Genomic DNA, 576,716 nt, shown 5'->3' with positions numbered 1-576,716 from the left:
GGCTGCGTTTAAACTTGGAGTGAAGCTCTCTTTGCTTTCGCAGTAGTTTCCTAACTTTGTTGTTGTACCACGGAGGGTTTTTCCCGTCCCTCACAGTTTTGCTCGGCACGTACCTGTCTAAAACGCATTTTACGATTGCCTTGAACTTTTTCCATAAACACTCAACATTGTCAGTGTCTGAACAGAAATTTTCGTTTTGATCTGTTAGGTAGTCTGAAATCTGCCTTCTATTACTCTTGCTAAACAGATAAACCTTCCTCCCTTTTTTTATATTCCTATTAACTTCCATATTCAGGGATGCTGCAACGGCCTTATGATCACTGATTCCCTGTTCTGCTCTTACAGAGTCGAAAAGTTCGGGTCTGTTTGTTATCAGTAGGTCCAAGATGTTATCTCCACGAGTCGGTTCTCTGTTTAATTGCTCGAGGTAATTTTCGGATAGTGCACTCAGTATAATGTCACTCGATGCCCTGTCCCTACCACCCGTCCTAAACATCTGAGTGTCCCAGTCTATATCTGGTAAATTGAAATCTCCACCTAAGACCATAACATGCTGAGAAAATTTATGTGAAATGTATTCCAAATTTTCTCTCAGTTGTTCTGCCACTAATGCTGCTGAGTCGGGGGGTCGGTAAAAGGAGCCAATTATTAACCTAGCTCGGTTGTTGAGTGTAACCTCCACCCATAATAATTCACAGGAACTATCCACTTCTACTTCACTACAGGATAAACTACTACTAACAGCGACGAACACTCCACCACCGGTTGCATGCAATCTATCCTTTCTAAACACCGTCTGTGCCTTTGTAAAAATTTCGGCAGAATTTATCTCTGGCTTCAGCCAGCTTTCTGTACCTATAACGATTTCAGCTTCGGTGCTTTCTATCAGCGCTTGAAGTTCCGGTACTTTACCAACGCAGGAAATATATCGATACATGATCTGATACTTCAGATTTCCCTACAAATAAGAGATATGATATTCCACTAGTGAATAAAGAAGACTTTGGGCTAATGAAAGACAAACTGAATAGTGAAATTATTACAGAATTTGCTGGTCTATGAGCAAAAAATGTATGTCCTTGAGGCCAAATATTACGAAATTTGCTAGTCTATCAGCAAAAAACGTATGCCCTTGAGCCCAAATCTTGACATATAATACGCAGAGCAAAGAGTATAAAACGGTCTTCTGTTGACAGGTTAACCGTTGATAACTACAGGTAATATGCGTTAAATTCGTAAATATAAACGACTGTGCAGTGTACAGGGTGACTTTTTCCATTGTGTACAAACTCTAGGGATTGATCGATGAGAAAATACGGAACCAGAAAGGTCTAATGAACTTATGACCGGAAATGCATGGTTTCCATGCTAGAGTCCGTTTATTCAATCATATATTGTTACAGAGACTGCGGTCTAATACGCGCTGTACCATGAAGCCACAGTTACAGTATGAGTTGAAAATGGTTTCCGTGTGCCTCAATGCATGTGTGTACATGCTGTAGCATGTTCTGTCTCACACGTTCACATTGGCCAGGCTGCATCTGAACAATGTCAAAAGCAGCATGAATACGCTGCTCCAGTGCCTCCAAATCTGGAATGGGCTCTGCATACACAATACTTTTGAGATGGACCCACTACCAGAAATCGAATGGATTGAGATCCAGTGAATTAGTAGGCCGTGCAACTGGACCCCGTCGTCTAATCCACTGACCAGGGAGGCACGACTGAGACGTATCCGGACATAAATAGCAAAGTGGGCTGGAGCACAATCATGTAGCAGCCACATAACTCTTCGAACCATCAATGGCACTTCTTCTAGCAGGGGAGGCAAAGTCACCCGCAAGAAATGCCGACAGTTCCGACCTGTTGGCGACGTGCAAGGAAGACTGGCCCAAAATACAGTCGCAAATTATCCCGGCCCACACTCCGCCGCGCGGGATTAGCCGAGCGGTCTTTGGCGCTGCAGTCATGGACTGTGCGGGTGGTCCCGGCGGAGGTTCCAGTCCTCCCTCGGGCATGGGTGTGTGTGTTTGTCCTTAGGATACTTTAGGTTAATTAATGTGTAAGCTTAGGGACTGATGACCTTAGCAGTTAAGTCCCATAAGATTTCACACACATTTGAACATTTTTGCATAAATGGAGGAAAGACTTCCAAAGTAGTAAATACGCGCCAAAATGGAATTTGCGGAACCATGAAACAAGAACTATCAGAAAGATTTATCGCACAGGGTGGCCACAAAGTCCTGTTACCCCCACTGATAGTCAACATAAACCCCTCAACGTGAATAAATTACATAAACAACGCTTCCTTAGAGGAGTTTTCCTGAGATATAAACCACGTAGTGCTGCTCGCGAGAGGCAATGCACCGTTGCCTTTGGAGATCCATGAGACTGGGCCCTCCTAATCGCAAATGAGACGATGTCAAGTCTTCTTAGACGTAAGTAAGCAGATTCAAAGAATCGTACAGTATAAGAAATCACAAAACAACGACATTTACAACTAGTACAAGGGTAGAGGAGATGGAATTAATTCGTAACTGCAGTGAAGACAGAGCTTACTGTTATCCCCACATCTGCTGTATCTAACGCCGATCAGAGGTGTTTCGTGAAAGAACTGCGAGCTGGCCGCGCTTTGTCATTTGAAGGCGAAAAAAGACAGTCAGTAGTCGATTAATGCTATGACACATTCATATACAACACTGACAGTGAGAAGTATGAGCGGAATACTGCTTCCACAATGTCACAGTCTGTCTCTAGGGACCTCAAGGCAAATTAGGACAAAAAATTTTAAAAAATGGTGTTTAGCGGCAAAAATATTGAAAGCGACGTATCGAACTCTGGGAGAAAAGGAAGAATAATTTTCATCATTTCATTCAAACGATTTCTAACAAATTGCAGAAGTTAATTCATTGCTTTTGTTGGCCTGGATATAACGATACCTCTGTATTTCAGGATATAATTCTCATTCCAACAAGCCAAACCAATTAGACTCTTGGTAAAGACTTTTTTCGACTGTGTGAAGTATTTTTTATGAAATTGTCAGATATTATAACGTCTAATAGCTCCGTCTCATTTAATTCTTATTCGGAGAACAGTATTCTTAACTTTAAGTCATTTGAGCATTATCAGTTTGCATCAGCATATTTTACGAAGCGGTTTGTTACGCTACAGAGTAATACGGGTTCCAAGTTATAAAATTTTTACCGAAGTTCAACCATATTGGCGTAAGATAAGCTGGTTACTCCACAATTAGCGGCGGACCAGGAAGCACGGTGATGCAAGACAGACAGGCAGCGCAGTCTGCAACTCTGCAGTACTGAGTGGGAGAAAGCACACGCAGCAGGAAACAGAAAAAGACAGCGTCTAAGCAAAATAACACGCACGCTCGTTCGCGCAGCGGGATGCCACAAAAAGCAATAGACACGGCCAAGGAAAACACTCATAGGCCAATTTAACTAGCTGCTAACAGAGAATTAAAGCAAGGGTAGCAGAATAACGAGGCCACATGCGCTCATCGCTAATAAAACGCACGTCACGGAACTACAGAGAGCTCTTTAAATACCGGAACCCCAACTCCAAGAAGAGGAGAAAGGTTCAGTTCAATGGGAAGATTGAGTCCGTGTCGGCGACAATCCATTCCATGGCCAGGTTGTTTTAGTAAGTCTTGTCTCCGATCAACCAGCGCAGTATCAGCCAGCTGAGGAGTGCCGCAGTCTGAAATCCGCTGGCGAACTTCATACTGTGCCACACCAACCACTTCCGGTGCGGAGCCTACCAGGCCGGCAGTTTTGGGTTCAATGCCTGTCGCCTACACCACACCGCGGATGGGGTGGTCCAGGGAAGAAGAGGCACGGAGTGGGATCGAGTACACTCCCTCAGTCGGTAGCAGCTATCCATGCAGTACCAGGCTGGGCTAAGCAACCGCATCGACGCAAGAGGAACGACGTCTCGCTAGGACGCAGGCGCAAGGACTGCGCAGCGTCCGACACCGAGAGACTTTCCGTGACCAGGGCAGGAGGCAACTACGGCCAACAGTGCTCCACCCTTTGTAAAGTTGTCACAATAAACGATTCACTGAATAATCATTTTTTCTTAGCGCCACGAGCACTTCCAGACGAGCCGGCCAGAGTGGCCGAGCGGTTCTAGGCGCTACAGTCTGGAGCCGCGCGACCGCTACGGTCGCAGGTTCGAATCCTGCCTCGGGCATGGATGTGTGTGATGTCCTTAGGTTAGTTAGGTTTAAGTAGTTCTGAGTTCTAGGGGACTGATGACCACAGCAGTTAAGTCCCATAGTGCTCAGAGCCATTTGAACCATTTTAACTTCCAGACGATACCTGACGTCGTGCAGAGGCGTCATCGGCTCGGCCCCTCTGTAGATTTAACTATGCCCGGTATGCAGCACAACAAGCAGAGCAACGGCCAGAACTATTTCATACTCCACCACAATTCTGTCTAAATAAAATTAGTAATGACTGTGACGTGCCTGAAAGCATTAATTTTTCTTTCGACTGGCGTAAGAAAAAGTTTGTTTTCTTCATTCAAAGGACACTTCGCTTTATTGCGACGGCTATGGGGAATAAACATTGTTACTAAAATATACATTAGTCAGAAATTACTGTAAGAACCGTGCTACAGCGGTTCTTATAAAATGATGTATGTGTAAGAAATATTTCATTTCAGTACATTAAAGTCAAGATTAATGAAAGTCGTCTGTAATATATCATCAAACAATCTTGATTTATTTTCCTCGGCTAGTTACCTCTGTAATAATTACATATGCAACAGGTTAGCTGTCGGTATGAATTGCCTTTTATGCAAAACATTAACAATACGTGACTCTTTTGTATAGTTTAGGTGCTTCAAATTCGCTCATTTCACTCCGGATGTTAGGACTATGCGGCGCTACCGTCTCTTGTCACGACCGATCGCGCGCTAGGCGAGGAGGGCTGTACAAACCGTTGTCACAATGGAATACGACACATCAGTGCCTGTATTGTGAAGAAAGTGTGATACAACTTCCCCTCAGACATGCATGGATGTTCGAAGGAACATTGCATCGTGCTACTTCAGAACACAGGCACTGCAGTTTCATATCGATCGACCGACACTCGGCCTGCACGAGTTCAGATATGATACACAGACGACGACATACGGAAGTTTAGGCCGTGAGTCGTGTTCGGATAACCGAAAAGGGCAGTTCACCTTCGCAGGTGGGCGCGGCTCGGACGCCTGTTTACATCCACGCCGCGAAGCGTTGCTAACGTGAAGTTGTTTATCTCTTGTGCTTCTCGCGACTAACTACGCTATAGACAAATAATTGCTCACTCGTACAGGAAGTCAACCATCAAGATCAGCAGCGCTACTGGACTGACGTGACCTTAAGTCTTCGAAGTCGGACGCTGCGTAAGAATAGATCGACAAGCCCTGATAGGTATCCACCTCTCCATTATGAGTAGTGTGGTTTACCTTAAACTGACCAACGACACAGTATGTGATAAAATTGTACGTGAACGTAACAATGGTCTAAAATTCAGACATTTTAATGCCAACGTGGGAACGGCGTCAATCGCTCACACGGGACTTCGACTCCACACTATTAGAGTTTTTGAACTTCCCTTCGATGTTCCGGAAGATGTCGTGATCAATGCTTTACAACCATACGAACGCGTACTCAGCCACGTCACTGAAAAATTGACACATTTAAGACATACCCCTTTCTTAAAGGGGTGAGACAATTTCGAATCGAGCATGAAAGGCATGTCCCATCTTACCTTCTTATTGGTGGCTGTAGAGCGATAATTATTTACGACAGGCAGCCCAAGACCTGCAAGAAGGACCCCATACGCTCAGAGCGCGTCCAAACGAGAATAATTAAAGTACTGACGGGCGAAGCTGTACCCCCATCCACGACAGCATCCATGCCTCCTTCGTATGCTGCTGCCTTCCGAAAAAGAGTCCCCTTTGAACGATCCACAGTAGCAGATGACGGGCGACCCCATCGAAGAGACGACACAAATTGAAGACAATGTATCCAAGATGTTCAAAAAGAAAAATGTTCAAATGTATGTGAAATCTTATGGGACTTAACTGCTAAGGTCATCAGTCCCTAAGTTTGCACACTACTTAACCTAAATTATCCTAAGGACAAACAGACACACCCATGCTCGAGGGCGGACTCGAACCTCCGCCGGGACCAGCTGCACAGTCCATGACTGCAGCGCCTTAGAACGTTCGGCTAATCCCGCGCGGCATCCAAGATGTGAAGCGAGGAATGCTCCGCTGAGCAGCTGCAACAGAAATCCGACTTAGTGGGAACGGAGACGAGTATAGATATCGGCCGGCTGGTGGTACCGACAACCGCGTCTGTTGCCGACTTCCAAGATGATCGGACTTCCAGACAACATTTGGATATGGACATGGATGTACGGCAGCGCAAATAGAGGTTACCAAAACGGCGCAGGGGAAACGTCACACACCATCAGATGATAGCTTTCTCTGTAAGGGAGACGATAAACGACAACAGGCAGATGATGACGACGCCACAGTAGAGAGTGCTGGAGTCTCTGACAACGATCAGTTTTATACCACTTAATGCGAAGAACTTCTCTCCACCATAGAGACGTTTCAGGCAGTTCCCCAAACGTTCCAGAACTCTGCGCAGTAGAGAAGGACATGACCATAACAACAAACACAGACCAAGCCGCAGAAGTCGTCTTGGGGGTTACTGGGCCCATGACAGCCAGAAAGTCCAGCCGCCTGCAACCACAGGTACCACGGTTGAGACCCTCCCCCCCCCCCCCCCCCCTCCAAGCGACCACTTTGTAACTAACGATAGCCAGCTCACTCATGCCACTGACATAGAGCGCAATGACAAGGACAATGTGGGCCTAACATGCACGCTCCACAACATACAGGACGTCAACAGGCATTCAACATCACATCCGGTAATACTAGTACCATACGATCATGGATCAAGATGGCTTTACTCGCAGATATGCTACATGCTACAGATACAGATATCGTTGTTTTACAGGAAGTATACGTCGACGAATTCCAATCCCTCTATGGTTACAACTTGATGTCACCAACTTCAGAAACCGCTAGTGGCACAGTAATCTATCGAACCTTTCAACATTTGGTGGCTCCCTGTTGGACTGTAATTTATCGCAAACCAATGTCTCTTAATATGCCACTTTCACCTGCCTTTCTAGGGAGGCTGATCATTCCAATACCAAAACCTTCAGGCGGTAATTGACTTATAGATTACCACCCATTATCACTACTTAATTGTGATGCTAAGATTTTTACCAAATTGATGGCGGCATGGCTTTCATGAATACAGCACTGAATGGTGTCACTTGACTAAACATCCCTAGGTGGCTACAGCAACATTCAGACAGCACTCGGGGAATACTGCGATTCAGTCGCAGTGGCGAAATCATGTCGACTACGCAGAGCTCTGACACAAATTAAGTATCCACAGCCCTAAATCCTCACGATCATGCGGTTACAATAGGCAGCGGCGTCTAAAGTGCTTATTAATAGCCGATTGTTGGGCCCCTTTACTGTTACCAGATTATTCACGATCATATATCACTGGCCCTTCAATTACTTCTCAGCGGCCTTCGCCAACACTTGACAGGTCTTATGATACGGGGACACACTTTTCAGTGCAAGACGTGTGCAGACGACCTATTACTGGTGTTGCAGACTGGCAACGACACAAATGTGGCATTGGACTGGATCAGCAAGTATGGCACTGCTATGGGTAGGCGTATGAACGTAAACAAATCGGTCGACCTGAGTATTGATACTAGACTACCTGTTGACTGTGTTGCACCCTTCCAGATACGGGACAGTACAAAGTGTCTGCGGATCATCTTTCCAAATGACACGAGACGCAGAGCAGCGATCAACTTCGAGAGGTTGCTCCAAGTCATCCGGAATGGTGTCAGAGCTATCAGCTTGCGCGCCTTAGACATGATTCAACTGGTAAATACCTACTTGGCATCACGTATCCCCCACTAAACACAGATGCTTCCAATGCCGAAGACAACCACTTGACACACACTGACAGCATTTGGATACTTCGTCAGAACGAGATTACTCTACAAGATTGGATATGATGCCCTGACCCTACTCATTGGGAGAAGAGGCCTCATGCACGCATACGTTAACAATCATACTGCACCCTTTCATCTCAGGACGATGTTGAAAATATGGGATAGGAACCAGCCCAGTTTGTCGGGACTGCCGCGTGACGTAGCCGTGCGGTCTCAGGCGTCTTGTAACGGTCCGCGTGGCTCCCCCCATCGGAGGTTCGAGTCCTCCCTCCGGGATGGGTGTGTGTGTTGTCCTTAGCGTAAGTTAGTTTCAGTTATATTAAGTATTGCGTAAGCTTAGGGACTGATGACCTCAGCAGTTTCGTCCCATAAGACCTTATCACAAATTTCAGTTTCATTTGTCGGGACTCTTGATTGATGAACTGTCACCAGCTTCTCGAACTGCGCTGGTTATGGTGAAGAATATTTTCCAAAAATTTAAACGTATCAGAGATTCTTTCCTTGAATATGGCTACATTATTACAGATCTCGCAGCCAACAAACCGCTGACAGCACACAACATCTATCGAATACTCACAAGCAGGCGCCCCGACAACCCTGTGGAAGCACAACACCCCATAACCTACTGGCCTGTGATAAGGCGGACAATTCACCATACGACCCTTGACACATAACAAGAATGAGATGGTACCCCATCGTCTAACGTGCGCTCTCCCTGTGGAAGTTTGACATCTAGTAACAAAGATCATTTCCTTTCTTATCTGTGTGGAATAACAACCCACTGAGCCTATGAATGTTCTTTTTCTGGACAGAGCATACTAACATGAGCCAAGACGAATGCGGTGATATGGATATGAGACCAAGCGGTGCATTACTTGCTTCGCAACGACCAGAAGAATGTGCTGGACTTCTGCAATCACCTGCATGAATGACATACGGTGATTGTGTATATCCCGAAATACCAACAATATTTCTCTAATTTTCTGGGGTATATGTTATGAGATCCCCCACACAGCTGGAATCTCCTGGAGATGAGAAGCCGAGGATAAACATTGTGAAGTGGTCTACATTAACCATGTCAAATAGTCATCTTCTTCGATTGTATGAGATGTTGTGCCCGGAGGCAGAAGAGCCGTTGAGGACCGCCCTTGTACTTTCCCACCAGTGGAGATTTTCTTTTGTTCTCTCTTTTTATTCGCGAAACGTATCTTTCCCTTAGTGAAGAGCACCCAGTTGATGATATTGTTGTAAACTTATAAAAGAAAATATGCGAGTGCATTCTTTCTCGGCGAATTTCATATATGAAGTCTTCACGGGTTGTTAGCCGAGTAGCATCGTCGTCTCGCAGCAACGTTTCGATGGAATGCGTCTCCATCATCTTCACCACAAGGTGGTCATTAATCAAACAAATAAGTAACTGGATGGGCCAACACAAGAGGTGCTGTCCAAAGGCCTAAACTTCGCCCCGGTTCAGAGCACCCTGCCGAAACGGGACTTCATAAGTGGGGTAGAGCAAGCCATAAGGAGACTACCCGAAGAAGCTGCAGAAGAAGTAAGAAGAGACGTCTGCAGAGTACTAGACAAAGCAAAGATGCCGAAGAATAACATTTCGGTGGCAGAACGAAAGGCGCTACAGGCACTCAGGGAGGACCAGGACACAGTGGTCTTGGCAGCGGACAAAGGAAACGCCTCGGTGCTGCTTAAATCAGAAGACTATTGGCAAAAAATCGACGCCCTCCTGCAAGATCCTGCCTATAAAAGACTAAGGAAGGACCCCACCACAACAGTGACCCGCAAGACCGTTGAGATGCTCAACAACTCGGGACTAGAGAAGGATATCATCAGGAAGCTGTACCCGAGGACACCGGCACCACCACGTCTCTATGGCCTCCCAAAGGTCCACAAAGAAGGTGTCCCATTACGACCTATTTTAAACACTATTACCTCGCCGACATATGGTATTGCTAAGTATTTATCACAGATGCTAAAGCCCTTGGTGGGTTACGGTCCACACCATGTGAAAAACTCAGCTGAGTTTGTGAAAGTACTACAGGGAATGCGGCTGAAAAATGAAGACCTACTAGTCAGCTTTGATATGACATCCTTATTCACACGAGTACCAATAGAAGACTCCCTGGCTTTACTAGAAGAACACTTTGAGGAGGATATCATCAAGCTCTTTCGCCATGTTCTAATCACCACCTATTTCAAGTGTGGTGGGAAGTTCTACGAATAGATAGATGGTGTAGCTGTTGGTTCCCCCCTAAACCAGTCATAGCCGACCTATACATGGAGCACTTCGAAAAGCTAGCACTGGACACTGCTAAACACACACCAAAAGCCTTCTACAGGTACGTTGACGATACCATTACAGTTTGGCCACACGGCAGGGACAAACTGCTAGAGTTCCATCAACACCTCAACAGCATACATGGAAATATGAAATTTACCATGGAGATAGAAGAGAACAGAAGCTTACCCTTTCTGGATATCCTGATCACAAGAAACATAGACGGCACGCTGGGACACGCAGTGTATAGAAAGAAAACACACACGGACCTCTATCTTAACGCCAATAGCTGCCACCACCCTGCGCAACGCAATGCTGTACTCAACACCTTAGTGCAGAGGCCCAGGTCCATCTGCGATAAGGAAACTTTGCCAGGAGAATTGCAACACCTAAAGGACTCCTTCAAGAAGAATGGATACAATGAGACACAAATAATGATAGCTCTGAAGACCGACCACATGAAGAGAAAAGAGAGACCGGATGAAGACGAAGCAATGGGCTGTGCGTTCTTGCCACACGCGGGTCCTCCGACGTCCAAGATCGTGAGAATTCTCAAGAAACATAAAGTGAAGACCGTTTACCGCACAGCAGGAAAAATCAAAGACCTTCTCGGTTCAACCAAGGATCCACTAGGTCTGACGGCACCAGGTGTGTACGAGATCGGATGTGAATGTGGGATGCAATATATAGGACAGATTTCACAGCGCCACAGTGAACACATTAGCTTGGGCCAGACCAACAAAATCTGCTGTGGCGGAACTAGTATTGACGAGAAGCACACCTTCGATTCCGAGGACACAAAGAAAATATGCAGTACAAACGGATTTTCGGACTCAGTAATCAAAGAGTCCATGGAAATACGATTACACAACACCCTTATCAACCACGACAGTGGCCACCAACTCAGCACAGCCTGGGAGCCCGCAATCAGGAATATCAGAGAAGAACGTTCCGTTCCACCAAGGGCCGTGGACGGAGCAGACAGAGACGGACGCCGGGACTCGAACCCTGCGCACGCGTCCCCCCCCCCCCCCCCTCCCCCACACCGGCCGATCCAGGCGCATCGGGCGATTCCGCGGGCGCGTGATTGGCCGGCCGCGGGAAGCGGAGAGCGGTCCAGCAGAGATATAAGCCCGCGACAGACGATATCCCGACGATTCCCGCTCACGTTGCGGTGAGTAACGCATAGCAGATTGTCGCTGTTGCTACTGAGATGCCTGGACGCGGAAGTGGACGCAAAGCTGCTGCCTTGCCGGAGTTGCTGCTCACGATAGCAGGGACTTCCGGCAAGAAGAAGAGGAAGACTGCAGCGCAGTGCTTTCGCTGCCAAAAGCTTGGCCACGTCGCCAAGCAGTGCAGCGGAGCAGTTGCGTGCTTGAAGTGTGCGCAAGCACACGACACACGTGACTGCAAGAAGCAGAAGGACGCCCCCTGCACCTGCGCCAACTGCGGTGGCGCACACGCGGCCAACGCCCGTTCCTGGGCCTACAGAAGAAATTGGCGCGGACCGGAGAAGAAGACGCAGAAGCAAGTGACCACCACACACGAAGAGGCGGTCACTTGCACAGAAGAAGTCGTCACCAGGCGCCTTAACGACGCCGTACAAGAAGCCATGTCGGCCTTCAAATCCGCCATGGCGGGAGAGAGGGCGGCCATGGTGGCGGAACTGGGCGAGGCTCAGCGTCAGATTGCTGTGCTGACGCACTCGCTGAGTAGCAGTCGAGGGTTGAGCATCGCTCCTCTCACTCGCGTACTGTCAGCCATAGGCCCCCGCTTGCACGGGAGTAAAAACAGAAGTGTTCTCCGGCTCTGTTTTTATTAAAACATTGACGGGCACTTGCGCCTAGGTCTTAGCACGGACGGCACTGGAAAAAACATTTGCATGGCGTCGCCTGGCAAAGTTGTCGTGCCTTCTCGTCGTTGTGGTATGCCGAGCTTGGGTGGCGCCTTGGGGTCGCGGTGGTCTCTTTCCGCCGACGACGCAAGGCGTGCTTTCTTGTTGCCGCGGGCCGCGAGGCCGGCCGTCTCTAGCACATCAGCTGCCCCCCCCCCCCCCTCCCAAGAACAGGGAAAAAGTAGGCCAGGACCTGGAAGCGGGCCGCAGAACCACAGAAATGTTTTCCGCCGCCCCCGTTCAGAATTCCGCGTCTGCCATCGTTATAGTAGGGTCAGCAATGCCACCGGAAAACCCAACGGTGACAACAAAAATGGCAACTGACAATAACCTGGCAGCAAGCCCCCTTTCCGCTACCGACATGGCAAAATTACACAAAACGCAGACAGACAAATACATCGTCAGGATTTGCGATCCCGCCCCTCCCTCCCCTCTCCTCAGCCCTCTCCTGCTTGCCCACGACTGTAACCGCCTTGCCGATCACATCCGCAGCCTGAATGGCAAGCAGAAGCCCAGTCAACCGACCAAAATCCTACCCAAACCCGCAACTGCCACCCAACCCCCTACCCGATCCCAGTTCCTTAAATCCCCCCCACTCAAGTCCACCACATCAAAGCAACGGCGTGTAAGGAAAGACAAAAAGGAGAAGCTCTCCAAGGGGAAAAAGCACTCCACCACCCCCACCCCAACCACTTCCACACCCTCTGAGGAGCCAGTGCCCCCGACAGCACCTGTCGTCGCACTGGGAGGGGACCAGGAATCACCGGCACTGGAAGGGAACCGCGTAACCGGGCAGGACTCGGATGGTTTCGCCAGCCGAGGCCCCCGCCGGCCCGGGGAGTGGAACCCACCCCGAACAGGTTCCAGGCGGTGGCCGATGAGCCAGAGGCACCTCAAGACACAACAACACAAACACAAAGCCAGGTCACCCACCACCTCCCTCCGATCGTCGCTGAGTTCACTCAGAACTACGACGAACTGTTCGAAATGTTAAAAACAGAAATCGGGGGAGGAAATTTCAAGGCAAAACCTGCTGGTGGTGACAAAATAAAAATAACATTACTGACACACGAGCACTACACCACAATAAAAACACTTCTCAGCAGCAAAAACATACCCCACTACACTTTCCCCACAACAAAAACACGTAATAAAAACATAGTCATCAGAGACCTACCAAGACGAGTGGCCCCCCAGGCGATCAAAACAGACCTGACTGCCCAGGGGTACATCGTCAAGGCGGTCCAACAAATGGGACACATAGGGAGCAAATGGCCCTTGTATCAGGTCACACTACCGGACGTCCCACAAAATAAAAGGGACATTAAGATGATCCTGGCTGTCCCTGTGACCACTGAACCACTGCGCCGCAAAAACAAGACGGTGCAGTGCTTCAGATGCCAGGGCCTCAACCACATTGCGGCACACTGCTCCATGGCAGTGAGGTGCAGGAAATGCGCTGAGGCCCATGACACGAGAACTTGCCACATCAAACACACGGACCCGCAAATAAGGTGCGCGCTGTGTGGGAAAAACCACGCAGCAGGTTACCAAGGTTGCGAAGTCCTTAAAAGACACACACAGTAGGCAAAGGGCGCAAAGGCCGCCCCCCACACACGAAAAGTAAACACCACGAACCCTCCCAGACACACAAGAAACCAAAACATGACAACACACACAGACAAGGCCTGGGTAAAACCAAGGCCAGATACACCAAGGGCAACATATGCGGAAGTGGTTTCTCCCCAGAGGAATCATGAAAGCATTGCCCAACCACCACAACCCCAGACACTATCACAAAAACAACACCGGGAAATACACGACAACAACGACCAGGTCCACCATGGCAGAGAAAGCCCTAGGGAACCCCACACACACTCCCCCCCATGGATCAGTTGTTAGGCGTAATGGTGCAGACCATGAACCTCGTCATGGAAATGATGAAGGAATTCAGGGAAGCCCAGAAGCAGAACACACAGATCCTCGCTGCCCTTCAGGCAACAGCCCAGCAGTCGCTCCCTTCTGCGACTTCCTCAGTAGTATCAAACCCCCATCATGAATAGAAGACCAAACATCCAAGGCCTGACAATGTGCGTCTTTAACGCAGACAGCATTGTTAATCAAGAGGTCGAGTTCAGAGAACTCATGAAGGAGTTCTCCATCGACATATGCATGATGGGGGAAACCCACCTAAAACCGGGAATAAAAGCGACAGTCCCCAACTATGTTAGCTACCGCAAAGACAGGCCAACCCAAGGCGGAGGAGTGGCCATATACATAAAAAGAGGGATCCCCCACCACCAGGTATTCCTACCAGCTACCAATAAAATCGAAGCAGTGGCGGTGGAAGTAACCACTGCCACTGGACCCCTAACAATTGTTGCAGTCTACCGACCCCCACATGACCAGATAGATGAGGGAAACATAGCTGCTCTAGGGCAAATTGAAGGCAAACTCGTAATAAGGGGAGACTTCAATGCCAAACACCCTGACTGGAATTCTAGAGTAACCTCCAGAGCAGGCGCCAAACTGCAACAACTAGCGCGCACCCACCACTTCGAAACATGGGGTCCAGTCGAGCCCACACATTTTCCGAAAAACGGAAGCAGGCCCGATGTGTTAGATATAGCTCTCACTAGGAGGATCGCAGGATTTGTGACCGCAAGGACAATCAACAGAATGTCCTCCGACCACAACCCAGTGATTCTAGAAGTCGATGTGGGAGAATGGGTAGCACTCCCACGGTACCAGACGTCTTACAAAAGCACAGACTGGGAGCGATACCAAGAAACTGTCGCCTCTGATATCGCTCGCGCTCCGCCACCTACTGCCGAAACAGTAGAACAAGCGCTACAAGACTTGACAGGCACCATCTTGCAGGCAGCGGAAGAGGCCACCCCACCACAAAGGGATGGCCCCCCACCGAAAATACAGCTCCCGGAACACTTGCTAGCACAAATCCGACACAAGAACAGAGTGGCAAAAGAGTGGAAGATCACCAGAAATCAGGCCACCAGGAGGCTGCTCAATCGTCTACAGAGAGAACTGAAGGTAGCGCTCAATGAGCACAGAAACCAGCAATGGCAAAACCGCCTCACAGCTCTCAAAGTAGATGATCACACACTATGGCAAGCGACCAAACAGTTTACAAAAAGACGCGCTAGGATGCCACCACTGCACGGCGAGCAGGGGTTGGTCTACAGCCATGCTGAAAAGGCCAACGCCCTCGCCGACTCCTTCGAGAAGCAGTTCCAAGCGGCAGAACCCGAGGACGACGAGCATGAAAGAGTGGTCCGTCGTCAGCTGGCTGTCTTCCTCAATGCCGAGGAGGACCCAGAGGACGAACCCATACATTTTGCCCCCGAGGACGTGGCAAGAGTAATCAGGTCCCTCCCTACAAAAGAGGCACCAGGGCACGATAATGTCACCAATCAGTTAGTCAAAAAACTCCCACCCACAGCAATCACACACCTCGCGAACGTCCTCAACGAGATTACTCGATCCCGTGTTTTCCCTGCCTGCTGGAAACATGCGGAAGTGGTCGCGATACACAAACCAGGGAAAGACCCTCTATTCCCGCAGCACTACAGGCCGATTAGCCTCTTGCCAACTCTCAGCAAGATCTATGAGCGCCTCCTGCTATGACCCATACAAGAACATATTACCAGAGAGCAAATTCTGCCGGATTTCCAGTTTGGATTCCGGCAGAACCACTCTGCCCCACAGCAGGTCATGAGAATGGTTGAAGCAGCCACAGAGGGCTTCAACCACAGAGGCTACTGCGGGATAGTGCTACTAGACGTAGCCAAAGCCTTTGATTCAGTATGGCATAGAGGGCTACTCTACAAGTTGTACACACAAGGGTTTCCCGGGAGAATAGTTCAGCTAATCAAGAGCTACCTCTCGAATAGGACTTTCTCCGTCAAAGTAGAAACTGCCACCTCCACCAGAAGGCGTATTCGTGCCGGGGTGCCGCAGGGATCGGTCCTGGGGCCCGTATTGTACAGTTTGTACACTGCGGACACTCCAACGGCCCCCCTGGTGCACACCGCGCAGTACGCGGACGACACAGCCTTCTACACAAGAAATGCGAACAAGGACCTAGTCATTCGTAGGCTACAAAGGGTTTTAGACGACACAGAAACCTGGGCCCGTCGCTGGCGCATCACCATCAATTCTGAAAAGACGCAGGCAATGCTGATTACCCGAAGGCTCGGAAGGCGCGAACCTCCTCAACGTCCCCCCCTCCACCTCCACCTAAATGGAACCCGACTCCCCTGAAGCAGAACCGCCAAGTACCTTGGCGTAACCTTGGACTCTCGTCTTACGTGGAAACCCCACATAGACGAGGTCCACAGGAAGGTCTGCGCCAGAATGTCCATCCTATACCCTATCCTGAACACAACCAGCTCCCTTCCCTGCCCAGTAGCAGTAAATGTTTACCAGGCCCTGATCCGGCCAGTAATGGAGTATGCGTGCCCTGTCTGGGGATACGCGGCAAAGCAGCACCTGGACAAACTCCAGAGGCTGCAGAACCGCGCCCTCAGAAGGGCACTGCACCTACCTCTTGGATTCCCCACAGACGACTTGCACGCCGCAGCCGAAATCCCACTCCTGAGAGAGCGTTTCCAGGATCTGGCAAGGGCCTTCTATGAGGGTTCTTCCAGATCTGTAAACGCACTCATCCACTCCCTAGGTCGGTACGACATGTCCCGCGATAAGCACAAGCGCCCTATGACGATCTTCGACGATTAAGTCGAAGAGAAAATCCCAACACCCAATCCCTAATCCAGTTCCTTCCCATATAACACCAATACATCTCGCCTACCCCAGGCAAGCACCAGACACATTCACAACAATTCATCACATATCACAGACATCAAAAATATATAGAAAAAAAACACACACACACACGTACACAGGTGAGTAAAAGCCAAATGGCTACAAACTCCCCCTCACACTTCCCCAAAGAGGGGAATGTATTAGATGAGAGCAGGCAGGCGATATCCCGACGATTCCCGCTCACGTTGCGGTGAGTTACGCATAGCAGATTGTCGCTGTTGCTACTGAGATGCCTGGACGCGGAAGTGGACGCAAAGCTGCTGCCTTGCCGGAGTTGCTGCTCACGATAGCAGGGACTTCCGGCAAGAAGAAGAGGAAGACTGCAGCGCAGTGCTTTCGCTGCCAAAAGCTTGGCCACGTCGCCAAGCACTGCAGCGGAGCAGTTGCGTGCTTGAAGTGTGCGCAAGCACACGACACACGTGACTGCAAGAAGCAGAAGGACGCCCCCTGCACCTGCGCCAACTGCGGTGGCGCACACGCGGCCAACGCCCGTTCCTGCGCCTACAGAAGAAATTGGCGCGGACCGGAGAAGAAGACGCAGAAGCAAGTGACCACCATACACGAAGAGGCGGTCACTTGCACAGAAGAAGTCGTCACCAGGCGCCTTAACGACGCCGTACAAGAAGCCATGTCCGCCTTCAAATCCGCCATGGCGGGAGAGAGGGCGGCCATGGTGGCGGAACTGGGCGAGGCTCGGCGTCAGATTGCTGTGCTGACGCAAGAGCTTCGCTCAGCCAAAGCACCTTCCGCCACAACAGTCGACACAGCCACCCAGGCGACTCCTCCACGCGTGGAGTTCGCGACGGTGGCCACGCAGACCGACGTGCCTGCCGAAGGGGGGGCAACACAGCACACGACGGACACCGAAGCAGCAGCGCAAGAAGAAGAGTGGGAAGAAGTCCCATTCCTCCCGCTTCCAGATATGTACAGCGCAGAAGATCGCTGCATCGCTTCGCGATGGTACGTACCCCCACCACGACAACCCATATCCTTTCGTTCCACCTAACCATACTAAACCTCAACTCCCACATCGCCCAGTTGGGTATCCAGAAGGCCTTCTTGGTCTTTCTAGGGAGGAGTTCAATCTGATTGACTCCTACCCTAACTTCACAGAGTCGCAAATGCGCTGTATCATCATCGCTCTGGTCAATGGAGAATACGATAAAGCGGGATGCATTTTGCACAATATCCCAACCGAGGAAGAGCCCTCAGCAACAGCCAAGAAGAATAAGAAAAATCGTCACACCGACAAGTACAGGAAATAGGTCACCGGCACTCCTTGCCAGTCCAGAAAAACCTACCAGTACAGAAAGAAGATTCGTCAAGATTCCCAGGGGAGTAAAGGCCAACAGGCCACAAACTTCCAACCGAACCTCCTCACAGTGAGGAAGTCATAAAAGGAGCAGCAAGCAAGCGATATCCCGACACTTCGCCTGAAGATGATGGAGACGCATTCCATCGAAACGTTGCTACGAGACGACGATGCTACTTGGCTGACAACCCGTGAAGACATCATATATTATAAAAAAATTATTTCCATTTCAAAGTGTTTTGATTTCTCTCCTACTTATGGGCTGGAAAAGATCCAGGAAACAAAACCAAAATGCCAAAACGTGTTCGGCTGCTACATCAGGTGCTGCCATATCAGCGAGGAACATGGAAAACAAACAGGGATGCAGTCCACTAATGTTATGTACTGAATGAAGCAGTTAGTCATTTCTTCCAACATTACAAAAAAAAAATTAAGGTGACTGCTTGTGCAAAGCCAGAAATCTGGCTTCCAGTCCCAGTCTGCAACGAATTTTCAATGTTGTCTTTACTTTATACGGCTGCAGGTGATGCATATTCACAGCTGCGAATACATTTCATGAGCAGCAGGGAAAACTGCATTCTGGCACACTTTTGATATGAAATTGTCCAATTAATTATCCCCACCCTCCAATGAAATGCCCCTTCCCCCAACCACTACCCTGTGTAATCCCCTCCCCACCCCTATGAAAATGGTGGAAAACTAAAATTTTGGCGGGCAATTCAAATTTATCGGTAGGAATATCAAATTTTGTGATTTCACCTTGATGTTCAGAGATCATCAGACCTAATTCACAACACCACCACCACCAGAGGGCACTATTGGCCCTTCCCACTTCCCTCTCCTCCTCCACTTCTGAGAGAGCTTTACTCTGCGCTAAGCTGTCAGATTTGGGAATAAAACACACTTACATCTGTTTACGAGTCACAAGTTGCATTCTAGCCAACAGAAACATGAGAAATGTTTCGTGCCATACATTTTACGGATGTGGTGCTAATTATCTTACCTGGACATGGCATCTCAAGACGAAAGGTACACTGACCAGTCACCCCTATGTAGTCTGACACCATGTACTGAATGTATTGTGTACCTGAAGAGCTGGCCAGCCAAGAAACAGTCACTCACGACGGACATAAGCCAAGACTTCCGGTCGCCTGACACCCTTGTAAACACTCCCGCCACTGACTATGGCACAATGAGGTGCAACTTGGACTAACTGCAGTTCCAACCCCTGACATAGACTCCTCAGTTTAAAAATTTCGAAATGGGGATGTTATTTTGTCAATATACCTCCAATTTCTCACACGAAATATACGTTTCTCCTGTTTGTATCGGCTATTTTCGAAGACAGAAGTAATGACCATGCACTTGTTCTCACATTGCTAAAGTATCGTTACTTGTTGTGAAAATCGTGTACGACACTATGGTATACGCTATATTTCCTCTAAGTATTGTCTCATCAGGTCGAAAAATCTGTTTCTATTAGCTTAATATCTGCCACATCCTGCACCACAGGACTAGAATGTTAAACTCATTTTCGGCTAATGACAAGCGCTAAGAGCATACTCTACCTCTGTCATAGGATGCCTCCTCCCATTCGAACTCTCTTAAAGTAAACAAATGTAACATCACATATGAAATCTCTCAAGGTAAGAGAACAGAGAAGTTGTAAATAACAGGTTTATACTACATACAAGTTTATAAATGCCATCATTAAACTCGTTTTATAACGATGATCATCTTTACGTATGTACGTGGGAGAATGAATTTCTATTAAAAGATCTTACTGTAACGAAAAAATGCCTGATTACCGCTCGAACTCTTGACTTATATTATTTTTGCTTTCACATCCACCAGTCTGGAGGCACGTCATTGATATCAGATTAATAGGCGAATTAATTAAAGTGGTCATGAGAGTCCCTTTGTATGGTGTATAATTTATTTCCTGCAGTCGGGTTCCACTCGCCAGGTAACCATTACCCATGCTTCCATGACGTCTCTGTAGGCTTCGCAAAGGCTAGGAGGTCACTTCCTCAGATGCCAAAATGGGTAATAACCATCGTCAAATGGCTGAGGATATTCACCACTAATTGCGTTCTGTTTCTCAGTTGTCTTGTCGTGCTGGTGAAAGTAAGTCACTTAGCAGAGATGTTGTGCACTAGGGCTCAGCTCCCTCTGTTCCTCCACAAGACATGGAATGTAGCTAGTATACTACCATCCTACTTTTGGTCAGTTGCAAATTCAATCATGTTCAATGGCGTCAGTAAACCCTCCTGAAGATGTAGACAACGATGCATGAGCAGCACCTATTAGACAGAGGACGTCTGACAGCCTATCAGTTACAGTCATTCCACCAGGAAGGAGGAACAAGGCTCATGTTGTCTTTAGTTCTATCACGATTCGATTGTGGCCACTTTGTTATTTTGTGCCAGGAAGGGCTATCAGCAAGGGAAGTGTCCAGGCATCTCAGAGGGAACCAAAGGGCATGGAGGAGACATGGAGAGACAGGAACTGTTGATGACATGCCTCGCTCAAGCCGCTACCTCGGATTATAGCTCAGAGGAACCCTGACAACAACGCCAGAATTTTGAATAATGTTTTTCGTGCAATCACAGGTCGTCGTGTTACGACTCAAACTGTGCACAGTAGGTTGCATGATGCGCAACTTGACTTCCAACATCCATAGCAAGGTCCATCTTTGCAAACACGACGCCATGCACCGCGGTACAGATGGGCCCAACAACATGCCAAATGGACTGCTCAGGATTGGAATCACGTTCTCTCCAGCGATGAGTGTCGTATATGCCTTCAACCAGACAATAGTTGGAGATGTGTTTGGAGGCAACCCGGTCAGGCTAAATGCCTTATCCTCTACATTTAATCTTATATTCCACAGTGACAGTGTAGCAGATATCTTGGCGTTCAATGTCCAAGAGACCAAGAGCATTGATTACTCATATTGCAGCCATGTATGTGAACACAGTTTTGGTGCTGGCCATGCCTGGTAGGTGTTGCTCCCACCAAAATTCTCTCCATCTGAAACTAGTGATGTCTCATTATTATGTTGTAATCAACAGCTTACCTGTGGATGGGTGCGATCGAAAAGACACTGTCGATGTAGGGTGATGTACTGTAATTGGCTGCACAGTTGACAGTACAATCAATTTTAGCAATTTTACCAGTTTTTCCGTAATTTCAATGCCAACCAATTACATGGAAGCATTCTTTTCAATTTCTTTTCATCATTAAACTAGCCCTCCACAACTTTGCGAGTACCATATACTAGATTGCTAATGTAGATAGATGACTGTGAAGTATGTCCATTCATGCTTAACCCTGGAATGGCTGAGCGAAAAACAGAGTCAAGAACAGTCAATCTGGCCTGTGGGTTCCAATAAATAAAACACTTGTAACAAGTGACAAATGGAATATTTACATCAAATGTTGAAATTTATTTTGTTCGGGTACTACTAAATGGTATATTGACATTATTTTAACTTTCCGAGTTATACAAAAACTGTAAAAAGAACCGAAAAACATACTTCTTTGTAGTACTAAATGAGGAAAATTAGAAATACAAGTAAATTTGACCCCCCATGAACCATGACCCTTGCTGTTGGTGGGGAGGCTTGCGTGCCTCAGCAATACAGATAGTCGTACCACAGGTGCAACCACAACGGAGGGGTATCTGTTGAGAGGCTAGACAAATATTTGGTTCCTGAAGAGGGGCAGCAGCCTTTTCAGTAATTGCAGGGCAACAGTCGGGATGACTGGCCTTGTAACACTAACCAATATGGCCTTGCTGTGCTGGTACTGTGAATGGCTGAAAGCCTGAGGCAATGCAGCTATACTGTATGGTTAAATGATGATGGCGTCCTAGTAGAGTAATTTTGTATGTTCTAGGACACTAAGACAACATGAAACTAAATTCAGTATTTTACAAAACACATAACTGATTTTTAATATTCAGTATATTTTAATTTACTAAACCGATTTTACAACATTAACTAAATACCTGTGTTTTACAATAATACAACTAAATATAATAAATATGGGATTTATTTGACTTACAACACGATTTTTAGCACAATAATATGTATTAGTTAAAAAAATAAGTAATTTTTAAAAGAATCACATTGTGAGTGTAAGTAATTTAATTAAAATGCTTTAATTAAAAAAGTACATTATTTTATTAATTCGCACATTGAATATAAGAAAATTAATTAAAATGTATTAGTCAAAAAAGTATATTCTTTTAAAAACAGGATTGTGAATATAAGTAAATTCGTTAAAATATATTTAACAAAGTACATAATTTAAAAAAACACATTGTGAATATAAGTAAATTAATTAAAATATATTAGTTACCAAAGCACATTATTTCAAAAGATCACATTGTGAACATAAGTAAGTTAAATAAAATGCATTAGATCACAAAGTATACAATTTTAAAAAATCACATTGTGAAGATAAGTAGATTAATTAAAATCCTTTAGTTAGAAAAGTACATTATTTTAAAAAATCGCATTATGAATATAAGTAAATTAAATAAAATGTATTAGTCAAAAAAGTACATTCTTTTAAAAACAGCATTGTGAATATAAGTAAATTAGTTAAAATATATTTAACAAAGTACATAATTTAAAAAAAACACATTGTGAATATAAGTAAATTAATTAAAATATATTAGTTAACAAAGCACATTATTTCAAAAAATCACATTGTGAAGATAAGTAAGTTAAATAAAATGCATTAGATAACAAAGTATACAATTTTAAAAAATCACATTGTGAAGATGAGTAAATTAAGTAAAATCCTTTAATTTAAAAAAAACATTATTTTAAAAATTGATTTCTGTCTATAATCAAATTAAATAAAATATGTTAGCCAAAACAGTACATAATTTAAAAAAACACATTGTGAATATAAGTAAATTAATTAAAATATATTAGTTGAAAAAGCACATTATTTCAAAATAACACATTGCAAAGATAAGTAAATTAAATAAAACGTGTTAGTTAACAAAGTACTGTAGTTTAAAAAATCAAGTTGTGAAGATAAGTAAATTAATTAATATGTATTATTTAACAAAAGTAAATTATTTGAAAAAAATCACAATGTGAACATAAGTTAATTAATTAAAATGTATTAGTTAACAAAAATACATTATTTTTAAATTTTCAGTTTTTATATTTTCTATCATTTTTAAAATGATTCTGAAATGTATATGTGCATGAAGTTAAAACTTTTACAATTTTTTTTAGTTTTTCATTCATTTATATACGAGCTAATGTTAATAATTAAATATTTCTGTAAATAATCTATATTTTGCATCATAAGTGAGATTTTTCTTTCCATACATAATTATATAAGCAAGTGTATCAATTTGTATTTTGTCTTTAAAATTTGCACAAAGTTTCATAATTGCTTTTGTGTAGTTATAACAATTTTTCTGTGTCGCATCTGTCACATAAATTGAATAGTTAGATATAAAACTAGGCGAATTAATATCAATATCTGATTTTAGTAAAGTACTACTTTTAAAATATAAAAACTTATCATACACTTTTAAAAAATTATTTGGTGTTTAATATTCCACATTTCTTGAGGAAAAACTATATTTTTACTATTTTTTAAATATATGTTTTGTAGTTTAACATGATCAAATAATGATGAATCAAATAACTGATTCTTTTTACGATTTGTCTGAAATACAACAAAAACAAAATATGGTATATCGAATTCTATAGAGTTATAGTAATTTGTTGTAATTAGTTCAAAATTATTATTACCAGATAATCCAGCATTAAGAATATGTCCTAAAATTATTTTGTTAGTAACAGATGAAGTTAGATGTAGTAAAATTGTTGATGAAATAAAAGGATGTTCAATTCTAGATAATATATTATATCCTTTTTATTGCAACAAAGTCAAACAATTTAGTTACATAACTATCAATTAATTTTTTATTCGATATTCCATCATAAGTAGCAAAAACTTCAATATCATTTCCAATAATATTAAAATTCATGAATAATTGTGCTGATTTAGATGAAGCCAACCATCACCAATATTTATTTCAATTTCTGTATCTTTGTTGGAAACATTTTAATTATTTTTAGTTTTTTTATTAACAGGAAATGAACAAAACTGTTAGCTTTCAATTTTATTCATGATTTATTAAGGAAAAAATTTATGAAGATACTAAGCTATATCTAAAATAACTGTTTCAGTTGCACTATTTAAGTCAACTTAATTATCATTTTCATCAGTTATAGTAAATTGTAAATGTTAAATTGTATTAAAAATAGGAATATTTATAGGATAATGAGGTTCATATACGTTTGGTCCACCAAATTATGCATTATGTTTCAATGAATCAATAATATTCGTTTGTTTATGAAAATGACAATTATGTTTTGTATATATTCCATCAGTAAGATTAAAATTTGTATTGAATTATTCAAAAGAAATTATTTTAGGAACATTTTTAGCTACAGATTTTTCATTAGCTTTAACAGTTTGATTATTAAATCCAAGTAAACTCGAAAAACTATTATCTATACCCAAATTATATTTTACATCACTTTCAATAACAATACTGTTGAAAATTTCATCTGAATTAATGTGTAATTGGGTTTTTTCAAATGAATAAATTTTTTCAACTATGTTGACCTATAGGAAATTCTATTGTTGCTCCGTCACAACAAAGTTTATTGTTTCTTGTTGTAATATTTGGTGTTAAAAATGTTCAATAAAAACTAACTAATGAAACAGTAATATAAATATCGTGTATTAGAACAGTTAATCTTTTTCTAAATATAGTACAATTATCACTAAGTTCAAATAATCTACTCATTTACTACTGAAAAAATTATTAATAAATGACAATATTATTAATATTTGAAAAATACTATTAATAAATAAAATAATTATTAATAAGTGAAAAAATTATTAATAAATGAAAAAATTAGAAATAAATGAACAAAACAGATAAGGAACCTAAAGTAAGAAAACCAGAAAATAAGTTGAAAAACAAACATGGAGAACTTCAATCAAAATAATTGGACCAAGTGGTTGTGGAGAAACAATATTAATGACTGATAATTATATTTTAGCTTCATGAAGGTTAAATTGGAGTAAAATTAAGCATTTGTTGTAAGTTTAGAACAACGAAAATATCATGACTTTATAAAACAATCATTAAAAATGAAAGATAAAATTAATAAACAAATTGTTACCTTTGTTGAAAATAATGAAGTAATTGTTCCTTAGATGAATGTGAAGGTAATTCAGTTGTTGTATTAGGTGATTTTATTCTAGAAAATCAAGATATTGTTAGGAATTATTTTGCACAAATTGTATAGATTGCTTTTATTTAGCTCAATCTTATTCAAAAATAACAAAACACTTAGTTAGAGATAATTTAAACTTTTTAAATATTCTTAGGCAAGATGATATAAATGGCTCTGAGCACAATGGGACTTAAGTTCTCAGGTCATCAGTCCCCTAGAACTTAGAACTACTTAAACCTAACTAACCTAAGGACATCACACTCATCCATGCCCAAGGCAGGATCAGAACCTGCGACCATAGTGGTTGTGTTGTGCCAGACTGTAGTGCCTAGAACCGCTTGGCCACTCCAGCCACCAAGATGATACAAATTTAAATCATGTTTATTATGAGTTACTAGGAGGAGATATTAAGTTTGGTAATTATTAAGAATTGTGTAGTAAATGTTAGAATGATGAATTTTTTTAACAATAGATATGTCTAGAAAACCAAGTGAATGAAAATTAAGAAATAAAATTCAACATTTCTTTACAACATTAACATTAAATACAAACATTAATCAATAACATTAACTTCAGCATTTACATTAACTTTCACATTAATTTTAACATTAAAACATTAACATAAAAATAAACATAAACATAAACATAATTAATGTTTTTTCTTCATTAATAATTGTTTGCAAAATATAATGAAAAAGTTGTATACAAGCTCAAGAAAATAGATAGAAATTTGAAGAACTAAAAGAACAATTTTAGGTTTGCAAAGAGCAACCAAGAACAGTATATGATAAATATAAAAAGGCAGATATAACTGTTATTGATGCTATCGAAAAAGTAAAACAAGGTATTGAAGGATTAGGTGATAATGTTTTAAAACCAATTGAAGAAAATAGGGAAGTTGAAAAACAAATGATTCTATATCATCATTTAGAAGATTTTGAAGATTTATCACCAATAAAAAAAATAATAGATTGGTCTGAAGAAATTTATGGAGATTATGATTATACATTAAATGAATCAGAAATTTAAAAAAAATTTAATAAATCCTGAGAAGAAAAAGAAAGTAATAAGATAAATTAAACTAAAAAGATAAGTGCTAGTGAAAAATGTTAAAATATATTAATCATAGTAAAGATAAAATATTTTGTTAAAAACCTAATGGTATGTTTACAATTGTTAATAATTTACTTGTAAAATTTAATGGTGATGAATTAAAAATGGAAAAAAAACATGTAGGTACAGATAGATTAACGAATCTTTTAACTGAAAATCTATTTACTGTAGATGAACTAAATAAAAAGGTTGATGGTGAAGCTTTATCAAAAAAATGCAGGTCTATTATTAAATTCAGAAGCATTATATTCTGATAATAATACAAATGAAATAAGATCACATAGAGGTAATAATCATAAATATATAATAGAACAAATTGCCGTTTTTTATTTTCCAGATTTAAGAAGAACTAAAGATGATACATATATTAGTTCTATTGAAAAAATAGGTGAAGGTTTAGTTTAAAAAATATACAGATAAAGCAATTGAATATGTTTGGTTAAATGATGTTAGACAATTAATTGATAGGTTAGCAGTTATTCATGGTGAAGAATTAGCTGGAAATAAATATTATCATAATGAAAAAGTTAGTACAATACAAATGGTAACAAATAAATATAATGATTTTATAACCAATAACCCAAAACGATTTGATTATTTAATTAGATATTTGAAAAATTTTCCACATACATTTTGTAAAAGTGGTAAATATGGAAGAGATTGGTTAATACTTTAATTAACAAATTGCCATGTGAAATGCATCTTCCACGCTATAAATTTTGTGAACTGGGTACAAAATCACAAGAAAGGATAGCTAAAGTCGATAATGGTATAAATCCATTAGATGAAACTTACAAAAAACATGATATTGCTTAAGGAGATGATATACATTTATAAAAAATACATATAGGTGATAAAGAACTTGAGTTAGCTAAACAGGAAGTATGTACACAAATGATGCTTCATTTGGTGAAAAAGTTGCAGCAACAGCAATTACAGGAATAATTTATGAAAAAAAATTTGATATGGGAATTAATGATCATGATGATGAAAATGGTTGGAGATTATAAAAATCCATGTAAATGTTTAAACTGTATAAAAGAGCTTGATAATTTATAACTATAAAAAAATTTTAATAACTTTTTAAAACTATATGAAAATTCTTTACTAAATTTTAACTATATAAATGAAGAACTTTGCAATTGATTATATTTGCTACCTAGTGGAAAAACTAAACCAAAATTAGTAAAATTAAATTAAAATAATGAACAATTAAATGCAATTGATCCATTTTAAGTGAACCACAATAACGTAAGAAAGAATAAAAACTGGTGGAAATTTACTTATCTCATTTGGTATCTCTGCTGTGAAAAAAATTATTCAATAATTAACAAAAAATAAACATGGTAAAGGATTAACAGAATACGATGGTCGATATCATTCATTATTATTTACTACATTGCCATATTTAGCAACAATTGGTACATTAGCTGGTGGATCTACAGCAATTGTCAGTGCAGTATTAAACAAAAAGAAAAATGATAATAAATAGGTGAACAAAACTGACATAACTTTGAAATGGAAAAAAGTTGGTAATGGAATAAAGAAAAATCAAAAAATCAAAAAGCAATTGATAAATATTCAAATGCATTAAGTAATGTAGATATAGAAAAATTAATAAAAACCTTAAAACGAAAAACTTTTGTGGTATATACGTGATGATGAATTATTAAATTAACAATTAAAAATTAAATTTGGTCTAGTAAATTTAGATACATCTGATAATCCTGGTACTCATTGGATTTGAGATTATAAAAATAATGATAAAAATTTGTTTTTAATTCATTTGGTGGTAATATACCAGAAAAATTAGATAACTATTTAAGAAAAAATGAACTATACTGGAATATACAAAGAATACAAAACTTTGTTGAAATATTACGTGGTCAATTATGTTTATTTGTTTTTAAATTACTGTGTTAAAATTATAATTTTAATGATATTTTAAATTTAATAAATAGACATTTTTGGAAATAAGACACATCTAACTAAACAAACTGTATAAGTACTCAATACATGGACACACAATTTAGAAAAAATTGAAAATATTATTAAACAATATCAATTATCAATAGATCCAAAAACAGCTAATACAAATATACAATTTCAAAAAGGATTTAACGCTATTTTTATTGTAACTAAACTTTATTTTGTTTTTAAAAATAGAAGACTTGTTAGTACAAAACATGCAACAGATGCAGAAGATGCAGTTAACAAACAATACTTAGAAAAAGACTATATTACAAAAACACAAGCACAAGCATTTTAATAAAATATAATAATTATTTTACAAAAAAAGTAGAGAAAGATTTTTCAGATTATTTCTCAAAAACAGATTTAACATCATACTTGGAACAGTAAAGTAATATTAAAGAAAATTATATGAAAAACAAATAATTGAATTTATTTTTATAACAGGTGGTGAACAAAAAATGTAGAATTTTAAATACAGTTTTGTTATTAAAAAAGTTATAGTTATTGCTCAAAAGATAAATAAAGAATTAACTTTTAATTATTTCAGCATTTTTGTAAGTAGTGATTATAAACTTAATAAAGTAAATCTATATAAAAATTTTAACCTATACAAAATTTTTTAATATATATAAAATTTAAATCAATATAAAATTGTTATATATGAACGGAAAATCATATTTAATATTTAGTTCTTAAAGACGATCATTTTTTTTAAGTGTAAAAAATTTACAGAATATATAATCCACATAGTTGACAACTAAAAATGGAAGACAAAGAATCGAAAGCATTTGTATACAATTTTCCAATCCGAAAATTGCAAATCTAGCAAAAAAATTTTGAAAATGGTGAACGTTTAAATAATATTCGCGAAAATAATATTCCTAAAAATAATATTCATGAATATATAATAAATGAACTACATCAATATTAAAGACAAAATTTTAAAAGAATTAATGTTGTTTCATTTGATATAGATCATATATGGCAATCTGATTTATTCAAAATGGATTCTATAATTTTAAAAGGAATATCAAAATAAATAAATGTTATAAATAATTATTAACAATAATTGATATTTTTTCAAAATATATAATTTGAGGGTCCTATTAAAAATAAAAAAGCTACAAAAGTAGTTGATGCTCTTTCACAATTAAAAGAATCTGTTGTTGAATGATTTAACAGAACACTTAAAGAAAAAAATGTGAAAGAAATTTGTGTTGTAAAGAAATTATAATGGTTAAATTTAGTTAACAATCTAATTAATGAATACAATAATACAAAACAATCTACAATAAAAATGAAACCAATAGAAGTTATTGAAAAAATTTAAAAATTTGTCCCAACATAATATCTAATCAAGTAGCTAAACTTAAAAAATGTCATAAAGTTAGAATTAGTAAAGATAAAGGTCTTTTTGAAAAAGGTTATACAGCTAATTGGTCAATAGAAATATTTGAAATTGAAGATGTTATTTATTCTAATACAATTACACATAAATTAAAAGATATAAAAGGAAAATTTTTAAGAACAAAAACTACAGAAAACAAAATATCTAAGGGTATACATAGTTGAAAAAGTTTTAAGAGAGATAGTTGATAAAATTTATGTTAAGTGGTAAGGTTTTTTAATTCACAAAACAGTTGAATAAAAGATAAAGACAAAGTAGTCAGAGACTAAAGTCTGTTTCAGCTGATCCAAATTTTAAAAAGAACAAGCATTCTATTTAGTTTAACAATCAGTATTCATTTATAAACAATTAGTTTTACAAGATTTAGTTTACTATATAGTTTATCAATCAAATAGTTTTTTATCAATTAGATTTTAAAAGAAATAGTTAATTATATAGTTTAACAATCAATTAGTTTTTTGTTAAGTATTAAATACTTCCATTAAATTTTTATCTCGAACATCTTTAGATTTAATTATGACATCTTTTACTTAAAGACTAACATCTTTTATTTAAGTATTTCATTGGCTATTTTAATTCTATCATATTTCATTTTAATTATTTCAGTATTTATTTTACTCAATGTTTATTTTTTTTTATACAGAAGACTTTTATATATATATAAAAAAATTATTAATTTTCAGCAGATATTATATTATTAATTTTATTATAATTTTAATAACTAATAATGACCATGCGGTAATGTATCTATTTTTTTCCAATACGTATCTTTTGCTAACATAAGTACTTAGTGCTGTTTTGTTTACGTGCATTGTATGTATCTCATTTTTTCACTTTAAATTAGACTAATTTTTTTATATTCTTCAATAACGTTAGGTAAAGAATCTTTATAATTTTCTAAACTTATTTTGTTTTTAAGAACACATTTCTTAATTCCTTTAGTTTCCTTCCTATTTTGTAACCAACAATATAAGCATACATTTTTGCTCTTAAACCATAAAATTCACAATTACTTTTACACTACAAGCATCTTTCGTATTACCAACAACTTTTTTGTTTATTTGTGGAATATTATTTATAATATCTGTTGGATAATCACTTGTATGAAAACGATCAATCATTGATTTTAAATCTACATATAAATCTTCAGTTTTAAAATTATAATTATATATCTATCTGTATCTTGTTACATAATATACTATAACCAATATAAATAGGTTTATTAAATGTTATTCCAGTTTTATACATATGAATAGCACCAAGATTTCCATTAAATATAGTTCTACATTTGAAGTCTCATTTGGCTACTAGTTTATCATATAATTTATTATTTGAAACTAATTTTATATCTTGTCTATTTCTTATATTCTCCAATATTTTTTCACATACAGGATTATTCATTAGTTTATAAAAATCTTTTTCAGAATCATTTGCTGCTTCAGTTCGTAACTGTGTGTTTAAATCTATAGACCTCTTTAACTAATTAGTTTGTTTAAATTTTAAAACTTTATGTAGTTTTAAAACTTGCATTCCCAGAGAAAAATATTATATAAGATTTCTAACATGTATAACATAATTATTTTTTTTACCTAAATTAGTTATTAATTTACTTTCATATGTACCTGGAACAACTTTTCTTTTAGGTGATAATGGCAAAACTTTATGCAAATCATGTAATTTTTTTTTGGTATTCTAAATCTAATTCAAATATTTACCATCTTCAAAATTTTTTTTAATTTCATTTATTTTTGTAGAATTCAAATTATTAGTTTCATCCCATTTAAATCTACCATATGGTAAATATTGCTTCACAGCATAATCATATTAATTATTTGCATCTAAATATGTTTTATTATGTGATATTTCTCTATAATCAAAATCTCTTAAATATTTATTATTGCTTTTTACATATCTTTCACAACATTGTGTTATTCCTCCTCATATTCCTTTTACACCCATTAAAAGCACATCATAATCATATAATATATCAATTTTTTCGTCAGTAATTTTTATCATTGCATCCCAAGATATACATGGTGCTGTTCAATACCAAAGAGGATCTACATTATATGTTTTTATACAAGTTTTTCTAAAATTTTAGAAACATCACTTAGAAATAGTACATTAATTTTAAGATATTTATCATGATATTCGCCAAATTTTTATATTGAATTTTTTCCCAAACTAATTCTTCATGCTCATAACGTTCATCAGTTATATTACAATCATTTAATTTACTCTAAAACTTTTCTTTTGGTGGTAATCGTGTTACTCCAATTTTTTCCAGAAGTAGTATAATAATTTGAATAAACATATTTTCTAATTACTAAATTAAATAATTCTGGAGAAAAACACTCTTTAATATTTTTAATTGATGTTTATTTAAATTTGATGAATTTTAAACAGGTGAAGAAGCCATAAATTTAAATGTATCAACAAATCTCATTTTTAAGTTTTTTGTATATTTCCCAAAACGATTACATTTATTTTCATTATTCTCTATTAGTTCTATTTCTTTATTATCATAACCATGTTCTTTTACAAAAAGATAAGAACCATAACCATAAAAATTATCTGCATAATTAGGTACAATATCAGGTTGCTGTAGTTTTTAATTATAATTATTGCATAATGGAGCAATATAATTTTCAATTACATCATCATGAAGACGAACCTTTTTATTATTTTTGTATAATAATATTTACACATTGTAAAATATTTAGAATTACTATGTATTTTATTTACTTTAAATGTAAGTGGATTCATTTCATCAATCGCAAAATAAATTTTTCCAATTTCTTCAACTTTTTGTTTTATACAGTGAATAAATTTCTTATAACTATATGAGCCTCTGCAAACTACAGGATCTTTATAATTTACACATATGTATTTTACATAGTAGTAAAATCAACATGGTTCATGATTAGATATTACATTGTAAATGATTTTACTGAAATTTTATATCCATTTTTAAAAATTAACATTCAAAATCAGCATAAATAACAAACACAACCTTTTGTGTATATTGATAATTTTTAAAATATACAAATTTTTCTTCACTTGGCATTACAACCTTTAATGGTTTTTAGTTAAACAATTTGGTGTATTATCATCAAATTTTTCTTTAGCATTAAAATAAATCACAAAAAATAATTTACTTCAGTATGTCTAATCACTTCTTTGATATAAAACTAGATAAATTTTTTTATAAGAATAGTGAAAATTATAATATATATTGAAATAAATTAGATATATAAGTTTTTCCTTTTTAGATATTGTAATTTCTAATTGATACAGGAATTATTTTTCATTATCATCATCAAATGAATAAACATTAATAGATATATTAATTATATTTTCTATTTGTGGTACCTGATTTACTAAAACAGGACATTCTATATTTCCAACTTTTGTATCATGATCAAGACCAACATTTTTTTATTTGTTTAATGTTTCAGGATGCTCATCTACAGGTTACAATACTGCTTTTGTAGTCCATAAAAACATTTTTCATCACTATTTTTTACATTAATACAAGCTTATTCTTTTTCAATTTTTATCTGGTACAACTATATAAAATGATAGTTTCAGTGGAATATATTTATTACTTGTTAGTTGGAAACCAATAACTCTATTTCATGTCCATCCTGATCCTTGTACTTGAAAACTTGTTGTTTTAACTAAAATATCTTTTTTAACTTGTTTAAATTTTCAATAAAATCTTTTTCTGTTAAAATAGTACAATTTCTTATATGTTATCCAAATTCTTGAATTTTTCATTTATTTCATTTGTTTGTAGTTTATATTCACAATATAAGTTATAATTTAACTGTAAACCATTATGTACTTTAAAATAGTCTCTAACAATTTAAAAAATTTTTGCTTTTACTGCAATTAAAAAATTATTAGGACCAAGTATATCTATACTATTTTCAAAGTTTATAGTTTCTAATCTGTTTATGGATGCTTTTTCAACTAAGTAATCTTTAATTGTATTTCTATCTCTCGGTTTTGGTTTTTAAATATTTTTAAAGGAAATTGACATATTTTTAAGGTTTATCTTAACTATTATAATATGGTAACTTTTTCCAAAAATTTTCACTTAGTTCAGCAACAGCAGTAGCAATCTTAGAACTATGGTCAGGTGTTTCATTTCTAACAATATTCACATGATTTTCACATATTGCAGGTATTTGTACAATTTATACATAATGCAATGATATAATTTTTATGATTTTCACTTTCATCAGGTGCATAATTTGATAAGCAATTAATGTTTCGATTTCGCACTTTTATTTTTTTTTAAAAATTCATTAGATTTGTATAAATTATCTTTAACAAAATGATAATAATTTTGTATACATATAAGGATTATTATTTAATATATAATTGATCAAAAATATAATTAGTACATTATTTAGTTTAACAATCAATTAGTTTTTAAACAATTAGTTTTTAAAAGAATTAGTTTAAAATTTCGTTTAACATTTAATTAATTATTAAACAAATAGTTGTTTTAAAGAATTAGTTTACTATTTAGTTTATCAATCAATTACTTTTTAAAATATTTGTTTACTACTTAGTTTAATAATCAATTAATGTATTAAAAAATTTGATATTAAAAAACTTACTTTTCTAATTAGTTTAACAATCAATTAGTCTACTATTTAGTTTCATAATCAGTTATTTTACTATTTAGTTTAATAATCTATTAGTTTTAATAATTTATGTAATTAATAATAACGATTACTATTTAATAAATAATAAATCATAAGGTTACAGCTTTCTAATTCTTAATATAATGTAAAGTAAACCTCTTACATTTAGTATTATGTTTATCTTTATGTGAGGGTTTTAAATAAAAACAATTTAAATCTTAAATTTCTAGACAACTTTTACATTTCTTTGTAGATGTATCTTCAGTTACAACTTCTTGATTATTCATTGTAGATGTATATATTTCTTCATTATTGATGGTTAATTATATTTTTGAATGATGGATTTCATCGCAAATGTACTTAAAAATAATATTTAGCAACACTTTCTCCACATCATTAGAAATTCGATTTTTATTATAGGTTCTTACATGATATTTATTTGTACATGGTCTACATAGTTCTATAAACATCTTTTATATATTTTTATAAAGTAAAATAATCACTTGATTTCTCGTTATTTCATTATTTACAAAATTTAGAATTCACTGAAGAATTACGTTGAACTTGTTCTATTTATATATTAAAAAATTTATTACATTTCTGAAAAAGTAAATTTTTATAATTTTTACAATTTAACTACATAATTAATCACCATCATAATATCCTGTTTCACCATAATACCCTCCTCCATCAAAAAATCCTGCTTCATCTTGAGCATCAAAGATAGCATAAATATCAATTTTTTTTGTTATTTATTTTTAATAATAGTTCTGCAAAGTGGACTATTATCTTTTTCCTTTAACCATTCATCAACACATTGTTTTATGAAATATACAATTGCAATTTGTTTTAACAAATTGATTACTTTCATCACAAATAGGACAATCAATATCTTCTTCACATAGCTCAATTAGTTCATAAGTTTCATTTAGTTTTGTTTTATTTCGGTTTTGTTCTTTATTTATAAGAAATAATTTTTATTAGATTTATAATAAAAATAAAAAAGAATAATTTTCAGTGAATCATTTGGCTATAAGTTCAAAATTATAATATTTTAAAAATATTACGAATACAAACTACAAATTTCTTTCTGAAAAACTAATAAAAATTTTTCTATATAAATGGAAACTACTTTATCAAGAAGCTCAACAATGTAAGTATTTCTAAAGAAATAAGAAAAGTAAATGAGCTAGTGATAAATGTTTTACATAATATTACGGACTGAGAATATTTAAATCTTTGATAAGGAGAACAACTTTGTCGATCACACAATAATGATTTTAAAGTTATTATACCAAATAGATTTTCTATATTAACTGATGATTTCGATTTTGATATATATAAAAAAGGACAAATAAAATTGAAATGAAAAGGAATGATGAAACTTAAAAATAGAAGTATCAATTTCATGAGATAGATTTCACAATGAGAAATTTTTTAAAATAATGTACTTTTATTTTAACTAATATATTTAAATTGCAATCATGTGTAAAATTTTTATAATTAACTTTTATTAAATGATATGCTTTTATTTATTTTTTCTTATGTTCACAATGTGATTTTTTAAAACTAATTCTACTTTTTTAATTAATACATTTTAATTAATTTATTTACCTTCTCAATGTGATTTTTAAAATAATTTATTTTTTAACTAATACATTTTAATTATTTACTTATTTTCACAATGTGATTTTCCAAAATAATTTATTTATTTTTTAACTAATACATTTTAATTAATTTACTTATGTTCACAATGTGATTTTTTTAAAAAGAACTTCCTTTTTAACTACTAATATTATTGTGTCAAAATTATGTTGTAAATGAAGTAAATGAAGTTAGAAATCAGTTAATTATTATGATTACTTGTTTTATTACTAAATAAAGGTATTTAGTTAATGTAATAAAATCGGTTTAGTTAATTAAATGTAATGATTTTTTACTGATGCTTAAAAATCAATTGTTTTATTTATAAACTACAGTATTTAGTTTAAAGTTGTCTCAGTGTCCCAGAACATAAAAAATTATTCTATTCATCCTCTTGGGTAAAATATTCTGGAGGTAAAATAGTGCCTCATGGGTGACTGGAATTCGATAGTAGGAAAAGGAAGATAAGGAATAGTAGTAGGTGAATATGAATTGGGGCTAAGAAATGAAAGAGGAAGCTGCCTGGTAGAATGTTGCACACAGCATAACTCTGGGTGTGGACTACTAAAGAGGAAGTCGTTATCAGGAGAAAGGAAATTGGTGTTCTACAGATCGGAGTGTGGAATGTCAGAGCCCTTAATTGGGAGAGTAGGTTACAAAATTTAAAAAGGGAAATGGTCAGGTGAAAGTTAGATATAGTGGGAATTAGTGTAGTTCCGTGGCAGGTGGAACAAGAGTCTAGGTCAGGTGAATACAGGGTTATAAATACAAAACCAAATGGGGCAATGCAGGAGTAGGTTTAAAAATGAATAAAAAATAGGAGTGTGGGTAAGCTACTACAAACAGCATAGTGAACACATTATTGTGACCAAGATAGACACAAAGCCCTCACCTGCTACAGTAGTACAACTTTATATGCCAACTAGCTCTGGAGATGATGAAGAAATTGCTGATTTGTATGATGAGATAAAAGAAATTATTCAGATAGTGAAGGGAGACGAAAATTTAATAGTCATGGGTGACTGGAATTCGATAGTAGGAAAAGGAAGATAAGGAATAGTAGTAGGTGAATATGGATTGGGGCTAAGAAATGAAAGAGGAAGCTGCCTGGTAGAATGTTGCACAGAGCATAACTTAATCATAGCTAACACTTGGTTTCTAGAACCATGAGAGAAGGTTGTATACATGGAAAAAGTCTGGAATTACTAGACGGTATCAGATAGGTTATATAATGATAAGACAGAGATTTAGGTACCCGGTTTTAAATTGTAAGACATTTCCAGGAGCAGATGTGGACTGTAATCACAATCTAGTGGTTATGAACTGTAGATTGAAACTGAAGAAACTGCAAAAAGGTGGGAATTTAAGGAGATGGGACCTGGATAAACTGACAGAACCAGAGGTTGTAGAGAGTTTCAGAGAGAGCATAAGGGAACAATTGACAGGAATGGGGGAAAGAAATACAGTGGAAGAACTATGGGAATCTCTGAGGCATGTAGTAGTGAAGGCAGCAGAGGATCAAGTAGGTAAAAAGACGAGGGCTAGTAGAAATCCTTGGTAACAGAAGAAATATTGAATTTAATTGATGAAAGGAGAAAATATAAAAATGCAGTAAGTGAAGCAGGCAAAAAGGAATACAAACGTCTCAAAAATGAGATCTACAGGAAGTGCAAAATGACTAAGCAGGCATGGCTAGAGGATAAATGTAAGGATATAGAGGCTTATCTCATTAGGGGTAAGATAGATACTGTCTACAGGAAAATTAAAGAGACCTTCGGAGAAAAGAGAACCACTTGTATGAATGTAAAGAGCTCAGACAGAATGCCAGTTCTAGGCAAAGAAGGGAAAACAGAAAGGTGGAAGGAGTATACAGAGGGTCTACACAAGGGCGATGTACTTGAGGACAATATTATGGAAATGTAAGACGATGTAGATGAAGATGAAATGGGAGATATGATACTGCATGAAGAGTTTGGTAGAGCGCTGAAAGACCTGAGTCGAAACAAGGCCCTGGGAGTAGACAACATTCCATTAGAACTACTGACAGCCTTGGGAGAGCCAGTCCTGACAAAACTCTACCATCTGGTGAGCAACATGTATGAGACAGGCGAAATTCCCTCAGACTTCAAGAAGAATATAATAATGCCAATCCCAAAGAAAGCAGGTGTTGACAGATGTGAAAATTACCGAACTATCAGTTTAATAAGTCACAGCTACAATATACTGACACGAATTCTGTACAGACGAATGGACAAACTGGTAGAAGTTGACCTCAAGGAAGATCAGTTTGGATTCCGTAGAAGTAATGGAACAAGTGAGACAATACTGACCCTATGACTTATCTTAGAAAATAAATTAAGGAGAGGCAAACCTACGTTTCTAGCATTCATAGACTTAGAGAATGCTATTGACAATGTTGACTGGAATACTCTCTTCAAATTCTGAAGGTGGCAGGGGTAAAATACAGAGAGCGAAAGGCTATTTACAATTTGTACAGAAACCAGATGGCAGTTATAAGAGTCGAGGGACATGAAAGGGAAGCAGTGGTTGGGAAGGGAGTGAGACAGGGTTGTAGCCTCTCCGCGATGCTATTCAATCTGTATATTGAGCAAGCAGTAAAGGAAACAAAAGAATAATTTGCAGTAGGTTGGTTGGTTTAGGGGAAGGAGACCAGACAGTGAGGTCATCGGTCTCATCGGATTATGGAAGGACGGGTAAGGAAGTCGGCCGTGCCCTTTGAAAGGAACCATCCCAGCATTTGCCTGGAGCGATTTAGGGAAATCACAGAAAACCTAAATCAGGATGGCCGGACGCGGGATTGAACCGTCGTCCTCCCGAATGCGAGTTCAGTGTCTAACCACTGCGCCACCTCGCTCGGTAATTTGCAGTAGGTATTAAAATCCATGGAGAAGAAATAAAAACTTTGAGGTTCGCTGATGACATTTTAATTCTGTCAGAGACAGCAAAGGACTTGGAAGAGCAATTCAATGGAATGGACATTGTCTTGAAATGAGGATATAATACGAACATCAACAAAAGCAAAACGAGGATAATGGAATGTAGTCGAATTAAATCGGGTGATGCTGAGGGAATTAGATTGGGAAATGAGACACTAAAAGAAGTAAATGAGTTTTGCTATTTGGGAAGCAAAATAACTGATGATGGTAGAAGTAGAGAGGATATAGAATGTAAACTGGCAATGGCAAGAATAAGCCTTTCTGAAGAAGAGAAATTTGTTAACATGGAGTGTAGATTTAAGTGTCAGGAAGTCGTTTCTGAAAGTTTTTGTATGCTGTGTAGTCATGTATGGAAGTGAGACATGGACGATAAACAGTTTGGACAAAAAGAGAATAGAAGCCTTAGAAATGTGGTGCTACAGAAGAATGCTGAAGATTAGATGGGTAGATCACATAACTAATGAGGAGGTATTGAATAGAATTGGGGAGAAGAGGAGTTTGTGGCACAACTTGACTAGAAGAAGGGATCAGTGGGTAGGACATGTTCTGAGGCATCAAGGGATTACCAATTTAGTATTACAGGGCAGCGTGGAGGATAAAAATCGTAGGGGGAGGCCAAGAGATGAATACACTAAGCAGATTCAGAAGGATGTAGGTTGCAGTAGGTACTGGGAGATGAAGAAGCTTGCACAGGATAGAGTAGCATGGAGAGCTGCATCAAACCAGTCTCAGGATTGAAGACCACAACAACAAGTAAATTTGATTGAAACTTGGCTATAAATGAGAATAAGTTGTAGAACTAAGATGCAAAAATGTTTAATTTTGATTATATAAATGGAAATTGTGATTATCATGAATAGTTTGTGAGATATCGTTCTCTAAAATTAGCATTTTTCTAAACAGTTACCGCAAACCATTTCAGGATTCTCCGTGCATAGCCACAGGTTCAAACTTTGTAAAAGTAGTTAGTTTTGCTGTCCTTGCATTTGTAGCATCTTCCACTTCAACTATTCTTTGTTCTTTAGTGCCGGAGAGTTTAGTGGCAAGCCTGTGAATTTCGAGCGGGAGGTTCGGCTGGGTTGCATGCATTGTTAAATATGATGTTAAGAGAGAGTTTTCCTTGGGTTCCGAGGCCTTCTCTTCTAACTGTAACGTTTTTGTTTCCTTTGAATACAATTTAGCAGCCATTGAGAGCTGCAATGTTCAACAACTGAAAAAGACACAGAGAGGCCACTGTCTTGTCCCTCTATCAACAGTATATTCATCACGCCTAGCATCAACGACGTCTAGGCCGCCCTTTGTTTCTTGTAGTACGTTATTAAAGTTTATTTTTTATTTTTGCCGATGTCACTGTCGGTTCCATCGTCATGATGCAGTGACGAAATAACGATTACTGATTTCTTTCATCCAGCTACGTATGAGAGTAATGTGCCGTCTACCTGAAGTCCAAGCCTACTTGAGTACCCTTTTTTAGATTTTTTTGGGTAAATACTCAACTGGAATTTCAGGCTAATTTTTTAACGTACCAACAACAGTAATATTCTTTTCCTGTGGTACTTTTCTGACGATAAGGTAAGAAGTAAACCAATTATCTATGGTCAGATTTGGTCCAGACCGTCTTACTGTGGCTACAAGATGCAAAACATAGATCGTTTTAGAACAAGACAGGGTGAAAACGTTGATCCCATACTTTGCAGGTTTATTTGGGATATACATCCTGAACTTGCACCTGCGTCTGTATGGAATGAGCATTTCGTCTAGAATAACGTTTTCTGGTTAAGCAAAATATGCATTGCAGTTGGAAGCAAACATATCAAGAATGGATCTTATGGCAGCAGGATTATCTTGTCCTTTTCTCTCTTTCCTCGTATAGATGTTGTCAATTCTGATACAACGAGTCAAAAACATGAACCTTTTTAGTGACATACTTGCTCTAAAGATTTATACTCCGGTCCCATCTCTATTCCAAAACTCTTCGATATTCATTTTACTGCAATTCAATGTTCTAGCTAAGCAAAGTTAGCCAAACTAGGCCTTCATTTCATTAAAACTCGTAGGCCTAGCCATATTTGGGTCACTTGTATATTTGTTTCGAACTGAATCAGTATACTCGAGGATATTGTCTGATTCAAGAACTAAATCAATCAATGGATTGCTAAAAAATAACTGCTACGATTCTAACGATGAATGTACATCCATCGCAGCTAGAATGTTTCCAGGCAAAGGCGTGGTAACTATATTGTGACGTCTTGTTCGAACACTTTGTGAGAAACAAGTTTTTCTCCGTTTATTTGCTTTGTTCCTTCCGTTATAAAATTCCTTAGTTGACGTTCCAGAGTCAGTTATGGGAGATGTACTAGAATCAACAACAGTAGATGCATCGGTACTGGCAGAAGGCTGAACATCCTCCTCTTCACCACCACTTATGTCACTATCCCTGTCATGATCACTGTTTATTTCGAAGTCTGGGGCCGCGTCAGAATCGTCTACTTCACCCTCATCATATCATAAAATTCTGTAAATTTCACTGTGTGAAAGATTTCCTCGCGCCATTTTAAATTGTAAACTATTGACAATTATAATTCTGTTTTAGGACGTCACAGATAGTTAACAAAGTAACTCAGCGACAGACCTACACCAAAATAAAAAGGGGACCGCACCGGCAGAAATTTGTGAAGTAAACGATCGGGCTGGGTCTGACAGACCCGCGAGCTTTTTGGAAGATTGCCAAACTATGACAAAACGAATCAAAAGCCCATTCACGACGTGACGTTTTCTCTCGGATGTTACAGGAAGCTAGCAGAGCCTTCAAATCAAATCAGCAACTACACACGTCAAAAAAAGTTTTGCATTATCTCGGTTCCGAGAATTTCGGAACCTGTACAGAAATTTGGAATAGACATCAACATAAACATCATTTCCGCCGTTTTATTGCTCATGAAAACCACACATTGCATGTTGTGCCACCATACAGCGCGACCTTCAGAGGTGGTGGTCCAGACTGCTGTACACATCTGTACCTCTAATACCCAGTAGCACGTCCTCTAGCATTAATGTATGCCTGTATTCTTCGTGGCATACTATCCACAAGTTCATCAAGGCACTGTTGGTTCAGATTGTACCACTTCTCAACGGCGATTCGACATAGATCCCTCAGAGTGGTTGGTGGGCCACGTTGTCCATAAACAGCCCTTTTCAATCTATCTCAGGCATGTCCGATAGGGTTCATGTCTGGAGAACATGATGGCCACTCTAGTCGCGCGATGTCGTTATCTTGAAGGAAGTCAGTCACAAAATGTGCACGACGGAGGCGAGAATTGTCGTCCGTGAAGAGGAATGCCTCGCCAGTATGCTGCTGTTATGGTTGCACCATCAGTCGAAAGATGGCGTTCACGTATCGTACAGCTGTTACGGCGCTTTCCGTGACCACCAGCGGCGTATGTCGGCCCCACATAATGCCAGCCAAAAATAGCAGGGAACCTCCACCTTGCGGCACTCACTAGACAGCGGGTCTAAGGCGTTCAGCCTGACCGGGTTGCCTCCAAACACACCTCCAACTATTGTCTGGTTGAAGGCATATGCGACACTCATCGCTGAAGAGAACGTGATGCCAATCCTGAGCAGTCCATTCGGCATGTTGTTGGGCCCATCTGTACCACGCTGCATGGCATCGTGTTTGCAAAGATGGACCTCGCCATGGACGTCGGAAGTGAAGATGTGCAGCATGCAGCCTACTGCGCACAGTTTGAGTCGTAACACGACGTCATGTGGCTGCACGAAAAGCATTATTCAACATGATAGCGTTGCTGTCAGGGTTCCTCTGAGCCATAATCCGTAGGTAGCGGTCATCCACTGCAGTAGTAGCCCTTGGGCGGCTTGAGCGAGGCATGTCATCAACAGTTCCTATCTCTCCGTATCTCCTCCATGTGCGAACAACATCGCTTTGGTCCCTCTGTGACGCCTGGACACTTCCCTTGCTGAGAGCCCTTCCTGGCATAAAGTAACAAGGTGGCCACAATCGAACCGCGGTAGAACTACAGACAACACGAGCGTTGTGCCTCCTTCCTGGTGGAATGACAGTAACTGATCGGCTGTTGGACATCCTCCGCCTAATTGGCGCTGCTCATGCATCGTTGTGTACATCTTTGGGAGGGTTTAGTGACATCATTGAACACGATTTAATTTGCAACTGACAAAATGTAGGAGGGTAGTATACTAGCTACATTCCATGTCTTGTGGAGGAACAGAAGGAGCTGAACCCTCCATCTCTCCAGACGCGCGCACGTCGAGGAGGTTAGCACCCCTTATCGGGGTATAGTAAATATGATTGTGTTGTCGTGACATAAAAAAACATGGTTAAGAGGAAAAGTGTGGTTTATGTACGATGTAGCTGCAACAAACGGAGATACCATGTGATGTCCAGCTTTCTGTGAGGGCCAATGAATCAAAACATGTTGATGTCAGTTTCGCTCCTGACTTAGACCTTGAAGTCATGGTAGAAAAACAAAATGTATGGCTGAGTAGACAGCTGTAGTCATACACTGCTTCGATGAGTACAGGAAAAGCAATGTATCAAACTACTTATGAAACAACAACACAAGAACGCTCCCCTTTCGACTGATAGTCTATATGGTCTTCCTCCAGCACAGGCAACAAAATTTTAAACAGGTCCGTGGAAACGATTTCGATCACTGCTCACCTGCTCCAGTGGACCAATACATGTATGTTTAATGGGACCACCATATATGGTCGATGCCAACACAAAGATGTACTTGTTTCTCGATTTATCAGAAGGGAGAGAGACGGTAAAATCTTATTGAGTTCTCTACCAGGTGACATTAGCAAAGTTTTTATAGTACGTAGTTTCACTCTGTTATATGTTACAAAAATAACATGGAGAGAGAGAGAGAGAGAGAGAGAGAGAGAGAGAGAATGAGAGCGAGAGAGAGAGAGAGAGATAGAGAGAGACTCAGCTCTCTATGAAGATACAGGCTGCATTACACTGTCGTGTTTTGGTGTGGTAATCATAGGAACACGATGCAGGAGATTAGGACATGTAGGGAGTAATATTTATAGACTGTCATTCGATATCAATGACTTGTAGATGTTACGCTTCTGAATTTCTTTGTGCAGTCCGCGTATACTCAGCATGGTTGTGAATTTCCTCCTGTATGTTAGTGTGCTGTTTTTCTCGTTGTGAAAGCTGTCTACCTGGTATCCTTCTATGTAACGGAACGGTGCAATCGGAATGTGTTGAGATTTCGAGAGAATTAGTAGGGGTCTGCAATCTGGAGGGGGACGTTTCTTACTCGTTGAAATCAGGTGGATTCAAATGATATATACTGAAGACTGGGTGATTCGTGAGAAAACAGGAGGTAAGCGATACTCTGACGAAAGGTTCAAATGGTTCAAATGGCTCTGAGCACTATGGAACTTAACATCTGAGGTCATGAGTCCCCTAGAACTTAGAAATACTTAAACCTAACTAACCTAAGGACATCACACACATCCAGGGCCGAGGCAGGATTCGAACCTGCGACCGTAGCAGTCGGGAACTGAAGCGCCTAGAACCGCTCGGCCACAGTGGCCGGCTCTGACGAAACGATAGCTGAGAGGTGAGTTCTATACCGTTTCTTCTAAGTAGTGTGAGCAAACATACTACACCGTCCCACATGTCTCGCGAAGTCAGTGCAATGAGGAAATTAGGGGCTCATACGATGGTTGCTACAGAGAGACAATCAGTAGACTTAATTTACATTTAGGTCTATATCCTTACCTCGCAAACTGTCGTAAGGCGTGTGAAGGAGGGTATCTTGTACCACTACTAATCATTCTATTATCTATTCCACTTGAAAATATAACGAGGGAAGTAGGCTACCTAAATGCCTCACTTGGAGCACTATTTTTTTGTATTTTTGTGGTCCTTACGTAAAATGGACGTTGGTAGCAGTAAAATCCCACTGTGATCAGTTTCAAATGTCGATAGTCAATAGAGTCTCTTCCAAAGAACATCATCTTCATATTAGTTCTCGAAACATCCGCCCACTAATTTGGTGGGAGCCAATAGGAACGTTTCTACAGGGCTGTATTCTAAGGAAAACCTAGGTCTGCAATCTCGAACACGTTTGAGATGTGGCGGTCTGTATAAAGGTATTTTGTTATCGCTCACTTTGTCAGCCTTAGCGAGATATTTCGAAAAACAAATCTCAGAACGTTTCGGTTTGCAGGAGGTGTGAGGTGAAGCGTACTGTTCAACATCCTCGTATTTATCCCAGTAACATTTAAGTGTCCAGTCCTTTTGTGAAGGATTGGACAACTTTTGTGAATATAGAATCATTAACATCTGTCCGGTGCAGTGAGCAGTGGGTTGTTGGCCAGGAGTGGAACTGCGGTGATGTGCGGGCGGAGGCTCGAAACTCAGTGACGGCTCTTCACATGCAGTCCAAGTAGCAGAGGCATCATAGTGATGGAGAAGAGACTGAAATATCCTACACCACCCATAGACCAACAGGTTTCAGCTGGATTAGTTCGGGAGCAGTGTACCAGAATTCTAAGCGACTTACTTTCACCAGCATGACAAGACAACCGAGAGACAGAACGCAATAAGTGTAGGATGTCCTCAGCCGTTTGACGATGGTTATTATCCATTTTGGCATCTGAGGAAGTGGCCTCCTAGCTTGTGGGAAGCCTACAGAGACGTCATGGAAGCATGTGTGCTGGTTACCTGGCGAGTGGAACGCGACTGCAGTAAATAAATTACACACCATACAAAGGGGTTCTCATGACCACTTTCATTAATTCGCCTATTAGTCTGATATCAAAGACGTGCCTCCAGGCTGGTGGAAGCGAAAGCAAAAATACCAAAGATATAATTCACGGGATGGAGCGGTAATCAGGCATTTTTTCGTTGCGTTCAGTCTCCCACCTACGTAGCGAGAGATGATCATCGTAATAAAATGAGTTTTATTGCGGTATTTATAAAGTGATGTGTAGTATAAACCTGTTATTTACAACTTCTCTGTTCTCTTGCCTTTGAGAGATTTCATATGTGATGAGACATTTGTTTACGTCAAGAGAGTTCGAATGGGAGGAGGCATCCTATGACAGAGGTAGAGTATGCTCTTAGCGCTTGTCATCAGCCGAAAACATTCTAGTCCTGTGGTGCAGGATGTGGCAGATATTAAGCTAATAGAAACAGATTTTTCGACCTGATGAGACAATACTTAGAGGAAATATAGCGTATGCCATAGTGTCATACACGATTTTAACAACAAGTAATGATACTTTAGCAATGTGAGAACAAGTGCATGGTCATTTCTTCTGTCTTCGAAAATAGCCGATACAAACAGGAGAAAAGTATATTTCGTGCGAGAAATTGGAGGTATATTGACAAAATAACATCCCCGTTTCGAAATTTTTAAACTGAGGAGTCTATGTCAGGGGTTGGAACTGCAGTTAGTCCAAGTTGCACCTCATTGTGCCATAGTCAGTGGCGGGAGTGTTTACAAGGGTGTCAGGCGACCGGAAGTCTTGGCTTATGTCCGTCGTGACTGACTGTTTCTTGGCTGGCCAGCTCTTCAGGTACACAATACATTCAGTACATGGCGTCAGACTACATAGGGGTGACTGGTCAGTGTACCTTTCGTCTTGAGATGCCATGTTCAGGTAAGATAATTAGCACCACATCCGTAAAAAGTATGGTACGAAACATTTTCCATGTTTCTGTTGGCTAGAATGCAACTTGTGACTCGTAAACAGGTGTAAGTGTGTTTTATTCCTAAATCTGACAGCATAGCGCAGACTGAAGCTCTCTCAGAAGTGAAGGAGGAGAGGGAAGTGGGGAGAGCCAATAGTGCCCTCTGGTGGTGGTGGTGTTGTGAATGAACGTCAAGGTGAAATCACAAAATTTGATATTCCTACTGATAAATTTGAATTGCCCGCCAAAATTTTAATTTTCCGTCATTTTCATAGGGGAGGGGAGGGGATTTCACAGGGGAGTGGTGGGGGAAGGGACACTTCATTGGGAGGTGGGGGTAATTAATTGGACAATTTGACATCCAAAGTGTGCCAGAATGTAGTTTTCCCCACTGCGCATGAAATGTATTTGAAGCTATGAATATGAACCACCTGCAGCTGTATAAGGTAGTGAAAACACTGAAAATTCTTTGCAAACTGGGACTCGAATCCAGATTTCAGGCTTTACACAAGCAGTCACCTTAATCTTTTTTTTTTTTTTTTTTTTGTAATGTTGGAAGAAATGACAAACTGCTTCATTCAGTACATAACATTAGTGGACTGCATCCCTGTTTGTTTTCCATGTTCCTCGCTGATATAGCAGTACCTGATGTATCAGCCGGGCATGTTTTCGCATTTTGGTTTTGTTTCCTGGTTCTTTTCCAGTTCATAAGTAGGAGAGATATCAAAACACTTTGTAAAGGAAATAAATCAATGGAAATAAAATACTTTCCTTTTATAAGTTTACAACGATATCATCAACTGGGTGCTCTTCAGTAAGGAAAAGATGCGTTTCACGAATAAAAAGAGAAAATAAAAGAAAATCTCCACTGATTGGAAAGTAGAAGGGTGATCCTCAATGAGCCTCCAGGCGCAACATCACATAGAATTGAAAGAGATAACCATTTTTCATGGTTAATGTATACCTCTTCACTGTGTTTAACCTCAGCTTCACATATCCAGGACGTGCCAGCTGCGTGGGGACTCTCATAACACATTCCCAGGAAAACAGAAAAATATTGTTGATATTTCGGGATACACACAATCACAGTATGTCATTCATTTAGGTGGTTCCAGAAGTCCAGCACATTCTTCTGGTCGTTGCGAAGCAGGTGATGCACCACTTGGCCTCATATCCATGTCGTCTTGGCTCATGGTAGTATGCTCCGTCCAGAAAAAGAACATTCATAGGATCAATGGGTTGTTGTCCTACACAGAGAAGAAAAGAAATGATCTTTGTCAATAGATGTCAAACTTCCACAGGCAGACCCCACGTTAGACGATGGGCATCATCATCGCTAACCTGACATGCTTGTCATTATGGGGAGTTCAGAAAATTGATGGTGCTGAGGCAGGATCCAGTTACTTGTTTACAGTTAACTGTCAGGTAACATCTCATTCATGTCTTTGTGCCAAGGGTCATATGGTGAATTGTCCGCCTTATCACTAGCCAGCTGATTATGGGGTGTTGTGCTTCCACAGGTTTGCTGATGCGCCTGCTCATGAGTATTCGGTAGACGTTGTGTGCTGTAGGCAGTTTGTTGGCTGGGAGATCTGTAATAACGTAGTCATATTCAAGGAAAAAATCTCTGATATGACTAAATTTTTGGAATATGTTCTTCACCATAACCAGTGCAATTCGAGAAGCTTGTGCCAGTTCATCTATCAAGAGTCCCGACGAATGAAATCCAAATTTGTGGTAAGGTCTTATGGGACGAAACTGGTGAGGTCATTAGTCCCTAAGCTTACGCACTACTTAATCTAACTTAAACTAACTTACGCTAAGGAGGACTCGAACTTCCGACAGGGGGAACCGTGCGGACCGTGACAAGACGCCTCTGACTATGCGGCTACCCCGTGCGGCAGTCCGGACTGACTGGGCTGTTGCCTATCCCATATTTTCAACATCGACCTGAGATGAAAGGTTCTAGGCGCTTCAGTCCGGAACCGCGCTGCTGCTACGGTCGCAGGTTCGAATCCTGCCTTGGGCATGGATGTGTGTGATGTCCTTAGGTTAGTTAGGTTTAAGTAGTTCTAAGTTCTAGGGGACTGATGACCTCAGATGTTAAGTCCCATAGTACTCAGAGAAATTTAAACCATTTGATGTCAGGGTACTATTAGGGCTCAAATATGCCAGAGGAAAAGTTATAGAATCAAGGTGGATAGAAACAGTGACTGCGGTAGCTTCGATATGGTCGAATGGTTGGAGAACCTCGTGATTATGGATGAGTGACTAATATAGAAACAGTGCCATGCCCCCACCTTGGCGATGGAGTTGATCAGTGCGATAGCAAATCATGTTGCAGAGGAAGATGTTGTACAGGATAGCAATGGCAGCCAGGAAGGACGGGGGCGGGGGGGGGGGGGGATTCCTTGAGGTGGCGGTAGGTGACACTGTCGTGACCAGGGGCGTTTGGAGAGGAGGACGAGTGTGATTTTGTGTGTGGTGATGGGAGTGTTTATGTCTAAGGGTGGTAACTGGTCCAACTACTGGAAACAAGGGGCGAGCGGTGGGACAAAGGTATCAGTGCGTTCATGGACAGTGGGGACGAGAGAGTAATAAAATGGGGATCAACAGGAATGGAGAAGAACTCGGATAGGTGGGAAGCTAAATGGTTATCCTTACTGAGGCTGTGCAGGAAGAGGCAGTTGTCATGGAGAAGAGAGTAACGTGGGGTTGGATGACTACTAGTAGCCGGCTGGGGTGGCCGAGCGGTTCTAGGCGCTACAGTCTGGAAACGCGCGACCGCTACGGTCGCAGGTTCGAATCCTGCCTCGGGCATGGGTGTGTGTGATGTCCTTAGGTTAGTTAGGTTTAAGTAGTTCTAAGTTCTACGGGACTCATGACCTTAGAAGTTAAGTCCCATAGTGGTCAGAGCCATTTGAACCATTGTTTTTCTTAGCTGCTAGTAAGGTGGTGGAAGGCTGGTCAGTACTTGGAGACGTTGACAGGGAGGATGGAGTTGAGGTGTATACATGTCCGGCGCCAGTCCTGGCGTTTCTTTGATGTAAGGAGTTTCTGGATGTGTCGCTGTAATTGCTGGTGGTGGAGGAGTGTACCCCAGTCATGGGTGCGGAGGAGGGCACTGGCGTCAGTCAGGTTTGAGCCCTGACAGTGTTTACTTGCGAGTACATGCACGTTGTTCATTATGGTCATGAGTGTTCCTCAGCGTTGTGTAGTCATAGTGTCTGAGTCGACGTTGATTTGTCGTTCGCCTTCTAAGACAGCATTCTTATTTCGTACTCGTCCCATTGTACCGGGTATTTATAGGCGACAGGCGTTCGTGCCTATAGCCTTCCCACACCCTGACTACGTCAGCTGGGCCAGGGCTAAGCATGAATAGGACCAAGGACAGGAATCCGCAGCTGGGAGTCTCTTCGGCCCCCCGTTCGCGCGGCAATGTGTACCGGCTGCTCATCGGCTGCGCTGATATTGACACCACCCAATGGGCTAAGGACCGAGCGCATCGTGCCTCTCGCCACAAGTCACCAATAACCACTGAGAGTGGTACCGATTCACGTGAACCTTGTACATAGCCTTGTGAAGTCCAGGGCATGGACTACTACACTCATCAGGCTTCTGGCGACAGAAGAACAAAAATCGTCATCAAAGACCTTCCTTGCGAAGTTACAGAAACAGATGTCAGGGATGAATTACTCTGTCTCATGTTCCTGGACCCTTTGGTCCACCAATACAACAAGAGGGACCCCGACACCTGGAAATTAATCCTTATGTCCACCCATGTTGTCTCGCTTATTAGGAGAGAGGACGTCGAACACATTTACAAAATCACGTATTTCCAGTGCACCACTGTGTGTATTAAATCATATAAAGGCTGCAATGGCCCCTCCATCTGCCATAGGTGTCAACGTTTGCGGTACACCAGCAATTACTGTTCACTGTCTTTTTGGTGTGTCAAGTGTGCTGGCTCGCATTAGTCAGAGGGCTGCAAACTCCCGGCCTCAGAAAAACCCACGTGTGCCTGCTGTTTGGGCACCTCTCACGATCCTCACTATCAGGCTTCTTGGAAGGGTTGTCCTATATACCAGAAGGCTATGAAGTTCTCCAGAAGGAAACCAAGGAGGAATCAGCCATCCCCGTTGCCACGGGATCGCACACATTTCCCCGTCTTACAGGGTCAATCCGACGACCATCCCACCACTGATGCTCTGGTGCCTGACCCATCTGCGACACAGGAGCCCCCTCCAGTTCCATCCCCTATGACCACATTCGCTGATGCTCAGTCTCCTCCTGCATATCCATCTTCTGTGACACATACCTACACCCACAAAGCTGAAAGACTGTCTGCAGCCCCCTCCCACCCTCCTGCTTAAGTGCCACAACCCTGCATTGTGGCTCCTTCTCCACCTGCCACCACGCCCAACCCTGCCCATTGCAGGGCAAGCAGTGCACCCAGGATGTTCCTCCAGTGGTGGAGACAGATGCTTCTTCCCGGGATGACATGCGAGAGATCCTCCAGGTCATGTCTCTGTTCACGTGGCCCCACATCAGAGCTTTCATTCGTGAAACAGATCCGTCAGATGGAGGATGGGCTCACTAAGGTCATCACCCTTGTTGAAGGGCTTAGTCAGATTTTGTTATAATGGCGAATCGCCCGCCATACAACCATCAGCCCTCTTGGGATCTAGTTGTCTGAATTTTTAATACTAATGGCCTTACAGGTATGAAGACTGAACTAAACACCTTCCTCTATGACCACCATGTGAACATTTTACTTGTCTCAGAAACTCACCTGAACCGTCCTACGATTTTCGTCTCTGCAACATGGTTTGCTATTGCACTGACCAACTCCATCGTCCAGGTGGGGGCACAGCAGGGTTTCTGCATAAGGCACTCACCCATAATCACGATGTTCTCCAACCAATCGGCCATATTGACGCTATGGCAGTCACTGTTGCCACCCACCTTGGTGCTATAACTTTTACTGCGGCATATTTGAGCCCTACCTGTAGCTTGACATCATTTGACAAACTCATTGTTGGGCAGATCTCAACGCCAAGCATCCAGCTTGGCATTCACGCGTTGCTAATCCCAAGAGAAGACTCTTCCTTGCCCTAGAAGATACTCTGGTGTTGTCGGTCTATAGCCCCCACACTCCCACCCACATACCAGTCCGCTCTGACTGCCAGCCAGATGTTCTTGATGTGTCCATTTTCAAGAACATTTCAGTGCAGTTTTCGTTGGAAACACTCCACAAACTGGCCTCTGACCATGACCCCATACTTTTGCACTGTACTGACGTCGCTCTGTCTTTAGACGTCCATTCTACCTTGACCATCATGGACTGGGATAAATTTTCCTGGATCCTTAATAAAAGCACTAGGCAACATCTCGACCTGGCAATGTCTGCTAAATTTGGTTAGTGCTGTTGATTACCAAACCACAAAAACTGAAAAGGTGATGAAGGTTTTTACTTCCATTGTCCCAAGGGCTTTAACCCCAATCGATGACTTGCCTCTCCTCTTGCACAAACTTAAAATCCAGAAGAACCACTGCTGCAGGTGGTGGAAGCAGTTTCATGATCCCTGGGGTAACCATTGCATGAAGCGTCTTCAACGTGAATTCTGCCACTGGCTCACGAACTGAAAATGAAACAATGGGAAGACAAGATGTCTGCCTTCCTCCTCCAACATAAATCCGAATGGCTTTTCCAAGCCCTATGGCACTCCACAGTGGAGACCAACCATCCCATCAGTGCAGTGGATGGGTTAACTTACGACACCCTCCGTGTGGTAGAAACTCTGGCCGATGTGTTTGAGGCCCAGAACCAGTTGCTCACCTAGGACCTCATGCCTGATGAACTCCAAGGTGAACGTGATATTCCAGCAGCCGTTGCTGCCTACATACCACCTCTGACTGCCCCTCACCTTACATCCCCCAGCGGAAATCCAATGGATCCTCCTGCAGAAGCATGGGCAGTTGGCTGCAGGTTTGGATGGCATCTTAAGCGACCACCTCTGCCAGCTCCCACGCAAGCCGCTGGTCTTACTAGCATCCTGAACTGCTGTCTCACAACTGGCCTTTTTCGCTCATAGTGGAAGCAGGCCAAAATGATTGCCATCCCCAAACCCTTGAAGGATCCTACAGTCCCTATTAATAACAGGCCCATTAGCCTTCTAAATACCATGGTCAAGGTTCTAGGATCACTGATCCTCCACTGGGTTTCCCAGCCTCTAGCAGTAGCTGGGACAATACGTCAAGAACAGTTTGGATTCACTTCCCTCCTGTCGGCCGAACTCCAAGTCCTTAGGATCACGGAACATGTCAAAAAGAGCTTTAACTCCACCATGTCGAAGCCAGCGATTTTCCTGGACCTTCAAAATGCATGTGACAAGATCTGGCAGAACGATCTTGTGTACAAAATGCTGACACAGACGACCATCCCCGACATCTATTTGAAAATCGTGGATAATTTCCTCCACGATAGGACTTTCTTGGTTACTCTGCAATGTAACTGCTCCAACATATATCACATGTCGATGAGTACCGCTCATGGCCCTGTGTTGTCTCCCATCCTTTCCAACATTTATGTTAACGTTATGCCAGTCCTCCCACACTGCCACCTGGCGCAATACACTGATGATATGGATCTCTATACCACCAGCTGCAACACAGACCAGCTCATTTCTCTTCTCCTGAGGCAGGTGGACACGACAGTGACCTGGTGTCATTCTAGCAAGTTTGCCCTCAATGCCGCCAAAACTACTGCAGTCTGCTTCACTAAACATCGCCCCATCCTCCGCCACAACATCACTATTGCAGGTGTCCCCAGGTTCCATGGTCCCCTGATACCAAATACATAGATGTCTGGATGGATAAAAAACTGCTCTTCCATCGCCATGCAGAATATGTAACCACAAATGATTCAAGCTGATAAAAGTGCTGTATGCACTGTTTCCAGTGTTCACCAGCAGAAAACTGAACCTTGACACCAAGCTCTGGCTGTACCAGATGGTTGCCCACCCTTCCCTCGCCTATGGCTCTACTGCATTGGCTGCAATTAGTGCCTCCCGGATGCAGACTCTCCAGTGCCTCCAGAATAAAGTGCTTTTGTGGAGCCTGCATGCCCCCTCCCCTCATGAGGGTAGTTATCCTCCATGAGGAAACAGATATGGCCACTCTCAAGACGTTCATGCGAGAAAAGGCAAGATGTCTCTATGTTAAAGTAGAAGCCCTATGTGACACAGTCGCCGGTTTACAAAACATTGGCACCATGACACCCTGGCACTGGCACTAACACCCTGTTCCTCTCATCATCCTTGAGGACTCCGATTTCAACCACAGTTAACGATAGCCTTCTTATGGCCACTCATGCAGCGTTAGTATTGACTTGATGGGTTTCGACCTCCGTAATCCACCCACATTGATACCTGATGTTGTTCTTCATTATGTTACCTCTTGCCTGCAGCGTGAACTTCAACTGTGGGAGGTTGGTATGGGACTTCAAGTCCCACCGCCACACATTCAAAGTGCACTCCAGTGACGTCTTTGGAATGGCATCACTGCCGAATGGAACGGTTGTACCATCCACCAGCACAATCAGATTGTGAGCAACCAGTGAAGCTGTATTTCAACCCCCCACTAAAAGAAAAAAAAAGGATGCACTGGGTTCCCACCCCTCCAGCCCCCCCCCCCCCCCCCCCCCCCGCTGCACGTTCCTCTCCCCTCCTTTTCCCTCCCCTCTGGCCTCCTGTCCCTCGGCAGATCCCTACCAGTGGCTTTTATTCCTCGTATGTGCTCTGTCACTTACAGTGGTTTTTTAAGTGTCTCTTGCTCTGTGTGTTTTTATATTGTGACCGACTTTTAACTTGGGTGCGTGACTCCAGTGAATTTTAAGTGCCCCACAAATCGCCGACTGTGTTATTTTAACTTTATGTGGACTCTTTTACCTGTCCCACAGTGAACGTCCCCGTGTTAGTGTATATTTTAACTTCCATTATCTCCAATTACTGTGTTTTTATATCCCCTATTTTCGCTCTTTGTATGTATAAGTTTCCTCTGTTATTATTTGTATGTCACTCACCTGAAGAGCGGCGGATTGCACCACTGCCAGCCCGCCCATGCCCAGGGACATGAAATAACAATAAAAGAAAAAAAACAGGTGCACTGGGAAAGTAGGTCACTGTTTTAGTATTATTACCCATCCTTAACGTCCTCCCAGCAGCTGTTCACTGTACTTCAGTGATAGCGAGCCGACCTTTTATTATTACCCACTCTCCCCACATAATGCTATTGGCTAGACTGGCCGAAGTAACTGTCTGCTGCTAGACTAATGGCGAAAATATCCATTCCATATCTAGCAGTTATTGACGAAATTGGATGTAGCTACTGTATAGTGCTTGATCAATGGCAACTACCCCTTCCCAATTCAAATTGTTTAAATAATCAAATAATGACTTACATCTGTTCTGTCCAGCAGTTCAGCACAGACTGAAGGCCCCCCACAACTGGAGCTGGACGGGAGGAGAGGGAAGCAGGGAGGGCCAATAGCGCTCTTTGGTGGTGGTGTTGTTAACTAGGTCTGTTGGTCTCTGATCCCCAAGGTGAACACACAAAATTTGATATTCCCGCCAATAAATTTGAATTTCCCGCCAGTTTTTAATTTACCGCCAAAATTTCACTTGGCCGCCATTTCCAGGCGGGAGGGGAGGGCATTTCTCAGTGCAGCAGTTGGGATGGGGTATGTGACAGTTAGGAAAACCCATGATGTCATCAGCTGGTGGGGTAATTAATTTATCAATTAAATTAATTAGTTAATCTTATATCAATTTGATATAAAAAATGCACCAGAACAAAGTTTGTCCTTCTACTTTCATGGCTGACATAAGCTGTTCTTTGTGTGACAGAAACGAGTAACATGAACAATTTTTAAAAACTACTTGCAATGCATCTTAGCAGCTAAAATTTTGACACTGCATTTCTTTTGTTGTACTCTACCTACATAAAAACTTCAGGTTGAGTTTTAACATTTCAGATTGGTCCATTCCTTTGTCAGCTGAGCCTGTGATCTGCCCAGAGAGGTTTGTAACTGCCACTGTGCTTGTGGTCTTTGTTCATGCTATTACTATTGTATAATAGTAATCATTCACTACAGTACAGTTCATTTCTCGTGTGTTGCTGTTGACCATGGTGAATTACACGTTTGCGGAATACGCAACATGATGTTATTGTACAGCAAAGCTCAGTGCAATGAGAGGGCTGCTTGTCAGTTGTATGCAGAGCGTTTTCCACACCGCCAGACACCTTCGCACTCTCTCTTTGCTACAGTGACCAGCGGTCCTTTGAGACAAATACATTCCCCACCAGTAAGGCCGACTGTGGTGTTCCATGGCCGCTATTCACAGCCGAGTTTGAAGAAAGTGTATTCCAGGACCCTATGGCGAGTACCAAAAACATACAGGAAGACTGAATGTTGATCACCAAACTGTCTGGCGTGTTCTCATTGAGCAACATCTATACCCGTACCACACCCAGAAGGTAAAGGCAATGCAGCCACAGGATTTTGTGTCACGAGCCCATTTCTGTAATTGGTTCTTGCACTGTTGTGTGGATGAACCCAGCTTCTCATGGGGGATCCTTTGAACGGATGGAGCCAAGTGTTTCAACTGAAGACGACGAAATCCAATATGGCAATTCCCCAATTGTGTTTGTGACATAGAATGTGGTCTTGCATCTCATAGGGCATATTCCTCGAATCAAATATCTGACTTGTCTTATTAAGTCTTTCACGCTACAGAATGCTGTGGAACGTGAAAATCCACGCTGTGAAGTCACAAAACTCGAAGAGCTCCTCGTCCACGAATGCTTTATCGTCCCATGCGAGGATGCCTTAGGGGAGTTCTACGCGTTCAATAACTGCTGTGAGCCCTATTTCTCATGGGTACCACACACTTCACCAATATTCTTCAATGCGTTGTATGAGTGTTTTGTGAGCAATCTACTAAGTATAGTGATTGCACTTTTCCCAGTACCCTACTAATGAACTGAAACCAGTTTGCTTCACCTACAACTGAGCCTAAGTTACTCTCATTACTCATTATGAAACCTGTCAGTGGCTCGGTAAAAGTGTTGAACATACAGTCACAAAAATCTTTGATCAATTGTCCAGTAGCATTATACATTTTACAGGCACCGAAAAACCGTCTATACCGAAAGGGAACTTCTATTAGGTCCAATTAACTGCTAAAGTGTGTTGGGTGGGCAGATGACGAGTTGATGTGGCGACGTTGAGTCCGAAAACGCGCAACTGATCTACTAGAGGCAGGAGGGTTATGAGTGTCCAAATCATTTAATAATCACACCGCAGAAGTAAGACTGTACTGTGGTATGAAAAGTGCAAAGGTTTCACTTTTGTCAGAATGGCCGAAACGGCCACGTTTAGCGCACGAAGCAAACCCTTCGCACCCCACCGAGATTAGGAATCGCGCGGCGTAATGGTATCTCAGCTCTGCTCTGCACTCGAACGATCCATTCTGGCGGATCACGTGCGAATCAGCGTCCACTAATATCGAAGTATGAACGACTGCCACACAACTAGGTTAGGCCTCGTTCTGTGTGCTCCTCAAACCTCTGAAGCACGATTCTTGCCTTTGGAGAAGGTCAGTTATCCTGCTGGAAGATGACGTCGCTATTGGGGAACACACCAAGCGTGAAAGAATTCAGGTGATCCGCAATAACGTTCTCATGATGCGGAACTGATGTGATACCTTCGATTACTAAGACGCGTCCCGTTAAAGCGAGGTGAATAATCTACATAGCGCAATACTGCACTCACCAACCTGCGCAGTGCACATTTAAAACAGCGGTTCACCTGGATGATGGCATATCTGGACACGACCATAGACGTGATGTAACAGGAAACGTGATTCATTCGGGCAGACTATGCATTCCCGCTGACCCACGCTCTAATCTGCATGACCCTGAGCCTGTTGCAATCAAAATTTTCGATGTCGTTGGATCTACACTAGAACACGTACAGGTCGCCTACTGCGCAGCCCCGTTTTCAGCTATGTGCGCTGAACGACCTCCGAAACATTTGTGCCTACATCAGCATTGTACTCTGTTGTCAGTTCTGCCACAGACCGCCGCTTCTAGCCCCCTTTACGGATCTGGTAACGGCCTCATTATGTTATGAAGCGTCATTGTCCAGCATTTTGTCGCCCACTCGTGGTTTTACCATGTTTCAACTACTTTCCATAGAAGTTAACGACAGCTGCCCGCGAACAACCGACCAGCGTCCTGTTTCCGAGATGCTGTTCCTCAGGCGCCAGCCGTAACAATCTGACCGTTATCAGATTCGCTTATATCAGTGGATTTCCCAATTTCCGGCTCCAGTCGTCGGTAAAATAGTCCCCATTCGTCTCTTCTCCGCTTGTGTACTTTCCTTACAGCGTCAAGTGCCCACAACGCAACCATGCTTCATTCAGTCACAGTGGGAAGCGGTCATAATGTTTTGTCACATCAATGTATGTTTCAATTTCCTTAACATAGACCTAGTCTAATTAACCTCGGTTAATAGTCAGTGTGTTGTACGCCTGAGCGAAGCAAGTGGGCCCCACAGCCCGAAGGAATTAGCCCACGGTAACAGTCATGCCATTGTTGTCTACTCCTTACACAATTCTCATTGCCTGGTTGAAATCAGTTGTTTTATTTCCAGACCGAGTATGGTGTCAATCCATTACAGCTGCCGTGGTTAATGTATTTCGCTTTTAGGAAAGTGCTTCTAACTTTAGATGCCAATTTCGTTTTTATTCAAAAAGGGAAATTTTAAAACATTTAGAAAAGAAATCGAGACACTAATTGTATTGACAAAATTTTGTGGACATGAAGCTTACCTTTGCATTACACACTCAGATGATCCCAAATGACTTTTTGCAGTTATTCTACTGCACTCTCGCTGTACTTTCCGCTTTTATGTATTTTATCAAGAAGTGCACTTCCTTTTGACATTTTGTCATAAAAATAAGCACACGATACCCCAGTAAAGTGTGTTTCGACAATGAGCAAGGCCTTGCCTTTCCACTATCGGTGATAAAAGGAAACTCGCTTTTTATATTTCAGTCAAAATTACATTTTCGTTTAGAAATGATGAAACAGTGATTGTATACATTTAAAATTGCCAAGTATCCTCTAAACATCTTCTGACTGATTACCGAAGCAGAAATGGAAATTCTTACCAACTAAACCAACAGTGCGCAGTAAATTGCTAGTGTAAAATACTTTAGTCAAGGTGAATCACAAAAAAAAAAATAATGATACAGATGTCTCTGAGCCCTACGGGACTTAACTTCTGAGGTCATCAGTCCCCTAGAACCTAGAACTACTTAAACCTAACTAAACTAAGGACATCACACACATCCATGCCCGAGGCAGGATTCGAACCTGCGACCGTAGCGGTCGCGCGGTTCCAGACTGTAGCGCATAGAACCGCTCGGCCACTCTGGCCGGCGAATCACAAAAGCGGGGCATTCGAATGTCACCAAAAGAACTTTCGGAACAGTGGCACATTTCGAGAAAAAAAACTGGACTGTCACGAGAAAAACGAAACGAATGGGCATCCTATTCTGGCTCAGTCTGTTGCTTTACAGAAGCCTAAAGAAAGAGATCTACAAAACTTTTACCTTATGCGGAGCACCTGTAGCTGCGCGTAAGAACCCACCGGTAACATCCTCGTAACAGCTCAATACATACCCTGTAAGCTGTCCTAATCCACATCAAATCGTGCAAATTATCTGAGGAATATGGAACTGTCTTCCGCATCGCAGGGACTGCTCCTGCACGGAATGGTGAGAGTGGCCAGGCGCCAAGAAACTGCTCTGCCCCCCCGCCATGGAATACCACAAGCCGGCGTCCTTGGACAGGTTCTCGAGCGACGATAAGCGCTGTTCGTTGACAGATACTCGGCGGACGCGCAACGCGCGGCCTTTATATAGAGACCGACTGGGAAGGAGCGCAGAGTCGCCCTGTCCAGCATGTCGCAGCTCTACCTGAGGACGATCGCTTTCTTCGACAAGTACGTGCCCCCCAAGCTGCGGCCTCTTTGGGAGCACCCTGCAGGTACGCTGTCTCTCTGCCCACTGTACATTAAGATCGTTTCACACTTGACGGGATGGAACAGAAGGTCAAAACGTTCCACAATGCATTTCAAATCACACAGACCGCCAACGGAACGGAACGAAACAGACGATAGTTAGTCCATAAGTAAGAGTGGTTTAACAGCAGCGTACGGTGATCCAAAACATGCCATTCCAAATTATTTAGCTGAAACTTTACGAACAAATTCTTCGGAATGGCCGTTTACACTGCAGCTGCATAAATTGTATACATGAAACCTTCGCTAATTCGGAATTCACGAAGTGAAACGAACCCTTACCGTACCAGACAGCTCATTTGTTGAAAATATTTGCTCTCCCTTCCCATACGCTTCACCTATGGCCGGTAGTGAATAACGTATGTGTGTATTATTGTTATTAACAAACACGCAACAACGTCAAATTCTGCTCAGTTCGCTTACTGAAGGCTGCATAATGAACTGTGTTAATTTACATCTGTGTGATCGCTTAAAAGTGTATTGAAGTGTCCGCAGCTCGTGGTCGTGCGGTAGCGTTCTCGCGCGCGGGTTCCCGGGTTCGATTCCCGGCGGGGTCAGGGATTTTCTCTGCCTCGTGATGACTGTGTGATGTCCTTAGGTTAGTTACGTTTAAGTAGTTCTAAGTTCTAGGGGACTGATGACCGTAGATGTTAAGTCCCATAGTGCTCAGAGCCAGTTGAATCATTTTTGTATTGAAGTGTCGTGCAACACAGTACAGCAACCAAGATGAGTGTTAGGTACGGTGATCTAAAACATGCCAATCCAAATTATTTAGCAGCAACTTTACGAACAAATTCTTCGGAGTGGCCATTTACACTGCAGCTGCATAAATTGCATACATGAAACCTTCGCTAATTCGGAATTCACGCAGTGAAACGAAGCCTTACCATACCAGACAGCTCATTTGTTGAAAATATTTGCTCTCCCTTCCCATACGCTTCACCTATGGCCGATAGTGAATAACGTATGTGTGTATTATTGTTGGTAACAAATACGCAACAACGTCAAATTCTGCACAGTTCGCTTACTGAAGGCTGCATAACGAACTGTGTTAATTTACATCTGTGTGATCGCTTAAGTGCATTGCAGTGTCGTGCAACACAGTACAGCAAATAAGATGAGTGTTAGGTATAGATATAAATCATGAACTTCGGGAGGTATTGGGGATGAAAATATTGTCGTGGTATCATCGTGAGGGAGTAGTGCCTCTTTGGCTGCTATAGACTATATCATTATAGCTCCAGATGACAGCAACAATTAACTGGTAAAGTACGTTCCGTTGCAGAGTAAATGTAGCATAGAAATTTCCAGTAAAGCACCGATTTTCATTTTGGTATACATATAGTAATGTATCGGTTTATGTACCGTGCCTTTAATTTGTTTAATCTTATTGTTCGTTATTGTGATACCATTATATTAGTTGCTCTTAAATTAAATATAGTGACAGTCTTTCACGTAATATTACAGTTAACTTAGTTTTTATTTAACCACTACATACGCTGTATATTCCTAGTTATAACTTCAGATAACTATTTTACCAAAAACAATTGTTATACTGATTTTCAGTAATTCAGACTGAGACTCGTAAGTTTGTCCGAATTAGTGAGGCTTCACTGTATTTGTTTATTGTAAACAACTGCATCATACCTGCTGTTACGTTATTTTTTTTGTCCCAGACGCGTTTCGTCTTCTGTTTCAAAACTATCTTGTATGAGCAATTTGAAATATATCACGAAAAATTAATTTTAGATTTAAAACAGTTTACGTCCTGATTTTTGCATTATATAAAAGATACTTACAGTTACCTTTCCTAATGCGCACCCTGGCAACGTTCCTCTTCCTTCTGGAACCACGTGCTGAGAGTGACATTTGCACTCCACTTGAGAGCATATTGCGCATAATTGGGTTGAGACTGTGTTGATGAAAACCGCAAAGAGGGAAAATGCAATTTATATATGCGTAAAATGCACGAAAATTTGTTTCAAAGTTGGAAATTTGTGGTGAGGTCTTATGGGACCAAACTGCTGAGGTCATCGGTCCCTAAGCTTACACACTACTTAATCTAACTTAAACTAACTTACGCTAAGGACGACATACGCACCCATGTCCGAGGGAGGACTCGAACCTCCGACGAGGGGAGCCGCGCGGACCGCGACAAGACGCCCGAGACTGCGCGGCTACCCCGCCCGGCCGAAATTGGTTTCAATTACGGCTGTGGTCATATGGACAATAAACAGGAACGTTGATAGTACTTACAAAAATCCGTAAGACCACATTATTGTATGCGAAAATCAAGACGTGAACTGCTTCAAGTCTGTAAATGAAATTTTGTAGATAAAAAGAAGAATTTGACATTTCAGAGGATCCACTAGCCAAGCAATTTTCGTAACAAATCTAACTAATCCGTCAGCTAAATGCTTCTAATAGAACCTAACCGTTGGAATAAACGCGGAATTCTTGAATATCCCGACGTTCATGAAGTACCGCAATTAAGTTTTACTCCATAAGCAGTAAGACCATTAACACTTGTTCGCAGTCAGCATCGAATGCGGAAGTAGTGTATCACAATTCGTTCTGTTATTTTTCTGATTTACTCCATATGTATAAATAATATTCTGTACTAAAAGTTTTGATCAGTATTTTGCAAGAAAGGCAGGTGCTAGAGAAAAAAAAGTCACCCAAACTAAACATAACTTTGGTAAATTACGGGAGTATCATCTATGCCATCTGCTAGCAAATCATGTAAACTCATATTTGTGTGTGTGTGTGTGTGTGTGTTCGTATTTTGCAAACATTGTATCTGACGCAGAAATAACGGTAGAGGTTGTCAGCACGTATGCATTTTCGTACTTCTCTTCGCGGTAATATCACATTTCTTCTTTACTAACAACTTTGGCTGAGCGCCTGCCTCTATCACAGGCCCCAGCTGCAAGCAATTTAGCATCGAAATTGGTACAGTGTGCTATCAACAGCATGTATGCGACATATAACCAAAAGAATTCGTCAACATAGACGTTGCTACCACTACTGGCGGAATTCTAATTTCAAGGCGGAGAACGAAGATAAAAACTCCGGCCACGCTTTCTTGGAAGACGCAGTATGTGAGAAAAAGATACACGAAACAGGTAAAGAAATTTATGCTAGAGAGTCGTCTATTTCGGAACTGGGTGCGAATATCACTGCATGTGAGCAGTTGCTTTTAAGCGATCCAAGGGTGTCTTATTTTCTCGAAATACTCTTCTTTTTCATAATTTTCTGAGGATTCTTCCGGGAATATAATGCAAGCTTTTTTTTTCCACCACCTCGATGTTCATTGTGTAATTCACTCGAAGCATCACTTCTCGGTAGTTTATCATTGTAAAATTGTGAGCAGCGCCAGCAAGAAAAACTTCCCTGCAAAAGATAAATATGTTAACATCGAACATAAATTTGTTATAACGCCCTTCCTGATAGCATTTGTTTGGAGTGAGGAGTTATAGACAAGTAAGATTTTGACGATAAACAGTACAGACAAGATGAGGATAGAAGCTTTTGAAATGTCGTGCTGTAGAAGAAGTCTGAAACTTAGATGGGTAGATCGAGAAACTGATGAAGAGGTACAGAATATAACGATTGAGAATAGAGCTTTATGGCCCATATTTATTTTAAAAAATAGGATGCTTGTAGGACACCTCCTAAGGCGTCAAGAAATCGTCAGTTTGGTAGTGGAAGAATCCGTGGGGGTAACAACTGTATGGGGAGACTACGGCTTAAATACTGTAGACAACTGAAACGGATGTAGGGTGCAATAATTATGCAAATATGAAAAGACTTACACCAGGAAAACTAGCGTTGAAGACTCCACCTTACCAGTCTTTGGGCTGATGACAACAACAACAATATTGTACAACTTACCACTGATGTCCGGTAAAAGTGATTTTTCACGATATGACGTTTGCACCAGAAACATCGGGAGAAGCAATTACCAAACTGATAAACGATCCTACAGTTCCCTATATCTACACTATCAAGGTGTTACAAAAAGGTACTGCCAAACTTTCAGGAAACATTCCTCACACACAAAGAAAGAAAATATGTTATGTGGACATGTGTCCGGAAACGCTTACTTTCCATGTTAGAGCTCATTTTATTACTTCTCTTCAAATCACATTAATCATGGAATGGAAACACACAGCAACAGAACGTACCAGCATGACTTCAAACACTTTGTTACAGGAAATGTTCAAAATGTCCTCCGTTAGCGAGGATAATGCATCCACCCTCCGTCGCATGGAATCCCTGATGCGCTGATGCAGCCCTGGAGAATGGCGTATTGTATCACAGCCGTCCACAATACGAGCACGAAGAGTCTCTACATTTGATACCGGCGTTGCGTAGATAGGAGCTTTCAAATGCCCCCATAAATGAAAGTCAAGAGGGTTGAGGTCAGGAGAGCGTGGAGGCCATGGAATTGGTCCGCCTCTACCAATCCATCGGTCACCGAATCTGTTGTTGAGAAGCGTACGAACACTTCGACTGAAATGTGCAGGAGCTCCATCGTGCATGAACCACATGTTGTGTCGTACTTGTAAAGGCACATGTTCAGGCAGCACAGGTAGAGTATCCTGTATGAAATCATGATAACGTGCTCCATTGGGCGTAGGTGGAAGAACATGGGGCCCAATCAAGACATCACCAACAATGCCTGCCCAAACGTTCACAGAAAATCTGTGTTGATGACGTGATTGCACAACTGCGTGCGGATTCTCGTCAGCCCACACATGTTGATTGTGAAAATTTACAATTTGATCACGTTGGAATGAAGCCTCATCCGTAAAGAGAACATTTGCACTGAAATGAGGATTGACACATTGTTGGATGAACCATTCGCAGAAGTGTATTCGTGGAGGCCAATCAGCTGCTGATAGTGCTTGCACACGCTGTACATGGTACGGAAACAACTGGTTCTGCGTAGCACTCTCCATACAGTGACGTGGTCAACGTTACCTTGTACAGCAGCAACTTCTCCGACGCTGACATTAGGGTTATCAACTGCACGAAGAATTGCCTCGTCCATTGCAGATGTCCTCGTCGTTCTAGGTCTTCCCCGGTCGCGAGTCATAGGCTGGAATGTTCCGTGCTCCGTAAGACGCCGATCAATTGCTTCGAACGTCTCCCTGTCGGGACACCTTCGTTCTGGAGATCTGTCTCGATACAAACGTACCACGCCACGGCTATTGCCCCGTGCTAATCCATACATCAAATGGGCATCTGCCAACTCCGCATTTGTAAACATTGCACTGACTGCAAAACCACGTTCGTGATGAACACTAACCTGTTGATGCTACGTACTGATGTGCTTGATGCTAGTACTGTAGAGCAATGAGTCGCATGTCAACACAAGCACCGAAGTCAACATTACCTTCCTTCAATTGGGCCAACTGGCGGTGAATCGAGGAAGTACAGTACATACTGACGAAACTAAAATGAGCTCTAAAATGGAAAGTAAGTGTTTCCGGACACATGTCCACATAACATTATTTGTGTGTGAGGAATGTTTCCTGAAAGTTTGGCCGTACCTTTTTGTAACACCCTGCATAAGCCACCTTACGATATCGGGCCGAAGGTACTTCCGGTATCCGTCTACACCTTCTTGCCTGTTCCAGTTGCGAATGGCGCTTAGGAAGAATAATTATCAGTAACCCTTCGCGTTACGTGTAATTTGTCGGCTTTTCTGGTTGTGGTCAGTTCGCGAAACTGTATGTGGGAGGAAGTAAAATGCAATAATATACTCTCTCGGAACTTCAATCGTATACTCTCTGTGGTGTACAACGGCTGTCTTGTAGTGTCTATCACAGGAGTTTGTTGAGCATCTCCGCAATGCTTTCGCATCGACTAAGAGACTGCGCTGTTCCTCTTTGGGCCTTGTCTATCCTAACTGGTAACGGCCCCAGACAGATGAGCAACACTCAAGCATCGGGCGAATAAGTGTTTTGTAAGCCACTTCCAATTAATCTCACCCTGGTATCTGCTTTTCTTACAATTTGTTTTATGTGGTCATTCCACTTTAGGTCGGTCCTACTCCTATGTAATTTACTGATGTTGCTGTTAGCCGTGATTTGTAGCCAGTAGTGTAATTGTACCGTAGTGAACTTTTTTGCCAGTTTATACGGTAAACGTTACATTTTATTTACGTTACGGTCAACCACTATTCCTGTACCAATCGTAGATCCTCTGTAGGTATTTCTTGCAACTCGCTACGGTCTTCTGGCGCTGCTACCTTCCTACAGACAACCGCATCGTCTGCAAACAGCCTCATGAAGTTTCCGGCGATATCCACTAGATTATTTATATATTTTGGATCTGTCGATAGTGTCCTATTAAGAGCGACGTATTGAGTTCTGTCTGAGAGAAAGCCCTGAATCCAGTCACAAACCTGTTCCGATACTCGGTAGGCTCATAGTTTTTCACTACACGACTATTCAAAATGGTTCAAATGGCTCGGAGCACTATGGGACTTAGCTGCTGAGATCATCAGTCCCCTAGAACTTAGAACTACTTAAACCTAACTAACCTAAGGACATCACACACATCCATGCCCGAGGCAGGATTTGAACCTGCGACCGTAGCGGTCGCGCGGTTCCAGACTGAAGCGCCTAAAACCGCTTGGGCCACTCTGGCCGGCACGACTGTTGGGAACTGTATAAAACGCCCACTTTAAGACAAGAAACACGCCATCAACCTTGGCGCCTTTGTCTACAATATCCTGGATCACACAGCCGAATAGAGTGAGCTGAGTTTCGCAAGATCCATGTTTGCGGAGTCAATGTTAATTTTCATAGAGAACGTTTTCCTTCTTCAGATATGCTATAGTAAGTGAGCATATTCGTGAATAAGCCTAGCGTCACTGTAAAAAGACGTACACACATCAGACGGATACACACAACACTGCATGTGTCGCGCTAAACCACCCGTGCGCTGGTGAAGAAGAAAGAAATAAAGTAATATTGGTCTAATGTGGCATCGATGTCAGTGGGGACGGAGCACAAGCTCGGAATGGACAAGGAATGGGAAAGCCACGCCATTTCCAAAGATGGTGGTAAGTTCCAGTGGGACCAAACTGCTGAGGTCATCGGTCCCTAGGCTTACACACTACTTAATCTAATTTAATCTAACTTACGCTAAGAACAACACACACACCCATGCCCAAGGGAGGACTCGAACCTTCGAAGGGGGGGGGGGGGCCGCGCGAACCGTGGAAAGGCACCTAGACAGCGCGGCTACCACGCGCGGCCATTTCCAAAGGAAACATTCTCGTGTTTACCTGAAACGGTATAGAGAATTCACTGCAAAACCGGTGTCTAGATAGCTGCACGGAACTTTGAATCCCACTCAGCTAGTGGCTTAACTGCTGAGATACTTTGCTCTTTCACTGGTAAGTTTAGAGTTTTAGGGGTGCGGTGTACCATCTGAATATGGAGTGCTGTTTCCTAACTAATTCGAGCTGATAATACAGACGCTGGGCCAGCTCGACCGCGAAAATCAGGTATCGTATGTGGTGTGCACAAAGAAAATTCAGCATGGACGAATGAACAATACTCGGCGTCCGGTGCTGATATCTTGCTAGCTACTGTCGGTTTGCATGTGATCAATCAATGTTCGACGTTCCAAAAATATGGCATACAAATAATTGTTAATTTACTCATTGTGGCTCGTATTGTTAACATGACTATGTTATTTTCCTGAAGAGTGAAAGGAGAATAGCTCTCCTTCAGTCGCAAATCGTGATTTTTGTTAAAATGCGCTATGTTTTTAGAGCCCTGCCGACTCAACTTCTGATACATTACATAATTTTGACGTAACAGTTATTTTTCGTACTGCACGCACAGAGACTAGATAGAATATGATATAATTATGGCTAATGTATTCTTACAAGAGTTACTCACTCGCTTAATAGCAAGTAAGCATTTGTGGCACTGATAATTTACGCTGTATGAAAAAAGCCTTGCGTATTGCAGTATTTCACTTATGCACGTATGTAAAGATATGAGGTGACTTCAAAAAGTAAATTACGCATTATTATCGCAGGCCATTGAACTCAGATTAGGAAAGACAAGGGTTCAAATACGCGTCCAGCTATCCAGATTGCCGGCCGGTGTGGCCGAGCGGTTCTAGGCGCTTCAGTCTGGAACCGCGTGACCGCTACGGTCGCAGGTTCGAATCCTGCCTCGGGCATGGATGTGTGTGATGTCCTTAGGTTAGTTAGGTTTAATTAGTTCTAAGTTCTAGGCGACTGATGACCTCAGAAGTTAAGTCGCATAGAGCTCAGAGCCATTTTGAGCTATCCAGATTTAGGTTTTCCGTGATTTTCCTAAATCGCTCCAGACAAATGTCAGGATGGTTCCTTTGGAACGGCACAGCCGATTTCCTTCCCCATCCTCGAAACAGTCCGAGCTTATGCTCCGTCTGAAATGACCTTGGTATCACCAGAACGTTAGTCGCTAATCTTTCTTTTTTTTATTGTGGCAGACCAAGTAACTTTTATTGAATGCTGCACTGTATTTGTAAGTGACAGAAATACGTGACACTGTTTTTCAACACAATCGCCAAGTTCCTGCAAACAACGCTCGGAACGTTAAAGTAATCGTTCAATTCCGCGACGACGGAAATCCGCTCCTTTGTCGCAGACCCACTTGATAACCGCCGAATGGACGTCTTCATAGTTGGAAAATCTCCGATTGTGGCGAATCAGTTCTTCGACTGCCTGGACATGGCCGTCTGTGATCGACGTCGACGTCGACGATCAGCATCACCCACGTCTGTGTGGCCAAGTCAAATTGTCGACACCATTTCACCTTGGGTCGATGCAACACTGAATTTGGTCGATATACCAACAGAATTTGCTCACAGGAATCGCACTGTACCGCGAACTTCAACTTTTGAGTACGTTCCCAGTTTGCTGCGCCATTTCACTCTCACAGTGCGATGCCCGTGTCATCCGCACACCGCAGTGGAACTGCGTCGGCAAGAATCCCAGAACATGTACTCTTTTCTGACAATACGCCCGCCGCTCTTGTTGCGCAATGACCTTAGCGCGGGCCGTCATGTGTAATTCACTTTTTAACATAATGGCTTCCTGCAGACTTCGGAGATGACGGGTACAATGCACACACAATGCGTGTTTTAAAACAGAATTACAGCTAACTGCGTGCATATAACTTGAGTAGCAATTTTTGTTTGTTCTCTGCTTAGTGACCTGTCACGTCGTGATCAACTCTGCCGGGAAAGTTATATCACATCCGTCTTATTCTTTAGGAAAGAAAGCGGTGTGTCTTTTTTCTTGCAGAATATGCGAACTTCGTGCACATTAAACGGTAGCCGGGGTCCCTAAGGCATGCTAATGTGGTGCACTCTGCGCGTACGTAACCGTTTTTCATCTCAGTTCGTTGCAGAGAGTTTCATCGCCAGTATTCGACCGCCAAGGCGTGGGCATACAAGCACTGAACTGTGCATCAGCGTTCTGGGTTAAAGTCGAGGCTTCTGTGGAGCAGTGCTTTTGAGTTACTGCAATCGCATTAGGGAAGACCTACGTTGAATTCTTTAGCCTGCCATCCAGATTTAAGTTTTCTGTGGTTACCCTAAATCACTTAAGGGAAATGCCGGGACTATTCCTCTGAAGAGGACGGCCAATTTCCTTCCCATCCACTCCCTGCCAGTCTTTGTGCTCCACCTCGAATAATTCCGTTGTCGAAAGAAGCTAAGCTTAAATCTTTCTTCCTTTTTTAGAAAACTTCTCCGGCGTGTCTCGCGGAGTGTGGGAATCTGACACTATCGTTCTTCAACCAACTTCGACTGCTCCCCACAGAAAATTTATATCCCCGTAAAAGGAATAATTTTTCTGGCTCAATTTGTTTGGTCAGTAAAATAAACACTCATGTATGTACTTAGTGCCCACAGTTCTCCCGAAACCGTCTTTGTACCACTCAGCTGAAAACCACGTTTCACCGATTATTTATCGATGGTCGCTGATCGTGTTAATTTAGGACACACGACATTTTGACAGCATCATGATACACAAAGAACAGCGAGCGGCCTCTCTACTCACAAGCATTCACGACAAAGATTACATGCTTATACTTCGAAATCCTGAGGTTTAACATATATATTTGTAATTCAGCACAACTGTTGTACTGACAACTAAATATTATAAAATAAAATAAGGATAGATAAAATAAAAAGATATTTACGTAGATTCTCCACAGCTAATTACAAGATGACAGCCTCGTCAGAAGTTGTTGATACGTTTGCAGAAAACTCTCCCCAGAACGTTTCATTTTTATATGTTCTTCAGACGGATATGTAATGCAGAGAAGAAGACAAAACGTCTAAAATCTACTAAGGTTTTTTATCTCACTGGAACAGAGTGTCCAATCTCGTAATAATGAATTCTGTATAAAAAGTGCTTGCGTTTAATAGGACCAAAACGGATTTGGTTTTCTAAGAAGATAAAACTGTTGCGAGGGTGCAGGAAGGCGTATTGACGACGCAAACCCCTGAAAGAAAGCTAGAGTATTGTCACAGCACAAGAGACAGCGCTATGAAGCCGAGGGGGTCTGAAGTTCGTGTGAACGATGACGATTGACATGGGAGTGCACGCAGAAATATTGAAACATCTGCGATTTTGAGAGGCTACTAGTGCACATGAGAAAAATATAGAAAAAATATTTGATAAAATGTTGAACATTGTCATCCAGTGTGGTGCAGTCGATGCTAATTTGAATGATAACAGTTGGCGCCGCCAAAAAAGTTGGAATAATAAGCTATAATTCAAAAGAGAATGAATAGGCTATAGGCCTTTTCTTTCATTTAATCACCTTCCCACGAATCATCCTCAAAAATTAGATCGACGCAGTCAATCAGAGCTCACCATCATTTTGTAGATAACAAAGAAAATATCACACACATGTGTAGGAGAATACTTCTTCAAACGTAGATGATACACCGGAACACTGTTTCAAGATAAAGGCTATGAAATTTATTGTTCAAAATTAAATAGTGCAGGTCGCAAATTCTGAAACTAACATTTCATTGCAATCAGTCTACACCATATGAACAGATACAAATTCCGTTGCGCAAATAGACATAACATTTGACGTTTAATAGATAGAAGCAGTTTAAATAGTATAACATACAGTTGTATTATACATATACAAAGAAAAAAGCGTACATAGTACACAAATTAAAGAAACACTTTTCATTAAATAATCAATTTTTAACAGTGTAAATGTCAGCTTCATTAAAGGAGAAAAATACAGTTGTTTTTGACGGTATTTGGTACCTAGAAAGGAAAAAACACAATGGATAAAGTACATAGGCTCTATATTTTGCCTTCTAAATACTGTCTGATGTGACAATTTTTCTCTACCAAATAAATATCGATATTCTGACTTGTTAGGGTGATAGGTGTCCTATTATTTCGCTTCTCAGCAGCTTGCCATAGAAAATTGTTAAGAATACACGTTAAAAAGTTGGCTTTGGCCATTAATAAGTTCTATCATTACTAGCTCCTTAAACCCAGAACATTAAAAGTGGGTGGGGGGGGGGGGGGGGAAGAACGTTACATTTCTGCCAAACCATCGTAAAGTTTAGTCCACATTTTATTAAAAGGAAGTCATAATTTATAGATTATGATTTAATTAATTACAATTATTCGGTTTCCAATGGTACGTTACATACAAAATTAATTACAAAATGTCCATTTTGTACCATACTGCAATCATAGGTTTTACGAGGGTTTTCGTAATGTAGGGTTAATTCTGATACTATACCATGACTTTTTGTATGAGGTTAGTATCCTATAACCTCACTTTCACCGTTAGGTATTGGGGTAAGTGATGTGACGTTGTGTTGGTGTTCTGTCTAACGTGAAAACATCGCTGTTTGACAGTGACGTCGCTTGCCTTTTCGTTCCGTACACATTCAGTACGAATCAACCATTACTCTCTGGTTAGCTGCATCCACTGACCAGCTCTAGCGAAGTCATATATGACTTAGACCCTCCGGGGGATGCATCCCTAATCCTCTTGTCGTCGGCAGGGCGTTAAGTACTAATCTTCATTCTTCGAAATCTACGAGTGTTATTTTTCAGAAATGACATGGTCCTCATCGAGGTTAATCGTCTCCTCTGTCGAAATTAGCGAGGCTTTCGTAACGACTGATCGTGTGAACACAGCTTGTCCTCGAAACGCGCTTAAGCCAAGCGGCAGATAGCGGCTAGCAGCTAGATACGGTGTTCCTTGACATTCGGAGAGCTCTTCACGCCATTCCCACAATAAAGCGCCCACTTACCTACCACATGAGTGGTATACGACTGGCTCGAGTATTTGTTCTTTTGTAGGACGCAATATATCTCCTAAAGCACAAAGGCGCGTGAACCTCTCCTCGGTTGCAAGCGGTCATTGAGAGCGCTTGTGGCGAGAAAAAGGACTAGCCACCACAACAGTATTTTCACTTTCGGTGTTCTCTCAGGTGACAGAAATGCCGATCTTCCTGGTGCATTGTATATGGGAGAACAAGACACAGCACGTGCTTGGATTAAAATAAGCGTAAGACTGGGATGTAAACTTTCGCCTCTACTATTCAGCCAGTACAGGGTGGTCCATAGGTGTGAAACCACCATTCTAAAACACACATAGGTGGATAAACAGAAATTTAAAGTCGAGTGGTATGAAACGGAAGAGGGTGGGAAACCTGTGAGGGGATGTTACCAACATGGTGGCCTTTTTGGAAGTCACCGTCTTAGATCCAACTCGTAATCTCCAAATGAAAGGGGGGACATATGAGATATTAAACAGATAGAGAATTGCACGATAGGAACAATGGTGTTTTTCACTTGAGCACTTTATGCATCCTCGAGTTACGTCGTAGTTTATACACAACAGGGCAAATGCTGATGATGACACATAAAGGTCACAGGATGTGCTCGACGGGTTTCCAACACTTTGAAAGGTTGTTGTTACCCACTTCACACATTCCGCACGGACTTTAACCAACACATGTACCGGAGTGTGAACACAAACGTCAACAATCCGCTCCCTGAGGTATGACGTAGGCTGGTCTCAGTTTTCTGCCAAATGCGGATAACACGGGTGCGCATCTATGTTGAAATTAGGGTGTTCTCAATGTGTTCGGCTTGTGTTAACCTCATCTTCTTTCGCGTCACTTGTAAGGAAGAAAAATCAGTCAAAACTCGAGAGTTGTCTGTCTATTTAATATGTCAATCACCCCCTTTCCATTTCAATATTACGAGGATCATCCGAGATGAAGGCTTCCAAGATGGCAGCCATATTGTTAACATTGCCTCACACGTTTTCTTCGTCTCCTATCTCATATTACTTAACTTTACATTTCTGTTTATCCACCCGTTTATGTTTTAGAACCGTGATTCCACGCTTGCAGATCATCCTGAATATCGAGAAGCAATGAAAGAAATAAAAGATAGGTTCAGAAGCGGGATTAAAATTAAAGGTGAAAGGATATCGGTGATAAGATTCACTGAGGACATTGCTGTACTTTGAGAAAGTGAGGAAGAACCACAGTTTTTTTTCCTTTATTGTTATTTCATCCCACTCGCCCCATATGAGCGGGATGTGGGCTGTCAGCGAAGACAAATCGCTGCTCTTCAGCCATATGACAGTAAAAATTTTAAAACATATCATAAAATTAGACATGTCGGTTGACAAAGATGAATGCTTGACACAACAAAAAGACAGATCGTCAGATAAATAAGTCAAAATATAAAATGCTGATTTGGTGAGTTATTAAAATATTGACACAGATGAAATGACAAAATGAGCGTTTCACAATATGTAAAAGACACATGGACACATACAAAAGTTAAAAGAAAAAAAATCCGATGTGTTGACTGGTTAAGATAGAGACAAAGACATCTGAAGTGATGAGTGGATATAGACTGTCAGGGATAGGATTGTCAAGGGAACAGGGCAGTCGGGGTAATCCGTAAGAGGGTGATCGTGTGGGCGGATGTTTGGAGGAGGGATTTGGTAGAGTGAAGAGGAATTCTGTTTTGGACCAAGGCTCAGGATGTGAGTGGAGAGGAAGGGAACCCTGACCAGGGGAGAAGGTTGGGTTTTTTTAGATCTGGTAGGACGGCCATACATCAGGGCGGATTTCATGGTCGGGTAAGGAAAGGCGATGAAAATTTTGTTGAGAGAGGATGTGGAGAACGTGGAGGTGTAATGCTGGGGTAATATGGTGGTAGAGGCGCGGAAGAGCACCAGGATCAGCGAGCAGGGAGGAAACTAGCGGGTGGCAAGTATCAAGTTTACGGGCAACGTTGGTACTCGGATAAGTTCAGGATGGAAGAGTAGGGCGGAAAATTTTATAAGTTGATAGAGGATTCAGAATTATAGGTTCTTTGAATGGAACAAATAGTCTATTGAGCACAGAATATGAATTGAGAGTTAAACAAAGAAAGACGAAGGAACGGAGAGTCAGCAGAAATGAGATTATTGACAAACTTAACATCAAAGTTGGAAACCATTTAGTAGAAGAAGTGAAGGAATTCTGTTACCTTAGAAGCAAAATAACGCCTGACGTTTGAAGCAAGGAGGGCATAAGAAGTAGACTAGCGCCGGCGAAGAGAGCATTCGTCGTCAAAAGACATCTACTAGTATCAAATACAAGTTTTAATTTGAGAGAGGAAGTTCCGGGAATGTACACGTGGAGCACAGCACTGTATGAAAGTGAGTCATGGACTGTGGGAAAACCGAAAAATAAGATAGTCGAAGTGGTTGAGATCTGTCGTTACATACGGATACTGAAAATTAAGTGGACTAACAAGATATGAAGAGGTTCTCGACAGAATCGCTGATTCATGGAATACGCGGAAAACATTAAACAGAAGAATATGGCGTGTGTTACAACATCAGGGAAAAACTTTTGTGGTACTAGAGGGAGCCACAGTGGCCAAAAAATGTAAGGTACGACAGTGATTGCAATATACCCAACAAATAACTGAGCACATTAGGTGTAAGTGGCACTTTGAGATAAAGGGAGTGGCACAGGAGAGGAAATCATGAAGGGTCGCATTGGACAACTCAGAAGAACTAATGACCCAAGGAAACGAAACCATTTTCTTCTCGCTGTCCTCCGTGTTTCTGAGCCTCGTCGTTGCCTTGTAAGGCCGAAGTTGCAACTTCGGATCCAATCTCGAGCATCAGTATAGATTTTAAATGTGCCGCTGGGTGTACATCCGCTGTATACATTAAAATATCTTATTATGGTACTCCTGGATATATTTTAAAAAGTGGGAAATCTGTTAAATGTGTCACTGTTCATTGTTCGGTTTTGAGAAGGTGTGGAACGTAAGCAGCGACTGGGAAACACGCATAAAATCTATGTGTACGATATCTGAAGTGTAGGTCGTATAGTATCAGATAAGATTTGGGTTCCAGAAATCGATATGAGTTTCTCACCGCTTCAGATGTTGCTGATTACCAGTGGAAATTCCGAACAGCATCGTTATAAAATACCCGAGTAGCTGTACCTCTGTTTCTTTCCCCAAAAGTGATTTGTTTGTGCGATAACGTTGCACATGCGACCGCAAAAGGCCAGCGTTCAAGGTAATGAATCAAAGGAAATGCCACTTTAGCTTTCACGAATCTGTGAAGGTCCTTGAGTGGACTGTGGCATTCACTATTAAAATGAAGTATCTCATTATCGAGCTTGTCGATTCTCAGTTGCTAATAGTATTAAATTACTCATTTTGAAATTACATATGTGTGCAGACTGAATAAACGCAGGTTGTTTTCCCATAAGCGTCTTCAGTGACTGTGCGTGTTGATGTTGCGCTATGCCGATATTTCGCCTTAAAAAAGTCGCAGCCGTTTCCTCCCCCATCCTCGTCTAAAACTAAGTAATTGAGCTCTTCCTGGCGACCTTGCTATTGATGGACAGCTCAGTTTAAAAAAATGCTCTCAAATAGAAGACCACTTACATCTTGTCGGAAACTATATCACTCCTTAGCTTCAGCCTGGAATTTACTGAGCTGATCTCGAAAATGTGTTCGCTTTCCTTTTATTTTTAAAACAACTTTAAGATGATTCGAAATATTACATCCTTCGACATATTTTCTGGTGCTAACTAAAGTTTCAAAATACTCAGCACTTTAATTAAAAACTATTTGTCGAAAATACTGCAGTCGAGAATAATAGAAATTTCTTCCACAATCTGCCTGCAAAGAGAATTCTTCCATCAGCTAGTAGAGGCGTTGGCTTCAATACAGTGACGTCATGCGCGGACTGTATCATCTACGTTCCAACGTCTACACCTACAGGGGCTGCACAAAAATGTGGAAACATGCTTGAACATAAATACAGGTGGGGTGAAAAGTGGCAATTGATTCTAAATAATGAAGACTGTGACGTCGTCCACATGAGTACTAAATGCAATCCGCTAAATTTCGGTTACAGGATAAAACACACAAATCTAAAGACCGTGAATTCAACTGAATACTAAGGGATTACAATCACAAATAGCTTAAACTGGAACGATCACATAGATAGTGTTGTGGGGAAAGCAAACCAAGGACTGCGATTTATTTTAGAAAGAAAGTTCTGGGAATGTACATGTGGAGCACAACATTGTGTGAAAGTGCAACTTAGAAAATGCAACAGGTCTACTAAAGGGACTGCTGACATTACGCTTCTCTGCCCTCTTCTGGAGTACTGCCGTGCGGCGTGGGATCAGCATCAGATAAGGCCGAAGGTGGACTCGAAAAACTTCAAAGAAGGGCAGCTCGTTTTGTATTATAGCGGATCAGAGGCGAGAGTGCCACGGACATAATACGCGAACTGGGGTGGCAATCATTAAAACAAGGATGTTTTTCGTTTCGACAGGATGTTTACATAAAATTACAGTCACGAGTTTTCTCGTCAGAGAGAGGAAATACAAGGGTTGTAACTTAAATAGTGGTAACTATTTATTCACAGCCGATACAAAAGAGTTACATATTTGCACCTGTTACTGTCCTTCAAAGTAGTCACCAGCGTTGTGTAGAACCCGTTGCCAGCGATGTGGAAGGCGTACTATATCGTTAGCAGAACCTGTTCTGTTGATGGTGCGAATGGAGCGGTCTAAAATTATGGTGATTCTCGTCTAAGACTGTGATGATGTTATCCTAACGTATAACGTTCCTCCACGGCAGACCGTCAGCGAACAGTATTACTGTTCGTTTTTCGAGCATCACCTGCGACCAGCTTTCCGAAAGAAGCGGGGACACTTTCTGCGCAACCCACCCATCATTTTGCACGACAATGCACGGGCTCATACAGCGCAAGCTGTGGCTGCTCTGTTCGGTCGATGGGGCTGGGAAGTACTGTGCCATCCACCATACTCCCCGAACTTAAGTCATTGTGACTTTGATTTGATTCGGAAGATGAAGAAACCACTTCGTGGCATTGGCTTCAGAACTGTTCCAGAGATTCGACAGGCAGTAGACCGCTCCATTCGCACCATCAACAGAACAGGCTCTGCTAACGGTATACTACGCCATCCACATCGCTGGCAATGGGTTCTACACGACGCTGGTGACTACTTTGAAGGAGAGTAACAGGTGCAAACATGTAACTCTTTTGTATCGGTTGTGAATAAGTAGTTGCCGCTATTTAAGTTCCAACCCTCGTATTTTGTTGGCGCCCACCTACAATGGAGAAATGATCGTCATTATAAAACATGAAAAATCAGAGCTCGCACGGAAAGATTTACGTCTTCGCTTTTCCCGCGAACTGTTTGAGAAAGGAATGGTAGAGCAATAGCTTGAAGGTGGTTCGATGAACCCTTTGCCAGGCGCTAAATTGTGAATTGCAGAGTAATCAGGTAGGTGTAGATGTAGATACTAGCCACGTCTGCAGGTTACTGTTTCGTATTTAACCACGAACTGCACGTGCACAATGCCCTGAACATGTTGTGAGTGTCAGTCGTGCTCAGAACAGTGTTCCGTGTAATTTTGAGTGCGTTAAGTCGGAGCTAAGAGAATTCGAACGTGGGCGAAGTATTTGTGCTCGTATGGTGGGTGCTTCCGTAACCAAGATAGCCGAAGTGTTTGGTGGTTCAGGAGGCACCGCATTGGAGATTTATACCACATACAGGAAAGGGGATATACACTACTCGCCATTAAAATTGCTACGTCACGAAGAGGACGTGCTGCAGAAGCGAAATTTAACCGACAGGAAGAAGATGCTGTGATATGCAAATGATTAGCTTTTCAGAACATTCACACAAGGTTGGCGCCGGTGGCGACACCTACAACGTGCTGACTTGAGGAAAGTTCCCAACCGATTTCTCATACACAAACAGCAGTTGACCAGCGTTGCCTGGTGAAACGTTGTTGTGATGCCTCGGGTAAGGAGAAAAAATGCGTACCATCACGTTTTCGACTTTGATAAAGGTCAGATTGTAGCCTATCGCGATTGCGGTTTATCGTGTCGTGACATTGCCGCTCCCGGTGGTCGAGATCCAATGACTGTTAGCAGAATATGGAATCGGTGGGTTCAGGAGGGTAATACGGAACGCCGTGCTGGATCCCAACGGCCTCGTATCACTAGCAGTCGAGATGACAGGCATCTTATCCGCATGGCTGCAACGGATCGTGCAGCCACGTCTCGATCCCTGAGTCAACAGATGGGGACGTTTGCAAGGCAACAACCATCTGCACGAACAGTTCGACTACATTTGCAGCAGCATGGACTATCAGCTCGGAGACCAAGGCTGCGGTTACCCTTGACGCTGCATCACAGGCAGGAGCGCCTGCGATGGTGTACTCAACGACGAACCTGGGTGCACGAATGGCAAAACGTAATGTTTTAGGATGAATCCATGTTCTGTTTACAGCATTATGATGGTCGCATCCGTGTTTGGCGACATCGCGGTGAACGCACATTGGAAGCGTGTATTCGTCATCGTCATACTGAAGTATCACCGGGCGTGATGGTATGGCGTGGCATTAGTTACACGTCTCGGTCACCTCTTGTTCGCATTGACGGCACTTCGAACAGTGGACGTTACATTTCAGATGTGTTACGACCCGTGGCTCTACCCTTCATTCTATCCCTGCGAAACCCTACATTTCAGCAGGATAATGCACGACCGCATGTTGCAGGTCCTGTACGGGTCTTTCTGGATACAGCACATTATCCAGATCTCTCACCAATTGAAAACGTCTGGTCAATGGTGGCCAAGCAACTGGTTCGTCACAATACGCCAGTCACTACTCTTGATGAACCGTGGTATCGTTTTGAAGGTGCATGGGCAGCTGTACCTGTACACGCCATCCAAGCTCTGTTTGACTCAATGCCCAGGCGTATCAAGGCCGTTATTACGGCCAGAGATGGTTGTTCTGGATACTGATTTATCAGGATCTATGCACCCAAATTGCGTGAAAATGTAATCACATGTCAGTTCTAGTATAATATATTTCTCCAATGAATACCCGTTTATCATCTGCATTTCTTCTTGGTGTAGCAGTTTTAATGGCCAGTAGTGTACACCACGCGGTAAGTCACAACGCAGACGTAAGCGTGTGTTGAGCGATAGTGACGGACGTCCATTAAAGAGGCTTGTGACGAAAAATAAGAGGACAACAGCTGCAAAAGTCATTGCAGAACTGGATGTCGCAATCGCGAACCCTGTCAGCACCAAAACAACAGGAAAGAAGCTCCATAAGCAGGAAACTGCAGGGGGAGCTGGAATTCCAAAACCACTTATCGATGATGCAAATGCTCGTAACAGGAAAACGTAGTACACGAAGCCATAAAACCTGGACTATGGAAGAAAGTCATTTGGTCGGATGAGGGAAGGGAGAGGAAATTAAGAGTTTAACGTCCAGTAGACAGCGCAGCATTAGAGACGTAGCTCAAGTCAAAACGGCTGTGCCCTTTTTAAAGGAACCACCGGCATTTGCCTGGAGCATTTAATGAACTGACAGAAGACCTAAATTTGGATGGTGGACGGGGATCTGAACCGTCGTCCTCTCGAATGCGAGTCCAGTGTGCTAACCACTGCGCCACCGCGCTGGGTATTTAGTCAGATGTGTCTTGTTTCACACTGTTTCCAATTTCCGGCCCAGTTTACGCCCCAAGAGTGAAAAAAGGTGAGTGTTCAGTCGTGTGTGTAGCCACATCGTTGCATTCCATGGTGCTGACCAGAGCCACCCAATGGTGCAATAATTGCTCGCCAATGGTGATCATGTGTTCCTAGACGACAGGGCCCCTGTTCATATAACTCGTATCGTCCAGGACTGGTTTTGTGAGCACGAGGATGACGTGTCTCATATCTCCTGGCCAACCCAGTCACCAGAACTTAATACTATTGACTCTTTGGGGAGAAGGGTGCGTGATTGTGCGTGATTCCTACCCACTTCCATCATCGTTACCTTAACTTGACACTATTTTGCAGGAAGAATAGTATAAGATCCCCTTGTCCTGGAGACCAAATAAAAAATTTAAAAAAAAAAAACAAGATTCCCTTGAAAACCATACAGGACCTGTATTCATCCATTCTGAGTCGACTGGAAGCTGTATTGATTGCCAAAAGTTTTCCTACACCGTATTAGGCAAGGTAATACATAATGTTTTTGGGTTTTCCGTATTTTTATCCACCACCTGCACATATAGTGAGGCGATGGCTGTTTTGCGGACCACCGTCATTTCCTCGACTTACTGTTCTACTGACGACTGATGTGCGGGCAGAACCGCTGTTACTGAACCTCAGTGTCAGCTCCAGTTTGTTTTACTTTACCATCAAGATCATTCCACAATGTAAAACGTGTTTCAAGAAGAATAGTAAATATTTTAGGATGTGGCAGTACAGACTAACTCAGAATAGTTAATATTTTAGGAGGTGGTAGTAGACTAATTCGAATAAAATAAAACAGATGTCCAATTTTTATTTTTTATAGAGACGCAGCTGTTAGCATATAATCCTTACAAATACTCACAGAAGGTGTCAAGTAGAGGCAAATGATTACGTTTAAGGTTGATTTTCACAAGTTCCGCCTTCGACATTAATGCACTTTCAAATTCTCCTCACAACACTACGTGTTGCTCATCTGAAGTCGTCTTGGCGTTCTTTCACTGGGGGTGGCACTACCCATATTCTGAACGATCAATTCGTCTCTTGTGTTTACTTTCTCTTTGTAGACTTCACCTTACAGCCAGGCAAAAATGTGAAGCGCTAATGCGCAGGGTCCTTGGAGGCCAAGAAACCTCTCCTCCCCTCGTCGGCCAAATACTGGTAGTAAAAGTTCCGTCCACCAAAAGGACTCGAACCACATTACCTCCGAATTGAGCGCCATTGCATAGGATGCGTTAGTGTCATCGTCTACAGAAGCAGGTAGTATTTCAGTGACGAACCAGTTACGGAAAAAATTGCTATAATTTGGACATTCTGCATTAATCCCAACTGCTAATGTCCCATACTGACGAGGAATACTCAAGAATCTGTCGAATGGCAGTTTGTCAAAAAGGCTTTGGCGTTGTTTAAATTTATTATGAAACTCTCTCTGCTGGCGTTGCCATTTTCTAACACAGCTATTGGACCAGTTTCTCAAAAAAATGGTTCAAATGGATCTGAACACTATGGTATTTAACTTCTGAGGTCATCAGTCCCCTATAACTTAGTACTACTTAAACCTAACTAACCTAAGGACATCACACACATCCATGCCCCAGGCAGGATTCGAACCTGCGACCGCAGCGGTCGCGCGGTTCCAGACTGTAGCGCCTAAAACCGCTCGGCCACTCCGGCCGGCGGACCAGTTTGTCATTCTTCACCACTGTGCTCGGCACGTAAGTGCCATATCTAAAGCGTTTGTACAAATTCTTGATACTCCGTATTCTCAGCTGCAGGAATGTACGCTATCTGATCAAAAGTATCCGGAAAACCCATTGTAACGCGGAACTGACGAGTAGATGTCACGAGAGGCGAACCCGCAAGCGTAACGGACGCAGGGAGTCCTGTGTTTTCAGTAGAGAAACAGAAACAGCCGAATTCGTCGGTCAGGAGAGTTCAGTGATTTCGAATGTGGTCCAGTCATTGTGTTTTGTCTAGACAACAAGTCCATCAAGGACATATCAACCTTCAAAATCTGCACAAGTCGACTGATGGTGATGTGACTGTGAAGCGAAAACGCGAAGAAACAACCACAGCTGAACCAAGGCCAGATAGACATCATGAACTGACGGACAGGGACCACCGAGCACTGCGGAGGGTGGTTACAAAAATAGCATGAAATTTGCGGAAGGAAGCACTCGTGAGTTCCAAAGTGCTGCCAGTCGTCCAACTAGCACAATGATTGCACAGGGAATTAATAAGAATTGGGTCCAATGGTTGAGCAACTCCTCATATGCCACACATTAATGTTGTCAATGCAAAGCTACTCTTCGTATGGTGTAAAGAGCAGTGGATGAGTGGAAACTAGTGATTCGGAGTGATGAATCACGCCATACCGTTTGGCTGTCCGATGGATTTGGTCAGTGCCTGGAGAACATTACCTGCCATGATGTATAGTACCAGCAGAGAAGTCCAAAGGAGGTGATGTTACAGTATGGCGATGATTTTTGTGGTTAGACTGCGGTCCCATTATTGCGCTTAGGATAACGGTAAATGTAGAACAATGTGAATACATTTTACAGCATCGTGTACTGCATACAATAGAGGGACAGTTCGGAGACGATGAGTGTATCAGCATGACATGGCACCCTGCCATAAATCAGCATACGTATGTGAGACAATATCTTGTGGTAATAACATCCCTAGAAAGGACTGCACTGCCCAGAATCTCGTTCTGAACCCAACTGAACACTTTTGGTGTCAGTTAGAACGACACTTCTTTCAATACCTCATTATCTTCTCTGGTTTCAGCTCTTGAGGAAAAATGGTCTGCCATTCCTCCACAGACATTCAGATACCACGCTGAAACTCCCCCGAGCAGAGTTGAAGACGTCATAAAGGCAGAGGGTGGACATACCTCATGTTAATGTACACTAATAAGTGTCCAGATATCGAGCAAGTGGCGTATATTTGATTTTGACTGCTCAGGTAATCCGCAATACGTTTCTTGTCACACTTGCAAAGCAGACCAGGAATTGTGGCCATGGCAGTGTGTCTGACGTTCCCAGGGGTCTAAACGTCTGGTGCAAAATAAGTGCTCGTAAAGCTCGTTGGGTGTTACAATAGATCCTGGGTGACTTGCTTGATACGCCAACTGATAAGACGTTTCTCAGAGTAATTTACGAATGCTGTCGCCGCGTGTTCCCTTATCAGCACACGGCAGCGCTATCTTGCTGTAGTATCGCCGACATCCCTGACAGCGTATCGGGTTTTTCCTTTAGGGAAATCGCACATGTCATCTACTATCAGTCTTCAGTATTTTTATTTACAATTGCCATGACGCGCAAAGGTGCGAAACGAATACCGGAATTATTCGGATTTTCCTATCGTTACCTGGGTCAGTGATTCCCAGAAATTTTCCGTCTGAGCAGATCTTTTAAACAAAAGGTTAAGTGTACTCTTTGTTCTCAAACTAGCTAGCTTTATGTTGTAATAATTTACCCGATGACTATTTTGAAGTAAATTATAGAAAATGGGTTCTTATTTCGGAAACAATTATTAAGGTACAGACAAACTACATATATAATTTTATACGTTCAGAATGTGCTCCGCCAATGACTGCACGATAATTGGAGGAGGGTTCTTCTTACCTTTCCTGCTTCATTCCTAGCGGTTGCGATGGAAGAGTAACTGCATGTATGCTTTCTTTTAGGCTCAAATCGTTCTTATCTTTCTGTTTGTTACTGAAAATATACGATTAGAAAACAGTAATTATTTTATTTCCCAGGTGATACACCGAATCTCTGAAACTATGCAAAAACATTTCACCAGAACAGGAGGTCCAGCGCTTCAGTTGCCATCTGTACTCGCTAATCAGTTAGGTAACAGTTTCGTATGAATTAAACTGGTCGACTGCAGAACTTCTTCGAATGCGTACTGACTAATGGATGTTCGTATATAAGCTTTCCATGGATTTACGGTTTCCCGCCATTTCCTAATGCTCCACACGTTATTTTCCCAATTTCTATTTGGTATTATAGTTTCTAGTTAGTTTAGTTAGTTAGTTTCATGTTCCATGGATCATTTGCACGATAAATCTAATTATTAAATATACAGATGTGAGTTAGTAATTCCTACCCACTACCTTTTACACATTACAATAACAGAAATTCTTCTACAGAATAGGAGTTGTCAAGGAGAAACTTTTTCTGGGTTTATTTACAACAAAATTCATGAGGGAATAAATATGCTGTGAAGCGGTACTCAAAACAGATTTCTACAAGAAGACCGTGTAAGTGTACCACATATCATTCTTATCGCAAGTTTTTGAGCAACAAACACTTTCTTTTTTGAAGATGAGTTACCATAGAACATTTTCCCATACGACACTATTGATTGAAAATATACAGGATATGTCAACTTTCTAATTTGACTCTCCCCAGGATTTAAAATGATTCTAGCTGCAAATGTGGCTGAAATAAGTTGTTCTAGGTGTTCCAAAATGTGATTTCCCAGTTCAAATTTCCATCAATATGGACACCTAAGAATTTTGAAGTTTTCACCCTATTTATTATTTCCACACTCATCACTGGTGTAGTAACCTAGATGCACAGAACTAGGTATGTTGTGCAAAAACTGAGGGTAAGACCATCCACAGAGTCAATGCTGCTTTTAAGAACACTGCTTATCATTTTTTTCTGTTGCTGTATGCATGTTTGGATTAATTACAATACTAGGATCATCTGCAGAAAGAAGTACTTCTACTTGTTATATTTTAGAGGAACAATAGTGGACCTAAGATTGAGCCTTGGGAAACCCCATATGTGATTTCTCCCCAGTCACACTAATGTCCCCAGACTACATTGGTTGAATTACCAAGCACAACTTTCTGTATTCTTTTGGTTAGATACATTATCCATTAGTTAGCTATACCATCAATCCCATAAAACTGCAGTTTATCTAGGAGAATGTTGTGATTAGCACAGTCAAATACCAACTGGCGATATTTTGTTATTTAATGCTTGTAAAATTTGGTTAGTGAACATGTAAGTGGCATTCTCAGTAGGAGAACTCTTCTGAAATTCAGACTGTGATTTGCTGAGGATATTATTGTTGTTCAGACGAGATACTATTGTAGAACACACCATCATTTCAAAAATGTTGTAAAATGATATCTGTTATGAAACCAGTCATAGTTATTGACATCTCTCCTATCACCTCTCTTACAGAGTGGTTTAACAATGGTATATTTCAATCTCTCTGTAAAATGGCCTTGAGTTAGTGATACATTATATATTTCAGAAAAGATCGTTCTTATTATATGAGATCAAATCTTTAATACTCTATTGAAACATCATCATATCCACATGAACTTTTATTTTTATAAGAATATATATATATATATATATATATAATTTTCTTCATTTCAGAAGAAGAAGTTGGTGGTATATTCATATGAATGAATTTTATGAGAGTTGCTTTTTCAACATATTGCTGTGATTTTTCTCCTGAACTGTTCGTCCCTATACTTTCTACTATAATTAAGAAAGGATTATTAAATATATTTGCTACATGTGACTCATCATTTATAACCCTTCCATTCAGTTCAATAGTGATGTTATTCTGTTCTGTGGCTAGTTGTCCCGTCTCTCATTTCACTACATACCATAGAGCCTTAAGTCTGTTGTCATAATTATTGATCTCTGACATTACTTATATGCACCTTGATTTTTAATAACTATTCTTAGTAATTACGACTTCTTTTTGTAGCGTGCAACTACTACAAGATCTCTAAGTGTTCTTGCCAACAGATACATTTCCCTTTTCCTTTCGCAAGATACTTTAATCCCTCTAGAGATCCATGGTTTCTTTTTATATAGCTGTTTAATGCCCTTTCTGATTAGCTTATGTGGAAGCTATTTTCAAGTAATGATATGTATTTAATATGTAATAGATCAAATTTTAAGTTAGCATTTGGTGCATTATAAATTTCATTCCATGTCATCTCTTGTAAGTTATTCTTCAGAACATTTGTCGTGGAGTGACTAATTCTTCTAACTGATTTCAACTGAGGATTATTAATACTGTAAGGCACTGTCTCTTTTACCTTAACTAACTGAGCATCATGATCAAAGAGAGATCAACCTTTCTGAGACTACTAGCCCTGTACGAGACCAGATGTCAGCCAATACCCCCTCCCTTTTCTGCATAAAATTTAGCCCCTAACAAAACTTTCAATTGATGAAAAGAAAATGGAACAATCCCATTTCTAAAACTACGAAAGATAAATAATGTACAGTTAATTCTCAAACAAATAAAATTCACCTGCTTTGGAACCAAGAGAAAATGCGTCAGTGAGATGGTTGATTTTGCTTATCTTTTAGTCTTTTATAGTCAGTTTAATTTCGGCCAGCAAAAACGTGCGTTTTGCTCCACTTCCACTAAATTCCTCATTTTTCTTGTTCATTGCTGACATAGTATAAATTTGTGTTCACATCTCTGCCTGTTTGTTGGGACGAATGAAATCAGTTTTATTAAGACTTTTTCTTATAGTAATGGATACTAACCACCAACCTTTCGCGAAAATGTTGTCAGTTCTATCACAACAAATTTCAAGTGCGTTGTCTTCACAGAATTCAAGATGTTGCACTTCGGGTCGAATTTTACTACCTGAAAATATTTGTATTCATTGAAATTGTTCAGAATCCGTGAATTTTTTATTGTTTTTCATATTTGTATAACATCTGTTAATATAATAGTTATGACAAGTGGTTATTCATTTAATCCGAGAATGACCATTTTCATTCCTCGCGTCACCATCGTTGTCAGTCATGGAAACAGAGGAGGAACGTTAGTAAAGCTCCAATCTGCGAAGAAAACTGGTAACGTTATATTGCGTTTTCAAAAGATATTCACAATATTTCCTTTTAAGCTGAGGTTAAGGTATTTAGTGCTTCAAAGAAATTCACACGCCATTTCTGATAAATAGATTATCTGTTATTTTGAATCAGTTGGTGAGTGAACAATTCTAACCGACTAGCGAAACAAAAAGCGACAAGCGAGATGGTTTGCTGATGATTCGCTCCAGCGAATACCACACTGGCAGTAAGCTGTGGTCAGGTGTCTGCTGGAGAATTTCCTATAATACTGCTCACCATTCATTTTACAAGCTGTGGATTCCACCACATCATATCACGCGCTAACGATCGTATTCGAAAACTGCACTACATTATTTGAAATTCTGAAGGTAACGGAGATAGAATAAAGGGAGCGAAAGGTTACCTACAACTCGTACAGAAGACAGATTGCAGTTACAAGAGTCAAAGGGCATGAAAGCGGGGCAGCTCTTGAGAAGGGAGTGAGACAAGGTTGTAGTAGGTCCCTTATATTATTCAGTCTGCACACTGAGGAAATTCTGAAGAATGTAAACGAAAATTTGGAAAGTGAATTAAAGTTCAGGGAGAACAAATAAAACCTTACATTTCTTAATGAGACTACAATTCTATTAGAGACGGCTAAGGACGTGGAAGAACAGATGATTTGAATGAACAGCGTCTTGAAAAGAGGTTATAAGATGAACGGCTACAAAAGTAAAACAAGAGCAATGGACTGCAGTCGAATCAAGTCAGACGATGCAGAGGTGGTTGTATTAGGAAATAACACACTGTAATTAGTACATGAGTTTTGCTATTTGAGCAGAGAACTGAATATAAATTTAAACGTCAGGAAGCCCGTTCTGAAGGCACTTGTATGAAACGTAGCCTTGTACGGAAGAGAAACGTGAACAACAGCATTTCAGACAAAAGGAAAATAGAAGCTTTTGATATGTGCTGCTACAGAAGGACACTGAAGGTTAGACAGGTAGATCTAACAACTAATGAGGATATACTGAACATAATTAAGTGATAAAGAGATTTATGTGACAATCTGACTAAATGAAGCGATCGGTTGATAGGATATATTCTGAGGCAGCAAGGATTCGTCAGTTTGGTAATCGAGGGAAGGACACGGGGTGAACATTCTAACGGGAGGCTAAGGTTAGAGCACAGTACACAGGTTGAAATGGATGTATGGTGCAGTAGTTACGCAGAGATGAACAAAATTTGCACAGAACAGACTAGCACGGAGGGCTACATTAAACCAATCTTTGGGCTGAAGACCACAACAACATTTTCGTGAGAGAATCCTTTTCGGTTTTACTCTCCAGAGAATTTTGTTTCATATTCCAAACAGTAGTAACGTCAAAGTTGGGAATCAGTGTTCTAGATGCTGCGGCTTATTATTTCACCTATTTTGGATCTCGTGCGTCACGGTTGCTCTCCGGCTTACAGCACAAGACGTTAGCTGTGATAAATAGCTGTGGGCCTCGGTAATTACTTTATCACAAACTGAACGAAACGCATCTTTCGCTTCGGGGCATTTATTCAGTGCGCTTTCACAGATGCTATACGGTGTACAGATGAAATGCAGAGAAAAAACCTAACGAACTGCCCTCGTTCCTTGGTTTTCATAGAAACCGGCAAACAAACGTCTACTGTTTTTAGCCTAATTAAGAAGATTATAACCTTGTTTCGGTGCACATTCACCCTCATCTTGTAATATTCAGAATGATAGACAAGTGGATTTGACGAAAATAGACTATTACACTGATTACAGACTATGTCTAAACTCTGCTCAGTGTGATTTCATAAGATATGAAGCAGCTAACCAAAGACATCTGACGGACAACTATTTTGACTCCAAATAATACACGTTATGTTCACCACAGCATTTCAAGGAGAAACATGCATCCTTGAATATTTCTTGTATATGCTGTTCTGCAGCCCAACAAACTGTATCAAATTCATACTACTGTAATGCAAAAGCAGCTCTGATGGATTATTATTGCAATAGTATGATATTAAAACATGCATCCCTTTGCAATTTTTACGTTTTTTTTCGTAGCTTCAAAAAATAACAGGAAAATATATCCACAAGAAATTATTTACGCAAATGTCCCCTATAGCGCTGTGAGTGTGAATCCGTTGTGGGTGAAATATTCATTAGTCTTATTATGGAGAACATGAGCTATTTATTCCTTTTTATTAGTTTATTTCAAACCAGATGTGTTTATTGTTTTTCGCTAACTGAAATCGATTTCAAAGCAGAAAAGGATTTATCTTCAGACATTTAGTGTGATAATCGGTATATTACACTACTGCGTGTGTATCAGGTAATCATAACGGATCACTGGTAATTCACCGAGTATGGCTACAACATTGACGTGTAATACATCGATTATCACTCCATGGATTAATTCTTGCGTGCTTTGAAAGCGATTGCAGTTAGCGAGAAACAACAAGTGCAGCTGACTGGACATGTAATAATAAAATGGAGTAAATTGTGTGTATTTTTGGTAATACGTCATTTAGTGCTCAGCATTTCTAGCGCAATGGAAACAATGAGAATATTCATTAGTCTTTAGTCTATCCTTCGCTTCTCTAATAAACACAACTTTCTTCAGACCGAAGGTTTATTTGAACTCCAGACTCCTTTTGGAGGTGCTACGCCCTTGTATTCCTCGGATCTGTGAATTGACTTACCCAGCCAGTTATACACTAACGTACAACTTCATGTGTATTACCAGTAGTGCAAATTGGCACTGAATATATATTTCTACGGTGCAGAAAATATCTTAGGATCAATCAAGGATAGAGCGCCAAACAATTTGATTCGTAGTCTATCGCTTAGCTTGTCGGCCACAAAGCAGCTTGGCGATTACAAACACATATTGGAAAGCAGCAATAATCAGATTCGCACACAATGATACTCATTGATTATTTTAGACTTCCATAATTAACTTCATGTAAATGGCAGGATGGCTCCTTTCTCCTTCTTTTTTTTAACTGGCTTTCGGAATGTGCCCATACAGCATTCTCACCGGTGGAAGATACGACAATGCGTTTCGACTAATCAGAACATTCGTTAGCGCCAAGCCATGCCCCGGTACAAAGTTACGTCTTGTCACGTGATGCGATGCAGGCGATTTTTGTTTCAGTTAGTACGGTACTAAGATGAGAATAACGCGACAGTCTGTCCCCGAGCGAAGAAAATCACGACCCAGCCGGGAATAGAACCCGAGCCTTCTCTGTTAGCAATCTACCGGACTGACCCCGCAGCTACCGCGGCGGATAGGATGCCTCCTTCGATAGAGTCACTGCCGGTTCTCTTCTCAATTATTGCCCAAGCTCCATCTCTACTGACCTTCCTGTCCTGACGGTCTTTTCTTCCTTTAGTGTATGTAAGGTGAAACAGAATTATAATTTTTCCCAACTCCGTTGCTCTTGTTTCGGAAACACCGCGACAGCACTACATTAGACCGCTCGCTACGCAAGGCTCTGTTCTCGCAACTGCGCATGTGTGTGATGTGAGAAGGGCTAGTTCATTTGCTCTGAATTAGGGAAGTAGGTGTATGTAACTAATGTGTGATACAGGTGACACTATTGGATTCCATTGCCTTGCGTGAGTTGGAACTTTAACAGTGGCGGTGTTGCCACTGTTAAAATTCCAACTCACGGATTTATAAAGTGAGATGGTTTTGTCAATGTAATGGACTGAAGGACTGCTGTAGAAATTGACGATGCCGTTGGATTAACATGGGAACACGTTGGAGTCGTCTGCTGTGGCCCTCATTTTCATCAACGTGCGTTCAATGGTGTGCCCCGGAACACTTGTGCCTGCACCAGCATTGCACTTCGTCGTTCAGAATGGTTCAAATGGCTCTAAGCATTATGGGACTTAATATCTGAGATCATCAGTCCCCTAGACTTAGAACTACTTAAACCTAACTAACCTAAAGACATCACACGCATCCATGCCCGAGGCAGGATTCGAATCTGCGACCGTAGCAGCAGCTCGGTTCCGGACTGAAGCACCTGGAACCGCTCGGCCACAGCGGCCGACGCACTTCGTTGTCAGATATGCCACTGGTCGCCGCTTATCCCACTTTACATAGCGGGCAAGCCTCCGACCTCAATGTTCTGTGATGAGACTTTGACGTCCAACACGTTGTTGCCTCCCCACGGTTTCACCTTCCTTGAACCACTTACCATAGATGCTCACGACAGCAGCACACGAACAGCGACCAACGTCGGCGTTTCCGAAGCGCTCGCGCCCAGGCTGTCAGTCATAACAATCTGCCAGGTTTCAAAGTCTCTTGTCCTCTTTTATTTTGAGAGCCTAAAAAAACTTTTTGTACAGAAAAAAATAAAAAATATGTACAGAAAATGTTGTTTAACTACTTATTCTTTTTCTTGTGCCTTTGTCCAGCATCGGCGTAGGATCGGCATGGTTGTGAAGAGATGTGGCACTGTTAATTTAGGGGGTGGCCGGGCACCCTTCCTTTCGCACCCCGTTACCCTTGGGGCGCAGTATGAGTACCCCAACTGTTGGCGTGAGAAAGTGAACGAAAATTCTCTAAATGTTTGCGAATCGTGTGACTGAGGCGGAATTTGAGTACCAGCACAGCAGAATAAAACTCCAAAGTCAAACTTTATTTTATAAAATTAAAATAACTTTCATACAGTTGTAGACATATGGCAGACCACTGTTAATTTGTTCAACAGTTCCGTGTTGTTCCATATTAAAGCCGTAAAATAAAACTAATACATTCGAAGTGGATTTTATGTCGATGAAGTTACCATCGATCTATGCATTGATTCGAACATGTTGAACAACAAAGCAATGAACCAGTCTATCGATCTATCAAACGAACGGTTCTTCCCCAGTTTCTGTTTTGTGTTTGCATATGTGTTTTATAGCTCGCATTAACGGTAAAAAATAAAGGCATTTTTGGTATCCTTGTGGCCTGTGTTTTGTATTTTGTAATGAGCTTTATGTGTTATTTAAAGTAAACACAGTAACATAGAAAAACAGCCTAGCTTATCAGATTTCTTCCGTCGGCAATGAAAAGCTATTAAACCAAATGAGTTCATTATAGTGTCTCCGAATATAACTCCAGAGATTAGTTTTCACGATACAGAAAGTAAAATTGTAAAAACTGTGTTTGAAGATGATGAATTGGAAGTAAGAAAAGACTTAAAAACTGTTGGAAAATGAAAAATTCAGTGAAAGTCAAAGGTAAAGATTATTTTCTATTCCTGTCTGTACCACACGCCCCACTAGTCCATCTGCTTAAGTTCGTGACATATCTACGAACCCTAATGATGAAACAAAACAACCTCTACTAGGACATTTTCCTTTTCGTTTGTTTGGCGACAAAAAATAAATAGATAAATAAACTTCCAGCAAGGTTGGCACAAAATTCATCCATGGTTGGAATAGAGTAAAATAAATGATGCTGCATTTCGTTTTGTCTGTAGATATTTCTATCCCCAAACGCAAGGCACAAAAAGACAATAAGATAGTTTTGTAAATGAGAGTTTCAGTAATTGGAAAACAACAACAGAATCTCATTCCGGTTTTAAGCAGAGTGAGAACAGCTTCACACACAAAACTCTCTAGTTGCTTGGGAGTGTGTGAAAATTTTAAAAAGTAAGTTTGGAGGGAATGCATCTGTTGCTGGTCTGCTAGATAAAACACATACTGTAGAAGTTCAAGAAAACACAGGACGCACAGAAACTACTGCTTATCTGCTTTGATACACAGCCTTTGAAGGAATAGCTCAAAGAGTTCATAACAAATCGAAAGATAGTGCAAATAAGGAAAAACTTTTAGAGTTAATTGAACATATAGGGAAAAAAGATCCAAGTACTAGGAAAAAACTGAAATGTCATAGAAAAATACAGACATCATGATCCACGTAATGAAATCCTTAGTACAAGCAGCATTATCGTGCTAGAACTTAACTCAGATGAAGTGAATGAAGCACAACACTTTTCTCTAATGGTTGATGAATCAAAAGATTGTTCAAAAAATGAGCAACTGTCAACTGTTATTCAGTACTATTTAGATGGTGATAAATAAAAAAGGTTTCTTGCCTTTGAATCTGCAAGAAAATTGGTTGCTTCTTCTTTCTTAGTCTACATTAAAAACACTTAGAAACTGTGGAGTTAATTAAAATTACTGTGTTGCACAAACATAAGATGGAGCTTCAGTCACGAGTGGTTCTTGTGCATGTATTCAAGGTCTTTTAAGCAGCGAGGTCCGACAAGCCATCTACGCATACTGTATGAACCATAAGTTTAATGTCATCGTAGTAGCAATAGGTGGAGGTATCAAGTCGGCTACAGCTTTTCTTTTATGACACTGCAGGGACTGTTTAATTTTATGAGTGGTCCACCAATGCATCAAATGTTTATTCATACGCTAGTAAAAAGTTAAGTGACAGTAGATGGGCCTGTCAGTTTACTTCATGTTTGGCTGTGAAGATGACAACAGTTGCTGTTGTTATAACCCAAGTAATCATTCAGGCAGAGAAGTCAGAACGAGCTCAGAACCATCAGAATTTAGTGCAAAGTTCAACCGTTCTTTTGTAAGTTACGCCTGTTCACAAGGTTGCTATGGACGTGTAAATCACTATCTGATTTCCTTCACAGCAACGGCTGTGACATAGTTGCTGCAATCAACTTGGCAGAAGCTACAAGGGATCAATTCAACCAAATGTATGGATCAAACTCTGGTTTCACTTAATTCAGGAAAGAAAGTGCAGTTGTGGCAATAAAAATAGGTGCTGATATTCTCCTAGATTCCTCTTCTCCTGGTAGAATTCGAGAGTTTCCAAAACATCTTGGGGAACATGTTTCTAGTTTGCCGAATGAATACAGTCTAGAAACTATACGACCGAGCTCAAATCTTTAATATTTAATTAAGTTTTACGTATAATGAACAGTGAACTTGAGAGACCTTTTATTTCAAACTCTGGAATTATTAAAAGATTAACTTGTCTGTTCCCAAAATGTGAAAAATTCATGGGGCAGCAAATGTTACTGCTATCGGCACAAAATTACTCAATCAATACTTAATCGTTGCTGGCAGAAATTAAAATATTAAAAGATCTTATCATAAGACATGAACGGCAAACTGGAGTGAATACCGATAATTTACTTGCATTGCCTGAATTGTTACGGCAATAGAAACTTGCGTTACACGACTTGTACGGATTCAGTCAAATAACAGTGACTCTTCCAGCTTCCTTTGCATCAATGAAATAATTTTGGTGTGTGTGAAGCGTAAAAAGCTATTTAATGAATTCCATCTCTGATGAAAGCCTAAGTTATTTGTCTATTCTTGAAACAAAAAGGACTGTGGCAGAGACCATTGAACTGCAAATAGTGGTTGATGAATTTGCCACAAGTCACAACAACAGAAGAATAAATCTGTTTTAAAAGTGAGTAAATGCCTATTTTTTATTTCGTATTTCGCAGTTTCTCGGTTTCTTCGCTGTGGTATTAATTTTGCTGCTTTCCAGGTGAACCTAAAAAGAATGTCCTCTAAAACGAGTGTTTTGAATCATAATTTGCTTTTGTTGTGTGGCATGTCGAGAAAGGGGTTCCAGTCCTATCAATATGTTACCTTTCAGGCTTTTGCTATTAATAGGGTATAGGTGTATGGGAAAAGACAGCTTATGTATATGGGTGTACTTTAGTTTCCAATACAAGAATGAAAACGTTTTTGCTGTTCTTGGGCAGTGCGTGTATTGGAAAATGTAGTTTATGTACATACATTAACTTAAGTTTCCGATACAGGAATGGAAATGTTTTTCAATATCGGTATTTTCCTGTTAGTAGGGAGTGCATGTGTTGGAAAGTACAGTTATGTGTAAAAGTGTGCTGTGGTTTCTGACACAGAATTTGTTTATTGTACATTATTATGCTGTCCCCTTTCAAAACCCATATATGAATGATATATTTTTAAATGAGCTTACGTCAATTGACACAAATTTGCGCGAAGTCTATAAAAACTGTTTAAATCTTCAAATTATTACTTATTGGCACGTTTCTTCACATTTTTATGTAATATGATGCAAATGTGGTTCTTTGAGAAACGACTGGATTTCTAATGTTATATTAAAGTAATGTAATAAATTGTTGAAAGTTGAAAACTGATACCTTAAAAAGATTCTGGAACTGTACACACATTTTACTAATATTTTCGTTGTCTTCATAGCAAACAAGATAACACGTACGGTTCTACATTTTACAATAGTTATGCCTAATTCTACAACAAAATTCAATATTTCACAGTCCATTTATTCGTCATCTTGGTTAGTTCGTTACACGCTCTTCAGAATTTCTTAATAGAAATGTTACGTTCATCAGCAGATAACGTTTTAGTTTTTCAAGTCTCTTACTGTACTGGACTTAAATGGACCCTTTGCTGAGGGGTAAGTTAGTTTATGTGGCGCAAGCAGTGGACCATGGTCGAGTCCCAGAAGAAAAGTGTCCACTGATTATCGTAGAAGCTCTAGTACAAACCTTCTCTGATACTGTCAAAAACAAAAAGTGAAAAAGTGCTGGTAGAGAAAGTTACCTTTCCTTGTCTTCCACTCCTTTGAGTGTCTTCAGATATTCTGGCCTTCCCGTAATATAATGGCCACCATGACTTGAAATCTAATATCTCAGTAGCACTAAGGTCTTTACTCGCAATAAGGACTTTACCTTCCTTCAAACTTGTAAGAATTACCTCTGTAACATCATGCACAGTTAAACAATCTGTCCTGTTTTCATAGCTCCCTTTTTATAATGCCAAAATCCCTATAACAGGGAAAAATAGTGTGCTCCCTCACTGGGAAGTATTGTTATATTTTGTTCAATCTCCCAGAATCGGTTTTCATAGTTCCCTTTTTATAATGCCAAAATCCCTATCACAGGAAAAAAAGTGTGCTCCCTCACGGGGGAAGTATTGTTAGCTTTTGCTCAATCTCCCAGAATCGGTTAAGAACAACACAAATCTGCTGAGGGTTTATTTTTAATTTGAACCGCCCACCTACATAATGTCCGCCCCGATAGCAGCCGACACGGTAGCTCAGCGTGTTCGGTCAGAGGACCAATCGTCCTTTGTAATAAAGAAAAACTGAGTAAAGGACTCAACGATCAACCTGAACGGACACCATGTGACGTCCGCACAGACCAAACGCAACGAACTATACTGAACAAAATGAAAAATAATAAAAAAATAGTAAAAAAAATCCCACTCCCGTACAAATTTTGATTAAAAAAAATAGCTGAATGGTCAGCGTGGCGGACTGCCGTCCTAAGGGGCCCGGGTTCGATTCCTGGCTGGGTCGGGGCTTCCCTCCGCTCAGGGACTGGGTGTTGTGTCGTCTTTATCATCATTTCATCCCCATCCGGCGCGCAGGTCGCCAAGTCTAGCGTCGAATGTAATAAGATCTGCACCAAGGCGGCCGGACCTGCCCCGTAAGGGGCCTCCCGGCCAGTGACACCAAACGCTCATTTCCATTTTTATCTACATAATAGCGTTGTTTCTGCGGAAAGGACGATGCATGATCTCGCACTAAATCATGCTCTGCTGCTGCTAGGCTGTCGGAAATACAACTTCCTCTCTTGTCTGCGGACGTTCTGCCAGAAATTTTAAGTGCTCGTAGTTTTCTTACTCCCTTCGCGCTGACGCTGAAAACTCTTCTAAATGCATCGGAACATATTCTCTCTTTCTTTCTCTCTCTCTCTCTCCCCCTCGTTGTTCCTTCAAGTAGAATTAATCCTTGGAGCGTCATTCCTTAAGCACCTTTGCTTCAGAACATATACATGTCAGTCCTTGAAGATATACAGGGTGATTCAAAAAGAATACCACAACTTTAAAAATGTGTATTTAATGAAAGAAACATAATATAACCTTCTGTTATACATCATTACAAAGAGTATTTAAAAAAGTTTTTTTTTCACTCAAAAACAAGTTCAGAGATGTTCAATATGGCCCCCTCCAGACACTCGAGCAATATCAACCCGATACTCCAACTCGTTCCACACTCTCTGTAGCATATCAGGCGTAACAGTTTGGATAGCTGCTGTTATTTCTCGTTTCAAATCATCAATGGTGGCTGGGAGAGGTGGCCGAAACACCATATCCTTAACATACCCCCATAAGAAAAAATCGCAGGGGGTAAGATCAGGGCTTCTTGGAGGCCAATGATGAAGTGCTCTGTCACGGGCTGCCTGGCGGCCGATCCATCGCCTCGGGTAGTTGACGTTCAGGTAGTTACGGACAGATAAGTGCCAATGTGGTGGCGCTCCATCCTGCTGAAATATGAATTGTTGTGCTTCTTGTTCGAGCTGAGGGATCAGCCAATTCTCTAACATCTCCAGATACTGTAGTCCAGTTACAGTAGCACCTTCGAAGAAAAAGGGACCAAAAACTTTATTGGCTGAAATGGCACAGAAAACGTTCACCTTAGGCGAGTCACGTTCATACTGAGTTGTTTCCCGCGGATTCTCGTCGATTCACTTCTGCCGTACTCAATAACACAAAAAGCTTTCTGTTGAGCGGTCGCCATCTTAGCATCAACTGACGCTGACGCCTAGTCAACAATGCCTCAAGCGAACAAATATACAACTAAATGAAACTTTATAGCTCCCTTAATTCGCCGACAGATAGTGCTTAGCTCTGCCTTTTGTCGTTGCAGAGTTTTAAATTCCTAAAGTTGTGGTATTCGTTTTGAATCACCCTGTATATATCGATCATTATTTGCTATAATATAATGAAACAGTGTGAATATATGTAGGCAGTTTCCTTCTCCAAATTTTCCAAAGCAGTTTTGTACACACCTATAATAAGACATGTATTTTTGTTAATATCAGTTTCAAGTAATGTAATATGTACACGAAAATACAAATCATATAACTATTGCTATATAACTGTCTCATTATCTAGAGGTGCTTAGTGTAGAATACTCTTGTAACACGATATTACAGAGATATGTCGGACTAAATGCTACAGCTTAAAATGGTCTCTAGAGTTTTTTGTAGTAATGAAAATGGGCACAATACCTTTTCTTCTTCTGCAACTGCTTTTATTATGCTGGTCAATGTAATAAAATAGCTGGTACTTTGTACACAATCTGATGCTTTGCTTACTATAACAACAATAATTTTAAGCACTTTATACATGCCTATGTATAACCAGCTTATGATCTGAAAATGTTGTTGATTAAATATCAGAGTATGTGAGAAGGACGCACTAAACATCTACTGAAATAACAAGGCTGTGATAAAACTTGTTGCCGGCCGCTGTGGCCGAGTGGTTCTAGGCGGTTCAGTTCGGAACCGCGCCGCTGCTACGGTCGCAGGTTCGAATCCTGCCTCGGGGATGGATGTGTGTGATGTCCTTAGGTTAGTTAGGTTTAAGTAGTTCTAAGTCTAGGGGACTGATGACCTCAGCTGTTAAGCCCCACAGTGCTTAGAGCCATTTGAACCATTTTGATAAAGCTTGTTGCCTTTAAACACTTATCTTGTATTAACTTGTACAAGACGACGACGAATCATGACTTTTACAATACGTCAATCACTATGAAAAATAGAATACAGTAAACTTCACAACAGAAATAAATACTTCAGTCCTTTTGTGGTGCTGACCAACGTATTGGAGCCTACAACGAGATTTTGCTACCGATTATTGGTTTAGCAACTTTTACACAATGGCTTCCAAGCCGTGAATCCCATCGTAATATTTGGCCAGTACAGTGGGCAATGCTGCAGCATAATGTCCGCCTCCTTCACGGCAAAGGAATTGCCACTGGCCCTCATAATAACATTGCCACTTCTGCTAGGTTGACAAATAGCTGTTTAACACTGTAGAATTATGTGTAGCAATAATTTCTCGTCCATCCGAGACACAATGAACGTGCTCTCTTTAACTACCATACAATGTGTACATAATACCACTCTGCTTCAGAATCATTCCGACTCACAAAGAAGACCATTCTGGAACTTTTTGTCGCAACGTTTCTTCCGCCTTTTCCTTCCGCGACGGAGTCCCTTTAGATTTTACTTAAAGTCTAAGGCCATGACTCCTTACAGTTTTAATTACAAAGATTCCTAATACTTTTAAGGCTAAGATCCACTTAGCAAGATTAATACAAAACACATTACATACAGCTAAACATTTAAAACGGTTACAGATTATTCGTTGCGCACTCCGCAGGATGGTGGCAGCATCTTACAAGGGAACCTCCCCATCGCACCCCCCTCAGATTTAGTTATAAGTTGGCACAGTGGATAGGCCTTGAAAAACTGAACACACACCAATCGAGAAAACAGGAAGAAGTTGTGTGGAACTATGAAAAAAATAAGTAAAATATACAAACTGAGTAGTCCATGCGCAAGATAGGCAAAATAACAGGAAAATGTGAGCTCAGGAGAGTCGTGGTCCCGTGGATAGCGTGAGCAACTGCGGGACGAGAGGTCCTTGGTTCAAGTCTTCCCTCGACTGAAAATTTTACTTTCTTTATTTTCGCAAAGTTATGATCTGTGCGTTCGTTCATTGACGTCTCTGTTCACTGTCATAAGTTTAGTGCCTGTGTTTTGCGACCGCACAGCAAAACCGTGCGATTAGTAGACGAAAGGACATGCCCCTCCAATGGGAACCGAAAACATTTGATCGCAAGGTCATAGGTCAACCGATTCCTCCACGGGAAAACACGTGTGATATATTCTATACGACACTGGTGACGGCATGTGCGTCACATGACAGGAATATGTTGTCGACCCACCTATCTTGTACACTTGGCGAACGGGTAAAAAGATTCTTCCACCTTGCCCGATTTAGGTTTTCTTGTGGATGTGATAATCACTCCCAAAAAAGTGATGAAAACATAAGAGTTTGTCACATAAACTGCAACAAATGAATGCAACAGTTTCACAGTCGCAAAGTTTTCCCTGTGTTCTGTCAAAACATATGTTTTAACGTTTTCAAATTTTTCCGTGCGTAGACCGTCAAATCCTGCATATTGCCAAGCAAATCCGAACATTTCCTGGAATTTTGGAGAGCGAAGCTGATTATGTGTGAGTGCCTGAACTTTGATAATTGTCTGAAAATAAAAAAAAAATTAAACTTTTCAATCGAGGGAAGACTTCAACCAAGGACCTCTCGTACCGCAGTTGGTCACGCAAACCACAGGACCACGGCGCTCCTGAGCTCACAACTTCCTGTTATGTTGCCTATCTTGCGCATGGACTACTCAGTTTGTATATTTTACTTATTTTTTTCATAGTTCCACACAACTTCTTCCTGTTTTCTCGATTGATGTGTGTTCAGTTTTTCAAGGCCTATCCACTTTGCCAACTTATAACTAAATCTGAGGGGGGTGCGACGGGGAGGTTCCCTTGTTAGAAAGCGGGCTGCCTTACTTTACCCTGCTGCCATTACATGGCGTATGCGCCCTCAGTGCTATATCATCCCACTGCTTGCTTTATACAGGTTTTTACATCTGCCCTGTTACTAATCGTATTTTTAACTTATGACAGAGAATAACGAAATAACTTCTACGAAATGAAATGGAACAATTCCTACAGTGTGTCGTTACACTGTCCATCTCCTTTTGTTATCTTCTCTCTTCACATTTTCCAGGTGGGGTCAGGGATTTTCACCTGCCTCGAGATGACTGGGTGTTTGTGTTGTCATCATCATTTCGTCATCATTCATGAAAGTGGCGAGATTGGGTTGAGCAAAGGTTGGGAATCTGTACGGGCATTGATAACCGCGCAGTTGAACGCCCCACAAACCAAACATCATCATCATCTCTTCACATTATGACCCCTACTCCAACAGGAGCCTGGTGGTACTTACCACCACAGTATTTCTTTCCACTTACATGAAATCGTTTCAGGGATTTAGGATTAGTTTTTTACCCATAGCTTTGTCCACGTATACATTTCACGTATTTGTAGACATATGTACCTAGCGAATTTCGCGCCGCAGTTTCATTTTCTCGCAGCTCAGTGTTTGTGATGTCATATCTCCAGAACTGAGCATCGTACAATGATATAATTTAGTAGGTATCTCCAGTAGCATATGTGGCTACTGTATGCGAAATGTGTTGCGAATAGAGTTAATATCAAAGAAGTAATAAACTTAAAACATCATGCAGAATGTGGCAATGGTTCACGTATCTCAATGATTATGACATCACATCTCCTGAATTGTTTGTTGTATGTTGTACATATAATTTTGCTGGTAAAATCAGCGGTATATTTGAATACTGTCTGCAAAATGCGTCGCGAATACAGTTAGTAGTAAAGAAGTAATAAGTCAAATGTCTTACTTCATGCAGCATTTTTATTGCACGAATAGCAAAAATGTAACATTTCTGGATTATGACGGTAACATGACAGTAGCCGTATAAAGAATCCCCAACAACATATTATTTGATGTTTTGGAGTAATTAGCCAAACTCTATATTCACAAAGATATCAATAAAAACTGTGTAGACTAATGCGGATATGAGATATGTTTTCTTTTTTAACTTCTAGACTTAACACGTAAGGCTATTCACTGGTTCCTTAATTTTGCTCCCACTTGGTTTCTAACGGGAGAATAAAGCCGAAATGTGGGTCATTCGCAGTACCTTAGGAGTTCGTGAGGGTCATTTCCTTTTCTTCTTTTGATGCTGAAATAGCTAGTGTTTACTAAGGAGATATCTACTACCATTCCTGAAAATATATTCAATCGTTGTCAAATGAACCATTCTCGGCCGGGCGAAATTGAAAGAACATTCAAATTATTTGTATTCGTTATGTTTAAAAGCTAATAGTTTCCGAAAAATTTAAGAATAAGTACTTTCAATCTACTGCATATACAGCAGCCTACTTGAGGAGTCATACCATCGTTGATCAGCACAGTGGCAAGCACCCTCCATTCGGGGCCTGGTATTGCGACCCGACAGTGCAGTATATGTCAGTCTGTATTTCATATTCTCTCTAATTCGGCCATCATCAGTTATGCGTTGCCCTTAGGGGCTCAGCATTTGTTTGCTGGGTACACTCTTGGCGACCCCGGGGTTCCTGAGCTGGGGACCGATAAACACTAGTCCTCTGTCACTGTAAGCTCTGGGCATGCTTCAGCGACCAACGTGACGCGCGGTGGTGGGAAGTTGTGTGTCTAAGGGAATGGGGTCTTGGCTTTACTGCCCAGATCGCGAGGACGGAATAAACCTTTGTAAAAAAAAAAAAAAAAAAAAAAAAAAAAAAAAAAAAAAACTTCAATCTCAAAGTGTGCTGTGTGCTGATGAGATGCATGGCTGGTGACGTGGAATAGTCGTTTGCGGGCAACCTCTGGAGAACATCCCGCTCCTCAGTTATATAAGGTTTACTCAGGCACACAGGGCTCTTTCTGAGTGGACTCTTATTTCCCTAGCTGCTAGTGGGATCAAAATGGAACACTCGAAGATATCTCCTTCTCCTCCCAGTGGAAAGGGTGGGCTGCTGATACATAAACACCCCATCAAATAAAAGGGCTCATGCAGTTAGTCCTCCAGACTCGGGGATTATACAGAATTTGACCATGAATAATAACAGAATGCATGCTGCGGCCAGAATGTGTTTTTCACTGTGAAACGGAAAGAAGGCATTTTAGAAAAACTTTCACCTTTTTATGTTAAAAAAGGTTTGGAGGGCATCGCAGGTTCATTGAAATCCCTCAAGCAATGGTGTAATGGCACACTGTTGGTTGACACTGCTAGTTCCCAACAAGCAACAAACCTCTGAAAGGCTAAATGCCTTGGAGAATATACCATCGGAATGGAGCTCTACAACAGCTTGAATTACAACAAAGGTGTTGTGTCGTGTACAAAGAAAAATCAAAAATAAAAAAAAAATGGTTCAAATGGCTTTGAGCACTATGGGACTTACAGGGTGTTTCAAAAATGACCGGTATATTTGAAACGGCAATAAAAACTAAACGAGCAACGATAGAAATACACCGTTTGTTGCAATATGCTTGGGACAACAGTACATTTTCAGGCAGACAAACTTTCGAAATTACAGTAGTTACAATTTTCAACAACAGATGGCGCTACGGTCTGGGAAACTCTATAGTACGATATTTTCCACATATCCACCATGCGTAGCAATAATATGGCGTAGTCTCTGAATGAAATTACCCGAAACCTTTGACAACGTGTCTGGCGGAATGGCTTCACATGCAGATGAGATGTACTGCTTCAGCTGTTCAATTGTTTCTGGATTCTGGCGGTACACCTGGTCTTTCAAGTGTCCCCACAGAAAGAAGTCATAGGGGTTCATGTCTGGCAAATAGGGAGGCCAATCCACGCCGCCTCCTGTATGTTTCGGCTAGCCCAAAGCAATCACACGATCATCGAAATATTCATTCAGGAAATTAAAGACGTCGGCCGTGCGACGTGGCCGGACACCATCTTGCATAAACCACGAGGTGTTCGCAGTGTCGTCTAAGGCAGTTTCTACCGCCACAAATTCACGAAGAATGTCCAGATAGCGTATGCAGTAATCGTTTCGGATCTGAAAAATGGGCCAATGATTCCTTTGGAAGAAATGGCGGCCCAGACCAGTACTTTTGAGGATGCAGGGACGATGGGGCTGCAACATGGGGCTTTTCGGTTCCCCATATGCGCCAGTTCTGTTTATTGACGAAGCTGTCCAGGTAAAAATAAGCTTCGTCAGTAAACCAAATGCTACCCACATGCATATCACCGTCATCAATCCTGTGCACTATATCGTTAGCGAATGTCTCTCGTGCAGCAATGGTGGCGGCGCTGAGGGGTTGCCGCGTTTGAATTTTGTATGGATGGAGGTGTAAACTCTGGCGCATGAGACAATACGTGGACGTTGGCGTCATTTGGACCGCAGCTGCAACATGGCGAATGGAAACCCGAGGCCGCTGTTGGATCACCCGCTGCACTAGCTGCGCGTTGCCCTCTGTGGTTGCCGTACGCGGTCGCCCTACCTTTCCAGCACGTTCATCCGTCACGTTCCCAGTCCGTTGAAATTTTTCAAACAGATCCTTTATTGTATCGCTTTTCGGTCCTTTGGTTACATTAAACCTCTGTTGAAAACTTCGTCTTGTTGCAACAACACTGTGTTCTAGGCGGTGGAATTCCAACACCAGAAAAATCCTCTGTTCTAAGGAATAAACCATGTTGTCTACAGCACACTTGCACGTTGTGAACAGCACACGCTTACAGCAGAAAGACAACGTACAGAATGGCGCACCCACAGACTGCGTTGTCTTCTATATCTTTCACATCACTTGCAGCGCCATCTGTTGTTGAAAATTGTAACTACTGTAATTTCGAAAGTTTGTCCGCTTGAAAATGTACTGTTGTCCTAAGCATATTGCAACAAACGGTGTATTTCTATCGCTGCTCGTTTAGTTTTTATTGCCGTTTCAAATATACAGGTCATTTTTGAAACACCCTGTAACTGCTGTGGTCATCAGTCCCCTAGAACTTAGAACAATTTAAACCTAACTAACCTAAGGACATCACACACATCCATGCCCAAGGCAGGATTCGAACCTGTGACCGTAGCGGTCGTGCGGTTTCAGACTGTAGCACCTAGAACCGCTCGGCCACTCCGGCCGGCTGTCGTGTACAGATATGGTCAACATTTGTAAGGAGGCACTGAAAGATGAGTGGGCTCAAGAAGGGATCGTTGATGTGCAGAATATACCGAAAAGATAGGATGGGGATCTAGTGATATCTGACTCCTTCATACTTACCTTCAATAGCATAAAACTCCCAGAACATATAAAGGTGGTTTTTTTTTCACCTAAGTGTACGGCCATATGTCCCTAACCCAATTCGCTGTTTGAAATGCCAGTGCTTTGGGCACACCATCTTACGATGTAAGGGTGAAGGCATTTATGGCAAATGTGGCAAGACCAACAATGATGGCGTTGGCTGCTCCTTCCCTCCAAAGTGTGTAAATTGCTCTAGATATCACCCTGTCTGGAGTAGGGACTGCAGTGTCTTCCTTGAAGAGCGAAAGATACAGGAGCTTAAGACTTCAAATCGCATTCCACATGGACAGGCGAAGAAAATCTATAATGCCATGCACCTCCCACATTCACTAGTTCTTTTGCTTCAGCCCTTAAAAATCCTATTTTGATAGCCAATGCTTCTACACAAATGGAGGTTGCTAGTGTCAGCACTAGTACCTGCGCTTGTCAGTGTATTTATTAAGCTGCAATTGTTTCAGAACCAATACACCTAAGAGAACATAAGAGAAGACCACAGGTACCACCACTGCAGAGCTCATAGTACATCCAAGGGCACAGTCTTGTAAAAAATCCAGTGCTGCCTCTGCCACTGCTGCAGTAGTTCCTGTAAAGCCTCCCAGGCTAAGAAAGCAAATGGGAAGCTTCCGCCACAGGCGAAAACAGAGAGTACAGAAGGTGGACTATCAGATCATGTCGATGTCAATCTACTTGATAGCTCTGCTGCTTCTGCTTCATAGCCAATGAACTGCAAACTCTGCCTGTGGCAACCATCTTGCCCCAAAGCTGGAACTCCAATCACTGTGGGCTCCCCACCCTGGTGGAAAGACAGTGTGAAAGTCCAACCATCATGATAAATGGCACCCATACTACAGTGGAACATGAATGGGTTCAGGACTCATGTGGAGCAACTGAAACTCCTGGCACAGGCACAACCCCTGTGCCTGTGTTTACGGAAAACACATTTCAAAGCTACTGATGTCCCTGTGCTATAGGGTTATACCCTCCACCATAAGGATGACCTGACTGGGGAAAGAGCTAAGGGAGTTGTTGCTGTGTTTGTCAGTAACACACACCACTCCTCCACTTTCCCTTTAGTTGCTAACCTACAAGCAGTAGCTTTTGCAGTTCATGGAAATCCAGTGATAACTCTCTGCTCCCTGTTCTTACCTCCGCAGGATGCAATAGACTATGAGGCTCTTGCAGGCCTTATTGAACAACTGTCCAGCCCATTTCTCCTACTGAGTGCGCATTTCTTGGCTGCTACTGGATCATCCTCAGCCATTGACCTCTCATTCTGCTGTCCAGCCCTTGCACACTCAGCACAGTGGGAAGCAACTGATGACCTTAATTCCAGTGACTACTTCCCACTGTTAATCCACCTACCGGATGGAGAATTGCTGGAACAGAAGCAACCAAAATGGATTATCATCAAGGTTCATTGGGCGCTGTTCAGCCAGTTTGCTGCGTTTGAACACCATTATAACCTCTAGGAATGGGTGGACCACATCACATGTGTGATCCGTCATGCTGCTGACTTATCCATACCACAGTCTTTAGGTCACTTAGGAGACGACCAGTATCTTGGTGGGCAGATGAGCGCTCTTCGGCAATCCAGGAGAGGCGTGCAGCTTTTTGCCGGTTTAAATGCCGCCCGACAGCAGACAACCTCACAGTGCACACTCCGCTGCAGAATGAAAATCTTATTCTGAAGGCATATGACACTACTTGGAGACACAGTATTCTCCCACAACTGCATCAATGGGGCTTTCGTGGCCACCTACCCATCTTCTTACAGTCTTTCTTGTCTCAGCGTTTTTTTTAGGACTCGACTTCGTGACACGCTATCAGATCGATTTGAGCAGGAAACTGGTATCCGTCAGGGCACTTTTTTGAGTGTTACCCTCTTTGCCATAGCCATAAACATTGTCACATCTACGGTAATGTGTGTGTGTGTGTGTGTGTGTGTGTGTGTGTGTGTGTGTGTGTGTGTGTTTGATTTGCATATGAGGAACACCATCCTAAATTTAAGAGACTCAGTGAGACTTCTGGGCCTCATTTTTTACTCCAAATTGTTGTGGTTGCCACACCTAAGAGACCTGAAAGCCAGAACTCTCAAGTCACTGAACATCATGAAGTGCATTAGCCACAGGTCTTGGGGAGCTAACAAGGTGCATCTCCTCCAGTTTTATAGAGTTTTCATGCGTTCACGGCTCGACTATGGGTGCACGGTATATGGATCGGTGAGGTCTTCTTATTTGAAGATCATTGAGGTGTCGTCCATGAGGGGATGCAGCTGGCCACGAGTGCTTATAGGACCAGAACCATACCCAGCCTCTTTGCTGAGGCTGGGGAACCAGCACTTACCATCCAGCGGCAGTTGATCATGGAGCATCAGGTGTGTACATCCCTAGCAGCTACGACTTCACCTGTAAGCCATACTGTTGCATGCCCGCCTTTGGAACACCTTTTCTCCAACCGTCCATGAGGCACAAAGCCATTTAGGATCTGTGTGCAGCTTGTGCTAGAGTCACTTGGTGTGGAACAAGTATTACCCCAAATCCACGGTTTTAACCGTCTGCCGCCCTTGTTACTCGAAAGACCCAGAGTGATTTTACATTTGGTGCAGTGTAGGAGAGACTGCACTCCTACTTCCATTTTTAATGCGATATTTTCTGACATTTTGTTCGAGCAACACAACCATGTAGCTGTTTTTATGGATGGGTCGCGTTTGTACCCAGCAGATAAAGTAGTCCAGATTATCCAGGATGCCCTCCTCCAACTACAGCAACTGGGGACGGAGGTGTCTTTCTGGTGGGTACCAGGGCACATGGGAATTGTGGGGAATGAAAGGGCAGATCTAGCAGCCAAGAAGCTGTGTTTTGATCCTCAGGAATTTCAGTGTGCCATCCCCCTGCATGCTATAACCTCGCTGTTGAGCTCCAGAGTCTTGCGTTGGTGGGAGGATGAATGGCTAGAAGTGACACACAATAAGCTCAATTTTGCAAAGCTCAGAACGTGGCCGTGGTGTACTTCCTTACAGCCATGTAGATGGGACGACATTCTCCTCGCTCATCTTTGCATAGGCCACAGCCCTATGACGCATGGCTTCTTGCTCCGACTAGAGTACCCTTCAATGTGTGGCGCTTGTGTGTACAGATCAATGTGCGCCACATTTTATTGGACTGCGTATTATTTTCCGACCAGCGGACTGGGACTGATTTGCCAACGGATCTGAAATCTATTTTAGGTGCCAATAAAATGAATGAAGTTAGAGTTTTAAAGTTTTATGAATTGGCCAATATTTATACCAATATTTTAGGGAGATGAATTTAATATGTTCACAGAGTGACTGGTTCACTCATATTTTTTTTTTTTTTTTACGCAAGTGGCCAGCCAGTGAGATTTTCCTGTGCCTTCTTTTTAGCTCCTTTGTCATGTTCTTTATGTTTTAGTCTCCTGTATAGCATCTTGTATTCTTTCCCGTTGTCTTTGCGTGTATGATCACTTTTTAGCAATTTTTCCCACATCCGTCTCTTTTAACATGTGTAAGGGCGCTGGTAATCTCACCGTTGAGCACCCGTAAGCACCAAACCCACACACACACACACACACACACACACACACACACACACAGAGCGTGGGAAAAAAATAGTGTCACGAAATTTTAACCCTGGATAGCTGATGCCAATAGGAACCAAAATTACCAACGTTGTGTGAGTCGACGACGCACCATTTTTAAACTAAGAAAACTTGGCGCCAGGCGTTCCGATTGGCCGTGGGTTTGCGCTGTTGCCGGGCACCGCTATAGTTGTCGGTTCTACATCTACATCTACATGGATACTCTGCAAATCACATTTAAGTGCCTGGCAGAGGGGTCATCGAACCACCTTCACAATTCTCTATTATTCCAATCTCGTATAGCGCATGGAAAGAACGAACACCTATATCTTTCCACACAAGCTCTGATTTCCCTTATTTTATCGTGGTGATCGTTTCTCCCAATGCAGGTCGGTGTCAACAAAATATTTTCACATCGGAGGGGAAAGTTGGTGACTGAATTTCGTGAGAAGCTTCCGTCGCAACGAAAAAAGCCTTTGTTTTGATGATGTCCGGCCCAAATCCTGTATCATTTCAGTGACACTTTCTCCCATATTTCGCGATAATACAAAATGTGCTGCCCTTCTTTGAACTTCTTCGATGAACACCGTCAGTCCTATCTGGTAAGGAGGCCACACCATGCAGCAGTATTCTGAAAGAGGACGGACAAGCGTAGTGTAGGCAGTCTCCTTAGTAGATCTGTTACATTTTCTAAATGTCCTGCCAATAAAACGCAGTGTTTGGTTAGCCTTCCCCACAACATTTTCTGTGTGTTCCTTCCAATTTAAGTCGTTCGTAATAGTAATTCCTAGGTATTTAGTTGATAGAGAGAGGATAGTGTGACTGCAGTAATTTCACTCTGGCACGCTGCCCGTGAGACCCACATTTGCAACTTACTGTCCACACACTACATTTGTAGTGCCCTGCCCACTATACTCATTACTTGCGACAGTCAATCTACCAATTCCCGTAACAGTTTGAGCAATGTGAGTGCACGCACAGTGAAGAAGATCACTGGCTGGTAAGCCTTATCTATAAGAAGAGGGTATCTGTTCTTTCAGACATGTACGAAAGAACAGATACAATCTTCATATATTAAGTTTGTGTTGCTCCCCCCAAATTCAACACACATCTGCCAACCTCTAAACATGGCATTGTTTCACCTAATGAAGATAGCTTGGCAAAAAGCTTTGACTGTTTGGGAGAAAGGCAATAGGGGTGTTCTTCCAAAAAGCAACTTCCCTAATACATTGAAGCCGACATTTCACCACATGGGTGAGAAAATTCAAGACAATGCTACTGCAGGATTTCGTGCTTCTGGTATCATACCTTTCAATCCAGAAAATGTTTTATCTCTCTTACCTGTTAGTAGTTTGAAAATGAAACAGGTAAGCCAGTGCAGGTACGTTTTGATGCCTTTGTGGAACACCTGAGAGATGTTTGTTACGGGTCTGTTAATTCCCAACCCAAAAAAGCTCATGGTAGAAAACTGGATGTTCTCCCTGGAAAAAGTGTCATGTCACAGACAGAAATTTCAGACAATATTGGAGTGGGCAGCAAGGAAAAGGAAGCTGATGATCCCAAAGTTTTGGAGCAAGAAACTGTAATATCTGAGACAACAACGGAAGAGAAATATGGACCTGAAACTCCCGAGACACCTCCAATGACACTGGCCAAAATCGATTTTGTCTTGGTTAAGTTTCCTGTTACAGAGACTAACCGTTCAAAATTATATATAGGAAGGATTGAGGCTGTGGATTTGCCTGACGACATTCAAGGTAATTTCATGAGGAAGAAAATTAGTGAGAAACAAGAATACTTCTTTTTTCCTGATGTTGTAGACATGTGTGTGGTGTCAAAAGCACAAGTTTGGATGAAGGTGAAAGGAACTGATTTCTGACGAGGAAGTCATTGACATTATGTAATGTTAAGTGTTGTATTAAGTACTGAAGTTCAGAGATTTAATGGTTAATAAAACTGGTTGGTAATGTAAAAATACTAATTGGCATTAATTTATTTAAAGCTGAGGGAGTATAAATGCATTTTCCTTAGTAAAATGCTTGATAGATGTGTTTCACATGTTCCAATTCACCTCACCACATGTTTCAAATGCAAGTACTGTTCAAAATATGCAGTGTTCCAAATCACCTCAAGTCCTGCGGTGAAGAACGGGTATGGCAGAGCATTTTCATTCTTGTAACACATTGCTGTAGGAAGGACTAGAGATGCTGTATTTAAAATTTCAAAATTATAGTACAATATTTAGATGTTAATTTTCAGTAAAAACTTCATTTTCTGTCCCGATTCACCCCAAGTTATGGTGCTCATATTCACAATGACTACTACTACTACAACTACTACTACTACTACTACTACTATTTTGATAATTATATTGTAGTGCCCATGTAGAATATGTTGGATGCAAGAAAAGGCCCTAACTTTTACAGGTGAAATAAATGCATAAATAAATATTTCAATTGCCTATAGTGCAAGGCATCTAACTTTTAATACCCCTACTTGGCAAAGCACTGTTTACACACAGACATGAATTTTGCTGTAGGTTACTACTTGAAACATTCTTTTACCTAACAAAATGGTATAGTGTACATTTTGTGACAGCATTCAGTATCTCATAAACAGAAGACAGGAATCACATAACAGATGTCATTACCTAGATTAAAGCTTTTCACTATAAAATGGAGTACTGGTATGCATACACTGATTCTTCTTCACTTAGGTATGTCACAGAGTTTCGCACAAAATTGAATACAGTTCATCTCAATGGAAATAACTTACTAACAAGAAGAGATTACCAGTACTGGAAAATCGTAAAAGTAGGTAAGGGTTTAAGTGCTCCCTGTTGGAAACTTTAACTCAGCTTTTGTAACTGTACCATAAAATGCCTTGTATTATTTGATAATCCTTGATAATTTGCTTACAGTTGCTTCCAGGACACAGGACTTTATCGCTTGGCTAAAATGAAAGTAAAAAATAACATTCCCTTATCAGAATTCTGAAAAAGCCTGAAAGACTGGATTCTGTGGCCTGGAATAAACGGCAGTTGCCTTTATGTATTGTATCTGAACTGGCTAAAAATATTGTTAAAGAATTTTGAGGAGGAGGAGCAGATTAATGTTTAATGTCCCTTTGACAGTGAGGTCATTAGAGTCAGAGCACAAGCTCGGATTAGGGAAGGAAGGGGAAGGAAATCAGCTGTGCACGTTCATGGAAACCATCCTGGCATTTGCCTGAAGTGATTTAGGAAAATCACAGAAAACCTAAATGAGGATGGCTGGATGCAGGTTTGAACTGTTGTCCTTCTGAATGCGAGTCCAGTGTGCTAACCACTGCACAACCTCGTTTGGTCAAAGAATTCTGGGAGTGGCATCATATGACTGCAATTTTAATTACAGAGAACAAACATGGACTCAAATTAAGAAAGAAGTAATCTTAGGCATTAATGTCCCATTGATGTTAAAGTCATTAGAGATGGAGTAAAAGCTCCAATTGGGTAAAAATAAATAAACTGTATCCTTTTCAAAGGACCCATCCCAGAATTGGCCTTAAGTGATTCAGGAAACCCAGGGGAAAGTAAAATGTGAATGGCCGGACCGAGATTTTAAGTGCCATCCTGCTGAATGCGAGTCCAGTGACTTACCATTGTGGCCACTTGCTCGCTGACTCAAATTAAGGAATATCAGACACAGAACAATACAACACTTACTCACCAGACTGACATAACATCGTAAAACACTCAAACTATGTAATAATGAAATTGTGTGAGAATGAATGTGCAGTGGAATATACATTGACTACCATCAATTCATTATTTCTTTAAAATCTGACAGCTATTTAGTTGACACACAAAAGGACAACAAAAATGATAAATCATTTAAGTACAGTGCATTCATTGCTGATAAAGCCAATTATGCATAAAATTCATCTGTTTTATCAGTTTGCAACTATTTGTGATTATTAGCAAATTTGTTATTATGTGTTATTCGTTGTTCATCCTATGGGTGGTCTTCCTTTTCAATGAGTACTTGAGATATCACTATCCATGGAACAATGATTACACCTGCTACCCCAACTGCCATCACCACTATGATACCTTCCCGACTACTGACAAAGACCTTGAAAGTATGTTTACTTTCAATAAGCAACACACATGCAACTATAGATTGCATGGGCAAGTGGCATGCTATGTACTAGCTGCCAACACTACCTGCTGGCAAGGTCATCTGTCAACCACAAAGTTATTTTAATCAAGCTATATAATATCTTTTCATTGTAAACTATTAATTGTGCTTAACCACACAGATCGAACATGAACTTTCAATGGCTTGTTACAGAGTAGTGATGTAATTATGATTTATTCCATTTTCTAACCAAATTACCTTTGTATCCATGAAAATATCCTCACAACAGCAAAAAACTGCATAATATGCAATAATCAAAACATAAAACATGAAACACACAATACTGCAACAACCCTCAGATTTTACAACAGTACTGTGACGTGGTTACCATTACCGAAGGAACAGCCCACAGCATAACATCTATTTCATACTGTCAACACATACATAAGGTGCATATCAGCCAAGTCTTCATCAGTAAACCCATCCATGTTGCTATGTATCAGTGTTAACATATAACTAACCCTGCCATAACACAAACCTAAAAGAGATCTGAGCAGTACTGACAGCAAGCTTGAGGGCCAGGAGTAAAGTGTGCATTACTCCTGTCAGTATCAAGTACTGTGAGTCGCTTGGACAAGATTGTTTCCAAACAAGACACACCTCAATCACGGTGAACATCAATCAAAAATAGATAATTTTAAACTCACCATGGTTAGCACAGCTCCCCCTGTCGGAGGTTCGAGTCCTCCCTCGGGCATGGGTGTGCATGTTGTGCTCAGTGTGAGGTAGTTTAGGCTGGATTAAGTAGTGTGTAAGCCTTGGGACCAATGACCTCAGCAGTTTGGCCCCTGTACCACAAATTTCCAAATGTAAACTCGTCCATGAAAGCAAACACTTCGTAATTCTTGCTCTTGTTTTTGCAGGTCCTAAAACTATATTTTTCTGGTCGCCGTTCTTTAAGTGGGTAAGTATGAAATTGTAATTTTGACAGTTTTCACTTTTCTTGTTTGTTGTTAAATTAAACTTTGAATGACAGTTTCTTCAATGTCAGAAACCTACTTCACTCTTTCTTTTCAATGATGTGTTATTGGAATTAAGTGCAGATCATTTATAGTATGTACCTTGTGTCTACAGACTTACGTGTGATTGAATTTTCTTTTATTTCTTCTACTCCCAAGGAGAACACGAAAAGTGCCATAATCCAGTTTCCCAGAAAATTCACTTAGTGGAGGAGGACTCAGAGTAAGCGAACACATTTTGGCTTATCTGTAGACACTCAACCATTTCTGAAAAAATTACAGTCAAAGTTTTCGAGATACTTTACAGGACTTTTACAACACAATATCCTCAAACAAAATGGTGACACAACGGTTAGTGTTGCAGCTTCTTAATTTTGCACCTCGTGTTCGAAATCGAATTACTACCCTTTTTTTCTCATTTATATATCCATGTCTATAGAAGATTACTGCAGTTTATATTGATATAACATTATTCGTCTATCACTTGTATGTCAGATGACTGAATTACAAAAAGAATGAGAAAATTATTTGAAATTGTTTTCGGTGAAATTCCTGCAGTGTAACATAGTTCATGATCAACTGCAAGTGCCAGTTTTGCAAAAGTGATCCATTATGCATGGTTTGCTGCGAAATTATTGCCAATGCATGACATCTTCACAAACGGTAGCTACGTTTCTTTCCCGAGGGAGATTCCTACGAAGAAATGTCACTGTGGCAAACCTGTTTTTGTGCAATGCTTGTGGAATTTGGAATATCTGCATTCTGAATGTTTCCATTATCGGTACCATCCAAGGGAATGCATCAAATCTTCCTGAAGAATAAACATCTTTATAAAATGTAATAATATGAGAGTGGAATATGAGAATTTAAAAATACTGCAACCCATCAACATACCACACACACATATGCAATAACTGTGAGACACTTATTGTGAAATCCAATTGTAATTTTACAATTAATATAATGAATGCCCTTAGATCCCCTAATTTGATAAGAAACATTTGTGTAACAGCCAGCTAAGGGCATGTGTAGATAAATGAAAAGAATAAAAATAAAATAAATAAAAACAAAAATTAGTTTTTGAACATGGGATGCAAAATTAAAAAGCTGCAACCCTAACCACTGAACCATCATTTCCTCTGTGGATGTCTTGTGGTAGAAGGCCTATACCTTGAAAGCTTTGATAGTTGTTTATTGAGAAATGGTCATGTATCTACAGATAAGACGAGGCATGTGTTTGCATACTTTGACTCCTCTTCCACTGATCGGTGTTCCTGGGAAATTGGGTGATGACACTTGCCATGTTCTCCTCATCAGTAAACAAACTTAGAGCAACTCTAAAACTACAGATACATAATTTCTATATAGATTATGAAAAATTTAAATTGCTTACATACAGACTCCTGCAAAATAGGAATGAAAGTAGAGTAAAATACTAAATATAAGTTACGTTGTCATGTTTTGCAGGGGCTTGTAATTGCAGGCTTGAGTGACCTCCAGCGACCAGTAGAAACAATCAGTATATCACAGTCTTCTGCTTTGGCAGTCACAGGCATGATCTGGTCTCGATACTGCTTAGTTATTATCCCCAAGAACTATAGTCTGTGCAGTGTAAATGTCTTTGTCGCCCTGACAGGACTTTATTCTCTCTCAAGAGCTATAAGGTATGGTGATCCACTTTTTTTATTACTAATACTTATAAAAACCTTGTAATAAATTAACACAGACAAGATTACTATATTAAAACCGAATGGACTCTCATGAACTGTATTTGAACAACTACTAAATAAATGTTTAAATAACCATTACATCAGAATTACATTTTACTATAAAAGCTTTTAAAAATGGCCAATTACTTAGACATCAGTATCTATAATAGTCTTCTATTTAGATTTAGTTTATTTTTCATCACACTGTATACATATCAAAACTGTGACATAAATATGTAAACAAGCAATATCAGAATAAATGAATGTGTCAGGACAGGAAGAGTAATAGAAACAAATGTATTTGTACTATGGAAGGTGTGACATATTGACAAAAGCATGTTTATTGATGAGAAGGATAGGGAATACTCTCTCCACAAGAAAGAGAGGTTGTAAGAGACTGAATAAGAAACATTGGAGATGGCATAAAAGGCTGGGTAAGAGCTAGGAGGAAGGAATAAATCAGCTACCGGTATGTTCTTTTCAAAGGAACCATCTCAGAAACTGGTTACATCAGTTTAGAAAAATGTATTTCTTGACTAGTTTTGGAAAATTGTTTCCCAGAATTCCATGTATACAGCTCTCTGCAAGCACGTCTTCCCTGTAAATGTACCACTACATTTGTTACGCATTTGTGCAACACACTCATATTGATTAAATGAGCGTATAATGTAGAGTACAACTCTTCTCTGCATACCTGTTATCTTCTGCTAGTCAACCTGAAAGAGAGTCCCAGTCTGATGAACAATTGTCAGGAATTGGTATAAAAATGATTTTGTTAATGACTTTCTTCATTGCTGACAGCAGACATTAGTCTGGTAAATACTTTCCTCGTGGAGATATTTTTTGTGCCCATTCCACTTTAAAACACTTAACAGTTTTACTCATAGATGTTTCACAGCTTTGTCTTATTCCAGTAACCGAAGATCAATCACTAAGTCAAATGTTATTTGATTATTTTGTTTATTGATGCACATTATATTGCATTTACTTATGTTGAGGGTCAGACACAAATTTTTACACCAGGTGGTAATCACTTTGTCTTTCTATATTCATTTCAAATTTATAATGATGTCAACTTCTTGTACACAACTGTGATATAGCTGAACTGCTTCATAGAGCTACAAGTGATTTCTGTGCTATCATTAACAATGGTAGCATTATCAAACTACCTTGAAGTAGACCACATACTACTCTAGCTTCTGATGGCACCTCCCCATTACAAATTTTGTTATGGGTTCTGTTTTCTAGGAAGTCTTCACTCCAGTCAAACTTTTATTCAGATCTTTCATTTGCATGTATTTTGTTTGCTCAGTGATGGTATGGAACTGTATTTCAGGCTTTTTGGAAGCCAACAAACATGATGTCAACCCCAGCTGCTGTACCTACTGCTCTGTCCATCTCATTAATGATAAGAGCAAGCTGAGTTTCATATAGTCAATGATTACACAATCATTGTTGGTTTTGTAGTAGTAGTAGTAGTAGTAGTAGTAGTGTGGTGGTAGCATAGTCTGCAGATGAGCAATCACATGATAACAGAAATTCTGCAACATTTTGACTTCAATGAGATAGGTCTAATGTTAAAACTTGCTTACAGGTTATAACTGTGTTCAGGATTGGGACTTAAACCTAAGACTCTGTCATTTGCAGGCAAGTGCTCTGCCAACTGAGCAATCCAAGCAGAGCTAATGATATGCTCCTATCTTTATTTCTGCCAGTACCTCTCTCTCATTCTGATGGATTAATAAGTCTCCACAGCTGTCCTGTGCCCCTTCCTTTGTATTGCAATGACCTGCACCTTTTTAAGTAGTTCAGGATAGCCAGCACACCCTCCTCTGGCTAAACAGCTGGGGCAGATGCTGGGTGCCAGGATACAGAGGTATCACAGGGAACAAAACGGCAGATGTAGTGGCCGAGTAGGCATGTTTTGATCCTTGGTTACTTCAGTGCCCCATTGACCTGCATGTTCTTGTTTCGCTGATGAGGAACGTCATGTGTCAATGAATGGCTGGAAGTGACAGGCAATAAGCTCCATCTAGTAAAGCCTACAATGCAACAGTGGTGTATCTCCTTCCAGCCTCTCAACAGGATGAGGTTCTCCTTACATGTCATCACATATGCCACAACCCTGTAACGCATTTCTTGCTCTGGCGAGAGGGCCCTCCAACGTGCAGTGCTTGTGGTGTACAGATAACGGTGCTCCACGTTTTTAAACTGTGTTTAATTTTCTAACCAAAGAGTGGATTTGCCGACAGGTTTGCCCTCTATTTTAGGTAATGTTCATGTGAATGTGGTTTAAGATTTTGTGATCTGTCCAACTTGTTTCCTAAGATTTTTGGTAGATATTCTTAATGTGTCAATAGGGTGACTGGCTTACCCACGTTTTTTGTAAGTGGTCAGCCAGTTACATTTCTCTGTGCCTTTCTTTTAGGTCTTTTACAATTTTACTTCTGTTTTAATTATAGGTGTAGCACCTTTCACCATTTATCAGTTGTCTTCCGGCATGTTAGATACAGTGATTGTGTGACTCAACACAAGTGAGATGGGAGTGAGTGAATGAGTGTCATTTTATGGATTTACTCCTCATTGTGTGCAACGATTTTAGAGACTTAAACCACAATTGTTTGTTTCCATGAGGGTAAGGGTGCTGATAACCTCACTGTTGAGTGCTCATGGGCTCCAAACCACACACCTACACCGTTTTCCCAGTCATGCTCCACTTCCAGCAATATACACCACTTGTCAATAAAAATTCCGAGACTTATTTTATTACTGGTGTATAAGCGACATCAGCACAGTAACTATGGTAGCTGCTTGAGCTAACAACTGTAAACAGCAGATGTGGATTTGACCAGTTAGTTGTGAGGTTGTGGAAGTGGGCATGAGACCATAGTGTGTCAATGTCAAGTCAAATTGCAATGACACAACAGACTGAACATCTAGAAATCAGGTGTTCTATGCCTACTACAACTTGACTGAAATGAACAATGTGGACTGTTCTTTTTTAGAAAATATCACCACAGATATTGAGACTTGGAGATATCAATGCAAACCTATTACAAAATGACTAAGTGCAGACTGGGTCTCTAACAGTTTCTTAAGACCTAAGTAAATGCGAACGTGATGTGCGAGTTGAACACCACCTCAAAGGAGGACTTTTCTGACAGTTTCACAAGATTGTATGAACATTCTGTGTGCTGTACTGAAGTATGGGAAGCCTCTGTATAGCACCTGCAGCATTAAAACCACTATATTTACTGTTCTCTACTTTTTATCAATCCAGTCTCAAAATGTTTTGGACTGATGGAGCAAGGTAAACTGTTGAAGAAGAGGGGGTCAAGTTCTACCACATATTTGATAAAGAATTCAATGGACAGCCCATCAGGTCTAGTCATATTTCCTCTATCAAGACACATGAGCCAATTTTCAATTATATTCTCATATATTTCTCTATCTGTTATTTTCACATCTGTACAGCCACTGAAAGCAGGAACTATATTGTTTTCTTTCATCTGTCACACATGTTAGTATCACTAAAGGTGTCACAAATGGATCTTCCTGAACCGTATGCCTGTAACCCGCTGTAGGGAAAGCTAAATTTGGTACAGCTGTGTGGTCATGGGTACAGATACGGGTGGGGGTTAATCTCCATGTGCACCTCTCATATTGCCTCTTAAAGATCAACAGATCAGAGTCCAATGGACTGACAAAAGAGGTTCATGTTAATTATTTTTTACAGCAACAATAGCAACAAACGCTGAGACTATTTTCAATTTCTCTGCACAGTCAGTATAAGAAAGTTTCACACCAGGATAATAATTATAATATGGATCATCAGAAATGGGGTACAGTAGAGATAGTTGCAGCTCCAGTAATTAAACACAAATTAATAGTAATTGTAGTAATGGAGAAACTCTCTGGATTGAGGGAAGTGAACTACTAATCTAGAATTAAGATTCATGTGGGAATAAGTCTTAAAGGTATGACTGTTTTGTGTTTCATTACAACAGTGTTTTGTAATCTGTGTTATTAATCAGAAATATGACTTTCAGTAACTCATTTGTACTTGTGCCATGTTTCATGTGCATTTCCTTTTACATTTGAGTTTTTCATGTGACAGCTCTTACAGCTTTTTAAATAAAAACAAACAATATTAACGTTCTACATCTTTATCCTTCATGTCTACATATTCATTTCTCAACAGTCACCTGGACGATGAACATATTTCTCCCAATGAGAGACAAGTTTAATAATACCATCACTATAGAATGATTGACTTTGTAGCTGGAGCCACAACCTCACTTCTGTTTGCCTTGAAGGTGTTCTTCAAGTTTTGGAAATCGGATGGGGCCAAGTTGGGACTGTATGAAAGATGATCAATCACAGCAAACCTATGGCATTGGATTGTTTCAGATGTCGTCATGCTCATGTGTAGTCTGCCATCATCACAGCAAAGGAAGGGGTGCTCTGTGGGTAGCCAAATCTTCAAAGTAGGAACTCAATTACAGCACACTATTTCTCAGATACTGACATAGTTACATTACGCACCACCTTATTACATGCTATGATTTGGAGTTATCAAGTAGTAGAGGGCTGCAAATATCTAGACATGAAGAATGGAGATGTAGGATGTTGGTAATTTAAAAGTTTTACGAGTTTTGACATAAGAAAACTCAGAATGAAGCAATACTTTTCAGCACACCCTCATATTTGTCTGGCTTCCCTAAGAGTTTTATAATTCGTTTACACTTACTTTACATTGTTCCCTGTCAAAGACAGATATTGTCACAAGGAAGGTAAGTTCGTCTGACATGTTATCAACCTATACATGAAAGGTAATAAAAGTGTCAGGTCAACCGGATGCAGATTCAGGCGGGTATCAGCTTTGTTTTAGCCATATGAACCATCCTTAATCCTTATATTCACATCAAGTCAATTAATGAAACTATATCCGGATATCAGGCACATGAATGCAATGTCTTAACCACTGGTTAGTTCTTCAATAACTACAGAAACACAAAGCACAAGAGGTGAAAAGAGTCACATGTAGGAGAAATACCTTAACATAGTACTGTTAAAGTGGATGATTCTTTCAGCTGACATCATGCTATGAGACGCACTAGTTGTAGCATAGTTGCTGGTAGCCCTACCAACTTGAACAGGTATTAGCTGATGTTCTGCAAATTCGAGTGTGGAACTTTACACATTAAAATATTGTATGGAATTGGGAGGAACCAATGGTATTGTTACAAGCAAGAAGGTGAGTTACAGAATGAGTTATTAGACGTACTGCAATTGTGGAAATATTCTTCCAAGAATTAAAATGAAGCTATTGACACCCATCAGCGTACATGTTTAGATGTCCATATTACAAGCTGATGATTAATAGTACGTAGGGATTATGTGAGGAAATGACAAATCATTAAAAGTAACTGGAAAGGGGATTAAAATCTGACAGTCAAGGATGAGTGGATTGCTACAGTTGGGGAATGAAAGGACACCACAACTGCTACACAATGTGGACTACCAAAAAAGAAACCTGAGAAAATAGAGACTGCTGGAGTTCTGAATTATGTTTCTACTGCTTTTAGCAAAGATCCACTTCAGGAACCATAAGGGAGGTGATACAGATGTGGAGTAAGTGTAAACAAACAAAGAAAAAGATAAAGAAAACAGTCTAAAGGATAACAGAAACTTCCTACAAGCTGGAATAGGATAAAAACCTTGGAGAAAGTTAAACAACTGCTGTATTAAGTAAGTAAAAGTTGGATGATCAAGGGAGCTTTCATAAGCTTGACACAGTTGAACACAATTGAGATGTGGGACTGAAGTTCCTTACAAGATCATCCTTATACATTGATCAGCCAGAACATTATGACCATCTACCTAATAGCCGATATTTCCACCCTTGGCAGGAATAGTAGAGGCAATGCATCATGGCATGGATGCAATGAGGCCTTGGCATGTTGCCGGCAACACATCTGCACACACAAGTCACCTGATTCCCGTAAAATCTCTGGGGAGAGAGCGAAGAGCTCTAACGCCACACTCAACCACATCCCAGATGCGTTTGATTGGGTTCAGATCTGCCAAATTGGGGGCCAGCACATCAACTGGAACTAACCACTGTGGTCCTGAAACCAGTCCATCACACTCCTGGTCTTATGACATGGCACATTATCCTCATGAAAAATGCCACTGCCATTGGGAAACATGATCTTCTTGGATGGTTGTATGTGGTCTGCAACCAGTGTAGAGTACTCCTTTGCCATCATTGTGCTTTGCAAGACCTCCACTGGACTCATGGTCATGGGAATGTTGTCCAGGGCATAATGAAGCCACCATCAGCTTGTCTCTGTCCTGCAGTACAGGCATCGAGGAGCTCCTCCCGATTCACACTGTCCCATCAGCATAATGAAGAAGGTATTGGGATTCAGTAGTACTTGCCAATGTTGTGGAATTAATATTGGCACATGTATGGGTTGTCAGCTGCAGAGGCCCATCAGCAGGAGTCTTCAGTGCACTGTGTGTTCAGACACACTTGTACTTTGTTCTGCATTAAATTCTAATGTTGGTTCCACCACAGTTCACCACCTGTCCTGTTTTACCAGTCTGCCTGGCCTACGACATCCGACATATGTGATGAGGGGTGGCCGCCCAACTCCATAATGTCTGGATGTGGTTTCACCTTGGTTTTGCCACATGTTGAAGACACTCACCACAGCCTTCTCAAATACCCAACAAGTCGTGCATCTTGTGAAATGCTCATGCCAAGCCTCTGGGCTAACACAATCTGCCCTCGGTCAAACTATGATAGATTTCCTGCCTTCCCCATTCTACACATGGACAGCACGCTCACTGACGCTACATGCACTGTGCGCATGTCTGACTAGCAGTCATTCCTCACCATGTGACACTGCTATCACCTGGATGGGTTTATAATGATAGGTCAGTGGTTGTAATGTTATGGCTGATCAGTGTAAAAAAAAAAAAAAAAACATTCTCAAGTTTACTTAATGTGAGCGATCTGCTTACAATTTCGAACTTTTAAAGAAAAATCCTTCATCATCTCTGTCTCAAACAACTGACTGTTATGGCTTGTGTTGTGCTAACCATTAAAAGCCCATAGAACATGAATGTACAGAAGTGAACAGACCATTGGGCAAAATCCAGAGATGAAGGGAACTATAAGTACTCTAAATGTGGTGCTACAGAAACTCTTTGACAAATTAAGTGGTAAGATATAGTGCATAATGTCAGAACAGATAGGCAAAAAATTAAGTTTGTGGAGAACGGACAAGTTCAAGGAATAACAACAGTTAATTTGGCCCTGTATAGACCAAGAAAGACAATCAAAAGATTAGGATATGCCAACCAAATTCTTCAGGATGTTAATTTAGCAGACATAGAAAGATGGAATTCCATGTAACTGTGTGTGCAGTATGACAGAGTGTAGAAACTTATTTTTCCTTTTCCAGGTACCAGCTCCAACTAAAGGAAAAGGGAAACAATGGAAGGACGCAAGAACAAAAAATGCTTTTATGAAAGAAGTTTTTGTGTGTGTACATATGGAAGGAGTGGACTACTAATTTATTTGGCTACGTATATAGCAGAGGCATCAGCAAAATAAAAGATTAATGACACTGTATAGTAATCCTTTTACTTGGTTTAGGGTACATTCCATAGTAACCATGCATATGTCACCTCAGAAATCCACTTCCCAGCCTTAAAAAATAATAGCAACTGCTGCATGATGAAACTGTTTGTAATTTAAAGAGTTGACTTCTTGTAGATAAAGCTATTACTTTTACTACAGCTATTAACAATGTTAATTTACATTATTTAAATGCAGAATTTGCTCAAATTAGAAAAGAAGACTGACATTAATTTAGTGTATATAAGTCTGCATTAGAATATAAATATTTAGATGTTATATGTTGTATTGAAATGTAAAAATATATGGAAGTAACATTTCTAAAATGTTCATGAAATTGAAAATAAAGTATGATTGTATATTTTGTGAGTACAAATCTTAACTTTACCTCATTTACTTAAAGAGAATTACTGTATGTTGAACTTCTGTACCACAGAATTACTTAACAGACAAACTGCAGTCCATATGAACAGTAAAAAATGTTTATTATTTGTATGTACCTATTAGTAGAGAGAGATGTCTTAATAAATATGTATATGCCTTAATAAATGAAAATTTGCAACCATATAGGATACAATCACATTTCTGAAATGTTACTGGATACGTCAATTTAGTTTGAACTGTATAGTACACACACTGGCTGACAAAATAAAGTGAAGCATGCAGAGGAGGAGGAGAAGGAAGAAGAAGAAGAAATTAAATGAAGCTTCAGGGTTCATACGGTATTTACAACACACACACACACACACACACACACACACACACACACACACACACACACACACACACACACACACACACACGTGCTATGAGTGGATGAGCATTGTCCCACTAAAAAATGGCACCATGATGAAGTTGCATGACAGGTAACACACGAGGAGACAGGATGTCTGCTACGTATATTTGTACCATCAGAGGTCCCTCAATCAGTACCAGCTGTGACCTAAAGTCATACCCAAATGCTTCCCACACCTTGAGGTCAGGAGTAACACCACTGTCCCTCTCCAAAATATTGGAAAAATGTGACCTCTCCCCAGGAAGCCACCATACTTGTTGACAATGGTCATCTGGGGCACTGCAGAACTGTAATCATTGTGGAACACATTGAGATACCATTCATCAGCAGTCAATGCTTCCCGGTCATGGCACCACTCCAAACAGAGCCGTTTGTGTTGTGGTACCAACGGCAGCATATTCATGGGATGGTAATTGCCTAGTCCGGCTGCTGCTAGCCTCTGATGAAAGGTGAGGGATGACACAGAACATTGCATGCGGCCTACAACTTGTTCCTGAATGGCAGGTGCAGATATGAAGGACAATGTGCTTGTTGCACAATACAGGAATCCTCCTCTGTGCTGGTCAGACGTGGTCGACCACAACCTTGATGCGATGTTTATCCTCACATTTCCATGCAGTCCAACATCATACTTCTGCCACATTAGAGTGCTTCACAAATCTGTATCTTGGATTCGATCAGCCAGCCAAATTGATACCCACAATGAGGCTCCAATTCGAACTGTGTCAGGTGTTGATAATGTTGTCTTACCTGAGTATGCAGCATCTCTGTGTCCTTCACAGTGGTCACTCAATATCTGATGATGTCCACATCCCTTATATACGCTACGAGGCCTGATAACAGCAAAACATATTAATGACACTAATGCACTCTGGTGGTTGTTCTGCCAGTCATAGAATTTCTACTCAGTCATTTCTGTCACCACCCATAGTGTGTATGTGACAAAGTTACATTGACATCTGACCGTGTCTTCTAGACACTTCTCCTTTTTTTCAGACAGCATATTTAACTTTAATCATTTTTTCTAACTAACTTTGTAGAGTCAGTTTCTATAGTTACAACTGTTCTGTTACTATGAAGCTCACTTGACTGTTGCTACCTGCCATTAACCCTTTCAGGGGCAAAATATTAAAAAAAAATCATTTTTAAATTTTCCTTGTTTTTATTGTATTAATTTTCATACAGTGAGAGAGAAAAATGTAAAAATTAAATGAAATATACATAAACTGAACACATACAGGGTGGTTTCAAATGGAGCCACTGCCCGCTAAATGTCATCACTTTTGATGATACAGTAAACAGCAATTCCTTTCTGCAGATAAGCATAAGGCTACCTGGCAGTGACTACACGTCCATCTGCTTCTGTGGGGTTCTTTCTTTGTGCTGCAATGCACACAGCACCTTGAGGTTCCATATTTTGGCAGATGTTTTGCTATCAGTATACATTTATCATGGGGAACAACAGTTTTGAATTTTTTTGCAGATGGTTCTGACCGTGTACTGGGATGGCCAGGACTATCTTTGAAGACATAACTGCCTACCAGGCCTGTGGCAACACGTCTTCGAAAATCCTTTAGCACTTGCTTCGCTGTTGGATTACATAATCGAAACAGAATAAATGCATTTCCAATAGAAATATCAACTGTTCACCAAAATAACTTAGGCACCACCTTCATGATTTCCTGTCTATTGCATAAAAACTGTTCATCATATCTGCCTTATCGACACATCCCATATTTGCATTACATGATTTCACTATTTTTGGGCAAGGTACCTTTGTGATTTTTCCATCCTTTCTTTACGGCTAACTTCTTCAACACATACAGGCGAATCAATTGTAGACAGCAACATGACTGCATGTTTGTCTTTCCATTTGATGCATGCAATGCCATCAGAATGAACTGACCAGTCAAACTCTCCTCTTTGCAACTCTTTGTCTGTTTTTAGCGTAGGAAGTCCTTTTCTGTGTGATCTAATTGTTCCACAGGCAAAATGTCCGTCATCTTTCAGCTTCTGTAAATGTGAGACACTGGTAAAAAAACTGTCGAAGTATATGTGGTATCCCTTTCCTTCCAAGCCTTTACGCATATCTCTCACAATTCTCTCTCCTAAGGATTTTTCCACTATGCCTTCAACTTTTCCAGTATGTATCTGAAAATCACAAATATATCCAAGCTTATCAGCTCAGACCCAGATTTTGTATCCCCTCTTGATTGCCTTTGGGGGCATATATTGTTTGAATGCGATTCGTCCTTTGAACTTCACCACGCATTCATCTATAGCTTGCTCCTTAGTAGGTGCATAGAATTCTTTGAAGATTATCAGTATCTGATTGATTAGTGGACGGATTTTATACAATTTGTCATAATTTCTGCTCTCCCTTGAAGGCATAACAGTGATGTCATTTATGTGAATGTGTGTCAATATCCAGCTGAACCTTTTTACCGACATTAGTGAGGAAATGTACTCATCTCAAAGTTCCTTATGGGATGACCAGCAATCAAGATAATAACAAGGTTTCTTGATTCCCATTAGAATGTTTATAGCCAAAAATACTTTTAGTTCTGCTTTAGAAAGAGGCCTGAAATTGCCACCTTTCTGTGTTTTGTACAGGTTAGACTGGAAAACTATGTGTTCTAACATAGTGTCACAAAACAGACACAAAAAAATCTACTGGTTGCTTACCTTCACTGTCATTTTTAAGTTTTCCTCATACACCAGCTTCCTCTGAAAAATTGGCGGCAAAGTTTACTGCACTGACATCCTTTCTCCATGAAAAATTTGCAATGGAAGACAGTGGCAAATCGTCATTAGTGCTGAAACTATCATCACTGTCATTGTCAAAATGGTCCTCGCTCTCACTTTCCGAAATAATTTGAGATAAAACAGGTGTTTTCATTCGCAAATCCAGATCACTGTCTTCAGCTAGCACATCACTTTCACTGACACTGCTAGTGTCAATCTGTGAGTCGGGATCTGAAGGAATATCTATGAAAACGCACTCCAGAATTTCCTCATCCTTTAGTCTGTGAGAATACATCACGTGAAACTGGAAAAAAAAATTCGTCACACCTACTAATGCTGCCGTTACAGGAGAAGTGGTTTCAAATGGAACCACCACAACATTCACGGAAATAAATGCATTATTTTGGTTATTATTGCAGTACATATAGTATTAATGTAAACAGAACAGTATTCTGCATTTAATACATGCATAAAAGTTACCTAATACAGAAGAATACAGTCACAATTTGAGAACAAAGACGTTCACGCACAGTGTACAAAAATGGCTATCCAACGCACCTCACTACTTGCTAATATTTACAGATTTCAAAGCGGTTCCAGTGGCAGCCGCTAGAGGGCAGGACCAACTAGGCTGCTGAATGTTGTCCCCATATGTAGCCACTGCCCTTTTGCCACAAAATGAGAAAATTGCAGGTGGTTTCAAACGGAACCACTTCCCCTGAAAAGGTTAAAGTTATCCGTTACTTAAACAAAAGTCTCTGGATATCACTGAAGACCTGAGTCATTTCCCCCAAGTTGTTGTTCATCCAAAATTTGCTGCAAGACTTGCATGTTTACTGCATGCAAAAAGACTTCATGAGATACATTTTTTGTATTTACTACGTTACTGACCTGTTTCTGATAATTTAGTACTGATTTTAGATATGTTGCCTGCTGCTTACCTAGTATGCATGTTCCACTGCCAGTCCAGGCCACGGCACCAGCTTCAAGGCTCTGCTGTAGCTGCTGCCGGCCTACTGGCAGTCAGTATGTTAACTGACATAGGACCTCACAACAGAAGAATGGGTAACCAAAAATTTTAATCTCCTATAGTTTCTTTCAAGTTGTTCTAACATATTTATTTCAGTCATTAAATTAATGAAGTGTGTGAGTCTTTACTAGGTGTTCGTAGTAATACTTGCTCCTTTTCGTGATTTTATCATTTTACAAGAAGAATCCAAATCATTCAGCAATGTACACTTACATGTAGAGAAAATGTTATACCTTCAAAATTAACGCTATTTTTTTGTGAAGCAGCAATAGCATATTAGGAATTTCAAATGTTGTTTTATCCAGCTTGACTTTATTTTCTGGTATACTGAATGTTACATACATGTAGGATACCACTCATTGTGTTCACACCATTTCATAAGCCATTCATGCTCACGGCTAATTCTAAATGTTAAGCACAAAACTTACAGTGCACTGTCTGAGTTTGGGTTTGGCAAATCCAAGGTTCTTGAGGTGTATCCTGGCCAGCACTGTCAGTTCTATACAATCGTAAGACTCCAATTTTGGCCATTGTCTCATGTATTGTAATTGCATCAATCATTAAGAGACGTCAAAGAAAAAAACATTAAAAAGTTTCCACCATAAGGCGAGATACACAACAGAAGTACATGTACAATGATGATAAACACTCAATAATGAGCAGCTTGTGGTCAAGAAGCTGCAGAGTAAGAGACCAAGTTTAAAAAGTTGCTGCTGGGTAAGTACTGCACTAGTAAAAAACACCTGCCTGTATTTTATTAAGCTGAGCACCCTGAATTTATTAAGACAATATTAATCTGCAGGACAGTGGTTTCATGCACTCCTCTTTAATGCCAGTGGTATGGTCAAGATAACTGGCACATACGGTTCACACACGTGGGTAAATGTGCTCCAACTTACACACAACATTTTCTAAAGATTTCCTGGCGATATATTGTTCCAACAACTTTAGGAATGTAGCTGCACATGATTACTTAGTCTTCTAATATTTTAGCTACAATTTGTATAGCCCTTGTCAATGAGCATTGTTGACAGATTACAAGTGTGATGCCACTGTCTGTTTATTCGTAGTGATGCCGGCATGGCTAAACAAAGAAGTTGCAGACAAGGTAGACAAAACTTAAGTTAAAACACGAGAATATGGGGTGGAAGATGCAACTCCAAACTAATTATATGTGAGGTGGATGCTCATTTAAACTATCTGTCAGTACATAATCAGAATGAAAATTCCTCCACTGCTTTTTATGGCCTATTAGGGGCAACATGGTAAACACCCATTTTCAAAAAATATTAAGAAGTGAAAGATTAGTACGATTTTTCAAGGGCCAAAGCGAAACTGCAGACATGTCATGATATTTTGCGTTGCCAGGTTGAGGAATAGGAATCTCAACTCTACTCCCCACCCCCCAACAATGTGAGTTATGTAGCTACTGTCATCACATCTGGAAATATAATGGATCCAAAACTGATGCAATATCAAAATAACATTGTTACACTGTAGAGATGAGTTTGTCATTTGGACACTGAGGCATCCATAAAAGCATCCCAGTGGGTCAGTAGAATCATTTACATCAGTATCAGTTGTAGTCTCTACTTGTGGAAGCCAACACAGCAATTTTCTTCATGTGTTACATTTTGTATCTGCTGAGGTAGTGCTAACAAGAGTTTCAAAGTTGAATTCAGTAAATAAATAAATAAAAAAAAATAAAAAAAAATTGTCAGAAAGATACATTATGCTTTAGATCAGAGGAGTAGAGGTGAATTATATTCTTTGAACCTACAAAGTATTCAAGTCTGAACTACGCCTTGTGCATCCACAAAGTACATGAACAGAATTAAGGGCAGTCTTCTGTAGCGGCATACATTGATTAAAATGCATGCTTGGGCTTCACAGTACATGGAACTGAAACTATATAATTAATTAACATCTAAAAGAAAAATGTAATGTGAAGTAGATTCTCCAAAATAAAAATGCAGGATGAACTGATAATATGAGCATGATGGCTGGTGGAACTTTATTTTATTCATTATTACACAAAGAAAATAAGTCAGTTGTGAAAAAGGGAAAGGAGCTGCATCACTGAAATATGTAAACAGTCTGCAAGCTAGCAACATGTAAAATTACCTGCTCAATCAGATTCAGTCGAAAATATACATCTCTCATAAAGTCTTATGACATCCTGATGTGGTACAGAGAATAGGGAAGGTCTCAACTTACATGGTAACAAAAATCAAAAGAAATCCTGTTGACATGAAGTTGAACCACCTTTTGCTCCACACAGTTCAACAGGTCTATGTGGCATGGACTCAACAAGTCATTAGAAGTACCCTGCAGAAATATTGAGCCATGCTGCCTTTACAGCCACCCATAACTGTGAAAGTGTAGCGGGTGCAAGATTTTTGTGCATAAACTGACCTCTCGGTTATGTCTTATAAATTTTCAATGGGATTCATGTTGGATGGCCTGTATGGCCAAATCATTCATTTGAATTGTCCAGAGCGTTATTCAAACCAATCACGAACAGTTGTAGCTTAGTGTCACATCACAATGTTATCCCTAAAACTTACATCACTGTTTGAGAACATTAAGTCCATTAATGGCTGCAAATGGACTACTTGGAGAAAGCAGGGTTTCACTGTACAAGGAATGTACTGGGTCCTGTGGTCCAACTGAGTCAATCATTGACTGGAAAATGTACTCATTCCCAGTCAATGAATGGCTCAGTTGTACTGGAGGACCAAGTACATTCCATGTACAGCGAAACGTCACTATTACAGTTTTCATGGGACTTCAAACAATGATGTAAAATGCAGGAAAATGTAAAATAGGGAAATATCATTTTAAGTTGTAAAAGTTACGTCTAGGATACCCCCCTTGCATTTTTGCACTTTATGTATACGTACACAATAGGCATCAAAATACTTGTCAGGGACTTGTTTGTTGCCTGATACAGGTTTATTATCTAATAGAAACTGCTGATGTAACATGAATTATAACTGTCTGGGAAGTAGAAACATTTGATTCAATTTTGTATGTCATAATCGATGTTTTTGGCAAGCCCACAATTGTCATTTATTATTTAAATAGTGAAACTCTTCACTAGTTACGTATTTTTTTCATGCTTAGCTCGAGGTGTTTTGAGAATTTTTTCTCGTTGCCAAGTGCAAATATTTAAATATTTTGTGTGGTAACTGTATATGCATTTTTCTGCATCTCTTGCATTGTATTTGTCTTTTTGAGGTTATCAGGTACCGTGTGCCTCCTCAGTTATGTATATAAATCCCACACACAGAGACAAACTGTAACTCACAGTGTTTGTTTGTGTAACATTACAAAAAATACATACGTACATACTGCACCTGACAGCGAGAATAAATTCTCTAAACACATTTTGCCCAGCGTAAAGAAATAGGTAATTGATACTGTGTTTAAACCACAAACAGTTGAGCAATGAGAAGTGGGTGAATAGGTCAACTAGCACCACAAGTGTTCAAATGACAAAATACCTAAATATGATTCGACAAATGTGTTACTGGTCTTACTGACAATCACAACAATCACGAACTTGTTCATGCACAGTAGAGACAGTTTGGAAATGGTTGTGATATCTTTATTCAAATGAACCTTGACCACCCAGAGGTAATGGGAAAATAGTTTACAAAATCCGGTTTTTGGAGTACCATGTATACGGGGTGCTAGTTACTCCCATCAGCCACCATGCTAAGTGGATCTTGGCAGCGGCAGGAAACACGACATGTATTTTTCCAACTTTTACACATTTACCGCTCCAAATCCACTGAGCAGAGCACCCTGGTGACAAGTAACTTGACCACACAATTTTTGTAAACACTACTTGATGTCCAATGTCATGCCATCATCATTTTATGTCTGCTTTTTCTCCAGTAACATTTTTTCATAAAGTGTAAATCACGGGAAAATTATAAATATAATGACAGAAAATCAGGTGTGAATTAACATAGTGGACACAGGAAATTGTCACTGTACACACAGCCCCAATCATCCCCATTATGGGGCCCACCAACAGCTTGCACAGTGCCTTATTGACAACTTATGCCCATGGTTTCATGGTGCTTGCGCCACACTCGAACCCTACCATCAGTTGTTACTCATCTAACCAGGCCACAGTTTTCTAGTCAACTAGGGTCCAACCGATATGGTCACAAGCTCAGGAGAGGCACTGTAGGCGATGTCATGCTGTTACCAAAGGCACTCGCATCGGTCATCTGTTCTCAGTCATAAAGTTAAGGTTCAAATGGTTCAAATGGCTCTGAGCACTATGGGACTTAATATCTATGGTCATCAGTCCCCTAGAACTTAGAACTACTTAAACCTAACTAACCTAAGGACAGCACACAACACCCAGCCATCACGAGGCAGAGAAAATCCCTGACCCCGCCGGGAATCGAACCCGGGAACCCGGGCGTGGGAAGCGAGAACGCTACCGCACGACCACAAGATGCGGGCATAAAGTTAAGGCCATCAGCCATTACATTGTCCATGGTGTGAGGTAACACCTGAAATTTGGTATCCTCAGCACACTCTTGACACTGTGGATCTAGAAATACTGAATTGCCTAATGATTTCTGAAATGAAATGTCCCACGATTCTAGCTCAAACTACCATTCCACTTTCGAAGTCTGTTAATTGTGGCTATGATCCCATCAGAAACCTTTTCATATGAATAAACTGAGTACAGACGATAGCTCCACCAATACACTGCCCTTTTATTCCCTGTGTACCCGATACTACCACCATCTGTATATGTGCATATCACTATCCCAAGACTTGTCACCTCAGTGTACACTTAAGTACTGCAAATGGGTCATTCACTCTCACGCTACTAATCAGATCTCACAGAAACTAAATTAACAATGACTTTTATGTAAGTGACCACTTATTGGAAGGAAACTACCTAAACTGAGGGCAGAGTAAACTGGATGCTTTACAAACATCCAGCTATCTCTGACCACATAGGGTTGGGTTGGGTTGGGTTGTTTGGGGGAAGAGACCAAACAGAGAGGTCATCGGTCTCATCGGATTAGGGAAGGATGGCAAAGGAAGTTGGCCGTGCCCTTTCAAAGAAACCATCCCAGCATTTGCCTGGAGTGATTTAGGAAAATCACGGAAAACCTAAATCAAGATGGCCGGACACAGGATTGAACCGTCGTCCTCCCAAATGCGAGCCCAGTGTGCTAACAACTGCGCCACCTCTCTCGGTGACCACAGAGGGATTACCTAGATTTGGAGGGCAACCACACTGTAAATATGATCCACAAATCAGCAAGTCTTAATGTCAGCTTAAGCTGCAGATATCCCATGGTGAAATTGTAAGTATCATTACTGAGATTGCTTTAGGTGTGCAGCAAAACAATAGTTCAAATGCAGCGAATCTCCAGGAAACCCAAAAACACTCCAGATGTAGTAATCCATCCAATTTAGCTCTACTATGGTTTGAAACTACAGGAAGAAAGACCATTTTTGTCACAAGGTCACCAGGAAATGATCTGATGAACCTGTGAAACCTATAAATAATACTGTGTAACATATTATAATACATGGATGTGACCTGCTTTAAAAAAGTTATCAAGAGGACATGAACTACATTTTGAGGATTACAAAGAAAAGTCTCTGTCCAAAAGGCAGGCTTCGAGGTACCATAGAGTTAGTTGTTTGTGCCATGTGATTCATTTATTATTAGACAGGAATTTCCTGGCTTGTCTGACAGACACATCAACTTTGATATTGTGGCCATTAACTGACAGCTAAATGTGAACACATTGGAGGAAATACCATAAATCCCACCCACGAAAATTTTCAAATTTATAATCAAAAAGCAGCAATTTTATTTGCACATCCACTGATAAGCCAGAATGTTATGACCAGATCTGGAATACAATACAGCAGCAGTTCCACATGGCCTGTATTTATAAAGTTTTTCATAGGTTTCTGGGGTACATGGCACCAAATGCCATGCAATTCCTGAAAATTGCAGGCCAATGGTTTGGGGGTGCACAGCTGGTGCCCGAATAGTGTGTTGGGTATGTTCTGTTGGGTTCAGATCAGAGAAACATGATGGCCAAGACGACATCATCAGGCTCCTTCAAACCACTGCAACACAATTTTAGCACTGCAATACAGACAGTTTTTTCATGGTGGAAGATGCTGTCGCTGGCAGGATAGATATCATGCCCAAAGGGATGCAGATGGTCCAAATTAATGTTAATGTAGTCCACAGTCATTGTGGTGTCTTCAATTACTAACACGGGTTCCATAGAAGTCCAGGTAGATGTCCCCCACAGCACAATACTACACCACCAGCCTGCGTCCAATGCATTGTCCATGTTTTTACCAGCTGTTAGCCTGGATGACTGCACAGTCAGATACATACATTGACATGGTTGAACAAGAAACATGAATCATCACACCAGATGACACGTTTTCATTGATCCACAGTCCGATCTTGGTGATACCATGACCACTCCAACATTAACTGACACCATTTGGTCAAAACATGAACACACATCGGATGTCTGCTACAGAGCCCATGGCCAACAATGTGCAGTGAAAGGTATGCTACAAAACAGGTGTCTGCACCAGCACTGTACTCTCATCATATCTGCTACAGATTTCCATCAATGCTGCTTTACAGTTGGCAAGCCTTTAAGTGTCATGTTCTGTGTGGGAATCAGACACCTTCTTGTTGACTCTTGCTTTCACAGTCCTTCAACCACTTTCCATAGACACTCACGACAGTAACACGAGCACAGCCAACCAGCTTCATTGTTTCTGAGATGCTTGTTCTAAGGGCCCCGCCATAATAATGTCTTCTTTGTACAAGTCACTTAAGTCAGTGGATTTCACCATTAGCAGCTTGCACTTTCACTAGAATGATTCTCCATTACATATCAATTCCCCTTGTGAACTTTCCTTACTGCAACAAGTGCTTGCAACAACACCAGGCAGCATCCAATCTCTCAGTGGGCAGTTGTCATAATGTTCTGGTGTGTCAGTGTATATTCCATGCTTTCGTCAAGGTACACCCCGATTGGACTTGTCCAACATCATAGAATGTCACAAAGAAAGAATGAAGTCAAAGATAATAATTATGTAAGCAGGTTTTACATTTCTGATCACATATATATAACATTTTCATAGACAGTACTCAGGCAGAAATAATTAATGTGTACCCAGCTGTTAATGGGCTATCTGATCATGATGCACAGATAATGGAAATAACACATATAGCACCTTACATGCTTCAGTCAGGGAGGCTTATTGATACGAACAGGGTACAGAGTTTTAAGAACAGCCTAGAAAAGGTAGAATGGGCTAAAGTACACACAGAAAATAATGCTGATGCCAAATTCATTTTATTCCACAATAAATTTGTCTCAATATTTGAGAGTTGCTTCCTGAAATGTTATCCAAAAAAGCCATTACAAAGTCAAGAAAGCCATGGGTTATTAAGGGAATTAAGATATCCTGTATGAGGAAGAGGGAAATATATGAACAGGCCAGAATAAGTCTTGATCTGATGTTACTTGCTTACTACAAAAGATATTGTAATATGTTAAGGAGAGTCATGAAGAAGTCAAGAAGCGTGTGTGTTCTGACAGAAATTAATAATGTGGTTAATAAGATTAAAACTATATGGAATATTGTCAAATGGGAGACGGGGCATCCTGACAGTGCACAGCATACCATAGCTATAAAGCTAAATGATGATAATGTGATTGATAATTCACAAGTTGCAAGTATTTTTAACAATCACTTTCAGAATTTAGTAGGAAAAATTGGGTTAAAAGGTTCAGTTGAAGAAGCAAAAAATTATGTTAAAAATGTCATTCTTTAGAAACAGCACCAACATCCCCCACTGAAATTAGGGGAATTATAAATATACTGAAAACCAAGAGCTCATGTGGTGCTGTTGGAGCCTCTAACAGAATTTGAAGTGTTGTTCTAATTTAATAGTGGAGTCCTTACTGATATATGTAATGCTTTGCTGGCACAGGGAATTTTTCCAGACAGATTGAAACACGCAATTGTCACATCTCTTCATAAGAAAGGTGACAAGAGTGACTTAAATAATTATAGACCAATCTCATTGCTGACTTCATTTTCTAAAATATTCGAAAAAGTTATATATTGAAGAGTAGTCTCACATTTAAGTGAAAATAATTTACTCAGCATGTCACAGTTTGTACTCCAGAAGGGTTACTCGACTGAGAATGTAATCTACACATTTACCCATCAAATAGTACAAGTCCTAAATAACAAATTACCGCCAATTGGCATTTTTTTTGTGGTCTTTCCAAGGCATTTGACTGTGTGGATCATGTCACACTCTTAGAAAAACTTAGGTTTTATGGAATTGAAGGCTATACACACAGCTGGTTGGAATCATACTTAAAGAATAGAAAGCAAAAAGTTGTGCTGAATAACACAAACAATGATGGGAGGGTGGTAAATTCTAGTAAATGGAGAGTTATCACAAAGGGAGTCCCACAGGGTTCAAGTTTGGGTCCTCTGCCATTCCTTATTATGAGTGTTATAATAAATCCCATTCCAGAAAAAGCAGCTGAAGATATTGTTATGGATTTCTTTCAAAGAATTATTAAGTGGTTCTCAGAAAATGGACTCTCCCTTATTTTTGAAATAACTCACTATATCCAGTTCTGTACATCGAATAGTCATACCGACAATTCCTGTACCATATGGACAGGGCTCAGTTAACAGGGTAGATTTCTCCAAATTTTTGGGTCTTCACATTGATGACAACTTGAACTGGAAGAAGCATATTACTGAGCTTCTCAAACAATTAAGTGCGGCTTCTTTTGCTCTTTGTATAATCGCTAATCTTCGTAATAAACAGATCAGCCTCCTAACGTACTTTGCCTATTTCTACTCAATAATGTCTTATGGAATAGTTTTCTGGGGTAACTCACCACTTAGACATAAAGTATTGATTGCACAAAAGATAGCATTGAGAATAATTAGTGGTGTTCACCCAAGGACGTCATGTAGGCAGCTACTCAAGGAGTTAGGTATTTTAACTGCACCATTGGAGTACATATATTCACTAATGAAATTCATTATACATAATCCATCTCAATTCGTGAAGAATAGTGATGTTCATACATACAACACTAGAGGGGAAAAATGACCTTTCCTATCCGTTACTGAAGCTGTCAGTTGCTCAAAAAGGAGTACGTTATTCAGCAACAAAAATCTTTGATCATTTGCCCAACAACATAAAGTGTCTGGCAGGTAGCAGATCGAGTTTTAAATCTAGCTTAAAATCATTTCTTTTGGACAACTCCTTCTATTCCATGGACGTGTCTCTGTTTCAGAACTGATTAAAAAAAAACCTTGTACCTGTAAATGTAACTGCATGTGTAGAACTAAAAATTTCAGAAATATTAATATTAACACTATTCATGTGTGTATATACATATCTTGTAATCTGACTTGTTCCATATCATATCGATAAAATAATCGTAAAAATGATCTATAGAACATGACATAACTAAACCACAAAACAAACATTGACATGACTTTGCCAAACATCTTCCACTATAGGTGAGAGACACGAGTTACCTCAACTCCTTGCTACATGCATTCTACAGTAATGTAACATCATAAAGTTCTGCAAAATATACAAGTCCTTTCTTAGTGGAAGGAGTTTCATTTCCATAATTTCAGTTTAGATTTGTATTCCACCTAGATAACAGTCCTAAGCATACCATACGAATGTGTCACATTGATTGTAATACTTGCCTTATAGTGTACAGTCTTTAAAATTATTCTATTCAATTTTGTGTAAAAATCTTTTATATCTCCTTTGATGCAATATATCATTTACATGCTAACTAAAATTAGTAAAGCAAAGATTTTCTAAAGACTTTACTCAGGCAATGACAAAGTTTCTGTCTTTCATTATTTCCACTAGAAATAGTGATTCAGTTTAATGCAGCTTTTGTTTATGGGTGTAGACAGACAACTGGATCATTGTTTCCGTTACTTGGGAAGGATGTAACAGCACTTTGTTTCTACTGAAACCATGTTCTGCATTATCTAAGACATGTAAAACTATTTCTGGAAAGTAATTTAAAGTATTACTGTATGTCACCATATAGAAAGTAAGTTGAAAGAAATCTTGTTAATTCCTTTTTAGTAATACCTCTTTAAACAGACCCTTTTGTGGCACTCGGGCAGAAGATCTCGGCCCCCATGTTTAAACTGCCCAGATATTATCTTAATGTTGTCCCACTAAAAGTACATCAGAGACCCTGAATGTCTTCTACTGTACACGTTTTACTTATACAGATCCCACAGCAATTTATTGATGACAATATGTTCTCTAGATATGTAGTAAGTTCAGAACTTATTTCCATAGCATTGGCCTTCTAATGAAACAACAACCATCTTAATGCATATGGTTATCTGATCTTGTTAGAAGTCTGTAAAACCTGATACAGCACTTGTTCAACTTAAGACCACACAACAGAACACCATAACCACAGTCACAGGTGTAGCACTGAATATTTTCAGACAGTTTTTAACTTACCTGCATGGGAGAAACTACTGCATATCATTTCCTTGGCCTTTGCATAGCAATATGCACAGTGAATTTGAAAAACTCACTCTGAACCACAAGTTTACACCTAGAGCCATTTTTGCTAACATATGTTAACTATGTCACTTACATTGTCACAGCATGCAATTCTGTCCCTTTCTGCACATCATACAGTTGTAAGAACAAATGATAGTTTGATCCTTTCACTGGACTGGAAACACAGTTATTTTAAAACATCAATATATGTTTACAGTTGAAGCATTGTCATTAAATTTCGACACAAGACTATATACTCTTCAATACTCCTCAGATAACTTTGTATAATCCACATGAACAATTAAATACCTGATTTCACCTCTTCATCAGAATTACTTCATCAATGTCCTCAGCAGCCTTGTAGGCTATTACTTGGACTGATTTACTTTACATGGTTACCATAATGAATGGCTTATTTGCTAATCCAATTAACCTCAACACTTTATATGCAAAGCATGAACACAAAATGTTGAATTTTGAGGAAACATTTTCAAATTACGATAGATTCATGAACTTTTAATGAACAATCAGAACAGGCTGTAAGCTTTTAGTGATAAGATGCAACTACTTTAATGACACTTCTGTTGAGCTTCAGTACCAGTGGATGAAGGAATTCACTGAAAGCTTCACTAGCAGCTGTTTTGTTCAAAACCTCTCTACTAAGAAAACTGGGCACAAACGTATTTGTCACCAATAAGTGAAGAATCTGATAATTTCAGTCCATGAAGTAGTTTCTCGTGAGAAAAGTGAATCAAATTTCATGCTGGAATTCTAGTTGAAAAACCTGAATTTCATGATGCAATACTTCTCAAAACTCAGCTGGAAACCATGAATCATCATTCATTTACAAATGTAAATAATGTAAACTGCATGTAATACCACAGTCCCCATTGTCTTCTTTGACTGAAAGCTCTGTGTTTATAATTAGTGATTATGCACAGTCACAACAGCTATCACACATTTGTGTCAAGTGTTCTTAGTGATGGCACAACTGTGGAAAATAAACTGCAAACTGCAGTAACAAAATGGACAAATGACATGCCCATATGAGACTTGTGTGTGTGTGTGTGTGTGTGTGTGTGTGTGTGTGTGTGTGTGTGTGTGTGTGTGTGTGTGTGTTGTGGGGGGGGGGGGCGGGAGTGTTGAAGGCGCACGGGGGCACACACGCTTGTCTGTGCATGCATGTGCTGGGGAGGGGGGGAGGGAGTGTACATGCCGCAGCATGGCGGTTGGGGGTGGTAGCAGGTGGAGCAGAGGGGAAAGGGGGGTGCACAAGAGTTCAAGTGAGTAGAGGTATTGAATGTATCCATTTTGATAGTGTGTTGTGTGTACTTAGCGTTAAACCACAGGGCTGCAGGATGGCATAATAAAAATAGTTGGCTGAAGTTACGTGTCACAGGGAGATAAGCCGCTCTCCAAACTGAGTGGACTGGGAGTTGAATGTTGTTGGTATCATCATTTCACGGCTGTATAGAAGGAAGGGGGAAACACTCAATGACAATATGAGCAGCCTCTGGCTCAAATATCTTCATCAGACTCTGTGCTGTCAGCTTTCAGAGTTGTCAGCTTTTAGAGCTGCCAGGTGTGCCAGATGCATTCTCCTGAAATGAAGACATTGCATGGTTTTGCAAATATAGCGGTTTTCCCACAACGAGCCAACCCAAGAACAGTCAGTGTAACATCCTCTTCACAAATGTTTTAGTTTACCTTTGAGAAGTTGTCTCTCCACCTGTGAACTGGCACAAATTTTGAATGTGTCAAAACCCTGCCAATACTTCTACAATGGACTAGTAAGATGGCACCGGAATTTTTATTTCTTCAGATACTTGTTAGGTGCAAGTGTGTCACTACATGTGTTTTATCCAAGGATTGTGACATCTGCATTTTATAAGATGCCTGCAATGGTATGTGTGCCTTTTTATAGTACATATACAGCCAAATTCCAGCTGATGGATTATAATGCCCAGTCACAGAGAGCTGACTTGATTAACAGTACCTGAAACATTGAGACATTGTGCATTTACAGTGGACTGATCAGTTTCTGGACTTACAAATATGATGCCTTTGGCTAGGCTGTTCCAGCTTGAGTGCCCACCTGTGGGTAGCTGGGCAGTCAGGTATCTGGGCTGTAGCCTCTGCAATTGTATTGCCCTGGCTGCGAAGCTGTGGGGCCAATTAACATATGCATGCACATTATGCCTGTAAAAGAGCAACCTAGCAGGTAGCCTACCTCATCTCTGCCTGTGTGCGGGGCACAGGCAAACTGATGGTCTCTTGCATATGCCTGTGCCCATGGGGCAGCATTGGAACAAGCTGTTTTAGACTGGAGACTGTAGTGCTGCCACTGCCATCAAGGACCATTGCTGACAAGCAAAGGGCACTACTACAAAAACTGTGGCATTACAGCAATAACCAGGTCAATAGTATCTAAAGTGCATGTACATCCAGTGTTGCCAAGTAACAGCATCACACTCCATACAGACTCTTTTTCAACATCACTGTGTTAAATGGCACAGTATCTCTAGGGAAACTTCATCATGCCTATTGTTTTGTGGACCAGCATAATCCCATGGCTTATGAACAAAGGCATGTTAACTTTTCAATCACACCACTACCATGCAGAAGAGAGAGAGAGAGAGAGAGAGAGAGAGAGAGAGAGAGAGAGAGAGAGAGAGAGAAAGAGAAAGAGAAAGAGAGAGAGACATGTTTCTGAAAAATACTGTGCTGTTCAGCAAGTTTATAGGGAAATCACTCAACCAGTTTTTTAGTCTAAAGAAGTTCTTGTAAGCAACAGAACACAACCAATACTAGAGTTGCGATCATTGCAGTTTTCAATTGGCTCAATCCACTACAAATAACCCACGGGCGAGTGTGCCTATGTATAAAGTGTGCTAATCACAAACAACATTGTCTTGTACTGGTCTGTTGTTGTTTCACTATTACAAGCTTGTATATATTCCTTCTTACTGCTTCAGCTAACACAGCAGTCAGTTGTGCCATCATATACCAAAGTGACAATCAGTAATATAAAATCAACAGTGAGTTACATGAGAAAAAATTATGATCTGGGCAAGAAATGACCCAGCACATGATCCCACAATGAGGCAGTTATCTATGAGATAATTAGTAATCAAGTAAGTGGTAGGTAGGTACCTGACGAAAGTTCCCTGTTTAGTGGTTCAAGTGGGTCATTAGTGTGGTTAGCACTTGAATGTATGCAGCAACAGAATGATACACTGAAAAGTTTATTTTATTGTTGTCTAATTAAATACTGATTTACTTCCTATAATGTAGGTTTCTTTTATCATCATTTATTTAAATTAAGAGTAAACTGTGATTTTGCACATACACACTTACCTTGGTAACATAACGGCAACTAATCTTTACACATGTAAAAACTGTGCCCCACACCAACTCTTGTTATGGAAAACAGTATGACCACTCGAGGGTTGATGTATCACTTTGCATGGTCAGTTTACAGACCAAAATTAATAAAAATTAAGTATGTTATTTGTTCTTTTAATGTGCCATATACAAATGTCCAGATAATTTTTGGAGCCTTTATTGTATTATGATCACCTCTGTAACAGTGTGCCTGCACATTCTGAAACTTCCTGGCATTTTAAAACCGTGTGGTGAAGCCAATACTGGAGAGCTACAGTTAAGTATGTAAGGTAATTGATAAGTACTGGTGTAAGCAGAACTTTGAGTGAGGGTAGTGAGTCATGCCTGGGTAGCTCAGCCAATAAGAGTATTACCCATGAAAGGCAAGGTTCTGGATCCGGCATACTGTTTTAATCTGCCAGGACCTTTAAGCTTATGCAACTTACACTCAAAACTTGCCTGTATGATTTTACAGCACACATCTACCTCTCTGTGCTTAAAAATATAAACTGTGTAATAGCAACGTCATATACTGCCCCAGTTATCAGAATCCCGTTGTCCTTAATTATGCCTTTGTAAAAATAATTTTTTTAGTTTCACTTTCACAGTCTTTTTAAGATAGGTCAGCACAGCTTTGCACCAATGTATCTTAATTGCTGTACATAATCAGTTTCTTGTTCTACATGAGCCGGGCAATTTATATTACATTTATAGAATATTGCATTTGAAAAAAACTAGACCAGGTATTGTAACAAGTGATGCAGGTAAGGGGTTGGAAAAAACAACAGTCAGCCAGGGAAACACACAATATATTTCAGTATATTGTAACCATTAATTACATTTGTTTTCACCTACATGCACATTTATCTGTTATACATACACTATATTTCTTAACATCCAACAGATGAAAAGGTACATTATGAAGGTGGTTAGGAATCCCAGTGGCTACTTATATTGTCTATTTCTTTTTAAACAAGAAGATCTTGAAATAACTTGGAAGAATGTATGCATCATAGTTAATTGTTATTCACTCAGGCTGGTTACATTAACTCATTCTTAATAAACATATTTTAACTTATACCCCAACACAGTCTTCACTTGTGCAAATACAAATATTTCTCAGCCACTCCTGAAGTCATGAAGAATCAAACCAACATTCATCCAAACCCGGTATGGAACCTGCACGCATGCAACCAAGACACACACACACACACACACACACACACACACACACACACACACACACACACACACACACACATATACTCTGCCTCTCAGTGAAACAAACAAGAAGAGAAAACCACATAACAATAAGACGAAATAAGAACATTTAAAATTAATGAAGTAATTATTATCATTAAAATATAAAAAGTTATTATAGAAATTACAACAGTGACATAGGAACTTTCAGTAACATAAACCTGCAGTAAGTCTTCTACAAAGCAATACCTGCAACATTCTTCAAGGGCAGAGCTACTTTACTTTTGTCAGGGAATCAATAAGTATGATGAATGAATTTCACTCTTCTGTGGAGGTTAGTATCAAGAGAAGTCACCATCTGTATTGGTTTGCAGAACATTTTTTGGGGGAAAAAAACTGGATGATATACTACAGATTATGAAGAAATCTTGTTTGAAAATCTATTCAGAAGACTAGACAATGGTATATTCGCATTTTCTATTCTTCATTAAATGTTTATGTTGAAGACAACTTTAAATCATTCTGGGAAGAACTTATTAAACAACAGAACTGACCACTGCAAGTGGAATGTTTGTGTGAAAGGTGACGACAAAATGGCAAGTCAGGTCATTTTAGAATGGTTTCATATTTGAAGAAGAGTTTTAATAATGACACACACCTCTGAAACAGTTACACTACAGACACACAGATATATATCAACAGTTTTGATCAAGTGAAATACTTATAGGCAGAAAGTGGGTATTGCACTCTAACAATTTCTACTTCACTCGACCCATCAACTTTTATATTCTCTGGTACAACATGTAAGCACACTTATTACTCGAAATATAAAATTTTGTAATTTTATGACAGTTAATTCCTGCTACACAAAAAATAATTGGTTGTAACAACTTTTTGTTATAAAATGCTGAAATTAATCACAAACAGACACTTGATCACAAACTGTACAGTTCTCATATACAACTTTTCACATATTCTGAAGTATGTACATACACTCATATACAATTTATAGCAACACTAAATAATATTAATTTATGGAACACAATTTTAAAAAGATTTTTTTACATAAATAAATCAAATTACTTTATTTCCAGTATTTCAACAAAATGTAGTAATTTATCTTTCTATTTCACCCAATGAAAGGAAATCTCATTTATTTTAGAAAATTAATTCAGCTATTTATTTATTAATGTGCATTAACACTATTTTTAATTTGATATTTTATAGTCATTCTCTGGTATGTTTTATAGAACACGGTAACTTGAAAATTGACATTTTTCCTTTATGATTAATAAAATATTTGGCGAATTCTGAAGCTGACATCCAGAACAAATAAAATATTTTTAGGCTAGCAGTAATCTCTTTTACAATGAAAGAAGGCCATTTCATGAAGCCCTTAGGTATACCCAAAAATAAGCTGCAACTGGTCATAAATGTACGTCAGCCTACTGTTACAAGTTGTCAGCTATTTCAGATCAGTTGTATCCTCAGCATCCAGCATCTCCTCAATTTGATTCTCCCAGTTTGAGTCTTGTTGACTGTCTCCATCTGCAACCACTTCATAATCTTGTAGTTCTGCTTCTAGCTCTTTCTCCCACTCTTCTTCTGGAGGAGAGAGACAGATACGGAGGAAGCATAATGACAACAGAAAGCTAAACATCTAAAGGATACAGATGGGAGAATGGAATTGGAGAGGAAAGGATAAAATTAACTTGAATGACGTATGGTGTGAACAAAAATCTCTAAAACGAAATAACGTGCACCAGTAGTTGGAAATAATTTCCTGTCAAAGTTCTTTAAATTCTACTCTTGCTATTTACCTTAGCACGAGATCTGCAGCTTAACTACGTCACATCTGCACTGTCTTGGTTTCCAAAAATGTGTAAGTACATTACAATTCTGGCATGAAAAGTGGTTACTTTCCATTTATCTACATACGATCACAACTTTCATCTATGACTGCTACAGTAAGCTGCTCATTTTATAAATTGCTCAAGTAAAAACTATCCAGATGTAAACAAAGAATACTCCGTTTTCACAGTTTCTCTGCACCACCACTATTGTCTCAAACTGCTTCATAATTTTGAAAGTAAAAATTAACTGTCTTGTGCGCAGCTTTAAGCACAGTCTAATCCAGCCAGAACTACTTTGGACTTCAAAAACTAACTAAATAAACTGATAAAAAGTACAAATATTTAAGTACTTAAGCCTACAATTTATGTAACACTGAGTTCTCCCATTAACTTAAATAAAATTAACTAAAATTAAACAATGAACAAAAACTCCATCTGAACAGACCTCTTAAGGCCCAACTGCACCAACCAACCACTGTGTCATCCTCTGCCGATAGGCATCACTGGATGTTGATACAGAGGGGCATGTGGTCAGCACACCAGTCTCTCAGCCATTGTCAGTTTTTATGACCAGAGCCACTACTCCTCAATGAAGTAGCTCCTCAATTGGCCTCACAAGGGCTGAGTGCACCCCACTTGTCAACAGCGCTTGGCAGACTCGGATGGTCACCCATCCAACTGCTTGTCGAGCCCAACAGCACATAACTTCGGTGATCTGATGGGAACCAGTGCTACCACTGTGGCAAGGCCACTGGTGTAATGAAGAAAGTAACAGAAGGAAAATGGTAAACTGAAAATTGGATAACAAAAACTGCTGAAGAAACACCATTATTCACCTTACAAATATGAAATTGCAAGGGATAAACAGCACCCACTAAAAACTGTGACGAACTTTCACTTTTGCTCTTAGTCCTTTTTCAAGTGTCAAGAGACTGAAAGGATTTGTCTTAACACAATTTTGTAGTATGGAACACAACAATGCACCCACCTTTTAAAATATGCCCAAAATGTATTGACAGGGTAGGAATAACGCATGGGTATCATTTAAGGAAAATACACAGATGTGGTTAACTGCATGAGAACATCAGCTGACAGAAGTTAAAGGAGGGTAACACTGAGAATATGAAGCAAACATTGTGATAAAGATAGTAAAATAGCAAAAGAAGGCTATCCGGATGAGCAATAAAGACATATTTTAATGCCACAAACAGGAGCTGACCTAAGATCTGAAGCAAATAAAGATAATTGACCAACTGGCAACATAATAAGTTTACTTGCTGAAGAAAATTCCTGTGTTTGTAACACAGAGAAACAGTTGTCTTACAAGTATGACAAATAGCTATAGTTGCAACAGTGGTCAATGCTGTGAGTTTTATGGAGAGCCTATTCACAACCTTAGTCACGCGTTTCAGTACATAGTGTTGAGATATGAACTTATACATGGACTGTAAACTGTGTTCGAGGAACACTTTATGCTACACAAGAGAACATAGAATGTTAAAAATAGAAGGCAATGTGATAGAGCCTCTGTGTTAGACTAAAATTAGAAGGAATGGACAAATTCATTTCACAAATCTATAAACGGGCCAGTAGTGAGGGTAGTACCCTTGTGCAAAAAAATCTGCATCTTTCAGCCTGTACACTGGATTACAACACTTCACTGTGAAAGTATGAGTGGGAGCACGGGAGTGTGAACAACAATGAACTTTGTATCTTTGGCATGAGAGAAGGAAGGACACCAGGTACACTCTTGAAAATACAGGCTTAAACACAGTAGCCCTATTCTTCAACATTATGGATTACACTGGTTTCTCAAAATAAAACCATCCACACTATCCCTAGTTATATTCCAGGACCTATGCATCACGTATATTGTCCTAGTCCATCTGTATTATGCCCATTCGGTAATTACATTCTCTGATAAGTAGAGTCCCATTCTATACCCCACATGTTCAATGCACCACCAATTTGAACACTGATAACAAATGCAAAATTGTCTAAAGGCAAAACTATGCTGCACGCAAAGTTCTATCTCTTACACAAACTTGTTCATTAAAAAATTTACATGTACATTAATAGCAATCACATAAGTTGACTAACAACCACTGAACACAGGGTACCGTAAGCTGGGGTTACTTTGGCCCTTTATGGGCAATTTTTTTTTTTTAATTTCCCCACTAAAATTACATCAGTATGGAGCAAACAAGGTAATATACATTTACAGCATGTGAAGAATGATCTACAAGGTTGTGAGTTCTACGAAGTGATACAGAGTAGGCAGTACTGGACACAATGTTGTTCATAAAATATTTAACACCAATTACACCCCAGTAACTTCTGCCTGGAAGGTTAACTTCAGGTATGCTAAAAATATGCTGAGTAATTTTGCATGCTGTTAGCATTAGGTAATAAGACGAGAAGTGGTCATTTATGTGAAATTCTATTAGTAAACATATTTAGCACTTCTTTAAAATGGTGCACATTTTTGCAAAATATGGGGTTACTTTAGCCCAGGCCAAAGCAACCCCAAAATGAAGATGAAGTGGTGCTAGAATCTGATGGCAACCCTGAAAGTTTCTCCGATATGCAAGTTGATGTCCAGCACCACAAAACATTGAAAGATAAATTAGTAGTTGGGCAGTATGCTACAGTTTTATACAACTAAGAAGAATATTTGAAACTGGAAAGACATGAGTGATGAGGGTGCTAAAGTGAACTCTATGGGGAAGTTGAAGTCCTACTGCAAATTGCCAGAAGAAAAAGGGAAACCATTTTATCCTTGGGAGAATTTGATACGAATTATCAGTCCCACACAAATAACACAATTTGGCTATATGATATAATCTCTTTGCAAATACTTACCACAGTGTAACAAATAAGTTAAAAATGAATTAGTCACCTAATGAAATATACTACACTTTTATATTTACTGTATCACTCTCTCAGTAAGTTCAATTCCCATGTGCTTACCTTCAAAATTTGGCAATTTATTTTTCCCCTCACGCTCCCAAATTCTATTCTAGTGATATTCATTGAATTTACTTTGTCCCAACATCATAGTACTACTCTTCCACAAAGAAATGAGTAAGTGGGTTGAAGTAGCCCCAACTGCAGGTAACATTGGCCCACTTACGTTTATGGAACCACAGCAACAAAAGTGATGTTTTTTGTTATTAACCTACTTAATTGATGGTACAAGCCTCTGACAATACTGGCAAAAAATATTTAAATTTTCTCACTGTTGTTACCCTTTGTTTTCTTGCCACAGTTAAAGGACACAGTAATCTCAGTTTACAGTAACCCAGTCCATTATCCCAATGACTTGAGCAGAAACTTCATCAGCAGTGCACATAGGATACCTAAGTGGTTTTTACACTTTATCTTCATGAAACATTATCAGCCAATCATAGAGTCTGTCAATGACATTTTCGTAAATATATGAAGTTCTTATTAAAGCCTCCTCCACATTTACACTGCACCGTCCTTGCCCCATAATCCTCCAAACTCCGCCTCTTTTGATCTTCCGCCCTATTCATAAAGCAATGCACTTCCCTTTTACTTGTCACCGCTCAATGGCTCCATGCCATAAACTAAACATAACAATGATTGTTAAATAGGCATTATGTTTCCTAAAATATAATCTTTGACAGTTCATTATAGTATTTAGTGTGTTCTGTTCCCTGCTTGCAACTTCACTTTGAAATTGAGTGGTGTTCCATCTTCTCTAGAACTGTAATTCATCAAAAGGTCACAAAACAATAGAATAAAAATAAACACATAATTCCAACACATGAAACATCATGTCAAAAAATAATGGCGTATTCAGTTATATTAATCAACTTCACAGTCTTATTTGAATACATGAAATCTATTTGATCAGTCATTTCAGGGTTAAAGATATATATTATTATGTCATAGGTTATCCTCAATTCAGACCTATAAACCTTTATTTTTTTCCTTCAAGCCAACAGTAAGAGCCACAGCCATTTACATTACAGAATTTTGCAGAGACCCAGCAGTCAGCATAACACATTTTACTTCTGTTAGTTTCACGGAATAGCTATTTGTTTAATCTCTCATTAATCAGTTCTGTCTCCATTTCACACATAATAAGAAAATGCAACCAAAATCCAATGTAAGTCTGGCTTTGAGCATTAGAGAATCAAAAAGGTGCGTCTAGAAAATTATTTCCACAGTGCAAATGCGAGCATGCATTTAAATAATTGTTAATATTGTGACACAGCCATGCTCATTGAGGTAAACTATTACATTAACTAATGTATGAAAATTAGACTCAAGTGGCATCAAAGTGGCAGGAGACTTTACAGGAAATGGGGAAGGCCGTGTGTTCCATGCTTTTCTCCTTCTTCTTAGGCTGTAGAAAAAAGAGCAAACAGGAAGCCTCACCCTCTGGACTGAAAACTTCGTAATTTTTATACTAACAGAGTTTATTACATACAATAAATGGAACACCATGAGACCAGCACTTACCAGCACATCTGAGAATTGAGAAGTAACAGCACATTCTCACAATTATTGTATGCATATAAAGCTATGAGCCCAACTTCATGAGTTCCATGAACACACATTTTTAAATGAATATACATGTTACATTTAGAACTACTTGTGCACAAGAGTTACACAAGACCAAATTATTAAAAGAAATAGTTGAAGCTATACAGATCAGGTGTAACAACAACTATCCATTTCTGTGGTGAGAAACATGTGGCAAAAGATATTATAGTTTTTTTCCATTTTATTTTATATTTTTGCCTAATTATGAAGCTCTGTCTCTAACTCTAGAGTATTGAATGCTCAAATGACTGTACAACCAACATTTATTCATGGAAACAAACAATATGGTTTCTGGGATAAGATAAAAGAGCTCAAAAAATTCTGTAAATTTCTGAACTATATTATTTAAAATTGCTTTGGGCACTGATTAGCATATAGTGGTTGCATCAGTGAATTACATGGCATAACCATGATGCCCTTGCATCATACTGACCCAAAGAGAGTATTCACTCAAATGAAAAATGATCGAGAAGACCAACAGCAATCTTATCAATCAACATTGATAATCAGTATTTGGTTAGTATCACAACACTATGGCAGCCACATACATGTCCAATAGTAAACAAATCATTTGGTTCAGGTACAGTACAGTCACATCAATGGTAACTGAGAGTAACACAAAGAAATTCTGTGAATTTATCACCAAATTACTTAAGTTAGTTGCACAGAAAGTCAAATTATGTTTGTGACAATGTGAGAAAATAAAGATAAGTGAGAATTGACGTATTTCTTCTGGAGTATTTAAGTCTTTGTTCAAAATAAGGTATCCATTTCTTACCAATAACATTTGTTTAATTATGTTTTGTAGCCCCCATAAAAATTGGCAAGGGCAGGGGGATGGATTAAACTGGTGTTCTGGTCAGATGAAGGCAACACCTTTCACTCCCATTACGGCCATGTTCCATACAATTTTGCAGCATTGAAGCACGCCTCTAGATTGATGACTGCTATATTTTCTGAGGAATAAGATATCTTTTTACATGAATCCTGCTATGACCATATGTAAGGAACAGCAGGACTGGTTGTGAATTCATTTTGTCAAAGGAAATAAAGAGCATTGATAAATGAGCAGAACAATGACATGTAAAACGGCTTTTTGTCGGGATTAACACCCCCCCCCCCACCTAAAAAAAAAGAGTGTACTTGGGTCCTCCACTTTTTATTTTTTATTTGTTGTGTCAGTGGCATAATGCATAACATAGGGCATAAGACACCTTACCATGACACTGAATCTGCAAGTTCTGCGCACTAGGTATTACTCTGGAATGCTTTTAGAAAGGAACACAACCATAATCACTGTTGAGACATGCGTGGTACAATATGTCCCAGTTGCAGTCAGGATCACAACAGCCTCTGCTCATAGATGCTAATATCTCTGGCAACATGGGAGCCACGCAACAGCCAACATGATCAACAAACCCTCCAGTGCCTAATAATGATCTGTGCTAAAGCACTCCAGCAGAAGCCTGCCTACCAAAGTTCCATTACTAACACACAGGAAAGTGAGTCTGAGGTATGTAATATGGACACCATATTGTTTTCTTTTTCCATCTTAGCATGATAGAAATATGTAACTGGTTTGTGTCGAACATTTCAGAGGATGTTATTAAGTAGCTAAGTAGAAGGTAACTACTTTCAGTTTAGCCATGATCCAAAAGAACGGATAAATTTTGTTGAAATAAAACCTACTTGAATTTACTTAAATTACATTCTCGCATTCTTACATTCTGCATTTGGTTTTATTAACTGTAAATGTCACACTAGTGCATTATTTGTAATTCACAAAAAGCAAATAATGTAAGTCAGCTTCACATGACCGATAACAGAACAAATGTGTCACCACAAAACAGTTGCCACAGTGTATTTCACAGTGTGCACCATATAAATTAGCTAACTTTCTTTTATCTTCCAAATGGATTGGACAATCACAGTTCAATAAGGATGAGTAAGGAATTTAGTTATCATTTCAAGGAATCATCATACCATTCATTTTAAATGCTGTAGTAATATCATAGAAAACTTATGAAACAGTTAGATGAAGCACCCTGATGCTCACAAATACTAGCCAGTTGTTTGAACCACTATGCCACCCTTGTCTGTATACCCTTATATGCCAGCTGAGAGAAGTGTACTATTAACTGAACAGTTAGATTTATGGATATGAATTTAACAGATTTTCAAGGAAGCTGTACTAGCAGCAACTGAGCTTACATTAATTCCTCTTTGAAGCATTGCTATTTAACCATTCAATATTTTTAATTAAATTAGAATACCATGTCTACAAAGGAACGGTTCCATTCTCTTGAAGAAGGGCTCATGATGTGTTCCCTAAATAGTTTTAAATGATAAGAAAAATCTCATTGCTACTGGCTGTAAGTGGTGATCATGCATATGCGTAGCACGCGTGCGCGCGCGCACACACACACACACACACACACACACACACACACACACTAAAATGACTAGACTGCTGAAACTGTGCACCATGTTTACCACACATGATGTCAAACAAGTTAGTTATATTTCTCCATTAAAGACAGTTCATTAAAAAATGAAACTCTTGTATTTACAGGTAATATATTCCAGTTTCATTTCATATGGAATGGGAATAAAGGTGAAAGAGGTGATCATGTTTCTGCACAAATTACATGCATTTTTGCATTACTTTCAAATATTTATGTCCCATCCATAAAAGACTTATTAATACTTTCTGTTAACTAAACTTATCACAAATAGTGTACACATTTAGGAGGAAGTACCATTTTTTGAAATTTAACTCTCAACTCACATTATAAAGACCAACTCTGAAACAGTATTTACTTACCTCATTAAGTTGGTACACAAGTAATTCCTGCTATTCAGCTGTGTGTCCTAGGAATGTGAACAGGTACACACACGTACAGTTGCAAATAAAACTGAACTAACCCTGAATTCCACACTTAAGTTGTACTTTGTGGTCTCCCTTGACTGTAATGAACTTTGTGAGCCAATATATTATCTGTGTCAGACTAAGTGAAAAAATCTATGTTTACAAAATCTACACAATAAATTATGATTTTAAATTAAACTAAAACCAAATGCAGCTAGAAAAAACATAATAGTTATGAGAGAGGACAATAGACAGACAGAAAGAGAAAGAGAGAAAGAGAGAGAGAGAGAGAGAGAGAGAGAGAGAGAGAGAGAATTTCAACACTTCAAACAAGGAGTTCTTTTGCCCTGAAGGACAGAAGCACACAGCTGTAGAGAGACTTTTTCGAAGATCACATCGAACTGTCATTCAGGGTCCTGAATAAAAGAGAGCAGGATGGGGCAAGATGTACATTCAGGTTCCCTTCTTTTAGTGTGATATCTGGATGCGACATCTTCCATCTGAAACCTTGAAAGTACCTTTCTTCTATTTCTCTGGACACACAAATACCTTGGTCTAATACTATAAATTATTTTGCCTCTCTGCTGAGACTGTCACCCTCCACCTGCTTCTCTGCGAAATTGGGAGGCCATGCTTGTTGGTAATAAAATATTAAAACATATATGAAACAGTGTTTTAGAGAGGGCTGTTACTATTTTGTTTTATCATGAAGCTCTGTAAAATTATTTATGCACCATAGTTTCCCAGAGTACTGTGTGTTTATGCCTCTCACCTTATCAATAGCATACGCAAAAGGAAGGGTGTGAGGGGCAGGCCAGGCAGGTTGGGAGACAAGAGATCACATATCACCAAGCAAAATTATCACTCCTGCTCCCAGTAGTCAAACTACAAGTATCCTATAGTACTTACTTTGTTGACAAAATAAATATATGAGGACATTTACTTTCAATAACCATCTTTTTTTCGCTTCCATAAAAACACAATCCTCAGAGTGTAATGAACATTTGAAATCAAGGTTCTCGCAGACAAAACATTTGGGAGGGGAGGGTGGGGGGGGGGGGGGGGGGGGGGGACGCATGGGAATGGAGAGGAGCAGAAGGAGGAGGATGGAAATTCCTTGCATATTTTTGAGAGTTAATTGAGAAGCTTCTTGAAGCACCTTCCAAATCAGATTTTCTGGTAGTTCTTAGACACTATTTAGCTTCTGGTCTAAACATGCAGGATTCCATATGCAATATTCCTGAATACTGTGTGCGGGTGTGTTCTGAACCATCTCTCTTATAGATCAAGTGCAGTCCCCAGAACTGTACAAACTAACTGGTAACTTTTAACTGATTTACTTAAGAGATGGTCTGTATGGTCATTAATGCTTCCATAACATTTGGCTTTATCTTTAACCCCCCCCCCCCCCCCCCCCCAAAGATACAATACAGAATGGTGGTCACTGTGTTACTGCTAATGAGTAAATATTTTTTTTAAGTCCATATCAGTAGTTCAGTACACAGAACTTGAGGATGGCATGTTGAGAGCCAGAACCTCATACTGCTGGAAATTTTTCCTTGGGGGGAAGACTAGGATCAATACATATTAGACAAATCTGTGTGTGTGTGTGTGTGTGTGTGTGGCAAATTTTAGGAATGTAACACACACGATTCCAGACAGCTGGAACTGTCAGATCATCTTCTCCGAGACAACTTTTTAAATTTAGAGATTACTATTAAATTTAGAGATGTGCACATTGAATGTGGTTGTAAATTTCTCAGTACATCATAACAAGATTACTTAACTTGAGAAGACAAGGAAGGCAAGCCACACGTGGCAGTGATGACTTCGCAAAGCATTGGCTCTTTCTCCACAATATGTATATTGCAGTAAAATGTCATACAATGCCTTTCATTATTTTCGAATTTCCCAAGCAATGGAACCAGAAGTTCATCTTTATGAGACAGTTTTCATAAACTGTAAAAATATTAATCATTCATACAAACGATAAGCTAGAAGTAACTCTGCTTTCAGTGCCAGCACTTCACTACCACCTAGCATTCTCTTCACAAATATTATTGCAAGATCATTTCTGTTTCACAAATTACAACATTCACTATTTGTCAGACATTTTGATGGAATAAGGTCATGGAAAGTCACAGTCAGTCAGTAATTCAATACACAGGAAATAAACTGATGGTCCTCATATCTAGGTTGGGAATAGCAGCAAAAGTTCAACTATGCCATATTTCCATTGCATGCTCTATTTTGTTTCAAAATGCTTACAAGACTTCAGCAGCCCATTACTCAGTATTTAAAAACATACATGACATATATAAAAATGGAGACAGAATGTGATAAAACAAGCAGTGTTAGTCTTCAGAAATATTAAGCAATGTTGGAAAATACTCCTTCATATATGTGCAGTACTGAAAATATATGATAACAACATTCCAAAGCCATGCACAAAAACAGCAAGCAATCATTCATTCATGCAAACTTAGTAAGAAATGTCAAACCTTACTCTCTCGAAAGTGGGATAGTACTAGCAGCACCAGACAAACACAGATCACATTTGCCAGTTAGTTCTTGTATAAAATGTCCTCTCCCCCCTCCCCCTACGCACTGGCCCTCTGAAGTGGTATACTAAAAAGCAAAGTCGATCTCATGTCAGTTACGGGTAAACTGAGATACAAAACATTATTTAACAACTAGCAAGTCAAACAATTATCATCTGAATTGCCACAGTCGCACACACTCTTGGGCAATCTATACTGTCAATGCCTTGGTTATATGCATACCTACTGCTCATTACACCAGTTGTTCAGCATTCCTTGCATTAAATTTATCAGTTAAATATATACTTAAACCAATAAGATATGAACTATTTCCTAATGTAATGGTAGCCATCATTGTTTAACTGGCAGGAAAAATTGGGAATATGATACATGATATATATCAGAAGAAAAAATTTACACTGTGAACACTGGCAATATGCACAAATATACTATTCTGTGAAAGCTGCACAACAAAGATTAATCTACACTATACAACTATCCACAGAATAGGTCTGCTCAGTTATTTTACTTACCATTCCTTTTGTCAGGATCCATACCGAGTTTTTTCATACCCTCTCGAACCTCCTCTAAGTCCCTGGAACTTGCCTGGAATGTGTCTGACACAAACTCGTGAGAGGGGCTGTCTGCAGGTGCTTGTTCCGCAACAGGTACTTCATGGGGTTGGGGTTTTGCTACATAAGACAAACAGCCAACATCGACATTCACAGCAAATTATGGGGGTGAATAATGGAAACAGTGCAAGCAAACACTGAAAACATGCACTCTGTAAAAATAAACTTAAAATTCATGCCACTTAATACAATTTGACAGCTACTACTAGTCTCTTTTACTCAGTTTCCAACATTAAAAAACCAATAAATATGGAAAGGTATCATTACCTACCAATAGTGCATATTATTCTGTACCACTAGCTACAACACTGATATCATGATTTACACAGCATTTCTACAAGTTATTTCTGTCTACATAATGGTAACTGCACTCAAATGAGCTAAACTCTCCTTAATAATATATAAAGTGAGCAGTTTGTGACTACAAAATTGTCTTTTTCTCACCCTTTCAATTATCCACAGAAGTGTGTCATAGGGTATGACGCAAACAGAATGAAAAATATATTTCCCAACACTGCTGATGGAAAATCAAGAGGCTAAAAGATAAAAGGCAGTGCAGTTTCATATGTACTTCCTTGCATCATGAAACAAAACTGTTGAAAAGGTTCACTCTATGAGAGTAACTAAAACATCATATTTTTATTTCAAGGTGCAATTCACATTACAGGAACAATAAAAATCTTTCAGTGAGACTAATACTTTTGTTCCACAGCAAAATTACAGGGTGGTGGTTGATGGCACCAGTTATAAAACTTGAATACACTCTTACACACAGTCAACTCTAGAAGGAAGTTATAAGGGCCATAAGACTGACATGTCACTGACACATTAACTTCTTAAATGCATGGAGACCATCACCAGCAATATAAAATATATGGAATTACCAGGTGTTGGAGAAGTATGTGGTAAAATCTGTACATGGAAATGCTTCGTTGTGATGAAAATCTTAAAACACAGTTCTTACATACGTGTTGGACATGTATAAGTTCTAACAAGAACACATGGAGCGTATTTGTATGTCATTTTGTTGGTCAAATTACTGTTACAATTTCTTTCATTAATTACATTTGTGTGAACATAAAATGAACTCAATTTTTACATATTCCATCGTATTCAATACCGCTCTATGTAGACACAATAATGATTTGTTGAACCATTTCCTCTCATTTAGTGCACAGTATTTTTTTTTGGCCAGGTTTTATAGCCAGTATGATTTGTACATAATAGTATTCAATGTAGTGGTACATTTAACATAACAAAATCAAATTATATTAAATGAAACAAACTGTTACGAACATGAAATGTGACAATGAATTGCGTACGAGCTTACAACTTCTTCCTAACAAGACCCAAAAACAATTTTTTTTGTAACTCAACGATTTTCTGTTTGGTATATAGAATCACTTGAGTTACACAAAAATTGTAATTTTTCATATAACACAGAGAGGGATCAGCTTCCACAGCACACCTTCAGCTTCACTTCTCACCAAATGGCAAATCAAATACTCACAGAAAGAAGAGGGAGCAGCATTAGGGTTTCACATAGTATACAAGCGATGGGGTCATGAGAGAGACAGAGAGAGAGAGAGAGAGAGAGAGAGAGAGAGAGAGAGAGTGGTAAAGATAGTGCCAGTATTCTTTTCAAAGGAACCATACCAGACTTTTCCTTTGGCAGTTTAGGGAAATCACAGAAAAATCTGTATCTGGATTGTCAGGTGCATATTTGAAGCCTAGTACAGTGTTTTAGCATTACCCCATGAAGTAATAGTGCACACTGAATGGTGCTAAGCGAAATTAAGTGATTGAATCCTTTATACAAAATAAACTGTTTGCAGCATAATTACTGTGTATAATGTAGAAGAAATAAACAAACAGGAAAGTATGAAAAAATGAATATTTACTAGTAATTCATGAATTCTTTTAGTGGTGTAATCCTGAGATGCTCAGCAATTCAAATAATGTGTTCTCTATCCTGAACTACAAAGTGCAGCATTGTGTGTCACTGCTGTCACAATGTCATTGTTGTAGGTGGTGCTGTTTTTAAGGCCAAAATTCATGAGCAACTGTGTCCATAAGGGACATGTAAGCTTTGCCTTTAATTGCAGGGCACTTTCTTTGTTAATCAGCCAGAAAAAGAGTTCCAGCAACGTTCTGTATTTCCCTCAGACCTGTCAGTTATGCTGGGAACATTTCTTTCCACTTCAAAAAGTAAGTAATAATATTACAGACAGCTGATTACATATTTATGATAGTTTGATGATTGTCTTTTATGGAGGAGTGCCAGTAATTCCTAGAGAAGAATTTCTTGTCATGGTCTTGTAGAAATGCCTAACTGCATGCATCATTATGGTAGAAACTTTTCTGACACATTAATAACTCCTCTGCCATTCCAGTTCCACAATATATATAATCTTTCTAGTTCTTATGACACCTATGTTGTTGTTGTTGTTGTTGTTCCCCCATTGTTACTGCTTTCATTTATAAACATTAATTGCACAAGAACAAAAATTATGACTGTTTGGCATTAAATCTTTAATTAATATGAAGGAAGTGTCTAAACAACTTTCTATTTGAAAGTTTATTACATACAGCACGGTATTAAACTATGGTAACTTGATTTTATGCTGTCTTCCAAAAATCAAGAAGAAATTGTGTACTGCATGCACCCTATTATTTCTGATTTTTGTTTCAGTTGGGAGCTATAGTTACCTAGTAAACTGTTCCATCAGTCTCTTTGTTCCAAAGAGAAAGTTGCTTTCTTAAGTTAAAGCTGGAAAATAACTAATAAAACAGTGCAATGATTTAAACAGTAAATGCCAAAGAGTCTAGAAGATTTTTCATATTTAAACATTGCACTAGCTTTCAAACAAGTCATCTGTATGGCAGACACTCTCTTCACACACTGTAAAGAAATAAGAGGGAGCTACACCAGTACTTCACCATTTCATAGAAACAGCCGTGAATATAGGTCCAAATTACTGTGTATGCAGGACTCAAAAAAGCAGACAAAGAATCACTCTTCACAAGAGATGAGGATTTCAGCTATCACCAAGTTTAAAAATGGCACACGTGTTCAGAGAGTTGTGTACATAATGATTGGAGAATCCACTTCACAAATCAAGAAGTAACTTGGGTAATCAGCTGCAAATTTGTGTTAGTGTAACATCACACCTTCGAAAGGACTGACTGGTGAGAAAATAATGAAAAAGACACAGTTGGACCGAGATACAATTTTTCATATCACTATTTTGTGGAAGGCTTTACAATTAAAAGACAAAATGCTAATGAGTGTATACAGTATTGTACAAAAAATGTGTCAAAACAACTCTGCAAATTAAATGCTTTACCACACTGCAGTACACAAAGCACCTGAGTGTTTGTCACAAACTGCAAGATTGCTATAGAATGATATGACAGATTTTGTGTGCACAGCTTTGAAATTGAGGAACAATACTGGTTAGAGGATGAAATCCAGCAACAACAGTCCCAATGATGGATAAGAATTCATTCCCACATGAGAGGGCAAGCAATTTAATCAGCAAAGGAATTCTTACACATATCTACAATGAGGAGTCAGTATATTTTGACAATCCACTAAATAACCTTCAGTACAAGTAGGAGGCACTACCAGAGCTATGTGCGCCTGTTTTGGTAACAAAAAATACAATACAGTTGTAAAATATGTTATGACACATTGTCAGTAAATTAATTACTGGGATGACACTTTTACAGTAGAGAGATATAGAAATAAGCTTTGAAACAAAAGTTAAAATTGAAAAGCCCATGAAACTGTGTACATGCTTACATCATAAAACTTAGAAATTTTATTTTTACTTCTGTAATCTACAACATTATTTTTTAAAATCTTAATATCTAATAAACACAATTATTTTAGAAAAAGCTAATTGTGATGAAGACCAGAACAGGACATGAGTTACAATCCAGTAATTTTCAGAGACGAACTGAACTCTCACGACAAAACACTTTTCGTTGAAAGATCAGGAGACTACAGAAATGCTGATGGAACAGTAAATAAAAGGATCAAACCACTATAAAAAATGTTTACTTCTCAGCTGAGAATAATGGTAATGTCGTAATGTGAAATTTTGCCCCAGCAACAAGCAATGAAGAAACTTTTTCAAAGTACACAGTTGCTGTATGCTAAACTGTACACATTTGCCAGAATATCACCATTAAGAGCTGAAGGTGACACTCTGCTAAATCTGAAGGTGTAAGAAATGGACATGTGTCCCAATGGATCTACTGATAACAAACAGACCCAAACTTTTCGACTCTGTAAGTGCAGAACAGGGAATCAGTGATCATAAGGCCATTGCAGCACCCCTGAATATGGGAGTTAATAGGAATATAAAAAAAGGGAGGAAGGTTTATCTGTTTAGCAAGAGTAATAGAAGGCAGATTTCAGACTACCTAACAGATCAAAACGAAAATTTCTGTTCCGACACTGACAATGCTGAGTGTTTATGGAAAAAGTTCAAGGCAATCGTAAAGTACGTTTTAGACAGGTATGTGCCGAGTAAAACTGTGAGGGACGGGAAAAACCCACCGTGGTTCAACAACAAAGTTAGGAAACTACTGCGAAAGCAAAGTGAGCTTCAATGCAAATTTAAACACAGCCAAAACCTCTCAGACAAACAGAAGCTAAACGATGTCAAAGTTAGCGTAAGGACGGCTATGCGTGAAGTGTTCAGTGAATTCGAAAGTAAAATTCTATGTACCGACTTGACAGAAAATCCTAGGAAGTTCTGGTCTTACGTTATATCAGTAAGTGGCTCGAAACAGCATATCCAGACACTCTGGGATGATGATGGCATTGAAACAGAGCATGACACGCATAAAGCTGAAATACTAAACACCTGTTTCCAAAGCTGTTTCACAGAGGAAGACCGCACTGCAGTTCCTTCTCTAAATCCTCGCACATATGAAAAAATGGCTGACATCGAAATAAGTGTCCAAGGAATAGAAAAGCAACTGGAATCACTCAACAGAGGAAAGTCCACTGGACCTGACAGGATACCAATTCGATTCTACACAGAGTACGTGAAAGAACTCTCCCTCCCCCCCCCCCCCCCCCTCCCTAACAGCCATGTACCGCAAGTCTCTAGAGGAACGGAAGGTTCCAAATGATTGGAAAAGAGCACAGGTAGTCCCAGTCTTCAAGAAGGGTCGTCGAGCAGATGCGCAAAACTATAGACCTATATCTCTGACTTCCATCTGTTGTAGAATTTTAGAACATGTTTTTTGCTCGAGTATCATGTCATTTTTGGAAACCCAGAATCTACTGTGTAGGAATCAACATGGATTCTGGAAACAGCGATCGTGTGAGACCCAACTCGCTTTATTTGTTCATGAGACCCAGAAAATATTAGATACAGGCTCCCAGGTAGGTGCTATTTTCCTTGACTTCCGGAAGGCGTTCGATACAGTTCCGCACTGTCGCCTGATAAACAAAGTAAGAGCCTACGGAATATCAGACCAGCTGTGTGGCTGGATTGAAGAGTTTTTAGCAAACAGAACACAGCATGTTGTTATCAATGGAGAGACGTCTACAGACGTTAAAGTAACCTCTGGCGTGCCACAGGGGAGTGTTATGGGACCATTGCTTTTCACAATATACAGGGTGTTTCAAAAATGACCGGTATATTTGAAACGGCAATAAAAACTAAACGAGCAGCGATAGGAATACACCGTTTGTTGCAATATGCTTGGGACAACAGTACATTTTCAGGCAGACAAACTTTTGAAATTACAATAGTTACAATTTTCAACAACAGATGGCGCTGCAAGTGATGTGAAAGATATAGAAGACAACGCAGTCTGTGGGTGCGCCATTCTGTACGTCGACTTCTGCTGTAAGCGTGTGCTGTTCCCAACGTACAAGTGTGCTGTAGACAACATGGTTTATTCCTTAGAACAGAGGATTTTTCTGGTGTTGGAATTCCACTGCCTAGAACACAGTGTTGTTGCAACAAGACGAAGTTTTCAACGGAGGTTTAATGTAACCTAAGGACCGAAAAGCGATACAATAAAGGATCTGTTTGAAAAATTTCAACGGACTGGGAACGTGACGGATGAACGTGCTGGAAAGGTAGGGCGACCGCGTACGGCAACCACAGAGGGCAACGCGCAGCTAGTGCAGCAGGTGATCCAACAGCGGCCTCGGGTTTCCATTCGCCATGTTGCAGCTGCGGTCCAAATGACGCCAACATCCACGTATCGTCTCATGCGCCAGAGTTTACACCTCTATCCATACAAAATTCAAACGCGGCAACCCCTCAGCGCCGCTACCATTGCTGCACGAGAGACATTCGCTAACGATATAGTGCACAGGATTGATGACGGCGATATGCATGTGGGCAGCATTTGGTTTACTGACGAAGCTTATTTTTACCTGGACGGCTTCGTCAATAAACAGAACTGGCGCATATGGGGAACCGAAAAGCCCCATGTTGCAGTCCCATCGTCCCTGCATCCTCAAAAAGTACTGGTCTGGGCCGCCATTTCTTCCAAAGGAATCATTGGCCCATTTTTCAGATCCGAAACGATTACTGTATCACGCTATCTGGACATTCTTCGTGAATTTGTGGCGGTAGAAGCTGCCTTAGACGACACTGCGAACACCTCGTGGTTTATGCAAGATGGTGCCCGGCCACATCGCACGGCCGACGTCTTTAATTTTCTGAATGAATATTTCGATGATTGTGTGATTGCTTTGGGCTATCCGAAACATATAGGAGGTGGCGTGGATTGGCCTCCCTATTCGCCAGACATGAACCCCTATGACTTCTTTCTGTGGGGACACTTGAAAGACCAGGTGTACCGCCAGAATCCAGAAACAATTGAACAGCTGAAGCAGTACATCTCATCTGCATGTGAAGCCATTCCGCCAGACACGTTGTCAAAGGTTTCGGGTAATTTCATTCAGAGACTACGCCATATTATTGCTACGCATGGTGGATATGTGGAAAATATCGTACTATAGAGTTTCCCAGACCGCAGCGCCATCTGTTGTTGAAAATTGTAACTACTGTAATTTTGAAAGTTTGTCTGCCTGAAAATGTACTGTTGTCCCAAGCATATTGCAACAAACGGTGTATTTCTATCGCTGCTCATTTAGTTTTTATTGCCTTTTCAAATATACCGGTCATTTTTGAAACACCCTGTATATATATAAATGACCCAGTAGATAGTGTCGGAAGTTCCATGCGGCTTTTCGCGGATGATGCTGTAGTATACAGAGAAGTTGCAGAATTAGATAATTGTAGCGAAATGCAGGGAGATCTGCAGCGGATAGGCACATGGTGCAGGGAGTGTCAACTGACCCTTAACATAGACAAATGTAATGTATTGTATTGTGAATACATAGGAAGAAGGATCCTTTATTGTATGATTATATGATAGCGAAACAAACACTGGTAGCAGTTACTTCTGTGAAATATCTGGGAGTATGCATGCGGAACGATTTGAAGTGGAATGATCATATAAAATTAATTGTTGGTAAGGCGGGTACCAGGTTGAGATTCATTGGGAGAGTCATTAGAAAATGTAGTCCATCAACATAGGAGGTGGCTTACAAAACACTCGTTCGACCTATACTTGAGTATTGCTCATCAGTGTGGGATCCATACCAGATCGGGTTGACGGAGGAGATAGATAAGATCCAAAGAAGAGTGGCGCGTTTCGTCACAGGGTTATTTGGTAACCATGATAGCGTTACGGAGATGTTTAGCAAACTCAAGTGGCAGACTCTGCAAGAGCGGCGCTCTGCATCGCGGTTTAGCTTGCTCGCCAGGATTCAAGAGGGTGCGTTTCTGGATGAGGTATCGAATATATTGCTTCCCCCTACTTATACCTCCCGAGGAGATCACGAATGTAAAATTAGAGAGATTTGAGCGCGCACGGAGGCTTTCAGACAGTTGTTCTTCCCTCGAGCCATACGCGACTGGAACAGAAAAGGGAGGTAATCACACCGTTGGGTGGCTTGCGGAGTATAAATGTAGATGTAGAATAATGAATCATATCTATAAATACTATCTGCAGTGGAATGGCTGATCAGATAAGAAACACCAAGATATAAATAAATCATGTTGTTCTGATGAAAAAATGGAATTTTGACCACTTACAGACTTTCAAAATTGCATGTAAATTTGGCTGTGAAAATGTAGACAAGAAGATAATTTCATTCAAGTAATGTACTGTGTAATTTTAAGCACTATGCAGTTTGTTACATCAAGCAATGCATTAACAGACAGCATATGGTTCTCACTATTACACACATCTGCACAGATTGCTGATAAGTATAGGTATAGCTCATAAATGTTGAGGAAGATTTACACTATGTGATAACTGAAACTATTTGACACACTCCACTGATTATCTAGAATGTCTGTTAACCCTAGTCTTTGATACAATCCTTAATTTCTGGTTTTATGTCACTATACTGCACAAAATTACCAATCTGATCACATTAAACTCCTTCAGCAGAACAAGATTCTTGTACAACTGTATAACACTGTAAATATACATAATGAATTAAGAAACAGTAACAGTGGAAGTGAAAAAAGATTCTGCATCTGAATATGTCTTCATCAGGGAGATGTTGACATGCCTCATAGTGAGATGGAGAATATATTGGTGATTTTTGTAAAAGAGACATAAAAAAAAGAAAGAAAAGAAAAACAACACATACAACAAATACAACATTGAAAAGTTGATGAGTGGTATTAAAAGATTTCTTTTTATGTCAGTTCTGCTTCCTGACAGGAATTACCAGGCCATTTAATTGTAATTAAAGAACAGGTCCCCACAATCAAGGTAGTTGAAGAAATTGTGAAAAACCACATACATCAAAACATGCACATATTGCATCCAATGATTATTGTGTCAGAAGATACAAAGTGAAAAGGAGACAGGTCATGTTATAGCATCTAATTTCAGAACATAAAAGATAATTACTGCTGCAATCCCATGGTGATGAGGCAAATGAAATCATAATTTGGTGGACAATTACAGGATTGTCTCACGGTCTTTACAGCCTACAAGTCCAAATGTCATATGCGAAGTTACTTGCACTGCATTGTTATTATTTAAAAGTTGTCAGATAAATGAAAAGTATTGCTGTTAAGTACATTATGTTCAGTAAATTCAATTCAGTGACAGCTCATTCAAACAGTTAAGAATTAATGCACTCTTTGGAGTGTTGTTCAACTTTCTAATTAACACAAGAAAGTTATATAACCAATTTTTGTTTGTTTGTAGGTATCTCTCTCTGCAGTCCTAGTACACACTGAAATCCCTACAGCACAGTACCGTAACACTTTGCTACAGCAGCCCATACAAAATGTTGCAGTCCACTGATGAAGGGGAGTACTGTCCAGTAATTTGTTTCCTGCATTTGAAGGGGAACACAGCTGCAAAATTCATGCTGAGTTGGTGGATCTGTACAGCAATGATGCACCATCATACAGTGAGGTCAAATAAGTCTGAATGATAAAGAACAAAGTAGCAGAACATTTATGAAAAACCTTGACAAACTGAAGATTTCAAGAGACATGGACAAACCGTCACTTTTAGATCAGCGTATCAAAATCAAGGTGAAAGTGGAAAAAATTAAAATTGGTAATTCGTCAATTTTGACATTTTGCACAAAATTTTGAACATGATGAATAACATTACCTACTGGGTTCTGTAACTGTTTACACCTATTCAAAACACCCACAACATCAAGGCAGCAACTAAATTGTGGCAGGTGCCTCGGGCCAATCAAAATCACTTTTTCAGTATCGCAGTCATCATGGATTAATACTGGATACATCACAATGACCATGAGACCAAGGAGCAAAGCAGTCGGCAGTAACATGTGGATTCACAACCATCCCTCAAGCAAGATGATGGAGAGTGTTTTTGGGGATGCCATGGTGTTGTGCAACAGCCTATGTTCACAAGGGGCAAATCAACACAGGCAAATGCTGTGGAAATTCCTTGACAAGGATGTGGGAAGCTGTTACGACACATCATGTTAGGAGACTGTACAAGGGGGTGCTTTTGCTCCATGACAGTGCCCCCACCTCATTCTGCACATGAGTCACATATGCTGTTTCTTTGGGCTATCAAATTTTGCCTCACCCTCTCATATTCTCCTGATTTCTATCTGTTTTCCAGGATGACAAACCCATTGCGTAGCACCATCCAAGTATGATGAGATGGTAATTTTGTAGGTGGATCATTTCTTGAACAGCCAAGATATAGATTTCTACAACCAAGGTTTCCACCAAGTCAGTCATCAAGAGGAAAAAAAGTGGTGGACTGAAGACTGAATATGTGAGAAGGACAAACACCATCACCAAGTTTCATAGTCCTAATTTGACTTTTTTTTGTTTCAAGGTGATATTTATTTATGACTAACTGTCTAACGTCTCTTCACCTCCAGAGCTGCAGTTTGTGGCTTTGTCCTTGTGTCCTAAAATGCAGTCATTAGTTTTATCTGAATCTGTCTCTGGAGATTAGATTCTCTGCTAATTGTGTCATGGGGACAATCTGCTGCCCTATACTAATATGTGAACCTTGTAATGCAGTTGAGTAAAAAGTTTTCTTGATACAATCTCTGTTTATCCTGCTCCTTCTCAGGGAGCGAATCACAGCTTACACTGTAAGTTACATTAACAAGAGACTTGAGCTAACAGAAACGCAATACCCAAATTTGGAAAAGGAAATCTGAGGACTTTTAGTACCCTTGCTTAAACAGAGCCAGCAGAACTCTCCTATCCATTCTTATTGCACACCTGCTAATAATTTTTGTTTTCTTTACTTATTTTTCAATTTATGTATATTTTCCAAGTAATATACATGTGGCAGGTACAGAAATATCTGAATACCTTTACTATTCTTTCCCCACTTGGATTCATTATTCAAGGCATTGTTTTCAGTATGCTGACTCCAGTGCTGTATCTAGTTTTACTGGAAATCTTGTTAATCAAAATATACAAATCATTGAACTTTCTACTACACTATGACTGTCACTTTTGTGAGACCGAGCTGAGCGATAGTGCAGGAGTTTGTGCAGCAAGGGGCAAGGCAGAGTTCCACACTGGTAGTGGCATTTCAGGATACACAACTGTTAAAAGTGCACATGCTCAACAAGCATACCGTTACCGAATTTTACTGGGCTTATTCTTAGTCTCACAGCCCTACCTGGATGCCGAGGCTGTGCCAAGCGATATCACTACTTGGAACTGCCTGTATTCATCACCAGTTCGAGGCCACGGCAGGGCAACAGCTCTACACACTGAGTCCCTCACTGGTATTCTCCAGCAGCACGCCCAACTCCTGCCCCGGGGGGCAGTAGGTCACTCTCCATGCACACTTGGTTTATTGTGGCGGACTCCACTCGCTGTGATGCAGCCAAGTCACCATCCGGGGCCACGGCAGTGCAACTGATATGGCATCGAGAGTGCACAATGCTCACATAGAATTCTTGCTGCCAGCTTACAAAATGTGGACTCTGGCGCATGGCAAAGGCTCTGTGTCAGCAAATCGGGGTGTGCTAGCTGCCAGCCCAGCAGAACTCAGAAGCCAGCTGGCCACTGACCTAGTGTACTACACAGTACAGATGTCATAATTACGAACTTGTTAACTTTGCAGCTCCCTTTCTCTGAAGCCTCCTGCCCCCTCCCCCCCCCCCCCCCCCCTCCTCCTCCATCATCCACTCGTACCAGCTTGGTTCACAGCTACAGCTGCAGCTCCCAGCACTGGATGCGCTACAGCAGATTTTGCCTCTGTGCTTTTCGGATTCCAACCTTTATCATCATCACACTTTTGTTGGCCTGGATTTTATGCAAAAGCTGACATAATTCACTGATTGACTAAAGCATTAATTAATAATTCTGCATAATGTACTGTAATTAACAATATGTTGCTTGTACCTGTAAATGTGGTATTTTTAACACGGATGGGTAAAACTGTTTCATATTCTTCAACTGTCACATAGTTCATAAACCGCGTTACTGTTAATATTTACAGTTCATCCAAAATGGAAAAATCTAACTTAGGCATTTTTCAAATTATTATGTGCTTTTTGTGATCATAGTATGTTCTTCAAGTAGTCTGAAGCCAACAAATTTTTTCAGTTTGGGACCAACTTGCACTTGCACAAGACCTATGCAAGATTTCTAGAAAATGCAGTTAATCTGGAATGTACTATAGTTCGTAGTTGAGTTTGTGGCTAAACATCTATCAAGCAGCACTTCTAAGTTATCATCTTTTTACACTGTGTTAATATCTCCATGTAAGCTAAGTACATTTCTGTGTGATATTATTTGTCATCATGCAACTTACCGTTGCCACTTATTTGAGAACCTTCATCTGTCCGACTCCAAGTAAACATGCACTGTGATGTTATTTGCCACTGTGACACTGTGCAGTAAATTTGATGTGCAAACAAACTTCTTAAGTAGTAAACATGACAATAGGCCAAGTTACTCTGAAATCTTTGTAATGTACATTATTTGCAGAATTCCTAGAAATCAATTTACAACTCATCTACACAACTCTTATCATCTTAATTCCGAGGGCCTAATGGACAACAGAGATACTGCCTCGCTGGAGTATCAGAGCCAATATTATGTCAAATTCACTATTTTTATATGAATGGTCCTGTTCATAACCTGATATGAAGATTATGAACATTTTACTAAACAGTAAATGTGACTGTTCATTGGGAGGAAGTATTTAGACATTTAGCAACAGATAATAACAGGAAACAATGGGGGGGGGGGGGGACAACAAAAATGAAATCAAGAGAGATTGCTGTAAACACCACTTCCTATCATGTCTTACTGTTTTCATGGTGATCCTTGGTCATGGTTTCCAAAACAATCCTCGAGTCCTTTTCTTCCAACACACTTGTCTTTTTCAAGAAGAAGGAAAAAGACCTTCTGGCTGTGACATCTAGCAACTATGGTCTTTGCTTGCATTTGTTTATTGACATGTTGTAAGTGGGTGTTCTGTCTGGCCTCTTAACATACTTTTCTTTGTGGCCTCACAACAAAATAAGTTCAATCCAGTGACATGGTTTGACCAGTAATTATTGTGCATCATCATCACTGTACCTACTCCACATCTGCTAAAACTACTCTGCTCTCTTATAAATCTGGCACCAATAGTTTTCTTATTCAATGACTAATTCAGTAGTGTTTTGCAGTTGTCTCCTGCCAACACACAGTTTGGTTACATATTTTTATTACTTGTCTTAATACTGTATTCCTCTTTCTTTACTCATCATAAGGCTTGTGTTACATAACTTCACTTCAGGAGCACTGACCTCTCCATTCTACCCACTGGGACATTCAGCAATCCCAGGCGATACAGAAACTGCAGTTTCTAGAACTAATCATTCCCTATTTAGCTTTGGCACCACACAGCTTGACTGGCCTTTTTTATTTTAATGTACCACTGACCCACCAAGCTATACAGTCTCTGTTTGAAGTGCCAAACTACAAATACAAAGGTATTGGGTTTGATCCCCAGTCAATCTTAGGATTTTCATCCATCACTTGGCAGTTGTTTCACCTCTGACGAAGTTTGTTTATGTGAAAACTACCACTGGATATGTCAGTTCAGAGAGTGGAGGAAGACAATGGCATACCATTCCCAACAATACCACGCCTAGTAAAGCGCTGTGGTGTTCAGAACAATCTTCATATTGGTAACAGTTTTACGTTTTATTGAAATATCATAAATTCAAGCACTTGCATATGGACACACACTCACCTCCCCCAGCGCTCTCTCTCTCTCTCTCTCTCTCTCTCTCTCTCTCTCTCTCTCTCTCTCTGGGAGGAGGGGTGGAATATCAGGAGTGTATAGCGTATGGCCCTATACCTGATTAATGCTAATTATCATATACAGTTTTGTGGGAAAGAAAATTATAACTTCACCAATTGTAAACTATAAAATAGAGAATATATGCTGACAAACATGGCAACAACTGTTAGTATGGAGCAAGAGGCTGTGGTAAAATTTATGGAGGTCACTAAATTCTTGATGTCTGGCAACTGATGAAATTTTTTTACAGACTCATAAAATTTGTTTAGGTTATTGCTTGGGCTGGTTTCAACACATTTTAGGGTGCCTTAACAACCATTTCCCTGAAGCCTACAAACTGCCCACATACAGAGGAATGACCTGAAAACCAATTTAAAATGTTAAAGGCACATTATAAAGCAAATATTTGGTACTAGAAATTAACAAAAATAGGACAAATAATCTATGTAGGTTTCGTCTACATCTACAATTAATGCATAATATTTTCGAGGTTTTGCCAAATCTGTTTTTGATGTCTGATAGTCAAAGAAAGTGTGAAGTTGTCAGAAATAATGCACACTTTCAATGACTAACAATGAAATTAGGAAATTCTATGCCATTTCACTGCATGCATCTCTCTTTTAGCAAAATACTTTTAACATCGTAGCAGTTTAACTACTACCATTACAAAATACTTCAATTCAACAAAGAAAGCAACTGCTTCATTTTCTAACACTTAAGCTTTCATTATCTGTTAGAACTTGGAAACCAACAACAACACTTACAATTGTAAACAAAGCAGTGTAACTTCAGCTATTAAGATCCATTCACATTAAAATAAAAGTGGAACGCAGAACATTCACGTACCAGTTGGTTCAGCAACGTCAACACTGCCAGGCTTTGAAGCATTCTCACCCTGTTCCTGGACCATTGATGACAACTCATTAGCCTGACGGATAAGGCTCACACGATAGAAGTAGTTCCGCCAGAAGTTTTCTTCACTTATCCTAAAATGATAATCATCCTTTTAGTTGGTAAAAGAAAAAATAGAAAAGAAACACACAATTTTTTTAAGAAAAGGGCTGTAAATGACTGCTTTTAAGTATAGCATTATCAATGAAATTTTTGCCCTCCCTTTTCAAACAGCTGTCAATATTTGCTGACTTTCCACAATGACACCCTCAGACTTGACTATGACTTACAGGCAGGCAAACATTGCACCATTTCCAATAACTATAACAATATGAAACTTGCACCTTGTGACTTTGCTTCCACTGTAAATTGCATTCACCAAATGAACTGACAATACATCAAAATGTTTTAAGTGCTTTCCTTTTCCCATCTGCTTACCAAAATAACTGGTACCCAAAATTAACAACAAACATCACTGGATTTCGTTAAGAGTGGCAATAAAGGAATCAAGAAACAATATAACAAAAGTATCTACATGATACCAACATTTCCACTAGTAGGGAATAGATTAAACGATTACAGTGTCGATGCAATATCACCACACACAACTTTTTTTATACATCCAAAAAAGAAATAGTTACATTGATATAACAGCATTATAAAAATTCATGCCATCTTTTATAGAAAGATGATCATGTATAACTACATACTACCTACATAAAACTTCATACACTCTAAAAAGAAAAACTTATTTTATGATAGCCACAGAGGCTTTCCTTCGTGACCTGAGGAAAGTAAATGAAACATTGGAAAATTCTGGTAATTCTGGTGTGTGTCTCAAAAATGGTGTCCACAGAATCAGGATAGGCACTCATTAGTTGCAGTTCCCTCAGTGGTAAGAAGCAGCCTTGATGAAGTAGCCTATTCAAATGTTTATCACATCACTGCATAAAATCTGAAGTAAATTGGTCGAAAACTTTTTTAGATTGTTGGAAACACAGTTTATTTTTATGCTGAAACCAGATTACTATAATGCTGAATATAAAAGAAATATAAATAACCTTAACTTACGAACACTGTGATCACTGAAAATATTTAAGATAAATTAGAATTTAAGGTACCCAGCTTTGCCCTACTTTTCCTAACACACAGTCTAGACTGCAGCTACACTAATATTACAGAAAATTGCAACACCAATGTACTATGAAGAGGTTTACAACAACACAAACATAATTAAATTTACGTAACTATATGTCACCTCTTAGAACTTCTGTATGGTGTTAACTACCTACATGCTGCATAAAGATGCTTTAAAGCTTGAGGCATCAAAAAGCCCTAGATATTAACCACAGAGTTCATATGTGGGTACATAAATTGACAGAAATTTTTCTACAGTGCCAGAATGAGGAAGTTGCTGGACAATAATATCCACATACTTATTCAACCACAACAAAAATATGAAGGCCGAGGAAAAAATCATACTCTTATTGGTTTTCTAAGAAGGCTTCCACATTCCTCCAGTTTTGGTTGTACCTGTGTGATGTGCAGTTGGGTGCAGTGGGCCACTGCTCATTTAGCAGCCTGTACTTTTCATTTTTCTCACACTGTTTGGTATTAGGTTGGTGCAGAAGTTCATAGTGCTTTTGTTATGCATGTTCATTTTCCTGTTGTTGTTGTTATGTTTTTTTTTTATCAACTGTCATTTTTTATTTGTAGTTCACTGTTGCTATCCAAATTTACGTACCGTCATTCTGACATTTGCGAGATAGTGAGTGGGCCTGTGGATGCTACAAAATTGAGTATCAAATGGAGAAATCTGAATGTTTCCAACATATTCTTCTGTTTGAGGTCAATGACAAGGGCATCCAAAAACATTTATGCCATGTATGGGTATAATACCACTGGACAGAGCACCGCAAGAAAATGGTTTTCTTGATTAAGGGGACCACACCTCGGTTCAGGTTGAAAAAAAAATCGATTTTCGGTTTTCATCATATTTCGATATATTAAGGTTTTATTTAAGTACTCTGAAAAGGACTTTGCTGAAAAAAAATTTTTTCGAGCATTTTCCTACCATGTGTGTTTATGTTCCACACTCACTTTTCTGTCACCCACTTTTCTACATGTATTTTAGATCTTTATAGCCCCTACATTGTACGTTAGGTTTTTTTTTTAACTCCCAAGTGTGTTGCTATCCTTGGAATGCAATGGTCGGTATTCTTTTGTTTCTGCGGTTTGTAAACAACACACTTTGAACCACGCGGTTAGTTTTGTTCAAGTGTGATTGCGAGTAGTTGTTATACTTACGTTTGCAGTGCTTGTTTACATGTGTTTTGTTGTGTTTATTGAAGATGACAAAACGTAACGGCATTTTGAAGAAACAACAATTTAGAGGAAACAAGTTTAGAAAGCTTTCTGTACAAGAGCTTATGTCGCCTGGCAATGATGTTTCTAATTGTAATTCTTCAAGAAGTGCATCATCAAAGAAGCTCTCACTATTTCAAGAGAGTTACTACGAATTTACTGTAAGTTACAAGGGGTGTAGCAACATTATTATAAATTCAAGAACATTGTCAGATGTAATTTCTAAATTTGTACACTGTAGACAGTATGGTGTGCCACAGAGTTTAAAAATTTGTTGAGAGTGCCAGTGGGAGAAAAGGTCCAGCAATTGCTTTGGATTTAATTTGCACTAAATGCTCAGCTGTGATTTCATTTACGAGTTCTTCAAAAACAGATGCAAGTGGCCCTTATGAAATAAATACTAGATTAGTTTATGCCTTACGATCCATTGGCGAGGGCATGGCTGCAGGGAGAACATTTTGTTCAGTGATGAACTTATATCAATCACCAAAGAAATTTGAAAAACCGACTGCAATATTAGAGAAAGCTGCATGTGAGGAAATCATGAAACTGGCTGCTAGGGAAGCAGTGGAAGAAAATGATGTATGTTCGGGTATTGCAGTTGCACTTGATGGAAGTTGGCAGAAAAGAGGACATACTTCTCTGAATGGAGTAGTGACTGCCATGAATGTAGGACACTGGTAAAGTGTTAGATGTGGAGATAATGTCTAAATGTTGTAAAGTCAATGAACATAAAGAACACAACTCTGTGGCTAATTTTAGAGGAACAAGTTGTGGCATAGAAGTTCATGGAGTACAACAAATATTTCATTGCTCTGTAGAAACAAGAGGTGTATGGTACACCAAATATTTGGGCGATGGTGACAGTAAGGCATACAACAATGTGGTGAACTCTAAGCCATATGGATATGCCATTATTAGCAAAATAGAATGTGTAGGCCATGTTCAAAAACTTTTGTGAACAAGGCTGAGAAAACTAACTGTTGAAATGAGAGGAAAAAAATTAAAAGATGGAAAATTGTTGACCGGACAGGGTCAGTAAAGTAAAACTGAAATAGAAAACCGGCAGGTATACTATGGGCAGGCAATTAGGAGAAATAAAGAAAATCTGGAGGCAATGAAGAGAGATGTTTGGGCCATATTCTTCCGTAAGTCCTCTACTGATGATAAGCCATGTCATGGATTGTGTCCACAGGAGAAAATTTGTGGTGGAAATACAATATGGCTCAGGCAACTGGAGAGTCTTATTCTCACCAGCATTCTCTTCCTGCTGCAATTACAGCAATTGAACCTATTTACAGAGACTTGGCTCATTCTGACCTTCTAAGGAAATTTCTGCATGGGCAGACATAGAACCAAAATGAGTGTTTCAACAGCATAATTTGAAACCGCCTTCCTAAAACTGTATTTGTAGGATGAACTAGGAGTTCATGATGCTGTTATTACATTCAATTATGGTGATATTGCGAAGTGTTGGGTACTGAAAATTCTGGGAATTAATTCTGGTGAAACTATGATCACTGGGCTGCAACATTGCAATAAAATGAGGATAGCTGATGTAGACAGGTCTGCATCTAATATGGTCAAGAAAGCAAGACAAACATCTAGTAGGGTGAAAAAGAAGCTGGACGACCTGCTAGAGGCCAAAGAAGGGCCATCATATGAAGCAGGACAGTTTTAATTAACTGTAAGTAACAAATTTCGAAAGTTTTTTCTTTAACGTCAATTTCCCGCAAACTAAAATTTTCAGTACATACACCCCATTATATCAGAAACTATCATAGAAAAATGAATGAAATTTTCAGAGACTCTGCATAAAATAAAAAGCCACCTCTGGTACTACATTCATTAATATTCCCCCACTAGGAAGTTCACAAAAAAATATTTTCTGCAGAAAAAACTTAATATTTTTTGTTATTAAATTTAAAAAAAAGTATTTCTTAAAAACTATAAAATGGATAAAGTAGATTTTAGTACAGTTGACTATTAGAATCGTGTAACATACAGTAAAAATATTAAGGCCCTGCATCAAATAGTTTCTTCAAAAATGGGTCAAATATTTGCCTAAATTAACATGGGTTAGATAGGCAGGGTGTAGTCCCCTTAAGGTGGATCATTTTGATGTTAGTGACTCTCCATGTTCAGAAAGACCTTCAGGTTTTGACGAATATCATATGAACACATTAATCCACAATGATCATGTCAATGGAATAAAGAACTGGCAGATGTGATGAAATGTAATCCTTCTACCACCATGTGACATTTGCACGCAACAGGTAAGGCTCAAAAATTAGGTCTATGGGTACCACATGCTCTAAGCCAAAATCACAAGCATCAGTGGATGGGATGGCCATATGTGCACCTTTACTTGCTCATCGTCAATTTGCTTGTGGAGAACATGAACCATTCCTATCCTGTATAGTCAATGGTGATGAGAAATTATGTGTCTACGCTAACATAAGGAAAAGGAAGGATTGGTTAAGTCCAAACAAAGCAGCAACTCCCCTTGCAAAGATCTGCATGCTTCCACAAAAGATAATTTTATGTAGCTGGTGGAACAACGATCATGTGGTGTACTACAAATTGTTTCTCAAAGGTGTAACTATCACTGTTGACATTTATTTTCAACATCTGAGATGTCCTGCAGACGCATTCCAAGAACAACATCCAGGAAGACTGCATGAAGTGATGCTACTCCACGATAATACCTGCATTCTGCTAGACTGACCACACCCAACCTGTTGCACCCTCAGATTTGCACCTTTTCCACTCTCTTTCCAACAACCTTGAAGCAACTTCCTTTCAGGATGAAAAAACACTCCAAACATGGCCCCATGATTTCTTTGCTTCAAAATCACACGATTCTACAGTCGCAGAATCGAAAAGTTACACTGTTTTAAATAGTGAAGGAGAATATATTATTGATGAGTGAAGTCTCAGTTATGTGTATCTGTTGCGTTTATCAAAATTACAGAAAAAATGCTACAAACTTACGCAACAACTCTACAGCCTCACATACAACACTATCTGATAAGAGACTAGGACTTGTTTTATTTTTCTTATTTATATTTTGTGTATTTCTTTGTTTTAGCAGTGTAGATTTAGGACTTTTGCAGTGCCACAGTCGAGCAGTTCAATCTCCCTTGTTGCTGTGGTCTGCTTGCACTTTTCCTGTTGACTGGCTAATTCAGAATATAGCAGGAAATGAATAGCAACAGTGCTTGTGTGAACATAAGAGAGATTAGTCATTATCCAGACAAGGCTAAAAATAGTTAGTCTTTATGATGATGCCCTATGCTGAAGTGGCAGTGGAGCAACTGTGGCAAAAGCTGCAGTGCCTCTGGTGCCACCAGAATCCCTTGGAAACCTACATCTTTCGATGCATAAGAGCTAGTCAGTTTGTCCTCATCTGAGGTTGATGGGGTGGACAAAATACCTGCTTGAAACATCATTTTATTCTACTGAAAAATTGTTCTTCCGTAATAAGTAAACAGTTTATGTGCAGCTCTTCTGTTGCACACACAATCTGAATTTTCTGTTAACCATTCCCGTATCAGTCAAATGTTTAAGTAACAAAAACAAGACACACTATGAAATTAGACACTATGTTTTCATTCGAATTTTCATAGGTGAAGAAAGAGAGGGAAATACATATATTGAATATCAAATTGACCAGCCCGATGCCAACTTTGCAAAACAGGGTTTAATTGTCAGAAAAATCAAGATAATTAAGAAAAGCCTAATTGGTGATTTGAGGGAAATCTGAAATGTTTCACAAATAGTTACTGCTACCTTTGCAAATGAAGCATCAGAAAGTTTCTCTCTTTAGTGCCTAGCTGTTTTGCATATAAAATTTTGCATTGGTGCAATATTCAGCTGACAAAATGGCTTCTTTCAAACCTAAATTCAAGACTTTTCAAAGTAAAAGAGGCTAGGAGAGCAATTATGCAACCTCTCTTTGATAACACCTCAGTGTTGTTGCAGCTCTGAAGAAGATTGCTGTTTCTCTTGCAGCCATTGGCACCTCACAGTTGAAAGCTGGCAACGGCACTGCTAGCTGCCGGGAATCTTCTCACATTAACTCGAGTACAGAATGTCTCTAGTATCACAGCTGAATACAAAAGAAGCCCGGTAAATGTGGAAGATCATCCATAAACAATGAAGGCAGCGAAACACGTGAGAAGACAGAATGGTGAAGATGATCAAGGAGCACAGAATTACATGAAAGTAGTGAGAAAATTTTTTGCAGACATAGACACTTTCGCCAATCGACTCTTGCTGTGTTTGCGATCGCCAATATTTTCTACATATCTTTCCACATGGTGTGCAGATAACACAAGGGTTTCTGACGATAGCGAATTGTTCACAAGATGCTATCACTAACTGACCGGACACTGCAACTTTTCTCACACAAGGTGCAACATAAAGGAATTGGAAGAAGTGACGTCTCTCTTCATTGACTTGTCTTTTGCAGAGAAGTGTTGTCTTGTGTTATTCCACACATTTATAAACATCCAAAAGTAACTTCAATTAATAAATAGAAAGGATAAAGAGGTCATTTGTTGTTTCCGACAAATCATGGAGGAAGTATAGGAACATCTGCCAAGCAATCTTATAAATATCGTCATTGCCTTTGATTAATATGCAGATGAATTTTGACATTTGACCACAAATCATGCAAGCTGGTTTTTAATTACCTTAAGAAGCACAAACACCTGTAAGTCAATGTAAATGCTGTTAATTTTGAAAAATTGGCTAGCTCTGCAAATGATTCGCATTTCCATGAAACATTGGCTTCAAAGCAGCCATCAAAGGACATGTAAAAAAAACAGAAAAGACATCAAGCACTGTATTAGGGATGCATTTTACGAGAGTAGGAGTAAAATAGACAGCTACTCCTATCTTCAAACTTCCACACATCAGGCAAATTTGAGGCATTACCTTCAGGGTGGTAACTTGAACCGCTGTTGTGGCTGTTGCTCTTTGGGAAGCAAGCTTGAAGCCCATAATCTCATGGTGAAATGCACAATTTTGTCAAGTGCATATGCTATTTGCAGAAACAAGTGACAGAAATTGGGTCACATTATGCTTATGACAAACGAAATAAATAGGTTAAATCAACACTACAACAATTAGTCAAGATGTTCTCTCTGTTTCTAGTCTTAGCAGAGAAGTAATGTTTATCAACTGCTTGAACAGTAGTTAAGTAACAAAGCAGGGTTTGAGATTGGACAATACTGCTTCGTCTGGAGACTGATATACTAGTAATGGATGGGATTCAGTTAGTCATAAACATTTTAGTGACTATCTAATAATGCCTGGTGAAAACACGACTATGGTTTTGCATCACAGTCATAGCCAGCATTACTACATTGACTGGCAAACTTTAATTCCTGCTGGTTGTCATTTGACATTATCTCCTTGCAACTGCAATCAACAATCATCATGGCTTACTGATAGTCATACTCAGGCATCTCAGAAAAAAAGAGGGGGAGGAGGAGGAGGAGGAGGAGGAGGAGAAGGAGAAGAAGAAGAAGAAGAAGAAGAAAGAAAAAGAGCTTCACTGAATCATGAACTGAAAAACAAATGCTTTTTCCGCCTTTGTGCACAACACTCCAGTTGAAGTTCAAAGAGATGTTGCTTCACACTCTGCCGAAACAGGAACAGTTTCTGAACATTCGATTCTGACGAAGGCAGAACAGCAATTGAAAAACATGTTCTGCTGGTGAATAAAGAATTTCAGCCACCAGTTGCTGAGTGTTCAGGGTGGGGAAAGAGGGTGAGGGGGGGGGAAGGGGGGGGGGATGAGAAAGCAGATAGTTTGTCACAACCATAAAGCTGGAAAAACTTGCTGTCCATTACATCAAATATATTTGGAAGATATCTGTAACGACCTGTATTTCCAGCAGCATGTTACAGGTAGCGAAAAAAGATTTTGGCTCAGTGATTATCTTTTTTTTTATGCTCACAGATTAGTTGGTTGATTTGGGGGAGGGGGCCAAAGAGCAAGGTCATCAGTCTTTATGCTCCCAGAAGAGTGTGTGAATGAAAATATCAATGATGTGAATAATTTAAGTACCCTACACTCTGAAATATTAAACATGGTGAAGCTGACAGATCTGAATTCATATTTTTATAATATGCATTGTTGTTCAAGTTACTGGACCAGCCCATCAAGCGATCTCATCAGAATGGTCAACCAGTTGGGATCTTCTTTCCGATTCCACATTCGCGGCTCTAATGACCCTTTCTGGCATTAAGTTATCAGCAATCTGTGCGTTCTTGACAGCACTCCTACCACGAAAAGCACGACAATCTCGTCCCAAGAGAGGATGGCATAGTTACTCAAATTTCCAGTTAATCTGACATGCTAATTTTTATCATTGCTTTATCAAATATGCAATGTAATTTTGAAGACAGATATATTGAAAAGACATGTCACTGATTACTTTATCCGTTTTGAATTTCACATGAAAGGTTTCGTGCAGGCCCACATACTGCGCTAGATGAGGTGGTTTCTGACGTCAAGGGTCAATTACTATAATCCTGACATTATCAAGCTAAGGCAAGCCAATATAAACATTCAACCAGTTGGTTCTAGGACTTGTATTGTCATTTATACTTTGAAATACATTGCCACAGCTGAGAAACATTATCAGCAAAAATATTCTACCAACTGTAGAAACAGCTGTGTGAAAAGGAAGGGACGAAAAGGCATCTCTTTGTTTGATGACACCAACATTCTGAACAGCCAATAAATGTAAACACAAGAGGCAACTGTGATGCTTTGTAATCGTAAGCTGCATCTCTCGGGTAGGTAGGACATATTCTTGAGCACTGTTCACAAATAAGAATGGCCAAGGTCAGTCTCACGACCATATTTTTAATCTGCAGCACCTCTTCAGTTTCGTGGGACTCCGTCAGAGTAAGCGACAGCACGATAATGTGTTCACTGAATTGATCCATCAACTTTGTGAAGCCAACTTCACTTCTGATATCATAAGTGTCCTCTACAGCAGAATATATCCCAAGGATTTAAGGTCAGAGACCAGGAGAAGCAGTTGCTTCAGATTCATCCAATAAATGCACAAAACACTACCTGCAGAACCGGCTGCAACAGTTTATAAAATTTGCGCAATTGGTATATACTCCGGAATGTAAGAGGACACAAGAAAGCCAGCATTGAAAAATCATGGTAAACTAAATATCAATGACTGTGGTACACTTGCTGATGAAATTAATATTGGAATCGGCAGTATAGTCCAATCCACGAACAATGGCGGTTTGCACATGTCGAGTCATGGTCAATGCTTGCATTATTGACGATGCAAGTGGCAGTTGGGGTGAGCGCATTCTTTCTGCTTGTAGAAAGAATATATACTACAAATTACATCTCTCGCTTCTAATGCAGAATTTATCACTTACTACCACTATTAGCGATGACAGCTCGCAACAAATGGAAACGAAATTCGCTTAACAACTTGCTACGATCACATTTAGTGCTCACACTAGCTACAGTGGTCACAGCAGAGCACTCTGAGCATACTGAACTGGCTGTCAGAACATACGTGACTTAGATGTGCGGAACAAGCCTTAACTCTACCAACATTGTTCGTGACTAACTATACGCTTATGTTGAGGATATACATGCCTGATAGCACTGGTCTTATCAACTGGTACTGGATGAAATTGTTGAGATTAATTGGATCCATCAAGTTTCAGCTTCACAAAGATCAATAACCACTGCCAGTTCTCTTTTGCTTAGACAATCATCCCCACATTTCAACTAATAATCAACATCTTAACACCATTCAACAGATAGCTGTTGATTAAAGCAGCAAATTCTACACAAAAATGCAGCAGTTTCAGTTATCTTTGATAACGAGCTGGGCAACAACTCCTCTTAAGTTGCAAGGGCTTACTTTGTCTCCTTCAGGTGCAGTCTACTTGGGTAGATGAATATTTGTTACTCATTAAGTGTATATGATGTTAACCGGATTTCCACCTTTGGATTCTTTTTGTCCATTTTGGATGATACTGATGAAGGTCAAATGTTGCATGGCTGCTCCTCATCAGTAGTTGTCTATGAGTATGCACATTTGAGAGGCTTTCCACTGTTTGACGCAGAGCAGCACTTTACAGTGACAGGACTTCCTGAGACTACTATCCAATTGTTCTGAGACGATGACAACAGTGAACATGAAGGTTGAGCATCTCAGGAACTCAAGAAGATGGCAGAATTCTACTTATGACATTAGAAACCATGGATTTCTTTGTTTCATGCCGGGAAAATAAAATAAATATCAAATCATAGCACAAACTGGAACGTCTCTGCTATTCCATGGTCAGTGCTTAATTACATTGTACTTCACATTTTCTGAACAAAAATTCAAAATACAAATAAAATTTTAAAAAATTGAGAAAAAGATATAAAATGTTTTCTGAAATCATTTGCCTAAAAGCAAGAAATAATACAGATTAGAGAAACATTTGACACATCTTCAAATTATTTTCAAAATCTTGCACAGCAAGAGGGATGCCAATTTAGAATTTAGAATTCAATTTTTAACTTATAATCTTGGAATATTAAACAGTATTACAGGATACTTGTCTGATGGATCATGTAGATAGTGCAGTTGATGTTGCGTGTCCTTGACATATTTCTATTATCTGTGCCCAAATGTGTAAATAATTCCAACAATTCGTCACCCTTAAAAATTTTTCTATAGAGAATCCTTCAGATATCAACAAAGAGAAGGTATGTGCTACAAGAAGTAATATCACGCTTATAAGTGCTGTTGTCATCATTGCTGTGTCATTCCGATCATAATTCAAATGTATGTCAAATGTTTCTCCAGTCTGCTTTATTTCATACTTTTAGACAAACAATTTCACAAAACATTCTACCTTTTTTTTTCAATTTTGTTTTCCTTTATTTCATATTTATTTCATGCTATTACGGCACCAACTGTACTTGTAACCTACAGTGAAAATATGTATTTCAATCAAAATCTGTAATGGAAAAGTTATGCTGAACACACCACTCCTGCAATTCATTATTACTATTACATAGTTACCGTAATTGATCTTATTATTGCTGATATTCCACGTATGGATATTCATGTTTTATGGATTGATTTATTCTGCATCCGCATGACTTTCTCACACATCAGATCTACAGAAAATGTGTACCATAAAGAAATGAACATTCCATGCTTCACTTCAGTGTAATTTTCTCCAAGTTCCTTTCTGACAATTTTGTTATCGTGTCTTACGTAACAGGTTAAATAGTAGTTCCATTAATGAAAGAAATGGGTGTTGGAACAACTTTGCAATTAGCAACAGTATAAAGTCACCGAGTCAAAGAACACAAAAGTTCCAAAAGAATGTTGTTTAAGTTCGACAGATGTATCAACACACGAAATTTCAATCAGACTGTGGGGGGAAGGAGGGAGGGGGAGGGCGAGGGGGAGGGGGAGGGAGAGGGAGGGAGAGGGGGAGAGGGAAACACTTGTCACCTGTGATTCCACTCCTCTCAGTAAAACAATGGCCTTAACATGCACACAAAATTAATCTTGCTTCACTGTCAAACCCATAATGTTTAATATTACGGCACACTATTTATTATGTAATTAAATCCATAAGTATAAGCTCACGCATAGCAATTTTGCAAATAGGTAGCTTCACATGATATTCTGCACTTTCCATGTCACAGACAATGTATGGTTAAGAGCATTCTAGTTTCCCCACACCATTCCAGGCCAATGCCAGGGTAGTTCAAACCAAGCATCAACACCTTCCCTTCCCTTATTCATTAATACTAGTAAAATGAAGTAAACCATTACACAGAGAGATTCCATGATGATGATACAATGTTTCAGGGATGACAGACAAGGGTAAATCTATAAATTCCCAGTAAGGGACCCTGGTCTGGAAATGACAGAGTTTAAAGTTCTATGTGAAAACCATCCTTATATCTCCAACACTGGAATGTTTGTACCAGTGCTGCTGTTTTGAAGATTGTACAGTATGCACTTTTCAAAGGTGGCAGTATGAAACAAAACAAGAAAAAAATATCCAGTAAACACGGGGTCTAAAGTGTGTACCTTAAAAGCTGCAAACACTTTTTCACTTTCAGTACCGTGAAACATCTCTTCTACTGAAGATGTGCTTATAGCTCCCAAGGCATGCATTTCAGAGCCCACATTTATTGGGCTTTTTTCTTGTTTTGGTCCATACTACCTCCAACAAAAATAAGGGGACTAAAGGGCTTACATTAGAAGAGATGTGTTTCTCAGTATCTAAGATGATCAAGTGCTCACAACTCTTAAGTTATGCAGAGGTATCAGAATGATTTTCGCTTTTAACTTTCAACTTCGTAATTTCCAGACCAAGGTCTCTTACCTCAAATTGATACATTTACCCCTCTTCGTCATCTCAGAAAGTTTCTATCGCCTTCAGTGTCTTTTTTGACTACAAATCCATAGTTCATGCTTTTATTGTCCTGTTTAGCTCCCCTTCAATGGGCACTGTGTATTTTGCAACACATTCTTTATTCATATTAATGACACACATTCTTTATTCATATTAATGACACAGAAGGCAACTGAATGAAAATAATGCAATGATATAAATGAAAGGTCTGAGTTAGCAAAGCTGCTGCTGAACCACATGGTCAAATCATTCCTATCAAAAGCACACCAAACTCTTTAGGGTTCCACCGTAAGTCTCAGTTCTTACACTCACTTTGAATACAGACAAGGTGACTGAAATTTTATGAACAATATAATGTGACACCATCAAGCACAAATGCTTTTCCAAAACAGGTAAAATGTGTCAATGTTCTTCACTACAGATCATTCAGGATCACACTAACACAGAAGTGGAAACTATCTAGACATTCTGTTATTCTGCTTATAATTTATTACAGTCTGAACTGCTATTTCTGCAACAAGTTACATACAGTTCTGGAACTGTGTACCCTCCAATTGAAAAAGAAATGTACTGAAACTTAAGTGCTCTCTTCATTAACAGGAAGCAGACACGAAAAACTATATGAGAAAATATAACTGACGAGATCACTCTCATGAATTGTGTGATGAAAACTGACTTTGCAGCATATCCAAAACAAATTTATACGAGGGCTATCCACAAAGTACATTATGTTTTGGAATTAAAAATAAATAAAGTACTGGAAATTTTTTTTATTATATACACTCCTGGAAATGGAAAAAAGAACACATTGACACCGGTGTGTCAGACCCACCATACTTGCTCCGGACACTGCGAGAGGGCTGTACAAGCAATGATCACACGCACGGCACAGCGGACACACCAGGAACCGCAGTGTTGGCCGTCGAATGGCGCTAGCTGCGCAGCACTTGTGCACCGCCGCCGTCAGTGTCAGCCAGTTTGCCGTGGCATACGGAGCTCCATCGCAGTCTTTAACACTGGTAGCATGCCGCGACAGCGTGGACGTGAACCGTATGTGCAGTTGACGGACTTTGAGCGAGGGCGTGTAGTGGGCATGCGGGAGGCCGGGTGGACGTACCGCCGAATTTCTCAACACGTGGGGCGTGAGGTCTCCACAGTACATCGATGTTGTCGCCAGTGGTCAGCGGAAGGTGCACGTGCCCGTCGACCTGGGACCGGACCGCAGCGACGCACGGATGCACGCCAAGACCGCAGGATCCTACGCAGTGCCGTAGGGGACCGCACCGCCACTTCCCAGCAAATTAGGGACACTGTTGCTCCTGGGGTATCGGCGAGGACCATTCGCAACCGTCTCCATGAAGCTGGGCTACGGTCCCGCACACCGTTAGGCCGTCTTCCGCTCACGCCCCAACATCGTGCAGCCCGCCTCCAGTGGTGTCGCGACAGGCGTGAATGGAGGGACGAATGGAGACGTGTCGTCTTCAGCGATGAGAGTCGCTTCTGCCTTGGTGCCAATGATGGTCGTATGCGTGTTTGGCGCCGTGCAGGTGAGCGCCACAATCAGGACTGCATACGACCGAGGCACACAGGGCCAACACCCGGCATCATGGTGTGGGGAGCGATCTCCTACACTGGCCGTACACCAATTGGGTCACAGACATTGCTGGCAATGGAGCCTTCGAAAATATAAATCCTCAAATTCTAACAGTAATTCTACCATCTTCTCTCTCTATATTCCATTTATATGTTCCACTTTTCTACATAATGCAGTTTTAACAGTGGCTTGCAGTTGCTTTGGTTCACTCTCCTTCTACACAACTCACCCTCGCACGTCCGCATGTATCCCGTGCCACCCAACGTGCTCTAGAAGGTGAAAGTCAACTACCCTGGCCAGCAAGATCTCCGGATCTGTCCCCCATTGAGCATGTTTGGGACTGGATGAAGCGTCGTCTCACGCGGTCTGCACGTCCAGCACGAACGCTGGTCCAACTGAGGCACCAGGTGGAAATGTCATGGCAAGCCGTTCCACAGGACTACATCCAGCATCTCTACGATCGTCTCCATGGGAGAATAGCAGCCTGCATTGCTGCGAAAGGTGGATATACACTGTACTAGTGCCGACATTGTGCATGCTCTGTTGCCTGTGTCTATGTCTATGTGCCTGTGGTTCTGTCAGTGTGATCATGTGATGTATCTGACCTCAGGAATGTGTCAATAAAGTTTCCCCTTCCTGGGACAATGAATTCACGGTGTTCTTATTTCAATTTCCAGGAGTGTACAAATGAAAGCCACACTTAAATACTACTTTTCTACATAGTTGCCATTTAAATTAAGGCACTTATTGTAGCGATGGACGAGCTTGGAAATTCCTTTGTCGTAAAATTCTGCCGCCTGCGCCTTCAACCACGTGGTTACCTCTTTTGGGACAGAAAAGGTGTGATTTTTGTGGATTTCCTGGAAAGAGGCACTACAATAAACTCTCAAAGGTATTGCCAAACTCTGCACAACCTCAGAAGAGCAATACAAAACAAGCGCAAGGGAAAGTTGGGCTCAAAGATCTTGCTGATTCACGACAACGCCCGGGCCCACACGGCAAATGCCACTCGTGAAGTTCTCAAATCTTTTAAGTGAGAGTTGTTTCCTCATCCGCCGTACAGTCCCGACCTGGCACCGAGTGACTTCCACTTATTCCCAGCAATGAAGAAGTGGTTGGCTATGCAGCATTTTGATGATGACGCACAGCTTCAAGAAGAGGTAACCACGTGGTTGAAGGCGCAGGCGGACGAATTTTACGACGAAGGAATTTCCAAGCTCGTCCATCGCTATGATAAGTGCCTTAATTTAAATGGCAACTATGTAGAAAAGTAGTATTTAAGTGTGGCTTTCATCTGTATATAATTTAAAAAATTCCAATACTTTATTTATTTTTAATTCCAAAACATAATGTACTTTGTGGATAGCCCTCGTATAAGAAGTCAATGAGGAATAGAAAAGATAATTTTGTTAGAGACAAATGAAGAATCTTACGTACTTTATTTCCGTACTGTCAGGAAGACAAGATCATTTTCCATTCCGTTTGTGTGTCTGTCAATCACTCAATACCTCAGCTGTATGTTGAGTTGTTACCTTTACTCCTTTCATCGTCTGTATTCTACCAAAAAATTATTTTCTAATACTGAACTCTTTAAATCTTTTATTATTATAGACAAGTTCAATGACACCCGTACAAGCACCATGAAAGAGCAGAATCATAATATTTCTACTAAAGATATTTTCCAATTTGAATAGGAAAGAGCATAAAAAATGCTTACCATCACTCCTTTCAACCAATTTTGTTCAGTGGGAGAGGGTTAATGGGATAACAGAAAAATTAAACATAACATTCCAACAAAAGATGTGAACATACTGAAGCACATGAAACATATTTATAATGCCCTAAGGATTACAGACACAGGCATTGTGTGGAAACTAGTACTTACACTTTAGGAACCAGTTCAAATCTCATCTTCTCAAGATTTGGGTCCTCTGCCAGCGTTGCCATGGCTACGGGATATGACACTTCATAGTCAAAATGAAAGTCTACGCCAGCTGGTGGGCTACGGACAAAGGTTCGCCTGTCCTAGAATTTTAAGAAAACATTTGCTTAGTAGTTCAGAGAAAGAGAAGTTTCACCTGAAAATTAACATCACCTAATACTTAACAATGAAGTCAATACTGAAACATTCACACTGTGTGTGTGTGTGTGTGTGTGTGTGTGTGTGTGTGTGTGTGAGAGAGAGAGAGAGAGAGAGAGAGAGAGAGAGAGAGAGAGAGAGAATATGAACCTGATCTCCGAACACTAAAGCTAGTTGAATTACAAAGGTTGCAGAAGCAGAAAACATTTTTTAAATATTTATGTTACATTAAAGATCTTCTGAAGATGGTATCAACATGTAACATATGAGCGTATCACATCAAATCAATGCACTGCATAGTTCAGAAGCTGGCTTGCACTAGAGGCACAGAAGTCACATACAGCTTTCTTGCAGTATATCCAGTAGTAATGTAAACATTTCCCTATGGCTCTAATGCAATTTTAATGTTCAATTCACATATAATCAATTTCATGACTGTAAGCTTGACATATCAATGCACTGAATCTCAAAATAAATTGTGATGCTGTTAACTGAAAATATTGACATAATTACCAAAATAAATTAAATAGGTGTAAAGTAAAGCACATGAATGTTCTAACCACAATGGTCTCCGAGAAAATGGCTTTTAGCAATGTTTCCTAGATCTGCTTCTTACCCGTCACACAGGAATCCTGTTACACATTTGAGAATTGCACTGGCATCAATATGGCAAAAAATTTATGTTCTTGAATATATACAAATATTAGGTTGGTGAATGTTTGCCTTGGTTGATATCCACTATTACTTGACAAAGGAGATAACCTCTCCCCCCCTTCCCCACCTCGATGTCTGGAAGCAGGCAACAATGTGACAAGCAGAATTGGTATTTCTTGTCTTATATAATGGCTATGTCAGCACCAGTGAAGGATGTTTTTTGTCCCAAGTGGAAATGTAGCACATTGCATCCCATATGCTGCAAAGGGAGAAATTACGCAGGGCTCTGGGTCAAATACACAGAATCAAAAGCAACAGATACCAATATTCATAATAACTGTTCATTTTTTGGACAGCAGTAGGTAATGCTGAAGTCTGTCATTCACATGGACTGACACTAAACTTGCATGTTAAATCAAAATTTTTCTCACCCTGTCCAATTTAAGACAGTATTTGGAAGTTAATCTTCAGAAATGTAGGTACAGGATTTATAAAACCTTAAGTCAAACGAGACTACATTAAATATCGAGGAGAATATGAAAGTTTCTATGCAGAGAGCGAAAAGTAGCAAAATGAGTGAACTATGTAGTACGTGGGCAAGTCAAAAAGTAAAGGAAAATTTAAATTAATTTTTCACTGGGAAAATAACTGCAACATAGTTCCACTACACAAACTCCCTCAGCCTCCAAACACATCCTCAGTCTCATGAAATGATACACACACCCTGTCCAGTCACAAAGTGACCCACTTTTCAAAAGCCTGAATAACCACCTGCTGCAGTGCAGCACATCAAGAAGTGTCACTGAGGTTCTGGAAGGTACTGACATGGATGTGGAGCCATGCCGACTTCAGTGCTGTGGCCAGCTGTGCTACGTTTCTTGGTCGAGAATACATGGCTCAATCAGCCTGACTGAAGGTGGTCTCCCTCACTCTTGACTTCGTATAAACCCAGGGAGTTTGGTGGCCACAAGAGTACGCTAAATTCATCCTGGCACTATTCAAACCACAAACTTACACTGTGAGCAGTTCAACACGTTGCACTTCCCTGCTGGTAGATGCCATCATGCCGAGGAAAAATGAAATGCATGCAGAAGTTGGCATAGCCCCCAAGGATACTGTAACAAACATTCACAAGACCATAACACACTCTCCTGGTTGCAGGGTGTTGCTTTCAGACATTTCATGCTCCACACACCAATAGAAATCTGTCTGATGGGTCATGAAACGCAATTCATTTGCAAAGGCCCTTTGTCACCACTAAGGGGACATCCGGTTGCAGTACTCATGTGCAAAATTCAAGTCTGACACCTATGAACAGCTGTCAGCATAGGTCCATGACCCACATACTTACTGCAGCAACATTCACTTGAGGAGACACGTTTCGTAACCCCTTGGTTCATCTGGGCAGTCAGTTGCTCAACAGTGGCGTGTCTATTCACCCATACACATCACTGCTGCCGTCTCTCACCAGTGTCATTAACGGTTCGTGCTGCACCACAGTTGCCTCAGCAACGGTTTTGGATAGCGCTGTTTTGCCATGCACATACACTTTAACCACAGTGGCACACCAACACTTTACAAACTCAGCTTTTTTGGAAATGCTTCCACCCTTGAGCTGAAATACAATAATCTTGCCTCTTTGGACATCAGACAAATAGCTCTGTTTCTGCATTATGACAAAGAACGTACTGTTTAGTGCATGCCCTGGACACACTTCATATACCCTCCACAGTTCATTCTGCCATCTGCCGTATGCGAGCGATTATTGCGTATTGATATCTAACATAGGCAGTGCTCACATTAATGTGACTTAATCGTGTAATTCTGTTCCAGAAGAAGCTTTGTGCCATCATCTAAATCCACTCTTGCACCTTATCCACGAACTTCACACATTGTATTCATGCATGCAGGTGCTCCTTCATGCAACCAAACAGGTGAAATTCATCTTGAGCTAGACCACGATTGTTTAGTGGGTGCTCCAGCCACTCAAAACCAATGTTTTAAGGTTACTGGATATTGTCTTCCCAGTAGTATGAAGACAGCTGAAGCAATATCACACCTTTTGTAAACTTCCCTCTCCTATTAGTTTTTGATTTTGGATTTCAGATCACACATTAGCTCACAACTGCTACCACTTTTTATTGTTTTATCTTTAGAAGTGTAATGAATTAGTGGTGGATCTTCCCTATCCCGGAACACGTATGTCATCAACTTCTCTGTAGAATCCTGGCTTTTGAACTTCCTTCTCTGCCAGTTAATCTGTTTTCCTAATGATGGACCCGTGTCATGTCTTAAATGTGATTTCAATATTTCCAAGAATTTCTTTTTGCATTTTTCAGGTGAGATGGCATCCAACAAATGTGCACATTGTGATAGTTTAGAAATTTGTGGACAACTGCAATCACTGAACCACAGCTAATGTTGGACTCATGTGCAGTCATCAATTCTCCCATGATGATTATCATAAATAATTTGCTCATTGTGTCTATATTGCTATCCATTTTTTAAGTGAGTGGCATACCCAACTGCTCTTCATTACAGATAAAGACACACTGACTTCTGAAATGATTTATACTCTCTTAAATTTTTTTGTTAAGTAAGAGAGCTATCACCACACTGCAGGGGCATTCTGCAAATAATATCCACAGCTTTAGTCCCTTCAGAGTATAGGGAATAATTACTCTTCATTTTTTCCTTGGTGCATACAGACAACAAGGCACTCATCATAAAATGATCTCAAATCACTACAAAAAAAGAGTTAATCACTGAAGCAATACAGCTGACGTACAGGAACAACAGTGAGGTTAAGAATGTTATTGTTGAGTCAGTACAGTCTACCAATGGAGCAGAAAAAGTGCCCTTACTTACTGACTTGTCTTTTTTCTCTGGATAACATATTTCTAATATAGGCTTGATTACTCTGTTATGGTCCTCTACAAGAGAAACAAAAAATAACTGATATGGACACACACTATTATGTAAACCTAAAAAAAATGTCTGAAAATGCTGTTTTATGAAACCACAATCCTTTGTCAGATTTTCTTATCTGGCTTAAAGAGAACAGTTAACTGATAAGGCAGTTTAGTTACATTACTTATTTTTGTGTTAGAGGATACTGACAATTCTTTGTAACATGGGTGGTTTTATGAACTGGACACATTTGTGGTATTGAATCCAATGAACCACTTGATGTAGTGATGTAAGTCATCTGTAATGTCATACTCCACAAACATAATTAATATGTAAGGAAAAAAGTACCGTAGAAAGTGTGAGGCATTCTTCTTTGAGAGATTCTTCATTAGCACAGCCAACCCATGGAGGAAAGGCAGGTTCCGCACCTTTTGATTGTTTTTCCTTGATGAATGATTCCTGTTCTTTGTTGAAGTCTCCAAGAAGGCTCTGAAACACAACAAATATATGTACTAATCTCAATGTTGATTTTTGAACAAGAATTGTCTTAGTCATTACATAGCAAAAGCAATATGAATTATGTTACAGTAACAAACTTTTGGAACAAATCTTGTCCCATCACGTGTCTAGGAGAAGGACCACGTGAGGTTGCTAGGAGGTGTTTGGGAGGAGAGACTGCTTCATTCCACATTTTTGTGCTGCCGACTTACATGTAAATAACTAAAGTTTAATGGTGTTGACTTACTATAAAATGAAAGAAGTTCAAAAACACTGAATGAATGTGTCAGGAAGAAGGGGGAAAAAAAATTGTCTGACTGATACAAACATGAGTCTGCTACACATAAGTAGCCATCATAATCGGCTGTCTCTTCAAAGACATTGTGTTTATGCCAGTGACTGTTAAACTTTTTATTTCCACTATTGCAATTTCGGCCTCAGGCCATTATCAAGTGCAGATTTTTTGGCTTGATGATGATGATGTTTGGTTTGTGGGGCACTCAACTGCGTGGTTATCAGCGCCCGTACAATTACCCAATCTTTGCTCAGTCCAATTTCGCCACGTTCCTGGATGATGATGAAATGATGAGGACAACACAAACACCCAGTCATCTCGAGGCAGGCGAAAATCCCTGACCCCGCCGGGAATCGAACCCGGGACCCCGTGCTCGGGAAGCGAGAACGCTACCGCGAGACCACGAGCGGCGGACACATTTTTTTTTTTTTTTTTTTTTTGGCTTTAAGCCATTTCCACTTTATACAAGCTGACACATTTATATGTCATTGTCATTTGTTGTTACGTACGTTTGTAACACTGCTAAGTAGTGCAAGCACACATGTCCGTATATCGTAAAACAGCACAGTCTGTGCATAAGTATGTTCGTTCAACCACCACTAGTAACTTTTGCACTAAACCACAGCAGTGAATTAATGTTTACAGTCTGTGATTTGTTGATTTTGGAGAGAAGTTCTTCAGCACTGATGGGGAAATAATATTTTGTAAACTATGAGAAGTTAAAGTTACTGCAGAAAAGCAGTTTAATGTGCAACAACACTGTGATACAGCCAGACACAGCAGCTTTGTGAAGAGAAGAGATGGACAGCAGATAAAACTGTTATTTGAGCAAACAAATCGATCTACAATCGTGTAGTCATCCTTCAAGGGCCTGTGTGATACAATGATGTCTTGCAATTCCCCATTGGAGAAGCTGAAGAATCTCTGCTTCAGACAGTTCTTGGAGAAGAAAAGAGCAGATCCAGAATGCTCACAAAAATATGAATTAGTGTTGCTGACCAAAAGATTTGAGTGTTGGTTGGTTGGTTTGAAAAAAGGGGGGAGGGATCAAACTGCTAGGTCATCAGGTCATAATTCCACAAGGTGCAAGTAAAATAATCGAGACATACAAAACACAGCAGGAAGAAAGGAGAAAACCCACAAGAATGACAGAATGGCAACATACACTAAAATAGACAGAAATTGGACCAGAAAACCACAGAGAGACGCAAGAAACATGTAGAAGAGATCAAAACAAGAGAGCAGATTACCATAGCTGGCTGACCATGAGAATAAAAAGGAGAAGCCAGCCACTCTGCAAAGTGGTAAAAGGAAGGACTCCAGTTAAGACAGAAGGGATTGGATGCGAACTGCAATCGTAAGCTCTGACCTGGGCCGCTGATGTGGGAGATGAACCGCTGTGGTTGGGATAAGGAGATGATAATTCAGACACGCAGGAGAACTACGAACATGTGCAATGTAACTGTCGAGCAGTTGTGCATGCCTAACCTTCAATGAAGGGACTCCTGCCTCCACCAGGACACTGGTCACTGGACTCATTCTGAAAGTTCCCGTCGCTAGGTGGACACCACAGTGGTGCACTGGGTCGAGTAAAGGCAATGCGAGGGTGCCGCTGAACTGTAAACCAGACTCCCATAGTTATGGCGGGATTGAACAAGGGCTCTGTATAGCTGCAGCAGTGGAGAACGATTTGCACCCCAGTTGGTGTTGCTCAGGCAGCGGAGGGCACTGAGGTGCTGCCAGCACTTCTGCTTAGCTGACGAAAGTGAGGTAGCCAAGACAATCGGGCATCGAAAACCAATCCTAAGAATCCATATGTCTCCACTACAGTGAGTGGATCATCATTAAGGTAACTACAGAAATGCATGACACACGACGTTGCGGCTGAAAACTGGAAGCCATGGGCTAGAGCCCATGACTGTGCCTTCTGAATGGCTCCCTGTAGGTGCTACTCAGCAACACCAGTACTGGAGGAGCAGTACGAAATGCAGAAGTCATCTGCATACAGAGAAGGTGAGACCGACGGCCATACAGCTGCTGCTGGACCATTAATAGCCACTAAAAATACAGAGACACCCTGACATGGAGCCAGTATGCCACATGACTCCAGGACCCAACCAAACCAACGACACTCCATATGTTCCAGTAGGTTACAAAGAAAGTTGGTGCGGCTGATGGGCCAGTAGCTATCCACATCAAGTGGGTTTTGACCGGGTTTAAGCACCGGAATGATGGTACTCTCCCGCCATTGTGATGGAAAGACGCCATTGCGCCAGATCCGGTTGAAAATGAAGAAGAGATGTCACTTGTAGTCAGACAAGACATGTTTTATCATCTGACTGCGTATCCGATCTGGCCCATGAGTTGCGTCAAGGCAATGTGCAAGGGTGCTGAGGAGCTTCCACTCTGCAAATGGGGAGTGACAGGTTTCACTGCGGCATACAGTGAACGAGAGGACTTTCCTTTCCATCCGTCATTTGAGGGTGCAAAAGGCCACGGGGGATCTTCTCCAACACAGAGGCTCGAGCATAGTGCTCAGCAAAGTGCTCGGCAATCGTGTTTGCGTCGGTAGATAACACGCCACTGATGTTAATGCCATGGACACCTGTTGGTATCTGGTACCCAAGAAGACATCTGATCTTCATCCGGAGTTGGAAAGGTGATGTATGGCACGCAATGGCCGACACATACCTCTCCCAACACTCCTGTTTCCATCATTTTATAAGCTGGCAAAGGCGGGCACGGAGCCACTTAAAGGCTATTAGGTGCTCTAGGGAAGGGTGCCGCTTACGTCACTGTAGAGCTCGCCGACGCTGTAAATTGCCTCAGCGGCTTCCAGCGACCACCAAAGGACTGTCTTTCACCGGGCGGCACCCTAAAGAACAAGGGATCGCATTTTCCACCACAGAAATGATCCTTGTAGTGACCTGCTCAATGACAACATCGATGGCACCATGTGTGGGAGATTCAGCAATGACGGCAGAGGTGAAGGTATCCCAGTCTGCCTTGTTTGAAGCCAATCTGGTTAGGCGTCCGTGAGCATGACACTGGGGGAGAGACAGGAAGTGGTCACTACCACACAGGTTGTCATGTGCTCTCCAGTGGATAGAGGGGACAAGTGCAGGACTGCAAACTGGGATATCAATGGGCTAATATGTGCCATGTGCCACACTGAAATGTGTTGGGATTTCCTGTGTCGTCCTTATCCTGACAGCCACAGCTTGAGGGGGGGTTCGAAGGGGCACAGGTGCACTAGATATTGAGTTCAGGACATAGACGCAAACTGCACCTGACACACTATTATAGTCGCTACAGTTCCTGTAATATCCCTTATGGCTGCGGAGGTCATGGGTCTGCATTACTGGGAACCAGGTTTCCTGGAGAGCAATGCAAAAAGCAGGTGTAAAGCTTAAAAGTTGCCATAGCTCAGCCAGGTGGTGGAAAAAACTGCCACAATTCAACTGGAGGATTACGTGATTGTGAGGCTGGGAAGGCATGAAACAATCAATGAGGCAGTCTATGCCTCAGGGTCACCTGCTGCCACCAGATGAGTACCTGTGCGATCGACATCCACTGTGTCTGAGAGCCCAGCAAGGTCGTGAGGTCTAGGTCCTCAGGGGATGCCAGAATCTCCACTTCATCCTCAGACACAGCTTATAGGTAGTGGTGGTGTGGGTGCCACTACAGTGCCTTGATTCTTGGGGGTCTTTTTCTTTTTAGGTTTCTCTGACTGCACCTTACGCTTTTCTGGATGGGAGGGCTTCACTGATTCAGTCTCAGGAACTGAGGAGGTCCGTGAAGCCCTGTGGTTGCTTCAGCCACTGGCAGGTGTCAGCTTTGCCACTGGTAGGAATCGGGGAATGGAGTGACCCAAGGGATCCCTTCCTGCCGAAGAAGACTTACGCTTCTCTAGCTGAAAAGTGGGGACTGACATCCCCGATGGGTGGGGGTGGGGTGGGGGTGGTGGGGGGTTGCTCCTGAAGTAGGTTGTGCAGGAGCAACAGGGAGGAAAGTACCCCCCACCATCAAGGGGGCAGGGGGAGTCTGAGAGCCAACTGTGCATCTACATCTACATACATACTCCGCAATCCACCATATGGTGCATGGCGGAGGGTACCTCGTACCACAACTAGCATCTTCTCTCCCTGTTTCACTCCCAAACAGAATGAGGGAAAAATGACTGCCTATATGCCTCTGTACGAGCCCTAATCTCATCTCATCTCATCCTTATCCCATCCTTATCCCATCCTCATTCTCATCTCATCCTCATTCCCATCCTCATCTCATCTTTGTGGTCTTTCCATGAAATGTAAGTTGGCGGCAGTAAAATTGTACTGCAGTCAGCCTCAAATGCTGGTTCTCTAAATTTCCTCAGTAGTGATTCACGAAAAGAACGCCTCCTTTCCTCTAGAGACTCCCACCTGAGTTCCTGAAGCATTTCCGTAACACTCGCGTGATGATCAAACCTACTAGTAATAAATCTAGCAGCCCGCCTCTGAATTGCTTCTATGTCCTCCCTCAATCCGACCTGATAGGGATACCAAACGCTCGAGCAGTACACAAGAATAGGTCGTATTAGTGTTTTATAAGCGGTCTCCTTTACAGATGAACCACGTCTTCCCAAAATTCTACCAATGAACCGAAGACGACTATCCGCCTTCCCCACAACTGCCATTACATGCTTGTCCCACTTCATATCGCTCTGCAATGTTACGCCCAAATATTTAATTGACGTGACTGTGTCAAGCGCTACACTACTAATGGAGTATTCAAACATTACAGGATTCTTTTTCCTATTCATCTGCATTAATTTACATTTTTCTATATTTAGATTTAGCTGCCATTCTTTACACCAATCACAAATCCTGTCCAAGTCATCTTGTATCTTCCTACAGACACCTTCCCGTACACCACAGCATCATCAGCAAACAGCCACACATTGCTATCCACCCTATCCAAAAGATCATTTATGTAGATAGAAAACAACAGTGGACCTACCACACTTCCCTTGGGTACTCCAGATGATACCCTCAGCTCCGATGAACACTCACCATCGAGGACAACGTACTGGGTTCTATTACTTAAGAAGTCTCCGAGCCACTCACATTCTTGGGAACCAATCCCACATGCTCGTACCTTAGTTAGGAGTCTCCAGTAGGGCACCGAGTCAAATGCTTTCTGGAAGTCAAGGAATATGGCATCCGCCTGATACCCTTCATCCATGGTTCACAAGATGTCATGTGAAAAAAGGGCAAGTTGCATTTCGCAGGAGCGATGCTTTCTAAAGCCATGCTGATGCATGGACAGCAACTTCTCTGTCTCAAGGAAATTCATTATATTCAAACTGAGAATATGTTCGAGAATCCTGCAACAGACCAATGTTAAGGATATTGGTCTGTAATTTTGAGGATCTGTCCTTCTACCCTTCTTATATACAGGCGTCACCTGCGCTTTTTTCCAGTCGCTCGGGACTTTACGTTGGGCAAGAGATTCGTGATAAATGCAAGCTAAGTAAGGAGCCAATGCAGTAGAGTACTCTCTGTAAAACCGAATTGGAATCCCATCAGGACCTGGTGATTTATTTATTTTCAACCCATTCAGCTGCTTCACAACCCCAAGGATGTCTATCACTATGTCCTCCATACGGGAATCTGTATGAGACTCAAACAGCAGTAAGTTTGTACGATCCTCCTGCATGAAAGATTTCTCAAATGCTAAATTTAAAATTTCAGCTTTTGTTTTGCTGTCTTCCGTTGCCAGGCCAGACTGATCAGTGAGTGACTGGATGGAAGCCTTCGACCCGGTTACCGATTTTACGTAAGACCAGAATTTCCTTGGGTTTTCAGCAAGATCTTTTGCTAAGGTATGACGGTAGTAGTGGTTGAATGCTTCGCGCATCACTCTTTTTACAGCAGTACAAATCTCTACTAACTTTTGCCTCTCCCGATCTTCCTAGTACCGCGAGTGCAGCTGCCTTTGCTTCCTGAGCATTCTCCGAATTGCGCTGTTAAACCATGGTGAGTCTTTTCCGTCCGTAACCCACTTTTTCGGCACATACTTGTCCAATGCGTGATTTACAATGTGTTTAAAATTTGCCCATAATTCTTCCTCGTCCATCGTACCGGAAGTAAATGAAGTCGATTCATTTACTAAGTGGGATGCTAACAACTGCTTATCTGCTCTTTCTAGTAAGAATACTCTCCTAGCCTTCTTGACCGACTTTTTAACTTTCGTAACCATAGTCGTAATGATAACATCATGATCACTAATCCCTGTCTCAACACTGACACCATCGATGAGGTCTGGTCTATTCGTGTCTACCAGATCTAAAATATTTCCGTTATGCGTTGGCTGTCGATTTAGCTGCTCAAGACAGTTTTCGGATAAAGTGTTCAAAAGTAATTCACACGATCGCTTGTCTGTACCACTTGTAATGAATCCATAGACATCCCAGTCTATACTAGGTAGGTTGAAGTCACCTCCGACTAATATAGCATGATCCGGGTACTTCTGCAATACAGAATGTAGACTCCCTTTGAATGATTCTAGAACTGTCACGGTGGAACCTGGTGGCCGGCAATAACACCCCACAATTAATTTTATTTCCCCTAGCTCTAGCTCTGTTAAATGTGTCCAGATAACTTCACAATCTCACACTATTTCGACCTCAGTAGATACAATATTTTTGTCAACTACAATGAAAACACCACCTCCTACGGTGTCTAATCTGTCTTTCCGATACACGTTCCAACCCTCACTAAATATTTCAGAACTTCCTACCTCAGGGTTCAGCCAGGTCTCAGTACCGAGAATAATTTGCATGCCACACGCTTCCTGGACGGCAGTAAATTCAGGAATTTTATTCCGAACACACTGAAAATTTACTGCTAATATCTTGATAGCTGAAGTGTCTTTACACTGAGTGCGTCCTGATTTCCCTGCCTGCACATCGACTGGTGAAGGTTCATCAGGACACCTCGCACTACTGCATAGCCTAAAAAACCCCCATGTGCAAGCCACAAATACTCTGCTACCCGATTACCCGCTTCCTTTGTGTAGTGCACCCCTGATCTATCTAGGGGCGTCCTACAATTCCCCACCCAATAGCGCAAGTCTAGAAATCTGCAGCCAAGACCGTCACAGAGTTGACGAAGCTTCTGGTTGGGACCCTCCACTCGGCTCCAAACCAAAGGATCCCGATCCACTCTGGGAACGATGCTGCAAATAGAGAGCTCTGTACATGGCGGAATGGAAGAGGGTACAACCATTGTCACAGCGGCAGCGTAGGTTGACGTCATATGCACAGGATGTAGCCTCTCATATCTTCTTTTAGCCTCAGTGTAGATCAGTCGGTCTTGTATTTCATTATTTTTCTTTCTTTCTGGAGAATCCTGCAGTCTGGCGAGCAAGGTGAATGGTGCTCTCTGCAGCTGACACAGATAGGAGGTGGGCACAGGGAGTACTGGGATGTGAAGGACATCCACAATCCCAAAAGGTGATGCTGAAAGTACAGCAGGAAGACACATGGCCGAACTTCCAGCACTTGAAAGCACCACATCAGGGGGAGGGATATATGGCTTTACGTCACAGCGGTAGACTATCACCTTGACCTTCTCGGGTAATGTGTCACCATCGAAGGACAAGATGGTTTGAGTGTCCATCAACGAAACCAACAATGTGGGTGGATGCTATGTTGCAAATGATGTTGTCAGTTTTCTAAAAGTTGATGGATCTGGAGGACTGTTCCTCCTAAAGTATGAAGCTCTCTCTCTTACGAGTTAAAAACTCGACTCGTGAGTTAACAACTCGACAACTGCCATTTTGTTTGAAAACTCTATGAAGGTACTGTGGGCAGATGATGTGAACAAAAGAGGCAACACTTTGCAGTTTGTAACAGATGGTGCTTTATACATGGCTAAAGCAGCCAAGGGGCTGCAGATTATCTACCCTCAAATGGTGTAAGTCACTTGCCACACACATACACTGCAACAGATGGGTGATCAAATTACCCTGATGTGGACAAATTAATTTCCTGTAGTAAGAAAATCTATGCGAAAGCTCTGCTATAGGTGCAGAAATTCAAGGAAGAAGCACTTTCACCACCCTTCTCTTGCATGAGTGGTTCTTGGCTTAATGCTACTGAGTCTTACTGCAACAGCTAAAGCAAAATAAACAATCTTTTGTGAGACTGATAGCAATGAATTGAGTTCTATCAAAAGTGTGGAAGACGTCTTTACAGATATCTTGTCTGGAAATTTGGCATGCATCAAGGCTAAATTTTCAGTGGTATCAAACACCATCAATATGTGCAGTTGGGTCAAGCTCGTGCACATGTGACTGATGAAGTGAACTACACAATGCAAAGTGTTCTCCTGTGGAACCTTGGATATTCTACAACATGCAATATTTGTGACAGCTTTTCTGGGAATGCCACTACGTTTGAAGATCCTGAACCAAAACTGGCCTGCAGTGACCTTGCTGCCTTCAAATACACTTCGTTGAGGTCTTGCCACGTAGAGAGGAGCTTTTACAGGTACAAAAATTTCGTCAGTGGCAACAGTAGATCTTTGAAAATAGAAAACTTGACAATGCACCTTGTGATCAGGCGCAGCTCTGCAGTAACTGAAGATTGACAGGACATGTTAAGTGTGTGCAGTAGTACAAACATTATTTTATTGTTTTGATAGGTGTTATTGTTTTCATTGGAACTTTTTCCTTTTTTTCAAAAAATGGTTCAAATGGCTCTGAGCACTATGGGACTTAACATCTGAGGTCATCAGTCCCCTAGAACTTAGAACTACTTAAACCTCACTAACCTAAGGACATCACACACATCCATGCCAGAGGCAGGATTCAAACCTGCGACCGTAGCAGTCGTGCAGTTCCAGACTGAAGCGCCTTGAACTGCTCAGCCACAACGGCCGGCCCTTTTTTTCAACTCACACACATGCAGACATTACAAATGTACGTGCCAGTTAGTGTCAGACACTGCAAAAGGTAAGCACTATACTCACAATTGGTTCACAAGTGTATTTTGTATTAAATGGTACTTAAAAAAAATCAACAATGTTATTTAAATAAACTTACATGAAGTCACTTTTCAAGGTCATGTTTATCTAAGATTTAGGCCATCATTAAGATCTGTGTCATTAAAATCTGAGTGCTAGTTACAATTAAAGGACAGGAAGGAGGTGTCTGTTTGTCTTGTCTGCCTGTTTTTCTGGCCAGCCTTCAATTCAAGTAACACATATGCCACATAATGCAATTTCTGAATTCGTCGTCACTATTGTCAGACACTCTGCAGGGATGGAACACTGCCAATTTTATTGCAAATGACATTATTATACAGGTAAATAGCTAATCTAATAATCTGTATTCAATGTATTCCACCAAATGCACTTTTAACATACATACTAGAATGAGGCATAAAATATCAGCCACAGTAGTTAAATTTGACACTTTAAATGACAAAACTGCTTCACTGGAACTGAAATGTCACACAATGGAGAGTTAATAGTTCATGAACAGATATAAAGATGGAGGAGACAACTATTAGCTTTGTTACTTTATATGGCACTACAACACAGAAGGGGCAGTAAAATTAAAATGACACTGATGGAAAAAAGTACGTAAATTATTTATTATTTGTAAAGTAATCACCATAACTGGTAACATATTTATTCCACTGTGGGACAAGACTGTCAATTCCCTCATGGAAAAATGCTTGTGTTTGCCCTCGGAACAATGATTTTATCCAGGGATGCACCTGTTTGTCTGAAGCAAATCAATGGCCATGCACGTCTTTCTTCAAAGCTCCAACGACACGCAAATCTTGTGGGAAGATATCTGGACTGTATGGAGAATATGCAAGGGCTTCCCAGCGAAACTTTTGGAATGTAGTCTGAACAACCTTTCACACGTATGGGCAAGCATTATCCTGCAAGAAAATGGTGCTGTCCAGCAACATTCCTGAGTGTTTGGAGCTGACAGTGCACTTCGATTTTTGCCGAGTGGCCACACAGCACTGTGCATTAAATGAAGCATGCTATCAAGTCCAAACACCAAACAATGCTGACGGGTGGCATCATCATGATGCAGGATAATGCTTGCCCACATGTATCTCAGGTTGTTTCGACTATGCTGCACAAGTTTCACCGGGAAGCCCTTATACATTCTCCATACAGTCCAGATCTCTCCCCACACGATTTCAATATTTTTGGAGCCATGAACAATGACATTCGAGGTCGCCGATTTGATTCGGACAAAGAGGTGCATGACTGGGTAGAATCATAGTTCCATAGGCAAGTGCCAACATTTTTCCACGAACGTATTGACAGTCTTGTCTCACAATGGACTAAATATATTAACAGTACGGTGATTACATTTGAAATGAACAGATTACTTACTTTTTTCTTTTGACTGCCTCTTATATTTTTACCTTAAAACAGCAGTTACTGACTTGACAAATACAGCGGTGTAACTATTTAATGTAAGGAGTTATAACGAAAAAAAAAAAAAAACCCTTTAAAATTGGTGTTCTCCTGTTTGTGTCCCGAGTTCAACAGTTCAGGGGTTCTGTGGCGCTTCTATCATACTATCCAAAAATCAGTGAGATACTGATAGGGCCCTTTTTCTCTCTATGATGGAAATTTACGTTAGGAGTGCCATATATGTATGGATGGTGCGCCACGAAGCAGTTTTAAAGAACACAGGAATCTCAATTTTGCGTGCATTTTTAATCAGTAATTTACTGTCAATCCTACAGACAGTAACCCAATTTATTAACAACAGCTTATATGATGTAAATCTAAGGTTACATACCAAGTGGCAGTAACCCTCTGCCAGGCACTTAAGTGTGAATTGCAGAGTAACCATATAGATGAAGTTTGGAGACGGGGTCTCTTTCCTTAGGGGATACGATGACATGACAGTAAAGCATAAGAAGAACGTTTTCTTGGACTGGTGCAAAAAACTGAATTTAACTGAGCATCCTCAACTTTTTCTTCACAACACTTTTGTTCATTAAGTACACAACCACAATATTTTGTTTTGATCTGTGGCCTAGATTAATTTTAAGGAATATCTCAAAATCTATGATTACATTGTGAAAGCTGGGTGCAGACTGATCTACCAGGGAAGCAATGGCGAACTGTGTGTAGCAGTCGAGTCTGAAAGCGTCAAGATTCTCATTATTACTCGTTCAGAAGTCTCTTTCCGCTGAGATTTCGCTAAAATGACTAGCACGACATTTTATGAGGCCATTGTAGTCGTGCCTGTGTTTTGGCTGTCAAGGAGATAAAGAGCAAATCTTCATTCACTAGGAAATGCTATCAAAGCAACGTGTTACCATGCGCAATGAAGTTCGGATCCTCGACAGTAATCCGATGTGTTGCCGAGTTTAGGGACCGATGACCTCAGCAGTTTGGTCCCTTAGGAATTCACAAACATGTGAACATTTTTTGTTGCCGAATTCGTTGCTGTTTTCATACTCGGAAAAGTACTGATGCTACAGAAAAAAAGGCTTGTACGTTCATTGAATGAAGCTAACAAGGGTAGCATACATCCATCGGTTCACCGATTTTGCTTAAATTTCGTGCTATTGTAGTACGTACTTAGATGTAATATATGTCGCTTTGGTACGAGGAACTTTTAAACGTTTTCGAAAAATCGAGGTCCGAAGTTTCACGATCTGAATACTATGCAAGAGTTCCATCATCGAGCAGCGGCATCAGCGCAACCGGGTAATTCGACCTCTATTGCATGCCTCGCCATTTGGTTTTCCATCTAATATTACACCACGTACTGTTATGGCGACATGTCTGAAAGATTAGAGAAATAACATGACGAGACTAAGGCGCCATAGATAGATAGATAGATAGATAGATAGATAGGTGTTCCATTGATCAATCGCACGGTACAGAAGCCGTTATGATGTGGAACGTGTCAAGTGCACAAGAAATGCACATATGAGACAAGATTTTTTTTAATAGTACATTGTTAAAGATTGATATTTCTATTATTTATCCCATTCCCTTAAATGGCACAACATGCATATACTATATTAATAGATTTATTTATTCCTATTCTGGTCTGCGTCTTTCTCTAACGCCACCGCTTGACGGCTGGCGCTCTTGTATCGTATTCAGTTCGAGAAACTCACCCAGATTTCTCCAAAACGGTTGAAAAGCGCATCGTATAGAGCAATATTTGTTGCATCGACGTTTATATTATAACTGTACGGAAGATAGGCAAACTCTGTAATCCTCTGGGTGCATGCTTTCCTTCCGTGACCTCGTTTCTACATCTTTGTCTTAGTTCTTCGTGTCTACACTGTTATACTTTGTGTACGTCCCGTCAGCCGCATGTTCTTCCTAGTTCTCGTATCTGGTAGGAGAGCGGCGAGAGCGCTGGGGCGCCATTTCCTCGAGACCTTGCTGGATCCTGATGAAAGCCGATAAGCGATTGCCCTTCGACAAGGAACTAAGCTTAAGATAAAGAGTGCCACGGAAGCCAGTGATCAATATGCGTGGCGCGCCACGTGACCGGCCAATCAATAGCCGAGGGCCTGCCTCCGTCCAGTTACTAAGGCACGGTCTGAGCGCGATTCTGCTGAACGCCGTCAGACCACTCTACAACCGCGTGACAGCTAGGCGGTAGATATTCACAAAATTTCTCTCTGGTACTATTTCGCTCAGTCGATCACTCTCCTAGGTACCCTTTTATCGCCTTTTAATTCCTCTACCAGAGAATCGGTTCACCCAACCAGTTAGCAGATACAACAAACCAAAATTTGCGAATGACAGAGAAGTACAATACGTGAATTGTGATACGTGTGAATTTTTACACAATGAGTTCGGACGATCTTAATATCAGCCTGACTCCTAAAGATATTAATACTTATTCTATCCCAGTCATTCATTTGGTACAGGCCCGCTCAACTGGAAGAAAACATGCTGAGAACTATAGAAAAAATACCGACGGTAATGACGAAAGCACACACTTGTCATTGACAGGAGACAATAAAACAGACTGTACATATCATTATACATTCGCTGGTGGGGGCTCTTTTTTATATAAGATTGCCAATGTAAAAATCTATTACGTAATCTCTCTTACCAAAAACATTAAGACTGCCATTTCATTTATTTTATTTTCTAACGTAATATTAGTTTGTGCCGAGCTGTACGTCGGAGCTACATCTACGTAAGTCACTGTACACAGAATGGCGGAGGATAGGTCGCACCAATAACAGCAATTTTCTGTCCTGCTCCACTCTCGTATTGAGCGAGGGAAAATTAACTGCCTACATCCATCTGTATGCGTCCCAACCCCTCTTCCATATATGTAAGTTCCTCGAACATGTCGGTTTCTTTTTCATATGGGTTACACCAATTTGGTAGACCTTGGTTGTCATACCTAGTTAGTAAGAACTCCAAAAGCTGGAACAATTCTCTGAAACTGGTCGCAACAGAATCTTGAGAGAAATTTCCTTTACAGATGCACAGAATTTTCCCAAAACCCTACCAAGAAATCCTAGTCCTCCATTCACCTTCCCTAATATTAATTTAGTGTTCTGTTTCTTATCGAATCTCAGGATTATTGCTAAATACTAATCTTAAAATAGTACACTATCGTATTCTTCCTCGTTATGCATGATGCTTCCAGTAAAAAGCTTTTTAAGTGGGCGGTCTACAGTTTGTCTAGGGGTACCTGCCGCCAGCTGCACGTACTGCCTGTGAAACTAGCCCTGATAATCGTCCTATCCAAGGGGGCGGCCCTTCAGAGAAGAGCACCTTTAGGCACCACCCGTCACTAACAGGCCGACTAGTCCTACGCAGAGGGGGTGCTGTCAAAATATCTTATATCACTGCCGGATACAGAAGGCGTAAAATGGAGCCAGTTCCGGAGTCAGAACACAACAACAAACACGGCACCTCCGAGGCAGGTGTCGAGCCAGCGTAAAAACTGAGCTCGTTACCTAAATTACAGATAACAACGTAGAGGGCTCCTCCACTCAGCGTTGGTTCCCGCACTATCGGAACATAGCCGATGGCAAGGTTATTCTGTAAGCAGAGAGAGAGAGAGAGACAGAGAGAGAGAGAGAGAGAGAGAGAGAGCGCGGTGCCGATCTTCACGTGATCTCCAAATCACGCTGGCGACTCCATGTGACATGGGCAGTTCCGCTCGTCAAAGCTGTGTAAAAGGCCTGCCAGTATCAGTTACAAGCAAGGAAGAGTTGACGTTCCTTGCCCAAGAAGTCGTTTGTGTGAAATCGGGGCGGTCGTATCGTATCGTCATAAACAATCGTATCGCCATAAACAATCACGTTTGTGGCAAGGTGTTGCGTGTTTGGCCACTGGCTAGACGAGATAATCCGGAATATCCATGTGTATAGGATGCTACAACAGGGCAAATCCAGGACACTTGCTGCGGCGTGGCAAGCCACGGCCTGCTGCGTCAAGGCAAAAAAAGAGACAAGAGCGACAGAACTCTTGAGTGGCTCATCCCCCACCCCCAATGAAATGGATGTCGTCAAAGTGCATAAAACCGGAAGCGATGCCTACAAGAGGAGAGGCTACGAGACAGGAAGAACAGTTTCTGCTACAGCAACGGAGGCAGGATCTCATCAGGAAACTTTTACATCCAACATATAAGAAGGACATACGAAAGCACAGACAGTGATCACGGAGACGTATGTTCTTCAGGTGATCCCTTTCAGACGAAAATACAACAGCTATACAAGAAGAGAATCTGGACCACCAAGTATTACAACTAGTTACAGGACGGAGAGCACCGCAACACAAAGCAGTGCAACAGTTAAAAGAAAGGGAAAGGAAAAGAGCGACACTGTTGCAACAAGTAACATTCTGTAACATCCTCCCACACGTGGGCGCAAATCTAACGCGAATCTCTCAATACAACGCAGAGGGGAGACCACAGAAAAAGAAGCGCTTTCCGGTACCGCCAATAGTAATCTATCATGTCGGGAACTACTAGAAGCTGAATCAGGAATTGAAGAGAATGATCAAAGGAAGTCTTAGAATAATATACCGTGGCGACAGTGACAAATAGTTACGTCATTCCCTAGAATACCAGTGGGCAGCGAGAAAATTCTGCCCACAGAAATATTCCCTTCTACACCCACGAGGATCAGAACTCGAGGAAGCTAAATGTAGTAATCAGACGTCAATCCAGTGAAATTCCAGAAGTAATAGTCACAGGAGTTCTCCAGAGAAAGCATTGTAATTAAGGACGCGTATCAATACAAAAAAAACGAGATCAAGACAATGAAATCTTAAGACCACTACCTCTCTATTTAGTCACTCTGGGATAAAACGAATAAACCGACCTACTAAACACAAAAAGCCAGGTGGAAGACTTCACACCGAAAAACGGACTGGACAAATTTAAGAAATGCCAACGGCTGGACCACACACGAAAAATTACTGTTGATTACCGGCATTATACGTAAAGTGCGCAGGCTATCACAATTCCAAGGATTGTCGCCTCCCACAAGACGCGAAAGCAGGAAGTGCCGTATGTAGTGGTCATCATCCAGCGCTGTGACTTGGCTGCAAAAAACGCCAACAGGTCATCAAAGAGTACAATGCAGCCACACTAGCACTTAAACCTACAACGGCGCCCCCACAAGCAACGCCGACGACTACCAGTGAACAGAAACAAACCGCTGCGAAAGTTAACAGAAAAGTCGCAAACGCCATAAATGGAAACACGTCGAAAAGCCTGCGCCAAACGTAGACACCAGCGGATACCAGCAAATACTTCATGCTAGAAACCGCTACAAAATGCTTACGCAAGCAAATTAGTTGAAGATGCAACGAAGGAAATCAAGGATTTCGGAAGGGCTTACAACGGATTTTTTAAATTTTTTTTTAAGTCTAACTGTGGTAGCTGCGAGAAAAATCGAGGCAGCGTTCGACAATGTAGCCTGTACGGATAGCTATAGACTATGGAATGGTAATGGGATTACCAACGAGAAATAGGCCTTTCTACTTATCGATATACGACATCGACGTCTTGTCCCTATCACAAATACACCGGAAGGCTCAAGACATCGTCGAACTTTGCAACATGATTGGCTATAGACCAAACAGGAGAGACATAGGAGGGGTGACAGCATCTTTGTTCGTCAATGTATCTACCACAAAGAATAAATGCTGTCTCGTTTAAAAACCTTTGAAGAGTCGGCAGCAGCGCAGCTATGCATATGTGTGTGCATAATAATTGGTAACGACTGTTGTAGAAAAACGTGTTAAAAACACGACCGTAAATCAGGGCCCTGAGACGGATGCAGTCAGGTACCGTCCTACGAGAGGCACATCTCGAGACAATGAAGAGACAATTTTTGACGAGTCTCTAGTGCTTGCTAGACAAGTTAGAAGTGCGTTGGCGATGACCATATACGGTCATACGTAAGGCCCCGCAGGGTGGTGTCCGGATGCGTCAACGTGGAAGGACCGGCGTGACCTGTCGCACAGTATAAAGGCAGAGGCAATGTAGCCCGTGGGAGTGTTCAGTACAGGCAGTGGTTCAGGAGGGATGTCTGTGTAGGTCAGGCCTGGGGCCTGGACTTGCAGTGGGCTGTCTGCATCTGCTCGCGCTCACGCTTAGCCGCGTACTTCCCTCCACGTGATTTTGCAATCAGGAATAGTGTACTTACATTGAAATCATTGTCCAATTCTTGCTCAGACGAGCAATTACAGATTGTAGTTATTCAAGTGTTGCCTCTGTTCGATTATTCGTCGACAGAGTTCCGTAACTCTTTCAAACTTCCAGTTAGCCATCTCCACGTAAGCTGACTGGACGCACCTTCTCCAGTCTCCAATGTCATTGAGCGTCTAGACCGCTCGCAGGACGCGACATAGGGACTCTTATTTTCTGGTGCCAGGTGTGTGGGGTTGGTACTGGATTAGCGTGCAGTTATCACACCAGAAGTGAGAGGAATAGGTCACCTCTCTTTAGAATATCGAACTTGCTCAGTCCGACGTCAAGCAAAACGACAGAACGGCTTTGAGACCCACTTTGCATTACTTGAATAGCACGTACGCAGGCCAGCGGCAGAGTCAACAGAGTAAAAGAGCTCCCGAGAAGGAGGAGGTTCCCGAAGAAAGAAGAGGAGGCCGGGACTAGCCCGGCAACAGACGGTGCCTGGGGACAAGGAGGGCATCCTAGAAGGCGGCCATGGGCGGTGCAGCCTCAGCAGCAGCTGAGGGACGGGGCCCGAGCGGGTAGGGGCGGTCGACGGCAGCGCGAGGACAGCCTATTGCCACGGCGGGCAGCGCGGGGTCGTAGGAGGCACGCACAGGTGCCGACAGCGGTGTGAGGTCGCAGACGACGTTGTGAGAGGCAGCCAACATCAGCGGCGGCGACACACAGCGGCGCGAGGGCAGGCAGCAGCGGCCTCAGCGCACAGACAGACGCAGGCGGCGGTGAGACACAGCGGAAGGCAGACATTAATCGGCGGCAGCGGCGCCGCCGCAAGGGCAACGCTTCGCGGCAAACGGCTTACAAAAGCAACGGTAGCAGTGAGAATTCCAACGGTGAATTAAAAGACTAGCAGGCATGTCGCGACACGTAGATAATGTTGCTGGCTCAGGCTCTGAAGCGCCTTAGTCGCAAAGTAGAGAATTCGTTAATTTGTCAGCTATGCTAATACTAATACTGCAATCGTTTGACTACACTTACAACACACTCATTGTGTTCCTTGACAGTTGTGATCTTCCGTTTCAACTTACAAGACCCAGAGCAGGATGGCACCGTTTTGAAATTTGTTAAAACTAACATAGTGGGCTCAGCTAGTAGCAAGTTATTAGAGATCTAAGCGCCACTTGGCAAGATGCGCGGGCCGTATTATTGGAAAACTATGCTAGTAAGAGGGCACTCAACTTCTACACATGGCGGATGTTTGCAAGTCGGCAAGAACGTGGAGAAAGTATAGCTCACTTGGGGCTCGAATTTGGATACCATGCAGTACCATTTGAGGTAAGGAATCAAGAGGTACAAAGCGAGAATCGGAGGTAGAAGGCAGGCTTGCTCACATTTGGAAATTAAGCCGAACAGTGTTTATCCAAGGGATTTACAATGACAAGATAAAGACGATCGTGCGTGAGCGAGGTAAGCAGCTAACGTTAGCAGAGGCTATAGAGATAGCTCTGACAGAAGAGAGCGCGATAGCACCGGCCCTAGAAACGATGATCCCCGAGATGGTGATGCGGTGCCGTAGGCCGACAAGAAAGCCACGAAGTGCTTCAGGTGTGGGATGCCAGGCCGTATGGCGCTAGTGTCGCGCAGTTAAAAGAATAAGAAAGGTGGGGTCGGATGTATCAAGAAAAGACAGTGAAACGGACCAACGACGAATAGTGAGGTGCTCAGTGCATATGAAGTCCATAATGTGTTTTAAACGCAACGGTCATTACGCGAGAGATTGTCCAGAAAGCGTTTGCCATGCACAGAATGCACACGAGAGAAAAAGCCAGGAAAATAAAGTAAGGGCGTATTAAAGCAGTCTCATTACGCTGTATCTGGAAAGATATTAGCCGTCGACTGCGAAAGTAAAAATGAGTTTATACAACTGGAGTCTCAGGGCGGCCTTACTAATTGCCTCAGGCTCCTCGGGGATTGCGGTGCGCAGATAAGCCTAGTTAGGAGTAGTAGTGTGAGAAACGGCGGAGAGTATAATCCAGCCGAATATATTAGAATCAGTGGAATCGTTAATGCGGTTGCAAGGACAGAGGAAACAGTAACCCTCTAATTACGAACGAGAAACGGAGTGCAAGTGATGCAACGTTTCCACGTAATTGGGGGAAGATGTAGATGTTCCATATGACGGGTTGGTGGGCCGGGATTTTTCCAAAGAACAAAGAGTCATAATCAATTATGCCACCGGAAATCTGTGGATCCGCGGGGAACGGATCAGAATTAAGACTGAGCAATAGTGTGAGCTCCGCCCGCTGCAGATTGGTATTAGAAGTTTGAAACTTGCTAATACGTCTGTGCAGGTACAAGAAGGAGAATGCTCTTTCAGAGAAACCTCAGATGCTGGGCGAAAGGCGTGTAAGGAAAGGAAGACGAAGTCACAGGTGCGCTCTACTTAGTATATTCAAAGAAATTGAAAGACTCTTGCGAGAGACGCTTAAGCACAAAGCGAGAACCATGTGGAAGGGCGAGAGCGAATAGTGACAGAAACTCATTAGCTGTGAACGCAACAGAGACAGGCAACGTGTAATGCCTAAGAGAAGCAAATAGTGCGCAAACAACTTGTTTCAGCGTTGACAACAGGACCCCGTGGGGAACGGGTGTGTCGAATAGAAAGAGAGGCGAATGGAACGAGGGAGACTATCATTCCCAAACAGGAAATCACCAAGGGCATGTATTTACGTGAGACATTAGTAAAAGTAGAATGAGAAGAGTGCGGAACACTACAGACGAAAGTGTGTCAGTAAACTGCCCACGGGTGGTAGCAGAAGCAATTCCGGAGCAGACATTTTTACGGCAATCGTTCAGTGTGAACCGTGGTCAGTAAAAATAGGCTACTGCTGAAATCAAGGATAAGTGTGCTAAAGGAGAACATCCGCCAGTCATTCGAATGCGGAAGAGAAGGCAGCAATCACAGAGTTAGGCACCATGTACAGTTACGTTTTCAATTTGCCTGGAGACATTAACTCACAAGGAGAGTATCGGGCACGAAACTAAACTGCTATCGGAAACAGAAGGTAGGGTGATATGTTCGCGACTCTACAGAACACCACAAGCACAAAAGGAGGTTCTCCAGCAAGAAATTATCGAAAATATGTTAGAGGATGACATTATAGTACCAAATAAAAGTGGTTGGAATTTTACTTTGATTTTAATTCCGAAAAAAGATGGATGCCAGCGGAAAGCGAAAGTGGCGAACAGTCACGCACTAAAAGCGACTTAATGAGATCTACATAAATTCAGTGTATCAATTCCCAAGAATAGGCGAAATTCTTGACGGTGTACGAAAGGCAAAGTACTTCTCGATTCTCGATTTAGGGAAGGGCTATTATCAAGCCTTGCGAGACGAACAGGATCGAGCAAAAACGGCTTTCAGTATGCCGTATGGACACTACGAATCCAAACGAATGCCCATGGGTGTTAAAATAACTCCCAGTACGTTTCACAAGTTAATGAACTCTGTATTGACAAGGCTACTAGGTGCCAAATTCATCGTCTATTCAGATGACGAGGTAATATTTGACCCCTCCTTAGCGGAACATAATGTGCGGCATTTGAAAGAGAAGCTGGTCAGTCCGCCTATACTACAGCATACGGACTTAAAGGAATTCAAAATTACAACAGGCGCTAGACAGTCGAGTATTGGAGCGGTTTTAAGTTAGGGAAAAATCGGAAACGTGTTACCTGTCGTGTACACCTCGAGAACGCTGAATAAGGCGTAAAGAGGGTAGAGTACGATTGCGAGTAAGATGTTGGCCATTTGTTGGGCAGTGGAATATTTTAGAGCGTATGTATTTGGAAGAAAGTTCCTAATACTGCACTGACCATAAACGCCTAACGTGGGTAGGCAGTATTTCAGATCCGTCATCCAGATTGATGAAATTTATATTAAAGCAGGAGGAATATGACTAGCAGATCCTGTACAAGAGTGGCAAACGAAATCAAGTCGCCGACGCACTCTCGCGAGAGAGAGAGATGTCAGGGCGGCAGGCGCGCGACTGGAAGGTGACAGTGGCCTAGGTCAAGGCACAACGGAAAAGGAAGCCGTGGCGTGGGTCAGCGACCCACCGGCAGGCGACGACAGCTGTGTTGTCTGCGCACGCGAGAAGGTGGCACGCGCGGCCGACAAGGATACAGAACAGCTAATCCAAGAACAGTACAAGGTATTTTTCATCATCATCATCATCATCATCATCATCATCCCCCATCATCATCATTTAAGACTGATTATGCCTTTCAGCGTTCAGTCTGGAGCATAGCCCCCCTTATACAGTTCCTCCATGATCCCCTATTCAGTGCTAACATTGGTGCCTCTTCTGATGTTAAACCTATTACTTCAAAATCATTCTTAACCGAATCCAGGTACCTTCTCCTCGGTCTGCCCCGACTCCTCCTACCCTCTACTGCTGAATCCATGACTCTCTTGGGTAACCTTGCTTCTCCCATGCGTGTAACATGACCCCACCATCTAAGCCTGTTCGCCCTGACTGCTACATCTATAGAGTTCATTCCCAGTTTTTCTTTGATTTCCTCATTGTGGACACCCTCCTGCCATTGTTCCCATCTACTAGTACCTGCAATCATCCTAGCTACTTTCATATCCGTAACCTCAACCTTGTTGATAAGGTAACCTGAATCCACCCAGCTTTCGCTCCCATACAACAAAGTTGGTCGAAATATTGAACGGTGCACAGATAACTTAGTCTTGGTACTGACTTCCTTCTTGCAGAAGAGAGTAGATCGTAGCTGAGCGCTCACTGCATTAGCTTTGCTACACCTCGCTTCCAGTTCTTTCACTATGTTGCCATCCTGTGAGAATATGCATCCTAAGTACTTGAAACCGTCCACCTGTTCTAACTTTGTTCCTCCTATTTGGCACTCAATCCGTTTATATTTCTTTCCCACTGACATTACTTTCGTTTTGGAGATGCTACTCTTCATACCATAGTCCTTACATTTCTGATCTAGCTCTGAAATATTACTTTGCAAACTTTCAATCGAATCTGCCATCACAACTACGTCATCCGCATATGCAAGACTGCTTATTTTGTGTTCACATATATTAATCTCACCCAGCCAGTCTATTGTTTTCAACATATGATCCATAAATAATATGAACAACAGTGGAGACAGGTTGCAGCCTTGTCTTACCCCTGAAACTACTCTGAACCATGAACTCAATTTACCGTCAACTCTAACTGCTGCCTGACTATCCATGTAAAGACCTTTAATTGCTTGCAAAAGTTCGCCTCCTATTCCATAATTTTGTAGAATAGACAATAACTTCCTCCTAGGAACCCGGTCATATGCCTTTTCTAGATCTATAAAGCATAGATACAATTCCCTGTTCCACTCATAACACTTCTCCATTATTTGCCGTAAGCTAAAGATCTGGTCCTGACAACCTCTAAGAGGCCTAAACCCACACTGATTTTCATCCAATTGGTCCTCAACTAATACTCGCACTTTCCTTTCAACAATACCTGAAGATTTTACCCACAACGCTGATTAAAGAGATACCTCTGTAGTTGTTACAATCTTTTCTGTTTCCATGTTTAAAGATTGGTGTGATTACTGCTTTTGTCCAGTCTGATGGAACCTGTCCCGACTCCCAGGCCATTTCAATTATCCTGTGTAGCCATTTAAGACCTGACATTCCACTGTATTTGATGAGTTCCGACTTAATTTCATCCACCCCAGCCGCTTTATTGCACTGCAATATATTGACCATTTTTTCCACTTCCTCAAATGTGATCCTATTTCCATCATCATTCCTATCCCACTCTACCTCGAAATCTGAAACATTACTGATCGCATTTTCACCTACATTGAGCAACTCTTCAAAATATTCCCTCCATCTGCCCAAGGCATCCACAGGATTCACCAGCAGTTTTCCTGACCTGTCCAAAATACTTGTCATTTCCTTCTTACCTCCCTTTCGAAGACTGCTGATTACACTCCAGAATGGTTTTCCAGCAGCTTGACCCATAGTCTCCAACCTGTTTCCAAAGTCTTCCCATGATTTCTTCTTGGATGCTGCAATTATCTGTTTGGCTTTGTTTCTTTCTTCAATGTAACTTTCTCTGTCTACCTGGGTTCTGGTATGTAGCCATTTTTGATACGCCTTCTTTTTCCTTTTACAGGCTGCCTTGACTGTATCATTCCACCAAGCTGTTTGCTTCATCCTACTTTTACACACTACTGTTCCAAGACATTCTTTAGCCACTTCTAGTACTGTGTCTCTGTACCTTGTCCATTCCTTTTCCAATGACTGTAATTGACTACATTCAACTAACTGGTACCTTTCTGAGATCGCTGTTATGTACTTGTGCCTGATTTCCTTATCCTGAAGTTTCTCCACTCTTATCCTCCTACATATGGACCTGACCTCCTGCACTTTCGGCCTCACAATCCCAATTTCACTGCAGATTAAATAATGATCAGTGTCATCAAAGAATCCCCTGAATACACGTGTGTCCCTCACAGCCTTCCTGAATTCCTGATCTGTTATTATATAGTCAATGACAGATCTGGTTCCCCTGCTTTCCCATGTATACCGGTGAATGTTCTTATGTTTAAAAAAGGAGTTTGCGATTACTAAGCCCATACTGGCACAGAAATCCAAAAGTTGTTTCCCGTTCCTGTTGGCCTCCATATCCTCTCCAAATTTATCCATAACCTTTTCATACGCTTCTGTTCGATTTCCAATCCTGGCGTTAAAATCACCACATTGTGCTATTCCTGCTTTGACTCCTGACAGGTAGACCTTGTATTCTCCCACTTCCTCTTCTTTCTCACCCCTTACCCGAATGTCACTAACAGCTAAAACGTCCAGCCCCATCTTACTTGCAGCCTCTGCCACCTCTACCTTCTTCCCAGAGTAGCCCCCATTGATATTAATAGCTCCCCATCTCATTACCATTTGTTTGCTAAGTCGTATCTTAGGAGTCCCTGGTTTGTCAGTTAGAGGTGGGACTCCGTCACCTCCAAAGGTCCGAGGCATTTTGCTCTGATTTTTCAAGAACGGAAAAATTGCATCAAGGATATAGAGAAGTATATCCGGAAACAGGAGACAGCTGAGTCGGGAAAGACGGAAGATATAAGTGCGACTGAAAAAGCCGCAATATTAAAACGGTTTCACGATTTTCCCACTGGAGGAAACCGGGGCACAGGAAGAACCTATGAGCGAATAAAGAAGTAACGAGTATTGACCGACATGAAGAAAGATATAAAAGAATATATCCGGAAATGAGAAACTTGTCAAAAGGATAAGCTCACTAGGAAACACATAAAGATGTCTAGAGATCCCGAAAATGACTTAACACGTTTTCGAAATGTGTGACATAGACACGTCTTCAGACAGACGGAGGGTACAAGGGTATCATTACGTTTCAGGATGCGATAACGAAGTTTATGGTAGCTGAACCCACTGACAGGCAAGATGCCGACAAAGTAGAGAGGGCGCTAGTTGGGAACATTATACTGTGGTATGGAAATCCATCAGTATTGTTAAGTGACAAGGGAAGTAGTTTTATGAGTGAGACTATGGAAAGATTATGTACACTACTGCGTATCTAGAAGAGACAAACAAGTTACCACACTCTAATAAACGGAGTAAAGGAGAGTTCGCATCAAACTCAACGGGTATGTTGCAACATTATGTAAATAGAACACAGGCAAATTGGGACAGTTGGATTCGATTCGCGGTTTTTGTGTAAAATACAACTCCGCATAGTGCGACTGGTTATACGGCCACATGAATTGTTCTTTGGAAGAACATGTAACACTCCAGGGATACCACATAAAGATCCGGCTGGAGTGAGGTATAATTTTTATGATTATGTAACAGACCTAAAGGACCGCATGCAAGAAATATACCGATGTGCAAGAACAAAGGAAATCCGTTATAGGGATAAGGTTCTGTTGTTTGGTGAAAGCGTACGAGGAGTCAGATCACCGAAGTTGGATACACAATGGTGAGGTCCTTACACGGTGGTACGGACAACGGGGCCTATTGTTGTAATCTGTCTGAAACGAGATAAATACCTCGCAGTTCATGCAAACAGACTGAAGGAATTTTTCTAATTCCAGATGTTGGCATCATATTGCTTCGTCGGTGTTATCCTACTGCTCATTGGGGTTGAGCACACCAGACAAGGACCACATACGCAAGTAGCTAAGATTTAGTCGTCATCTGGACTGTATTATGACAATAGAGGTCGAGCAAAAATGTACAGTGTAACGTGGAAAATTGAGTTATTTTAATTTAACGGAACTTAGAGAGAAATGTGAGTGCACTGAGGTTCTCGCGAGGCGACCCTCAGACTCTGTAATGAGCAAGTGACAATGGTTAAAGTAACCTTGACTAGTTTTAATCAAACGGTAAGCCATGTAGCGAAAAAAAAAGAAATTATCACACATGGAATGATGCAGTTAAACTGGTACGTAGTAGAATTTGAGAACAGCACTGACAAACGATTACAGCGAGCCGTAATTTTGATCACCGCTAACGAACAGCTGATACAACTGATGGGCATTTTCAATGAGCTAGAACGGGAAAACGATACATTAATATCAACGATTGTCAACGCTCAGAAAGGTATTCTGGAGCCGCATCTGATCAATCCAGTTTCCATCGTTACGTACCTAGAACTAATAAAAGATGACATCCAAGTCAAGCGGTTCCCTGTCGACCTTAAGGTAGACAGAGGATACCAATTTATCAGAATCATCGATCTGGGTGTTTTAATTGCTGGAAACACCTTAAGTCATGTGTTAAATGTCCCGCTAGTAGAAAAAACGTGTATAAGCTCTACAAAATACTACCATCACCATCACATGGACAGGACGAGACATTTATTTACGTATATTGTCCCAGATAAAGAGCTACTGCTAAATTATGACGCGAAACGTCAATATACGAAGTTAAATAACGAACTGTTATAGTGTAAGACGGTAGATCAGAGCCTCAGAATATGCAAGCAGGTATTTATACTTTTGTTCACGCATGATCATGAGAAGTATGAGGCTAAGATGCTTCAGCCAGTGCGAGAAATTCTGAAAGATTGAGGGCAGAAGCTAGTAGTGTTAAACGAAATTCTGTGGAAACCATTAAGTAATAACAAATGGCTGTTTGTTGCCCCAGTAGACGAAGGCATTACCGCCATCTGTCATGACGGAAGTTCCACAGATATGCTCAGACAGGGAAGATAATATTTTTAGGTAAATGTCGTGGGTATACGGCTCAGATGGTAATACAATCTGAACATATAATACGAACAAATGTCACAAGTAGTCGTACTGTGCTGAACTTAAGCATCCGCATCTGCATCTACATATACGGGGCTATTACAAATGATTGAAGCGATTTCATAAATTCACTGTAGCTCCATTCATTGATATATGGTCACGACACAGTACAGATACGTAGAAAAACTCAAAGTTTTGTTCGGCTGAAGCCGCAATTCAGGTTTCTGCCGTCAGAGCGCTCGAGAGCGCAGTGAGAGAAAATGGCGACAGGAGCCGAAAAGCGTATGTCGTGCTTGAAATACACTCACATCAGTCATAACAGTGCAACGACACTTCAGGACGAAGTTCGACAAAGATCCACCAACTGCTAACTCCATTCGGCGATGGTATGCGCAGTTTAAAGCTTCTGGATGCCTCTGTAAGGGGAGATCAACGGGTCGGCCTGCAGTGAGCGAAGAAACGGTTGAACGCGTGCGGGCAAGTTTCACGCGTAGCCCGCGGAAGTCGACGAATAAAGCAAGCAGGGAGCTAAACGTACCACAGCTGACGGTTTGGAAAATCTTACGGAAAAGGCTAAAGCAGAAGCCCTACCGTTTACAATTGCTACAAGCCCTGACACCTGATGACAAAGTCAAACGCTTTGAATTTTCGGCGCAGTTGCAACAGCTCATGGAAGAGGATGCGTTCAGTGCGAAACTTGTTTTCAGTGATGAAGCAACATTTTTCTTAATGGTGAAGTGAACAGACACAATGTGCGAATCTGCGCGGTAGAGAATCCTCACGCATTCGTGCAGCAAATTCGCAATTTACCAAAAGTTAACGTGTTTTGTGCAATCTCACGGTTTAAAGTTTACGGCCCCTTTTTCTTCTGAGAAAAAAACGTTACAGGACACTTGTATCTGGACATGCTGGAAAATTGGCTCATGCCACAACTGGAGACCGACAGCGCCGACTTCATCTTTCAACAGGATGGTGCTCCACCGCACTTCCATCATGATGTTCGGCATTTCTTAAACAGGAGATTGGAAAACCGATGGATCGGTCGTGGTGGAGATCATGATCAGCAATTCATGTCATGGCCTCCACGCTCTCCCGACTTAACCCCATGCGATTTCTTTCTGTGGGGTTATGTGAAAAATTCAGTGTTTAAACCTCCTCTACCAAGAAACGTGCCAGAACTGCGAGCTCGCATCAACGATGCTTTCGAACTCATTGATGGGGACATGCTGCGCCGAGTGTGGGAGGAACTTGATTATCAGCTTGATGTCTGCCGAATCACTAAAGGGGCACATATCGAACATTTGTGAATGCCTAAAAAAACTTTGAGTTTTTGTATGTGTGTGCAAAACATTGTGAAAATATCTCAAATAATAAAGTTAATGTAGAGCTGTGAAATCGCTTCAATCATTTGTAATAACCCTGTATACTCCGCTAGCCACCAAGCGGTGTGTGGCGGAGGGCACAATTTGCGCTTAAGTCATATCCCCCCCCCCTCCCCCCTGTTACACTCGCGGATCGCGCGAGGCAAAAGCGACTGTCTGAACGCCTCAGTACGAGCTCTAATTTCCCTTATCTTTTAATGGTGATCATCGCGCGATTTTAAAGTTGGTGATACTAATATATGCTCTACATCCTCGGCGAAGATAGGATTTCGGAATTTAGTGAGCAGCCCCTTCCGTTTAGCGCGCCATCTATCTGCAAGTGTGTCTCACTTCAAACTTTCAATGAGATTTGTAACGTTCTCGCGATGCCTAAATGTACCAGACACGAATCTTGCCGCTCTTCTTTGGACCTTCTCAAGCTCTTGGATCAGACCCAACTGGTAAGGGTCCCATACAGGTTACACTTACTAATATTGAGAGTAATTGCCAGTCACTACACCACACATTTACTTTCAGCAAATCCTCATTGATTTGTTCACAACGTTCGTGTGATACTACTTTCCTGTAGACTACAGTATCATCGGCAAACAGTCTAATGCAGCTGTCAATACTATCAACCATATGGATTATGTAAATCGTAAAAAGCAGCTGACCTATTCGCTGTCCTGGGGCACACCTGAAGTTACGCTTATTTCTGTTGTAGTCACCCCATTCAGAGCGACATACTGCTCTCTGTCTGAGAAAGCTTTCTATCCAATCGTGTATGTCATTGAATAGACCCTAAGTGCGCACTTTTTGGAGCAAGCGACAGTGCGGAACTGAGTCGAACGCCTTTCGAAAGTCGAGAAATATGGCATCAACCTGGCAGCCGGTATTTGGAGCCTGTTGTATATCATGCACAAAGAGGGCCAGCTGTGTCCCGCATAACCGCTGTTTCCTAAAACGGTGCTGGTTTCTGCAGATGAGCTGCTCAGAGTCTAGAAAGGTCATTATGTATGAACACAAAATATGTTCCATGATTCTACAAGAAATGGACGTCAGTGAAATCAGCCGGTAATTATGTGCATCCGATTTTCTCCCCTTTTTATAGATTGCTATGACCTGGGCCTTCTTCCAGTCCTGTGGAACTTTCCGCTGTTCCAGTGATCTGACAGATGATGCATAAGAACGGTGTTATATTCGTAGCATACTCAACATATAATCTCAGGGGGATACCGTCTGGGCCAGATGCCTTCCTGGCGTCCAAGCATACAGAATAGTGAAAGGTAGAATGTAAGTAAACTTAAGCTGGAACTGACAATACAACCTACAATTAGGCAGTCAGATGACCCAACAGCCGCAGGACGTAACTTGAATGAAGTACAAAGTGAAACTGAATGCCAGGAGAGTGTGTCTGTACCAACTTCCCGTTAAGTTCTGTTTCCTTCTGGGGTTTCATGGGCTCTGGTGTCCAGATACGGCTATAGTGAGGAACCGTCCTACGAGAGGCACATCTAGAGACGCTGAAGAGAATTTTTGACAATTTAGCGCCTACTAGACACGTTAGAAGTGGTGTTTATCAAAGTGTTAAGACAAAACGGACAAACGCTAAAGAATATCATTGTTGGAAAGTGTGAACAAAGTAGAGGGAAATGTTTTCTCTTTCACGTACTGAAATTGTAATTATGTTACGAAATGTACACTTATGCACCAAGTGTTATTTTAAAATTGATCTTGTAGTATACAGGGTATCCCAAACTTTTCACTGCCAATATCTCTGGAACCACAGTTGATATTGACAAACGGCTTTCAAGGGTATGAATATACGGCAGAGGCTCACGCAAGTAAATACTATGAGAATTCTAAACCATGTGTAAATATTGATTTTAGCAACTTACATTTTTTTCAATGGGCACCCCATTTTATTCCATATGCAAGCAATAACCTGATAAATAATAATGGCGTTGGTTCCATCGCAATACATCAATTGTATCCCGAGAAATTGGAATGCGAAGTTGACACGTGAAATGAAAGAAACGCGCCGCTGTTACACTTCCCGCAATACAAGCGTGACCAGTACGTTGTTCGTAATCGCGATGTGATTGACGTACGTATTCTTACTTTCACTGTTATCACGAGGCCCGATAGTAATAATAGGGATTCCTGCCACAAACACTGATATGTAGATAACGGTGTCTCTCGTGCGTTCAAAATGTTCAAATGTGTGTGAAATCTTATGGGACTTAACTGCTAAGGTCATCAGTCCCTAAGCGTACACACTACTTAACCTAAATTATCATAAGGCCGGACAAACGCACACACACCCATGCTCAAGGGAGGACTCGAACCTCCGCCGGGACCAGCCTCACAGTCCATGACTGCAGCGCCTTAGACGACTTTTTTTTTGTTCGATGTGGTTCGTTGCGTTTGGTGTGGGCGGACGTCACAAGACATCCGTTCAAATTGATCGTTGATTCCTTGACCCGGTTTTTTTTTTTTTTAAATTACAGAGAGCACGCAGCCCTCTGACCGAACACGCTGAGTTACCGTGCCGGCGTCGCTCGGCTAATCCTGCGCGGCTCTCGTGCGTGTTGTATTTATCTACATACACACTAAGGAACAATATCAGCCGATATACGCTGCCCCGTTACACTGCCGAGGTCAACCCTTCGCTTCTGCAGTTGTGTACAGAAACGGGTGCAATCGGCGCTTTGTGTGCGAACGGCTAACTACAAAGCAGATTATTCTGCGTGTAAGCACGTACAAGTACATGGCACCGATGTACTGTACACTGTAATCTGTGTCACTGTCGTAACCGTGATATTAATTTACCTGTCCACCCGTTCTGTGTGTTCGACATTGTATTCACAAATGACGATATGGCTGACATGATATTAATGTATGGAGAATGTCCACTGACATCAACGTCAGTGGAGTGTCAATGTATGGTGCAGCATTTTAGGACACCGCATCAATGGCCCACATTTCACTGATGGCACTCTTCAACCGGCGACGGTACGAGCGGTTCCCGAGTTGTACATTACCTGGACGGATGGAAGACCTACCCCTTCATTTGCGTCAAATAATGTGAACGCCCTGCGCATAATGCCATTGTGGCACGACAAGCGCTTAACCAACAGTTCCCACATCGACTGATATGACGAGGCAGTCCCGTTCATGGATTTCCAGCACAGTCGCCGGACCTCACTCCTGTGACTTTTTTTCCTCTGGGGACACTTGAAAGACGTTTATCAGCAGGTCCCAACAACAATGGCAAACACGAAAGCCCGCATTAGCACTGCATACGCTGCAATAAAACCACAAACACTGACAGCCATGAATGGATCCGTGATGGAGCGCGCACAGCAGTGTTGCGAAGCAAAGGGTGATCTCTTCGAACATACGTTGTAGCGTTTCGACTGTGAGACGTGTGATTGCACGTCGGCGTACATTGTGTGTGTTACGGAGAAGACGTATGTTTGTTTTGTTCGTACTACTGTACGTTTATGTATGCGTTGCACCAGCTGCAACGGTTCAATTGTGTTGCGGTCATTAAAGATGATCAGTAACATGTCCTGTACGTGGCTTGTACCGCTGTGTAATTTATGTACAACTAGGTACAAATAGCATGTACCCCTCTGTGCGACCCATTGAGAGCCACTAATTTTGTTTAATCTGGCCGGTGGTTATCGGTATTTCGTTACCGTTATGTCCATTGTAGTACTGTCGAGGAGTTCAATAAAGCACGTGCATGAACATGTAAGAGTAAACCGTGTCATTTTCGTTGTGGGTCACTGGACATCCGTATGTTCCCAGGCCATGTAGTAACAGTGTACATAACAATATAGAAGTACAGCGTTTCCCGCACCGTAGTACGTCAGTCACATCGCGATTAAGAGCAGCGTGCGGGTCACGCTTGCATCGCGGGAAGTGCAATAGCGGCGCGTTTCGTTCATTTCACGCGTAAACTTCGCGTTCCAATTTCTCGGATGTAATTTACGTATTGCGATGCAACCAACGCCAATATTATTGTGATTCCTCATGTTACTGATTGCGTATGGAATAGTATGTGTTTCCATTTTAAAAAAAGTGTTGAAACCAATATTTGCAGACGGTTTAGAATGTCTCCTAGTATTTACTTTCGTGAGCTGCTGCCGTACATTCATACCCGTGAAAGCCGTTTGTCAGTATCTAGTGTGGTTCCAGAAATATTGGCAGTGAATATTGTAGGTGAGATACCCTGTGTATACCCACCTTACCAGAAATGAGAATTGGTACGATAATACGAAATGTTTCGTACTGTAAAATAAAACTTATCTTATTCCAGGTATCAGAATATGTAACAACAATAGTTTTTATCTTTTTCCAGGTATTAGAATATGTAATAACAATATTAAGTGTGAAATGTAAAATTGTAAATCTCTTTCTTACAGTAAAAGATTGACTTATATGTATTTCTGTCCTGGGCAGTTGTAAAGCAAATGTACATGTTACCCGATTAATGGGATAAGAGTTGTGATAAACCTTGTACAAAAATTTGTAGTCACTTAAGACAGCGCCTACAAATTTTTCCCTAAGGGGGTGGGGGGAGGTATCGCATAATTAAAAAAAATTGCAACGCCTGAAAGGCAACAGAACAGCAGACAGAACGAATAAATTTTCTAGATACTACTCAGAGTACAAACGAGAAGTCACAGTAAGGGCGTTGGTTTGGGCGTTGGCTGCAAATGTTACGGAGACTCACATGTCGGGCCCCGAGGTACGGCAGTGTGTTGGCGGTGATCATATATGGTCATACATAAGGTCCCACGGTGTCTGGGAGCGCCAACGTGGAAGGCGACGTAGCCCGTGCGAAAATTCAGTATAGACAATGGTCCACGAGGGATGTCCGTGTATGTCAGGCCTGGGGCCTGGACTTTTAAGTATTCGCTCTGGCTCTGCTCTCCGTGTACCTCCCTCCATGGGATTTTGCAATTAGGAGTAGTGCACTTTCATTCGAGTCGTCATCCAATTCCTTCTCAGACGAGCAATTAAGGATTATGGTTATTCAAGTCTTGGCCTTTGTTTGATTATTTCCCGACCGAGTTCCATAACTCTTTCAAACTTCCAGTTAGCCATTTCCACGTTAGCTGACTGGACAGACCTTCTCCAGTCTCCAACTGCACTGAGTGTCTAGACCGCTCGCTGGACCCGACAGGGGGTTTGGCGCGGCTGCTTCGTGCGCCTGCCACGACGAACCATTTTGCTTACGTTCATATGGCAACGTCTCAGCGTTGTTGATGTTTTAGACTACTACGTCTTTGTCAGTGTTGCGGCAGCCGTTTGAACTTGGTGGACGAAAGCTTACACCGCTGCCGGCTGTCAGAGATCGTCCTTCGCAGTATGGGCTGTAGTGAATGCCACAACGGATATCCGAAATCTCCAACTGCACCCGCATTTGCCTTATGCGATTTGGTGAGAGCACCGAAACCTTTAACTGGAAGCCTGGGAGGAGATTTGAACCACAATCCTCCAAAACAGGAGCCCAGTGTCTTAACCTCTGTGCTACTCACTAGGTAAGCCCAAACACAGAGCTTTTATCAGGCAAAACTAAAAAGTTCAACGACTTTAAGATTTTTTACATGGGTTCATTCCCAAACAAGTTACTTCTTCTGAGAACACTAAGTGATAGTGCATCAGCAGTGACACTTAACCCTGGAAAACGCAAAAGCGCGTACATTCCCGACAAACGTTTCACGCGGCTTCTTGGGCGTGTTTTGTGTACCACACAAGAAACTGAGAAACTGCACAGTTTCTTCGAATGTGGAAGTCCAGGACGCTGTTCAAGAGAGCGAGGAAGCCGTAAGAATCTTGTTTGTCCAGATTTTTCACTATGAGATATGACTTAACACAGCCGCTACATTTGGCTAATGATTGTGCCCACATTTCCGTTAAGTCTGTCGTACTTTTTCTGTACAATGTAACTGAACCTTCCTGGCTGACTTTTTTATTTTTTTTTTTTTACCAAGAAGAAACAGGCCACGTACAAAGTTGTCTTTCACCAGCATTACTCTGGCTAAAGCAAAGTTCCGTGGAAGTAAAGGCCTTGCAGGCACTTTCAATGTTAGAAAAAATTAGGTCATGGCACACATCGCTTCAATGTGGAAGTTCCATTGTGGATGCAACGAACTGTTACAGCTGGTTTTCCTGTTTCAGAAAAAAAAAACAACACACTGATTGACTGAGGGGAGAGGGTTATGGGACGAAACGACTAAGTCGTAATTCCCACGATTCCAAAGTTGCTTGCATAAAAGAGAAGGTTCGCTAAAAGTGGACGAATCCAGTCAGATGGGTCAAATTATTAAGCGGAGAAGTTAAAACACACACCGTAGAAGGGTAAGCCAAATCTAAAAACTGGAAAAAATAGAGGGATAAAAGAGGGATCTTTGCATGGGGGAGCGGTTATGGGTCTCAAACCTAGGAAACATGAAGAGAGGCCACAATCACAACCACCCTGCCTCTGCTCCAAGCGTAAAGCAAAACTTAAATCTGAAAATAAAAACCATTTAAACGTACGAAACTGAGCACCAATTCAACCATCCATGAATCGTCTGCTAATGTTGAAGACAAGGAATCTTGAAGGCTATACATAGTACAAAGGGTCAAAAGAAGGAGACATTCCACCGTCAGTCTGGCGCCATGGCCACACTATGGGGGTGGCTCGTTAAGCAGGAGAAAGCAATGGGTGAGCTTGGTATGGCCAATGCGTAGATAACATAAAACAGTCGACTCCTTGCGAGGGGAACGGAAGGAAGAGCACCAAACTGCAATAGTCTCCTCCATTGTGAGCAGTTTATTACTGAAAGCAGTAGCGCACCAGGTGTCATTCTACTTTTGAGCAAAGAGAGATTTGATGTGGATCCGCGTATCTGCACCTGGAATCATGAAAGGGAATGAGACTTAAGTATCTGCCTCTTTCGCCAAAGAGTCAATCAGTTCATTCCCTGGGATGCCAAAATGACTTGGGAGCCAGAGAAAGACAACAGAGGTGCGCATGGCCAAGGGCAGAGAGGTGGTCAAGGATAGCAGTATCAAAGGATGACGAGAGTAACATCAGTCTATAGCCTGAAAACTGATCACTGAGTCGCTATATACTAAAACACTGTGGAGGGACGCCTGAGTAACAAAGCGGAGTGCTCTGTGAGTGACTAGCAGCTCTGCTGTGAACACACTACATGATCCAGGCAGTAAATGGTGTTCCATACCAGTAAGAGACGCAAAAGCGAATCCTGCCTCATCTACCGTTTTCGAACCATCAATGTAGAAGACGGTAGCACCCTTAACTCTTCAAGAAAGGAATGCACATGATGCTGAACTATCACAGGCGCGACAGAGACCTTAGGACCCTGAAACGGATCAGTCCCTATCCGTGGCACCATCCGAGACAGGGGGGTGGGAGAACACACGGATCACACTTCAGTGAGGGGAGATGGAGATCCCGACAGAGGGAAGCGAGACACATTTTCCAACTGGCAATCCACCCTGAGGGTGGATATCAGGAGGGAGACATGCCTTGTTTGCAAAGAGGATGGGGTACAAGAGATGGTCAGGGAATCGCTGAATGGTGACTGCATGAGAAACCAGGAGCTGGTTCCGTCCTATTTGTAGAGGAGACAATCCCCACTTCTACGAGGAAACTGTTGATGGGACTTGTGTGAAAGGCACCGATAGCCAGATGCAACCCATAATAATTAACACAGTCATGTAGTTTCAGAGTGGAAGGAACTGCCAAGCCATAATCCTGACAATCATAATCTACTCCGGACAAACACGGAGCGTGGTAAATGTGGAGAGAAGTGGCACGGTCTGTATTCCACGATGCGTGGGCTAGGAGGCAGAGAGCATTAAGTTTCCACATGCAGGTAGTCTTCAGCTGGAAAATGTGGGGCAGCCACAGCTTTTTATCAAAAACAACGCCGAAGAAATGGGACTGTGTTGTACTGTGGGTCAACAGCAAGAATGCATAACCAGCGTTCTGGAGGGAGAAAACGAAGCCACGAAAGAGGGCCCACGCAGAGGCCATCGGATGGCGCCTTGGAGCTGGCATTCAGCTGATGCTATCAAGTGGGGGAGCTGCACCAGATGCAAGAATCATAGACATACAACGCCAGGGTAACCAGAGGCCCAACAGAGCTTACAAGCCCACTGGTGGCGATGAGGAAGAGTGTGACACTTAACACAGAACCCTGTGGGATACCATTCTCCTGGACCTGAGGGGTGCTGAGTGAAGTGCCAACTCAGACCCAGAAGACCCAATGGGATAAAAGCTCGCAGGTAAAATTCGAAAGGGGACCACAAAGCCCCATCATGGAGGGTAACTAAAATGTGATGGCGTCAAGTCATGTTGTATGCCTTACGTAGGTCAAAGAAGACCACGACAAGGCGCCGGCAATTAGTAAAAGCTGTCGGATTGTTGTTTCCAATCTGAATAATTTGTCAGTTGGAGATCGTCCTTCCCAGAAGCAACACTGACACAGGGACAAAAGGCACATATTCGAGTGCTCAACATAATAGGAAGTTAATCATCCTCTCGAGCAGTTTACAAAGTATGTTAGTCAGGCCAACTGGACAGCAGCTGCCGAGAGATGTTGGGTTCTTCCCTGGCTTAAGGACATGGATAACTATGCTGTCTCACCATTTCGAGGGGAAGGCACCCATAAGCCAAATGCAGTTGAAGAACCTTGTTAGATGTTGCCTCTGGATACCATTCAAGTATTGGATCATCTGGTTGTGGATGGAATCGTGGCCTGGGGCCATGTCATATGAAGAGGTAAGAGCCTGTAAGAATTCTCATTCAATTAAGGGTTCATTATATGATTCAGCTTGTTGGGGATTGAAACAGAGGGGGGACTTCTGCAAGAACCATGGATCAGCCCACAGAGCACCCTGTAGGATAAGACCCTGGACAGTTGATTATCGCTGGGGAGCCAGAAGCCTACGGAGCTTGGCCCATACCTGTGACGAAGAAGCATACATCCCCAGGGTGGAAAAACAGCACTCATAGCATTCCTGTTTACTCTGCTTGATAAGGTAGTGAGTCTTAGCACACTTAAAAGCAATAAGGGTGGGCTGTGAAGGGTGTCGTTTAAATCGTTGCAGGGCCTTCGGCAGTTCTGGATAATGACTGCTATGTTCTTGGTCCACAACGTGACCGGTAAACAATGATGGAGACCAGTGGATACGGGGAAGCAGTGCCAGAGGCATGAAGGAGAGTAGCAGAGACGTCTTGCATGACCACATCAATGCAGTCCGAAGAGGAAAGAAATTGTTGGTTTTCCGGTAGGTGACGGTAGTATCTGTTCCAATTCCACTCAATTATCGTATGGCGAGAGAGTCCAGGATAGACATAAAGAAGCAGAGGGGACGTCATGTCACCTGGGTCAATGGTCGTCATAGAAGAGGATGGAGTGACATCCATAAAGATGATGGCAGACTCAGGTTGCGAAGGGGGAGATGGCGCCTTCGGGGGCACCAGGGGATGCCTTGTCCTGATGCTTTTTCTTCTTCTTCTCCTCCTCCTCCTCCTCCTCCTCCTCCTCCTCTTTTAGCGGTGGAGGAGGTCAGGACACAGAAGGAGAACAAGCTTTTGCAAGATCTGGAACCGAAGAGAGTGGGCGACCTTGGGGCGCACAGATAGTGTTTTGTGGCCGCATTGTGGTAGTTGGCTTCCGGCCTGAGAGATGCCAGGCGGGAAGGGTCCCAGGTGTAAGCCCCATCACTGACAGGTGCCGAAGGGGGCACATCTTCGGCTGGCTAGGGGGAGCGGCACCTGGAGGTGAGGGCGTGGGAACTTCAGTGGAGGGGGAGATGAGGGGGGGGGGATGGCGCTGGGGTAAGGAAGAGGTACGAGGGGGAAAGGCTGTAATAAGCAAAAGTAGAAGAAATCACATTGGGTGGAGGTGGTTATATTTTTGGCGCGCCTCAGCCTAAGATAGACCATCCAGGGAGTTGTACATCTACATCTACACAAATACTCCTCACGCCACCGTACGGTGCGTGGCGGAGGGTACCCTGTACCACTACTAGCCATCGTATCTTATCTTCGTAGTCCTTACGCGCAATGTATGTTGGCGACAGTAAAATCGTTCGACAATCAGCTTCAAACGCCAGTTCTATAAATTTTCTCAACAATGTTTCTCGAAAACGACGTCGCCTTCCCTCCAGGGATTCCCACTTGACTTCCCAAAGTATCTCCATAACACTTGCGTTTTGTTAAAACCTACCAATAACGAATCTAGCAGCCTGCCTTTGAATTGCTTCCATGTCTTCCTTCGATCCGACCTGGCACGGATCCCAAACACTCAAGCAGTGCTCAAGAATAGGTCGCAATAGCGTAATATATGTGTGGTCTCCTTTAAAGGTGAACCACTCTTCCCTAATATTCTCAAATAAACCGAAGTCGACATTTCGCCTTCCCTGTAACAGCTGTCACATGCTCGTTCCATCTCTTATTGCTTTGGAACGTTACATCCAGATGTTTATACATCTTGACTGTGTGAAGTAGGACACTAGTAATACTGTGTTCTTACATTACAGGTTTGATCTTCCTATCCATCCGCATTAATTTACGTTTTCTACATTTAGGACTACCTGCCATTCAACACACCAACTGAAAATTTTGTCTATGTCGTCTTGTATCTTCCTACAGTCACTCAACTTCGACACCTTACTGTACACCACGGCATCATTAGCAAACAATCGCAGATTCCTGCCAACACTATCCGCCAAATCATTTACGTATATAGAGAACAACAGCGGTCTTATCACACTTCCCTGGGGCACTCCTGATGATGCCCTTGTCTCTGATGAACACTCGCCGTCGAGGACAACATACTGTGTTCTATTACTTAAGAAGTCTTTGAGCCACGCACATATTTGTGAACTTATTCCATATGCTTGTACCTTCTGTAACAGTCTGTAAGGGAGCATGGTGTCAAATGCTTTCTGGAAATCTAGAAATATGGACTCTGCCTGATGCCATTCATCCACAGTTTGCAGTATATTATGTGAGAAAAGGGAAAGCTGAGTTTCGCACGAGCGATGACTTCTAAAATCTTGCTGATCCGTGCACATAAGCTTCTCAGTCTCAAGAAAGTTTATTACAATCGAACTGAGGATATGTTCAAGGATTCTGCAGCAGACAGAAGTTAGGGATATTGGTCCGTAATTTAGTGGTTCTGTTATTTTACCCTTTTTATACACTGGAGTCACCTGCGCCTTTTTCGAGTCGCTTGGGACTTTGTGCTGGGCGAGAGATTCACGATAAATGCAAGCTAGTTAAGGAGCCAATGCCGTAGAATAATCTCTGTAAAATCGAACTGAGATTCCATCCGGACCTAATGATTTATTTGCTTTCAAATCTTTCAATTGTTTCTCTACGCCAGGAATGATTATTACTGTGTCGTCCGTATGGGAGTCTGTCCTACTCCCGGATATTCTTTTTTTCCCTCGTAAACTCGGAAATATGGCGAGCGTGGAGAATGGCGATTACGACAGTTGACACCCTCAAAGTGGCGGAACACAGAGACTTCCCTCATGGAGAGTGGCGAGTCACCAGACAGAGGGTCCGCCATACAGCGGGAAGACATACGTTGAAAACTCAAGCACTGAAAGCACCTCATGGATGGTGGGACATATGGCTTTATGTCACATTGGTAACACACATAACTTCAACCTTATCTCGGAGGGTGTCACCCCAGATAAGGTATAGTGTGGTTGTCTTTACATCCATTCCGCACACATCGAAAAAATGAACACCGCGTCGCTCAAAATTAGCCCGGAGTTCACAAGTTTAAAGGATACGTTCCCTATGAAAAATCACTCCCTGGACTATATTCAGAGGCTGGTGAGGGGTAATAGACACCGAGACGTCGCCAAGGCGATCACAAGCATGAAGGGCTGCAGATTGGGTGGCAAAAGATGCTTTGATCAACAGGGAGTCCAACCAAGTCTTACTGAGCAACTCCAGTTCGCCCATTTTGTCCTCAATAATCTCCACAAAAAACAATGGCTTTGTGGCGGTGAATGTGTACCCGTCCGTCCTAGTACAGACCAGTTAGCGGGGAAAGTGTTTCATTCTGAGACTGCGAGCCTCGCCCTCCTCACAGGGCGCAGCCAAGGAAGTGAAGGCTGCAGTGTCATAAGAAGCACCATTCAATGATCCATTACCACTCGAAGAAATGGCTGTGTGGAAATAGCCAGATTTTTGCGGCTTGATACATTTCATGCACCAATCATCTGCCCTCATACCATCCACTCCGATCAGGGGCTCTCCCCATTGGGCCACCCAGACACAGCAAAGGCCGTCCGGCACGACGGCCGTTGATGGGATGCTCCAGGATGCCATGCAACCACTCCTTGGAATACATGGGCCGGGAACAATTCGGTTATCACTCGTGTGGTCCCTGTGTTGTCAGGGGGCTCAGCCATATGGGTACCTAACAGCCCCACCACACAGCTGGCTACACATGTTGGAGAGCTAGCAGGGCAGAGGGGGTGGGCAACGACGGGGGCGGCTGAAGGGGGCGTAGGAATTCACACCATAGACGCTAGGGAGGGAGTTCTTCCCAAAAAATGGCTCACATTAAAGACAGAATATTTAGAAGTGGAGGTAAAACCCCAAAGGGGGGACCAAAACGCCAAAAAGGATGAAAGAGAATAAGCAAGAGGAACGAAATTGCAAGGGATACAGGGAACCTGGTGGATAGCCAGGTCGACATAAATCAGAATATCGAGAGAGGGGAAGAAGGGGCAACGGGGAAGGAGGAGCAGGATGGAGAGGGAGGGGGAGGGGGAGGGGCACGATGAAGGAAATACAACCCGTGAAGGAAGAACAGGCTGCCATAGCTCGGAGCTCCGTGTGCGCCACGTACGAACTCACGAAACAACCGTGAGCCCCCGAGGGGGGAGGCTGAATCAGTAAAAAAATGGTTCAAATGTCTCTGAGCACTATGGTACTTAACTTCTATCGTCATCAGTCCCCTAGAACTTAGAACTACTTAAACCTAACTAACCTAAGGACATCACACACATCCATGCCCGAGGCAGGATTCGAACCTGCGACCGTAGCGAATCAGTAAAAATGAAGTACTACTGCACTAGCTATATCGCTGTATATTGCACTGAAGTACTAAATTAATGTCTGATAAACTCGAAAAGGAATTACATATGCCTTCCTAAGAGTAACGGTTCAATATTGATCCCCATACAACAATACACGTGTTGCATGTTTATATTGATAAGTGTTGTGGCCCGAAGAGACGAAGGCACTTCATGCCATCAGCTATAAGTATACTGTGTCTAAAAAGCCTATGGGCATTGCCAGTTCTGTTTCTGAGATTTCCTATTAGCACCATCTACTGGACGACTGTGTAACTATGTAGTTTGAATCACTTCGAACAGCTATGTTCTTGAGAAGCACTGGTCTAGCCGTTACTGAAATGTCTGATAGAACATTGTTTGCGTGTGCGTGTGAAGTGAGGGAGGGGCGCACTGAATCTTTTCTCTGGTGGCACAAACTTTTTCATACAGGATGGAGAGAAGGTAAAGACGACGAACGTGGTTTTCGGTCCGAAATTAGTACCAATGGGAACATCGTAAACGCCGATAAATGAATGAGGATCCTCAAGTCACGTTTCGAATGAAAAGAGGGACGGTAAACCGCCTGAAAACAGGGGTTTTGCGGATCTCCTAACGCGATATGAACAAGTGGAACCGTGTACAATGTTTATCCCATGCGCTGTGACAAAGGAGAGCAAACTCATGCACGGTCGAGTCGAATCTTGTCATAATTTCTCATTCAGAATTAAGCATGGCAAGAAATGTTTTGACAAAATAAGACCAATGTTTAGTTTTAGACTAGCCAGCAAATCAGAGTTACTTATGGTTGGGTGAAACATCGCCAAGACTGAAAAAAAAAAGTCCCTCTCGTCCGATGCAATTGTTAAAGTCGAATATCTATATGGTAAAAATTGTAGTAACATCCTGTTACATCTCGCCAAAATATCGGCCAGATGCAAAGACTGTAAACTAGTTCTTTATGAAGAAGTATACGAAGTTCTGTACTTCACGAAACCTAAAGGCAAGGTATCCCTTCACTAATGGATTAACAAATTACCATTAATCATTACGTCAAATATTCAGCATGATAATAAGTGGGATTATGAAGTGGAATGATCACTAACTTCAGTTGTAAGAAAGTGTATTGCAGTCCACGATCGATATGGCAGATACTGGGAAACAAGAGTTTGTCTACAGGAGATATTGCATGCAGAACACTAGCACATCCCATAACTGCATGCCGCTGACGTAGATGGTGTCCATATTATGTCAGACTAACGGGGAGGGGCATCAAGTGTACACCAAGGGCTGACCGCCACATCCACGTTTCAATGGCGGAAAATAGCAGGAATGTTTAAAAACTTTAACTGCAGGCACTCCTAAGACAGAAGCCGTATATCTTGCGGAAAGGTGCATAAAAAAGTTGAAGAATCTTCTTTCAGGGCACAATTTACGATGATCATTCATCCCGGTGCGTAGAGATATTGCATATAAAATCAAGCAAATACCAGCTCGGACCTCTGTGAATGCAACAGGAACACACCCTCATACACATTACAATAGAAAGTACTCACCGTCATACGCTTTACAAATATTCGCAGACTATAGATGTACACGTAAAAGAATTACGAATTTCATGGTATTTTGTGTAGCAGTAGCGCTGTTCACGAAGTGTAAGAAGCAAGGAAGGACGGAATGAAAGTTGGTGTTTTAACATTCCATCGACAAAGTCATCAGGAGATACGCACGAACTCTTACTGGCGAAGGAAACTGTCCGAGGCCATTCGAAAGAACCATTCTGGCATAGACATTATTTAATCTACTGGAAACGTGTAAAAAATATTTGCAAGACCAGAAGTGGAGAAATTGCGTCCTTCCAATACAAGTCCTGTGTCTTAGCAGTTCGCTATCTCCCACGGTTGGATCATTCGTGCTTGCAGGAAGAAGAGCGAATAAAAAAGTATATTAGCAGTAGTTTAGCAGAAGTCAAAACGTTCGTACGCTCTAAACCAACGATACTGGCGGGTCCTCTTCAGCTCTCGCGAATCTTTCCTGCCGCACGACAAGGGCCCGCCTTATTCGGCAGGAATCATTCGTCAGTTTCTAGCTGCACCATCCACTTTATACACCAGGTTTTTCACCTCCGGATTACTGTCTCCCATCTGAACTGAAATGTAACTGACGAGTTAAAGATTCGACAAAACAGATACCGAAGGCTTTGACCGACAAACTAGAGACCATTCTGAAGGATGAATTCTCTGGGGCCTTTGAGAAAGTGGAAAGTCGCAATGAGAAATATATCGCGTTACATGTATCCTATTATGTGTAAATTATCTCAACAAGACGTGGCGCGCTATTTTGGTGGCATCACAGACGTCTCATACTGATGTGCCTTCCGGACGGTGGAGAATGGGTGAAGAGGCAATGTGCCTACAAGGCCGTCTGGGTGCGTAAAAGGAGAGAGATATCTGAGTTTACCTAATCATAGCTATTCTCCCTTCCTCCCAACTATTCTTCTTCCCATGTCCTCTTTGGCAATGGACATGACCGGTAGCAATGTTTATCGAAATCTCTCGCACAGCGAACAGCTGCAGCACTAGATGCGAGCGCAAAACACTTCCTTACAAAATAAAGTCTCCCTGTAGCGTGTCCATAAGCTATGGATGACATACTGCATAGGCATCTGCAGCAATACGACCGAAATTCCATCCTTTTTGGATCGAACAGACCACACTGGCAACTTGTACTGCATTATGATGTCTCGTTGCATTGCATGTGCTTGGTTGAATACAACGTACACCAATAACAACTGCCATCTCTGTACCTCAAGCCGGCCGCGGTGGCAGAGCGGTTCTAGGCGCTTCAGTCCGGAACCGCGCGACTGCTACGGTCGCAGGTTCGAATCTTGCCTCGGGCATGGATGTGTGTGATGTCCTTAGGTTAGTTAGGTTCAGGTAGTTCTAAGTTCTAGGGGACTGATGACCTCAGATGTTAAGTCCCACAGTGCTCAGAGCCATTTGAACCAATTTTTTTGTGTACCTCGCTAGAAAACACGGACACCGAAACTCACTTCCTTCTGATACGTCATCTGACACTGCAAGGTACAAACAGCCACTAGATGGCGACTAATTTTTATTGTAGCCTACACCGAAAGCGAATATCTGAAACCATGCAATAAGTCCACAGATACCGCCTGGACCAAAGCAGATTTAACGTACCGCTCGTTGATATACGTGTTCCCCTTATTCTTTTGAACTACATCATAATGGCGTGTGGCGGAGGGTACTTTCGGTACCACTATCTGATCCCTCCAACCCTGTTCCACTCGCTTATAGTGCGTGGGAAGAATGACTGTCGGTAAGCCTCTGTACTGGCTCTAATTTCTCGAATTTTCTCCTCGTGGTCAATACGCGAGTTGTATGTGGGGAGAAGTAATATGTTGCCTGACTCCCCCTGAAAAGTGCTGTCCCGAAATTTCAGTAGTCTCTCCGTGATGCACAACGCCTCTCTTGTAACGTCTGCCAGTGGAGGTTGTTTAGCATCTCCGTGATGTTCTCTCGCCAGCTGAAATATCCCGTGACGAAACGCGCCGCTCTTAGTTGGATCTTCTCTATCTCCTCTATCAGTCCTACTTGATAGGGATCCCAGAAAGATGAACAACACTCAAGAATCGGGCGGACAAGAACCTTATAAGCCACTTCTTTCGTGGAAGAGTTACATTTCCTAAAGATTCTTCCGATGAACCTGAGTATGGTTTCTATCTGTTTTATATGGTCATTCCACTTAAGGTCGCTCTGTATGGTTACGCTTCGATATTTCACGGCAGACGCTGTCTCCAGCTGTTTGTCATCATCAATAGTGGAGCTGTAGAGTAGTGGATTTTTTTTTCCATACTCCGCAAGCCACCTGACGGTGTGTGGCGGAGGGTACCTTGAGTACCTCTATCGGTTCTCCCTTCTATTCCAGTCTCGTATTGTTCGTGGAAAGAAGGATTGTCGGTATGCCTCTGTGTGGGCTCTAATCTCTCTGATTTTATCCTCATGGTCTCTTCGCGAGATATACGTAGGACGGAGCAATATACCGCTAGACTCTTCGGTGAAGGTATGTTCTCGAAACTTTAACAAAAGCCCGTACCGAGCTACCGAGCGTCTCTCCTGCAGAGTCTTCCACTGGAGTTTATCTATCATCTCCGTAACGCTTTCGCGATTACTAAATGATCCTGTAACGAAGCGCGCTGCTCTCCGTTGGATCTTCTCTTTCTCTCTCTTCTATCAACCCTATCTGGTACGGATCCCACACTGCTGAGCAGTATTCAAGCAGTGGGCGAACAAGCGTACTGTAACCTACTTCCTTTGTTTTCGGATTGCATTTCCTTAGGATTCTTCCAATGAATCTCAGTCTGGCATCTGCTTTACCGACAATCAACATTATATGATCATTCCATTTTAAATCACTCCTAATGCGTACTCCCAGATAATTTATGGTATTAACTGCTTCCAGTTGCTGACCTGCTATTTTGCAGCTAAATGATAAAGGATCTATCTTTCTGTGTATTCGCAGCACATTACACTTGTCTACATTGAGATTCAATTGTCATTCCCTGAACCATGCGTCAATTCGCTGCAGATCCTCCTGCATTTCAGTACAATTTTCCGTTGTTACAACCTCTCGATACACCACAGCATCATCTGCAAAAAGCCTCAGTGAACTTCCGATGTCATCCACCAGGTCATTTATGTATATTGTGAATAGCAACGGTCCTATGACACTCCCCTGCGGCACACCTGAAACCACTCTTACTTCGGAAGACTTCTCTCCATTGAGAATGACATCCTGCGTCCTGTTATCTAGGAACTCCTCAATCCAATCACACAATTGGTCTGATAGTCCATATGCTCTTACTTTGTTCATTAAACGACTGTGAGGAACTGTATCGAACGCCTTGCGGAAGTCAAGAAACACGGCATCTACCTGTGAACCTGTGTCTATGGCACTCTGAGTCTCGTGGACGAATAGCGCGAGCTGGGTTTCACATGACCGTCTTTTTCGAAACCCATGCTGATTCCTACAGAGTAGATTTCTCGTCTCCAGAAAAGTCATTATACTCGAACACAATACGTGTTCCAAAATTCTACAACTGATCGACGTTAGAGATGTAGGTCTATAGTTCTGCACATCTCTTCGACGTCCCTTCTTGAAAACGGGGATGACCTGTGCCCTTTTCCAATCCTTTGGAACGCTACGCTCTTCTAGAGACCTACGGTACACCGCTGCAAGAAGGGGGGGGGGGGGGGGCAAGTTCCTTCGCGTACTCTGTGTAAAATCGAACTGGAATCCCATCAGGTCCAGAGGCCTTTCCTCTTTTGAGCGATTTTAATTGTTTCTCTATCCCTCTGTCGTCTATTTCGATATCTGCCATTTTGTCATCTGTGCGACACTCTAGAGAAGGAACTACAGTGCAGTCTTCCTCTGTGAAACAACTATGCAAAAAGACATTTAGTATTTCGGCCTTTAGTCTGTCATCCTCTGTTTCAGTACCATTTTGGTCACAGAGTGTCTGGACATTTTGTTTTGATCCACCTACCGCCTTGACATAAGACCAAAATTTCTTAAGATTTTCTGCCAAGTCAGTACATAGAACTTTTCCTACGTATGCGCAATATGTTACATTTATTTACGTTCTGGGTCAACTGCCAGAGCCTCCACCATTCATTAATTCTCTGCAGGTCGTTCAAAAAATTCTTACTGTCTTCTGGCGTTGCTACTTTGGCATAAACAACCGCACCATCTGCGAATAGCCTTAAAGAGCATGCGACGCTTTCTACTATATCATTTATATATATTGTGAACAGCAACGGTCCTATCACACTTCCCTGTGGTACTCCGGATTTACATTTACCTCTGTCGATTTAGTTCCGTTAAGAGCGTCGTGTTGAGTTCTATCTGCAAGGAAGTCTTGAATCCAATCGCAGGTCTGCTCCGATACTCCGTAAGCTCGTATTTTTTTCATTAAACGGCAATGTGGGACGGTGTCAAATGCCTTACAGAAGACAAGGGACACGGCATCAGTCTGAGCGCCGTTGTCCACTGCGCTGTCGATCTCATAGAGGAACACAGCGAGCTGAGTTTCGCAGGATCTCTGTTTGCGGAATCCATGTCTATTTTTATAGAGGAGCTGTTCCTTTTCCAAAAACGTCGTAATTCTTGAGCATAAAACATGTTCCACAATTCTACAACAGATTGAAGTCAACGATATAAATCTATAACTGTGTGGATCTGTCTTACAGGCTTTCTTAAAAACACGGGAACTGCCTGCGCTGTTTTCCAGTCGTTAGGCACCTTTCGTTGCTCAAGCGAGCCACGATAAATTAGTGCTAGAAAGGGAGCATGTTCTTTCGCATAATCTTTATAGAATCTTGTAGGTATCTCACGTGGTCCTGAAGCCTTTCCACTAATAAGCGATTGTAGCTGCTTTTCAATTCCGTGACCAGTTATCTCAATATCTGCCATTTCGACGTTCGCACGACGACTGAAAGGAGGGACAGTTACGATCTTCCGCGGTGAAAAAACTTCGGAAGACCTAACTGATTATTTCGGCCTTCTCTCTGTTATTTTCCGTTTCGGTGCCGGTGTGGTCGCTGAGAGAATGAAGAGATGATTTTGACCCATTTACTGATTTTACATACGACCAAAACCTCTTAGGGTTTTTCTCAGGTCGGTTGACAACGTCTTACTTTCGAATTCATTGAACGCTTCTCTCATTGCTTTCCTTACGCCCATTTTCGCTTCGTTCAGCTTTTGTTTGGCAGCTAGCTTTTCTACTTCCCTTGAATCTGAGATGAAGTGCTCTTTGTTTACGTAGTGTTATTCTAACACGGCTTTTAAACTAGGGTTATCTTTCCCATCCCTTAAAACCTTACTCGGAACATACTTACTTGTTTAGGGCATATTGAACAACGCCTTCGAATTTTTTCCATTTGTTCTCCACATCTTCGCCCTTATCACCGAATATTTGATGCTGACTGCTGAGATATTCTGAAATTTGTATCCTGTCACCCTTGCTGAGCAAATATATCTCCCTACCTTTCTTAACATTCCTTGTAGGACCCGTTGTCATAGATGCTGTCACAGCCTTATGATCACTGATACCTACCTCTACGTTAACTGATTCGAAAAGTTCAGGTCTGTTTGTTGCCAGGAGGTCTAAGACGTTACACTCACGAGTTGGTTCTCTAACTCAGGCTAATTTTCGGACTAGACATCCAGAACAATGCCACACGATTCCCTGTCCCTGGCACCAGTTTTGATGGCATAATACTTCGAATTTATACCTGGCAACTTGAAGTCACCCCCTATTACAACGGCATGATCACGAAAATTACTAATGATATTTTGCAAGCTCTGTCTGAAGCGCTCTACAATTACAGATCCTGACCCAGGTGGTCTATAAAATCATCCGATCACCATTTTTGACCGTTCTTTTATACTCAATTCACCCAGACTAATTCACATTCTGAACCCGTGATAACCACTCTACATTTTTATCGAATTTTTTAGTGCAATAAACACGCCGCCACCGTTGGCGACTAACCTGTTGTTGTTTTTGTGGTCTTCAGTCCTGAGACTGGTTTGATGCAGCTCTCCATGCTACTCTATCCTGTGCAACCTTCTTCATCTCCCAGTACGTACTGCAATCTACATCCTTCTGAATCTGCTTAGTGTATTCATCTCTTGGTCTCCCTCTACGATTCTTAGCCTCCACGCTACCCTCCAATACTAAATTGGTGATCCGTTGATGCCTCAGAACATGTCCTACCAACCGATCCCTTCTTCTGGTCAAGTTGTGCCACAAACTTCTCTTCTCCCCAATCTTATTCAATGCTTCCTCATTAGTTATGTGATCTACCCATCTAACCTTCAGCATTCTTCTGTAGCACCACATTTCGAAAGCTTCTATTCTCTTCTTGTCCAAACTATTTATCGTCATGTTTCACTTCCATACATGGCTACACTCCATACAAATACTTTCAGAAATGACTTCCTGACACTTAAATCTAAACTCGATGTTAACAAATTTCTCTTCTTCAGAAACGCTTTCCTTGCCATTGCCAGTCTACATTTTATATCCTCTCTACTTCGACCATCATGTTATTTTGCTCCCCAAATAGCAAAACTCATTTACTACTTTAAACGTCTCATTTACTAATCTAATTGTTCAGCATCACCCGACTTAATTCGACTACATTCCATTATCCTCGTTTTGCTTTTGTTGATGTTCATCTTATATCCTCCTTTCAAGACACTGTCCATTCCATTCAACTGCTCTTCCAAGTTCTTTGCTGTCTCTGACAGAATTACAATGTCATCGGCGAACCTCAAAGTTTTTACTTCTTCTCCATGAATTTTAATACCTACTCCGAATTTTTCTTTTGTTTCCTTTACTGCTTGCTCAATATACAGATTGAATAACATCGGGGAGAGGCTACAACCCTGTCTCACTCCTTTCCCAATCACTGCTTCCCTTTCATACCCCTCGACTCTTATAACTGCCATCTGGTTTCTGTACAAATTGTAAATAGCCTTTCGCTCCCTGTATTTTACCCCTGCCACCTTCAGAATTTGAAAGAGAGTATTCCAGTCAACATTGTCAAAAGCTTTCTCTAAGTCTACAAATGCTAGAAATGTAGGTTTGCCTTTTCTTAATCTTTCTTCCAAGATAAGTCGTAAGGTCAGTATTGCCTCACGTGTTCCAGTATTTCTACGGAATCCAAACTGATCTTCCCCGCTATCCTTACGATAAACATTCCAGTCTGAACTTAGGCTTTCGTTGTCACTGACGTCTGGCTCCAACCAGCTGTCTGTTCCGAATACTATCTGTGCATTATATAAATCCTTCCGTGCGAGCTTTGATTTCCATTAAGTTGTTCATTGTCCCTATTCAGGTATGAGCCAACAAAATACGAGTATTTTGGCATTCTGAGGACAAAGTCGGTGATAGAAATTTCGTGAATAGATGTCGTCGCATCTAAAAATGCCTTTGTTTTAATGATTGCTATTCCAACTAGCTGATCATCTCCTTGACACACCCTCCCCTACTTCTCTTTCCTTTCAGCTTTTTCAATGTCCTTTGTCAATCCCACTTGGCAAAAATCCCATACCATGCAGAATACCGCAAAAGAGGGCAAACAAGCTTAGTGTAAGTGTTTTACCAATATAAAGTTCTGTAGCACTGAATGAAAACAGTTACCATAAATGATTACACATACCCTATGCCACTTCGTTTCAGTATGACCACAGGATTCGCTTAAAATACTATGACCGCCTCAAGTGTTACTACAGGACGTTCAACACATTTCAACAGCTGGATGAATAGAGTAGAGATTATATATTTCCCTTGGTGCATTTTAACATACACAATGGTATGGAGCACATCAGTGGTTCCTTCAGTACCATCCAATTCACACCGTTAAGGTGACTAGCTCAGTGAGAAAGTAGATGTAGAATGTTTTATTCCCGCCACACTCTTTCACTTGACACTGTGCTCTCTCCGATTAATAGTTAAGGTCTTGATTGTCGAAAAAATAATGTTATGTAATTAGTTATTTGTTTATTACAGGGATGTGTCCTCAAGTCCTGACGCCTACAAATTCCCGTGCCACAGACAGTAGTAGCACAATGCTTGATCGAAAGCAAGATGGAGCACCTTGTTCATGAAGTGGAGTATCGTTTGGTAATTCATTTTCAACAGCAGCAGAAATGTTACAGCTATGTTATGTCAATTCAGACGGCTAAAGAAGCCCTGTGGATTGGCTTGGCACAGCTATCTCCTAACCCCCCAGACCCTTTTTTCCGTATTTTTAAAAAAGTTTTAGATCTGCACCGCAACAGACTGTCAACCTGCAACTAACGTGTACCATCAACAAAAGATAAAGGATAACATGAAGGTGGGGCAAAGGGAGGAAATTAACTATTGAAAATAGTTGTACTTACATTTTCTTCCACTGTCTTCTTGATTTTTGCACTTGCTTCGCTCACTGTTTTTCCAGCCTTATTCACAGCAGAGAAAAGGAAGCTTCCTATGGATTTGGCGCCTTGCAAAGCTTTAGTTGAGACTGAAAGAAGAAAATGCAGACATTATACACTATTAATTGAGAATAAAAAAGATTATGATGGTTAAAATATGAACAAATTTTTGTACAACTTTCAAAACATTTTTTTCAATGGCAAGTACCATCAATTGCACTGTTTAAGTCCAAAGTGTTATACACGCGTGTGTGTGCGTGCGTATTTGTTTTGGTGGCAGGTTCGAACGCTGAAGTCTGGAAAAACTGATTGACGAAGACACTATCGTTGGAAATTTCGAAGCCATTTGGAACCTATCAACTTTATGGTAAATACCTTCAGTTTAGCAGTCAAGAAGTGGGGCAAACACTCGCAATAAGATAGTCGGGACTGACAACGATCTCAGCGTGCGAAAAAATCGTTGACCAAAATAACATACTACATGGTAAAGTAACCAGTCTCAATACGACAGTATAAATATTGTGGTACAGAGCAGCTTCATAATTTTAATATGTAACTTTTTACGATGATGCTGTGTATACCGAGTGTTACAGTAATATTATTATTTGTAATTATTTTGTTTGAATTTTATCGGTTCCACTTGTTCGCGTTGTCGGCAATATTCTATATTACTGAACTGCTCTTCCATAACCCAGTACCAATTGTAACTTAGAGGGGAAAAACTCAATTTTCAATATTTCCCGTAGTTATTGACCGAAATAAAGAAATTTAAAATATCGTCATAATCAACCCCATGAAGAGATATACTCTTATGTCAACAGTTTAACACAAAAAGGCAGCTACTACAGGTAGAAACCGCCCTTATCTCTAACACCCGAATCTCCAGATGTCAGACACTCACTCAGATCAGTACCAAATGTTGTATGTCAATAGACTATACACCAAAATACTGATTTATTTCATGCTATGTGCTGTCGCCCCGTAGAACATGTGCTGTCGCCCCGTAGAACATGCGTAAACGGTAATTAAAAGTAACACCAGAACTCCGGAGCACACGAAAAACATTCAGTGTTTGGAGCAATGCTATTTAGGCAGTCTGCTTTCGCTTCGCTAGTTCGACGTTATGTACGAGGTGCATTCTAGTTCTAAGGCCTCCGATTTTTTTTCTCCGGACTGGAAAGAGATAGAAACATGCGCATTGTTTTAAAATGAGGCCGCGTTCATTGTCAATACGTCCCAGAGATGGCAGCACCGTACGGCAGATGGAATTTTACCGCCAGCGGCGAGAATGAGAACTGTTTTAAATACTTAAAATAGCGACGTTTTCCTTACTTGAACAGCGTGCAATCATTCGTTTTCTAAATTTGCGTGGTGTGAAACCAATTGAAATTCATCGACAGTTGAAGGAGACATGTGGTGACGGAGTTATGGATGTGTCGAAAGTGCGTTCGTGGGTGCGACAGTTTAATGCAAGCAGAACATCGTGTGACAACAAACCGAAACAACCTCGGGCTCGCACAAGCCGGTCTGACGACATGATCGAGAAAGTGGAGAGAATTGTTTTGGGGGATCGCCGAATGACTGTTGAACAGATCGCCTCCAGAGTTGGCATTTCTGTGGGTTCTGTGCACACAATCCTGCATGACGACCTGAAAATGCGAAAAGTGTCATCCAGGTGGGTGCCACGAATGCTGACGGACGACCACATGGCTGCCCGTGTGGCATGTTGCCAAGCAATGTTGACGCGCAACGACAGCATGAATGGGACTTTCTTTTCGTCGGTTGTGACAATGGATGAGACGTGGATGCCATTTTTCAATCCAGGAACAAAGCGCCAGTCAGCTCAATGGAAGCACACAGATTCACCGCCACCAAAAAAATTTCGGGTAACCGCCAGTGCTGAAAAAATGGTGTCCATGTTCTGGGACAGCGAGGGCGTAATCCTTACCCATTGCGTTCCAAAGGGCACTACGGTAACAGGTGCATCTTACGAAAATGTTTTGAAGAACCAATTCCTTCCTGCACTATAACAAAAACGTCCGGGAAGGGCTGCGCGTGTGCTGTTTCACCAAGACAACGCACCCGCACATCGAGCTAACGTTACGCAACAGTTTCTTCGTGAAAACAACTATGAAGTGATTCCTCATGCTCCCTACTCACCTGACCTGGCTCCTAGTGACTTTTGGCTTTTTCCAACAATGAAAGACACTTTCCGTGGCCGCACATTCACCAGCCGTGCTGCTATCGCCTCAGCGATTTTCCAGTGGTCAAAAAAGACTCCTAAAGAAGCCTTCGCCGCTGCCATGGAATCATGGCGTCAGCGTTGTGAAAAATGTGTACGTCTGCAGGGCGATTACGTCGAGAAGTAACGCCAGTTTCATCGATTTCGGGTGAGTAGTTAATTAGAAAAAAAATCGGAGGCCTTAGAACTTGAATGCACCTCCGGATCTTATCATTTTGTTTACTACTACTCATGTAACACTTTCACGAATAATACAGTAAAAAATTGTCATCATTGGGGTTCAAACCAAGGATCCCAGGTACGATGATCTGACATTCGTTACGTATTAGTTACAGTTATGCTTTTCCTGTGCTCTGCAAATCTGGTGTTATTTTAATTAACGTTTATGCCCATTCTGCTCGACGACAGCACATAGTACGAAGTAAATAGGGAGTTTTGGTTAATACTCTATCGACATACAACGTTTGGTACCGATCTGAGTGTCCGACATATGGAAGTTTGGGGTACGCAGCATAACTGATAACGCGCATCTACCATTTGAGAACTAGCGCACTTCGTGACTTCCAACAGACTTTAAGCATAACTCAAAATCTTTCCCAAATTTTTCTCGCTTACGCTTAAAGCCAAACACATTAAGTCATTTGTTAAATAGTCAGATGTCTGAAGCTGTTTTATACATGGGAGTTCGATTCGTTAAATAATCGAGGATTTACAGGTTTTTATATAACTACCTAGTCTGTTGCCAGAATCTTAGCAATAATACGGCATAATCTGTTTAACAGCTGTGTTCTTCTTTTTCACCTTTCGATGGGCGTAATGGCCGCGGAGTTCAATTAAGCTGCATACAAGCAAGAAGTAAGCTGTTAAAAAGTAATCTATTCTGTGAGCATCGGAGATGTACCGGTTGTTTGGCTAGTTGCGCGTCACTGCGTTGCCCAACAAAGGGGCAGAGAACAAGGGAGCGGGGCTGAATACCGCCGGGCGCATGTAGTGATGAGCAGGGACAAGGCCCGCTATTACGTGTTGTAGGTCACGAGACGCGCCGGGCACCTGTTGCTTTGTGGCCGGTTCATTTCGCGCTCCACCTCCTCCAAATCAATTAGCCTCTTATTACGCATCCCGCTGTGCGTCCGACCAAATGACGCGGCTGTCTGCCGTAAGTATGAAAACAGCATGTTGCCCTAGCCAAAGTCTCCTCCACAGGCACACATTACAACAGCCACATTCATTAACTAAACACTGTTTAGGCGTAATCACATTTCCAATTCAAAAACAGTAGTTTTTTTATCCCGAAACAGTAACAACAAAAGATATTTTTCGTACTCCCCTACTGTTTTTCCTTACTCGACATTACCTACCCTGCAGACTACTTTTCTACGAGAACCAAATGGAAGCTGTATTACTTGAAAGGTTAAAGGCGCTGTAACATTGTAGGTCAGTACGACAGGTATTTTACTTCTTGTCCGACATAAAGTTACCCTCTTCTACTCCAGATGAAGGTTATAAAGCTCACCCTTGATCTTTCCCTTTTCTACATTCCACATCTTCTATCACCATAAAAGGATAGTCTCTCCAGACCCCCTTGCATCAAAATCCTTCACCAAGAAAATGTTAACAAGAGCCGACAGCGCTATCCTTAATCCTTACTCGTTTCACGACTGCACACGGTCCCAATTCCTCAACTATAAGATCATTGATTTTTCCCAACATTGTATTTACGTATTTTAATGGTTTTATTCAAAGATTGGAAATCGACGACGTGGCCGATGCTAACACCGCATCCCTGCTCTACTCGGGACATGTAAATAACTGATAAATAAAAGCAAGAATACTGCTGAACAGTGAGGGCGCCAGTGTTTGCTGATGCAAGAATCACGACCTTACAGTGGGAGGAGCGGATTACAGCTTCAAAACACTGACGCTGAGGAAATCTAGCCGAACGTATGTCGCGCGGTTGCAAATCGTAAAAAACGGAAGTATTTCTTACCAGTAATGGTTCTTAATGAATACTCTACACAACTGTCAACTTTTTAATAATTTCATAATAATTTCATTTCTTTTGTAACTGCACTTTCGTTAGCTGCGTCAATGACCTCCGCTGCCTTGTCGGTATACTATCTTTTTCGAGTTGCTGGATGGGTCGCAAAGTCTACGTGCTTGTCACTTTCTTCGTTGTTACATTGAATCCCATCCTGTATGAAGTCTATTTCAATCTCCTGTTCCACTTCAGCATCGTAAACCCAAAGCTCCTTTTCAGTATTTTTAACGTGTCTACTCACTTTCCCCCGATCGTTTACAATTATCTATTTTACACAATTTCGTGTAAGTTCCTCCTAATTTATCAGTGAAAGATGGTTGATATTATTTGCTGTCATTTTTTCATTTAACTGAGTTCCGAATATGTCTGGATTTTGGTCGCAGTGGTAAAGGAGTTAATCGAAGAAAAGAAAATCTCTCTTTTAAAACACTGCCCACGGTGTACACGTGCTCAAGTTTATTTGTCGTGGCAATTTCTTGTAGTATTTTTTCTTTTTTTTGAGCAGAACTTTTTAATACGGTTAACTGCTCTGAGATGGTACTTACAAAAGCTGCGCTACACCCGCTAGCAATCACGGGCGTGCCGTAACAGTTTACACAGACTCCATGTATATCGCTCGCGGGAGGGCGCGAGGGCATTAGATATACCCACTTCTCAGCCCTTGACAGTCCGTACGGTTACTTCATTGCTGGCTATCACTAGATATGTAATAGTTTCTGTAACTATACTCTGCAAACGACGTAAGTCCATGGTAGACGGTACTCACCCCTGGAGTACACAGTACGATTTAGTCCCGTTCCATTTGCGTTTGGAGCATCGATGGAAGAATGACTACTGGGAAGGTTGGAGTTGACTCTTTCGTTGGAGCAGCAGCTCGTCTGGACGAGGATGCGGAGTGGGGAATTATTAGAGGAAACAGCCCAGTTTTTGAAAATGTGTGAGTTAGACGAATAGAGGTCAATTCGCAATGTACATAATGATCACGTCGCGTATTTTTTAGTACTGAAGGACGAAAGCAAGGTTATACAGAGGAATCCAGTCTTACGCGACAGATAGGAATATAATCTCAGAATTTAGGAATTTGCTTTGGTATTGCCGTCATTTCTTACGTTCCAAAACTCGCATTGAGGATGTTCTTCACAAGGAGCATTTTGTAAATTCTACCCACTGTGTGGAGCAGCAGCAGAGCGTCGTACTAACATTTTACTATCTGATAACATTCATTTAGTTAATGAGACGAACAAGCTGAGTCTCCTATGTAGTTAATCCCAAACATTTCAGAATTGTTTGAGACTTCACAACTTCGTTTAACCCAGGTATAAATTAAGGAAGTTCTCACTAAACGATGTGTAATCTCTTGTTCTAGTAAGATTTATTACAGTGAAACTGGTATCGCCTCAGAATTTTTACTGCCAGTATTGTAGATCTGAAACTAACAAATTCGATTTAGTTTCACTCTCCGAAATCCGGTACACTGCTTCGAGGAAATTACAATTATTATTGGTTACGATTTCTCCGTTTTGAACAAACAAATAGCTGTTCCATGCGGAGTATCAGATTTATTTTCATGAACATGTAAAACCAAACGTCTTTAACTATAATTTCTCCGAAACTATTAAATAGATTCAGAGAGTGAAACTACGTTGAAATTGTCTATTTCAAATTTACGATCCGTCTTTTTTTCCTTCTTTTTCTTTAACGTTTGTCCCGCCTAGTGGTAGGATCCTCTGAGTGGATTCGCTCTCTCCATTTTGTCCGATCGTGGGCCATGTCTTGTTGTGCAGTGTCGGCCCATCTCGCTGTCTAAGTCGTCCTTTGGGTCTCTTTCCCATGACTTCCACTGTGTATGCTGCCTTTGGAAATGGTATAGTCCTCTGCGTGCAACAGCACAGCCCAAACCATCGCCGACGGCTTTCTCGCATTTTCTTCTAGATCGGTGCGACCACCGAAACGTTTCCTGATAGTGTCGTTCGATAAGTGATCCAGTCGACTGATGCCACCTGTCGATCTATGCATCTTAGTTTCAACCACCCTCAATCGCTGTTCTACCTCTTTAGTAAGTGGCCAACACTTAGTGCCGCAGAGCAACAGGACTGATGACAGTCCGGTACATCTTTGACTTCAGATGATCCTTAATCCTACGATCGCAGGTGACGCCTATTGTCGTTCGCTGCTTCATCCGGGCTGCCTGCGCTCTTGCGTTGACCTGGTCTGTAAGTTGGCCATCGCTAGCGATTGTCGAACCGAGATACTTAAATTATTCTGTTCTCGGTAGATCTCCGTCAACGTCGACGTCGACTGTCCCGACTTCTCGCGAATATTATGTCATGTACTCAAGTTTTCTTCTTGTTGATCCGCAGGCCATATCGCGCGAGTCGATCGTTCCAGTTTTGTGTTTGGGGCTGGAGGTCAAACTTGTTTTCCGCAGCCAAAATGACATCATCAGAATGGAAAAGTGTCCACGGTAGTGGCATGTGCATGTCTGACGTGACACTGTCCGTCACAAGAATAAACAGCAAGGTAGTATGGTCGAACCCTTGGTGGACTCAATGTGATGCGATAGTCATTTGTCGCTACTGCAGCCGCTTAGACATACCTCCTCGGTTCTACGTACAGTGGAAAGCCATGGTCTCGAAGCGCTAACCAGATTATGTGATATGGTGCCCGATCGAACGTCTTTTCGAAGTCTCTAAAAGTAAGGTGCAGTGGCTTGGTCCTTTCGCGGTATTTTTCAACTAGCAGCCAGACAGCATGGATTTCGTCAGTTGTGCCACAATTTTTCACAAATCCGGTTTGGTTCCTTGTTATCTGAGCTATCTCACGAATCCTTTTGTCAAGAATGCGTTCAAGGATCTTCAACACGTAACCTCATCGCGCGATAATTAGAACACTCAGCTGGGCTTCCTGTCTTTTTGAAGATTGGTACGGTGATTGCTGCCGATCTACCTTCTCTGATGATTTGTTTGAAAAGATCTATTTGTTAGCCAACCTGTCGCATTCCACTGTTGAGAACACCGTAACTCTGCTGGGAGGTCGTAAGAGCCAGTAGCTTTCGCTTTCCCTTTCCCTCAGAGCAGCCTGCACTTCGGCAATGTTAATTTTCTTGACTGGTCCTTAAACAACAGCCATGTTTGGTACTGTGTATGAGGAAATTCCTTGATCGAAGTTCTCTCAAAATAGCTCCGTCAGCGCTCCCTTGCTTTCTTCCGGTCGAACAGCAGCTCACAAGTTTCGTCATTAATGCTGTAAAAGCGTTGGATGTCTTCCGTTTTCCAATGTTTTGATGTGACTAATCGATAAATGTCCCGGTCTCCTTCGCGCATTTCTAGTTTCATGTAGAAATCTGAATACTGATCTGCTTTTGTTATTACAATAACCTCCTCAGTCCCTCTATGGGCTTGTTTGTAGCATCCTTAACATCGTCATTCCAAAGCCACGTGTCTTTGCTGATCCTTCGAGTCCTGGTTTAGTTGTTCCGAGAATAGAGCATGCAGCTTCATGAACAGATATCTCGGATTTACTATAGCTATCTTCCACAGTGGTAACTGATGAAATTAAAGTTAACTGAAGTTAAAATCTTGATACCACTGTATTTTCTGTCATAATGTCAGCCTCCTCCTCCTCCTCCTCCTCCTCCTCCTCCTCCTCCTCCTCCTCCCCCCCCCCCCCCCCCGCCACCCTCCTGAGGCGCCACCGTTTGATTCTTGATGGTCCATTACTGGAAGAGTGCCAAGAGCTTGGTGAGTTTATGCTAAGCTTACAGATGTTGCAATGCAAAGGTTTCATATGGAAAGCTTTCGTGTCTAACACATCTTTCATTATGTCTTGGTACATGGTCGGAACTTCAACCTAAGTCGCGTTTGATCCACTATAGTACGTGATTCGTTGAGTTTCACGATTTTTGTAGCAAGTGTTCGCGATAGCCAGTACAGGAGTTTCTGGATAATAGAGGATTCGCTGGGAGTCACCTCCATGTCCATGTTCATGTTCACCATAAGCGTCATGATCTTTTCTTTGTCCGACATGTCCATACAGGACACCAACGACGATGGAGTCGTCTTCTTGTGGGACTTAAGCAGTCTTCTCGTCAAGCATTGACCAAAAGGCGTCTTTGGTTTCTACATTCGGGCTGATTTGTAAGGCACAGGCACTGAAGAAGTGGACTTTTCATCTGTCTGCAATGTAGAGAATTTTCATAAGGCGATTGTCGTTACGCTGCACTTCAGAGGCAGAATCATCGAATTTCGCTAGCATGACAATGCCGATTCCCTATGCTGTTCTGTGGGCGGTTCCGTTGTGTATCAGTTTGTAACCACAACTAACGTCATTTGGCTTTTGCCCTCTCCACCCTGTTTCTTGCACTGAAAAGAAGCCGATGCGCCTTTTTGCGAGTGCATTAGATAGTTCGCTGTATCTTCCATAGTCCCGACGTTCAGTGATGCGAGAAAGAATGTGCCGGCTCGCTTGTTTAACCGACGCCACCCTTGCAATGGTAACCCTTGCATACTTCCCCAGAGCGTTCAGATTTATGATGATAGGACGACAAATTACCGTAGTTCCGTTTGACAAACTAAGCTGACGTCAATACCTCTGTAATTAATTTATAGCTATGACAGAAACAACACGTTGTTTGGTGACGACTTTCTTAAGATTTGTTTGGGGGAAAACAGTATCACAGTACGTTAAACGGTTCAGATAATATCTGACGTTAACAGCTTAGGTGACTTACCTATGAAAGTGGCTGCAGTCCAGTCACACTGTAGGGAAAAGAAAGGTCTACACCTTGCAAAAGGCGGGTAGACGATCTTATTTTTTTAAAGTCGTTCATATGGTTGGAAAAATTGGAAAACCAAGTTTCACTAACAAAATTCATGTTGGCTGAATTTTCTGTAGGAAAAAAAAACACCCTCAGAAAGTATTTTACTTTTCCAGTTTTTTCAAAAGTCTGAATTTCTTGTGCTCCTAGTTCTTTGGCATCTACTTCCTTTTTAAAAGAGCATAAAATTGTCTACAAATACGATTACAACAACTTTTTCTGCACCCAGTAACAAGACCACTACATTTCCGTCACAGTTCCTTGGAGCAGACATGTACACCAACGAAGAGAAGTTAGATATTCTTCTAGTGTATGGTGAAAGCAGAAGAAATGCTGTTAGAGCAATAAAGAGATATGGACAGCTGTATACTTATCGTGCGCGTCCTACGGGCCAGCTTCTTGCACATATTTGCAAGAAACTACTTGAATCGGAATCATGGAACGCCATACAGAGGACAAGGCAGAAAACTGCAACTGGCGAGGTACATGAAGAGGGCGTTCAGCGTTGGCGCATTACGACCCCACTGTTTCGTCGCGACGTATCGCCTCGGAATGTGGTGTAAGTCAGAAGTGTTCTACACATATTGCACCGGCATATATTTCACCCGTTTCACCTCTCATTACATCAAGCACTCTCCGGTGAGGATTTCCAACGGCGCCAGGAATTTTGCCGATTTGCTCTGCAGCGCCTACAAGATGATCCAACGTTTTTTCAACGGGTGCTTTTTACTGATGCAGCGACGTTCACCAACCACGGTAATGTGATTTGCATAATATGCATTACTGGTCAATAGAGAACCCTAATTGGCTTCGACAGGTACAGCATCAGCAACCGTGGCGTGTTAACGTGTGGTGCGGCATAATCGGATATGTCATTGTGGGGCCGTACGTCATTCCGGGTATACTAAATGGCTATAACTATGCACAGTTTCTGCGAAACGTTCTGTCCATTTTGCTGTAAGAGGTACCGTTAACTACGCGTCAGTGCATGTGGTTCCAACATGACGGCTGTCCTGCTCACTCTTCCCGTGTAGCTACAGAGCTGTTAAATGAAAAGTTCCTGGATTTTTGGATCGGACGACATGCTGAAGTGAAGTGGCCAGCCCAGTCTCCTGATTTGATCCCTCTTTATTTTTTTCTGTGTGGAGCAATCAAACAAAGTATATGCTCAAATACCAACTACGCCAAACGATATGAAGCAACGTGTCATCGAAGCGTGTGCTGATACCCTCGCAGCCGTTCACAAATCATTAGAACGGCGACTACAAATGTGCATTGCAGCAGAGGGGAAGCATTTTGAGCACATGCTTCAGTAAAGTTTTGTATCACGTACAGTATGTATTTTGCATCTTTGTGTCTATTTGCTTCGTATTGTGATCAATAGAAAATATTAAAAAAAAATACGTATGAAATAACTTTAACCAATAAGGACCTCCTCATTTACATTTGTATTTATGTTATTTAAAATATATTAACATCTTGTAGTATTTTAATACTTTATGTGCCGGCCGGTGTGGCCTTGCGGTTCTAGGCGCTTCAGTCTGGAACCGCGTGATCGCTACGGTCGCAGGTTCGAATCCTGCCTCGGGCATGGATGTGTGTGATGTCCTTAGGTTATGGTTCAAATGGCTCTGAGCACTATGGGACTCAACATCTTAGGTCATAAGTCCCCTAGAACTTAGAACTACTTAAACCTAACTAACCTAAGGACATCACACACACCCATGCCCGAGGCAGGATTCGAACCTGCGACCGTAGCAGTCCCGCGGTTCCGGACTGCAGCGCCAGAACCGCTAGACCACCGCGGCCGGCTTCCTTAGGTTAGTTAGGTTTAAGTAGTTCTACGTTCTAGGGGACTGATGACCACAGATGTTAAGTTCCATAGTGCTCAGAGCCATCTGAACCATTTGAATACTTTATGTTGTCTACTATTTTGGTTTCACAGTTGTCAAATAACTGAATAATATTTGGGCCACATCAGTTAATTTTTGCGCAAAATATCGCAGCATGTATTACTATTGTCGGGTAAACGGGCGTGTTTGTGTAAGGACGGACTCGCGACGTTTACCATGTACTCTACACAACAGTAAAGGTCGCATTGGACATCGCCGCTTCGAAGGATGAACAGGATACGAGAACATATCTGTGTCTCAAAAACTATTCGCCTAAATATTATGATATACACATATTTGAAACCGTCTTTTTAAGCCCATCATCTTACGCTAAAATTTAACAGGGTTCCATTTAAAAAACCAAAGACGGTCTCATAGCTCTGAAATAACAAACAGAACAAACATGAAATGTGATGGATTCAAGTAGTCCCTGTCCCTGCAATTCACTGTCCAAACGACATCTTTGTATCTATTACGGTTGGGAAGATACAAGGGGTGTTATGACTCAGTTGCCTCACCCTGTATAGTAGAAATGTATGTTATGTTATGCACTGGAATTGAAAATATGACTTTGCGACATGCCCATTATACAGGGTGGTCCACTGATCGTGACCAGACCAAATATATCACGAAATAAGCGCCAAACGAAAAACTAAAAGCACGAAACTTTTCTAGCTTGAAGGGGAAAACCAGATGGCGCTATGGTTGGCCCGCTAGTGGCGCTGCCATACGTCAAAAGGATATCAACTGCATTTTTTAAAAATAGGAACCCCTATTTCGCTTTGTGATAGATGGCGCTGTAATAGTCACATACGTATAAGTACGTGGTATCATGTAACATTCCACCAGTGCGGACGGTATTTGCTTCGTGATACATTACCCGTGTTAACATGGACCGTTTACCATCTGCGGAAAAGGTCTATATCGTGTTGATGTATGGTTATTGTAATCAAAATGCCCAACGGGCGTGTGCTATGTATGCTGCTCGGTATCCTGGACGACATCATCCAAGTGTCCGGACCGTTCGCCGGATAGTTACGTTATTTAAGGAAACAGGAAGTGTTCAGCCACTTGTGAAACGTCAACCACGACCTGCAACAAATGATGCCCAAGTAGGTGTTTTAGCTGCTGTCGCGGCTAATCCGCACATCAGTAGCAGACAAATTGCGCGAGAATCGGGAATCTCAAAAACGTCGGTGTTGAGAATACTACATCAACATCGATTGTACCCGTACCATTTTTCTACGCACCAGGAATTTCATGGCGACGACTTTGAACGTCGTGTACAGTTCTGCCACTGGGCACAAGAGAAATTACGGGTCGATGACACATTTTTTGCACGCGTTCTATTTAGCGACGAAGCGTCATTCACCAACAGCGATAACGTAAACCGGCATAATATGCACTATTGGGCAACGGAAAATCCACGATGGCTGCGACATGTGGAACATCAGCGACCTTGGCGGGTTAATGTATGGTGCGGCATTATGGGAGGAAGGATAATTGGCCCCCATTTTATCGATGGCAATCTAAATGGTGCAATGTATGCTCATTTCCTACGTAATGTTCTACCGATACTACTACGAGATGTTTCAGTGCATGACAGAATGGCGATGTACTTCCAACATGATGCATGTCCGGCACATAGCTCGCGTACGGTTGAAGCGGTATTGAATAGCGTATTTCATGACAGGTGGATTGGTCGTCGAAGCACCATACCATGGCCCGCACGTTCACCGGATCTGACGTCCCCAGATTTCTTTCTGTGGGGAAAGTTGAAGAATATTTGCTATCGTGATCTACCGACAACGCCTGACATGCGTCAGCGCATTGTCAATGCATGTGCGAACATTCAAGAAGGCGAACTACTCGCTGTTGAGAGGAATGTCGTTACACGTATTGCCAAATGCATTGAGGTTGACGGACATAATTTTGAGCTTTTATTGCATTAATGAGATATTTACAGGTAATCACGCTGTAACAGCATGCGTTCTCAGAAATGATTAGTTCACAAAGGTACATGTATCACATTGGAACAACCGAAATAAATTATTCAAACGTACCTACGTTCTGTATTTTAATTTAAAAACCCTACCTGTTACCAAGTGTTCGCCTAAAATTGTGAGCCATATGTTTGTTTACATTACATTACAGCGCCATCTATCACAAAGCGAAAAAAGTGGTCCAACTAAAACAATTCATATTTCTTTACGTACTACAGGAAATGTAATAAAAAATGGGGTTCCTATTTAAAAAAAAAATAAAAGGCAGTTGATATCCGTTTGACCTATGGCAGCGCCATCTAGCGGGCCAACCATAGTGCCATCTGGTTTCCCCCTTCAAGCTAAGACAAGTTTCGTTCGACGCTTATTTCGTGAAATATTTGGCTCGGTCACGATCAATGGACCACCCTGTATATAGCAGGGGTGGTTACAAAGAGGGTCGCGAGCCACGACATAAGGCCGCGTTTAGGCCGGACGCGCACTAACGCGCGGCGCAGAGCAGCGTAGGTTGGAGCAAAGTGTTCGTAAGCACACAGCAATGTTCCACAGGAGGCGCGCGTCGTTAAAAGTTGAGAAACGAGAAACGCCGTCCGAAGAGTTCCACGCACGAACGAAACATAGCCATACATAAACCGTGCGAAACTTACTCGTTGTCGTGCAATGCGGCGCGGACTGCCGTCCACACCCGACGCTCCGCGCTGGAACTAACCTCTTTTGTTGGTTATGCGCAGCGCAGCTGGTGTTGACGCGCGGTAATACAAAAGGAACTCCTTGGTCAAACTCACAACTGTGCAATCTTATTGTCGATTTGACAAAGCTACGCCGCTCTGCGCCGTTCCGGCCATGTAGCAGCAAGGATCGAGGTGAGGCAGTCAGTTGTTGGTCACATTCGTAGCTAATAAGGCAGTTTCTTTTCTCCATGCAGTATCACTATTTAAGTAAACTTTTAATTGTTATTGGTGTCCCATTAGTTATAATATTATCTAAGAGGCGTTAATACGGAGAACATAACGGAGTGTAAAACGTGATAGGCCCAATTCTTTGTCAATATCGGACAAGTTTTACCTATTTTACAACCCAGAAATAAGGAACTACAATAACTGGTCAATACTCGCTTCTAGACGCACAAGGGAGAGGCAAGTTCCTACTGTTACTGATGTAAAGGACTGCTCAACAATGAGTCTAGCTTTGAATGTATCTACATACATCCAGGAAAACTCCAACTTGCCATATTTGTAAGAGATATACAGGGTGTTACAAAAAGGTACGGCCAAACTTTCAGGAAACATTCCTCACACACAAATAAAGAAAAGATGTTATGTGGACATGTGTCGGGAAACGCTTAATTTCCATGTTAGAAAAATGGCTCTGAGCACTATGGGACTCAACTGCTGTGGTCATAAGTCCCCTAGAACTTATAACTACTTAAACCTAACTAACCTAAGGACATCACACACATCCATGCCCGAGGCAGGATTCGAACCTGCGACCGTAGCGGTCGTGCGGTTCCAGACTGTAGCGCCTTTAACCGCTCGGCCACTCCGGCCGGCAATTTCCATGTTAGAGCTCATTTGATTACTTCTCTTCAAATCACATTAATCATGGAATGGAAACACACAGCAACAGAACGTACCAGCGTGACTTCAAACACTTTGTTACAGGAAATGTTCAAAATGTCCTCCGTTAGCGAGGATACATGCATCCACCCTCCGTCGCATGGAATTCCTGATGCGCTGATGCAGCCCTGGAGAATGGCGTATTGTACCACAGCCGTCCACAATACCAGCACGAAGAGTCTCTATATTTGTTATCGAGGTTGCGTAGACAAGAGCTTTCAAATGCCCCCATAAATGAAAGTCGCCCCCATAAATGAAAGTCAAGAGGGTTGAGGTCAGGAGAGCGTGGAGGGCATGGAATTGGTCCGCCTCTACCAATCCATCGGTCACCGAATCTGTTGTTGAGAAGCGTAGGAACACTTCGTCTGAAATGTGCAGGAGCTCCATCGTGCATGAACCACATGTTGTGTCGTACTTGTAAAGGCACATGTTCTGGCAGCACAGGTAGAGTATCCCGTATGAAATCATGATAACGTGCTCCATTGAGCGTAGGTGGAAGAACATGGGGCCCCATCAAGACATCACCAACAATGCCTGCCCAACCGTTCACAGAAAATCTGTGTTGATAACGTGATTGCACAATTGCGTGCGGATTCTCGTCAGCCCACACATGTTAATTGTGAAAATTTACAATTTGATCACGTTGGAATGAAGCCTCATCCGTAAAGAGAACATTTTCCTGAAATGAGGATTGACACATTGTTGGATGAACCATTCGCAGAAGTGTACCCGTGGAGGCCAATCAGCTGCAGGTAGTGCCTGCACACGCTGTACATGGTACGGAAACAACTGGTTCTCCCGTAGCACTCTCCATACAGTGACGTGGCAACGTTACCTTGTACAGCAGCAACTTCTCTGACGCTGACATTAGGGTTATCGTCAACTGCACAAAGAATTGCCTCGTCCATTGCAGGTGTCCTCGTCGTTCTAGGTCTTCCCCAGTCGCGAGTCATAGGCTGGAATGTTCCGTGCTCCCTAAGACGCCGATCAATTGCTTCGAACGTCTTCCTATCGGGACACCTTCGTTCTGGAAATATGTCTCGATACAAACGTACCGCGACACGGCTAATGCCCCGTGCTAATCCATACATCAAATGGGCATCTGCCAACCCCGCATTTGTAAATATTGCACTGACTGCAAAACCACATTCGTGATGAACACCTGTTGATGCTACGTACTGATGTGCTTGATGCTAGTACTGTAGAGCTGAGTCGCATGTCAACACAAGCACCGAAGTCAACATTACCTTCCTTCAATTGGGCCACCTGGCGGTGAATCCAGCAAGTACAGTACATACTGACGAAACTAAAATGGGCTCTAACATGGAAATTAAGCGTTTCCGGACACATGTCCACATAACATCTTTTCTTTATTTGTGTGTGAGGAATGTTTCCTGAAAGTTTGGCCGTACCTCTTTGTAATCTCAGAGGACTTGGAGGTGGTGGTGATGGTGAAAGAGCTCTTAGTCCTTGGTACACTAAAGGATACTACTTGAGGTTGTGACAATGAAGATATCCTGGATTGTTGTGTTACTTGTTAGCAAAATATTCAGTGCCTACTGGGAAGATTGTCAGTATTGCTACCGATGATGTACAGTCTGTGACAGGTAGAAACCAAAGCTTTGTGGGGCTTTTAAATGCTGACACTTCATACACTGAACTGCTATCTGTCCGCTGTGTTATTCAAAGAGAACATTTAGATGTTAAATATTTTCAATATCCAAATGTTATACTGGAGGTGCTAAAAACTGTGAGCTACGTTTGCTCAAATGCCAAAACACACCAGCAGCTCAAATCCTTCATAGAAGAAACTCAGGAATGATGACCTTCCTGATGATGCGACTTTGTATTGTTTAATGAGATGACCATTAGTAGGCAATTTTCTAGGCAAATTTCTCTAATTACTGGATACAATAGTGCAATTTCTGCAACAAAAATAAAAATCTTTCCCTCAGCTTGAAGAACCACATTGGCTGTTGGATGAGGTCTTTTTCACTGATGTTGGTCAGCATTTACAAACACTAAACACACCATTATATGAAAGAGAAACGTATTTCTGATTTACTACAATGTGTTCAGCTACCATAACAAAGTAAGACTCTTTCAGAAAGACCTGGAGACTGAAATACTTTTCCATTTTATATACTTAAAAAAAATTACTGAGAAACTTCCTTTAGATCAGATCCAAATGCAAAATTATTTAAGTTGAATGTCTGTCCTCATTCATTCTTGGAACAACTTTTCTGTTCTGATATTGTGGAGGATGTCTGTTCTGCTTCACAGCTAATTGTTAAGGGTTCAGCAGCTGTACAGCTGGAGCTTCAAGAGGACAAAGGACTAAATGAACTGAAATGTAGAGGTTGTTCAACTGCTGAATTCTGGGAGAAGGTTCCCGAAGAAAAATATGCACTAACAATACAGTGCGCCAAGAGATTGATCTCAATTTTTGGGACCACTTATGTATGTCAATCACTGTACTAAACACTCTCATTTATCAAATCTAAACAGTTCTGTCTAATCACTATTTAAGTGGACTTGTGCAAACTGTGCTCATCAATTATCAGTCACACTTCAATCAGCTCACATCAAAAGTAAACACTCGAAATAGCTCGTCACAAATATAACTTTCCATTTCTTGTTGTGTAATAAAATAGTCCAATACTGTTATTTTTAAGTGTTTTTTCAATGATGTTAATTATCAGTCCCTAAAAAATTGTGGCTTGCTTCAAAACAGCCCTGAAAGTTTGTGGCTCATAAAGGTAAGGTAAGGTAAGGTAAGGTAAGGTAAGGTAAGGTAAGTGGCCACTCCTGATGTAGTATAGCTTACATAGCAGTCAATATTATAAAAGCTGGCTGCACTAAAGTTACCCCTGTTGATGCATTAATTCTTTTCCAAAGGATTTGTTTGGTTAAACAAAATGAAGAAGAATTACAATCATTTCTGAAGCATCAACTTGCCCCTTATCAAATGTGTCTGTTATCAGAAAAAAGTCATGCAAAACGGAACAAAACCTTCATTCTACAATGTCTTCGGTCCAGTGAACGATGTGAACTCAATTGTAAACAATAAATTTTTTGTTGTTGATAAAGGGTACCTTACACACACAGTTACATGGCCAAGAAATGTTTCCTTAGAATCAAGAGCAAAAAGTTTTGTTCCTTGCCTGTAACATCATTTTTTATCTTAATTTTCTGTTGTTTTTGATGGTTACTCATGTGAAGGAGAGTAATGCAGCACCAAGAGTGCTAAGAGAATTTGTAGGATTAGAAACCATTCTTCTGTTGAAGTTTTAGTTGAATCAGAGTTAGCTTACTAACTCACTCAGAACAAGTTTTTGTATGACAAACAGAAGAAGAATTGCTTGCTCAAACTTCTTAAAAAGGAATTTCTAGAATGTAGCTTTGAGGTGGAGCAATCACAAGATGATGCAGACATCATGACTTTACCATCTGCCATTTCAAGAACAAATGATTTTGGAAGTATGCTCATAGTGGGAGAAGAGTCATGACTGAAAACATGCTGATGACTGGTTTAGGACATTAGCATCAAAAACTTATTTTCTGCTAATGTCATCAAGAGCAGTCGTTTTGCACTGTATTCTACCAGTTTGACACTGGACATATTACGTTCACTCCTGCAGTTAGTGGATGCTAAACAACACCACATCAATCACGGAAAAACAAAGTATTTGCAACATTATTACGAAATGTGAACATCTAAATTCAGCATTTGGCACATTAGAGAAACCATGTGAAGTACTTATAACAACTGGAGAGATTATTATTATTATTATTATTATTATTATTATTAAAACATTGTATACTGGAGGTGTCAGCAGTTATCAGATGCTAGATGATTTGTGCTACCAGCTATTTGCTATGTCTGCCACAAAAAGCAAACTGAATTTTGCAATGTAGCCAACCACAAAAGATTTTGCACAACATAATTTATTATGGAGTTCCCAATAAGTCCAAAATTGGATGGGAAACAGGAAACCTTCTGATAAACGGGGCTGGAATCATAATAACCACAGTCTCAGGCCTGTTGTAATGAGCCAAAATCCAGCACCCGAGTCAATTCTTCACAATGTTTCATACTAAATTAAGCTGCGCTGTGATTGAGCATACTGCTGCAAAAAATTAGGTTTCAAATGTTCTTTCATCTGCAACAACTGCAGTGGAGTCAACTGTGAAAACTGGCCACAATTCTTATATGAAGAAAGTGAAGAAGTAGCTTTTATTGAAATTATTGAAGAAACAGACATTTAAGTCAATGATATGGAATAGGTTGACTCACTGTTGGAAGAACTGATCAGTCTGGAACTGACTACTTACCCTGACTCTACTATTCTCAACACATTTCTGGTGACACCGAGGAACCTTGTCCATCAAAACATCAGATGTGTATCACATTGCCACCTGAAGTGGGCAAAAGGTTGATGTGCACTGTCAGAAGTATTACGCATCCACAAGTGATAGCAGTATTAGTAGAAGTTAATGCATTTTTAATTATAGTAAATTCATTGTGAGTATTCATTTGTAAATTCATTTGTATTGCATAGCTCCTTTACAAAAGTACAACCAACTACCTGTTTTGGTTTGCCTGTGGTTTGCTAATAATATTCCAATTTTCTGTCAGGGTCAATTTGTACCAACTGGTCCAGCACTGGTTGCTTGTCCATCACACAAAAATTGATATTCACTGGGTGAATTCCCTCATTTGGTGGACTCTAAAATATTTTTAAATTTTTTTTATTGGTTATCATTAAGAAACAGTGGCCATTTTTGTTTCAGGTCACAAGCATTCTTTCACATTCACAAGCATCTGCAATTTTTTTTTAAATTATTCAGAAATCGGTTTCCCAAACCTTTCAAATAAAAAGCATTTAATTCAGCACATACTGGACCATCAATTAAAGCCATGATCACTTAGCTGAATGTATTCCTTAATATATTTTAATGGCTCAATGTTATTGAACAGTATTTTTCCAAAGAAGGGATCATTTCTCAGCCTTAATCTTTTTTGTGCTATTACACTACACAGTATAGTTACTTTTCATGGATTATGAATGGTAAGAAGCTTACACTTAAAAAAATACACTATTTTAAAAAACTGATTACTTGAATTTTTTCCATTCTTTGGCCTACAATACCTTTGTTAGGACACCAGATAAAAGCCTAAAAATTACACACTTAATGCAAGTAAGATGGGGCTGGACGTTTTAGCTGTTAGTGACATTCAGGTAAGGGGTGAGAAAGAAGAGGAAGTGGGAGAATACAAGGTCTACCTGTCAGGAGTCAAAGCAGGAATAGCACAATGGGGTGTAGGGCTTTACATCAGGAAAGAAATGGAACCCAGCGTAGTTGCAATAAGGTATGTAAACGAACGACTGATGTGGATAGATTTGACAGTGTCTAGCAAGAAAATTAGGATTGTGTCAGTATATTCGCATTGTGAAGGGACAGATCAAGATAAGATGGATAGTTTTTATGAGGCGCTCAGTGATGTAGTTGTTAGAGTAAAGGACAAGGACAGTGTTCTGCTCATGGGTGATTTTAACGCCAGGATTGGAAATCGAACAGAAGGGTATGAAACGGTTATGGGTAAATTTGGAGAGGATATGGAGGCCAACAGGAACGGGAAACAACTCTTGGATTTCTGTGCCAGTATGGGCTTAGTAATCACGAACTCCTTTTTTAAACATAAGGACATTCACCGGTATACTTGGGAAGGCAGGGGAACCAGATCTGTCATTGACTATATAATAACAGATCAGGAATTCAGGAAGGCTGTGAGGGACACACGTGTATTCAGGGGATTCTTTGATGACACTGATCATTATTTAATCTGCAGTGAAATTGGGATTGTGAGGCCGAAAGTGCAGGAGGTCAGGTCCATATGTAGGAGGATAAGAGTGGAGAAACTTCAGGATAAGGAAATCAGGCACAAGTACATAACAGCGATCTCAGAAAGGTACCAGTTAGTTGAATGTAGTCAATTACAGTCATTGGAAAAGGAATGGACAAGGTACAGAGACACAGTACTAGAAGTGGCTAAAGAATGTCTTGGAACAGTAGTGTGTAAAAGTAGGATGAAGCAAACAGCTTGGTGGAATGATACAGTCAAGGCAGCCTGTAAAAGGAAAAAGAAGGCGTATCAAAAATGGCTACATACCAGAACCCAGGTAGACAGAGAAAGTTACATTGAAGAAAGAAACAAAGCCAAACAGATAATTGCAGCATCCAAGAAGAAATCATGGGAAGACTTTGGAAACAGGTTGGAGACTATGGGTCAAGCTGCTGGAAAACCATTCTGGAGTGTAATCAGCAGTCTTCGAAAGGGAGGTAAGAAGGAAATGACAAGTATTTTGGACAGGTCAGGAAAACTGCTGGTGAATCCTGTGGATGCCTTGGGCAGATGGAGGGAATATTTTGAAGAGTTGCTCAATGTAGGTGAAAATGCGATCAGTAATGTTTCAGATTTCGAGGTAGAGTGGGATAGGAATGATTATGGAAATAGGATCACATTTGAGGAAGTGGAAAAAATGGTCAATAGATTGCAGTGCAATAAAGCGGCTGGGGTGGATGAAATTAAGTCGGAACTCATCAAATACAGTGGAATGTCAGGTCTTAAATGGCTACACAGGATAATTGAAATGGCCTGGGAGTCGGGACAGGTTCCATCAGACTGGACAAAAGCAGTAATCACACCAATCTTTAAACATGGAAACAGAAAAGATTGTAACAACTACAGAGGTATCTCTTTAATCAGCGTTGTGGGTAAAATCTTCTCAGGTATTGTTGAAGGGAAAGTGCGAGTATTAGTTGAGGACCAATTGGATGGAAATCAGTGTGGGTTTAGGCCTCTTAGAGGTTGTCAGGACCAGATCTTTAGCTTACGGCAAATAATGGAGAAGTGTTATGAGTGGAACAGGGAATTGTATCTATGCTTTATAGATCTAGAAAAGGCATATGACCGGGTTCCTAGGAGGAAGTTATTGTCTGTTCTACAAGATTATGGAATACAAGGCAAACTTTTGCAAGTAATTAAATGTCTTTACATGGATAGTCAGGCAGCAGTTAGAGTTGACGGTAAATTGAGTTCATGGTTCAGAGTAGTTTCAGGGGTAAGACAAGGCTGCAACCTGTCTCCACTGTTGTTCATATTATTCATGGATCATATGTTGAAAACAATAGACTGGCTGGGTGAGATTAAGATTTGTGAACACAAAATAAGCAGTCTTGCATATGCGGATGACGTAGTTGTGATGGCAGATTCGATTGAAAGTTTGTAAAGTACTATTTCAGAGCTAGATCAGAAATGTAAGGACTATGGTATGAAGAGTAGCATCTCCAAAACGTAAGTAATGTCAGTGGGAAAGAAATATAAACGGATTGAGTGCCAAATAGGAGGAACAAAGTTAGAACAGGTCGTCGGTTTCAAGTACTTAGGATGCATATTCTCACAGGATGGCAACATAGTGAAAGAACTGGAAGCGAGGTGTAGCAAAGCTAAAGTAGTGAGCGCTCAGCTACGATCTACTCTCTTCTGCAAGAAGGAAGTCGGTACCAAGACTAAGTTATCTGTGCACCATTCAATCTTTCGACCAACTTTGTTGTATGGGAGCGAAAGCTGGGTGGATTCAGGTTACCTTATCAACAAGGTTGAGGTTACGGATATGAAAGTAGCTAGGATGATTGCAGGTACTAGTAGATGGGAACAATGGCAGGAGGGTGTCCACAATGAGGAAATCAAAGAAAAACTGGGAATGAACTCTATAGATGTAGCAGTCAGGGCGAACAGGCTTAGATGGTGGGGTCATGTTACACGCATGGGAGAAGCAAGGTTACCCAAGAGTGTCATGGATTCAGCAGTAGAGGGTAGGAGGAGTCGGGGCAGACCGAGGAGAAGGTACCTGGATTCGGTTAAGAATGATTTTGATGTAATAGGTTTAACATCAGAAGAGGCATCAATGTTAGCACTGAATAGCGGATCATGGAGGAACTGTATAAGGGGGGCTATTCTCCAGACTGAATGCTGAAAGGCATAATCAGTCTTAAATGATGATGATGATGATGATGATTGCACTTTATGACGTCAAACTACAGTATAAATTTCAACTCTGAGATTAAATGGGACGTTAAAAAGAAATTGTGAATGCATGTCAATAACATGTTTCTTAATATCTGCAATATATAAACCAATCGATAAAGTGTATCAGTTACATAATTTAAATATATCACACTTTTTTTTATTTTTTTTTTAAATGAGCCAACTGATTACATCATCTTGTTCTCACCTTATTTGTTATTACTACGTTGTTCATTAAACAACTGAAATTTCCTCACTCGGTTTAGGCACTAGGTTAAAAGTTTGCCCAGTCGCATTTGTAAAAAAACTTTGGGGGAAGACAGGTACTTCAGTTAATTTTAACAGGGATTCGGCCTTGATGCTTTTCAACTTTTTTTTTAAACGAAGTCCTTGGTCCTGGTGGGTGGTAAAATTTAACATGCACGTCTTGGTTCAATACCATCAACTTCAGCAATCCACTACAGTTTGCCATGAACACAAGCTACTACACACTTATTTTGAAGTGTCAAGTGGTGCAAAATTTCCACACTGATGGAGTTCACTATGAGCTGATGTTGATGTGAACTTACACTCGAGGACGTTGTGTAACTGAGGTATACAACAATGGACTGCCTTTAATCTTATGGCAAGTGTTGCATCTTTCCTCCATGACACTGGCATGAAGTTCTTGTATTTTCTCACATTTTACAAAAAACAGAGGTAATCCCTTTTACCTGTTCTTTACAGAATTTAAGCATTTCTTGAGGCATCATGATCTGGTTCTCATAGGTCCACTGCAGACTAGCTTTTGTTACAGCTCACTTTTTTGAACCCCTGACGCAATCACATGCATTCTTCCCATGGCATAAAACCAAAAAAGTGCCTATCTGTATCAAGTCCATGGTCGCCTATGTGAAAGGTGACGTTAATCTTTTTTTTAACTGGCTTTCACCACCACCAGAGAAGTACATCAGGTTGATTATGGAAGGGTAGTGCTGTTTTATTTAGTTCATTAACTGCAGTTGAAAAGCGTGCACTGCTGTAGTGCTGTGTTCGACGTAGTCACTTATGACACAAAAACTGTGACTCTTTACTTTATCTTTATGATAGAACAAATGGATGAACTATGGCCTGTTTGTTTACCCAATGGTGCGCTTGTACTCCATCTTGACCAGCAAAGAAATAATTTTCAGGAAAGCCAGCAAGAAGTGAGCATTCATCAACTGTCAAGGTTTGCTTTTTGTCTTTCAGAAATTTACCCTGAACTTTGGTAATAAAATTATGCATTTTCAGGTTTTCAAAGTTAGTTACCAACACTTCAAAAAACTCTTCTCCTGGTTTTGTAACTGTCACCATTTCCATTCTGTCTTCTGTTGTGTTTGCGTTCTATATTGTCAGGCATTAAATCATCATCTTCCAGTTCTTCAAGCATGTCAAGTAAAGCTTATTTGCCTGGAAAGTCTTGACAGTCCCATGATCATACAGTATACGTGTCACTATTGCAAACCAGAACTTCTGAAAGAACTTTATAGTCAACTCACAGATTGGCTCCATTTATCATCAACTTTAAACTCTCATGATGCAACCGAACGCAATTATGGGTACCACATGCCCCTGCAGCAATACACCATTATGGTCTAAATTCGCAAAATTTTGACCTTTCCAATGCTAATGTCAGGATTTTCTTTCTTGAATGCGGTGAATAGTTCATTTAAATTACACAATATTAACCTTATTTGTTTCTGGATCTTAGTACCATTTTCTTTCACAAAAAACAATATTTTTTGTCAGACAGCAAATGGCTGTTATTGTCATCTTCATAAAACCTAGTAATCTTTTCAATCATGTTTTCATGATGCATTTTTCTTTTGTAATCCATGTAAAATTCCCTGCTCTTTTACTAACTGCCTTGTTGACTTGACCAAACATTCTGAGACATTAAATTCATCATTAACTTTTGCTCTACTCCAAGAATTTGGTAATAAATTGATAATAGAAGTTTGGCACAGGAACAAAATTTTGAATTTTTCAGAATTTTGCTATTTATGAAACAGACACACTGTCACAATGCAATCATCTGTTTTTAAAGTCTTTATTTCTTCTTCAAGTGCCAACACTTCTTTTGTAGCATTTTGTGAAATTTTCAAACTGTTTGCTTTCAACTTTAACTTCCATGTCGTTTTTCCATTTCTCCAAAATAGTCTGTCCCTTTTCATGCTGCTGTTCATCGAGTTGATTATGATCGTGTACATACTTCGAGTCTGCATTCCTTTCATGTGAATGAAGGACTTTGGAATATCCAAATTGTCAATGCCTCCAGTATCGGACAATACGTAACATATTTGTGTATGTGTAACAACGTATTTCTTCCCCCATGTTTTCAAAGAGGCACTGATCATTAACAGAAAAGTCCCTTTCATTTTCAGTATTCCCATTGGGAACACTGCAAACCAGTTACACACAGCATACAAAGACTTAACAAGAGTGTTTAGTAGGCAGCACACATTGCCCTTCTGCTTACCATCTGCCAAATAATGTTAGAAACTGAATTTTTCTCCATCAATCTATGTAAATATTTCACTGTCCACATCAATTTCACAATAAAAGTATCTTCAGGACAACCATTTATGCTCTTAATTATTCAAGAGTGGGTCCACAGTCTGCTTCAAATGAACAGTACAGCATCTGAAGCTCGAAGTCGCAAAGTAATATCTAGCTGAAACTACTACAAGAAAATGTCCTAATAAAAATGATACATCTGATTGTTCATGGAAATGTCCCAAGTCACAATGCCTGATGAACCTAAGTAGTACTTGGTGTAGACATGGCGTAACAGTGCTGAAACTGCACTGCGTAAGCATATTTCCATTTCACATTTTCAACAGCTTCAAAAATTCTTTGCAAGTGCTTCACTGTGAATATTGACAAATGCTGTATCATTGTATTTTATTTTTCTGCAAGCTATAGAACCTCGTTAAAAGTACACAGTTCTGTTTAAAAATATGGGTAGTTACTTTTCTGTCTCTGAAAACATGTCAAATGTTAATCATAATAGAAATACAAGATCCCTTAAATACCATCATTTAAGGCAAAGAGAATTTCAATATCCACTGTATATTTTGGGCAGTCTAAATTATGTGAAATAACCAGTGCACTAGTGAGTACGAACTGTTATCAGGCTATGGCCTTACAACAGTAACTAATAAGTAATGAGCACGTGGGAGTGTGACCGCTATTCTAACTTGTCCCATCTAGGAGATGATATGCTGAACAGCACCACCACTGGCTAAATTAATGCAAGTTAACTGCTTTAAGTATTAAGATCAAATCTGTAGAAACTTTGAACTTTGGATTCATATCCACTGCTGGTTACATTTTATGTTCTCTCATTCCTATTACATCTGATGATCAAATGCGCTAGGATACCGATTACCATCATGCCATTAATTTGTTAAGGTAGATCCACCGCAGATTGCAAAAACTGCACACAAGGTACAGTAGGAAAAAAAAAATGAAAACATCATTCCAAAAGGTAGATAGGGAGAGTACAGCTCAGTGACAAAACAGACAACAATGCAATCAACACCGACGATTAGCTCCCTGCCCTGTTGCACGAACATCTGTTGTCATTATGACACGAAATACCCCGACTGCTGCCGGCTGCTACCGATCAAAACTGGGGAGTTGATACGCTGCTCTAGTTCCCAGTACCTGTACTGTACAGTGTTTTGTCTCTCTCTCTCTCTCTCTCTCTGTTCCGCTGTACACCTTACAAAGATGAGTGCTGTAACAAAAAAGAGGAAATTTGTGCCTTTGCATCTAAAATTAGAAGCACTAAGACGACTTGACAAAGGAGGAACAATAAAAAAACTTGCTCTCAAATATGGTGTCGGTGAAGTTACTGTTGGTGACTGGCGAAGAAACCGACTTAAATTGGAATAGTTTTCTTCACAGAAATGCTCACGAATCTCTCAGTTGAAGTATAAAGAAGTCAGACTTTGAAAAAACAAGCGAGGCATTGTTCATGTGGGTTACCCAACAGAGACAGAAGGGTGCTCCGATTTCTGGCCCAATCTTGCAAGAAAAGCCTTGTTTTTCAGAAACCAGCTGCAGGAAGGAGATGACAATTTCGCCGCTAGTGTGGGCTGGCTGGACAAGTGGAAGAAGAAGTATGGAGTGCGTCAACTATACGTAGGTGGAGAAAAACTATCTGGTGACGCTCAGGCCGTTTCAAAGTTTATCATCGAGTTTAAAAAAATCATAACTGATGAAAATTTGTCTAATGAACAAATATACAACTGTGACGAAACTGGGATAAATTTTAAAATGTTACCAGCGAGTACACTTGCTTCTTGTGAAGAAAAAAGTGCTCCTGGACACAAAAAAAGCAAAGAGCGGCTCACAGTTATGGCAGCTTCAAATGAAACTGGAAACCACAAACTAAAACTAGTTGTGATTGGGAAGTCTGCCAAGCCAAGAACTTTCAAGAATGTTTCCATCTCAGCTCTTCCGGTTATCTATACACATCAGAATAATGCCTGGATGAATCTGGAAATCTTCAAGAACTGGTTTTTTAACTCATTTGTACCTGACTGCAAGAATTTTTTAAAAGAAAGGGGACTGCCATTCAAAGCAATTTTGCTCATGGATAACGCGTCCTCACATCCAAGTGCAGGAGAACTGCAGTGCGACGGTATCCACGCCTTGTTTTTCCCACAAAACGTTACCTGTCTCATTCAGCCCATGGATCAGGGCGTCCTGGAATGTCTATATTAAAAAAAAAAAAGTAAGTATCGAGGGCGATTGCTACAGTCAATCCTGCATTTCGAAGACAATGCAAGAGCTTTGAAGAAAGTGACTTTGAAGGATGTCGTGTACTGGATCAGCGAATCTTGGAATGAAATAAAGTCAGACACAATTTCTAAGTCATGGAGGAAAGTTCTACAGGATAGTATGCCAGACACAGAAACTGAAGATTCAGCAGATGAGGACGATCAACCATTGTGTAATTTAATCAGAAGATTGCCAGGGTGTGAAGAGGCAGAAGAGGTGGAAGTAGGCAAGTAGTTAAATTCAGACGAACAGTTGGAAGTGACACTCTTCTATAATTGACATGGTTAACATTCCATCGCAGTGTGAGAGTGACGAGGATGACGAGGCAGAGGCAGCATCGATGATGAGTCACACTGATGGCTACACTGCTCGCAAGGCCGTCATATGCTACATGGAACAACAGCCTGAGGCGACACCAACTGACCTACTGCTCCTGAGACGGTGGCGTGACATTGCCACGAGGAAGCGTGCAGCTTCGCCAAACAGAAGACACTTCACTATTACTTGTCTAAATAAATAATTATTGTTATTCTGCAAATGCAAATGCATGTGTAAATACTTTTATTTTAATAAAGTTCATATTTTGACCTGTATTACTTACAATATCATAATATTTCTTTTTCCCATTTAAATTTCGATAGTCCGAGTTTTCGATAGTTCAAGGTGGTTCCGGTCCCATTCACCGCGAACTATCAAGACTCTACTGTACTGTGCAACCTGAAGTTATAAACTATGAAATTGAATCGTTACATGTTTTGAGTTTTTTGCTGATGTACTGACAACAATACTCAACTTTTTTGAATAAAAAGTTGATCATTGTGTGTGAACTAAGGGTTGATGAAAATAAAAATAATGAGCAATTTAAAACCCTTGTTTTCTAAAATCATTTCTTGTACACAAAATGATCCATATTTCTGCATCCTACATCATTGCAAATGTTGACACACTGGAGAAATGGTATATAAACTCTCTGAAAATTCCATGCATTTGGCAAATGATTTTCTTAACCTCAAAATTCTTTATCAGTTCATTACAGGTGATGACTGGTGTTTAGAAAATGTGGGCCTTAATGAAGCTCCACAGAAATTAATCAAGAGGTGTTAAATTGGGTGATACGGTAATCCACCACATTTAAAAAAGCAATTTAAAGCAGTGGAGAACTATACTGATGTGATGTGCTTTGGCGTAAGTGAAGAGAAACACCTTCCAACAGCACGAGCAATCCCACAATAAAAAATTGTAAATAATTTTGTCAGTTTAAAATGAAAGTGGAACAGAAGCTTTGATTAAAGTGACAATAACGATTCCTGTCACTCATTAACTGAAATTATTTTCTGGTCATCATATTTTTACATTAATGGTGTAATTTTCCATTTGTCAACTCGTGACAGCTGTGGATGATACAGACTCTTTCCGTAACGAAAAAAGAAAATAAACGCCTACTCTGTAAATAATGTGCAGCACTAGAAATCAATATAGATGAATTCTGTAACACTTAACACCTAAGAAAATTTCTTGTCGGAGTAAATATCTACTTTCATGCACAAGCATTTCATGCTTGGTAGACACACTGCCAGTTGTTCGGTTTTGGCAATATAAACACACTGTTTGTAATGGAATGCTAAAGTACCTCACTGTCCTACACTGCCCCATTTTGATGGAAACATGACTGTTTTCTCTTTAATATGGGCCAACACTATTGGTGGCATTCTGTTTGGGGAATTTTCAGCAATATCACATTCCCCACACCCACTTCTCTGTATGCTATGTGAAATCATGTTAGCTATTTCCATCCACACCTGTTCACGGTGACTGCAGCATGATGCTGTGCATGACAGCAAGTATAATGTTGCACTACCACCACAGCAACTTAGACAAATCTGCACTGCTAAGTACGCCCAATGAGGTCTGATTAATGGAAAACTTTCAAATGCTCACATGTATTGGCTGCTGTTGCACAGCCATAGTGATAAAATATTTCATTTCACACCATGGTTACACATGACAAATTTAAATATCAAGTTTTCTTCCCCACACTGTTTATCTGTAACAGGGTGGCTATATAAGCTTTCTGGAAAATTAATACGGAAAAAATACCACTCTATTTCTTGAATTTTCATATTCATTATCCATATCACAGTTGCACTACAGTGATGTTAGGATATTTGTTTTTAAGCATTACATCCACACATTACCGCTGTCTAAGTGAAATTTCAACTGTAAATGTAAATGCCATTTTTCATATATGCAAGGCATTGCCACAGGTAACAGTTTAGCTGCCAGAAAATAATTCTTAGGACTGATTGGAGAGTGAACACAGGCTCTGGATGCTCACTTGCTCCATAACCAACCCAATCATCAAAATACACAGTGGATGGCAATTTCTGAGGGAATACAACAAGAGCATTAAAAGAAGGAGCACATATTCAGATTAGGGGAAGGTTGGAGAATGATACTGGCCACATCTATTTGAAGAACCATACTAGCATTGGTTTAAATGGTTATTCTCAATTTTTATAGCAACCAGACAGTTATTATACAGGCATAAGGGCATGAACAGGAGGTAGCAATTAAGAACAAATTAAGACAAGATTTCAGCCTGTCCTCCTTGTTGATCTGTCCACTGAGCAAGCTGCAAAAACAAGGAAGAAATTCAAAAAGTGAATTAAAGTTCAGGGAGAAGAAATAAAAACTAAGGTCTACTGATGACACTGTAATTCTGTCAGAGATGGCAAACGACTTTGCAGAGCAGTTGACTGGAATATATAGTGTCTTGGAATGGGGTTTAACATGAACATCAACAAAAGCAGAACAAGGGTAATGGAATGTAGTGAAATCAAGCATTGTTGAGGGTATCAGAGAAGGATATGGGATACTAAAAGCAGCATATGAGTTTTGTTTTGGGCAGCCAAATAAATTATGATGGCTGATGTAGATAGGATACAAAACGCTGATTCGCAATAGCAAGAAAGGTATTTCTGGACACAAAGTGTAAATTTGAATGTTTTTTTCTGAAGGTATTTTGTCTTTAGAGTAAGCTTTTATGGAAGTGAACCATGGACAATAGAAAGGTATGAAAGGAGAACAACAATACAGGGTTACTGAAAGAGAATGCCATAACTTTGAAAATCTGTATTTAATCAAAGAAACATGATGAAACCTTGGGTAACTAATCAGCGTGACACACACTAACAAACTGGTGGAAAGGCAGGTGCAGATGTGAAGGAGTTACAATGTGCTTGGTGCACAATACAGCGATCCTCCCTTGTAGTTGTCTGACACAATCAACCGGATCCTTATAATCAACCAGATCCTTGATGACAAGGATGCCTGCCCTCTATGTTTTGGTGCAGTCCAATACTGGGCTAACATCACATCTGAATGCCTTACAAATATGGATATTGCACGATTTGACCAGCCAAACAAACGGAGACCCCACAATGAAGGCCCATTCAAATACTTTCAGGTGCTGATAATGCTCTCTGACATGAGGAACTTTCTCTCTGTGTCCTTCACCCAGAACACTCAACATGTAATGCTGTTCATGCTACTCATATACTCTACCTGGTCTGGTAACACTCACTGAACACTAACAACTTTAATGAGTTCTGGTGGCTGTTCTACTGTTACCGAGAACTGCAACCCTAATTATTTACATAGCCGCCAATGGTGTGCAAATGTACAAAGTTACACTGACATCCAAAAAAATCCTAGAATAAAAAATTAATGAAACAGCACTTTACGGAATACTGAAACACGTGTTTTATCACTTCAAAACCACATGAAAGCTCAATTACAACTGAACAGAATAAGAATTTTGTGTGAAAAGTGTGCCAATACATTTTCAACTGGTCATAGTATGAGGATGGTTTGAAAAGTTCTCGGAATGGAATAGAAAAAAAAGTACTTACATCACTGAAACTTTTTTTTTTTTTTTATTTTTCAATGCAGTCTCCTTGTAGATTAATGCACTTGGTCCAATGATGTTCCAGTGCCTTGATCTCATCTCGAAAATGAGTTTCCTCCGGGTCTGCAAAATAGCTGTCAACTCCAGCTCTCACTTCTTTGTTTGAAGTGAATCTTTGTCCACCAAGAAAAATTTTCACTTTTGGAAAGCAATTGAAGTCTGACGGAGGTGAACAAGGCGGGTGTGGCAATAATTCACAGCTTAGTTCGTATAATTTTGCCATGCCATTCTCATGCGTTTTTGATCCAGCATCAAGAGTTGCACCCATCTTGCAGATAATTTTTTCATTTCCAATTCTTCAGTTAAATTGTGATATACCCTTTCAGATGACATCTGGCAAGTGTGAGCAATTTCACGGACATTCAATTAGTGAGCCTCCATGACCATTTTGTGCACTTTTGCAATGATTTCCGGAGTAGTGACACATCTTGGCCGACCACTGCGTGGATCATCATCTAAGCTCTCCCAGCCAAATTTAAATTCATTTGTCCATTTGGCAACAGTTGAATATGAAGCACAGTCCCTCAGTGTATTCGGGAAATCGGCATTAATGTCCTTTGCTTTCATACCTTTCTTTAAGAAGAACTTAATCACTGCTCAAATCTCAACTTTTTCCATTTTCGCAAATCACTACGCGGAAACAAGAACAGAGCCACGTCACCACCACAGCTCTCTTCCAAGAGCACTGACATGGCACATGTTTACATGCAACAGTGCAATGAATACCATGTGAACAACTTGTTGCACTAGCGCTGACCTCTCATGGTGATTTTGAGAAATTTTTAAATCACCCTTGTAGCATTCCAGGGCATGCGTGATGGAGCTTACAGGAAGACCAAGAAAACCACACTGTTTGAAGTGGTGAAACTTAAGTCTGCAGAAAGTGTAATTTATTGACAGCAATCAATAACATTCTAAAGGAAAAATCACTTACTCTCTAAGACAATCTAATGCAATTATTTGTCAGTTACTCACTCGTGTCTACAGTGTACCTAACTTTTATCCTTTTCCAGCAGCTGTATTACCTTTACACTCATTTAAGTATTATGCAGGAACCAACCCCCCCCCCCCCCCCCCCACCAAAAATGTTATGCCCTCTGACCAAAACATTAGAAGAATGATTATTCATTAATAATGACAACTAGCCTGCACTATTTATTGCTCCTGCACTATTTATTGCTCCTTACAGGAGATATCCATCAATTTAAAACAAATGGCACTAGCTGGCACTCAAAATTAGGAGAGGAGCGGCATGGAACAAGAACTTTTTAAGCAAGTCCACTATAGGGCTCTGTATTTCAAATAGCTCAACTGCTATGCCATGAACAAGGGAACAGACCAGTCCAAAATGATGAAACATGTCCACAATTTTTTATACAGAACCAATTCACCAAAAGAAACACAGTGTTGGAATTTTAGCTACAAGACACACTGCAAGTATTTATAAAAAAAAAATGTTGAAATTTGCCAAATTTGTAGCTTGCCAGGCTGGTGGCCCTACTGTAGCTGCAGCTGACAGCTCGTGCGCAACATGCAGGCTCACAGCCTTGGTTGACGGCACATCAGTAAACATATAACTTGGCACAATGCGCTCTTACTTTGTGAGTGAATTTCAGATTCTATTGACAGTTTCTCCGACACAACTGTTCACAATTACTATTTGCTCGAATTTGCAACTTATTTAATATCCATAACATTTATCAGCTGCCTCTGAGGTATCACTAAGCATTAGCAAGGAGATGAAATTAATTCAATTTTCACTGTGTTTTTTTCATACATGCTTGTTAATAGCATCTGTTTTTGTAGAGGTTCCAATTTCACACTAGTGTGGAATCCAGTTAATGTTTTGTTTCTTGCAAACATAAATATGAAGAATGCGGTATGAAATCTCAATTGTGTACTTCCCCTGAAGACCTACCATGTACTATTTATTAGTCAATTTCTTGAAAATTCACTCTACTGATATCAACATTTCATCTGAAATTGTGGAAACATAAGATGAAACAGCGAAGAACTGACAATTCCTTAACTGAGGTTCGAACAATAATTGTTGTGCTACTTTAAGTCTGGAACAAAAATACAGTAACTTGCAAGCCCAAAGAAACGTAAAGTAATAGACTTAATGACAAAGAAAAGGCTCTAAATTTTTTGGTTAAACAAAGGAAGGAAAGAATGCTTAGAGCTAAGCAGTGTGCAAGCCTGTTTTGGTTTTTAAAATTTGAACATGAATTGTGTCAATGGAAGAAAGATTTATACGAAGCATCAAATACGAGTCAAAATGGAACTCACGAAAGTATGAAAGAAAAACCATTTGAAAGATTTAGAACTGCTTGTCAGAGTCAATGCACCATTATTGACAGGAATTTACAAAACAGGGGCCTCTGAACTGCAAGTGATACTAACATTACTGATTTCCAGGCTTCTTTGACCTCATTAACAGATTCAAGAAATTATACAGTAAATGAAGCCACAAAATTACCAAGTTTATTTCAAACACACAGGATATTTTATTAACAGTGAATACCATACCAAAATCTGTAGCTGACATGAAGTTGAAGCTTCTTGTTATCCGCTAAAATGCTGTGTGCAAGGCAAATCAGTCAGCTTCTGTGCAAGAAACCGCACTTCATCATTTTGAGTGAGAAGACAGAGTCACTTGTGCAGTCAACAAATGGTATGACACATTCATATGCAACACTGCCAATGATAAGTATGAGTGTATTACTATTTCCACAGCTCCAGACCTGTCTTTAGGAACCTCAAGGCAAATTTGGACTAAAAATTTAAAAAAAGGAATGGTTAGTTGCAAAAATCTTAATCGATGTTGCAAAATCTGGAAAAATAGGAGACAGTAATTTTCAATATTACATACAAAATGTCTTCATACCAATAGCAGAAAATAATTGATTGTTTTTGTTGGACTCTTGGCCTGGATGTAACAACAACTCTGTCTTTAGGATGATGACAGAAAGACTTAATATAATTTGGATTCCACGCAAAACTAGTAGTATAATTCAGCCTCTCGATAGAGAAACTTTTCGACAGTGTAAACTTTTGAAAAAGATTGTCTGGCAATATAATTTTCGATAGCTCTTTGTTACTTTAGGTTTATCCGTGGAAAAATATTGTTAGTATTGTCATATTGCATAACCACATTTTATAAATTTAATAAAGTACACCTAGAATGCAACACAATGTGCAGACCAATGCTCATCACCGTTTCTCATTTCATCCCATTTCTGTCTGAATAAAACTAGTAATTTCTGTGAAGTGTCTGAATGCATTTATTTTCATTTTGTCAGGTTTGCTTAGTGTAAGGAAAAGGTTTGTTTTCATCATCCAATGGACACTTTGTATTTTTGTAATGACTACAGGGATAAAGAAAGAAGTGTGTTATTTTAGTAAAATATATATGATTACAAAGTTACCATACGAACCGAGCAAAAGGAATTGTTATAAAGTATTTCATCGTACACTGCCTTGCTTCTCTTTCCTCTGCTAGTCACTTGTGTAAGAATTACATCCAAACAGTTTAGCTGTCAATATGAACCACGAGTTGTTCAAAAAATTAATGATTTGAGACTTTTTGTCATGGTTGGATAGCACACTATGCAGTGCTACATTCTCTTGGCGTGGCTGCATCTGCTAATTCGCCAATTGTGTGCTAGGCTGTGGTTTTTCGTGCAGTAAAAGTAGCTCACATTTAATATATACACTCCTGGAAATTGAAATAAGAACACCGTGAATTCATTGTCCCAGGAAGGGGAAACTTTATTGACACATTCCTGGGGTCAGATACATCACATGATCACACTGACTGAACCACAGGCACATAGACACAGGCAACAGAGCATGCACAATGTCGGCACTAGTACAGTGTATATCCACCTTTCGCAGCAATGCAGGCTGCTATTCTCCCATGGAGACGATCGTAGAGATGCTGAATGTAGTCCTGTGGAACGGCTTGCCATGCCATTTCCACCTGGCGCCTCAGTTGGACCAGCGTTCGTGCTGGACGTGCAGACCGCGTGAGACGACGCTTCGTCCAGTCCCAAACATGCTCAATGGGGGACAGATCCGGAGATCTTGCTGGCCAGGGTAGTTGACTTACACCTTCTAGAGCACGTTGGGTGGCACGGGATACATGCGGACGTGCATTGTCCTGTTGGAACAGCAAGTTCCCTTGCCGGTCTAGGAATGGTAGAACGATGGGTTCGATGTCGGTTTGGATGTACCGTGCACTATTCAGAGTCCCCTCGACGATCACCAGTGGTGTACGGCCAGTGTAGGAGATCGCTCCCCACACCATGATGCCGGGTGTTGGCCCTGTGTGCCTCGGTCGTATGCAGTCCTGATTGTGGCGCTCACCTGCACGGCGCCAAACACGCATACGACCATCATTGGCACCAAGGCAGAAGCGACTCTCATCGCTGAAGACGACACGTCTCCATTCGTCCCTCCATTCACACCTGTCGCGACACCACTGGAGGCGGGCTGCACGATGTTGGGGCGTGAGCGAAAGACGGCCTAACGGTGTGCGGGACCGTAGCCCAGCTTCATGGAGACGGTTGCGAATGGTCCTCGCCGATACCCCAGGAGCAACAGTGTCCCTAATTTGCTGGGAAGTGGCGGTGCGGTCTCCTACGGCACTGCGTAGGATCCTACGGTCTTGGCGTGCATCCGTGCGTCGCTGCGGTCCGGTCCCAGGTCGACGGGCACGTGCACCTTCCGCCGACCACTGGCGACAACATCGATGTACTGTGGAGACCTCACGCCCCACGTGTTGAGCAATTCGGCGGTACGTCCGCATGCCCACTACACGCCCTCGCTCAAAGTCCGTCAACTGCGTGTGATCATTGTTTGTACAGCCCTCTCGCAGTGTCCCGAGCAAGTATGGTGGGTCTGACACACCGGTGTCAATGTGTTCTTTTTTCCATTTCCAGGAGTGTGTATACACACACACACACACACACACACACACACACACACACAGAGGGAAGTATTACTGTTAGTCTCCTAGATTTTGCAGACCATATGAAGAGACAGTTTTACAAGCAACCCAGAGGAAAAAATTTTGATGTGTTGGCAAACTAATGGAATTATTTTAATAATGCAACCATTCTACATCCTACTGTCAGATGTGCTGTTATTTTTGGTGTTACTAAGTGTTCCTTGAAGCTAATGTTCTCCTGTACCAATGGGACAGAAGTTTAATATATTTTTATTTCCTTTTATTATGTTGAGATAAGTTTCTTCTTCTTCTTTTCTGGTGTTACAGCCCATGAACAGCCTGGGCCTTTGTGACCACCTGTCTCCTCCAATCATCTCTTGACTTCGCCAGCCTTCTCCACTTTTGTACTCCTGACCTTCCCAGAACTGTTTCTACCTTATCCAGTCATTGCAGTCTTTGTCTTCCCACAGAGAGACTAACCTCAAGCACTGTAATTAATACCTTCCTTGGCACACTGTTCTTCCATTCTCTGTACATGCCCCAACCACTGTAACCTTCATGCCTTTACATCTATGGTGATTGGTAGATTTTTATAGAGTTCAAACAGTTCTGCACAGGTCCTAATTCTCCACATACCATTTTCACATACTGCCCCATATATCTTGTACAGTACTTTGCATTCCCAGGCATTGTAAATGTTTCTGACCTGGAGTGTTACTGTCCACATTTCCGACCCATATGTAGCAACTAGTTTTATAATTGTTTTGTAAGCTGTTGTCTTCAGCCGCCTTGACATTGTGGAGGATCACAACATCTTAAGGAAGCTGAATTGCCGGCCAGTTTGGCTGAGTAGCTCTAGGTGCATCAGTCTGGAATTGCGTGACCGCTACGGTCACAGGTTCGAATCCTACCTCGGGCATGGATCCGACATAGCCATGCTTGGAGAAGCAGGGAATTTTTGCTGGAAAGCTGTATAGTTTCGGAAGGCAAAGTGGCTACACTTAGATTGGACATAGGTAAGGAAAAAACTAAATATATGGTTAGCACCAGAAACAAAATAAAGTGGAGAGTCATTATACTGTTTGTAGTGTTTTAAAGAGTAAATCAGTGAAAGTATTTAAGAGGTATTGTTACAGAAGATGATTACGGTACCAACAAAGATAAAGGCAAGAACAGCTGCAGGTAACAGGTGATAATTCAGCTTCAAATTCTGAGTCATTCTGTAGAATATAGAAAACTATGTTTTGTTTGGCAGTTTTCCCAAGACAGCCCCCAGAGCCGAGTTAAATAATACCACTGATAAATAATCTCCTTGCTTTAGTCCCTAAAAAAAAATTATTGGTTTGTTTGTCATTAACTTTTATTATGCAGATGTTGTGGCTCAGGATCATTTTCATGGTTTTTACTAGCCTTGGCGGTATCCCTAGCTCCCTAATGACTTAAAAATGCCATTTCTGTTAACTGCCATAAGCTGCTGTAAATCCACATACAGCTGATACACCATTATATTGAAATCTAACACTTTTCCATTACTAATACAAGGGTGAACATCAGATCTTTCGTTGCTCTTTCTTTCCTGAGCCCACACTGTATTTCCCTATCGTGGCTTCTGCATATGGTCATAATTTTTTGTTCGGTATTCTAGAAAATATTTAGTAGGCAGCATTCAGCAGTTCTATTCCTCTGTGGTAATTGCAATTTGTTATATTGTCCTTCTTATGTATTGTTTTAATGATGGATGTATTCTAGTTTGAATTTTTTCCACTTAGTATTTTCTCAACCAGTTCATGCCTTTTCCTCAGTACCTCTATACCACCACACTTAAAGATTTCACTTGGTATCCTATCTTCCCCCACATCTCTGTAGACCCTAATCTTCGCAACAGCACCCATTACTTCTCCCACATTAGCTTCTCCTCCTCCTCCTCCTCCTCCTCCTCGTCGTCTCGTTCCAACTACTTCTATTCTTCAAATTCCTAGGTTTCCCCACATTTCAATGGTTTTTAAAATATTACTGCCATCTTTGGATGATTTTAGTTTCATCTAAAATCAAGTTTCCTTCTTTATCCCCACATATCATTGTTTGATGCTGCCACCCTTGTTCTCTCTCTCTCTCTCTCTCTCTCTCTCTCTCTCTCTCTCTCTCTCTCTCGTTCCCTTAAACATACAGTCTCGATGTCTTCCAATCTATTTTTCTCAAATTTCCTCTTTTTCCTTTGGCAAATAGTTTTTGCTTTACATTTCATTTCTTTGTAAGTTTGTCCTGCAGCCCACATATTTCACTGCAGCATTATCTTCCTTTTGCTATTTCATTCCTCAATAGCTTTATCAAAGTCATCATCGTACTACTCACTCCATCTTACTCTGTTTTCCAGTCATGCTTGACTTCCATTGTCTGCTGTATTGTTCTTTGCATCAGTTGCACTGCTCTCTGGGACTAGTTTCCTCCCCAATGGTGAGATTTCGGAGACAGAGTAGTCCTCCATAGGAAGCTCCCTTCTTGGAAGTATGGGGGAGTCAACCACGTGTGTCCTTCGCTAAGTCTGACATTACTTTCAGTTATTTGTGACCTAGTACTTCTGTTTTCTTTCATACCAGCCTTCTTTGGCCAACGCTTGATTTATTGAGGTTTTAAAGACATAGGGTATCTTTCATTTTTTTCCTTTTCTATCTGAACAGGACACCAAACTACTGAGGGTAATAGTAGGAATGTGTTGTCTTTTAAGAAGACGATGGATCTTCAAAGGCTAAGTGACCATTCCTGCCAGAAAACGCAGGCTGTGAAGGGGCAGCCCCCCTGGTGGTATTTCACAAGAGTGCCTTCACTGCTGTGTAAGAAATGTGTAGTCAGGAGTATGTCTAATACAGGTGGAAACCAGACAGCTTTTATGACGACGACTAAGCAACTGACATGGACTCATTTAAAAATGGCTACTTGGAATACACTGAGTTTTAATACAGCAGGGCCATTCAGAAGCCTGAAAAACCAACTGAAACATTACCAAATAGGAATAGCAGTCTTACAGGAGTAAAGATGGAAGAACAACTCAGCATTTGAGTCTGGTGGCTACACGATGTTTGGCAGCAGCAGTAGAACAGCCGATCTTGGGACTGGTTTCCTAGTACACAGGCACACATGATGTGATTGCAGCAAATGACGTAAAGTCATTCTAAGAGAGATGAATGCCAAAGTGGTAAGAGAAATGGCATTTAGACCAAATGTGAACTATAGTCAACATGAAAAATGTAATGACAACAAGATGAGGCTGGTTGATTTTGCCATAAACAAAAACCTCACCATAACCATCAGCATATTCTCACAAGGGACACAGAAGTCTCCAGATGGAGAGAGAGTCAGCCAGACAGATCAAGAGCTTGTCCAAAAAAAGTACACCTCAGACCTTAAGAATGTTAAGGTGAAGAAGGGGGGAGGGGATGCTGGTTTGGATCACTACATGGTGATTGTCAGGTACAGGCAGAGGATAACAACAAAAATCTATAACATACAGAAAGGGATACGAATTATAATGGGGAGCCAATCATCATCAATGAGAGGGAAACAGCAGAATTTCTAAGAGAAATGGATGAGAGCAATTACAATTGAGGAGGAGATGGGGATATAGTAAGAGTAAATTCCATCGTGTGGAAGATGCTGGGACAGCAGCATGTGGACATATGCACCCACATGGGAGTCTGGACGTTATTGGCAATCTTAACCCTGCACTTTCTTCTACACCAAATCACGATGTTAATGTTTTCAAATAGTATTGTTAACAAAACTTTTGTTCCATAAAACACCTTAAATTTATTTTCAAGACTTCATTGGCAATTGCAGCATTTAAAAGAACATCTGAGGATGATTTACCACCCACCCAGGTAGCCAAGCATGTTAAAAAAGCACTGGGGCAGGGGGATGCGGACTGAATCCACCTGATGGATTAACGCAAGTCTGCCTGGATGTGGCTTCTAGGCTCTTTCCCACATTGGTGAATACTGGTCCAGTACCCAAGTCCTGCCTCAGTTACACATTCTGCAAACATTTAGAAAACTTTTGCTTACATTTACATGAATGATACTGCACGCAGCCAGGTGGGGTACACGTATTCCGTTGCAGATAATAATGGTGTGGCACCAGGAAGGGCATCAAGCCACCCCTGTAACTCACCAAACCAAACCAATTACTAACAAACCCAAATCTGTTAGCAACTAAGCCAACCCTGCACCAATGTGGGGCAAAGGCACAAAAAAAGAAGAAGAAAAGAAGGTGCTTCAACTGAAGGTGAAACCAGTGCATTGGATTTGGGGAGTGGAAGCAGGAGACACACACACACACACACACACACACACACACACACACACACACACACACATATATATATATATACATATATATATATATATACATATATATATATATATATATAGTTATAATAGAAGGAAACATTCCACGAAGGAAAAATATACTTAAAAACAAAGATGATGTGACTTACCAAATGAAAGTGCTGGCAGGTCGACAGACGCACAAATGAACACAAACATACACACAAAATTCAAGCTTTCGCAACAAACTGTTGCCTCATCAGGAAAGAGGGAAAGAGAGGGAAAGACGAAAGGATGTGTGTTTTAAGGGAGAGGGTAAGGAGTCATTCCAGTCCCGGGAGCGGAAAGACTTACCTTAGGGGGAAAAAAGGACGGGTATACACTCGTGCACACACACACATATCCATCCACACATATACAGACACAAGCAGACATATTTAAAGACAAAGAGTTTGGGCAGAGATGTCAGTCGAGGCAGAAGTGAAGAGGCAAAGATGTTGTTGAATGACAGGTGAGGTATGAGTGGCGGCAACTTGAAATTAGCGGAGATTGAGGCCTGGTGGATAACGGGAAGAGAGGATATATTGAAGAGCAAGTTCCCATCTCCGGAGTTCGGATAGGTTGGTGTTAGTAGGAAGTATCCAGATAACCCCTGACGGTGTAACACTGCGCCAAGATGTGCTGGTCGTGCACCAAGGCATGTTTAGCCACAGGGTGATCCTCATTACCAACAAACACTGTCTGCCTGTGTCCATTCATGCGAATGGACAGTTTGTTGCTGGTCATTCCCACATAGAATGCATCACAGTGTAGGCAGGTCAGTTGGTAGATCACGTGGGTGCTTTCACACGTGGCTCTGCCTTTGATTGTGTACACCTTCCGGGTTACAGGACTGGAGTAGGTGGTGGTGGGAGGGTGCATGGGACAGCTTTTACACCGGGGGCGGTTACAAGGGTAGGAGCCAGAGGGTAGGGAAGGTGGTTTGGGGATTTCATAGGGATGAACTAAGAGGTTACGAAGGTTAGGTGGACGGCAGAAAGACACTCTTGGTGGAGTGGGGAGGATTTCATGAAGGATGGATCTCATTTCAGGGCAGGATTTGAGGAAGTCGTATCCCTGCTGGAGAGCCACATTCAGAATCTGATCCAGTCCCGGGAAGTATCCTGTCACAAGTGGGGCACTTTTGTGGTTCTTCTGTGGGAGGTTCTGGGTTTGAGAGGATGAGGAAGTGGCTCTGGTTATTTGCTTCTGTACCAGGTCGGGAGGGTAGTTGCGGGATGCGAAAGCTGTTGTCAGGTTGTTGGTGTAATGCTTCAGGGATTCCGGACTGGAGCAGATTCGTTTGCCACGAAGACCTAGGCTGTAGGGAAGGGACCGTTTTATGTGGAATATATATATATATATATATATATATATATAAAGAAAGATTATGAGACTTACCAAACAAAAGCGCTGGCAGGTCGATAGACACACAAACATACACACAAAATTCTAGCTTTCGCAACCAACGGTTGCCTCGTCAGGAAAGAGGGAAGGAGAGGGAAAGACAAAAGGATTTGGGTTTTAAGGGAGAGGGTAAGGAGTCATTCCAATCCCGGGAGCGGAAAGACTTACCTTAGGGGGAAAAAAGGACAGGTATACACTCTCGCACACGCACACATATCCATCCGCACATACACAGACACAAGCAGACATTTGTAAAGGCAAAGGCTTTGCAAACAGCTGAACTGATTTCTCCATGCTTTTGCAGGTATGTTGATGAAACATTTGTGGTGTGGCCACATGGGAGTTACATTGGGAAAATGCCGCGTGCTCACGAGAGCCCTTCCACTGAAAACAAACCTCACAAAAGTGAAGAAAGCTGTGATTTGAGAACTACGGAATGATCCTGAAATTTTGATTCAGTCTGCAGACAAAGGAATTTCTCCAATATCTGAATTCTCCACACCCCAGCATCAAATTCACTATGCAGGTGCAAAAGAATGGCAAATTCCCCTTTTGTGGATGTCTTAGCCAAGTGCGGAGCCTACGGCACTATGGGAGACAGTGAATACAGGAAATCCATCAATGCAAATTTGTTTTTCCACACCTCAACTGCCACAATCCTTCACAGCATGAACATGTGCTATGTACATTGGTCCACAGAACCTGTGTACTAGTAGACGAAGGAAGCCTACCATTGTAGTCATTTTGAGACTGTTCTAAAGGGGCTACTGAAATACACATGGCCAACAGAGAAAGCAGCTGCACTCAGCCAGCTTTCGAACAATATCACTCTAGTGACTTCCACACCCTACAGTGGCAGCAGAAGCAGCGAGGGATCAGAGTTCACACCCAGTATTTGGTGGGCATTCACCACTCAACCCGGTGCGGCATGCAACCAGGTAGTGGGGCAAGGAGTGGGGAGTGACAGGAGTACAAAAGAGGCACAATGTCGCAGACACTGATCATGTACGGATAACAGCGACGACATTTCATGGCATGGCACCAATGAGGCCTTAGTAGGTCACTGGACAGAGTTGGCATTACAACTGCATACACCTAACTCCCATAAATTCCAGGCAGTGCAGCAATGAGCTTCAATGCCACATTCAATCACATCCCAGATGTGTTCAATCAGGTTCAGATAAGGCAAGTTGGGGATGGCCAGCAACCAACTGCAACTTGCCACTGTGTTTCTTGAACCATTCCATCACACTCCTGGCCTTGTCACATGATGCATTATCTTGCTGAAAAACGCAACTGCCATCGGGAAACATGATCGTCATGAAGAGGTGTACGTGGTCTGCAGCCTGTGTACAATACTCCTTGGTCGTCATGGTGCATTGCATGAATTCCATGTGAATATTCTCCCCACCATAATGGAGCCACTGACAGCTTATCTCAGTGCCGCAGTAGAGGTGTCAAGGAGCTGTTACCCTGGGAGACGACATATTCACACCCCCCAATTGGCATGATGAAGAAGGTATTGGAATTCATCAGACCACACAATGCTCTGCTACTTCGCCAACGTCCAGTGCCAGTGGTCACATGCGCATTTCAGTCATAGCTGCCAATGTAGTGATGTTAACACTGGTATATACATGGGTCATCAGCTGCAGAGGCCGAACGTTAGGAGTGTTCGGTGCACTCTGTGTTTAGATACCCTTGTAACCGGCCCAGCATTAATGCTGGATGTTAGTTCTGCTACAGTTTGCTGCCTGTCCCATTTTACCATTCTAGCAAACCTGTGATGTCTAACATCTACCATGATGGATGACCCCCCAACCCCATGATATCTGGATGTCGTTTCACCATATGTTGAAGACACTGACCACAGCACTCCTCGAGCACTTGACAAGGCATGCAGTTTTCAAAATGCTCCTAACAAGCTTTCACGCCATCACAATCCGCTCTTGGTCAAACTCATATAGAATGCTCATCTTCCCCATTCTCTGCACAGACAGCACGCTTACTGTATTTACTCGAATCTAAGCCGCACTTTTTTTCCGGTTTTCGTAATCCAAAAAACCGCCTGCGGCTTAGAATCAAGTGCAAAGCAAGCGGAAGTTATGAAAAATGTTGCTACGTGCTGCCACAACTAACTTCTGCCATCGAATATATGTATCGCTACGCAGGCATGCTTTGTAGGCACAAAGATAAATACTGGCGCCAAAACCTCTGCGTCAGTAAATAAATTTTAAAAAAAAAGTGGATGATGAGCTTTTTTTCTCCACCGCGAGTTTCGACCACTGCATTTCCATACATTATCCAACGAAGTAAATACAAATTCCGTATTGTTCATCTTCGAATGGAGCACAATTTCAGTGTACTACGAAAATCTGACTGGCAAGACTGGTATGTTTGTCAATATGGCCAACTCTACGTTCTGAATTTTTTCCTATCTGTGAGAAAAGATGGTTGCTAATGGGAACCTGATGAAATTTGAATCACATACAGTATTCTCTTCACCATAAGAAGAATACGAATATAAAGATTTTTCCATGTATTCTTTCGTGTTTGCTGCTATCTCATTTAAATCCTGGCTGCCTAATAAACTACGAAACTAGAGTGAGACAACAGCAAACGCGGAAGAATATACGTATCGTGTCATGTTTATATTCGTATTATTCTTATGCCTAATAGTGATACAGTCAGAAATGAAGCACGGCAAGTGACTAGATTTTTAAATCTAAGATGACCCTAATTTCTGTGCAGTATTTGATGTAATAAAGAAGCGGCTGCCAAGATTTTCAAACGGAGAAAAATTTTCGCCTAACTCTCATTCAGAACATGTTCAATCATACGCAGTCTATTATTTGATTCTTGTTGATCATTATCAAAGAAAGCAGCAGTGTAAGTAACAACAAATAGCAGTCTCTTGCCATTGTTTCGCTAATGAGACGATTACTCTCTCTCTTTTTTTTTTTAATTGTACGCGGCGGTAGCGCGCACAAAAGCAAGCCATGCCGCGAGCCGCGACAGGCCGTAAACATGCACTATCAGAATGCGACAAACAATGCATGACACAGTGCAGTAATGCATTTTCAGCTTAAGAGTGACGCAAACACCTATAACAAAGAAAACGGCACTTATCATATCAAAGCAAAATAAGCAATCGATTCAAACCAGACGAAGCACGTGAAAAAGGAAGGGTACCCGTATAAATACGGACGGAGCACCTGACGCAGAGCAATGGCTACGTGGTAAAGCTTAACTGCTAAGCTTACGACTTGAACCAAACTACTGTAGCTGTATCGTCATTCATTCGACCTAAACTGTGTCTCATATTACAATGGACCAACTTTGTTTCGATTTGGAGGTGCAGCCTAAAACTTTTCTCTCCCCTTGAATTTCGAGTCTCAAATTTCAGGTGCGGCTTAGATCCGGGAAATTTTTTTTCCCTTTATTTCGAGTCTCATTTTTCAGGTGCAGCTTAAATTCGAGTGCGGCTTAGATTCGAGTAAATACGGTACTGGTACAGTGTGCACCATGCGTGTGTCTGACTAGCAGTCATTCCTTGTCAGGTGATGCTGCTATCGCCTCAATGGGTTTATATTTACAGTAGGTTGGTGGTCATTATATTCTGGCTGATCAGTGTATTATGTTACTTAAACATCTGAACCTGGCTGGACACCTCAGAGCAGTGCAAATAATCTCTGATTCATTTTGTAAAGATCCTGTGATCAAATAGGATGCTTATTCAGGAACACTTTATAAAAGGAGAAAACCATTTTCAGATACTTAAAACAAGGTGTGATGTTTCCTTTGCTTTGCAACATGGGTGACAGTAGACAGGTAGGGATGACCTGGAATGTAAGTTACAAACTGAACTGACTAGAAAGAGAAGCCTCTCAAACAAAGTTTCAGCCACTGTGTGAACTGGTAAGAACCCACATTGATCAAAATTGGTTATTCGGGTAAATACAGTGAAAGGTGTGTGTCTAGCCCCCCCCCCCCCCTGCCCCATAACATACCTGATCTTGAAATTACTCAACCTCTTCACATCTTATTCTTATGACGAACAACATTCCAACAGGCAACTGAACAAGACCCTGAGGGGCAACTGCCACACTGTGTGAATGAAACTGATTCATTTCTTTACCAGGTGGTTAAGATCAATTTTGACCTAGCACCAAATGCTCAACCTTTTATATATCACGTAGTTTCCACCAACTGCAAGCCTTCCCAACACGAAGACTCAGAGTCTGGTGACTGCTGCTGATTTAAACCCAAAAGATTACTGAAAATGCTAGAGCTTACGACAGTCCTCACCTTCAATCTTTCTAAATAAAACGAAGAACTAAAACGAATAAATAAATAAATAAATAAATAAATATTAACTTTGGCCTCGGTTGTTGCTGGTCTGTACAAATGATTTTAGTCTTCAGGCGAATTTTTTACAAGTCTGTATTAACTGCATCACAGATCATTACCATGATGGAAGATCAATCACAAACACTGAAGTCAATCCTAAGAGAGACTAAAAGAGACACTCACTTCGGAATAACAAAAAAATGGTTATCACTTCGGAATAACAAAAAAATGGTTATAAACTATTTCTTCCATTTCCAAACCATGAATAGACCTACTAATATCCTGCACAGGATGACCATAAAGGCATTTCCTTGTTGAATAATATATTTCCTATGGCTGTAATATTTTTCTTTGAAGAGTAACAATAGGCTTTAACCAAATAATCCTTGCAATTTTCATAAATATGTGAGTATCTTTGTGAAAGAGATTTTTCAGATCACTAAACCAGGAGAAAAGGAAAGTCATAATATTTGTCTTAATAGAGAAGTGGAGTGCTGAGGCATGAGAAAGGGGGCAATACAGCACAACGGTACATCTTTGCATTCAGTTAGTTGGGAAAAAAAAAGAGGTCTTATCTAGCCTACCCACATTCACAAAGAACTGGTGGTTCGAAGCACATATTTAAGGAGGCTCAGCTGTTCTGGCCCTCTTCAAGGTCTCTTTCTCAACAATCAAAGAACACTTCCCAATTTGCACAACTGATGCTGTACACTCTTTGTCCAAGTATCAATTGGAAAAGATCACACACTATCTACCGATCAAACAAGCACATTTTTATCAGTGCAACACGTTAAGATGGGCTGTGATCTTAGTGCCAACACATTCAAGTAGACTGTCACACAGTAGAAGATAACATAAATGACCATGGGACCCAGTGGCAATGCAGCATGTGATGCTGTAAGGAAAGTTTATTACAGGAGCAGAGATGAAAGACCAATCATTGTAGCAAAAATAAAGGCCACAAATGGGGATATCCAATGCCAAAAGCAGCTTTGACAAAGGGCAGAGTATTATGGCATGGTCCTGGGAATGAAAATCTCAGAAACTGCGATGATAGCTGGCACTTGCATGCCAGTTTCATGACCACCTATGGAAAGGGGAAACCACAAGTATATAACTCAATTTACTGACCTAGTCTCTAAAAATAACAATTGTCATTGCCTAATTAGATCTTCAGTATAGCTCTCAGAGGCTACAGTACACTAAAAATTAATTTGGTACGCAGCAGGAGAGTTTAGCTACTAATGAAGTTTAGTTTAAGAGTTGGTGGCCAAATCCTAATACAATGGAAAGTTTCTTAGCACAAGCGAATAATGTATATCTTACTGATAGTATCGAAGAAATAAAATCAGGCTTCGCTTCAGCACATCTTCAATGCAGTAGTGTAACTATATGTCTGCATGTTACATGAGAAGTTTGTTATTACATCAAATATATGTTATATGATTTCTTTTTTACTTATTCCACATCCATAAGGACCATTTCACTTAGGGTATGTCCTACCATCCTTGAGTAGCTCCTTGATCTACAGAACAAAATGTGTACGTAATCCACAGTAAGAAGTGAGGTAATACCTTGGAAAACATAAAAACGAATATGCAAGAGTACACTGTTGTCTTCTGTAACATGTATTTCTGCCACAAGACATCTTTAAACATTGTATTACACAATTCAAGTGACCTCATTATCTCCACAGTACATACATACAAACACACTAACTCAACAAATATCAAGTGAAATAAACATACCAGCACCAAATGGTTGGCCCCCTTCCTTGTCCTCCACAGGTGTTCCTGGTTCAGAGGCAGCCACATCACTGTCTGCTCCTCCTGTAGCACTGTAACAGAAATACAAAAGTTAAAAAACCCACCTGTACACACACACACACACACACACACACACACACACACACACACACACACACACACACACGCGCGCGAGGGAGGGAGGGAGGGAGGGAGGGAGGGAGGGAGGGAGGGAGGGAGGGAGGGAGGGAGGGAGGGAGGGAGGAAAATATTTTCATGCTGAAGGTAAGTCTCATTGATTAATATGGCACATTTAAGATGATTGTATGCACAACAGAACGTAGACAAGTACTTCAGGTTTCTCAACTTCAGAAAAATTGTGTTATTTATAAGGTTAAGATTATTTATACTTGCAATGCCATGAGAAATAAAAAAAATTCCTCTGGATGAAAGGAAAATTTTGTAGTATTTGTCATTACAGTTCTGTTAAGACATATACATTGTCCTATTGCCAATAAAAACTACTGCAGAATTCACGATAATCAGAATAGGATCACTCTACCAAACTTCAGCAAGGGGTAGATGGATTCATCAATGCATATGATGATTAATCACTAGACTGAAAATTATCTTAGTATGGGAACCTACAACTTCATGATGTGACTACAGACATGCCAGTTGTTTGCAACAGCTCAGTAAAATTAGTTTGAAATGTAGAAAGCAATGGATTAAGTAAACTAAGAACTACAGGAATGATAGTATTTCCTAGCAGATTACAGGGCTTCCAACTAAAACTTAGTCTTCTATTGACAAGTTGGTTACAGATGGATCTATTCCACCTTGACTTACAATCTGCCCACGAAGCTTGACATGTGAAGTTTAGGAAGTAGTACGTAAGTCCTAGCAAAAGTTCTGCATTCACCACACACAATATTTGTCATATGTTATATTGCAAGACTCAGAACTTACAACTATTTTGTGATGAAATTACTCTGATCACAATACTACAATTTAAATAGTGTGTTTCACTCCTAACAGGCAACAGCGTAACAATGGAACTATATGTAATGACTGGAGCAAACTAAATATAACAATACTACTTCAGATCTTTAATACAGAGATTACTTGATATTTGAAGTAATTACATGTAGTTATTAACTCAATGTGCAATAAATGGCCATTGCATCCAGTCCTTATCCATTTGAAGAATACTATTTTCTAGCTTACCTCCAGAACTTACTAGATTAAAATTGTATTAGACAGTCCACTGCACTGACAGGTTTTTCGTCCTTACTGGAGCCAACGTGGTCTAATTTCAGAAAAATTTCCCATATCCATCACACATTTTGCTGAAATTTTGTGAGAGCATTGACACATGTCATCAGCAGAGATTTACTTTTGCCAATATAATACTTCCAGGGATATAGTCATTTGTTTAATTACACAGTTCAACTACCGAAAGTACATCCTCCATTCTCCTCCCACATACACATACATTTTCGGCTATGTTGAGACACAATGTCTCCAGCAATATTTTCTTGAAAGAAACAAAACTTGACTATCTCACACAACTTTTCACACGCTCAAGTAAAATCATCAAAAAATTTCTGAGCAATTTTTATATGGATAATTTTAACCAAAGTCAGCTGAAAAGAGACACACTTGAAAAAATAAATAAATAAAAATGTAAAATTAGCTTTTTATATCTCTGGAAGTAGCTGCAGGATAAACCTGAAACTTTCTACATAATAATTTACCAATAGAAGGTTTTTTTTTTTTTTTTTAAATATAAAATTTCATTCTCTTACTGCATGCCAGCAATTTAAGACAAAGTTGATGATATTTTTAAAACGCCAAAATTGGCTATTTTTAGCCAACTTTTACAAAATAAAATTTTGAATCTTTTTTATTAGAAAGATCATGTTCTAAACCAGCAAAGAAACTAATTTTTTTCACAATGTGAGCACATAAGGCCCCAAAAAAATACAACAAGGTAGAGGTGCATTTAAAATAGGCCCATATTCCGCAGTACTCAAATTAAATTTGAAATCTTTTTATTATGTTCTACAATTGCTTAGCACTCTATATAGGGAAGGCAACATCAGAAGTCCTGATGGTTAGGAAGTGAGATCGAGTCAGAACAACTGTACAAATTTCAAAAAATGGGTGTATTTTTGTCACGACTTATTAGGACATATTTCAGCCTGTTTTCCGCTATGATAGTTACGGTATCAAACTAACTGTGCATTACCAAGGCACTGAACATTATGTTAGTAAAACTGTTGCCTAACAGCTGAATAAACTGCTTTCAATCTGTACACCATCACATTGTGCAAGTTTTGCAGAAGTTCTTATGAGTCTGCCTGACTTTTTTTTGCAAAGGACTCACATTATAGACCATTTTGAGTTCTTTTATTGTGCAATGCTATTGACATGCTAGTTTGATTCCAGTTCAAATTATAGCATATTTTGTGTTTGCATAGTTTACACTTTATGGGAACTGATGAAAAATTGTGTAAATATGTTGCTATGGTCCATGGTGGCTTAACTACTGCTGGTGACTTTTAAAGTGAGAAAACCAGCATTCCCATCACCATAGTGGGTCACATCCGATAGTCAGTCATCAGCCATTACCGGTCAGTTTTTTTACCACAGGTTTCAAAGCCTGATAAGGGTTTCTTTACGCAGGATCCCAAAGCCAGATGATCTCTTTCTTTAAGTGTCAGAGGACAAAGTTCAAAGAGGTCTCTTTTACGATCCTAAGCTTAGGTTTCTTTCAAGCTACTTTAACATTTTACAGGTTTCATTAATTTGCTGTAGGATGTCATGAGGAATAACTGCAATAACGTGCTATTATGGAACACTGGGCTTGTGGCCTTTGATGGCAAATAAAAGGCATTTGCTGGGCCATGTTAGTACACGACGCTTATTACAGCATCTTCTTCCTCTTCCTCTTTGGGGAAGTCTCATGGATATTTCCAATCAACCACACTTTTTCATAAATGCTTGCAGAATATTGCCCTGATTGGAAGTCTGATGTTAATGTATCTTCTCCACTATTGTCACTAATTATAGCCAGAAAAGATTATTCATCATTTGAAAATCTGCTAACCTGAATTGTTGCACCATTATTTGGAAAAAAATGGCATTTTCTCTAGTTCCTGCTAAAGTATGAACACATTATAACCACTCTTCTCTTAAAACTTTACTCCGATCACTTTCTTCTTTGCTGATGAAAACAAATTTAGTGCCGTTAATGCTCTCAGTGCAGTAGAGAAACATTTCAGACCTCCAGCCAGGAAAATACGCTGCATGCATTTATGGAATGGTGTGGAGAGCTGGAAATATCCGAGACTGCTGCTGAGCTTTATGCACCCACATGGCCCAGGAAATTCATTTTATTGGTCATCATCAAGAGGTGACCCAGCACCCTCACTGACAACATCTGGTTGACAGTATGGTTTTCGTGATGACGTTCTACAGAAAATTAATGAAACCTGTAAAATTTCATGTAGCTTGAAGGTAACAACATGTTTAGGATCCTAAAACAGACATCTTCTGGATTTGTCCTCTGACACTTCTAGAAATATATCATCAGGCTTGGGATCCTGTGTGAAGACATGCTTGGGAACTTGTGGTACAGAAATCCATCAGTGGCTGCCAATGCACAGCTACTGGGCGTAGCCCCTATGGTGATGGGAATGCTAATTTTCTCACTTTAAAAGAAACCAACAGTGATTAAGCCACCTTGGACCACAGCAACACAATTTTTCATCAGCTCACATAAACTGAAAACTATGCAGACACAAAATTTGCTATACTTTAAACTGGAATTAAACTAGTATGTAAAAGAAAACGTAGGCTGCTATGAACATCCCAGAACTTACACAATGTGATAACAGTGTACAACTTTAAAGCAATTTATACAAAGTGTGTGTGTGTGTGTGTGTGTGTGTGTGTGTGTGTGTGTGTGTGTGTGTGTGTGTGTCTGATATGCCCTGATGAGTCATGACAAAAAGACACCCATTTCTTGATGTTTATACAGTGGAACGACTATCTCACTTCCTAGTCATCAGGACTTGATATTACCTTCCCCCAGAGAGTGCTAAGCAATTGTAGAATTTAACACGACACGTCAGATTTAATCCGAGTACCAGCAGAATATAGGCATATTTTAAATACACCCCCACCTTCTCATTGTCTTTCTTTTTGGGGGGGGGGGGGGCTCTTATGTTCACACTGCAAAACCAAATTAGTGTTTTAGGTGGTTTAGAGCACGGACTTTCCAATGAAACTGGTTCAAATGAGTCTGTAGAAGACTATTTAGTGAAAGTGGGCTACAAATAAACATTTTTGGCATTTTTAAAATATAATGAACTCTGCATTCAATCTGTAAACTACTCGAAAGCAGTAGTAGAATGAAATTTTATATTCTAAAACCCTGTATTGGTAATTACTATGAGTTTCACGATTATCCTGCAGTTACTTCCAGAGATATAAAAAGCTAAATTTCATGTCTTTCAAATATCTGTTTTTTCATCCTACTTTGGTTAAAATTATTCATATAAAACTGCTCAAGAAATATTTTTTATGACTTTTGCTTCAGGGTGAATAAGTTGTACAAGATGGCCTAGTTTTGTTTCTTTCAAGATAATACTGCTGGAAATGGTATGTCTCCAAGTTTTCGAAAATTCAGAAGTGGGCTTTCGATAGTTGCGCTACGGGCTCAAGAAAGTGATGATCTCTGGAAACATTAAATTGGTGAAAACAAAACTTTACCAATATTTGCTGGGAACATGTGTGAATGTTCATACAAAATTTCAGAAAAATCCATGCTAATCGTATCAGACCCTCTAGACCCTATAGCTGACGATGATACATTTATAGTCTTGAGTGACAAAGTAAACAGAGGTTGCTTAGTGCACAAACACCAGCTCAAAGTTCTGCTACATTATCTATGGGCACTGCATGTACTAAGCATAATTATATTACCGATAATGTCAACCAGAATACTAGGCAATTTGGTCAATAAAGTCTTGCACGATAAAAGTCGCTATGCATTACCACGATTTCTTAGTCGCCTCATCATCGGACGAGTCTGAAATCTGAAGTAAAACAACGTACCTCATTAAGCAATTATGAATTTCTTAAATAACTGAAGATTGAGATTAAGAAATTGAAAAACAGCCTACCTAGCAGTAATAGGATGTCGTGTCCATGCTTTAACAACTGACATGCAAGCATCTATCGTACGTGGCCCATCAAATAATATCCCAAAATTGTGGCTGCAATGAACTCCAAATTTCAATTGCAGCCCTGGAAATTTCCTCTTGTTCCAAAATTGCCACCAAGAATGCATACAGTCTATAACGATAATATCACCATAGGACACTGGGTGGAAGAAGTCATGTGCCAAACCAAAGTTAAACTAAATAATGACCCTGCACTGCAGAAGGCACACGTCAACTTATAACCTGAATGAAATTTTTACTCTGCAGTGGAGTGTGTGCTGATATGAAACCTCCTGGCACATGAAAACTGTGTGCTGGACCAATACTCGAACTCTTGATCTTTGCCTTTCACAGGCAAGTGCTCTAACAACTGCTAGGTTGGCAGGAGAGCTTCTGTGAAGTTTGGAAGGTAGGAGACGAGCTACTGGAGGAAGTAAAGCTGTGAGGATGGGTTGTGGCTCATACTTGGGTAGCTCACATGGTAGAGCACTTGCCCACAAAAGGCAAAAGTCGTAAGTTCGAGTCTCGGTCTGGCACACAGTTTTAATCTGACAGGAAGTTTCAACTTACAATATGATATAACGAACCATGCCAAAATGCCTATATTCAAGATCAACACATACCGAATGCTTATACAGGGTGCTCATGTTGCTACAACAAGGGGACTGAGCAGTAATAGTGTGAGCCAAATTGATGGTAAACACTGTGAAGGGGGCGCGTAACATCACATGGAGAGGAGCTAAGGTACAAGAATGTACAAACACCAAAAAAGTGCAGAAGAAATATACCCAACAACCAAAAGTCATGGCACTCCATTACGAGATATGTAGTGACAAAAAATAGCATGATTAACAACAGAATAAGTGCAATAATACTTGTATTTATCTTAATTTTTTTAGTTTCTTGAAATGTTTTAGAAATTTTTTCATCTTTCAAATGCATTATCTTTTTAACTTCATCGGTTCATGACCTGTCATTTGTTATGTTAGAACTCTTCAGTAATTGGATTTATATTTGCCAGTTTTATTTTTTAAATGTTTTACCTTTTAATTTCACTGGTTTACAACCCATTATGTGTTATGTTTGTACTTTCCTGCTTTTGATGCAGATTTTGGCAAATTGTATGTGTCTCAGCCTTTGGCTCATGCTGTTAGTTATATTAGGATTCCGTGTCTTATGGATTGCTTTGTTGCACATATTCTGTTACTAGTCATGCTGCTTTTTCCAATTTGTTTATTAAGGTGAACATCTTTTGTAATGGACCGCCTTCTACTACTACTACTACTACTACTACTACTACTACTGTAATGGACCGCCATTACTTTATGTTATTACCTATATTGCTTCTGTATTTTTTTGGCATTCATACATGCTTATACCTTAGTTTCTCTCTATGTCATGTTATGCCCCTCCTTCACAGTGTTTACCACAAATATGGCCTGTGGTGTTACTGTTCAGTCTGCTTGCCGTGTCGCAGCCAGAATTTGGGATATTATTTGACAGTCCACTTATGACAGATGTTTGCTTATCAACTGTTAGCTCATACACATGATGCCCCACCACTTCTAGGTAGATTATTGTTGAAACATTTTCTCTCTTTCAGTTTTTAATTGTCAATCTTTAATTGTTTAAAAATTTCTTAATCGCTAAATGGAGTAGGTTAGAGCTGTCATTTTACTTCAGATTTCAGATTCACCCGATGACGGAGCTAAGACCCCAAAACCGTGGTTGCCTATAGCAGCTTATGTCATGCAAGGCTTGAGTGTCACGCAAATAAAAATTTTGACACTTGTAAAATACAGAATCTGGCTTGCTTCAAAATTTATCAAGCTGTGGCCTACAACACACATCCAGTTATCCACAACTAATGTAGGTGAATGTGACAAAGTTTGCTGCATTAACAAATGCCTCCATGAGCTGATATTGTGTATCAAGGCAACCTCTTTGTGCAGTACTTGTAGGTGGGTCATTATGATGCACCTTCTGGTGGACATCTTACCAGTATTACAATCCTTGCTGTGTAAGTGGTGCACCTGTTGCATACACAGCCTTAGCAATACTTTACTCTGCTACTACATACGTGACAGTGATTGAACATCAACAGTATAAGTAATGGTACCTCAGCTTCAATGGTTTCGCAGATGACCATGTGCTCACCAACACAGAATGCCTAGGTTCAACACTACCTCTTTCGACTTCTTATTAGCATTGGCTATATTGAAGCCAAAAGTTTAATAGGCTGGAGATGTCTAACAGTCATCTACATGCCTTCACAGCTGCAATTCAAGTGTGTAACAGTGCATTTTATCACAATATTTCCATCTAGCTCCTCAATTTCAATCTACAGTTAGTGTATCATACATATTCCATATATTGTCGTGAGGCAACATCGCTGTGGAACACTAGTTAACTACAATAGCCATTGACACTGCAGCAAATAAGCATGTCATTTGGAAAGAAGTATTACATACATTATCTATCTCTAGCAATTTCTCTAACAAGGACTTGTGTATGTGTGTTCTGTTAGCCTGTTAGTCTTGCAGACTGACCTGTTCCACAACAATTCCAAAATCATGTGGACTGAAATTATAATCATTTAATATGGTTTTATATGTCTAAATATGACAATCATGTACAAAGAATCTTGCCTCATTGAGTTGCCGAAGTTCTACAATGAACCGATCACTGAAAAACTGATTTATACCATCATTTATTTGGCATTTCGGCCACTAGGACAGCAAGTCTGGCCATCTACATTACACTCACACTCTACGAACCATTGCTAACAACCTGAGCAAGGGTGTATTGTACCACACGTTAGTATTTCTTCCCATTCGATTCGACTACCAAGCAGGGAAAGAATGAATGAAAGCTTGGATGCCTCTCTGCATGTTAAAATTAGACTAATCTTGTCTTTGCAGTCCTGACGGGGCCTGAAGTCAATTCCTGGGTTCTTCACTTAATACTGGTTCTTGGATCTTTGTGATTAGGCTTTCACAGGATAGCTGGTGTCTGAAAATTCTGTTTCATTTCAGTATTTTTGTGGTGCTCTCCTGTGGGTCAGACAGACTTTTGACTATTCACATTGTCTTCCTTTGTCTACATTATAGTAAATTCACTGTTGGTACGCGTCCCACACTTGAGCAACATTCTAAGATACAACACGTAAGAGTTTTGGGAGTAATTTCCTTTGTAGACTACCTACAAGTTCCCAGTATCCTGCCATGAACCAACACCTGCTACCTGCTGCTTAAGCCTATGTCATCATTCCATTTCATATTCCCCACAAAACATTAAACCCAGGTACTTGCATGAATGTAATTCCAACTGTGACATACCTATTGTTGTCACACAATACGAATCTGTTCTGTGACACAATTTTACAATGCACCATTTTCTGATATTATCAAGATGCGACTCGATATTGTGCAGCTTTTCTCAGACAGCATCACCTACACAAAGTCTGAGGTCAAGAGCATACGCAGGATCTAAGTTTCAATGGGAGCATCCTTATTAGTTTATGGTGAATGGCAAAATGGTTTTAGAATTTTACCACAAATAGATATGGACGTACCTGCTACTAGTTAGTATCCGTAACATGTTCCATCTATCTTTCAACTAATACTGCTTTGGTATGGTGTGTGATGAGCCACAATGTGAGCTGAGATTGAGAAGATCCTTTTCTATGAGGAGGGCGGGAAGGTTCAGTACACCACCCTGGAGCATGACTGAAGCTACCTCAGTATCTGTTGTTGATTTTCAATAAGATAACATGCGGAGTCCTCCCTACAAACGTAACTTCAATTCAGTCACAAATTTTCAACTTCTGAGTGCAGTATTTTGTTTGAGGGATCTACAGTATATTATGGTTAAAATGGGGGATAACTTTGTTGAAAGTTCTGTATTGAATTTTATGGGTAGTCTATTAGACGGTGAAACAGTGTTCAGTTTCAATTATTTCAACTGTTTCTGAATGCCCATGACACTAATACTTATATTATCCACCTTTCCAGTGAAATGCACATTAAACCGAGATAACAGTCTTGCAACTTCTTTTATTGAAGATTTGAAAATGGACTTCAAAATTGTGCTTAGCGTTTCATCAAATTTATTTCTGTTCCTGTAGCATTTAGGAGTGTCTACACACTAGCTTTTGTGCCACTGACAGCTTTTTCACATGACCTGAATTTCTTTGTATTCTGCAAGAGGTCTGTCGATGTTGTTCTACTATGGTACTATGAGCAGTAGAAGCTGTTCCTTTTGAAGTTTCTTTACAGTGGCTGTATACCAATTAGTCCGCCCTCCAATCATGAACTGTTCTACATATACATATCTGTCCATTGATTGGTCAAGTATTCTTCAGACTAGAGCCACAGTTCCTTTACTTGCTGGACTCCAGGGCTAAGTCATTTGAGTTTTCATTTCAGATTCGATGTGGCTATCTCTCTGCCTATATTATTGAACATAGAAATGTTTCTACTTGTTTTTAGTTCATCTTTGTAATGTATGCATTGTCATTACAACTGCTTCACGTTGACCGATACAAGTTTCCAAGTGGCCATCATGAAAGAGGGGATTGCCCCCCTAATGAACAAGCTTCCAAACTATTTTTTTGTAATTACTTTTCAGAGAAAACGTTTAGTATTTTTTGTATGATATGTTGTCATCTGACAAATTGCAACTATTAACATGAATTACAACTTTGTAGTACCTATGGCTGTAGTAGTACTAATAATGCAAGTTCAATTTGTCATATGGAAAATGGCTGCACCATCAATACAAAATTCTCATCATCACACAGTAGTGAGTACTTGCACACTGTTTTCACCATTTACATACAGGAAGTTATTTATGGTGATCCATGTGGTAAGAAAGTGTTCAGCTTCTCTCCATGTACCCAAGAGCTACAGTCCTCCTTGTGTTCAGGACATGTTCACGTACGCCACACTCTTAAGTTGATTCTTAAGTTTTGTGAGCACCTTTTCTCTTCAAAAGTTTATGGAATTATGGTACTTATAGCATAGCTGATTTATTAGTCAAGCTTTATAAAGGGAAAAAAATCACAGAAAAAATGTGTGTTATTAAACCAGCTGTGGGTTTGTGTCTCTGGCTGTTCACCTTGAATTATTACTACGAGTTATCTAACTAGTAACCAGGCTCATTAGTGAAGAAGGCATTGGCTGGACAAACTTCATAAGTAGCTTTTGATATCCCATTTTGTTCTCTTACTTCTCTATTGGCATCTACATGTGTTCACCCGTTGCCCACTCTGAAATTCGCTAACATAGTTATATTTCTATGGTCAAATGATATTCCTACCCCCTCAGCTTGCTTTAACCACAGAAGGGAAGCAAGTCATATGCCACATCTATCTTAACTGTTTGAATTCTGATCTGTGTGATTTTATATCTTGTGTTTCTGCAGTCTAATCAAACCACTCTTGTAACTGTTGAATGGATTAAAGTCTAGGCTGGTAGTCTGGCTCACCTTCATTTTGCAAGCGAATGCATTCATGTGACACACACACACACACACACACACACACACACACACACACACATACACACACACACACTTATTGCATGCTGAAGTATTACCTCTTATGCTACCTTCCAGACCTTTGTCTTTCAATCAAAAACTATACAGTATTTGCCACTGTAGTTCTGTTTTATTATTTATTGTGTTTAAAACACAGTTGTTATTAAATCACTTCCCCAAATTTTCCACTTCACTATGGAAACCCATAATTGATGTCAAGAACACTGCACATGCATTTGCAAATGCCAATTTATCTCCATGTTTTACTCAGTCACAAGATATAGAAGCCAAGGACGATCACCTTTCACTCTCCATGGTAAAATTTGTAACATAGTAATTTATTCCACACCCATCACTAAAAATATACAAAATCAAAACAAAACTGTTTCTGAAAGAAACCATTTACAAAACATGTGCAAAAGTAGTAACATGCTAGAAAGCAAGCTACTACAGGTAATGCAAACACTATTGCAGAACGTACAAGACCCTCAACACACAATCGCAGAATTTAAATAATCTTTGATAATAAAGGTTGTAGAAATGCTTCTCAATACTGCCACTGTAAATTTGGAGGGCCATGCTACCATATTTCATTTCAACTCTCACCGTAAGCTAACTAACTAGAAAATCTGAAGAGAAATATGTAACACAGCTCAATTTCACACACACTTAATCCAGAGAAAACTGCACCAAACGCTTATTATTTAATGGTAATGTTATATGAAAATCTAAGTTGAACAACATGTTAACAATGTGGTGCTTATGCTGGCCTTCTTTGTAAGTTGAGTGTTGATACGTCTATTAAGCGTTCCCCATTACCCTCTAAGCAAACAGTGGTAAAGCAGATTAAGAAAATGGATACCAGCATCTGTAAAAACGTATAACTATAAAAGAAAGAAGTTATCTGAAACAGTGTTGTTAATGAGGTTGTAAAATTAAGAGGAAGAGCCATGAAATGGTTTCACGGACCAATCAATTTTAGCTATGGTTCCATTTGTATACTAATCACAGATGTTTTGTTACAATAACCAAATATGATCATGTTTCACATTATGCCATTTACTAGCTTAAACTGAAGCCAATAAATTCCTTGAAGTAAGGCATGTGTAAACAAAGTTCCCAACGTCTTGCAATTTATGTGTAAGTAAAGCTGAGACCTGTTACATGTTTCAAAAGCTAATAAGCTTATTATGTATTTTCCAGTACTGATTCAATGCATCATGACATTGAAAATTTCTCATTACTTGTGATTTTGTATTAATATGATTTTATAATTATGATATACATGTCTGCACCTTTGGCCATAATGTTAAGCTAGAATTTTGAGAGTTCAGTGTCTAAACACTGAGGCCCTTAAAAATGTTTGACTAGCTCAGTTGAAACAGGAATGAGAGGAACTGGGTAGAAACATTAATTTCAGTTTATATTTATGAATTATGCTTTTTAGTACTGGAAGTGGATGAGAAATGTTACGAAACTTGACAAAATGATAATCAGAAACATATTATTCCTGTGTTGTCACCTCACCTACCAACATATTCTGCTTGTCCGATTTCGCACACTCTTTGGGACTGAAGAATGAAACCTACAATTCAGATGTCTCCACATGTGATAACAGCCAGATGAAACCAATGTTATTTTATCCTACCTACTGTAATTCATACTATACAATGTCAATTTATTTATTGTTCTTAATATTTGTACTAACACTCACGATGCTAATTAAAATCTACAAACCTGGAGTCATCATCTTCTTTGGTTTCTTGAGTTGTGTCCTGTGCTGGTTTCTCGGAAGTAGAAGTCTGCTGAGCAGGATCACTTGACTGATCTGTTGGTTGCTGGCCTGTAGTTGCATTTGGGTCTGCTGGGTCCCCCTTCCTTAGGCCTCCCAGAACACCAGACCCTAGCCAGCTTGTCATCTGGCTCTTTACATTCCCCAACATCTCCAGTTTGCTTCCTTTAGTCGGACTGCAAAGAATAAGGGAGTTTAATTAAAACTCAGTCTTTTCAGTGACCTCACTTCTTGAAGGCAAAAACTCTTGCACATACTTCATTTATGCAGCACAGCAATTTACTTATAAACAGAAATGATAGAAAATGAAAGATTTTTAATAGCAGTGGAATGGAAGTTAGCCATTAACATAAATGAACAGTGATTTTATTTGAATCATTTGCCCTACAACTTTTTACAGCCAATGACTTTAGGAATTAGCCACATCCTAGAATAAATGACTGTCATCATTTTGAGCTAATAAGAGGCATCATACAATTCCAGACAGCACAGTGTTACCAACACACAATTACAGAATTAAAAGGTGCTATCTTGCAGCCACCTAGCTTGGTACAAGAAATGAGTAAAATGAAAGAGGTACTGAATATGGTCCTCAATTATGCCAATTGCGAACATGTAAGTTACACAGCAGTGTGTTCTTGCTGTAAGTAGTTAAAGTTGCAATAAAAGCCTATAAATCTGTTAAAAGTACACTTCTTTCGTTTTTAAGAACACTATTGTCGACCTTCTGAAAAAGTACAGAATTTTCATCATATATTAAATCAGAAAAAATTGAAAAAATAGCAAAACATTATTTATTTTGCATTTATCTTTAGCAGTAAGGCTACAAGGAGAATGCTTCAAGAGGCCACATATGAACAAAATGAATTTTGTATGTCTTGTTCAGTCTCTAAGGAACTTTATACGCTTTTCACTCTTCACAGTAACATTTTACATGAAGGGTATGGAGTGACATGCTAATCCTGTTACATGAACATGGATAAGCTTCTCCAGTTACCAATGAAACTTTGAAACAAAATTCCCATGTTACCACAGTCCTTGCAAAATGAATCATCCACCCCATGGGAAAGTGCACACTGTTGTGTAACTGAAAGACTAGAACTGAGTGCCAGATCAGACCCCCCAGACTTATCCTTCCCAGTAAGGTAAATGGCTGGGTTTGGGTCCCAGTCGAACATATGCTTTTAATCTGTCCGTAAGTTTCACAGTCCTCATAGTTTATTTTCATCTTAACATTCAGGTTTCTGTTACTCTTGTTACTATTAGAGTTCTTCCATGTTCTGAACATATACCACTCCTAGCTATTGTTGACACCGAAGTTTTTACTAGTAACATGAAAAAAATCTAGGGTACCCCTTCTGAACTTCATTAAAACAAGAATCAAGATATGTAAATATGAAAGGCACTGATACATATTTCAGTGACAAATTATTTTTGTTACTGTAAACAAGGTATACAGGAAGTCACAAGTGGAAGTGGTTTGTCTCAAAGACTGGGAAGCATTTCTAAAAAACAGCAGGTAACTATTAATTCATGGGTGTTACACTGATGTGTTAATGACTTGGGAGTTTCATATTAATAAAATTGGCTTGAAAGTATGCTCATTATGGTCATAATGAGGATGTAATAGGACAGTAAATGCTGATACTGTAATATGGCCTCATTCATTCACGCTTATTATACTATACCATAATGTGGGAGGAAAAGCAAAGGTTATACATACAATAAGTTTAGTGTGGCTATAGAAGAAAGCTGTAACATATGCTATATATTTGCCTCTTTACCTCCCTCCCATTTTTAAACATGACGAGCAGACAAATTTGAGAAAATCTAGTCTGTGGAAAGGTACAATTACGTACTGTAGCTGGAAAGTAAAAGCAGAAATCTGTCAATAAGTGTTATTAACATCTTTATACGAAATTTATTAAATTAAGAATATCATGAATACAGCGCTCATTCACTACAAAACGTTACCACTAGCAAAATACGAGTTTGACAATCTCTATTTAAATGAATATTTAGAAGCTAATCACCGAAGAGCAGACATTTTCCTAAAACATCGTTATTTACAATACGCATGCAGAGAAAAAAGTATGATAAAACGCTTAGGTACAATCGGTAAGTTGTAATATCGTGACATGGTCACACAATAGGGCCTTGCGATATTTTATGGAGTAAAAGCTTGTGTATTTATGACACTTAACATACAACAACGAAATGAGAATGGTTTTTGTTGTATCAGTCAATAACTGTCTTCCGGACACTACATTTACAGCATTTTAAAGCAAGAACCTAGCTACAAAAGCCAAACAACATGTTTATCAGTATCAAGAATTTACTTGATATCAGGAACAACAAACAGATGACCGATGAGTTAAATTCCTCTCGGTTGCAGTAACCCACAAATTCAATTTTCCAAAGAAATAATTCAGTAGATAATAATCGTAACTGCAAAGAACTTCAAATCTTGAGATACTAAACCTACATTTGCATTTATACATTATCCTGACAGTTCTGCTGATCTGTGAATGCTCTCTGCTGGTGTCTTATTCTTTTCGCAGCATTACAGAAACGTCGCAAATACATTAAATTTCTCCAGTTCGAGAACTTTTTTACACCCTGTAACATCTTACACTGCCGCTGTATCATTAATATAACAAAGACACGCACCTCAGTACTTTTGTTTAGCACCTGAGAAACAGTATAGTTTCTCGAATATACCAGCATATCAATATAGTGTATAAATAGAACAATGTATTTTCAGTTGTGCGGAGATTTAGTGATTCATTGAAACAAAATACGCAGGGTTTTCACAAAGAAATGGTAATAAGGGAGTTTGGTTTCTGTGTGTTGCTTTTTTTTTTTTAAAAAAAAGGGGTGAAATAGGATACACTTTAAACAGGACACAGTAGGTACCTGAAGTACTGCAAGCTCTTTTTACCTTAAGCAAAAAATTAATTTGTCTGCTGAAGTAATACTGTTTTTGTTCTTTGTGTATGCCTGCGTATGTGCGGACGCCCGCCCCCTTGTAAGCTGCCTCTGAGCGACACTTTAAATACCAGCTGCCACTGGCCAAGTATGCCATTTTGTCACATTCTGGTGGCAAACTTTTGAGTACATTACGTTCTACAATATTTTTGGTGTAATATGTACAGGGTGGGGCAAATAAAAGTGGCCTGGAGAACAGAGTTTCACGGTACCAATAAAAACAACAGAGTCAAGATACAGTACTAACCCGACAACAGCAGGTGTTCAAAAGTGACCACAGTTCATCTCTCGGCACTTTTGGTTCCTGATCAGCAAGTTTCTCAAGGCAGATGGAAGCTGGACTGCTGAATTACTGCAGTCTCATCCGAAATGTTCTGCTACAGTTTTTGAAGGCTATGAGGAGTGTTGCGATACACGTTACACTTGAGGGCTCCCCTCACAAAGTAATCGCACACTGACAGATCAAGTGACCTAGGTGACCAGACAGGGCCGCGACCAGACTTACCTCTGCTAACAACTCAGTCAGTTTTGAAGATTGCGTAAATGTGCTGTATCGGCAGTTGCTCCATCCTGTTGCATATAATCACAGAGGGTGTGGTTATATGCATAGATTCACGTCCGATAGTATCCACTCGTCCGGGCCACTTATTTGCCCCACCCTGTGTAAAGGGCAGTCATATGGAAAGGAGACAGGTGGGTAAAAGAAAGTATACCTTTTATTATTTCAAAACTAATCGCTATAACTGTTAGTATGTGTACCTCACTGTGAGACTAGACGGTCGGTGCCTTCATGGGTAAATGTCTGCGGTTGTCTATGCAACCATGATTGTACCAAGGTGTGCACCTCTTCGTCTGAAGCAAACAGACGGCCACGAATGTCTTTTTTCAAACTCCAAACATACAGAGGTATCGGGACTGTATGGAAGATGTGTAAGGGCTTTCCGGCGAAATTCCGTATCGTGCTCTAAACAATCTTGTCAACAGATGGGCCGGCTCATCAACGATGTTTCCTCTACGCCGCAGAAGTTTTGATGGGTAGCCCTTACACATGACCCGTACAGTCCCGATGCCTCCCCTTGCGGTTTCCATATATTTGGAGACAAGGAGGTGCACGTCTGGGAACAATTGTGGTTCTGTACGCAATCGGAAACATTTTTCCGCGGAGCCTTTGATCTTTTATCTCACAGCAGGATGCATCTACTAACAGTTAAGGCAATTAATTTTGAAACAGTTTACATACTTCTCTCTCTCTCTCTCTCTCTCTCTCTCTCTCCCTCTCATTTGACTGCCCAGTCGCCAGCCATGGATTTGATCTACTGTACGAGGGTCCGAACAATTGCATATTTTATTCTATACGAAAAAGTCCTTAAATGATTATGTATTACACACATGACATGAGAATTCCTCCTTTATGAACGAAATGGGTCGTGATGGGCGACAATGTTTACAATAGATAGCGATTCTGTTGCCTACCAATTATTTGCAAACCAGTAATGTACTTAATTTCACTGCGTGTGTGGAGTGTCCTTCCGTTCAATCCACGGATCCAAAGGGATAAATGATGATGTTTCGTTTGTGGGGCGTTCAACTGCGCGGACATTAGCGCCCGTACAACGTCCCACTTTTTACACAATCCAGTCTAGCCACTGTCACGAATGAGTATGATGAGGACAACACATACACCCAGACCCTGGACAGAGAAAATCCCCAACCCGACCGTGAATTGAGCCTGGGACCCCAAGATCCAGAGGCAGCAGCGCTAGCCAATAGACCACGAACTGCGGACATCCAGAGGGAGAAAGGAAACGGTACTTAATATTTACCTTCAGGTGAATTGATTACATTGTCTTTTCTTGTTACATTTCAAAAACGTGTCCCATCTTTGAAATGAATACCTCGAGAGACACATCTTACGAGAAAACTATTTCTTTAACTTCTCATGGTTGGGGTTCACACTCGTGTAGAAATTTTTAAGAACGTTATATTCGCCACTGACTGTAGAAAATTTTTATGTTCACAACTGCAATTTTGGCCTTACGGTCATCGTCAAGTGGTGTACTTCCGACGACTGTCATCGTCGTACTGGCCTATACTGTTTAAATGCGAACAAAGGTGGTTGAAGCGAACTGTTTATATACGAACAAGAACGGTGGTTCACTGGTATTGGTGTTGAGGATGTCAACATTTGTAAAATTTTGTTTAATTCGTATCGTTTTCACGACGTTTAGTCCCACTGTATTCTTACAATTGTAAGGCTCTCATACGACGATATGTGTACGTATTTTCATTGTTGACATGGGCTGAAGCATAGTCGTCTACAGTACAGCACTTGATAATGGGCTTAATCCCTGCAATACAAAGGGCTGCATACCTTACGTCCACCTTTTGAAAATGATATCTAGTGTGTTACTTTATATTTTAAAATTTTGAAAAAAATGTTTTTGTTTTTAATGAATTATTCTACCAGCTTCCATACATCTTTTAAATTTTTCAGTTAAACTGAATCACAAACTGAAGTCTAAGTATTAGAAGTCACTTTCCACAGTGAATTTTATTCAGTATTTTCAGGTTTAGGACCTTTTTTACACATCAGACGCCGCGCGGGATTAGCCGAACGGTCTAGGGCGTTGCAGTCATGGACTGTGCGGCTCGTCCCGGCGGCGGTTCGAGTCCTCCCTCGGGCGTGCGTGTGTGTGTGTGTGTGTGTGTGTGTGTGTGTGTGTGTGTGTGTGTGTGTTTTTGTTCTTAGGATAATTTAGGTTAAGTAGTGTGTAAGCTTAGGGACTGATGACCTTCTCAATTAAGTCCCATAGGATTTCACACACATTTGAACATTTTTTTTACTCATCAGAAGCTCTTTAGGAAGTAGGTTGCGAGTAAAAAATCAACAAAAATGAACGAAATTTCCCTTTTTAAAATCTTTTGTTGTGGTAATGAAATACCTCCAGCTTGGTTGTACACGTTATTGAAAATACATTGATTGGCGATTTATCTGGTAATAAATATGCAACCACTCGCTTTTTTACGATTTATTGAACCATTAACACGTTTTCGAATCACTGCAGGCCCATCATTAGATTCAGGTGTTACAAGATGATGATGATGATGATTATTATTATTTAAGGTGAAGCGCGCTCGACATCATGGTCATCAGCGCGCTGACAAAAAGTCATCATGCTAATCTCATGGGTGGGAACGAAGGCTGTCACCACATGCGCAGCAGTTTATAATGTATTAAAGTCTGCCTCCCTTCCCACCAATTTAGGGATGAGGCCTGACGGTTCACAAAATTTCACCACTCTTAACACTGGTATCAGTATCTGCGAGGATGGTGGGCAGATTTCCATCGAGACTGAGGGCTGCCCTAATATCAATATATAGGACAAACGTAACCACAATATGCCGAACAGAGTGGCACGTCACGAACTTTACTGAGTGGTGGATCCTCCCGTCGAAGGAGGAAGCAATGTGTTAAAGGGCCATGCCCGATGAACAGTCTGCTAAGCAGAACTTCCTTCCAGCGGTGAAGCTGGCACGAAGTCCCCCATGCTTTTGTGGTCAATTTGAGCGACCGCTGTTTGTTGTCTGATACCTGCAACCATTCAATCTCCCACTGATGCATGATACGTCTGTCAGGAAATGAGATGATGGCTTGCAAGAGAGGATGGAACATTAATGGACAGCACTACTCCAACATGCTTCCTTGGCGACGTTGTCGGTCATGTCGTTGCCGTGTGTCCCAATGTGGCCAAGTACCCAGCAAAAGATCACCTCCTTGCCACGGTGTTGGAGCCGCTGTAAGGAGTCATGGATGAGCTGAATCAGCGGGTCTACTGAATAAATTTTGTGAAGTGCTTGCAGTGCACTAAGCGAGTCGGAACAGACAAGAAACCTTGTACGGTGATGTCTATAATCCTCTCCAGTGCCATCAGAATGACGTATAATTCCGCATAATTTGTAAATTGTTCCGGAAGACGCACTTCAAAAACCCTATCAGGGAAAACAGCAGAACAACCGAGGACATTCTCTTGCTGGGATCCATCTGTATAAACAACTATAAAACTGTGGTACGTACTTAAAATTGACGAAAACAATGTTGTAAAAACAAAATCTGGAGTACAAGTTTCCTTGTGCTGTATCACGCTTAAAATCACATTGAGTCTCTGAAGGCGCATGCGCTCCATACCTGGCTATGTATTTTGATGCCTGATAGATCCAGATCCTTGAGACAGTCTTTTGCACGTATCCCAACTGGCTTGGTCGCATGGGGCCGATTCCTGAACGGCTGTTCAAAGGTGGGTTGAACCAATGAACTAAATGTCAACGACTGAGGTGACGCGGAGATTTTCAGCATCTGTCGAGCCAAAAGGATACGTTGCCGAATTCAGAGTGGTGGTTCACCAACCTCTGCACACAGACTCTGAACTGGACTGGTCCGAAACGCTCCAGTACATATCCGAATGCCCTCCTGGTGGACAGCATCTAACTAATATCTTGAGGCAGGACGGGCGTGCAGATCCGTAGACCACGCTGCCATTGTCTAAAGGTGATTGAACAAATGCTCCATAAAACTGCAGGAGGCGAGACCTGTCAGCTCCCCATCTTTTTCCACTAAGGCATTTCAAAATATTCAATGACTGGGAGCCCTTTGTTCGTATATCTTTCGGGTGTGTGAGCCTAGTTAATTTAGAGTCAAATAATAAACCCAAAGAGCGCACAGTGTCTTGAAAACGTAAAATATTGTCCCCCATTGTGAGCAGTTGTTGCTTAAAACTTCGACGAGCACGGTTAATATTGACAGATTATGTCTTCTCTGGTGCACTGTTCCAAGAGCATTGTCTTGTTGACCAAGTGTAGCAAGATGTAGTGCTGATGAGCCTGCAGTTGCTCGGAAACATGTTCATAGTTGAATAAATCGTAAAAAAGCGACTGGTTGCATATTTATTACCAGATGAATCGCCGATTTAAATCACAGTCGCAGTTCATCATCCACAGTGGCTCAAAATGGCTCTGAGCACTATGGGACTCAACTTCTGAGGTCATTAGTCCCCTAGAACTTAGAACTAGTTAAACCTAACTAACCTAAGGACATCACACACATCCATGCCCGAGGCAGGATTCGAACCTGCGACCGTAGCGGTCTCGCGGTTCCAGACTGCAGCGCCTAGAACCGCACGGCCACTTCGGCCGGCTCATCCACAGTGAATATAATGAAAATACACTGATGTTGCTAAAAGTGTCATAAAAGATCTTTTCAGGTTCTGGATCCTACTTACACACCAGTATTACTTTAAAAAGTATGTTAGTAATATAAGTCAATAAAAATCAACGTACTGTGTTGTATTTTAACTTTTTTAGGGTGGGGATAAGTAACTCCCCATCTTTGGTGATGTGCGTTATACATTGAAGCGCCAAAGAAACTGGTATAGGCACGCTTATTCAAATACAGAGATACGTAACCAGGCAGAATGCGGCGCTACGGTCGACAACGCCTATGTAAGACAAGTGTGTGGCGCAGCTGTTGGATCAGTTACTGCTACTACAATGGCAGGTTATCTGGATTTAATTGAGTTTGAACGTGGTGTTATAGTCGGCGCACGAACGATGGTACACAGCATCTCGGAAATAGTGATGAAGTTGGGATTGTCCCGTGCGACCATTTCACAAGTGTACCGTGAATATCAGGACTCCGGTGAAACATCAAATCTCCGACACCCCTGCGGCCGGAGAAAGGTCCTGCAAGAACGGGACTAACGATGTCTGAAGAGAATCGTTCAAAGTGACTAAAGTGCAACCCTTCCGCAAATTGCTGCAAATTTCAGTGCTGAGCCATCAACGAGTTTCAACGTGCGAACCACTCAAAGAAACATCATTGACATGGGCTTTCGGAGCTGAAGACCCACTCGTGTACCTAGCCTGGGCCCGTCAACACCAACATTGGGCTGTTGATATCTGGAAAAATGTTGCCTGGTCGGACGAGTCTCATTTCAAATTGTATCGAGCGTATCGACGTTTACGGGTATGGAGACAACGTAATGAACCCAATATGTCAGCAGGTGACTGTTCAAGCTGGTGGAGGGTCCGTAATGGTGTGGGGCGTGTGCAGTTGGAGTGATACAGGGCACCTGATGTGTCTAGATACGACTCTGACAGGACACGTACGTATGCATCCTATCTGATCACCTGCATCCATTCATGTCCATTGTGCTTTCCGAGGGATTTAGGCTATTCGACAACGACAATGCGACACCCCACACGTTCAGAATTGCTACAGAGTGGCTCCAAAACACTCTTCCGAGTTTAAACACTTCCGCTGGCCACCAAACTCCCCAGACATGAACATTATTGAGCATATCTAGGATGCTTTGCAACGTGCTGTTCAGAAGAGATGTCCACGCTCCTCCTCTTACGGATTTATGGACAGCCCTTCACGATTCATGGTGTCAATTCCTGCAGCACTACTTCAGATATCAGTGGAGTCCATGCCAAGTCGTGTTGCGTCACTTCTGCGTGCTCCCGGGGTCCCTAACGATATAGGGCAGGTGTACCAGTTTCACGGGCTCTTCAGTGTAGAAAATGCGTTGGTCAGTTGCTAGGGTTAATGCCGAAATTGCAATTCTAAAAATAAAAACTTTGTACTGTCGATGGCAAATATAACGTTTTAAAAACTATTTCAGGTAAAACCTGTTGCAGACACAGGGAGATAACAAGTCAACCCTAACATTTTCATCTTGAGTAGCACTGCAACCGTTGAAAATGGAGTTAACTTCATTTTTGATTACAGACCCCTGTTTCAATTGCACGCGGTAATAAAGAAATTCATTAGAACACAGTGCAGACTGTTGGCATTAGCTTTTTCTGATGAGGACCACGAAGAGACTGTACCAGTGGACGTTCCACACCATGGGTTCTTGATAGAGGTTGTTTTTGACTACTTGATGCTTCGTCTGCACGCTGCAACACGTGAAGGTAACAAATGCGTAGCTTTTTAACAAGAGCGTTCGCTGCACCAACACCAGCGATGTCGCAAGCAACTGTGTCGAAGTTCACCAACAGGTTTTACGCGCACGTAGCAAAGCATTGGTAGTGACCAGGCAAAATCCCCATACAGTCAATAAGAAAGTAATCAAGGCCACCTGATGTACATGAATTACGCTCGCGGGTGGGAATACGCAAATTTCATATCTAAATACTATAAAAACCACTCAAATTCATGGTAGAGATTACTTAGCGCTGCACAGGGTCCGGCAAAAAGACCTTCCGTATTTCATAAGATAGTTACAAAGAAAGAAAGATACAGAGAAAATATTGTGATTTCTGTACAATAGATACTACAAGTTACATTAGCCGGTTTTAAAAATTATGTCCGGTAAATGACAGCCTCCATTACCGACACATTGATAAAGCCTTCCTGGAAGTCACCCATAGTTTTCCCGTGTCATTTCCTGTGGAATTTTGTGTGGGTGAAGATCTCTGCGCAGGATTCTTTCTGCACTTCCATCAGACAACCCCAAAGCAGCTACATATGTAAGTGTTGAACGCTTTGGAGATCGCTGGATAGACACTCAAACACGTGCCACGTATTCGAGCGCTGTGACAGTCCGAGGTCGGCCAGTAGATTTTGTTTTTAGTGCAGATACTGTTGCACTAAAGGCAGAACCTGATGCTCTGAATTCTACGACCTGAACTCCAACAGTTTTTCTATCAGGAACAGAATCATGTGGTCCAAGTTCGAAACGAATGTGAAATGCTAGCTAAGTAGTCATCACAGAACCACCATTTTGAGTATACTACTCCACAACAAATGCATGATGCTCACCTAGCGAAGCTACTGCGCCTACTGAAAATAGCACTTACACCGCTATGAATCGATACCAACTCCACCTCTGTACCCCCACCAGAGCTGACATAGCAGCCTCTGCAGATATGGGAGGTCCGTTTGTCGGACCCTGTACAACATAGTAGGGATTGTTCCCGTTACAATTGGCTATGAAGTGCGGAAAGAACGACTTTAAATGCACATGAGCGCGCTATGATATATATTACGACTTGCCTCCGATACACGAAGCATCCCCCGTCAAGCACACTATTAGGTGAATTGCAGAGCATCGATGTAGATGTCGGTTCTCCAATAAACACTAGTTCTAAATCCGTGGTTAATAACTACTTGGTATTCACTTATTCAGCCAGGGATCATCTCGCAATGATAAAGGATTTGTCATCATAACACAATGAGAGAGAGAGAGAGAGAGAGAGAGAGAGAGAGAGAGAGAGAGAGAGAGAGAGGGGGGGGGGGCTACCTCACCTGTTGGACAATGAACCAATAGCTTCGACGCACGCGCAGAGCGTGTCAGTCATTATGTAGGCTTCTGTCTGACGCCCCAGAGCCATCTTTCGGAAGCCGCCTGCCTGTGTACGTGTCGGCGCTCGCATGTTCTCATCCCTGCCGTTGTCAACCGATTATCAGTGGCCACGGCAGCGTCGTCCCTTGTACAGCCAAGTAGTTCTTGTTTTTGTTTGCTGTAATTTTAACATGGCCAGCGTTGGATCTCGTGCTGTGATAAGTTGGTACCCTGTGTCCCTGTTCAGCAGATTAGTGGAGCTGCGAATTTCCAATGCTTGTTTAATAACGCTGTCCCAGTACGAAGACGTCGACCAGAGAATTTTGGTGTTTTTGCATTCCATAGTGTGTACCGAACTGCGAAAACGCTCTGTCACCGCAGATTTTTCTGGTTGGTCCAGTCGTGTCTGTCGTAGAACTTTGAAGCATCTAATTTTTGTGTGTCCATCCGTTCGACTGGAGATCTTGGGGACCAAGGCCGTTCACTATGTAAGAAAATAAAATGCCTACAGCCGTCCTTACGATGTTATTTATTGCACAGCTACCAGTTACGCCGCTTCAGTCCGCCATCTTCAGGCCTTAGTTGATGCTGAAGGGAATATCACGATCCATATATACACTGCATCAGTGGCCAACGTAACTGGCTGCGTAAACTAGTTACGTTGACCACTGATGCAGTGTAAACATGGATCGTGTTAACCCCTTCCGCATCAACTAAGGTCTGAAGATGGCGCATTGAAGCGCCGAAACTGGTAGCTGCACAATAAATAAGATCGTGAGGAAGGGTGTAGGAGTTTCATTTTCTTACAATTTGAAGCATCTGTCTTCCACGTTGCGACTAGTCTTCCCAATGTATGACGTCGCGGAACTTATAGCTCATTTAGGCTCAGTGTAAGATGATCTCGGTTTAAAAAGGCCCGGTGTCTATTAAGATTCCCTGTAGCTCTGGGCCGTCATACGTTGGACAAACTTGTCGCACCGCGAAGAGTAGATGCGTCGAACATCGACGACGCACACTTCCGGACCAACCTGAGAAATCTACAGTGGACGAGCTTTGTCTCAGTACAGGACACAGTATGAAAAACAAAAACACCGAAATTCTGTCATCGACGTCATCGTACAGGGATAGCGTTATTAAAGCAGCAGTGAAAATTCCCAGCTCGATTAATCTGCTGAACAGGGAATGATGATACCAATGTAGTACAGCATGGGATTCGGCGCTGGTCAGGTTAAAATCACAGCGACCAAACAAACTGTTGGTCTTAAATGGGACAATGCTGCGGTGGCGACAGATATTCTATTAACAACGGCGAGGATGGGCACAAGCCAGCATATGCGCAATGTGTCGAAGCTATTGGTTCATCGCCCGACAGGTGGCGTAGCTGTCTCTCAATACAGATCAGTGTATCTGCGCTATTGTTCAACGAATTTGGCGCGTTCACGCCTGCGCAATTTCCCTTCGGAGTGGCACAAGTAAGGAGGCTTCGGTCACAGCCTTAGCAGGGTGTTCGCCACACCTGAAGATGTCAGGCAGTTGCGCCGACAAAATATCGAGGAAATTTCACGACGACATGCGACGTCTCGCCCGAGAAACTACTGACAAAATTCTACATCTTTATTCTTCGTGTCTCCGTATTTAAGTTTCGGAAACAGATGAAAATCGGATGCGGCCATGTCGGGACTGTTTGGAGGATAATCGATACCACCTAACCGAAGACGTTACATACCACCATGCTACACACTTCAATCCGGAGCCCTGTAGCGGTAGAGGGCTACAAATATGAAGACATGAAGAATAAAGGTGTAGGACGTTAATAACATTTGTTTTGCTTAAAAAGCATAAATAGTTTTCACATAAAAAATTTGGAGTCATTACTTTTCGGCATGTCCTCGTATTTTAAAATAATGTATTAAATGCATACATGTTATAAAAGTGTATCTGTGTATGTTCCCCACCATATCTTAAACCACCGGATCGATTTCAGCTGACTTGGTAAACACATTGCTATACTGTAAGAAAAACTGGACGGGGGTAAGAACCAGCAACCTCCTATTGAGACGGGGGTGAGATTGATTAATAGAAGACTCGAATAAATATATACCTGGGCAACGCAGATTACTCTGCTAATATTAACTGTAAGCCGCGTGTGTTGCGAGGGCGGACGAGAGAAATTAAATAGACAAAAACGATGTCACGACATAGGATTTTGTCCTTAAATGTTGTGGCTCTTGGTTGATATAAACTCTAAGAGTTAAAAATTTTCGCAAAGATATTTTCCGGCGTAAGGAACTCCTTTGTGTCTAGTTTGAACGGGCCTTCGCGCATGCATATACCAAGGGCGTCAGAGAAGTGAGGCTAATCGTTCGAGGAAGGCAGTGCTAACCAACCTAACTCAGTTTAGTGGCCTGTTCCAAACTGTGAAACTGAGCACTGTCAGATTGGCTATTAAAAGTAGAACCTCCGCACAGTCGGGCGTTTTCTCCAAAACACGAGCTATTAACCCCCATAGCAAGAGCGCTCTCTCTCTCTCTCTGACCAGAGTTGTTTTGCATTCTAGACTTTTTGACATTTTTCATCTGATAAATATACGATGTCCGTCCACTCTTTTCAGAAAACCACACCGCGCTTCTGGTAATTATTTTTCCTAAGAACAAGATTCGTCAATATAACTTGTTGGAATCCTAACCGTTACGTGTGTATCCGTTATTAGCATCGTCACAACAGTTACAGGAGCATTTTACGAACACATTTCCCCTTCGCATCAGAAATCAAATTTCACAAAAAATTAATTGGATTAGCACTTTCACAAATTAGTTACGTAACACCTACTTTATATGCGTGGATGAGAAACCAAAAAAGTGACGACGAGAAAACAGCTACAAAAAATTCAGTCAGTCCGCCCAATGAACTGAGCGTTCTTATCCCGGCGAGCTTCCAGAATTTCTTATCTGTAGTATGTATAGGTATGCTATCACAATGCCGGTACTTGTCTTCTTCGAAATTCAGGTATCGGTGCCCCCGCATTGTATTACAACTTACTCAGACTTACAGGCGAGATGTCTCCCCGTCTCAGGATGTGAACTACTGCAGCCTCGAGCTTATGCCTGACTGGAAGGGACGCGCATAGCGAGGCGGGCGGGCAGCTTGCAAATGAGGCGCCGAGAGCGCACTCCCGCGGGACTGCTCTCCACTTAACTGCCGCATTCAACCTCTCGGCGTGCACCGCCCAGCTGCCTGCTGCCTGCAGCGCGCTCCCAGCTACCGCTTCCACTAGAAAATTTTGCTCCACGTACTGTTTGCTTGTGAGCGAATCTCATCATTTTCTCGCACATAGCTTAAGAGATACTTGCAGAAGCATTACTGCCGCTCTGAAGGCCATGAATGATTCGCTAATTAAGTTAATTCTACAACAGCCAGAAAAATTTAATTTGATATTCATATCGATTCTCAGTCACCACTAAGGTTAATGATGATAATGCAAATAAACGTCAAAATAAAAAAATTAATTAACCGTTCTGTACAAGATCTACCGTAAGCGAACCGGTTTACTGCTCTTAGCATCTCAAAGAATGGGTTAGGTTGTGTCGCTTGGGGAAAGAGACCAAACAGTGAGGTCATCGGCCTCATCGGATTAGGGAAGGACGGGGAAGAAAGTCGGCCGTACCCTTTCGAAGGAACCATCCCGGCAATTGCCTGGAGTGATTTAGGAAAATCACGGGAAACCTAAATCAGGATGGCCGGACGCGAGATTGAGCCGTCGTCCTCCCGAATGCGAGTCCAGTGTGCTAGCCGCTGCGCCACTTCGCTCGCTCTCAAAGAATGATCGCTAGTTCAAATTGTGCAGATTTTAATTTAATGCAGTTTCTTGAATCAGTTGTTTGACTGGGAGTATCATCCAATCTGGTAAAAAGGCTCTGCAGGACGTGAAAGAAAGACGACTCGTGAACTCTTTCACAACAAATCGACAGCACTGACAACCCAGATGACAAATTATATTCCAAATCCGAATATTTACAGTCAGTCTTATCAATAACGGCAGAAGGAAAACTATTAGATGTGTTCAGCATTACCAAATAGCTTCAATGAAACGCATTTACATGGAAACCTGTGTCACGTTACTTTCGAGAATAAATCAAAATAAAGAAATTTTGTACTTAAAATTCCCGAGGCAGTATTTTGAAATTCACTGGTTATTTTTGAGAAGCACGATTTATTCGACATGCAACAATGGTTGCCTGTCTGAAGAACATGAGTTACAAACTACCCATTGACCCATTTCAGGGCAGGGTGGTGCTTGTGTATTCGTACGCTGACTTTTTACCGTACCTAGTTCAACCGAGTGGCACCTCTGAACAACTGAATGACGATGGTTGTTCGAGGATTTGAAGTCTTTTCTCTTTGCAGGTGCTTATCCCACCCGGACGGCGCAAGTCCAGCAACTTGTCGGCGTATCAGCTGGCGCCGCCGCTATACAGCCTGAATTATCCACGTTGCCCCCATTCATTCACACTTGCACAGAGATGGCTGATGTATGTTGATAACACTTCGCTACCCGTGTTGCGCATGTGCACATGCCTCTTTCCTCTGGCAACAGACATCTCATAGAGCGACCATAGTAGTGGCTAGACCAGTACCTCAGTATTCCACTAGATATTTCTGTCTTCCAACAACATCTGCGTTTCCATAAATAAGGCACTCGTTCTTCAAAACAAAATTAGTAAAATGGTGGTTTGAGGCAGAAACCACTGGTGCCCAAATGGTTAACAATGCCGCTCGAACGCTCATCTGTTTACAGTTGTTTGGATGCGTTTATTCTGCCACCTCGCTGTCGTCGACATGACCGGGCGATGATGAATGAAATCCACCGAGTCGTAACTGTCCATTCAACCTGCACCTCCCCTCTAAAATTGTCGCCAAGCGATGATACCTAGATGGTTTGAGTTTCACGCTGCCACCGTCGCCGCATGCTCAAATGGTTCAAATGGCTCTAAGCACAACGGGATTTAACATCTGAGGTCATCAGTCCCCTTGACTTAGAACTACTTAAACCTAACTAACCTAAGGACATCACACACATCCATGCCCGAGGCAGGATTCGAACCTGCTACCGTAGCAGCAGCGCGGTACCGGACTGAAGCGCCTAGAACCGCTCGGCCACAGCGGCCGGCCATAGCCACATGTCCTGAAACCTGAGCCGTCATGGCTGCTTCGAGGTCACTCCAGCAGTACGACATTTAACTCTGCTAGCTATCTGAACTGCTGCACCGGAATCTATTCCTGACCCAACATTATTAACGTAGTTTCTTTCAAAGAGCGATTCGTAGGCCCGCCCTCGCTGAGGTACTGTTTCGTCAGTTTTTATCTACATCTACGGGCTGAACCACACATTCCACTTCCAGATTTTCGTGGGCCGCATATCGGTTTGATCCAAGAGACAGGTCCCGGGAATGGAGAAAAACCTAAGCTGCAAGACGCTTGGCGTAGATGAGAACAGTAACTCTTCAGACTACTTAAAGGTTTCACGTACCAATATCACGTGAGGCATGTAGAAATGTGCTACAGCCTCTTGTATATCGCTCCTACAGTGATCGCGAAGACGACGATGAAACTAACTACAGTTTGCGCAGACTCTTTTAGGAAATAATTTTTTCCGCGCTCCATACACGAACGGAACAGGGAGAAGCCCGGATAACTATTACAACGGGAAGTATCCTTCGCCATGCATTTCACAACAGTTTACACGTTACAGGGTATGGATGTAGAAAGAGATGTAGAGGCAGATGTGTGGTGCGCGCGAAACCGTGCAACAAACAACAGTCAAACACGACACTGCTCGAATGACCCCGAAGCAGCCAATCACGGCTCAGGGGTCAGGACATACTGCGATGATCGTTACGCGAAACACAAACCAGCTTCATATCATCGCCTGGCAACGATCCTGCAGAGCAGCTGTGGTGCAATTTCAATGGGCCGGTAGGACTAAGTAGGCTCGTTTCATCATTGCCGGCCTATGCAAGCGAGCAATGAGCAGTGATGTAGCAGCATAAACGAACCCTTTGGTTCAAGCTGGCACCGTAGTTACTTCGCTGACGTCGCTCATACGCCAGGAATAAAATCAGTTTCTCTATACATCATGTATAGAGAAAGCTACACCATTAATTACAAAACTGGGCGTGTTTATAATACAATACAGGTACCAGACTAATACAGTAGCTCAACATATCGCAAACCATCACATTTGAATGACATAAAGAAAAGGAAAAAAAAAACCGCACAGGTAAAGGAAAATCGTGATCGGCAGCACACACTTCCGACCATCATTTTCAATGGAGAAAATAAAATAAAGACGTATACTTTCATATAAGCCTCCAGCCAGATATCTTCATGAACTGATACAGCTTTTGTTTCAGGCATGGCCAGCAATTATTCTGAATGGCAGGTGGTGGCTGTTTGCTTCCATATTATAACGACGACAAGTGTGTATTCTTGCTCGTGGTGTCACTCCGCGATGATGATAATTATGACGACAGCAACGACGCGCATCAGCGCTGAATGGAATTTTAAGTTTATTCATTTATTTCCTGTTATGTGATTAACATTGCCCCACGGTTTAACATTCTACATATATGTATACAGGCGCAATTATTTCCACATATTTAAATATATACCTAATGCACACTGGAATTATAGACAATTCGATGACCTAATGATTAAATATTATAGTGCCCTTTTTACGACAAAATTAAAAGCTATTAAGATGTGTATCATCATCTGCCAGATCTGGGCATATTAAAACCATATTGAAAATATTTGCAGGATAAAGTCTGATGAACTTCGCCAATAGCATTTCGCGAGAAGATCGTTTTCTTGTCGCCAAAGATTCCCATCTAAGCTCACTGAGCAATTCCTTGACGCACTAGTATTGATCGAACATACCACATCTGAACTGCATCGAGTTTTTCCATTATCATAACCAGTAAGGAATCGTTAGCTAGCACTCTAGCAACGCTGACAAATGAGAAATGAGTCGCACCAGTGTTTTGTACGCGGTTTTCTTTACAGGTACAATCGACTTCTGAGAAAGCCTTCCAATAAAGCGTATTCGGCTAATCGCTTTCGCTACGACTAATCTTAGGTGCTCGTTCCACTCCATGCCGCTGAACAACGTTACGCCTAGGTCTTTAATTGACATGACCTAGTCAAGCAGCGTACCATTACTGCTATACAGGGACTGTAGAAAAATCTCTACTACCCATCTGCATTAAATCCCATTTATCCTCATTTAGAGCAAGCTGCCTTTCATAGCGTTAAATTGAAGTTCTGTGCTAGTCATCCTCAATCTCGCTACAGTCACTAAGAGATACTTTCCCCACACACGACAATGTCACCAGGAGTATTTTGATCCTGAAGAAGTACCCCGCTGCTGCTTTGTCACACAATACGGCAGTGCTGTCTTCTTCGTCTGGCAAAATATGTCCGTGGTTGATTCACTTTTTCCATTTATTTGTATTCGAGAGTGATGAGCTGAGTAACTATGTCCTCACAGAAGGAGAAGTTCGCTTGGTCAGGTCAGGCTCAGCTGAAATAATCTTCTCGGTATTCAGTTATTCAATGAAATCTGTTATGCAAGTGTAGCTGATCCTTTAGTAATTATTGTATTACCTTCCTCGAGAAAGCCGCACTTTTTTTTCCCTTTTGCATCGGAACCTGTCACTAGATTTTAGAGATAGTAAGTGTGTAGCAATATTTATTATTGCATTACGTCTGTCAACGGTGCGAGCAGGAGCCTGCTATCGTCACTGGCTGCATTCTAGAAGGCTACAGAGCCGCGGCTGTCAGTGGCAGTGGCAGTGGCAGTGGCAGTGCCCGCAGCGAGTCAATAGAGGCACCTGCTGATGAATGGCGAGACGGGTCTGCCTCATTTACGTAACACTCAGACAGGGACTCGTCGGCAGTCCTGCTGACGTCCTTTCAATATCTGTCGGTGACAGCGTTTCTCTAGCGATACCGCTACCTACCTTAACCGTAACTTATTCAGCTGAACTTATGCGTGCTGGCCCCTGACGGCCCAATCGGGCCCAACCGACCACCGTGTCATCCTCTGGCAATGGTGTCATTGGATGCGGTACGAATAAGTATGTGGTCAGCACACCACTGACCGGGACGTTGTCGACTTTCTTGACCGTGAAACAGGTACTACTCTGTCAAGTAGCTCCTCAGTTAGCCTCACGAGGCTGAATGCACCCTCTTCCAGTCTCCCCACCAAGGATGTCCACTTGGTAGCACCAGGAATCGAATCTTCGCATGGCAGTCCTTTGCAGGCGGACTAATTCATTCAAGTATAAGCCGGCAACTTCTCTTTTAACCGACGGTCTGCTAAGTGTTTGCTTTCGAGCGACCTGGGACTAGTCTAGGTTGATATTAAGACTGGTTTCTAAAGCGCAGCAAATGTTAAGGAAATTATTCTACATCTACTACATTTTTATTTGAAACGGGGGGATTGAAACTGAGGATCAACACACGATTTCTGCTACGATCATTGCAACGTCGACATTATGCTCGAACATTTAAGCCTTTAGTCGATGCTTGCTTCGGTCAACGATGGTGTACATTGTACAAGGAGTGGTCAACGTGTCACGAGATGGCTCTGAGCACTATGGGACTTAACATCTAAGGTCATCAGCCCCCTAGAACTTAGAACTACTTAAACCCAACTAACCTAAGGACGACACACACATCCATGCCCGAGGTAGGATTCGAACCTGCGACCGTAGCGGTCGCGAGGTTCAAGACTGAAGCTCCTAGAACCGCTCGGCCACTCCGGCCGGCCGTGAGTCATGTCTTCGGATCCTGCAGAATAGATTGTGCATGCTTCCCCGTACGATTCAGGCAGACACGAGTTCCTGACACCCCACATTCAAATCGACGGCGATCCGACTCACAGCAGAATGACTGTAGCCCGTGTCTGCGGTGGCGACGTGGCGTCAGTTCTTCGAACACCTGTGGTCGTCCTGTGCGGTGGTTTACGCCTGTGGTAACACTATCTCTGTGATACTGCAGATCCATCTTAGACCTAGGAAACCCGAATTCTTGTTTTATCCCGATATGTTATGACTCATGCAGCTTACACAGTTTATCAACACAGGTTCTTAGTCCACAAGCTCACGACATGCTGCAATCTTCATTACACACCTGCTTGTGAGAGGCTGTTCAGTTACATTACCTCCACTAGCGCGACACACCGCATCTAGCCGTAACACTCTAGCACTACATGTGATACATTTTTAAATGAGAGAACCCTTCCCCCCGAATTTGGACCACTCAGTTTCTATTTCTTGAACTAATGGGCTCTAACACCAGCTGAGACTACTTTACACACTAATACGGATAATTTCGAACAAACATTTAATAATAAGATACGATATTTTAGCATAATTTGCCATAATTATTACATAAATTCCTCTGTAGGAACCAATATGGGTTCCGAAAACAACGATCGTGTGAAACCCAGCTCCGTTTGTTCGTCCACAAAACCGAGAAAGCAGGAGGGGATTCGATAAAGTCCCGCAATGCTGCCTTATTAACAAAATACGATCTTACGAAATATCAGACAACTGTGTGACTGTACTGACGAGTTGCTTCCAGAGACAACACAGCATGTCATTCTGAATTCGGCGTAGAAATTACATCGGGCGTGCCGCAAGAGTGCGTTATAGGACCATTGCTTTTCGGAATACATATAAATGACCTAGCAGATAACATCGGAAGTGCCATTAGACTTTTCGCGGATGATGATGATATCGACAGGAAAGTCGCGACGCTAGAAAATTTTAGCGAAATGCAAAAAGATCTGTAGACGACCGGCGCTTGGTGCAGGGAGTGGCAATTGACCTTCAACATAAACAAATGTAAAGTATTGCGTGTACATAAGAAGGCCTTTTATAATATTATACACAACTGCAGATCACTGGAAGCAGTTACTTCCGTAAAATATCTACGAATATGCGTACGGTGCAATTTGAAACCGAACAATCGCAAAAAAATAATCGCGAGTAAGGCAGATGACACAATGAGATTCACTGGAAGAATTATAATGAAATGTAATCCATGAACAAAGCAAGAAGCTTAACAAACACTAATTCGACCAATACTTGAATATTACTTGTCCGTATGGGATCCATACTAGGTAGGGCTGATACACGAAATAGAGTATATCCAGAGAATATCAGTGTGTTTCATCGTTGTTGTTGTTGTTGTTGTTGTTGTTGTTGTTGTTGTTGTTGTGGTCTTCAGTCCTGAGACTGGTTTGATGCAGCTCTCCATGCTACCCTATCCTGTGCAAGCTTCTTCATCTCCCAGTACCTACTGCAGTCCACATTCTGAATCTGCTTAGTGTATTCATCTCTTGGTCTCCCTCTACGATTTTTACCCTCCACCCTGCCCTCCAGTACTAAATTGGTGATCCCTTCATGCCTCAGAACATGTCCTGCCAACCGGTCTCTTCTTCTAGTCAAGTTGTGCCGCAAACTCTTCTGCTCCCCAATTCTATTCAATACCTCCTCATTAGTTATCAATACTCGATGTTAACAAATTTCTCTTCTTCAGAAACGCTTTCCTTGCCATTGCCAGTCTACATTTTATATCCTCTCTACTTCGACCATCATCAGTTATTTTGCTCCCCAAGTGGCAAAACTCCTTAACTACTTTAAGTGTCTCATTTCCTAATTCCCTCAGCATCACCCGACTTAATTCGACTACATTTACAGGTTCATTTAGTAAGCACGAAAGCGTCACAGAGATGACCAACCAACTCCAGTAGAAGATGCTGCAAGAGAGGCGTTCTCCATCACAGTATGTTCACTGTTAAGAGTTCCGAGAGCGTACGCTCCTATAACAGTCAACAAATATATTGCTCCATCCTACGTATACCTCGCGAAAAGACGACGGAAATAAAATCAGAGATATTCGAGCCCACACGGAAGCTTACTGGCAATATTTCTTCCCGCGAACTATTCGCGACTGGAACAGGAAATGGGGGGAGGCGGGGGGAGTGATAGTGGTACGCGAAGTACCCTTAGCCACACGCCACAAGGTAGGTTGTAGAGTGCAGATGTACAAAGACCTGTTCAGATTTCAGTAGTGAAAAATGAGGAACAATCTTACCTGCATTTGTTTAGTCCTGACTGAGGTACACGGTGGAAGAGCACAGAATGCGGAGACCCTCAGAATTTTATTTCCTGACAGGAAGAGAGAACGCTAAGAAGTTGGCTGAACGAAGAAGCGGTGGAGGTCATAGAACTGGTACTAACCACAACACTACAGCAATCGCCTAGCAACAACATTGTAACGCTTTTCGGCAACAAACGCAGGCCCTGATGAACACGTTTTCAATGTTTTCCAACACGACATGAAAAGCAGTGACACACCCACCCACCGACCTATTTTCCCACATATCTGTAATGTGTGTACAACTTCCCTGTGAAACAGTAACAGTTTTGACCTAAATGAAAGCTGGAAGCATGAACGGTCAACAAAAACATTGGGAACTAGAGCCCATCACCTTGGTCCCACAAAGAAGCCAAAAGGTTTTGACCTGCCGAGGAATCTCTGGCACTGCCTGAACAGGTTAAGGACTGGACATGGTTGTTGTAGCTACTTCAGGTACAAATGAGGCTGAATCAGTTCACCAATGTGTGAATGTAATCAAGAAGAGCAGACAATTGAACATCTAGTACAACGCTCTCCACTTCATTCATACCCTGGAATTTCCGACGACTTGTTCACTCTCACACCCAGCTTAATTAATTGGTTGAAAAACACGGACTTTAAGGTTCAATCTTGTCTTATATCATATGTATATTGTATAAAATCACTTGTCTTATATCAACTGTATCTTGTATAAAATCACCATACGATCAAATAAATGTTGCGACGATGAGATTTTGCACACTTACGAAAGTGTGCTCCCTGCCGCCGTTGGATAAGCAGCTGCAGCAGCAAGTCGTATACTCCTAGCTCACTCATTTGTTACATAGTTTAATTCTTAATTTCTTTGCGTGTTTTTGTTACTTGCATTGTTTAATTCATAAATTTCGGGTGTATTATAGTATTTGAGAGTTGTAGCATCGCGTTTTAGTACTCGAATAGTGTTAAATCGCGTAGTCTCCTTCCGCCGCCGAGCAGTGTGTCAGCAGTGCACAAGTGGCAGCATTACTGCATTTACTAGGCAATCCTGTATTTTAATAACCGTTTAAATTTTGTGTCGTTTTGTTTGCGCTCTCTGTAGATTAGTTCAGACGTTCTTTGCACAAGTTTTTAGCATGGATAGGGACTGCAACTGCTGTGTTCGGATGCAGGCTGAGTTGGCATCCCTTCGCTCCCAGCTTCAGGCAGTGTTGGCTTCGGTCACACAGCTTGAGGCTGTTGCCAATGGGCATCACTGTGGGGGTCCGGATGGGGGTTTGTCGGGGACGGCCAGCTCGTCCCACGCATCCCCCGATCGGACTACGACTGTGGTTGCCCGGGATACTGCCCGCATTGAGGCTGATCCCTCACCTGTGGTAGAGTGGGAGGTCGTCTCAAGGTGTGGCAGGGGGCGAAAGACATTCCGGAGGGCTGAACGGAAGGCCCCTCCAGTTTGTCTGACGAACCGGTTTCAGGCTCTGTCTCAGGCTGATACTGATCTTCGGCCTGACATGGCTGCTTGTCCTGTTCCAGAGGTTGCTCCTCAGTCTGCAAGATCCGGGCAGTCGCAGAGGGTGGGCTTACTGGTAGTTGGGAGCTCCAACGTCAGGCGCGTAATGGGGCCCCTTAGGGATATGGCAGCAAGGAAGGGGAAGAAAATCAAAGTGCACTCCGTGTGCATACCGGGGGGAGTCATTTCAGATGTGGAAAGGGTCCTTCCGGATGCCATGAAGGGTACAGGGTGCACCCATCTGCAGGTGGTCGCTCATGTCGGCACCAATGATGTGTGTCGCTATGGATCGGAGGAAATCCTCTCTGGCTTCCGGCGGCTATCTGATTTGGTGAAGACTGCCAGTCTCGCTAGCGGGATGAAAGCAGAGCTCACCATCTGCAGCATCGTCGACAGGACTGACTGCGGACCTTTGGTACAGAGCCGAGTGGAGGGTCTGAATCAGAGGCTGAGACGGTTCTGCGACCGTGTGGGCTGCAGATTCCTCGACTTGCGCCATAGGGTGGTGGGGTTTCGGGTTCCGCTGGATAGGTCAGGAGTCCACTACACGCAACAAGCGGCTACACGGGTAGCAGGGGTTGTGTGGCGTGGGCTGGGCGGTTTTTTTTAGGTTAGATGGCCTCGGGCAAGTGCAGAAAGGGCAACAGCCTCGACTGGTGCGGGGCAAAGTCAGGACATGCGGGAACCAAGCAGCAATCGGTATTGTAATTGTAAACTGTCGAAGCTGCGTTGGCAAAGTACCGGAACTTCAAGCGCTGATAGAAAGCACCGAAGCTGAAATAGTTATAGGTACAGAAAGCTGGCTGAAGCCAGAGATAAATTCTGCAGAAATTTTTACAAAGGCACAGACGGTGTTTAGAAAGGATAGATTGCATGCAACCGGTGGTGGAGTGTTCGTCGCTGTTAGTAGTAGTTTATCCTGTAGTGAAGTAGAAGTGGATAGTTCCTGTGAATTATTATGGGTGGAGGTTACACTCAACAACCGAGCTAGGCTAATAATTGGCTCCTTTTACCGACCCCCCGACTCAGCAGCATTAGTGGCAGAACAACTGAGAGAAAATTTGGAATACATTTCACATAAATTTTCTCAGCATGTTATGGTCTTAGGTGGAGATTTCAATTTACCAGATATAGACTGGGACACTCAGATGTTTAGGACGGGTGGTAGGGACAGAGCATCGAGTGACATTATACTGAGTGCACTATCCGAAAATTACCTCGAGCAATTAAACAGAGAACCGACTCGTGGAGATAACATCTTGGACCTACTGATAACAAACAGACCCGAACTTTTCGACTCTGTAAGTGCAGAACAGGGAATCAGTGATCATAAGGCCGTTGCAGCATCCCTGAATATGGAAGTTAATAGGAATAAAAAAAAGGGAGGAAGGTTTATCTGTTTAGCAAGAGTAATAGAAGGCAGATTTCAGACTACCTAACAGATCAAAACGAAAATTTCTGTTCCTACACTGACAATGTTGAGTGTTTATGGAAAAAGTTCAAGGCAATCGTAAAATGCGTTTTAGACAGGTACGTGCCAAGTAAAACTGTGAGGGACGGGAAAAACCCACCGTGGTAAAACAACAAAGTTAGGAAATTACTGCGAAAGCAAAGAGAGCTTCACTCCAAATTTAAACGCAGCCAAAACCTCTCAGACAAACAGAAGCTAAACGATGTCAAAGTTAGCGTAAAGAGGGCTATGCGTGAAGCGTTCAGTGAATTCGAAAGTAAAATACTAGGTACCGACTTGACAGAAAATCCTAGGAAGTTCTGGTCTTACGTTAAATCAGTAAGTGGCTCGAAACATCATGTCCAGACACTCCGGGATGATGATGGCATTGAAACAGAGGATGACAAGCGTAAAGCTGAAATACTAAACACCTTTTTCCAAAGCTGTTTCACAGAGGAAGACCGCACTGCAGTTCCTTCTCTAAATCCTCGCACCAACGAAAAAATGGCTGACATCGAAATAAGTGTCCAAGGAATAGAAAAGCAACTGGAATCACTCAACAGAGGAAAGTCCACTGGACCTGACGGGATACCAATTCGATTCTACACAGAGTACGCGAAAGAACTTGCCCCCCTTCTAACAGCCGTGTACCGCAAGTCTCTAGAGGAACAGAAGGTTCCAAATGATTGGAAAAGAGCACAGGTAGTCCCAGTCTTCAAGAAGGGTCGTCGAGCAGATGCGCAAAACTATAGACCTGTATCTCTGACGTCGATCTGTTGTAGAATTTTAGAACATGTTTTTTGCTCGAATATCATGTCGTTTTTGGAAACTCAGAATCTACTATGTAGGAATCAACATGGATTCCGGAAACGGCGATCGTGTGAAACCCAACTCGCTGTATTTGTTCATGAGACCCAGAAAATATTAGATACAGGCTCCCAGGTAGATGCTATTTTTCTTGACTTCCGGAAGGCGTTCGATACAGTTCCGCACTGTCGCCTGATAAACAAAGTAAGAGCCTACGGAATATCAGACCAGCTGTGTGGCTGGATTGAAGAGTTTTTAGCAAACAGAACACAGCATGTTGTTATCAACGGAGAGACGTCTACAGACATTAAAGTAACCTCTGGCGTGCCACAGGGGAGTGTTATGGGACCATTGCTTTTCACAATATATATAAATGACCTAGTAGATAGTGTCGGAAGTTCCATGCGGCTTTTCGCGGATGATGCTGTAGTATACGGAGAAGTTGCAGCATTAGAAAATTGTAGCGAAATGCAGGAAGATCTGCAGCGGATAGGCACTTGGTGCAGGGAGTGGCAACTGACCCTTAACATAGACAAATGTAATGTATTGCGAATACATAGAAAGAAGGATCCTTTATTGTATGATTATATGATAGCGGAACAAACACTGGTAGCAGTTACTTCTGTAAAATATCTGGGAGTATGCGTGCGGAACGATTTGAAGTGGAATGATCATATAAAATTAATTGTTGGTAAGGCGGGTACCAGGTTGAGATTCATTGGGAGAGTCCTTAGAAAATGTAGTCCATCAACAAAGGAGGTGGCTTACAAAACACTCGTTCGACCTATACTTGAGTATTGCTCATCAGTGTGGGATCCGTACCAGATCGGGTTGACGGAGGAGATAGAGAAGATCCAAAGAAGAGCAGCGCGTTTCGTCACAGGGTTATTTGGTAACCGTGATAGCGTTACGGAGATGTTTAATAAACTCAAGTGGCAGACTCTGCAAGAGAGGCGCTCTGCATCGCGGTGTAGCTTGCTCGCCAGGTTTCGAGAGGGTGCGTTTCTGGATGAGGTATCGAATATATTGCTTCCTCCTACTTATACCTCCCGAGGAGATCACGAATGTAAAATTAGAGAGATTAGAGCGCGCACAGAGGCTTTCAGACAGTCGTTCTTCCCGCGAACCATACGCGACTGGAACAGGAAAGGGAGATAATGACAGTGGCACGTAAAGTGCCCTCCGCCACACACCGTTGGGTGGCTTGCGGAGTATAAATGTAGAAAGCAATATCTGGCTGCTCTTGTTCCACCCGGCCTGGGCCCTCCGTCCTCAAGGTGGAAGGGACGCTGCTGCTCAAACCTGTCCCCCCCCCCCCCCCCCCCCCCTTCGACGGTAGTACTTCTCAGGTCATTCAGTGTGTGTGGAGGGTTACTGCGAAAGTGCACTGCAAGTTTTTACTGGTCTCAAGCATATGCAGTCGGGTTCATGTCAGCAGAACCTGGAAGACATTCCAGTAGGTTTTTTCTGCTTCCTTTCAGGAGGTGAGCGCATTACGCTCGTGCTTCATCAACTCTAACGACGAACCCACAGAATGTTGATTATGGGGACGGACAAGAGGTTGAAGGACCCAGATGAGACACTGCATACACTCGCACTTTCCTAGTCAGCGATTAGGAGGCCTCCGGTATCCAAGTGTTCGAACTTTTTCCGTCTTTTACAACTTTTATTTGTGTTTATGGATAGCGTATGAATGCTGAGAGCGAGAAACCGTTGGAAAAGCGGACAGGCACGGCTGAGCAGAGTTAGGGAGAGTAGGTTTGTGAAATATATGTGACATACGCGGGTTTAAAGCTTTTAATTTATTTATATGTAATTTGAACAAAAAATTTAACATGTCCAAAATCGACTTAGAAATCACACACACACACACACACACACACACACACACACACACACAAGCAGAAAGTAATAATTTAAATGAAAATTAATACAACTCATTTTCAAGTCGCAGTAAAAAGTATAAAACAAATTTTCCTAACTGTATACAGTTAGCCTCGAAAATTTATGTTTGAAAAATATTTCAATAGCTATGACAATACTAATCATATTTGTAACGAAAAATGCGGGGCGCGTACAATGCATAATTGATGCATGAATAGTTCACCTCCTAAATATTATCTATTTGCATGCGCCCCAAGTTTTACCTTACGAATCGTGCAAGTATCGCCACAGCCATTAAAAATCCTCTAGCACAAATTTTCAGGACTATCTGTATGGGTTTAGGAATCTGTACGGGGCTAGAAGTAATTATTTTATACTTGTTAGCCCAATTTTAAAATGTTATACTAAAAATTTACTTTATACTAAAACAATTATTTTTCCAAGGATCTCATTCTGCTGTTTGGAGAGAATACACAGTAACAACTTATTTGAAGCTCTCACCCATCCCATGAGGCGGAGTGACCGGCGATAAAAAAAAAGAAAGAAAAAAAAAAAGAGAATTTCTCGTGTAAATATGAAATGTGTGTCAGTATCACATTAAATAATGTCAAACGTGAAGCTCCATACCGCGTAATTCACATTCAGGTCATTATAAAAATTGCACAATTTCTACCATTCTTTGTGATAGTAATGTTTCACCATTATGACGTCTTTAGGCCGTTGAAAAACGAATTGTATGGCGCATTTTCTGACTTTAAGAACAAAGAAAAGCGATCCCGGGCTCTGCTAAATCTGTGGGACGGCTGAAAGCGCTCTCGAGGCTCCGCCAGTGGGAGATGACAAAGGACCGCCGGCGGGGCTTGGGCCACGCAAGTGGCCTGCATTTCCTGGGCTAGCTGTGCCGAGGCTAGAGTTACAAAGACGCGTAACAAACGTGAGCTCGCATGAAAGTGTACACAAGAGAGACTGGATAGTCGGCTGCTACTACACAGAATGAATGAAGCCGCACATTACAGAACCGCTGGCGATGAGGTGACACCACGTAACTCGTGGAATATTTGTGACAGCTGTCAGTTTGATCATCATTACTATCTCAAAGGCAGACACGTGCCCAATGTTCAGGTTCCGGGATGGGGAGGGGTTGGGCTGTAGCTTCTGTGATTTGCTGGGATCACTGCTGAAACGGATACAGCCTGGGAATGTTGTTTGCAGCCGGCCGGGCCGCAGGCGCACCCAGTGGAGCAGCCCTCGAGGGAGCAGCTGAAGTGCCCTGTGTAATTTTCTAGAATTCCTTGCCATTTTTATAATGTTTTCGTACTACTTTATTTTCCTAAATTTATCTACGAAACTTGGAAGCTGATATATGTAATAACCGAAACGCCTTTAGTAAAATATTCTTTCGGGAAAGTTGTGGGCCGGCCTTTGGTGGCCGAGCGGTTCTAGGCGCTTCAGTCTGGAACCGCACGACCGCTACGGTCACAAGTTCGAATCCTGCCTCGGGCATGGATGTGTGTGATGTCCTTAGGTTAGTTCGGTTTTAGTAGTTCTAAATTCTAGTGGACTGATGACCTGCGATGTTAAGTCCCATAGTGCTCAGAGCCATTTTTGAAAGTTGTGGTGTTATGATCCCCTTTAATTTACAGTTACCGCATTTTAACACCTACTTCTTTTCCAAAGTTGTCTAAGCTATTTCTGAATCTAATAATGCTATAAATGTGTGCCTGCCTTTCTTCAACTTGTCTTGTACCAATAGTCGTGGGGTAAACAATGACTTTTCCTTTGCTTCACTCGTCATGGCTCCTGGTTTGGTAAGACCTGTTTCTTTGCAACTCTTCAGGTGGTGCTGCTCCATGACAGCAAGGTTCTGCTGAGTCTTCTTAAGAAACACTCAGTTTAATTCAAACACCTATCACGATAGATGTATTAGTTTAACTTGTTTTGCACCGTTGACACTTCTTTAATTATTTCGACAAACATTTTAGTAAAGCTTCTAAGATCAGTATGTAATCCTTATTAACGTCTTATCTTTTCAAGTATTACGGTCAAATAATAGTAATGCAACCATGAGCTATTGGTAGCTAATTTCATTTTTATTATGCTAGTGTGTAATACCACGTTAAGTTAGAATTTGTAAGTGATCTTTCTTTACTTATGCTATGTGAATAAATATGTAGCTCTCATTGATTTATTTATTTATTTATTGTATGGTATACACAAGAGTTACTACATCACAAGAATAGCTATACATACCCGAAGATAAGTAAATTACAATGTATCAATCCAGCTTCTCTTTCAAATTCTGAAGGTGGCAGGGGTCAAATACAGGGAGCGAAAAGCTATTTACAATTTGTACAGAAATCAGACGGCAGTTATAAGAGTCGAGGGGCATGAAAGGGAACCAGTGGTTGGGAAGGGAGTGTGACAGGGATGTAGCCTATCCCCGATGTTATTCAATCTGTACATTGAGCAAGCAGTAAAGGAAACGAAAGAAAAATTTGGAGTAGGAATTTTAAAATCCATAGAGAAGAAATGGAAACTTTGAGATTGCCACCGACATTGTAATTCTGTCAGAGACATCGAAGGACCTGAAAGAGCGGTCGAACGGAATGGACAGTGTCTTGAAAGGAGGATATCAGACGAACATCAACAAAAGCAAAACGAGTATAATGAAATGTAGTCGAATTAACTCAGCTAATGCTGAGGGAATTAGATTAGGAAATGAGACACTTAAAGTGGCAGATGATTTTTGTTATTTGGGGAGCAAAGTAACTGATGATGGTCGAAGTAGAGAGGGTATGAAATGTAAAGAGTTTCTGAAGAAAAGAAATTTGTTAACATCGAGTACAGATTTAAGTGTCAGTAGGTATTTTCTGAAAGTATTTGTATGGAGTGTAGCCATGTATGGAAGTGGACCATGGACGATAATTAGTTTAGACAAGAAGAGAATAGAAGATTTCTAAATGTGGCGCTACAGAAGAATGCTGAAGATTAGATGGATAGATCACGTAACTAATGAGGAGGTGCTGAACAGAAATGGAGAGAAGAGGAATTTGTGGCACAAACTGGCTAGAAGAAGGGATCGGTTGGTAGAACATATTCTGAGGCATCAAGGGATCATCAGTTTACTACTGGAGGGCAGCGTGGAGGGTAAAAATAGTAGAGGGAGACCAAGAGATGAATACACTAAGCAGATTCAGAAAGATGTAGGTTGCAGTAGGTACTGGGAGATCAAGAAGTTTCCACAGGATGGGGTAGCATGGAGAGCTGCATCAAACCAGTCTCTGGACTGAAGACCACAACACGCAAGAATCCAGGTCTCCCGCATATACAAGGTGTTTCAAGAAGGACTTCATAACTTTAAAAATTCATATAAATTTATTGAAAGACGATGTAGAGCTGGGTTTAGTGTTATCTTGTAACGAAATACATCAAGTTCTTTTTTTTTTACTTTAAACTAAAGATGTTGTATGTGGCTTCCGTTGGTTATTCTGCACACATCCCATCGAAAGGGAATTTCTTCCCAAACTCGCTGCAGCATTCCAGGCGTAACTTGCTCAGTGGTGGCGAAAATTCTTGCTCTAAGTTCAGATAGAGAAGCCTGCACAGGAGGAACAAACACGATATCCTTGATAAATCCCCATTAAAAAAATCGAGTGGTGTCAGGTATGAGTATCACGGGGGCCATCCAACGGGCCCGGCACGGCCAATCCATTGACCAGGATAGCGGTCACTGAGAAAATCCCGGACGTCAGCCAGGTAGTGGGGCGGTGCACCATCTTGTATGAAGCGAACATTTCGTTCTTTGTCACCCTTATCGATCTGTGGTATCAAAAATTGTTGTAACATATCCAGGTACACTATCCCGTTGACGGTTCTCTCACGAAAAAAAAGGGAGCTGTACACTTTGTTCTTGCTCAATACACAAATAACTTTCACTAGCGAACTACGCGAGTCAAAACTTTATTTATTTCCCTACAAATTGACACTACAATCAACTCTGTAGATACTATGAACTAATTTATATGAATTTTCAACGTTGGAAAGTCCTTTTTGAAACACCCTGTATAATAGAAATGTCAACTGCTATAAGCAAATATCACAGTCTTTTATATAATTTATCATTCCAGTCGTCACTGAAAGGAAATCTTCGAAAGGACCCTTGTAGGCACTTGCTGGACATACTGACACAACCTGAGCACCTGTCTGTCGTTAAGCAGCACATTCACAAGATGGCGATAAGGTTTGCCGCACTTGTGGTGAGTATATGCGCATCTTCAATCGCCCGATCGGATGCTACTCAGAGTAGTCTGTGTCGCCCCTAGGCTGGTCAAATACAGAAGGCTTCACCTGGACGCAGGGCAGTTTCAGGCACTGTAGAGAGCAGTTTCGTTGCCAGCACCGCTTCCATTCATCGTTGGCAATGAATTAATTTTCAGCAAGAATTCTGGTTGTGATTAAAATCTGATGTCTTGACCACCCTTTTCGCTCCACTGAGAATACCTCATTCAGTACTGGAAGGTCGGGGTTATCAAAAATCTTTTTAATAACCATAAAGAACATCCCCGGCTTCGCGGTTCCAGGAATAATCACTGAGATGCTTTGTTTCCAAATGTTAGACGTCAGTTGCCGCGTAACAATATGTTACTGCCAGCCTACTCACAGCAGAAATCGCATTATGTACAAGAATATCTTACCTTAGAGATACTCGTTACCAGTCTTCAAAGCAGAATAGAATATGAACATCTTTCTGTGAGTAGGTTCTGGAATTCGCAATCAAAACGTCGCCAACACTTCTCGTATATCTCTCGCAAAACTCGTTCGACCTATACTTGAGTATTGCTCATCAGTGTGGGATCCGTACCAGATGGGTTCGACGGAGGAGATAGAGAAGATCCAAAGAAGAGAGGCGCGTTTCGTCACAGGGTTATTTGGTAAGCGTGATAGCGTTACGGAGATGTTTAGCAAACTCAACTGGCAGACACTGCAAGAGAGGCGCTCTGCATCGCGGTGTAGCTTGCTGTCCAGGTTTCGAGAGGGTGCGTTTCTGGATGAGGTATCGAATATATTGCTTCCCCCTACTTATACCTCCCGAGGAGATCACGAATGTAAAATTAGAGATTCGAGCGCGCACGGAGGCTTTCCGGCAGTCGTTCTCCCCGCGAACCATACGCGACTGGAACAGAAAAGGGAGGTAATGACAGTGGCACGTGAAGTGCCCTCCGCCACACACCGTTGGGTGGCTTGCGGAGTATAAATGTAGATGCAATACAGCATTTGTTATTAAGGTATTGTTTTATCCTTAATCAGCACTGTGTGCTGCGTTTATTATGATGAAAGGTGTCAGCAAAAGAAAACAAACTGCCGAGCAATGAAGTGGATGCACAGAAGACGATTTGAACTACGCTACCACGGCTGGACACGACAGCGTGCACGCGTACAGTACGTTGTTTCCAGTAACTTTTGCGCATCTGCGTCTGCGCTAGTGTGCGAAGGAATAGGGCACCTTGCGGTCAGGCGTTGTTGCAACGTTCGTCACTATAGTAGCGCACGCAGCATGGCCGGCAGTAATAGCTGTGTGGTAGCACTGTGTTAACATCCGTTCTCCTGCAGTCAACGTGCATACTGGATTTGCTTTTCAGAATCGTCGTGTCACTTTCCTACGTACTTTTACTGCTAGCTCACGACATTCGGTTGCTTCAAATAAGCATTACGAACAGAGAAACAAGGAGCACGCTACTGAACATAATAACCACAGTAACTTTAGCGAACTCGAATGTAGCCTGCAACCGCCTGCGATAATTGGCACCTTTGGTAGAAGAAAACCGCGAAGAGAATGGACAGCGTGACTCAAGTTCGTCGTCCGATTCGTTGTTGCTACGCTGTCTGCCACGTAAATAAGTACCCGTCAATCATTATTATTCTGTTTCGGGTAAGACTTCAGTTGCTTATTTTTACCATAGGGCCACGACACAGTTTTTTGACGGATAAATTAACAACAGGTAGCCACTGCTAAGTAGCCTGTCGACGCCGTTATTTCCTTCTAATAGTGCCGAATGGGAAAATTGGGTATCAAAGCTACTGGCACTGAAGACAGGCGGAACGAAACTACGATTGTAAACCGGGTCAACATTACTCTATATGTCATATACGGCCATTTTAATAGCGGAAAAGTTGAAGAACAACGCCTGAAGTTGGTATTTCCTATCAAGCGGCTTTCTTCTCGTCCTCTAAAAGAGCTTGAAAATGGTATCCTACTTTTTCCAAGATTATTTTTATTATCTATATTAAACTACGCTGTCTTGAACGAAATTTATACTTCTCTTTCAAACACTGGACAGTTTGCAAAACATGTCCATTATCAGCAGCACTCATCCACTTTACATTAGATCGTAATTATGTCACAATCTTGAAGGCTAAACTTTAAGTATTTTACACATTAACGGTGGTTGATGTAGAAGGGCGAGCAACATTAGCCTTAAATCATGTACATTAATATAAGGAAGACAATATTAATCATTTCAACTGGTACACTAGTCGTAAGTACAAGAGCGTTTTCCGGTGAAATGGCATAGTGTAGTGGGTAGCGTATTAACCTGACTTGTCGAAGGTTCGAATCTCGTCCAGTACTGTAAACTGCAACAAACCAGTCTTCGAAGTTTCGTTGTAAATGGTCTTGTTTTTTTTTTTTTTTTTTTGGTTGGGTTTAAGGGCGCTCAACTGCTGAGGTCATTAGCGCCCAGTCACTGTTGTTTGAGCACATGGAATCTGGTAAAACTCAAGGGGATGGAGGGGACACCAGAAGGACCCGACAAAGATGCAGACAAAATAAGTAAAAAGATTAAATGTCCTTGGACAAGCCAGTTAAAGTTATAAAACGCAGAATACGAGCAGCTGCTCGAGCGTCATCAGCTAAAACATCCGGTAAAGTAGATGGCAGGGACAGGACAACACGAAATTGACTAAAACGGGGACACGACAATAAAACATGGCGCACTGTTAATGCCTGACCACAATAAATGGTCTTGTATGCAGCATACGTACAGAAAGAAGGCCGCATACAACAAAAATGTAAGCAAAGCACCAACACCAACAACGCATTCTGTTTTTCGCAGGATGGAATCTGGCAGTTTTTACAGTTTAACTTTATTTACATGTACTTTTTAACTGAGAAGTACGAGTATTTCAAAGATGGAACCACGTATGTCACAGTCCCGCAGACAAAGACGACGGTGCAGTTGGAGGGATTGGTTTCCTGCGATCGGCAAAGTAAATGAATGAGAAGTGCATCACGACAGTGGTGTAAGCAAGCTGGCGTATCGCGTCGCGTTGCCGAGACACGCTAGCGATCCACAGTTGAACACAAGCGCCTTCATTCCCCTGATACAGGAAGCTGCTGTCAGTTGCGGCGGAGACTGCAGGCCTGGCGCAAGCTCTCAGCTGATTACACATGTCTGCAGATGAAGGGGAGAAAGGGGGAGTGGAATGGGCGGAGGAGGGAGAGGGATGGCAGGTAGATGGGGAAGCACGAAGGCGGCGCCTGTGCAACGTGTAGGGTTGCCATTCGTCCCGACGTACCAGGACCATCACCGTTATGGAACTTCTTGTACCGACATCGCGACAAGACCCAATTTTATCCCTATTTTGCAAAATACTATTACGAGTTTGGCTCAAGTACTGAAGTAACGCCATCTGTTGGAGTAACAAGTAAATGCAGCTTCAGTTTTATTCATGTAAACAAGTTTATGTTGACTAGGACGTCTCACAAATGGCGTTGCATGTTGCGTATCGTGTATCGACGATGCAAGCACCTTGCAGATCTAGCGCCATTATTCGAGAAAATACCAGAGTTCTCCAGTAGCACTGGCCTGGAACTATTTAAGCAGTGTCACGCGGAATAATCGGGCAGTTCCCATTTAATAGCGATCTGATAATACGATTCTTTCTAAACTTAATACAAACAACGAGTGCACATTAGTAACGTTTGAAGTGTTTACTGCGGGTATGTACGGTGTGAAGTGTATATTTACCTGTACTTCAATTGCTGAAGTGTGACTGTCTACTGTTTTACCGTCCAATAAACTTATCATAGCTTACGAAAATGCAGAAGGATGGAAAGAGAAAGTGTCACTTTTCGGATGATTACAAAAAGGAGTGTTCCAGGATGCGTTGTGTGAGTTCCGTAGCTGTTTCATCTCAGTAACTCACGGACACGTCAGGCATCACATTTCCGCGAAGAATCATACGAACATATTCGCGGTAGCATCGACATCAAAGCCTATTTCTACATTCATGATTAAACAAGATACCCAGGAAGAATAGCTCGTTGCTGCTGCAGAACTAAAAACAGTTCATAAAGTTATCAAGTATCATCAATCCTTCAGTTCTCTTTACTGTACCGGGAAACAGCAACGCCGCAATGTATCCTGACTATAAAGTCGCCGCAAAGAAGTCTAAAGACAGGACCAAAGCTACAGTGATAGTTAAAAATATTCTCGCACCACAGTCCGTGTCCGAACGCATAGAACAACTGCGAGAAGTTTCATTTTACGGCATAGGCACCGACGCATCGAAACACAAAGCTGAAACCTGTTTCCTTTAGTTATTCAATACTTTATTGAAATTGAAGAAATCCAACAGAAGCTGCTGAAGTGTGATTCGCTGAATAATTAAACATCGGAGACAAATGCTAAGTTTTGTTTAGACACTTTAAGCCAACTGCTAATGCCATTAGATAAATTAACCGCTTTTTATGGAGACAATACCAATACCAACTTCTGAGGACTTCATCGACGCGGCCAGCGGAATGTGTTCCACTAAATTAAAGAACAACTAGGAAAAATGTACAAAGAATTTGTTGTCCTGTCCATATTCTCCGCAATACTGTATCAGGTGCTGCTGGAGTCTTCCCAACGGTCGACATTCAGATAATCGTCATGAAAATATTTACTTGTTTTTCAATATACACGTTAAGGAAAGGAAGCTGACAGAGTTCTGCTTATACGTTCATGTCAATCATCAGACTCTTCTGTCTCACTCAAAACAAGATGGCTGTCGTCAATCATCGCAGTTGAGATAATTCTTAAGCTTTGGATTCCATGAAAACAATTTTTTGACGTCGAAGACAGGCCACCTAAAATAATTTCAGATTTTTTCAGTAGTCCGATCAGTGAAATAGAAACTTTGCTCTATTTCAAAAAAGTATAAAAAGCGTGGAGAAGAATAAAGTCTCGGCAACTGAAATAAGAAATATATTAATAGATACTCAAAGATGTCTGAGCGAAAGGAAGACTGCGAGTTTTATGGGCATGCAAACCAAGATAAATTTGAGCAAATTAAAAGAATGAGAACCTTAACCAAAAAATAATTTTTGTTCTAAATCTGAGAGAGCGACAATGGCTTTCTATACCATAGGTTTCGATTACATAGAGAAATGGACTATTTCTTTTAATAATTATCAAGTATTTGATTGGATGGCGCTATCCGAAACACCAGATTTCGTGACGATTGAAAACACTATTATACATATATCAGATTAAAAATGGTGTGAAGATTTCAAGCGACAATTGTTTTCAGTAATTTATGTATCTGAAGAGCTATTTAGAAACTAAGCGTGACCCGGAAGAACCGAAGTATAAACACTCCGTGGAAGGAAGGTGGATTTACTTTTTTTCAGAAAATCCTGAACGTATATGCAAACTGCTAAAATTATCGGAGCATTTCTTTTCTATTCCCGCACACGACGCCACTGTGGAAAGAGTATTTTTCGCTGATGTCGGCTCAGAGCTCTACAACAATGTTCGAATGAACTGGCCTCTCTGCTGGAACGATGGAGCACTCGATGTTAACTGAGAAAGGAACAGATCGTTCTAGTCACTACGAAGGGCACAAGCACGAAGCACTTATTTCACGGACGCCAACTTGTTGCAGAACTGTTCAACATTTCGTTATGCTCGCATATGGTGCCACCTCTGTAGGAATTAACGCATGTTCTGCAAATGTCTATCTTGAGAAATCCAGTTGGCTGTGTTCGTTGAAGACATCCTGAAGCCTGTAGATATCGGAGCCTAGACTGACGCAGTGTTTCTTGATTTAGGGAAAGCTGTCGTCGTACATCTACACCGTTACCTAGTAAGCTAAATTCATGGCTACAAAATGTCGGAACTATAACAGTTGGTAACTTTTTTAAGACCGCTAGGAATTAGATATATCGATATTTAATTGACATCGGTCCGTCTGTCAGCATACTGATAATGGTGGCAAAGTATCGATAAAAATATCGTTAAGTGAAGAATGTTACGACACATCGACATCTCGAAAAAGATACCCCTAAATGCCCGACGAAGTACCATTATATCAATATAAGATGAAGAAAATATCGACGTACCTGCCTATAAAAACATCGGTTGCACATTGTAAATAGACTTACGGTTTTACAGCTTTATATCTGAGTATTAATTTATTCATTCTTTACATCAACACGGCAGCAGGCTGACTACCCCCTTAGAGCATCAATTGAATGGAAAACTATGCACGTTCACGTTTCGCGATAACCGCTTTTCCAACTATAGTTACTGCATGTAAGTGGCACAAAGAAGGTGTCGTACGGTTTCGTCATATATTGGATTTTTGCGGAACATTTCACGTCGACTACCTGTTTATTCATTTCTGCTAACGCCAGCGACCTAGAAATTGTAATGTCAAAATTGCGTGATGAAGCTAAATGTTGCAGTTTCTGTTGGTGGCGCCGAGCGCCGATGATGATGATGATGATGATGATGATGTTTGGTTTGTGGGGCGCTCAACTGCGTGGTTATCAGCGCCCGTACAATTACCCAATCTTTGCTCAGTCCAATTTCGCCACTTTCCTGGATGATGATGAAATGATGAGGACAACACAAACACCCAGTCATCTCGAGGCAGGTGAAAATCCCTGACCCCGCCGGGAATCGAACCCGGGACCCCGTGCTCGGGAAGCGAGAACGCTACCGCGAGACCACGAGCGGCGGACCCAAGCGCCGATTACATTAGCATTTCCACTGACATGTTTCCGCCTACCGCAAAGACTAGTCTTGTCATTTAGAGTTTTGTTCATTTCCGGCAACTATTTTTGCAGAACGCCAATGTGAAGAAACAGCACACCAGTTGCGTCAAAAATTGTTTATTGAAGCAATTGGTATGCTATTTCTTCACACTGGGAATCTTGTTACTCAACTGACACCCTCCGTGCAATCGTACTACTAGTTTTGTGCCACATACTTCCTACACACAGACGAAGAGAAAGACTGGACGTGATGAAAGTTCAAAAAGACTCCTTCACACAGTTAAAGTAAAATTATGTTCACTACATTTTCAAAAGAACAACTTCAAATATTTAACTAAAATTAGGAAAAAATATAGTACATAATAAATATATCGGCACTCGATATTGCCATTTTGATATCGATATATCATGTTAAAAGTTGGTAACGATGTATATCGATATAGTCGTTATGTAATCTCGCCACTACGTATCGATACAAACGGTGCAGGTGAACGCCAGTACGTATCGATATATCCGGAGAAGAACCGTGCGATATAAATCGATATCTTGTTTTAAGAATGTCAATATATCGATATTTTCTGAACAGCCGTAGTCCGAACAGGTATATGGCTATGCTGAAGATATTCAAACAAACCGGTAGTAGCATTCTGCCTCACTCTATGAGGCGCCGTATGACATAACCCAAACTGTTCACCATTAGATATCCGTAGGGCTTGCTACATAGTCGGCTAATAAACAGGATACGACCGTTACGAACACATCATCGCTAACGCGCGATTCGCTCGATGAATTTTTTAATAACAAAATCCTGTATGTTACAACTGGCGCCTCAACAAAACCAAAGTGAAACTGGATGAACCCCTAAGGAAGCTAAAGAGGACTACCATTTTAGCCCTTAACCCTAATAAGCAGAGTGCGTTTGTTCGAGTTCTGAGCGATTATGAAGTGTCAGGTTCTAGTAAGCCAGTAGTGGGGCAGCAGGACACTTAATTGGGTATTTTCGAAAGGGGATTTTTAGTGCTGGTATTTGCATTATTACCGAGGGAAATCTTCCGGAACTTTGGACAGAAATGGGGACGAGATGGGAAGTATTTTTATTTACTTGTACTACAACGCAGCCAACAAAAATTTTGAAGCTTAGTTTATGCATATCAATCTTTTTTGTTATTTATTCTACTCGTCTTGTTCCGTAAGACCGAATTGAGGATCAATGTCCATGGTCCTCTGTGCACGAAATTAACATCGTGAAAGTTAGTAACAAACAAAATTTACACTAATCCTATGCAGACGTCAAGCTGCTGAGTATTTACTAGCATAATTAACAACATAAGGGACGTTTTACTAGACGTGACCGAGTAGCGCTTCTCTGCAGCCCCAGAAGGTTCACACGGCGCGTCGCGGCGCACCGCCAATTACAACAGGTGCATCTCTTGCTATGAGTAGCTAAACTGACATCACGTGCCGCCTGTTCATTTTCAGCCTGAGCCGACACCTTCTGATACTAATTTACTAAACTTTTTTCATTTTCTGTGCGCCACTGAGCGCCACAGAAGCGCGGTGGCGCTGCACGTCTCAAGTCTCCCATTTAGGCTAGGGGAGCATGAACGATTTTTGCATCGGCCGATCACAGTATCGTTTCGCTATGGCAATGATGTTACATGGAAGTACGCGTATGTGCGATAGCAAAATCGGCCGACAAACGGAACTGTAGCAAGTCAAAAAATTATCTGCCGATCTACTTCGGCCGAGGGAGTGATGCACGCTGTTTTGTATGCTCAGACGCAGATTTGTCTTTACTCTGCCGATTAGTGTGTAGTGCGACTTTCTAAAACATGTAAGTATTAATAATTAATTAATTTCTTCGGTCGATTGCAGACCCACACTGTACGACAAAGTTGAAAAGTTATACTGTTTGCAAGTAAAAAGAAATCTGAAGCTTTGGCACCAACGTGGAGAAAACTAACCTCTGGAGAAAAAAATGCTATCAAGTGTGTATATTTTACTAAACATAGCAACAATAAATATGAATGAAATTTACAACCGCATTGTTTGATCATTTCATTATACATGGTGGAGAAAAATTGTGTCACGAAATTGTAACCCTGGATATCTGTTGCCGGATGCTCTGGATAACGCATGACAGCGAATGCTTTGTCGGTGATCTCGATGTATCCAAGGCGGGCCCCCTCGCTCAGTGAACCGACAACCTTAGCGCTGCCCGTCAACCGACGAACGGTAAAAGGGCAATCCCACGGCTACTCGGAGCCCGTAGCGCCCAGTTTCCGTAGTTTGCAAATGGTGTGTTGTCGACCGACATAACATTAGTAATTTTGGTTCCCACTGGCATCAGCTACCCAGGGTTAAAATTTCGTGATACTATTTTTCTCCACCCTGCATATGCACACATACTGTTTAAATATCGTAACTTTATATTTAAATATTTTAGAACCTACGTTATTAACAAGTTACTGACGAAAGTGCCAACTTACTGTCACACTGCTACGGAACAGATCCTTCTGGCGAAGTAATGTAGTCGGGAAAATACTTATTTACGGCTCTCGTGAACCATTTTCGAAAAATTTTCATTTGTTATAGAAATATACAAGTAGTAATTTTTATACAAATGTTAACTGCCAAAGATTTTAAGGGTGTGATCAATTATTCGTCCTACATACTGAATTGACCTTTAACCTGTCTTGCACATATGTATCCAATATGCTGTCCTCTTTTTCGCGCCGACTTTATAAGAAGCGTGCAGAGACAACGCAACCAAATCGAAGTCATGTTTACGTCAGCTATTGACGTCCGTCATAGGAGCTGACTGTTACCGACAGGTTTAGGAAAGCTCAATGCTCGCTCTAGACTGAGTAAAATCTGCCGACCGGAAAGTCGTTCAAGCGCGCCTAGCCTTAAACCAATGCTGTGGACGAGGGGAACACGAAAAGTGCCACAACCAAATTTCCAACAAACTTAGCTCAGCGGAAGAGCGGTCAAAGTAAGTCAACACTTTTGTCTCTTATCTTGGCACCGGCCGCTGTGGTCGAGCGGTTCTAGGCTACGGTCGCAGGTTCGAATCCTGCCTCGGGCATGGATGTGTGTGATGTCCTTAGGTTAGTTAGGTTTAAGTACTAGGACTAGGGGACTGATGACCTCAGATGTTAAGTCCCATAGTGCTTAGAGCCATTTGAACCATCTTATCTTGCCTTATCCGTAGATACTCTAAGATTTCTGCGAAAACGACGGTCAAAGTTTACGAGGTACTTTATGTGCCTTTTAGCGAGTAAATAGTTCAACCGAAGCGGTGGCACAGTGGATAGTGTCCGATTTCACACTCTTGCGCCCTATGTTCGAAACCCGATTATTATTTTTATTTTTATCATTTCTCTACCCATTTTCATAGAAGATTACTGCACGAATGTTTTCCAATGTGTTCTGCCATAACGCTACACTTATTCGTTCAAAATGGTTCAAATGGCTCTGAACACTATGGGACTGAACTGCTGCGGTCATCAGTCCCCTAGAACTTAGAACTACTTAAACCTAACTAACCTAAGGACAGCACACAACACCCAGCCATCACGAGGCAGAGAAAATCCCTAACCCCGCAGGGAATCGAACCCGGGAACCCGGGCGTGGGAAGCGAGAACGCTACCGCACGACCACGAGATGCGGGCACACTTATTCGTCTACTAACCGTATGTCTAATAATAAATTTTAAAATACTAAATAATGAGAAAATTATTTGAAATCGTTTTCGGTGAAATTCTTGTAGTGTACCTTGATTCATGATTAACTGCAATCACCAGTTTTCGATAAAATGATTCGATATGCGTGGTTTCCCACGAATTGTTGCCAACGCCTGAAATCTTCAGTAAACGACGTTTCTTTCCAGACTGAGATTTCATACGCTCGTGATGTTCGGAACTTCTATGTAGCGAATGCTTCCACGATAGATACCATCCAAGGGAATGCGCTAGATTTTCCTGAAGAATGAACTTACGAAAAAATATAAGAATATAAAAACTGATATAAGAATATAATAATTTTAAAGATTGTAATCCCTGAAAATACCATACGCACATAAATAATAAAATATATATGACACTGTGAGTTCAGTTTTAATTTTACAATTGATATAACGCCCTTTATGTCCCATAATTTGATAAACATTTATGTAGTAACCTTCAACGGATATGGATAGATAAATGAAAAAAATAAAATCAATACCTGGGTTTCGAAAACGTGGCGCAAAACTGAGAAGCCAAGACGCGACCAGTTTACCTGAGGTGGTCGCGCGCTGGAAGGCATCTAAGTTACGTCGAAAACCTTGAGCATCTCCCCCCCCCCCCTCCCAGAAACGGTCGAGTATCTACGGATAAGCCGATACAGGCGTTCGCTTATTTTGACTCCTCTTCCTCTGAGCGAAGTTTGAGGGGAATCTGGCTAGTGAAGAGGGCCTCGCCGCGCGCCACTTCTTTGAACAGCGCTTTCGCGCTGCCGCTACTGCCGCCTGCGTGTCTCCCATTTCCTCCCGCCGTCCACCGCTGCCAAAGCGCGCCACTCACCCTGACTCTCTCGCAATCTACCTCAACTGCTGGAAATCTGTCCGCCACCAACACGCCGCGCCGTCGCCTTCGCCAGTAAGAACAAATGACAGTCCCTGCCCGTTTCACGTGTATCTTATCGCGTTCCTAGCACGCTCGTGCACTCAAGTCACAGCGGCGATAACGTCACCGTTCGGACTACGTTTACGGTCTAGGAGCTATTATTTCTAACGGTTCCTCGTAACTGCCTCAGTGTCTTCTTTCATGGGAAAGTCTAGCCCGAGATCTACTTCGCGGAACTGAGCAGCTGCTTGAAATACATGCAGTGACAGTGAGTAGCGACCTGTCAACAAAGTGGCGTAAAATCCGAAGGTTGTAACGATGCAGCCTAAATCACGGCTAATATCTACGACACACAGATGTTGATTACCCAAGAAACATTGTAAAGGCATTCAATAAATTTGGTTCTTTTATTTTACGCCTCTAATTCCGTAGAACCAAATTGAGCAGCAAATCTCCATGGTCATGAAAATAGTCAGTACATGAAATAACCATCACGAAACTTATTAACACATAAACGAATCCTATGCAGACGATTAAGCTGCCATGTATATACTGTAAACAATAAAATTACCTGAAAATAGCAGTAACACAAGTGATAAAACCTACAATGATCGCTTTCACGGGCTGTGTTTACTATAGTCAAAAGTCCTGGGCTAAAGTTTTGGTACGGAACCTACGTCCGGAAACATACCGTTTGGACGTATATTTTGAAGGAAATATTTATCAGATCACTTTCAAATCTCCCCCTTCTCAGTACGTACAATGGAGACAATGAGATCTGCCATGTGTGCTTTACTTTACAGGTACCCATGACATGGCCAATGCTTCGAGTACTCTTCGTCATCTTCAATTCTACGGGACGAAAGTCCTCTGGGACGTCGAGAGTGGCGCGTCCGTGGAGCACCGATGTTATCCCTACTAATTACGAACGTTCCAGTTTCTTGCAGCCGTTATAGTTCGACGAAAATTGTCTGCGACATCGCAAATACTAGAATTATAGAAAGATCCTTCTTCTTCCTGGCCTTTACCCCGTATCTTCACGGGGTCCGTATGTTAATTTTTGGATTTGTTAATGTTGCTGGTGGACGGTGGTCGGGTTCCCTTCCTGTCGCCATCCCTTTCCGCTGGGGACTGAATTTGTGTACCGTAACACTCTGCGTCTAGAGTTACCCCACGTGAAAGCGTGCGACCGTTTCCGAAATGTTTGCGAATCGTGTAACAGACTAGGGGCTGGTATTCATCTAGTCGCATGCGGGAAACCGCGTAGAAACCATATGGAGGCTGGCCGACACACCGGCCCTGGTCGTCAATACGCCGGTTTTAATATGGGGTTTTGTAACAATGAGCTATTTTGGCTCGAAATGCAAGCGTAATACGGGAAACCTGCGAAATTAGCCTTTTCGTTGAGCCATATCTCTCTGGAGCGGGGATGTCCAACCTGTTACCATTGCTGGGACACATTGGAGAATGAGTATTTTTGCGCCCGACATAGTAGGCTATACGTAACACTAACATTAACCGCTTGAGGAAAAAGAAGACATGCTCACAACCGGAATAGGCCAATGAGAGAATACCGTTGTGTGGCGGGAGTTTCAGACAAATTCTGTCGACCTTCCAACTTCTGTGGTATACATCCTCAATCATTTGTGACTGACAACCGGCTACTTTGTCTTAATCTTCGAAGATTACTATTTCCTTGTTAACCTCGTCTTCAGCATGTTGAAGTCTTATCATTCGCCGCATTACTGCGTAAAAGTTTGCTTTTTATGGATTACTGGGTGACACGGTCCATGCCTGATCGTCACCTGAGACGACAGTCGCCTTACAGGCACTCGACGAAGACCAAATAACAGAGTTCTATAATATGAGCAGCTGCAGTTGCATTTGCAGCTGTGAAGACGAAAATATAATTTCGTGTGGCTCAATGGCCCGATGGAAATCCGCTGCCACTGCCCTGCTATCTTTGTTTGAGCTGCCCGATAACTACAATCTCTAGGAAGTACATATTTAACGAAAGTAGATATCCAATCTAGGTGCAGCGGTCCTATCAATTTCAATGGAGACGCGTACCGTAATGTAGTTCGACTGTGACATCGAAGCATTATAGAAGCGAATAGTCTTGGTCAATAGCGCCCCTCTCAGTTGTTTATTAAAAGGTGTAAAATAATAGATACACCCAATTATGAACCAATATCCAGAACGTCTGTCTCTTGCTGAGCTTCTAGAGAACATTCTAATTATGACATTTCTAGTGGAAAATAAACTTCCTTCAGAACAGTCGTCACAGGTTCATGAAAAATTACTAGTGGGAATAGTGGCTTGCTTTTCCTCACGGAAGGTATCCTGCATACAGCAGATGTAGTTTAACGTGCAGATTCCATGTTTACCGAGTTCTAAAATGCGTTCGATTCACAGTCAAATCGCCTACTGATAATTAAGATACGGTCATAAGAAGTATAGTTGTGTTCCTGGCTAGAAATTTTCACTAGTAGAATCCAACATGTTATGCTGTATGGCTACTGTTCTACAGTCGCGAAAATATCTACGTGAGCCACAAAGAAGTGTTACCGGATCGCTAATGATCTGAGTAAACATTAACGATCCATCAGGGTCACGTTGTTCACTCGTAATAGCTACAGGAAAGTGAAGTCTCTAGATGGCTGTAAAGATACGTAGAGCACCTACTGAATGACAACTGTCTTCAAATATCTAATGGTAATACTAAGAAGTGATACGAAATTTTACGAGCTCGTGAAATCTGTAGAATAGAAGACCTCGATAGATTCAGAGCGTTTTGGGAAAGGAAGTATTACATAAAACGGTATTGCGACCAATTTGTAGTGTACCACTATAGCGTACGGATGCGTTATCAAACAGTCATGACGGAAGTCGTTAGACAAATCAAGCCACATCAAGAAACCCTCAGCCGCATGCCCTACGGGAACATGTGGAGTACAAAGGTAGATGATATAACACCATTTTGTCACTCGTAATTTGTGGTGGCACACACCACTTTTAGCGTCGGTGTGACGTTATTAAGAAAAGCTGTATGGACTAAAAGCCCTTTACTCCCGCCCCTATCGCTATCTGCAGTTACGACTGCCGTAGACAATCATAGTCGTAGTCTCAAGTCTCCCAGGTTCCCTACTAGCGCAATATGTACCAAAAATGTAGCTGTCGCGTCTTCATCAGTATGGACATACGCATTACTGAAGCTTACTGATGTAACTTATTTGAATTATTCCTCCAACAACGATTACCCCTAAGAGTTTATTTTCATTTTTTCATATTTGTTTACTCGTAAACAAGTTTTCCAAAAATAAGGTCTTTTCCTGAAGTTCTTAAGGTCTCCCACGAAAGTATTGTTTTCTTCACCCTCAGGTTATGTGGCACCGTGTGAGCTTAAGACCCGTTCATAATACACGTAATGCTGCAAAATTTTGAAGTTAAGAACAGAAATTAGAAAAAGTCTAAAACAATTTACTTGCCTACCTGCATACGAATAAATAATACATACATTACCATCCTTTAAATTACTGCTGGGAACCCCTGCACAGAATAAAAATAATGAAAGACGAACCAACCTTCAAACTTTTATCTGAAATCTGGCATTAGACATTCAGTTTGTTTTATTCTGTTGAAAGCATACTGACTTATTAAAAATTGAGAAAATAGTGCATACCAGTCTGTACCTTGGTTAAGATAGTGTTATGCGTTATGAAAGCGCAAATCATGTAAGTTGTAACTGATCACACGCGCACTCTATCTCGATATACCTGGCACGAAAGCCACAGTCCTGCAGCACTGAACAGTTCAATATTCAAAGTAGGAAACAATATGCCGGATGCCTATGCATGTTTCGTAACTCTCAGTACCAGGTCTGCTACGGTCAACTCGTAGTGTCGGTCGAAGAAGAACAGTGGTACAGGAGACAATGCCAAGTTCTGCAGTTCCCGTCGACGTTCTACGAGAAGTCGGGTTCTGACAAGGCGAGGACGCTACAAAGAGCACATCAGAAACTGGCCGCAGTCCAGGGGGGAGGACCGCTTGAAACAACGACGCCTGACAACATTCAGACCTCTTGTTTTACGAGAATTGTGACGTGGCTCACAAATACAGGGAAGGTATCTTCCCGCTGACAAAACTTCACAACTGTCAGATTTGCTAGTGACAGGGACTTTACGATATGCAGACTAACAACTGACGCTGTCTGTTCGTTCTAACACGACCAGAAACAATAAACATAGTACAACGGGGAGTGTTCCGGTTGCCAGGAGCTTCTGGCACTACATCTGCAAAGTTACTTCAAGTAACACTGAGATGTATACTAGAGCAACCAATACAGAAAAAAGCCGTTACATACTGGTCGAAAGGGAGTTAATACGATCAAGGCGAAAACTCTCACAGGCGCACAGACCACATATCGAAAACAGAACGACACATCTGGTCTTGTTTGCCGGGCAAAAACGCTGTAGTGGTACCGGAAGGTGAAGACCAATCCGTATCTTCTTTCCAAACATCAAACAAATGCTCAGTTTACGGACGCTAAATGCTTCACGAGCGCTTACCCATCTTTGAATTAAACAAACGTTTTCTGACTTCCCGTATTTCCAGCAACGAAGTCACAATAAAATCATCAACACACTTTACTACTGCGCCTCTGGACCGCAAGGAAAAAAAAAGAGACAGTTATAAGACCTGGGTATTAAACTAGACAAGATCAGTTGGCTTCCACTGGAGATGACCAGACACTTAAACAACGTATACTGCGAAAATGATTGGCAGTATTCTCCGACATCACGACGTAACGGATTATATGCTGACACGAGTAGTATATTTAACTAATTCAAGTAAAATGGTTCAAATGGCTATGAGCACAATGGGACTTAACTGCTGTGGTCATCAGTCCCCTAGAACTTAGAACTACTTAAATCTAACTAACCTAAGGACATCACACACATCCATGCCCGAGGCAGGATCCGAACCTGCGACCGTAGCGGTCATGCGGTTCCAGACTGAAGCGCCTAGAACCGCACGGCCACACTGGCCGGCATTTAGCTAATTCTTCCCTCGCTTCTTCGTAGAACAACTTAATAACAATATTGTTTATGTTCTCCAGGATCCTGTGGAACATGAACAATATTGTGCTTTTCTTTTATATTACATGCACAATCGTATTTCGGATATTTCAAATTATACTTCCAAAATATACCGGTGATGTGTCTTGCAACGGAAGACAAAATGTTAGTTCGTGGGCGTTACAGTACTAACACCTTACAACTCTGTGTACAACAGAATTAAAGATCAAGGTAAATACCTATGTGTCTTGAGGTTCCAAGGTGGAAAACAGCCATAGGGGAAAAAAAGTAATATGAATAGTAAATGCTGCGAGGGATTAGCCGTGCGATCTAAGGCGCTGCAGTCATGGACTGTGCGGCTGGTCCCGGCGGAGGTTCGAGTCCTCCCTCGGGCATGGGTGTGTGTGTGTTTGTCCTTAGGATAATTTAGGTTAAGTAGTGTGTAAGCTTAGGGACTGATGACCTTAGCAGTTAAGTCCCATAAGATTTCACAAACATTTGACCATCTGAATAGTAAATAATCTGTCTCTACACGTTAATTCCGTTATGCCACGCTGCCGTGTCTACAACAGGGTACTTCCTAGGACTGCTGATATTTTTAAAAATAGCAGGAATCCGATATATCAGTATTTAAAAAATATTACTATGGGCTATCGATACATCTAAGATAGGTATCGATATGGCGGAAGAAATATCGATGTACCTGCCTATAAAAACATCGGTTGCACATTGTGAATACACTGCCGATTTTAGAGCTGTATATTTGAGTACTGATTTATTACACGGCAGTGACCTAGCAGTTGCAGTGTCAGAATTGCGTGGTGAAGCAGTTTCTGTTAGTAGCGCCGAGCGCCGAATACGTCACCATTTACCCTCACACGGCTCCGTCCACCGTAAAGACCCATCTTGCCAATTAGATTTTTGTTCATCATTTTCAGCAACTGTTTTTAAAGAATGGCGGTGTGAAGAAATAACACACTAGTGGCGTCAAAAACAGTTTTTAACGCAATTGGTGTGCTACTTCTTCTCATCGAAAATCTTGTTATTCCATGCACTCATCCACTCCCCCAGTGGAATCGGACGACTACTGTTGTGTCACATATACTTACTTCACACAGGCAAAGGGAACATTTGAACGTGATGAAAGCTCAAAATATAGTCAGACACCTTCACTTTGTTCAACTACAGTTTCAAACGGAGAACTTCAAATATTTACCGAAAATAGTAAAAAAATATATATGTAATATAAAATACAAATATCGGTATTCGATATTGCCATTTTGATACCGAAATATGGATACATCGTGGGAAAAATGTCGGCTATATATTATATATACATATTTCTTGGAAAAAATATCCATGCGTCTATTTTATCAACACCACTAGTACTTACGGTAAAGATGATCTGCGTTTTATGATCCATCGGACAGCTGTACTGGGTGAAACGAGTTAAAAGCATACACCCTGCAGCAATCGTCGGAAGGTTCCAAGCCGGAGGCATTCCCTGCATGATCTCGTCATGTTGGAAGGCACAATGCATCAACAAGTTTGATCTTCCTCGACACGATGGCATCTACCAGCGGGAAAATGCAACGTTTCACACAGCTCGCAGTGCGTGTGTGTGGTTCGAACAGTACCAGAATGAGTTTACCGTACTCCCGTGCACATCAAACTCCCCCGATTTAAACCCTATCGAGAACCTGTGAGACAACTTGGATCGGGCTGTTCTTGCCATGGATCCCCAACCGACAATCCTAGCGTAGCTGGCCACGGCACTGGAGTCTGCATCGTAGGGTTGTTCAAGCTTTAGCCTGGTGGCCACATTAATGTGTCTCGACGGCATATATCAATACCTTCTCGTTATCCAGCAACGCGAAGTTATTTCGGGCACCGTTATCTGCTGCTTTTTTTAATCTCGTGGGCCAACGGATCGAAGTGAGTTTCAGAAGAAAGTTATTTGTGGTATCTAGGGTGATTTACACAGTGCTCAGAGAAAAGAACGAGATAGATAAGCAAATAATGGCAACAAGAATTCGCGCAGGAAACAGTTCAAAGTTTTCACTCGAAAAACTGCCAAGTCCCGGCCGCTGTCACGATCGACAAAGGTTAATATCTGCAAGACTATAATGCAGCCTGTGGCCATACCCTTTGGTGCAGAGACCTAGGCTAAGACCCAAAAGAATGAACGAAAACTCCTGACATTTCACGACGATGTTCTAAGGCACTTCTGGACCAGTAAAGGATGGAGACGACTGGGGAAAAAAGGAAAAGCACGCAAACTACAGGAATTGTACAAATCGCTCGACATTTTGCAGTGATTGAAGAGAGGATATTTAAGTGGTATGGGTGCGTACAGCGTTAAGAGGGCCAGATCATCTGGGACCACGACTGAGATGGAGTGATGGGATCAGAGAAGATAAGAACACAATGAGACTAGCTGGAGAAGAACACATGGACCGAAGATGCTTGAAGGGAGACACTGGCGAAGCCGAAGACCGACTGTCGTTTGTGTGGCAAACCTAGTATATACACTACTGGCCATTAAAATTGCTACACCAAGAAGAAATGCAGACGATACACGGGTATTCATTGGACAAATACATTATACTAGAACTGACATATGATTACATTTTCACGCAGTTTGGAAGCACAGATCCTGAGAAATCAGTATCCAGAACAACCACCTCTGGCCGTAATAACGGCCTTGATACGCCTGGGCATTGAGTCAAACAGAGCTTGGATGGCGTGTACAGGTACAGCTGCCCATGCAGCTTCAACATGATACCACAGTTCATCAAGAGTAGTGACTGGCGTATTGTGACGAGCCAGTTGCTACGCCACAATTGACCAGACGTTTTCAATTGGTGAGAGATCTGGAGAATGTGCTGGCCAGGGAAGCTGTCGAATATTTTCTGTGTCCAGAAAGGCCCGTACAGGACCTGCAGCATGCGGTCGTGCATTATCCTGCTGAAATGTACGGTTTCGCCACGATCGAATGAAGGGTAGAGCCACGGGTCGTAACACATCTGAAATGTAACGTCCACTTTTGAAAGTGCCGTCAACGCGAACAAGAGGTGGCCGAGACGTGTAACCAATGGCACCCCATACCATCACGCCGGGTGATACGCCAGTATGGCATTGACGAATACACGCTTCCAATGTGCGTTCACCGCGATGTCGCTCAACATGGATGCGACCATCGTGATGCTGTAAACAGAACCTGGATTCATCCAAAAAAAATGACGTTTTGCCATTCGTGCACCCAGGTTCGTCGTCGAGTACACCATCGCAGGCGCTCCTGTCTGAGATGCAGTGTCAAGGGTAACCGCAGCCATGGTTTCGGAGCTGATAGTCCATGCTGCTGCAAACGTCGTCTAACTGTTCGTGCAGATTGTTGTTGTCTTGCAAACGTCGTCATCTGTTGACTCACGAATCGAGACGTGGCTGTACGATCCGTTACAGCCATGCGGATAAGATGCCTGTCATCTCGACTGCTAGTGATACGAGGCCGTTGGGATCCAGCACGGCGTTCCGTATTACCCTCCTGAACCCACCGATTCCATATTCTGCTAACAGTCATTGGATCTCGACCACAGCCAGCAGCATTGTCGCGATACGATAAACCGCAATCGCGATAGGTTACAATTCGACCTTTATCAAGGTCGGAAACGTGATGGTACGCATTTCTCCTCCTTACACGAGGCATCACAACGACGTTTCACCAGGCCGGTCAACTGCTGCTTGTGAATGAGAAATCGGTTGGAAACTTTCCTCGTGTCTGCACGTTGTAGGTGTCGCCACCGGCGCCAGCCTTGGGTGAATGCTCTGAAAAACTAATCATTTGGATATCACAGCATCTTCTTTCTGTCGGTTAAATTTCGCGTCTGTAGCACGTCATCTTCGTGGTGTAGCAATTTTAATGACCAGTAGTGTATGTTGATTTCTACACAGAAAATTTTTTTTCTCCAAAAGTATCTATAATTTCATTATTAGCTAATGGAAAACATATAAACGTAATAGTTTACGAGGTGTGCAGTTTTGCTAAATATACCTGAATGCCAATTTGCGAATTATTAATTAATGTTAATGTTTTGTATTTTCACGTTTATTTACTTTGCATTAATGGCTCTTTCATACGAAAACCAGAAAATTTAAAAAGGATTGAAATTGCTAACATTACACCCACCGAAAAATGAGAGGTCAGAGTGACCGCACCACGGTGTCAGCATCCCATGTTTGATTTATGTTAGTCAAAGGTTAGTGTTTTCAATACATACGAATATCCTGCGGCAGTAACCAGTGCCCAGGACGGCAAAACACACACTTCAAAGCCGGCCGCGGTGGTCTCGCGGTTCTAGGCGCTCAGTCCGGAACCGCGCGACTGCTACGGTCGCAGGTTAGAATCCTGCCTCGGGCATGGATGTGTGTGATGTCCTTAGGTTAGTTAGGTTTAAGTAGTTCTAAGTTCTAGGGGACTGATGACCACAGATGTTAAGTCCCATAGTGGTCAGAGCCATTTGAACCATTTGAACCACACACTTTAAAGAGCACTAGACGTAAGCATTGAGGAGACTTCTTATCAGTAATAAAGTCGTCCTGTCACATACCATCCCCACAGGTGGAAAGAGAAAAGTAGCTGCCTATTTGCCCCTGTATGTACCATAACCTCTATTTCCTTATTCTCACGGCCTGTTTGGTTTATATGATGGAAGTGGCGGAGGCAATGCACAGAATATCTCTAATACCGTTTCATTTAAATTCAACCGGTGAGGGAGCGGAAGGGGAGGGGAATGTGAAGGCAGAATAACTCTTCAATTTGTGATCGCTGCAAGAGTTGTCCACTATACAAGACGCGAAGCTCACGGGAAGAGGGAGACGAGCCCTTGGGCATGCGCGCCCACCGGTGCGGACGTTTATTCAGTAAACGCCTGTCGCCTTAAAGGTGCTGTTCCCATCGCGCTGCTTGCAGCTGGCGCAGCCCCATGGGGAAGTATGCGGAGCGGTTCCTTAGCAGATTCTGCAGCCTGGCGCTGTCTGCTACAGAAGAGCCATTTACACTTGTAGATGGCGAAAAACTAACGGAAATGACGTTCTAATTTATTATTATGAACTTTAAGCACATGCATCATGACGACGACGATTTATTTTATATCAGACAAAAAATAGGAGATCATACTTGATTAAAGAAGCAAAAATTATGTCAATGCAAGTGGTTTTAGATCCAGAAGATAGCAACTTCTTTTCAACCAGCATGTTCAGCATCCTCAAGTATTAATGCTGAAGTCTTTATTATGACCAAATGTGAATTTTACGAACCAGCCCGCATCTCGTGGTCGTGCGGTAGCGTTCTCGGTTCCCACGCCCGGGTTCGATTCCCGGCGTGGTCAGGTATTTTCTCTGCCTCGTGATGGCTGGGTGTTGTGTGCTGTCCTTAGGTTAGTTAGGTTTAAGTAGTTCTAAGTTCTAGGGGACTTATGACCACAGCAGTTGAGTCCCATAGTGCTCAGAGCCATTTGAACCATTTTTTTTACGAACCAGGCAACTGAACGTGATTATTGTCAAACCGAATGAGTAACAAATTTCAGTTCGTTGTAAATGGTTTTCATCGTTCCGCAACAAAGTAAATGTTAAATACACCATTGTAGTCTACAAAGTATTTCTACCTTTCTCACCTTAATGTTATGGCTAATTTTTCGTCAGGTGTTACCGAATAACACTATTTGATGGACACTTCTTGAGACATGGTTAAACGGGGCAGTATTTAACCTGAACAACATACGGAACATTTCATCGTCGTTTAATAAACGACGAGTGATAGTGTCGTAAAGAAATCATCATCAAGCCTTCTTCTAAAGATGGCATATGTTTCAGCTTTACAACTATGTAACTGTTGGAGAAAGATGTCTTCTTCACTTTCTTCCCGAAGTAAGCAGAACAACAAATCGCACTCACTCCTTCTGAGAAAAATGCGTTTATTTCCAAGAATTCCACACGACTCATGAAGCTAGGAATACTATTAGCTACGTCCACCTGCGCGCCGCGCCAACAGGCATTCCAGTCGGCTCCAGTGTCCTCAAATGAAGCACAACATCTATTTCGACCATACTGTAGTGTCATACGGCTTTCGTTTCCGTTTTAAAAACAATTTCGATATGTTAACGTTAAGTAGCAAGCGACAGCATTTTTCACGGTGAATCTTTGAAGTTTTATGCGATGCGTTACTAAATATCCAAGCATCACAATAACTATAACCAGCATCAAAAAAGTAGCCACTTCATCATCAAGCTGTGATATTAAACTGTAATATAAGAAAAAAAATCAACTCTGTTTGCCAATTAGTTTCCTCAAAATCGAGTGAGATGTATTATACAAAGAAGAAAAGCCAAAATCCGAAATAAGTGGTTTTCAATTTTTTGAAGGAAAAATAACCTCTATTGAAAAATTAGCTCCAGGGGCTCATGTAGCTTTGCTTCAATTACATACAGTGCTTGTTTCACAGCACTAAAACAAGGAAACTCATTTTTTTCGACGTACTATCAAGCTGCATGTCAGAGCGCTTTCTGGTTCGTTCGTGATGCCGCAAACGTCAGTCACACTGCGATAGCCGCGGCCGCGCGTTAGGAACCGCATCATCCTGATCTATATTATCGAGTAGCCGTCTTAGATAGTTTACAGATGATGCTGTCATTTACCGTCTTGTAAAGTCATCAGATGATCAAAACGACTTGCAAAATGATTTAAATAAGATATCTATAGGACGCGAAAAGTGTCAATTGACCCTGAATAAAGAAAAGTGCGAAGTTATTCACATGAGTACTAAAAGAAATCAGCTACATTTCGATTACGCGATAAGTCACACAAATCTGAGGGCAGTATATTCAACTAAAAACTTAGGGATTACAATTACGAATAACCTAAATTGGAACGATCACATAGATAATATTGTGGGTAGAGCAAACTAAAGACTGCGATTCACTGACAGAACACTTAGAAGGTGCAACAGGTCTACCAAAGAGACTGCTGACACTACGCTTGTCCGCCCTATTCTGGAGTACTGCTGTGCGGTGTGGGATCCGCATCAGGTCGGACTGACGGATGACATCGAAAAAGTACAAAGAAGAGCAGCTCGTTTTGTATTATCGCGAAATAGAGGAGATAGTGTCGCAGACATGATACGTGAATTGGAGTGGCAATCATTAAAACAAAGGCGTTTATCGTTGCAACGGAATCTTCTCATGAAATTTCAATCACCAGTTTTCTCGTCCGATTGCGAAAACTTTCTGTTGGCACCCACCGACATAGGGAGAAATGATATCACGATAAAATAAGAGAAATCAGGGCTCGCACGGAAAAATTTAAGTGCTCGTTTTTCCCGCGTGCCGTTCGAGAGTGGAACGGTAGAGAGACAGCATGAAGGTGGTTCATTGAACCCTCTGCTCGGTACTTTATTGTGGATAGCAGAGTAATCACGTAGATGTAGATATGGTACTTCCCCTTTTAAGTTCCTTGAGCATCTCAGTTACACTTTCTACGGGCGCATGGACCTTCCACGATTTTAGAATCGAATTTCAGAATTTGTTCGTTGTCTACTGTCATGACGGCTCCATACCCGGGAGCAGTACTGCAGAATTTGTCACACTAGAAGTTTGTATGCGATTTCGTTAAGGACCCACTCCTCTTATCCCGATGCTCTATGGTATCTTCTATTTACGTATCCTGCATGTTCCACACATTTCGTGTCACTTCGTAGATATTTGAACTATGTGACATGCTCCTAAACTTAACCATTGATACCGTAATCAGACACTCACGGGTTCCCTTCCTTTGTTAGGTTCACCATCTACCATTTATCAACATTTTAGGAAAGTGGTAATTCAGAAGTAATGTTGAAATACTGTCAATCGTTCTGTGTTACTGTACTATCGCCCAGCTACAATATTTTCCCGAAAAAACAGCATCGCCATCCATTAATCCGACAGTGCTGTTGACCACCGCAATTTCAAAATTCCCTGGTATTTTGGTACTTATCCTACTACCATGTGCGACCTAATGAATTATCTTAATGTCGCAGTTATTGCAAAACGTCATTATCACCACTAAAATACTGAACACACATTGTCACTCATGTCATCTTTTTAGTAAAACTCCCCGCAAAACTGTCTTTAAACTATTCATTTTCTATTTATAATTTAATTTCAATATTTTGGGTGAAACAGTAATATCAGAAAATGAGTCAGCCCTGGTGCAAAACACCTTGTTATTCGTTTACTTCTTTATTCTCCCAAACTAATTTCGGCGACAAATATCACCATCATCAGTGGGTTTTTTAATCTTATTTATTGTATGTTACAGTATGTTTTAAGAATTATTGTTGCTGTTTGCGATATATTTTCTGTGCGCTTTTCTCCTGTTGCCGTTTTTCACGCAGCGAACATCATGTCATGTTCATTGGATGGTATGCACCTGCTTTTTTACACAGAAAGACAAAGTGCGAAAGTTTTGTTTTTCTGTGTATAAAAGCAGATACATACCATCCAATGAACATGACATGATGTTCGCTGCGTAAAAAAGGCAACAGAAAAAAACGCACAGAAAATGTCGCAAACAGCAACAATAATTCTTAAAACATGCTGTAACATACAATAAATAAGATTAAAAACACCCATTGATGATGGTGATATTTGTCGCCGAAACTATTTTGGGAGAATAAAGAAATAAACGAATAACAAGGTGTTCTGCATCAAGGCGGACTCAATTTCTGATATTACTGTTTTTCTATGCAAGCACGGATCAAATGGAAGAGTTCCAAGATAAAATCATTATTTTGGGTAAGTTAAAAATAGTCGTCGTTACGGTAACCCGTTTCTGCAGCGGTCGTTTAAAAAGCGGTAGTTACAGATCTAATTAGGAAGCGCGTCGTAAGAGGACCACACGTTCGCGTGTGACGGCTTCATTGCAGAACTCGTTACTGTAATTGGGGGGGGGGGGGGGGGGAGGAGGCGTCGGCCTACCGGCACTGGAAACATTCCATGGTAGTCTCCTCCACAGCTAAAAGATTAACAGCCTTCAGCACAGTTGTATGTGTTACTCAAAAAACCACCGGCAAGTACTCTCATACTTGGGTCTGACATGTTACGTGGTATCTGTCAACGGCTCGCCAACTGAAGTATCTACCCACTACTTTTCCTATAACTATTACCGCTGCCAAGATAGGTAGTCTTTAACTAGGAAATGGCAGGTTCAAATTAAGGTGGTTGACGGAACTAGAATCTGATGTACAGGAGATTTCCTCATCACCAGACTATATAACGAGTTCCTGGTGGCCGGAGTGGCCGTGCGGGTCTAGGCGCTACAGTCTGGAGCCGAGCGACTGCTACGGTCGCAGGTTCGAATCCTGCCTCGGGCATGGATGTGTGTGATGTCCTTAGGTTAGTTAGGTTTAATTAGTTCTAAGTCCTAGGCGACTGATGAGCTAAGAAGTTAAGTCGCATAGTTCTCAGAGCCAGTTCCTGGTTTATGCTCCAGGAGCGCCCAAAACAGAATCATAGCAACCATTATATCAAAGAGGGACCATGTGACAAACTTTCTACTCTGCAGTCACCTTACTGCTGTTCTGGAGCAGTGGGCTACGTGCCTGTACCATTTCTTTTCTACAGGGTGCATTCTATTCCATCTATCGCTTGAGCCTTGTCCCGCAGTTACGCAGGGTCAGCCATCGTTAATTGGATTTGGCATGTTAATGGTTAAGGAGTGCGGCCGGATGCCCTTCCTGCCGCCACCCCGTACCCCCCGCGACGCAATTAGTGTACCCTAACTGTCTGCGTCAAGTGTAAGACATGGAATAGTGCGAATGTGTTCAGATGTCAGCGAGCCGTGTAACTGAGGCGGAACATGGGGGACCAGCCCGGTATTCACCTAGCGGGATGTGGAAAACCGCCTAAAAACCACATCCAGGCTGGCTGGCACATCGGCTCCCGTCGTTAATCCGCCGGGCGGATTCGGTCCGTGGCCAGCGCGCTTACCCGAGTCCAGGAAGCAGCGCGTTAGCGCTCTCGGCTACCCTGGCGGGTCTACAGGGTGCATTCTAATGATGCTGAAAACATCTGGCGGCGATGGAGACGGGAAAATGTATAAATGTGGTATAGAGCATCTTCGTCAGTAAACGACTGAGGCAAAAGTTACGATGTCAAATGTGATTTGAGGTGCTCTACCAGACGAATACGAGAACTAACCTATCGTCGTTTGTACGACGTAAGAAACTTATTTACTGTGTACAAAGTTACTAACAATTCAGAGTGGGTATCCCATCAGGTGAGGATGGGACAGGAAACACTTATGACCTGCAGATGGAGTGGAGTGATGTGTACATTGACTGTCAGACATTAAGGGCCACTAAGGACTTTACAGTCTATCAGACCCAGTGAAATGGATTTGTAGCCAGTTACAGATTTAACACACATGATTTTTTTTTTTTAATATGAATGAATCCTTCGGCTGCATTTGAAGGTCTTGCTTTATCTGCTTTCTGTTTCGGCGATGCGATGCTCGATCTTCAGGCCCCTGAATATAGTAAACACATTTATCATATTTGTACATAATTTAATAAAACTGTAACGTGTATTCAAAAAGAAACGAGCTAGAGGCTGTAAAATAAAAACCGCTGAAGTGATCGTAATGCCATTGCCTAAGGATGAAGACATGATCCCCATAAGATCACTGAGGTCCCGAACTCGCCGCTAGAGGGATGCGGGCGCACACCCTCTTGACAGTACAAGAGAATATCAGGATCCGGTAAAACAACAAATCTCCGACATCGCTGCGGCCGGAAAAAGATCCTGCCAGAACTGGACCAACGTCGACTGAAGAGAATCGTTCTGCGTGACAGAAGACCAACCCATCCGCAAATTGATGCAGAGTCCAATGCTGGGCTATCATCTATTCAACGAAACGTTATCGATATTTGTAGAGGAGGAGATTAGTGTTTAACGTCACGTCGACAACGAGGTCATTAGAGACGGATCGCAAGCTCGGGTGAGGGAAGGATGGGGAAGGAAATCGGCTGTGCCCTTTCAAAGGAACCATCCCGGCATTTGCCTGAAGCTATTTAGGGAAATCACGGAAAACCTAAATCAGGATGGCCGGAGACGGGATTGAACAGTCGTCCTCCAGAATGCGAGTCCAGTGTGCTAACCACTGCGCCACCTCGCTCGGTTTCGGAGTCGAGAGTCCACTCCTGTACCCTTGATGAATACACGACACGAAGCTTTACGCCTCGCCTGGGTCCATTAACACCGTCACTGGACTGTTAATGAATGGAAACATCTTGCCTGGTCGGACGAGTCTTATTTCAAATTGTATCGAGCGGAAGGACGTGTACGGGTATGGAGACAACATGAATCGATGGTCCCTACATGTCAGCAGGTGACTGTTGAAGCTGGTGGAGGAACTGTAATGGTGTGGGGCATGTGCAGTTTAAGTGATATGGGGCCACTGATACGTCTAGATACGACTTTGACAGGTGACACGTACGTAAGCATCCTGTCTGATCACTTGCATCCGTTGATGTCCATTGTGCATTCAGACGAACTTGGGCAATTCCAGCAGGGCAATGCGACACCCCACACCTCCAGAATTGCTACAGGGGAACTCCCGGAACACTCTTCTGGATTTAAACACTTCCGACGGCCACCAAATTCCCCAGATATGAACATTATTGAGCACATCTGGGATGCCTTGCAACGTGCTGTTCAGAAGAGACCCCCACCCTCTCGTACTCTTGCGGATTTATGGATAGCACTGCAGGATTCATGGTGTCCATTCCCTCCAGCACTACGTCAGACATCAGTCCAGTCCATGTCACGTCGTGTTGTGCCACTTCTTCGTGGTCGCGGGTGCCCTACACGATATTAGTCAAGTGTACCAGTTTCTTTAGCTCTTCAGTAAATATTACATATTCTAAAATCGAAATGCGTATAAATTGATTATTACCGCAACTTATTGTTAATTGCGTGCACGTAAAACCTTTGGTTATTAAAGAGGATATGTAGTTCTGTTCAGCATATGAACGCTCTCTAATGTACTCATTTAATAAGTAATGAAGTTATTTTTTTAGGCAGAAAAAATTTAAAATAGTGATAAAATCCTACTTACAAAAGTATGCTGCAGTATTCGCGGTTTACAGATAGTCCCACGGTGTTGTGACCACGTCTTCCCTTCCTCCCGCGTTTGCAGGCTTCAGCATATACTCGCCTCACTAACGTATCCCTGAACAGTCCATGGTGGAGGGTGCTTGAGCGCTATGCATACTCGGCTGCGTCGCAAAGAGTGCGAGCGTAAACCTTGGCTAGGCCTGTTTTGTACTGAGGACAATTCAAGAGCAAAGCGTAACTTCTCTTAAAAAATTGCGTATGCTATCGCTGTTTTGCTTCAGTTAATTACTGCAGTTATCGCGCTCCCTGCAGATTTACAGTACTTTAATTAGCATAGTTATTGCCAACTTGGCACCCCGAACACCATCAATTCTGTTAGGAAGGCATATTATGGCTTGAAGTGCCGGCATTAGAGGCGAAACTCCAGGCTCAGGTACATTAATGACAGATAAGGGAACGAGCCGTGTCTCTCTGGAAAGGAGTCATCCCGGTATTCGCCTGAATAGATTTAGAAAAACTAAGGCGAACTTAAATGTGGATAGCCAGTCAGGAATCTGACAACCGTTCTTTACGAATGCCAGCGCGCTTATCATGGATCAGCTTTATTGTCTTCGATACGTCTAGACCTTGGGAAAATGTTCCCAAATATTAAAATCGCACTGTGTTACCATCTGTTGCAGTAGAAGTGTATATTAGACGTCGCAATGCTTCCTGGTATCACTCTCAATTTCCAAGCGAAAACAAATTTTAGCCTAATGTCAGGTTTTAATTTTGCCGGCCGCAATGTGGAGGAGGCAGTAACGTTTATCTGCGCAGTAAAAACGTGTTATCTGTGTTGTGGCAGCACACAACCAGCGCTGCTATCGCAGAACTATTCTGCAGTCACAGTGCGCAACAAAAAAGTAACACGTCAAACCTAAACGGGCTAAACCCCGGGCAAGGCTGGCAGCAGCTCGCCAGCCATCCACTTTAAGGGGCTATGGCCACAGTTTCCTCGAATGGATAGCTAACGATCCGGCTTCGTGAGCGACACCGACCTCACCAACGCACAAACCACGTGGGCGAACAGGGGCTTCTTTGCAGTCAACTATCATTTCGACGCTTGTGCACCACTTACACACTTTTCCAAGCTTTCAGTTTATCCCCCACATAAAAAGTGCAGAGAGCAAATGTTACTGGACGCCAGTCCTAAGCTAAAACCTGTAATGAGTTCCATAAAATGGTCGCCTAAAAATTAACTCGCTGGAAGGATAATTCCGCAATGACTAATTAATTATACATTTCAAACGTCCGTTAGTGGAGATCACAATTTTATATCGGCTACCGAAGGTGGAAAATTGGATAGTTAATAATTATCGCTGAAAAACAGAAATAAGTAAGTTTTATACATCATTCGCGACTCCAAAATAAGATTTAGTACATGAGATGAAGGAATTTGGTAGAACGGCATAGAAATACGCGTGAGGTTTCGGATGGGGATCCTACTAAGGGAGCAAAGAGCATCAGAAATTATATAGCATTATCAGAAGAAATACAAACAAACTGATGGAAGCAATTAATCCCGCTGCCGGGATGGAAACAAATCGAAGAGATTTTTTTTCATATGAATGGAGAATCGTACATTGAAGTCTTAACGTTAACAGCAACCTTACAAATAGTATTAATCGATAGTATGAGGTTTGTACACAACTTCCCGCATGGATGAATTACACTTCCTCAGCATTCCTCCAATGACTCATTTTGGCATCTGCCGTTCCTGCAGCAGTGTTTACGTCGTTGTTCTAACGTAAAATGAGGAGCCAGGGATGAATCTTGTAAAAAGACGACCTGATAGGTCAGCGTGCCACTATTTTTGGTGGCAGCCTGCGAAGGGAAATAATAAAATATCACTAGTCTTATATAAGAAGCCAAAAAGCCTCTTTTCAAGCGAGTGTTGGGTTGCCGTCGGGGGTCTATCTGCTCTTTGTGAACCGTCACGAGGGGTTTGACAGCCACGGAATGCGCGTGTTCGTGCCACCAGACACATCCTGCGCTTGAAAGGCTGGGACAAAGTAACAGCCCGGCAGATGTCATTCAACTGTGGACGGTCTACACTCGATGGATTACCCGCCGCCTTAGCCACTTTTCTACGTTTCCTCCTTGTATACTAGTTGGGAGTAGCCAAGTACGTTGACTGAAAATGGCGAAGAGGTATCACACCGATAGATCAAAATGGTCAAGCACACAGAAATGGCCGAAAAAAAAAAAAAAAAAAAAAAAAGGCAAGGAGATACCGCCACGAATCAACAATGGGTATGGATGCAAAATCGGCGCTTTGCAAAGAACATTTCAAACCAAAACAGCAACGGAAAAAAGCGGATGAACGCAGAGCGAAACGACAAGCTTCTCTTAAGGAATGATTGTATACTTTAAGTTCTACAATAAATCGAGCTGTTTGAAGACTAAGTAGCCAAGGCCGCCGGCGCATGTCAACAGTGGCGCCCGGCTCCGAGAGAATCGGTTCGAATGCGAGTGAGTGAAGCAATTTTCATCTCCCCCTCCGTCACACTGATTGGTGCTCAAAGCATGGCGCACGTCTTCCCCGTGACTGCTGGAGGGCGACGCCACATGGTGCTCACAGCGGTACGGGTGGTATTTCTCGTGGGCCCCGTATGAGTGTAAGGCCAGCGATAAAGACCTCGAAGGCCCCGTACATGTCACGTTGATAACATCACGATTTGTGGCTGAAGGCGGTTGTTCTTTATTATTACCACGTCGAGATGCTGAATTACGCTAGGCAAAAGGAGGTCCGACACGATATTAGGAGATGTCCATCTCTTTTGTCACCACAGTATAAAGCTCATACTTTTGCGTCAGAACAACACGAGTTTTCTTTAAAACTCTGATCAAAGCATTACAGAAAACTAGGTCTCGAATACTGAAACTGAGCCACGGTTTAATTAAATATATGGGAAAGTTTCTACATTATCAGGCTGTCAGATAGTGATCATTGGATACAACCTGTGATGTATGTACAGAACCAATGACAGACTACAGTTCGGTGATTGTACAGAGCTCAAAATATCCTATCAATGTGGACGACGACAGTGACGAATTCGACAATTAAATAAACATTGAACTTTTTGTCACCGCCCAGTCGAAATATGAAACGTTCAGTGGAGCTACTTATATGGGCAGTCGTCAGGTGGAATCAAAAAAACCGGTTTACTTCCGGCTCTCAGACAGTGCACACGTGTTGGAAGTACGCTGTGTGCGAGTTGTTTACGTTTCGCGGACGAGTGTGTCGCTTTGTACTATTTGTATACTTTTAAGTGTATATATGTGAAACATGGACTATAAATAGAATGAGATTTTCACTCTGCAGCGGAGTGTGCGCTGATACGAAACTTCCTGGCAGATTAAAACTGTGTGCCGGGCCGAGACTCGAACTCGGGACAGATACTGGCAGAAGCAAAGCTGTGAGAACGGGGCGTGAGTCGTGCTTGGGTAGCTCAGTTGGTAGAGCACTTGCCCGCGAAAGGCAAAGGTCCCGTGTTCGAGACTCGGCCCGGCACACAGTTTTAATCTGCCAGGAAGTTTCATGGACTATAAATAGTTTAGACAAGAAGAGGCAGAAGCTTTCGAAATGCGCTGCTACAGAACAATGCTGAAGATTAGATGGGTGGATCACGTAACTAATGAAGACGCACACAACAGAATTGGGAAGTTGGGGAGAAGAGGAATTTGTGGCACAACATGACTAGAAGAAGAGATCGGTTGGTAGGACATGTTCCAAGGCATCAGGAGATCACCAATTTAGTACTGGAGGGCAGCGTGGTGGGTAAAAATCGTAGAGGGAGACCAAGAGATGAATACACTAAGCAGATTCAGAAGGATGTAAGTTGCTGTAGGTACTTGGAGATGAAGGAGCTTGCACAGGATAAGGTAGCATGGAAAGCTGTATCAAACCAGTCTCTGGATTAAAAACCCCAACAACAGAAAGTGTTTCTATACTCATATCGTCGTTCCCCCAGTGAAGAAGCGGTTACACTCAGTAGTGAACGCCAGAGATGTGTTTCCTTAACCACAAGTTTGCAGCGAAAGTGCTACACAATTAACCTGACAAATGGTCGATTCCCCGACACTCGTCAAGTCGTACAGCTGGCGCTGGAAATTTGCCATCAGAACGCACCGACGGATATTCCGCTGCCGGCGATGTCCGAAATTCATTGTGAGGTCCAACAGGGTCAATCGCCAACCGCGAACGTGCAATTTCTATCTACCACAGGAGCTGCAGCACCAACATGAAGAACTATAACTGCAGTAGCAACAATTAGCCGAGCAGCAACAGTTTCATCTCCTTCAGCCACAACAATGACAAAACAACCAGAATAGGTATAGATACATCACGTCAATCAGCAAGTCAGCAATCACTGTAACCTTAACAGCTTTAGCACCTTCAGCCGAAGTATCGGTGCATAAGCAGCAGTAGCAAATCAGCCCCCTTACTAAAAGGCTTTGTGAGGACTCTTACCGTCCCGGACTGTGACATGAGCGAGACACTGGGTTCGGGTCCCCCTTCCCCTGGCGGCATAGTGCAGAGAAATAAAAACCACTCTCAGGGTTAACCATCGACCCCTAACGATGCGGTTGCGCGGAGGGTGTCAGCATTCTGTAGAATCGTTCTAAAGCAGGCCCATACACTTGTCTTCGTGGAGAGCTTAGATAAGAAGATTGGAAAACTGCATCGTATGTCAGTGGGCAAGTTACTGTATGCCTACGGCTCATTTATAACACGATATTGTTAAATTAATCCGTCGGGCAGAAAGAGAGTTCAGGTAGAACGGAAGTTCGCTGCGGCTGCCAATAATGTAATAGAGGCCGCCGTACTCAAAGACCGTAAGTTCGGTGTGTATATCCGCTACTTACTGCTCCATATGTACGGCATTATACGCGATGATGACATTTCTCTAACATAAGGAGATAGTCGACCAAATGGAACTAGTGCACGCGCACGCTCGCGTGTGCTTGCTTGTTTTCGCAGCTTACGGGCGCTCAACGCCGAGAGCGGCGCCCATACATATATTAAAAGAAACCAATGTGGATAAAATGTCTGAAATCGTTGTCGCACAGTGAGAAGGAAACCTATAAATGGCACTCAGACACTCACTCCATCTCCACTCGCGTGAAATGGAAATCAAACGCTACACGAAGAAACCTAATTCAAATCCAGAAACAACGGCGCCGATTCCAGTCTGCATGGCAGTGTTTCGTTCACAAACTTTGACCTCACATTTCGCCAGGTTGGGGGCACGGTGTTTAGTGGAACCACACGTCGCCCGTCTTCAAATGCAGAAATTGCTGGCGTCTTCATTGTGACGAAACAGTGCAGATGCCATACTCGTTGCAGCAGATGCAGCTATCAACACCCAACCTATTTGTGCACGGCGACGGTTCTATCTTGCACAAACTGTTCTCGTCAGCACACTGTCACAGGTAGGTCGTGCGCGGTATTTCTCCACCAACAAGAGCTACAACGTGCAACGGCATACGCCACGTTGGTAGCTCCTAGCACTACACATACTCCTCTGCCCTCCGGCAGCCTCCCAATCCCCAAAGTCACATGGATTTTCCATCACTACTGCCGAAGCTTTCACTACAGCCGCCAGTCGCCGTTGTCACCTCAGTCAGATTCTCTCTTTCAGAGTGCCGCGTATCGTCAGAATGACTTTCAGTGAACGGACAGATCGGGTGTCGCCTCCGGCGCGAGACGTTCATCTAAATGGCACACTCGTAGACCAGGCTGGCGACACGGCTTCTCGGTAATTAGCCAAGAATTTTCTATCTCTCACTACCTCTCGCAAGCCCCTCTATCACACAACCCGTACTCTCCTCACAAGGGAACCTCCCCATCGCACCCCCCTCAGATTTAGTTGTAAGTTGGCACAGTGGATAGGCCTTGAAAAACTGAACACAGATCAATCGAGAAAACAGGAAGAAGTTGTATGTAACTATGAAAAAAATTAATAAAATATACAAACTGAGTAGTCCATGTGCAAGATAGGCAACATCAAGGAGAATGTGAGCTCAGGAGCGCCGTGGTCCAGTGGTTAGCGTGAGTAACTGCGGTACTAGAGGTCCTTGGTTCAAGTCTTCCCTCGACTGAAAATTTTACTTTCTTTATTTTCGCAAAATTATGATCTGTCCGTTCGTTCATTGACGTCTCTGTTCACTGTAATAAGTTTAGTGCCTGTGTTTTGCGACCGCACCGCAAAACCGTGCGATTAGTAGACGAAAGGACGCGCCTCTCCAGTGGGAACCGAAAACATTTGATCGCAAGGTCATAGGTCAACCGATTCCTCCACAGGAAAACACTGGTGACGGCATGTGCGTCACATGACAGGAATATGTTGTCACACTTAGCGAATGGGTAAAAAGATTCTTCTACCTTGCCCGATTTAGGTTTTCTAGTGGATGTGATAATCACTCCCAAAAAAGTGATGAAAACATAAGTGTGACACATAAAGTGAAAATACAAAACTAAATTTTTCACTCCAGGGAAGACTTGATCCTAGGATCTCTTGTACTGTAGCTGCTCTCACTAACCACGGGATCACGGCGCTCCTAGACGTTCGTTCGCCGTGATGTTGCATATCTTCGCATGGACTACTCAGTTTGTATATTTTACTAATTTTTTTCATAGTTCCACACAATTTCTTCCTGTTTTCTCGATTGATCTGTGTTTAGTTCTTCAAGGCCTATCCACTGTGCCAACTTATAACTAAATCTGAGGGGGGTGCGATGGGGAGGTTCCCTTGTCAGTACGGTAAACAACCACCGCCGCTTCGTAATAACAGCGAGTGTATCATCGAAAATATTACCTGGTTTATCCTACATCTTGAAGACGAGAAGAGACAGCCACCTGGAACTTTACAGATACAACCTCCAGCACAGTTGTTAACGAGCCTCGTAACACCAAGATGTTATGGTGGGATTTAGGATCTTCCAATGGTTCATGGTGTTCTCCTTAATGACACTTGACCGCCTCACTAAGATGAGCATTACCGAACGGCAGTTACGCCCAACACCAGTCCCTTGTAAGGACCTCAAATCGTCAATTGACAAATGCGTTTATCACGATTGGAGCGGGCGACCACCTGGTGACCATAAAACCGAAAATCTCTTCTCGACCATGGTTCGCCTCGGTGAAGATTCGTAGATAAGGGACTATCATTCGCATGACTTAGGAATGGGCGTTAACCCACCCACCTACACCATTTAAAAATTATCGCTTCTGAACACTGCTCAAGCGGCCCTGTACAGGAAACTGGTTGCGAGGGGTCACCCCTCTCCACAAGTATGACTTTTTACTTTACCAGTCTGATGTAAGTAAGTACAATTTGCTGGCGGACTATTTAAAACACGCCTGTATCCAGTTTTAAGCTATACGTTGCTGAGGATCTCTTCGTCACAGGGAACTAGCCCGCCTCGAAAACTGGGTAGTTGTGTAAATTCCGAATTAAGAACTTATATTTGTAATTGACGCCGTCGTCCAGCTTTAAACCGTAAGTTGATGTGCATGTCGTCCTCCCATGAGACCAGCCCCATTCGAAAACTGGATCGCATTTTTATGGTTTTCTTTTACATTCAAAACTTATCTTTGTACTTCAAACTTTCGTCATTTTTCTATTGTGAAATTTAAAATTCTGTTAACTTTGCACTATTGTAGCAACTACTGGCTCTATGGTGTTCGTCATTTGACGAAAGGTAATATATTACCGTGTGTCGAATAATTAACGGCAAAGGCATTGTTAATAAATAACAATCTCCCCCTCTCCCCAAAAAAGAACTTTAACACTGAATTCTTTCGTGTTTTAAACGTTTTCATTATACTTTAATAACGTTCCTGCAGCTTGTGCAGCTAATTGTTTTATTTTAGTGACTGCAAACATCTCACTCATGTGCATTGTTTATAATTAATAAAGTGTTGACAGTATAAATGCAATAAACGCAAATTGTCTTCTCAGGCTGGATAGTACAAAGAATCATCACGAATTAGCATCGGAAAGTGCACTTAATACAAATATCAATACAGATGGTTAGAAACATTAAGGAAGAATTATAGTATTAAATTACGAATTGGGCTCAAATGCAGCCTGAAGCATTTCTGTTGACGACTACGCATTATTCCTTCGTTACGGGAATAAATGCAAGCATCTGTGTATCTGTATTTTTTCCGCGCCATTTGTGCCCCTAATTGCTTCCCGACAAGGCACTTGTACAGGGTTGGATGGAGCAACTGAGAACATTTATTTTCTTGGCAACGGATGGAGGGAGATTTTATGGCAGTTTGATGACCGTCGAGATTGCGATCAACCGTTACAAAACAGATAGCTGAAAGTTTCCTCGACGACGTGCCGACGGCACGCGCTGCGGGTTCGAAAGCGCGACGCAAGAAAACTGCGAAAGCACAGCAACTTTCTGCGCACTTAGAACCGTGTTGCTGAAAGTTATCGAAAGGCATCATCCACACTACTACGATAAGAATGCAAGAAACACGGAGACGTGCGCTATCTGCAGCCCCTCACGCAGGACGTGTTTCTCATCGCGAAGCACGCCAGACGTTGTGTCTGTCTGCTGCACGCCTGGGACTACCTGCTACATTTCACGGAATGTGCTGCACATCATGATTTACGACCTCTAGCGGCTGTTCCCGGCTGCAGCTGGCGCGTTAATCACAGTTTCTTTGCGAAAATGGACGCGAGGAAACTAGCTGCGTCAACTTGTTTAGTGATTGTCGAAGAAGAGCGGAGAAAATCGGGAAGAATATTGAGGACTCGTCGATGGCTTTAACAGCGAGATGCTGGTAGACAAACATTACATAATGTTGTACAGCGATCTGAGATACATACTAGCAGAAGTTATTCATTAACTCAACAGAATCTTCATCCCATTTTCGGTTTTAAACTGAGTATAGTTAAAATATAGTGTCTAATGTCAAGTTTGCGCTTACATAATATCCATATTCTCGATGTTGCATTGAATACTATCTCTCCGAAGTGACGTACTTCATCACACAGGTTCCAATATCGAAATCCGTTTCGTAATTTCATTTGAATGGAGGAGGAGATTTTTAGAAAAAGATATTTACTTTTAAGATACAAACATGAGGCACTCAATAAAAAAAGGAGGGAGGTAAATTTATTTTACAGGAAGTTTCGTAATAGGAAAAACTTCCAGCGTGTAATTTGTGTTTACTTTCTGACAGCCCGACAGTCACATTAAGATTTCTGCCCTTTGCATCAAGAATTGCAGCTAATACACTATTTATAGTAAATAATATCGACTTTTGCAGTCAATACTTCTATTTAATTAATAAGAATGAGCCTGAATTTTTTATAAAACAAAAGGCGAGAAGAAAAATTTGGAAGCAAGTAGACGCCAACGTGTTTAGCTGCCTGCTCCCAGTTCACGACGCTATCGACTACGCTACAGCTTTGACATGGCAGCCTGACCTCTGTATATTGTAAGTCGGCCGGAGTGGCCGTGCGTTTCTAGGCGCTACAGTCTGGAACCGAGCGACACTACGGTCGCAGGTTCGAATCCTGCCTCGGGCATGGATGTGTGTGATGTCCTTAGGTTAGATAGGTTTAAGTAGTTCTAAGTTCTAGGGGACTGATGACCTCAGCAGTTAAGTCCCATAGTGCTCAGAGCCATTGTATATTGTAAATAGAATCTGAAGCAGTCAATATGATGACGCGACGAAATCTTTGAATAATATTTTAAACAATAAGAAAAACCACTATCGACTGATCTCAGGGATGCGATTCCATTCGCTAATCAAGTCAGATAAACGGCAGCTGCTGTCTGGACAGATAGCTTGAGATTATCAAGCACTGTGTTGAAATAACGAGGAACTATCCATCAAATACGTATGAAGAGGCTTATTTGCGGAAAGTACTGAGAGTTCATCAGACCCATTCTGGAAACATTTCTGTATCTTTCTCCAAGTCTTATGATGGTGTCCAGAGCCTGAACCTGTAAAACACGCAAAGGGAAACTTTGAGAGCATAGTAAGTATATGCACGGCAGAGACAATACCAATCTGAATCAATCATTGCCAAGCCGAATAACTGCTTGCCTAAGGACCAGAGGTGACCCAATGCGTTATTGACTTGCGCAGTTTATTAAGCTCTTTCTATTGAGAAAATAATCCAATTTATCTCAAGTTGTGACCATTTGTTTGTCTGTACGTGTACATCATATATACCGATTTCCGTCCCATTCGAATAATTCCTTCGTAGTGTGTCTTTTTTTTTTTTTTTTTTTTTTTAAGAGTTAATGTATTGTGATGGTGCAATTAAAATGCTTAACTCCTTGAAGATGTATCTATTTGACGAATGCGTGTAAACACTTATTCTTACTGCTAGCTTTTATGCAATCAATACTTTCTTGCCTAGTTATGAGTTTGCGCAGAAAATTACTCCAGAAGGCACTGAGTGGAAGTATGTGAAATATATATATATATAGTGTGTGTGTGTGTGTGTGTGTGTGTGTGTGTGTGTGTGTGTGTGTGTGTGTGTGTGTGCAGGGTGCTTCAAATGGCTCTGAGCACTATGGGACTCAACTTCTGAGGTCATTAGTCCCCTAGAACTTAGAACTAGTTAAACCTAACTAACCTAAGGACATCACACACATCCATGCCCAAGGCAGGATTCGAACCTGCGACCGTAGCGGCCTCGCGGTTCCAGACTGCAGCGCCTAGAACCGCACGGCCACTTCGGCCGGCCAGGGTGCTTCGTTTGCTTGCAAGACTAGCCGTTATCCGAAGAGCAGAATTAGCTGAACTTAACTGATGTTTGCAAAAAGTACCGATTCAGCCCGTTGGACGTCAAGTCACATATACAGGGCGTCCATAATTAAAGTTCCAGTTTCAAAATACTTTAGAAAGAGAACCACTGCTAAGAATGGCGTCAAATTTGAACAGCATATTACTGACGCAGGGGTAAACGTCACGGAACAAAAAAATGAAATTTAACGAAAATTTTACCAGTAGATGGCGCTGGAAGCGTCGGAATATGCACAGCTGTTCTTCAGTTTGCGTCATACGCCCAACATGCCTGTCTTCTTTTACAGGAACGGCGACTGTGCACCAGTAGCCCAGCAGAAGTTCTGGGCACTCAAGGATATGAAGAAAGGCATTGGTCCGATGTTTAATAAGGGTCTGGAGAAAATGGTTACAAATTTCGAAAAAACACGTTCTTTGGAAGTGCAGTGTGACAGAGGGAGGAAAGCAGTTCATCCGAAGTCTGGGGAAGACGTGACTACAGCATAGCAAGATGGATTGAGCGGTGGTGTGCAGACATGAGGTGCAGGGTATTGCCCGAACGTTGTACATGGCTGCTCTCTTCGAAACATCCTGCATTGCTACCCCCAAAAAACATTACGTTCCGGACTTGCTTCCTGCTTGCCTGCCAGCAAGAAGAATGTTTATTCTGGAATTTCTCGCTCGCTCGGGTGTGGACAGTGTATCGCTATGGAACATTCTATGGACAGACGAAGCCCATTTCCATCTCCAAGGACATGTCAATACGCCGAGTTGCAGAATATGAGCAATGGAAAACCCGCACATACATCAACCAGCACCCTTCCTCCTGGATAGGTTACTGAGGTGCTCGTTGACAGCATCGTTTGTCGTTGGGCAGTAATGTTTCGAGGAGATGAGTCCTGTGGGTCCTGTTACCTGTATCATCACTGGGAAACGATGTGAAAATCTTGCGCACCTACGTCATTCCAAGCCTTCAACAGCGTCGGTGTGAGAGTAGGATTATTTTTATGCAAGATGGCGCTCCTCCGCACAATAGACAGCCAGTGAAGCGGCTGCTGCAAACACATTTCGGAAATGCTAGAATTATTAGCCGTCATTTATCCACAGCCTGGCCGTCCAGATCACCTGACCTTCATCCGTGTGACTTCTGGCTGTAGAGTTATCTGAAAGATGTTGCGTTCACTGTTCGAATCAAGAACGCAGCTGAACTGAAGGCAAGCATTCCGCAACGCATTCTGAACATGACCACCAAGACATTCCGATCTGTTGTTGAACAGCCTTTTTCCTCGATTTCATCTTGTGGTAGCATACGGTGAGCAGCATATTTAATACGTTTTGCGCTAGTCTCACGACAATTAGAAACCGATTCCATGTCGATTTTTATGCGGTTGTTGCCAGAAGGACAATTAAAAACCGATGTCGTTTTGCTTTTTATGCGGATTTTGATTTCAGGTCAATCAAAGACCGATTTTTGCCATCCGATGTGGTACGACCTTGCCGTGGTGGGTTGGCTCACCTAACAAACAGTCCCGTAACTGCTGGCTGCCGAACTATTGCCGTCATGCAGAGCAAACAGTACACATAGTGTAATTCGCAACTCCAACCATAAGCATTGTATTGTGATTTACCTGTCATTTCTTTCCGACCCCATTCCTGTTAAGACGCTTATAGCGCCTTCTACTGGTAAAACTTTCGGTAAATTTTTTCGTTCCATGGCGTTTCCTTCTGCGTCAACAATATGCTGTGCAAATTTGACGTCATTCTGAGCAGTGGTTCTCTTTCTACAGCGTTTTAAAATTGGAACTTTAATTAGGAACACCCTGTATAAACAATATGAGTGGACCGCAGATTGAAACCTGTGGGATTCCGTTTGTGATTTCTCCCGAGTGAAGTCTTCGGCCTTTAAAATATGGTATGAATTGTACAGCAGTACTCTTAAGTACGATTCAAACCAGCTGTGTAAGGCCATAAATCTTATAGAACCGAAGTTTTTTTTTTTAAGAGAGTAATAAGTAATAGAAGTCAAGCAAGCGCCTTGGAGAGATAACAAAACACCAGCAGGCCATATTTTACTATTTAAGGCCGCTCATATTTGGCTGGTGAATGTATAAATAGCATTCTCAGTTAAGGAACTCTCCTGGAATCCGAATAGCGATATGCTATTTAAATTAGTTTTCGGTTGAAAGCAAGAATAATCTTGACTACATTAATGTTTCGAATATTTTGGAAAAGAAGTCAATAAAGAAACTGGAAAGAACAGCGTTATTTACGATAATTATCTGATCTATGCGTAGAGACACCTACTGCCACATACCTCCACAGACCTAACAACAAACTGTCGGATCCCTGATACGCAGGATCAGTTACGTATTTCGTAGCAAAGACGGACAAACAAGCAGCTAAGCAGGTGGTCGTCATCTTCTGGCCCGTCAGTGTAACTGCGCAGCACAACCAGATAGTCCATTAACAACTGAGCACGCACTGTTTCAGTTTGACCACTGTTTGACAAAATATTTATAATCAGGATTCTATTATCTAGTTGCACACGAGTTGGAAGATTAACCACTGTATTTAGATTTAAACCCCCCAGTTCATTTTCCCTGTCTGTATCTTTTAATAAATCTACATTAACAACCCCACAAACTAACCCCCGACTCTCATCTACTAAATACTGTTCTTTTCTATATGTCTGACTGTGCCAAACTCTTACATATGTTGCAACTCCTTTTTCCATATTAAATCTACATGACAATAGTGTTAGTTTTAATATCTGATATTTAACTTCTACAAACTGAGGACCGAAGACGGGATTAAGTCGAAGAATTATTTATTTGTTTATTTATTTATTTATATATTTATTTTACCTGAACAGTCTTCCATAGACAGGCTGACGAAGATTAGCTTACGATCATAGATTTTGCGTATGGCATACGGGGTAAGACTGTTGGTGTTCCCGACTCATAGAAGCTAAACGAAATAAGAGGCTACCTTTGAATGTTTCTCGTTCAGCTCTAGGGAACACACAACATAGATCAAGGCTCAAGCGTGCTTGTAATTTTCAACTTCTACATTTGTGACGCTTTTCTCACAACGGTAACAAGAACTCTATAACTCTACAATTAAAAAAGTAACTGTTGTAATCCATTCCATGACTTGCCGAGTAAAGCGTCCAAAATGTAACCAGAAATTTACACATACATCCACTGGAAGCCTCGCAAAATGAGAAACGTTTAAACGCTAAGAAAGTACAGCTTTGTGAACATATGTTATTGACAAAAATATCTGACCGGGTGGTTTAGGAGTGCATGGAAACTGTAAGATTGCGGGATTGAATTTACACAGCCATCTTCACTTCACATTCAAATTTCCTGAGCAAGGAAGACTAGCAAATGCAACTTCCTTACCTCTTTCGCGTCGCTGGCAAGAGTAGCGCCCTAGATGGGGACAGCACAGGCTGCGTTAGGCAGCTTTAGGTTCACAGGATGCAAATGGTCACAGTTTCCTGGATGAATATTTACACTTAGTTTTCATGCAAATTTCCGGACGAGGTGTAGTAAACGCTTCGCGTCAGAGCAGAGCCTAACAGCACGGGTTATCTAGTAACAGAAGTATACCTAACAACGAAACACCCCCCATACACGTACTTATTCTGCACTGCCAAAAGCTTTGGTGGGTTCAAATTAGACCCAAGGAGATATGCATGGGCTTTTAATAAACATTTGTCCTATTGCAACCGGACTATCTTCTATATGACTGAGTGTCGTTTACACACATGTAAAGAAAACCCTGCGGTACATTTTATAATTAAATTATCATTTAACTTACACAAACATTCAATGTTTTCTACTCCGGACGCACGACAACGATCCAGACGATAGTCAAACTTGTCTCAAACTTTCGCGAGCATATTAGGAGTTCCTGCATTCACTGCTGTTGCCGTCTGGAGTCGCAGTTTCCCCCAAGTTGTTGAAAGGGAGTCTTCCACAAACAACAACCAAAAAATTACCTTCCGTGGCACCGGGTGACTGTAGAGGCCAGTGGTATAATTCGAAACCCGTACGCCCTCTTGTGAAGGATCCATCGTAGCGGACCCTTATGATTAAGAATTGCTCTTACATGGAAGTGGTGGTCCTCCGTTCTGAAGAAAACGATAATTTCCGGCATGTACACACGACTGTGGAAAAAATGTAGACGAATAGCAAACCAGCAACAGACAGACCTCTGATGGAAACCATATGGGGTTGCTATTTCGAACTGGCGCCTTAGTAAACGCCCTTTAGTTCCGGTGCATGAGCTACAATTCACCATAAATTTTTATATTTATTCATGTACTAGATATAATCTTTTGAAATCGGATGTATCTTTCTAGAATACCCTTTATTTCACGCGCAGTTATTGGCTTTATTTCCTAGCTGAGCATTTTGACGACAGCGCTATTCCGAATCCACAGTCAGAACTTCTAAGGCTATCGTTGTCACTGCTTTAAGACGACGGCCAGCGCTGTCTAAATACTGTTCTAAAACAGGAAGTAGTAAGTCAGCTGGGTAACCCCAAACGTATCTTACAAATGACAACGTAAGTACATAAAATTATCGATTTATCTCTTACTAGCTTATTACGAGGCGTTCCTTTGTATTTATTTATACCATACTATGTTAGAACGAATGGCTCCAGTCTACAGAGTGAAAATAAATGCAGTTATTTATACCTTAGTGTAAATACAAATTAAGTAGATGTATGTGATGTGACCACAATATGAAAAGGACCCTGTGAGCACTGGAGACAGTGCCCAAAAACAGTACACACAACACATATACGTCTTATCAAGAGACATAAATCCACCTACCGATGCAGGTTTAGGTGGAATTAAAAAAACTTGCGTCTGAATAGTGAAGTAGTAGTTTCAATTGATATCGAAAACCGTCACGGTAAAGCGTAACCTACACTTTTCGTATTTAAAGTAAATAGAAACACCCTTTTCACATTCACTGAAATATTAATTTAACACAAAATGTTACTACAAATTGGTTTTTAGTTTCATTTTTAACCAGTCACTACATATACAGCCCTAGGCACACCTCCGGTTGTGAAATAATATCGAAACTTACGCCAATCAACATTGCAAGACGATATGCTACGGCTTTTTTTTACATTATTTTTAAATTTCACCTCCTCCCAACTTCCATTCTCGTTACTAGCGGTGCTCTGGTGTGTTATTGCCACTGAATTTTTCCCTAAATAGCAACCGACGTGTGTACCACATTCGGCTGACATTTATCCAGGCGTTTCAGAATCATGCTTTCTTGTCACCCCATTTCCTTCCCCATCCCTACTCAATTCCTACGTCTGATATGGGCCTGCTGGTCACACAGTACTTTTCCCATATAATAAGCGATATGTGTAACACGTTTGGCTGAAATCACTACAGGGCTGTTATTTCCATGTCACCTCTTTCTACTGCCATGCCCATCCACAGAGGGTATATGTCATGACGATTGTCACCCATAAACCAAGCGCCGGCCGGAGTGGCCGTGCGGTTCTAGGCGCTACAGTCTGGAGCCGCGTGACCGCTACGGTCGCAGGTTCGAATCCTGCCTCGGGCATGGATGTGTGTGATGTCCTTAGGTTAGTTAGGTTTAAGCAGTTCTAAGTTCTAGGGGACTGATGACCACAGCTGTTAAGTCCCATAGTGCTCAGAGCCATTTGAACCATTTGAACCCATAAACCAAGCACCCACAAACACTATGAGTTCGACATTAACACAGTTCGTTTGCAATTGTTTTGCTTGTCACTCCCTTCACATCATCAACCCACCCTTATCTGCGCAAGAAGTGCAACCGCGACTGTGATAGTACATCTTGTGTTCTGTTTGCGGATTTCATTCCACAGAAAGCGCAAGAAGTTTTGTATCGAATGGACTTACGTCAGGGATCAGAAACCTTACCTAAAAAATACGTGATCACGCATTTCATCACTAACCCAATCCCTTAAACACCCTTCTCCCTCCCACCACAAAAATAAGAAATTCACGTTATTCGCACTGCAGTTCATTACAAAATCCGCCTATCAGTGCAGACTCAACTCTCACTTCTCTAGCTGAGAAGCTGTAAAGAGAACATTGAAATTTTGTACGCGCTTTGCAAATACCACCTTGCTTCTGTTCGAAAATTATCTTTTCAGAAGTGAAGGACATTTAATACAGAGACGATGGCCTACAGTATTTTTTCTCAGTTTCTTAAAGACAGTTATTCTTCGCTCTCTGTCTGTTTCGCTGGCCCGCAACTAGTGGGGCTTCCAAGATTCACAAGCAATTAAATTTGTTGAGCCACTGCAGATTTCTACGACTTCCTGCCTCAGAAGTCGCCTTTGTATTTCTTTGAAGTGTTTCGACAGGTGGAAGCGCTCTTTAGTTTACAGGTAGCCCACTCATATACACGTTTTTTTTCTAATTTATTCTCACGGAATCTTGCGTTTCCCTTCTTGTCGCAACCATCCTCTCGCACGATTGGTGAAACAGTCTTTAAACTCTGTCTAAGCTTTTCTCCACTATTCTAGAGGCAATTTTCCGGAGTGCCCGCCGTTACTGACAACCCTTCTATAATGTGCACAGCTGAGAACGGTAAAACGTGTTCGAAGGGCGAGGGAAGGGAAGGGAAGGGATAAGAGAGATTTATGCGGCGGATTAACGTAAGTTTCCTGTTCCTCCACGTCAGCTTGAGCTCTGCTCTACGGTGACATTGGGTGACTGGGTGCGACGAACTACCACCCACTTTAATACAAAATATGTACTCGTATTTTTTCTGAACTGTGCCGCACAGCTTCAATGTATTTAAAGAATGCCATCACGAAATCACGAGAAGATACTGTAATGTTTGCTGATTTACAGAGAAGTGGTTTACGTCAAGCGATCATCTTACAGGCACAAATGCAGTTACGTTGGGTTAAAGGAAGGACGCCATAGAGCCTTCCCTTAAGCTAATGTAATAGCATCCGGGTAGCGAAAATCGGTGGTTATCCGTTAATCAACACACATTACAACAATTTTGGTGGTTTCTTTAAAATTTTACTGCATTTACTTGACGTGAGTAGTAATGTAGCCTACTTCATTCCAATGTAGGAAAGTCCTCACCCCACGTAACTGATTTTCCACGCTGATATGGAGTGGTTATTTGAGGAGTAATGATTATATCAGAGTCTTTTTATGCAGAGTCATTTCTTATGTTATTTGTGGTGCGGCAGACCTCCGTAGTCGAGACGGTCATCGGCCTCAAAGGGATTTTAGGTAGGCGTTCGAAAGTGCAAAAGACTTAAGACACTCCGTATGTTGGGAGGGAAGGAGTGATGATGATGAAGAAGAAGAAAAAGAAGAAGAAGGAGAAGGAGGAGGAGGAGGAGGAGGAGGACGACAACGATATTCCCGAAAGCAATTACGCAAGTTAATGGCTCTGAGCACTATGGGACTCAACTGCTGTGGTCATAAGTCCCCTAGAACTTAGAACTACTTAAACCGAACTAACCTAAGGACAGCACACAACACCCAGCCATCACGAGGCAGAGAAAATCCCTGACCCCGCCGGGAATCGAACCCGGGAACCCGGGCGTGGGAAGCGAGAACGCTACCGCACGACCACGAGATGCGGGCCGCAAGTTAATGCGGGTTGTTGGGTGAAACACTGGAAGAACGTTCCAACACACTATTAATCCTATGCTGCTTGACGCAGTCACGTCAGCTAAATATCCGGCCGTAGCGTTGCGAAACGACATGAAACTGAACGAGCACAGAAGGTGAATTGCAGAACAGGTGTGTGGCCGCCTACGGTTTATTGGGAGACTTTTATTAGTCTACCGGGTCTATAAGAGATACTGCGTACAGAACGCCAGTGCTACCAATTTTGGAGTGCTGAGCGAGGGTTTGAGATCTCCACTACGTCGAATTGTACGAGAATGTCCACGTAATTCCGAGGCTTGGTCCTAGATTTGTTACCGCTCGATTCTATCAATACACGACTGATACGGAAATGCACTGTGATTTAGATGGGAATCCTTGGAGGCAAAAAGACGATCCTTCTGCCGAACCCTATAGAAGAAGTACCGTCGTCTACGTTTATGACGCGCAAGGGCACAGTGAGAGAGACTATGTCTCGTGCGGAGACTCACAGGCGGTCGTCATTCCCTCGCTCAATCTGCAGTATAACAGGAACGGGAATGACTAACAGTGATACCAAGCACCCTCCGCCAAGCACTGCACAGTGGCTCACACAACAGATATATACAGCTGTACGTATTCGAGAATAGCGGAGTGCTAGCGAATGCTTTCACTGCACGTGGTATTCAGTGCGTTTCCCGTGGCGTTACCGGAGCATTCCAGTTGTTAGTTTGCGAAATATAAGACGATCACATGTGTAGTAACGTCGTTACCCGCAGAATGGACTGAACCAATGAGAACGCTCGGGAGAGAGAAGACAGCTAAATGTTTAACAAATTTTGGAAGCTGCTCTGAACTCGCTAGATTAACAAGTGCTATGGTCTGCCGTGCAAGAAAGGAAACAGGACCGGGTCGAACCGGCCGCGGAGTACAGGGAGAGTTACAAATGATTCATTAAGTTTTCACCTCTCATACCTTCGAATATACGAGTAGACTGTTCAATCACGTTAATACGACCAACACCTATGTTCGACGTCAACGTGCAATAACCACTCGCATGCGCAGGTGGCAGCTATAACAGTGGATGATATAAAGATAGTCAGAGCTCGCGGATAACAGTGCAGTCGTTGTCGTAATGCGGAAACAGAGCGATTTATCTAATGTCTAGAAAGGCATAATCATTGGCTTTCGCACCAAGGGTGGAAGCATTTCCGAAATGGCTAAGTCTGTAAACCGTTCGTGGACCGCAGTGGTTAAGGTAACCGTGCATGGCAAGAGTGTACACCACGGCTCATAGAAGACAGGGATGGACGACAGCTAAGGAGATGTGTACGGGCGAATAGACGTGCAACTGTTGAGCATCCGACCGCCCAGATGAACCAAGTGGCTACCAACAGAGACTATAATAAAACCAACAGAGACGTCGAGTAGACGACCATTCAGCGAACGGTGCTGCGTATGGGTCTCCGAAGCAGCCGCCTGGTTCGTGCACCCATGCTGACTGCTGTTCTTCCGCCGGCCGATGTGGTCGAGCGGTTCTAGGAGCTTCACTATGGAACCGCGCGACCGCTACAGTCGCAGATTCGAATCCTGCCTAGGGCATGAATGTGTGTGATGTCCTTAGGTTAGTTAGGTTTAAGTAGTTCTAAGTTATAGGGGACTGATGACCTCAGATGTTAAGTCCCGTAGTGCTGAGAGCCATTTGATCCATTTTGAACTGCTGTTCTTCGGCGACTAAGGTTGGAATTTGCACGCCAATAGCGCAACTGCGCATCCACTGAGTGGCGACAGGTGGTCTTTTCAAACGAATCACGTTTTATGCTCCATCGGACAGATGGACGTTCGTGTGTAACTGTCCAGTCCTACATGCAGTTTACATTTTGAAATTTTGTTTATGTCACGGCAGGTTCCACTGTAATTCACCAGGCGGCAGAGTAATGACAGTTCCCAAAATGGCGACTAGCCAATAGAAACCATGTTTTCTGTTGACATATGAGAAGACTGAATCCGTCACTACTACGCAACGTGCGTTCCGAAGACCGTACAGCATACAGTCACAAACCAGTCAAAAAGATTCTGTGATGGTATCGAAATTTTAAGAGTACGGCTTGCCTCTGTAAAGAAGAAACGTCCGGACTACCAGATGTTGCAGTTGAAACAGTGAAAGGTGTCGCGAAATATTTCTTCGTAGCGCAAATAAATCTGTGTGGAAGATTCTGCGAAAGCGACTACATCAAAAACCTTATCGCATACAGGTGCTCCAAAGTTTTCGGCCAAGCGACAGCACCATCAGCAGCCAAATTCGTTCCAGGAAGCACTCGAAGATAACGATTTTACCAATATGTTCAAATGTGTGTGAAATCTTATGGGTATTAACTGCTAAGGTCATCAGTCCCTAAGCTTACATACCACTTAACCAAAATTATCCTCAGGACGAACACACACACACACACACACACACACACACACACACACACACACACACGCCCGAGGGAGGACTCGAACCTCCGCCGGGAGCAGCCGCACAGTCCATGACTGCAGCGCCCTAGACCGCTCTACTAATCCCGCGCGGCACGATTTTACCCCAGACTCGTGTTCAATGATGAGGCGATGTTCCACGTAGACGGTCAAGTGAATCGTCGCAACATTCGCATATGGGTCACAGAAAAGTCTTTAAATGGTTTCAAGAAATTCACAGTTCTCTTTCAGACCCATTATCATATCCCCTGTAATTTGTAAGCGGAACCCTCTTCCTTCAGCGAAACAGCAACTTCATTATAATGAAAGTGTAAAAGCTCCAGCATCATATACAAGCTATTCCAATATGTACAGCCCTCTTGTTTGAGAGAAGACTTCAGAGATTAACATTTTCTTTTGCGTACCATACAATGCATTTTACAGTACGTATTTATTGTTGCTGCGATGTTCGGCCCATGATTTAACAAGAAACAGTCTTTATCGAAAGTGTGGCTAAGTACTGAGTTTATACAATAGACAGGACAAGGAAGCTTTCCGTAATTTTCCAAATGTGTTATTATATTGGCACCCCGGTCGGAGACACTGAGAAAATTATGCATGTCCAGTGAAATTTTTCAATCAGCCTGCCTCTCTTTCAGTTATTTTATAATATTTACTTCTGTCTTCTTAACATCCGGGAATTTAGCTGCAAATGAAACATTATTCGGCCGGCCGGTGTGGCCGTGCGGTTCTAGGCGCTTCAGTCTGGAACCGCGTGACCGCTACGGTCGCAGGTTCGAATCCTGCCTCGGGTATGGATGTGTGTGATGTTCTTAGGTTAGTTAGGTTTAAGTAGTTCTAAGTTCTAGGGGACTGATGACCACAGATGTTAAAGTCCCATAGTGCTCAGAGCCATTTTTGAACATTATTCACAGGAGGCCAATCTGTGTTTATGTAATGTGCTGTAAGCATGAAGTAACAAAACCTTATTATGCAAATCAGTCCACCTCTCAACTGTCGCAGCATGTATGGTACGTTATCAGATACTTCCGTAATAACAGACAGCATTATGTTGTTTCTAGTATCATCAACCTGTATTTAGACATGCCGACTTATAGAAGAGGAACGTGGCATGCCAACGAACGCTGGCTTCTCTATATTGTGCATCGATATCTATTAATACTTGGCCTAGTTATCTGAAACATCCACCAGAAACCGCACCAACAGGTCTTGTACCTTTAGCACAAATTGCCACATGCTTTGCTGCTATATTACTTTTTATTATTACTTGGCCTAGTTATCTGAAACATCCACCAGAAACCGCACCAACAAATCTTGTACCTTTAGCACAAATTGCCACATTCTTTGCTGCTATATTACTTTTTATTATTGCCGGTATCCACGAAGGAGCAGTGTCCGTGTGAGACTTTTTTTACAACTGTGTTTCTTTAACTAAGTCATTCATGCACGATACGTACCCAGTAGACTTTCTGTATCGGGCTACAGCCAACATGTTTACTCCATACTTCGCTTTTTACCCCTTCCCGTTTCTTCAATGTGTACACATTTTTCAAGTCTTAATTCTTGTTGCACTGGCTTCCTCACGCTGCATGATTACAGACAGACGACAAATGAAACTTGTGCTGGATGTAACCGAGCACATATTACACGCCTAGGATACGTTTGCGCTGCAGCCGTGCTGCTGCAGCTAGCAAATCTTATCTCGCTCTTCGCCGGGTGCCTAGTTGCATTTACGCTACATGCTCTCTTCGCGCCGGGCCGGGACGGCGAAAACGGGAAAGTCCACTTCTCTGATTTTCACGTTTTAAAAACTCATGGCGACATGTAATACTACGCCACTTCATCTTCTGAACTTATTTTTTCCATAAAAGTTTTAATTTCCTTGTGAAATAAGAAACAGTCTACGTTCGGTTTTAGTTCCATAACATTTCTCAGTTTTCAAAAGCATTGTTGTTGTTGTTGTTGTTGTTGTTGTTGTGGTCTTCAGTCCTGAGACTCGTTTGATGCAGCTCTCCATGCTACCCTATCCTGTGCAAGCTTCTTCATCTCCCAGTACCTACTGCAACCTACATCCTTCTGAATCTGCTTGGTGTATTCATCTCTTGGTCTCCCTCTACGATTTTTACCCTCCACGCTGCTCTCCAGTACTAAATTGGTGATCCCTTGATGCCTCAGAACATGTCCTACCAACCGATCCCTTCTTCTGGTCAAGTTGTGCCACAAACTTCTCTTCTCCCCAATCCTATTCAATGCTTCCTCATTAGCTATGTGATCTACCCATCTAATCTTCAGCATTCTTCTGTAGCACCATATTTCGAAAGCTTCTATTCTGTTCTTGTCCAAACTATTTATCGTCCATGTTTCACTTCCATACATGGCTACATTCCATACAAATACTTTCAGAAACGACTTCCTGACACTTAAATAAGCATATGTTTAAAAAATCTGGTAGTGTAGCATCTTAGTTTCTTAATAAACCCTTTACATTTTCATAATTCGCGACAGTCATTGTGAAATGACACTATTTGGCACCTACGTGCTCTTGATTTACAAATCATCTTGTGAAAACGTTTGATTTCGGGTTGCTTACTGTGAGAAGTTTTAGAGCATACATAATTGCGAGTGAAATATAGCTAAAAGTACAAAAAAGTTTTTGAATTGGTAGTGACACAGTTATCTGTCTCCTTGCCTCAGTTTTTTTTTCTTTTTTGGGGCCTTTGTCCCTCGTCAAAGCGGGGTCCACCGTGTTAGTATTGATTTGGCAGTGTTCGTTGCAGAGGGTGGTCGGATGCTCTTCCTGCCGCCACCCCGAACCCCCTGGGACGGAATTAGTGTATCCCTGCTGTCCTCGTCTAGTGTAAGCCATGGAATAGTGCGAACGTTTCCAAATGTCTGCGAGTCGTGTAACTGAGGCGGAACGTGGGGATCAGTCCGGTATTTGCCTAGCGGGATGTGGAAAACCGCCAGGCAGATTCGATTCGGGACTGGCGCGCATATCCGAGTCCAGGAAGCAGCGCATTAGCGCTCTCGGCTGCCCTGGCGGGTTTGTCTCCTTTCATCAGTAAATGCGAGTTACTGATTGGTGTCAATGCTGCTCGAGTTTAGCTTGGTTTAGCGTCGAGTCAAACACCGCAGGAAATCCATCAGTGCAGGTCTAGTGCCGGTCCCTCATATTATTTCAATGGCCATGTCTATAAAAATCTAAATGTATACGAGTTTTTCCCTCGGAGACGTCCCGTTATACTGGACAATCTGCTATGGTTTTACAATAGTCTCATTTCACATTATTAGAAGCAAACAGTTATTTTTTAATTTTTTAAATTTTTTTTCAATTAACACACCGCCATCTGAATGAAGTTTTGTTTATTTAATTACTACCTAAGTTTCGGCCTTTTATTCCATTTTCAAGTGATGGAGTTTATGTCATTAACATATAATACAGGAAACCAAGCTCAATTTGGCCATAAATTAAGAAAAATATTCGCTCCCCACGAAATGTCAGATGTAAAATAACCATCTTGTAAAAAGATCAGTAACTAATAGTAGGAGCACGTCATATTTATGTTAATGACAAACTCAATCACTTTAAAATGGGAATTACCTGGGTCGTAATTAAATAAACAACAGTACAGTCAAATGGCGGCATGACCATTCAAAAATTATTGCGTAAGTGTTGCTCAGCAACAATAAAAACTGTAAACAGTTATTTGTTGTCCATATTCTACAATAAGCAGAATACTCATTTCCCATATGGAACAACAAAAATAAATTAATCTGAGATGAGACTTTGCTGTGAACGTAGTATAATAAAGGCTGCACATTGCAGTTGGAGATGATAAACGGCAGATGCTAAAAAAGTAATTTTTTTGTGTCTGAGTTTGACTAATAGGCTTTTTCAGTTCTGGGAATGCGTAGTGCCATAAGACGCAAATAATTACATGCTTAGATCACGGCTGTCCATTATATGGCCGCCATAGACCGACGAAGTTAATTTTTCAGACACAGTAGTAAAAGAGGACACCGTTGTAAAATTAACCTGTTATATCGACTGCGCCCGGGCGCCAACAAGTACGCAATGTCGTGCTTGCTGACCTACTAGGTGTCTTCCGTTCATGATATTTGCCGCGCGTTTCCCCACCAGTGGCACATGGACGTGCTACGTTGGCCACACGGGCGTCACGTCGTGATATCCTTACCCGCGATCGCGCGCTTGCCCGCTCGTTTTCTTTCTTTCTTTCTTTCTTTCTTACTTCCTTCCTTTCAGTTCAGTCACTGAGACACACTGTGCTGTTGCACTGATTGGACGTTGCTTAATACACTACTGGCCATTAAAATTGCTACACCACGAAAATGACGTTCTACAGACGCGAAATTTAACCGACAGGAAGAAGATGCTGTGATATCCAAATGATTAGCTTTTCAGAGCATTCACACAAGGTTGGCGCGGTGGCGAAACCTACAGCGTGCTGACATAAGGAAAGTTTCCAACCGATTTCTCATACACAAACAGCAGTTGACCGGCCTGGTGAAACGTTGTTGTGATGCCTCGTGTAAGGAGGAGAAATGCGTACCATCACGTTTCCGACCTTGATAAAGGTCGGATTGTAGCCTATCGCGATTGCGGTTTATCGAATCGCAACACAGCTGCTCGCGTTGGTCGAGATCCAGTGACTGTTAGCAGAATATGGAATCTGTGGGTTCAGGAGGGTAATACGGAACGCCGTGCTGGATCCCAACGGCCTCGTATCACTAGCAGTTGAGATGACAGGCATCTTATCCGCATGGCTGTAACGGGTCGTGCAGCCACGTCTCGATCCCTGAGTCAACAGATGGGGACGTTTGCAAGACAACAACCATCTGCATGAACAGTTCGACGACGTTTGCAGCAACATGGACTCTCAGCTCGGAAACCATGGCTGCGGTTACCCTTGACGCTGCATCACAGACAGGAGCGCCTGCGATTGTGTACTCATTGACGAACCTCTGAGCACGAATGGCAAAACGTAATTTTTTCGGATGAATCCAGGTTTTGTTTACAGCACCGTGATGGTCGCATCCGTGTTGAGCGACATCGCGGTGAATGCACATTGGAAGCGTGTATTCGTCATCGCCATACTGGCGTATCACCTGGCGTGATTGTATGGGGTGCCATTGGTTACACGTCTCGGTCATCTCTTGTTCGCATTGACGGCACTTTCAAAAGTGGACGTTACATTTCAGACGTGATACGACCCGTGGCTCTACCCTTCATTCAATCCCTGCGAAACACCACATTTCAGCAGGATAATGCACGACCGCATGTTGCAGGTCCTGTACGGGCCTATCTGGATACAGAAAATGTTCGACTGCTGCCCTAGCCAGCACTTTCTCCAGATCTCTCACCAAATGAAAACGTCTGGTCAATTGTGGTGGAGCAACTGGCTCGTCACAATACGCCAGTCACTACTCTTGATGAACTGTGGTATCGTGTTGAAGCTGCATGGGCAGCTGTACCTGTACACGCCATCCAAGCTCTGTTTGACTCAATGCCAGGCGTATCAAGGCCAGAGGTGGTTGTTCTGGGTACTAATTTCTCAGGATCTATGCACCCAAATTGCGTGAAAATGTAGTCACATGTCAGTTCTAGTATAATATACTTGTCTAATGAATTCCCCTTTTAACATCTGCATTTCTTCTTGGTGTGGCAATTTTAATGGCCGGTAGTGTAGTTAGCGCCAAAGGTCGCCTATTTCCCATCGTTCGCGTGCGTGTGATTTGAAGTATGTAAATATACATCCCGTAATTTGTTTTAATCCACGAAGTTTAATTAGTTAACATACTAGTTATAAAAGCGACAGGTGCGTGTGGCATAGTGTGGGCGGCTGTGTATGTGGCCGTGTGTGAAACGTGCTTGTAATGGGGTTGTACACGAACGTAATATTTCTGGCACTGTGTGGCTGACAATATGGCCGTGGGGCCGAGTAATACAGCCGAGTAGTCCGGCGTATGTTCACCATGATTCCACCATTTCTGCGAGCTGCTGACATTCCGCCTACTATGGCGGCCATATTGCCAGTGATACCGCTTGTTCGGTGAACATACATGGCAACTACTGTTTATTATCCACTCTTCCGCGTACATTTTCTCCGTCGCACATAAATGGCTCTGAGCACTATGGGACTTAACATCTGAGGTCACCAGTCCCCTAGAACTTAGAACTACTTAAACCTAACTAACCTAAGGACATCATACACATCCATGCCCGAGGTAGGATTCGAACCTGCGACCGTAGCGCTCGCGCGGTTCCAGACTGAAGCGCCTAGAACCGCTCGACCTCTGTCGCACATGTTTCGCGTCGAATTCCAAGATGTGGAATAGAATGGATGGCGGCAACGTTGTCCGAAAACGACGCTCGTTTACGAGCACCAAAGCCTCGGAAATTTAAAGTGTAAACTGTTGCCGAATTATATCTGTCCCTCCGACGCGCGTACGGTTAGGGAAGAAGAATTCAGTTTTATTATAATTAACGTTTCTTGGAGACCTACTTCGCCTCTCTCCTACTTGTTTACCTATATTTTATTTTGGTTTTAAGATCGAGCAGTGAGGTTGATGAGTATATTTATAATTTTGTTCCAGAAGCCGCATGTGATTACGACGATAGGTTTTTGTTGGCTGTAGTGATTATTGATGAACGATCCATGATTCTTAATGCAGTCAGGTCATCCATGAAAAAACGGAAAGTTGACGCAGAACGTCGTGTATTCAAACCGACATGGGTGAGGTATATATTGTGATTCAACAAAATGGAAACACAATGTGTCTTATATGTAATGACAATATCAGTGTGGAAGGTGTACAACAGAAAGCGCTATTATCCTACGAAACACGGAACATGCTTCTAAGTACGACGAATATAGTGGCCAAATAAGATTCAATCGAATTTATTCACGGAAAAAAATGACCGGAGAGCAAGCCATGTTTATGAAACCACAAGAAAACAGAAAATATAGCAAAACTAAGCTTTAAAATAGCAGAGCTATTGCCAAAGGAGATACATTTGACTCATGAAGAATTCATCAAAGAATGTTTGGAAATATTTGCATCAAAGGCGTGTCCAGACCAGATACCGTTAGTGAAAAATACAAGCTTGTCACATCAAACCACTGCACCATTAGTTGACGACATGGCAGAAGATACTGAAATTTCACTCTAATAAAAAATGAAGAATGTTTATTTTACAATTCAGCGCTTGATGAAAGTGCTAATGTTTGAGATACTGACCCGTAGGCAGTCTTTGTGTGAGGAGACATAACTACAATGTAACCGAGGAATTACTTGACTTACGTTGAATGAAGGGAGCAATAACAGGCAAGAAATTATATGAAGAGTAAGAAGTTGTTTATACAAGTTTGATCTTCATGTTTACGGCGAGCACAGGGGGATTTGTGACTTTGAATAGAGTAATACCACGACACGCAGGATTCTAAAACACCACTGCATTATTCACTATGAACAGCTGAGTGCTGAAGTTCTCGATTTGAAGGATGCGATAGAAAAGGTAACATTGACTGTCAATTTCATACGCGCAAGAGGACTAAATCATATCAGACCTCCCTGTCTGAAGGAGGCCCTGGGCACGATATCATTTACTTTTAGCCGAGTTCGCTGTCTCAGACAATCACCAACGCTAACACGATTTTATTCTCTGTTGGGAAAAATAAAAACCTTTATGATCGCCACAGTAAAAAATATCAGCGTTTTGGAGAACGAACAATGGTTGAATGATCTGACTTTTTTAGTTGACGTAACTAAATATTTCGCCGACCTCCAAGGTATAAATTACTGAAGTGCATAACTGTATGGAGATACTCAAGCATTTATTAAAAAGTTTATCTTGTTTAAAAAATAGATACTGGAAAGATAGTTTGGTCGTTGGGAGACCTTGTTACGCGAAATCAAGAGACACTGGATTTCTTCCCGCAAAAAATAACTTAGTGTGAGGAAAGACTCGCAGAACTTAAGAATCCAGAGCCCTAAATAAAAGTGTTTCAAAATCCTTTTGAGGTGAGATTGAAGACGCTATGTTAGACCTACAGAACAGACGGCTATTGCCCAGAATTCTCAGAATTTCGACATGGAATATATCTCCAAGGAACTCTGCAAAACGAAGATGTTTGTCTAATTAAGTTTTGGTTTTATTTGTTTTATTTTTTCTTAATTTTAAATTTCAATTCAAGTTTGTAAGATTCTAATACACTGAAGACCCAAAGTAACCGGTACACCTGCCTAATATCGTGTAGCCACCCCCCCCTCCCCCCCCCCCCCCCAACGAGCACGCAGAAGTGCCGCAACACGACGTGGGATGGACTCGATTAATGCATGAAGTAGTGCTGGAGGGAATTGATATCATGAATCCTGTAGAGCTGTCCATAAATCCGTAAGAGTACGAGGGGGGGGGGGGGGGGTGGAGATCTCTTCTGAACAGCACGTTGCAAGGAATTCCAGATATGCTTAATAATGTTCATGTCTGGGGAGTTTGGTAGCCAGCGGAAGTGTTTAAACTCAGAAGGCTGTTCCTGGAGCCACTCTGTAGCAATTCTGGACGTGTGAGTGTCGCATTGTCCTTGTGGAATTGCCCTAGTCTGTCGGAATGACACAACGGACACGAGTGCATGCAGGTGATCATACAGGATGCTTATGTGCGTGTCACCTGTCAGAGTCGTATCTAGACGTATCAGCGGTCCCACGTCATTCCATCTGTACACGCTCCAAACTATTACAGAGCCTCCACCAGCTTAAACAGTCCCTTGCTGACATGCAGGGCCTATGGATTCATGAGGTTGTACCCACACCCATACACGTCCACCCGCTCGATAGAATTTTAAACGAGACTAGTCCGACTAGGCAACATGTTTCCAGTCATCAGCAGTCCAATGTCGGTGTTGACGGGCCAAGGTGAGGCATACAGCCTTGGGTCGTGCAGTCATCAAGAGTACACGAGTGGGCCTTCGGCTCCGAAAGGCGATATCGATGATGTTTCGTTGAATGGTTGATGGCCCAGTACTGAAATATGGAACAATTTGCGGAAGGGTTGCACATCTGTCACGCTGAACGATTCTCTTCTGGCGTCGTTGTTCCCGTTCTTGCAGGATCTTTTTCCGGCCGCAGCGATGTCGAAGATTTGACGTTTCACCGGATTCCTGATATTCAAGGGGCACTTGTGAAATGATCGTACGGGAAAATCCCCACTTCATCGCCACCTCGGAGATGCTGTGTCCCATCGCTCGTGCGCCGTCTGTAACGCCACCTACAAACTCACTTAAACCTTTAAAACCCGCCATTTTAGCAGCAGTAACTGATCTAACAACTGCGCCAAACACTTTTTGTCTTATATAGGCGTTGCCGACCGTAGCGTTGTATCCTGCCTGTTTATATACCTCTGTATTTGAATACGCATGCCCATACAAGTTTCTTTGGTGCTACAGTGTATAAACACATATTGGCTGCCTGCATGTGATTTGTTTCCATGGTTTAGTTTCTTTACAAAACCCACTTCGAAATGTAGATGGAGGCACCGGCTTTAGACCGACCATATCTCCACTTTGAAAAAGCTATGCATAGCTGTTACGAACACTATTTATTTAAGGACATTAATGTAATGAAACCAAGACTAATTGGAACTGATTTTTTTATAGTAAAAACGGCTGAATAAGTGTCCGTTTAAAATCATCAGGTACTTTTGGCGTTATTGAATTGTCTTCACAGCTCGCAAGGAATAATACTGTGTTGCGTGTAGGCCCCGAAAACCGTACAACGAGCAGCACTCGAACACTGCACTACTGGAGTGACCTTTAAGCAACCAGTCACACCTCAAGGTTCAGGACATACGGCGATGTACGCAGCGCGTAACACAAACCAGCTTGGTATCATCGCCTAGAGAGGATCGTGGCGAGCAGCCACGGTGTAGGTTAAATGAGCGGGTAAGACAAATGGGTTTGATTCATCATTGCCTTGCCATGCCATGCCATGCCGACGAGCAGCGGGCTGGCAGCATGAGCTGGTAGCATGAACGCACCCTAACGTCTTTACAGTCAAAGATTATTTAGGACAATCATGTCATCTATGCTCCAAAGTAACTAATGCGGGCAGCCTATCCGGGAAGGCTTTTTGAGCGCGCTTACTCGGTCATGCAGAACTAGTATCTACATACGTTCTAAGACTGGCTGTTTCCTAAACTGACAGCTGGTAACCCACATTTCATATTATTTTAAGACGGAGCTCTGCCTCACTGGCACAGAGTACAGAGTCCCTGTCTGAATGTTGACTTTCCAAACCGGTCGATTGGGCTCTGTGCTCGGGATGATTTTGCACTCTTCAGGCGGCCCCCGAGGTCTCTTCATCTTACAGCTCGTTATTACTTTTCTATGGCGATGCGTGAACGAAAATGTTTAAGTACCACCTTTGCTGAAAACAGTACCACCTTTTCTGACAACACTGACTGAACCTCAGCTTCGCATCAAGGCTCGAGTTTGGTACACAGACGTACTTGCTCGAACATGCATCGTTTTTACTTTAGTGACTCGTAAGTGTTTGCAAGTGGAATAAGGAACGCAGGACATAAAACATTAATAATGCTGTGTAATAATCTTGATAATGTGACTTTTCATACTGTGCATCATTCACAGTTTTCGCGTAATATTTCGTGAAATACGTTCATCCAAAACCCGATGATTCATTTGTGATCACTCTGTATTACAGTCTGTATACAAAGTGATGAGCGAGCAGGCGAGTCTCTACATACTACCAATCAAAGCCACATGGCAAACTTCAGGTTGCTACACGAAATTATACCGACCCTTCCGCTGCGTGACTTACGTCAATGGCGACGCAGTGCGCAGAAACGCTTGGGAGGGTGTGTTCCACTAACGCTCAACTTGCCTTTCGTGGGTAAGACTCAACAAATCATATGAACACACCACACGGCAGGCGTTGATGCAAAAGGGTAAAGGGTGAAGGCTGCGGAGGGGGGGGGGGGGGGGGGGGTTTAAAGGAACTCCTCCCCCTACCAAAAAAATATTTTAGCGAAAGTGATCATAATTCTACATACATCCATTTCCATATTTCGCAGCTAACTTTCGCACGATAAGAAACATGGAAACTATGAGTCTCCTAATGGCACCGAATTCTACGAAATTACAAGCTGCGCTCAACCCCCGATACTTTTCCGTTTATTGCTCACATGGATGTGCTCGCATACTGACCGCCTGTGGAGAACATTCCAACCTAGTGAAGGCGCTTATTGATAGGTTGACGGTACTTGTCGCCGATAATAAATCCGATCGAGTTCGAATGTGTTCACAGATAGTATTAGCAAACCACAGGAATTTGAGAATGCCAAGATAGAAAGGTAATACCCCCTAGCCACACACAAAGAAAAATATTACAGGGAGGATAATTTCCAGAACGTTGGCGGAAATGATTCAAAGAAACAGAATTACCCTAATTTACACGCTCTAACCGCCATGATCTCCAGGCTTGAGTGCATAACCTAGTGCTAGGCTGAATACTGATAACGGCGAATGCAGACTTCGATTTTATACTGCGTAAATTTCGATGTCGAAGAGTTTGTTGCCATTATAGTTCTTAGATCAATTGCACGACATGATGTCCTTAAATTTCCAGACCAGTACTTTTTAAATGCTTTAACTGTTATCAGCTGCTGTTTAATAGCATTTTTGTTAAATCAAGATAAACAAATCGTCATCATTATAACAGTAGTAGTAGTAGTAGTAGTAGTAGTAGTATAGCAGTAAGAGGCAAGTTGGGTTTTGGAGGATGGGAAATGGAGAGACGAGCGGGTGGGGGTGGGGGGGAAAGCGTGGAAAAGAGAGAGAGAGAGAGAGAGAGAGAGAGAGAGAGAGAGAGAGAGGCTACGCTGAACTTCTTTTTCCTAATAGAATACAATTCCAGTCAGTTCGTCAGCGGACCAGTGGTACTTAGCCCCTGTTACTCTTTCTCTGCGAAAACGGCCTGTCTATTGTGTACCACAGCTATAAATCCAAGCGATGTTATGAAGGTGTGTGAACAGGACATAAAATCTAGTGTACACGAATGTCAAAGTGTTCTTAGGGCACTCTGTCGCCGATATTTAACGTCTGCTGTTGCGGCAACTTCCAATCCGAATGAGGCACTTCGAGCGCAAAGAGCTACGTTTATATGCAGTTTGGAGAATCTCGTGCTACGATTACATCTTTACGCACCAGTAAAGGTAGCTTTGACGCTCACATTGCCGCGTTAACCCTGAGCGCCTAGAGCACGCCAAGAGATACATGAAAACGGTTAACTGCCCTGCACAGGCCAGGGATAACATCCGCTTGGCTCCGACATCACATTTAGTGATTTTTCCAGACCACGCGATTGTTAAAACTCGTCATGTGGGTTCTTTCCTGGGAATTATGTAGAGCTGTAGAGAGCTCCCGGCAAATATTACGTCAATCACACTCATTTCACTCATGAACATAATTATTTACCATGACAATACTTGTTAAACAAGATACCACTTTCTCGTTTTTTTGTTGGTATCTTTACTGACGCGCTAAGTCAATCTGACACCAAACACACATGGTACCGATTGCTAAGGAATAAGTCCGCAACAGTTTAAAGTCCCTTTACTAGTCATTCTATATACCGTGGTCCTGAATCCACGTTAAAATTTAGACAGCCCCCTCCCCAAAGTAACCGGTTAACCGGTGAGTGAAGTCAGTTCAAAGTTCGGAAGAAGGCAATGGCATACCACCTCAGAGAAAGATCTGTAGTGTTCCTCGGTAGAATTTGGTAATAAATACACAGGATTTATCCCACAAAAGACGTCACTGGTTTTTTCCTTTGTTTAGGAAGGTGTATTTTGTTTTGTTCTAGTAACGTGTAGGTGGAGTCAGCTCCAACGAAGACCCCTTCTCGAGCGTTTCGGGTAACAACCCATTGTCGGCGGAAAATGAACTTCTGGTTCTCATTACACCCAAAATTACGCGCAAATTGTAATTTTATGTCACCTATCGATAGAGCAGCCCCAAATTTGACTGGCACAAAGTAAAACGAAATTTATGAACGGTGATGGTGAAAAATGAAACACTATTTCTGGCAGTGATTGGAAGGCAGCTGCCTGAAAGAGCAGTGAAAATATTTATTCATCCTTATCAACGTCCTATGTAGTAGGTTACTGATATAAATTGTGTTTTATACCAGTTTTTTAAAACATGCTATTCGGAATGAACATCATATAAACTATTTTTCTTATGATTTATTTCTTATAAAATACATCAATGCCGTAGGACAACAATTCTGGTGTTAAAAGGTTTCATCCTGTTTCTCGTAATGGAAGATATGATACATATTTGGTAATTGCTACGTATCTACAGTACTTTTCGGCGTCTCTGTGCACGACACATTACGGCCATCATCAAGGCAAAAGAAGATACTCTTACTACTAAATTCGTGTTTACACAAGTATAAGCGCCGGTCGTTGTGACCGAGCAGTTCTAGGCGCTTCAGTCTCGAACCGCGCGACCGCTACGGTCACACGTTCGAATACTGCCTCGGTCATGGATGTGTGTGATGTCCTTAGGTTAGTTAGGTTCCAGTAGTTGTAAGTTCTAGGGGACTGATGACCTCAGATGTTAAGTCCCATAGTGCTCAGAGCCATTTGAACAACTATAAGCAATTGTCTTCTCTCTCTCTCTCTCTCTCTCTCTCTCTCTCTCTCTCTCTCTCTCTCTCTCTCTCTGTGTGTGTGTGTGTGTGTGTGTGTGTGTGTGTGTGTGTGTGTGTGTGTGCGAGCGAGCGAGCGAGCGAGAGAGAGAGAGAGAGAGAGAGAGAGAGAGAGAGAGAGAGAGAGAGAGGGGGGGGGGGGGTCACAAGCTGTATGTTAGATATTGTGTCTGGTGACAAAAACTGAAAATTAAACACAAAGTGTACTAAAACAATGGTGATACACAAATCGAACAGACAAGTAGGGCAAAGATTAAGATAGGAAACACAATAATAATGCAAGTGAATGATTTTCAATTGATGATAATGGATATCAAAGAAACAACTGCAATAATCAAACAGATCTTCAGATATTAGAGTAATTTATTAACAACCACCTTAACATAGTAAAATGAAAGAAGTTAACCGAGACACTTATTTGGAGTATTGTATGCAACGGTAGTGAAGTGTGGACTATATAGAAAAAGAAAAAAATTAGAAGAAATAGTAATTTGGGTATGGAGAAGAGCCACAAAGACATCTCGGACTAAAATAAAATCCAGTGAACAAATACTGCAAGAAAAGAAGGAAAGAATAAATTAATTCCACACCTATATCGTCCTAAAAGCTTCGAAAAATAGGTCTGAAGGAAAAAAACCCTAGGGAAAGAGTTAAGAGGCAGGCCCAGAACATCCGTATTACGAAATGGGTTCAATGGAATGAACTGCAGCAACTACAACCAAATGGTAAAAATGGCGACAGGTAGGATGGGTACACCAACGAGGCGTTGCCTGTAGTGTCCAATAATTAAGCAGGTGAAGTAAAATAATATACACCGTCATTAGTTAAGTAAAAGTCAGGTCTGACAGCCCTATCTATTTATACTAGCAGATGAATTAACAAATTCCAATGTCAAGTGACCTGTTAAATAATCTCACTCCAAAAGGTACATCACGGAATTTAAAAAAGTTTTTTCGTTAGTAGCAGTTTTGGTATTGTCTCAATTTCTTGTAATCCAATTAATCGAAACGAGATGAACCGAAGTCTTAAGATCAGGTGATGAGCCGTTACATTTAGAGTACTGTAGATGGACAGCAATAGAAATAAAAAAGGGGCCTCTGGTATTTTCGGTAGTTTAAACAGTTTAAAAAACAAAGGTTTCGCTGTTTCCGCAATGGAACGTTTAAAAATCCATGTTCACAGTTACTGGAAACAAAGAAATGGATATTCGGAATAGAGTGGAGTGGATGGCAGAATTATGACCGTAACGAACATGGAGATGCACGAAACATGTCAGCTTGTCAGGCGAATGGATGTTCACGGAGTTCCTTGCAGCATTCCAACAGCGAAGGACGAACGAGAGTATGACATAATGGAAGGCGAGTGCAGAACATTATGAAACTTGCAGCAATAACCAGTATGTGTACAGTTGAAGACCACACTATTTGAAAAAACTGGGACGAGACGTTTATCGCAAGTGTCAGATGGATGATGTTGAATTTGTTATAATTTGTGTTTAAGGGCTTGTATTACAGAAGAAACTGCAGTCTGATGTAGCTTAGATGTGTCGGTTACTTTCTGTCGGTTACTTCCATCTCCGCCATTTTACTTCAGGTGGTTGATGCAGATGTCTCTTAGTCCTATATGTTCCACGATGCCTGTTTCCACTGCACTGTCGTCTCTTAATCATCAAACAATGACAGTAGACAATCCACAATTATTAAAAAACGCTCTTCGTGATCTGAAGAGAGTTAATCACATTGTGTAGTAAACAAGTGAATATAACGAGTCTGTTGTTAACAAACCTTTTGAAATGCTAGATTTGCAATTGTAGCGGTGACGAATATTTGGTTGGAAATCACGTACAGTTTGCACGTACTGTGGTTCATAATGAGGAGACAAGTGAAATTAGAGCGCACGTAGGGAACACGTAGCCACTCCCCGCTAGCCACGCTGGAGCAGTGAACTGAATGCGAAATGATAACCGCAGCAGTGGGTGCAGGTGCACTGAGGGAACGGCGCCAGGTGCCAGCTAAATGTGGCTTGCGACGGATACGGCAGTAACAATATGTGTCAGCGCGCTGCTATCTGCTGCGTGCCATGCACCTCCATTCAAACACTAGACGGGCCGGGGCTTACCACTACACTTCGCTGTCTCAACTTATCACTGCGCAGCGTGCCTGTTCGTAAAAAAAGTAACGGACAGAACTACATGAAACCAATCGCATGTAAAGCAAAGGCCAGACCGATTCTTTGGAGCCGTAGGTTTGAAACTTTTCGGGTCCACGGCTCACTGACCTGAACAAACACTCGCGTCTCCTTTTGCACGTGAAATCAGCCTCACAGGGTTGGGTAAATAAACTTAAGTTGCGAAAAAAATTAGTTATTTCTTTCTTAACAGCTGACATGCGTTTTAATGCATTTTTGATGTTATTGTATCTTATTCTTGCAACGAAATAAATGGGAAGGATGAACTTGGTGTTTCATCATCAATTCTTCGAGCCTCGGCAGAAGATTGGAAACTGCGACTAGCATATTTCTCCACATTCATTCGCGATCTGCATTTCGTACTGACTGCCAGTGCCTAAAGAAAAAAACCACCTCACGTAAGTAGGATGTTGCAAAAGGCACCAATATTCGTGGGGGCTTGTCACCTATTTACGGATACGCTTGTTTCATCACACTCTAAAACTCAAGCGATGATGGTGGAATGGATTTCCATTTCTATGTGGAGTCTGAAGAAATATCAATAAATGGCTTGTGTTCTTCAGTGGTAAGAGTTGACGGATGGGTTCAATTGTGTTGAATTTCAGTAAAGTACTTCAAAAGGTAAATGAGTTAAGTTAAAGGACTCACGAACACAAACTTCAATTCCTTATTCAACTGAAAGTTTTCTAAAACACTGTGAAGATCAGGGTATAGATAATGCATATAGCATCCAACTTCGTCTTCCACAACAGTAAATTCCTTTCTGAAGGCTGAAATTTTCTGACAGTTGCAAAATGTTGGTCTCATTACCTGTCAGGTATACATTCAATGAACTGAGGTTTTCAAAGATGTCACAAATATACGCCAGCTTCGGAACGCAGTCACTGTCTACGAACTTCTCGCAGCTCAAACGTTTCCAACAAAAGAAGACTGAAGTACATACACCCTTTTCGAGAGACTCCCACTTGAAAGCCATTGAGAGTAATAAAATGTGCTCAGCCCCCATTCCAACACTCATCTGTTGAAAACATCTTGATAGTATCCTTGATATCCATTTGTTGTGGAATCTTAGAACACATTTTGAGCTATCTCTAAGAGAATGGTCTTCACTGTGCCAACCAGCATGGATTCCAGAAACACACACCGACTGAAACCCAACTCGCACTTTTTTTTTTCTCATGACATCCTCAAAGCAATGGATGAAGGCAATCAGGAAGATGCAGTTTCTCGATTTAAAAAAAGCATTTGACTCAGTTTCAATTCTACGCTTATATCGCAAGCGCGATCGTATGGGCTATGAAGTGAAATTTGTGACTGGATTGAGGGAGTGTTGGTAGGGAGGACGCATCATGTTATCTTGAATGGGGAGTCATCGGCAGATGTTTAAGTAACTTCGTGGGTGGGACCCTTGCTGTTCATGTTGCATCTTAATGATCCAATAGACAGTATTAACCTCAGACTTCTAATAGATTATAAAGTTACCTATAATGATGATTTCAAAATCGTGCCAAGATTGGGAACTTGCTCTAAATGTTCAAAAATGTAAAACTATGCACTTCACAAAAAGAATGACGACAGTATCAACGAGTCACAGTTGGAAACACTCAACTCATACATATACCTGAGCGTAACGCTTTGTTGGGCTATGAAATGGAACGATCCCACACACTCAGCCACAGGTAAAGCAGGTGGCGGACTCCGGTTCAGTGGTGGAATAACAGCAAAATTCGATCAGTCTACAAAGGAGATGGCTTACAAGCCATTCATGCGACCTCAGGCGCTTAGGTCCTGTACCGAATAGGGCTAACATAGGATATTGAAGTTATACAGAAAAGGGCAGCACGAATGGTCAAAAGTTTGTTTGTGGTATGTGACATAGACGCTAAATGATAAATCTAGGAATATACAAGCTGCTATGTGTCGCTCCCGTAGTGATCATGTGGCCAAGATTAGATTAATAACAGATCGCGCAGAGGCATTTAAACAGTCTTCAGGCGCTCCATACGTGAATGGAACGGGAAACAGTCCTAATAACTGGTATAATTCAAAGTACCCTTTGCTAATTCACAGCGGTTTGCGTATTGTGTATGTAACTGTAGCTGTATACACACAAGCGGCCGACTTTTAATCAAATTTACTACTTCAATCATTGATTGAAGAACCTCATTAAGGAGAAGGCTCTTTCTTCTTGATACCAGTGCTTCTTGTTGTACCGTGTCCAAATAGCAAGAGGCACATCTTGAAGGTGCAGAGCTTGCAACCCGACGTAACAAACTACGACCACTGTCTGTACTCACGCCTACACAATTTTCGAAATTAATGTTGTTCTCTTCCATAAATGAGCAGTATTTCAAAACGATCAAGTATTCGACGACTAATAGTGTTGTCTGTCGAAGACACACTACCAGTTGCTTAGCAGATGAGTCGTCCATCATAGCAGATACCATGACCGTAACAGCTGGTGAAGTAAGTTCTTCCGCTTCGGTGTGAGGTTTCTTGCTGTTTGGTGCAAGGTAGGGAACTTTATAAGTTGAAAGAGCTTAGAGATGGAAGAACTAGTTAGTGATACGATGTAAAAGAAGGTCCAACAGAGGCAAACAAGGCATGATGGAAGATCTAAGACTATAATTCTTAAGGCATGTGATATTTTCTTCGTGGAGATAAAAGAGAGATCAAAAAAGACCTCCAGAGAAATTAAAAAGTTTTTCCTTGTATATCATGGTCCCTTCGTAGCGGAATAATGCATCCACGAAAATTCTTGTCGGTTTCATGTATCATTTAGTGAAAGTTTTTTGTTATTCTAAGGCCGCAATTCCCATAGGAGCCGCGAACCGTACTTTGAATACCCCTTTGATCCCACCCACGAAGGAGCTTAGCTTACAAAACCCTCGTTCGACTAATAGTCAAATGTTGCTAGTCAGTCTGCGATCCGAACCAGACAACCAGGAAATACGGAAGCTTCAAAGCGGCGCAGCGCAATTCGTCACAGGTTCATTTCGTAAGCGCCAAAGCGTCACGGAGATACTCGGCCAACTACTGTGGCAGACGCTGCCAAACAGTCGTTGTGCATCACGGTATGGTTTACTCTTTCACCATTTTTAATTTTTCTCCTTACAAGTATTATACATCCTCCATTACACGGACTATTATACATAAGAAAATCATCACTAACACTGTTTCTTTTTGTAATCAAAACATACTGCAGAGATATTACGACGGTATGGTTTCACAAAGTTTGTGAGTACAGTAAGAGATATTACATGTTCTGTTGGTTACATTTTATCGTGGAGTTGTAAATTATAAAATTTATTTTACCATTATTAACTACTGAATTATCGATTCTGTGTGTGCTGTTATTGCTGTTTTTGTAAATTTGGACAATGAGTGCGTGCGTGTGAGTGCGCGCGCCGGTGTATCCAATTTTAAAGTTCCTTCCAGTTTGTCCTATGTATTTGCTTGATCAAGTTTTACCTGCTTAAAAAACAGCCTACAACAGAAATTAGCCCACGCCTTGAACTACTGAAAGGAAAAATTCTCATATTCAGGATATGCAAAATCAAATGTAAAATTTGCTCAAGCTACTACATAAGACTAACTGGCAGGAAATTTCAAATTAGATACGCTGAACACATCCAACTGTCTACAAAACTGGCAGTACCAACACGCATAAAAGGCAATCTTGTAGGTGGGGCAACCACAGCTATGACTATTCATGTTGGGTATCAATAACCGCTTCAGCTTTATTTTGGTCCTTTATTACTGTACCACTACCGGTTTTGTGGGGGTTAAAGCTCCATTTTCAGGTGACGTATGATTAAAACATTAGGGCGGAAAAGCTCGGAATCTTTTCTCCCAACATTCATTGTCCGTCAAATACAAAACACCGCGCTTCTCCAATCTATATGGAACCGCGTACAGGGTAGCATGCGGCCGCGGTCCCTGTACGCGGTTCCATACAAATTGGAGAAGCGAGCGGTAGTTACATTATGTGCCAGCATTGAGTGATATCAGAAACTCCCGCGTGTGTGTCTCCTTTACATTATAACCTTATTACTACAAGACACATTCCAAGCGGTGATCACAGTCTGTTTTCACTACAGACCACTAATTTTTTAGTGTACGTTACTAAGGTATTGCCACAGACTTTGTAAGACTCTCCTTCAGTTTTTAACTGCGGCGCGAGTATTACTTGTCGCCCAGCGGTGTATGTTCTTGAATTGGTGATAGTTAAATACTGTTTTTTTTTTTTTCATACTTGGTCGTGTGCAGGAGAATTCCAAGAAAAACACACTAGTTTTTACCACTCTAGTACATTATTCAGTGAAACCCATTAATGCATATAGCGTAATTTCGATATTTTGTGTTGTATTTTAAGTCCTTTTATGTTAAAAGCTTAAATTGCATACAAAGAATCAATGCATACCTTGCGATATTTTCGGTATCGACACTTTTTTTTAGGTATTATCGAGGTATTGATACAATTTTAAATATTGGTATCGGTACCAAATACCGCTTAGAATTTGGCATGGGATTGTCCCTCCCTGTGAGTGGAATTTTTTCCCTGAAACCTGCTTCCCTTCCCCCAGTTTTTACCAGTTCTCAAGCGAAGTGTGCTACTTGTATGAAGCAAAATAGTGTACACTGTTCCTCGCCTTTGTGTTCTCTGTGGCCACGAAAGCTCTCATCTTTTCGAAAACTGCCTCACACTAAGTATATATAGGACTGCCCAAATACAAAGAACAAAGCCCAAAGAAATAGCCGCTAGGCAACATCAACTACACACGCCAGCGGCAACTACATCCTTCGAATGCTGCATAAGAGAGCAGCCAGTATTTGACTTTGTAACGACCCTTTTATCATACTAATGTTCTTATTCTAAGGCTGCGGAACACCTAAGTGCGAAGCGCGCCTTCATAGTTTCCATACTGCTTTATGTAGTGACTGTGCTTGTGAAAGAACCCAACACCCGTGAATATAGCACGACCATACGGCAGCGTAGTTCAAGGACGAAAAACACAGTCGCGGGTGTTATTTACAAGTAGTCTTGGCAGACCAAGCAGCTGCCCGCACGCTGCCTCATCGGGCACAACTACTCCGCTTTAGCTCGTCCCCCTGCTAAAGGAGTACCTCAAAAACAGACTCGTGCGGTTTGGCACAAAAACGCACGCTTTGTGAAAATTCGGATCGGCATTTTAAAAAACGAAAGGGAGAAGAAATCTGAGTGCAGTGAGCACTTTACCTCAAGCCTTAAAATCGAATCTTACGAATTACTTTTTGCCTGAGCGCAACTGAGTAACTCCAACTTTTATTTATTTACTGGCCTCTATATTTTACAAGTTTGCCACTACGAATTAGTGTGTTAGCACTTCAAGTGATCAGTAGAATTTTGTACCAACAAAGTCTTGTTTGAGAAACTCACTTTCCTTTTTCTGAAAGGATAGCAGTGTCGGACTTCCGTAAGATAATCACAAATGACGTTGGTGACGGACTTTTGCTCTTAATTACTGCTACGTAAAGTTCTCTGCGTTTTACTGAATAATTTGAAAAGGCAAGTAGTAATCGCCCGGATTGGAGTTCTTGCTGGTTTTGGTTCAAATGGCTCTGAGCACTATGGGACTTAACTGCTGTGGTCATCAATCCCCTAGAACCTAGAACTACTTAAACCTAACTAACCTGAGGACATCACACACATCCACGCCCGAGGCAGGATTTGAACCTGCGTCTGTAGCGGTCGGGCAGTTTCGGACTGTAGCGCCCAGAACCGCTCGGCCACTCCGGCCGGCGCAAATGCAATCCTAGAGGTCGCTGATGCATTGATAACGTACAGATAATTCTACAAATCAACTGAAAGAAGATTAACTTAGAGGTACATTTAAAATATTCTAAGTTTTCCTCATTTTATATTACACGAAGAAATGAAGAGTGCTTAGCTCTTTTCCTCTAACTCTATTAAGATAAACGCGGAGGTAATATTTTTGAAGATGAGGCGGACGATTTCTTTCCCCATCCGAGTTTGTGCTCCGCCTGTAATATGACCTCGTCGCCGACGAGGCGACGATAAACTCTTATCACCCTTCGTTACGCGGGGCTTGTTCCCTCTGCGAAGGCGGCAATCGCTTCCTTCCGTTCCCAGCAGCCCCCACTGCAAGAGCCGAGTCGCACCGGGGGACTGCACGTGCGCGCACATTGGTAAGGTAGGCGAGTACCAGCCTTATCCAAGATGCTGACCGTCAGAATAGTTTGTCAGAGGGAAACCTGGAGACACGTATACGTGGAACGACGGTAGTAAGCTTCGGAACAAACTTGGCAATTTCTGGCCTGAAATTTCGCTTCGAATCTACAGATTACATTTGACTGGTCGAAGTGGACTGGGAAAACGAACACTTCCAGTATAGTTGTGCAAGTTACTAAAATGAAAACCCGTCTAGTTAAATTTAAAGTTTTTAAAAGAAAATAATTCCAAATATGTGGCTCAAAAGCGAACTGCTCTTCAGAGGGACTTCTTCAAAACTGGCAACTGCTTGAATGTTCTGCGTTATTCTGTACAAGTAATTGTTACACTAGCGTACCAAAAATCGGAAGTGAGCAACATCTTTCTACATACTCCGCTAGCTTCTGTTCATCTTCGTACATATTCAGCTAGCCACTAACCAGCGCATGGCAGGTGGTGCCTGTAACACATCTATTTTCTGTCCTAATCCATTCGTGTATTGAGCAAGGGAAAGAAATGATTATCCATATGGCTCTCTGTACGCGCCGAGTCTTTCTTATTTTAGAAATGGTCACACCTCCGCCTTTCATGTGATTTCCTTTACAGGTCCTGCCTGTGCACTGTCCCAGAACCCTTCCAACTCACCGAAGTCTTTCATTCGCCTTCCCTAATACTGACTTCGCGTGTTCGTGCCATAGCATATTGCTTCTTAGCGTTACCCTTGAAGACTCGAACGATGTGACGTGCTGAAGACGTTCATCACTAATCTACTTCTCAGATACCGTCTCGTTCTCTCTCTTGTTATAGACAGTATTTTGCTGCTCCATTATACCAAGTAGAAATTTTATCCACTTCTATGTCTCCTTACAATCATCTTACGACTATACTTTCCAGTAGACGGCATCATCGTCGGAGAAAAACCTGAGAGTGTTTCTAATCCTTATCAATTATCACAAACTATAGAAACGAAATAGTGTGATTGACTTCTGGTGTATTGGTTTTAGTTTACTAAATTAAAAACACCTCCGTATTAGCGTGGAGAGGCTCTTTCATCTCTCAATGAGACGACGCGTCGTGGCATGGATTCCGCAAGACCCCGAAAACTTTTGAGTGTGTGTCTGGTACATGATCGCTCACACTCTGTCCAAAACACACGAAGGTCGGTCGGAGCTGGGTCCAAGGCACGCCTATTTCACCCAACAGGACTGAGATCAGATGACTTTTCGAGCCACACAGACACACCCGAACAGTGGGGTAGGGAGATTCAACAAGCCTTTAGACAGTTACGGAACTATGGAGCAGTGAATTTTGTGTTGGTGAAGCTACAGGTCCCCAGCAGGTTGCAAGTGACCATCGCCCACCCAAGAATTATTAATCCACCACCTACTTGAGCGGCGCCTTGTAGGAAAACGAAACGCAGGACCTCAAAACGTTTTCGGCTTTTTAGTACTTGTCCATCGGCGGGTAAAAACCTGTACCATCACTCAGACCAGGCGACCTCTCAAATGAATCGAATATACAGGGGGGTTATAATTAAACTTCCGCTACTTGATAGGGCCACCATGAAAGACGCGTGATCTTAGGACAATGAAACTTTGTGGAAAAATTTTTAAGGGCATGCAAAAGAAAAATAACGAACAAACCATTTAAAGAAACACATTTTAATTTCCACACGAAGGGGTAACATTGGTCAATTGCGTACCAAGTTTACGTTGAACGCAAGTCATTACACACGATGTCTATCGTGCTATTAGCTAAAATCACGACCAAACCGACGGCGTGTATTTTTGATTTTCAGTACCGTCACTAAGTTGAAACCATCCATAAAACATGGTAATGTCTAAACTGAACTCGCGATTCACCGAACAGAATTTTTACCACCCTTGGGTGTTGTCAAGCAGCGACAAGAATCACCGGTAACTTGTAAGTCTAAACACTGAAGAGAGAGACATTCTTCAGCACTAATGGGGAAATATTAACTTGTAAACTGTGTGAAGTAAAAGTTAGTGCAGAGAAGCGCTTTAATGTTCAACATCGACACCACAAAACACAGCTGTGTTGAGAGAAGTGCTGAAAATTACAGCAGAGAAACACTTATTTGAGCAGACAGTTCCATCCTCAACCGTCAAATCATTCTTCAAGGAACTGTGTGATATATTGGTGTTCTTCCAACATCCCACTGGAGAAGCTGAAAAATCAGTTATTGAAGTACAGAACACATCCAGCTCGAGAAGAGTCTACACTGGGAAAGAACTATGTATCCGTGTACGACGAGGAGGTGTTCAAGAAAATACGAATTAGTGTTGCTAACCGGAAGGTCAGAGTATACATATATGAAACCACCGATGTGAGTGGGCGTGATGTTACAAATATTGTGATTTTCTAAAAACTATTGCGTCTGCAGAAATGTTCCTCCTAATGCGTGAAGCTCTCGATAGAGTTAACAACTCGACAACTGCCATTTTGTTTGTCAACTTTATGAAGCTACTGTGATCGGATGGTGTGGTCAGAGAATGTTTCACAGCTAATAACAGATGGGGCTCCATAAATGGTTAGAACACACAAGGGGCTTCAGATTCTCTACCCTAGTATGGTGTACGTCACTTCTCATGCACATGCGTTACACAGAGTCACAGCTGAGGTGCGATCACATTGCCCAGATGTGGACAAAATTTTCTGTAGGAAGAAAATCTATGCGAGGTTTTAGCAGCTCATAATAGATAACACCCTTCTGAGCACACCAAACACAGAGCATCGTTTTCTTTACAAAGTGATTTGGTCTTGCAGTGGATGCTGATGGTTTGCCTGTATTCACCCATGATGTACGACGCGTAGGATTTTCAAAATATCTTTCGATTTACTTGCTGTCTTTTATTCAGTTCATGCGGAACTCATTTTTCCACTTTCTGCACCTCTCCAGTAGCTTTAAACCGAACAGAAACGGCTTCCTGCCTCACATTCAGTTGTTCATTGAGTTATTGTTGAGTTTGAGTATCATCTTCGTTCAATAAAGCCTGCAATTCGTTGTCTTCGAACTTTTTCGGTAGTTCCCGCGCTCGTCATTTCTCACATCAAAATCACCACTTTTGAATATTTTGAACCACTCGAAACACTGTGTTTTTCCCAGAGCATGTTCACCGAAAGCTTCAAAAAGCATTCGATGCGATTCTGCAGCAGTTTTCTTCAAATGATAACAGAAAACCGATGCTGTCCGCAAATCGTAGTTCGTGATCACAAAATTCGACCTGTTTACGGGTTTGAAACAGATACCGATGTATGGAACTTGGGTCAGCCGTTACAGGAAGCAGATGGCGCTGCAGACTCGGTCTCACGGGCCCTACACTTACGGTTAGCACAATCTATAGGGAAATTCCGGTTTCATACTTCTACACCTGGTGAAAACAGGTTATCGCCAGGGCCCGGATTTTAATGACCAAAAAGCAAAACAATGTTCAAGAATGTATGACCTAAAACTTCTCCAAATATAATCTTAAAAATAATGACTGTATACAAGTTTCTTTAAAAGCATTCCAGTTGACTTTTTCATATACCAATCGCATTTGAACGCACTGTGAGTGTAGTACTTACTTTCTGCAGTTTTTCAAACTAGCAATTACTTTTAAATGTATGGGTGTGTGAGAAAAAACACGCAGTCCAGTGAAAGCAACACCTATCGAAACAGTGAAATCATGTTTCTACTACTACTACTACTACTACTACTACACCACACCACTTGTTTAAAGTATTCCGAATTAGAGAACACATCCTGCAAATTGTTCCTGCAGAGTTGCACTGGCCCACAAGTTGCATTTTCAAGTTTTCTGTTTTCAAAGATCTAAGACTGTCGCTGAGGATAGTTTGGTATATGGAGAAGCTCCTCTCGATGGAGCTTATTTGAAGGCGGCGAGGACACTGCAGGACAGCTTTGGTTCACTGTCTTTAAATGTTACGGCATTCCCAGAACGACTGCCCCTAATTTCGCACATTTTCAGATAGAAAACACATTGCAATTTGTCGTCTCTTTGTCGCCACTTGACAAGCTTGACCGAATTCACACTGCACAATATCCAGGGCGTCACACAGTTGAGCACCAAGGAGCTTTAAGTACTATGATGGTTTTTGAATTCATCGCTATTAAGCTCAGAGAAGATTATTTGTTTTGGTGTAATTGGAGCAGTAATACTCAGCAGCATTAAGTCAAGAACCTCCCCTTGTTTAACAACGGCTGAGGGGGAAGACGCAGTGCTTGTTCTTTGAATCTCTGCACTTGTAGCCACCAACAGCAAATGATAGATTTAAATCGAGAATTGCGTGAGAAACGACAAGAATGTGGAACAATCAACACGAAGTCGTATTGCTCCATGATAACGCCTCAGCACACACAGCAAAACGGGTCAGGGAAACGATCGAGGCGTTCAGTTGGGAAATACTATTGTATGTGGCTTATTCTTATTCTCCATCCTTGGCTCCGTCCGATTATCATCTATTGGCATCACTGAGACACGCTCTCGCTGAACAACGCTTCAATCCGTTTGAAAATGTACGAACATGGCTCGCTGACTGGTTCGCTTCAAAAGGACTTTTTTTTGGCGTGACATTCATAGCCTGCCGGAGAGACGGGAGAAATGTATAAATAGCAATGAAAATGATTTTAAATAAAGTATTGTTTATCAGTTTCAAAGAAGAAACGTGTAATTATAGCAACCAAATTCCGGTTTCACCTACATGTACAAAAGCTTCAACGGACATCCTGTCGCTTCAGATTTTCACGTAATTTCTAATTTTCGACGACACCATCACTGTCGTCATCGTCGTTATTTGTTAACCGTATGCTGGCGCTTTCTTTAGGTGATAGAATTGTGTCAGGAAGACAAAAAATGGTTCAAATGGCTCTGAGCACTATGGGACTTAACTTCTGTGGTCATCAGTCCCCTAGAACTTAGAACTACTTAAAACTAACTAACCTAAGGACATCACACACATCCATGCCCGAGGCAGGATTCGAACCTGCGACCGTAGCTGTCGCGCAGTTCCAGACTGTAGCGCCTAGAACCGCTCGGCCACCCTGGCCGGCTCAGGGAGACATGATGCAGTTAAAGAAATTCTTTATGCTGCGAGAGATTATGTCTATTTCTGCACTGGTTCAGATGCTGATTTCACTGTGTGGTGGCAGTCTTCAACGATGTCTCTGTAGCTTTTCGGTCTGAGCTTGACAATACGGGGGCGGCAAGAAATGGGCCTAAGTGAAGCATTTCTTCAAGAATATCGCCGCGAAAACTTACGTTCTCGTGTCATCTACATGGATTTCGAAACAGTTAAACTGATATCTCGCACGTTTTTATGCCTCCCAGAACGTTAAAACAGCTACAGGAAATCCACAGAAACGAGAGATAGCTTGTAAAAGCCGTAGCCATGAATCAGCTGCTGCTATTCACGTTAACCTGTTCGAGTAAATTTAATAACCATTCTCGAGTCGCATATGCCACAAATGGAACATCAATGTACAGTAAGCGGTCAAAAAAAAATTCTCCCTATCCGCCCGCTTTCAATTTGGCGCAGCTATTAAAACCGTCACAGACAAGGCGTAACGACTTACGCATCCAGCAAAAATTAATTAAATTTGCCGTTAGTAACGACGGCCGCAGAGTCGCTCAAGCGCCGGCCACTCAGTCCTCGTAAATACCGCCGGCGATAGCGATGGGTCGAAAGCAATCGCTAACCGCCGGTTCGGACCGCCGCGTACTTCACTGACAAACGCGCAATTAATTGCCAGTGCTGATCGCCGCGGCGGAATACTGTCGTTACCCTGCGTGATTCGCAGCTGACACTGATGGACTGGGTACTGTGCTTCATTGTGGCCACAGATAATGTTCACTTTAGCTGCACTGTAGAAGCGAGAGCTTAATTTAGTTTCGATTCCAGGTACGGGCGTCACGTTCCATTGCAGGTAACAGTCAATTAATACGAAATTATTTAAATGTGCTGTAAGGAAATTAATGGACGACATTTTGAGCTTCAGTAAGGTGGTCGTCCGCCGCTCGCTTCCGCGACTGCGCACTAGAGATCAGAAACGGACCGAGTAAGAGATCAGAAACGGCGCAAGCACACGTTCGTGTTGCATATTTCAGAAATCTAGGGGGCCGCTGTTACATCAAGTGCTAACGGGCTTCCTTTGTTCCCGTTGTAGTTCCTCGAGTATGGTCTGGTTGTGAGAACTGTGGAGGTGTGGGCGCTTCCTACTCATCGACTCGTTCTCTCTTAGCGTAGGATGCAGGAGCTTAAGGCTAGTCGTGACTTTCTGCTAGTACGAAAGGTGTGTACACAGTTTTTCTGCAGTGTTTTGTGATACAGCGGCGGAGTATAAGACAAAATTAACTGATGCAAAGTACCCAATTGCAAATGTGTTTTATTAGAGGAAAAGTGATATCCGGAATAATTTTCACACTAGAGTCCACGCTTCTGACGAAAAACATGGGAATTTCGTCCAATGCAAAGAAAATGGTTGTATTCTTGTTTAGTTCACCTCCACTACGAGAAAACATATGTGGTGCGTCAAACGAAGACTGAGCACAGAGCAGATTCACTGTTCTATCTCTGCGACAAAAAAGTGCTTTATTTCTGCATACATGTGGTCACAGCAACTTGCGTTTATGGGCTAACTGCCAGTTGTAGCTTATCATTCAGTTCCGTAATTTATTTTATTACTTAATTACCATTTAAGGATTGCGTTTCATCATGTTTCTTGGTACTGTCGTTGCAGACTGGGTAATGCCCTGAAAGAGTGTATACGTCAACGTAATTGTTGTACATTCTGTGAATAGATATTAAATATTACAATAATTCACAGCAGGCTTTGAAAAAGTTTTATCTATACATATGTAGGTATAAACAGAACAATACTCAAAGCTAACCGATCAGTCGTTTGATTGGTATGTAACTTGCTTGTGTCATTTACATAGGTCGGACCCTTTGTGACGTTTCAACTTGCACTTGAGAATGGTTAAAAAGCCGAAATCATCATTAATTGAAATAAATAATAATTTACAGTTTAATGGTGGAAATTAATTTCAAAACGGATGCGCATGTAGCAGGAATGTCCTAAGTCCGCGGTGTTACTTGCAACGTCCGCAGCTCGGGGTCGTGCGGTAGCGTTCTCGCTTCCCACGCCTGGGTTCGATTCCCGGCGGGGTCAGAGATTTTCTCTGCCTCGTGATGACTGGGTGTTGTGTGCTGTCCTTAGGTTAGTTAGGTTTAAGTAGTTGTAAGTTCTAGGGGACTGATGACCATAGATGTTAAGTCGCATAGTGCTCAGCGCCATTTGAACCATTTTTTTGTTACTTGCGAATTCGTGTACTCTCTCTCCTTTCTGAACGAGTCAAGTCCACTTATACCCGAGAACGGTGTCAGGCGACGAGGGGGCTGCGACGGACTCACGAGTCGTGTCTGCGTGCACACGGAGGCGGCGAGATCGCAGAGCACGACACACGACTCGCTGGCGAGTTCAAAGCAAGATACGGAGCTCATTTCTGATCTCTGCTGCTCATAACAATTCCAGATGTCCGCCGAACCGCGGCAACAGCGCAAATTTTGCAGCTGTGCCAGGCCAATCCAGATGGCTTCTTCAACCGCCTGATCACCGTGGATGAGTACTTAATGTATCGCTATGACCCCGAGACGAAGGAGCTAAGCCATTTGTGGACACGTGGGGATGCACATCCCATAAAACAGGCGAAAACTAAACCATCAGGCAAGCTAATGCTGAGTGTATCTTAGGAATATCATTGTGACTGCTACGAGATTATGCCCGTAAGGGGCAAACCGTCACGGCAGCTCACTACCGAAATCTCTTGAGGAGGTTATAGGAGAGGTTGTCGGGACGAGACGTCAATTGAAATTGTCCTAGTGAGTGTTTTTGCTCCACGACAACGGCACAGTTCATCCTATACAGGACACTGTTACACATGCTGGTTTTTTTTTTAAAAAAAAAAGTTCAAATGGCTCTGAGCACTATGGGACTTAACATCTGTGGTCATCAGTCCCCTAGAACTTAGAACTACTTAAACCTAACTAACATAAGGACATCACACACATCCATGCCCGAGGCAGGATTCAAACCTGCGACCGTTGCGGTCACACGGTTCCAGACTGAAGCGCCTAGAACCGCACGGCGCTTTTTCTTTCCCTGTCTAATTTGGCCTCACGCCACATCCTTCTGACATCTCATTCACGGCAGAAAACCACTGCATAGAAGCAATTTTCAAAACGACGGCGAGGTTATTTTCAAGGTGGAACGTTTCTTTAACATTTTAAATTTTTTCTGACCGTCCACAAGCTCAACGAGTTTTGAGAATGAAAACATGGTCCAAGTACACTGTATTCTTTTTACTATCCGTGCAATTGGCCAATTTTATCTTGGGTGATTTTCAAGCACATATCGTAAGTTACCACCTTCATTTCACATTGTAACACATCGCTGGTACATGTGGACTGGTATACATCTTATTTTTGTGCGTTTGTGGCACACAAACAATACAATAGCATACCAGATAACGTCCATTCTTGTTTTCTTAACAGCCGAAAATGCAGACTTCTGCAGTTCAAGGTTTTCGCAAAGTCATCAATCGATGGGAAAATGTCTGCGCTGTTAACTGAATATTTAGAGAATAACCGACATCGTTAATAAGATAGATGGTCGCAGCTTATATTTTTCAACGTGGTAATTAAAACTGTGTGATTACCTCTGGTAGTCCCCCTTCTCTTTGTTCAGAAAGCTACGGCTTCTCAACCACAGCACACAAAAGCTGTTGGTAGGAACGGACGCTCTGGAAATTGCAGCGAGGAAGCCATCTTGGGGCAGCGGGGTGTATTCAATCAGCCAAGTTGACGCACGCTAAGACGGCTCGCATGGCAGAAACGATAAAAGGGGTGCCGTAATGATTACAGCCGAAATCACATCGAGACGGCATTTTTAGGACGAGCGCCACTAAAGGGAAGTTGTGGAGGCGGAAAAGGACACGCGTGTAAAAAAATTTTGCCGGCTTTCCGCGAGGTAGCAGCTGCTGTAAAGCTACCTCTCAGCTGAGAGCGTAAAAGAGTTACTGATCGTAAAAGCGCCGAGTGCTGTCGTTCGATACCGCTCCTTCTCGGGGAACTTGTACGGCTGCCGTAAGGCGGCACAGAATCAGCTTCACTTCGGCGTTTTAGCTGGTGTGGGCGTCCTGCGGCTGGCGGTCAGCTTTTGTAATCGTCGTCCTCGCGTAACATGCGTGTAGGGTGCAGACTCCCCTGAACCGCCCACAGATGGAGCGAGGGAAATTGAGTTGTGTGTACTTGTGGACACGTGTCTCCATCCATTCCTCCGTAAAAGGAGATAAAAAACGAAGACAGCAAATTCCTTTTAGAGTATCTGAAATATTATTCTCCAATTTATCCAAATGCATTTCACAGGAACAGTTATGTTGTTTAAGAACCTTCAACATCGCAGCGCGTCAGCAATCGTTGGTTAATATATTAAAAACTAAAAACCCGCCTCGATTGCAAAAAAAGCACCTAGTGCTAAGTGTTAAAACCTCACGTTTTACCCCTATATCTTTATTACCACGACGTCTTTAGATTACGTCCCCTCAGCCCCCTCCCCAGGCTAACTACTGGCTTTAGGTATAGTTTTTAAGCGTTCCTCCTGTTGTCATAGGTAGCTTCATATATAAGTTTCTTTACTAGCATAAGCAACCGTGTGCGGTTATTTTTAGGTTTTATCTCCTATTTAGCTCGTCTCTTGTTCTATCCATTTCATTTTTTGATATACGTTGATCCACGGTTGGGAATATATGGGCTATTTAGCCCCGACCCATGGATAAACTTTCTCGTATTCGTATGCGCATGTGCATTCAAGTAACTTCCCTTGTCTTGCGCATGTGCATACATAGCGGGGTCAGGCTTGTAAGTGAGCGACTGTTTGTAGCTGCAGTTTATGGCGGGTCATGGCCCATCGAACATAGGCCGGTGTGAGGAGCGTACACCATTAAGTTAAGTAGTGGTTTCGACTTTGTACGTATGTACTGTTTGTGGCTCTGAGCACTATGGGACTTAACTGCTACGGTCATCAGTCCCCTAGAACTTAGAACTACTTAAACCTAACTAACCTAAGGACAGCACACAACACCCAGCCATCACGAGGCAGAGAAAATCCCTGACCCCGCCGGGAATCGAACCCGGTAACCCGGGCGTGGGAAGCGAGAACGCTACCGCACGACCACGAGATGCGGGCGTACTGTTTGTGTTTTCCTTTTCTTTTTCGATTATAAATGTATAGCTATGGTGTTCTTTTAATCATTGACAAAGGTCTTCTTAGGCACTTGTGGGTTTTATTATTGTTCTGAAGAAGGTGTAGTTATCTACGCCGAAACCTGGGTTAACACTTAACACTAGGTGCTTTTTTTGCAATCGAGGCGGGTTTTTAGTTTTTTAATATAGTTATGTTGTTCTCGCGAAGAAGCCCTCAAGACGACTGTACGGTAGGCAGCTCAGAATAACTAGCGAGAGGTGAAGCCGGGAGCGGGGAACAAATTCTCCCCCTCGCTCCCTTCCACCCGTGGCTGTACATGTCAGCTGTTACTGGCCGTTTGAAAAATACTGCCCAACAAGTAGACTTTATTGTACGCCTTGTTGTATTCCATTGTTCGCCGTTTATGATGTCGCGATTTCCGTTCTTATATGCACAGCACCAGTGTTGAAAAAGTAATTCTAGTGAAATGTGCATGCAGACATCATATCCACTTTGCAAGTCACAAACGGTGAGAAAAATCTAATTTTGAAGTTTTCCCTGGAAAAAAAGTTTATCAACACGAACAAACTTATGCCATTAACAGCATACGAAGTGTCACTACTAATAAACTGATAGTCCAGCTACTGATACTATCTACACAAAAATAGAGAACTTTGATATTTTTGTAATATCAGCACAATGAAGAGGTATGATATACACAGATGTGCAGAATTTAAGGACGAAAGTAACTTTCGTACTTTGTGTCACTGCCAAGTACCTCAATGAAACTTGGGCCACACATAGGGGGGGGCGGGGGGGGGGGGGGGGAACTGCTGCGGAATACTACGAAAGGTAACTAAGAAATACGCAATGTCACAAACAGAAATCACCATTTTATTCATAGACAATAATTACACTTAAGTTATCGCGATGTATGATGCTACCCTGGACATTAGGAAAGACGGGACACTGTTCTTATATTACTGTGTGTGACCACCACGAACGGTAACGCATGCTCTGCAATTAGCTCCCATGCCAGGCATAAGGTTGGTATGGGGGTTCTGGTGGTTGGGCGTTCCATTCCTCCACCAGCGGGGCTGGAAACTGCTGGATGGTCGTTGGTGCATGTGGACGTGACGCAGAGCGTCTTCCCAACGCATCCCACACTTACTTGATGGGATTTAAGCTGGGGGGAACAGGAGGGCCAATCTATTCGCCAAATATCCTCTCGTCCCACGAGCTACTTCACCTGCGCTGTTCGGTGCGGCGGAGCTTTGTCATCCATAAAAATGAAATTCGGGCGAAATGCACACTTCACATAATGCAGATAGGGAACGGTGCAGCAATAACGGTGAGTGAACCGTGTTCAAATATTTGGAGGTCAGTACTCCGATGAAACATTATATCTCCCCACACCACACGAAAACGATCATGTTCGACAATGCTGGCGAGAGGTGAAAACACATTATGCACCGAGGAACATTGTCGAAAATGATCGTTTTGGTTGTCACGGTGTTAGCGTGTGAGAAGGTAATACGTCGCATGGGCGTCCTGACCTCCAAATCTTTGAACTTGGCGCAATCACAGTACAACGTTATTGTGACACTGCACTAATTCCCACTAGCTTTTTATGGAAGACAATACCCGACCGCATCGAACACTGCTTTGAACGAGAGGATTTGGCGAATGTATTGCCTTGCCCGTTTCCCCGAATTAAACCTCATGGAACAGATGTGGGATGCGTTGGGGATACTCATTGCTGGTACACCAACAAACGTCCGGCAGTCGAGGAAGAGAATGCTCTACCATAAGCATTACTTACTCACCTTGTAACCACCAAGGGAGCTCGTTGCAGAGCACACACTGCCGTTCGTGGTGATCTTACACCCCATTATAACTCTGTCCCGCCAGTTGTAATGTCCAGGGGACACTCACAGATCGCTGTGCATTCAGCGTGATTCTCTCCGAATGTGTCAAAAATGGTTCAAATGGCTCTAAGCAGTATGTGACTTAACATCTGAGGTCATCAGTCCCCTAGAACTTAGAACTACTTAACCCTAACTAACCTAAGGACATCACACACATCCATGCCCGAGGCAGGATTCGAACCTGCGACCGTAGCAGCAGCGCGGTTCCGGACTGAAGCGCCTAGAACCACTCCGGATCTGTCACTTCTTCTGTTCGTGGCATTGCGTATTTCTTAGCTGCGTTCTGTATTTCACTGCAGCAGTTCTATCTATGTATGTTTCAAGTTAGATCGAAATCAACCCTACGTAACTGCGTTCCTGAGGTTTAGAATAATGCACAACATCATGTCTGAAGTACGTAACTGACTCGCAGCTGCATTCCTGTCAGCTACAGACTGGAGATAGCAGAGCAAATAATCTTACCGTTTTGATTGATTTCCGGCTTAGAATTGTTTCCACGAAGTTTTATTGTCCTACTACGACTCGTCTTTCATGGGGGCCTTCTGAAGTAGCTCAAGTTCAATTATAACCAACCTTCTTTCGCATTAGTGGCTGTCTGTGCACCTATGCTCACCAGGAAGTTGTTAACTTGTACAGCAGTAAGACGAGAGTAAATATAGTCATTCGAAAGGTTCGGTTTGAATGCCGTTAACGCATGCACGCCAAATGAGTCACCCGCGAATCAGACAGAAATTATGAAGCTCCCTTGGAATATGAATCAGTGCCAGGCGCACTTTGAAGGAGCAATTGCATCGACATACACTAACATATTTAAAATCGGCATTAAGACTACTATGATAGCCAAATACATACTGTCCCAAAAACGTAACACCATCCTGAACGACACTACCGGCCGCGAAGTCATTACATGTGGAGGCGTAAGTTTAACTACACGCAAATACTAAGTCTGAGCCTGCCGCGGTGGCCGAGCGGTTCTAGGAGCTTCAGTCCGGAGCCGCGCTGCTGCTATGGTCACAGGTTCGAATCCTGCCTCGGGCATGGATGTGTGTGATATCTTTAGGTTGGTTAGGTTTAAGTAGTTCTAAGTTCTAGGGGACTGATGACCTCAGATGTTAAGTCCCATAGTGCTTAGAGCCATTTGGACCAAGTCTGAAACCGCCGTAGCCTTATTAATAAAATCAATATTTAGCTTCAGCAATGTCAGGCCTGATGGTCTAGCGGCAAACCGCGTACCTGCGAACAGAGAGGTTGCGGGATCAACTCCGTTCGGGCCACGGAAATTGTCCGTTTTGCTTTCAGTCTAGCCTTCACCTCAACGATGTGGCGAGTAGCCAACCACGACATATGGTTTGGATTCTTCGTTAAACAGTAGGTCCCCTTTCTCCAGTTGGATAACTGGTGTAGATCAAATGGTTCAAATGGCTCTGAGCACTATGCGACTTAACTTCTGAGGTCATCAGTCGCCTAGAACTTAGAACTAATTAAACCTAACTAACCTAAGGACATCACACACATCCATGCCTGAGGCAGGATTCGAACCTGCGACCGTAGCGGTCACGCGGTTCCAGACTGAAGCGCCTTTAACCGCACGGCCACACCGGCCGGCAACTGGTGTAGATCAGGGTTACGCAAGCGGTTCAAGTGGCGTCCAGTCGAGACACTTGCACCCGGTTATTGCGCCACACGTAATTGTAAACTATTATAACTTAAGCAATTTTGGTGAACCATGGAAAACCTTGACATGGACGGCCGGATGGGTTATTGACCTGCTCTCCCCCCCCCCCCCCCTTTTTCTTCCGAATACCAAGCGGTCTCCTACCTTGTCTGCTGAGCCGTCCTCACTTGAGAGGAAAGCAACCCAGCTTAATGAGAGTGACTGTAGCTGTAAAGCATGAACACGGCTATTTCTCAGCGGAGATAGTCTCTAGGGACGGTACGGTCGATGGCAGCGAGCGATGCGCACTTCTGATGGCTTCAGCGGCTACGCAATATCGATCCACCCCTTCTTCCCGTTATGTCCCGTTGGTAACCGAAGAATGGAAACGACTAATGAAATTAATCTTTTCCTTGATAATGCTGAAGTTATTCGCCACTGTCTGAATAACAATACTATCACGTTCGCATCTACACTAAGCTTGCCTTCCTTAATTCCGAAAAACAATTTGCTTCAGAATTATTCCTGTTTCACAAGTCCGTAATGTGCACCGTTGAGCGCCTAGCACTTTCTCAGGAGAAAGCAAAACTTTCTGTGCATTCCAACGGAGAATAATTCCGGCAGTGAGGTGATAATTACAAGCGCCAATGTCAGAGCTAAAAGTGGCCTTTACTCTCTTTTTTTTTTGTCTGTAAGTCAAGTGCGTTTCTTTCCCCTAGTTCGTACACGACGTATTTACTTTAAAACATTTCTTCACATGTTGTATGTTTCCGTAACCGGAGGTATAGGTCAAAATAAAGCCATTACTAACAGTAGGCTAACTTGGAAGTGAAAACCCCTTCTTTCGCGGAGTAGAACAATTTACGAAAACAAATGTATAACGCAAACACTTCTATGTCAACAACTGAATGTACCAAGGAATACTCATAAGAAAGTCGAGTTTATTACATACGAACGAAGAAGAAAAAAAAAACCACACCCACGACCAGTGATTATAGCACCCACAAATATTACTGGACCTTACATTAATCGAAAACTGCAGATTACTTGTATTCTGCAGAAGTACATGCAAATGAAAACTAAATTTGTCATTACTGAACACAGAATACACATGAGTAAAATATTATTCATAAAAAATATTGTCGTCTCATTGTCTGCATTTTGTCAGTATCTCATCTGGCCTTTGGCACGCTCTTTCGGATGATGCACTACTATGTACGCACATACGTCGTATTCAGCATCGTTATACAGCAGATTCCTGTTAATTTTTCGAAAGAACAGTGCATCACACAACAGATTTGCAGAATCTCACGAAGTACAGAGCTTGTGACGTTCCTCTTATTTTGACCACATTTCACTTTTGCTAATTTTAACGTTATATTGGGGCACTGCAATGAACAGTGTAACCCGCTTTCAGCAATGTTAATTTTCGTTATTAAATGAAAATGATTACGCTACCGACAACGTATGAATAGATCCGTAGTGTACGAAAGATTTCTGTTGCACGCCAGTCCAATCAGTTGGTAGTAGGATGCAATTCCTACCTCACCCCTCTGCAGGCCACCCTCTCGGTTTTTACTTAATTTCCAGTTTTTGAGTGTTTAATAGTGTCTGTTTTACGGTGTCTGTCGATAAATGGACCGTAATGCCATCCCGGATTTTATTTGAAGTATATTATCTATTTGCACTTATAGACACACTGGTATACTGTCTGCATATCCGAGAATGTGTTCAGGAAAGAATTAACTAAACTTTTGCAATCTCCAGTGGTTAGGAAATACCAGTTCTGCTGCACGTCGTGTATACCACCTTCTACGGGCTCGTGGTTAAACTGGAAAACTTTTATAGAGGTTTAACACTATAAAGGGGAGGACACGACGCAGGGATCACAGATTTACTTCAAACTTTGTACACCTTCAGTAGGCCATTAAAACAACAAAATATGCAAGTATTAAGGTGCACTGCTCTGGTAATTCTTGTAAAATAGCAAAGACGTTTTACGCGTCTATTATGTGGCTCATGTATCTGTGCGTAAGTGCTGTACGTTAGAGTATATGGTGGTTAAGTTGTTAGCGTTCGAGCTTCTTAAGGCGAGCGAGTATGAGACGACGGTCCCCGCCCGCTCAGACATAATTTTTAATCTGTATTTTTCTCATCACTGGTCATATTATTTAATTTATGACATTTGAGAGGTAATATACTTAAAAAAAAACAAAAACAAAAAAAACAAAGGCGTTCCCAGACCATGATAAGAGAATAAACTGTAGTTTCTATAGCTTATACATTTTACTGTCATGTTTTATACCATGATACTTATTTCTGTTGTGGCAAACTATCACTGTTGATATTTTATATATTGACAACTGTATATTTTAGGCTGTTATACAGTCTTTCCTTGATGCATTATTTGCCATATTAGCTGCTAGTACCGCCTTCTACTCAAGATGGCCTGAAGTCATGGTGCTAAAATATAAACTAAAATTTTTCTATTAGTTTTCTAATTGTCATATCAGTTCTGTCGATCTCCTTATACTATAAAATAAATTCCACTTCATTTTTCTGGGCTCCGACTTTCACAGAAAATGAACTTCCGAACTAAGCTTTCCAGGCACAATTCACCGCCCGATCTGTGCTCGTGTCCCAGCCTGGCACACAGTTTTAATTGGCCACGAAGTTTCAAAACCTAAATCATTAAACGCTCGTAAAATTTATGATTGCAGCTGGTACCAATTCGCGCTGCCCGCCAATCTGATATTGTCAGTATAGAGCGTAAAACTCGACAGTCTGTATTTATTTTGTATGTGACATAGCCAGCCGATGTTGCCGAGCGGTTCTCGGCGCTACAGTCTAGAACCGCGCGACCGCTGCGATCGCAGGTTCGAATCCTGCCTCGGGCATGGATGTGTGTGATGTCCTTCGATTAGTTAGGTTTAAGTAGTTCTAAGTTCTAGGGGACTGATGACCTTAGAAGTTAAGTCCCATAGTGCCCAGAGCCATTTTGTATGTGACATACCAATGGAGACCTTATAATCGTAATTAACTAGTGTACTCGTATAAACTACAAATTATGAATACTTCTGAGTAAAACAGGGAGTAATAAAATTTGTGATGGTTTAGTAACAATGTAACAGTGTTCGTGAACTTGAATCGTAAGAGTACCTGACGTCTATTTACATATTTGAGATAGTTCACGCATAGCTACATTGCACTTTTCAGTATCAGTCGGCGTATCTCGCGCCAGCGGCGTATGCAACAAAGTAGGTTCAATCCACAAGGAGACGAACTCATACATGAAGTACACTTTCTTGTAACAGTTAAACTGATTTTTCTGTAACTTAGTTGCAAATTACACCACAGAGGATGATTAATGCGAAGTATTTGGGTTGACATGGCTGCTTCATGCGGTGGTTCGCTTAAAGAAGCCACAAGACCTGCTGTAAACGGGGTCGGAGCGCAAGCCCAGGTTGGACAAATATGGAAAATGATATGTACAGTGGCGTTTTCGAAAGCAACGTCACGATAGTTGCCAAAATCGATTTAGGGAAATCATGAACAACTTAAATCTGGAAGGGCTACAGAAAGGAGATCTCAGGTTGATTCTACGTGTCTACATTTCCAGAACTCTTTTGACACCGTCCTCCCACAAACCGTTTCAAATGAAATTGCGTTGCTGTAGAAGTACAGCCTCAGATCTGCGACGGTGTTAAAATTTCCTGTCAGAAAGACCACAGTTCGTAGCAACTGACGGTAAGTCCTCTACCGAGACCGAAGTTACATCCAGGGTTCCCTGGGAAGTGTCATAGGAGCTCTGCTGTTCTTAATCTACATGAAAAATCAACGAAACACTCAGAGATTGGTTGCAGATGAAGTAGTTCACCTTCTAGTAGTCTCATCAGAATATCGAAAGGAACAGGAAAATGGTTCAGACAAGAAATATTCATTACATTAAATGTATTTGCAATTGCGAATACAAACAACCAACAGCTCTAGAATGAAATGACAACAGTCAAAATTTGTGCTGGACCAGGACTCGAACCCGGATTTGCCGCATATCGCGAGCGGTCGCCTTATCATTTGGATATCCTCATTTGGATATCCATGAACGACTCACTGCCAGACCCAAACTTCCGTATGTCGCCAACCATGCTTCTACAACCTGAAATCTTACGTCCATTAGGTATATTCCCGTACAGGTGAGACATTTTACTTGAACTCACTTGCCCGGTGTCTGCGTATAAATACGATATTGCAGTGCCTGTGTTACTATGAATTACCATGCAAAGTTCTTTTGGCCATGAATGCATGTCCAAAGGAACCGGCACTGCGACGACTACAGCCGTTGTGAAACACATTAAATGTATTCGCTATTGCCGATGTCGTTGGTCAAGATGTGAACCCGTATACGTCGTCTGCTGCGGAGCAGCATGTTCAACCGTGTGCAATGAATGGTGTGAATGGTGTGTTCCTAAACGGTTGTGCCGTCTGCACCAGCATTGTACCATGTCGTCAGGCCTGCCTATACTGCTTTACAAGCCGGCAAGCCTCTGACATCACCGTTCTGTGATAAGGCGTGGACCCCTAATACCTTATCGCCTGCTCGTGATTTCACCGTCCTTCAACTTTCCACTGAGGATTACCAGAGCTGCACAGTTAACAGCCGACTAGCTTCACCCTTCCGGGGTGCTCGTTTCCACGCTATAACAATATTCCCGTAGTCGAAGCCATAATGTCAGAGGATTTGAATGCCAGTTAGCACTCAGTATTATTGTCGCAGGAAGGGGGGAGGGGGGGGGGTCTCGTCTGAGACGTGGAGGAGGCCCTGCCGGTGGCTATCGAGCGCACTGGGTACAACCGGATGCAAATGGTGATACAGGTTGGCACGAATGACACCTACCGCTTGGGTTCTGAGACTATCCTGAGTTACTTTCGGCGGATAGTGATTTGGTGAAGTGAACTAGCATCACATGGGGAGTGCAGGCTAAGCTCACTATTTGTACCATCTTACCCAGGGTCGACTGCGGTCTTCTGGTTTGGAACAGAGTGGAAGGTCTATTCCAGAGGCTCAGACGATTCTGCGACAGTATCGGATGTTGGTTTCTCGACCTCCGATATAGGATGGAGAATTTTAGGGTTCTCCTTAATAGGTCAGGCGTGCAATACACGCAGGAGGCGGCTACTGGAGTGGCGGAGTACGTTTGGGGTGGATACAGCTTTTTTTTTATTTGCCTGCCAAAATCGAAGATACATCAGCCACAACGTTCTTTGAGAATGCTCCTCGTCGTCGTACAACGGATACAGAAAAGATTAATATCTTTGCGATCTGCAGGAGGATCCAGGGGGAGATCCCAGAACCAGTATCGCTTAATGGAGGTTAATATGCCCAGGTGGTATTAGGAACAGGAAGTTGGCTGAAACCGAAATCCAGACTGGAATATTTATCGTAAGGATGGGTTAGTTACCAATGCTGGCGGCGTATTTATTACAGTAAGGAATTTAGTTATATCTAGCGAGATTAACAAAGATTCCGAATGAGAGTTCATCTGGGTGAAGTTAATAATCAAAGATCGGTCAAAAATGGTAATCAGTTACTTTTATACACCTCAGAGGGAATTTGCGGAATAGCGTTGGTAGTTTACCTGATCATGCTGTTGTATTACGGGATGACTTCAACTTGCCAGGTATAGACTGGCAGAATCATGCTATGAAAACTGGTGCCATTGCAGGAATTCATGTGACATTTTTCTGAACGTGTTGTCCGAAAATTACTTCTACCAGATGGAGAAACAACTCGATAAGGTAGGGTCTTAGACCTTCTAGCAATAGACAGGTTTGAATTTATCGAATCAGTTAACATGGATGAAGGTATCAGTGATCATTAGGCTGCAGCAACTATGACTAGAGGAACTACTAAGAATGTTAAATAAGGTTGGAAAATATTTTTGCTTAGCAAGAATGACAGGATACAAATTGGCAAGTATCTGAGAAGTCAATATCAAATATTCAGCACTGAGAGGAAAGGTGTGAAGCACATATAGGAAAATTTCGGAAGCATCGTCAATGTGTCTCTGAACAGTATGCTCCGAGCACGGTCTTAAGGGGTGGAACGACCCACCGTCGTCTAATAGCGGTGTGACGAAACAGCAACATAACACAGAGCATCACAGACTCGTGAAAACCAAAATCTAGCTGACAAAGAGAAACTCAGAGAAGCGAAAATGAGCTTAATGAGAACAATGAAAGAAGCGTTCAATAACTTTCAAAGTACAATCTTGTCAACCGATTTGACAAAAAACCGTAACAGGTTTTGGTCTCAGGTAAAATCAATTAGCAGTTCGAAACCATCTCTTCAGTCAGTCGGTGACCATACAGGCCAGAGACGGGAGGTAACAGAGAGAAGGTCGAAATACTTTGTTCAGTCTTCCGAAACTGTTTCACCACCGAAGATCGTAATACGCTCCCTCCTTTCAAACATCGTACGAACTTCGAAACGGCAGACACTGGGATAACCTATCGCGGAACAGAAAAGAAGTAAAATCGCTTAGTAGTGGAAAGGCATCAGGACCAGATGAGATACCTGTAAGGTTCTACAAAGATGACGCGAAAGAACTTGCTCCCCTTCCAGCAGCAATTCATTGTAATCCGCTAGAGCAACGGAGGGTACCTGTCGACTGGAAAAAAGCGCAGGTCATTCCCGTTTTCAAGTCGGGCCGTACGGCAGATGCACGTAATTATACGTCTGTAACGTTGAAACAATGTTTTAAAATTTGGAACATGTTTCATTCTTAAGATTTATGAAGTTTTCAAGCAACGAAAATCTCCTCTATAAATATCAATATGGATTCCCCATAAAGGTCTTGAGAAACTCAGGACGGCGGTTCCCATATGAGATCCATAACGCTCTATACAACGGCTCTCGGGTTGATGCAGAGTTCCTAGACTTCAGGAAAGCATTTTACATCGTCCCGCACAACCGTTTAGTGGAAAAAAAAATCAAACGAACTTACTAAATATCGGGCTAGATTTGCTACTGATTCTAGACTTCCTTGCGGACGTAACATGTCGCCCTAAACGGAATAAAATCGACAGATGTGAAAGTAATTTCCGAAGTATCCCAAGGAAGTGTGATAGAAATGTTACTGTTTACGATAGACATAAATGGTCTAGTAGAAAGCGTCGGAAGCTCTTTATGATTGTTCGCAGATGATGCCGTTCTCTATTTAAAAAAATTGCAAAACAACACAAAGCAGTCTCGATTTGTAGAATAACCTGCGGAGGACTGATGAATGGTGCAGGCTCCGACAGTTAATCCTGGGCGTGAATAACGGTAGCATATTTGTACACATAGGAAAATAAAATCACTACTGTACAATCACACTATCGATGACAAACTCCTCGGAACAGTATCTACCGTAAAATAAAAGAGTAACAACCCAGAACGATCTTAAGTGGAACGATCATACAGAAAAACTAGTAACGAAAGCAGATGCCACACTCAGATTCACAGGAAGACTCTTATGATGTAACCCATCCACGAAAGAAGCGGCATAAAAGGTGCTTGTTCGATCGAGTCGTGAGTCTTGTTCATCTATCTGGGACCCTTACTAGGTAGGACTAATAGGAGAGATGGAGAAAATCCAACGAAGAGCAGCGCGTTTCGGCACGGGGATGTTTGGTCGGCGCGAGAGCGTTACACAGGCACTCAACAAACTCCAATGGCATACGCTACAAGAGAGGCGTTGTGCATCGCGGGAAGGTTTATTATCGAAAATTCCAATGAAATTTTTTTTCCGGGATGAGTTGAACAAAATATTAATTCCTCCCATTCACATCTCGCGAAATAGGGATGATGAAGTCCTAAAAACTAGAGCTAATACAGAAGTTTACCAATTACCTTTCTTCCCACGCGCCATTCGCGAGTGCAAGAGAGAAGGGGGTATAAGTTAGTGGTAACAGAAGTGCCCTCCACCACAAACAGTCAGGTGGCTCGTGGAGTACTGACAGATTTCCCCATTTGCAGCCCATATCGTGGCTATAATGATTCTCCATTCGCCTCTGTTCCGCTGAGGTACTTCACGAAACAAGTCAATATACCCGCAATGCGGTATTCAATCCTTCTGGGGACAGCGGTCTTAAATGTTTTGGCTCATCGGCGTATAGTGTGATAAGCTCGGTTGCAGGGATGGCGAATGGTCCATTATTGTTTACTGTGGGAAGTCCGGGAACATGTGGCAAGCGTGTAAACACGACGGCGTGCAGAACGCTTTTGCGACCCATTCAGGAGTACGGCACAAGCGTTCGGGGACGAAGTGCAGAACGATTATATTGCCGCGAAAGACCATCTGGCATAAGGTTCGTAAGGACCTGATAAGGGTTACTAGACTTCGTACAGTATTATTTAGGTAGTCATTTGAGAAGGGAACAGGGACGGGAATGACTACCAATAGTAAACACTACCCTCCGCCATGCACTGTACCATGGACTGCGGCGTAATGTAGGTGTAGAGACGGGGTTTCATGGTTGTTGCATTTCAAGCAGTTTACAGGACTGCTAGCTGTCGAATACGTCCTAGAGATAGGAGTGCATCGGTAAAATGAATTGTGTGTCCGAGCATATCCAGTAATAGATGTACCTTTACCAGATATGTTAAGAAAGTAAAGAGAATTTTGTTATTTCGCGTGTTGTTACCCTATTCGCTGGACTCTCTCGTTTTGTGTTGGTAAATACTAGTATGTCTGGAATGTATGTCTAAAGTGTTGGCCATATTGGATGTTTAGTCCGACAGTTGTGAAAAAGGTGTGTTTTCGTATGACCTGTACCGTCGATTCAAAAATGGTTCAAATGGCTCTGAGCACTATGGGACTTAACTTCTGAGGTCATCAGTGCCCTAGAACTTAGAACTACTTAAACCTAACTAACCTAACGACATCACACACATCCATGTCCCAGGCAGGATTCGAACCTGCGACCGTAGCGATGGCGCGGTTCCAGACTGTAGCGCCTAGAACCGCTCGGCGACCACGGCCGGCGTATCGGCGATTGTTTTCTATAAACATGGTGTACAAAATATGTTTTAAATTTTGCTTTAAGTACGGAAGAAAGTGCAGCAAAGTTTTAGAAATGTTAAATATTGCTTTTGGTGAATCTACTATGAGTAAAACAATGGTTCACCATTAGTATAAGCGTTTCGATGGAGGCCGTGAAAACTTTTAAGATGACTAACGCCCTGAACGACCCAGCACATCAACCTATGAAATCGCGGAAAACTACTGCCGAATCACAATCAGAGAAGTCGCTTACGACGTTGGCATATCAACTGCCTCATGCTATGACATGTTTTCGGATGTTTAAGGTATAAAACTTGTAACAGAAAAATTTGTTCCAGAACTGTTGACTCTGGAACAAAATCAGGAGAGAATGGAAGTTGCTCAGGAGTTGCTAAATTCAGCCAACAACGTTGCACAGTCATTGAAGCATGTAATAATAGGTGATGAAACACGGATTTACCGGTATGAATTTTCCAGTGGAAGCACTGTGGACCACAAAGGTAGAAAAAAGTTCCAACAAGTGCGGTCAAAATTGAAGGTCGTGCTCACTGTGCTAATTAGATTTTAAGAGCGCCAGCCGGAAGGTCGAACGATTAATAAAGAGTACTCTAGTTCAACACAGTCTGCGCGAACAAATCCCAAAAAATTACGCCTTAGTTTGTAGCGAAACGAAGTATTTGGCGCCACGATAGTGAACCACGCTTGTCAGTGACTTTTGGCCAAAAAGCATACTGAAATGATGCGTCAGCTTCCATATTCGTCAGACATTACCTCCTAAGACTTTCTTAGACCCAAAAACAAAAAACTGAAGCCAGGTATCACTTTACAAGTAAGGGTGAGATTAAAATCGCACCTCTGGCAGAGCTAAAAGCTGCCCAAAAATGGAGTTCCAGGAGTATTTACGGGATTGGAAAAAGCGCTGCCTTAAGTGTGTACTATCTACTAGAGGCTAATTTGAAGGAAGTATTGTCAATATAGACGATAAATATCCTGTTCTTTCCTAACAGCCACTGTCACTGTGATTTCCTATTCTCTTCCTTTATCCATTTCGCTTCTATTTATAATATTAAACATGGCTTCAAACGTTCTAAGATAATCTACATCATTCTATATGCCCATAAATGAATAAATAAATTAATAATAATAATGATTATTATTATTATTCTTCAGTCAGGCTAAATAAGCAATAAATAAATAAATAGACAAAATTCTTTCCAAAAAAGAAAAATTCGTGCTTGTATCACCATTATTTAAATATGACGTTAACTTCGTGCTCCGTTGGTGACTCCCTCATGTCCTTGTTTTATTCCAACTGTATGGTAATCCGGGAGACAAGCAATGCGCGCCTTAAATTTGAAGGAAAAACGGAGCTTCTTCAAGGGTGAAATTACTGTCAAGGCACCGCCACGCTCCGTGCATACCGCTGCAGTCCCCGAGGTCGGGCTTGCCGTGAACACGGCGTGGGCGTTCTGCCACAGTGAACCCTGATATTTGCCGTCTGGTATGACTTCTGCCACCGGCTATCCGACGGAGACTCCCTGACATGCCCAAATCCGCCTCAGATTGAAAGCGCACCCTGCTTGCGGCTCCAGTATGTTTTCGTAGCTCAGTGACACTGTTCAGCATTCGCAGAATAGATGGAAAAGGAAGCACAGCTTAATTTCGATTCGGCTCTGTGTGCTCCATCCAGATTACGCTAAGTTTATAATTGCGTTCATGATTGTTGTACATAAAGACTTAGTCTAGAAACTGACGCAGCAATGTGAGTATAAAAATACGCACACAATGAACTTTCGTCAATGTGATTACTGTAATATCGTACTTGTTGAAATAGTTGACTGAAAGCTCTGTGCTTTATCGTACTAGACGGTGAGGTGCGACAGAGCCGGTTCGAGTCCTTATGCAAAATTAACGAACCATCAGGTACACCAGCACAGAGAGGGATGTCGCACTCTTTCGGGAGCACGGTGGCTTTAATCCCAGGCTGACCATCCAGATTTGGGTTTTACATCACTTAAGGCTAAAAGCCGGGTTGGTGCATTACAAAGGATGCGGTCGATTTCCTTCCCAATCCAGTCTTTGTTCCGTCTCTCATTCTTTTACGACGTTAGAAATGTGTGTGAAATCTTATGGGACTTAACTGCTAAGGTAATCAGTCCCTAAGCTTACACACTACTTAACCTAAATTATCCTAAGGACAAACACACACACACACACACACACACACACACACCCATGCCCGAGGGAGGACTCGAACCTCCGCCGGGACCACCCTTCAACAATTTTTAAATTCACTTGAAACTATTGTGTTCTATTTTCTTTCGTAGCAACTTTCAGAATGAGTGTTCAACAACATAGTATCGTTCTTATCCTTCAAAAGCCACTTCACACACATCAGTGAAGCGACATTGTTCTAAAAGTTTAAAGGGCAGTATTCACACTCGCCCTGGCGTGACCCTGGCACTGCATTCCGTGCTCCCCACGACCCCGCACCGTGATCGCCAAATTTCTTACAGCCGATATTTTCTCACTTCACGCGCGCGGCACGGTCATGTTGTTCTGTTGTCGTGAAGTAGCATGTCACCAAAAACAGAAATGATGAAAAATCTATTGAATTAACGCGCAACTATCCTATGTTGTATGATCTCTCCAATCCCAAATACATGGACACAGAGCTGAAGAATACACTCTGCAATTAAACAGGAGCAGAAACAAAAGCAACTGGTAAGTAAATACGTGTAAATTTCTGATTTTACATCAACTAACACAACCAGCTAGGTTAAAGATTATTGTTCGGAACTGTTGGCTATAGCTGTGACACTTTTTTTTTTCATATGCCCCGACGTCAATAGCAATATAGCTACACTGTGCGTCTACAAGAGGCAATAACGTTGTGGAGAATGTCTTTGTGTAATTAAAGAGTAGTGATCCGGTGTACGAAGGAGCCTGAAAAGAAACTCGTTTCGCGTCCAGAGCTCCTGTGAAGTCAGAAAAAATGCCACATTTCACAAAAACCCACAGTGATATTCTTCCCCATTTCTTCTGACCGAGTGCGCATCCATCCGACTACCTTATCGTCTGTAATTGTTCAGCAGGTTTTTCTTGTGAACCGTACTAAATGAAATCGTGTTTAGCGCATCTCCCGTGGCCCAGTATCTGAAAACAGGTAGTAAGAAGCGATATAACAAACGAAGATTTCACAGGCGGTCTTAGCGGTATAGGATCAGTATCGCGCGAAAGAGAAGAAAACACTCAATACTATAGAAGAGAAGCCAATGATGATCAATGTTAATTTCATATATTCAATTTACAATAAACTGTCAAAGTGTGTGTTAACTGTATTATATACTAACATCAAACAAACGGCGAGCTGTTCTCTTGGCGTAACAGCTTTTTTCCGGTATGTGTTTCGCTTTTTCTCACAAACTTCCAACTTGTTAAATAGTAAACTGAATGAAGTGTCTGACATTCTGAAATATTCATACAACTTTTCTCCACTGTCCATCAATTCACTGTACAGAGTAGCAATCTTCCTCCTCCCCTTCTCCCTACCCGGTTGTTCTGTTGTTCAACGCCTTATCAATCCACTCTGGTTTTTCCACTTTTTTATCCCTCTTCGTTATCCAAAGTCACAGAAATCAGCATGAGAACGTCGTCCGAGAACGTCGTCATCTCTGCCGCTCAAGTGCGCTTCTACACGCCGGAAGAAACACTAACCACTGTGAATAGGCGTCAATGTGGCATCACGGCCGGTGCAATCATAGGCGGTCACGCCATTGTCGCGTCAATCTGTCTGTGTGTGTGTGTGTGTGTGTGTGTGTGTGTGTGTGTGTGTGTGTGTGTGTGTGTGGAGAGAGAGAGAGAGAGAGAGAGAGAGAAGCGCCCTTAGAACATCTCTCGGTACATACGTGCCTACAACGTATTATACAATACTCCTTACTATCATCCACTGATACTCCACATCTTAATGCCTGCTTCCCAGAGATTAATGTTTGATGTTAACTACAGATTCGGTGTGTTCCTCACATTTCAAGTAGCTTTTTAGTGTTAACCCTAAACATTTACACGATGTGACGTGCTCTATCTGTTAACAACTAACAGTCTGATACTTTCGGAATCTCTGTGTCATGGCATTAATTTGCTTTTATCAACATTAAAAACAGCTACTAATAATCACATGCATTGGAAATATTGTTCATGTGTTTCCTCGTCTCCTTAAGATGGCCAAACGACGATACCTTCCAGTATCCAACAGCACTAATGATAGTGCTCCTGAACCAACGTAATTAATGTTTTACGAGTATGTATGTCGATGATGTTAGTGGATCTATTGCGCTTCCTTATGGCACATACGACGTCACATTCAATTCCGTCGAATATTCGCCATCCAGTATATCGTACTGAGCTCTTTCCACATAAATTATTCTAGTTAATCACTTAGCAGTGAAGATTCTTGGTTATTAGTCTACAATCGCTAAACCCCATATTTCTTAAAGAACTAGACTCCCACGTGTAACGGACTGTCAAATAGAAGAGACAGATGCAGAAAGTAAGTAAACTGTTCATTATTTCAAAAGTAATCGCCATAATTGTTAATATATTTATTCCATTGAGACAAGACAGTGAACGCCTTCACGGAAAAATGTTTGCAGTTGCCTATGGAACCATGACTGCACCAAGGCGTACACTCCTCCGTTTGAAGCAAATCTACGGCCACGAATGCCTTTCTTCAAGGCTCCAAACATCTGGAAATAGCATCGGGTCTGTACGGAGGATATGTAAGGACTTCCCAACAAAACTTCTGCACCATAACCTAAAGAACCTTGGCAACATCTGGGCCCGTCCATCAATGTTGCTTCGACTGCGCCGCGTTTCGATGGAGAACCTTTATACATTCCCCATAGAGTCCTTACACCTGCCTACGCGATTTCCATACTGTTGAAGTTCTGAAGAAAGACATTCCTGGCCACAAGTTTGCTTCGGACGAAGAACTGCACGTCTGAGCACAATCATAATTCCGTTGGCAACTGCAAACATTTTTCCTTGAAGGCATTCATCGTCTTGTCTCATAGTGGGACAAAAGTATTAACAGTTGTGGCAATTACTTTTGAAATAATAAACAGTTTACTTATTTTTTTTCATCTGTCCGTACCAGATAGGGTTGATAGAAGAGATAGAGAAAAATCCAACGGAGAGCAGCGCGCTTCGTTACAGGATCATTTAGTAATCGCGAAAGCGTTACGGAGATGATAGATAAACTCCAGTGAAAGACTTTGCAGGAGAGACGCTCAGTAGCTCGGTACGGGCTTTTGTTGAAGTTTCGAGAACATACCTTCATCGAGGAGTCAAGCAGTATATTGCTCCCTCCTACGTATATCTCGCGAAGAGACCACGAGGATAAAATCAGAGAGATTAGAGCCCACACAGAAGCATACCGACAATCTTTCTTTTCACGAACAATACGAGACTGGAATAGAAGGGAGAACCGATAGGGGTACAAAAAGTACCCTCCGCCACACACCGTCGGGTGGCTTGCGGAGTACGCGAAGGAACTTTCCCCCCCTTTCTTGCACAGGTGTACCGTAGGTCTCTAGAGGAGCGTAGCGTTCCAAAGAATTGGAAAAGGGCACAGGTCATCCCCGTTTTCAAGAAGGGGCGTCGAACAGATGTGCAGAATTATAGACCTATATCTCTAACGTCGATCAGTTGTAGAATTTTGGAACACGTATTATGTTCGAGTATAATGACTTTTCTGGTGACTAGAAATCTACTCTGTAAGAATCAGCATGGGCTTCGAAAGAGACGATCGTGTGAAACCCAGCTCGCGCTATTCGTCCACGAGACTCAGAGGGCTATAGACACGGGTTCCCAGGTAGATGCCGTGTTTCTTGACTTCCGCAAGGCGTTCGATACAGTTTCCGAGAATCGTTTAATGAACAAAGTAAGAGCATATGGACTATCAGACCAATTGTGTGATTGGATTGAAGAGTTCCTAGGTAACAGAACGCAGCATGTCATTCTCTTCCGAAGTAAGAGTGATTTCAGGTGTGCCGCAGGGGAGTGTCGTAGGACCGTTGCTATTCACAATATACATAAATGACCTTGTGGATGACATCGGAAGTTCACTGAGGCTTTTTGCGGATGATGCTGTGGTGTATCAAGAGGTTGTAACAATGGAAAATTGTACTGAAATGCAGGAGGATCTGCAGCGAATTGACGCATGGTGCAGGGAATGGCAATAGAATCTCAATGTAGACAAGTGTAATGTGCTGCGAACACACAGAAAGATGCCATATCATTTAGCTACAATATAGCAGGTCAGCAACTGGAAGCAGTTAATTCCATAAATTATCTGGGAGTACGCATTAGGAGTGATTTAAAATGGAATGATCATATAAAGTTGATCGTCGGTAAAGCAGATGCCAGACAGATTCATTGGAAGAATCCTAAGGAAATGCAATCCGAAAACAAAGGAAGTAGGTTACAGTACGCTTGTTCGCCCACTGCTTGAATACTGCTCAGCAGTGTGGGATCCGTACCAGATAGGGTTGATAGAAGAGGTAGAGAAGATCCAACGGAGAGCAGCGCGCTTCGTTACAGGATCATTTAGTAATCGCGAAAGCGTTACGGAGATGATAGATAAACTCCAGTGGAAGACTCTGCAGGAGAGACGCTCAGTTGCTCGGTACGGGCTTTTGTTTAAGTTTCGAGAACATACCTTCATCGAGGAGTCACGCAGTATATTGCTCCCTCCTATGTATATCTCGCGAAGAGACCATGAGGATAAAATCAGAGAGATTAGAGCCCACACAGAGGCATACCGACAATCCTTCTTTCCACGAACAATACGAGACTGGAACAGAAGGGAGAACCGATAGAGATACTCAAGGTACCCTCCGCCACACACCGTCAGGTGGCTTGTGGAGTATGGATGTAGATTTAGAGATAGCTTATACCCTGAATTAACATATTGGGTAAAACCTTACACAGCGTGATTTAGCAGTCTCTATCACTGTCGTTTTACATAAAAAAGGACATTTCTGTAGGAAATTTAAATTAGTTAACTTTTGTCCTGGGATACGTTTCCGCTGGAGGCCACGGTTTTTCAGTTATTCTAGAAATACGTACAGAAGTGACCTTCAAACAACTCCACCCACACTTATCCCTAACCAGTCAGGATTTCTAGTATGTTGCTCGTGACATTCACTCCTATCACGGTACAAACATTTCCGAAAACAAACAATTCCAGATATTCGACCTTTTTCTGTATCTGTTGACCGGGCTATTACGTCATCAGCGTAGTCGGCAACTTCGTTAACATTATTAATTTAAACTTGCCCTTGAGGGAAATGAACGAAAATAGGCTTTTGTAAACGTTACGCTACAATTACTAATTATGTTGACAATCCGATCGAAATTTAACCATTACAAGCACAGTAGTTTTTTAGTCAGAAGGCCTCACAAATAAAAATAGGTGATTATTTTATGCAGTCAAAATTCACAAAATTATCAGGTAAAAGTTACACAAACGTCAGTTTCACAATCTGTAAATGTTCGACTATGCCTGTGTCGTAATGTGGCCAGTCAATAAAGACCAAAAAGGAGGAATGTGGGAAATAATTCGTGCAGTCGCAGGTATTTGACGGTCGTAGGAGAGAGTGGGAAGGGGGGTACCATGAACAAATCCTAACCGATGGGAGTGAGTGTGGGATTGGGGGTGCGTTTGAAGGTCACTTTTGTACATTTTTCTTGAATAACTGTAGATCTACTGCCTCTAGCAAAGACGTACCCCATTACAAAATTTAATTACATTTAATTATCCACAAAATTGCCCAGTTTTTTGTTTCTGTAGGACTAATAGTTTGCGCATGGCGAGTGAGAGAACATGAAAACCTCGCACGTTGTTTATGAAGTCTAGCTACAAAATCGTGGGTTGCATAAAACGGCAGCGGTAGGGGCACCAAAATCACCTTGCGTATACCTACCTACCAAAATGGTGGGGGTGAAAAGAGGTGTAGCCCACGGCGCGAGTAGCCATACTTTATTCATCCAGTATTTGAGAATGCGGGTACTTAGTGACTTGCAACAAACATGACACAATTTCAAACCATTAAGAAATATTTCTTCGCCGACAACCCCCCGCAAAATGATGAAAGGAAAAGCGTTTATCGGTTACTGCATTTTCGCTATTACTTCTTTACTACTAACTGTATCCGTGACATTCTGCAGAAAGTATTCACTTACACCACTGAATGTAACAGCAATAGTATCATCGTACGACACACTTCACAAGAGGTGTTACAGACAATGAAATGCCTAACTGACGCATCAACTATAAGGTTTAAATTTATTGCTGCTTTGCTATCTTTATTCGCAACACATTTCGCAGACAGTAGCCACATAAACCGCTGAATGCACCTGAAAAATTATCAGTGTACGACTCATCGTTGCCGGCCGGGGTGGCCGAGCGGTTCTAGGCGCTACAGTCGAACCGCGCGACCGCTACGTCGCAGGTTCGAGTCCTGCCTCGGGTATGGATGTGTGTGATGCCCGTAGGTTAGTTAGGTTTAAATAGTTCTAAGTTCTAGGGGACTGATGACCTCAGAAGTTGACTCCCATAGTGCTCAGAGCCATTTGAACTTTTTTTTTATTTTTTATTATTATTTTTTTTTACTCATCGTTCAGTAGAGACGACGTGATAAACATTTTGCTGCGTGAAAAAGAAACTGAAGAGCGAAATTCACTAGAGGTACAGGCGAAATAGTGTACAAACACGTGTGAAATATGTTAAATATATCTGAAATATATTTGCCATGGGCGTACGCGGGCAAAGCCACGGTTAATAGGCTCAACTTAAACGCTTTGAACGATTTCAAGTAAATTTGGTACACACTTTAGTTACAGTCTGGAAAGAATTACTGTGGGGTGAGAACACCTAGCATCCTATTCGGATGGGCGTGATAACGTGGAGAGAGGAGGAGACGGACAAAGAGAGGGGTGAGGATGAAATGGACAGAGGCAAGAGAGAGAGAGAGAGAGAGAGAGAGAGAGAGAGAGAGAGAAGAGGACGAGGTGGACTAATAGAAGACAGAAATATATACGTACCTGGGAATTCTTTTAACAACTGTGGAACTGCAGGCGGCACCACGGGGCGAGCTAGTATCATATGTATGGAAAGACCAAATCAGGAAGGTTTTTTTTAATTTTTTTCTTATTTTACAGTCATCTCCAGCAACATGACTGCCAGACCAACGGAAAAGGCATTTTTAGCACTTCATGCCGCAACTGCAAGGCGTCAGTGATAGTTCGGGATGGGGCTTCACTGCACTTCCTGAACGATGTTTACGAGTTCTTGGATACTGAGTTTTACGGTGACGGATCGGTCGTGCATCAGTTGGCAATCTTCGGTTGCCGGCAAGACATCTCACGTTGTCCGGACCTGACACCGTGAGATTGTCGCCTGTGGGGATATACCAAAGACTCTGTCTTCTCACACCACCTCTTCCCCACAACATAGCTGAGGTATGAGTGCCTATCACGCAGCTGTTAGTGACATCGACGCAGGCACTTTAGGTGAGTCGTCTGGATGTGTCTCGTGTTACTAGCGGTTCATAGATTGAATAGGGCACAAAAAACGTTTTTAGTTGCTGTTTACATACAAATAATCATGTAGTACCTACAGAAAAAACAACGTTTACCGTAACTCTGAAGTGTCTAGAACATTTTAAATAATCGTTCGTGTGTGTGTGTGTGTGTGTGTGTGTGTGTGTGTGTGTGTGTGTGTGTGTGTGTGTCTCACAGTGTCTAACGCCTTTCGGAAATCTAATCTGTCTAAATAATCGTTCGTGTGTGTGTGTGTGTGTGTGTGTGTGTGTGTGTGTGTGTGTGTGTGTGTGTCTCACAGTGTCTAACGCCTTTCGGAAATCTAATCTGTCTACGTGTTCATTATCCCCTGCTGTTTGCTGGTTATCGTGCGTCATAAGGGAAGCTCTCTCTCACACAACTGCTTTTCCCCGAATCTGTGCTGGTCTTTAGACAGAAACTTATTTCCCTTCAGTAACGCCAGAATGTCGTGCTAAAAACCACTCTCGATGCGACTAATGATCATGCTGCTCGAAACCCGATTCATTACCAAAAAATACGATTTCGAATGCTCCAATAGGTGAATGTTAGCTATACTGGTCCGTACTTCTGTGCATCCATTCTTTTACCCTTTAGTGAAGAGGGGTTTCAAGTCACGCGGGAATATTTGCTGTGCGACAGATTCTACATAAATATGTGCTAGGAAATTGACTACGTCCTTGAAACGCAAAATCAAATAGGAATTGTGCCAGGACTCCATTTTGAGTAGTCTTAACAGTTTTCAATACCAATTTTTGATAGATCCTACGCCAGGATTTGACTCATAATTATTGTACACTTCACAGGTGCTACTTCGTGCGGTTGCATTGATTGCCAGTAAGTTATTTCAGTTTCCTTGCATTCTCTTTCGTAGATAGTAATCCGATTCTGAAGAGTGGAACACCGTCGAAGTCTTCTCCGTTGGAACTAAGAACTAACAGCCGAAATTACTGTAGTTCCATTTGAAAAAGCGAAGCTGATACCGATTCTTGTAATAAAGCTGTGAAGGGATTTTACGTCTGTTAGTGAGGACTTTCTCACAATTCATCTGCGTGAAAACAACTGCGGTATTTGTAACAGTTCAGAAAGTACCCGATATGAACACAAATTAGCTGAATCATCCTTAATATTTAGCTTTAGAAGTTAACGAAACATTCTGCTGCGAATCAGTGTATTCGAGTGGTGGGTGGATGATTAGCTAAAGATTGGTCACATAATTCAATGTTCTGGAAGTAACTAGCACCTACTTGTGAGGCTGAAGTGACTTTTTTTTTTTGGTCAGGACACTCACCGATGAAGTTAGCAGCCTCTGACATTTGAAAATAATCTCCCGTCTTCGCACAATGTACTTTCGATTAATTATTTTGGTTCCAATGTCTTTGTTGTCCTTTTCATTCGAATTACTGAAACATAAGTATCATCAAAATGTGTTTCTACGTTGTGTGTAAGCACTGTCGTGGAAAAGAAGTAACACAAAAACAAAAGTGACACATTTAACAATTTTGTCGGTATGTCTATGGAAACAATAAGAAACACAGCATTAGTTATCCAAGAGCTGCGGTGTGCCAAGAGCTGAGGTGTGTAAAGAGAAACGAATTTAACTACGTGTGATAAAAAAATTACGTAGATATGATTTATTGACAACAACAAAAGAATTTTTTGTTGTTCTGCTAGCAATATAAAATTCGTCCATTGCAACTCTAACAATTTCTTCAACAACAAATAATACGAAAGATTATTTGGTGGATATGACTCACGCCGTATTACAAAACCGAATACATACTTCACACTGAAAATAATTTGTAGATTTACATAAAACCATTTTATAATTTCCATCTTACCAATTGACTATCGTTGTTCACTGTCTTCTCCTGAAAATATTAGCATTACGATGTTAACATTTCTAATTCTAAACTTTGGTATGGTTCTACACTGTCGTTTATACTTACGTAAGCCACTCTGTCTATAATTAGCTGAAGGGAATTAGCTCGGTCGCAGAATAAAAATAATCGCCCATTAATGGAGAGACGATTACTCGGAACGACGTACTACCACAAGAGGGAAATAACATTAAAGGAAACAAATATCAGTTAGTAAGTTCACAAAGGGTGTTGAGTTTACGAAGAAAGTTTGTCGACGTAATGAGGAGTCGGCTGTTAATATTCTAACTGCCACATTAAAGAGAACTAAGGTGCCTGCTACATCAGCTGTCACTTCCCCATTAAAAGAATCCAAGATACCGTACACACAACACATGATAAGCAGAAGTACGCTGCAGAAAAGAAAAGCAGTGCGAATCATAAGAATTTCAATTACTGCTTTTGCTAAGTTTTTTTTCTGGACGTATTGTGCTGATCTCAGTTTTCCAAGAAAAGCTGACTCCGCCCGATTTCGGTTCGGAGTGCTTTGGCTTTCCATAACTTCCGTAAGGCACTCTTCAAACTACTGATTCTCTTCGGTGGACCATGAATAAGTCCTGCCGTCCAGCTACTGCAGAGAAAAATGTATGCTTCACACAATCAGGGAGATTTACTGTCAAAAGCTCTTGCATGTGTATCTCTTGCAATCTACGCTCTCCACTGCCATCATGGAAAGACTTTCCGTTCTGACGAATCGCTTGCGTAGCACTTGTTGCTTCCCAAAGGGGTCGCCTGGAAGAGAATCGTTCAAAAAAAATGCTGTTCATTATTGTTGGTAATCAGCGAATAAGTAAATGCTGCAGTATGAGCAAATTTTCAATCGGTTGTGCAAGTTTTAGGAGGCATTGAGGACACACATTCTGGATTGTTTTCTTCATTTTTGGTATAGTGTGCGAAATGCGAAGAAATAAACATCGCATCCAAAAATCTTTCTTACAGTGTGAGGCTGGAACTTTCTGTACAATAACTTACAATGAACTGCCTACAGCTTCTCGTTTCAGTCTGTGTTTATTAATTAAATTACGACGTGCTGTTTCGCTATCACACCTATCTTATGGACTCGCGAAAGCTTGAAATACGGCTCCTGGAAGAGCGCCGCGTGTGATTTAATGTCTTTTAGAATACAACGTCTCAAACAATACAACCAGAACTACGATAAACGATGATGTATAATGTGAAGCATTAATGTAAGGAAATAAGTAAGCAGCGTGCTGCTGATACGCGTCGTTCTAATTTAATTGCTAAGTAGTAATTGAAGCGTTAGTTGCCCGATTTGGAATTTCCTCGCAAGCTTGTGGGTCTATAATTCAGCCACGTCCAGTCGTTTCCTTCTGGCTTTGCAGTTCATTAGGTACACGTATTATAATGACCTCTACGTCGAATACACCTTAAACGCCATTAAGTGAGGCATTTCTTTAAAATAGAAATTGTCTCATTCAGCGTCTGCTAATTGTAACAACAAGCATTTAAAATTACGGTTCAAACAACCACTCTCGGGGCTATTGTGCTGTCATCCTGAGATGTGGTCGTTCTTCTTAACTAAAAAATTTAAGTGTTCTGTAAAAGGCTCACGATCTAAAAATTGTTTCAGAAATCGGTTTACATAATGCTATATAATGATTCCCAATACTTTCCAACAATAACATAAAAAATAAATGCACGTCGATACTAGGGGTTGCAAATTAGTTTGTCAGCCACACTCGTTTTCCCTTGTAAATGCACTTTTCTATATTACGGTAGAATATTTTGTCTACATTGAGGTCATTGTACATGTCATCTGAATTGCGGCATTGCTCAAACAGTATGGGGTGATTTAGCGAAAACACGTGGACCGTAAATGAGGCTGACACAACTTACTGTGTTTAATCTTCACACCATCTCTCTCATTCTATAAGGCGCCAACAAAGCTATCACAATGATAGTGTATCATCGTTTTCGGATGTTATAACGCTATCCGAATAAAAGTCGTATAGGATACTAACAACTAACAGAAATTCAAACAACGTGACGAAACTTAACACTCTAGCTACTGGACAGACAAAGCGAAGAGAACGAAGACTGAGGGCCACACACGATGAGAGACAACTCGTCTTCGTGTGGGAGATGCTAACTTACGTGCCAAACATTCTCTTGCCCGAGCGCCGCACGCGATGTTTGCAGTCCAAGCTCCGGGCGGGAACTGTGTGTTTGCTCGGAAATAAGCGCCATATGAGGGGAAGGAAGTGGGTGCCGATTTTCTGGAAGTGGAAATGGTGGGGGAAGTGCTGGTAGTGGGGAGAGAGGGTTGGCAGGGGGGAGGGAGAGGGGCGCAACGTGACGTGGGAGCCGTCCTGCGATTGGCCGACACGGATTTATGCGCTCGACCTGCGTAGAAGTGGTGAACGGCAGGCCACGTGCCGAAACAGTGGTGTCTTCAATTTCTCCTGAATTAAAGATTTAAGCAAAATGACAAAAAACAGATCAGTATTCCCTGCATTTTCATACAATTATAGTTACGACATCCGTGAGTGGGAACTACGTTTTGAGCCATACATAGTCTTTCCGAATCGTCTAAAATGTCTCTTTGATACAGCAAATTGTCTTAAAATTTGACAGTGACTAAATGTGTCATTGTATCTTTGAAAAAAAAAAAATACAGAACTTACGGGAGAAGAGTTACTGAAGTTGATCCCTGAGGGGACATCTATAGCTAAATGTGCTAACATCTTTATACAGTTTTGAAACAAAAAGATAATTTTTGTGATAGAAATTTTAGAAAGATAGTCTGTGCATGAGAAATTTGTACTCAAACTGCCATTTACGGCCAGTAAAGCCCCGGGTCAAAAATAATATGCAACAACAATTTAAAAATCATATGAACTACCACTAAGAACACGGTCCAAAGACGGTGTTGCGTTGCAGAGCTGTGCAAAGCAACGTACTCCATACGTAGTATGTATGCTGCGACAAAAAGAGATACAAAGAATGAGACGTGCGTGACAACAGTTTCGGTAACAATAATGCTATAATCGAAACACGTTCTTGCACGAGAGTTACAGCGGAGGCAGCTGTTTGAAAGAATATCGACAGCTGCCATCAAACACACAAAAGGGTAGCGCTTGAATGAGTTGTGTTTGTTTTTAAGAAAGCGACGTGTACATTAGAAACTGGCTGAAAATAATGAACCAGTTTTTTGGCTAACGAGTGAGCCAAACCCGTTACGGCGAACGGACATTGGCGAGTGTACCAATTGCGCAAGTGCACTGCCGAAAACAAGTTTTTTTTTTTTTTTTTTGTCCATCCGCACTCCATAATTCGAGAACAACACTAAGGAAGACTTCGTCTCTTTTTGTATCCAGCGATCTTACGGCACGGCAGAGAGTGATACCTACGGACATACCTGATTTATGTTACAACGCTGAAATAATCAATGAAGATTCATTTACAGTCCTGGGTTAAACCAGCAGCACTACTATTCTAGTCCAATTGCCAGAGGGGGCGATGTCCCTTAATTTTCACCGCCACTTTTTGATCTTCAGTGCGTAGCCCAGCTGCTGTCATTATAAGAAAGGCTTCTGCGTTCTCTGTGTAAGCAATTCATTGCCGGTACACGAAATGAAGAAATGTTTCTGACCTTAGAAAAAACGAGAGAATGGCCCCTCTCTTTCTGACAACACTATATTTCTGGGAGTTGCTACACTCAAATACTTTATTGCGTGTCAAGGGAAAAGCAACATGTTTTTTTTATTATTTAGCGGAACAGCTGTAATCAAGGACCACTACTGAAGTCTGGGTACAGCTTTATTCGCTCTTAATTTTTACAGATCAGAACTTACGAATGACAGTACCCGGATTTTCCTTTCCGGCGTCTACTACAACTGCAGAACACGACCCCTGACCCCTCCCCCCCCCCCCCCACACACACACCTATTAACCACCCTGGTGCAAGGAATACTGTAACAGTAACGTGAATGAACTTGATGTCGCTATGCTTCTATGGAATGCGAGTTGGTAACACTTGGCTGCAAAGTTCGTCTGTTTAACCGTGACTGCAAAGTACCAAGTCTACTTGATGTCAAAATGCGTTCCGTGTTCCTACAATGGTTTCAGACGGCAGACTGTGTCCCTGCCCCCTGACCCAACTGTTCAGGGGGCTCCTTTTAGGGTGAATGCTGTCTTTAAGCAAATGTTAGTACTAGCTCCCCCCCCCCCACCCCCCAATTCCACAAATCAAGATGCAACACATTATATGAAACACTTAGCAGTTACAACAAAGAAACGCTTGACAGTTACAACAAGCGCTAAGGGAACCGAGTGACACGCACAACCTTACACAGTGCTGAAATTAAATGCAATAGAGGAAACAGCACCGTTCAGAATGCAACTATCAACATATTTGTCACGAAAGACGTATAGCTAGTAGCGACATTGCTAGAGAGAGTTGCGAAGGGATGGTGAAGGGATACGTAGAGGGAGGTGGGGGTGGGGAGGGAAGGAGGGCACAATTAACTTGGACAGTGGAAGAAATTAATACTTACATGTCATATAAAAAAAATGTCGTCTACCGCACGATAAGTTTCCAGCTTATCGAAACATGATTACAATATGGATGACACCCGAACTCTGAGAAGGTTAGACCGCTGTGAGCTCTGAGCGATGTTCTGAATTGAGTAGTACCAAGGGGGGAGAGGATGTCGGGACGGAAAAGAGGGCGAAAATTTAGTACTTACGTCACATAGACGTCACTCCGTGAAAGCCAATTTTCATTCATGAATCTGCCGTGATGGGAATTACCATTCAGTCGACGGGGTGACAGTATAATCGATTCAGTGCAATGTCTCACTTATTTGTGTCTCGGCTCAGGCGTCCAGTCTCGGCAGAAACGTGACGAGTTCTGCCAAGTAATGAGTTTTCATCCAACTATTTTCAGTCATTGCGACCAAAGTCCCAGCTTCAATATGTTTTGTCTTCAGTGTTGTCTTAAATATTTTGTGTGCAAATTAGTGACAAAGCTGTTCTGTCGTATCGCAGAGACTGAGTACAAGTGGTCTTCGTAACGTCAATTATTGTATACATTACGTGAAATATTTCGATGTTCACTAGCCACATGTTTCAGTTGTAACCATGGTCTGGAACAAGACTTTGGTAAGTATTCACAATCATCATGTTTGTAATTCATAGCATAATAGAGAGAAAAGGGAAAAGTAACATTTTTAAGCTAGGAGAATAGAATGGTACAGTTGTTTCTTTCATGTAGATGTCCTGCGTGGCTGTTAAGCACTTTCGAAAGATGAAACCTAACTCAGCGGTACACAAATTAGCTCTGACTACGTACATTCTCGTCAATTTGGAATACAGTGATGAAACTATAAAAGTTGGAAATACTCAACGAACTATAAAACAAAACTCAACCAGGGATACCCGGCCGGCCGAAGTGGCCGAGCGGTTAAAGGCGCTACAGTCTGGCACCGCACGGCCGCTACGGTCGCAGGTTCGAATCCTGCCTCGGGCATGGATGTATGTGATGTCCTTAGGTTAGTTAGGTTTAAGTAGTTCTAAGTTCTAGGGGACTTATGACCACAGCAGTTGAGTCCCATAGTGCTCAGAGCCATTTTGAAGAGATATCCGGAATGTATGTGTGAAATGTTTACTCTGCATCATTTTGCTCGAGGAACGAATCGCATACGGAAAATAGCAAAAACCTGCTTTGGTTTTGCATTCAGTCGCTGATGCCTTTACACAGTGACCAAATTACGAAAAGATCAAGTAACAGTTCCCTGAAGAATTCAGAATGGATTAAGAAGGAATTGGGAGTTTTAGAGAGATGTCAGAAGGGCTCAAAATGGGGCATATATCCGAAGACAGAAATTCATAACACAGCTTCGATTATAATAATATTCACCACGTTCTTACAAATATGAATTATGTATATATTACGTAAGTGTGCAATCCACCCGGCGTCAATAACAACCGCATATGAGAAACGATATAAAAGCAATGACACCAACTGATTGCTGGACCACAAAGAACCAAGAAATATTTTCTCAACAATAATTGCGTTCGAACTCGGTATTACGTTTGGCTTGATGTAGTGCTTTAACGCAGATCTTTCAAAGCAGCAGACGTGCGCTAATTGAGTTTGGAAGGGCTCCAGTTTTCACGAATGTCCATTGAAAGGACAAGCGATAGTGAACTGTCAAGTCTCTTCATACGTGCCTCGTGTTAATTTCAAACATTCTTGTAGATTAGCATTAGATACGGTGTGCTGCGATTTTTTTGTCTGCTATCGGGTCTATACGAATGCATTACTATTTCCCGAAAGATTATTTTACCATACACTGACTGTTCGTTTCTAACTCAACTGTCGAGGTCTCTTCTACCTATTGTTTGCCGTTATAATTTTTTTTTTTTTACTCAGAAATTTCTTCGGTAGAAAATATTCCTGTTAGTTACGTCAGGAAAGTGGAATTTTCGACATCTTCGCGAGCTTTTCCTTTCGGAAACGATGGATCAAATTACTTGCATTAAATTTTGCTTAAAAAATGGAAAGTCCAACACCGCATTCCAAATGTTGACTGTCGCTTTTGGCGAATCTACTATGATTAAGATATGAGTTTGCGAATCGTATAAATGTATCAAAGAGGGGTCGAGAAGACACTAAAGACGACGACCGCCATAGCACATGAAATACTGGTGACAGTTTGCAAGAAGTAAAGAAAATGGTTCTGGAAAATCGCCGAATCACCATCAGAGGGGTTGCTGCTGATGTCGGCATATTCTTTGGCTCATGCCAAATAATTTTTTTCGGGTGTTTTTGGCACGAAACGTGTGGCAGCAAACTTTTCCAAAATTGTTGAATTTTGACCAAAACCTACGTCGACAACGAACCTTAAAATGAGGTTGTAACTGGTAACGAAACATTGGCGTAAGTGTATGACATCGAGACAAAGGCCCAATCGTCCTAATGAAAACTGCCTGCAGAGCCAAAACCGAATAAAAAGTAGACAAATTCGATCACATGTGAAGGTTCTTCCGTTTTCTTCGATTGCAACGGGATAATCTTGAGTTCCTCCCTTATGGTCGAGCAGTGAACAAGATACCTCGAAGCCATGCGCCGTTTGCGTGAAGCAATCCGAAGACGACGTCGAGAATTGTGGCAAAACTATTCGTGGAAATTGCATCACGATAATGGTCCCGCTTACATCTCAATGCTAGTTCGTGATTTCTTGGTAAAAAAACAAAGTTCTATTGTCTCGGCCATCGTATTCACCGGACATGGCCCCCTGCGACTTCCTTCTATTGCCGAAACTGAAGAGATCCATGAAAGGACGTTTTGCCATCACTGATGAGAAAAACAGAATCGCTGAAGGTGCTGGACAAACGACGAAACGTGAGTTCCATAAGTTCTTCGAAGATTGCAAAGCGCGCTGGTGTACGTATTATATCTGAGGGGGATTACTCTGGAGACCAATGTTGATGAATAAATAGAGATTCTTTAAGAAAAAAAAATTCCCGTTACTTTTTGATTACACCTCGTATGTGACAAGATCGTGACACCGAATTCAGCAGCGAAATCATTATCAATTGAATTTCGTTGTTCGTAACTCCCAGTCCTCAAGCTTGTACAACGTGATCATTAGAAAGGAGAGTACCACTCGTGCGGAGGGAGCGGGAGGCGGGGGAGAAGACGATCAGAACTTAACATTTCGTCGACGTCGCGCTCATGAATCGCACAGGAGATGTTCAGTAGAAAAATGATAACGAATCACTGGCCACTGATTCACCTCATGTGATTCTGCAAAAGCTGATCGAGACTAACGTCGCTTCATTCCAACTTACGTTATAATGTGCATCTTGCATGACGGAAAAAGGTATGTAATTTTATTTGGCATTATGTAAAGGACGCCAATCTCAGTGATTTTTTTTAATGTTGTGGAAGGTTTAGGATAGTACTGAAAGAGATAACTCACTGTTGCGATTCATGTGTAGGAAACTTTATGGCGTTGAAACTCAGAGGTAGTGTGCTCAGACCTCTAGTTCCGTCTCATTATTTACAAGATCTGAGCTTTAGAGAACAACACGCACAGGAATGTCCGCACATCACTACTTACTTGATTCAAATATGTTGCACGACATTGTTTCTAGGGCAGTTTTGTGACAATAGTTACTTAGCTACAAAAGAGGGGAGCGAAATTTATACGAGTTTCTCGAACATTTCTGAAACAGCAGCAAAAGAATGAAAGTATATGGTGAGACCATTTCATTTCATGAATGGCAACATACAACAAAATTCGAAAGCCTAAACTTTTAGAATTTATCTGCATTCCTACATATGTATTCTTCACTTTATCATAAATGCGAAAACCATGCAAGGCAAGGTGGCCTGAAAGAAAATTGTACTCAAACTCAACAAGCTTATTTTACACTTCTCAGCTTACTATTTAACACTACTCTGTGACAGTTCTAAATACGGAATTACATGTCACATCTTCAGAAAAGCCAGCTGACAGAAAATACCATTGTGATTCTTCGTTTTAATTAATATTCAATCTGTGTTATCACTAAGTGGGACATACAAGTGACATCAACCAAAGTCACTTTTCCCTCTCACAGAATAATGTAACAGTTAAATAATTTTCTACTCTGCATTCAGTATGTTAATAACTGACTAATACGCAATGAGAAATAACTTTGTTGGAAATGCAGTGCAAATTTATGTACTACATGCAACAGCGACTTTCTGAACCTTTATTAACGCCAAGCTACTTTTAATACAGTACATCTATCTTTGCATATGCTCTCTGATGGTCACATTGCTATAAACGCAGTTTACACACTACGCTGCTGTGAACACTTGTCATATAATATCACAGCAGAAAGTTTGTTATTTGTGCGTGCCATGAACTACACTTGCTATAATGTGAAACGTTTTAAGTGATTTTAAAAAGCATGAATATCTGATAACAAGCTACTTTTTTCCATGAGTGACACCTATAATTCACTTAACAAGAAATGTATTTTGTTACTTCCTCACTAAGTACATACATCTTTGTTTAAACGCGGATCTGAAACGCAGTATTACAACAAAACTAACAAACCCTACAGTACTTGATTAGAAGTGATCTGTAACAACCGGATGTAAACAGCTATATCAAAAGAATACACTACACATTGTTACAAAAGAAAAACTGACGTGACAGCAGTAGCGAGAAGTGCATAATAAAGTTTTCGAATAAAGAACTGCGAAACAACTGTGATTAGAAATCACTGACATAACATTTGACATGAACTTGATGCTTCCACAAATATCTAAAACTTCGTACTTGATGCTTGTACAAACAATTAAACATTTGTGACTTATGTATTTCTAAACTCAGTTTAAAGTGTTTCCACTGCAAAGTACGACGCAGAGGAGAGTTAAAACATTTTCACATATTTAGACTAAATATCGCAATGACAAAACGATGTTGCCCCACCACTACCCACCTGATGATACGTGAATGAATGTCATACGCGGCACTTAACCTCAAAGATAGTGTGCGAGAAGACGTATTAACAAATGCTCGATACGACACACACATTACCTTCGAATGTCAATACTATAAGGACATTCTGCTGAGCATATACAGCAAATGTTACAACTTCACATCTTGATACTGAGATAAATCGTGAATGAATTAGTTAAATCGAGCACAGAAATAGCTTAACATAATCTCCTAAATACATAAAAGTCATACCTGTCTTTTTTATTTTCAGCTTCAGTGTTGCTTATCACGTCATTCTCCACAGCATGAGGCGACAAATTCTCTTCTTCGCTCTTCTGGGGATCACCATCTTTCTTTGCCGTTCCCCCCATCCAGCTACTCACTTGATTCGTAAGTCCGGAAAACATGTCTTTTACAAAAAAATGTAGAGGGTCCTGTTGGATGAGAGACCACCGAGGTACTGTGTTTCACTGAGACTCAACAGCACCGAACGTTTCAGGCATGCTCACGGAGCGCTATGATCGTCACCCGTATATATCTCGGGCCACCAAGTTTACTGCAGCGAAATTTGGCCGATCGAAGAAGCCTGCTAGTAGTACCGGAGTCTGCCGCCAGATGTCACCACGCGCAGAGGGAGCGCGCCAAGCTTGAGTATGGGTGCTGCACGAGGCGAGTGAACGCGCCGAACTGCACTTTGTAGTGCTACAGAATTCTTCGAATGCACCCTTTTCTGATGATAATTACTTCAGTTTTATTTTGTCACTGTACTCAAAAAATACAGGCATTCTTTATACTTTTTCGAGCACTGTGATCTTTCGTTGGTTACTCTTCGAAGACGAAACAATCTGATTTTTTTCAGTGAAGGACACCTATCGTACTTGTCAGTAAGTTGCACATGTTCTACGTTAATACATTCTGTGCGCAAGTAACAGTACCAGTAACCAGTAAATTACTCCTTTCGTCAATAGAAATGTTGGCTTGGAATTATACTGTACCGGAGGGAATATAAGTTAAATATGGTCTTTATGGACAGAGACAGTTCGAGAACATTTTCCCCACACAACCAACTTATCAGTTGGCACCCCCTCTCCCTCCTTTTCCCCCGTACTTTCTCACCCGTGTCAATTTTCGTTGCTAATTGCGATATGCACAATATACAAATGTAGCATTTGGGCTCCAGGGGCGCCCAAGCGTGCGTTACGAAGTGTGATATGTACTGTACAGAAATCTACGTTGTGGCGCCTCTGGCATCCCTCTCAGCTTGGCGCCCCAAGCGGCGGCTTGCGTAGCTTGGGCCTAAACCCGGCCCTATTTATGGAACATGTATTTGAAAGGACAACGACGAATTAGATGTGCATATTTGTAGGGAAGTATACGATGCCTTTCTAAAAAGTATCCGACCTTTGGCCAGAAAAAATATTTCGAATACCTGACGTGGTTGGGACCCTAACCCCCCTGCAAAGTAGGCCCTTTGTGCTTGCATACAATTAGCCCACCAATTCTTCCACTGCCGGAAACACCTCTGGAAGTCTTCTTTTGGAATGGTGTTCAGCTTCTTCGTCGTGTTCCGCATAATCTCTCCTCTACTCTCAAAACGTGATCCTTTCAATGGCGTCTTCAGCTTTGGAAACAACCAGAAGTCGCAGGGAGCCATGTTTGGAGAGTAGGGAGGTTGGCGAACGGCTGTAATTCCGTGTTTGGCCAAGAAATTTTGGATCAAGTGGGATGAATGTGAGGGGGCGTTGTCGTGATGCAGTTGCCAGTTTTTCGCCGTGCACATGTCTGGTCTTTTGCGCCGAACTGCGTCACGGAGTCGCCGGAGAACATCTTGATAGTACTCCTTTGTCACTGTTTGTCCTTCTGGCGCGTATTCGTGATGCAAAATTCCACGGACATCAAAGAAGACAGTCAGCATCACCTGGATTTTGCTTCTCACCTGGCGCGCTTTCTCCGGCCTTGTAGACTCGGGATGCTTCCATTGCGACGACTGTCTTTTAGTTTCTGGGTCGTACCTGTACACCCATGACCCACCTCCAGTTATCACGGTGTTCAGAAAGCCAGGATTAGTGTTGGTGGTGTCCATAAGGTCCTGTACAACGTCAAAACGGGGGTCTTTTTGTTCCGGCGACAGCAACTTGGGCAGGAATTTCGCAGCCAATCGGTGCATGTTCAAGTCACACGCAAAATTGCATGTGCAGCATCTTTGTTCACTCCAAACTCTTAGGCAATCTCGCGCACGGTCAAACGACGAACTGCCATCACCCTCTCAACAACACCTGCAATCCGAGCAGTTTGGGGCCTGCCAGAACGCTGGTCACTCTCCGCTGGTGTGCGGCCATTTTTGAATCGGTTGAACCACTCCTTAATTTGTGTTACACCCATCGCATCTTCTCCAAAAACCTGCTGAATCATACGAATTGTTTGTTGAGAATCACCAAGCTTTTGGCAAAATTTGATGCAGTATCTTTGCTCAGCACGTTCAGTCATTATGAGAGAATCTGTAATCCGACGAACACGTTGTGTAGCACCTCACTCAGCGACCGACAGGCAGCGACTGACGCGCTGAAAGGGCTGGAAGGCGGGGACAAAATTCACGCATGCACGTATAGGTCTCTCTCTTTACATATATAGTGGCGCCGCGCTATCGTCTCTATTTTGCGCGGGAAAATCAAAGGCCGGATACATTTTAGACAGACCTCGTATGAACCATACTGAAAGTTATTGCTGCGTCTCGGAAACCCGAACCAGACGTGTAACGGTTTCCTGGACGAGACGAGGGTGTTATTGACAAGGATTACCTGTTTTAACAATTCTTTGGCGCGCTTACTTACTCCATTACACGTTCCTCTGGCGTTTTTAATAATTTGTACTTTGAAAGACTGTTGAGCGAGATGCATCTGTGGTGTCCTTTGAATCTGCAAGTGCTGATAATTCCACACATTTGATCATAAGAAGTGCCAAAGTGAAGACGGGTACAGACCTAACCACAAGCTTAGCAAGCATGCGTGATTGCATATTAAGTGCAAGCATGGTGCAGCTGCCGTGCGGCAATATTTTGAAAATATCTGAACTGTAGATGTCTGAGGCGTGATCAACTTTCAGTTATGCAAGATTGTGTAAATATACGAACAAGCACATGTTGGAGCGTGTGTAAACACTTTGGTGTTCGTGCACTAACTAAAAACAGTCGAGAGACAGTCTTCGCGGCAGTGTCATGACAATCAATCTGAATGAAATCGACCGCAAATTGATGGAAGAGTTTGTTCGAGAACACAAAGACCAGCCTCGTCTTTGGGGGATTTAACTAAAAGCTTATCACTACAAGACAAACAGGGATATTGCATACGATCTGTGTCTAACACAGTGTGTATGAACTGACTCTACTGCGGACGAAGATGTAACGATCAGAAAGAAAAATTCTTTGAGGACCAAAGATGGGAAGTAAGTGTTCAGTGTTGTGCGTCTTTTCCGAAGTGCTGCGAACGGAAATCATACTGTCGCTGGGTGTGTTTTTATATCTCTTGCGAACAGAAATCAGACTGTCGCCATGTTTTTTAATTGTCTGTCTACTATTTTACCTGCTATCTGTGTATTTTATTAGCATCGCCAACCCTTTGTTTTATGTTTTAACTTTCCACAATTTTCCGCCGTTTTACAATTTAAATCACCGTTTTATCGCCTGCTTTTATTGTGTCTTATCATCTTATGTTTTAAAAATTCTGTAGGTTGAAGATCAGCGTACTAAGCTGCTGCCAGCCCGCCCCCTTCGGGGAAATCGAAATTCAATAAAGGAAAAAAAAAGATAGGAGGGAAAAGAGAAAGGAACTGTATAATAGATGCAAATCTTTGTATATCGCATAAGCGTATATAAGCCAAGTAATGTTGCCAGAATTTCGTGTGGTGTTACAGCTTCTCTCACGATTGCATCCTGCTTTTTAAACAAAGAGCTTAGGTGCTATAGAATAAGTTTCTTTGATAATCCTGAGAAAACTATGCTAATTTCATACAAAACGTGAGAATAATTTTTATTTCGTTAAACAGTTTTGCACCACATATCCTGTTTTCCATTTTTTGTTTTCTGCGTCACAAGGATTTTAGTGTCATCAGAGCTTGACGAGATCCAAGCAAAAACTGATGCTTGTACAAGTGGGTCTGGACTAAGTATAAGCGAAAAAGATTCGTACTGGCCTGTAAAATATCGTTGATCATGTATGCTTCTCAAACTTCTAGTTACGTGAGTGGCCATCTTTGCGTTGGTTTGTAAGTGGAAAGTCTGTGAAGATCTATGGATGTTACAATTTATTAAATTCTTTATTTGTGTAATGATAGCGTCCGTAATTGTTTTACAATAATGAAGTTATTTGAAATCCGTCTTTGCAATTACAAAAAAAGTGTATTTATTTCAGAATTTTTTGCCACTTTATCGTAAGTACTGACTCGCTAACGTGTTCTTTTTTTTTTTCGTCTTCCACGAGAATAAGTGTCCTTTATGGGTTTGCGAGTAGCTGAGGAGACTAACCCCGAAATCATATTTTCTACTAATCTGTTTCTACGTTTTGTCCATGCTAGGCAACGTCCGTCGGGCATGTGGGTAATACGATCAGGCAATCGAAGTTGGTGTTTGATGATAATGGTGATCTCCATGCCGACAGTATTTGTTTCCTCCAGGATACTGATGTTGGGACGCTGGTCTTCCCATTTCACTTTCAGTATTATCGTGAGGCATCGAGTTTCATATGTCCTTTATATCCGATCCAGGCCTCACACACACCAACGAGAGTTACGATAATGATGGTCTGACAAAGAGTTTAGTCTGAGTGTTGACGTCATGGGAGTTGAAGACGCAGTCCCGTAAATGGCCAAAATCTGCGCTAGCACGTTGTATGACGTGCTGGATTTCAGCTTCAATATTCGCGTTTGTCGAAAGATGACTGCCAAGGTAAAGAAAGTGCTCAACATTCCGCAGGATTTCATCGTTGAGTGTTACAGCTGGATCTTTATAAATGGTCTTTGGTAAAGATTGATGCAAAACATTTGCTTTCCTGATGTCTACATCTAGACCGATGCTCATTTATGCCTCATTGGAAACATTCAGAATTTCTTGAAGGGCTTCCTCTAAGTTAGCCATGACAACATTATTATTTGCATACTGGAGTTCGGCGACAGACTTAGTGATTTCCTCGGGCGTAGTTCTCAGTCTACTGAAACTCAAAAACCCACCATCCGCCTTATAGACTATTTCAACTCACAATGGTAGTTCTCCTTCACCGAGGTGTAGTAAATTTCCTACAAATTCTGGGAAAAAGTAGGGGTGATCACACCTCCCTGCTTTGATTTCGAAAACTTCTCTGGTTTACATCAATTGACGAGGATTGTGGCGCTCATGTTACCGTACAACAGTAGAGTATTCGTCTACAGTTTGGGGTGCATCCGATTGAGTCTAGGACCCTCCAAAGAGTCTCTCGATTTACAGAGTCGAAAGCCTTGATAATATCTATGAAGGCCATACAGAGGGGAAGATCCTTTCTTTATTTCTCCTCCTTTTGTCGGGCGCTAAATGTCATACCAACTGTACCTCCGTTTGGTCTAAAATCATTGGTGTTTTGCAGGGTATCTACAGCAAGGGGCATCAGGCGGCTAGGCAGAACTACGGCAAAAATTTTCCCAGCATACTGAAGTAGCTATCTTCCATGGTAGTTGCCACAATCGGCTTTGTTCACCTTTTTGAATATGATTACGACCATAGCATCTTACGAGTTAGCTGGAGTAGTTCCAGCATCCCATACCTTGGCTGTAAGTAGGTGCATACGTTGAGTAAGCTTCGGACCTCATTTTTTACAGAACTTTCCAGAGGTCCGATCTACATCAGCTGCTTTTTTGTTCTTCGGCTGGTGGATAGCCTCTTCGACTTTCTGGAGAGAAGCAACATTTTCGAGTTGATACTAAGTTGGCCTTTGAGGAATTACGTTGACTCTATTTTCCTCAACACTCGTATCGCTGTTCGGAAGTTTATGAAAACGTTCCTTCCAGTGGGAGTTGATGGAGCAGATGTCTTTTAGAAGTTTAATGCCATCTTTGGATTGTGAGGGACTTAGACCTCGGTGGTCGGACCATAGACAGTTTTCAGTAGCTGCATAGATGGACTTCAAATGACTTAAATGGTTGCAGTCGTTTGTTCTTAAACATTTAATGCGATTGCTAAAAACGACAAGGCAAGAGATTACTGCGACATTTATTTTAAGTGCTTACTTATTTTCTACCCATGAAAATCCTGTTTCCCCGGGACCACCATTGACAACGTCCTGAATAACTTGTCTTTCATATGCTATGTGTATAACAGTAAATAAAATTTAGCATTTCATATTCTTATTCTTAGAATGTCAGCGTCATTCAGTATCTTCCCCACTCTCATCCATGCAGTCGCCGCCAGGAGAACGGAATAAAGCAGTAGTGTAACTTCGGGCTGCTAAACGGAAGAAGTGATCATAATTTTTAGAAGACTGCACATCCTGTGAGTAGACTGTTTGCGTTCTGCATCCCAATCCTCTTGATCACTTTTGATTCTCTCACCTTTTGTGGACAGTTTTCGAACTCTGGGGCAAGAGGTGCGATGGTACGGTAAGAACTATATGAATACATAATTGTCCGTTAGCTCGTATCAATGTCGTAGGATATAGAGGTCGTACTTTTTGCTTTATTAATGAAAAATTCAAATTAATTCTCCCTGATACACAAAATCAGAATACGAAACTGTTAGGTTGCGATTAATATTCCACAACAACGATTTTAAAGTTCAGTATCATTCACTATTTATTCACTCAATGTACGTAATAAGTGGCAGACTGGTGAAAAACACGCTTGCTGTATGTTAACAGATCTAAAATGACTCGAGACCCCATGTAGTGGTTAGAAACTCGCTATAAATTGCAAATAAATCCGGTAATACTGCGAAATTGTATATAGTGTATGTGTTCATAGACCAGAAACGTTGTATCTCCGAATTAGCGACAATTGTGATAAACGTATGTCTTACCGACACCGACGAAGTTATTCCAAGAGCTGACACTGTAAAATACTCTTGAGTCCACACTGAACAGTCGGAGCTAGAGTCCAAATTGTGACGAAATTATTCTAACAAGGAAACCTACGCAAGATATAAACTTCGATTTTATTCGGCTTTGAATATGTTGTAGTGTAGAGCAAAATAAAAGACGGCCGTTATGGAGCCAGACAGCCCCTTGAAAAAATTTGAGTTTAATATATATGAATGAAACAAAAGTGCTTTGGTTTTCAATGTATGTTAGAACAGTGCACCTAGATTTGTCGAAAAAGTCATGTTTTTCAAATCTCCTCGCCCCCCCTCCCTTCTTTGTTTTTCATTTCGACATTGGACTATTAGAAAAATGTCTAGCGTTATTAATACTAAATTCAGTCATATACTGGAGAGGAGTTCCGCCATATGTGAGACAACATAGGTGTCCTGCATAACGCGGCATTCCTCTCGAATTTTCTTAACAAGCAAGGAAATAAGAAATGTAACATTCAAAAAATGGTTGTTCAGTCATATACAATGAAGTGGCATTTCGAAGACGGGCTTATCAAAAATAAGTTAGAGATATCTCTGTATCTCTGTAAGCGCGCTCAATTTGTGCCCGATTGAATGCCAGTTCTCATATTGAGTTATTTAATAAGTCTTTCCCAGATAAATACATTATAAATGAACAGTATGTATATATATTGTTCTACATATATTTTCTTTTTAATTTTATGGAATATAAAATATGTTGTGCTATATCTGAATTTTGGTTTTGCATTTGGTGTATTTTTTCTAAGTTGTAGCTTTTTGGAATGTAATTATGTTATATCCGAAACTGCTTGCAGGTTACTGTTGTAACATTATTGTAAATGTGAACTATAATGAGAACCCGCAGAACTGTTCGGGTAAAAAAATGCTGAATGCACTTTGATTTCGTGCACGAAGCACATCGGACAATACAATTTCATGACAGGAGCGTTAAGCAAGAGACGATTCCCCCTCTATTTTTCTCGGCTGACAAACCTCACCACTTACGGGTAGCGTATTCGGGACAAGTGGTGTGGGAAATGCTGGGTACCGGGACGCCTAGTTCGCGTCACTGATTGTGATGTTGACACGCCTAGTGTTGTTCATATACACACATCAAAATTAGTTTTGCATCACCTTGGTTCCGAGAGTTCCGGAACCTGTATAGAAAATTGGAATAGAGATCAACCTAAATATAGAATAGAGAACAACCTAAACAGCATTTGTTATTGTTCATGAAAACCACGCATTGCATGTTGTACCACCATACAGCGAGACCTTCAGAGGTGTTGGTCCAGATATCTGTACACACCGGTACCTCTATATACCTAGCAGCACGTCCTCATGCATTGATACGCGCCTCTGTTCGTCGTGGCATACTAACCGCAAGTTCATGAAGGCACTGTTGGCCCACATTGTCCCACTCCTCAACGGCGATTCGGCGTAGATCCATCACAGCGGTTGGTGGGTTGCGTCGTCCTTAACAGCCCTTTTCCATCCATCACAGGCATGTTCGACAGGGTTCATGTCTGGAGAACATGCTGGCCACTGAAGTCGAGCGATGTCGTTATCCTGAAGGAAGTCATTCACAAGATGTGCACGATGGGGGCGCAAATTGTGGTCCATGAAGACAAATGCCTTGCCAATATGCTGCCGAAATGGTTCAAATGGCTCTGAGCACTATGGGACTCAACTGCTGTGGTCATAAGTCCCCTAGAACTTAGAACTACTTAAACCTAACTAACCTAAGGACAGCACACAACACCCAGCCATCACGAGGCAGAGAAAATCCCTGACCCCGCCGGGAATCGAACCCGGGAACCCGGGCGTGGGAAGCGAGAACGCTACCGCACGACCACGAGATGCGGGCTATGCTGCCGATATGGTTGCACTATCGGTCGGAGGATGGTATTCGCGTATCGTACAGCCGTTACGGCGGCTTCCATGACCACCAGTGGCGTACGTCGGCCCCACATAATGCCACCCCAAAACATCAGGGAACCTCCACCTTGCTGCACTGGCTGGACAGTGTGTCTAAGGCGTTCAGACTGACCGGGTTGCCTCCAAACACGTCTCCGACGATTGTCTGGTTGGAGCTCTTATGCGACACTCAACGTTGAAGAGAATGTGATGCCAATCCTGAGCGTTCCATTCGGCAGGTTGTTGGGCCCATCTGTACTGCCTTGCGTGGTGTCGTGGTTGCAAAGATGGACCTCGCCATGGACGTCGAGAGTGAAGTAGCGCATCATACAACCTACTGCACACAGTTTGAGTCGTAATACGACATGCTGTGGCTGAACGAAAAGCATTATTCAACATGGTGGCGTTGCTCTCAGGGTTCCTCCGAGCCATAATCCGTAGGTAGCGATCATCCACTGCAGTAGTAGCCCTCGGGTGGCCTGAGCGAGACATGTTATCGACAGTTCTTGTCTCTCTGTATCTCCTCCATGTCTGAACAACATCCCTTTGATTCACTTCGAGACGCCTGGACACTTCTCTTGTTGAGAGCCCTTCCTGGCACAAAGTAACATTGCGGACGCGATCGAACCGCGGTATTGACCGTCTAGGCATGGTTGAAATACAGACAACACGAGCCGTGTACGTCGTTCCTGGTGGAATGACTGGAACTGATCGGCTGTCGTACCCCGTCCGTCCAAGAGGCGCTGCTCATGCTTGGTTGTTTACATCTTCGGGCGAGTTAAGTGACATCTCTGAACAGACAAAGGGACTGTCTCTGTGATATAACATCCACAGTCAACATCTATCTTCAGGAGTTCTGGGAACCGGGTGATGCAAAACTTCTTTTGATGTGTGTATGTTGGTGGGGATTCTTTATACGGCTACTGTCATGTTACCGTCATAATCCAGAAATGTTACATTTTTGGTGTTCGTGCAATAAAACAGCTGCATGGAGTATGAAATTTTTAACTTATTACTTCTTTACTACTAACAGTATTCGTGACGCATTTTACAGACAGTATTCAAATATACCACTGGACGTACCAGCAAAATTATATCGTTGTACAACATACAATTCAGGAGATGTGATGACATAATCACTGAGATACGTGAACCATTGCCACATTATGCATAAGGTTTTAAGTTTATTTCTTCTTTGCTATTAACTGTATTCTCAACACATTTCGCATACAGTAGCCACATATGCTAGTGGAGATACCTACAAAATTATATCATTGTACGATACGCTTTTCAGGAGATATGACATCACAAACACTGAGCTGCGAGAAAATGAAACTGTGGCGCGAAATTCGCTAGAGATAAAGGTACATATGTCTACAAATACGTGTGAAACGTATACGTGAGCAAAGTTACGGGTAAAAAGCTAGTCCTAAATCCCTGAAACAATTTCAGTTGAATTTGGTACACATATAAGTTACGACCTGGAAAGAAATACTGTGGTGGTAAGAACCACCAGGCTCCTGTTGGAATAGGGATCATAGTGTGAAGAGAGAAGGCAACAGAAGGAGACGCAGAGGTTAACGACACGGTGTAGGAATTGTTCCATTTCATTTTGTAGAAGTTATTTCGTTGTTCTCTGTCATAAGTTAAAAAATACAATCAGTAGCAGGGCAGTTGTAAAAACCTGTATAAAGCAAGCAGTGGGATGATATAGCACTGAGGGCGCATATGCCCTCTAATGGCGGCAGGGTAAAGTAAGGCAGCCTGCTGCTAAGATGCTGCTACCAGCCTGGGAAGTGTGCAACCAATAATCTGTAACTGTGTTTTAAATATATAGCTGTAAATAATGTTTTTTGTGTTAATCTCTATATATTGCTAAGTAGATCTTAGATTTAAAAGTATTAAGAACCTTTGTAAATAAAGCTGTAAAGAGTCATGGCTTTAGGCTATAAGTAACATCTAAAGGACTCCGCCGTGGAAGGATAAGGCGGAAGAAACGTCGCGACAAAAAGTTCCAGAACGGTCTTCTTTGTGAGTAGGAAGGGTTCTGAAGTAGAGTGGTATGATGTCCACATACTCTACTGTGTGATACTTAAAGTGAGCACGATCATTGTCAAACGGCTTCGGATGGACGGGAAATTATTGCTACACGTAATTCTACAGTATTTCAAATTCAAATGGCTCTGAGCACTATGGGACTTAACATCTTAGGTCATCAGTCCCCTAGAACTTAGAACTACTTAAACCTAACTAACCTAAGGACATCACACACATCCATGCCCGAGGCAGGATTCGAACCTGCGACCGTAGCGGTCACGCGGTTCCAGACTGAAGCGCCTAGAACCCCACGGCCACACCGGCCGGCTCAACAGTATTAAGCAGCTATTTGTCAACCTAGCAGAAGTGGCAATGTTATTGTGAGGGCCAGTGGGAAGTTGTAGTTTGCTGTGAAGGAGACAGACATTATGTTGCAGCATTATCCACTGTACTGGCCAAATATTACGATGGGAATTACGTCTTGGAAGCCATTGTGTAAAAGCTGCTAAACCATTCATCGGTAGCAAAATCTCGTTAGAGCCTCGAATACGTTGCTCAGCACCACAAAAGGACTGAAGTATTTATTTCTGTAGTGAAGTTTAGTTTATTCCATTTTTCATAGTGATGGACATATTGTAAAAGTGATGATTCGTCGTCATCTTGTACAAGTTAATACAAGATAAGTGTTTAAAAGCAACAAGCTTTGTCACAGTGTTGTTATTTCAATAGATGTTTAGTGGATCCTTCTAATAACATACTGTGATATTTAATCAACAAAGTTTTCAGATCATAATCTGGTTATACATAGGCATATATAAAGTGCTTAAATTATGATTGCTATATTAAGCAAAGAATCAGCCAATTGGATTTACAAAAATACAGAAGGGTGATTACATAAAAAGGGGAGATAAAAAGGGGGACATAAAAACACAGTAAGTGGAGATGATGGGACTTAAAATATACACTAAGATGGGGACATGCACTGGGGGACAGTTAAAAAGTCGACATAAAGTTAAAAGAACACAATTGGCAAATCAAAGTGCTTTTAAAAAGCACTGGAGGGAAACACAAGTTAAAAAGTGAGTACAACACAAAAAATTTCTGGAAACGACAGAGCACTCATGAAGAATAAAAAACCGCTGGTAGGGACCTGCCAAGGGACTGTAGGCTGGAGAGGAGGGAAAAAGAGGGGAGGAAGGTGTGGTAGGGGGCTGGGGGGTTGGGAGGAAGAGCAAAAAAAGGGGGCAGGGGCACACCAAGGGGCAGGAGATGGGCAGGGCGAGAGATGAAGAGGGAACACAAGGCAGGAGGGAGTGCAGAGACACTGAAGGGGAGCACGGGAGAGGGAGGGGTTGTAGGAAGGGGAAAGCCGCTCAGGAGAAGGGAGGGGGAGGAGAGGGAGCCCTGAGGAGGAGGCAGAAGGAAGGTGGGTTTAGGTTTGGTAGGAGGGGTAGATGTCAGGGCGAAGTTCATCATCTGGGAGGGGTAGGTGCTGGAAGTTGCATTGGGAAAGCAGGTGGAGGGTGTGGAGATGGAGAGAGAGGGTGGGACACAACGGTAAAGGCGCGCAGTAGGCTGGGGGTGGAGAGGGAGGGGGCACCAGGCAGTGTGGGGGATCGAGTCAGCGGGCAATATACAGGGTGTAGATGTGTTCAACGAAAAGGAGAAGGTGGGGGATGAGGATCAGGTCGTAGGGGATGCATGTGGGGCACAGAAGGTGGATACGTTAGGCGGGGCAGAGTGCATGGCGCTCAAGGATTTGGAGGGTGTTACAGAACCTGGGAGAGGCAGAAGTCCAAGCAATGCTGGCATAACAAAGGATCGGGCGGATCAAGGATTTGTAGGTGTGAAGGATGGTGGAAGGATGCAGTTCCCACGTCCAGCTGGACAGGAGTTTCAGGAGGTGGAGTCTGCCGTGGGGTTTGTGTTGGATTGTAAGGAGATGGGGAGTCCAGGTGAGGTGGCGGTCGAGGGTGAGGCCAAGGTATTTGAGGTTAGGTGTGAGGTGGATAGGATGGCCATAAATGGTTAGGTGGAAATCATGGAGGCGGTAGGAGTGGGTGGTGTGGTCTATGATGATCGCCTGGATCTTGGAGGGGTTGATACAAAGGAACCACTGGTTGCTCCAAGTGGTGAACTGGTCAAGGTGGGTTTAGAGGGTACGTTGGAACCGTTGAAGAGTAGGATAAAGGGCAAACTGGAGGAAATGAATAGGCAGGGGAGGTTTGGGCATATCAGCGGTGTACAAGAGATAGAGGAGAAGGGAAAGAATGGAGCCTTGGGACACGCCGGCAGAGGGATAGAAGGTACAGTAGTTGGAATTGTAGATAGTGACATAGGAGGGACGACGGGAGAGGAAGGAAGCAACGAGATATACGAAACTGATAGGGAGAGAATAGGTCTGGAGTTTGAAGAGGAGCCCAGGATGCCAGACATGGTCATAGGCTTTCTGGAGGTCAGGGGAAACATAGATAGTGGAGCGACGGGAGTTAAGTTGGAGGGAAAGAAGACTGGTAAGGTTAAGAAGATGTTCGTCGGCTGAGAAGGAAGGCCGGAAGCCACACTGGGTAAGGGGAAGGAGATGGTGCTGGTTCAGGTGGCGGTGAATACGGTGGGAGAGGATGGTCTCTAAGATCTTACTGAACATGGAGGTGAGCAGATGGGACGATAGGAAGAGGTATCAGAGGGGGGGTTTGTTGGGTTTAGGGAACAGCAGGACATGGGAAGTCTTCCACAGGTCGGGGTAAAAGCCATTGGAAAGGAGGACATTGTACAGGGTAGCAAGGACAGCCTGGAAGGAAAGGGGGTATTCCTTGAGGTGGCAGTAGGTGGCGCCATCATGACCAGGGCCGGTGTTGCGTTTGGAGCGGAGGACAAGACAGTGTGATGTTATGTGCGGTGATGGGAGTGTTGATGTCTGAGGGGGGTAACTGATCCGAGTATTGGAACCTAGGGGAGAGTGGTGGGACAGAGGTATCAGCGCGATCAAGGATGGTGGGGAAGAGGGAGTAAACAAAATGGGGGTGTTTCATCCCCTTAACGGCCGAATAGGTACATATAATAATGTGTCTCTTGTTTTTCTGTCTACTACAACATATTCAAAGCCGATCAAAATCGAAGTGTATCCCTTGGGTAGGTTTACTTTTAAGTGCAGACTGGCACTACTTGCGATAAACACAAGTCCGTCTGGCACTAGACGAAATATTTCTAAATTTCAACAGAAGCAAATATTTTCAGAGTCCACACTGATCCACCGCTAAAATTATTCTAAGTTTTCGCGGCTGTCATCCCGAAGAACTGCTAAGACCGTGAAATTGTGCGGCTAAATCGCCGCCCAGAGAAGCACAGACCCTGCCCCTCTAACTGCGTCCAGGCGACGGACTCCAGAAGGCGGCCCCCTTCTTAAAAGATCGGTTCCCCAAATCCTGGGGTATCCACAAATTTACGTCATTCCGCGATTTAGAGAAATCGCCAGTGTGCTATACCACTGTCGACACATAAATGCAACCTTAAAAGTGGAGGTGTCAGCAGAAGGACGTTAAATGCTTATTAAAATGATATATTACAATAAAAAAGAGAAGTAGTTCGCTGACGGTCGTAAGTCGAATGATTTCACATTTCAAATAGTGAGATAAATATCCAGTTTTTGTTGACTGTGCCTCGAATATTTACTGCACATACATGAATGGCACATCTGTTTTGTAGTAAATGATCTGCCCTTTCCATTGCTATTATACAAACTTATGTATCTTAAATGGTATTTAAATTATGAGTGAAACTATGAGAACTTCTGAGTAATTAATTAAAATCGGCAATTAAACGTAGAAAACTTAAGATTTAAGTGATGTTTATGATGTGTAATTACGTTTACCAACATATACTGCATTGAAGTTCGTGTCTCTGTCTTGGGTAATCAGTTATGTTGATTTTAATCAAAAATCTAATTAAGTTATCTCTCATTGGCTAATTACTTACGGAAAAGAGCGTATTGGTAGCTCACTCAATGCGTCTTGATGAGCACTTTTATGTGGCAGATCTGTCTCTTTTATAGTTAACAGTTGCTGTTAATGATATTGTGAAAGCTCGTTAGAGATACCTTCTCGGCACAGTAACTACAATGACGGAGAAATATCGCAATACGAAAAAAATTAACGTAGAGTAATGAAATTTCGGGAATACATTTGTCTAGGTAACATATTTACAAATTAACGTTGCAAAATCACAGGTTAATGTAAGCCCAAGATAAACCATTGCAAATGTGAACTGCTGGTAAATTAATAACTGCTGTAACCGCCAGAATGTTGATTGCAAGCATGCAAACGTGCATGCATTGTGTTGTACAAACGCCGTATGTCAGTTTGTATGATTGAGGTCTATGCCTGTTACGCGTAGTCGGTCAGTACAGGGACGGTTAATGCTAGTTATGGATGACGTTGGAGTGTCGTCCGATGTCTCATTTGTGCTCAATCGGAGACAGACCTGACCATCGAGCAGGTCAAGGCAACATGTCGACAGTCTGTGGAGCATGTTGTGTTAAAACGGCAGTACGCGAGCGAGCGTTATCCTAATGGAAACCACGCCCTAGAATGTTTTTTTTTTTTGTGAAATCATATGGGACTTAAGGTCATCAGTCCCTAAGCTTACACACTACTTAACCTAAATTATCCTAAAGACAAACACACACACCCATGCCCGAGGGAGGACTCGAACCTCCGCCGGGACCAGCCGCACAGCGCCTAAGACCGCTCGGCTTATCCCGCGCGGCTAGAATGTTGTTCATGAATGAAAGTAAAAAAGCTCGAATCACCAGACTGACTTACAGATTTGTAGCCAGGGTGCTTGGGATAACCACGAGAGTGCTCCTGCTCTCACACGAAATCGCACCACAGACCATAACTCCAGGTTCCAGTCCCGTGTGTCCAGCACGCAGGCAGGTTGGTTGCAGGCCCTCAACTGGGCATCTTCTATCCAACACACGGCCATCAGTAGCACCGAGGCAGAAACAGCTTTCATCAGAAAACACAACAGATCTCCACCCTGCCTTCCAATGAGCTCTCACTTGACACCATTGAAGGCGTAAATTGCGGTGGTTTGGAGTCAGCAGAATCCACGCTACAGGACATCTGCTTCGGAATTTTTCTTGAAATAACCGATTTGTAACAGTTCGTTGTGTCACTGTGGTGCCAACTGCTGCTCAAATTGTCGCTGCAGATGCAGTACAATGCGCCCGAGCCATACGCCGAACACGATGGTACTACCTCTCGCTAGTGCCATGTGACCGTCCTGAGCCCGATCTTCTTGCGACCGTACGTTCTCGTGACGACCGCTGCCAGCAAACATGTACGGTGGCTACACTCCTGTCAAGTCTCCCTGCAGTATCGCGGAAGGGACATCAAGCTTCTCGTAGCCCTATTATTCGACCTCGTTCAAACTCATTGAGGTGTTGATAATGGCGTCTTTGTCGCCTCAAAGGCATCTGGCTAACCAACTCACCTCGTCGAATGTCAGATGTGACTAACGCTCACGACCTTTACAGCGTATATCCAAAACAAAAATGGTTTGCATCGTTATAGTGTCCGCCCCTGGTAGCTGAGTGGTCAGCGCGACGGAATGTCATACCTAACGGTCCGGGTTCGATTCCCGGCTGGGTCGGAGATTTTCTCCCATCAGGGACTGGGTGTTGTGTTGTCCTTATCACCATCATTTCATCCCTAACGACATGCAAGTCACTGAAGAGGCTTCAACTCGAAAGGCTTGCACCAGGCGTACGGTCCACCCGACGGGAGTCCCCAGCCACACAGCATTTCCATCGTTATAGTGGCGCTACTTGTGCCATTCTTATGCGACTGGAGTAAAATTTGAATGGTCGTCATCTTTCAGACGTAGAAACCGGCCCTTCCAGCCTTTGTTTTGTCGCACTACTCGTTCTTGGTGCTGCGATTTTTCCGTGAGTGTAATTAAATATATTCTCTGCATAGTAGATCTATTCGGAGTGTTTGTTTGAAATTGAGACAACTAAATGTCCCGAAAAGACACTTCATACGAAAAAAATGGTCTAGGTGAAAAATCAAGGGAATATCTGTCTGTGCTACAACTGGCCACCTGCTGATCACTCCTCCTGCGTGGGCGGGATCAACTTTGTGTTTTCAGGTGAGAATCCTCTCATTTTTATTGCATATTCAGATTGAACGTCAAAAAATACATTCGGTTTACGCAAACCATTGTTTTGCATTCGTAGTAGATGGCTCTGCTTTTGCAATTAAAAACCGACGCATTTGATTCTACATTTAATTTACGATGCAAATACAAACGTTTGATACTTATGTTCGAAATTTACGTTAGTGTTGCAAAACTGATGTACAGTACATTATGGTTAGCCGTTTCAGTGTCTGGTTAGAAACTACGTGTAGCGTGATCGAGGAACAGCTACATGGATGTAATAAGTTTTCTGTTCCCATCAAGCCGAAAGCAAACACCTAATGATGAAAGCCAAGGGAACTTAACGAAATCAAGCACCCCAATGGTGAGAGGCAAGTGGACTTACCGAAATCAAGTATCCCGATGGGAACGGAAAACTATTATATCCACTTCGTTGTTCCTGAATCACGCTAAATATAGCTTGTAGCGAGACATTGAAACGGCTAACCATATGGTACTTTACAATCAAATTTGCAACACCAAAGTAAATTTCGAACGTAAATATCAACTGCTAGAACACAAATGTTTACAGGCCGGCCGAAGTGGCCGTGCGGTTAAAAGGCGCTGCAGTCTGGAACCGCAAGACCGCTACGGTCGCAGGTTCGAATCCTGCCTCGGGCATGGATGTTTGTGATGTCCTTAGGTTAGTTAGGTTTAACTAGTTCTAAGTTCTAGGGGACTAATGACCTCAGAAGTTGAGTCCCATAGTGCTCAGAACCATTTGAACCGTTTGAACAAATGTTTACATTTACCTCGTAAATCGAAATGTAGATTTAAAGGCGTCAATTCTTAATTGCAAAAGCAGGCAGACTTACATTTATCAATTACAGCACCATTACCACGAATTTAAAACAATGATTTGAGTAAACCATACAATCCGAATATGCAATAAAAATGGGGTGTTTCATCTGAAAATACGATGTTGACCCCGCTCACGCAGGAGGGGTGGTTAGGTGGTGGCCAGTTGCGGCCCAGACAGATGTCTCCTTTGGTAATTTCAACTTTTCAGCCAGAACATTTTCTTCGTACGGTGCATCATTTGCGAGATATTTAGTTGTCACAAGTTTTAACAAGCATACTGTATCTGAAACGTCTCACTCTGCTGTCGAAGTTGGTGTATTGTACTCTGCTGTAAGTTCTATGGTTTATGCTACACCTGCGCAAACGTGTATGAAGTTTTATTGTCCATTGCGCGGGCGGATCTGCAGTGACGGATGTGACGTCACTTCTGGCGTAGAGCGAGTTTGAGAAGACCGCATGAGCTGAATAGCTCCCACCTGCCCCAAGCCCCGCGCCTGTTTGGCGTCTAGTCAATTGTCAGAGCGGAGAGCTGCTAAGAGGCCACGGTGCGGCGTGCAAACAAACTGAAACGCTCAACCATAAACGAAATCTCTTACTTTCCGTCGCGTTACAGACGGAGTCTTCAGTAGTAGGTAGGCAGTGAGCATTGTGGTGGAGTCTGCATTGTAGACAAATTTTAGATTACAATAAATGGTTCAAATGGCTCTAAGCCAGGCACAGAACACCAATATAGTAGAAGTGCAAAGACCACGTTATTATACGGAAACACAGAACGACACCAGCGCTACTTGTGGCCTGGCTGTGAACTTCAATACTAAAAAATATGGCGCGAAAATCTCTTATGTTTATTTCTAAATACGCGAATTAGATGACAATATTTTTCATTTAATCTTTGAATGTGGGCCACATAGTGCAGTAATAGGGGTTTTTGAGATCTTGCAAAGTAATATATAAAAGAAATCTCAATCACAAACAAACAGTAACTACTCATAGCTGCAGTTTACATTGTGAAAATTTTCGTAAATTACGACGTCACCTTTTGACTGTGAAATTTTTTTGTAAAACTCAATACTGCGATTTTGGCCTTCTGGCCATTATCATGTAGAAATAAACGAGCTTTAGCACATGTCAGACTAAAAAAATCATCTGACATTGCATGCATATATAAATGATTTTTACGTTTCCACATATCCTAAAGTACGTTATGTGCACTCGCATGATCGAAAGTGGAATAGTAGGTTACACAAATAAATAACTACACAGATAATGGATAACCAAGAGGTCATTTACAAAAAAATCTGTGCTACAAACCAAGGATGTACTGTAAAGTCTACAAAATCCGATTTATTATTTTTTCTGTTGATTGTTATTTATGGATATTCAGTCATCTGAAATTGAACTTCTGCACAGTTGAAATAAATTTATGAAACACACAAAATACTACTTTACATCAACTGAAAAACAAATTGGGAGCAGAGCAGGTAGACACTCCATGAATGTAGCCAAAATGTTTTTGCCAATGAGACATACAAAGAAAATGAACTGCAACACATAACATTTTTTTTTCTTTTTTCCCCAACTTGGCTGTTATTTTGGCAATACCCATCATGTTTAAATAATGAAAGAAGACGCTGGTACAACATTTATTTTTAACATTTTTATTTATTTACTTCCTCTTTGAAAACTTTGTTTGGTACACTACTGAAAATTAACACAAATTCCCCTTGACAGCACTTTATTCATTATACTTTTAGAATCCAATCATCACATCTAGAAAGTGTTAAGTTATGTTCCTGCTGAATTACCAGATTTTGTCATAACAAATCAAAGGCATGATTTTGATACAAGAACATGTAATTCTCTGCTTTTAACACAACATTTGTATATGTATAGGGAGCTTACTCTCATTGTACACATAATAAACAAAATACAAAGTCTTTTAACATGATTTGAACTTCTTTTTAAGTTGTTGCATACACAATTTCCTCTTTTTTGTAAATTTCTTTTCTTTCACATACTTGTATATTATAAATGGAATACTTGTCTTCAGAAGTCTCTCTTCAATGTCATGTTTATAACAAATTGTTGTATGAGACAGAACAAATGTTTATTTTTAATTATCATGTAGTCTTGTTGTGTGACCATGACTATTTAGATACTCATACAGCTGATCATGGAGTGCCCTTAGGAAAATCATGACTCTTTCACTTGCATATTTCAAATGAGAATGCTCCTCATTATTCTCCTTAAATGAGGTAAACAAATGATTTTCAGTCACAATGGAGGAGTAGAGACTGGTATTACATGTTTCACAATCATCTGGTACATCTATGGCTTTTAGTACATAGTCTGCTACATAGGCTAAGGATTGTTGATCTTCTACAGACTCGATGATACCATCTGAGTAAGAATAAATTTTCTCAGGTGTATCAGTGTCATTCATCTCACATTCACTTAAATGTTCACTCCTATCACTAGCTGCCAAAAAGTGACACAAACTGCTCAAGGGAATGTAATCATCATTTTCACAGTTACTTACACTCATGGCTTTGAAAGGCAAAGTCATATGATTGACAACACAAGTCTTCAGAGCTTGTACAAACTGAAAACAAGTTGGGTTTGTATTAGCAATACCATGTTGTCTTATACAACAAAAGAAATTTTCTAAAGCATCTTGATTGAACACCTTTAAATTTAAGTACTTAAAGCCAACCACTTTCAAGGTCTTCCACAAGAAAATAATAGACTGTAATGTAATCTGCCAACCTTTTATGAAGCTAAACATATTAGTCTTGTTTCTTCCCGTTTTTAAATCTGTTATTTGCCATCTGCCTATTTCCCTCAATATGCTATACCACATCTCTAAATGTGGCGAATTTTCTGATAGAGCACACCTAAATTGTTTTCCATCCCTGGGATATTGCTCATTACTCTTGAGTGAATCAAAGAGATTATCTACCTTTTCCACAAACTCAGCTGTGTGTATAGCTTCAGATGGTAATGTGTGAGTAGAAACATATGATTCAATTGCAGCTGTAACAGTATGGCTCATTTGTGCAGCAGCAACTTTTACCTTCATTTTGACATGGGAATCAGAAAAGTTAAAGTGTTCTTTTTTTTTTAATCCAGCAAGAACACTGTACTGATGTACTCAAACTTTGCTGCTTTGTGAGGTTCAAATTGAATTTTATTATCTATCAAAGCATTTCTAGTGTTTTTGAGCAGATGTGGTAAAAATTGGTTGATTATTGACGACAAAATGAAATATACTGGGCTTCAACACATTTGCTTCACACAGTTGCTTAAGGGCCTTTTGGTTTGTTGCATTCTGGTCACATACAGTACAAACCACTTTGAACCCAATGTTCTGTAGTTCACTTATGATGTGAACAATGAGTGATTTCAAATGGGTGTAGTGGAAAGTGGTTGCGGTAAAGTAAAATGCTAGAACTTGTTTCCAAATTCTGTGAATGCCTTTCAGCATAAAAACCAATGGTTGACTAGCAGCTACAGGTGAACGTCCTAAATGACCCAAGTCCTGATACCCATAGATTAGCTGTTTGTGTGCATCATAGTACATACCATCATCCAGAGACATTTCATCAAAAAGTAGAGCACAATCCTAGTCATTTTCATGCATATTACTTACTTCCCTTGCTAAAAAGTTTAATAAAGCTGGATTAAGTCCTGTATCAAATGGTATGTGGGAAAGCACTCCCTTGAGCAGCCTGACAGATGGAAGGGAGAAGTATGTGGCCAAATATCTGTACAACCGGGGACTACGCTTATAAATAGATAAAGCAAATGCCTTATCTTGTATAGACCACTGTACTGCTGTGGGCTGCATATTGGAATTTCTTAACTGACTATTAATAAAAGTTTTAGTCACGTCATTCAACTCTTCTTCAATTAACTGAAATTTCCTGTCATCATACAACTCTTTTAGAATTTTCAATTTATTCCTTTCATTCTGTAGCTGTTTTTTCAATTTACACACTCTGGAAACTGTAATTCTATGCAGTTTATACATTTAGTGTTTTCTTGGAGTTAAATCACGTTTAGAAACGCCAGATACCATTACACCTGGACTACTTTCAACATCATAAACAGGTGAGGATAAAAAGCTGAACTCACCATCATCTATGCTCTGTAAAGGGGGACTGCTTCGTTGTATTACTGTAGATTTTGCATTGTGACCTGTCTCGTGCACACTTATATTTACACCCGATGTGGTGAAACCGCCACCACCACCACCACCAGTGTAACACAGATGGGTGGGGGGAGGGTGATACAACACCAATTCCAAGTGCTTTGGTATAACACCAGGATTTAGCCTGTGTCTAGTAAAGTTCACAAAATCTGCTTCATAAAAATGATCCTCACACACATAATAATAACTACAGTTGACACCTTCATCTATATTACAGATCAATTTCCACTTCTTTAAAGTCTCATTTTTTGATGCAGCTGGAAATTTATAGATATGTTTATTCTTGTGTTTGGAATTTGTTTTTACATAATAACTACTCCTGCATCCGGGAAACTTGCATGAGTATTTCAATTTCAATCTCAAACTGGATTCTTCTCTTCCTGTATGATCCATCCTCATGTGTCTGAAATGTTATTCAAACCAAAAATTAGGAACGAGAAAAAAGATCAGGTATGGTTTACATTGATTAATGTTAAAGAAAACTCAATGTGAAATTAATTTCACGATCAAAAATTAGCTTATGTCTAAACGCAGCTATCCTGTACTGAAGTATTGATAACTGTTACCATGGCTTGTAATCTGATGCGGTATTGCTACAAAATAGTGAAAAAACGAAACAAGTTCTCATTTCTACTACGGATATGCACATCACTCTATATATAACTGCGTGAGTGTAGTTGCACTATATTCTATATTCAACACTACTTCGTTAAACAGTGCTATCAGGCAGTAGAAACACTGCTTATTGTACCATTTCAGTATATTTCAGCATCTAGATACCATGGTACATACCAAATTCAACTGTACATTATCAGTAACAGTTACAGCTGTAAATCTGTATTACATTGTGTTGAGCATTAAAGTGCGAGAAGATTTCTACTGCATTGGATATTGCCACAATAATATGTGTTAATGTCCAACTGCTTGAAGGACCTGCTTTGTGTGACTTTCAAACAAATGTCTTATTATGTGAGAACACAACCTTTGTCGATACAACAGCAACAAACACTCTTTACCTGGATAGAGTGTTATGTACTGTGCAGAATATTTACTGTCGAAAACGGGAAATAGAACACACTCGAGGCATTACGAATCAATTGTAACACGTCCAATATTTGGTATGTAGTGAACAGCACAATAAATGGTACTTATTTAAGCCACTAAGAGTACTTCATCTACATCTACATCTACATTTATACTCCGGAAGCCACGCAATGGTGTGTGGCGGAGGGCACTTTACGTGCCACTGTCATTACCTCCCTTTCCTGTTCCAGTCGCGTATGGTTCGCGGGAAGAACGACTGTCTGAATGCCTCTGTGCGCGCTCTAATCTCTCTAATTTTACATTCGTGATCTCCTCGGGAGGTATAAGTAGGGGGAAGCAATATATTCGATACCTCATCCAGAAACGCACCCTCTCGAAACCTGGCGAGCAAGCTACACCGCGATGCAGAGCGCCTCTCTTGCAGAGTCTGCCACTTAAGTTTGTTAAACATCTCCGTAACGCTATCACGCTTACCAAATAACCCTGTGACGAAACGCTCCGCTCTTCGTTGGATCTTCTCTATCTCCTCCGTCAACCCGATCTGGTACGGATCCCACACTGATGAGCAATACTCAAGTATAGGTCGAACGAGTGTTTTGTAAGCCGCCTCCTTTGTTGATGGACTACATTTTCTAAGGACTCTCCCAATGAATCTCAACCTGGTACCCGCCTTACCAACAATTAATTTTATATGATCATTCCACTTCAAATCGTTCCGCACGCATACTCCCAGATATTTTACAGAAGTAACTGCTACCAGTGTTTGTTCCGCTCTCATATAATCATACAATAAAGAATCCTTCTTTCTATGTATTCGCAATACATTACATTTGTCTATGTTAAGGGTCAGTTGCCACTCCCTGCACCAAGTGCCTATCCGCTGCAAAAAGGAAGATGAATCAAAGCCAGAATTATATTCCATTACAGGATTCGGAAAGTTGAATACCAGCTATGTCAAAAGCTTCTAGCCTGGGATTCTCTATGAAATACAAGGAAATATGAACAGAAATAAGAAATAAACTTACCCTTTAAGTAAACTGAGCAACGGAAATTGTATTTCTTTGCAGGAACAAATATACAAGAGTCCACAGATCGTAATGTGATGATACAACCTCGTGTTCTATATGAAACAAAAGTAAAAAAAGTAAATACTGAATCATCACATCATCAAATATTACGAATGCATCCAAAAATTAAGCAGAATAATAGCAACATACTTACACTGCAATTTAAACGAAAAATCACGATCACGTTGCTATGATACCAAAACAATTATGGAAGACTACGTCATCCAATAGGAACACGAGACTATAAATTGCTAAACTTGCAGCGCTCCAAGTGGCCTGGGACCAAACCAACGTCGTGTTACCGGAAATCCCTATATGAGTTTCACCCCCCTGAAGCCAGGGCTTAACAACTGGCCGGTGTTGAGCGCGAGTACTCGCCTCTGCTCAGGCACGTGCTCGCGAGCAGGTGCAAGGTGGCGGAGTAGCGAGGGAGGGGAGGGAGGGGAAATGCGCGCGCACGTATGAATAGGACCGCAGCGTGCCTATTGAATTCGTGCCGACTGTGTAACGTTAAAAGTACTACGATCAGCTCTAACAGTCACTTCGCTGGTTAAGAATCATGTCAAGTCGCCGTTGTGTAACCCCAACCATGCTTTCCCAGTTCAACCCCCATTGGGAGGAATTGTATCTGTTTACAGAAAAAGATGGTGTTGCAAAATGTTTAGTATGTCACAAAACGCTGAATTCTTTTAGGAAATTTAATTTGCAGCGACATTATATGTCGTACCACGCGAAAGACTACGGAAGTGGAAAATGTGATGGACTAGATCGTGCACAGGAAGTTATTAAACTTAAAAGGAAGCTATCCGAAGAAGATATGGATGACGAAGAAAAATCAACTGAGGCAGCTCTCAGAGTGAGCTACAAAATTGCTTTGTTTTTAGCAAAATCCCTGCGCCCCTTCACAGATGGCGATTTAATAAAAGATGTTTGGTAGTTGTAGCGGAACATTTGTGCCCATCTCAAGTTGAACAGTTTCGGATTGTGCCATTATCTGACATGACCATTATGTGTCGCATACAGGACATGGCAGACGACGTCCAGAGCCAGTTTGCAAATATCTATAAAGATTTTATGGCGTATTCTCTAGCTCTGGACGAAAGTGTTGATATCACTGGAACAGCGCAGCTTTCCATATTTATTAGAGGTGAGGGAGGAGCTCCTCAATGTAGTAGCCATGAAGAACACTACAACCGGAGGTGATATTTTAAGTAGTGTTGAAAATATAGGATTGTCGTGGAATTCTTTAGTTTCAGTGTCTACAGACAGTGCACCAGCGATGACAGGGAAAAAATTAGGTTTCGTTGCGCTGCTGAAGGAGAAAATGCAAAAACTGACTGTGCCGAATGAAATAAGGGGCGTTCACTGTGTGATCCACCAGGAAAACTTATGTGCAAAGAGTATCACTCTAAAAAATGTGATGAGTGTTGTTGTTCGTACAACCAATTATATAAGGAAGCATGGGCTACAACACAGACAATTTAAAAGCTTTCTTGAGGATGTAGAAAGCCAGATGGTAGCCTGCCTTATTACAGCGAGGTCCGCTGGCTGAGTCGTGGCGAATTATTAAATCGAATTTTTGCCTATTAGATGAGATAAATATGTTCATGGAAATAAATAACATGTGTGTTCCTGAATTGAAAGAGCCTTCATGGAAATGGGATCTCGCGTTCTTAGCAGATTTAACTAGCCATCTGAATGCTTTGAACATTTCACTACAAGGTAAAGATCTGCTAATTACTCATTTCATAGATCGAATACGAGCTTTTAAAATGAAATTGACGCTTTGGGTGAGTATGCTGGAAACAGGAAATCTAGCTCATTTTCCTAAATTATCATCCATGCAAGATGTTCACAAAGACTGTGAACGTTATTCACATAGTTTAGTTGCCCTTAAGGAAGAATTTGATCAACGCTTTCAAGATCTGACAGCACTAGACAGTGATTCTGATCTGTTCTCCTCTCCATATTCAGCGAATATTGAAGAGATTCGTCCTGAGCTGCAACTAGAAATTATTGACCTGCAGTGTGACAGAGAATACAGAGACAAATTTCAGAACAAGAAAAACATTTTGGAATTTTACAGACACTTCCCTCAGGATAGATTTCCTCATTTGCACAAACTGGCGGCTACAATAATGTCAGTGTTCGGTTCCATGTATGTTTGTGAATAACTGTTGTCTGCAATGAAATGTAACAAGACGCGCCTGAGAAACGCATTGTCTGATCGAAATTTTAACTGCACGCTGCGTCTACGATGCACAAGAAAATTACTCCAAACATAGACGCTATTGTAAAGGGCAAAAATTACAAGATAACAGAATCCCACACTTCAGTGACACCTTTTATTGTGTAACATTTCACAAATTAATACAAATTTAGAGGCATACACTAAGCTAATAAAATTATGTGGCACGTGTACATTCTCCTTTATTTGTTTCATTTATCACAGTAATAATTCGTGAGTGATATCCCTGCAGGTGGCCGCGGATTTACATTGACTGGGAGGCAGCTGTTGTGTGCCCCACGTGACTCTCCCCACTCTCCGCTCTGGTCCGGTAGTGGGGGTAGCGTGCTCGCGCTGCTCCGTGCTCGCGCCTTGCTGCTCACAGCTTGCTCCGCGAGCACGTATGTTGTGAAGCCCTGCTCTAACAAGGGAACATCCCCATCGCACCCCCCTCAGATTTAGTTATAAGTTGGCACAGTGGATAGGCCTTGAAAAACTGAACACAGATCAATAGAGAAAACAGGAAGAAGTTCTGTGGAACTATGAAAAAATAAGCAAAATATACAAACTGGGTCGTCCATGCGTAAGATAAGCAATATTAAGGGCAATCTGAGGTGAGGATCGCCGTGGTCCTGTGGATAGTGTGAACAGCTACGGAACGAGAGGTCCTTGGTTCAAATCTGCCCTCCACTGAAAATTTTGCTTTCTTTATTTTCGCAAAGTTATGATCTGTCCGTTCGTTCATTGACGTCTCTGTTCACTGTAATAAGTTTAGTGTCTGTGTTTTGCGACCGCACCGCAAAACCGTGTGATTAGTTGACGAAAGGACGTGCCTCTCCAATGGGAACCAAAAACATTTGATCGCAAGGTCATAGGTCAACCGATTCCTCCACAGGAAAACACGTCTGATATTTTGTATACGACACTGGTGACAGCATGTGCGTCACATGACAGGAATATGTTGTCGACCCACCTAACTAGTACACTTGGCGAATGGGTGAAAAGATTCTTCTACCTTGCCCGATTTAGGTTTTCTTGTGGATGTAATAATCATTCCAAAAAAAGTGATGAAAACATAAGAGTTTTTCACATAAACTGAAAATAAAAAGTTAAAATTTTCGGTCGAGGGAAGATTTAAACCAAGGACCTCTCGTTCCGTAGCTGTTCACGCTAACCACGGGACCACGGCGATCCTCGCTTAGATTGCCCTTAATATTGCCTATCTTACGCATGGACGACCCAGTTAGTATATTTTGCTTATTTTTTCAAAGTTCCACAGAACTTCTTCCTGTTTTCTCTATTGATCTGTGTTCAGTTTTTCAAGGCCTATCCACTGTGCCAACTTATAACTAAATCTGAGGGGGGTGCGATGGGGATGTTCCCTTGTAAGCACTATGGGACTTAACATCAGAGGTCTTCAGTCCCCTAGACTTAGAACTACTTAAACCTAGCTAACCTAAGGACATCACATACATCCATGCCAGAGGCAGGATTCGAACCTGTGTCCGTAGCAGCAGCGCGGTTCCGGACTGAAGCGCCTAGAACCGCTCGGTCGCAACGGCCGGCGATTACAACAACTGTGCGTTAGGAGCTAAACAACATGTTAACTCTTGTTGCCTCTAGTTTGTGTGTCTACTTTCGTGTCTTTATTTTGCAAGATACTACTTATTTTGCAATAACTTTCTTAAAACAGTTTCCTGTTTTACTGTAATTTGTTTGTTTAGGTTTACTTTCAGTACTGATTATAAATTTTCTGTTCAGTTTTCATACTTCCAATACCAATATAGTTCGTGAATGCACTATTATCGCACTAAGCTGACGGGGATCTGATTCAGACGGTTAATTTACTGTCTTACTTCTATTTTTATTTAGTAATATATTGTCGTACCACTGTTCTTACTCATCATTAGAACCGTTAATAAACAGTACACTTTGTTTTTGTTCCATTTATCTTGTTTTCTGTCGTGTTGTGCACAGATTTTTCCAGCTCCGTTTAGCGAGTTTATGTTCCTGACACCAGTCGTCTGTTTAACGGCCGCTGCCAAAGCTTGTCGATCTTGGCCCCAAAGCTTCCCTCCTTCGGCTTTCACTTTGGGGGACTTGAGCTCCTCTACCGCAGATCGCGCCGCTATGCATTGCTCCCCTACCCTCGCTGGCCCAGAATCGCAAATGTCCTGCAGTGCTATCCTCGCAATCTTTGCATCCGAGTGCACTAAGTTCCATATTGCACACGCAATTGTCGTATCTTCGCCAACTTACCTCGACGAGTTTAGCCTTACATTTCAAGGCATAAACATCTGTGAAATACTTCTTTCGGAGACCTGGTTCAAACCAAGTACTCCCACAAGCTCGGTGTATCTAGACGGCTACATCATTCTAAGACATCACAGAGATATGCGATGAGGGGTGGAAGAGGAGCGTACATATACTCTGATTGATCACCCGCTAAGCTACACACACATCCAGCAATAATGGAGATAGACAAGTGGCATATATATTCATAGAGGTCATATCTCTTAACAGAAAATGCCTGATACGTGTCTCCTACAAATCTCCTAAATTAGGCGGGTTTTCCTGCTTCGAAATTGCTCTTTCAAGTCTCGAATCGACATATGAGCACATAATCATAGCTGGTGACGCTAAGAGGAATTTTCTACACAATTGTCCTTCCAGTTTGAAGTGTAAGAGGATGCTTCGTTCTTCAAATGTAATGCTACTTCAGCTTTCTCCTACCCATCATATGAGCAGCATATATTTTCAACGAAATACCCGAACAGAGTAATTCGTACCTCTTAAATATCTGCACCTGGAATGTGCATCCACGACATAATTTTCATGACGTACTCGCTATAATGTCCCAGAAACAAACCGTAACTGACTACATACCGAACTTCAAACGCAATACTTCATTTGAAATTGCAGCTGAGGTGCAAGAAATAGTTTGGGGGACATCTTCTATTCCTTTCTCGGACGTAAACGAAAAACTGCAAGGGTTTACTAACAAACTTACTCAACTGTATGACACATGTGTTGCTCTAAGGACCGGTAAAGTAAGAAGGAAGCCTGCACCTTGGCTAACTGAAAAACTAAAATAGCTTATGAATTTAAAAGACGCTGCACACTGGGCAAACAAACTACGCCCCATGCCCGAAAATCATAGTACTTACAAGCAGAAGCGGATAAGAGTCAGTCAAGCAGTGAGAAATCCAAAACTCAGGCGTACCCATACATTAACTGACAACAGAAACAGACCACCTGCACTATGGAAAAATCTGCGTGGTCTTGCTCCGGGCAAAGTAACAGCTGCAGCTGATTCCATTGCTCAGCCGATGAACTGAACTGGTACTTCACATTAGCTACAACCACAATCGAACCACAATCGAAACAAAAACGGAACAGAGACTCATTGATTACTTCATGGGGGTAAATGACCATAGCCACGAAATTTTTTTATTTAAAGCATGTTACTTGCAGTGCCATCAAAAAGCCGTCATGCGTATCAGATCAGCTTCTAAGGGATATCATAGCATCACAGTCCAAACGAGAAGCTTATTATAGACCCACTACCACGCACTATAACAGACGTCTTCAACCACTTCTTAACCACAAGTGTTTTCTCTGAGGCCTGGAAACAGGGAGGACTTAAGCCACCACCTAAAAATGACGTTGCAACTGCACTCTCTAATTACTGACCTATTTGCATTCTTCCTGCACTGTCCAGGGCATTAGAATATGTAGTCCACTACCTGCTAACAAACAAGCTGACTGCAAACAACCTATTAGACGAATTCCAATCAGGTCTCCATAAATTTCGCAGCACATCATCTGCCTTATTAAAGGTAACAGATGACCTGAAACTTACCATGGAAGCACATGAGCAACGATCATGTGCTTCTTAGATTTCAGCAACGCCTTTGACACTGTCAATTTGAGATTTTACTTGCCAAACTTAGTAGTCTAAATTTCACGGAAAATGCAGTGCAGTGGTTTTGCTCATACCTGACGTCTCGCCAGAAATGCGTCGTCTCCAGCGCCATAAAGTCACAATGGAGACAGATGGTATCAGATGTCCCCCACGGTTTGGTAATAGGTCCTATACTATTTTCATTATACGTAAATGAGGTCTCACCAGTTTTGTCCTACTGCAAATGCCACATGTATGCTGATGACCCCCCAGTTGTATCTAAGTGGAAAAAACCAATAAACCAGAAGACAGCTATCGAGATTCTCAGTACCGACCTGTGTGCACTATCAAAATGGGCGCAGGATATAGGGTTAAAGCTCAACCCAACCAAAATCTAAGAGGTACTGGTTGATAACAGATGAAAATATAAATTGGACAGAGCACGTAACTGCAGTGTACAGGAAGGCATCAGCACCTCTCCATGCCCTATAAAAAAATATTAAACGCGCTTCCCTCTTGACTTGAAAAAGAAACTTTTACAAACACTTATACTTCCAATTATTGATAACAGCGATGTTATCCTGCAAGGCCTTTCTCAGGAAAGCTCACGGCGCCTGAAACTAATTATGAATACCAGTGTTCGTTGTATCTACGGCAAATGCCATATGGACGCTGATGACCTCTTCGGTCATATTTCACCGTCATACGCACGGCTACCCTGGCTACGAGCAGACAAGTTCAGAGATATCCATATCCTCTGTCGTTTTTACTGTCCTACCAACGAACACTGCCCCTCCTCATATCTCTCCTAGACCATAACGCACTTACCTGGACAACATGGCAGAAACGCTCGTTCCCATCGGAGCGAAATCCTTTCCGTCTCACTCCGTTGTTCAGCCACTTTCTCACCCCGTGTACATACTGTTTTCGATCCAGATTTTCCTCTTCTCCTAGAGCTCGTAGCTGATGCAGTCTCCTTGAACTGCCTTTCCCCAGAAGTCGTTCTATCAGAAAACATCAGTCTTGTATACCTGTAATTTTTTTTAATATCTGTGGTATCATTATTGTTATTATTGTCTTTATTATTACTGTTACTACTACTAGCACTACCATTATCACTGTTATCACTATTGGAGGCAGCAGCTGCAGTAGCACAAGCACTGCTAGTATTAACAGTATTAGTTCATAGTCAGTATTGCTTACATTGCCATTTCAGGCACTCAAAATATTTTAATATTATTTAGCATATTAAAATTGTTATTTCTTAGGAAACTATGATGTAAAAAGGGTACTGTATGTGCAAAACCTCGGTCCGATGTAAGAGAGAGCCTGACAGCCTTAATCAGATAAGGAAAAAATAATAAAAGAAGTCGGTTACTGCTACGTTTAAACAATTCCCCTTTATTGGCAATTCACTTCAAATTGAAATAAAAAATGGGAAGCCCACAAATCACAAGTTTAAAAATCTTGCTAGTACAGTTCAAAAATGGTTCAAATGGCTCTGAGCACTATGGGACTCAACTGCTGAGGTCATAAGTCCCCTAGAACTTAGAACTACTTAAACCTAACTAACCTAAGGACAACACACACATCCATGCCCGAGGCAGGATTCGAACCTGCGACCGTAGCGGTCGCGCGGTTACAGACTGTAGCGCCAGAACCGCTCGGCCACCAGCGGCCGGCTGCTAGTACAATTGTCCGATGTTTAAACAGTTGTCTGTGCCAAAGACGCTTGCAGTTGTAGAGCCGCTAAGTGCAAGGTTGGCAGGTGTGGGGCTTCAGATGCTGGGGTAGCCATGATAAAACAAAAAATACTAAATCTAAATAAATATGTGACAGCTCAAACAAGTAAACTAAATAAAAATGGCAAGCAGGGATCTGAAACAGAAATATCCAAAAGCACGAATGGTAAAAGCGCAACAAAAATGTACGGAAAGTGATTAAAACAGGCGACAAAGGATATAAAACGGTGTGGCGTCATACATTCGACAAGGTTTGAAGCCAGGTGGAGGAGGCGCAGACGGCTTACGGAGAATTCTGGGCGCTAGGGCGACTGTGGACAATAGTCGAGGCACGGGCTCGCCAGGGCTGGCGCACAATAGACGCCGTAGAGGCCGGCGCATTTCAAAGGGACGCTCTGGCGCGAGCCATTACCTGGAAACCATTTGCCAAACAGCAGCGCTTGTAGCTATGGGAACGACGTGCTTGAAGCTTTTGATCTTGATCGGCCCACGACTCTTTGAGGCCGAGTGCAGACGCCTGGTCTCCACCTTTTTACTTGATTTTTGTCAGGTAAGGCATCGGACTAGTTTTGGTTGAGTCTAATTTTCAATTGGACGGACGCTTTGTGACTTTAGCGTCAGTGACTACGTTTTCTTGCCACTGGAGCGGACAGCGATGCTATTGGCTCCAGTGTACTAGAGACATGTGGGTAGAATTTGCGTCACGAGGCGAAATTTTGCCATTTTGCTCTTTGAACACTGGATACTTTTTGATTGTGGCGCAAACTCAGAAGTGTCGTGGCCGGAGAGAGGTGCACTGCGCTCTGAGCAGGACATTCGGTCGGCGACCACCGTAGCGAGGAGTTTGATTCAGGCGGCGATAGTCGTAAGTCGAGGTTTTAGTTTCGGGCAGCACTCGCCGTTCCGGTAGTTAGATTCAGGCGGCGTCCGCCTTAGAGCTTCGACTTGAAGGATTCCCGCTGGTCTCGGCGGAGGTTCGAGTCCTCCTTCGGGCATGGGTGTGTGTGTGTGTTTGTCATTAGGATAATTTAGGTTAAGTAGTGCGTAAGTTTAGGGACTGATGACCTTAGCAGTTAAGTTCCATAAGATTTCACACACATTTGAATTTTTTTTTTTTTTTATAGGATTTGGCCGAGGGCCGCTTTGCTGTGTGGCAGCCAGTAGAGATGGGTCGTTCGCCACCTAACGGGTCCAAAGGAATGGTTCACCAAAATGAACGGAACGAGCGAGGAACGAATTCTAAGGAACGGTCTTTCATAGTTCACTTCGGTCACGGCTTCCTACTTACAGTTCCCGCGAACGGGAAACGGTCTGTCTCGTTCCCGAATGTCACATCGGCCGGTCTCGTTCCAGCCTCGGTCCCGTTCCCGTCTGTCTCGGTCTTCTCGGTCTCGGGCTCGCTCGGCCAGACTCTTCTCTCTTCGCGGGGCCACTCGTCGCAGTTACACTACCGACTGCTCATATTCAGTACTGAGTTTTTGTTGTTCGTTCCGTTCGCTTCGCACGCCCGTTCTAGATCTGTTTCAAACCTTTTTTTAACTCTGAACTTCTGGTTCTTTTCGTATTCCATTCAGCGTCGACGACCGGTAATTAAAATGCATTTTATTATTACGTAAATTACATAAAAATTACGTGGTATGTAATGCATACATCTTTTCAGGTAACAAAACGGCGTATCATCTTACTTCACTATTTCGATAAACAGCAGAAAAAATACTTGTAAAAAGGCAAGATTTTTTGTTATTACACATGCAAAGACGTCTGCACGGTACACAGTAATCTTTTTTTGATCCAAGGTAAATGAGCATGTTCATTGTTATGGAAGGCAGACTGACTTACAACCGAATGAAGCCCGCGCTTTGTAATCGAGTATATGGTGTCACAGTTTGTGAAGAGAATATGATAACTCCTACAATATTATTTCAGTGGTCAGGGTGGAGCACGAAAAATCGGCCCCGAGTACTAGCTGCTCATGGTCGCTTACCAATCGTCATCTATTGTTTCGAAGTTCTTTGCATTAGCTTACTTGTTACTTGTTCACTGCCTAATTATTACATGTTTATCTATTCTGCTCGTAGCGGTCAACAAATCGTGCCTAATTGGCGAGCAGTCTGTACTCGGGGCCGGTTTCTCGTGCGCCACGTTATATTATTTCACTGCGATCAGTCACATAATGCTACAGTTGGCTGAACGAGATGTTTTGCAGAATTACGAAAATTACAAGTTTGTGAGAATTCTGTTATGAATAAAAACTCTGTACTCCAGGGGTGTCCCCTCTTGGCGCCATACCACGCACAGTGAACGATGAACGAGTAAAAATGAACGGTTCACAAAAAAGAGCGATCACCAGTGAACTAGTTCCCAAGGATGAACGACTTTGCCATCTCTAGCAGCCAGGTCTGCCGTTGCTGATTCGTCTCTGGGTGCTCACGCAGTACTTCGACGCAGCCGTGGTGCGGCTAGGAACTCTGGAGTACTAACTTTCTGCAGGTTTTCTGTAGGATTTCGTTTCATTCAGACTGGTCAATTAAGTGGAACGTTTCGTTTGACTCAGATGGTGTTTAACCTTGTGCGATAACAGTCAGATTTATTTTTCGCTTTATCCGTCTGCAACTCTTGGTGGGGAAGATAAGGCATTTCTTGTACTTTTTCCCAACTTGCCAGCTTTATATATACACTGAAGTGCCAAAGAAACTGGTGTAGGCATGCGTATTCAAATACAGTGATATGTAAACAGGCACAATACGGCGCTGCAATCGGCAACGCCTATATAAGACAAAAAGTGTCTGGTGCAGTTGTTAGGTCGATTACTGCTGCTACAACGGTAGGCTATTAAGATTTAAATGAGTTTGAACTTGGTGTTTAGTCTACGCAATGGCGATGGGACACAGCATCTCCGAGGTAGCGATGAAGTGTGTATTTTCCGGTACGACCATTCCACGGGTGTTCTGTGAATATCAGGAATCCGGTAAAACATCAAATCTCTGACATCGCTGCGGCCAGTAAAAGATCCTGCAAGAACGGGACCAACAACGCCTGAAGTGAATCGTTCAACATGACGGAAGGGCAACCTATCCGCAAATTGCTGCAGATTTGAATGCTGGACCATCAACAAGTGTCAGCGTGTGAATTATTCCACGAAACATCATCGATATTGGCTTTCGAAGCCGAAGGCCCACTCTTGTACCATTGATGACTGCAAGACACAACGCTTTACGCCTCGCCTGGACACGTCAACACAGACATTCAGCTGTTGACTGGAAAAATGTTGCCTGGTCGGACGAGTCTCGCTTCAAATTGTATCGAGCGAATGGACGTGTACGGGTATGGAGACAACCTCATGAATCCATGGGCCCTGGAGGGTTCGTAATGGTGTGGGGCATGTGCAGTTGGAGTTATATGGGACCCCTGATGCGTCTAGACACGACTCTAACAGGTGATACGTACGTTAGCATCCTGTCTGATCACCTGCATTCATTCATGTCCATTGTGCACTCCGACTGACTTGGGCAATTCCAGTAGGACAATGCGACCCCACACACCTCCAGAACTGCTACAGAGTGTTTCCAGGAACACTCTTCAGAGCTTAAATACTTCCGCTGGCCACCAAACTCCCCAGACTTGAATATTATTGAGCAAACCTGGGATGCCTTGCTACGCGCTGTTCAGGAAAGGTCTCCACCCCCTCATATTCGTACGGATTTAAGGACAGGCCTGCAGGATTCATGGTGTCAATTCCCTTCAGCACTACTTCAGAAATCAGTTGAGTCCATGCCACACCGTGTTGCGCCACTTCTACACGATGTTAGGCAGGTGCACCAGTTTCTCTGGCTCTTCAGTGTATATAACGTTTCGTCAAGACTACTTTTCAGGCAGGATTATTCATTTTTAGTTACTATTTTCTTGGATTTTTATCATTTAAGGAATATAAATGTTATTTCGTTACACTCTCGGTTCGTGTATTAATTGTAAAATATTCCTTATGCCATTATTTTGGAGGGGCTCTTCAATTCATTCTTATGCATAAAACTTGTGAGAAAGTGCACAGGAGCTTACGTGGTAGGGCCGATGTTGACGCGGCTCTTTTTTTTTTTTTTTTTTTTTTTACAGTAACCGTGATACGTCGCTCGTCGCTGTCAGGTGTCACCTGTTGTTGTCTCAGGCTGTAATTCGAGAACAGGAATACGTAATTGGAACACAGCGGTGCCCATTTACGACACCATACTTTTCACCAGAGGAGTTGCTGGCAAGATCACACCTTTCTTTGTAGAAGTAATCGAAGGTGCCGATCTTGAGCTGGCTAACTGGTTCGTTTTGTCGCAAAACGTTTTTTAATTTCACTGCTGCTACAACCTCATATCTGACAAAATGACCCACCTCTTTCCAGGTTCTTCACTGGTCGGTGACCTGGAGGTTTTTCATTGGTGGCGATGCTCAAATTACTGCTTACGGCGCCTGCAGGGATCTGCGAGGCACTGGGTCCGGCGACATCAATAAACTACAAAAATGCATAGAGACCAAATCCTAGAATTTACATTTTTAATGGCGGTGCTGGTAAAGAAACTGGTAAGCGTTTTCACACAGAAGAATTACACAGAAGCTCTGAGTCTGGCGCGTTTCCCATAGCGCGCATCACAAGTCATTGATGGAAAAGGGCTTTAATTAAATGGCTTGGTTTCCCATCATCCATTAAAAGTTGGTATATAGCAAGGTGCGCAAACCTCAAACCATTAAGTAGCATAAAATGAGTGGTAGCAACCACATCAGAGACGTTGGTGTTATTTTTGATAAGATATCGGTGGAACTGCATATTCCTTACGTGAAGCAGGAACAAAGCTTGAAAAACGACTAGCGCATGGTGACAAGGGGATTAATTTGTTGAAGAAGAAGAAGAAGAAGAAGAAGAAAAAGAAGAATATCGGTTAAAATACCTACGATTCTGCCAATACCTAAGGCATCTGATGGAATTACTCCATTTCTAATTCCTGCACTGGCGGGTCTTCCAGGGATTGGCTCTTTAGCTGGAGGAGTGACAGCCATTTCGAGAACAGTGAAAGATGCGAAAAAACCCAGGAACAGCTTTATGTGGCGAAAAGACAGAACAGGACGATGGAATCAGTGGAATTTATTTAAAACAACACAGGAAAGGGCTTGAGCTATTCATTAAAAAGATGCCTAGCTATACCACTCAACAGACCACTCACAAATACCTATTTGTTTAAATCCGATAAAAAATTCAACATTCCAAGATTTTGAGGAGTTTTTATACATAATACTCTACCCAAGATCACATACAAATTTAAAGAATGGGGGACGCCAAATTTAGATGTTGTAGGAGGAATTGGAACGCACTGGGCTGTGTTTACTATAAAAAAATGGAATGATATATGTTATTACTATTTCGACTTTTTTAGTGCGCTGCAACTGCCAGAAGAATTACAGTGACACTTCATCAACACTCGTGTTTTCTGCATTTTCGACACTATCAAAGCTTCAGTACATTCTTATGCAGCCATTTTTGTCTAACGTTCCTTGTGACAAGTGCTTGAGAGTAAGCAGCACGCACAGCACTGCATTAGTTGAGATTCAGGTATGATGTCGGCCACTCTTACTCTAAAAGAACGATCGTCAGTTATTTGTACGAGCAACTTTCCAACAATAGATTTAAGCAAAAGGGATTAGACGGCAGACATATAACAGTATTCCTAATATCATGGACACAATTAATAAACTGCATCTAGAAGTTGATGGTAAAAAAAGGCTGTGAATACCATCTGATGCATATGTTATTGATGATTCAAATGTATTTTAAAACAAAGTATAAGGGGTTGTCCCATGTGCAAACATCAGTATGCATAAATTGAAAATAAGGACAACACAGATAACAACAGACTTTAGCCAGGAAATTTCAGCAGGACCGCTACAAGTTTTCTGAAAAAGTCAAATTTTAGGGAAGAATTCTGATAAATTTTACGAATTAGCCCAGCTGGCAGATATATTATCAGTCAGTAAAATTGTCATTAAGTGTAATTTTGCAACGAATGCATATCTCAACAACAAATTGATTCACACAATTTACAGACCCTTCTCTGCAGTCATTCCAGGATATAAGATTGTCGAGATGCCCACCAACCCAATATACCTCCCAGTGACCATGCAAGCATTAGACCATCTCGAACTACGTACTGTGAACCAAGACAGGTGCCTAGCCGAGTTTCGTTGTAAGCAAATCGTAATACACCTTCGTATAAAACAGGATGGGCACAAGGTATAAAAGCGTGACATGCAGCCATCAGTGTACCATTTCGCATTGAAGACAAAATATGTTAACACAGAAGAGCTTCCAGTTCCTTAAATCACTGGGTTTACGACCGTTCTATGATGAAACGTGATATAACAGCTGCCTTAGATCATGACAAGCGAATTGTATGTCAGGAATACTTTTCACACGAGCTCGCTGCTATGGCAAACTTAAAAAAAAAGTGATATCAGGATTGTCACTCAGAACCAGAACACTTCAACTGTTCCATGCAAGAGTTTCCTATATCTGGAAGGTAGATTTCACAAAAAAAGGTGGCTGTGTTACAGCGGCATCGAAACTTACATGTAATGCTTTAGCATTCTTGTTTCAGTCACTAAAATATGAACTGAACGGACGTGAGGTTGATCACAGTCGCAATGTAGGCATAATCCATTAAATCATATGTTTCTGCATCGATCTCAGTCTTGAACAGTTATTAAAACACAGGATAGTTCATGGATGGTCTGAACAGTAGCTCAGTCCAGGCATTTTAGTTCATACATACCTCCCAACCTTCTGGTTGGATATTTCAAAGATATGAAACGTGTTATCATGCACACTAAGCAGGGACTTATCCTAGTAAGAAGTGCAACTTACAATAACCTTCAGTTTTACGTTCTTGGAAGGTCTTTGAATGTCGCTTGCCACCGACCACACCCATGCAAATATCCGCTATTAAACCATCCATTCAAGTAGAGAAACGCCATCGCTCATTAAACTCGGTTTCGAAACTGGAGGGAAGGGAAACTGTGCTGGCGTAAGCTGTCGCCAGCACACTTGTCGGCAAAGAGGTTGCAAGAAGACCGATAATAGGCGCTGAATCAAGCGCGCCTATCAGGAGAGACGCCTAAGACAGACCTGCAAGCAATGCACTGCCGACGCCCTCTCAACCGCGAATATTTAGATCACCGCCGCGGACCGGAGGGCCCAGTCAGTCACACTCAGAGAGCCCAGCAGTCGCAGTTACAACCCTAGCCAGTCGCAGTCACAGAGTCAGTCACTATTCTAGTTGGCGCCTGTCAGTTCACATCATAGGCTACTAGAGTGTTGTGTTTATAGTGGGACTTGCACTTCACCAACAGTGAGGCTAATGTGGACTATTATGGAAGAGCTCGTACCACCACAACTTCCTTAAAGAGAAGTAGCTTCTTGTTCTCTTGAATAAAGAACCCTGTTAACACAAATGTGCAGTGTAGTGCAAACAGCACTGTCACATCAAGAGAGTAAGTGGATCGCTTGTGGTGATGGGATTAAAACCCTACTTACATTATTCATTTGAGTGATAAAGGGGATATGGGTGAACTTTAATACACTCCTGGAAATTGAAATAAGAACACCGTGAATTCATTGTCCCAGGAAGGGGAAACTTTATTGACACATTCCTGGGGTCAGATACATCACATGATCACACTGACAGAACCACAGGCACATAGACACAGGCAACAGAGCATGCACAATGTCGGCACTAGTACAGTGTATATCCACCTTTCGCAGCAATGCAGGCTGCTATTCTCCCATGGAGACGATCGTAGAGATGCTGGATGTAGTCCTGTGGAACGGCTTGCCATGCCATTTCCACCTGGCGCCTCAGTTGGACCAGCGTTCGTGCTGGACGTGTAGACCGCGTGAGACGACGCTTCATCCAGTCCCAAACATGCTCAATGGGGGACAGATCCGGAGATCTTGCTGGCCAGGGTAGTTGACTTACACCTTCTAGAGCACGTTGGGTGGCACGGGATACATGCGGACGTGCATTGTCCTGTTGGAACAGCAAGTTCCCTTGCCGGTCTAGGAATGGTAGAACGATGGGTTCGATGACGGTTTGGATGTACCGTGCACTATTCAGTGTCCCCTCGACGATCACCAGTGGTGTACGGCCAGTGTAGGAGATCGCTCCCCACACCATGATGCCGGGTGTTGGCCCTGTGTGCCTCGGTCGTACGCAGTCCTGATTGTGGCGCTCACCTGCACGGCGCCAAACACGCATACGACCATCATTGGCACAAGGCAGAAGCGACTCTCATCGCTGAAGACGACACGTCTCCATTCGTCCCTCCATTCACGCCTGTCGCGACACCACTGGAGGCGGGCTGCACGATGTTGGGGCGTGAGCGGAAGACGGCCTAACGGTGTGCGGGACCGTAGCCCAGCTTCATGGAGACGGTTGCGAATGGTCCTCGCCGATACCCCAGGAGCAACAGTGTCCCTAATTTGCTGGGAAGTGGCGGTGCGGTCCCCTACGACACTGCGTAGGATCCTACGGTCTTGGCGTGCATCCGTGCGTCGCTGCGGTCCGGTCCCAGGTCGACGGGCACGTGCACCTTCCGCCGACCACTGGCGACAACATCGATGTACTGTGGAGACCTCACGCCCCACGTGTTGAGCAATTCGGCGGTACGTCCACCCGGCGTCCCGCATGCCCACTATACGCCCTCGCTCAAAGTCCGTCAACTGCACATACGGTTCACGTCCACGCTGTCGCGGCATGCTACCAGTGTTAAAGACTGCGATGGAGCTCCGTATGCCACGGTAAACTGGCTGACACTGACGGCGGCGGTGCACAAATGCTGCGCAGCTAGCGCCATCCGACGGCCAACACCGCGGTTCCTGGTGTGTCCGCTGTGCCGTGCGTGTGATCATTGCTTGTACAGCACTCTCGCAGTGTCCGGAGCAAGTATGGTGGGTCTGACACACCGGTGTCAATGTGTTCTTTTTTCCATTTCCAGGAGTGTAATACCGACAAACTGTAGGGCCGAATTCCTGACTGCAAATGGAGGAAAAAAGGTCCTTTGAACATATGGCTGAAAATGGACAGTGTGAGTGCAACGACAACAAATAGTCCCAGAACGCAGTACAGAGCTGCATCGCATCCACATCACAACAGATGTTCAAAGTGGCCTCCATGAGATACAACACATGTGATCGCATATAACATCATGGATCACACATTCTATCCTCTCTCCAAACAGTGTAACAGGTGTCATGAACATGCTGTTGAAGAGTCTGCACTTCAGGAACTGGTTCAGTATGCACAACGTTTTCCAGAAGGCCTCAGAGGTAAAAATCCAGGGGCTTAAGTTCGGTGATCTAGCAGGTCATGCTACAGAGCGTTCATGCCCTATCCAACGTCCAGACAAGGTGTTGTTGAGGTGTCAACGAACTGAATGTGGAAGATGGGTGGTACTCATCATGCAGAAACCACATAACCTGTCATACTGCCAAAGGTACATTCTCAAGCAGCCCAGACAGAGTATTACACAGGAATTCCAGGTACATTCCTCTGTCCAGGTGTTGTGTAATAATGACCAATGCAAGTATGTGGTCGCCAAGAATTCCTGCTCACACATTGATGCTGAATCGGTACTTTTCCCAAAGGATTGTCAATAGCCCACAGATGACTATTAAGCAAACTGATGATGCCAATTCTGGTAAAGATTGCTTCGTCATAAAAAAGGGCTGATGACAGAAATCCGATATTTTTGATGATCTGGTGCAAGAACTATCGACAAAGTCCTTCCCATAGGGGGAAATCCGCTGTTGATAATCCTCGTACTCACTGTAAGCGACAGGGATACCAGTGGTTGTCATGCAGGATACACATAATCGTACTTTGGCTTACACCATGTTGGCAGGCCACTTGCATGGGGCTTATACTAGGGTTCATCCGATTCTCCAGATCTGATGTATGCACAGTGGTTGGTGTCTGTGACAGTACTTGTTTTGATATAGCTGTGCTGCCTCTCGACCATTTCCATCTGCTTGGTCCGACAGAAACACCACCTTCGCTTGTTTCCAACATGATATCGGACCATTCTGATGTTTAGAGTATGCTGCGTCAATTGCACAGCCAGCAACACACAAGGAACACACGGCATGTGGTCAGAGGAATTTTCATTTGTCAGCTCCATCTACCATGGCAACAATGCATTTCCGGACACATTTTCAGAGGACCTTGTTTCCTCCTTTCCCAGTTAGGAATCTGTCTTTGCAGTTTGTCGGTTTTATTAATGTCCACCCTATTAACGTTTCAAAACCCCAAAGCGACACGGGATGCTGCAACAAGTAAGTTACTTGTAATATAAAACACATGGGGCCGCAAATGTTGAGAAATACCCCAACAGCTGATGACAAATGTTGAACATATGACCTCTCCAAATAATGTACCTCAATGTATGTGCAGCAGTTGGGCATGTTTGTCTTGCTCTCATTGATAGGGGGCAGTGCTACACGTCGCTCCACTAGGGTACTCTTTTTTCGTAACTGTAAACCAGTTAATCAAAAAATGGTTCAAATGGCTCTGAGCACTATGCGACTTAACTCTTGAGGTCATCAGTCGCCTAGAACTTAGAACTAATTAAACCTAATTAAGCTAAGGACATCACACACATCCATGCCCGAGGCAGGATTCGAACCTGCAGAGGCAAAGGCAACCCTTTCACTTATCATGCATCATGCGGCCTGTGACCAGGGAATAAAAGTTGATGATGATGATGATGTTTGGTTTGTGGGGCGCTCAGCTGCGCGGATATCAGCGCCCGTACAAATTCCCAACCTTTGCTCAGTCCAATCTCGCGACTTTCATGAATGATGAGGATATAATGAGGACAACACAGACACCCAGTCATCTCGAGGCAGGTGGAAACCCCTGATCCCGCCGGGAATCGAACCCGGGAATAAAAGAGCCGCCATATCTGATGTTACCTAAATTCCATGGTGTCTGTGCACCTGCAATCTCATCTGAAGGTGGCCAGTTGTATCATCAAAATATCGTGTCTTCAGGACGATTAAATCCGGCTGCGTACCCATGAAGAGCATCGACATAAGGACACTGTGTTTTATCAAATAGGTATCTTCAACCCGATCCGTCGGTGAGCTGATTGGGGTAATGCTCACAGCGATTTTGCCTTATTGGCATACCTATTCTGGACGGTATGGCCTTCGAACAGAAACTTTTTGATCGACCCTTATAATCGATAATTTCCGTAACAAAATAAGTAACGATGGTCGAAACAGTGAAGGTATAAAATTCAGAGTGACAAGAGTAGAGAAAGCTTACGAAGAGAGGCATTTGTTAAGTTTTAATATAAATGTAAGCATTAGGAAATATTCTTTGAAAGTATGAGGGCAAATCAGAAAGTCTTTGCCACTATTTCTTACTAGCCAAAGTAATGTACATACAACTAATGACAAATATACATCCTATTCTACGTACCTTACACTATTTTTCTACATATTCCCCCGGTTCACACATTTGTCCCATCGCAGCACTAAATTTGAGATGCCCCTCTGGTAGAATTTGTCCGGATGACTATGGAATCGCTATCGGACTGCTGTCTTGGCTCCATCGTTTCTTCTGAATTGCTGCACTGCCATACGGTATGCCAAACTCCAGGGAAATGACCGTGATGTGCACACGCCGATCTGCTTCCACCATTGCGTCCAACCGGGAAATGTTGTCGTCTGTCAGCGGCCTCTCCGACCGCTCATTGTCATGCAAGACTTCACGGCCTTTGTCGAACTCACAACACTACTACCTCACAGTTCTCAAAACGAGACAGTTTTCCCCATATGTGGGCTGCATTTCCTTGTAGATCTTGATGGTCGTTCGTATTTTGCTCCATAGCAAAGCAATGAACGTGTGAAGCATAACCTCCGTCTTTAACAATTGACAACAGCGCCGTGCGGTGGAGCTACCGGCAGATAAGGCCGGCATGAAGCAAGAAAGGTCCAACACTGGAAATGGATGTATTGACTTTGCATTTACAGCCATAATTAGGTTAAAAAAATAGGGGCAGAGACTTTCTGATTTGCCCCCGTCTTTGTTTAGATTGTAGCCTTCTGTGGAAATGTAAGGAGAGCATATTTGGGGATTTGTGGTAAGGTCTTATGGGACCAAACTGCTGAGGTCATCGGTCCCTAAGCTGACGCACTACTTAATCTAACTTAAACTAACTTACGCTAAGGACAACACACACACCCATGCCCGAGGCAGGACTCGAACCTCCGACAGAGGGAGCCGCGCAGAAAGGAGAGCGTTAAGCAGTTCAGACAAGGAGTAAATAGAAACTTTTGAAATGTGATGCTACATAACAATGAGGAGATAATGTAACTGCGAAAAAATATGAAATTTATGGGACATTTTGACTAAAAGAAGGAATCAGCTAATAGGACATATCCTGAGGAATCATGGAATTGTGAATTTGATAATGGAACAAAGTGTGGGGGAGGGGGTAAAAACTGTAGATGGAGACGAAGGTTCGAATAAGGTGAGCAGGTTCAGATGGATGTAGATTACAGCAGTTATGCAGAGATGCAGAGTCTTGCACAGAGTAGACTAACGTGAACAGCTGCTTCAAACCAGTCTTAGAACTGAAGACAACAACAGCAACAAAATAAATCTAACTCACAGTATCCTGGGAAATAAGAATAATTTATGCCATATCACTTATAACATGAAGCTTCAGCTAAAGAATGACTACAAGTTCGCGATCAAAAGCAAGCTCCACGAACTGTGAATACAGGGCGGCACAAGAGGCGAGGCGCGAGAGAGCGCTGCAGGGACGGCATGTCGGCGCCTTGTCCCGGGGAGCTCCTTAATAGATTGCAGATCCAATGAAGTTGCTGCGACGAGGTTATGTGTATCGACACACGGAGACGTGCTCCGCATGCCAAGAGCGCGCCGCGCCACGCCGGGCCCTCTTGAGGAGATGAGCTGCCGGCAGTAGCCATGGCGCGCCTCCCAATATCCCACAGCTTCAAATAACGGCTGCGCAATTGGCCGACATATCACAGGTTCCTAATCAGGAGCGAATTATTTAGTCTCATCTGAGTGCTTTTGTAGTTAAGTTTTTGAATCTCTGCGTATTTATCTAATTTATCAGATACAGTTCTTGTGTTTTTATCAGTGTCTACAGCAGAGTTCCACAGCATGAGTCGATAGTCGGTTTGTCCGTGTAGTGTAGTTTTTCACGGACTTTATGGATAGGGACATTGATTGCTGTGTGCCAATGCGAGCAGAGTTGGTGACACTATGAGCTGAGCTCCAGGCTATGATGGCTTAGGTTACACAGAATGAAGCTGCAGTGGATGGGCATCACTGTTGTGGGCCTGCGGTGGGGATCCAACGGACGTCCAGCACATCTGAGTACTCTGATCGGTCCGCCATTGTGCCGATCGTTTCGGTACTCAAGAGCACCGAACGATCCAGTACTCGAATTAGAGTCTCTGCATTATGCAGCATGCATTTCGGTAGCGATACCGTTCGGGTCTAGAGAACCGAAGCGCTGTTGTCGATTCGCGTCGCGCAAGCCAATCGAAAGCAAGCGGCCGCAGATCCGCGCATGCGCACTGCAGCAGACACAGCGCCACGAGCACAAAGCGGCTAGCAGACGACACAGGCGCGCTGTTCTTTCAAGTACCGAAAATTGCGTTTACGTTGCCATAACGCATGACGCCGCATTCCATCGAGCTGACGTGCCCGCCTTCATCGCGCTTGCCCCCTCCTTAATAGTATCAGGTGCAGTATATCCATTTCCATGATTCTCAGCTGAAATGCATAAAATTTTTGACAGTTTCTCTGAACGCATGTTTCCATGCATGCATAATAACCATAGCGTATTTAACTGCATTGTGCAGATTGTCATAAATGCCGCATTATGTCATCTTATTCTCATTCACACTGACAATGTGTTTTGGATTTTACGTTTTGGAAAATGAGTTAGGGATAGTGTGTAGTACCACATTGTACTAATACATCTATAAAAACACACGAAAAATTGATTCTGAGAGTTTCAAAGAATAAGAAGATAAGCAGAATGTGGTTATAACTCGCTCCTAGACATCCAAATGATTAAGTAGTCCACTTCCCTTTATGATACGTCAACGATTTGGGTCTTAAAAACAAAACTGAAAAAAAACGCATTTTCGAGAGCTCCTGAAGTTCGTCGAAGTTTATAACATGCATCTCATGAATGAAAATGTTTCGCATATGGTGCTTCAGTCTAAAAATATTACGTCGGAGATCTTTCATCTCTGTCTACCGTTGCTGAGGATTCGATCGCAGATAAATACTTGTGACAAGCAAGATTATGAAGAGGACTGCTGCTAGTTACATTCCCAGTAATTTAAATCTTGCTCCTAGATTCTTGTCTAACTGCATACTCAGAAATCGCTACATATTCGGAAAAAATGGTGAATTATTTCTGACAAGAAAAAATATAAAGGTCGTTGTCGGTTGTTTCGCTCACAGCAATTTCCTCTCCAACAATTTCGTATTTCGTATTTTAAACACAAAGAAATCACGAAATCATTACTGAGAAGTAATAACAAATATTGCAGAAAAATCTTAACTGACACGAATAACAATGTCTCAGAACGTGTTGCATATATGAAGAGGAAAAAAAAAAAATGCATCCATCCACTCGCAAACCCCTGTCCTTTTCTACTACATTACCGCGCGCTAACTACTTGGCCACGCGAAACAATAGACACAGAGTGCTCAATTCCTGTAGTACTGTGTAGAGGAACGTAGGCTGACTTCGCTGCCAAACGTGCTGCGTAAGTCATAAATGCGTGATAGTTCGGAAGGTTTTCAATATCGGGCTTCACATAATTGCTTTCCATTGTTACTTGAAAGTTGTAAACACGTTTTGATAATTACTAACTAAACCATTTGTGGGAAAAAGTACACAAAGGCACTAGTAACATCAGTTCACACTCATGTAATATACGTAAACAGAGCCGATGTCTTGATATCTAATGATCTTTAAACTCTTATTTGCATAAAAATAACACGTATTTTGAGAGAATATTGACCAAAAACTTTTTTTTTGGATGTAATCATTCACAGTAACAACCTAACCTAACCATATTTCTATCAACGGAAAATAGTCTATTATGAACTCACTTTCCAACCGCATGCGTCCTCTGGTGATTCTTTAGTAACATAATCACTAAATCCAAAGCTAAAACCGCTAAATATGTTTAAAATAACAAATTATAGGTGTACATAAACCACAGCTCACCGATCGACAGCGCCAGACCGAAATCCAAAACCTCTCGGTACAATTTCCGTAAAATCGGTGGGAGGACCGTTCGGTAACAAGTCTCAGAAGTTTACTGAATAGGATATTTCGATAAAGCACCGAAAATGACGTCACTACCGAGACTAACCTACTACACCGATCGGTATGAACAACACAGAATAGGGCTCCAGCCTAGTTACTGCTCGCAGTGAGATTGATTCCTCACCTGTGGTCGAGTGGGAGGTCGCCTCGCGGCCTGGCAGTCGGATAAAGACTTTCCAGGGGGCTGCACGTGTGGCCTCCTCAGTTAGTATGACAAACAGGCTTCAGATGCTGTCTGTGGCTCACACTGCGCTCAGCCAGATGCAGTCGCCTGTCCTATTTCCGAGGAAACCTCTCAGCCTGCAGCATCCGGGCAATCACAGAGGGTGGAGTTATTGGTAGTTGAGAGTTCCAATGTTAGGCGCGTTATGGGGCACCTTACTAACATGGCTGCCAAAGAGGGGAAGAAAGTCAGTGTGGTCAGTGTGCACTCCGTGTGCATTCCGGGTGGAGTCAGTCTAGACGTGGAATGGGTCCTTCCGGATGCCATGAAGAGCACAGGGTGCAGCTAACTGCAGGTGGTGGCTCACGTCGGCACCAATGATGTGTGTCGCTTTGGATCATAAGAGATCCTCTCTGGTTTCGAGTGGCTAACAGAAGTGGTAAAGGCTGGCAGTCTTACGTGTAAGATGAAAGCAGAGCTCACCATTTGCAGCATAGTCGATTTTATGTCCAGCCTTGTGTCAAATATGGGGCGTCTAGGAAGCCTGCATAAAACATTCAATGATGGCGATGTCTAACACGTCTGGCCTGTGTCCCCTCCGGTAGGGAATGTGAGTCGATTCGGTCGGCGCTAGTGTGATGTAGTTTCGTCCTAGTGCGTGCAAGGTGTATGCCTTTCCGCGAATGCTGTGTTGAGGGCACTAACGTCCCCATAGTTTTGTATTACGACTGGGGGGAAATCAGTCTTCTGTTGTGCGGGCGTAGCTGCGGTTGAGGTCGGGTCGTGTTTGTTGTTGTGTTGGTGTTCCTAACCAGAAGTGCGGGTTTTGGGGTAGGCAGCAGCGCCTTTCGGCTACCTTGCGAGTGTGGTTGCTCGCTTGTTTGCGTGGTGTTTCTCGGTTTGCGTCGTGGGCCCTCCACCTGCCAGGGCCCAGTGTAGTGGTGTTCTGTGTCCGCATCTGCAGCCGCTGGTTCCGCCGTTGGAGTCAGCTGCTGCAGTGGGACGGTAGTGCATGAGTCACCAGTTGCAGGTGAATGTAGCGTGATATGGAGGGTACTTGTCCGCGTGGGGGACTCACTTGGGCCGCAGAGGTCGGTTATTAATCGACGCTGGTTCAGCAGTTCCTGCGCTTGCGCAGCGATCTACCGATCCTTGTCGGCCAACACCTCCTCAACGGCGGCAAGCGGGACGTTGACGTTGACGGGAACAGCCGACTCACGCGCCTCTTTTGCTGCAGCATTGCTGCGGGTTAGGGCGGGGGAAACACCGGCGGAATCTGCCATCTTGGTTTTGTCAGCAGCTTTATTAGGTGTGGGTGGGCACGACAATTTCGATTTTTCTGAAAAGAAAAAGCTATCAAATAGGTCCTACTGAAGAGGGGAATGCCCTACGGCCTAGCGTGCGGCGTTGGTGCAGTGGCGTGGCACCTAAAGGAGGTGCGGATGAAGAAAAGTGGCCTACAGTAAGCGGGGTGGTCCGACGTGAACGGGCCCCTGGCACTGGTCAACCCTAACACAGAACGAGATAGTCTCGTTAAGGGAGTTTGTAACCGAAGTCACTGGTTGCTGCGAGTCAGTGACTCTTGCGACAATTAAGCCTCTCCGCGAGCTACGCGGCTTTTCGACGAAAGGGAGCGAAGCTGAACCTTCCGCCGATCCACCGAGCGCTACTGGCGCCTCGAAAGGGAACTCTCTGTAGAGCAGAGCGGTCAGCGAGGCCTAAACCCCAATAGCTACTGATGCACTGGCCATCACCGGCTGAGAGCTCCTTCCGCTGCGACGGCAGGAGCGCGTCTACCGCGGTCGCGACCAATTTTTTTTTTCTTCTTTACTGATTTTCAGTTCCCCCCGAAGGGGGCGGGCTGGCAGCAGCTTACTACGCTGCTCTACAGCCTACAGACTTTTTTTTTAAAAAAAAGGAAGAAGAAAGAAACAAGGAAAAACAGGCGATAAAATGGTGATTTAAAGTGTAAAATGGCGTAAAAATGCGGAAAGTTAAAACAGAAAGCAAAAGGGTTTGGCAATGTTGACAAAATACACAGGAATCAGACAAGTAACATAGTAGACACACAATTAAAAAACATGGCGACAGTCTGGTTTCTGTTCGCAAGAGATAAAAAAAAAACATACCCAGCGACAGTATGATGGCTGTTCGCTACACTTCCCAAAAGACACAACATGGAACACTCACTGGAAAAACACGCCGTAAAACACTGCACGAAAATGGCGGCACAGATATGGCACTCCCGATCCAAAGGAAGACGGGGGGGGGGGGGGACCTGGAGCAGGGGGAAAAACAAGGAGGGAGGAGAGGAAAAAACGAAAAGGGTGGGGGGAACCAAGGAGGGAGAGGACTAATAAAGGGGGAGAAGGGCAGACGCGAGAGGGAATGAGAGGAGGCAGAGGAGGGAAATGTAAAAGGACTCAGGGGAGAGAAGGGGGCAAAGAGAGGGGAGGTGGGGAAGAAAGAGGATGGAAGGGGGGAGAGGGAGCCCGGGAAAAGGACAGAGGAAAGGAGGGGGAGTGAGGATCAGAGTTGATAGGAGGGATAAATGGAGGGAGAGAGGGCATCATCTGGGAGAGGGAGTTGATGGAAGCCACCTTGGGAAAGGAGATGTAGGGTGTAGAGATGGAGGGTAGGGGGGACACAACGGTGAAGTCGTGGCAGGGGGCGGGGATCGGAGAGGCGAGGAGCAACCAGGGGGTTCGCGACCAGTCAGGCGCGGCGCTTATGTACCCTTCACATAGGGTTCGCTGCTGTCACGTTGTCGTCCTGGAGAGGGGTCTCTCAGCGTGCGATTAGCTGACGTCTTCTTACAGCAATCTCTGCTCTGTCGTTCCCGACTGGCGTGCCGGCGCTTGACTTTATGCTGTAACAGTCGACAGGGCGGATTGTGGACATCTGGTACAGAGCCGAGTGGAGGGTCTGAATTAGAGGCTCAGACAATTGTACGACCGTGTAGGCTGCAGATTCTTCGACTTGCGCCATAGGGGATTGGGTTTCGGGTTCCGCTGAAAAGGTCAGGAATCCATTACACGCAGGAGGCGCTACACGGGTAGCACGCGCTGTATGGCGTGGACAGGGCGGTTTTTCGGGTTAGAGGGTCTCCGGAAAACACAAAAAGGGCTTCAGTCTCAAAAGGTGCAGGCCGAACGCAGGAAGAACGAAGATCAGTAACCATCGGTGTAACAGTTGTAAACTGTCGTAGCTGCGTTGGGGAAGTACCAGAGCTCTAAGTGCTAATAGAAAACACTAATGCTCAAATCGTTATAGGCACTGAAAGCTGGCTGAACCCGGAGATAAGTTCGGCCGATATTTTTGCGAAGAGCCTAACGGTGTTCCGAAAGGGTAGGCTAAATACAGTTGGCGGTGGGGTGTTTGTTGCTGTTAGAAATAGTTTATCTTGTCGCGAAATTGAAGTAGGTAGTTCCTGTGAGTTAGCATGGGCAGAGGTCATTCATGGCAATCGGAATAAAATAATAATTGGATTATTTTACCGACCTCCCAACTCAGATAATACAATTGCTGAAAGGTTCAAAGAAAGCTTGAGTTTAATTTGAGACACTTACCCGACTCATACAATTATAGTTGGTCGTGACTTTAATTTACCCTCGGTATGTTGGCGAAAATACAGGTTTAAATCCGGAGGTACGCATAAAACATCATCAGAAATTGTGCTAAATGCATTCTCTGAAAATTACTTCGCGCAGTTGGTTCTTGAGCCCACGGGAATACTAAACGTTTGTGAAAACACACTTGACCTCTTAGTAACAAATAATCCTGCGCTAATAACAAGCATAAAAACGGATACAGGAATTAGTGAAAGCAGGGTTGTCGTAGCCAGATTGAATATTGTAAGCACTAAATACTCCAAAAATAAACGAAAAATATACCTATTCATAAAAGCTGATAAAAATTCACTTGACGTCTTTCTGAGAAAATCTCCACTCCTTCCAAATTAACAATGTAAGTATAGACCAGATGTGGCTTGAATTCAAAGAAACAGTATCGACACCAACTGAGAGATTTATAAATAATAAATTAACAAAAGACCGAGCTGATCCTCCTCGGTACACACACGGATCAGAACACCGCTGCAGAAACAACGGAAAAAGCACGCTAAATTTAAATGAACGCAAAATCTCCATGATTGGCGATCCTTTACAGAAGTTCAAAATTTGGCCCGGGCATCATTGCTTGATGCTTATAATAGTTTCCACAACTAAACTTTGTCTCGAAACCTGGCAGAAAGTCCAAAGAGATTCTGGTCGTATGTAAAGTATGCTAGCGGCAACACACAACCAATACCTTATCAGCGCGATAGCAATGGAAATACTGTTGACGACAGGGCTGCCAAAGCAGAGTTACTAAACACAGACTTCCGAAATTCCTTCACCATAGAAGTGAAATGAATATTCCAGAAGCTGAATCAAGAACGGCTGCCAACATGGGTAACTTAGAAGGAGATATCCTCGGAGTAGCGAAGCAGCGTAAATCAATAAAAGCAAGCATTCCGGTCCAGACTGTATACAAGTTAGGCTACTTTCAGAGTATGCTGATACAATAGCTCCATACTTAACAATCATATACAACCGTTCGCTCGACGGAAGATCCATACCTAAAGACTGGAAAGGTAGTAGGAACAATCCACTAAATTACAGGCTGATATGATAAACGTCGACATGCAGCAGGATTCTGGAACATATATTGTGTTCGAACATTACGAATTATCTCGAAGAGAACAGTCTATTGACACACAGTCAACACGGATTTAGAAAACATTGTGCTTGTGGAACAAAACTAGCTCTCAACTCACACGCAGTGTTGAATGCTATTGACGAGAGATTTCAAATTGATTCTGTATTTATAGATTTCCAGAAAGCTTTTACATTGTACCACACAAGCGGATTGTAGTGAAGTTGCGTGCTCATGGAATATCGTCTCAGGTATGTGACAGGATTCGTGATTTCCTGTCAGAGAGGTCACAGTTCGTGCTAATTGACGGAAAGTCATCGAGTAAAACATAAGTGATTTCTGATGTTCCCCAAGATAGTGCTGTAGGCCATCTGCTGTTCGTTATATACACTCCTGGAAATTGAAATAAGAACACCGTGAATTCATTGTCCCAGGAAGGGGAAACTTTATTGACACATTCCTGGGGTCAGATACATCACATGATCACACTGACAGAACCACAGACACATAGACACAGGCAACAGAGCATGCACAATGTCGGCACTAGTACAGTGTATATCCACCTTCCGCAGCAATGCAGGCTGCTATTCTCCCATGGAGACGATCGTAGAGATGCTGGATGTAGTCCTGTGGAACAGCTTGCCATGCCATTTCCACCTGGCGCCTCAGTTGGACCAGCGTTCGTGCTGGACGTGCAGACCGCGTGAGACGACGCTTCATCCAGTCCCAAACATGCTCAATGGGGGACAGATCCGGAGATCTTGCTGGCCAGGGTAGTTGACTTACACCTTCTAGAGCACGTTGGGTGGCACGGGATACATGCGGACGTGCATTGTCCTGTTGGAACAGCAAGTCCCCTTGCCGGTCTAGGAATGGTAGAACGATGGGTTCGATGACGGTTTGGATGTACCGTGCACTATTCAGTGTCCCCTCGACGATCACCAGTGGTGTACGGCCAGTGTAGGAGATCGCTCCCCACACCATGATGCCGGGTGTTGGCCCTGTGTGCCTCGGTCGTATGCAGTCCTGATTGTGGCGCTCACCTGCACGGCGCCAAACACGCATACGACCATCATTGGCACCAAGGCAGAAGCGACTCTCATCGCTGAAGACGACACGTCTCCATTCGTCCCTCCATTCACGCCTGTCGCGACACCACTGGAGGCGGGCTGCACGATGTTGGGGCGTGAGCGGAAGACGGCCTAACGGTGTGCGGGACCGTAGCCCAGCTTCATGGAGACGGTTGCGAATGGTCCTCGCCGATACCCCAGGAGCAACAGTGTCCCTAATTTGCTGGGAAGTGGCGGTGCGGTCCCCTACGGCACTGCGTAGGATCCTACGGTCTTGGCGTGCATCCGTGCGTCGCTGCGGTCCGGTCCCAGGTCGACGGGCACGTGCACCTTCCGCCGACCACTGGCGACAACATCGATGTACTGTGGAGACCTCACGCCCCACGTGTTGAGCAATTCGGCGGTACGTCCACCCGGCCTCCCGCATGCCCACTATACGCCCTCGCTCAAAGTCCGTCAACTGCACATACGGTTCACGTCCACGCTGTCGCGGCATGCTACCAGTGTTAAAGACTGCGATGGAGCTCCGTATGCCACGGCAAACTGGCTGACACTGACGGCGGCGGTGCACAAATGCTGCGCAGCTAGCGCCATTCGACGGCCAACACCGCGGTTCCTGGTGTGTCCGCTGTGCCGTGCGTGTGATCATTGCTTGTAGAGCCCTCTCGCAGTGTCCGGAGCAAGTATGGTGGGTCTGACACACCGGTGTCAATGTGTTCTTTTTTCCATTTCCAGGAGTGTAGATAAACGATTTGGGAGAAAATTTGAGCAGCCGTCTTAGGTTGTTTGCAGATGATGATGTCGTTATCGTCTTGGAAAGTCATCAGAATATCAAAATATCAAAACAAATTGCAAAACGATTTAAGAAAGATATCTGTATGCTGCAAAAATTGGCAACTGATTCCAAATACTGAAAAGTGTGATGTCATCGACATGAGTGATAAAAGGAATCCTTTAAACTTTGGTTACACAATAAGTCAGTCAAATCTAAAGACCGTAAATGTAAATAAATACGTAGGAATTACAATTACGAACAACTTTAATTGGAAAGAACATAAAGAAAATGTTGTGGGGAAGGCAAACCAAAGACTGCGTTTCATTGGCTGGACACTTAGAAAATGTAACAGATCTACTAAACAGACTGCCTACACTACACTTGTAAGTCCTCTTTTAGAACACTGCGCGCGGCGTGGGATCCTTACCAAATAGGATTAACGGAGTACATTGAGAAAGTTCAAAGGGCAGCACGTTTTGTGTTAGAGCGAAATAGTGGAGAGAGTGTCACTGAAACGATACAGGATTTCGGGTGGACATCATTAAAACAAATGTGGTTTTAGGTGCGGCGGAACCTGCTCACGAAGTTTCAATCACAAACTTTCTCCTCCGAATGCGAAAATATTTTGTTGACGCCGACCTACACAGGAAGAAATGATCATCATAATAAAATAACGGAAATCAGAGCTCGCACGGAAAGATGTAGGTGTTCGTTTTTGCCGCACGCTGTTCGAGATTGAAATAATAGAGAATTATTGTGTAGATAGCTAGATGAACCCTCTGCCAGGCACTTACGTGCGATCTGCAGAGTATCCATGTAGATCTAGAAAGACCCATTATCGAATAATTACGCGATTGTAGGATAATCACCGGCAGCAAGCAGTAACACCCATTAAATATCTGGGAGTATATGGAATGATATAAAGTGGAACGGCCACGTAAAACAAGTAGCAGGTAAGGCAGATGCCAGATAGATTCATCGTAAGAATCCTCAAGAAGCATAGTTCATCCACGAAGGAGCTAATATAGAAAACTCTCGTTCGACCACTATCTGAATATTGCTAGTCAATCTGGGATCCTATCAGACAGAATTGATAGAGAAATAGAGAAGAATCGAAAAAGTTAAATGAAACAATAAGTTTACTGTTACCAGTCACGGTGACTTGTAACAGTAAACTTATTGTTTTATTTAATGTCAATAACTGTCATGGTAAACCCTAACCTAAAATGTTCGCATTTAAAGAATCGAAGAAGAGCAATGCGTTTCGTTACAGGTTCATTTACTGAGCTCGTACGCGTCAAGAAGATGTTCATTCAACTCCAGTGAGGTACGCTAAAAGAGAAGCGTTGTGCATCACTGCGTGGTTTAATGTTAAAATTGGAAAAACTTACTTTCCTAGAAGAAACACCCAATATATTCTTTCCTCCTACATACACCCTAGGAAAAGATCATGAAGATAAAATTAGAGAGAATAGTTCTTCTCACGGACCATTCGCGACTGGAACAGGAAAAAGGTCGAAATACTTTCCCTCACAGACTATATAGTACAGTCAGACAAGGAAAATTAGGTGAAAAAATTCGTGCAGTCGCAATTTTTTGTGCATTGGTAGGGGGAAGTGGAATGAATAACACACTAAAGATCCTGACCGCTGAGAGATGAGCGTGATCGTGGTGGCGAGGTGAGAGTGTAAAAGTCACTTTTTTATGTTTCTCTTGACTATCTCGGAATCCGCGGCTTCTAGCGAAAATGCTTTCCAGTACCAAATTAAACTATACTGTATTTCCTAAGAGAAAGGATATATTCAGTTTTCTCGTGGGTTAATGGTCTCCGCGTTGCAAGGGGTGGGAACATAGTAGATTATGAAAAACAGTTATTGAAGGACATGTCCTAAGCACCGTGAGTTGCACTGGAAGTATTTGTTTGCCAAACTGATATTCAGTTGTATAATCCATCGTCAGTGTTATCTGATACAGAGGAAGAAAGAGCTGTACGTACATACGTATATTTATATAAAATGACAACTGTATACACTGAGGTGACAGAAGTCACGGGACACCTCTTAATATCGTGTCAGACCTCCTTTTATCCGGTGTAGTGCAGCAGCTCGGAGTGGCAAGGATTCAACAAATCGTTGGAAGTTCCCTGCAGAAGTACTGAGCCACGCTGCCTCTATAGCCGTCCGTAATTGCGGAAGTGTTGCCTCTGCAGGATTTTGTGCACGAACACACTTCTCGATTATGTCCCAAAATGTTCGATGGCATTCATGTCGGTCGATCTGCAGGGCCAAATCATTCGCTCCAATTGTCCAGAATGTTCTTCAAACCAATCGCGAACAACTGTGGCCTGGTAACAACGATCATTGTCATGGGAACATGACGTCCAAGAATGGCTGCAAATCGTCTCCACGTTGCAGAACATAACCACTTCCAGTCAATTACCGGTTCAGTTTGATCAGAGGATCCACAATATTCCTTGTAAACACAGCTCACGCCATTATGAAGCCATCACAAGCTTGCACAGTGCCTTGTTGACAACGTGGGTCCATGGCTTCCTGAGGTTTGCGCCACACTTGAACCCTACTGTCAGTTCTTACCAAGTGAGATAGGAACTCTTCTGACAGGGCCATGGGTTTTCATTCGTCTAGGGTCCAACCGATATGGTCATGAGCCCAGGAGAGGCGCTGCACGCGTCGTCGTGCTGTTAGCAAAGGCACTCGCGTCTGTCGTCTGCTACCATAGCCCATTAACGCCAAATTTTGCCATAAGGTCCTAACGTATACGTTCGTCGTACATCCCACATTGATTTCTACGGTTATTTCAAGCAGTGTTGCTTGTTTGTTAGCACTGACAACTCTACGTCAGCGCCCCTGCTCTCAGCTGTAAAGTGTAGCCGTCAGCCACTGCATTGTCCGTTCTGAGAAGCTTCCCCCACCATGAGTGCTACTCGCTTTAAATTTATAGACAGATGATACCTCCCCAGCATTTCTTGTTCAATGCTCTCATTCGAATAGACAAAATAACTTCGCTGAGCTTCTGTTTATAAAGAAGGGTTGTTGTCAGTTTATTGAGTATTTATTTGTAGTTGAAAAATGAGCTGCTATACAAGAAAGCTCAACAGCTGCAGCTGTCAACTGTCTGCCACAATGAAGAGTCTGCCCCAAGTGTAACACGCTGCCAATACGTATTCGACAAGGTCAATTGCATTGTCTCCACTATCAATAGCTGGAATTATTTCGCAGCTTGAGGGTATCAGATGTAGCACCCCAACATCAGCTCTCCCAACATGTGAAGACGCCCAGAGGCTTAAACTGGCTCTTTATGAAACAGAAGTAGTTCGCTTAGGTGTTATGGAGCTTCAGATACGCCAAGCAATGCATTACTGCAGATTACTTTCCTAGATTTAAACATGTTCAGCCTTGTTCCATCGGACGTATTGACAGCCACCTTGCAAGGTATAGTGTGGATGAGTGCAGCCCACTTTCAGGTGACGGTCGTTCCTGAATGGAAGTGATATATGCAGTCTACCAGTAACACAACTAATGGTGAGAGAAGTGAAGTAACTTCCTGGTCATTCATTAATCCACCACGAACTGACTACAACATGGTTACCAGGCTTTACAATATGCTGGCAACGATAGACAACAGCAAGAAATCACATTCACTAATCCAGTCCTATCCCTACTACTACTGCATGGGCTAATGACAACATCACATTTAAAAATTTAGCACTTTTCAACCACTGTTTATGGGAACGTATTTTACATAAAAGCTCACTTAACAACTGCAAATAACTCCACCATATAAACACGAGGTTAGTGGGGTTATATTTTCTGCTTTAGAAAAATGGACAGGAACTGCTGGGGAGATATAGCCCGTCTGTAAAAGCGTAAAGCGATAGCGTTCATCATGGAGGAAGTCGCCTTTTCCGGAAGAACGCTACAACTGCCATACAGGATAACTAAGAATCAGTTTCCCTCTAGCATCGTAGAACAGTCTGCAGAGATTTACGTAGATTATGTCCATATGCGTTTTTTGTGCTGGTAGTTTTACTAATTCGTATCTGTAGTCCATGCAGTGTTAATGCACTTCGTGGGAAATAAACTCCCCACGTCATTTCTGCACACTGTGTTGCCAGTGATTCATAAGGGGAGCCCCGAAAGGGCCCGCATAACTTTGTGAAATAGCCTGCAGTTGCTTTTTGTGACGTAGTGCGGCGGGGAGATGGGGAACTGCCTGCTCGCTCTTCATTTTGCAGATGTATGAGGGAGGAAAATGCATGGCTACAATCTGGTGACTTACCTTCCCTCACGCTTCTAACCTCCACCCTCGTCTTTCCAATCTATTACACCCCCGGAATAAATTTATCCCTTATATAGCTATATTGCACATACACGTGGTACAAACATTTAATATTTGTTATTAATCCATGTTATTTAACAATATACATTAATTTCATACCACTAAAACGCTATTTTTAATAATCTGCGATTTCTCCATTCCCAGGAATGCTGAAACTATTAGTCCTAGAGAAAAATGAATACATCCTTTTATGTAGGAAATTTAATATAGTTTAATTTTGTACTGGGAAACATTTTCGTTAGATGTCGCAGGTTTCGACCCATTCAACAAAAACATCGTAGGGAGACATTTTCTCGTCACTCCGCCGCCCCCACACCGCACCGGCCAATTTTTTTTTATGTCCCTTATGAATTTTTATTATGTTTCTCATGACATACCCTCTCCTTTCCCGACGACTGCTCAGAAATTTGCAACTACGCGTTTTTTCCCCAGGATAAGAAGGTTGCTTGCGGGGTCTAGATGTACGAGTAGATGCTGACGGGTTGTAAAGGATGTTTCAAAAAGATTCATGCTATTCCAAGTACATTTTTCATAAATGAAGAAAGATACTTGGATGAATTTCAACTATGTATAGGACGAAAGGATTTTTATTTTCAAAAAGTACCGTCTGATTTTATTAGGATATATCTTTTACATGCATGCACATATAAGATTGTGATACTTTTTGCCATTACGTGCAGGATAAATGTTTCCATTTATATTTCACCAGTGTTCATTGCGCCCTCTACCGGACACACGACAAATGTCCAGACCGTAGTCAGACTCTATCCATGCTTCTGCGCTCACGTCTAGACTTTTTCTTCCACTGCTGCTGTTATGTGGTATTGCAGTTAGTCCAGAGTGGTTAGAAACGGGGACACATAGACAGAGTCTTTCACAAACCCCCACAAAAAATGAAACATAAAATCACGTACTTTCATATCAGGCGACGCTGGAGGCCAGTGGTCCACTTGGAGACCTGCATGGTCATTCAGGTGGAGTCATCGTTGAGGCAGCTCCATTTGGAGCAGTGCTCTTACATACAACTGCTAGTGTGGCGCTTCTCCGTCCTGCTGAGAAACGAAATTTCTGTCTGGGTCCTCGCAATCATGGAAAGAGTCATAATGAACGATCGACGATGCTCTAGGTAGACACCTACTGGAAACCACAAGAACCGGCATCGGCAACTTACAACTGGCGACATGGTAAACATTTAACTTCGATACCTGAGTTGAAATCCATCACAAGTTTCTATCTCCATTTGTATAAGATGCATTGGCTTGGTAAATCAGATTTTTACGTCCGTGGGCTGGACGGTAGTCTGTATTCCACGCAGATAATTGACGATTCTGCAGCTGACTTGGTAGTGAACGTTTATGTCAGACTCAGAACAGAAAATGTCAGACTCAGAACCGAAAAGTAAAGTTTCACATAAGAAATGATATCAGAAATGATCGCCGTTGATGTTGTATGAATGTAGCAAACCAAGGGTGTGTCATTACCTGGGTCGCGACACGGTCGTGACGTACTCAGTGCTACAGAACTGCACCATAGCAGTGGGTCGTGACTATGTCGTGACGTTGCGGAGCGTTGCGGTGTGGTGCAGAATCGGCAGAAGCTCCAACAGATGGGACGCCGTAGGCGACCGGCTCGAGTGACATGGAGCGGAGCTGCGACAGCTACTGGCTGCCAGACGTCGCACTGTGGCTTCAGCCTGGGCCTCAACTGGGGCAGTACTCGTCCTACTGACAGGTTGTCCGTGTGGTCGTACGACTACCACTGTAGCCGAGTAACATCCGACACACGACTGGCAACCAGTAATTCGCGAGACAACTGAACAGAAGACTTACGTGATCAGACAATTTCCAGTGTCAAACGAAACTACTTTCGACAAGTGTCTTTCTAAGATTCGACAAGTGGTAGACTATGCCTTTGGAATAATAGCTTGTAGATGCAGACAGTGGTAGACAAGTACTGAAATTGAAATGCCTGATAATGCTGACATACTCAAATATACACACATCAAAAAACGTTTTGCGTCACCCCGGTTCCCAGAACTCCTGAAGGCAGACGTTGACTGTGGATATTGTATCACCGACACAGTCCCATTGACTGTTAAGAGATGTCACTAAACCCGCCCAAAGATGTAAACAACCATGCATGAGTAGCGCCTATTAGACGGAGGGGGTCCGACAGCCCATCAGTTCCAGTAATTTCACCAGGAACGACGTACACGGCTCGTGTTGTCTGTATTTCAACCATGCTTAGACGGTCAATACCGCGGTTCGATCTCGTCCGCATTGTTACTTCGTGCCAGGAAGGGCTCTCAACAAGGGAAGTGTCCAGGCGTCTCGGAGTGAATCAGACCGATGTTGTTCGGACATGGAGGAGATACAGAGAGACAGGAACTGTCGATGACATGCTTCGCTCAAGTCGCCCAAGGGGTACTACTGCAGTGGATGATCGCTACCTACGGATTATGGGTCGGAGGAACCCTGACAGCAACGAAACCATGTTGAATAATGCTTTTTGTGCAGCCACAGGACGTCGTGTTATGACTCAAACTGTGTGCAATAGGCTGAATGATGTGCATCTTCACTCCCGACGTCTATGGCGAGGTCCATATTTGCAGCCACGACACCATGCAGCGTTGTACAGATGGGCCCAACAACCAGCCGAATAGACCGCTCAGGACTGGCATCACATTCTCTTCACCGATGAGTGTCGCACATGCCTTCAACCAGACAATCGTCGGAGACATGTTTGGAGGCAACCCAGTCAGGCTGACCGCCTTAGGCACACTGTCCAGAGAGTGCAGCAAGGTGGAGGTTCCCTGACGTTTTGGGGTGGCATTATGTGGGGCCGACGTACGCCGCTGGTGGTTATGGAAGGCGCCGTAACGGCTATACGATACGTGAATGCCATCCTTCGACTGATAGTGCAACCATATCGGCAGCATATTGGCAAGGCATTCGTCTTCATGGACGACAATTCGCGCCCCCATTGTGCACATCTTGTGAATGACTCCTTCGGGACAACGACATCGCTGGACAAGAGTGGCCAGCATGTTCTCCAGACATGAAGCCTATCGAACATGCCTGGGATAGATTCGAAAGGGCTGTTTATGAACGACGTGACCCATCAACCACTCTGATGGATCTACGCCGAATCGCTGTTGAGGAGTGGGACAATCTGGACCAACAGTGCCTTTTTTCTGTACATGTTCCGGAACTCTCGGGACCGAGGCGATGCAAAACTTTTTTGATGTATATGTATGCTGGTAACAGAACATCCTAGTTGACAAGGAGTGGGAAGCACCAGCAGCTGCATTCATTTGCTAACTAGCACGATCGACAGAAAGATACGCTCCTGTAGGCAAAAAACGAGATGTCATTGCAGCGTATTCCTTACGAGATATTTTTATGACTTTCTTTTGCTCAGGGAAAGTGCACGAACGAAAACGTTTAAGTACTTTCGAGAATATTAGTTACATGGAGTAAATATATGGTTGCAGGCGTTCTCACTTTTGATTTTAAATAGTTTGTAGGATTTTTAGACAATCTTATAGAATGTACACTGTACGTCACATAAACGTCACATATTCAATAAATCTGATCTCACAATATTATGTATTTTTTACGTTATGATTAGCGTTTCCACTTAGTTTCCACACTGATGTCCTCTCCAGCTTTGAACCGTGGCTTCCTCTAAGTCACGGTGGTGACCTCTCTTGTCGCGCATATTCGACGGTGACCTATCCTCATTCACAACACTTATAAGCTTCTCCACGTCCACAGTTGGTAATTAAGTACGAAACACACACGGACTCTAGCAACGACAGGCACATGCTTGCACCTGCTACGTCCAACTACGACCAATCCCATTTCTTTTTATATGAATGCGTGGTATCTGTTTTTTCTGACGTGTCCGAATGAACGGACACCACCCATTCATGTAGCTGATTCGCCTCGATGGGCAATGAATCTACCACCTACAGTGTGGATGCACAATTATTTTCGCCCTCCTGCGGGAATCTCAAGGTAGCAATCATGGAGGACATTGACAGGGACTGCAGGTAGCTGGCGTTAGGTGGGTCGGCTACAAGGCATACCGAGATAGTCTGTGTAGTTGAGATAAACACTATGTACGGGTGGTGAAGTGGTTAACGCAACTACCTTAGTAAACAGGAGCTCCCGAGTTCGAATCCCGGTCCGGAACACATTTTCACACGTCACCGGTGATTCCGCACAAAGTCCCGATGCAGGTGGCATCAATAGTTAATTCCCTTCGCGTTCTTTTCTTACTCCTCCACCTTCAATTTACAATCCCATTTCGCTGGTATCCGATCTCTCTAGGTCGTGGAGAGTGGACACGTTCAAAATGGCTCAAATGGCTCTGAGCACTATGGGACTTAACTTCTGAGGTCATCAATCCCCCAGAAATTAGAACTACTTAAACCTAACTAACCTAAGGACATCACACACATCCATGCCCGAGGCAGGATTCAAGCCTGCGACCGTAGCGGTCGCGCGGTTCCAGACTGTAGCGCCTGGAACCGCTCGGCCACCCCGGCCGGCTAGTGGACACGTGGCAGAGCGGGTACATGTCTTGAGATTCGTCAGGCGCATGCCAACTAGTTGGACGCTCAACTTTAGTATACTGCGGCGTAGGGATATTCGCAGCCTCTTGATAACCACGTGACTGATGGCAGCGGCGCCGTTGTTAGTGTTGTTGGCCGTTGTTGCCGACGATGGTAGCGAACCTTTGTGGTGTCTGATACTGATGATTCTGTAACCAGAACGTTTACTGTCAGCACCAAATACACTGAAGAGCCAAAGAAACCGGTATACCTGCCTAATACCGTGTAGGGCCCCCGCGAGCACGCAGTAAGTGCCGCAACACGACGTGGCATGGACTCGACTCATGTCTGAAGTAGTGCTGGAGAGAATTGATACCATGAGTCCTGCAGAGCTGTCCATAAATCCGTAAGAGTACGAGGGGTGGAGATCTCTTCTGAACAGCACGTTGCAAGGCATCCCAGATATGTTTAACAATGTTCATGTATGGGGAGTTTGATAGCCAGAGGAAGTGTTTAATTTCAGAAGACTGTTCCTGGAGCCACTCTGAATTAATTCTGGACGTGTGAGTGTCGCATTGTCCTGCTAGAATTGGCCGAGTCTGTCGGAATGACACAATGGACGCGACTGGATGCAGATCACTAGACAGGATGCTTACGTGCGTGTCACCTGTCAGAGTCGTATCTAGACGTATCAGGGGTCCCACATCATTTCAAATGCACACGTCCCACACTATTACAGAGCCTCCACCAGCTTGAACAGTCCCCTGCTGATATGGAGGGTCCATGGGTTCATGCGGTTGTCCCAACACCCATACACGTCCACCCACTCGATACAATATGGAACGAGACTCGTCCGACCAGGCAACATGTTTCCATTCATCAACAGTCCAATGTCGGTGTTGACGTGCCTAGGCGAGGCGTAAAACTTTTTGTCTTGCAGTCATCAAGGGTACACGAGCGGGCCTTCGGCTCCGAAAGCCTATATCGATGAATCGATGATGTTTCGTTGAATGGTTCGCACGCTGACACTTTTTGATGGCCCAGCACTGAAATCTGCAGCAATCTGCGGAACGGTTGCACTTACGTCACGCTGAACGATTCTTATCAGTCATCGTTGGTGTCGTTCTTGCAGGATATTTTTCCAGCCGCAACAGTGTCGGATATCTGATATTTTACTGGATTCCTGACATTCACGGCACACTCGTGAAAAGGTCGTAAGGGAATATCCCCACTTCACCGCTACCTCGGAGGCGATGCGTCCCATCGCTCGTGCGCCGGCTATAATACCTCGCTGGAACACACTTAAGTGTTGATAACCTGCTATTGTAGCAGCAGTAACCGATGTAACAACTGCGCCAAGGGCTTCTTGTTTTATATAGGCGTTACTGACCGCATCGCCGTATTCTGGCTGTTTACATATCTCTGTATTTGAATACGCATGCCTATACCAGTTTCTTTGGCGCTTCACGGTACAAACACGGGATGATGCTCTTATACAGTGCAATAAATTGATTCACGGTATAACATCTGTAGCATCTTTTGTAGCAGACGCAAGTCCACGGAACTCTCGCGAAGTTAAGTGATTTATATTGAAATAAGAGCTAATTTAGTTAACATTACATTTTAGACTAGTGCATTTACTTCCTCGCTAGGCTATCTATTGAAGGTTTCGCTTTTCTGAACGTATTTATATCGGAAAGGAAGTATTTCGTAAAGGCTGATAGTCGTTAGGTTTGTTTACATTTTAGGTGTAAATTTCATGCGAGTGTAGATCTTTATTTTTTTGTCTAGACTTAGCGGTTCGAAGTTAAATTAATTCGTTTCTGTCATATAGAGATTGGGTAGTTAATTAAAACTTTCGATAGTAATTTTAAAAAATTTGTTTACATTAGTGTTTAGTTACGTATTAGTGCAAGCTACGAAACTTCAGTGCTCTTGTGCCAAGTTATTCTCTGCTTTTGTGTAAATTTTGTATACGTTTTCGCATAGATTTTTCTATCAAACCCTCTGTGACAAATGTGGTGGTTGCCGTATAAATCTGAAGGATCGGGTGTCCTGCGAAGACTGTAGGTAAGGGTTTCATTGGGGCGAATCCAGCGGCGAGGAAACAGGGGTAGATAATGAGCCTCTTCTATGGCAATGTAGGTTATGTAGAAAGGACAGAAAAATGGCTGAACAGGAGGCAAAATTTTGTGCCCTTAAAGCTGAATTAGAAAACGCCTGTTTGGAATTATGTAGGCTACGGGAGGAAAAAGAAATTTGGAAATTTATGGTAAGTCCTGTGGAACTTACAAAACCTAGCATTGTGTATAGTTCAGAAACCATTAAGTAAAAGTGTAAGGCTGGTCAACCCGGTATCTATAGAGCACTTCACAGAAGGTTGAAAAAATCTTAATTGGGGATCTGTATATAATGAGCCAAATGCTAATGATAAATGTAACATATTTATTGATAAATTTATATCCCTTTTTGAAGATTGTTGCCCAAAAAAATTACTTAATGTAACACCAAACAGTTTTCAAAGAAACCTTGGATTACTACAGGTATTAAAGTGTCTTCAGAAAGAAAAAGAAAATTGTACGAGACAGCAAGAATTAGTAAAGACCCAGAAGTAATTTTACACTATAAAAATTATTGTAACATACTGAGAAAAGTTGTCAGAAAATCAAAAAATATGTATATTAGAGATGGAATTAACAATTGGAGCAATAAAATTAAATCAGTATGAAATGTTATTAGAAGAGAGACAGGTAAAGTAACTATTGGGGTAGATAGCATTACTATTAAAGAGAATGAGACTATCTTAACCAACAGTACACAAGGAGCTAACGTATTTAACAACCATTTCTTAAGTGTAGGTGAACAGCTGCTGAGAACAGTTTAAAAGAAAGAACCCAGCAATACATGGAATAGTCACTTTCGGGAAATCCTTGTCAGATTAATTTTCATCTAACAACCTCTTGTGAAATAAGGAAAAATAAATGTTCTGTTGGAGCAGATGACATCTCTAACAAGATATTAAAACAATGTGGAGCAGGTACAGTTGGTAATCTGAGTCACATTTGCAATGCATCACTAACTGAAGATATTTTCCCAGAGAGGTTAAAATATGCCATTGTCAATCCTCTCTACAAAAAAGGGGACACCACAGATGTTAATAATTACCAGCCAGTATCCTTGCTTACAGTATTTTCAAAAATCGTCGAGAAAGTAATGTTCTCAAGAATGTTTAGCCATCTGAACAGTGATGGAATACTTAGTAAATCACAGTTTGGATTTCAAAAATGCTATTCTACTGAAACAGCAATATACAATTTCACTTCCCACATAATAGTCTTTAAATAGTAAAATGTCAACAACAGGAATTTTCTGTGACTTATCCAAAGTATTTGATTGTGTGAACCATGACATTATGATACAGAAATTACAATTCTACGGTATAAATGGAACAGCATATAAGTGGTTTAAGTCATATGTACAGAACAGGAAGCAAAAAGTTTCTTTATATTGTTTAAGTGATTTGAGGAAGTTTCCCACTTCATCTAACTGCAATGAAATTACGTTAGGTGTTCCACAGGTTTCGCTCATGTCTACCCTTATGTTATTGATATATGTGAATGACCTCTCTTCTTAGCCGGCCGGGGTGACCAAGTGATTCTAGGCGCTACAGTCTGGAACCGCGCGACCGCTACGGTCGCAGGTTCGAATCCTGCCTCGGGCATGGATGTGTGTGATATCCTTAGGTTAGTTAGGTTTAAGTAGTTCTAAGTTCTAGGGGACTGATGATCTCAGAAGTTAAGTCCCATAGTGCTCAGAGCCAACCGCTCATCTGAAACAAGAAGCTAAACTGACAATGTCAATATAAAATGGTACAAATAATGTCTTTGGGAAATTATTGATTGGTTTTCTGCGAATGGGCTTGTTCTGAACTTTGAAAAAACACAGTACATCCAATTTTCTACTGCAAGGAGTACAGTTACTTCAATAAATATAACACATCAACAGAAGTCAGTAGACAGGGAAGACCATACTACATTTTTGAGTGTTCATATAGATGAAAACCTTAATTGAGATTTCTTCCTAACGTAAAAGAATAGAATTGGGGGGGGGGGGGTTAGGGGGCCACAAACTACCCTTCTTTATAAAAGCAAACTATACACACTTTTTAAAAATAGCTTACATTATGATACCAGCTTAGTTAATTCCCCACTTAATATCATTTACCTTGCAAAACTTTAAAACAATTTGCATTGGCAGTACTCTCTACATCATCAGAAATGGCTTAAAGTAAAAGTTATACTTTGAATATCATCAAAACCAAGTACTTTATAACACCACTTGTGAAGCAAGTGATTTTCACTGACATCTTTTTATGCAGCTAAGCTTTAAAAACACTGACACTTGTAAAATAGAAGCAAACCAGAAAACATTAGAGATTTCCATAGATTCAATAATTAGTGCCTCCCTTAATATCAATGAAATTAATAATCTAACTACTCACTTCTATATATTTTTGCATTCAGAACTATGCATTGTTAAATAACACAGATGATCATCATTTTTTTCCGACACAAGGTACTCGGATTTTGGTTATTACGAGGAGAGGGCCCTGATAGGTACCATGAAAGGAAACAATTCATGGTTCGAACACAAAGTTTAGTATTATTTGCACTATTATTGCAAATCAATTCACACAAATACACTTGTTCGTACTGATATACCGTTCTAACCTCTGGAATCTGATGAAGTGTTGGCGCAATAGTGGTGGCGAGCACGTGGCGTCTACCTGGTCCCTCCTTTGGCAGTAATATGCTCTATTAAATTCTTCCTGGCGACGTGAATACCATTTTAGAGCCATTTCCAATGCGAGAGCACCATTTTACAACCGCAGTTACACCCGAGGCCATTCCATCTCCAATTAGGTACTGGATGCCTCTCTAGGACCTGCGCTGTTCACTCATTGGCTGCTGGCTACTGACTACTAACTGTGCTCTCTCGCTTGCCACCCAGATTGAGCGCCAAGTCCACCTTTTGGCGAGCGCCAACTCACTTCCGTTGCGGAGGGGAAGTACTATGTCTTTTTCATTCTACAATGCAAGTTCCTCAGTACGGACGAGTTTTTTACATTATTATTTCCTTTACATAAACAAACCTATTTTAGAAAGTCTCATTATTTAAATACACAGTTACATTTCTACAAAATATGTTTCATAAAACCGTGTTTCCTTACAGTAAATCAGTGACATTAAGCATTAAAGAAGAAACACTTCACAATTAATTACACAGAACAACTACTTCCTATCAATCATGGTGTTACAAACTTTTCGATAAATTACCAGATGAAATCAGACAGACAGTGGTAATAGTCTCAAAAATAAATTGAAATCATAACTCCTTGACAACTCTTTCTATACCATAGCTGAATTCTTGAATAGGAATAAATAAATCTATAGGTGCATTTTCAACTTTTCGCGGCGCAATGAATAATCCATTAAATTTCGGGCATGAAGCCCCGCAAATTAAGGGATACAAATTTTAAGCTTAAAAAAAAAAACTTGTTTCATGTGTGCATTTCTTATGCATTTGAGACGTTCCACATCATAACGATTAGGGTGAGATTGGTCAATGGAACACGTACCTAACTAACTAACTATCTGGGGAGACGCTTAACTGGCTCCGAAGTAGTAGGGCTGCGGGAGTAGGAAACGGCAATCTGCAGGACGCAGACGTCGTGCTACGAAGAGTGGCTGCGGATGCAGGGACCCAGCCGTGCGTATACTACGCGCTGTATCTTTAGACTCGTGGTCTAGGAGTAGCGTCTTTGATTCAAAATCAAAACGTCTTCGGTCCCGTCTTCGAATCCCGCCGCTGGGTAAATTTTGATTAATATTCAGCATTGGCGGCCGAAGAGTTCCGGCATAAGAAATCACCCTCATTCTGCCAACGGCCCTGTCAAAGAGGTCGGAGAAGAGGACAGAGGTTCCGGGCTTTCTCTTGTCCTAGGGGTGCGAAATTGCCCCTAAAGGCGGAAGAATCAGCAATGATCAACGGCATGAGGATGCAGAAGGCAATGGAAACCACTGCATTAAAGTCCCGTAACGTGTATGCATAGGACATGTGGTCTGTAATTGAAGAAGTGTCATGATGATCTCTCCATGGGAAAACGATTCCGGCAGGCCGCTGTGGCCGAGCGGTTCTAGGCGCTTCAGTCCGGAACCGCGAGCCTGCGACGGTCGCAGGTTCGAATCCTGCTTCTGGCACGGATGTGTGTGATGTCCTTAGGTTAGTTAGGTTTAAGTAGTTTTAATTCTAGGGGACTGATGACCTCAGATGTTAAGTCCCATAGTACTTCGAGCCATTTGAACCGTTTTGAAAATATTCCGGAATAGTCCCCCATTCGGATATCCGGGAGGGGACTACCAAGGGGGAGGTTACCATAAGAAAAAGATTGAATAATCAACGGAAGGATAACGTTCTAAGAGTCAGGGGGTGGAATGTCAGAGGTTTGAACGTGGTAGGGAAACTAGAAAATCTGAAAAGGGAAAAGCAAAGGATCAATCTAGATATAGTAGAGGTCAGTGAAGTGAAGTGGAAAGAAGACAAGGATTTCTGGTCAGATGAACATAGAGGAATATCAAAAGCAGCAGAAATGGTATAACAGGAGGAGGATTCGTTCTGAATAGGAAGGTAGGGCAGAGAGTGTGTTTCTGTGAACAGTTCAGTGACAGGGTCGTTCTTATCAGAATCAACAGCAAACCAAAACCGACAGCGATAGTTCAGGTATACATGCCGACGTCGCAAGCTGAAGATGAAGAGATAGAGAAAGTGTATGAGGATATTGTAAGGGTAATACAGTATGTAAAGGAGGATGGCCGGCCGGAGTGGCCGTGCGGTTCTAGGCGCTACAGTCTGGAGCCGAGCGACCGCTACGGTCGCAGGTTCGAATCCTGCCTCGGGAATGGATGTGTGTGATATCCTCAGGTTAGTTAGGTTTAATTAGTTCTAAGTTCTAGGCGACTGATGACCTCAGAAGTTAAGTCGCATAGTGCTCAGAGCCATTTGAACCATTTTGTAAAGGAGGATGAAAATCTAATAGTTATGGGGGACTGGAATGTAGTTGTAGGGGAAGGAGTAGAAGAAAAGGTGACAGGAGAATATGAGTTTGGGACAAGGAATGAGAGAGGAGAAAAACTAATTGAGTTCTATAACAAGTTTCAGCTAGTAATAGCGAATACCCTGTTCAAAAATCACAAGAGCAGGAGTATACATGGAAAAGGCCGGGTGAAAGGGGAAGATTTCACTTAGATTACATCATGGTCAGACAGAGATTCCGAAATCAGATACTGGATTGCAAGGCGTACCCAGGAGCAGATATAGACTCATATCACAATATAGTAGTGATGACTGTAGGCTGAAGTTAGGTTAGGTTAGTGTTGTTTAACGTCCCGTCGACAACGAGGTCATTAGAGACGGAGCGCTAGCTCGGGTTAGGGAAGGATTGGGAAGGAAATCGGCCGTGCCCTTTGAAAGGAACCATCCCGGCAGGCTGAAGTTAAGACATTAGTCACGAAGTATCCATATGCAAAGAAGTGGGATACGGAAGTACTAAGGAATAACGAGATACGCTTGAACTTCTCTAAGGCTATAGATACAGCAATAAGGAATAGCTCTGTAGGCAGTACAGTTGAAGAGGAATGGACATCTCAAAAAAGGGCCATCACAGAAGTTGGGAAGGAGAACATAGGTACAAAGAAGGTAAATGCGAAGAAACCATGGGTAACAGAAGAAATGCTTCAGTTGACTGATGAAAGGAGGAAACTCAGAAATACAGAAATACACATTCATATGATTTGTCGACCTGGAAAAAGCGTTCGACAATGTAAAATGGTGCAAGATGTTCGAAATTCTGAAAAAAGTAGGGATAAGCTATAGGGAGAGACGGGTCATATACAATATGCACAAAAGCGAAGAGGAAATAATAAGAGGGGACGACCAAGAACGAAGTGCTGGTATTAAAAAGGGTGTAGGACAAGGATGTAGCCTTTTGCCCCTACTGTTCAATCCGTACATCGAGGAATCAATGATAGAAATAAAAGAAAGGATCAGGAGTGGAATTAAAATTCAAGGTGAAAGGTTATCGATGATACGATTCGCTGATGACATTGCTATCCTGAGTGAAAGTGAAGAAGAATTACATGATCTGCTGAACGGAATGAAAAGTCTAATGAGTACAAAATATGGATTGAGAGTAAATCGAAGAAAGGCGAAGGTAATGAGAAGTAGTAGAAATGTGAACAGCGAGAAACTTAATATCAGGATTGATGGTCAAGAAGTAGATGCAGTTAAGGCATTCTGCTACCTAGGCAGTAAAATAACCAATGACAGGCGGAGCGAGGAGGACATCAAAAACAGACTAGCTATGGCAAAAAAGGCATTCCTGGCCAAGATAATTCTACTCATATTAAATATCGGCCTTAATTTGAGGAAGAAATTTCTGAGAATGTACGTCTGGAGTACAGCATTGTATGGTAGTGAAACGTGGACTGTGGGAAAACCGGAACAGAAGAGAATCGAAGCATTTGAGATGTGGTGCTACAGACGAATGTTCAAAATTAGGTGGACAGATAAGATGAGGAATGAGGAGGTTCTACGCAGAATCGGAGAGGAAATGAATATGTGAAAAACACTGATAAGGAGGAGGGACAGGATGATAGGACATCTGCTAAGACACGAGGGAATGATTTCCATGTTACTAGAGAGAGTTGTAGAGGGCAAAAACTGTAGAGGAAGACAGAGATTGAAATACATCCAGGAAATAACTGAGGACGCAGGTTGAAAGTGCTACTCTGAGATGAAGAGGTTAGCACAGGAGAGAAATTCGTGGCGGGCCGCATCAAACTAGTTAGAAGTCTGACGACAAAAAAAAGCCAACTATAAAACTGATGATGCATGCTCAACCAAAACTGTGCATCACTGGAGTAGCAAACTAAAAGGATATTTCAACGCAACTAACGTCAGCCAGTGAGAGAGACCGTTTTCATTCAGAAAATTAAAAAAAAAAGGTTCAAATGGCTCTAACCACTATGGGACTTAACATCTGAGGTCATCAGTCCCCTAGACTTAGAACTACTTAAACCTAACTAACCTATGGACATCACACACATTCATGCCCGAGGCAGGATTCGAACCTGCGACTATAGCAGCAGCGCGGTTCCGGATTGAAACGCCTAGAACCGCTCGGCCACAGCAGCCGACTTCAGAAAATTTGTTTTGGCTACCGAAGACATTGGAACTAAGGTATACGAGGTAATCTAAGTTGTTCAGCGAACGATCCGATTCCTGCAACAGTCCCATAGTGCTCAGAGCCATTTGCACCATTTTGAACCTATGGCGGGGTATGGGTATGGCGAATGGCCGGTGAACGTCATCTGTCAACGAGTGTAGTGTCAACTGTAATATTCAGAGGCGGTGGTGTTAAGGTGTGGTTGTGTTTTTCATGGTGGGAGCGTACACTTGTTGTTGGTCTGCATGGCACTATCACAGCACAGGCCTACATTGATATTTTAAGCACCTTCTTGCTTACCACTGTTGAGGAACAATTCGGGGATGGCAATTGTATCTTTTAACACGATCGAGCACCTGTTCATAATGCACAGCCTGTGGCGGAGTGGTTACACCTCAATAACGTCCCTGTAATGGACTGTCCTACACAGAATGCTGACCTGAATCCTACAAAACACCTTTGAGATGTTTTGGAAAGCCGACTTCGTGCCAGGCCTCGCCCCCGACATCGATAGCTCTCCCCAGTGCAGCACTCCGTGAAGAATGGGCTGCCATTCCCCAAGAAACCTTTCAGCACCTGACTGAACGTATGCCTGCGAGAGTGGAAGCTGTCATCAAGGATAATGGTGGGCCAACAACACATTGAATTCCAGCATTACTGATGGAGGGCGCCACGAACTTGTAAGTAATTTTCAGCCAGGTGTCCGAATACTTTTGATCACATAGTGTACATTGCGAGCTGTGTGACACGTTGCACTGTCCACTTTTGATCACATAGTGTACATTGCGAGCTGTGTGACACGTTGCACTGTCCTGCTGGTAGATGTCATCGTACCGAGAAAAAACAAAGTTTATATAGGGCTGGACAGGTACACAGAACGGTCATATGTCTGATGAAACCAGGCGCCTGCTGCGGAGGCCACAAGCAGCAACGTTCGCTAAGTGGTTGTTGAGGAGACAGTGTTGGTATCGCCTTGGTTCATCTGGGAGGCCTGTTGCTCAAAAATTGCACGTCTATTCACCCGTGCACATCTCCACAATCGCCGTTCGCCCCTGTCATCTATGGCTCGTGGTGCACCACAATTTCCAGTGAAAAAAAAATTAAAAATGCTTTAGTATTGCATACAGGAACTTCTATACCGGCTTCCAGAACCCACACTTGAAAGTGCTAATAGTGGAATTTTCATCCATTGTTTCTAGCTTTGCCCAAATGAGCTATTGCAAACCTACCAAAGCCTTCAGTTTTGACCTTTTCTTTCTCCTAAAGAAAGATGAGTCTTGCTCTCTGCTTGCCACATAATCTAAAATTCCTTTAGAGTTCGATATCGAACGAATGCAGCTACACTGATGAGGCAAAATGTTATAATCTCCAGTTTAATGACGTATTGGTCCACCTTTGGAACGCAGTGCAGTTTCAGTTATGGGTGGCATACATTCAGCAAGTTATTTGTATGTTTCCGGAGGTATGTTGCGCCAGATGTCTGCGCACAAGTCACAGAACTCTCGTAAATTACTGGCCGGTGGTTTGTGGGCGCGGAGACAGCGCCCGATAGCTTCCCAGAGATGTTCCACGGGTTCAGATCAGGCAGTTTGGCTGCTAAGTCATCATCGTGAGTTTACTATCATGCTCTTTAAACCACTGAACCACGATTCTGGCGCTGTGACACAGACAGTTATCCTGCTGGAAGATGTCATCGCCGTCTGAGAAGACATCAAGTAAGAAGGGATGCAGGTGGCCCGCAATATTGTACACGTGGTCAACAGCTGTTCTGGTGCCTTCGACGACTGCCACAGGTCTAATGGAATATCCGATTAGTGTTTGCCATAGCATAATAACACCTTCCGCGCATGTTTTGAGCAGGTTTTCGCTTGGATGACGACATATCCAGACACTGCCATCGACTTGAAACATGATTCGTCTAACGAAGTGACGCTTTTTCGTTGCTCAACGATGATTCAGTCTTGATGATATCGTGCCCTCTACAGCCGTAATTGGCGATATCGTTGAGTCAACTTGGGAATACTGGCTCGTTTGCTGTGAAGCTCCATGTTCACCAATGTGCGGTGAACACTGTGCTCCGAATCACTTGTGCCTGCACCAGCATTGTACTCCGTCATCATAATTGCCACAGATCGCCGCGAATCCTGATTTACAGAGACTCTTTCACTCTCGGTTCAGAAAATGGTGCGGATATGCCGACAGGTAAAAGTTGCTGAAATTCATGCGTCTACAAGGAGATCTATGGCCGACGCATGTAAAAACTTCCACCATCGAACATTTGCGAAAGACATTTCCAAGAATCCTAGAAAACTCTAATCCTAAATAAAATCACTACACTTTTCAAAAGTGTCTGTTCAGTCTCTCGTAGACCACTCTGGATCGGAAATAGAATACAACAAAAAGGAAAACTGATGTCTCAAATCGTACATTTAAAAAAATGTTCACACAAGATGGTCGTAAATATACCACTGATCGACCGCGCAGAAATTTTCAGATGGATGACGTAGAAATGATCATCCTTGGCTTTGAAAAGAAACCAAACGCAATGAAAATAGATGAGCCGCCGATCCCTTGAAAAGTACAAACGCTACAGAGGCATAAACTGAGTGGCCTAAAGACATGGAAATGCACTGGATTTGATGATAACTCCACGAGCACTCAAAACTGCAGTAACCCTTTGAAGAATCAGGTGTTGGAATCGCTGTAGATAGATACTGATCCATACATTTTGCAGTACTACCGGAAATTCTTGTGTAGTTGATGCTGCGTTCTTCGAGCGTACACACTTATTGACAGCAGCCCATGAATTATCGCGTGGGCTACGATCGTGCAACCAAAGAGTAGAGACATGTCGTGTTTTCCTGCTGAAACATTGTATGTCAATCGGGGTACTTTAACGCTACAGTTGCCTGCAAGAACGTCCACAGAACTTGTTCCATATATTGGTTGTCCCTAATTACGACCACGTGTGCACAGCCCACAACGCAACTTGGGCTCTTCCTCTAGAGCCGGAATTGTCGACACGCAGTATCCACAAGTTCATGCGACATATGTGACACTCTCACATGCCTATATGCTCGATACAAATGAAACGGGGATTCATCGGGTCATGATAAAAGCCTGCACTGTTCTATGGCTTTATAACCATGTGCGCGGGTCAATGCCAGTTGAGCGCTGTGTCGAGGTGTCAGCAAAGGAACACTAGTCGGTAATCGGCTGCTGAAGGATATACGGTGCTTTGGCCTCCGTTGAATCCTTCTAGAAAGGGGTTACTGATGCTCCACATCTAGCCGCAACATTCGGGTGTCATACATAGCGTATCTACAAATGGGTCAACGCTTGCCTTGACTTTTGGTCACTCTATATGTGCATGATAGTAACATCACTAGTCGTAAATACACTGCCGAAAAAATACAATACTCTCAATGACTGTGTTTAGTGACACCAGGACATAGTATGTGCGTACTGAGAGGTTGTTGTGTTAGTGATTTATTAGTCACAGTCATCGGCGATGAGATGGTGGTCTGGAGGCCTCAATGTGCACCCTTTGCTTTGACTCTGCAGACCGTAACTATGCTGAGTTTTAAGGCGAATAGAGGGTGCGACATTCATTCCAGGGTATAACCATGATCCTATGACGAGTACTACTCCTGTTGAACAACTTAAGCCATTTGAGCAGGGTCGCATTATGGGCCTGCGGGGAGCTAGATCAACGTGTCGATGGGTTGATGCATATGTTGGGAACAAGCACCGGTGATACATCTCTGCTTTCAGTAGTGATCTGTGGAACTTTCCCGTACCCGCAGACCAGGTTCTGAACATCCACATACTGTGGATGCACCAAAATCGACGCACTGTGAGAGCGGCAGTGGCCGACCGAACATCATCGAGGGAAGAAATATGGGCACCTGATGCACCAGAAGTGTGGTCCAAATGGTTCAAATGGCTCTGAGCACTATGGGACTCAACTGCTGTGGTCATCAGTCCCCTAGAACTTAGAACTACTTAAACCTAACTAACCTGAGGACACCACACACATCCATACCCGAGGCAGGATTCGAACCTGCGACCGTAGCAGTCGCGCGGTTCCGGACTGAGCGCCTAGAACCGCTAGACCACCGCGGCGCTACGGTCGCAGGTTCGAATCTTACCTCGGGCATGGATGTGTGTGATGTCCTTAGGTTAGTTAGGTTTAAGTTGTTTCTAAGTCTAGGGGACTGATAACCTCAGATGTTAAGTCCTATAGTGCTTAGATCCATTTGAACCATTTGAAGAAGGGCCCACTTGTTCTCCATAACCGGCGAGAACCATTGCCGAATCGCAATGAAAGGTGCAAAGTGCTCTGATCAGCCTATCGTACGATAGATCGCTTGCGTATGAGAATAGCGTTGCTGCCTGCCACGGGGTGGGGTGGGGGATAGGGGGGTACACTGTGAATTGATGCGACTGTTTGAGCAACCATTGCTTTGACATGTGTGTTTCATTTAATCTGAATTTATTATTAAATACCCTTACAGTGTTGAACTGTAACATCACTTTTCAATAAAATTGCCTTGTCCTTGAGGGTGTGTTGATTTTTTTCCGCAGCGTATTTCCGAATGGTTTCTTTCTAAACTGTGACTGAAATATTGTGAAAATTGTGTAATGAAACTTCACTGGTTATGGACATTTGTATTAACTATGTAGTTACTGTAATCTTTGTACAATATGATCCATCCCTGACGAAAACATATTATTATGGTTTGATCGTGGTCTTTTACCACGGGATAGTGGTCTTTTACCACGGGGTAGGTGAAGTAATAATTCTTTCGGCACGTCGGGCCTTGTCGCTCTCGAGGAGAGCATAGGCAGTGATTGTTAACATCCATCAGGTTCAGGCGGTCGCAGTGGTAAGTCACAGTTAACACCCGGCTGAAAGTACTCCGCGACTAAGAATATTAAGCTGCCTCGAATGAAAGAATGTGGAGGCAAGCAAGCAACGTCAGACCTCGTTCCACGATGATGATTATGAAAGACCAAATTTAATATGGTGGGAAATCTACGATTTGAAAACCACCAAATAGTCCCGTTGACCTGAGGCATTGCTTGTTTTGGACTATTTAAGGAAGCACGAATCTGCTGGCTGGAAACTGTACAACATTGTTCCACTGTCATTAGCCAAGATAAGTGTTCCTTTCAGCTTTTGCAGAGAGGTATCAGATTAATATTCAGTTTCATTAGATTAAAATTCAGTTTCATTTCATAAGCAAGGTGGTTAGAATTCGATATTGAGGCTATTTGCGACGGGGCATAATTTCAGCTGTACAAATATAGAGGGAAGGAAGTCGGACTAGGCCATTATAATGAGACTGGTGAGGCAGTCCCTAGATGTGATTTAGAAAAATTAAGATATGCCGGATTTTCCTCCTGAATAACTATTCCGTGTCTTCATCTGTGAGCCACATCACGGTGACACTTCAAGATTTGATAATTAATTCTAATGACGATACTGAACTTAATTTATGTTTTTAGCTGTTTTATATATACATGCACTACTTTCTCCATAACGTTATAATATTTGATAAAACTGGACTTTAAGGTAGATCTAAAACATCTCAGACGTGTGCAGTCAGACCTAAGCAAACTCATTTCTACTATTTTCCTATAGATTGTGGCTAAATTATTAGGCACGAGCTCCAATAGATTAACATAATTTTAATCAAATTAGAACGGAATTGGTTGAGATATGAGACTATCTTACGAAATTTGCAGAACTTCGTGCATTATTTGCTTCAGTCACTTTTTTTAAATTTTCAATAACAATCAAGGCACGCCTCGTCTCGACAACACACTTCAGTCTTTCGGTCACCACATATTATTAGTTCGTTGCTTCGTGCAGTGCACAGTACTTTCGAATGCAATGTTTTTGCAGAATACGTCACTTAGGTTAAGCGGCGACATGTTGCCTTTGATCAGAAAAAGTAGTTCATATTAATTTATATCGTTTTGTGGTTTTTTTGATCTACTTACTACGTTACATAAATTACACACAGAGGAAATATGTAACCCATTTTAGTTACTCTGAACAAAACTTCACAGATAAAAACTGCGCTTGGCAGTACTGCTCTTTACAAAGACTTTTGCAGAAGAGTGACGCGAACTAGTCAAAGATAATTAGGCTATTAGTATACCGTATCTCGAATAACGCTGCTTCTCAAATAGTAAACAGCGTCTATGAAGCCAGGCCGCGGTCTTCACGCTATATAAAGCAGTGTCATACAGATTATCACAATACACATGGTACAGTCAGCGCAACGTAATTAAGGGAAGGGTTAACACTAAAACCGCCCAGTAACCCTGGGGATTATCACACAGTCGACAACGCTATTAATGCTCAATAATGTCCTCGCTGGCAGCTCGTATTAATAGCCGTCTGGGTAGACTCGTACAATACCCTCGGTTAATTGACTATCTGGAAGTTGGTGAATCAACTGAGCAGCTGACGTAACTAAATCTTTTTTTCATTCCGAGAGCTGGCTCGTGTTTTTTGTTTAGGGCTGCCATGGTACTATCGGGACAAATACGACTCCCAAACAACAGAAATTTCCCCTCTTGCAATATCCACAGAACTTACGTGTAGTCGGAGAAAGAAAGAAAGAAAAGAAAAAAAGGGAAAAGAGGGAGAAAGAGAGAAATAGTGAGAGAAGTAAACACAACATGTTTAGAGAGAGACAGAATCGATAGAATTTTGTAGACATGGTGGCTGTTACTCAACAGTGATAGTTCCTTACAGTTTATAAATAGCTTCATGGAGACACCAACAAGTGACAATCCTTTGTTACCCTGCTTTATTTATGCAACTTATTTCGGAGCTATGACCTCATTATCAGGAAAATATTATAATAAAAAGACAAGTAACTTAACAACACCATAATTTTATTGTAGTATTTTTTATCGTCGGCGAGTGCTGCGCACTGTCTGCGGAGAAAGGGAATTATATTATGTCTGCGAGAGCGTTTACTTTATTTGCTGATCAAAAATGCCATTAACTCTGTTCATCAGAATTAGCTGCCCTCTTGTGGCGTATCCTACTTCCTCCATCACTGGCGCTCTAGATTTTGTTGCCCACTTTCTGCAGCCTTGTTAAGTACTCTAACAAGATGCTGTTTAATGTATGTACCATTAATGTGCAGTAGAAGCAAGTGTCGACGAAAAAAAACCTTGGTTCGATTTCATTATTGATGTGATATTAGTCATTTTTCATTTTGTTATTTCTTTTGAACACTTTGGCAAACCAGCTTTGACGTTAGTAGATGGCACTAATGCTAAATATAAACATATAATTAGTCTAAAAGTACGTTGATGTAGTTGTTGAACATTCAGTTCCATACTGGTTACTGACTATGGACATTCTAATTTAAGACTTAAGATTTGTATATTACATTTAACGACGACAAATAGACTTGATCTCTTTGAAACTCTTTTTAGAGGTCCACATTAAAGCTGCGATCAGTGATCGCTACGAAATTTTGGCGACACTACTGACCATAGTACAAACAATGTATAAAGGTATACTTGTTCAGTAAACTTGACAGAGACGCAGGAGTGTTATGTAGTGTTATCGAAACAGATAGATCTGGGCAAGAATACGTAAAGTAACTGTGGGGCAACTTTCAAAGACTATTTGACCAAGCACTGGATATATATGTACCCAGTAAAAGAGTTCACAATCAGAGGGACTCTGCTAAGAGAACGGACGTCATGAGTGGACTAACGAACTACGTTAAACTGAAAAGTCCATGGTGATCGAAAGTATGTATAGAGTTGTGTTTTGTACAGCTGCACTTCCTGCCAAAAGAAAGTGAAGCACCAAGAAGACATTGTCGGATGTCAATGTAACTTCGTACATGTACACACAATCAGCAGTTGATGATCACTATGAAAGACACGGAAATGCCACGTAATCGTACGAGACTGCGTTATCAACGTCGGACAGAGTTTTAAAGGAGGCTCATTGTGTTTCTCCATTTGGTCAGCTGGTCGAATTATTCAGTATCCTAATTTGTAGGGCACTCGGATGTGACAGTGACTCGACGTTTCACTGCATGAGAAAAGAGGAGAGGCATACTCGTCGTGAAGTTTCCTGTCTACTGTGTCCGACCATCACAAGGGAGGACCGCTATATTGTACACCAGAAACAAGTAATGGACTCCTTGCAACATGCTCTATCTATCATCTTACACCATTTATTAGTGATCATCAGCAGCTGGATTAGGGAATTACTGTCCCATGCGTAACCTGCCGTTAACGTCACAACACAAATGATTTCCATTTGGAGTGGTACCGTAACGGTAAAGCATGGGCTGCCGATGAACCACGTCGTAATTTATTCAGCGATGAATCTCTGTTCTTCACTGCTCCGGATGATCATCGCCGACGAGTATGGCACCGATCTGGTAAGATATTCCATTTTTCCAATGTCTTCGATAGGCAGGGCAGCGTTACTCCTGGCGCCATGTTCTGGGGAGTAATCGTGTATGACTTCAGGTATCGGCTGGAAGTGATTGAAGGAACTCTGACGTCACAGTGGTGGGTCACGGATATATTGCATTTAGATTTGTTGCCTCCCACACGACAGAATCGTGTTGTCACTTTTCAATTGGAGAATATCCGTCTACACATGGCACGTGCCTCTATGAACTATCCGTACTGCCGTAGCCAGCAACATCCTCAGATCTGTCGGCGACAGAACATGTGTGGGAACAACATTGACGTCAGCTCCGTCCCAGTGACAGTATCCAGGCTATCAAGGGCCAGTTACTATAGTTGTAGGCCCGCTTGCCTCAGGAGACGATACAACAACCTGATGATTCACATTCGAAACGAATCAGTGCATGCATCCAGGCCATATGGGGTCCAACCCCATACTGTTAAGTGGGCTTGTACTGTCAAGATCTTTACAAGTTTGACTCGATATTGTAATCACTGAAAAATATTGTATACTCTAAACCTGTGAAGTTTCATTCCTATTCCTCTGCCCTGTTGTGGCGTAGCAAGACAGCCACACCACTCGGAGGTAGCCGAAAGGCACGCTAACTAATGCAGACGGGCGTGAAGTCTGAAACAGGATAACTATTGAATGGTAGCAAGAAAAGTACGTAGTTGCTTTATACTTAACTTTTATTCTCTGATGAATACAGCGTTCTTCTTGAGACATTTATACTATAACTCTCAAAGTAGGTAAGGCTAATGGCGCCTTGCTAGGTCGTAGTCATGTGCTTAGCTGAAGGCTATTCTAACTGTCTCTCGGCAAATGAGAGGAAGGCCTCGTACGTCTAGTCGCTAGCAATGTCGTCCGTACAACTGGGGCGAGTGCTAGTCCGCCTTTCTAGACCTGCCATGTGGTGGCGCTAGGTCTGCAAGTACTGACAGTGGCGACACGCGGGTCCGACATGTACTAATGGACCGCGGCCGATTTAAGCTACCACCTAGCAAGTGTGGTGTCTGGCGGTGACACCACATGCCCCTTCTGGAAACTTCAATTTTTTGTCAAGCCAGAGACTGGTTTGATGCAGCTCTCCGTGCTACTCTCTCCGCCCGACCCGTCCCACCCATCCCATTAACTATAGACCTTGCCCACGAGTCGTTACCGAAGATCAAGGCTCCAATACGTCTCTCAACCTCTGGATCATCATCGCTCCATCATGTTCCTGGCCTTTATTTATACGTCGCACTTTCAGTTCCAACACCGTTCCCCTGCTCCCAGACATAACGACATATCTACCACTACCGACCACTACCACTATCACCACAATCACCCCCCCCCCCCCCGCACCACCACCACCACAACTATCATCATCACCATCATAATCATCTTCATCACCTTAGCACCAACCACAACATCATCACCTGTATTTTACAGTAAATGACAATAAGAAACAATTTTATTGTCTTTTAATCCTGTTATTATTATTTTTATCTGTAAAAAGAAAACATTGGACGTTACCTGTCGCAGTTTTACACGAATTTAACTGGCCGCATTCCCGAAACTTTTCTTTCTTTTTCTTTCATAGGGTTTATTCTTCCATTTCCTACTCTCCTTGAATCTAAGCCCACACACATTTGCAGATATGTAGGTGGCGCAAAACTTAATTTAAGCAGTTTAGGATCTTAGTAATGCGAGTAGTCTCGGTTCTCCTGTGTCGAGGAATTGCAACAAGTTATAAGTGACCTTAAAAATTAATAAAGAGTTCGGGAAATAGGGGCAAATTTGATTTGTAGTCACTAAACTACGTTCATTGCTGGGTCCACACCTGCTGTCTCTTTGGCAATAGTTGATAAGTGTCTGTTTTCGTGACCTAATGTCCATCGTTACAGCTCAACATCACTCCAATTTGACGAGTGAAATATACGCCATATCCCGAGTCTGTATCGTGTAACATGTTTCCCGTGTGTGTTCATGTTTTATCTGCTTGAATTTCGTGTTGCTGGCAGACCTTCTGAAAAGAAAAGTGATTGATCACCTAAATTCTGTATATAGACAGATCAGTGTTCCAAACCATGATAGTTTATTCGGTTTGCAGTTTTCTTTGTGTTCACTTAACGTTAGTCTTAGCACTTCTATGCGAAGAAAGGAAGATTAAGATTCGATGCCAGTGTCATTAATGACAGATACTAGTTCGGATTGTACAGAGATGGAGAAACGAGTCGACGTAGTCGTTTTCAAAACGTACCATCCCATCATTTTCCTGAATTAAATTAGCAAAACCGTGGTAAACTTTAATCAAGATGGTGAGACGAAAACTGGTATGCCAATCCCCCCGAATGTGAGCCCAGTGTATAGACCAAGGCTTGCCACAACATTGTTCTGTCTGAATCTCTTGTGGCTCTTGTCGACTAGTGATGAACACGGGCAACCTTCTTGTTACGTTTGTACGCTGCACATGATAGATATTTTCAGTATCAACATGTTATACTGGTAGTTCTAAAAGTGGTCAAACACAGACGCTCAAATGACAAAACACACCGACAGTTCAGATTCTTCATAGGGATGACGAGCTTCCTGGTGTATCCCGGTATTGCTTAGTGAGACGGTTATCGTTATGCAACCAACAACCCACCCCCCTCCCCCCAGCCACGATTGTTTTGAGAATCGAACTCCCATGAATAATTACAGTCTCGGTAATTCGGTAATTACTGCTTCATTTTGTTAAAATATCGTTTTTCATACATCTCAATGTTTATGTTGTCATATCCCCTGAACTATGTGTTGTAAATTATACAATTTTGCACCTACATTCAGTGGTAAATGTGGATAACGTCTGCAAAATTTGTTGCAAATAGAAGTATTAGTGAAGGAGTAATAAATAAAAATCTCATGCCTGCTGCTGAAGACTGAAAATCAGAATTTTGTTGCCCCTGGAAGCCGCTAGTAGGCAATCCCACACTGCGATTGGTGGATCGTTTCATCCATTTACTAATGTAGAAGTTCTAGGAAGAATTTTCCAATTAATGAATCCAATCAGTTTCTACAGTTAGGAAAATCTTCCCTCGATTTTATCACCAATACACATTCACACACACACGCACACGCACACGCACACGCACACACACACACACACACACACACACACACACACACATCGTAAATTGCTAAAGGCAAATGAAGGGATGGTTCCTACGATGACACGGCCGATAGCCTTCCCAATCCTTCCCTCTTTCTGAGTCTGTGTTCTGTCTCTAATGATATCTTCGTCGACGAGACGTTCAGTCTTAAACTTCCTACTTTCTTAATGAACCACAGTGATTGTCAGATATGGTTTTTATTACAGATGTTGTTCAGCATCTAAAGACGCTAAATACGCACGTATAAAGGAATAGAAAACTTGATTCTGATTTACTGTAGAATGTGTAAAGCTTTCATAACAAACTAACACTGCTTCTGATAGAAACTGAGACGAAAACATTCAAAATGATGGAAGAAAAGTACTGAAACTCCTTCTCTAGTTCAGATGGAAACGCTGAAAATTCGTTTAAAACGTCTGACCTCACAGAAGAAAAAAATGTCGGATTTAGTGATTTGAAAGTACTTAAACCTTGATATCCATTCTTTATAAGTCTGTTTGCTGTTGATAGTGAGGTATAGCTGTCCCGTTTCACCACCAATCACAAAGAATTCAGGCAACTATAGAGTTGGAGCTACTGAAATTGCAAGAATACGAAGGGATAAAAGGACTGAAACGAACTGGTTGTTCAATTATTTAATTTTGAGAGAACGGTCGAGAGGAGAAACACATCTAACAAGAGACTGTGTTAAGGCAAATCAAGTTTTGGGTCCGCTTGTTTGTGAATCACCGCACTAAACACACAGATTGATTAAATATAAATATCACTAATAACTAACTGATGGATATGAAAGTGAAACTGTGCAAACTGTGTTAACTAGCTATCAGCCTGTTTTCAAACAGCTCACAATACAAAAGCCACTTCTTGTTGTGCAAAGAAACATTACTCAGTTATGTTGGTTATAAGATTTGTAAAAATAAATATTTCTTCATTCACGAAATAATAATGTTTCTTCACTGTTGTTAACCATTACTCTCTAGACAAGGCCGCTCTCTTTGAGTTCCATAAGTTTGCAGCTCGTAAAGGTCGGGTTAGTAGCTATACTCGCTACAGACCATTTCTGGGGAATTACGCTCGTTGCTTACCTTGTCGTGCTCATCGTTTTTGCTGCAGCAGAGCACTATCTACTGCCTTGCTGCACTCATCAATTACGTCATATATCTACTACGTGACTCTGGTTGTCGCCGAATATCATTTTCTCTGCAATAAGGAAATTATAAACATATATTCGTTTCATAATCAACTCTATGCCAGACATCCTTCTGCCATACTCTCCTGCTGCCGCTGTGTGTATCATGAGGAACAGAACATGAGTGATCAAAAAAATCATCGGTATTATGACCTTAGTAACGCCAATCTCTAAATAATAACAAATGGGAAGGAGAACATGAGGGGAGTCATAACGAAACGATAAAAGACTTTTAACAACGTAAAAGGCAAATAATTCCATACATTAAGCTTGTTGTTGTTGTGTGATCTTCAGTACTGAGACTGGTTTGATGCAGCTCCCCATGCTACTCTATCCTGTGCAAGCTTCTTCATCTCCCAGTACTTACTGCAACCTACATCCTTCTGAAACTGCTTAGTCTATTCATCTCTTGGTCTCCCTCTACGATTTTTACCCTCCACGCTGCCCTCCAATGCTAAATTTGTGATCCCTTGATGCCTCAGAACATGTCCTACCGACCGGTCCGTTCTTCTTGTCAAGTTGTGCCACAAACTCCTCTTCTCCCCAATTCTATTCAATACCTCCTCATTAGTTATGTGATCTACCCATCTAATCTTCAGCATTCTTCTGTAGCACCACATTTCGAAAGCTTCTATTCTCTTCTTGTCCAAACTATTTATCGTCCACGTTTCACTTCCATACATGGCTACACTCCATACAAATACTTTCAGAAACGACTTCCTGGCATTTAAATCTATACTCGATGTTAACAAATTTCTCTTCTTCAGAAACGCTTTCCTTGCCATTGCCAGTCTACATTTTATATCCTCTCTACTTCGACCATTTTGCTCCCCAAACAGCAAAACTCATTTACTACTTTAAGCCTCTCATTTCCTAATCTAATTCCCGCAGCATCACCCGATTTAATTCGACTACATTCCATTATCCTTGTTTTGCTTCTGTTGATGTTCATCTTATATCCTCCTTTCAAGACACTGTCCATTCCGTTCAGCTGCTCTTCCAGGTCCTTTGCTGTCTCTGACAGAATTACAATGTCATCGGCGAACCTCAAAGATTTTATTTCTTCTCCATGGATTTTAATTCCTACTCCGAATTTTTCTTTTGTTTCCTTTACTGCTTGCTCAATATACAGATTGAATAACATCGGGGATAGGCTACAACCCTGCCTCACTCCCTTCCCAACCACTGCTTCCCTTTCATACCCCTCGACTCTTATAACTGCCATCTTGTTTCTGTACAAACTGTAAATAGCCTTTCGCTCCCTGTATTTTCACCTGCAACCTTCAGAATTTGAAAGAGAGTATTCCAGTCAACATTGTCAAAAGCTTTCTCAAAGTCTACAAATGCTAGAAACCTAGGTTTGCCTTTCCTTAATCTAGCTTCTAAGATAAGTCGTAGGGTCAGTATTGCCTCACGTGTTCCAACATTTCTACGGAACCCAAACTGATCTTCCCCGAGGTCGGCTTCTACCAGTTTTTCCATTCGTCTGTGAAGAATTCGTGTTAGTATTTTGCAACCGTAGTTTATTAAACTGATAGTTAGGTAATTTTCACATCTCTCAGCACCTGCTTTCTTTGGGATTGGAATTATTATGTTCTCCTTGAAGTCTGAGGGTATTTCGCCTATCTCGTCAAGCAGAATATGTCCTTGTAATTTTAGAGTTGTCATATGGGTGTTCTCAGCAATAATATCGTCTATTAGCATCAAAGATGCTCTGCCAAGGTGTGTAAAGAAGTAACAGTTGTCACCAGCATCGACACATCAATAGTGAATCCGAATCAAGTTTTGTTTTGATCGCCATCTTGAGTGTAGAACACACTCCACGAGACTACAGATAGTGGGCAACAAACTGCAGACAGCTGCTGGTGATCGAGGAAGGAATCTATGTCACAAAAGGACAGCTAATGATGATAAGCAAAGTAAGTGAGGACGTACAGTTTGGGGTAAAAAACAGAGCAGCAAACGAAATAAACACTCACTCAATCGTGCAATAGTTCTTTCACCACAGGAAGACCGAAACACACGCCGAGACTAAAAAATACTTCTGTAAAATCTAATTACATCTGAATTAGCCGGCCATGGTGGCCTAGCCGTAGTATTCGCTTCAGTCTGGAACCGCTACGGTCGCAGGTTCGAATCCTGCCTCGGGCATGACTGTGTGTGATGTCTTTAGGTTAGTAGTTCTAAGTTTTAGGGGACTGATGACCTCAGATGTTAAGTTTCATAATGCTCAGAGCCATTTTTTTTATTTGAATTAAATGTTTTTATTGGCATATTTGCCTTAGTGTGACGTTGTACTTTGAAACATGTTGCAGAAATAAAATAACTTATGTAGGCTAATAAGGAATTATGAATCGTAGAGGTTTCTGTAAAGCCTGTTTAAATAACAGATAAATAAATAGAGACAGATAGATAGAGAGAGAGGGAGAGAGAGAGAGAGAAACAGAGAGACAGAGAGAGAGAGAGGGAGAGAGAGAGAGAGAGAGAGAGAGAGAGAGAGAGACAGGGAGAGCGAGATAGAGAAGCAATCGATTCGCATAGACAAACTAAATTTTTTTTAGCGATTTACAGTTCCCCTGTAGTTCGAAATCAATGAGGTTTGGATCCTCGCATAAAAGACTGAATACACCATTAGATATGTTGCACAGCTCTGTGTAAACGAAATAGTCTTACTTCCAGTTTGTCCATACGTAGCAGAGTACTGCCGTGTATTATATCCAACCTTGAGATTAATCATTGACTTACTAGTGGCCATCTAATGCGTTTGACACTTGGTTCAAGAATCATAAAAAAAAGGTTGTATACATGGAAGAAACCTGGAGATACTAGAAGATATCAGATAGGTTATATAATGGTAAGACAGAGATTTAGGAACCAGGTTTTAAATTGTAAGACATTTCCAGGGGCTGATGTGGACTCTGACCACAATCTGTTGGTTATGAACTGTAGATTAAAACTGAAGAAACTGCAAAAAGGTGGGAATTTAAGGAGATGGGACCTGGATAAAGTGACTAAACCAGAGGTTGTACAGAGTTTCAGGGAGAGCATAAGGGAACAATTGACAGGATTGGGGGAAAGAAATACAATAGAAGAAGAATGGGTAGCTCTGCGGGATGAAGTAGTGAAGGGCAGCAGAGGATCAAATAGGTAAAAAGACGAGGGCTAGTAGAAATCCTTGGGTAAGAGAAGAAATATTGAATTTAACTGATGAAAGGAGAAAATATAAAAATGCAGTAAATGAAGCAGGCAAAAAGGAAAACAAACGTCTCAAAAATGAGATCGACAGGAAGCACAAAATGGCTAAGCAGGGATGGCTAGAGGACAAATATAAGGATGTACAGGCTTATCTCACTAGGGGCAAGATAGATACTGCCTACAGGAAAATTAAAGAGACCTTTGGAGAAAAGAGAGCCACTTGTACGAATATCAAGAGCTCAGATGGAAACCCAGTTCTAAGCAAAGCAGGGAAAGCAGAAAGGTGGAAGGAATATATAGAGGATCTATACAAGAGCGATGTACTTGAGGACAATATTATGGAAATGGAAGAGGATGTAGATGAAGATGAAATGGGAGATATGATACCGCGTGAAGAGTTTGACAGAGCACTGAAAGACCTGAGTCGAAACAAGGCCCCCGGAGTAGATAACATTCCATTGGAACTACTGACGGCCTTGGGAGAGCCAGTCGTGACAAAACTCTACCATCTGGTGAGCAAGATGTATGAGACAGGCGAAATACCATCAGACTTCAAGAAGAATATAATAATTCCAATCCCAAAGAAAGCAGGTGCTGAGAGATGTGAAAATTACCGAACTATCAGTTTAATAAGTCACAGCTGCAAAATACTAACGCGAATTCTTTACAGACGAATGGAAAAACTGGTAGAAGCTGACCTCGGGGAAGATCAGTTTGGATTTCGGTAGAAATGTTGGAACACGTGAGGCAATACTGACCTTACGACTTACCTTAGAAGAAAAATTAAGGAAAGGCAAACCTAGGTTTCTAGCATTTGTAGATTTAGAGAAAGCTTTTGCCAATGTTGACTGGAATACTCTCTTTCAAACTCTAAAGGTGGCAGGCGTAAAATACAGGGAGCGAAAGGCTATTTACAATTTGTACAGTGGAATACGATCTGCAGGTTGTGAAGGTAGAAGGGTGTGACGTGTTGGCATAGGCATGGCTGAAACTCAAAGCTGGGGAGGAAATCAGGATATGATGTTCGAGTTTACGGGATATTACAATTTGCGTGGATGTTAGAGGAGTATAAAGAGAGGGAAATTTTATCTGCTGATAAAGGATGTGAAAAACGTATATGAAAGGCAGAGCGAAGTGCTTGGCGTTCTGAGACTTCTAAGGAATAGTAGAATTTTGAGGGTTCAGTAGTCGAGGCTATGTCGACAAAGTCAAGGATAGGTCAGATAACACTTTTGAAGGAGGTAATCCTCATGTAAAACCTGCGTGTAGTAATTTTAGAGCATTAATGATACTATTCTGTTTCTGTTTACTGGATGCCATATTTATAATTCTTGGTAACTCAAAGATTAACACTGCTTCTGTCATTCCTTTATACCCTGTCCATCGACGGCACTATTTTACTTATTCTCCACCGACCGACATATGGAAAGGTAGTGCAGTCTGTATTATTTTACGTACCTGTCGGTGCTTTCCTCTGAAGCTGCAGCGTTGCACTGTTTCTTGTCATCTACCGTGTGGCGTCTGTCCTGCGGTGCCGTTACCTGCTGCGTATTTGAAATCATACTTGAGAATTATTTTGGTTGAAGTAAGCGGTTATTCTGCCATACTTAGTACTGAACACTTTTTTATGTATAACACTTTTATTTAGCCTTGTGTCCCGTGCTGCAGGCAGTTCCAACAACGACGAAAAAAAGCAAGATACACGAGCTCGGCATCATTACATCACTAAAATAACACAAGTAGGATTACTATGAGGATCATGGATCAAATTTATACCAAAATGACACTGAGAAGTCCAAAGGGTACCAGAAAGCCCCTAGTAACATCGGCATCCATATTAGTGACGTCATGCATCACGTTATTGATGACCTTGGGCTCATGATGTCATCATCCTTGTCAGTGATGTCGTCATCCTCATCAGTAGACCTTCTTTTCCCCCTCTTGCCATCTAATCTCCAACCCATCACAGCACAGTATTAAAAATCCAGGTTGGCGGAAATAACACAATGTTGTTAGTGAAAAATTAAAAAAAAAGTATTTCCTGGTCCTCCTCCTTATCTCTGGTCAACCGTATCAAAGTATTAAAAATGCAAGATGATGGAAACAGACCAATTGTGTGCTTTATACCCACTCCTCCCTCTCCTCTTTCCAGTCAGTTAGAGCATAGTGTTAGAAAATAGCCCAAATATTTTAATGAAAAATTAAAAATAATCCTCTCCCCCTACCTTACCTTTCTCTTCTCAGCCATTTAATGCTGCACTTAAAATATCCTGTACTCCATGTGTTCTCTCTGTATTTCATATGCCAAAAATAGTGTTATCCTTAAACACACGTGTAATAAAGTAATAATTTCTTTCTGTTACCTCTAACTTAACGTTAAAGTGAAGCCAAGGATACAGTAACATTTATTTATGTATCATAGTACCTCTGTCATAACATCAAACTGATTCCAGTGTCAAAGATATGAATTATATATGTACATGAAACACCACACTCATAAAACACCTCTTTCATTCAGAATAATCATTTCTGTCTATAGGGATCTCTCTCACACAATGTAATCATTCTCTCTTTCTCGATAGACGGCCACCGTTCCCCTTAGGTGGACACTATACCCCTACTAGGTGGCTACCATTCTTTTGTGTTTCCACCATTCCCTCTTTGAGTGGCTACCATTCTCCATAGCTGGCTACCATTCCACTTTAACTGGTCATCATTACGCTACTAGGTGGCCACCATTCCTCATAGGCAGTACCATTCCCCTACTAGCTGCCCACCATTCCCCCTAAGTTATCACCATTCCTCTACTAGGTAGCCACCATTCCCTATTGCGTGGTCATCATTCCCGTACTAGATGAGGACCATTCCCCCTCGACGATCGCCGTTCCCCTAATAGGTGTCTGCCATTTCCCCTAGGTGGCCACCATTTCCTGCAGGTTTCCACCCAGTCATACATAACGCCTAATGCGTAACACATGACGCCTAATGGCTAATGTGTAATGTGTAATGCCCAAAACCTAATTCCTAATGGCTAATGGTTAGCACCAACCGGCTAATTTCTAATACGTGAAACTGCCTGCACATATGTACACCAGGTGTAATATTTAAAAAATTGCACCAAAGATGTCAATAACTGTGTTCTATCAGAAAGTTGCTATTCACCTCAAGTTGCAACCATTCTTGATTTTTTCTTTTTTTTAAAAAAAAAAAAAACCATTGCCTGCCGTGATACACTCAGTTCTTGCGAGGGAGACAGAAACTGACATTTTTTCCCTCAAGAAATTACATATCAGTATTTTCAAAAACTGTTTTATTCTACCTTCCAGAATGTATTATACATACTTTGCCACTTTCCAGGAAGCTGAGTTTTGTGTCGCTGATGGTAGATAATTTTGACGGTATATCTATCTCTGCAGTCTTTGGGATGAACCACCATCGTTGCTCCATATTCGATGGTAGCGCGTTTCCAACTCAATATGCTTGTCTAATGCACTCAATATCCTTGTCTAATGCCGCCAGTCTTACAGTGCGTACGGCACTCTGAGACTCTTCAAGTAATGTAACTTGAAGTCCTTGTTTTTCTGTGTTACAGCAAGTAAATGATAAACAAAATATACATTTTCGTATTAGCAGCAGTGCCCGTTGAACTTACTATACTCAGAAACAAAGCTGACACTCGGCGCGGTGGCTGATGAGAGTGACCGAAAAGGCATTTCCCATTTACAGTCGCTCCCATCAGCCACCGCCTCGAGTGTCAGCTTTGTTTGCGACAATATTATATCTTCTGCTAAGTCAGCAGCAGCGATGTTGACTCATTAATGGTTCAGCATCACTTGGAAGATTCCTAGTGAGATTTTTCCAGCTTTTATATTAGGCCTCCCTGCTGAATGAGGTTAGTAGGTATTAGTCACAAAGATTTTTATATCTTGTTTACAGCACACATTTTCCAAGGAAAGAGGACCACTCTTCAATATATTTCCAGAAACACAATCTCTCTCTTTGCAGATGTGTGTGTTGGAAAGGGAAACAGATTAAGCAGACAGACTTCGCTTTCCACACTCAACTTTGCATCAAAAAAGGAATTGTGGTAAAAAGTATTGTTTTAACGCGCATGTGCATTATAATCAAAGCAGTATTGCACTACTCTTTTGAGAAATGGTGCTGCAAGCCGTCGCAGCTTTATGACGGACAAGGCTGTGGCATCACCTCTTGTTTACAACCATTACCTGTGCTTTCTAACTCATCTCACGCTGTACACTGCAGACGTAGAGCTGGCTCACTTATTTTACTAATATTTTCATTTATTCTGTGGAAGCTAATACGATGCCTCACCATCCGTTCCCATAACCCAATGCATGTTGTTCGATCCAAATCAGTAATTATGTGGACTGTTTCCAAATGAACCTTTTGCGGACATTTCTCAACTGATGGAGTGTCTCCCAGTCTTTCACTCTAGTATTTTCATTAGATAATCTAAACTTTTACGCGATAACCTAACCTACTCTCTTCAATAGTTATCGATTGTGTCATTCTACAGTACAAATGGTTCAAATGGCACTAAGCACTATGGGACTTAAGATCTGAGGTCATCAGTCCCCTAGACTTAGAACTGCCTAAACCTAACTAACCTAAGAACAGCAGACACATCCATGCCCGAGGCAGGATTCGAACCTGCGACCGTAGCAGCAGCGTGGTTCCGGACTGAAGCCCCTAGAACCGCTCGGTCACAGAGGCCGGCATTCTACAGTAAGCAGTCCTAGAAAAGAAAGGGACGAGATATTATAAAAATTAATGCTGGATATGTCCACCTTACGAGTATCTGATGGCTTGAATTCTGCGTCAGACTTTCAGTGAGGTATCTGAATACCTGTGAAGAAATGGCAGTCCATTCTTCCGCAACAGCTGAATCTAGTGATGTTGGGTGCTGAGGTCTGGTGACGTCGGTGTTCTGAGAAGCGTTCAATCGGATTCAGGTCAGCATTTGAGCCAGGCCAGTCCATTTCAGGAATACTGTTGTCCACAAACCATTGTTTCACAGATGCTACTTTATGATAGGGTGCATTATCATACTGATAAAAAAATCATTGTCGCCAGACTGCTCCTCTACTGTGTGTAATACACAATACTGTAAAATGCCTTCATATCCTTCTGCACATGACGTCTTCTTAAGTATAGTAACGGGCCCAAGCCCTAACCACGAGAAACAGCCCCATGCTGTAACATCATAATCAGCTCCGTACTTCACTGGTGACAGGTAGTGTACACCAAACCAAATCACTGGTGTCCAGTCGTCCAATGTCCAGCGATGTCGCTCTTTACACCACTTGAAGCATTACTTACAACTGACTGCAGAAATATGTCGACCATCCTCTCAATTTTTTTACAATCTATTTTGCCTTGTTTCTATCAACAACCATGTGATGCAAAAAGTTGGGTTTACTTAAATGCTGTGTTTAATCAGTATTATGAAACTACGGACCTATGCTACCAGTGTAACTCGCTCAGTATCTGAACAACTGACGAAATAGCTTACACTATGCCTCCTAAATACACAAGACCGCTGCGCTCACCATCATGATGGGCAACATTATTTTTTCAGATATGCTAGTAGTATACGAAATGGATGCTATTTGGGCAATGATGAAGTGAATGTCATTACCCAGAAAAACCAGGAAACAAAAATGTCGTCGCTGTACAATCTTTTCAATAAAATACCTGAAAGTAATATTGACACTAATGAATCGAATTTCTTTGATATAGATGAAGGGTTTCTTATCCACCATGTCGTGTGGTCGGTGACATTTACAAAACCTTAACCTGAAGAACCAGAGGTTGAAGAGAGTTTCGGAGAGAGCATTATGGAACGATTGACAAATACAGGGGAAAGGAATACAGTAGAAGAAGAATGGGCAGCTTTGCGAGATGAAGTAGTGAAGGCAGCAGAGGATCAAGTAGGTAAAAAGACGAGGGCTGGTAGAAATCCTTGGGTAAAGAAGAGATACTGAATTTAATTCAGGGGGAAAATAGATACTGCCTACAGGAAAATTAAAGAGACCTTTGGAGAAAACAGAACCAGCTGTATGAATATCAAGAGCTCGGATGGGAAACCAGTCATAAGCAAAGGAGGGAAGGCAGAAATGTGGAAGAAGTATACAGAGGGCGATGTACTTGAGGGCAATATTATGGAAATGGAAGAGGACGTAGATGAAGATGAAATGGGAGATATGATACTGCGTGAAGAATTTGACAGAGCACTGAAAGACCTAAGTCAAAAGAAGGCCCCGGGAGTAGACAACATTCCATTAGAACTACTGATAGCCTTGAGAGAGCCAGTCCTGACAAAACTCTACCATATAGTGAGTAAGATGTATGAGACAGGCGAAATACCCTCAGACTTCAAGAAGAATATAATAATTCCAATTCCAAAGAAAGCAGGTGTTGACAGATGTGAAAATTACCGAACTATTAGTTTAGTAAGTACGGCTGCAAAATACTAACAAGAATTCTTTATAGGATAATGGAAAACTGGTAGAAGCCAACCTCAGGGAAGACCAGTTTGGATTCCGTAGAAATGTTGGAACACGTGAGGCAATACTGACCCAGCCGGCCGGTGTGGCCATGCGGTTCTAGGCGCCTCAGTCTGGAACCGCGTAACCGCTACGGTCGCAGGTTCGAATCCTGCCTCGGGAATGGATGTGTGTCATGTCCTAAGGTTAGTTACGTTTAAGTAGTTCTAAGTTCTAGGGGACTGATGACCACAGATGTTAAATTCCATAGTGCTCAGAGCCAATTGAACCATTTTTGAATACTGACCCTACGACTTATCTTAGAAGGTAGATTAAGGAAAGGCAGACCTACGTTTCTAGCATTAGTAGATTTAGAGAAAGCTTTTGACAATGGTGACTGGAATACTCTCTTTCAAATTCTGAAGGTGGCAGGGGTAAAATATAGGGAGCGAAAGGCAATTTACAATTTGTACAGAAACCAGATTGCAGCTATAAGAGTCGAGGGGTAATAAAGGGAAGCAGTGGTTGAAAAGAGAGTAAGACAGGGTTGTGACCTATCACCGATGTTATTCAATCTGTATATTGGGCAAGAAGTAAGGGAAACAAAAGAAAAATTTGGAATAGGAGTTAAAATCCACGGAGCAGAAATAAAATTTTTCAGGTTTGCCGATGACATTGCACTTCTGTCAGAGACAGCAAAGGACCTGGACGAGCAGTTGAACGGAACGGAGTGTCTTGAAAGGAGGATATAAGAAGAACATCCACAAAAGCAAAACGAGGATAATGAAATGTAGTCGAATTAACTCAGGTAATGCTGAGGGAATTAGATTAGGAAATGAGACACTTAAAGTGGTAGATGAGTTTTGTTATTTGGGGAGCAAAATAACTGATGATGGTCGAAGTAGAGAGGATATGAAATGTAGACTGGCTATGGCAAGGAAAGCGTTTATGAAGAGAAGAAATTTGTTAACATCGAGTATAGATTTAGTGTCAGGAAGTATTTTCTGAAAGTATTTGTATAGAGTGTAGCTATGTATGGAATTGGAACATGGACGATAAATAGTTTGGACAAGAAGAGAATAGAAGCTTTCGAAATGTGGAGCTACAGAAGAATGCTGAAGATTAGATGGGTAGATCACGTAACTAATGAGGAGATACTGAATGGAATTGGGGAGAATAGGAATGGCACAACCTGACTAGAAGAAGGGCACGTTCTTAGTCATCAAGGGATCACCAATTTAGTATTGATGCGAAGCATGGAGGGTAAATACCGTAGAGGGAGACCAAGAGATGAATACACTAAGCAGATTCAAAAGCATGTATGTTGCAGTAGTTACTCGGAGATGAAGAAGCTTGAACAGGATAGAGTAGCATGGAGAGCTGCATCAAACCAGCTTCTGGACTGAAGATCACACAGCAACAACAACAGCCTACATTCAGAGACATTATGAAGATGATGTTGCTGTTGTATATGACGGATATTCAGAAAGTTCTCTGAACATAAAAAATTTTTGAACGACAAAGGCGAACGATGAAGCGGAGCTCACGAGAAATTTTCTTTAATGACGAGACATGTGTTGAATCACAGTCCGCCTTTCTTAGTAACCTCAGCAATAAGGACATGTTTATTACACAGCTCGTGCAAAAACTAGACAGTTTTGGTATTGAAACCAGGGTTGCGGATGACGATGCAGATGTTGAAATTGTTGCAAAAGCAATAAATGCCTCAAAATTTTACCAGCAGCTGATTATAGTGGATCAAGATGTAGATCTTCTTGTGCTATGTATCGCTCTTGCTCCAGACTACACAGAAAGGAAGGTAAAGGTAGCATCAGAACAAGGTGTTACAGTTCTAAAGATATACGTGACTCCTCACTCATTCATGTATGCAAGAATTCAATACCGTTTCTTCATGCTGTAAGTGGTTGCGACAGCACTTCAACCTTGTTTGGAAAAGAAAAGCTGCAAGCTTTCCAACTATCCAACCGGCATCCACAACTTCATAATATTCCACAGATATTCAACGATCCTGCTTCCTCTCCTGATACCATTGCAAAAGCAGGAGATAAATTCATACTCTCTCTCTATACAACAACGGTAGAGAGTCCTGGTGATGGCAAATTAAATGCTGTTCAATGTAAATGTTTTGATGTACTTGCGGGTCAGGCAAACAATGCTGTCATACTCTCTCGTTTGCCTCCCACTACTGCTGCAGGACGCCTCCATTCTTACCGAGTTTACATAAGAGTCCAGCTGTGGCTGGGGAACAACTTGGATCCCAAAAATTGGGGCTGGAGAGAATCAAACTCGTCCCTCTCCCCGATTCATATTAAACGACCACCTGCTCCAGAGAAAATACTGCTACTGATTTCATGCGGCTGCATTCAAGACTGCGGAGGAAAGTGCGGATGTGTGAAAGCTGACGTACATTGTACAACAATGTGCAAAAACCGTCGTGGACAAAGCTGCACTAATGTGCCTCGCAGTGATTTGACAGAAGATTTGGATGATGGTTTCATGTAAAAAAAGTATTTACCAGAATTTATTTGTTTGATAGATATTGTCATTGTGTATATGCTGTACATATGATTGTAAATATATTACAACAAAAATAATTGTTGATTAGTTTTACAGTAGTTCTTAATTTTCACAAAAATGATTTTCATTCCAATAATTTAAGTTGCATAAATCCAAACTAAAATATTATAAAGTAAAAAGTTCCTATAAATAAAAATCTGTTTTAAAAGCAATTTAACTTTTTTTTTTACCTTCAAGTTTTAGCACTCATAAAACAATTACCTTGCTTGAACATGCATTTGACCTTCTCTGAGCAGAATTTCACCAGAAATATTTTCTGTCATATAGCTAACTTCGTTACATGAACCGTTTTTCGTAAAGTTTTAAAGAAGGAAAATAAATTACATTAAGGGGTGGGGGAAGCTCCCCCGATCGGGGAGGGAACTTTTCTGTTTTTTACCTCTACATCCCCCAAGAGTGTTTTCCCAAAGTTTCAAAACTTTATAAATTTTTCCCTCATTTTTTTCTAATTTGCCTGGAGTAAAAGTCAAAACGGATGATGTGTCACCAGTTTGGTCCTACTGCAAGTACCACATGTACGCTGATGACCACCAGTTGTATTGCAAAACCAATAAACCTTAAGACAGCTGTCGAGAATCTCAATACCAACCTGCTTGCACTATCAAAACGGGCGCAAGATATCAAAACCAAGTGGTACTGTTTGGTCATGCAACGCTCATTAGCCCGAAATATCGGGGTCCCTACCACATTTTTCCCTAAATAGGACAAATGTCAACTTCTCTCCTTTAGGAAAGAGTCTTGGAGTAATAACGGACGAAAATCTAAATTGGACTCAGCACGTAACCGCAGTATGCAAGAGTACATCAGCTTCTCTCCACACCCTACAAAAATATAAAAAGTTATTATGTCTTGACGTGAGTAAGAAACTTGTACTTTCAGTTATTGATTACAGCGATCACATTCTGCAACGTCTGTCTCACGAAAGATCATGGCGCCTGGAACTGGTTGTGAGTGCCTTTGTTCGTTGTATCTGTGATGATCGACTCTTTGATCATATTTCACGATCATATGGCCGGCCGAGTGGCCGAGCGGTTCTAGGCGCTACAGTCTGGAACCGTTAGGCCGCTACGGTCGCAGGTTCGAATCCTGCCTTGGGGATGGATGTGTGTCATGTCCTTAGGTTAGTTAGGTTGAAGTAGTTCTAAGTTTTAGGGGACTGATGACCTCAGCAGTTACGTCCCATAGTGCTCAGAGCCATTTGAACCACTTGAACCATCATATGCACAGTTGTCCCGGCTGCTCGCAGACAAGCGCAGAGATCTGAATACCCTCTGTCTTTTCTAGTGTCTTATCATTGTACACTGTCCCTCATATCTCACCTCGACCTTGACGCTCTTGCCTGAACAACATGGCAGAAACACCCGAATCTCTGGGTGGGGACTAGTAAGAAGGATGTAGTAATCTGGAAAAATAAAGCTGGAATTCTACAGGTAGGAGCGAGTAACGTTGCATTCCATAATTGGGTAGCTAGGTTACAGAATTTAAAATGAGTGGGAATTAGTAAAGTGTGATGACAGGAAGAACAGGACTTCTGGTTAGGTGAGAAGAGGGTAATCTAAGTGTACGTCCAATGATGAATGAGAAAATAGAACTGTGAGTAAGCCGCTATGAACAGCGTAGAGACTGGACTATAGGACCCAAAGCAGATACAGAGCAAATATCAATTCCAGTAGTACATGTTTATATGTGTACTATATAGATTCACAGAAGATGAAAAGATTGAAAGGCTACATGAGGTAAATGAAATTATTCAGGTAGTTAGGAGAGACGAGAATTTAACTGTTTTGGGGATCGAAATTTGATAGTAGACAAAAAAAAAAAAACAAGGGAAAAAACCGGAGAACATGTACTGGCGGAAAGGAATGAAAAGAGAAGCCGCTTGGTAGAATTTTGACACAGTTCAACTTAATCGTCACTAACAATTTGTTTAAAAATCATGAGAGAAAATTATTCAGTATATAGGGTGTTACAAAAAGGTACGGCCAAACTTTCAGGAAACATTCCTCACACACAAATAAAGAAAAGATGTTATGTGGACATGTGTCCGGAAACGCTTAATTTCCATGTTAGAGCTCATTTTATTTTCGTCCACCTACGCTCAATGGAGCGCGTTATCATGATTTCATACGGGATACTCTACCTGTGCTGCTAGAGCATGTTCCTTAACAAGTACGACACAACATGTGGTTCATGCACGATGGAGCTCCTGCACATTTCAGTCGAAGTGTTCGTACGCTTCTCAACAACAGATTCGGTGACCGATGGATTGGTAGAGGCGGACCAATTCCATGCCCTCCACGCTCTCCTGACCTCAACCCTCTTGACTTTCATTTATGGGGGCGACTTTCATTTATGGGGGCATTTGAAAGCTCTTGTCTACACAACCCCGGTACCAAATGTAGAGACTCTTCGTGTTCGTATTGTGGACGGCTGTGATACAATACGCCGTTCTCCAGGGCTGCATCAGCGCATCAGGGATTCCATGCGACGGAGGGTGGATGCATGTATCCTCGCTAGCGGAAGACATTTTGAAAATTTCCTGTAACAAAGTGTTTGAAGTCACGCTGGTACGTTCTGTTGCTGTGTGTTTCCATTCCATGATTAATGTGATTTGAAGGGAAGTAATAAAATGAGCTCTAACATGGAAAGTAAGCGTTTCCGGACACATGCCCACATAACATATTTTCTTTCTTTGTGTGTGAGGAATATTTCCTGAAAGTTTGGCCGTACCTTTTTGTAACACCCTGTATGTGCTAGAGACCCAGAGACACTAGAACATTTCATATGGGTTACATTATGGATAGACAGACCTTTATAAAGCACTGTACGGTGCATGATGGAGGGTACATCGTATCAATAGTAATAGTTTTCTTTTCTGTATATTTCATTTATTTATAGAGGGAAAAAATCACTCTACATGCTCTGTATCCGTTCTAATCTCTGTCATCTCGCAATGATAGCCATACAAGATACGCGGTAATGGCAACATAGTGCTCGCACCCTTTGCGACGGGTCCCCCAGCTCCCTAATGTTGTGATCGGACTTCGTTATTCTGTTAGTTACGCGAGGGTGTCATCGCTATGTCCACTGAAACTGAGTTGCAACCGTATTGAAGTCCCAGTGGCGTAGCGACAAGAATCCTATCAGCTTTACTTACTGATTGGTTATTTCTCCTAGCCGGCCGCGGTGGTCTAGCGGTTCTAGGCGCTCAGTCCGGAGCCGCGCGACTGCTACGGTCGCAGGTTCGAATCCTGCCTCGGGCATGGATGTGTGTGATGTCCTTAGGTTAGTTAGGTTTAAGTAGTTCTAAGTTCTAGGGGACTGATGACCATAGATGTTAAGTCCCATAGTGCTCAGAGCCATTTGAACCATTTCTTCCTCCTATTTATGCGATATATTTGAACGTCTGTTATCTTCCGTACACTGGCACGTTTGTCATATATATATTGCTATTCTCAGTTGCCGTTTCCGGAAACACAGTCTGGTGATGTGCCCTCCCGTCTGCACAGCGTCGTAAACGTCAACAGAAAAGGAGAGTTACGACTACTCCGCTGCTTGCCCACCAACAGCAGGCCTGATTACTCTTACTTTCATTGCGCTGTTTCGCCCTTGCCGTTATTGACTTTGGACACACAGTAACTTCTTATGTACGACACAGCCACTTCTGATGCTCAACAATATCACTGTGGGCAATTGGCAGAATACTAACACCAGAATATCGATAATGTATCAGCCGGCCGGTGTGGCCGAGCGGTTCTGGCGCTACAGTCGGGAACCGCGTGACCGCTACGGTCGGAGGTTCGAATCCTCCCTCGGGCATGGATGTGTGTGACGTCCTCAGGTTAGTTAGATTTAAGTATTTCTAAGTTCTAGGGGACTGATGACCTCAGCAGTTAAGTCTCATAGTGATCAGAGCCACTTGAACCATTTGTTAATGTCTCCACAGAAGTAATCTAGCCCTTCTCATACACTAAGAATCAAAACTAGGGTCCTCGGGTGTCCTGCCAGAAACGATCGTCGAATGCCGACGATATTTTATCGAATAATCGCTCCGCCATAATCTCTTTCAAATTCTAAAGGTGGCAGGGTAAAATACAGGGAGCGAAAGGCTATTTACAATTTGTACAGAAACCATATGGCAGTTATAAGAGTCGAGGGGCATGAAAGGGAAGCAGCGGTTGGGAAGGGAGTGAGACAGGGATGTAGCCTGTTCCCTATGTTATTCAATCTGTATATTGAGCAAGCAGTAAAGGAAACAAAAGAAAAATTCGGAGTAGGTATTAAAGTGCATGGTGAAGAAATAAAAACGTTGAGGTTCGCCGATGACATTGTAATTCTGTCAGAGGCAGCAAAGGACTTAGAAAAGCAGTTGAACGGAATGGACAGTGTCTTGAAAGGAGGATATAAGATGAACATCAACAAAAGCAAAACGATGATAATGGAATGTAGTCGAATTAAGTCGGGTGATGCTGAGGGAATTAGATTAGGAAATGAGACACGTAAAGTAGTAAAGGAGTTTTGCTATTTGGGGTGCAAAATAACTGATGATTGTCGAAGTAGAGAGGATATAAAATGTAGACTGGCAATGGCAAGGAAAGGGTTGCTGAAGAAGAGAAATTTGTTAACATCGAGTATAGATTTAAGTGTCAGGAAGTCGTTTCTGAGAGTATTTGTATGGAGTGTAGCCCTGTATGGAAGTGAAACATGGACGATAAATAGTTTGGACAAGAAGAGAATAGAAGCTTTCGAAATGTGGTGCTACAGAAGAATGCTGAAGATTAGATGGGTAGATCACATAACTAATGAGGAGGTATTGAATAGAATTGGGGCGAAGAGGAGTTTGTGGCACAACTTGACAAGAAGAAGGGACCGGTCGGTAGGACATGTTCTGAGGCATCAAGGGATCACAAATTTAGCATTGGAGGGCAGCATGGAGGGTAAAAATCGTAGAGGGAGACCAAGAGATGAATACACTTAGCAGTTTCAGAAGGATGTAGGTTGCAGTAAGTACTGGGAGATGAATAAGCTTGCACAGGATAGAGTAGCATGGAGAGCTGCATCAAACCAGTCTCAGGACTGATGACAACAAAAAGAAGAACAACATCATCATCAAATGGTGCTGATGCAATGATCTGTCCGCTCTCGAAGTTTTACAGACGAACTCTGCCATTTCAGCGCAGATGCGCGCGAATACACCGAGGCGGAAGTAGAGAAAATTTGAAAACAGACCGTAGAATCAGTAACACATTTGACGTTGATATAATTTCCGTTATGTGATAACTCAAATTCTGTACCTCTTTTATGTTATAGCCATTTCGGTACACAACTTTATGGCTCTGTTGTCGTGCCATAGTATTAGATAGAAGACATTCGCTGTTACAAAGTTCTTCTAATTTCAGGACACTAGCCGCGCCTAATTGCGGCCATAATAAAACAGACAGTTTCCCGCATTCATTGATGAGCATTTCACAGCTTTTACTCAGTAGCCCCAAAGCGAATAAAGCTGAGAGCATATTCGCTAAACGCAGCATTTCACATTTATTGTCTGCCGTTAAAGCCGTTACGCTTACCGTGGCGATAGAAACGTTCTACGAAGCAATAAACACGCCATTTGCCTTTGTGTTAGTCTGTCACTGCGCCTGGTACGGCGTTTCACGTGTAACCACTCTCACAACTGTACTATTTTCTTGTCGTTACCTAGAGTTATCACTCGTTGTATTTTGTCACTCAGATTTCTTCCTTTCGTAGGGGGTGTGAATAGGGATATGGTTCGTGAAAGACAGAGTACGATCGTAGTATGAGTTGAAAAACCGAGGAGCCGCCAGCACCAGCCGTAGGAGACGCAAAAATCTGCGGATGGCTTTAACATTGGTCAAAACCGGTCATAGTAAACAAATGTTATTGCTATCTCGACTGTTGATTTAACCTAAGGTTCGTAAAAGATTCTGTCTCATAACGTTGAAATACAGTTAACGTAAAAGATGCTTATTCATTGTTCAAAGATATGTGACGCTAAATTCATCACCCGCAACATACTACTGTGGCTCACGCGAGCAGTCCGTACTTTCACACTGACATTGTATATTTAATCGCAGTAAACAAATGTACTTACTTCCATTCTATCCACACTGTTAAACATTTACACCATTCTAACTCCAACAGCTGTCACTGTTCACGAATACGACACATAATACGTTCAGGCCTGAACGCCTACCAGTGATGACGTTTGCAGAAAGACAGACAGCTTAAAAGCTGCAACGACACAGAGAGCGAGGCCATTCCGGCGAAAACGCGTAGCGCTGCGCAGCGGTGTTGTGGGTGGTTATACGGCAAGTTCATTTTACCTGTTCAATACAAAGTTGGACGGCTCAAATAAAGTGACATGACAAATGTGTTGCATCTTAGGAGTAAATAAACGATAGTTAAGAGGAAAAATAACTCAGTTGTTTGATGCAGAAGCAGATGTTAATGAAGCTTGTTCCAGATTTCAATTGTCATTTACCAGATGAAGATGCAATCTGTAGCTGCTTTCTCCTTGTCATACATTTCTTCATGGCTTACAAGTAAGCCTTGATTCATTTATCCAATCCTTATAAATGTTGTTGATCTGTGTAGAGAAGTTGTGTGATTAATCCCAGAAAAATTTGTTTCAAGAACAGAGCACAGACATTTTTAAAGGTGCTTCTTCTTTTTCTTTTGTTTTGCGTACTTCATTTCCAATAAGAGCAGCAAGTTCTGCTTCAAAGGGCAAGACTTTTGTTTTCCCATGCTGGCACTGGAGAGTAAAGAACCCCACGAGACTAAGTTTGTATTAGGCTCTCCTACTTCACTTTCTACTGCTGGAAAACCCAATGATTTATCAAAGTTTTGGCATCTACATGCAATATAGCCTGCAATGTATTTCACCACATTTGGAAGAAAAACTGAGATTACGGAATTATTAGACACTATTACCACACACATACATGTTATAAAAATAGAGATATGTGTGTATGTACGTATGTATGCATTTAGACTATGATTCATGTCTCCTTCTAAACCGCTGGACCGATGTCAACCAACCTTGATATTCGTATCACTTACTGTATGGAAAGAATCGCTATGGTTGTAAGAACCATCTACTTATGAATATGGTGAGGGTAGTTGTGAAAAAGCAGTGTAGTCCATGACGCGCGAATATCGATACTTAATTCACCCAGTATTTAAGAATGAGAGCACATAGTGACTTATAACAAACACTACACACAATTTCAAACGTTTATGAGACTTTTTATAGCTGAAGGCCACCACAAAATGACGAAAGGAAAAAAATGTATCGCTTACTATGATTTCGCTGTTCATGCAGTGAAACTGCCGCAAGAAGTATCACTTTATCACTTTTTCATTTATTACTTCCTCACTACTAAACGTATTCGCGACATTTTTCAGGCAATATGCACATACATCACTGAATGTAGCTGCAAAATTACATCATTTTATGGCACATAGGTCAGGAGACATGACGACATATACACTGAGATGCGTGAAAAACTGCCACATGAAGCACGACGTGTAAATTTATTTCTTCTTTTATTACTAACCCTATTCGCTACACATTTCGCATGCAGTAGACATATACAGGGTGTTACAAAAAGGTACGGCCAAACTTTCAGGAAACATTCCTCACACACAAATAAAGAAAAGGTGTTATGTGGACATGTGTCCGGAAACGCTTAATTTCCATGTTAGAGCTCATTTTAGTTTCGTCAGTATGTACTGTACTTCCTCAATTCACCGCCAGATGGCCCAATTGAAGGAAGGTAATGTTGACTTCGGTGCTTGTGTTGACATGCGACTCATTGCTCTACAGTACTAGCATCAAGCACATCAGTACGTAGCATCAACAGGTTAGTGTTCATCACGAACGTGGTTTTGCAGTCAGTGCAATGTTTACAAATGCGAAGTTGGCAGATGCCCATTTGATGTATGGATTAGCACGGGGCAATAGCCGTGGCGCGGTACGTTTGTATCGAGACAGATTTCCAGAACGAAGGTGTCCCGACAGGTAGACGTTCGAAGCAATTGATCGGCGTCTTAGGGAGCACAGAACATTCAAGCCTATGACTCGCGACTTGGGAAGACGTAGAACGACGAGGACACCTGCAATGGACGAGGCAATTCTGAGAGGTGGCATGAGCCTCCTCTCATATTTCTATCTTACGATTTTCCTCTCTAATTGCATGCAGTGAAAAGTCGCTATTCCTTCACACGCGGACTTCCCACGCAGCGTCTCTCGTCACCCGGGTGGTCCGGTGACAGGTGGGCACTTCTGATATGGAAAGGGTTAAGCCGACGGGTGTGAGGAAGTCGAGTGAATGCTTTGCAGACGCCGACATTGTCAAAAGACACGCCCGGAGGGGTCTGAAGTAGCGGCTGGGCTAGAGGTTCCGTTACTTCGCAGAAACTTAGCGAAAACACTTTCTGGCGGGCCACCAGCGAGGCGTGGGAATGACTTGTGTACCCAGGCAGTTGTGGCGGGAAAATTCCCGCGCTTTCTGCAAAATAGTAACTGTGATTGGCTTGCTCAGGGCATAGCTCCGTGACGTAGCAAAATCAGCGCAGAAATTGGCGCCAAGAATCTCCATTGGTGGAATGGTAGTGCTCCAGCAATAGAGTGGAATTTTCCGCCGGTTTTCGAGTTGCTGATTGGAACGTTTAACCACGGCCACTGTTGTGGGGGCGGGAATGTTGTGTGTTCGGCCTGTACGGGTGCTCTAGGTAGTCGGCTCTCGCCTTTCGGTCGAGGACGTCGAAGCAACCAGCCATCGCCTACGGTACGCCAGATCGTGTTCTGGCAGGTAAGAAGACAGTTTGGTAATGTATGTCCGCAGCACCAGCAGACAGGGATTTTCCTAGGTGATAATCAGAGATCAGCAGAGCGCGCCTGTTCGTCTTTTTCTAACTTTGTTCTGTCTTGGGTAGCAGCAATTAATGTTGGGTTGGCTATGTGTTTTCTCTTAAGATTTGAGTTGCAAGGAATTGGCTCCACATACCACTTCGTCATAATCCTCACAATCTAGTTTAGGGACAACTTCACCTTCACAGCGTTTGTTTGAGTATCCAATTTGAGCCAATTTGATGTATTGTAAATGTTTCATGTGTTTTTGTTTATTATTTTGTGTTTAGTCTTAATAAATCATATTGTTATTTTGGACAGAACTTTCATTCTGTTAATCGGTAGAGCAACCCTATCATTCCTCACTATGTTAATGAAACCTTCGTTTATTTAACTTATTTATCAAATTAAATTATTGCAGGTGCCAAACTCTCTTCTACTCCACTGGCAGGGTTGATTAGAGTCAGTTCGCGTATTTTTTTTATCCTTGTGCAACAGCAAAAGTCGGAGTTAGAATAGGGGGGGCTTAGAGCATCATTTACATATGTAGATTCTAGAAGAATTTAGTGTTAAATACACTGCTAGCCCCGGCACCTCGCAATTCTTCGTGCAGTTGACGATAGCCCTAATGTCAGCGTCAGAGAAGTTGCTGCTGTACAAGGTAACGTTGACCACGTCACTGTATGGAGAGTGCTACGGAAGAACCAGTTGTTTCCGTACCATGTACAGCGTGTGCAGGCACTATCAGCAGCGGGTACACTCCTGCGAGTGGTTCATCCAACAATGTGTCAATCCTCATTTCAGTGCAAATGTTCTCTTTACGGATGAGGTTTCATTCCAACGTGATCGAATTGTAAATTTTCACAATCAACATGTGTGGGATGACGAGAATCCGCACGCAATTGTGCAATCACGTCATCGACACAGATTTTCTGTGAACGTTTGGGCAGGTATTGTTGGTGATGTCTTGATTGGGCCCCATGTTCTTCCACCTACGCTCAATGGAGCACGTTATCACGATTTCATACGGGATATTCTACCTGTGCTGCTAGAACATGTGCCTTTACAAGTACGACACAACATGTGGTTCATGCATGATGGAGCTCCTGCACATTTGAGTCGTAGTGTTCGTACGCTTCTCAACAACAGATTCGGTAACCGATGGATTGGTAGAGGCGGACCAATTCCATGGCCTCCACGCTCTCCTGACCTCAACCGTCTTGACTTTCATTTATGGGGCATTTGAAAGCTCTTGTCTACGCAACAGCGGTACCAAATGTAGAGACTCTTCGTGTTCGTATTGTGGACGGCTGTGATACAATACGCCATTCTCCAGGGCTCCATCAGCGCATCAGGGATTCCATGCGACGGAGGGTGGATGCATGTATCCTCGCTAACGGAGGACATTTTGAACATTTCCTGTAACAAAGTGTTTGAAGTCACGCTGGTACGCTCTGTTGTCGTATGATTCCATTCCATGATTAATGTGATTTGAAGAGAAGAAATAAAATGAGCTCTAATATGGAAAGTAAGCGTTTCCGGACACATGTCCACATAACATATTTTCTTTATTTGTGTGTGAGGAATGTTTCCTGAAAGTTTGGCCGTACCTTTTGTAACACCCTGTATACCACTGGATGTACCTGTAAAATTACATCCTTTACGACGGATAGTTCAGAAGATACAACGTCATAAACATTCAGCTGTGTGACTATAACGCTGTAGGGTGAAAGTCGCTAGAGATACATTCGAAATACACTGAGGTGACAAAAGTCATCGGATAGTGTATATACAGTTTGTGGTAGTACCGCGTACAAACGATATAAAAGGGCAATGCATTGGCGGAGCTATCATTTGTACTCAGGTGGTTCAGGTGAAAAGGTTTCCAACGGTAATCGTTAGGGAATTCAATATTTCGAGATCCACAGTATCAAGAGAGTGACGAGAATACAAAATTTCACGCATTACCACTCACCATGGACGACGCAGTGGCCAACGGCCTTCACTTTACTACTGAGGGAGCGGCGTTTGCGTAGAGTTGTCAGTGCTAACAGACAAGCAACACTGCTTGCTTGAAACAACTGCAAAAATCAATTTGGGACGTACGACGAACGTATCCGTTAGGACAGTGCGGCGAAATTTGGTGTCAATGGGCTATGGTAGCAGACGACCGACGCGAGTGCCGTTGGTGACAGCACATCTGCAGCGCGTCTCCTGACCTCGTGGCCATATTCTTTGGGCCCTGGACGACTGGATAACCGTGGTCGGCCATATGAGTCCAGATTTCAGTTGGTAAAAGTGCGGTGCAGACACCTTGAAGCGATGGACCCAAGTTATCAACAAGGCATGGAGCCGAACGCGGTAGCCTCGCGGTCTGGGCGCCTTGTCACGGTCCACGCGGCTTCCCCCCTCGAAGATTCGAGTCGTCCCTCGGGCATGCATGTGTATCTGCTGTCCTTAGCGTAAGTTAGTTTAAGTTAGATTAATATCTAATTTTTTCCAAGGTATGGACCCAAGTTACCATCAAGGCGTTGCGCAAGCCGGTGATGGCTCCAGAATGGTGTGGGCTGTGTTTACATAGAGTGAACTACGTCCTCTGATTCGATCTATGCGGAGATTGACTGGATTTGGTTATTATCGGCTACTTTCAGACCATTTCGAGCCATTCATGGACTTCATGTTTCCAAACAACGAAGGAATTATACTGGACGATAATGTAGAATGTCACTGGGCCGCAGTTGTTCGCTGTTGGTTTGAAGCATATTCTGGACAATTCGAGCGAATGATGTGGCCACCCAGATCACCCGACATGAACCCCATCGAAATTTATAAGACATAATAGAGAGGTCAGTTCCTGCAGAAAATCCTGCACAGGTGACACTTTCGCAGTCATGATACTACAGCGGTATTCTGTTTACGAACTTGAAGCATTCGCTCTGGGAAAATTTAGGATGTATCTGAAGCACCAGATGTTTGAACTTGAGACTGGCAATCAGGATCTTATTTCGGTGCTGGGGCTCCGTAGAGGAACTGGGCAGATAGCTCGATTGGCGACACGAATATCAGCTTCTCAGTTCAGAAGAAGACACATCAAGGGCGTGGACAGCATGGTCACGGACATCTTCATTGAATAATTGTGGATCAGGACCAGGAGGAATAAGATCTGAAGGGAGATGGTCAGCTGCCTTATGAGATCAATGCGATATTGGCTGAGTATCCCGAACTGTTTCACGGAATTGAGAATTATCAGAATCAGGATTCAGAGTTAAAATGGTGATACATAAGATCAACAAGGATGAGGAGAACTACCGCTACCTATTGAAGAAACGGGTTTTATGTTGTCAGAAGCGGGGTGAAGCTCGGACAAATGTTGTGGTTCCAGCTGCGGCAGAAGTTTCTCTTCTACTTTCATGTGTCATCAGTGGGCGGGCACCTTCGATTGTGTGAAACTAGGGAGAAGGTTAAGGAACGTTTTATTTGGGCAGGAATGGACACGGACATAAGAAAGTTGGTCAAAGAATGTCAAGACTGCGCTTTTAACAAGCCTGCGTAGAGTATCTTGATGAGATATATGGCCTCGTAACCAGGCAAGGATCCCATAGAAAGAATATTCGTAGATTATGTAGGTCCATTGCCCTGTTCTAAGAAAGTATATATATATATATATATATATATATACTCCTGGAAATGGAAAAAAGAACACATTGACACCAGTGTGTCAGACCCACCATACTTGCTCCGGACACTGCGAGAGGGCTGTACAAGCAATGATCACACACACGGCACAGCGGACACACCAGGAACCGCGGTGTTGGCCGTCGAATGGCGCTAGCTGCGCAGCATTTGTGCACCGCCGCCGTCAGTGTCAGCCAGTTTGCCGTGGCATACGGAGCTCCATCGCAGTCTTTAACACTGGTAGCATGCCGCGACAGCGTGGACGTGAACCGTATGTGCAGTTGACGGACTTTGAGCGAGGGTGTATAGTGGGCATGCGGGAGGCCGGGTGGACGTACCGCCGAATTGCTCAACACGTGGGGCGTGAGGTCTCCACAGTACATCGATGTTGTCGCCTGTGGTCGGCGGAAGGTGCACGTGCCCGTCGACCTGGGACCGGACCGCAGCGACGCGCGGATGCACGCCAAGACCGTAGGATCGTACGCAGTGCCGTAGGGGACCGCACCGCCACTTCCCAGCAAATTAGGGACACTGTTGCTCCTGGGGTATCGGCGAGGACCATTCGCAACCGTCTCCATGAAGCTGGGCTACGGTACCGCACACCGTTAGGCCGTCTTCCGCTCACGCCCCAACATCGTGCAGCCCGCCTCGAGTGGTGTCGCGACAGGCGTGAATGGAGGGACGAATGGAGACGTGTCGTCTTCAGCGATGAGAGTCGCTTCTGCCTTGGTGCCAATGATGGTCGTATGCGTGTTTGGCGCCGTGCAGGTGAGCGCCACAATCAGGACTGCATACGACCGAGGCACACAGGGCCAACACCCGGCATCATGGTGTGGGGAGCGATCTCTTACACTGGCCGTACACCACTGGTGATCGTCGAGGGGACACTGAATAGTGCACGGTACATCCAAACCGTCATCAAACCCATCGTTCTACCATTCCTAGACCGGCAACGGAACTTGCTGTTCCAACAGGACAATGCACGTCCGCATGTATCCCGTGCCACCCAACGTGCTCTAGAAGGTGTAAGTCAACTACCCTGGCCAGCAAGATCTCCGGATCTGTCCCCCATTGAGCATGTTTGGGACTGGATGAAGCGTCGTCTCACGCGGTCTGCACGTCCAGCACGAACTCTGGTCCAACTGAGGCGCCAGGTGGAAATGGCATGGCAAGCCGTTCCACAGGACTACATCCAGCATCTCTACGATCGTCTCCATGGGAGAATAGCAGCCTGCATTGCTGCGAAAGGTGGATATACACTGTACTAGTGCCGACATTGTGCATGCTCTGTTGCCTGTGTCTATGTGCCTGTGGTTCTGTCAGTGTGATCATGTGATGTATCTGGCCCCAGGAATGTGTCAATAAAGTTTCCCCTTCCTGGGACAATGAATTCACGGTGTTCTTATTTCAATTTCCAGGAGTGTATATATATATATATATATATATATATATATATATATCGTTCTTGACGCTTTCTCCAGGTTTACCTGGTTAATTCCAACGTGAATGGCTACTGCAAATGCGACAGTAGAGGCTCTGAAGGGTATATTCATAGTGTTTGGTTCTAGTTCATTCTTGGTATCTGATAATGCTATCGCTTTCGCCTCCAAAGAATTAAATAACTTTATGTTTGATGTGAGGGCGAAACACCACCACACTACGCTACACTACCTCAATCTCTCTCTCTACGGATAGCCCTTATCACTTACAATCAGGAGAATCAGTCAAACCTTGAGTTGGTTAGCCTATGTCTCTAATACGGGGAGACATGAGAGCAATTTAAATAAGCCGGTTTGCTTGATGTTCGCTTATGTATCGAAATTTTTTTCTGAGTTACTTTTGGAGAATTGAGGATTTGTTACCTGACATGTTCTCACCTTCCGACGTTACACAGCACTGGCGTTAAGGCCTGGAGAAACATTCGCTGGTCACATCAGAAACGGTAAACCCGTTATAATCATAACAGGCAAAATACCGCGTAGTGGCAGAGTTTTCTGAAAGAATTGTGCATCCGTGAGCAACAACAGCGAAAAAATCTAAGAAATTGCTACAAAGTTTAAGGGTCCCTTTATTATTCAGGGGTTCGTTACGCCTGTCACGTTTAAGCTGCTAGATGCTCAGAGTGGTAGGGTTCTTCGGGCACACGTTTCACAGATCAAGTAATTTGGTTTTTAGGCGTCGTCCATTGGGTACGTACGGTTCACCTCCACGGGTACCATGAAGTTTTGGGGGGAAGGGGGGAGTTTGTGTCTGTGTGTTTCCTCCTCTGGCAATTTGCGTTTAGCGCCATTGCGGTACTACCACAGTTTCTGTAGGCCATGGAGTGTCTGTTGTGCCTGGGTGCGCGAGTGACAGTGCGATGGCGTTAGCGGCGTCGCATGTGGCAGCGCGCAGTAATGCAAACTAGGCCGGGCGCTCAGTTCTTGACAGCCGGTGTTTACGGCCGCAGCGTTGCATAGGGCCACCGCAGAGTTGTGTTGACTAGGGTTGTGGCTGCCGACAGCAAGTGCGTCCGTTGTCGTTAAGCTCTGCGAAAATGTTGAAATACGTTCTGCGTTGCTGTTCACCCGTTTGGTTATTACACTGAAGAGCCAAAGAAAGTGGTACACCTGCCTAATATCGAGTAGGGCCGCCGCGAGCATGCAGAAGCGCCGCAACACGACGTGGCATGGACTCAACTCATGTCTGAGGTAATACTGGAGGGAACTGACATCATGAATCCTGCAGGGCTGTCCATAAATCCGTAATGGTGTAGGCCAGCAGTTGCAGGAAGTGCTGGGGTGTGAGTACAAGGTCACCAGCATTGTGAAGCCTAATGCAGGGTTGGCTCAGGTGACTGTTAACATAGGGGGGTTATGTAGGGATTTTACTAAAGAGGATCAGATAGTGATTGTGGGTGGGGCTGGTAATAGTATTGATAGGGATGGGGAGTATAACATAGATGGTGACCTGGAAAAGATAGCCACTCAGACTGGCAACACGAATGTGCATTTCGTGGAACTGTTTCAGCGTCACGATCGGCCTCATCTTAATACAGCCGTCAGGCGTAATAACATGAGACTTGGGGGTGCGCTGATGACAGAAAGCATGGGTCACATTTCAGTGGTGTCGGTGGAGTCTATCAGCAGGACGGGTTTCACTAGACACGGCCTGCACCTCTACAGGTATGGGAAGGGGAGGTTGGCAAAGCTTATAGGTGACAGCATAGGTGGGATCACTCATGGGAAAATTCCTGCAGTAGTGGGTGTTACAGCTGCACCTTTTTTAGATTGAAGTCAGCTGATAGGTATTCCTGCTTAAGGGGCTTAAGGGAAGTCTCTCTAACAAGGGAATCGCTTTTGACAAAGCTTAGGTATTCGAGTAATGAGGGAATTAGTATATTTCATCAAAATATACAAGGTGTTAGAGATAAAGTTAGTGAACTGCTTATAGATGTTGACTCTGAAATTATTGGTATATCTGAACACTTCTTAAATAAGGAGATAATTCAGAGGCTTCCTTTACCAGGATACAGGTTGGCTGGCTGCTTTTCGAGGAGCTCTTTGCGGTGTGGGGGAGTAGCCATGTATGTGAAAAACGGCATCGCATTTGAGTCAATTGATGTTTCAAAGTACTGCACTGAAAAGGTGTTTGAATGTTGTGCAGGTGTGGTTAAATTTAACGGAGCTAAACTTGTAACTGTTGTTATTTATAGATCCTCAGACTCCGATTTCACAACATTTTTGCTAAAGCTAGAGGAGGTTCTTGGTTCACTTTATAGGAAATACAAAATGTTAGTTATATGTGGTGACTTCAATATTAATTGTATAAGTGATTGTGCAAGGAAGAGGATGCTGGTAGACCTCTTTAATTCATATAATCTTATGCAAACCGTATTCTTTCCAACGAGAGTGCAAGGGAACAGTAGAACAACCATAGACAACATTTTTGTTTCCAGAATGAGGTTTTCACTCTGCAGCGGAGTGTGCGCTGATATGAAACTTCCTGGCAGATTAAAACTGTGTGCCTGACCGAGACTCGAACTCGAGATACTGGCAGAAGTAAAGCTGTGTGGACCGGGCGTGAGTCGTGCTTCGGTAGCTCAGATGGTAGAGCGCTTGACCGCGAAAGGCATAGGTCCCGAGTTCGAGTCTCGGTCGGGCACACAGTTTTAATCTGCCAGGAAGTTTCAACATTTTTGTTCATTCCTCATTACTAGAAGGGCATTCTGTTAGCAAAAAGGTGAATGGCCTTTCAGATCATGATGCACAAATTTTAACTTTAAAAGATTTTTATGCTGCAACACGTGTTAAATATAGTCATCAGCTTTTCAGGAAAGCTGATCCAGTTGATGTAGAGACCTTTGTAAACCTTATAAAGGAACAAGAGTGGCAAGATGTTTATAGCACTGATACAGTAGACGATAAATATAATGCTTTTCTCAAGACTTTTCTCATGCTCTTTGAAAGTTGCTTTCCGTTAGAATGTTTAAAACAGGGTACTAGCACAAACAGGCAGCCTGGGTGGCTGACTAAAGGGATATGAATATCCTGTAGAACAAAGTGGCAATTATATCAAAACGTTAGAAACAGTCAAAATCTAAATGCAGCAGCCCATTACAAACAGTATTGTAAGGTGCTTAAAAATGTTATTAGGAAGGCAAAAAGTATGTGGTATGCAGATAGAATAGCTAAGTCTCAGGATAAAATTAAAACCATATGGTCAGTCGTAAAGGAAGTGGCTGCTCTGCAGAGCCAGGTCGAGGATATAGAATCAGTGCGTAGTGGCAATGTCCATGTTACTGATAAGTCGTATATATGTACAGTATTTAATAATCACTTTCTGAATATAGCAGGTGAACTAAATAGAAACCTAGTTCCAACAGCGAATCATATAGCGGTCTTAGAAAAAAGTGTTCCGAGACTGTTACCTGAAATGCTCCTCCATGATACAGACAAGAGGGAGATTGACTTAATAATTAAATCACTAAAGACCAAGAACTCTCATGGATATGACGGGGTATCTAGCAGAATACTGAAGTATTGTTCTATGTATGTTAGCCCAGTTCTCAGCCATATCTGTAACTTTTCCTTTAGGAGTGGTCGGTTTCCTGACCGATTAAAGTACTCGGTAGTGAAGCCACTTTATAAAAAGGGAGACATTGATAATGTTGACAATTTTAGACCTATTTCTATGCCATCGGTGTTTGCTAAAGTTATCGAGAAGGTTGTATACAGGTATACAAGGTTACTGGAGCATTTAAATTCACATAATTTGCTGTCAAATGTTCAGTTTGGTTTTAGACATGGTTTAACAACTGAAAATGCTATATTCTCTTTTCTCTGTGAGGTTTTGGACGGATTAAATAAAAGGTTGCGAATGCTAGGTGTTTTCTTTGATTTAACGAAGGCTTTTGACTGTGTTGACCACAAAATATTACTGCAGAAGTTGGACCATTATGGAGTAAGAGGAGTAACTTACAATTGGTTCGCCTCTTACTTTAAGAACAGAAAGCAGAGGGTAATTCTCCGCAATATTGAGAGTGGTAGTGATGTTCAGTCCCAATGGGGCACTGTTAAGTGGGGCGTTCCCCAAGGGTCGGTGCTGGGGCCACTGCTGTTTCTTATTTATATAAATGATATGCCTTCTAGTATTACAGGTGATTCAAAAATATTTCTGTTTGCTGATGACACCAGCTTGATAGTGAAGGATCTTGTGTGTAATATTGAAACAGTAACAAATAATGTAGTTCATGAAATAAGTTCGTGGCTTGTGGAAAATAATTTGATGCTAAATCACAGTAAGACTCAGTTTTTACAGTTTCTAACTCACAATTTAACAAGAACCGATATTTTGATGAGACAGAATGGGCATATTATAAGCGCCGGCCGCGGTGGCCGAGCGGTTCTAGGCGCTTCAGTCGGGAACCGCGCGACTGCTACAGTCGCAGGTTCGAATCCTGCCTCGGGCATGGATGTGTGTGATGTCCTTAGGTTAGTTAGGTTTAAGTAGTTCTAAGTTCTAGGGGACTGATGACCTCAGATGTTAAGTCCCATAGTGCTCAGAGCCATTTGAACCATTTTATTATAAGCGAGACGGAACAGTTCAAATTCCTAGGCGTTCGGATAGATAGTAAGCTGTTGTGGAAAGCCCATGTCCAGGATCTTGTTCAGAAGCTAAATGCTGCTTTATTTACCATTAGATCAGTATCTGAAATAAGTGACAGTTCAACACGAAAAGTAGTCTACTTCGCATATTTTCATACGCTTATGTCGTATGGTATTATTTTTTGGGGTAATTCTTCTGATTCAAAAAGGGTATTTTTGGCTCAAAAACGGGCTGTTCGAGCTGTATGTGGTGTAAGTTCGAGAACCTCTTGTCGACCCCTATTCAAAAATCTGGGAATTCTGACATTGCCCTCACAGTATATATTTTCTTTAATGTCGTTTGTTGTTAGCAGTATTAGCCTATTCCCAAGAGTTAGCAGCTTTCACTCAGTTAATACTAGGCAGAAATCAAATCTGCATGTAGAATGCACTACCTTGACTCTTGTGCAGAAAGGAGTGCAGTATTCTGCTGCATCCATTTTCAATAAGCTACCACAAGAACTCAAAAATCTTAGCAGTAGCCCAAACTCTTTTAAGTCTAAACTGAAGAGTTTCCTCATGGCTCACTCCTTCTATTCTGTCGATGAGCTCCTGGAAGAGCTAAAAAAATAAGCAAATCCCAATGTTACATTGTTGATTGTCTTCATTTAAACTTACGACTTGTCACCTGAATTTTTTTTTTTTATATTTCATTTTATCTGTTTCTCATATCGTGTTATAATTTCATGTATTGACTCGTTCCATGACCATGGAGACTTCTCCTTAATTTGGTCCCACGGAACAATAAATAAATAAATAAATAAAATAAATAAAATGGTACGAGGGGGTGGAGATCTTTTTTGAACAGCACCTTGCAATGCATCCCAGATATGCTCAATAATCTTCATGTCTGGAAAGTTTGGTAGCCAGCGGAAGTGTTTAAAACTCAGACGAGTGTTCCTGGAACCACTCTGTGGCAATTCTGGACGTGTGGGGTGTCGCATTGTCCTGCTGGAATTATCCAAGTCGGTCGGAATTAACGATGGACATGAAAGGATGGAGGTGATCAGACAGGGTGCTTACGTAAGTGTCACCTGTCATAGTCGTATCTAGACGTATCAGGTGTCCCATATCACTCCAACTCTACTCGCCCCACACCTCTGTAGCCTCCACCAGCTTGAACAGTCCCCTGCTGACATGCAGGGTCCATGCATTCGTGAGGTTATCTCCATACCCGTAAACGCCCACCAGCTCCATACAGTTTGAAGCAAGACTCGTCCGACCAGGCAACATGTTTCCAGGCATCAACAGTCCAATGTCGGTGTTGACGGCCCCAGGCGACGCGTAAAGCTTTGTGTCGTGCAGTCATCAAGGTTCTACGAGTAGACCTTCGGCTCCGAAAGCCCATATCTATGATGTTTCGTTGAATGGTTCGCACACGGACACTTGTTGATGACCCAGTAGTGAAGTATCTAGCAATTTGTGGAAGGGTTGCACTTCCGTAACGTTGAACGATTGTCTTCAGTCGTCGTTGGTCCTGTTCTGACAGGATATTTTTCCGGCCACAGAGATGTCGGAGATTCGATGTTTTACCGGATTCCTGATATTCACGGTACACTTGTGAAATGTTCGTATGGGACAATCCCCACTTCATCGCTACCTCGGCGATGCTGGTCCCATCGCTTGTGCGCCGACTATATCTCCACGTTCAGACTCGCTCAAATATTGATAACCTGCCATTGTAGCAGCAGAAACCGTTCTAACAATTGCGCCAGACACTTGTTGTCTTATATAGGTGTTCCCGACCGCAGCTCAGTCTTCTGCCTGTTCATATATATCTGTCTTTGAATACGTATTCCTATACCAGTTTCTTCGGCACTTCGGTGAGGTTAGCTTCAGTCAAGATACTGGACACAATAATTCGAAGCCGAGATTTGTAGTTAGGCTCGACTGGTTGTTCTCGTTGTCTGTCTTCAACGTTGCTGGCCAGGTTCACTTAAGTAGTGAATAGCGTCGTTAAGAAGAGAAATCGATAGGTCACACCGACGATAAGAAGCTGTGTCGTCTTGCTGCGGTGGCTGACTCCGAGAACTGGCTAAGATAGCTACGTTGGTTCCTTAACTTCTTGGTGGTGTTTTCTGTCATATTAAAATTCCGATAACGACTGCGACTTATTAGCGTTGTTCTTCAACTGTATGCGACGTGTTGGTTTCCTTGTCTTATTTAGTAGTCCTGCCGTTGTGAGTTATTGCAAGGAATGACACCGACAACAGCTGTGCTTGATAACTTTCTTGTTGGTAAGCAGTATATCAAAAGCTTGTCCACCGTAGTAAAGTGATGCAAACGACCGTTAGAGAGTACTGTTACCATTCTATAGTTACTGCGTTTGATTCTCTTTGTCTTGTTATGGTGTGGTGAGGCCGTTGTGAAATGTTGTAAGGATTGCTTCCGGTGGCAACGTTGGTGGCAAAAGTGTCATTAGTTGCAACAGAGTGTTAGCACATGGACCCGTCGTCGTAGGCTGACGGAAAGGATCGTTATTCAGCAGTGATACCGTTATTGGCCTTAGCGATTCTGGATCGTCCGTATTTGGTGGTTGCCACTGATGTAACCCAAAAGTGGTGGTCTGCTGCGTGGGTACGTTGTGCTTTTGTTTTAACTCATGCCTGGAGTGTGGAAAGTTGAGACGTCCCTATGCTGTGTTGTATGGTCACAACTCCCTGGAATCGTAGGGCGTTGTGTGGTCGGGGCTTTTATCTTCCTTTGAAATGGCTCTAAAATTTTTATTATAAAGTATGTATGTTGCCATTTGGGGTGGTTATACTGTGGAGTGTGTTCTTTGAAGTAGCGCGCTTCACTTCTGTAGAATAGTAAAGTGGTGCACCACTGCAGTTAGTAAATTTTAAGTAAGAGGGCTTGACCGCAACTGATAAGCTGGTTACGATAGCACGTGCTCATGTATTCTTGTTTTGCGCAGCGCCTTAGTGTTCGCACGGTTACAGACTGTGCAGTGTCCGGCCTCGCTTGCGTGGTTAAGCACCGTTGAGGTTAAGCTATCCGATGGTGGTTGTGGCCGTGTGAGCGTATAGCGCGTCTGGCTGACAGTAGCTTATTGTTTGAATGTGTTGGTCATTGAGCATGGCCAGTATTAAGTTCACTGTAGTATGTTTTAAAAGTCTTGTAGCTAAGCCCTATTAGCCTATTCTGTTTGAATGTAGTAATTATGTGCTTGGCCAATATAAATGTTCAAATGTGTGTGAATTCCAAAGGGACCTAACTGCTGAGGTCATCGGTCCCTAGACTTACACACTACTTAAACTAACTTACGCTAAGAACAACACACACACCCATGCCCGAGGGAGGACTCGAACCTCCGGCGGGAGGGGCCGCGCAATCAATGACATGGCGCCTCTAACCGCGCGGCAGTTTCGCGCAGCTTGGCCAATATAAAGTTTATTTAGCATAGTAAGCTTTAAAAGCCTTTTTTCTATAGCTGTGCCCTGTTACCTTACGTTAGTAATCATGCACTTGGCCACTATTAAGTATGAGTTGTAAGAAGCTTGCTGATGAAATTTGTCTCTGCTTTGTCTGCTATTTATGTGTTTGGTGGTTAAAACCTTACCTTAGTATTGCAGTTTCCTACCGCCATTTCATGTTCTGTGAGCTTTATACTTATCACGGGGCTAAGCAGATGAGCTTCAGGCATGTTAGAGGTAAAAAGGGCCGATAAAAAATATAATTGTTTATTGGAAGTTTAAACTGTTAAGCCGGCTGCTAAGACTTCGCTAAGCTACTTCCATACCGAAGGGATCGTACCTCAGCATGTTGCACATGTGGCCTAGGTTCAAGGCTCAATACCCGATCTTGCGGGAGCTGTTTCTGCGGGTCGGTCAGGATCCAGGGCTCCATCAGCACTGAGCCAACATTCGCTTCCTGTCATCATACAGTGGGCGACGACCGTTAAACATCCGGAGAGCTTGATTTTTAATTGTTGAAACCCATTTAAAGAAATAAGAAAGATTGATTCCAATCCAGCGTCCACATTTAATAGTCCAGCCCTCCATTCGCGTGACATCGGGAACAAAACTGGACAACGGCCGCACCACAAAACAAGTCAAGGAAATCAACACGCTACACACAGTTGAAGAAAAACGCTAACGATTCTCAATCGTTACCGGCACTTTAATACGATAGAAGACACCACCAAGAAGTTAAGGAGCCAACGTAGCTGCCTTAGCCAGTTCTTGTAATGAACCACCGTGGCAACGCCACACAGCTTCTTATCGTCGGCTTGGTCTATCGGCATTGCCTTCTTAAACGTAGACATAAACGTAAAACGACGCTATTCACCACTTAACTGAACCTGGCTGGCTACGTTGGAGAAAGACAACGGGAACGATCAGCGGAGCCTAACCAAAAATCTTGGCTTCGAATTACTGTCTTCAGTAACCTGACTGAATCGAACTAATAACCAAAACGATGAACAGCAACGTAGAACTAAACCAACACAAACGTATTTCAACACTTTCGCAGAGCTTAGCGCCAACGGACTCACTTGCTATTGGCAGCCATGGCCCTCGTCAACACAACTCTGCCTCGTCGCTGCGTTGCCTCCATGCAACGCTGCGGCTGCGAACGGTCGAGAACTGAGCGTCCGGCCTAGCCTGCAGCACTCCGCACTGTCAGTCACCTTCGACGCCGCCTGCGCCACCGCACCGTCACTCGCGCACCTAGGCACAACCAACACTCCATGGAATATAGAAAAACTGTGGTAGAACCGCAAGGGTGCGAAATGCAATCTGCTGGAGGGGGAAACCAAGCGGCATGAGCTATAGAGACAGCATGGCTCAATATATCTGCAGCGGACCTCCAACGACTTGTTGAGACCATGCCATGTCGAGTTGCTGCGCTACGCCATGCAAATGGAGGTCAGACACGATATAAAGAGGTATCCCATGACTTTTGTCACCTGTGTGTGTGTGTGTGTGTGCATATGCGCGTAAAGCTGTGGGTTAAAAGCTCAACCTAAACCCCTGGAATGATTTCAGTTATATTTGGTACACGTATTAATTACGATCTGGAAAGAGATGGTGTGGAATAACAACCACCAGACTCCTACTGGGATGGGACTGATAACATGGATAGAGAAGGGCGGAGGAGGAGATGGACAGACAGTAGAGGGGCCATGAGATGAACAGTGAGAAGAGAAGGACATGGACAAGAAGAGGGAGAAGGAGGAGATCGAATTAGAAAGGAGAGGAGGAGATGGATGGAATGGGATGGAGGAGATGCACAGAGAGAGGGGCAGGAGGAGATGAAAACAGACTATATGTTGGAGGAGATGGACAGAAAGAGGGGGGAGGGGATGGACTAATAGGATATTGGAATAAGTACACACCCGAGCAATGCCTGGTACTCAGCTAGGATTTTAATAAATTTTCTTCGGCTTTCACAGCTTGTGGTATTTATCACATTTGGGATTCATCAGCATCATCACTTCAAGTGAGTGCCGGCTTGGTGTAGTGGTTAAGAGACATTCCTTAAGTACTGAAGGTTGTGGTTTCGAATCCTTGTCAGGTGTTTTATAAAATTCTGTTTTTAAATCCTTACCAAAATAAGTTTCGCCATTATCTTTATTCAGTTAATTTAATTAAATGTAATTGTTTGTTTCTATTTCTATTTAATCATCATATTAATTTCATTATTACCTCTTTTTAATTACATTCTGATACCATGTGATTTTAATTATTTTGGTATATTAGCTTTGAATTACTTTGTTCTGGTTTATCATTTTCTATTTTTGTCCATGTTATTGCAATTTTTCTATTTGTCATGTTGCTTCTGTTCTGTTATATTTATAATCCCTTCTTTCTATTAAACATTCATCTGTATTATTTTGTTCATGGTGCATCAAGAATTTATGTCTTAAATGTTTTTCTGACTGTTACATCCAAAAAATGCACTCCTTGTGACTAAACATCCATTTTTGACACCATTTCACAGTGAATATAAACAGAATATTTGATCCTTCCTTTTGAGAGCAATAGTTCAGCGTTTTCAATCGTTTATACATTATGATAGATAAATAAAACAATTAAAATCACATGCTCCAAGATTCCCATTGAAAAATGAATGATAGGAAGAAAAAATGATGCCAAATAAGAAAGTTTATGTGATGATTAGAATCATATAGTAAAGGATTAGAAATTAAAATGACATTTAAATGAGTAAAAATAATGACCTACGTTATTTTGCTATAGATTTAAAAATGTAAATGTAAATGATCCTATTGAGATTTGAATCTACAATTGTCAACATGTCAGGAATTTCTCTTTACTTCCACATTCCTGATATGCTGTGGATAACAGTACAATTTTCAATAATATATCCACCATCTGTGGATAGGAAAATCTCAGAGTGTGAGTTATAGCGTTTTTATTTATACTAAAGTCTTTCTTCAAAATTTACAAAACAATATTCGTGAGGTAGGACTGATCCTCCAAGCCTACCAAAAACTAAATCAGAGATTCTTCCAAACATAAACTGTCTGTAGTAACCATACAACTTCACCACGAGTAGAGGCCCTGCGAGGATGACTCTGGTATGCTGGCGGCGGCGGAGGATGACGTGGCGGCTACGATGACACCAGTGGGATCGCTCGGTGTGAATTGCCTCTCCAGGCTACTGCACCACACTAAATACTTCTTGGCGCATGGATATGGCTGGCTCTATTTGCAGTCACGTGTCGAGTGGAAGGAAAGAGGTCCGCTGCTGTAGCGACCTCTTGCGGGGCTGTGGACGCCTCCTGGGAAGCGTCTGTGTTTCCGGGACGACCGGCCAGGCTGACCCCTACTCGGTCCGGGGCCCGCTGTACCAGTCTGCTTCGCGGGAAGCGAGAGTTGCAGGCGCTTAGTCTGGACACAATATTCAATGTCTCTAGCACATCACAGGAAACGGTCTCTGTGTTTGCATTAAAGTATTTATCATTTAAGTGCTGATCTTTCGCAAAGATAAGATAAATAACGTTTGTTATCTTTTAAGCAATATTAATGGATTGTACCAAGGTGCAATTACAGAGACTCTTGCTGATAACTGACAGGAAATGAGTCATTTTCCTTGGATGCACACCATGACCTTAGTGTTCTGCTGAATGCTAGGCTATAAAGAGGCTATACTTAATATTTATGGTAAGGCCATGTTAGAATTAACTTTGTGGGGGATAAATATTTGAGTCTTGAGAAATTAGATGATATGTACTGTGCAATAACAACAGATAAAAAATGGGACCATCAGCACACTGTATGTGTGTCGGACCCATTTTTCCATTATCCACTCCAATTTCTACTGGCAAAATTAATTTAAATAAAACTGTGCTGATATTAATATGTTTTATTCACTTAATTTAACGAAATTACATCGATAGATATAACAGCTAAAATTTTAATTGTAGCTGAATATAAAACCACTGAAAAACCAATGAAAAAATTCTTATAATTTTCCAATTTTTGATTTTTTAATTTTTCATTTTTGAAAATCTAATAAATTTTTCCTGATAAATGATAACAAAAAGGCTTGTAAATTAGATCTCCAAAATCTGTTTCCATTTCTAATAATGTAATACATTATCTAAATAAAATATATGACTAATGTGTGGGACGAATTTAAGTTTGATGAAAATGCATTTAATAAACAAAGAGAGAAACAAATTAATGTAAGATATGCAAAAACTATTTTAAACCATCTTTAATTACAGAATGTTTGACTATTAAAAGAAATAAAGGTGGTATTGACTGCATGGAAAAGCATTGGGAATTTATTATCAGTTACAAAGAAGATGTTATGGGAATTTGGGAAGAAATAGAAAAGTAAAATTCCACCTTTCTATAATTGTAAAAAATTGCAAATTATCATAAAAGTCATAATTTATTATTAAATCTTTAGTGTGATAAATATCATTTAACAAAAAATATTGTCATTATTGTAATTTGCCAAATATAATAAACATATACAGAAGTTTATATACTATTTTTAGAATATTTTCACACAATAACCAAAAATTAAAAATTATTTATGTACTCTATGTACTGAATATTGTAAGTCAATTTTTTTATATATGCTAAAGTATCATAAGCAATTTTATCGTTAAAATTAGCATATTTAATAGTAGTTTTTTGATTTACAACAATATTTTTTATTCTACTCATATTTATGACATAAACAGCTTAATTTATAATGAAATTATATAGATCTTCTTTTAATTGTGTTACTCATTACTCATTTAAAGTAACAAAATGTAGTGTACACTTTTAAAAAATTATTGGTTTTTCTAAATTCCACATTTGTTCAAGAAAAATTTCATTTCACTCTTTTTTAAATGAATATTTGGTAATTTAACATTATCAGATAATGACAAATTGACCAATTGATTAGTTTTTCTTTATGCTTGAAAAACAAGAAAAATAATTAAAGACATATCAAATGCTGCTGAATTGTAATGAATTGTTATATCTATCTCAAAATTATTTATGTTACTGAATCTGGTGGTTACTATAGTTTGCAGTTCAAAGAAAGATATCGGTATCCATAATTTTTTAATCTTTCGTGTAATAGTTCATAACTGAAATCATAATTAACAATAGGTACTCTTATTTCCACGTTTTAAAAAACAATTTTCCTTTAATTGGTAATGTATCTATTATTTCGACTTCAGTATTATTTTTATCAGACCATTTATAAATAGCATCTCCATCAGTAGAACTTAATTTAAAAATAATAGTTAAATCTCCTTCCCCCATAATTTCTTTATAATCCTTGAAAAACTGCCACACATTTGTAATGGATAAAGTGCTTTACTTTCTTTATGCTTTATTTTACCATTATTAACTGTATGTCCTTCAACATAAATTTTATCAGAAACAGAAGTAGTTAAATTTAATAAAACTGATGAAGAAATAAAAGGATGTTCTATTCTTGATAAAATATTACTTACCCATTTTGTAGTTACAAAATTAAATAATTTAGGAACATAATTATCAATTAACTTTTTGTTAGATTTTCTTCCATATATAGGGTAATCTGATCTATCAATACGAAAGATTTTCAATTTCATATGTAACTGAGTAAGATTTGGATGAATCCAACTGTCTCCAATATTTATATTAATTTCTGTTTTCCTGTTAGGAATATTTAAATTATTTTTACTTTTTTCATTAACAGGAAGAGAATAAAACTGATAGCTTCTACTATGTTGATTTATACAGATTATAATTCTACAAGAGTTTAATAAAAATATCTTACTGAATATTATTAAAAGTTTTTATAAAGAATAAAATTTTGTAACAACCTTATACTAAAAATATTTTTAATTGCCAACTGTTATCATCAAGACTCATTCCAAATTTTCGTTTTCCATACATTATTCCTCCAAATGCTATTTCTTCAAATTTTTCACCAAATGAAACGACTTCAGCTAACGTTTTTTCTTTTGCCATTAATTTAAATCCTTTATCTGTTTCACGTGTTTTTCTAAGTCATTGCAATATCATGCTTTACAAGCTTCATCCAGTGGATTTAACTATTTTGTCCACTCTAACTAAACTTTCTTCAAATTTTATTCCTTGACCACAATAATAATATCCAAGGATTTCAATTTCAAAAGGTAATTTATTAATTAAAGCATTAACTAATCGTTTTCTGTATTTTTCCAATTTCCATAATTTCTGATGTAAATTCTTCAATAATCTTATGAAATTAGCTATTACTTTTGGATAGTTTTTAATAAAATCACCAAGTGTCGTTTGTTAAGATTTTTGTTCTTCCAACTTCTTCATGACAGAATTATTATTTCCAGCTGATTCCTCTCCTTAGGTTACTGCTAATCTGTCGATTAATTAACAGACATCATCCATCCAAATATATTTGAATTGGTTTTTCAGTATATTTTGAAGACTTCACATACATTATCATCTTCACTTTGCTGTGAAATGTCTAGATTTCCGTGTCTCAACACTAGTAAAATATCAGGAACACTCTCTTTTAGCAAATGCTTATATTTATTACCTTTACCTAATTTTATTTGAATTGGATTTGTATCAGAATGTAATGCCCTTAAATGGTGCAATGTATCCACATAATATCATGAATCAGAACCAGTAAATTTTCCTTACATCCTAATCTGATTTTAC

General features: G+C 41.9%; 2 protein-coding genes across 6 annotated transcripts; one reads left to right on the top strand and one right to left on the bottom strand.

The window, feature by feature from the left end:
- Positions 1–60,107: 60,107 nt before the first annotated feature.
- LOC126183606 (mitochondrial pyruvate carrier 2-like) lies at positions 60,108–123,551 on the top strand. Its single transcript, XM_049925717.1, has 4 exons — positions 60,108–60,259; positions 113,707–113,747; positions 115,270–115,466; positions 122,987–123,551. The coding sequence occupies exons 1-4, from the start codon at positions 60,175–60,177 to the stop codon at positions 123,051–123,053; spliced, it is 390 nt and encodes a 129-aa protein (XP_049781674.1). The 5' UTR covers positions 60,108–60,174; the 3' UTR covers positions 123,054–123,551.
- An 18,992-nt stretch (positions 123,552–142,543) lies between these two features.
- On the bottom strand, positions 142,544–450,870 carry LOC126183206 (synapse-associated protein 1). Of its 5 annotated transcripts, none has more exons than XM_049924981.1 (9): positions 450,536–450,870; positions 302,221–302,451; positions 289,718–289,806; positions 241,393–241,514; positions 190,534–190,674; positions 186,427–186,566; positions 170,105–170,244; positions 155,321–155,479; positions 142,544–144,555 (listed from the first exon to the last, which is right to left on the bottom strand). In XM_049924981.1, the coding sequence occupies exons 1-9, from the start codon at positions 450,688–450,690 to the stop codon at positions 144,416–144,418; spliced, it is 1,317 nt and encodes a 438-aa protein (XP_049780938.1). In that variant the 5' UTR covers positions 450,691–450,870; the 3' UTR covers positions 142,544–144,415. The 5 variants fall into 5 exon arrangements, with proteins under 5 accessions (XP_049780938.1, XP_049780939.1, XP_049780941.1 ...); XM_049924982.1 differs by having other exon boundaries at positions 142,544–144,552; XM_049924984.1 differs by lacking the exon at positions 450,536–450,870 and adding an exon at positions 442,935–443,045.
- Between the last annotated feature and the right edge of the window lie 125,846 nt (positions 450,871–576,716).

This window comes from Schistocerca cancellata, chromosome 4 (genome assembly GCF_023864275.1).
Source record: "Schistocerca cancellata isolate TAMUIC-IGC-003103 chromosome 4, iqSchCanc2.1, whole genome shotgun sequence".
NCBI lineage: Eukaryota > Metazoa > Arthropoda > Insecta > Orthoptera > Acrididae > Schistocerca > Schistocerca cancellata.
Note: the sequence above shows the minus strand (reverse complement) of the source record. Positions and strands in the feature narration are given on the sequence as shown.

What these genes read in the sequence shown, in the direction of transcription:
- LOC126183606 (XM_049925717.1), top strand. Translation starts at nt 60,175, where the DNA reads ATGTCGCAGCTCTACCTGAGGACGATCGCTTTCTTCGACAAGTACGTG. An exon ending in GGTCGCCGTTCTTTAAGTGG is followed by an intron (nt 113,748 to 115,269) that starts GTAAGTATGAAA and finishes CATGTTTTGCAG; the next exon opens with GGGCTTGTAATTGCAGGCTT. An exon ending in TCTCTCTCAAGAGCTATAAG is followed by an intron (nt 115,467 to 122,986) that starts GTATGGTGATCC and finishes TTCCTTTTCCAG; the next exon opens with GTACCAGCTCCAACTAAAGG.
- LOC126183206 (XM_049924981.1), bottom strand. Translation starts at nt 450,690, where the DNA reads ATGTTTTCCGGACTTACGAATCAAGTGAGTAGCTGGATGGGGGGAACG. An exon ending in TGACGTTGCTGAACCAACTG is followed by an intron (nt 155,480 to 170,104) that starts GTACGTGAATGT and finishes TGTCTTATGTAG; the next exon opens with CAAAACCCCAACCCCATGAA. An exon ending in GGATCCTGACAAAAGGAATG is followed by an intron (nt 144,556 to 155,320) that starts GTAAGTAAAATA and finishes TCTCTCCTCCAG; the next exon opens with AAGAAGAGTGGGAGAAAGAG.